Genomic DNA, 411,000 nt, shown 5'->3' with positions numbered 1-411,000 from the left:
GCAAGCTAAATGTTTACTTGCCTGCTAAATGTTAGCCTTTTTACTGTTTCATGGATGCTGGCAGAAAATGAGACTCCTGGATCAGAAACAACGGTCTTTATTATCCTCAGAGCAAGCAGCATGAGCATAATGGTTATGTCAGTTCCTCTTGCTCCCCAAATTCCATTGAGGAATGGGAATGGGGCCAAATGGATGCTGCATATGGAGTGGAGGGGCATGCATCCCAGCTGAGGGACGCTGAGGTTGGGGAATTCCCTGCTTTTATAGTAAGTGGTAAGCAAGACTGCTCCTTGCCCAAGAAGGAGACATTGCCTCATTTCTTAAGGTTGCTCACTGCAAACCCAACCCTCAGCCTGGGAACAGAGTGGTCAGGATCTTGCTCTCCTGGCATACTCCACGGGAATGTGCAGGGCCATTCAAGATCTGTGATAAAAAACAAAGAAACAAACGAAAAAACAGTGCACTATGAGAAATCCTAAAGGAAGTTGTTTAGACCAAAGGAAAATGACTCCAAGGGGAGCACAGAAAAACAAGAGGGTGAAAGAGACCATAAAAATATATACCTTTGTAAAAATTAAAAACAGAAGTAGTATCAACAACAAATCTCATAATTCATTTTTCTGGATCTTGAAGAAATTTTTTCTAATTTTGTATTCCCTATAAAAATATAATTCCTATCTCTGTCCCCAGTACCCCATCCAGTGCCTATCAGGCCTTCAGTAAATACTTGCTAAATTTAACTTAACGAATGTGCAAGGCCAAAGCCCTCAACTGCTCTCTATCTAATCAGCATGAATATCCCACTGACATTTATGCATCAGGCTTCAGACTCCCTGCTTGGGAAAAAAATTAAGTTGATCAGATTTATAAATATATAAAATTCCTTTTGGGGAAAGTTATAACTTATGACAAAATAAAAATTCTGTGTGATAATACATATAAAATGCCTATCGCAGTCCCTGGCACTCAATAAATATGAGTTCACTTTTCTCCCTCCCTTATAACAATTTTAAAGAACTGGGACACAGACTATTTTCTTGTAGTGCAGAGATGAAGGCAGGGTTCCAAGTGTGTGGAGCAGTTGTGTGGAGTACACTTTGGGGGAAAAGGAACTAAACAACTTTCTCTTTTTCTGCAGTTTTGCATCAGAGTTAGACGGTATTGGAATATAATGAATCATTTAGAGCTGAGCTACATAATTGTCTTGAAATTACCTAAAGTGTTAAAGCCAAAGCAATTCCACTTGAGTTAAGAGTTTCTTCTTTAGTCCTCAAGGGTGCTTCTTAGCTCTGTTACAGTGATTATAAAAGTCTTAAAAAGACTGATTTATCAGAATGTATCTCTTTTCATAGACACTAACACGAATTTGCTTCAATAACTATCTGTGTCTCTAAGTGTGAGTTTGTTTACTTTATCCAGGTTGCTGAGGCAATATTTTAATATATATTCCTAATATTTCCACTATTATTCTAATAATACTTTCACCCTAAATATATATTTAAAATATTTGCCAGATTTAACTTTTCTTTCTCCTCTATATTGGTATGTTTTCAGTAAACTAGGGTATTAGGCCACTGGAGGGTGTCAGGCTTTCCAGCTGTCATTATGCAGTCTCCAAGCTTTAAAAATGGCATCAATTTCCACTCATACTAGATTTTTCAAAAAATTTTAAAAATTCATGTATAATAAACTCCTAACAATAAATGGAAAATTCAGGAATAATGACTAAAAACACCTCTCACTTCTGATCTGGAATTCTTTTAATAATCCTGGTTTTTTTACTCATATAATAAATGAATTTATTGTTCATGTAAATCTGTAAAATATACTTTTCTTAATCAGCAAAAGGACATGGTGGTAAGAAATCTAAAATCACAGACTGTCAGAAATTTTGCTGTTTAAAATCACTATGACACAGAGAAGCAAAGCAGAGCTTCAATCAAGGAGTTTCTGACTCAACATTGCATATTTATTCTAAATTTGAAATTTCCAAGAAAACGGGACCCTGAGTCCACTTTGTAGCTCAGGCCTGATGTTAACCCTTTTAGGCTCAGTTCTGCTGGGATTTGAGCCTATCAAAACATGGTTTCATTTAAATATTTCCTGAACTCTATCCTCCCCCAAACCTATAATACCCCCATCTCTTCTTTTGTTCAGAGAGAGCATCCTATAATTCCTCGGTGCCCTCCCGTGTTGCAGGAAGCTAATAAACCAATCTTGTCAGATTCTCTGGTGTTTGTTTAGTGAATAGATTTTAACATTGCTTTTTGTACTTACTACTGTATTTTGTATGTGAAGCGATTTGTAGGTACACTTGAGAAGTATTAATCTTTAATAAAATTCTTGTCAAGATACTTGAATTTCCCATTGTTTGTGGACTCCTGTTATTATTTCTAAGCTGTTGTCCCAAACCTACCTATTAATTTTAGTCTCTTATTTTTTTCCCTTAACCTTCTCCAAATCACTCTCCACACTGTAGCTGGGGGACCTCATTAAAAGTCCCTTCTTAAAACCTTTCAATGACGTCCTATATCTATGAGTTAAGTTCAATTTTATCAGTGCGAGAAGGAATGTTCTGCCACATGTCCCTGTAAAATTAGCCCCTGCTTATCTTTTCTATCTTCTCTTAATCCCCTTATCAAACTGAAACTGTACCGTATCGTTTCCCCAAGGTGCCAAGCAATTTCCTGTCTTTGTGATTTTACACATGTAGCCTATCAGTTTGCCCAGAAGCTCTCTTTCTTTGTTTTTATACACAAGTATATGGAATTGTGTAAAGAATGCCTATGTACCCCAATAAACTCTTTCAAATCTTGAAATTGTGCTAAATTTTTCTGAGTTTTTTTAAAAGAAAACATTTCAGATGCAGTTGAAGTTCTCCATGTAGCCCGCCCCCATTCCATTCTCCGAGGAAATCTCTGTTTTGAATTTACTACCAACATCCTGGCCTGATACATGATCAATACACATTTGCAAATAATGTGCATTCTCTATTGGATACAGAACCTTATATGTAGCTGTTAGAACAAGATGGTTGATTATTATTTCTTGTCTTCTATCTGCCATGCTTTTTCTTGATTTCCCTCCCCTTCCCTGAATTATAATTCAACTTTTTTCCTCTTTATCCAGCTGTTCCAACCCAATTCCTGAAGAGCATGGTCGGAGCGGCTGCAAGACCAAAGAATGCACATGGCAGTGGGTCAGACAGGGGCTTTATTAGGACTTACACACAGGAAAAGGTTTCTTGGTGGTGGATGAATGTCGTGCTCCACAAAGAGGCGAGAAAAGAGGGGGTAATATAAGGGGTCTCCGAACAAAAACATTCCACAGGGTATGAGAGCAGAGTTTCTGCAAGAGTTACAAGAAGTGTACAAACAGGGTGTCTTGTGATGTTACACCAGGAAGGGAGTATACAACCTTGAGAAGATTAGGTTTACAGGACCATCTGCACATTTCTTTTCCTCCAGGGAGGCTAGTTACTTTTTAAACTAGTGAGTGTCCTGGTCATGCAGGCGGCTACATGCTTTGGACTGTGTTTCATTTAAAGAGAGGAAGTCTGGCCCCTGGGTTCCCACGCCATCTTCTACTACTTTGAAAGTGGATGTGGCTCAACTTTGGGAAGTGGATGTGGCTCAAGCAATTGGACTCCCGTCTACCATACTGGAGGTGCAGGGTTCAATCCCGGGGCCTCCTGGTGAAGGCAAGTGGCCCAAGTGTAAAGCTGGCTTGAGGGAGTGCGGGCCTGCGCAGGAGTGCTGCCGATGTGGCAAGCTGACCCCAGGGAGTGCTGGCCTGTGTGACGAGCTGGCCCAAGGGGAGAGCTGGCCCAGCAAAAGGATGCAACAAAAAGAGACATAGAGGAGAGACAATAAGAGTTCAGATGAGGGAGATTGAGCGCCTCCCTCCCACTCCAGACTGTCCCAGGATCGGTTCCCAGTGCTGCCTAAAGAGAAAACAAGCAGACACAGAAGAAAGCACAGCGAATGGACACAAAGAGCAGACAGTGAAGAGGGGAGGGAATAAATAAATCTTTTTTTTTTTAAAGAAAGCTATACATTTAATTTCTCGTATTCTGGTGGTTCCTCTTGTCAACTTTATTGAGGTATAATTTATAAACAATATAATTCACCCATTGTAAGTGTATGATTCAATGACTTTTTGACAAATGTAGGTATACATGTAACCATCAGCACAATCAAGATACGGAACATTTCTATCACCCATAAAGTTCCCTGTGTCCCATCCCAGTCAATCCCCCTCCCCCCCGCCCCGGGTCCCAGGTAAATACTGATGTGCTTTCAGTCATTATAGATTTGTCTTTTCCTGAGTTGCATTACACATAGAATCAGACAGCATGTAACCTTTTGTGTCTGGCTTCTTTCACTTAACATAATGTTTTGTTGTTGTTGTTGTTTTTAGGAGGTACTTGAGATTGAACCCAGGACCTTGTACTTGGGAAATAGGTGCTCAACAACTGAGCTACATCTGCTCACATAATGTTTTTTAGAGTCATCATATTGCTGTGTGTATCAGCACTTCATTCTTTTTTATTGCTGAGTAATATTCCATTGTATAGATATACCACATCTGTTTATTTATTTGTCTGTTGATGGAAATTTGGGTTATTTCTAGTTTTTGGCTGTCCTTCTAAATTTTTAATATACTTACTTAATCTTTTATTTTTAAAATTCCTATGTCAGTCAGTCTCCACTTCCCTCTCCAAAGAAGACAAGACCTTTTTTTTTTAAATATTTATTTATTATTATTATTTTTTAATTACATTAAAAAAAATATATGAGGTCCCATTCAACCCCACCGCCCCCGCCCCCCACTCCCCCCACAGCAACACTCTCTCCCATCATCGTGATACCTCCATTGCACCCGGTAAGTTCATCTCTGAGCATCACTGCACCCCATAGTCAATGGTCCACATCATAGCCCAGACTCTCTCACGTTCCATCCAGTGGGCCCTGGGGGGATCTACAGTGTCCCGTAATTGTCCGTGAAGCACTATCCAGGACAACTCCACGTCCCGAAAATGCCTCCACATCTCATCTCTTCCTCCCGTTCCCCACACCCAGCAGCCCCCATGGCTACCGTTCCCACACCCATTCCACATTTTCTCTGTGGACATTGGATTGGTTGTGTCCATTGCACACCTATGTCAAGTGAGGGCTTAGATTCCACATGGGTACTGGATGCACTCTTCCCGCTTCTAGTTGTAGACACTCTAGGCTCCATGTTGTGGTGGTTGACCTTCTTCAACTCCATGTTAGCTGAGTGGAGTAAGTCCAATAAGTCAAAGTGTAGGAGCTGAAGTCTGTTGAGGCTCTGGGCCTGGGTGTCATATTATCAGTCCAGAGATTCAAATCCCCTACATATATCTTAAACTCAGCACCAACTACAATTCCAATAAAGTAGCATGCAAGTCTTGTGAAAAGAGATCCTCTCTGAGTCCATTTCCATCACGCAGAAACACCAGCTCCAAAGAAGGGCCATCTGTCATGGCAGTGAACCCCTTCTGCCATGACCATAGAGCCCGTGGGTCTCTTTATCCCTCAAAAGAACCAATACCTGGGGTTGTATCTACCTTATCTGTCTCTTAGACTCTGTTCAGTTGTACATAGGGGTATTCCTTCTGACAACCTCCAGACTCTTTTTTAGAGACTCACAGCCTTATAATCTCATTTCTCCTTTCCATTTCCCCCTTACATTAGGTCAAACCGCTTCCCGAAGTCATGTTATTATATGTAGACAGGTATATTCTGCTGTTCCGCATTGAATCTTTAATTCAAGGTCATTTTCTAGTTGCTTCTTCAGCTGGTATGTGGTAGTGATCCCTCGGTGCCAGGGAGGCTCATCCCCGGGTGTCGTGTCCCACGCTGGGGGGAATGCATCACATCTACATGCTGAGTTTGGCTGTGAGAGTGGCCACATTTGAGTAACATGAAGGCTGTCAGGAGGAAACCCCCAGGCACAATGCTACTCTAGGCCTTGTTCTTATTGCAGGTGCATAGGCTCAAAAGTGTAGCCATTAGTATCAAGAACCCACTGTTGGGCCCTCCTTCCTTCCTGGTTCTTGCCGTTGCACCTGGAGGATTGCCGCTGCTCTCCCAGGGCCCACAACAGTGACCCCCCGGCCAGGAGCCCAGTACCCCCCCAGCTGTTGTTTTTAATTGTTTCCACTATGAGTATATATAGACATTACCATATACCCTGGGCATATGCCCTGTATAACTCCCTGTCAACCATATATATCCTGTCAATAACATCCCATATCAGTATTCCTCCGCTGCCATTGTTGAACCACTCTGTGATCCAAAACTTCCCGTAAAGTGAATCCCAACATAATGTCAGCTTCAGAAGAGTCTTAGATCACCAAAATTCATATATACAATATACAGTATTTCCCCAGATCCACCATAAAACCTTTTCCCTTCCACAGCAATAATCTTTTAACTTATTCATATCATATTTCCTGAAACTGATGTACAGATTCCGAAACTATAGTTTTCAAACAAGGTAACATTTGTGCTTACTATGTGGTCCATACTTTAGGTTGTACAGTTTTCTAAATTTTTTAGTTATCCTATGTTTTGTCTTATGGTTTTCATTATTAGTCTGTCGTCCCCTATATGTTTTTGGTGTAATATTAGCTGTTTTATATTCATCCTCGTGTACTCTCACATAACTCCTCTTTTGCCCCCTTATTTACCTTTGTTCTATCCATTGCACGTCCATTTTCCCCTCCCCTTAGGGCCCACAACGCCTGCCAATCTAATGCCCTGGGAGCTGTCCTTTCTCACGAGAGATACAGTTCTCTCTATTCGACGGCATTAGTCTTCCCCAGGATATGGGTCCACCCCACCCAATGGGAGAACCCACCTTGGCAAAATGAGCCTTCAGCTATTCCCTCTGGAGTCTGTCCCGCATCAGACCATGCCCCCTGAGTGTCCTAACCAGGTGACCCTCCTATTTATACTTTGATACGTTTTACTCAACATTTAGTTCTCAATGAACTTCTGGCACTCTCCCATGTTTGTATGTTGCCCCTCCCTCCCACCTATTTCTTGGACCATATTACCCCTCTTCCCATCCCCAGCCCCCCTCAAACCCAGAAAACCCCACCCGAAGGTAACCCCTTGCCCCCATTTTGTCCCTTCTTTGTGCTCATACTTACCCCGAGCTCATCACAGATTCCACCCCTACAGACATTAACTCACATCCTTCCTCCACCCCCCGATTTCCAGTAAGCCACTTTTCCAGACTCTAGCTCTCTGAGGCAGTTAGCTTATTTCATATCATTGAGGTCATATAGTATTTGTCCTTCAATGCCTGGGTTGCTTCACTTAACATAAGATTCTCAAGGTTCATCCATGTTATCACGTGCGATTGTAGTGTATTGGTTCTTACAGCTGAGTAGTATTCCATTGTGTGTATATACCACATTTTATTGATCCACTCATCTGTTGATGGACTTTTGGATTGATTCCAACTTTTGGCGATGGTGAACAATGCTGCTATGAACATTGGTGTACATATATCGGTTTGTGTCCTTGTTTTCAGATCTGATGGGTATATACCCAGCAGTGGTATTGCTGGGTCATATGGCAAATCTATGGATAATTTTTTGAGAAACTGCCAAACTGTCCTCCAGAATGGTTGGATCCTTCTGCATTCCCACCAGCAATGGATGAGTGTTCCCCTTTCTTCACATCCTCTCCAGCATTTGTATTCTACTGTTTTTTTCATGGCTGCCAATCTTATGGGAGTAAGATGGTATCTCATTGTAGTTTTGATTTGCATTTCCCTGATAGCTAGGGATTTGGAGCATTTTTTCATGTGCTTTTTAGCCATTTGTATTTCTTCTTTGGAGAAGTGTCTGTTTAAATCTTTTTCCCATTTTTTAAATGGGTTGTTTATCTTTTTGTTTTCGAGATATATGAGTTCTTTATATATGCAAGTTATAAAGTCTCTTATCAGATATATGGTTGCCAAATATTTTCTCCCATTGTGTGGGTTCCCTTTTTACTTTCTTGACAAACTCCTTTGAGGTGCAGAAGGCTTTAATTTTGAGGTAGTCCCATTTATCTATTTGTTCTTTTGCTGCTCGTGCTTTTGGTGTGATATTCATGAAGCCATTTCCTATTACAAGGTCCTGTAGATGTTTCCCTACACTGCTTTCTAAGGTCTTTATAGTCTTGGCTCTTATATTTAGGTCTTTGATCCATCTAGAGTTGATCTTTGTATAAGGTGTGAGATGGTAATCCTCTTTCATTCTTCTACATATGGCTATCCAGTTCTCCAGGCACCATTTGTTGAATAGGCCATTCTCTCCCAGTTGAGAGGGTTTGGTGGCTTTATCGAATATTATATGGCTATATACATGAGGTTCTATATCTGAACTTTCAATTCGATTCCATTGGTCTGTGTGTCTCTCCTTATGCCAGTACCATGCTGTTTTCACTACTGTAGCTTTGTAGTATGTTTTGAAGTCAGGAAGTGTGATTCCTCCTATTTCGTTTTTCTTTTTCAATATGTCTTTGGCTATTCGGGGCCTCTTTTTATTCCAAATAAATTTCATAGTTAGTTTTTCTAGTTCCTTAAAGAAGGCTGTGTTGATTTTTATTGGGATTGCATTGAATGTGTAGATCAGTTTTGGTAGGATAGACATCTTAATAATATTCAGTCTTCCTATCCATGAACAGGGAATATTCTTCCATTTATTTAGGTCTTCTTTGATTTCCTTGAACAATCTTGTATAGTTCTCGATGTATAAGTTTTTTACCTCTTTAGTTAAATTTATTCCTAAGTATTTGATTTTTTTATTTACTATTGTGAATGGTATTTGTTTCTTGATTTCCTCCTGATCTTGCTCATTATTGGTGTATAGAAATGCTACTGATTTTTGCGCATTGATCTTATAACCTGCGACTTTGCTAAACTCATTTATGAGTTCTAGGAGCTTTGTTGAAGATCTCTCAGGGTTTTCTATATATAGGATCATGTCATCTGCAAATAATGAAATTTTGACTTCTTCCTTTCCAATTCGAATGCCTTTTATATCTGGTTCTTGTCTCAGTGCTCGAGCCAGTACTTCCAAGACAATGTTAAATAGGAGCGGAGACAATGGGCATCCTTGTCTTGTTCCTGATTTTAGAGGGAAGGATTTCAGGACTTCGCCATTGTAAACAATGTTGGCTTTAGGTTTTTCATATATACTCTTTATCATGTTCAAAAAGTTTCCTTGTATTCCGATCTTTTGGAGTGTTTTTATCAGGAAGGGGTGCTGTATTTTGTCAAATGCCTTTTCTGCATCTATAGATATAATCATGTGGTTTTTTTCTCTCAATCTGTTTATATGGTGTATTACATTGATTGATTTTCTTATGTTGAACCATCCTTGCATACCTGGGATAAATCCCACTTGGTCATGGTGTATAATTCGTTTAATGTGTTGTTGAATACGATTAGCAAGTATTTTGTTAAGTATTTTTGTGTCTAGGTTCATTAGAGAAATTGGTCTGTAATTTTCCTTTCTTGTGGTGTCTTTGTTTGGCTTTGGTACTAGGGTAATGTTGGCATCATAGAAGAAATTAGGCAGTGTTCCTTCTGTTTCGATTTTTTGGAATAGTTTCAACAGGATTGGTGTTAGTTCTTTCCGGAATGTTTTGTAGAATTCACTTGTGAAGCCGTCTGGCCCTGGGCTCTTCTTAGTTGGGAGATTTTTAATGACTGATTCTATCTCTTTGCTTGTGATTGGTTTGTTAAGATCATCAATTTCTTCTTTCATCAGTATGGGCTGCTTATGTATTTCTAGGAATTTGTCCATTTCCTCTAAATTGTCATTTTTGTTGGAATATAGTTTTTCAAAGTATCCTCTTATGATAGTCTTTATTTCTGTGGGGTCAGTGGTGATATCACCTTTCTCATTTCTTATTTTGTGTATTTGCATCTTTTCTCTTTTTTTCTTTGTTAGTCTCGCTAAAGGTTTGTCAATTTTGTTGATCTTCTCAAAAAACCAGCTTTTGGTCTTGTTTATTTTTTCAAGTGCTTTCTTATTTTCTATTTCATTTAGTTCTGCTCTTATCTTTGTTATTTCCTTCCTTCTTCTTCCTGTTGGGTTACTTTGTTGTTGTTTTTCTAATTCCTTCAAATGTGCAGTTAATTCTTCAATTTCTGCTCTTTCTTCTTTTTTGATATATGAATTTATGGCTATAAATTTCCCTCTCAGTACCACATTTGCTGCATCCCATAAATTTTGGTATGTTGTGTTATCATTTGTTTCAAGGTAGTCATTGATTTCTTTTGAGATTTCCTCTTTGACCCACTGTTTTTCTAAGAGTGTGCTGTTTAATTTCCAAATTGTCGTGTGAAGTCTGGGTCTCTGTCCCTTGCAAATTTCCAGCTTGACTCCACTGTGGTCAGAGATATTGTTTTGTATGATTTCGATCTTTCTGAATTCATTAAGCCTTTCTTTGTGGCCTAACATATGGTCAATCTTGGAGAATGTTCCATGTGCGCTTGAGAAAAATGTATATCCTGCTGTGTTTGGGTGTAATGATCTATATATGTCTATTAGATCCAGCTCTTCTAATATACTGTTCAAATGTTTTGTTTCTTTAGTGATTCTCTTTTGAGATGTTCTGTCCAGAGTTGATAGTGGTGTATTAAAATCCCCCACTATAATTGTAGATGCATCTATTCTTTCACTTAGCTTTTCCAGCGTTTGCCTCACATATTTAGAGGCGCCCTTGTTAGGAGCATAAATATTTATGATTGTTCGATCTTCTTGACAAATTGTCCCTTTCACTAAAATATAGTATCCTTCTTTGTCTCTCACAATTGTTTCGCATTTAAAGTCTATTTTGTCTGATATTAATATAGCTACTCCTGCCTTTTTTTGGTTGTTGTTTGCTTGTATGATTGTTTTCCAGCCATTCACTTTCAACCTCCATGAGTCTCTGGGTCTAAGATGTGTCTCTTGTAGGCAGCATATAGATGGGTCGTATTTCCTTATCCAGTGTCCCAGTCTGAATCTTTTGATAGGTAAGTTTAATCCGTTGACATTCAGTGTTATTACGTTTAGAGAGTTATTTATGGTAGCCATATTTTGGTTGGATTTGTGTTTGTTATATTTTGTTTGTATTATTTTATTTTCCCCTTCTATTTTTGTCTTTCTTGTTGCTTTTACACTCTCCTCCATCTCTGACTGTCCTGTTTTTTCCTTTCTTCCTGCAGAATTCCCTTAAGAATTTCTTGAAGGGGAGGTTTCTTGTTGATATACTCTTTCAGTTTCTGTTTATCTGTGAATATTTTGAACTCTCCATCATTTTTGAATGCTAGTTTAGCTGGATAGAGTATTCTTGGTTGGAGATTTTTTTCCTTTAGTACCTTGACTATATCATACCACTGCCTTCTTGCCTCCATCGTTTCAGATGAGAAATCAGCACTTAATCTTATGGAGTTTCCCTTGTATGTGATGGTTTTCTTTTCTCTTGCTGCTTTTAGAATTTTTTCTTTGTCTTGAGCATTGGATAATTTGACAAGTATATGTCTTGGGGTGGGCCTGTTGGGGTTTATGACCAGTGGAGTGCGCTGTGCTTCTTGGATATGTACATCTGTCTCTTTCAGTAGATTTGGGAAGTTTTCATTCATTATTTCCTGCAACACTCCTTCTGACCCCTTTCCCTTCTCTTCTCCTTCTGGAATGCCTATAATACGTATGTTTGAGCGTTTTGCATTATCATTCAGGTCCCTAAGTCCTATCTGGATTTTTTCTACCTTTTTATTGACCACTTCTACTATCTGTTTGATTTCCAATGCACTGTCTTCCACATCACTAATTCTCTGCTCTGCCTCTTCTAGTCTGCTGGTATTTGCTGCAAGTGTATTTTTGATTTCTTGAATTGTGGTGTTTATTTCCATCATATCTGTTATTTTTTTGCGCATGTCTGCAATTTCCCCTCCAAGTGTTGTCTTCACGCTGTTAACCTCTTTCATTACTTCATCAAATTTGTCGGTGATAAATGTTCTGAGATCTTTCATTGCTTGTGCGAAGTCCTGCCCCCCTTCCTGATTTTCAGTTTGTTGATTGGATTCAGCCATGTTTTCCTGATTACTGGTTTGGTTTGTAGATTTTTGTTGCTGTCTTGTCAGCATTTTTTCTTGACGGGTTTAATCAGTTCCTTAGCTTCTTTGTCTAGTCTTGGAGATTAATTAGCTGTTGTTTTTGCGTAAGTGTTATATCTTCTCTTTGTCACTTTGTTCTTCTTATTCCAATTTCTTATTGCTAGTTGAGCTCACTTTAAAGGAAAGTATTAGTGCTGGGGAAAGTCAATTGTGTAAGGAAGGAAAAAGTGTGAAGTAGTATTGGTGATATATGTTTACAAAGCAACAATATGAGTTCTGGGAGGATGGAGGTTAGATCATGTAAATTGTGTAGAGTTATAGTAGTAGGAAAGTACCTATAATGAGGTAGACGACTGAATATGGGAGGAATGTGGTACGTACTAAGAGGCTATTGTTTTCGTGAGAGAGGGAAAGAGAAAAGAAAGGTAATAGTTTCAGGGACGAATACCAGATGGAAAACTAAACAAAGGTATTAGAAATTAAGAGTTAGACACTTTGTGGATCAAAGAAAGGGAGATGGAATATAGGAGAGATAGCAGATGGTGGAGGATATCAAGTTGTAGGGGAAAGGGGATAGTGTAGATAGGCTAAATCTATTCACAGAGAAATGAGGCAGTGGAGGGTGAGGAGACCCAGCAAATGTGAGGTATTTCCTGTAGGACCTATTGTATTGTTAAGGTAAAATAGTATAAGAAGAATATTGGGGACAAGAAAGAGAGGATTGAAAAAAAAAAAAAAAGAACAACAAGAACAACAAGAACAACAACAAAAAAAAAAACAAAAAAAAAAAAAACAAAGAACAGAAACCCCGCTGCCAGGCTCGGCTGGGCTCAGCTGGGCTCCGGTCCCCCGCCCGCCGCCCGCCGCGGCTCGGCTGGGCTTGGCTGAGCTCGGCTTTCCCGCCCGCCACCCAGCACGGCGTGGCTGGGCTCGGCCCCCCCGCCCGCTGCGGCTCAGCCGGGCTCGGCCGGACTCGGCTTCCCCGCCCGCTGCCGCGGCGCAGCGCGGCTCGGCTCTCCCGCCCGCCACCCGCCGGCCGTGTTAGCTGCCTCGGCTCCGCCTACCCAAGGAGGGAGTCCTCCACACGTAGCTGGGATCTCCGTGTATATTTCACAGATGGATCCTCTCTGTTACCTTCCCTCCAAATCGATGTCCAGACACCTCCGGATCATGAAAAATCCCGAAACAGCCGGTCCCAAAGAGTCTCCGACGCCTCCCAGCCGATTCCCCCCAGGAGCTAGTAACCGGGAAGTTCACTCAGCCGCCATCTTGCCTCCCCCTCCTGAAAAGTCCCAAATTATATCTTATAGACCAGTCCTTTCCGTTACCTTCCCACCAAATCGATGTCCAGACACTTCCTGCCCTGAAAAAATCCTGAAAAAGCCTGGTCCTGGAGAACCTCCAGCGGTGCCCAGCTGCCTCTTCCCAGGAGAGACGGCAAGGCAAGCTCACTCAGCCACCATCTTGCTGGAAGTCCCGACAAGAACTTTAACATGCATTTACTTTCTTACATTTCCTGCCTTACATACTGCTCTTCCATCCACCCAAACTTTATGCTAATTACTTAGTGGCTCCCTGAAACTTTATTTCCTACTTATTAAAAATTTAAAGACAAGAAAACAGAGGTGGCTCAAGTGATTAATCACCTCCCTCCCATGTCAGAGGTCACAGGTTCAGTTCCCGGTGCCTCCTAAAGAAACAAGGACTACTAACAGACACAGCAAGTGCAAAACAACAACAACAAGGGGGTGGGGAGAAATAAATAAATAAAACAAATCTTTAAAAACAACCTTAAAGACAGAAATACTTATTTCAACTTTACAATATATTTTTACATTGCATGCCATTATTTCTTAGAACTACTTTCTTCTTTTTGAGTTGGTTTTTCTTTTTGCTGGAATATATAATTGAATAGTTTACTAATAGTATGTCTGTGGAAGGAAAATTTTGAGTCCTTATATGTCTGAAACTGTCTTTTTCTTGGCCTGACTTATTAATAATAATCTGACTGAGTCTAGAATTCTTGGTCAAACTTATTTTTACTCAGATTTTAATGCCTTCTTGAGTTTGCTATTGCTGATGAACAGTCTGTTGTCAGATTCTCATTCCATTGTAGATATTTGTCTTTCTCTCACTTTTAGGACTTTATCTTTTACTTTTAGAAGTTTCACTATGATTTCTCTAAAGTGTGAGTTTAAAAAATTATCAGTGAGCTCTCTCAGTTTATGGATTCATGTCTTTTTTCATTTTAAAAGCAATTTTTTGAAGTATTACATTCATACATAAACACATGTAAACAATAAGTGTATAGTAAAAGTTGTGAACTTACAAAACAAACATGCATAACATCATACAGGGCTTCCATACATCACCCCACCACAAATACCTTGCATTGTTGTGAAACATTTGTAGCATATTATGACAGAGCATCTTCAAACTATTACTACTAACTATAGTCTATATCTTACATTTGGTGTTTTTCCCCCAACTCAAAACATTATTTTTTAAATTCATAAACCCTGTAATTTATCTAAGGTATATAATCAATGGCATTTGCTATAATAACCGAATTGTGCATTTATCACTTCAGTGATTATGAGAGGATTTTCATTACTCAAAAAAAAAAAAAAAAAACAAGAAAAAAAACCCACAACAAAAGCCAAACCACTGTTATACCCATGTTAGCACTATTAATTACAAATCCTATGATTTGCTTTCACCATTTCTATTCATTTCCAAACATTTACAAACAACTTTTCACCAATTCTGCGCAGATTAAATCTCAGCTTCCTATTTTCTAACCATGTTCTTTTCTCTGGTGACTTCTATTCCAGCTATTAACTCCATGAATTTGCTCGTTGTATTTAGTTCATAATAGTAAAATCATACAGTATTTGGCTTTCTGTGCCTGACTTGCTTCACTCAACATGATGTCCTCCAGGTTCATACATGTTGTCATATACTTCACCATTTTATTTCTTCTTTTTTTTTAAGATTTATTTACTTTCCCTTTCCCCCTCTCTACCCCCCCTACTGTTTTTGCTGACTGTGTCCATTCACTGTGTGATCGTCTGTATCTACTTCTCTTTTTGTCTTCTCATTTTTTCACCTCTAGGATTCACTGGGATTCAATCCTGGGGACCTCTGATGTGGACAGAGGTTCCCTGTCTGCTGCGCCACCTCAGTTCCTGGTCTCTGCTGCACTTCACCTTGACTCTCCCCATCATCTCTCTTTCGTTGGATCATCATCTTGCTGTGTGACTCACTTGCACGGGCACTGGCTCACTACGTGGGCGCACTTTCTCTTCTTTTTCACCAGGAAGCCCCAGGGATTGAACCTGGGTCCTCCCATATGGTAGGCAGAAGCCCTATCAGTTGAGCCACGTCTGCTTTCCTCTTCTTTTTTTTATTTTTATTTTTCTACATTTCTTCTTACACATGAATAATATCTCATCATGTGTATATACCACAGTCTGCTTATCCACTCCTCAGCTGATAGACACCTGGGTTGTTTCCATCTTTTGGCAATTATGAATAATGTCTCAATGAATATTGGTATGCCGATGTCTGTTCTTGTCATTGCTCTCAGTTCTTCTGGGTATATACCTAGTAGTGGTATTGTGGAGTCACATGGTAGATTGATATCTAACTTCCTTGGGAACCACCAAACAGACTTCCACAGTGGCTGTACCATTCTACATTTCCACCAACAGTGAATAAGCATCCCTATCTCTCCATATCTGCTCCAACACCTGTAGTTTTCTCTCTTATTAGTAGTGGTCATTCTAATAGGTGTGAAATGATATCTCATTGTAGTTTTGATTTGCATTTCCCTAAAAACCAGTGATGTTGAATATATTTCCATGTGCTTTTTAGCCATTTGTATTTCTTCTTTAGAAAAATGTCTACTCAGGCCTTTTGCCCATTTTTAAATCAGGTCATTTGCCTTTTTATTCTTGGGTTGTAGGATCTCTTTATGTATCATGGATTTTAGACCCATGTCAGATGTGTGATTTCCAAATATTTTTTTCCCATTGAGTAGGCTACCTTTTTACTCTCTTCACAAAGTCCTTTGAGTTGCAGAAGTATTTAATTTTGAGGAGGTCATTTATCTATTTTTCCTTTTGTTGCTCGTGCTTTGGTTGTAAGATTTTAGAGACCCCCCTACACACACACCTACTACAAGATCTTGTAGGTGTTTCCCTACTTTCTCTTCTAGGAGTTTTATGGTTCTGGCTTTTATGTTTATCTCTTTGATCCATTTTGAACTGATTCTTGTATAGGGAGTGAGATAGAGGTCCCCTTTCATTCTTTTGGTTATGGATATCTAGTTATCCCAGCACCATTTATTGAAGAGACTGTTCTGTCCCAGAAAAGTAGATTTGGTAGTCTTATAAAAAATAAGTTGACTAGGGAAGCAGCTGTGGCTCAATCAGTTGGGCTCCAGTCTACCATATGGGAGGGCCTGGGTTTGCGTCCCAGGGCCTCCTTATGAGGCCAGGCTTGCCCGCATGCTGCAGAGAGCCGACTCAGCAAGGTGATGCAACAAAAAAGGGAGACAAGGGGAAAAAAACCACAGAAGAGCATGCAGCAAATGGACACAGAGAGCAGACAGCAAGCAAGCTGCAAGGGGGGAGGGGAAATAAAAATAAATAAATACAGACATAGAAGAACGCACAGTGAATGGACACAGAGAGCAGACAGCAAGCAAAAAGTCATGTGGGGGGAGCAGATAAAAAAAAAGTTGACTATAGAGGTGATGGTTTATTTCTGAACTCTCAATTCAACTCCATTGATCAATGCCTCTATCTTTATGCCAATACCATGCTATTTTGACCACAGCTTTATAATACACTTCAAGGTCAGGAAGCATGAGTCCTTCAACTTTGCTCTTCTTTTTTAGGATGTTTTTGGCTATTCAGGACCCCTTCCCCTTCCAAATAAATTTGGTAATTGATTTTTCTATGTGTGTAAAGTAGGCTGTTAGAATTTTGATTGGTCTTGCATTGAACCTATAAATCAATTTGGGTAGAATTGATATCTTCACTATGTTTAGTCTTTCAATCCCTGAACATGGAATGTCCTTCCATTTGTTTAGTTCTTCTTTGATTTCTTTTAGCAATGTTTTGTATTTTTCTAAACACAGATCCTTTACATTCCTGGTTAAATTAATTCCTAGATATTTGAGTCTTTTTGTTGCTATGGTAAATGGAATTTTTCTTGGGTTCCTCCTCGACTTGCTCATTACTAGTGTGTAGAAATGCTACTGATCTTTTTGTGTTGACCTTATAACCTGCCACTTTGCTGAACTCATTTATTGACTTTATAGCTTTGTTGTATCTATTTTGGAATTTTCTAAATATAGGATCATGTTATCTGGGAATAGACTTTTACTTCCTCTTTTCCTGTTTGGATCCCTTTTATTTTATTTTTTTCTTGCCTAATTGCTCTAGCTAGAACTTCTGTCACCAGTTTTATCCAAGCACTGCTCCTTTTCATTCTCTTCTTGAAACTCCTATTAGATGAATCTTTGAATTTACTTAAATTTATCCTCTTTTATTCCCAAGGTTTCCTTATAAACCATCTCTCTTTTTATTTGGGCAGTGTTCTGGGGGATTTTCTTAGTATAGTTTTCCAGTTCCTTATTGTAGTCTTCACCTGTGTCTAGTCTGCACTTCTCTCCATCTGTTGAAAGTTTTTGAGTTTAACTTTGATTATCACATTTTTCATTTTCAAATTCTCTAAGACCTTTTCAAAACTCTCCATTTATATTTTATGGATGTGCTTCACTCTTCAACTCTATGAGTAAATATATTTATTTTAAGGAATTTTTATGATTGCTTTGTGAACTGTTTACTTGGGGGTAGATTGTTGAGTTTGTTGCCTCTCCTTTTTGGACTTTGCCTTTTTATATATTTGGTAATCTTTTTGTTGTAGTCTCATCTTAGAGAGTTCTATGTATGCCTGGGCTGTGATGGCTTCCTGGTCATTTCATTGGTCATGCAATGGCAATGGTGGCCTCCAGGTGGCAGTGTGAGACTTGTGGAAGAGGCTCCAGTTTTGGTGTGACTATGAGGGGACTGGCACTGACCTGATGGATTAAGGATAGTAGCCTTGGCGTTGACGACAACCTTACAGCAGTGGCCCTCCTTGGTTATTGTGGAGGCTTCCTATGCACTTCCTTTATTAGGATTACCTCAGAGTTTCTGATTCATAGAGAGTTCCCTTTCTTGTTTTGAAACATGGTTTATGAATGTATTAATCTAATTTTATGCCTTTTCTATTAATAATATGGGTTTGGTGTTAAGGGGTATGGCAATTCAAGATTATTCTATGAATCCCAAAAAGACAAAGATTATGTTTGTAAACTAATCTCCTCTGAGTGTGATACCCTTTTTTGATTGCATTAAATTCAGTTGAGGGGCCTTTGATTAGATAACCTGTTAAAATTGCTTTTGGAAGGCATGACTCAGGTTGAGTCTCTGCCCCTTGCTGGGTCTTATATGAAAAGACACTCACTCAGATAGACACAGGAAGAGAGAGCTCTGTTATTTTTTATCCTGGCATGTGACAGAAAGGAGAGGGCTCAAACATCTGAGGTCCTAGGGAAAATGAGTCATTTTACATGATAGTTTTTAAAAAAGGGTTAAATTCAGCTTTCACATGAAGATGAAGCTAAAACTGGCTCTGCAGTTAAAGTAAGAAGGGAAAAACACTCTAACAGCTTTGGTGCCAAGTTTGAAGGTGGAGCCAAGTTTGAAAGTGTTGCCAGCTTTGAAAGCGGTGCCAGCTTTGAAAGCGGTGCCAATTACCAAATCACCAGAATGTAGGGAATGGGAGTGGTAACTAAGAGTGGGAACCCACATAATTTAATTAGAGCTCTTCGATAGGCTGTAACATCTGAAGTACCCAATCAGTGGGGGAAAGGGGGGGGACCTGTGTGTTAAGCTTAGCATATAAACGTTGTTCCTTGTTGTTCAGCGCACCAGCCATTTTATTCAAGTCACACCAGTTCTTGCAAGATCATGAGTAAAATCTTTGCTTCTCACAATCAGGTGAGCATTCATTCTCTTTTAAGTACAGCTTTCTTTCTAACAAATTTTTGGGGGCTTGTCCAGGACCCTAAGCTTCAGAGAGGGGCCTCCAGGGAGGACAAGGGGAAGACATGCCCCTCTGATTGAGTGGTCTCAGACTCTGCCATTGCGGGCCTGCCTCTGACTGCTGGAAGGACCCGAGACCACGCGCTTAGATCTGCCAATTGTGGATGAGGAAAGGGGAAGGGAAAACCTGCCTCTCATTGACCAGGGAATTCTGTGCACAGGCAAAGGTAAGAAAAAGGACTATTAAATATTACCTTGGTTGGAAAATTCTGATAAGTCTGAGGTTGGTTGTGTGTGTATGAGACACGCAACATACTGTGTGAAGTGAGTGCAGAATTCCAATTTGCATTTCCCTTCTCCCGCAAGGGAAAGAGCCAGAGATGGATGAAGTGCAAGGTTCAGAGAAGAAGAAACCCAGACAAGACTCAGAATGGGGAATAGGGGCAGTTGGTCAGCTGGGAAAAGAAGAAAGGGGGTATCTGTAGGGTCCCAGGGACATTCCTCTGGATAGTCCATTAAGGAGGATGTTGAAACATTGGACCACTAATGATCAGACCAAGGGAACGGACAAAAGGAAATGACTACCTGATGTATTTTGGCCAAGATACAGGGCAGATGAGGACTGACTCTGTGCCAACCTTGCTTTCATAATTCTTTTTGTGTTTGTCTGTTTGTTCAGTGTATATTTTGATACCTCCAGTTGGTAATATTAGATTGACAAATGAAAATTCTTAAAAGAGCTCTATTCAAATGGCTAAAAAATTAAATAAGCACTTATATTGATAAAGTATGGAACTATTTGAAATGCCTAAATTGAGATGAATAGTTTATTCTTTTTTCACAGAACAGAATGAGGGCTATGAGACTTAAATAGATATAGAAAGAAGTAAAAGGTTTGTGGGAATACTGACTAAAATTTGCTAAGTTTGTTTAAAGGAATGTGTTTTTTCCTAAGGTAAGATAGCTGGTTTTCATAAAATTGGAATGGAAATATGTAGGATAAAAGTTGAATGCATATGGGAAGTTGTAGAAGGTATTGCAAAAGGCAGCATCAAGCAAGGGGATGTGTTTTGTGAAGGCCAAATTTGTCTTGAGATGAGGTAACTATAGTCTCAGTGCTTATTGATAGTTATAAGAAGTTTGTAGAAGCATTGTTTAAACTGAAATATAAATAGCTAGTTCCAGGAAGTCATTATTAAGCAGAAACTGAACTAATGCTAATAACAAAAAGGATTTTATAACAGGGAAAACTGTCAGAGGCCACCTCAATCTGCATATTCAAGTGGTTGTAAAGGAAGAAAATCTTGATTTCATTGGGCATCTGTATTGCTGAAGTAAAATACCTGTTAATTAATGTCTTCATGGTAAAGGTATAGAAGTAAAAGGCAAAATACTAAAAAGTTAAGTTCATTTGATATGTTATACCCTGTATTGGAAGTGTTTAACATGCTTAATCCAAGTTTCCCTCTTAGCTACTTTTTCCAAAACTTGTCCCACTCATATTCTGGGGTGGATTGGCAATCCCTCTAACCTTGATAGCTGTGTGGGTGTGCTTATCTCAAGTGAAGTCAGCTGACCAAGGAAGTTCCAGCTCACCAGAAGCACCAGATGGGTCATACAAGTGCCAGTCATCAGACAGCCTGAAATACCTCTTCAAGAAACAAAGCTAAGTCGTGTCTGTGGCAAAGCTAGCTGTTCTCTCTTGCTCTATCCCAAATGCCTGTTTCTCTAGGGGGGGGGGGAAACCAGACACCCCTTAAGAAACCTTGTCTGTTTTTATTTCCTGTGGCTTAGCATTTAAAACCTGCAAAAATAAAGTCCACCAACTTTGGAAAGGTACAGCCTTTATAGGCACCTGACCTTTTCTACTCTTGTGGCCCAGAATCCTTTTAGTGAAACCCTGTGTCTTTAAAATTCTAATTAAGTTTTCTTTCTTCCAGAATCAATGTTTTGCTAGCCATACAGGGATTTCATCCAGCTTCATCCAGGGTGCCAGATATGTCTTCCTCCAACCATGATAGACTAGCAGAAGGGTTTTACACCTTGTCAGGTAGGGCCTACTGCCCCTAAACAGCAGGAAGCAGTTACAGAAGAATCACATCATCCTTCAACACCCCTTTAAGAATGAAGGTGTAAACCCTCAGGGGGAGATAGAGGCTTTAGAGGGACTCAGATGGGCACTGGTGCAAGCTCCTGTTCTGACCCTCCCTTCCCTAGAGAAGCCTTTCCACCTGTTTGTTACAGTAGATAGAGGGATAGCATTGGGAGTTTTGACTCAGATCTGGGGAGGCCAAAAGAAACCTATAGACTTCCTTTCCAAAATTTTGGCCCCCATTTCCAGGGGATGGCCTGGATGCATTCAATCTGTGGCAGCAACTTCTCTCCTGGTAGAAGAAAGCAGGAAGCTGACTTTCGGGTCAGCTTTAGTTGTCAGCACCCCTCATCAGATCAGGACTATTCTATCTCAGAAAGTGGGAAAGCGGTTGACTGACCCCCAAATTATGAAATATGAGGCTATCGTAGTGGAAAAAGATGATTTGGTATTGACAATGGATCATAGCTGAGTACCAGACCTGAGTCTGGCCTGACCTAGGGGACCTCCCCCTTTACTCAGGAGAAAGATTGTTCATCAATGGGTCCTTTAGGATCTTAGAAGGAAAAAGGCACAATGGCTATGCAGTTGTGGCCGGGCTAACTTGTGAAGTAAAAGAAGCTGACTGATTGCCCAATGACTGGCCAGCTCAAATTTGTGAGTTGTATGCATTAAATCAAGTCCTCAAATTATTAAAGGAAAAGGATGGTATGGTCTATACCAATTCTAAGTATGCCTTTGGGATAGTTCACACCCTTGGAAAATTTTGGGAAAAGGGGATTAGTTAACAGCAAAGAAAAAGAACTAGTCTATGGGGAATTAGTGAAGCAGGTAATAGCCAATTTACTTTTACCCACAGAAATATCAGTGAGGGAAACGGACTTTGGCCCAGTGGTTAGGGCGTCCGTCTACCATATGGGAGGTCTGCTGTTCAAACCCCGGGCCTCCTTGACCCGTGTGGAGCTGGCCATGCGCAGCGCTGATGCGCGCAAGGAGTGCCCTGCCACGCAAGGGTGTCCCCCGCGTGGGGGAGCCCCACGCACAAGGAGTGCGCCCGTGAGGAGAGCCGCCCAGCGTGAAAAGAAAGAGCAGCCTGCCCAGGAATGGCGCCGCCCACACTTCCCGTGCCGCTGACGACAAAAGAAGCGGACAAAGAAACAAGACGCAGCAAATAGACACCAAGAACAGACAACCAGGGGAGGGGGGGAAATTAAATAAATAAATAAATCTTTAAAAAAAAAAAAAAAAAAAAAGAAATATCAGTGGTGCATGTAAATGGACACCAGAAAGGCCATACTTTTGAGGCAAAGGGCAATAGGTTAGCAGATGAGAAGGTTAAGGAGGCCTCTCTCTGTCTGCCTTAGAGGTTGATGGTTCTGATATCCTCTATTTCTGAGGAGTTTGGGGTTCCTACATTCTCTGAAAAAGAAGTGAAAAAGTTGGAACAATTGGGAGTGACCTTAGATGATCAAGGGAGATGATTCCTCCCAGAGAGTGGACAAATGTTGAATAAACAAATAATGAGAGAGGTACTAGCAGTCTTACATGACGGGAGTCATTGGGGAATACAGGCCATATGTGATCTGGGTCTTGGTATTTTGGATGCACGGGCCTTTATACTATACCTAAACAAATAAGTGCATAATGATAATTTGCCAAAAGATCAATAAGAAAGTTTTAAGGATGCAAGAACAAGGGGGAGGAGAGCTGTGCCTCAGACCATTCCAGAGCATTCAGGTTGATTACACTGAAATGCCCCTAATGGGTCAGCTAAAGTATGTTCTAGCTATTGTAGATCATCTGACTCCTTAGAGTTGAAGGACCTCTTCCTTAAGAATTAACTACTGGCTTTGTCCTTACTTTGCCATCCCTCAGGCTTCATGGTTTGCTGGCCCAGACCTCACCGCTTGAATTCACTGTCCATCAACACCCACACGGTAACTGGGTCCTGATCAAGTCATGGAAGGAGTCCAAACTTCAGCCAATCTGGGAAGGACCCTATCAAGTTTTGTTGACCACTGGAACTGCAGTCCAAGCAGTAGAAAGAGGCTGGACTCACTACACCAAGTAAATGGACCAGTACCTGGACCGAACTGTAAGTATCCAACAACACTGTCCAAGTCCTGGAAAATAACTCCAATACCAAATCCCTTAAGGATCACTCTGAAAAGACAATAGTTGGGAGTACATATCAGGAAAGGGGAAGGGATTGGCCAGCCCCTGTACCAGTGAACTTTGTGGGAAGGTATCCCTCCACTTGAACATAACTTGTAGAGGGCAGGCAATAATACCCATAACCACTTTGCCTAGTGCCTTGGAAGACTGACAGATTTTAAAGCTCAGTCTGAGAATGAGAATAATTATGTTGGCTATGGTGTTCCAGATTCGGGACACAACAAGCCCTGTCACATTGGTAGTAAATGTAACCGAAGGTCTGGAGTCCCAGATTGTGCAGTTTGATGTCTGCCAAGTAATAGACTGTGGGAATTTGGAGTGCCAGTGGTAGCTGAGTGGGCAAAACAAATATCTATTTATCTCAACTTCACCCAGTTTCACATGGTACCATGTGTGGTGGACTGCCAAATACAAGGGGTCAACTGCCAGAAACAGCAGAGGCCATACTCACTGGAAACCACTGGAAGACAAAATAGCTTTTTATAAAGGTGATACCCCACCGGATTGCAAAAATCTCCAGTGCAACCTGGTGACAACCATTAGAAAGGCAGACAAATTCATTAACAACAACCAGTATTCTTCCCCTGACAGTCGATGTGATGGGGGTGGATGTTACTGGTAAAAATCCTTTAGGGAGTTTCCATATACTGGTCCTCCCCTCCTCACCAAACACGACACCAACAATACCCTCTCTGGTTAGCTCTTCAGTGATGCCAGCGGGCTGCAGGCAAGTTCCCCAATACAAAACCATCCCAAGGTGATCAGGATACTCAAGGCAGAAGATTTAAAGCAAACTGTAGAAATAGAGACAGGATATAGGGATGCAAGTGGGGGTGGAATGGGTCAAATATACAGTCCAGAGTCTGAACAAAAGCAACTGTTACGCTTGGGCAACAGGCCAGCCCACTGCTCATATTGAACCTTTTCTGTTAGGTATGGAAAAGCATGAAAGGGAGTTTAAGTGCATGGTGCTCCTCTTCCGGAATGCTACTCCTGGTGAAAACTGTAGTATGTTCTCCTTTTTTTCCCTCCAGTCAAAGAGGGAAAAAGCCATACTGGCTTTTTGCCTTGGTCCAGGAAGTCACTCTGCCTGTCTCTCTAGATGGGGAGAAGTGCTCCAGGATCTTGGGACCACGACCTATGTACACGAGTGTGGAATGTGAGTAAGGACAGTACTGGCAATTTCTCCAGTTTGGCCATACACCAAGTAGACCTCTGGTAGTACTGTGGGAAATGTGTCCTTCGACAACATTCCCCGAGAAGTGGGGTGGGACCTGTGCTCTGGCTCAATTGGACATTTCATTTACCCTGGCATTTGAAAAACAGGAAGAAACACAAAATCAGGGAAAGAAAAGGAAAAGAAGTTTGCTTGGTTCCTTTGATGGCCGAATTTATCTAAATAGTATAGGGGTCCCTAAGGAATCCCAGATGAATTTAAGGCTAGAAATCAAGTAGCTGCAGGATTTGAATCATTCTTGTTCTTGTGGGTCACTGTTAACAAAATGTGGATTGGGTTATTCATACATATTATAATCAACAAAGATTTATCAATTACACTAGGAAGGCAGTTAAGGGAATAGCAGAATAGTTGAATGCTACTAGCCAAATGGCATGGGAAAATAGGATAGCCCTAGACATGATGCTAGCAGAAAAAGGAGGTGTCTATGTTATGATTGGAGGCAGTTGCTGTACGTTCATCCCCAATAATACAGCCCCAGACAGGACTATCACCAAAGTCTTGCAAGGCTTAACAGCCTTATCTGAAGAGTTGGCAGAAAATCATGGGATGATTGGAGAGCTGGTTTGGAAAATAGAAAGGGGTTGCACTGTCTGCCCTGACTTTCCTTAACATTGTAGCTGGGGTACTCATAGTAGTTGGATGTTGCATCATCCCATGTCCCTGAGGGTTAGCTCAAAGACTTATTGAAACAGTCCTAAACAAACAGATACCCATGCGCATAAAGCAAAACAACTTATGCTCCCTTAAAGAGGAATATCTTTATGATGAAGAATGTGAGGAAGCTTTTAGCAAATTTGAGAAAGTAAATTGTGAAAACTAAAGAGTCTAAAAGAAAGGGGGGATTTGTAAGAAAAAGGGTTAAGTTTAGCTCTTACATAAAGATGAAGCTAAAACTGGCTCTGAAGTTAAAGGAGGGAAAAAGGCTCTAATGACCTTGGCACCAAGTTTGAAGGTGGTGCCAAGTTTGAAAGTGGCGCTAACTACCATGTCACCAGAATGTAGGGAAGGGGAGCCATAACTAAGAGTGGGAACCCACGTAAGTTTATTAGACCTCTCAGGTGGGCTGTAACGCCTGAAGTACCCAATCAGTGGGGAACAGGGGAGGGACTTGCATGTTAAGCTTAGGGTATAAATGTTGTTTCGTGTTGTTCGGCATGCCAGCCATTATATTCAAGTCGTGCACCCATTCTTGCAAGATCGTGAATAAATTATTTTCTTCTCCACAATCAGGTGAGTGTTCATTCTCTTTTAAGTACAGGTTTCTTTCTAACAGCTTACAGATGAAATCAGGAAGATGCAGAATAGTCAAGACTGATATAGAAGACCTGGAAAGAAACAAGCCATATACCAGGAGACAGAGGACTGCAGGATCACTTAAGCATGAAGCCTCAAGGGGCTGGACCCATGGAGCTCAAGAGGAAGAGGAAGCCTGGAAGGGAAGGTGTAGCAGTTTGTTATTATTGATGAATTCCAAAAAGAATTACTGGATTATGTTTGTAAACTTATCTTTTCCTCTGGGCATATTAGATTACATTGGATTCGTGGGTTTACTTCATTAAGTAATTATGTGCCAGTAGCCTCTTGTGCCAGTAGGGCCTTGAGTCCCCACCCTTTGGTGGGTGGGGATTCACAGATCAAAGTCATGGCAAAGGACAGCGTTAAGGGTTTTTGATGCTGGAGTTTTGATGTTGGAGTTTGATGCTGAAGCCCTAAGCTGGAGCCCTGGGAAGTAAGCGCACAAAGGAAACAGAAGCAAGCCCTAGGAAGACAGAAACCCTGAGCCCAGGGAAAAGAAGCCTAAGGAAGGGAGGAACCCAGGAAGCCTGAACCCTCGCAGACGTCAGCAGTCATCTTGCTCCAACATGTAGAAATAGACTTTGGTGAGGGAAGTTAACTTATGCCTTATGTCCTGGTATCTGTAAGCTCCTACCCAAAATTAATACCCTTATAAAAACCAACCAATTTCTGGTATTTTGCATCAGCACCCTTTGGCTGACTAATACAAAAGGAGAGACCTTGCAGAGATCGGCAGCCATCTTGCTTCATCATGTGGCAACACACCAGGGTCAACAGTATTAACAGCTGACTTTGGTAAGAAAGCATCTCTGATGATGCCTTGACTTGGCATTGGCACTATAAGCTTTTACCCAAATAAACCCCCTTTATAAAACCAACAGATTTTCTGGTACTTTGCCTCAGCACCCCTTTGGTAGACTAATACAAGAGGTAAATAAAATATTACAAGGAAGAATTTCCAGTTTTAAGACAAACCATTGAGGACAGGCTAATATTTCCCAACATGTAAAAAATGTTTTCAATTACACAATGAAGTTTCTGATTTAAAAAAAAATAAACAATTTAGTTTCAACTATCAAACATCCTAAATAATGAAGAAATTTTAGGAATCATTTTTATAAAATTTCATTCTATTTACAAAATAAGTTTTTTGATTATCAATTTACTTATTTATTCCACCCCCCCAGATGCCTTCCTCATCTGTTTGCTCATGGTATTTGCTTGTTGTCTGCTCGTGGTTGTTGGGTTTTTTTTGCCTTTTGTCTGCTTGTCTGTTTTTTTCCTTTAAGAAACACCAGGAGCCTAATCCAGGTCCTCCCATGTGGGAGGCAGGCTCTCAACTGCTTAAGCCACATCTGTCCCCTGCTTATTTTGTTTTTTTGTTTTTTTTCTCATTGTCTTGCTCGTGTTTTGTTTTTTTTTTAAGTTATTTTTCAGGTACTTTTTTTTTTTAGCATCCTCCCTCACTCCCCCACTGCTGAGATGGCTCCCTTATCTGTTTGCTCAATTTTTTTTCTCATTGTTTGCTGCTTGTTTTCTGGTCATTGTTTTTTGTGCTTATTGTCTGCTCATTGTTTGTCTGATTTTTTGCTCATTGTCTGCTCACTGTCTGTTTTTTGTTGTTGTTGTTTTTTCTTTATGAGACGCCAGGAAGTGAACCCGGGACCTCCCATTTTGGAGGCAGGTGCTCAGCTGCTTGAGTCACATCTGCTCCCTTCTTGTTTGTTTTTGCTCGTTATCTGCTTGTTGTCTTGCTCATTGTCTTGCTTGTTGGTTTTGTTCATTTTCTGCATTTTTTTTGCTTGTCGTCTGCTCATTGTTGTTTTTTTGCTCATCATCCACTCATTGCCTACTAATTGTTTTTGCTCGATATCTGCTTGTTGTTTGTTTGTCATCTTTATGAGGCACTGGGACCCGAACCCAGGACCTCCCATGTGGGAGGCAGGAGCTCAACTGCTTGAGCCATACCTGCTCCCTAGACCTACTTCTTATGTGTCCTGGTTTCTGGTGGACTCTCTGTCTTTGCTCCATGTGTCTATCTCATCTCCCTCCCTTACCTGGCCTGGGAGGTGTTCCATGCTTGTTTGTGCATGTGTGTGCTCTCTTGTTCTTTTACAAGCTGTGCCAGAGGTTCCTGGTGAGCAGACCCCAGAAGGTGAGTGGAAAGCTCTCAGCATGAGGATAGATCCCCAGATCTCTCCATACATCTCTGCCCTGCTGAGGCTGGCAGATACATGAACCCTTCCCAGTGTGAGGGTTGCTCTCACCACCCAGGGAGGAGGTGTCTCTGTAAAGAGCTGAGTTTTGAGTGAAGCTGGAGCCTGGGCTACTGCCAGAGCAGGAGGGGCTGGTAAGGAGAGGCTGTAGCCTACGGCAGGGCTCCCCAGCCACTGGAGGTGGCCCACATGTGGCCAGGGGCACTATTCTAAAGCTCCTTGTCTTGTTCCCAGACTCTGCCTGGCTTCTGGAGCCTTGAACCCAGGAATCTAGACCTGAACCTGGTCCAGGCAAGCAGCTCCTGATTGGAACTTCCAAAGAATGCTTGCTTTGGGGCCAGACTGACCCCTGAGAATCTGGTAAGGAGAGGCAGTTTGGGGCCCCAAGGCTAGGATCCCCCTTCATTGAACAACTTGCTGCCACCCTCTGTGTCAGCCTAAGGTCCTGCTGTTTTCAGGTACCCCAGAGGTCCTCATCCATCAGCAGATAGAAGTGCCCTGCTATGGGCTGGGATGAACCCAAGGCTGAAGGACTGGGATGGGTGGGCAAGAGAACAGCTAGAGAGCAGCCTGGGCATCCAGGACTATTCTGGAACTGATTTGTTGGGTGCTCTGACTCAGAGAAGAAGCTTCTTGCTTAGGGTATAGGGCTCTCAGCTCTGTCTGCAGTGTCCATGCCTCTTCTCTGACATCCCCCTTCCCAAACTGCCTCGCTAACAACTGATCTGAGTTTACCAGCCATGAGGGTGGGCAATCTGCTCAACTCTTCCTGTAGAGGACCCCATGGTTATGGTCACACTAGAGGCTCCTGTACCTACTCACTGTATTTTAATCCCAGAACTTGTTAAGAAGACTCTGGGGGATTCCCTCCTGCTGAGCTCTGCTTGAAGGAAATACATAGAAAAATTTCATATATAATTTTTTCCTAAAGTCACTGGGGAAAAATGGATTTTCTAATGAGGATTTTGTGACAATAGATAGTTATTTGAAAAAAAAGATACAGTTGGATCCTCATACCCCATACAATATACTAGAAAAACTCCAAGTGGATCAGAAATCTAAATGTACAAAATAAAACCATAAAGGTACTACAAGTAAACATGGGGATGGGATGAGCTTTCTAACTTTAGTTCCAAGTACAGTTGCAATTAGCAAAAGGATTAATACATTTAATCAAATTAAACAATTAAAAACTTTTATTTGGTAAAAACACTATCAACAAAGTCAAAAGACAAATGACTAATTGGGAGAAATCTGTGATATACTTCACACACAAAGGGCTAATATCCTGTATATGTTTAAAGAAACTCTTAGAATTCAAGAAAGAAAAAGATCAAAGACATGATTTTAAAAATGGACAAAGTAGGTGAATAGACAGACTGAAAAGGCATAATTGCCTTAGATTATATGTAATTAATGTATACAAATAGGGAGTTGGCTGTGACTCAATCAGTTGGGCTCCCATCTGCCGTATGGTAGGCCCTGGGTTCGCATCCCAGGGCCTCCTTGTGAAGGCAGGCTGGCCTGTGCACCACGGAGAGCTGATGGCCCGCTTGCCGCTGAGAGCTGGAGCAGCAAGATGATGCAACAAAGGGAGACAAGCAGATACAGAAAAAATGTGCAGTGAATGGACACAGAGAAGAGAGCAAAGAAAGGAACAAGCTGCAAGGGGGAGAATAAATAAATAAATAAATCTTTAATATATATATATATATTATTCAATTATATTATTATATGCCATTTCTGTACCTGAAATCCATTGTTTGAAAGAGGTTGCCCAAAGGAAGGGCTGTATATCATGACACAGTTACATGAGTCTGGAGGGTTGGAGATAAAAATTTGGGAATCATCCATATATATATGGTTTTTAAAACGATGAGACTGGATGTGATCATTAATGGAGTGCGTATAGACAGAGAAAGTAAGAAGTCTAAGGGCTCAGCCATGGGAATCTCCAAATTCGAGAGGTCAGGAAGTAGAAGAAGAAGCAGCAAAGGTGAATGAGAAGGAGTGGCTAGTGAGTAGAAGAAATCCCAGCTAAATGTGGTGTCCAGGAAATGAAATGAAGAAAGTCTTTCAAGGAGGAGAGCCTCATCAACTGGGTCACATGTTGCTGAGAGATCAAGTAAGGTGAGGGTTGAGAGTTGATCATTAGGTTTAGCAATTTGGCTTGTTGGTGACCTTGACAAGAGCAGTTTGGTCTAGTGAGAGAGAAAATTTCTTGGATTAGGTTCAAGAGAGAATAGGAGGAGAGAAATTAGTGACAACATAGATAAGTCCTTTGAGGAACTAAGCTATAAAAAAGAGCAAAGATATGGGGCAGTAGCTAAAAGGATGTAAAATTTGGGGAAGAAGAGAGGTTTGTCTTGATGAAGAATCACTGCATCTTTATATACTGATGGGTGTGACTGTATAGAAGAGGGAAAAATTGATGATTCAGGAGAAAGAATGGAAAATTTCTAGCCTTCAGAAATTCACCAATGTCCTTCAGTGGGTGTAGTAGTTTGATATTATTGATGAATTCCAGAAAGAATTATTGGATTATGTTTGTAAACTGGTCTTTTCCTCTGGGCATATGAGATTATATTGGGTTCAGAGGTCAGTAGGGCATTGAGTCCCTGCCCCTTGGTGGGTGGGGACTCACAGATAAAAGGCATGGCAAAGGACACAGTTGTGAGTTGTTTGGTTTTTTTAAATTAATTTATTGAAATATATCACTCACACATAAACAGACATCAACAATAAGTGTATAGTAATACTTGTGAACTTACAAAACAAACATATATAACATCATACAGGACTGTCATAACTCACCCTATCACCAATACCTTGCCTTGTTGTTAAACCTATTTAACTAATGATTAAAGGGCATTGTCAAAATATTACTACTAACCAAAGAATTCCCCCCCAACCCACCCTATTATTATTATATTTATATCATTTATATATGAACATACATAAACAATTAAGTGTATAGTAAAAGTTGTGAACTTAGAAAGAAAACATGTGTAACATCATATGGGGGTCCCATGTGTCAACCCTCCACCAACACCTGCATTGTCGTGAGATGTTTGTTACAAATTATGAAAGAATATTGTCAAAATCTTACTACTAATTATAGTCCTTATCTTACATTTGGTGTGTTTTCCCCCAACCCACCCTATTATTATTTTTTAAATATATTTTTTATGACAGAAGTTGTAAACTATTAAACAATCAATTCCCAAACAACACCCTTCTATCAACACATCACACCGTGGTGGAGCATTTGTTACAGATCAAATAATATCATCTGATTGTTAACCACATCCATAGTGTACATTTGGCTCACGTTTTCCATACTGCCTCATTATCAACACAGGACATCTTTTGCATAGGAGCAAGAATATTATATTATTACTACTAACCACAGTCCATAGGTCACTCCAATTGTATTTTTCCCATACATTCCCAACACCCTGCAGTAGTGATGTACATCACTCTAGCTCACAAAGGACACTCTTGCATCTGTACCATCAACCACAATTCTTATCCATCTCTTGGTTTTCTATGCTATTCAGTTCCTAGATTTTTCTCTAGCATTCTGTCAAATTGGCATTTACATCCCTAGACTACCATTTTCAACCACATCCCCACATATAAAGTAGCTATTACTCACTATTTGTTACCAAACACTCTATGCATTTCCACACTTTTACAGTAAAGTTAATTAAAACTTCCACTGACATTAAATATCAGTAGTCCATCTCAGTCCTCCTCTTATCTCCTTTAAGAATCCACCACCTACCACCAAGTCTTGAAGATACTTTCCTACAACTTCTTTTAGAAGTTTCATGGTTCTTGCTTTTATTTTTAGTTTTTTGATCCATTTTGAGTTAATTTTTTGGATAAAGTGTGAGATAGGGGTCCTCTTTGCTTCTCTAGGCTATGGATATCCAATTCTTTCAGCACCTTTTGTTGAATGCACTGTTCTGCCTGAGGCATGTGGGTTTGACAGGCTAGTCAAAATCACTTGACCATACATGTGAGGGTCTGTTTCTGAACCATCAATTTAGTTCCATTGGTCTTTAGGCCAGTTTTTACCACTGTAGCTGGGTAATAGGTATTAAAAGTCTGGAGATGAGGGTTCACTTTTCCTTTTTACAATGTGCCTGGCTATTCAGGACCTCTTACCCTTCCAAATAAATTTGATAATCATGTTTTCAATTTTTTAAAAATGCTGGTGGAATTTTTATTGGGATTGCATTGAATTTGCATATCAATTTGAGTAGAATTGACATCTTAATGATATTTAGTCTTCCAATCCTTGAGCATTGAATGTTGTTCCAGTTAGTTAGGGCTTTTTAAATTTGTTTTAACATTGAGTTGCAGTTTTCTGAATACAAGTGCTTTACATTGTTGGTTAAGTTTATTCCTGACTATTTGAGTTTTATCTGTCATATTTTACTTTCACCACTCTTTTGACACTTTTAGTTACTTTTATTGATATAATCTTCATTTCTAGACTTTCTTCCAGGCCTCTCTTTCCTGTCTTTTCAGGCTCTAGCACACCCTTTAGTATTTCCTAAAAATCTAGTCTCTTGCTTAGAAATGCTCCCTGTTTCTGTTTATCTGTGAATATACTAATCTCACCCTCATTTTTGAAAAGACAGTCTTGCTGGATATAAGATTCTTGGTTGGAAGTTTTTCTCTTGTAGTTTCTTAAATATATCTTAAATATATCAGACCACTTTCTTCTTGCCTCCATGGTTTCTGGTGAGAAACCAGCACTTAATCTTATTGAGTATCCCTTATATGTTATGCATTGTTTTTCTCTTGCTGTTCTCAGAATTCTCTCTTTGTCTTTGGCATTTGACATTCTGATCAGTATGTGTCTCTGAGTTGGTCTATTCAGATTTTTTTGGATGGAAATATGCTGTGCTTCTTGGACTTGGGTATCTATGCCCTTCAACAGGGTTGGGAAATTTTCTACCATTATTTCTTCAAATATTCCTTCCGCTCCTTTTCCATTCTTTCTCCTTCTGGGACACCCATGACATGTATGTTTGCATACCTTTTGCTGTCATTTAGTTCCCTGAGACATTGTTCAATTTTTTCCGTTCTTTTTTCCATCTGTTCTTTTGTATGTCCACTTTCAGAGGGCATTGCTTCAAGCTCACCAATCCTTTCTTCTTCCTCCTCAAATCTGCTATTATATGATTCCAGTGTTTTTTTTTCTTTTTTTTTTTAATATATTTTTTTAATTTTTTAATTTTTTATTGACTTTGTAATAATATTACATTAAAAATATATATGTGAGGTCCCATTCAACCCCATCCCCCCACCCCCCCTCTCCCCCCCCCAACAACACTCGTTCCCATCATCATGACACATCCATTGGATTTGGTAAGTACATCTTTGATTCCAGTGTTTTTAAAATTTCATTTATTGTACCTTTCATTCCCATGAGATCTGCTATTTTTCTATGTATGCTTTCAAATTCTTTGTGCTCATCCAGTGGCTTCTTAATATCCTTAATCTCTTTAGCCATCTCTCTGAATTTATTAAGGAGATTTGTTTGAACATCTATGATTAGTTGTCTCAGCTCCTTTATGTCATCTGGAGGCTTATCTTGTTCCTTTAATTGGGCCATATCTCCCTGTTTTTTGGTGTGAATTGTAATTTTTTGTTGGTGTCTTGGCACCTGGCTTACTAGAGTATTTATTCTGTGTGCAGTTTTTCTCTTTATTTAGGACTTCCTACCCTTTCTCCCTTGCTGGTTGTGCAGTAGGAGCCAAGAATGTTATTGGTGCTATAAGCTGTGGAGGCACAAGCTGCCCTCATTGCCCCAGGGACCAGTGAAGCTTCTCCCAACTTCCTCCTTTGCCAGAGGTAGGGACAGAGTCACAGCTGTATGGAATAATCCAAGTCATGCAGGCCTAGACTATAGTTGCCCAGAGAGACTGATGAAGCTTCATGTCCTTTTCTCTCCTACCTGGGGTGGGGATGGAGCTGCAGGTGTGGGCAGCAATCTATGCCATGCAGGTCCAAGATGACCACAAGTGCCCCAGTAAACTTCCGATTATTCAGTATGTGTCACCAAAAGTATCTGCAGTTACCTACCAGAGGTGGGACTGAAGCCTAGTCTAGGGCTGCAGGGTGATCTGGGCGAAAGAAACTGGTTCCTACTGTCACTGTGATTTTTGCTCCACCAGGCTTCCCCTCATGCTTGGGGTGGAGTCACAATTGTGGCCACTGGCCTCTTTCCGACTTGGACAGGTTCACACCCCAGCTGTTCCCAGGGTTATATCTTAGCCAGCCGAGTTAACCAAGCAATAGCTGAAATTGATAGCCAACCGTTTCCTCTTCCCCTGTTTTTGGGAAATGGAGTTTCCAATTCCAGCCACAGAATAGCTCCTGGGGCAGTTTGTGCCACCAGAGTAGGATAATCACCAGCCTCCATGGCTTGGCCAGTAATTTCCTGGACAGGTTGGCACAGGTCCCCACACCGTCCTCTCTGCTGGAGGTGGTGCTGGGGCCTAGGTTGGAGCTGCAATCTGATCTGGATGAAAAGAAGCTGGTCCCCACCAGCACGGGGATTTTCAGTCTGCCCTGCTTCCCCTTGTGCCAGGCTCTGAGTTAAGATGGCAGCCACCAGCTTCTTTCTGGCTTGGACATGTTCAAACTTTAGCTGTTCTTAGGATTATACTTTAGCCCACTGAATTTATACATCAGTAGCTGAAGTTGGTGCCCTCAATACATACGTTACACAAATAATCCCACCTTGTCCTCGTTTTAGAGGGCCCACACTAACGCAAGCCCTCCCCTAAAGCTGGGCTTCCTTGGAGGGAGGGTCCTGAGAGGGGTTATCAGAAGAGGGTCTGTCCCAAGTTCCTGTTGTACACCCACAGTTGTATGATATGAAATACTTTGATCGTGACCTTGACTGGGGAGTGGGAAATAGGAAGTTAGTGTCTGTGGGACATGCTGTGGTGCCTGATGCCCCACATTCCATTCTGTGCCTGGAGCCACTTCTCAGGCCAGACTCTTCCTGCCCCCACTCCCTGGGCTGACATTGCCAACCTGCATCTCAATCCATCTGCGAGGGTGTGAAAATAACTAGTGTGGAATGTTTGTTTGGTCAAACCAGTAGTCTACAGAGAGTTTATTGTCAAACCAGCCATGGACATAAAAGAGAGCTTTAGGTGAGAGGCAGCCCCTGGGCAGTGAGGCCATCTTCAGGGTGACCCAGGCCTGGGAAACGCCTCTGAATGATAAAGGGAAGAGGGCAGGGTAGCAGGGAGAATCTTCAGATCATAATGCTGTTTGGGCACCTATGAAAGGAGAGGGGGGAAGGAAGGAGGTTTGGGATGAAAAAGTCTCAGCAGCACAGTTCTAAGAAAGTTCAGCTGATGCGGAGTCTTGGAGTCAAAGTCGCCAGTTAGAGGAATCCCGTATTCCACAGGAGTGGGTGGGCACTAGCACCGCCCCGTGATCAGTCACTGGCTGGGAGCAGCCCCGAGAGAGCGTGGCTTTGGCATGAACACAGAGGGGGCCACAGGGGACGTTGGTCACCCATCCAGCCCGCAGCAGGTTCTCCTGCAGAAGGTCTGAGTGGCACATTCCCACGGCCACCACGGGGTCCTCAACGTTTCCCCTTTTCCTCTGCCTCTTCTGCATTTGTTTTGGGTTTTCTGTTTGCCTCCCCTCTTTTAATTATAGCCTCTTGCTTTTAAGAATAATAAAAATATTATTGTTCATCTTCTACCGAATGTTTTCTTGGCACCAGATATTTTACACATGTATTTTCCTTTATACTCACAGCAATTCTATGAGGGAGGTAGTAGAAGAATTCCCATTTTTACAAATGTGGAAACTGAGGCTTAGGGAAATGTTAAGTTACTCAGGATGGCTAGGTTCAAAAGAGGCAAAGACAGAACTTGAACTCAGGGCTTAAAAAAAAATTCCAATACCTGTAATTAACCCTCATACCATCCTACATCTTGGAGCACTAACTTTTTAAACACATCCTATGTTTTGGAGGATGGGTGTGGAAAAGGGGCCCAAGTAGGAGAAAAAAAACTTTTTCCATCTGGGAAAATTTCAGTAAAGTCTAATAGAGGACTGAAATCTCCCTTTGGTCGCCAGAGTGGGCTGGTCCGAGCTCAGGGACAGCTCCTGGTGAGGGGGTGGGCGGTGGGGGGGCTCGGTCTCATCCTTACTTGACTGACTGATGTTACACCCCAAGTCCCCAAGCCTTCGAGGACCCCAGCCAGCCCCACCCCGACCTGACTGAGGACGGTGACTTGGCAGCTGTCTGGCCCTCCCCCGTGTGGATTGCACAAGATGCTTCCTACAGCCTGTAGGCCTGTTTTGGGCCCAGAGCCAGCCGGCAGAGCTCCTGCTGGGAAGGAGTCAGGAAGCGCCAGCTGGCTGCCAGTCACTGACACCTGCACTGGACTGGCTCTCTGCTCTTTCTGTCCAATCTGGCAGCACAGCTGAGCATCTCTTGCATCAAATGAGCATCAGTCTCCAGGGCCACCCCCATGTCCAAGGTCCAGGGATGTGGCATCAGGACAGAGCCTGTGAAATATCAAGGAGTCATTCAACAAGTTAATACTCGAGGACACTCTGCTCAGAGCACAGCTAGTTGCTGAGGGGGCTCTACTACTTGGAGCTGACTTTGTGAGTGAGGAGACAGAGAAGGGTGTGATGGCCCATCCTGGACAAGGAGACTTCATGAGGAAAGTGGGACCAAATCTCATCACAATGAGTCAGCGGACCAGAAAGAGGTCATCAGGGTGAGGGCAGAGCAGGGAAAGAGGATATGAAAGGGGGTGGGTCTTGAGGGAATGTAAGGAGAGAGGGTGGTACAGAGGGTGGTCCTCGAGGGGATGAGAGGAGAGGGGTTGCCCTGTGCTGTTGGGAGCGGCAAGATCCATGCTGGATGTGCCAGGGAGGGCCAGAGGATGGAGCCCTGAGCAGTTGGTAAAAGAGTGAGTTCCGTGGCATAGGAGCATCAGAACTCCTGTATGTTCTTGGCTGGGGTTGCATGTATGTGATGAAGACTGAAAATGAAGGTGTTGAGGAGGAAGAGACTAGAGACAGGCAAACCCCTTTAAAAGCAGGCATGAAGAACATGAGCTCAGAAACAGACGGGAAGAGAGAGTCGAGAATGCTCTGAAAGTCTTTGTGGCACATCAGATAGAGTCTAAAGAAAAGGAAAATTCAACAATGATTGGAAATGTTAGCCTGAAACTGAAAGAGCGATGGGGTCAAGGAGAGAGCAGGAGTGCTCAGGTAGGTGTCAGTCTTTGGGTGTTCCAGTGCCTACCAAAAAATGCAGATTCTTTCTGTTCATTTATCCATTTAGTGCTTCTCAGCAACAAAGGCACCCTTCTACAGATTTGTCCTGTATAGACAACAAGATTCCTCTAAGTACTGCTTCTTGGAGGTGAGCCTGATGTTCAGCTTCTCACTAGAGGGCATTGGAGGGCACTGCAGGAGGAGGCTCTCCTGCCACTTCCAGCATGGGCTGGGGCTCGGCGCTGTGGGAGTGAGAACATCCAGGGGACTCTGCCCCAGCCACGGGCCCAGAAAGGGTTTCCTTGTGACCTTGTAGCTTCAGACTGGGGATAACCTTTTTGCAGAGCTCTCATCAGGGATACCAGAGTTCCTGCCCCAACCAGGACCCAGATTCTATACACTCACACCACCTGTCACTAACGGGCTGCTCCCCACTGCCCTCCAGGGGCAGCCTGGGCTCCCTCTGCACGCATCAAGCCCCCACTCCTCCTGCGAGCCATCCCTTCGCCTGCATGCTATGAAGGGCTCCACCATGACATTAGCCTACCTACCCCTTCCCACTTGTCCCCCATGACCCCCCTCAACCCCCACCCCTGACTTCCACTGTCTACCCTTGCCACCAGTTGCTAATTTCCTGCTCCCCATCTACACTCTGGAGTTCAGCCTGTTGTTTGTCCACCAGCTTTGGCCTGGCAAACCAGAGAACTTCTCTGCCATTGGGTAAATTGAATGTACCTACTCTAGCAAGACTTGAACCCTTCCCATTTTGTCCTTCCTTGGGTGCACTCCTTCTGCCCTAGGGTTCCATACAAAGGTTTCTTATATCTTACAGTTATTCTTTTATCATAGTTAGTATTTTTATATTAAACTTCCTCTGTTTAATTTACTGTGTGGTTTCTATCTCCTGATTGGACCCAGATTGCTACACATTCTATCTCTGGTTAACCAGAATTTTACTTTTTGATTAAAATGAGAAAGAATTTCTAGGATACCTTGAGATCTTCTCATGTTGTCCCCTATCAAATGGGCACACAGTGCCTTAGTGGGGAATTGCATAAAATACCCACTTTGGGAAAACAAATTATAGAGAAATTCCTCCCTCTGGGCTGATGAATTTCAGAGACACCTCTTCTGGGCAGATAGAATAAAAAAATGTGCCCTTCCTCAATTCTAACCCAGCCCTGTGATGGGACACTACCAACATGGCAACTGGAATGTGTTAGTCAGGGTTCTCTAGGGAAACAGAACCAAAAGGGATATCAGTATATTAGGAGATTTTATAAAATTGTCTCATGCTGCCATGGGTGTGTGCGAGCCCAAATTCCACAGGGCAGGCACTCTGATGAAGGTCCTTAGTGAGTTTCCGAGGAGAAGCTGTTTGTCTGAAGTTGAGATGGGAATTCTCTGAATGCTGAAATCACTTCTTTCTTTAAGGCCTTCAACTAATTGGATGAGATGTCTCTCATTGCTGAAGACAATCTCCTCAGTGGATTATAGATGTAATCAGCTATAGATGCAGTCAACTCACTGACAATTTAAGTCCACAAAATGTCCTTGCATTACAATAAGCTCAGTCCTGGATTGACCAAACAACTGGGCACCATTCCCTGGCCAAGTTGACACATGAATCTAACCAGCAAGAGCTGGACATCAGCCTTCAATCATCTCTAAGCTGGGTGCCTTCACGCAACACACAGAGTCATGGGCAGTGATAAATGAGCAAGACTGAAAGATTGGAGGCAAAGAAGATTGGGAATAAGAAGGTTTAGGGAAGAAGCATGTGGATGGACCTAAGAAAGAAGGCACAATGACAATTGCAGAAGTGGACTGAGCAGCTAGATGAGTAGGAGGACTTGTGCAGTTGTCAGTTAGCCTCTGTCCTTAGCCATCTCAATGCTTGTGCAGTGGGTTCATGGATAGGACAGCAACGGTGGCAGAGATGGAGACAGTGCATCGACTCAACAGCATGGACTCCTTCTCTCCAAGGCTGATCTGGCTACTGCCACTAAAGAATGCCAGGCCTGCTAGCCACAAAGACCTACAATGGGTCCCCAATATAGCGCCATACCTCAAGGAGATCAACTAGCCACTTTGGTGGCATGCTGATTATATTGGACCCCTTTTACCCTTAAAGGGGCAACAATTCATACTGACTGAAATTGATACATATTCTATATGTGGATTTGGTTTCCTGCTTATTGTGCTTCAGTCAAGCACCACAATCCAAAAGGAGTTGCAGAAAGTCTGATCTATATATGACTCTGCATAACATCACCTCAGACTAAGGTGCCCAGTTCATGGCAAAGGAGGCATGGTGGTACATAAACACCAATCAGAAGCTACTGACTGATAGAGTAGTGGTGTGGCTTCTTGAAGGTACAGATGAGGCACTAGCTTAGGAATACACCTTGCAAGAATAAAGTGCTGTCTTCTGGATGCAATAAACACCCTAAACCAATGATCATTACATGGTGCTGTATCCCCAGTAGGTGGAATACATGGGTCCAGGGACCAAGAGGTAAAAGTAGGATGACTCTGCTCATCAACACTCCAAGTGACCCAACTTGTCCTCCCCTTTCCTGAAACTTTAGGCTCTGGGGACTAAAAGTCCTAGTTCCTGGAGGTGGGAGTGGGGAAAAGCTTCCACCTGGTAATACAATAAGAGTCTCACTAAGCTTAAAGCTATGCCTTCTGCCTGGTCACTTTGGGCTCCTCATACTAGTAGACCAGCAGGTAAAGAAAGGAGTTGCCTTTACTGGGCCTGGTAATTGATATTGATCAGGAAGAGACAGAGCTGCTGCCATACAATGGGAACAGGGAGGAAAATGTTTGGTGCTCAGGTGATCCACTGGAGTATCTCTCTCTCTCTCTTTTTTTAAATAAAGTTTATTAGATCATAATGTTGTCTGAATTCCCCACCTTTGTCAAAAGTCAACTCAGGTTCCAATATAGTCTAGAATTCCTTAATCAAAGTCAACAACTTATGAACAGCATCAGCATCTACAATCAACTTTTCACTAACCAGGCAAACTTCCTGGAATAATCGCAGTAACTGAGTCATCTCAAATTCTCTTGCTTTTCCATCTTCCTTTTGAATAACCTCCTCTGGAAGACTAGCAAGCCTTGCGGGATTAAAGCCATAGGTCTTTGGGCAAGCTCCCTTAATGAACTAATAGAGGAAGGTAATAGTCTTTTGGTAGGGTCTTCACATTCATTTTCTACCATGCATGCCATGTGTCCTAGGTGCACAACAACATTTTGAGAATAATCTACTAATGAATGGTAGTGAGTAGAAGACAGTGTACAACACTTTATATTCTCAGCAAGTTCTTTAACAACTGCATTTGCTATTGCTGTCCCATCAAACATTGCAGTACCTCTTCCTAATTCATCCACAAGCACAGAGAATGTGCTGTCGCATGCATAAGGATGCTGAGAGTTGCATTCAACTTGACAAAAAATGTACTTTCCCCTGACATTATTCTATCTGAGGCACCAAGCCTAGTAAATACCCTGTCAATTGGTATGAACCTACATACTTCAGCAGGTACATCTAACAACCCATTTGGGTCATTACAGCTAATAAGCCAGCCTGTGCCCTGAGTGTAGATCTGCCCCCCATATTGTTGTATCTCTTGGTTTACTCATGCCAATTTTAATTGTCAAATGTATAAGTATTGCAGCCAAGGCCTGATAAAAGCATGGTAACCAGGACCTCAGAACACTCAGAGATGAAAGTCTGGGACACCCCCCATAAGAGCCAGCTAGAGCAAGAAGTGCTAGCTGAGGGGGAGGAAAACCTGGAATCAGCAGTGGAGAGGGAAGGTGATAAGTATCAGTTACAGATTTGGGACCAATTGTAGCAGTGCAGGCCATAGTTCATTTCACTAACTCTTGTAAGAGTTCCCAGAAATTACTAACCAGAATCCTGGAAAAGCTGTGTCTGGATTGAATGAACTTAATGTGAGATGCAAGAGGATCTGAGTGGGTGGAGGTGGGGAGGGGACTGTACTGGATGCTAGCAGTGTCCTACAGAGATTCCCTTTACCAAGCCAATGTACCCGTCCTCCAGATGCTGAGAGTGTTGGCCGCTAAGAGCTCACAGCTGACCCCTTCTCTAGAGCTTTCCCCTTGGCTGAATGAATGCTCCCTTACCTGGGAAGTTATGTCCTCACGCACACCTCACACTCTGGGGCAATCTGCAGTCAAAGGCCGACCGAAGTGAGAGCTAGAAGGCCAGCCCCCTGGGCAGCAGATGCAGCTCAAGTTGTTGAGCACCTGCTTCCCATGCATGAGGTCCCTGGTACCTCCTAAAAACAAAACAAACGAAAAATCCAATGCTCACTGGGGAGCAGACATAGCTCAGTGGTTGAGCACCTGCTTCCTATGTACGAGTTCCTGGGTTCATTCCCCCATACCTCCTAAAAAAAAAAAAGGCCAGTCCCCTGGCTTCAAAGTGGGATCAACTTTTGTGCAATTTGTGGTACAGAGTTTCCATGGGATCAGGCGGAAGCAATACAGCAGCCAAGACCACATGTTTGTGCAATTCCAAATGAAATCCTGGAAGAGTTTTCTATGAAACTTTTTTTTTTAAGATTTATTTATTTCTCTTCCCTCCCCCCACCCCAGTTGTCTGTTCTCTGTGTCTATTTGCTGCTTGTTCTTCTTTGTCCCCTTCTGTTGTTGTCAGTAGCACAGAAATCTGTGTTTCTTTTTGTTGCGTCATCTTGTTGTGTCAGATCTCCGTGTGGGCGGCACCATTCCTGGGCAGGCTGCACTTTCTTTCGCGCTGGGCGGCTCTCCTTACTGGGTGCACTCCTTGTGCATGGGGCTCCCCTACGCGGGGGACACCCCTGCGTGGCACAGCACTCCTTGCGCACATCAGCGCTGCGCATGGGCCAGCTCCACACGGGTCAAGGAGACCCGGAGTTTGAACCGCGGACCTCCCATGTGGTAGATGGACACCCTAACCACTGGGCCAAGTCTGCTTCCCTTCAATGAAACTTGATAAACAGAATCTAAAATGTATTTTTTTAGATCTTCATTCATGTTTTTCAAATGCACTTTTAAAATTGGCCTACAAAGGCAGTGCACATATTTATTAGATTTCATCCTCTAACATAGGTATTATAAATTACATATTCTAATTTCTAACTGCACATTTCTATTGAATACAGCAATAAACTTTTAAAATATTGATCTAATATCTACTGTATAGATTCTCTCGGGTTTCTGCAGAGTCATAACATTTACAAATAAAGACTGTTTTCTGACTTTTCTATCTTTTATAACTCTTTTATTTATTTATTTTGTTTTACTGAACTGGCTAGCATTCCAGTAAAATATTTAATAGAAATGATAATAGCAGATATCTATGGTTCATTTCAATTGAAAAAAAAAAGTAGTTCTAACATTTTTCCATTAGGTTTATTTACTGTAAAACTTTTATAGATATCCTATATCAAATTAAGGGAGTTATTTCCTATTTCTGAGGCTTAGATTTTTAAAAAAAAATCATAAATGATATGACATTTTATCAAATACTTTTTTTTTTCCCATCTATTGAGATTGTCTTGTGGACTTTCTCCTTTAATCTGGTCTTAATCCTTTAATCTTTGATGTGACCAATAACAAATTTTCTAAATTAACAGCCGGCATTCCTGAAACAAACTCAACTTAATCTTGAGTAGATCATCTATCCTATCATGAATAGGAACCTAGGTCATCTGTCCTTTATATGTTGTAAATTTGGTTTGTTAATCCTTTATTTAGGATTTTAACATCTGTATTCATGGGTGAGATCAACCCATAGTTTTCCTTCCATACACTATCTTCAACTAATGTGATGTCTAGAAGCAGTGACACCAGTAGCAATGAGCACATCCAGTGCCCAGATCTTGGTTTCTAATACCATTTTCCAATAAAAACTACAAGGGCTCCTTGGAGAAATTCTAGGGCTGGGGCAGGGATGTACAAGATGAGCCTACAACATCTTTTAGTTCCAGAAAGTAAGGAATTGTTAAAAAAATAAATAAAACAATGGGTATATATTAAAAGGGACACAGAGCCAATGAAGAGAGTTCCCACAGGCCAAAGTTGGGACAATTTGAGCAAAAAAATAAATAATATAGTATTTATAACCCAATACATAAAATAAATATCCATGAATCCATACTGATATAAATAAAAGATTGAACAAACAAATAAGTGGAAAAGAAAAGACAAATCTCCCATGCAGTAGAATTTTTTTTAAAAAAGTATGTTGATACTCCATCCTCAAGGAGGTGGAACATAACTCCCCACCTCTTTATTTTCTAAAGATTTATTTCCCCCCTTCCCCTCCTCCCGCTTTACTGTGTTTTTTTGCTGTCTTTTTCCATTTGCTGCGTGATTTTCTGTTTCTATTTCTTTTTGTCTTCTCATTTTTTTCTCTACTAGGATTCACCAGGATTCGATCCTGGAGACCCCTGATGTGGAGAGAGGTTCCCTGTCAATTGTACCACCTCAGTTCTTGGTTTCTGCTGTGCTTCACCTTGACTCCCCCCCTCCCTTTTTTTTAAAATATTACAAACTACATTTTTAAAAAGATTTATTTATTTATTTAATTTCTCCCCCCCCTCCCCCACAGTTGTCTGCTCTCTCTGTCCATTTGCTGTGTGTTCTTCTGTGTCTGCTTGTATTCGTGTCAGTGGCACCTGGAATCTGTGTCTTGTTCTGTTGCATCATCTTGCTGTGCCAGCTCTCCATGTGTGCAGCGCCATTCCAGGGCAGGCTGCACTTTTTTGCATTGGGCGGCCCTCCTTACAGGGTGCACTCCTTGCGCAGGGGACACCCCTGCGTGCATCAGCACTGCGCGTGAGCCAGCTCATTACACAGGTCAGGAGGTCCTGGGTTTGAACCTTGGACCTCCCATGTGGTAGGTGGATGCCCTATCCATTGGGCCAAATCTGCTTCCCTTGACTCTTTCCTTTTCTCTCTTTTGATGCGTCATCATCTTACTGTATGACTCCCTTGCGCAGGCACTCACATGGCACTGGCTCAGCACGTGGGCACTCACATGGGCACTGGCTCACCACGTGGGCACACTTTCTCTTCTTTTCACCAGGAAGCCCCAGGGATTGAACCTGGGTCCTCCCATATGGTAGGCAGAAGCTCTATCACTTGAGCTATCACCACCTCTTAAGTGACTTGTGATACTTAGTAACTTGCTTCCAAAGAGCACAGTATGTAAAGAGGGGGAAATGTAACTTTACAGGAGAGAAACCTGGGAAACATTACTTCAGTGAGGTGATCAAGGTCAACATCAGCAGTGATAAGGAACATTGAGAGCCTGTACCTTGATACGATCTGATGAAAATGGCACTTTACCTTTGTGGTCTTCCTCTACCCAAAATCAACCCCCAGTCTAATCATGAGAAAAAAATCAGACAAATCTCATTCAAGGGACATTCTACAAAATACCTGACCAAAGTCATCAAAAGCAAGATAAATCTGAGAAGCTGACATTGCCAAGAGAAGCCTAAAGAGATGTGATTGCTAAATGTAATGTTGTATCCTAGCTGGAATCTCGAAACAGAAAACAGGAAAAATGTAAGAAATCTGAATAAAGTATGGACATTAGTTAATAATAATGTCTCAATATTGGTTCATTAATTGCAACAAATGTACCATTCTAATGTAAGATGGTAATACAGTAAAGGGAAAACTGGATGTGGGATATATGGGAATGCTCCGTACTAGCTTTACAATTTTTCTATAAGTCTAAAACTGATCTAAAAATATGGTTCATTTTTTTTTAAAAAGTAAGTTTATTCTATGTTTCTATTTGAAAGTACGTGTCATAATTTTCAAATCAGGGGTCTTCAGTCATGATTTTGTTACTGATTTCTAGCATTTGCATCTTGGTCAAAAATGTTATCTGTATGATATCACATCTTTTTTAAATTTTGAGACTTTCCATAAAGCATCATTTATGATCAAAGTAAGTGCTCCAGTGTGCTTGAGAAGAAGCAATATTCTCTAAATGTTGAGACTTTAGAGATTTATATATGTCTAGTAGGTTAAACTTGTTTTTCAAATCTTAACAATGTCTGTTCTTAACAATGTTTAACAATGTTTTAACATTATTGTTAATGTTTTTCAAATCTTCTATATACTTGATAATATTTTGTATGGTTTATTTATCTATTAGTGAGAGATGTGATTGTGGGTTTGTCAGTTTCTCCCTGTCATTTTGTCAAGTTTGGCTTACAACATTTTAAGTATGTGTTATTTAAGAACATGCACATTTCAAACTGTTATATCTTCCTGATATATTATTCTTTTCTCTTTATATAGCAATTTTCTTGTTTTCTAATGACTTGCCTTAAGATCTCTTTTATCTGTACACCAGTTTTCTTATGATCACTGTTTGCTTGGTGTATCTTTTCCTAGTCTCTTATTTTCAACTTTTTCAGTGTGCTCTTACAAACAGGAAGAGGTGGGTTTTTAAAAACCCTAAACTGGCAATCTCCCCTTTTCAAACTTTTTATTATGAAACATTTCAAACATTCAGAAAAGTAAATCTATGTTTTTAAATAGATGAGTTTCACCCATTAATATTTATTGAGATTGATATATTTGGATTTATTATTAAATCAATTCCCCTGGCTTTTTTTTTTCAAGATTTATTTATTTACTTATTTATTTTCCCCCCTTTCCCTCTCCCTCCCCTCTGCCACCTGGCTGGTTTTGCTGACTGTGTTCATTCTGTATTTGTTTTTGTCTTCTCTTCTCAATGTTTTCCTCTAGGATTACTGGGAATTGATCCTGGCACCTCTGATGCGGAGAGAGTTTCCCTGTCAGCTGCACCAGCTCAGTTCCTGGTTTCTGCTGCACTTCGCCTTGGCTCTCCCCTTCGTCTCTCTTTTGTTGCCTCACTATCTTGTTGCGTGACTCACTTGCATGGGCACTGGTTCACATGCAGGCACTTGGCTCACCATGTAGGCATGGCTCACCGCACAAACATGCTTTCTCTTCTTTTTTTCACCAGGAAGCCCCAGGGATCCAACCCGGGTCCTCCTGAATGGTAGGTGGAAGCCCTACCACTTGAGCCACATCCGCTTCCCTCCCCTGGCTTTTCCTAAGCTTTTTCTTCTAAACTCTCTTGGATTCTTTTTCTTAGAATGATTTAGCTCTAATCAAGTTCCTCCTATTTCACTTGTCATTGTTTTTAGTTAAAGGCTTAAACTAAACTTAGTTTTCTAAGTCACTAGCTCATCCTCAAATTCTCCACCAGAAGTAAAAATCTCTCTCAATGTATTAGGCAATTATCAATTTCTTTATTTTCTCCTCTTCAACATTCTCCTCCTCTTGATAATTCCTTTTTATTCCAACTTGGACTGGTTGTCCATAAGTTAATATTCTGGGATTTCCCTTCTGGATATTCTCTTTGGTTACCTTTATGTTGGATCCTCAGTTTCCTGGATCATATTCCTTCCTCTTTCTTGGTTTAGTTTCTCATTTTGGTGGGACACTCCCTCTACTCCCCTACTTCTCAAAGTATGGGCTATGAACCAGTGGCATTGGCATCCATTTGGGAGCTTGTTATAAAGGCTGTATCTCAGACCCCACCCCAAACCTACTAAACTACAATCTGCATATTAGCAACTTCCCCAGATGATCTGCAAACTTTAAAGTTTAAAAAGCACTTCTCCAGAAGCTCATGAGAAAGGTAAAAAAAAAATTTTTGAGACTTTGTATTTCTGAAAATGCCTGTATTCTGCTCTTACTTTTGGTTAATAGGTTAGGAATAAAATTCTAAGTTGGAAATCATTTTCTTTTTTTAAAGATTTATTTTTTATTTTATTTCTCTCCCCTTCCCCCCCATTGTCTGCTCTCTGTGCCCATTCGCTGTATGTTCTTCTGCATCTACTTGCATCATCTGGTGGCACTGGGAAACTGCATCTCTTTTTTGTTGTGTCATCTTGTTGCATCAGCTCTCTGTGTGTGTGGCACCACTCTCAGGCAGGCTGCACTTTTCTCATGTGGGGTGGCTCTCCTTGTGGGGCACACTCCTTGTGTGGGGGGCACCCCTATGCAGGGGTGCCCCTGCATGGCACGGCACTCCTTGCACATGGCAGCAGCATTACACGTGGGCCAGCTCACCACATGGGTCAGGAGGCCCTGGGTATTGAACCCTGGACCATCCATATGGTAGACGGACAGTTGAGCCATGTCTGCTTCCTGGAAATCATTTTTGATCAGAATTTTCAAGACATTTTTCCATTGACTTCTGATCTCCAGTGTTGCCTTTTTGTTCATTTGTTTGTTTCTTCCAGGTGCTTTTCAGATCTTCCTTTTATTTCCAAGTTTGTGAGATTTCATGATAAATATTGATGAGGATCTTTTATATTTGTTTGTTGGTTGTTCTGTGTACTCAGTGAACCTTTTCAATCCAGAGGCTCCTGTCTTCTGGCTCTGTGAGAGTTTCTTGTATTATTTCTTTAATAGTTTTTTCTAACAGTTTCTTTCATTATCTATTTCTGGAACACATAATAGGAAGATATTGGACTTTCTGGCCTGTTCTCTCTCTCTCTCACTCTCTCTTATCTCCTATTTCCATCTCTTTGTACTTTTGTTTAGCTTCTAAGAAAGATTTTCTCAATTTTATCTTCTAATTCTTCTAATAATTTTTTAAAAGATTTATTTTTATTTATTTCTCTCCCCTCCCTCCCCCCAGCTGTCTGTTCTCTGTGTCCATTTGCTGTGTGTTCTTGTTTGTCCGCTTCTGTTGTTGTCAGCGGCACGGGAATCTGTGTCTCTTTTTGTTGTGTCATCATGTTGTGTCAGCTCTCAGTGTGGGCGGCGCCATTCCTGGGCAGGCTGTACTTTCTTTCATGCTGGGCAGCTCTCCTTACACTCCTTGCACATGGGGCTCCCCTACACGGGGACACCCCTGCATCAGCACTGCGCATGGGCCAGCTCCACATGGGTCAAAGAGGCCTGGGGTTTGAACCGAGGACCTCCCATGTGGTAGACGGACGCCCTAACCACTGGGCCAGGTCCGCTTCCCATCTTCTAGTAATTTTATTTGTGCTATCATATTTTTAATGTGCAAGGATTCTTCATATTCTCTGAGTATCCTATTTCATGGAATCCCATTCTTTTTGCATAGATATATCTTTTTATCTCACCAAATATATTAATTACAATTTTTTAAAAGTTTTATCTGGGAACTGGGCTTGGCTCAATGAATAGAGTGTCCACCTACCACATGGGAGGTCCACGGTTCAAACCCAGGGCCTCCTTGACCTGTGTGGAGCTGGTCACGCACAGTGCTGATGCGTGCAAGGAGTGCTGTGCCGTGCCATGCAGGGGTGTCCCCCACATAGGGGAGTCCCACATGCAAGGAGTGCACCCTGTAAGGAGAGCCACCCAGCGTGAAAGAAAGTTCAGCCTGCCCAGGAGTGGCGGCTGCACACACGGAGAGCCGACACAACAAGATGACACAACAAAGAGACACAGATTCCTGATGCCGCTGACAAGAATAGAAGCGGACACAGAAGAACACACAGCAAACAGACACAGAGAACAGACAACAGGGACAGGGTTGGGGAAGGGAGGGAAGAGAAATAAATAATAAAAATAAATCTTAAAAAATTTTTTTTCTCTTGCCCCTTTCAGTTCCTCTGTTACCTCTGAGTCTCTTTGTTTGGTGTGTAATTTGATCATCATGTTACAGGCTTCCTTCAAATGCCTGGTTATCCTTGGCTGTTTGCATTCAAGAGGGAGGCACTAAAAAGCTCACTGGAAGCTCTGTGCACAGTCTGACCTGGTTGCATAGGGATCTCTCTGTAGGGTGATCAGGCAGGGAGCTGGAACTGTGAGTACAACCCTTGCGCATTAGTTTTGGTAGGTTTTTTACTTCTTCTCTTGTGTTGTGGGTTTCCCTGAAAGGGAATCTCTGTTCCTGATGGTGGTGGCAGGGGAGGTGTAAGGCTGGCTGCGGCCCTGCCAGGGCTGAGAGGGGAAGGAGGTCTAGGGGCGACTCTCACTTCAGCATGTGGACTCCCACTACATCTTCCTGGTCACGGTTGTGCCTGTTGTTCTTGCGTCTTCATCCTCTCCAGAGAGTAAATCTTTTTCCCTCTTCTGCTGGGGTTAATCTGTGGGACTATTAGTCTTCTGTCAACTTCCAACCAATCCTCCTGTTTTCAGGTTCACCTAAACCTTTATTTTTAGAGGTGCCCGAGCTTTTCTAGAGTTTTGAAACAAGGATCAGTTTACTTTTTACCTCTCTGTCCCCACCCCCAATTACAGACTCCTAGTTATTTTTTAAACCTTTTTATTGAGTATAACTTATATACAGTAGAGCACAAGATCATGGAAGTACAGCTGGATGGGTATTTATGTGTGTATGCATGAGTAACCACCACCCAGATCAAGACACAGAATATTTTCATCACACCTGAAGATCCCCTTATGCCTCCTCCCGGGAAATCCCCCCACCAAGGGTCACAGGGTCACCATGGAATGCTTTCGTCTGTTCTAGAACTCTTCTCTGTCTGGCTTCTTTCACTCAACATTTTATCTGTGGAAGTACTTTGTTCTGAGCTGCGGTCTGGGCTTCTGATTCCCGGTCCTTTCTGCTCCTCCACTCAACTCTCCGCCCTCCCCGTCCCTCCACATGACTCAGCACCGCCTCAGATCAGCCTCGTCAAGGCTGTGGGGTGACAGGGCCGGCCCTGGCTGGGCTCCAGCTGGCGGGTGTGAGGAATGTTCCTTCCCTGATCATCCTCAGTTTCCTCTCTGAACTTGGGCCAGGTATACCTGGTAAACCAAGCAAATAGGAACTCATTGTTTCTGGAAGCTAAATGGTATGTTTGTGTATGTGCACCCGCGTGCGTGTGAGAGAGCCTGGCCTGGATTCCTGGTGCTTTCACAGGTGCATCTTTTGAGCTGAGCAAATCTGTTTCTATCTTCCTTCTCAGTTTCTTTCACCCAACCCACGTGGCTCCACCAAATACTGAGAGCGTCTCCCAGGTCAGTAGGTTTTCAGGCTAGTGAAGAGGAGGCGCATCCTGACGCAGCAGCCTCCTCCGTGCCCATGCCCCGCACCGCCCTGGGCTGAGCCACCTGCAGCCCTCAGCCGCCAGGCCGCCGCGCTCACCCGCGCCCTGCTCCCCTGCCCTTTGGCTCCTCCCCTCATAATTATGTGAATATTAACACTACATAAATACAACATTAATTACTAGCATGTAAAGTAAATAAAATAGCAAGTTAAACACTATTAAAGTTGAATTATTTAATATCAAAAAATTGAAAAGGAAATAGTATTATTTGATATTTTTAAAAGGTATGATTCTTAAGAAACTCCATGTGTCAAAGATGTTATCTTGGCGTCAGGAGCCACTGAAAAAGCTCTTTCTAAAATTATGTAAGTCAGGATAATGGTAAAGAGCAAGTTCGAAGCTAACCTCAAAATTTCGAACTTCTAACTTTCCTTTGGATCCTCCATCTTCACATAAGGCCACCCCTTATTTGGTAACTTGAAGGTACTTCTTTAAAATCATTTTGACATCTATTTGTAGAGATTGCAATCTTTTTATTAATATCTAACTTTGTTTTTGTCTCAAATAAAACATTTACCGATGATTGTGATCTTTAACTTCATTGCATACACAGAGGATATTCTGTTCAAAGTGGTCTTTATTAATTTCAACACTGTCAAGTTCACATTCCAGGTATTCAGAAAACATTTGAACTAGAGTATATGTTATTCTTGCAACAGACGCTTTACCTCCTTGATCACAATTTTCTTCCTTTTCCTAAAGATTAAGGGAATATAGGTAAATGTTTTTTAAATAGACTGTACCTTAATTTGATTCAAAATTTTATTGCAGTGCCTGACTCTGTGCACAGAAGCGATTTGCTCAGCAGGCATTTTCAGCATGAGTGGAATAATTGATCTTGGTCTCAAGATGTGAAGTCTCTGGCTCCATATTCTGATTCGAGGCTTCCAGACCCTGGTCCCCCTGGCAGGCTGACTCTGCCACCTCTGATCTCAGACCCTCCTCCGGGCTTGTCCAAAGAAGAGCAGCCCCTCTTGGAGCTCGTCCCCTCCCGGCTGCCTGCGGCTGCCAGGAATGGGGCTCCCGTGACTTCTGCTTCTGGGCCCCTCCTCTGCCCTGGTGGGGGGGCTCTGACCGGTGCCTGACCCCTCCCCATGCCTAGTAGAAAGCATCTTCTTTGGGGGGATCCTCTAGTCAGCCTCTTTTGGGAGGTGGGTAGTGGGAATTATTGATGATATGATACGAGAAGGAACAGGGGAGTTACTGGGGTTTAGGGATGAAAAGGGAAGGGGAAAGCAAAGGAAAGGGGAGGGGCTACTAGATGACACCTGAAAGAACATCTTATGCCAATAAAAAAACTGGCACATCACTTTTAAATAGCACAGAACATTGTATATTGGTGTTACAATAATCTGTAAACACTAACCAATCTTCCATACCTCAAGTTAAGGAATGTCCCTCTGTAAATCTTTTTCCAGACTTCTCATTTAGATTTCTTTTCTTTTTTTTTGTCAACTCATTTCATTTTCTTTCTTGGCCCCTAAAATTCTGGATAGTTGTGTAGTGGGAATATAGTAAAAGACTAGGGGGAATTAAAGGTTGTCACTTAATGTGAACACATTCCAGGTTTCGCTTTGAGTGATTTCAGCCTCTCTTAGGAAATGCTCGTTTCAGAGATCTCTCCACCCGCACCCTTGTAGCCAAGATGGCAGCAAAGCAAGGGGAAGGGGGGCCTCAGGGCCCTGTGGGCAGGATCGAGCCAGGCATCTACCTGGCCTGACCTCTGGGCTCCTGCTTATAGCCATAGCTGAAACCACAGCTGGAGGGAAAGCTGCTCTATTCTATGCTGACTAGGTGGGCGCGGAGCCCCTCAGCTCTCACGGGGGGCTGGGGACCCTGTCCTTCCTTTCGCTCAGGCTGACACCCACAGTCTCCCCCTCTCCATGGCAGTCCCAGGCCTCTGACGCTCCACTTAGCTACCTTGTACACCCCCAGTGGGAGCACAGGAAGCTTCTCCAGCCATTCCATATCACGAGGGGGCCCAGGAGCATTGGTGGGCACCACCGCTGGCTCCTGCCCCACCTAGAACCCTTCCTCAAGCATTTCTAACACCCACCTTGGGCAGCACCGTGTTGGACATGGTCCTTCTCTAGGGCAGCATGGCTTTTCCCAGAATGCACTAGTGGAAGAGAGGGCCAAGCTCACAAATTATTCATTTGTGCACAATATCCTCTGAGGGTTTGGGGCTGGGGCGGGACACTAAGACACATGAATCTCTGAGCTCTGGCCCTTCTCTCTGTTCTCCCTCCTGGAAGAAGACGGGCTCTCTCCTTTACACTTACGTTGGGTACTCTCTCTTCATAGGACTCAGACTTCAAAACTTGGATAATGAGACATATACGAAAAGTTGAAGATTTAGAAAACCCTTTATTTTCTTCTGATGCAGCCTTCAAGCATTATCTCTGAAGAGTTGGCTCTGAGACTTGAAGCAGAACCAATCCATATGCAGACATTCATGTGTGTGTTCACACATTCATACTATATATATGCTGACTCATTTAAAATCCTGTTACATGAGAAGATACCAGCGGTAGCTGCTGCTGAGGGAGTGTGATGAGGGGGGTCTGGACTTGACTCTCAGGTCCAGTTCCATCTCAAGTCACCCATGCCTGTCCTGCTTAGTGCTTGGAAGGGAAGGAAGGCTCCTCGGCACTGGGAGGGGGTCCTCAGGTGCTGGTGAAGGGGGCAGGTGCGCTGGGGTTTGGGGCCTCGCAGGTGCTACGGCTGTGCCCCACACCATTTCTGAACCAGGGCGGGCAGGTCATTGCTTCATGGTCCTTCCCACTGGGAATTGTTGGTTTGTTGGGCGTTTACAGAAAAGCTACCACACTTCAGATGAGTCAGTGCTGGGTGGGGAGAGGAGGGTGAAACACGTATGAAATCTTGGCAGCAGAGCAGGTATCCTGGGACTTTGGACATGGGTCTGAATTGAGAGTTCTTCTGCCAAATTGGGAAGTAGGGATGGAGGTCACCATGGGAATTTAGAGAAAATTTTTTTTTTTCTTTTGAGATCAACTCACCCACAGAAGCAGAAATCATTAGAGACTGCTGTTCATGCTTGAAGAGTTTGGCTTTAAGATTGTGTTCTGAGAATGCGTAAATGGCTCAATTAACCTAATTTTTAAAATTATGAGCTAGAATGTAAAATTCATAAATCTGATAATGATAATGCATGCGTACCCACACACACACGCATTTCCATTATGTAGAAGCTTTATCAAAAATGGAATCAGAAAGGAAAAGACTAATAGGGCAGGGTGTGGCCTGGGGACAGCACCCTTGAGGTGAAGACGGCCAGACAAAGGGAGGCAGAGTAGGCAGGTTAAGTCCAGAGACCTCAGTTGCTCTTGAGACATGCTTCTATTTCTTAACCTATCCTAAAGCTCATGTATCTGCTACCACTACCTGCACTCAAAGTTAATTAACTGAGTCATGTTTGTGGACAGCTCTTCCATGGCTCTTTACCTTGAAGTTCCAGAGGCTCCGTTCTGGCTCAGAACCTGCCCCAGTTCTCCAGGGCCTGCTGATGTGCTCCGTTGACTAGGAGACATGGAGGGAAGGTGGATTGTATACTGGCCAGAAGCTTCCTGAGCTAGGGGTCTACCTTACTGGTAGACATGCAATAAATATTTGTTGAATGGATGGATGGATGATCTGAGTGGTACCCTATGCCTAGAGGGAGAGTCATCCTTTCTAACAATCCTGGAATGAGGAAGGAGCTGGATGCCCCCTTCCTCTCTGGTCCTGTTGACTCTCTTGTCAACAAAGTGAAAAATCACTTCCTCGTGAGGCAAGAGGGCAGACCTACCTGTGCCTTGATCTTGACGTGAATTAGGGCAGCGCGTATCATCCCTGCCTCACTCCTTAGGTCTTGCCGTCATCCCTCCACCTGCTTCAGGGCTTCTGCCTGGAATTCAGACTCAGCATCAGCCGAGACGCTCCTCCACCCCTGCCAGCTGCCTCCTCTCTTCTATGACACAGTCATCCTGTGACTCCAGTTACGGCTGTAAGAAGGGAAGGTCGAGGGAGAGGAGTGTCTGGGCCCTTCTTTCCTGGAGTTAAAGGAGTGGGGGAGAGGCTGCGGATGGAGCAACCAGGCTGGACCTGCTTTCTTCCGACACCACCAACCCAGGGACTGGCTCAGAGAGAGAATCTCTCTGTTCATAGGGAAGCTGTGGGCACTGCTTCTGGGTGTTTCCCAGGATGACCAGGGCAGGTCTTCAACCAACTCCTGGTTCAGTTTTCTTGTTTTAAAATGAGGATAATAATAGTACCTAGCCTGTAGGAGTTGGGGGGAGAATAAAGATGTAATTTATATTAAGTGCTTAGGACAGCATGGCACTAGGGAGAGAACCATATTCTCTGAAGCCTGAAGTTTATTCATGTTGATACAAAATTAGGTGTTCCGTTTTAAAATTTATTTAGAATGATATTTATTACAATGATATTCTATTTATTTATTTATTTACTTATTTCTCTCTTCTCCACCCCCTGCCCCCCCCCCCCCCGTGGCTGCTCTCTGTGTCCATTCACTGTGAGTTCTTCTGCGTCCGCTTGCATTATCTGGCGGATCCTGCAGCACTAGAAATCGCGTCCCTTTTTTTGTTGTGTCATCTTGCTGCGTCAGTTCCCCATGTGTGCGGCACCACTCCCAGGCGGACTGCGCTTTTCTTCACATGGGGCGGCTCTCCTTAGGGGCACACTCCTTGCGCATGGGGCTCCCCCACGCGGAGGACACCCCTGTGTGGCACAGCACTCCTTGCGTGCGGCAGCACTGCGAGTGGGCCAGCTCACCTCACAGGTCAGGAGGCCCTGGGAATCGAACCCTGGACCCTCCATATGGTAGGCGGATGCTCTATCAGTTGAGCCACATCCACTTCCCTCTATTTATTTAGATATGTATTTAGAATGATAAAATAAATCACAAAAATACAGTTTTTAGAAGCTAAAAGATGGAAGCAACCCAAGTGTCCATTAACTGATGAATGAATAAACAAAACATGTATATACATACAATCAATATTATTCAGCAAAAAAAGGGACACAGTTCTGATATGTGTGACCATGTGGATGAACCTTGAAGACATCATGATGAGTGAAATAAGTCAGACACAAAAGGACAGAAAATGTATGATTTCACTGATATGAAATAATTAGAATAAGCAAAGTCATTGAGTCAGATGTAAAATATAGGTTACCAGGGCCTGGGGTGGGCATAGGAAATGGGGAAATAATGCTTAAATTGTGTAGCGTTTCTGTTTGGACTGATGGTAAAGTTTTGGTGGTGTATGGTAGTGGTGGTAGCACAACACTGTGAATGTAATTGACAAAACTGAATTATATATGTGAAGTGTTAAAAGGGGAAATTTTGGGTCATATATATGTTACTAGAATAAAAATTGTAAACAAACAAACAAACAAACCTAGGACTGTACAACAGTGAACCTTATTGCAAACAATAGACTGGTTTATAAAACAATTATAAAAACATTCTTTCATGAATTGTAACAAATGTACCACATTAATGCAAGCTATTGGTAATAGGGTGATATAGGGAAATCTGTACCAACACCTTCTCTAATAAAAATAAATAGAAAAGCTGACAAATGCCAAAATAAAATCCCAAAATTAAAAAAAATAAAATATTTGTATTAATCAACTCTGAGTACGCTTTTATAATACTTTTTTTTTCATTTTCTATTGCATATTCCTTAATTACTTCTTTTTTAAAAATTAATATTTTATTTTGAAATAATTTCAAACTTACAGGACAGATGCAAAAATAATACAAAACCCATATAGAGAACTCCAACTTTCCCTCCACCCAGATACACAGATACATGAACTTTTAACATTTTGCCACATTTCTCATATCATTCTATCTCTTATCTATTTACTTATCTACCTATCTTCTACCTACCTATCTATCATCATCTGTCTGTCATCATTTATCTGTTTTCTAAACATCGGGGAGTAGATTGTGTACAGATGCTCCTTGAGCATAATACTTCCATGTTTCCCAAGAACAAGGGTATTCACCTATGTAACCACCTTAAACTTACCAAGTTCAAGAAATCTAACATGAATATAAAGCTTACGGTCTATATTCCATTTTTTTCACATGCCCCACTAATGTCCTTCATTGCCTCTTTTTTTTAATTTTTATTTCTCTCCCCTTCCCAGCCCCAGTTGTCTTGTGTCCATTCACTGTGTGTTCTTCTGTGTCTGCTTGTAATCTTGTCAGTGGCATCCGGAATCTGTGTCTCATTTTTGTTGCGTCACCTTGCTGCATCAGCTCTGTGTGTGTGTGGCACCATTCCTGGACAGGCTGTTTTGCGCTGGGCAGCTCTCCTTACGGGGCTCACTCCTTGCGCGTGGGGCTCCTCTACGCGGGGGACACCCCTGCGTGGCACAGCACTCCTTGCGTGCATCAGCACCATGTGTGGGCCAGCTCATCCCACCGGTCAGGAAGACCTGGGTTTGAACCTTGGACCTCCCATGTGGAAGGTGGACGCCCTGTCCCTTGGGCCAAATCCGCTTCCCTCATTGCCTCTTTATTCAAAACCAGAGGTATTATTTTGTCAGGCTGTTATGGCAAATATCACACAATGGGTTGGCTTAAACAACGGGTATTTAGTAGCTCACAGTTTTGAGGTTAGAAGTCCAAAATCAAGGAGTCAGTAAGGCGATGCTTTCTCCCCAGAGTCCGCAACATTCTGATGCTGGCCACTGGCGGTCCTTGGGGTTCCTTGGCTCGTATCCTCACCTCACATCACATGGTGATGTCTTCTTCTTTTTCTTCACGATTTCGTTGACTTCCAACTTCCAAGTCGTCCCTGTGGCTTTCTCTGTGAGTTTCTTCTGCTTGTAAAGGACTGGAGTAATCCAGATTAAGAGCCCCCTCATTCAGTTGGGCCCCATCTAAACTAAAATAGCATCTTCAGGAGATCCTATTTCAATGCGTTCACACCCACAGGAATGCAGAGTAAGATTAAGAACATGTCTAAATTGGGGTACATAATTCAATCTACTACATCAGTTTTGCAATATCCTTTTCTCTAAAGCAAATTGGAAGCAATCTTTCCTGCCTGGTTGATTGAAAATTCCTTTTAAATTATTAATAGTTAATAATAATTATTGATCATTTCTTTCCATTTCACAACTCTTTATTGGTAATATATAAAATTTGGGAAAACCTGTGATTTAGCTACTATTGCTATGTAGCAAACTACCCCAAACTTAATGGCATAAACCAGCAACCGCTTCATTATGCTCATAGGTCCTGTGGGTCAGAAATTTTAAAAGGGGCATGGCAGGTTTGACTCACCTCTGCTCTTGATGGGAAGCCTCAAAGTTGGCAGGGGCGGGGGGGAGGTTTGGAATATGCTAGTCTGAACTGAGCTGTGCTGTACGTGAAAGAAAGAATGTAAACTATCTCTAATAATTTAATATATTGATTATGTGTTGAATTGACATCTTGGATATATTGAGTTAAAATACATTATTAAAATTAATTTCACCTGTTTCTTTTAAATTTTAATGTGCCTACTAGAAAAGTTAGTACAACATGTGGTTCGCATTATATTTCTATCAGACAGTGCTGCTCCAGACTCTTCTTTTCAAAACACTCACACGCATACATAGCCACATGATTTTGCACATAATTCCAGGAACTCTTGGGACTGCCCTAAATCCCATCCATGAATCTTAAGCTCATAGCGTAAATCTGAGTCAGGAATGTCATGGTTTTTGCCAGGCCCAGCATCTACCACACTGGACAGGTGGGGAAACTGAGGGCCAAGTCCTCTTCCCAGCCCAGCCAGCTGAGCCCAGGGCGTGGGTGGGGAGGAGAGGAAGACCACACTGATGTGGAGAGCCGGGGTCACCTCATGGAGGGTGATGCTGTGGCTTTGCCTCTCTAGGCTCCCCTGATGCCTGCATCCGGTCAGGGAGAAGGTGTCAACGCACTGCCCAGGGGATACATTTCCTCAGGATTCTGGAGTTACTGGCCAGTTCACAGAGGCTACCAAGGAACAAGGCAGCCCTGCTGGGTGGGCCCCAGGCCAGGCTGAGCCCAGTGTGGGGAGGAAGGACACAGGATTTCTGTTCAGAGAGATCAGAGGGTAACAGGAGCTCCACCACTCACCAGTTGGGGGAGTTTATGCACTGCATCATTTTTTACTTTGTCATAAGTTGTTCTTCGTAGTTTTCTACATTTTACATTTACTTTTTCATTCGCTATAAATCTGGTTCATGCAAATTAGAAATATTTCCCATTCATTTATTTTTCACTCGTTCATAGACCCTAGTAATTTTCATTTTGGGCTAATTCTGTAATAATATAGTTTAGATTCACCTGCAGTAATTTAATGCTAATTCAGTTTCATTTGCCTTGAAAAATAAATCATTACTGTTCAAGTAGATAATGAATTTCCTAACTCATGCCATTTTAGGAGAGAATTTAGTACTGTCATGCACAATGAATAAACAGTTCAGTGACTTCACAAAGTTTTGATCTACAGTAGTGATAATTGAAATGTTTGCTGATTCTTTTTCTACCTTCATCACAAAATTTGCCATTTGCTTCTGTTTTAGTTTGCTAGGCTGCCAGAATGCAATATACCAGAAATGGACTGGCTTTTACAACGGGGATTTATTAGGTTGAAAGCTTACAGTTCTGAGGCTGTGAAAATATTCAAATCAAGGCATCATCAGGTGCGATGCTTTCTCTTTCTGAAGACTGGCTCCTGGTGATCTGGACTTCTCTCTCACATGGCCAGCGCATGGCAGCATCTGCTGCTCTCTCTCTCTTCTCTTCTGGATTTCTTGGCCTTCAGCTTCCTCTGGCTTTCTCTTTGTGCCTGTGGCGCTCTCTCTCTCTCTATCTCTCTCTGTCCTTATTCTACTCATTTATAAAGGACTCCAGTAAGAGGATTAAGACCCACCCTGGGCCATGTCTTACTGAAAATACCTAATGAGAACATAAATGGGTCTACAACAGAATGGATTAGCTTTAAGAACAGGATTTTCTGGGGTCCATCCAGCTTCAAAGGGTCCCAGCTTCTAACAGACATCCTCCAGACTCCTAGGGTCAACCAAACCCAAGGGTGTGAGGGTGGAGTCCTGAGTGAGGGGCCTAGAATCTGACAACATTCTTACCTCTCTGCAGATCTCAGCATCTGCTCAGGGACGGGGGAAGATAAAGCCCTAGTGTAGGTGCTGCTGCTGTGGCTGCTTGTTGTGATAACCCAGATCCCAGCGGCGTGGACCTGTCCAGGAAGTCTGGCCTCTTGTCTGGTCCCGGGCGTACTGCCCTCCTCCCGTAGGCTGGGCTGAGCTGTAGGGTTTCCTCAGCCTCGGGGGAAGCAGCTTCCTGCCACTGCTCCAGGGACATCTCTTCCTCACCTGGCTGCATCTTCTGACATCCCAGTTCAGGAAAGGGTGCTTCACCCACGGGGCCTGTGCTGGGGAAATCACAGACAGGCTCAGCAGCCATTCCCATCCCTAACCTACCCCCACCTCCTCTTCTGTTACATGCAGATGTTTCAGTATGTTTCCATGCTGCAGGGGGGAGATGTTAGGGCTAATGAAAAGGCATGACCATACCTTAACCCTAAAACTGGTAAAACAGTAGCCCCAGCAGCTTATCAGGGCAGGAACTCTCAGTGACAGGGCCCCCTTCCCCTGAGCTGTACAAATACCCCATCCTCAGACCTCAGACTGTACAGGTGTTTCTCTCCTCTGATGTGAAGTGGGGCCATCCTCCCACCCTGACCTGACCTGGCTTCTCCAAGAGAAACTGGCCTTGAAGGGATCTCCGCCCCTGCTCTTTTGGACCCTTTGTGCTGTGTAAATAATAAAGCGGCCATTGGCTCAAAGTTTCTGTGTGGCTGAGCCTGTGTGCCCCTGATGCACCAGGTAGCAACTGGCTCTACTGCCTGGAGCCCTGCATGGAGCCCTGCCAGAGACCTGGAGGTGTTGGTTGACCCGGCCTCTTAGGGCAGGGGGAAGGTGCTGGGCCGAGGGAGTGCCCTGGGGGTGGGGCCCCAGCCTGCTTATAGGACTGTGGCTCCTCTGGCGCTGGCCCATTCACGGCTGGTTCCATCCACTTGGGATAGTTGCTGCCACCCAGCCAGGGAGCAGGCGTCGTTGGAAGCGCCTGGCCCTGGAAAAGAGCCAGAAGTATTGGCATGGAGAGCCTGTCACCCAGGGGGCCCCCTGGCCATCCTCACCAGGTAACAGTGTTTGCTGGGTCCACGGCACCTGGCAGGGCAAGGCCTGGGATCAGGGTATAGCCTAAGAAGTTTGGCACAGCTTCTTGAGATCGGGTGGTTCTGGTCTCTGGAGAGGGCCTGGGCCCCAGACCTGGAAGAAAGGAAGGGAGACAGGATGAAGGCATCTGTGTGTGGGATGTGGAGCACCTGGTAAAGGACAAGCCAGATCCGCAGGAGCAGAGGCACAGGGAAGCACGAGTGAGGTCAGCCAGAGCCGCCTCTCTCCCCCATGAGTCATCAGGCGGCAGCAGGCTGGGAGCCCTGCTCCCTGGCGTGCTCGCATCCCTCCACCAGGGAACATGGGCTGCATGTCACAGAAGGAGACCCATCAGGCCCACAGCCCACCGCCGTGGGGCAGTGATTTCCTGGAACTGGCTGGAGCCCAGGGATCCCCCAGAGTGCCCAGTAGCTCTGGAAGCTCATCCCCACTCTACACTAATTATTTCCTGGGCCCAAGAGCTATACGACTGCAACCGGGCCAAGGAGCTGACGATCTGCTCACATCCACCCTGCCACTCTGCTTCCTTTTAGCCTAGATTTCTCATCCTTCATCACCCACCCCACCCATGCCTTTCCTCGGAGCAGGCACCATGGCCAGCAAGGCTGGCTCCCCAGGTCTTTCCTGGTTCTCCAAACAGAGGCCACGAAGGGAGCAAGTGTGCCCAGCTCTCTGTCCTGAGATCCCGTGCCTCATTTGCAGGCCCTGTCAGGCTTCTGGAACCTTGGCCCTGACTTGGGTCCAGACAAGCAGCTCTACACTGGGGCAGGCATCAGAATCCTGGGGGCGGATAGCGAGGGGCCCATCCCCAGAAGATCACACCTGCCGCCCCAGCCTGCGTCAGCCTGAGGTCCTGAGGACCCACCCACAGGCAGACATCTGGTGGGAGTGCCCTGATGGGGGTCTGGGAGGGCCAGGTGTGGAGGGGGTTGGGCAGCTCTGACTCCACCATCTCCTCCCCCAGGAGGAGCCTCCAGAACAGCGAGCTGTGGGGGTTGCTGAGGTTTCCCTCTCCATCCTCATCTCCCAGGAGAACGCTAGGCCATCTTCTGGGTGCTCTGTGTTAGCAGTGGTCTTAGAGGTGATGAGAACTGGGCTTTCACCTTAGGAAAAATACCTTGCCAGGGCCTTGTGGGCTTTCTGAGGGTAGAGAGGCACCCAGGGATTGGTGGGGGAAATGGGCAATGACCTTTGAATTGGGACTAGTGACTGAAAAAAAAGTGGGGACATGTCTTAATAAACAAAGTGGCTTTAAAACATCACCACAGGCTGGAGAAGCATAGGGGTGAGACCTTGCCCCGTCTTAGAGTGGGGTGTTGGAGTGCAGCCCTCTCCCAGGCCCAGAACCCCAGAAGGCACTTTCTCTGGGGGCAAGGAGGAAATGGAGCCAGGTAGTTTTAAAAAATCGTTACATCTCTGCCATTAAGACCTATAGAGTTGAAATGTTGCTTGTGTCACTGGAGTTAATCCCCAAGAAGGGAGAAACAAATCTACCTTGCTTGGGGGATCCTGTGTCCTCTGCCACAAAGCTGAGAGCAACGCGAGGGATGCTCCGTGCCTCTTGCCAGCTCAGCATCACGCCCCAGAAGAGGGAAGATGCAGGGGCCAGGGGAGAAGACTGAGGGGCAGGGGCTCCAAGTAGCGTGTGGCTTTGATGTGGCCCATCTGTGAGGAGTGGGGAGTTGGGTCCCCCTGGGTTCTGAGCCTGCCCCCAGCAGGCAGTGCAGAGGGTCTTGGGCACCTGTACAGAGCAGAGAGCAGCCTGGTGGGAGTGGGGACCTCCCGCCCACATGCACAGAGGGCTTTGGCAAGTGGCACTGTCTCGGAGAGTGCAAGGCAGGAAAACAGCTTTAGTTTCAGCACATCACTGTCTCCCAACCAAGCAATGTCAAAAATGTGCCACCCAAGAACCGCCTCAGGGTAGGAGCAAAGGGGTGGAGGGGAGGTGCAGGGTGGATGCGCTCTTGCTCAGTGTGGGTCTAGCTGGTAGCAGAGCCCTCTGGGTGGCAGAAGCCCCCCCACGCTTTTTCTCTCTCATGCGGTGCTCGTGCGTGCGGGTTCTTCACCAGGGCGGCCACGCCGCTCAGCTCCAGGGGGCGCGTTTCCCTCCTTGCTCAGCCTCCCGGTGCGGGTGATGCTCTTCCCCCCTCACCCCCCCCTTCGAACGGCTCACTTCCCACAGGCCCTTCCTTCTGGCGCCAAATGCCCCCTGGCCATCGTGTGCACGGTCCCTTTCGAGGATGCAAAGCCAGCTGCCTTCCCTGGGGGTCCAGCCCACAGGAGAAGTGCGCCTTTGTCCTGCCAGACTCATGCGAGTTACCTCAGAGAGCAGGGGCTTATAAGACCCCCGCGGGGATAGCCAGAGAAAGCCCCCAGCCAGACCCGGGAGAGCGGACCCCAGGGCCCGGCTCTGAGCAGCGACGAGCGGCCTCTGCGTTTTCCTCCTGCAGCCCGCACTCTGCTCGCGTCCGTCCTCGGGGCTGGCGCCCCCTAGGCTCCTTCCTCCTTGTCACTCCAGCTTGTCTGTGGCCCGATGGGCCTCGCTGGCATTTAACACACGATGACCTTTGACCTGCAGCCTGATGTTTTGGGGGTTTCCAAATCCAAGCCCCAAGAGAGGGCAGATGGGCTGAGCCCCAGTTCAGTCCCTGAGGAGGTCACAGGCCGCTGGTCTCCGCAGGGCCTGGTGCCCCTTGAGCCGAGCACCTGCTTTGGTCCAGGGGGCTGGGGGCGGGGGTGCGGGACAGCAGGGCCACGGGCTTCACAGAAGGGCTGGGAGCTCTGGGTGGCAGGTCCCAAATGCACACGCCCAGTGTGGTGGCAGTTCCTCAACTCCCCCTTCCTTGCCTTCTCCACTCCACCGAGCAGTCCTGCCCCTAAAGGGGTCGGCTCCACAAATCCCACTGCCTGGGGTGTAGTCTCTGTTACCTGAGCGCTGCAGCCTGGGACCAGGACCCCCAGGGCAGGGCATCCCCAGGGCTCAGGGGAAGCCTCTGCACACAAGGGGCAGGGGCGTGTGCGCTTACGGGGGATCTGCCCGTAGAGCAGGTCCAGGGGTTTGGGTGAGGGAAGGGCCTGGAGGAACTCGCAAGTTTGCTGTTTCTCCCCAGGGGGAGGCCTCTGCCTGCTGCCAGCTCACCGTGAGGGTCCTGGAGGCGCGGAACCTCCCGTGGGCCGACCTGAGTGAGTGACCGTCTTCTGGGGCTGAGGGGCCACGGGAAAGGCCGGATGCGGGCCTTGGGGCTGGTGGCACGGGGGCCTGGAGAAGAACCTGGAGAGGCTGGGAGGAGATCTCTCTCAGACTGTTCTCTTGGCTCTGGCAGCGAGCGAGGGGGACCCGTATGTGATCATAGAGCTGCCAACTGCACCCGGGACGAAGCTCAAGACCAAAGCAGTCACCAACTCCAGCCACCCTGCGTGGAACGAAACCTTCCGTTTCCGAATCCAGCCGCAGGTCAAGGTGAAGGCCTGGCCGCCGCACTGAGGTCAGGCTGTACCCCCAGGGAGGTTTCAGAGGAAGAAGCCCGCGCTCTTCCGGGGCTCAGTCAGAGAAACCCTGCGGAGGAGGCTCAGTGCGCGCCCATAGCCCACGCCGCCTGGCTGAGCCACTGCCCTCTGACCAGCTGCTTTCCCTCTCTAAGCCCCTGTAAATGAGGACAGTAAGAGTCCCCTCCTGTTTGTCATTCTGGAGTTAAACGAGAGCATCCGTGGAAGCCTCTTAGCCAGGTGCCTGGCACATTAGGGAACCACCAAGGCAGGGAGGAAGCAGAAATTATTTGAAATAATTTTTATTTTTGATAAAAACAAAACTTAGGAGAGGGAAATTAGGAACTTTGCTGGATATCCTTATATTTCTTTTAGGTCTAACAACATGTGCTGGCCCTGGGCATCAAGTCAGGGTTCAGAAGAGGGGAGCTCTTGTTGCTCTGTGTAGATGACGGGCCAAGTTACCGTTCTCGAATCCCTAGAACGTTCTGGAGCTGAGCATCTACGATGAGGACTCAGTCACGGAGGATGACGCCTACTTCAAGGTGCTCTGTGATGTCTCAGAAGTCCCGCCTGGCCAGCTGCTCCGGAAGACCTTCTCCCCGAGTCCCCAGGTGAGCGAGGAGGCCCCCTGCTCCGCAGAGGAGCCCCTCCCAGGTACATTGGCATAGTAATAGGAAGGGAGAAGGCCGGACCTTAACCACCAGGTCTGAATCACTTCCTAATCATCTAGAGAGGAAGTTTTGGGTGATGGGGAAATTCCTAATGCCCCTGAGAACAGTGTAACCAGCCCTCGGGGCACTAGTGGGCTCCATCACTCCTCATTGGCTGGATCCTCCCGTGGGGCCACCGCCTGCCTTACGAAGCAGAAGGCCTCTGTCTCCCTCTCCAGCAGGTTCAGGGGCTGGGGGTGGGACCCGGGTCCCCCTAAGGAAGCAGGTGAAAGGGGTGCGGGGAATCTTCAAGCCTCCCTCAGCCTGTGCCCCTGATCTTCCCCTTCAGCCTTTCCCAGAGATTTGGGGAAAACCCATTCTCTGAAGACTTATTGAAGCCGGTTAGGGAAAAGAGGAGAAGATGAGCCACAACATGGCTGACAGACAACACGGCCACGAGATCCCACCAAGACCTTGACCTTGACCTTGAGGTCCCACTTTCCGGGCAGAGGGAAGGCCCCAGATATTCCAAATAGGTCTTACAATTGGCCCCTACTATTGGTGGGGTAACCAATAATAGCTGGGGCCCCTCCCCTTAACATTAATAATGGAAGGAATAATTAATAGCTTAGAAGGTGGCCACACAAGCCAAATCTTGCTCTCTCTGCCTAGAGGAGCCTGCACCAAATCTCAGTGCGTATTCCCATTCTTCTCTCCCACTTTTCAGCAAGTTCTGTTCTTTGCCCCCATCTCCCAATAAGTTCTTTTTATTGACCTAACTAAGCTGCTATGTTCTTAATTTTTTTTTTTTTATGTGACATAGCCAAGAGCCTAGAGGAATCCAACACTTTCCCAACTTCATTACTAGCTGTGGGTAACTCGGGCATTCTCTTTCCCTAAGCCTCAGTTTCCTCATCTGTGAAATGGGAATAATTAAAACACAGTACCCCTTGAGACTGCTTGATATGACAAGATAATGCACATAAAAGAATTGTGTCACCTTTAAAGATGTATGTAACTGTTGATGGCTTGCTCATCCTCTTTGATTTTAGGGGCAGGAGGAGCTGGATGTGGAGTTCCTGGTGGAGGAGACGTGAGTAACATCACAGGCAGGAAGCGTCTCAGGACTCAGGCTCTAGTTAGGGAGAGGGCGTCCCTGGCCTGACCCAGAGCTCCCTGTTGGTCAGTCCAGCTGAGATTCTCTGTCCCTCATCTCCCCACGCCCGGCCTGAGAGTTCTGGCAGAGAGATTCTCTTTGAGAGATGAGGAGAAGAAGCTCGTTTCCTCTGCCCTGTTCTCTCCCATCCATCTATGAGTCTTCAGAAGCACTCCCTCCCCCCGAGTCCTATCCAGGGCTTAGAGAGCCCTCAGTATCACCCAGGGAGACCCTACACGGGCTGGGCCCTCAGCTGGGAGGGGGGCAGGTCAATGCAGGAAGCATTTGCTTTTGCAAGACCAGACTCCCCAGACAGTTGTATTTTTCCAGGTCAGACCACCCAGAAATCCTCATCACCAATGGAGTCCTTGTGGTAACTGCCTTCCCCAGGCTTATGGGGAGGACCCGAAGGGGAGCCCCAGAGCAGAGAGTGGGGTGTGGTGGGTCCAGGGGCAGCTGCTTGGGGTGTGGACAAGAAGGGGCAAGGCAGGGATGGGGCTTTGTTAAAACACCCCTGGCCTCCATCTGGGTGGATATCTGGGGCCGTGGGGCTTGGAGGTGGGTGGAGAGAGGGGAGGCCAAGATGCTTTAGAAGTTTTCTATTCAGAGTGGTTCTGGGACCAGCAGCATCCGCAGGGGGTTGTTCCAGAACATCCAGCTTTGGCTATCAGGGTGCAGTGGGTCAGCAATGGGGTGAGGGGTTCCCGTATCCAACCCCATGCTGGGCCCCACTTCTTGCTCAGCGTGTGGTGGGTTTGGGACAGAGGGACTCAGAGGGCTGGGGGCGAGGGACCTCAGCTTACCTGGCAGAGCCTCTGTCCACGATGTGGTCTGCCCCAGGCCCGAGAGCTGTCCCGCCTGGACGTGCGACTGGACGGCACGGGGAGCACGGCCCTGGGCCCAGGTGAGCCCGTGCAGTACCAGGTCTGGACTCTGCCTGAAGCCTGTGGGGAGGAGTGGGGCAGGATGGGAGAAGAGGGCTGCGGGGAGACCTGTACAGGGTGGGAGGTGAGCAGAATAAGGCAGAGCTTGCCTCTCCTTCACGAAGGGCAGCAGGCTCCCCTGGGCAAGCGGGTCCCCTGGCCTTGGGGAAGCACGTTGCAGGAGGAGGGAGTCCCGTGGGGTTGTGGGCCTGGCAGGCTGGGGATTCCCTCAGAATCCTATCGACCTGGTAGCCTGGTCCAGCCTCCCCGGCCTCAGCCGCGTCAAGGCCGGTTGCCTAGGTCTGAGCTGTCAGCTCAGGCCGACAGACATGCAGGCCTCTGGCCTGACCTGCCCGCGCTCTCCCCCAGATCAGGACCAGCTGGAGCTGGAGCTGGTGGTGAAGGGGTCATATGAGGACACGCAGACCTCTGCCCTGGGCCTAGCCTCTGCCCTCCGCTTCCACTACCTGGCGGCCCAGGAGACAGAGCTGAGTGGGTGCCTGAGGGTGAGTCTTGGCTCTGGAGCTCTCCGGTCAACCCCAGCCTTCGGCCAGCGTGGGCTGCTGCGGGCCCTCCCTGGCCTTCCCCCTGGCCCCTAAGGCCAGGCCCACGGAGGTCTTGTCACACAAGGCCCCAGGCCTTGAGCAGCAGACAGGGCAGGTCACCAGAGGCCGGGTGAGGGGTGCTACAGCCATGCAGTCTGCTTTAAACCCTTCCATGCTCCCTCCAATGATGCTCTGAGAATAAACTCCTACGTGTGTGGCCCACAAGACCCTGCACAGCCTGTCCCCTGCCTGGCCCTGCTTCCTCTTTTTGCTCCCCGCTCCCCTTCGTTCACGTTGCTCCAGCCACACGCGTCCCTTCTTGCACCTCCAGCATGCCAAGTACTTGCCCCGTCCTTGCCTGGCTCCTTCCAAACCTGCCTCCTCCTCCTCCACCTCTTTCACATCTCAGCTTCAATGTACACCTCTGCAGAGAGGCCTTCCTTGACTCTCACCTAAAAAGACCCACCCATCCCGTCTTTGGTTACTCTGTCATATCACGCAGCTTATTTCCTTCATCACACTCACATCACTTAGTGATCTGTTTCTTTATAAATTAATACATGGAATAGAGTTAGAACAATTCCTTATACTAAATAAATGTTAACCACTATTGTTTTTGTAATTATCGGGGAATATCAGGGAAATACTCTTTCGGTCTGGATAGCTGTGCCTCTCTACTCAGTAAGGATTGTGGGATGAATGAATGAATAAATGAACGAATGTTTGAATTCTTCCTTCCAGAGTGCTGCGGGCAGCAGCTGGGACCTGGGCGGCTCAGATGGGCACTTCGCCGTGCCCCTGAAGTTCCTGGCCGTGGGGAAGGAGGTGACCATCGACGTTCCTGCCCCCACCGTACGTATTCTCACCTTGATGGGCTCCACCAGGGAGAACGAGCACAAGGAGAGTCCAAGGCTCCCAGGGGACGGCCTTGCTCCCCGCAGGGTCCAGGACATTCTGAGCAGGGTCTCTTGTTTTGATTTCAGGCCCCAGAAGTGAGGCTGCAGTTCAAGGCAGAGGCCTGGTAAGGGACGTCCGTATCAGTGGGGGGCAGGCGGGAGGCTCACGGGGGAGGGTGCTGTGGAAAGGGGTGCTCCTGAGCAGGAGGCCGGCTGGCAGCTGACTGTGGGCTCCACCAGCCTGTGGCTGAGCTTTGCCGGTGGCCCTGACCCCGGGATCCTCCTCTGTCCCAGCCCTGAGGAGCTGGCTGTACACCTGGGCTTCGACCTGTGTGCGGAGGAGCAGGCCTTTCTGAGCAGGAGGAAGCAGGTGGTGGCCAAGGCTCTGCAAAAGGCTCTGCAGCTGGAGGGAGACCTGCAGGAGGATGAGGTTTGGGGGTGCTTGGGGGGAGTGTGGGTGCTGCTAACCTGGACTGGCCTCAGGGAGCACCTGATTCCTCTAGCCTCTCCTGTCAGCAGGGAAAGGGAGGGGGCGGTGTGGGGAGATACGGGGGTGCTGGGGATCTCGTCCCTCTGGGGTCTGTCCTGGGCTGAGAGCTCTTGCTTCCTGGGAAGGGGCTGGACTCGAGCGCTAACCCTCTCTCTATCAGGCCCTGACGAGGAAGCCCCTTCCCGGGAGGCGGGGCCCTGGGGGAGGCAGGTGACAGCTCTGTCCTGTCCTTGCGCTCTGCTCAGCCAGCCTGTCTGTGTGGGGTCCAGGTCCCCGTCGTGGGCATCATGGCCGTCGGAGGGGGCGCCCGGGCCATGACCGCGCTCTACGGCCACCTGTTGGCCCTGCAGAAGCTGGGCCTCCTCGACTGCGTGACCTACTTCAGTGGCATCTCGGGCTCTACATGGTGAGGGGCCCTAGGACCGGAGGAGCAGCAGAGACGGTCCAGAGGCTTCCCGGCCGCCCTGGGCTGGGATAGGGCAGGCACCAGAGGGACCCTCTATATGGAAAGCGAGGGGGTGTGATTCGTATGGTCCGACCCGAGAAGTCTTTCTCAAAAGGAAGAAACCACTTCCAGAGGCCCTGCTCTCAGCGAGGCAGCAGAGGGGCCAGTTCCCGGGCACTGCTGAAGAGGTGTGAGGCGGCAGGTGCAGACAGCTGGGTTGGAGGCTCATCTCCACCACTTACAGGCTGGATAACCTTGGACAGCTACCTCTTTTGATTCTCAGTTGACTCACTTCCAAGATGGTATCATAATACTGTATACCCCATGGGATTAGAGTGAGATAACCCAAGAAAAACATAAAGCATAATGTCTATGTGTAACAGGAGCTCCAACCTGGTAGCTGTTTTTTTCTGTACTCCCCCCAGATACTCTCTAGGGTTGTTTTCCTTATAATCCCTATAGTTACAGAGAAGGAAACTGAGGCTCAGTGATGTTATTTTACCCAAGGACAGCATTGCTTCCCTCCAGCCTCCACCTGCCTATGTTGAGTTGGAACATTTCACTGTTAGAGATTCATTCCTTTGAGTCTTTTTGAAATGTGACTTTAAGGAGTAAGAAGTACTATTACTATTAGCTAAAATCTCAGTGGAGTTCAGGTGACACTTTTTGACAAGGAATATCTTAAAGTGCTTTAGGTTAGGCCCAAGAAGATGGGAGGAGTAGATCTAGAACTGTACTGTCCACTAAGGTAGCCACTAGCCCCATGTGGCTATTGACTATTTGAAATGTGGCCAGTCCAAATTGGGATGTGTGATAAATATAAAATACACGGTGAATTTTGAATACTTGGTTTGGAAAAAAAAAGAATGAGAATTATGTCAATTTTTTATTTTGCTTACATGTTGAATTGCTCGGTTTTGGATATATTGAGTTAAATAACATTATTAAAAGTGATTTTACCAGTTTCTTTTTACGTTTTTTAATGTGGCTACTAGAAAAAAAAATACACATGTGAGCCCACATTATCTTTTTTATTTTTAATTTTTTTAATCTTTCTTTTTTTAAAGACACACAGATCACACAAAATGTGACATTAAAAAATATGAGGTTCCCATATACCCCACTCCCCACACCCCGACTCCTCCCACATCAACAACGTCTTTCATTAGTGTGGTACATTCACTGCATTTGATGAGTACCTTTTGGACACTGCTGTATAGCATGGATTATAGTTTCCATTGTAGTTTACCCTCTCTCCCAGTCCATTCAGTGGGTTATGGCAGGATATATAATGTCCTGCGTCTGTCCCTGCAATATCATTCAGGACAATTCCAAGTCCCGAAAATGCCCCCACATCACACCTCCTTTACCCTCTCCCTGCCCTCAGCAACTCCCGGGGCCACTGTCCCCACATCAATGACATAATTTGTTCCACTGCTAGAGTCACAATAATCCTATAGTAGAATACCAGTAAGCCCACTCGAGTCCACATTTGATTCCTCCATCCTGAGGACCCTGGGGTGGCCACCACACCCTTTATATGGGACAAGGCTGGCCTAGAGGGAGACAAAGCCAGAGAGGCGGAGCCACGTGCTGGGAGAGGTTCCCGTGGGAAGGCGGAATCACAGTGTCCCGGGCGGGATCTCAGCCTCCCATTGACCCTGTCCCCTGTTCTCCCAGGACAATGGCCCACCTGTACGGGGATCCTGAGTGGTCGCAGCGGGACCTGGAGGGGCCCATCCGATACGCCCGGGAGCACCTGGCTGAAAGCAAGCTGGAGGCCTTCTCCCCAGAGCGTCTGGAGAGCTACCAGCGGGAGCTGGAGCTACGGGCCCAGCAGGGCCACCAGCTGACCTTTGTGGACCTGTGGGCCCTTGTGCTGGAGTCCATGCTGCACGGCCAGGTACGGGGCGCATGCGCAGGTGAAGAGTGTGTACGTGGGCCCGTGGGCCGGGCTGGGGCACCCACGCGGCTGGCGCGGGCGTGCGTCTTTCTCACTGGGTGAGAGAGGCTGGAACTGGGTTTCTAAAGGATGTGAGAACCACGATGCTCTAGTGTCTGCCCAAGTTTTGGGGGATGCCATCTTTCTGAGTCAGACTATTCAACTAATTGCCATGAAACAGAATTTCTGCATCTCTTAGGAGTGAGGGACCAGGAAGTGTCGAAGTCAATTAAGCAAACAAGGCTTTTGCACTGTACGTAAGAGTCAGTGAGCTTGCCAGAACCACTTTGATTTTATTTATCCTGCAATTTGAAGTGTATTGTTGTTCTTCTTCTTCTTCATCTTCAGGGTGATGTTTAGAGCACAGACTCTGGAACCAGACTCCCTGGGTTTTAATCCCAGTTCTGCCTCTTACTAGCTCTGTGACCGTAGGCAAGTTACTTAACCTCTCTGTGCATCAGTTTTCTCATCTGTACAATAGAGGTGAGAACAGTATTTACCTTTAGGTTTGTTATAGGTACTCGAGTGGTTGCTTTGGTGTAGAGTAAGCATCATCTAAGTGTTAGCTACTATAGTTACTATTGTCCGAATACTGTCAAGATAAAACTGAGCAATTTTTAAAATACAGTACTCCATTAAGGAAAGTGTGCTAAGCGTACTACTCCAAGTATCATTTGTTGAACTCTTTCTCCACTGATGTGCTTTGCAGTTTCATGTGTTAGGTTTCCTAATTCTCAGGACTCTTCCTGAGCTCTCTCTCCTGTTCTAACGGGGCAGATTATCTCTATGCCAATGTCATGCTGAATTAATTACTATAACTGTGTAATAAATCTGATAGGGTAAGCTCGTCCCCATCCTTACCTTGGTTCTTCTTTGAAATTGTCTGGGCTACTCTGGGCCCTTTTCTCATCTATATACATAATAGAATCAGCTAGAGTTTAATGATAAATGCTGTTGAGTTTTTTAATGAAATAGCCTTGAATTTATCAATATTATTGATATTGATGTTCAGGAAGCTGAACATTTCTGTCCATAAAAGTGGTATATGTCACCATTTATTTAGGTTATCTTTAATATTATAAATTAAAAATTTTTTTTGTTTCTTCAGTGAAGAATCGTGCATCTTTGTTAGATTTTTTTTTAAAGATTTCTTTATTTCTCTCCCCCCTCCATTGTCTTCTCTCTGTGTCCACTCACTGTGTGTTCTTCTGTGTCTACTTGTATTCTTTGTCAGCGGCACCAGGAATCTGTGTCTCTTTTTGTTGCGTCATCTTGCTGCATCAGCTCTCCGTGTGTGCGGTACCATTCCTGGGCAGGCTGCGTTTTTTTCACACGGGCAGCTCTCCTCGAGGGGCGCACTCCTTGTGCATGGGGCTCCCCTACACAGGGACACCCCTGCATGGCACGGCTCTCCTTGCACACATCAGCACTGCGCATGGGCCAGCTCCACACAGATCAGGAGGCCCTGGGTTTGAACCCTGGACCTCCCATATGGTAGGCGGACACTCTTATCAGTTGAGCCAAATCCGCTTCCCTATATTTCTTTCTTGATACCATATATTTTTGTTGCTTTTGTTTTTACTAATATCTATTGCTATAGCCTCCCTTTTTAATATTATTTACTTTGTGTTTTCTCTTTTTATTTGCTCAATTTCACCACAGGTTTGTCTGTTATCTTAGGTTTCTTGAACCAATTTTTGCTGTTCTAACTTTTTCCTCTTGTTTTATATTTCACTAGATCTGAAGTTATCTTTATTGTCTTTCATCTGCTTTATTTGTGTTTACCCTGTTATTCTTTTTCTAGTTTCTTCATCTAATTTTCACGTTTAGCTCACATGCTTTCAAAGCTATGGATTTAATGCTATACATTTCCCTCTGTATTAGTCAGCTAAAGGGGAGCTGATGCAAAATACCAGAAATTGGTTGGTTTTTATGAAGGGTATTTATTTGGGGTAGGAGCTTACAGATACCAGACCGTAAAGCATAAGTTACTTCCCTCAGCAAAGTCTATTTGGAACAAGATGGCTGCCGACGTCTGCAAGGGTTTAAGCTTCCTGAGTTCCTACGTTCCTGGGGCTTGCTTTACTCTGGCTTCAGGGTTCTTTCCTTCCTGGGGCTACTCTTTCCTCTGCGTGCTGACTTCCCAGAGCTCCTGTTTAAGTCTTCAGCATCAAACTTCAAAATCAAAACTCCAACTTTAAAAGCCCCCAACTCTGTTCTTCGCCCTGCCTTTTGTCTGTGAGTCCCACCCAGCAAGGGATGGGAACTCAACACCCTAATCATAACTCAGTCATGCCCAGGTTCAGATCAGATTACAAGCATAATCCAATATTTCTTTTCGGAATTCATCAATTATATCAAACTGCTACACCCTCTGAAATAGTTTAGCTGCCTCCCATAAGTTTTAATTATCATTCACATCAATTACATCAAACTACTACACCCTCTGAAATAGTTTAGCTGCCTCCCATAACTTTCAGTTATCATTCACTTCCAAGTATTTTCTAATTTCCATTAAGATTCCTCCTTTATGGATTATTTAGAGATGTGTTTGAACATTTCTAAATTTATGGGTTTTTAAAAGTTTATTTTTATTATTTATTTCTAACTGGATTTTATTGTCATTAAAAAACGTGCTGCAGGTATGCTTGAAGACTGTATTTGCTAACTGCAGGCTGCAGGTTTCTGTATATGTTCAGTACATTAGCTTGCTAATTGTATAGTTGAGATCAAAGTTTTCATCTCTCTGATCAATTATTGAAAGAATAGTCTTAAAATTTCCCACCATGATTATGGATTTATTTATTCTTCTTTGTAATTTAGGCAAGTTTTGTTTTCTCTGTTTTGAATATCTGTAATTCCTTGTATATAAGATTAGAAAGAACTGTTACTTTTTCTTGATGAATTGTTCCATAGTGACCCTCTTCATACCTAATATTGCTTTTTGCCTTAAAGTTCGTTTTGTCTGCTATTAATAAAGCCATATGGCTTTCCTTTTTTTTATTTTTATTTTTTGTCTTTTTTAAAAAATGTTACATTAAAAAATATGAGGTTCCCATATACCCCACCCCCACTCCTCCCACATCAATAACCTCTTTCATCGTTGTGGCACATTCATTGCATTTGGTGAATACCTTTTGGAGCACTGCTGCACTGCCTGGATTATAGTTTACATTGTAGTTTACACTCTCCCCCAGTCCATTCAGTGCGTTATGGCAGGTTATATAATGTCATATGGCTTTCTTTTGATCATATTCTCCTGGATCATCTTTATCTGTCCTTTCATTTTCAACTTTTCTCTGTCTTTATGTTTTAAGTACATCTCTTACAAACAGTCCGTAGCTGGATTTTCTTTTTTTCAATCTAACAGTTTCTTTTCACTGGAGAAATTAGTCCATCAGCACATCTACTGCGATCACTGATTTATTTGAACTTACTTCCACCATTTACTTTTCATAATTTACCCTGATTTTTATTTTCTTTTTTCCTATCTTTTCTTTTATTTGGTATTGTTAAATGTTTCCTTTCCCAAATTTAGAAATTACATAAACTATTTCCATTTTATTATTTTATTGGTTTACCTTTAAGTATGCCTGTGTACTTAATTCAACAAAATCTAAAGTTAACCAGTAGTTCTATCTTCTTCCCAGACAATACAAGTACTATAGACTATTTGAACTCCAATTACCCCACATCATCTTACATATTATAATTATTTAGTCTTTTATTTGCATCTTGTTTTTTAACCCCTATGCAGTTACCCAAATGCTTACCAATTTCTTTGTTCATTAATTCTTGCATTCTGATCTTCTTTTCTGGGTTTAGTTCACTTCTTATGGAAATACAATTTTCAGAATTGAGGTTGTTTGGTATTAAACTCTCTAAATATTTGTCTATAAAAAGTCTTTATTTTACAGTCTTTTTTCTTAGTGATAGTTTATCTGTGTATAAAATTCTAGGTCAACAAAAGGATATGCTTTCTGCATTTGAAGATATTATTCCTCTGTTTTCTGTCTTCCATCATAACGACTCACAGGAATCTATTGTCTGTGTAATTGTCATCCATTTAAACGTGCTCTATCTATTCTTTCTTGCTGATTTTAAGATATTCTCTTTGTCTTTGATATTCTGCAGATTCACCATGATGTATCCAAGACTACATTTATTTTTATTTTTCCTGCTTAAGGTTTTTGAGAATTCTTTAATAAGAGTATTCATATTTTTCACCATTTCTGGAAAATTCATAGGCATGATCACTTAGAATATTTTCCTTCCCCTATTTATTATGATCTCTCCTGGAATTTCAGTTATACTTAAGTCATACCTTTTTGTTCTATTTTCCATGTCTTCTAACCTCCCGTTCTTATTTGTCATTTCTTTGGCTCCTTGTGCTACATTCTGTGTAAAATTTTCAGCTTTATCTTCCAGATCCCTAATGCTTATTTATTTATTTACTTTTTTTTTTTTTTTAGGAGGTACCAGAAATTGAACCCGGGACCTTGTATGTGAGAGGCAGGTGCTAAACCATCGAGCTACATCTGCTCCCCTATTTACTAATTATTTTAAAACTATGTCCAGCCTATCTTAAATCTACCCCCAGAGTTTTAAATTCCATTATTAGAGTTTTTATTCTTAGAAGTTACCTTTGGTGATTTTTCACCCTTTCTATTAACCTCATGTTTTCAAATCTTTCTTATATTTCTTTAAGTACTTTAAAGTTACTTGTTTTATATTCTATATCCAATAGTTAATTCAATATTTACCTTTAGGGTTCTTATCCTGCTGTTTATTACTTTTAGCAACTTTCACTCTTTGGTGGCTTATTTCCTTATATCTTTTCTACTTTTTTGCATTGTTTAATTAATCATTAATCTTTTTTTTTTTAAGACTTATTTTATTTATCTCTCTCCACCCCTCTTTGTTTTTACTTGCTGCATCTGTTCGTCTTCTTATTTCTTTAGGAAGAATTAGGAACCAAACCTGGGACCTCTGATGTGGGAGGGAGATGCCTAATCACTTAAGCCACCTCCATTCTCTGCTTTCGTTGTGTCTCTCTTTATGTTTTTCCTCTTGTGTCTTTTGTTGCATCATCTTGTCATGTCAGTTCACCACGCCTGCCCGTCACACCAGCTGCCATCTTGCTCATCCTCTTTAGGAGGCACTGGGAACCTCTGCTCCCTGCTTTGTTGCATCTCTCATTATGTTTTTCTTCTTGTGTCTCTTTTTGCATTATCTTGTGGTATCAGCTTTCTGTGCCTGCCTGTTGTGCCAGCTGTCTTCTTCACACAGACATCTTGTGTGGTAGGAGGGAGCACAATCACTTGAACCATATCTGCTTCCCTTAATCATTTTTTATTAAGAAAAATTTCAAACATACACAAAAGTAGTCAGAATAGTATAATGAATCTGCATTCACCCATCACCCAGCTTCAATGATTATCAATTTATGGCCAACCCTGTTTCAGATATACACTCCCTTTCTCCTAAATTATTTAGAGCCAAACTCTGACAATACAATTTCATCCATAAATACTTCAGTATACATTTCTAAATGAGAAGTACTAGTTGTATTTCTTTTAAAATGTACCCACAATGCCATTATTGCACTTAAAATTAATAATGAGGGGAGTGGGTGTGGCTCAAGCCATTGAGTGCCTGCTTCCCACATGGGAGGTTCTGGATTCAGTTCCTGCTGCCTCCTAAAAACAAAAACAAAACAACAAGCAAACAAATGAAAAAACCAACTCAGGGAAGCCAATGTGGCTCAATAGTTGAGCACCAGTTTCCTACATACAACGTTCTGGGTTCAATCCCTGGACCTGGTATCTCAAAAAAAAATAAAAAATAAATACTTAATATCACCAAATATCCACCCAGTACACACATTTTCTATTGTCAACTTATATTACTCTATAAAAAGCCTGTGAGGCTGGGGTTGAAGTTTGAGAGAGGATTTCTGATTGTTTCTGCCAGGTACTCATGGTTGCTCCCAACCAGGGAGTACTTTGGGTTAAGTTTCTGGCTTGCAGTTCCCTGGACTATAAAAGCAGTTTAAATTAAAAAAAAAAACAAACACACAAATCCATTTTATTGATACATATTTTTTATGTACAACTCAATTTTATTGATACATATTAAGAGAGCATACAATTTATCCAAAGTGTAAAATCAGGGAAACGGACTTTGGCCCAGTGGTTAGGGCGTCCGTCTACCACATGGGAGGCCCGCGGTTCAAGCCCCGGGCCTCCTTGACCCGTGTGGAGCTGGCCATGCGCAGTGCTGATGCGCGCAAGGAGTGCCGTGCCACGCAGGGTGTCCCCCGCGTAGGGGAGCCCCACGCGCAGGAGTGCACCCATAAGGAGAGCCGCCCAGCGCGAAGGAGGGAGCAGCCTGCCCAGGAATGGCGCCGCCCACACTTCCCGTGCCGCTGACGACAACAGAAGTGGACAAAGAAACAAGAAACAAGACACAGCAAAAAGACACAGCAAAAAGACACAGAAAACAGACAACCGGGGGAGGGGAGGGGAATTAAATAAATAAAAATAAATCTTAAAAAAAAAAAAAAAAAAAAAACAAAGTGTAAAATCAGTGGTATTTTGTATAATAACATAGTTGTACATTCATCAATTCAATCATTATTAGAGGATTTTCATTATTCCAATAATAAAATAATATAAAACAAAAACCAGACAAACAAAAATGTATCACCTCTCAAACTCTCTATGCTTCTGCTGCTGTATATAACTGCTTTTCTGGTTCTGTCTCTCTACTTTATATTTGTATTTACATCTTGTATAGATGGAGTCAAGCAATATGTAGTACCTTTTTTTTTTAAAGACTTATTTATTTAACACCCCCCACCCCCCCACCCCCCACCCCCGTTCTCGGTTCTCGGTGTCTATTTGCTGCGTCTTGTTTCTTTGTCCGCTTCTGTTGGTCGTCAGCGGCACGGGAAGTGTGGGCGGCGCCATTCCTCGGCAGGCTGCACTTTCCCTTGCGCTGGGCGGCTCTCCCTACGGGGCGCACTCCTTGTGCATGGGGCTTCCCTATGCGAGGACACCCCTGCGTGGCACGGCACTCCTTGCGTGTACCAGCACTGCGCATGGGCCAGCTCCACACGGGTCAGGAGGCCCGGGGTTTGAACTGCGGACCTCCCATGTGGTAGACGGACGCCCTAACCACTGGGCCAAGTCCATTTCCCAATATGTAGTACCTTGTGTCTACTTTCTTTCCCTTAGTATATTTCCTTCTTTTTTTCCCTTACTGGAAGATTATTAATATATTACTATAGTTTTCTTTGGTTGTATTTTTGCCTGATATTAACATATTGTAACATTAAAATTCATGCTCAGTTTCAAAGAAAAACAGTCTTATATATACAATATTACCCATTTTCATATTTCACATGAGGTTTTGCTATGCTATACAGTCCCATGCTACATTTTTTATCTTTCTAGTAATATACGTGACCTTAGACTTTCCCTTTCAACCAGTGTCATACGCATACAATAGTACTGCTAGTTATAAACACTATGATGTGCTTTCACCTTTTCTATTTATTTCCAAAGATTAACAACCTTTTTACCAATTCTGCACAGATTAATGCTCAGCTTTCCATTCTCTAACTTCATTCTACTTTCTGGTAACCTATATTCTAGTTATTAACTCTATGAGTTTACCCAATATATTTAGTTCATAAAAGCACAGTCATATTGTATTTGTCCTTTGGTATGTGGCTTGCTTCATGCAACATAATGTCCTCCAGGTTCAACTATGTTGTTAAATGCTTCGCGACTTCATTTCTTTTTATAGCTGCATAATATTCCATCTCGTGTGTGCAGCACAATTTGTTTATCCATTCATCCGATGATGGATGCCTAGGATGTTTCTATCTTTAGGTAATCATGAATAATGCCACTGTGACCATTGGTGTGCAGATGTCTGTGTCACTGCTCTCAGCTCTTCTGGGCATATACCTAGCAGTGGTATTGCTGGGTCATGTAGCAAATCTGTATTCACCTTCCTTAGGAACTGCCAAACAGTCCTCCACAGTGCTGTACCATTCTGCATTCCCACCAACAGTGAATAAGCATTCCTATCTCTCCACATCCTCTCCAACACTTATAGTTTCCCAACTTTTTAATAGTGGCCATTCTAATAGGTGTGAAATGGTATATCATTGTAGCTTTGATTTGCATTTCCCTAATCACTACAGATGTTGAACATTTTTTCATGTGTTTTTTAACCATTTGTATTTCTTCTTTGTACACGTCTATTCAGGTCTTTTGCCCATTTTAAAATTGGATCATTTGTCTTTTTTTTTTTAAGATTTATTTTATTTATTTCTTCCCACCCCCACCATCCATTCCCCCCATTTCCCCCGTTGTCTGCTCTCTGTGTCCATTCGCTGTGTGTTCTTCTATGTCTGCTTATATTCTCATTAGGCCAGGTCCAGGAACCGATCCTGGGACCTTCCAGAGTGGGAGAGAGGCGATTACTCTCTTGCGTCACCTCAACTCCCTGTTCTGCTACATCTTCTTATTTTCTCTCCTCTGTACCTCTTATTGCATCATCTTGCTGCACCAGCTCTCCACATTGGCTGGCACTCCTGTGCAGGGCAGCTTTCCCGCCCTGGGTGGATTCCCACGCAGCGGGGCACTCCTGTGTGAGGTGGCATTCCAGCATGGGTCGGCATTCCATGTGGGCCAGCTCGCTGCGTGGGCCAGCTTGCTCTTACCAGGAGGCCCTGGGCCTTGAACCCTGGACCTCCTCCTATATGGTAGACAGGAGCCCAATTGGTTGAGCCACATCTGTTTCCCCATTTGTCTTTACTGTTGAGTTGTAACATCTCTTTGTGTATCATAGGTATTAAACCTTTATAGGACATGTGATTTCCAAATATTTTCTCCCACTGAGTTGACTGCCTTTTTACCCTTTGACACAGTCCTTTGAGGTACAAAAGTGTTTAATTTTGAGGAGGGCCCATTTATCTAATTATTTTCTTTTGTTGGGCATGCTTTGGGTGTAAGATCCAAGAAACCACCACCTACCACAAGATCTTCAAGATATTTCCCTACATTTTCTTCTAGCAGTTTTATGGTCCTGGCTTTTATATTTAAGTCTTTGATCTATTTTGAGTTGATTCTTATTTAGGGAGTGAGATTGGGTCCTCTTTCATTCTTTTGTTTATGGATAGCCAGTTCTCTCAGCACCATTTGTTGAAGAGACTATTTTGTCCTGGTAACATAGACTTAGTAGGTTTGTCAAAATAGGTTGGCTGTAGAGGCGAGGGTTTATTTCTACACTCTCAATTCTATCTTTATGCCATTATGCCAATATCATGTTGTTTTAACCACTGTAGCTTTGCAATATGTTTCTAGGTCAGGCAGCGAAAGTCCTTCCATATCACTCTTCTTTTTTAAGATGCTTGTGGCTATCTGTGTGCACTTTCCTTTCAAATAAATTTGGTAATTGCCTTTTCTATGTCTGTAAAGTAGGCTGTTAGAATTTTGATTGGTATTACATTAAATCTATAAATCCGTTTGGGTAGAATTCACATCTTCATGATATTTAGTCTTCCAATCCATGAACATGGACTGTCTTTCCATTTGTTTTGGTCTTCTTTGATTCGTTTTAGCAGTGGTTTGTAGTTTTCTGATTATAGGTCCTGTCCATCTTTGGTTAAATTGATTCCTAGGTATTTGGGACTTTCTGTTGCTATCATAAATGGAAAATTTCCCCCTGATTTCCTCCTCAGATTGTTCAATACTAGTGTACAAAAAATTACTGATTTTCCATGTTGATCTTGTATCCTCTTCTTTGCTGAACTCATTTATTAGCTCAAGTAGCTTTGTCAAAGACAATTCAGAATATTCTAAATATAGGATCATGTCATCTATAAATAGTGAGAGTTTTACTTCCTCTTTTCCTATTTGGATACCTTTTTTTTTTCCTTGTCTAATTGCTCTAGCTAGAACTTCTATTACAATGTTGAGTAACAGTGGTGAAAGTGGGCATCCTTGTCCTGTTCCCGATCTTAGAGGGAAAGCTTTCAACATTTCTCCATGAATATGATGTTGGCACTGGGTTTTTCATGTATGCCTTTTATCATACTGAGGAATTTTCCTTCCATTCCTATCTTTCAAAGAGTTTTTATCAAGAAAGGATGCTGGATTTTGTCAAATACCTTTTCTGCATTGATCAAGATGATCACATGGTTGGTTTTTTTTCCTTTAATTTGTTAATGTGATGTCTTACATTAATTGATTTTCTTGTGTTGAACCACCCTTGCATACAAGGAATAAATCCCACTTGGTCATGGTATATAATTCTTTTGATATGCTATTGGACTCGATTTGCAAGTATTTTGCTGAGAATTTTTGCATCCATGTTCATTAGGGAGATTGGTCTGCAGTTTTATTTTCTTGTAGTATTTTTGTCTATCTTTGGTATTAGGGTGATGTTGGCTTCATAAAATGTGTTGGGTAATTTTCCCTCCTTCTTGAAATGTTTGGTAGATTTCACCTGTGAACCCAACTGTCCTGGACTTTTCTTTCTTGGGAGATTTTTGATGACTGTTTCAACTTCTTTAAATGTAATTGATTTGTTGACTCCTTGTATTTCTTGTAGAGTTATGGTAGGTATTTCTAACAATTTGTCCATTTCATCAAGATTGTCTGGGTTGTTAGTATACAGTTTCTCATAATATTGTCTTATCATCCTTTTTCTTTCTGGGGTCAGTCACCATGTCCCCCCTTTCATTTCTGATTTTATTTATTTGCATCTTCTTTCAGTTTTTTTGTTTGTTTGTTTGTTAGTCTAACAAATGGTTTGTCAATTTTATTGACCTTCTCAAAGAACCAGCTTTTGATTTTGTTGATTTTCTCTATTGTCTTGTGTTCTCAATTTCATTTATTTCTGCTCTAATCTTATATTATTTCTTTTCTTCCACTTGCTTTGGGATTGGTTTGCTGTTCTTTTTCTAGTTCTTCAGGTGTTCAGTTAGATTTATTTTTGGCACTTTCTTCTTTTTATTTTTAAGATTTATTTATTTACTTTTATTTTTTCTTTATTTATCCCCCCTTCCTCCTGATGGTTCTCTTGTTTGTCTGCTCATTGTTTGCTCGCCTTCTCCAGGAGGCACCAGGAACTGAACCCGGGACCTCCCACATGAAAGGGAAGTGCTCAGCAGCCTGAGCCACATCTGCTCCCCCTGGGCTGCAGTGTCTGCTGACTCGGACATCTGCTTGTTGTGGCAGAGGCAGAGTCTAGTTCATTGTAGAGGGAGGCAGCATCTGAGTTCGTTGTGGCAGGAAGTGGTGTCTGCTCATCTTCTTTAAGGAGGCACCAGGACCAAACCGGGACCCCCTAGGGGTAGGTGGGCGCCCAAGGGGTTGCGCCACATCTGCTTCCCTTCTTTTTTTTTTTTTTTTTTTAAGATTTATTTATTAATTTTTTTGTTTTTTTAATTTCTCTCCCCTTCACCCCCCCTCCCCAGTTGTCTGCTCTCTGTGTCCATTCACTGTGCGTTCTTCAGTGTTCGCTTGCATTCTTGTCAGCAGCACCAGGAATCTGTGTCTCTTTTGTTGTGTCATCTTGTTGTGTCAGCTCTCCACGTGTGCAGCCCCACTCTTGGACAGGCTGCACTTTTTTCACACAGGGCGGCTATCCTTGCGGAGCGCACTCTTGCGCATAGGGCTCCCAGATGCAGGGGACACCCCAGTATGGCACGGCACTCCTGCACACATCAGCCCTGTGTGTGGGCCACCTCCACACGGGTCAGGAGGCCCTGGGTTTGAACCTTGGACCTCCCATGTGGTAGGCAGATGCTCTATTCATTGAGCCAAATCTGCTTCCCTGCTTCCCTTCTTTTTAGAACTAAAAATTTCCCTCTCAGCACTGCCTTTGTTATATCCCATAAGTTTTGATAAGTTGCATTTTTGTTTTCATTTGTCCTGATACATTTATTAATTTCTTATAATTTCTTTTTTGACCCACTGATTGTTTAGGAGTGTGTTGTTTAGCCTCCACACATTTGTACATCCCCCCCTTTCCTATCTGTATTTATTTCCTACTTCATTCCATTATGATCTAAGAAGGTGCTTTGTATAGTTTCTATCATTTCGTATTTATTGAGGCCTATTTTGTGACCCAACATGTGGTTTAAACACTCCCACTCACCAATTTCCCTCACTTTATCGCAATGTCAGCTATGCATTTAAATAATATTTTAGGGTTTTGTCCAGCACTTCCAGATGCTTTGGGGTGGGGTGGGAGAGTGGGGGCAAAGGTAGAGAGATTTCAGTTTTTCTAGACTACCGTGCTTTAAAACACTTGAGTTCCTGCCCATCGTTCTGATCTTTTCTCCCTGTGTATGAGAATTTATATGTCCTTTTTCAGCATTTCCTCCTTTGGGGGCTTGTTTATGGCCCCCAACACCTTCTGATCTGAATCTGCTTAAATTTCATGATTTACTAATATATATGTTCACATGTCTCTTATGTATTTCTGGTCCAACATATTATCTATGCACCTCTTTGCTTTCTTCAATAACATATTTCTAACATATTCTATTATCATTACTGTTAAATCCAAACAAATAATTACTATCACTATTATTAAGTTCCTTGGTATAATTAGTCTCTTTATTAAGCTACCAGCCATAAACCATTGGTCCTGACTTTGATGTAATTTGTCTAATGAACTCACAGAGGGTAGAAGCTGTTTACTAAGAAAAATTGCTTGGTAGTTGACTAAGAACATAAGCTATAATGTTTGCCTCCTGCTGCCAAAGATGAAAAGTCCTAACATTGGTTGGGGCTTCCTGCTTCATTATAAGGGACATGAAAGGCTATCTCATTTTTAGAAAAATTCATGATTTAAATACTAGTGTGATCATTCAAGAAAGCGTTCTATTTAAATCCTTTTTTCTTATTACTGAAAATACAAATGAGATAATGTTCATTATTTTGGCAAGGCCAATTGTTTTTTCAGTCTTTTTTGCAAATCGTCCTTGATTTTAGATTTGGAATGGGCCATTTGCGAGGAGGGACTAGGATAAGCTCAGTGGCTATAATGTGATAAGTTGGCATTATTGGTAGGTCTCACTCTTTTTCTCCCTTGTCATTGGGCAGGTCTCAAGAAGAGAGTGGAGGAGTGGCAATGGCTTCAAATAATACTTATATCTTTTAACTTACAACAAGGGAGAGGAATTAGTAGAGTCTTTCTCTCTTGCTTGCTTTAAAAGCCATCACCAAAAACTCACTTGTCAGTTATACAATGATTAGAGTCAGATGTAAAGTTGAAAAAGTTTGGATTATTGGCTATCAGGGCTTGTGAGACAAAAATTTGTGGTCGCCCAATAATAAGCAAGCATCTCTATCCTTCAGAGTAAAAGCTTCTGAGCTTGTTGATGAAATGGCTCCAGCTAAGCCTGGATGGGAATTTAATCTCCCGTCTGTAGATCCTGCTCCAGCTCATTTGGGTTGATTAGCGTTTGTGAATTGAAAACTTCATCAGACTTTATCAGTGATTTAAAATAGCCTAGTTCAATAGTGTCTAATTCAGGATAAGCTTTTTATTTTGGTGTCTGACTGAATTTCAGCAAATTTTGGTTATATGGAGACTCTTTTAAGTTTTCTAGACATTTCACAATTTGACCTGTGAAGGTGAGCATCCCAATTACTATGAATGGATAAGAAATCCCACATCTAGAAATAAAGAATGTTAAGAAGTCTTCTTTCTGACAATATCATGGATGTGCTTTTGTTTATTTTGAAGAAATACAAATTATTAGCATATTTATATGAGTAGCAGTTTCTGAATGAAATCAACCTAAATATAGTACTAGTTAGCTACTGTTTCTTCAAAAGTAGTCTCTGCTCATTCTCTCTCTCCTCTCCTTATGGAACATCAATCAAATATAGAGTGAAACTTCTCACACTATTTTACATGTTTTTTAAGCATTCTTCCATATATTATATCTTTTTATTTGTTAACTCCCAAACTGCATTCTGGATAATTTCTCCTGACTATATTCTAGTTCAATAATTTTTCAGCTGTACTTAATTTGTTGTTAAACTTTCCTATTGAGCTTTAAATTTTGGTTATTTTCTTTTTATTTCTAGAAATCATATCAATTTCTTCTTCAAATATGATAGATCATTTTAATAGTTTCTTGTTTCTTACATGTGGAATTCTTCAAGCTGGTCTAATATATCTTAAATATATTACACCATAGTTGTTTCATAAACTGTGTCTGATAATTCCAATATAAGAAGTCTTTGTGGATCTGTTCCTTCAGTCTGTTTTTTCTAATGGCTCTCACTCAGTGTGCCTTGTTTCCTAGTGTGCAGGTTTATTTCCAGTTATGGATTGTTCAGTCTCCTTGGAAACTTATTTATGGGACTTTTTTGAGGTTAAGGACGAAAGCGTCTTTTTCCAGAGAGGATTTCCAATTTGCTTCTTCGTGCCTGGGGACACTTAGTTTGGGGTCACCTTGAATCAATTTCATGGCTTGAGGATCCTTGAACAACCTAAGTGATGAAAGCTCAGGTTGAATATTCATGTGAAGGGTGGTTTATGACATCAGGTTCTCAAGAATAGGTATCTTCCCACTCTCTTTACCTTTATTCTCTGCTCCAAAGGCCACACTTACTGCAGTTTTCTGAGATTGGCTTGGTAGGGGGTGAGTTTATTTCTGGTTCTCTCTTCCTTCTTACCCAGCTTAATGTGTGATCAAGCCCTGGGTCTTGACTTCTGTTCCTTTGCTCTGTCGTCATGTAAAACTTAAGGACCAAATTTGCCTGGACCGTCAATTGCCGTCAGGACAAAAGTGGCTTGCTGGTCGGGTACTCATTTACATTTCCGGGTTCCCATTTTCCTTTAGATTTTGGCCTGATCATTTCCTTACTCTTTTGCTTGCTCTTCAATTTTTCTGATATAGTTGTTTTTAAAATTTGTATCTACCTTTTTTAGTATTTTCACTGAAAAGGATGATCTGAATAATCTAGCCCATCCTTACCAGAAATTAAGTCTATATTTCTTTCTTTCACTGAACATCTTGACTGAAACCAACAATTATTTGAAATGTTTTTGTTTTTTAATATGTCTGATGTATTCTTTGGATCTACTGTTTAATATTATGCTCAGTTTTTTGTTGTTGTTGTTTGTTTGTTTCTTTTTTTTTCCTTTAGGCGGTTCCAGAGATTGAACCCAGGCCTCGTACCAGGGGATCAGGGACTCAACCCCTAAACTACACCCACTCCCTATGTTCTGTTTTGAAGGTTTTTTTTTTTTTTTTTTTAAAGATTTATTTATTTATTTAATTTCCCCCCCTCCCCTGGTTGTCTTTTCTTGGTGTCTATTTGTTGCGTCTTGTTTCTTTGTCCGCTTCTGTTGTCGTCAGCGGCACGGGAAGTGTGGGCGGCGCCATTCCTGGGCAGGCTGCTCTTTCTTTTCACGCTGGGCGGCTTTCCTCACGGGCGCACTCCTTGCGCGTGGGGCTCCCCCACGCGGGGGACACCCCTGCGTGGCAGGGCACTCCTTGCGCGCATCAGCGCTGCGCATGGCCAGCTCCACACGGGTCAAGGAGGCCCGGGGTTTGAACCGCGGACCTCCCATATGGTAGACGGACGCCCTAACTCCTGGGCCAAAGTCCGTTTCCCAAGGTGTTATGTTTTAATAACTGACTTTTCTAAGTGATGACAGCAATTAGTTACTATAAAGTGGGAGAAGTTAGTTTTAACAGTCTACTTCAGGAGGTGCTGGAAAATACAATTTGATCTTAGGCTATAATTACCATTTGAACCAACAATAATGATTCAATGCATGGTTTTATGTACATGGTTTATCGTCATTTCTTAAAAGGCAAACCTAATTAGTTTTTAACTGTTCACAAGAATAAACATTCTTGTGGTGTCATTGGACATATATGTATTCTTAAAAATGAATACCCATGTAGTTTTTAAAATTTGAAATATATTTGAAAGCTTTCAATTTGTATTCTTTTTTCTTATTTATCATGACTTACCTCTTTTGAGATAGCATTCATTATACGCATTTAAAAATAATGTTTTTATTCAGACAATTTTAATTTTGGTTTGTAATTTTTAGGCCTATGTAAAAACAGATATTTATTTCTCCTATAGCATACTAATCTAAAGCATCAAAAGACGTTTTTAAATGTCAAAATATAACTGCATTAATGAGAAATTACAAATTAATTACTATTAAGGATTATTAGAGAAATATGCCCTGAAACTTTTACACAGAACCACTTTATTGGTCTACATACTTGTAGAATATTGCTTGGGTTTTTATAAAAACCATCTTGTAAAATACACCAGTTATAATCAGTGCTTCTCAAAGTATCTCTTTGAAACTTCTTTCTTTACTCTTCTGGTAGCAAGCACTGAGCTGTTTAGAAGCTGCTCCTCATTCCTCAAGGAGAAACTCATAGTTTTTCTCTAGTCTTTCCCTGATTTAAGAAGGCCTTACACGTTTTTCTTCAACTCTGGACATAAGCTTTTTACAACCTTTAATCCTACCACATTCATTGCCAAACCACATCGATACACTGCCAGTACTGCCCCAAGCTCCGACGTTTCAGGGACTCTTCGCTTGTCAGGGTGGGTGTTCCGTAGGGTTGGGGATCTTCATTTGGAAACTGGGAGGGGGGGACTAGAGACCAAGAGCCCTGCCTACAGCGTACTGGTGAGTGATTAAAGAGAATACTGGGCACTGTTTCAATAGATGGATGGGGTGTTTGACCCTTTTCCAAACTTTTCCCCAGGGCAGAAATTGTGAAGCCGTAGTAAAACGATGCATTTTCCCTTGCATGTATATGTGTGTGTGTATATATGTAAAGTAAGCAAACAGGAGTTCTTAATAAAAAGGCATTGAGAAGGGATTTGCAGGCACTAATCAAACCTCCCTCCCAGTGTATATATACACTCACGTTGATGGGACTGACTTTAGATATAACAGCATCACCAGAGCCAGGGCTGCCGAGTCCTGTTTGGGGCTTTTTTGAGGATTCCGTATAAGTCTAGTCATATTGGGAACTGACGAAGGAAACAGTGAAAAAGATGACTGTGGTTGGCGCTGGAGCCCTCTCGCCACGTGACAGAAGGGCTGCTGGGGAGGAGGAGGTCCCCTGGCTTGCTGACCCTCGCTGAGGGCAGGAAGGGGGCTCTTTGCTGGAGAGGCTGGACTAGAATCCTGACTGATAGAATCCCTGGGGAGATTTAAATAAATCAAATTCTTCAGTGGTTTCTGATAGGCTGATTCTCCAGAGACGCCTGGCAATCTGTATAGTCGATCTTTAAGTGAATCGGACTATAAGGGCTGATAGCCCCTAGGACTAGCTGCTGAGTCCGGTCCTTCCAGCTCAGGGGGCCTAGGAGAAGGACGACGTGCTCTGACCTCAGCTCTGGAAGCAGAAACCTTGCCGAGGTGTGCGCCAGTGCTCCAGGCAGCCACGCCGCTGAGCTTGCCCACCCTTGGATGAGCCCTGCGTGAATCTCTGGCTCAGCTCGTAATGAGAACTTTTTAAGGGGCAAGGCACAGTCCAGGCCATCAAGGACAGAGCTTGGAGTTTCACTAAAGACAAAAGGAGGACCAGTAAGCAAGGCTGACTAATGGGTTACAACTCCTACTGTGTAGAGCAGGGAAGAGGGGGCTGGTGAGGTGGCTAGGATGTCAGGAAAGCATCTGGGAAGGGCCGAAGCCTGAGCGGCAGCACGGTGAACCCAGAAAGGCAGCCCATCTGGTGGCATAGCTTACAAAGGATACTAACCATGGAATTCCTGTGTCTTTTGGGAAAGTAATGTGTGTGTGTGCACGCGCGCACCCTTGTGCCTTTGAGTCTGTGTGTCAGTGTCCACATCCTTTCCCCCCTCCAACCCGTAACGAAGGAGCCACTGGAACTCCTAGTCCTTGTGAATGGTCTTCTTTGGAGATGTGCGGTGCACAACCTGCGTAGCCATACCTGACAATCCTGTACCCGGGGCTGGTCAGAACACAGGGGTGGGAGTGGGGACTGAGTGTGCACACTCCACCCACACCCCCCAAGTCCCTCCAAAGGGAGAAGGGGCCCAAGGGAGGAGCCGCCTCCTCACCCCAGCCTGCACTCCACCCAGCACCTGTCCTGGTGGACTTGCTGCCTCAGGGGTGCTCCCGACCTCACTGAGACCCTCGTGTCCCCTCCCCGCCTACCCCCAACTCCAGGTGATGGACCAGAAGCTGTCGGGACAGAGAGCCGCCCTGGAGCGCGGCCAGAACCCTCTTCCCCTCTACTTGAGTCTCAATGTCAAAGAGAACAAGGTGGAGACCCTCGACTTCAAGGGTACAGTCCCCCAATACACACCCCCCCAAATCCTCTGGACCCTGAGGGTTCCCGGGGAATTCAAACACGAAACTCCTGCACGACTGCCAGCCTCCGAGAGGGGTGGCGGTTCTCGGCAGCTCAGGAGCCAGCCGGGAGTGCCCTGTCCTGAGGTGGGGGTGAGGACGTTGGCGAGGGGCAGGGGGACAGCGGTCAGCCCTGGACCCTGCAGGGGCCACATCTGCTGGACGCCGGGCGGGAGGGAGGCCAAGCCTGCTGGGAATGGGGCCCTTGGCCTTTTCAGAGCCAGGCTCCGCCTGAGCCGACTCCCCTCCCCACCCCCTCTCCCTCCTGCCCCTCTAGAGTGGGTCGAGTTCTCCCCTTACGAGGTAGGGTTCCTGAAGTACGGGGCCTACATCCCCTCCGAGCTCTTCGGCTCCGACTTCTTCATGGGGCGGCTGATGAGAAGGCGCCCGGAGTCCCGGATCTGCTTCCTGGAGAGTGAGTCACTCTGAAGGTCCTGCTCAGGCCCAGGCCAGGCCTCTCTGCCTAGGCAGGGGTCCTGGGTGAGTGGCAGGGTGCGAGCTGCGGGGAAAAGCCCTCCCAGGGGCAGCCCCCGCTCCACCTCCCCTTCTCCATCAGTGCTCAGGTGTGGGGACCCCTGGCTTCAGACAGTGGGGTGGGGCACGGGGTCTCGGGGATGACCTCTCTGGGGGTTTGGCTCTGCAGGTATCTGGAGCAACATCTTCTCCTTGAACTTGCTGGATGCCTGGTATAACCTCACCAGCTCTGATGAGACCTGGAAACAGCACATCAAGGACAAGATTAGGAACATGGGTAGGCAAGGACAGCATGGAGAGAATCTGGCCGGAGGCCACTTCCCTTCCGACACTGGCTGGGGGCTGGGGGTGAGCGGGGAAGAAAGGGCGAAGAGCCAGGCATGTCCTGGGCCCAACATCTCTTTCTCTAGCTGCAGAGAAGGAGCCCCCTGCCTCCTCGGGGACCTCCTCGTGGCTGGAGGCCTCGTGGCTGCAGCCTGGAACAGCCCTGGCCCAGGCATTTAAGGGCTTCCTGACAGGCAGGCCGCTCCACCAGCGCAGCCCCAACTTCCTCCAGGGCCTCCAGCTGCACCGAGACTACTGTGGTCAGAAAGACTTCTCTACCTGGGCAGGTGCGGGCCATGGGAGTGTGTCCCCGGGTAACAAGATTGTCCTCCAGGGGGGTGGGCCATGACGAGGACTGTTAACTGATCAAAGCAGGGATTCTCTGCCCAAAGCACTCAAATGACCAATTCCCGAAGACACTGGGGGTTTCAGAGGGAGAAAGAGTTTATTGCCAAGTGTGAAGCAAGAAGATCAGACGGCCCAGAGGCCTAAAATCTGTCTTCCTGAACTGCAGTGACTCCAATAGTTTTATAGTATCCAAAGACAGGCTGGTTTTAGGATGAGTGTAATGGCTTGAGATGACGAAGTTAGAGATGATCTAATAGTTGAGCATGTACAGGTTGATTACATGCTTAGTCACAAAATAGATGCAGAAAAGAGTGGCCTCAATATAAGGATGGGTGTGATTTTTAGTATTATAATGAGGTATAGGTCACTAGTAGATTAAGGTTTAAGCTACTGAGCACGTCAGGTAGGCCAATTTTTTTTTAAAGGAAGTACAAGGGAATAAACCCAGGACCTCAGACATGTGAAGCAGGTGCTCAACCACTGAGCTCCACCTGCTCCACCCAATTTGGTTAGATCTAGCTTGGTCTAGTAGAGAGTTTAGGAATTGGGGCGGGCTGCGTCCAGGCTGACTCAAGTTCCTACATTAGTAGATAGTAAGGGCTGTCTTTATGACATAAGACTCCAGAGTTGTAAAAGAGAGTAAGGGGGTACAAGCGGGGCTAGTTACGAGATATCATGAGGATGTTGCAATCACAAGGTAAAGATACAATCATTACCAAAGATTGGGGTGTCTGGATTATGGAGCTTCAATAATTTCAGGTACTTACTTACGTTTGGCTATTCTACAATATACCAGAAAGTAAAAAGGCATCCATGTAATGATTCCGTTTTCTCAGTCCTTTGTTAACTCCTACCCTCGTCGTTACAGGGCCTGGCAGAGGCCTTGGTCACAGCGTCCCCTTCTCCTGGGGTGTGGCCTGGGAAAGAGCCCATTGGAAGGGTTCAGGGGGGCCGGGGGCAGTTTGTACATTCAGGGAGTGGCCTAGGGCATAAGAGGGGACGCGGGGTCACGAGTGGTATGAAGCCGCCAGGGGCTGCCCCTGACTGCCCCTGTGCCCACCAGACTGCCAGCTGGACTGCAGCCCCGGCCAGCTGACCCCTCAGGAGCGCCAGCTCTGCCTGGTGGACACCGGCTACTTCCTCAACACCAGCGTCCCCTCCCTGCTCCGGCCGGGCCGCAGGCTGGACCTCATCCTCTCCTTCGACTACTCCCTGTCCTCACCTTTCAAGGTACCTCTGCCCAGCCAGGCCAGGCTCCAGGAACAGGCAGCCAGGGGCTGAGACAGTGGCGCCAAGCTCCTGGGTCCCCAGGCAGAGAGGAGAGATGCCAGGGTCTGATCGCGGTACCCGCCCGGCTGCTCTGCTGGGAAGGGCCTGTGGAGGCCGGGCCCTGGGCTCCCAGACAGGGGAGCAGAGAGCAGCGGGGACAGAGCTGGGAGGGGACCCTGGGCATCTCCACACATTTAAGGGCTTCCCCCAGGGGTTTGGGGAGGGGTGGGGCTGGGATGCAGAAGTGCCCAGTGCTCTGGGACTTGAATAATCCAGTAAGAACCATCCAAATGGGAGTGGCGCTGGCTCTGCTCCCCACCTAGAGGTGTTCGTCAAACGACAAGGCCCACCACCTGGAGCTTTAGACTCCCTCCCAGGCCCGTGTCACTTAACCGGGCCACGCACGGAACAGAGCCAGATTGGTGTCTTGACCAGATTGGGCTGGAGCCACCCTAGCCTTCCTAGAGCGCTGACCCGGGATGACCGGGCTTCCCCTGGGGTGCTGCGTCCCAGCGCTGACCCGGGATGACCGGGCTTCCCCTGGGGTGCTGCGTCCCAGCGCTGACCCGGGATGACCGGGCTTCCCCTGGGGTGCTGCGTCCCAGCGCTGACCCGGGATGGCCGGGCTTCCCCTGGGGTGCTGCGTCCCAGCGCTGACCCGGGATGACCAGGCTTCCCCTGGGGTGCTGCGTCCCAGCGCTGACCCGGGATGGCCGGGCTTCCCCTGGGCCGCACTCTCCCCCAGGTGCTGCAACAGACGGAGCTGTACTGCCGGGCCCAGGGGCTGCCCTTCCCCCGGGTGGAGCTGGGCCCTCAGGACCGCCACCAGCCCAAGGAGTGCCACCTCTTCTCTGACCCTGCCTGCCCCGAGGCCCCTGTCCTGCTGCACTTCCCGCTGGTCAATGCCTCCTTCCAGGACTACTCAGCCCCTGGTGAGACCCCCCCCAGCCTGGCAGCCTGGGCCCTTCCCCCGCTGCCCCACAGCCACACAGAGGGTGGAGGGTCTGCCTGGGCGAGGCTTAAAGCTGGCCCCACCCAGGCCTCAAAGCCCAGATCCCTTCAGGGCCCCGTGTCTGCAGGGCCATGAGCTTGCGGCCTCTTGTCCTGTGTCCGTTGGCCTCCCCCTAGTTCCTAAGCTTCATGGGGGCTCCTCTGCTCCCCTGCTCTGTGGGGGGGAGGGCGATGTGGGGATCCCTGAGTCCAGGGCCCGGGTGCCTGCCTCTTCAGCACCTGTAGCCCTCGCCACCACTGCTCAGCCACCAGGCTGGAGAAGGACTTCCCAAGGGCTCTCCAGCTAAACAGCCGGGAAAGCAAGCACTTGCCCCTCTCTCAGATTCCCCTGACCCTACCAGGGTTCCAGATGGCCTCTCCACTCTGCTACCCAACCCAGGCTGGGTTCCCATCTCGGGGAGCTGGGCCTCTACTCTCGGGCCCCTTTGCACACTCCTTCCATTCCCCCTCTCACTAACTGGACAGACTTTTATCTCCTTTTGGTGGGAAAAGACTAATTTTTTTCGGTGTAGGTGATTCCCTGCTTTCTCATTCCCACTGTAATTCCAAATCTTCCAGCTTTGCACTAATATGCTTGGCCAACATCTGGGAATTCTTTCTCTACCAACAAGGACTGATTCTTGCAAAGCAAAAGCCCCTTGGTTTTCAGACTGGCCCAGCTGATCGCCTGTTTGGTGTTTCCACCTCCTCCTGAAGCAGTATGTGGAGATGCCCGGGGCTGCCTAAATAGTGAAAGAAGTGTAATGGTTCAAGGAAACGTGCAGAGACGCAAACCTCTTTTTTTTTTTTAAGATTTATTTAGTTATTTTAAAATTTCTCTCCCCTTCCCTGCCCCCCCCCCAGTTGTCTGCTCTTCTGTGTCCATTTGCTGTGTGCTCTTCTGTGTCCTCTTGTATTCTTGTCAGCAGCACCCGGAATCCACGTCTCTTTCTGTTGCCTCATCTTGCTGCGCCAGCTCTCCATATGTGTGGCTCCACTCCTGGGCAGGCTGCACTTTTTTTGCACTGGGCTGCTCTCCTTACAGGGCGCACTCCCCTCTGCAGGGGACACCCCTGCGTGGCACAGCACTCCTGCGCGCATCAGCACTGCACAGGGGCCAGCTCACCACATGGGTCAGGAGGCCCAAGGTTTGAACCTGGACCTCCCATGTGGCAGGCGGACGCTCTATCACTTGAGCCAAATCCACTTCCCTCAAAACTCTTAATGTCCCAGAATGTGCTCCCCACATTTATATTCCTGGACAAAGGTCACAGAGAGCTGGGAGAAAAGCGAGGACGCCCTTGGCTGAGGGTGGCCCGAACCGCAAGTCTTAGTCCTGCCCGGCCGTGGGGGCCTCTGGGTCCGGCTCCTCACCCCTCCCGCCCCTGGACAGGTGTCCGGCGCAGCAGTGCGGAGCTCCAGGCCGGCCAGGTGGACCTCACCCGGGCCACCTCCCCCTATTCCCTGTTCAACATGACGTACAAGGAGGAAGACTTCGACCGCCTGCTGCGCCTCAGTGACTACAACGTGCGCCACAGCCAGGCCGCCATCCTGCAGGCCCTGAGGAGTGCCCTGAAGCCCCGGGCCCCGGCGGGGAGGCCAGGGGCGCAGACATGAGGCTGCTGGGGCAGCAGGACCGGAGGACCCCTGCCCCCCAGGGGCTGGGGCCTAACCCCACCCGCGGCTGGAGGGAGTCACGGTCTCCCTGCGCGGGAGCTTCCCGGCTCCCCCGCAACGCAGGGGGCCTCATCCCACCCAAAGCTGTGCCTTATGTCCACGGCTGGTTGGAGAGGCGCTGACAATAAACTCTTCCCCAGGCCGGTGTGCAGAACAGCTGGTCGCGCCAGACCCATGTTCACATGTGATTCTTTCCGGAATGGGTTTGGGGTGCACCCTGGAGGCTCAGGCCGAGAGTGGGGCGGAGGATTCGCTGGCTGGGGAGGGGTCTCCAGGCCTCAGGACTCCCAGAGCGTCCTGGAGAACTTGCTCCTTGGCTCCCCACACTTGAAGGTACACACGCACACACCAGCTGTGGCTCTCCTGGCCTCAGGTGGACGCCACGGCGGGAGCGTCAAGACAGGGGACCCCTCCCCAGGACCCTTCTTGCGCTGCCTCTTCTGTATCTGGCTTTATTTTGATTCTCCGCTTCCACCATTTATCACAAACTCATTTTTAAACGATGGCAGTGATGACATCTTCCGGTTGTTGTGCTCTATGTTATGCCATGCGTTTTACTTTATTTCCTTGCATCCTCACAACGGCCTACTGTCTTCAGTAGTACTTTTACCCCTTTCTCATATGTGGTGAGAGAAAGAAAGCAGCCGCTGGCCGCTGACCGGCCTCGCTGGGGCCGCAGCCTTCCGCTGTGCAGTGTAAACAGGTCCACAGAACACCGGCGTCGGGCAGGACGGCTGTGCAACGTGACTGCGCGCAGGAACAAGAGGCTCCGTCGTCATTGCTGAGCACAGACCAAAAAAGGAGATGGCTGTGAAACCGCAGAAAGGACCGCACGGCACCCTCTTCCCTTCGGCATGAGTGACTGCTGCTTCCTTATCAAGATGCCCGCACCCCCTGACAGCACCCAGTCCAAAACCTCCTTTCCTTGCCCCATTCCTAAAATCACCCAACGCAAGCCCAAATCCCACAATAACACCTATTTCTGAGACACTCCCCGGGTGCCCATTGGTTGTAGTCTCCTTTGTTGCGCCGAGTACCGATAAACCCACATTTGTTCAACCACAGGGGTGTCTTGTGGTGCTTGGCCTTGGACAGGGACTGAGCAAACGTTTAAAAGTGGCGAAGCCAGGGCTGGGACTGGAGGCTGTTCAAGTCGGCGGCCAGGCTACTAGGCACCACCCCACCCTGGTCCCTGGCGTTCCCTCGCAGCAGGCCCTGTGCTCTGGGAGTGAGAGCGGGAAGCAACGAGGGAAAAAAGACTTACCCATCTGGGGAATTTTCCAAGCCAGAGAGGGTGGAGGAGAGTCATGTGCGGCCCCTCGGATGCTCAGGGTAGCTCCTGGGTGTGCCTGCGAGTGTCTGACCCCGAAATGGGTGAGGACCGAGGCCTGCAGCCGCCAGGCCCCCAGCCAGATCTGCCTCCACCGGGGACAGCGCGTACGACTTGCCGCGGCCTCACACGGTGCCTCCTGGGCGCGGCTGCCAGCCAGCGGGGCAGAAAGGCCCTGCAGGCCGCCCCGGCCCAGCCCAGGATGGACTGGCTGGCTGCCGGGGTCACCGCGGGTGGTGGCGGTGGGAATGGCAAGCAGGAGATGGATCTTCCTCCTCAGGTTGGGTTGATCCCAACCAGGCAAGAATGGTCTTATATTAGTACGTTTACACCTTGTATTTAACAATTTATGGACCAAATGAGAATAACAATAGAAAAGTAATTACCTGACAAAATTCAATGCAAAATTTTAAAAATTTGTGAAAAATGCTTAATAAATTAGGGATGGCAGGGAATTTGCTTAGACTGATGCTGGGTATGAAGGAGGAGGAGATGGAGAACAATCCAGTTCATTCTCACGGTGAAATCTTAGCTACATGTCCTTAAAGTCTGAGACCAACATCAGGATGTCTGCTCCCTGCATTTCTTGACCAGGGTTCCTGGAGCTCCTTCAGTTTCTGAGGGTCAGGAATCCAGGCCCGACGTAACGGTCCTCTGCAATCCGGGGTATTGGCAGGGGCGGGGGCGCCTCAAGGCTCGGGTGCGGCTGGCAGGACTCAGGGCCTCACAGCTGTGGCCGGAGGCCGCCCCACTTCCCTGCCCGCAGCCCTCTCCGCAGGGCAGCTCCCGCCCGGCAGCCGGCCTCGTCAACAGGAGCGAGCGAGAAGAGCTAGGGAGAGCATACCACTGCAGAGGAAGAAAATGACCAGCTTCTGTGACGACCGGATTCAGGGGCGCGGGGCAGGTGAAGATCCACCGAAGGCTCTGACATTCGCAGCCTGAGAGATGGTGGCAGTGAGAGTGATGGGGCGGTTTAGGAAGGCTGCTGGGCTGCCAAGGCGCACTGGGCTTTCTTTTCCACAGCCAGCCTCCTCGGAGGGCTCACTCGGCCTGCCGAGAGGAATATGCTCACAGAGGTGACCTCACAGCCGCAGTCTGAACTTTCTGAGAAATAAAATAGGGAAATGTTTGGAGGTCTGGAAAAACAAACACTGGCCCGCAGAGCTCTGAAGGGCTGAGGCCCGGCTATGATTTCAAAATGCCACAGAGTATCAAGGAGGATGTTGGGGCCGCTGGACCCCACACGACCAGAGTTCAGAGCCCAGCAGGACCGAGAGAGCTTCCGTCCATCACTCCCAATCACAGGTAAAGAAACAGGCCGGGGACTATGAGGGACCTAGTCAGGGTCACACAGCAGGCCCAGGGTATGCTGGACACTCACCATTCGGCGCTGTCCTGTGGTCATTACCCTTCTCTTAGGAACAGTGCCCCTGCTCCCTTCTGAGGAGCTACCCCCAAACGCCCTTCTCAGGCTGCAAGGGCCCCCACTGGCCCCACCCCAGTTCCAGGGCGGGCTTGGGGCTCAGGCCTGGCCGGGGCCGTGGCTTAGGGCTGGGCAGGCGACCAGTCAGAGCCAGTGAGACGCCGAGACAGTGTAGGGCTGCGCAGGCACAGAGATGCTCTCTCCTGCTGGACTACTTGAACCTGGGCCGACGTGAGGCTGTTACAGACCAGCGATATTGACTAGACGCAGACTTTGAATATAGTTCCAACTGTGAGCCTTATTAGCCATGCGGCGACTGTCTCATTCCTCTGCAGAGGGGAGAGCAGCCCCGAGTCTCAGGGAAGGGGTGGTTTTACAGCTTTAGGAAGGGGGGCGTTTACTAATAAGCGAGCAAGCAAGCAGGCACAGAAGCGGAACACTGTGGTTAGCTCAAGATAACGTATCTATGTTTTTTTTCTTTTTGAAAGGCTGCTTCTTGTAAGCAGTCCCATATTATTTATTGGCACTCTCCTTACAGGCCGTCCTGTTATTTATTGGCACTCCCTTTACAGACCGTTTTAAGTCATTTATCTATTTGAAGGCACTTGAAACTCCCACCTCCCAATGTAGTTCTATTCCTATTTTCCCAGTGTGGCTTTACCCTTACAAGGCTACAGCGACTGCCAGCAGCTGGGCCCGAGGAGGCGAAGCCTGAGCTGACTGAGGACGGAGGTGAGGCAGAGGCAGCCGAGCCCCGAGATGGAGAAAGACACCAGGCCACGCGGACAGTGCCGAGCCCAAGCAGCGGGTCGCCTCCGGACTGCTCGGTCGTTCCGCCCAAATACTCCCCACCGTTTCTTTTCCTAAGTGTACTTGAATTGGGCATTTGGTCCCTCATAATCATGAATCCCAACTAACACACAGGAAAAGAGGATTTAATGGGGATTCGACTGTTGGATTTAGAGCTCTGATATGGAGGAAAACCAAATCAGAGGGCAGGCCTTTACTACTGGGCAATAAATAAAGACTTGGGACCAGGCAAGATATATGAGACTACGGCAGCACTGTTTGCGTGAACAAAAACCTAGATATAATCCAAATGTCCACCGATAGGGACTTGTAGTCAAACGTGGAATACTGTAACCAACTATAGAAATGATCCCTGAAAGTACAGTCTTAAACGTGGACTACTGTAAAGTGAGGAAGAATAGTGAACTCTGGTCTCATCACATTGACATGGATGAATCTTAAAAATATAATATTGAGTGAGAAAAGAAACTAAGTATGGCTACCATTTGAATTAGTACCCAAATATCCAAAACTTCACCTATAGTATTTAAGGATACATATATAGAGAGTAAACATATAACAAAAAGTGAGGAAATGATTAACACAAAGTTCAGATTAGTTGTTACCCTGGCAGAGAGGATTAGCATTAAAGAGGGACTTCAAAAGCATCGGTCATGTTCTCTTTCTTAAGCTGGGGTGGAGAGAGTACATAGGCATATAATTTATTATTACACTTCACATCATATCTGTGAGTGTGCTATATAGTCTTTTGTCTTTATGAAATATTTCACAATAAAAATCAGTAAAAGACAGGATCAATACCCAGGAGGCCTTCAGCAGCACAGAGGTGCACAGGATGGTGATCCCAATTGGCAGGCCTGTGTGCAGAAACAAAGGGAAACGGTGATGGCTGCTATTTACTGAGCATGACCATGAGCTGGACACTCTTCTAAGCATTTGCATTTGCTCATCCAATCCTCACAGCAGCCCAGTGAGATAAGACACTGTGCTAAGAGTCAGATTCTGAGGTTAGAGCAGGTGAAATAACTTGGATCTAAACCCAGGCCTGCAGAACCCACATTCTGAGACTAAGCCCATGTTTAGAGGGAGGACAAGTCCCTAAAAACCCCACTGCCAATGCAGAATTCTGGTAAATGTTGGATTGGCCAATATGGCCAAAGCCAGGAGTCTGACGAAATTCTCACCCTCTCACAGAATCTAGGACAACTGACTCTTGGGCCTGAAACTTCGGCCTGATTTTCCCAAGTTTGAGGAAGAAAGTCAATTTACCTAGGACTCAGGGGGTTCCCGGGATGTGAGAAGTTCCATGCTAAAATGGGGAAGGTCCCAGACAAACTGGGACAGCTGGTCATCCTACCTGACACCTGATCTTGAGCAATGAAGCAGGGACAGAGAGCCCAGGTACAGGAAGATGGAGGAAACACCCATGAGGCTCTGGGCCTTTCAGGTGCACTAACCTGACCTACTAGTAGAACCTGACCCAGTGAATGCCATGAGGCTTCTACTAATCACAAAAACAACCCGTTTCCTTGTGGGAATGGATGAGGGAAAGCAGGAGAGCATGTCCCTTCTTCATCAGCTGAGAGGGAGATACGGAAGAGGGGCTAGGAGTATTTGCCTCTCAACAGAGTCCAGGAGGGAGTGTGCGCTCCTCTCCAACTCGGGGAGGGGTCCGATCTGGCGGAATGAACCTTGAGTGGGCATTGAATAGCTCGTTGCATTCAGCAGGAGAAGGCAGAAGAGATGATTGTGGGCGAAGACTGGAGTTCAAATCCTAAGCCTGTAGATTTTCTTCTCTAAAAGGACCTAAGAGTGAACCACCTCACTGTAAGGATTATACAGGATATTGCCTGTAAAGAATTTGGCACAGAACCCAAAATATAATAGGTGCTTGATAAATGGTAATTATTTTTTATTAGAGAAGTTGTAGGTTTACAGAAAAATCATGCATTAAATACAGAGTTCCCATATACCACCCCATTATTAACACCTTGCATTGGTTTAGTACATTTGTTACAATTCATGAAAGAATATTTTTATAATTGTACTATTAACTAGAGTCCTTCATTTATAATTTGAACAGTCCTATGTTTTTATAAAATTTTATTCTAGTACCATATATACAACCTAATATTTCTCCTCTCAACCACATTCAAATATATAATTCAGTGCTGGTAATTATATTCACAATGTTTTGTTACCATCACCATCTTCCATTACCAAAACTTTACCCAAAATAGATCAACCCAGATAGAAACTCTGTACAGTTGAAGCATTATCATTATTTTCAAGACAATCATGAGATGGAGATGGAGCACTTTTTTTCACGTAAATGATTACTGGTTCAAGGATAGATTTTAGCGTGTCTAGCTCTAGTTTGAAAACCGAGCACCAATCTTCGTCTGGTTATGGCTGCAGTTCAGGTGGCCGCCACCAGGGGGCTGTGCTGCCAAGTGACTGTCGGGAAACAATTTGCACAACTTGCCCCCGGCAGGGTGTGATCAGCCCCAGAGCACAGAGCACACGCCTGTGCTTGATAAGCTTTTAAACTCACATATCAAGTTGAAATATTAATTACTAACCAGCATTTACACATATATTCAAAGGAGAACATAATTCACAGCAAAACTCAAAGGCAAAGATCTTAGGTAAAACCTCTCACAAAACTACCATCACAATCCAATAACACCTGGAATTTTCCCCTTCCGCGAAAGGACGTCCAGCAGCAGCAAGGTGGATCAATAGATTACGGTGTAGCGTGGGATGGAATACTATGCAGCTATGAACCTTAACCATGCTACATCTGCACACAATAATGCTTATGAATTTCCCACAAACATAAGTTGAGGGTAAGAAGTCAGACATAAAAGAATAACCCCGAATTATTCCATTTATATAAAGTTCAACAATAGAGAAAGCTAATCGTCATGTCAGAGGTCAGGATAGTGTTTATCTCTGGGGATGGGGGGCTGGTAAGAGCTGTTTCTTGATCAGGGTAGTGGTCCTGTGGCATGTATTCAACTGTAAAAATCAAGTCATACACTTAGGAGTCATTTGCTTTCATACGTTAAAACATTCATGTTATGCGTCAGTTAAGAGTTTCCTTAAAAAACACACACAAAACTTGGGAGGGACCTGCATCTGTCTGTGTTGTGCACAGTAGGTCGTGGCTGTTGATTTGTGCCTGCTGAGCCAGCTTTCCCATCACTTCACAGTTAACAACCCCTGCCCAGCAGCCTCAGGGAGAGGGTGTGTACTGGGATTTCACAATGTACCTTGGAGGCAGGACAGAGCAGGAATCTAGCTCAAGCCAGCCCATTGGAGCCCTTCCCTAGGATGAAGAATCTGATGAAAGAGTATCTCTTGACACTGGGGTTGCTAAACTTGGGCTGCCAGTGGTTATATACCCTGCAGGTACAGGAGGACTGTCTGCAAATGGAGAGAATGAGGCCAATGGGCAAAGAGGAGCAGAGGCAGAGGAGATAAGAGATGGACAGGAAAGAGTTCTAGCTGCTTTGAATCCCGGGTTCTATCCTTCCTCAAATTTCCAGCATCTTCATTTCTTTCAGGTCTGTGACAATGTGGTCTCTTTTTCCAGTGAGATGAGACCATAAGTTGCTTTTCAAGCTTAAACTCGTTTAGTTTGGCTCCTGATACCTATAACTGAAAGCGTCCTGACTAATTCGTTGAGCAATTGGGTGGGTGGGGGACAATTACTTAAATAGGTGACTGGAGGAGGAGCGTCCGCTTCTGGAGAAAGTGCAGCTGTTGCGATGCCGGTTCACCCAGGAAGAAGCTGAGGCCTCTTCTGGAGGCCAGGGAGCTGTCACAAAACCTTTGCCTGTGCCAAGGGTGGCGATTAGTCCCCAAGGTAAGGACCCGTCATCAATTCCCTGGCCTGGAGTTCAAATTAAGATCATTCTCCTTTTTATTATTATTATTATTTGGTTAGTTTTTGTCTTTTTGTATTCTTTTTCATTTTCCTTTTAATTATCAATTGAATTGACTTTGAGCCGCCAACCCATCTAGCTTAGAAATGTATCTTAAAAAAAAAAAAAAAGAAGCATATCTTTCCTTCTGGATGTTTCCCTCCAATGATAACCACAAAGCTTCCAGGAATACTTCCTTGGTCTCAGGGAATGGGTCCTGCAGCCAAGGTTGTCAGGTGGATTTTCAGCAGTATTTACTCTCTACGCCACACGGGGTCACTGTTGAAACACAGTCCTCCCACCTGGCGTTGCTGCGAGCTGCGGACGCTGCGGCTGCTCTGGCGTTGCCCTCTTCACCCGCTGCTGGTGAGCTGGGCAGACTGACGATGGACCCCCACCAGCGTCTGGTTTGCTCCTCTGCCCCCTCTCTGGGCAGTTATCTCAGGGCTGACACGGACTGTGGGAATCAAGCTGAGCACACACCTGGGCGAAGGTGGCCTTGGCTCCTCTGCCATTTTCCCGGCTCAACTCAGTCGGGTTACCCCAGCGTCACGGCCACTGCCCCAAGGCCTGCCGTGCCAGCGTGGCAGGGTCCAGAAATGTTTCTGCACTGCAGCTTCGGCCACACGCTGTGGCCTGAGCTATCCTTCTCTCCCCATTTCTGCATTCTGGCCCCTAGAACTCTACCTAGGACCAAGCCCTGTCCCCATTTCCTGCTCTGTCGTGAACTCCTAATTTTCTGTGTGTCTGTGTCTATAGGGTGGGATGGGGGTGGGCAGAGTTGCTAAATGCCACCCTCAAAACTGGTTCTTGAATATAAAGTTAGGAAAGTTAGTGAAATGCCCACTTTTCCCTTCATGGGATCCAAAATAGACAGTAAATCTTATTTTTGAAAGAAAAATAATTGTTATATTGAGATAATTTTAGGAGTCACAACAGGTCTGCAATACTCAACGGAATCAATAACCCAATTGTTGCAGCAACGCCAGGAGTTCTGAACCGTAGAAACTCACAACCGGCACTCCAGAGAGGTGGACGAACAGTTTTATTACGAGCAGGCCCACAGGAGAGTCAATCTCCAAATTCTGAGGCCCGTTTTTCAGTTTTCATAGGTTTATATAGGATTTCAGGTGGGATCAGCATAACTTTTGTTCGTTGACTAAAGTGTTGCTAGGCGAAATTTATAAGCAGGGAGGTTAGAGAGGCAGAATGCAGCTGCCAGGCTGCGGGCTGATTTACAGAAGGGGAGGCGGGGGTGAAGTCACTCATTTGATATCTTTCTATTAGGTCATGTTTTCACAGGCTGATTTACAGAAACAGGGGTGGGAGTTATTTATTTGATATTCTCCTGCAAGGCTATGCCCTCACAGGCCGATCCACAGAAGCGGGGGCAGGAGTGACTTGTTAGATATTTTGCAAGGTTATGCTTTTTATTCCTCAACACAATAAGCTGGGTTATCGAACCTACACTTTCTGTAATGGGGGGTTGGGCAGAAAGGGACTAACATTGATCGCAGCCTACTATTTGCTAGGGTTCATTCTCCATGTCTACAAGGTCTGTGTCATTATCATCCCTGTTTTACTAGTGACGATAGAAAGGCTGGTAAAGGTTGGGTAATATGTCCTGGAGCTGTAGGAACCCCTCCTCTCCTCACAACACCACCACAATGGACTTGCACCACCTAATATGGTTTTTTCACTAGTTTTTGTTTTTGCTTTTTTAGGAAGTACTGGATCTTAAACCCACGACCTCATACATGGGAAACAGGAGCTCAACCACAGAGCTATATCAGCTCCCCTAGTTTGTATGTGTGTGTGTGTGTGTTTTAAAGAGAAGCTGTGACTTTACAGAACAATCATGCAGAAAATAAAGGAGTCCCATATACTACCCTATTATTAAAACCTTGCACTGGTGTGGAATATTTGTTACAATTGCTTAAAACACATTTTTATAACTGTACTATTAACTATAGTCCATGGTTTACCTTGGGTTAAACTATGGCTCACTGTATTTTGTGCAGTTCCATGGATTTTTTTTTTTTAATTGTGCTTCTGGTACCACATATACAACCTAACCTTTCTCCTCTCACTCTCGTTCACAGTGCTGTTAATTACATTCACAGTGTTGTGCCACCACTTCCACCATCCATTACCAAAACTTCTCCACTGTCCCAAATAGAAACTCTGTGCCTTCGAAGCTTTGACTCCCTTTTCCCTACCTCCACCCTGTCCTCTGGTAAACTATATTCTAGATTCTGACTCTAGGAGTTAACTTATTCTAATTATTTCATCCCAGCGAGATCATGCAATATTTGGCCTGCACCATCTAATTTTGAATCAGGGACAACTAGAGAAGCTCTATTCCTCTTTGTCTTTCCTGATGTCACCTAATCCTTTTTCCAGGGATCTGTAAGAAGATATTTTAATCGGCTATTGCCTTCCCTGTACTCAAGACTGAAGATAGATCAATTTCTTCAGATAAAGTGTCACCTCTCCCCTTATTTGAGCAAAATGAAGGGACTTTTGTTCCCTGAAACCCAAGTGCCTGGGCAGAGCCTGCCCACACACAGTAATAGCAGCAGCAGCTGCTGCCCCCGGGCTGGCCGGGCTCAAACTCTAAGCCCTTCACTAACATAACCGGATTTAGTCTCAGCTCGTTCTGGCCTATACGTGAAACAATTTCATTTTTTCCAACAACTGTCCCCAGATATACTTTGCCAACCCCTCCTTTCCTGCTAGCTAAAGATATTTGAAAGTGAGAACCCTTCTAACAATATGAGACTGTAACATTGTTAAACAACATATATTGTACTCTGTATGTTATATTTATATTTGTATTTTTTTTGCTTTCACTTCCTAGAATTGAAGGTCTACAGGTGGCCAGGATGCTCACTAAGTGAGTCTTTAGCTTCCAGAATCTAGAGACCCAACATTGTCCTAAACGATGAAGTAGTTAGCTGTGCCCTGAGCCAATTCCAGAAATTGTAATTTAAACACCATCGGGGGAAATGGATGTGGGTCAGCCAATTGGCTCCCGTCTACCATATAGGGTTCGATGCCCAGGGCTCTGGTGAGGGCAAGCTGGCCCACGCAGAGTGCCAGCCCATGGGCGAATGCGGCCCTGCGCAGGAGTGCCGGCCGACACGGAGAGCTGGCGCAGCAAGGTGATGCAATAGGAGGAGAGAAAATAAGAAGACATAGCAGAACAGGGAACTGAGGTGGCACACGAGAGGAATCACCTCTCTCCCACTCCAGAAGGTCCCAGGATCAGTTCCCAGAGCTGCCTAATGAGAATACAAGCAGACACAGAAGAACACACAGCAAATGGACACAGAGAGCAGACAACGGGGGGAACAGGGCGGGGGGAGAGAAATAAATAAAAAATAAATCTTAAAAATATATTAATAAATAAACAATAAACAATCAGGACAATTATGGAGTGGCTTGTTATCTCTGGTCTGTTTGGCAACCACTTTTTCCACATGATTCTCTCCCTCTGCTTCTCAGTTAGGGGAGTTTCTTTTTGGAGAACTGCCATCTTCAAAGCACCCAACCCTGGACACTGATCTCTTTATTTTTGTAGAATTTCCCACATTCTAAACTATCAAGGCACTATGCCATTTTTAAACCATCCTATGGAAAATGCCTTTCCTTTGCCATTGCTTTTTGTAATTAAAAAAAAAAAAACAAGATCAGTCCTTTATCTAATTTACAGTGAACACTACTTTTAGGAATAATCCATGCAAAATAAAACTAACAACAGCTAAAATGTCACATGGTAAATTTCTAAAGAATCATTTATTGGAGATAAAAAAATTGACCTAGGGGAGAGGATGTGGCTCAGGCAGTTGAGCACCCGCCTCCCACATGGGAGTTCCCAGGTTTGGTTCCTGATGCCTCCTAAAGAAGAAACAGCAAGTAGACAATGAGCAAAAACAACGAGCAAGACAATGAGCAAACAGACAAGGGAACCATCTGAGGGGCGGGTAGCGGCGGGTGGGATTGACCTTGCACAAACTAGACTTGTTAAGAAATAGTGGCCACAAAAGAAAATTCACAAAGATGAAGCTATATCAGGTAAAATTTCATGTTATATGGAAAAGACTTGATCCTAATGAACAACATAAAAAAGAAATTGGAAAAACTGGAAACAGCTAAATATTATTCGACCAAAAAGATTCAATTGGCTCAAATGAATTTGCTCTGGAAAATACTTTTTCCCCCTTTTTCTTTTATTTTACATTACACAAATTAAAAAATATATTCTTGTTATAAACAATTGGAATGAAACGGGAATATACAGTCTTTTACCCTCCCAGATTCCACTGCCGTCTCCTTCTTCTAGATAAAAATTCATTAATATTAGCATATTTCTTATTAAAATGCTTATATTTGACAGCACAAAGTTAAAATTACCTCAAGGTTACAAGACAAGGGGAAGGTTAAAACATATGTATATATATGGCCACATATCAGGGACAAATATACTGTCCGTCAGTCTACCGGTCTCAAAATGGTTCTCTGACACTTCTCAACACTGGACGCTTTGTCACTGCTACAAGTCCTGCTCGGGTTGTCTGCCTTGCCTCGTCCCTCTCCTCCCTCTCTTCCTTCCTGCCTTCCTCCCTCCCTCTCGCTCATCCTTCCTTTTGGTCAACTTTTACCCAGCTCCTATTCTGCGTGGGGCTCTTTGCTCACACACAGTCCCATCCTCTGATGGGGGAGTGGATAGACACCCAGGAGAAATGAGAATAGCACAATGAGCACTGTGAAGGGGGCGGGGCATGAGAAATACCTGTGCATAGATTCACGTTCAGAACACACATTTCGTTAGGCACGATGTTGACGTAACCCCTCCGGGCCACCACTACCAAGCGGGCCGTGACGTCGCCTGGGAGTGACGGAGCTCCTGCCGAGCGCCTGGCTGCTCTGCCAGGGGGCAGGGAAGGGGCCGCCGGCAGGGCCGGGGGCCTGTGCCCAGGGCGGGAGCGGGGGCAGGTCCAGGCAGGAGTGGCTCCGTGCCAGAGCATTGCTAGGGTTGTGGTTTTGGCAGAGGGAAGTTAGTTTGCTTGGCTTTTATTTTTAATACATAGAAGGTGGATTTTGCAGGAACTAAGCTAGACAAGGTCTGGGGCACCCCTCACAAACATTTCTAAAGGAAGACCCTCAGGAAGTCCCTACCCAGGGCTGAAAATGGCCTAAGGAATCCTCCCTTCGTCCTCTCTGCCCACCGGGTCAAGAAATGGGACCCCCCTCCCTAGCGCTAAGCTCCTGAGGCTCTGCAGGGAGGGGCTTCAGGGGCTCGAGAATCAGCAGGTCCAGTTGCTGTGACACAAACAATCTGCCCAGTCACCTTCTGGCTCGTTCCTGGGAAGGTTAAAAAGGTAAGGCCCACCTCCCTTAATTCCACCCCGCCCACAGTTGCTTCTAATAAAAATGTTCTGATCAACGTGGCCTCCAACAAGCAGAACAAGCCCCATCCTCTCCCCACCCCTCAGACCCCGAAGCAAATGCAGTCCCATGGCAAGGTCATCCAGGGTTGTCACCGCCAAGGGATCGGCAGGCCCTTGAGATGCCGACGCAGACGGAGGTGCAGTCAAAAGAGAGCCAGACCCATCCAGGTGCCAGCGATTCTTAAGGACAAGTTTTATTGCGAGGCAGTTTGGGACAACGGAGGCCATAGGGCTGTACAAAGAACTCGTTCGGATTTTCATCTGCACCGGAGAATTTGGTGTCTGCTTTATCTTCCTATTTTAGGCATGTCCTCACCAGAGATGGAGCAGAGTCCTGAAGCGAGAAGGCGGGCATGGAGGGGGCCAGGGCGTTGAGGAGATGGCGGGGCGGGCGTAGCCTTCCACAGGAGGGCACGAAGGAGGAGGGAAATGTCTGCTAGGGCAGGAGGAAAGAAGAGAAGAAGGACGTCCAAGAGGCAGGAGAAGGAAGCCTGGGCCCCTCTCTTTCCCCGGCCCACACCCCGTCCACCAGCAAGGCTGCTTTCTCTCTAACTCTTGAACTTGCCCTCCACCGGAAGTGGCTGCAGCAGCCTCTGTGCTCCTTGCCGGGCTCTCGGCTCCCAGCCACCACTAATCTTCAACTATCCCTATCGTGCTTAGTCTACTGCACGTTTCCTTTCATATTCTGAAAGTTCGCCGAGAGTCAGAAGTTCTTCTAGGTCACACAAGTGACTTTTGCTTTGACTTCAAGGAAGCTTGGTTTCAAATGCCCTTGTAGATCAAAGATCTCCATCCCCAGATTATTTTTCCCCTCCAAATATCAAGCTTTCTCTCTCTCTTGTGAAAAAATAAAAAATAAAACATTATAGCCATATCTGGCATCCACAGTTACTCATGAATAGATATAGTTGCCTTTTTTCCAATCATCAGTTTGGATGGCACTATTCTCTGGTAAAGAGCTCCAGAAATGCGGCTCCTCAAAAATGGAATAACATAAATGAATGTGTTTTGTAAACTGTCAGGTGCTGTGCTGGCCAGAGATCTGGCAATTGTTCAGGTCGCTTCCAAACTGCTTTTGATTCGCAAAGGACCATGTGTGTATTTTAAAGACCATCAGCGACTTTTACCATCATTCTTATTACTGCCATCCAAGCTATTTTTTCCCAAACAGCAGCACACACACATACAAATGAAATAAATAAAAACCTCCCTTACACACCTCTCCCATCCAGACACCCAGTACATACCTTTGGCCTGTTGTCGGCCTGACTGTGGCTCTGGCTTGGTTTCCCTTAGGGCTGTTTGGACTAGAAGCAGTCGGTGCTGGAAAGCTACAGCCTCAGAGTGAAGAGCTGAAAGAGGAGGTGCAGGGGGCATTCCCATCTCGAGAGGGTGCTTGGTAACGCAGAGCCGGCACACGGAGGGGCAGAAAGATGCGCACTTTGCACGCTCATTGTAAAACAGCTGCAAGCAGAACACAAGGAGGGTTTGATCTTGTTTTTATTTTTGTATTTAGTTTTTAAAACAGAGCTAGGACACATTCTCTTGAAGCTGTCAGACACGGCATCGATTAAAACCAAAGAAAGGGCTGAAAAGAGAGACAGTGTGAATTATGGCCCCCACCATTAACGCTGAACACAGGGCCAGGTGTTTATTAGAGATCTGGGGGTGTCAGCCAAGAGCCAAGCCGCTGACTTCACTTTCCCAGGAAAGAGCCGGCTTTGGTTGCCTGGGTGGCCTCAGCCATTTCTCCTACAGCATCTCTTCCTTCTCCCTTCCCTGCTACCCTGCACATATTGAATTTCACAGTTTTAAAAATAGCCGATGAGCAGTGAGGCGCTGGCTCTGAGCCTCGGGCCCAGCCCTGAAATGTGCAGGCCTGCCTTGATCAAGAACTGCCCTACGTGAGCGTAATTCTAGCTCCCCGTCTTAGCTTTCACAGCACAAGAACTCTCTCTCCCCCACACCAGGCCCAGAGTGTTTGAAACACTAAGATGTGGGACTCTTTCTTTAGCTAAACCCTGACTTCCTTCACTTTCTTAATAATTCATCAGGCTTATCTTCAGGAGGAATCCGATGGCATTGCTTTGTCTTTTCTGCAAAACTCCCTTGAAATTCCCTGAGGTCGCCTGGACACCTCACTAGCCCCAGCTCTCCACTCGCTGTCTTGAACCTCAGAGAAGCGGACGCTGCAGGAATGAATCTCCAGGCCTCAGAAGACAACCCCGACCGGGGAAATAATGCGTTTCCCCTGAACTCACCAGGGGATGAAGCCTGCAGGTCAGAAGGTCCGGGAGTTTGAAGCTACGCAGGACCTGGAAGCTCCCGCCCTGCCACCCCTGCTTCCCGTGGCCCCTTGGGGCTCTCAGGTATGTCTGCATTCCTGGGGAAAGGGTTCCTGGCCCCTTAACTTTTACCCCCACAATCCTGACTCAGAACTGCATTGCTGCAGAGTTCACAGATACTGTTTTAAATATCTTTTCTTCCCAGAGGAGTCTTCCAGCCCAGCTCCATCACCTGCCTGTTTTCCACCCTCTGTATTCAAAAGAGCTGTTAACGATAACCAACCACCAACGGTGGAGACCTTTCACTGAGTGTCTTTTATGGGCCTGACATTCTGCTAGGAGAGATTGGCATCTCCATTTGATGAAGAAACTGAGGCTCAGAGTGGTTAAGGAACTTTCCCAAGGCCACACTGCTAGTTGATGGGAGTTCTGAGATAGATCTTTCTGTTAAAATGACGCTGAGGACTGTGAACAAGATCCTGCCCGCCTGTGAAGAATCTAGCAGAGCCCCTGGCACATAGCAGGTGCTCACACCGTGCCGTCCAGGATAGTGGCATAGCAGGTCACATGCCACTCAGCTGGCGGAGGGAAGGTCCTGACTTGGCCTTCCTCATGACCCCCCAGCCCACCCTCAGGTCTGGTGAAGAGAAAACCTGTAGTAAGTCAGTCCCATCTGGTAAACGCAACAGCGTCGTCAGGTAATGATCAGCCCATCCGGATTCTGCCTCCCCAGCTTCTCCTCTGGATGAGTGAGTGAGCTTCCCGTAGCCTCCCAGCAATTCGGGGAGGGGACAGTGTCCGTGCCTCCGGGCCGTGGCAGGCTGAGCCCTGCAGAAGGCGAGACTCGTTCCCTTCGGTCAGCCTAGCCCTCGCCCGCGGGGAGCACGGGCTGTGGTGCCCTCGCCTCCGGGGCCCGTGCTCCTGCAGACCCCCTGGCTTCTGCCTCGCCTCGCCCTGGCTTGGTGGGTCCACCTGGGGCTCAGCCATCGAGTCACACCATCAGGACCCCGTGGGGCCCCATTTCAGACCTGCAGCTCCCAACCTAGTGTCCCCAGGCGAAGGTCCCTGAGGGCGGCTTGGGGAGGACGCCGTCCCACCCTAACGGCCCCTGCAGGCGCCAGGGCCTGCCCGGTGCTGCCCCTCAGAGTCACAAGCGAAGAGCGGTCAAAGGTCTCGCCCCCAGGCTCCGCCTCGCCCCCTCTGACCCTTCCCTGCCCCGCATCATCTTCTCCCGCCCCCCACCCCTGCCTCTCCGTCCCTCGGTCCTGCAATCCCAGCGACTGCCCTTCTTTTCCAGACACCACCTCTTTTGCAGAAGCCTCCAGGGCCTAGAAGGCCGGGCCTGCGCTCGATGTGCTAAAGGGGGAGGTGAGAACTGAGACAGCCTCTCTTCCCTGCACCCCGCCGTCCTGCCTGTTGCCTCGCTAGAGCGGTCAAAGGCCCGCCCGGCCGTCCCTGGCTTCACCACCCTCCCGACCTGCTTTGCGGTGGTAGCTGGAAGCTATGGGAGCAGCGAAGACACAAATGGCTTAATCTTTGTAAAAGTGGTGTCCTCCTCAGAGGGGTTAAGAGCGCGGGCTTTGGGAGCAGATGTGGCTCAAGCAGCTGAGTGCCTGCTTCCCACACATGAGGTCCCCGGTTCGATCTCTGGCACTTCCTAAAAAAAAAGCACTGGCCTTGGAGTCAGATCTGGTTAGACACCTTGTTCTGACCTCAGATCAGTTTCCTTAAGCTCTTCCAACTTCAGTATCTTCACCTGTGAGAAGAAAAGACTGTGAAGATTAAACAATGTGGTTAGCATAGTGCCCGCAGCACAAGAAGTTGGAGAAGTGATGGTTGTTATTGTTGCTTTATTATTATTTCTTCCACCTTGCCTCTCTGGGTGTGGGGATGAGGCCCCACTCGTACCTTGTCTTTTTCTGGCTGCCTGAGGGGAAAGCAGAAAGGCTATGTGGCTGGGTCGTGGATGACCAAAAAAAAAAAAAAAGACATTGTGTTTAATTTTAATATTTTCATTTTAAAATACGGAAAAATGATTTCTAAAAATATTCGGAAAACATAAAGAAAAATCCACCATAATCCCATTAACCTAAAACAGTAGCTATTCCCTTTCAGTCTTTTTTTCTCATGTTCGTATAGTTATGTTAATAAATATTTATACCACATCTACACCCAGTTTTTTTTTTACCTAAAATTATAGGTGTTTTCTAGGGTGCTACCTAAATTGCATAATTGTCCCTTCAATGGCTGAATAATGTTCCATTTTGTGCCTGAACCATAATTTATTAAGATTTAAAGAAATATCAGGGTCTGTATAGGTGCTTGATTTTTGCGAATTTCTGTGGAACTTCTCAGAAGCTGCTCAGATGGTTATTTCCTGAGACACTAGTCAGAATATGACTAAAAAGGATGATGACAGTCTGCTCGGCAAGAGGATGTGTCATGCTGAGCAGTATATGTAGGTATTGGGTGCATATGACTAGGGGACACATTTGCTGACAGTGGATTCCTCTTAACATGGAAAATTTTGAGCAAACTGTAAGGACCCACCCTTATCTACCCTCCATTTTGATCTCTGAAGGGGTTCCTCTCCAGGACCACACCTGGAGTTTACTCCTATGTCTTTCCAGGGCCCAGTTAGAGGCGCACATTGCTGAGTAATAGTCATCCAGCAACACTTCAGCAAATACCAGCTAATCACTTCAGCCATGAATCACCACTTGCAGTTAACATTTCCTGCCCTGTATTCTTAGGTAACTTTTGAGTGAGTTGTCATTCTCCCTCAGGTAGACCAGGAACCATATCTGGAAGTATTTACTTATTCACTGAACAAGTATTTATTGAGTTCCCCTGTGTGCCTAGTAGTGTTCTAGGAGTGATAGACTGAACAGTGAGCAGGACAGACAAGATCCAGCTCTCTTGAAATGTACATTCTAATGGGGGAGACAGACATTAAAAAAACTAATATGACTATTTCTAACATCAGTGAGTGCTATGATCAAAATATGTGCTAGTGGGGAGGGGACATCAGACAGGGTGTTAACATTTGAACCAAGACCTGAGTGAAGAGAAGAATTGTGGAAGAGTGTTGCAGAGAGAATAAATTCTACATGCAAAGGCCCTGAGGTGGGTACAAGATCGGTCTGTTCTAGAAACAAGATGCAAATCAGTGTGTCTGGAGAGCAGAGAGCAAGGAGAGAGAGGAAGAAGTCAGTGTAGAGCATGTGGCGAGCACTGGCCCAGATGCTGCAGAAAGCAGCATAGGTTTTGTTCTGAAGCCAATGAGGAGCCATCGGAGGATTTTAATTTGTGGATTGACTTAGTGATTTGTGTTTTACCCAGATCACTTTGGGTGGTCTTTGGAGAAGGGATTGCTTGAAGGATAAGAAGGGAAACAGGGAGACAAGTGAGGAGGCTTTTACTCTAGTCCAGGAAGAGATGGCCATGGCTCGACTGGGGCTGAAGGAGTGGACAGAGCCTGGAGTTTTCTGGAGGTAAACTTGACAGAGCTTGGTGATAGATTGGATATGAATGGGAAGCAGATTTGACCCAACGGATAGGGTGTCCGCCTACCACATGGGAGGTCCAAGGTTCAAACTCTGGACCTTCTGACCTGTGTGGAGCTGGCCCACATGCAGTGCTGATGCGCGCAAGGAGTGCCCTGCCACGCAGGGGTGTCCCCCGCATAGGAGAACCCCACACGCAAGGAGTGTGCCCCTAAAGAGAGCTGCCCCAGTGTGAAAAAAATACAGCCTGCCCAGGAATGGCGCCGCACACACGGACAGCGGATGCAGCAAGACTACTCAACAAAAAGAGACACAGATTCCTGGTGCTGCTGATAAGGATACAAGTGGACACAGAAGAACACACAGCGAATGGATACAGAGAGCAGACAACTGGGGCGGGGGGGGGGGGGGGGTGGGGAAGGGGAGAAAAATAAATAAAAAATAAACAAAGCAAACAAACAAACAAAAAGATGGCCCCTAGGTTTTTCATATAGTTTGGGAAGTAGCCCTTACCTAGCTGGGGAAGATCAGGGCGGAATTGGATTGGGATGGAGAGAATGGCAAGTTTTGTCTTGGACATATTAAATTTGAGACGACTGTTACATATCCACGTGTAGGAAGGCAGTTGAAAATACAAGCCTGAAACTCAGGAGATGGGTTTGGAAGATAATATACTGATGGTTTTTAAAGGCCTAGAACTGGATGAGATCACCCAAGGAGAGGGTGAAGAGAGAAAATAAAAAGGGCAGAAGTCTGTGCTCTTGGGCTCTCCCCTTTTCAGAGATCAGGCAGAGGCAGAAGAGCCATCAAAAGAGACTGATCAGAATAGCCAACAAGTCAGAAGAAACCAAGGAGCCAAGAAACTTTATAAGCATCTCAAATGCTGTTGTCCCACTGAGCACACAGTAGGTCATCCGTAGGTACTTTAAGGAAACACAATCTTTGTGACTGCTTAGTCATATCTTTCCAGCTTTCCAGCCCCTGGCACAGACCTGGACACTTGAATGCAGTTGAATGATGGGAGGCTGCCTGGTTAGCTGGCTGCAGACCTCAGAACCCACCTAGCTTCCCACTATCTCTGACATCAAGGCTGATACCAGGCTCCAGCATTCCTGTGTAATCAGGCTCCCGCCCTGCTCTTGTTTCACTGTGGCCCAGGGCACACCCTGCTCTCCTGGCAGGTCTCATCCTACTCAGTGCCACCTACATGGCATTAGGCAAGCTCATTCCTCATCTTCACCTGCATTCTGCTGCTTTCCTTCCTGGAACGCTCCTCCTTCTTTCCTGTCCGCTGTCTTCTCAAACCTTGCCCAGGTTTCAAGGCCCAGCTTGAGGCTCAGCGCCCCAGCCTCTTCCCATCTGTAAGTGGCACTGCCATCCACCAGGAGGCTGAGCCCCCTGGACCCCCTCTGCTTTGCCCTTCACATCCAATACATTGCCAAATCATGTAGGCTCTACCCCACAACACCTCTGGAACCTCTTCACTTTTCTCCATTCCTGCCCCTCACCATGTCCCGAGTCAGCATTCATTTCCATCTGAACCACTACAACTCCTCTCCCACCTCCGTTTGTGCCCAATCCATTCTCCACGCAGCACTGAGAGTGATCTTAAAACACACCCAGTCACATCCCTTCTCTGCTTAATGCCTTCAACAGCGTCCAATCTCTTAAGAGAAAATACAAAATCTTTGTGTCTTTCAAGGTCCCGTGTGATCCAGCCCCTGCCGACCTGCCCAGACATTTCTCACCTCATTCCTTCCTCACCATACTCCTTACACACTAACCTTTCAGCTCTTGAACACGTGAGCTTTTTCCAACTCTCAGAGACTGGCACATGTCATTCCCTCAGTATGTAGCTAACTCCTGCTCTGCCTTTAGGCTTTAGCTCAAAGGCCACTTCCTCTAAGAGGTCATCCTGATTCCTCCCCCAGTCTAAATCAGATACCTGGGGAGCAGAGGTAGCTCAAGCAGCTGAGCACCTGCTTCCCATGTATGCGGTCCTGGGTTCAGTCCCCAGTACCTCCTAAAACAAAAACAAAAACAAAAATCAGATACCCTCTGTTGTACTTTCAGAGTGCCTCTTGTTTTCCTTAATAATATCACAATTCATGATTATAAATTGTTTTTTATTCGGACATTGTCTATCTGCTCCACCATAAGTCCCACGAGAGCAGGTACATTTATTTTGATACCCAGCACCTATAGCATAGTGCTTAGCACTTAGTAGGTGCTCCAAGGTCTTTGTCATGAATGAAGCTTTCCCTGACCGCTTCCGCCCATGCCCATCTTTAGGTTCTTTGCCTTCCACGTTTACTTATAGTTAGTTCTTCCCAATTTAATTATTCCATAGCAAAAAAATATATATGCCAAATTCTGCAGCAACCACTAGCTAGAGAGATAATCTTTACAACAGGTATTTATTACCTATTAATATTTATCAATTTATTACTTATTACCTATTTATTACCTATTACAAATAAATATTTATGAAATCCATTTTACAGGTAAGGAAAATGAGTCTCAGAGAGATAAAGTTATTGTCTAGTACTACCCAGCTAGTAAGTTCCAGAGCCAGGATACAAATTCAGGTCTGTCTGACTCCAAAGCTCCTATTCTTTCCTCTACATCAGTCTGAGTGAATCTTCCAACTGGTCTGTGGAATTTTGTTGTTGTTGTAAGCAGCTTTTTTAGGTGTAAGTTTTTTTGTGTGGTCTCTTTAGTTCATATTTTGTTTTTTGGCATTCTCTTTGTCCAAGCTAGGGTTTTCCATTTGTGAGGCTGTATCAGTGAGCAGCTTAGAGCCACACAGGGCAAACTGTTCTACGTTCCTGTCAAAGTTGCCCTGCTTAATGAATTCCAAGGCTTGTCCGGTTGTGGGAAAGGGTCAAGTTTAATTTTCACAAAGGGGAAACCAGAGCTGTTTGAGGAGGGAGGCTAGGGGTTCTGCCCACGGTGCGAATGGAGGGAGGGCCAATGGTGCGTGCTGGGGGCGGGGCCAGAGCAGGGAGAGCCAATGGTGAGTGCTGGGGGCGGGGCCAGAGCAGCGAGAGCCAATGGTGAGTGCTGGGGGCGGGGCCAGTATGTCGTGAAAGCGGAAGCCAATCTGCAAGGCGCTCCAGAGGTGAAGGCAGCGCTGAGCCCGCCCAGCCCAGCGATGTGTAGGGAACGCCCAGCAGGGAATCAGAGCGGAACCCCGTAAGTTATTTAAATCTCTCGGATAGGCTGTAAGCCCTGAAGTACCCAATCAATGGGGAACAGGGAGGGACCCGCGTGTTAGGTTTAGGTTATAAATATCACTGTTTCTTGTTGCTTGGGCACTGGCCATTTTATCCAGGTCCAGCTTCCCTTCTTGCAAGACTGTTAATAAAATTCTTTTCTCCTCCTCAATCAGGTGAGCTTTTGTTCTCTTACAAGTGCAACTTTCTTTGTAACACGGTGGCAGCTCGGCAAGCAGGCTCAGGCTTCAGGGGCCAGCCAGTGCCATGATCTTGCTGGAGGCGAATGACCACATGCATCATTGAGGAGACGCTGGCGCTTGAGCTGGAGAACACGGCCCCTGGAAACAAACCAGAAGCAGCAGTAACATTTGCAGGTTTTGATGGGGTCTTCTATCTTATTTCAAATCCTAATGGAGACAAAAGTGATGGTCAGTATTTCTTTGAAATTCTATAAGGAACTTGAGACACATGGTGCTGATGAGTTATTAAAGAAGGTATACGGGAGTTTCTTGGTAAATCCAGAATTAGGTTACAGTATCTCTGTGCTATATGACCTTGAAAATCTCCCTACATCCACGGATTCATTTGAACATCAGGCAGATGTGTTGAGATGAAATTGTTTCACCTCTGTCTTTGAGAAATACTTCCAATTTCAAGAAGAAGGCAAGGAAGGAGGGAACAGGGCAGTTATCCATTATAGGGCTGATGAGACCACGTATGTCAAGTTCAAAAAGGACAGTCACAGTAGTCTTCAGCACAGGGTTTAAAGATGATGACGATGCGGTCATTGGAAAGGTGTTTATGCAGGAGTTCCAAGGACGCTGAGCCAGCCCCTCGGCCCCACAGTTCCTCTTCAGCCACAGGGAACCGCCCCTGCAGCTGGAAGACACAGATGCTGCCGGGGGCGACTATATGGGCTTTTTTACCTTTGTGCTTTTCCCTCGCACACCAATGCCAGTGCCCCAGACACCATCAACCTGATCCACACCTTTAGAGATACCTGCACTGCCATGTCAAGTGCCCACGTACGCAGGCAAAAACATCTGACTTGCTTCCGATGTTGAACCATGCACACCTGGATGCTGAGAAAAAAGAAAAGAAAACAATCCGGGGGAAGATATTTTCATCTCCCTAACTCTTGGCACGAACGGAGGAAGTGGCTGGCAACTGAAGCCTGGAACACTTGCTACCGAATAATCGTAGCTTTTAATGCTGCACCTTTTCAGGTTCTTAAGGGAATCTCTGGTTTGGTTCCATTTGCCCACATTTGGGAAATAATCTGCAGAAACGAGCTGCGCTTGCAAGGACTTCATAGCTCCCAAGAGTTAAAAATAAAAAAAAAAGAATAATTCCACTTGATCAACTTAATTCCTTTTTCTTTATCTTCCTTCCCTCCCTCCCCCTCCCTTCCATTCTCTTTTCCAAGCTGTTTTGCTTTGCAATATGTTACTGGTAATGAGTTGCAGGATAATGCAATCTTAACATGTTTTCTTTTGATTTTAAAACTCCTGAATCTAAAGAAATACAGTTGGGGACATTAATAAAGAAAATCTTTCTATCTTAAAAATAAAAAAAAAAAGATAATATGGATGGCTGTTCACAGAAGTGGATGTAAGGGACCTTACGGCCCGCCTTCCCAAAATATCTCCCTCACCAGGCCAGGCTGGCACTACCCAGTCCTCTCCAACCTGTCCTGTGAAAGTTCTACCATTAAAAATCACATAGGGGAGCAGATGTGGTTCAAGCAGTGGGATGCCCACCTCCCACATGGGAAGTCTCAGGTATGGTTCCCAGTGTCTCCTAAAGAAGACAAACAAACGAGCAGACAATGAGCAAAAACAACGAGGAGAAAAAAAGAAAACAATGAGCAAGACAACAAGCAAACTATGAGCAGGCAACGAGGAAAAGGAAGCCAAAACAAGCAGGGAGTGGTTGTGTTTCAAGCAGTTGAGTGCCTGCCTCCCACACAGGAGTTCCCAGGTTTGGTTCCCAGTGTCTCCTAAAGAATAAAATGCAAAACAGACAAAGAGCAAAAAACAATGAGCAGACAATGAGTACAAACAACGAGCAAAAAACAGTGAGCAAACAGATGAGGGAGCTATGAGGGGTGGTGTGGATTTTAAAAAAAAGTCACATAAGCAACAAAGGGCTGACCTGGCCTCTCCACAAGGCCTCTCCACAGGTGCTTCAAACAGCTGAAAGGGTTAGCAACTCGTCCCCTGGATTCTGGGGCTGGTGGGATAGAAACAGAACCTCAGAGCTGAAACAGACCTCCTCCATCACCTGGATCCTAGAGCAACCAAGAGCCTAGTACAGCAGTATCCTCTACCTTCTAGGCAGTTGTTCTGGCATCATTCCAGCAACAAAAGTGTCTTTTTTCCCAAGTGACCATGCTCTTTCTTATCTGAGGTCGAATCTACCACCCACAAAGGCCCCATTTCCATGATCGGTGTGACACCCTGTCTCCTCTTTGCCGGGCTTTTTTTTTTTTTTAAGATTTATTTATTTATTTAATTATTTAATTCCTCCCCCCCGTTGTCTGTTCTCTGTGTCTATTTTGCTGCGTCTTGTTTCTTTGTCCGCCTCTGTTGTCATCAGCGGCACGGGAAGTGTGGGCGGCGCCATTCCTGGGCAGGCTGCACTTCCTTTCACGCTGGGCGGCTTTCCTCACGGGTGCACTCCTTGCGCGTGGGGCTCCCCTACGTGGGGGACACCCCTGCATGGCACGGCACTCCTTGCGCGCATCATCGCTGCGCATGGGCCAGCTCCACACGGGTCAAGGAGGCCCAGGGTTTGAACCGCGGACCTCCCATGTGGTAGACGGATGCCCTAACCACTGGGCCAAGTCCGTTTCCCTCACACAGTTATTAAAAGCATTTTTCTACCAAGTCTACAGACACAAAAGGATAAATGTCATATGATTCCACTTACATGAAATATCTAATATAAACAATTTTATAGACACAGAAAGTAGATTGGAGATTACCAGGAATTGGGCGTGGGGGAGGGGAGAATAGGGAGTTATTCCTTAATAGGTCCGGAGTTGCAATTTAGGGTGGTGAAAACAGCTCCATAATTATAGCACAACACTGTGAATGTAATTAATGCCACTGAATTGTACACTTAAAAATGACTGAATAGGAAATTTTGTTACATATGTTACCACAATAAAAATTTTAAAGTAATTTTTCATAATGATAATTCACTTTATAGTTTCTTTTTAAGAACTACATAGAATTCATCATAGGAATATGCCCTAATTTATTAATATTGCTACAAATATTGAGCATTTAGATGATTTTCTATTCTTCACCATCAAAAACTTAGATGCAATTAGCATTTTTGAGCACTTAGCACATTTTTCCTCAGTGTGAGTTTTCAAGAATTGAATTGCTTAGGCATAAATAGTTTCACAGCTTTTGCTAACCATTGCTGTGTGCTTTTCAGTATCTCTGGGGTTGGAGTTGACCATAATAAAAGAGGGCAAGTGGCTTGAAGCAGGAGTGCAAATGAAGAGTCTAATATAAAACTCTAACTATGGGTTAGAGCAAGTGAAAGATCTGGAAAAGATACCCAAGATCATTGGTGTTAAGGGATATGCACATTAAAACCACAATGAAATACCATTTCATACCAACCAGATTGGCAAAAAAGAAATCTCAAAAGTCATGTGATACCCTTAGAAAACTTCAACAGAAAATCTTACATAGTGGCAGGAGTATAAATTGGTAAACAGTACTTTGGAGAACAACTCGGTAATATTCTGCAAAATCAGTGATACATATGCTCCATAACTCAGCAATTTATAGTTCCAGAGTTATGTACCTAGAGAAATAAGACATAGACAAGCAAGTTCATAGAAGCGTTGTTTGTACCATATTTATTGAATCTAAGGTACATCGTTCATTAAGAAAAGATGCTGCCAATCAAAATATTACACTACCATTTTTTAAATAACCCCTGTCTCAGAGATTTCAAAATGTGAAAAAAAGCACACCTTAGAATTGATGAAATATAGTAATAGCAAAAACTTAGAACCCACTTTAATGTACATCACACAAGAATGGGTAGATAAACTGAGCTTTAGTTCACAACAATGAAAATGAAAGAACCTTATCTATACTTATTAATATAGCTGAATCTTCTTTTTTTATCAATTTTATTGATACATATGAAAAAAAAATCATACAATCCATCCAAAGGGTACAATCAATAGTATTTGGTATAATCATACAGTTGTGTATTCATCACTTCAATTATTAGTGATTTCATTTTTCCAATAGTAATAATAAGCAAAAAAGACAGACAAAAATAGCTCTACACTTTAATAATCACCTCTCAATCTCTCTGTGCTCCCCCTGCCACATTGTAAATGCTATTTTGTTTCCATCTTTCTAACTTATTTGTATTTATGTTTTGTGTAGATGGAGTCAAACAATATGTAGTACCTTTTGCCAGTTTCTTTCACTTAATATATTTCCTTTTATTTTTTACCCTTAATGGAAGATTATTAATATATTACTATACACTACTGTCCATCTTTTCCTTTGGCTATATTTTTTACTGATATTAACATCTTGTAACATTAATGTACATTTGTTCAATTTCAAAGAAAAAGTCTTATATGTGCAATATTACTCATATTTGTATTTCACATGAGGTTTCGCTATGCTATACAGTCCCATGTTACATTTTTTAGCTTTCTTTCTAGTAATATACATGACCTTAGACTTTCCCTTTCAACCACTGTCATATTCATATAATAGTACTGCTAGTTACAAACACTGTGATGTGCTTTCACCTTTTCTTTTCTATTCATTTCCAAAGATTTACACAACTTTTTAATCACTTCTGCACAGATTAACCCTCAGCTTTCCATTTTCTAACCTCATTCTAGTTTCTAGTGACCTATATTCAAGCTATTAACACCATAAATTTACACAGTATATTTAGTTCATAACAGCACAATCATACAGTATTTTTCCTTTTGTGCCTGGCTTGCTTCACTCAACATAATAGCCTCCAGGTTCGTCCATGTTGTCATATGCTTCATGACTTCATTTCTTCCAATAGCTGCATAGCATTCCATCTTGTATATACACCACAATTTGTTTATCCATTCATGGGTTGATGGACACCTGGGTTGTTTCCATCTTTAGGCAGTAGTGAATTAACGCTGCTGTGAACATCGATGTGCCGATGTCTGTTCATGTCACTGCTCTCAGTTCTTCTGGGTATATACTTAGTAGTGGTATTGCTGGGTCACATTGCAAATCTATATTCAGCTTTCTTAGGAACTGCCAAACAGTCCTCCACAGTGGCTGTACCATTCTACATTCCCACCAACAGTGAATAAGCATTCCTATCTCTCCATGCCCTCTCCAACACTTGTAGTTTTCCATCTTTTTAATACTGGCCATTCTAATAGGTATGCAATGATATCTCGTTGTAGCTTTGCTTTGCATTTTGCCAATTGGTAGTGATGTTGAACATTTTTTTCATGTGTTTTATCACCATTTGTATTTCTTCTTTGGACACATGTCTATTCAAGTCTTTTGCCCATTTCTTGATCAGATCATTTACCTTTTTATTATTGAGGTGTAGCATCTCTTCATATATCATGGATATTAAACCCTTATTGGATATGTGATTCCAAATATTTTCTCCCATTGAGTCAGCTGCCTTTTCACCCCTGTGACAAAGTCCTTTGAGGTGCAAAAGTGTTTAATTTTGACGAGGTCCCATTTATCTATATTTTTCTTTTGTTGTTCTTGCTTTGGTTGTAAGGTCCAAGAAACCACCACCTACCACAATATTTTTTATTTCTTCCTCAGTTTGCTCAATGTATAGACTTGCTACACATTTTTGCATATTAATCTTGTATCCTGCTACTTTGCTGCATTCATTTATTAGTTCAAATAGCTTTGTCGTAGAATTTCATAATTTTCTAAATATAGGATCATGTCATCTGCAAATAGCGTTTTACTTCCTCTTTTCCTATTTAGATGGCTTTTTGGGTTTTTTTTCTTTGTCTAAATACTCTAGCTAGAATTTCTAGTAAAATGTTGACTAATAGCAGCGATAGTGGGCATCCTTGTCTTGTTCTCAATCTTAGAGGGAAAGCTTTCAACCTTTCCCTATTGAGTACGATGTTGGTTGTGGGTTTTTCATATATGCCCTTTGTCATATTGAGGAACTTTTCTTCTTTTTTTTAAAAATTTTTTAAATTCATTTTTAAAAATATTACATTAAAAAAAATGAGGTCCCCATGTACCCCCCCACCCCCCTCACCCCACTACTCCCCCCATAGCAACATTCTCCTCCATCATCATGACACATTCATTGCATTTGTTGAATACATCTCTGAGCATCGCTGCACCTCATGGTCAATGCCACATCATAGCCCACACTCTCCCACATTCCATCCAGCGGGCCATGGGAGGACCTACAATGTCCGGTAATTGTCCCTGCAGCACTACCCAGGACAACTCTAAGTCCCGAAAACGCCTCCACATCTCATCTCTTCCTCCCATTCCCCACACCCAGCAGCCACCATGGCCACTTTTTCCACACCAATGCCACATTTTCTTTGATTTACTAACCACAATAGTTCATGAAGAGAATATCAGTAAGTCCACTCTAATCCATATTCTATTCCTCCTTCCTGTGGACCTTAGATTGGTTGTGTCCATTCCACATCTATGTCAAGAGGGGGCTTAGATTCCACATGGATGCTGGATGCAATCCTCCTGCTTTCAGTTGTAGACACTCTTGGCTCCATGGTGTAGTGGTTGACATTCTTCAACTCCGTGTTAGCTGAGTGGGGTAAGTCCAATAAACCAGAGTGTAGGAGCTGAAGTCTGTTGAGGCTCAGGACCTGGCTATCATATGGTCAGTCCAGAGATTCAGATCCCCTGGGTATATCTTAAACCCCAGCACCAACTACAATTCTGGTAAAGTAACAGGAAAGGCTTGTGAAAAGAGATCACACCTGAGTCCAGCTCCATCACACAGAAACACCAACTCCAAAGAAGGGCCAACTGACATGGCATTGAACTCCATCTGCCATGACCATAGAACCTGTGGGTCTCTTTAGCCCTCAGAAGAACCAATACCTGGGGTTGTATCTACTTTATCTGTCTCTGGGACTCTGCTCAGTTGTGCATAAGGGCAACCCCTCTGATAACCTCCCGGCTCTTTTTTAGAGACTCATAGCCATATAAACTCATTTGTTCTTCCCATTTCCCCCTTGATATAGGTTGAAAAGCATTTTTAACTGCTGTTATTATATGTAGACAGAGATATTCTGCTGGTCCGAGTTGAACCTTTTATTCAAGGTCATTTTCTAGTTACGTCATCAGCTGGTACTTGGTATTGATCCCTCGGCACCAGGGAGGCTCATCCCCGGGAGTCATGTCCCATGCTGGGGGGAAGGCAACGAATTTACATGCTGAGTTTGGCTTCAAGACTGGCCACATTTGAGCAACACGGAGGCTCTCAGGAGGTAACTCCTAGGCACACTGCTACTCTAGGCCTTGTTCTTATTTCAGGTGCGCAGGCTCACAAGCATAGCTGTTAGTATCAGGGGCTCATTGTTGGACCTTCATTCTTTTTTGGTCTTTGCCATTGCACTTGGGGAGGAGCTTTTCTTCTATTCCTATCTTTTGAAGTGTTTTTATCATAAAAGGATGCTGAATTTTGCTGAATGACTTTTTTGCATTGATTGAGATGATCATGTATGGGTTTTTCCCTTCAATTTGTTAATGTGGTGTATCACGTTAATTGATTTTCTTGTGTTGAACCACCTTTGCATACTGGAATAAATCCCACTTGGTCATCCCAGCTTTTACTCACAGAGTTTTTCCATCAAGATTCTTTTCCTTTGCTCCCTTTCTCTTCTGGATGGTATCCAGCCTTCCCCTGGTGCCCTAAACTCTAAAACATTTTTTCAGGCTGTTTCTGCCTGTCCTCTAGCTACTTTCCTGGGAGAGAAGTGAGTCCTTTGTCTCTCTAATCCTCAATTGTCCCAGAAGTCTTTCATGGGTGAATCTTCTAAACAAAATTATTGCATAAAAAGAGCAAGTTTTTAGCAGAGTACACAGTCTTTGTATGACATCACTTATATAAAGTTTAAAAACATGCAAAATCATACCAAATATAGCTTAGGAGTACATACATATGTAGTAAATGAGTAAAGAAATGCATGGAAATGATAGATACAAATTCAGGTTAGTAGTTATTCCCAGGGAAATGATTGGGTGAGGGCTGCACAAGGCAGCTTCAACTCTGTTGCCAGTGTTTTATTTTTCAGGCTGTGTATTCATAGACGTCCGCTGTATTATTCTCTATACATTTTGCATATCATAAATATTGATTAATACTTTTTTTAAAAGGGGGGGTGTTAAGATAAGCAGGAAAGGTATTCTTTCTGACAAGGTGATTTATTTGACTGGGGAGAAAAGAAATCTCTCTGCTCCTGAGATGTCCCCATCCTCCTCCCCTCCTGCCCTGCCATTCTGTGTCATACAGACACCTTTGGGTTAAAAGGACATCCTGAGGCCGGGTGTTGAGCACCTTTGTGAAGCCTTTTCCTGGCCTGCGAAGACATGACTTCCATTTCCTTGTTGTAAGACCTTCTTCCTGTGCTTTATCTCCTGGCCCATCTCAGTCGCCTTCCCCTTCCCTCCATGCAGCCTTACTCACTGGGACAGGAGGTCTGCCTCTCTCCACCCCAAGAAGGAAGGCAGGGGTGCATTTCCCCTTACCAGGCTGTAGGCGAAGAGCCGCAGCCAATGCTCTGTCTCCATCTCCAATGCTCTGTCTCATCTGGGCGTTGAGATGGAATGATTCAGGTAGCTGGCTGGTCCTCCCGTGACTGGAGTGGCTTTGCCTGTGCTGGGAAGTCACAAAGGCAGAAAGGGCTGGATATATTATAGTGTCAACTTCCAGCGTCAAGGATAAAAAAGAGCCCTGGCAAGAGCCTTGAAACACAGGGAGGAACTGGGGCGGATGAGAGAAAGGACTTGGAAGAGCTCTTACCCAGTGCATCCCCCTGCCCCGTCATCCTCTAGGGAAGAGTGTAGACTCATGCTTCCTGGATGTGTCTTGGAAGAGGTGTGGTTTCCTAATCTAAAGGCATAAAGAGAGGAGAGGCACAGGTGCGGTGGCTAGGTGTGTTAGTCAGAACTCCTTCAACCACAAGTGGCAAAGGAACTAAAGCCCTATGCAAGCTTGAACAAGTGAAAAGTGCCTTGATTATCTCGTGTAACGTGGGAGGTCCAAGGCGTATGCAGGCTTCAGGCATAACTGGATCCAGTGGTCCAGATCACGTTCTGAGAACTTTCTCTTTTTCTCTCCATCTTTCAGCTTTGCTTTCTTTCTATTACATGTTGGCTTCATCTCTTAGGCATAGTCCTCCCACATGGTGACAAAGATATCCAGCAGTATCTCAAAGGTTACATCTTCCTTAGAGCTCATAATCAAGAGAAACAGAAATCTAGGGAAACTCTCTCTGTCTCCCCACTCAATACCCATATTATCTTAAAAGAAAGAAGAAACAAGGAAAAATCTAATTGTTGGGAAGCGGCTGTGGCTCAGTCAGTTGAGCTCCTGTCTACCATATGGGAGGCCCTGGGTTCGTGTCCCGGGGTCTCCTTGTGAAGGCAGGCTCACCTGCAAGCTGCAGAGAGCTGACTCAGCAAGGTGACGCAACAACAACAACAACAAAAAAGAGACAAGCAAAAAAAAAAAATGCAGAAGAATGCGCAGCAAATGAACACAGAGCAGACAGCAAGCAAAAAGCCGCAAGGTGGGGAGGGGGGAGGTTAAAAAAAAAATCTAATTGTTCCCGACCCAATTGCTGATTCTAAGGGGAAGGGAATGCCAACAAGCCAGATTAGTCAGGGGCCCGGCCTTGAGAGAGGAGGAAGATGCCCTGATTAGCAGCTCCACCTGGTCCCAAAGGGAAAGGAAATAGAAGCTGGAGGTCATGTATCTACCCTTCAATATTCCAGAAACTGACTTAGTCACTCTGAGCCTCAGAATTGACCTGAATACTTGGAATTACCCACACAGATTTTGCTTATATTTCCCAAAATAAAATCAGAAAATAATCAACTTGTCTTGCCTCAAATAATTATAAAGACTAGGTTTCACATGCCAGGTATGTCTGTGCTTCAGGGAAAGTAGAAATAGGGTGGCCAATTACTCTCTTGGTCTTAGTTCTAAAAACCCCAGTCCCAAGGCAGCCCTCGGTTCCCAGGGAAAACCAGAACAGTCGCCACCCTAGAATGAGTCTTTAGGTGTTGTTTCCAGCAGATAGAAGCTGAGCGTTCCAGTCTAAGAACAAGGGGTCAGGTCTGCACTCTGGGACCCCAGAGTCCTTCCCTGTGAAGTTTTGCCTCCCCAGAAAGAACATCTGAAGTCCCATTCCCACCCCACCCCAATCCCTGCAAACACACATACCCAGAGAAGAGGCAGTGGCCAGGTGCAGAGAGGTGAGGTGGCATTTGCATCTTGGCAGGAGGCCCTGCCATGCCCCCATCCCATGCAAAGGCCACGAGCCCACCTCCACCAGGGCCCGCTCTGAGCTGAGCTAGCATGACCCAGCTGGCGCAGGAAGCTGCTGGCCCAGCCTGCCAGGGGCAGGTAGGGCAGGGCTGAGGCACTGCAGAGCCTGCATCTTCTTGGCACCTCTGCACGCCAGCCAGGGCGGCTTAGCTCTCCCGCAGCCCAGCCTGGCGCCTGCCAGCCCCCAGTCAGGTGCTTTCATTTAAGCTGCGCCCTGGTTGTCCAAGCACGTTTTCCAGTATGTGTACCTTGTTACAACCAGCCGCCAGCCAGGCAGAGCCTGGTAAAGAGAGCGGCGGGGAAGGGAGGTGGGGCCGGCAGCGGTGAGCGCTGTGCCTGGCCCCTCCCAGGCAGCGCCTTATGATCCTCCTCTATGTCAGAAGCGCCAACCCCTCCATTTCCTTAGGGAAATTCTCTAACTTGTACCCTGATAGGCACCTTAAAGTTAACTAAATATCACTAAAAAGTCCTTGGGGTATTTTGCCTGAACCAGTTACAAGGCTCACAAGCAGCCCGAGTCTAGCAGGGCAGGAGAGACGGAGGCTGGAGGCTAAATCACGACTGTTAGCAATGGTCTTGGGGAAGCGGACTTGGCCCAGTGGTTAGGGCGTCCGTCTACCACATGGGAGGTCCGCGGTTCAAACCCCGGGCCTCCTTGACCCGTGTGGAGCTGGCCCATGCACAGTGCTGATGCGCACAAGGAGTGCCCTGCCACGCAGGGGTGGCCCCCGTGTAGGGGAGCCCCATGCACAAGGAGTGCACCCCATAAGGAGAGATGCCCAGTGCAAAAGAAAGTGCAGCCTGCCCAGGAATGGCACGGCACACACAGAGAACTGACACAACAAGATGATGCAACAAAAAGAGACACAGGTTCCCGGTGTGGCTGATAAAGATAGAAGCGGTCACAGAGGAACACACAGCAAATGGACATAGAGAGCAGACAACCGGGGGCGGGGGGGGCGGACAAATAAAAAAATAATAATAAATCTTTTTTTAAAAGAGAGATAAATGGTCTTTCTCACACACGTGCGGCGCCCCACAGGGCTGAGCTGGCCTACCCAGTGTGGTGCAACGAGGGTTTATCCTCCAGGAGGGAGGAGTTTCCTTGTCAATGAACGCACAACTGTGTGATTATACCAAATGCCATTGATTGTACACTTTGGATAAATTGTATGTGCTTTATTAATATGCATCAATAAATAGATTTGTTCTAAAAAATATAGGGTGGGTTGGGGGAAGAATACACCTAATGTAAGACATGGGCTGTAGTTGGTAGGGGTATTCTGACAATGCTCTTGCATGATCTGTAAATGTATCACAACAATGCGAGATGTTGGTGGAGGGGTGATGTATGGGACCCCTGTATGTTTTACTGTTTATTTGTGTATGTTTGTGTATAAATAATATACTTCAATAAAAAATATTAAAAAAAAAAAAGTTTATCCTCCAGGGAGTACCCAGAATCCTTCCTGTCAAAGATCTGCACAACGAGAAAGGGCACATGCACACCCGCCTGCCAAATACACATACACACTTGCTGTCACATGTACACACACACACCACAAGCTTGTTTCCATGCACCCCAATGCCTTCACAGGGTCTCCTTTTCCCCCTCTCGTTTTCATCTATTTCAGTTACTTTTAGCTCCTGGCTCTTCATCTCCTTGGCTGTTCCTCCTTCTGGCACCAATCACATTATGTTCACAGTCAGGGTCTTATTCAGAAGGGCCCTGCCCATCCTCCAGCTGGTTCTCATTCTGTGCTTAGGCCCAGAGAGGGGAAGCCATTCATTCTATATCACACAGCAGAGCTGGAAGTGAAGCCACCACTCCTGGCTCACACTCTGATGCCCTGCCCACCACACCGCACTGCCTCCTGGACCCAAATGCACTGCTGACCTTAAAAGCATAGGGCGCCAAGGCATTCTTTGACTCTGTTGGTCCCTGTCAGACCCAGGACTTGGTATGAAGGAAGCTCCTGAGCACAGACCCTCCCAGGCCTGACCTCGCCCCATCCCCATCTCCCTGCCCTGTGAGATGGTGGAGAGGAGCTCTCAGGAAGTAACCCCAGAACCTTGACTCAGAGGCTTGGGCCAGATGGAAACCTTTGGGGAATTGTGCTCCTCTGCTAGAACATGGCCAGAAACAAATTCAGGCAAAAGACAGAGCACAGTCCGTGGGTAGACTAGAACTAATCTGATGCAGTTCCTAGCATAACGGGACCAGGACAAATCCAGCCCAGCCAAATTACCTCCGAGCTGAACTTGCTAGAGACCCCCCAGCCCTCTCTCTGTGGGGTCCAGGAGTCTCCCAGAGGCACGCTGGCTGAGGAGCTGACGTCAGGATGTCTGCACGTATGTGCATGGTGAGGGTCCTTGGTGAACCGGCGTGGGACCAAGCAGGCAGGGGGGCTGTGGGAGACCCCAGGAGCCCACCCCCTTGTCTGCCCTGTGACTCCCTCAAGCTCGGCAGGAGAGGCCTGTAGGATGGGGAGGGCAGAAAGAATGCCAAAATAAGAAAGAGAACAATGGGGAGGAGGGGGCTAGAGAGAGAGGAAGCAAGAGATGGAGGGAGGGTGGGGAAGTGTTGAGGAGAGGAGGGTCTGTCCAGGAGGCTGGGATTATGTGATATATTCTCACGCAGGCTCTGGGTCACTTTGTCAAAAATCGAGTTCCACTCCTAGGTCTCTACCCAGCAGAAAGGAAAACATACGTCCACACAAAGGTGTATATGAGAATGCTCATAACTGCTTTCTTCAGAATAGCCCAAGCTGGGAACAACCCAAATGTCCATCAACAGGTGAATGAATAAACGGATCATAACATTCATACAATGGACTCCTACACAGCAATGAAGAAGGAACTCCTGAGACACACCACACAGATGAATCTCAAAAACTTAAAATAGTGTAAGAAGCCAGACACAAAAGACTAAAACTGTATGATTCCATTTTTATGAAACTAGAAAAGACACATCTAATCTACAGTGACAGGAAGCAGACGGGTGGTTACCTGGGGCTGAGGTTGGAGGATTGATTGCAAAAGGCTGTGAGGCAACTTTCGGGGGTGATGGAAATGAGCTGTGTCTTGACCGTGGTGATGGTCACACAATTGTGCATATTGTCAAAACTCATCCAATGGGTATTAATGTCTATCTCAATAAAGTTGGTATTTTTAAGTGAAAAGAAAATCAATTCACCAAATGATAGGTTTGCCAAAAGTACAATCATCTTGCTGTGCTCGTCCGGCAATACCCCTACGCGTTGACCGAGTTGCAACCTCATCTCCCAGAAAGTTCTCACTGCCAGCTCACAGCCACAGACAGCATCTCCACAGGCCCATGGCTCTCTTAATTTTGTGACCTCTCCTGGCAGCCTCGGACAATTTCAGATGTCGCCCAGGACCCTCTTGGCCTGGCGGGGCTCTGTGCGCCGGCCCAGCCCTCCGCTTCCCTCCACTCTCTGGTGGGGCGAGGGGCACTTCTGCGGGGCTGAATCTCCCAGCTCAGTGGGAAGAACAACACAAGTGTCCTCTGATCAGGGACCCTGGAGTCTCTGACTCTGCTGTTTGCTGGTGGAGGAAGGGAACTCAATAAGATAAATGACTAAGTATTTTTTTCAGATCTATTATTTACAAGAAAACCGAGGACCAGGGAAGCTCAGAAGCTGAGATTTAACTTCCTTTTCTCTTGGTATTTCGAAGATGGCCCCCCTCTTTGGGTCAGCAGAGACCAAGGGCTAGTTTGGGGGAAGAAAGGATTGCAGGGACAAAACCAAAAAACAAAACTTCATGAGTTCAAATTTTCATAATTCATCCCATTTTATTCACTTCTTGGTAAACCTCTGATTCCCAGGATAATATTTCCTAACTGAAGAGCCCCACACTTGCCGTTAGGAAATCTTCTCTGAAAGGGTTTATCTGGAGTCAGAGCCTGGCGTTTGGCACCTGCATGTGCTGGGCACACGTTCTCCACCAAGGTCATCACCAGCTGCCCACTTTTGGCCTGATAGCAATGCCATCTGCAGCTGGCCCCTGGCACTGTGGGTGGGGGGAGCATCACCAAGTGACTCCTGCCAGGCTAGCTCCTGTCAACATCTGGCCTCATGTACAGCAAGGGGTCTTTCCATCCCTGCCAAGCAGCTGGAGGACAGCGGTGCCTGCAGTGTGTAGTCTTAGCCCCACCCAAACACAACGGAGCAAGGGCTGTGCCCTGGAGGCAAAGTGACGAAATGACTGAGGCCTGCAGCCCCGACCTCCCACTCACATTTACAGGCCCTGCCCCAGCTTCTTCCTCCCCTTCTGCCTTGATGCAGATATGCCTTCCTGAGCCCCATCCCCTCAGGGCCCGGCGTGACCACTGTTACAGGCAAATCTGTGCTGCGTTGGGGTGTATGTGAAGATGTATGTGAAGAGGACTGCACCCAGCGACCTTGCTCTCAGGCTAAGAGGGAACAGCATTCATTAGCGACTCTGCAGGTTATGGCTTTCCCAAAGGAGTAGCTCTGGTGAGGGCTACTACTGGAGCCACGCTGGGCCGATGAAGGAGGCACACCTGGCCCCAGCTCCCTCAAACCACACAGCCCTGACCAGTCAGCCACAGGAGCAAGACTGAGTCTTTCTTAAATACTCACAGTTCGAACACACTACATGAGTCACCACTACCAACCAAAGGAAGATCTTAATCCCTTCCCTGGATATGTGGGACTCTCTACCATCTCCTTTCAGAGTCTCCCGACTTTCGCTCATGCTGTTCCACCTGACAAAAATGCCCTTCCCCCTCCTCTTCATTCGTGAGCTTCTACCCTGCCTTCAAGGGCAAGTTTAAGTGCTTCTTACTCCAGGGAGCCTTTTTTGTCCTTCCTAGCCCTGGGTGGCCATGCTTTCTGAGCAGCTTATGTTTACACCTTTCTCCTCATATGTGACACAGTCATACTGAAACCATTAGGTTGTGGGCTCCTTGGGACAGAGATCACGTCCTTGAGTCCCTGGTGCTACCTATATGGTGGGTCACAGCACTTACAGTGGGTCTGCCCCTGCCTAAGGATGTATCGGACACTGTGCTAAGCCCTGTCGCTCATTGCATCTTCACAACACTGTCTGGAGCAGCAACAATTCTGCTTCCCACTTTACAGATGGAGAAACTTGGGCTAACGAGGTTAACTTATCCAAGTTCATGCTGCCAATACATAGGAGAACCAGGGTTTGAAGCAGATCTGTTAACCTTCACAGTCCAGAGCCCTACCCACTGTACTGTACCAACTCAATCAGGTTGGAGACCGTGAAAATGTTCTCACTGGCGTGACCAGTGAGTAAGAGTAAACTCAGTGTCTGAAAGGTTCCTGACAGTCACTGTGTAAGTGAGTCTGGAGGAAGCAAATGAAATCTGTCACCTAGTTGAAACCAGAAACAGTTTTTACAGCAGCTTTGAGAGAATAAGAAATTTTGAGCTGTGGACACAAGTGCTTTGATAATGCAAAGCACTGAGCTGGCCCTTCTTAGACAGAAAATATTTATGAGCCAGATCCATAGACAGCACAAAGACTATCATTATTGTCTGGGTTGGGGTAAGTTCCTTTCTTGTCAGATTTATGTTCATTTTGTATCTTGTCTACATGAAAGAGAGTGACATCTAGTTCGTTGGCCAGAAGTTCTGCAATTTCCCTACATTTTAACTACAGTGGTTGCTTTTTAGAAATTTTTCCCATAATCCAGCAACTATATTTGTTTTCTTTTATGTTGTGAACATTATGTTAACTCCTTATATTTTTGTTTTAGGAAATTGAATTTCATAGATCTATCAATGAACATAGGAGCATACATAGAAAGAGGCTTTTAAAAACCTAATGCAGAATCTTCAGATCCAGGACAGTCGCTTTCCACGTGGAATGTGCATCTCCTGAGAGGCAGAGTGTGTAGTGGTTAAGCCAGAAGCGCTGGGGCCGGACGGACTCGCAGCTCAGCTCTGCCACTTACCAGCATGATCCTGAGCAAGTTATTTATCCTCTCTCTGTCTCTATTCTTCTTCTTTAAAATGAGATGGTAATAGCATTTACTTCGCAGGTAAACTAAAGCCTTAGAATAGTCCCTGTCATTTGGTCAGCGTTCAGCAAATGTTAGCTGCTTCATTCTTGTTGGAATCTGTGTAAAATTCCGGAGTCTGAATGTCCGTAACTTGACTAAGGAGCAATAGGTGTTTCCAGTTGGTGAACAAGGTAAGCAACAGCCCAGCCCTGAAGAGGGTCATGGTCTGGCAGAAAGAGGCAAAAAAAGAGTAAATAAACAAGATAATTCAAGATATAATCATTAAATTAAACCAATAATCGTAGTGACCGGATGTGGGAGGAAGGGCGCCCGGCTTGCCACAGTAGCAAACGGTGCGGCAAGAAGTGATACCACCTCTGCCCACTGGGCCTAGATAAGGTGACCATGCCTGACTAGGCCTTTGCTGCTAGCGGCTGGCCGGCGCTGCCCTCCCCCTTTCTATCTCCCACCTAGCCCAACATCCGGCCAGCTCTCACTCCCCCTTTCCCCTCCCCTATTCCAAACCTCTCAGCTAGCCCTCCCTATATCTTACTCCTCCCTCTACCCAACCCTATATAACCAAGTGTACTTCCGTAATAAAGCAGACCTGTTCTTGCGCTCAAGCGGTCTCCGTGGTTTTTCCCCAACCACGCGTCCCCCACGCCTGGAGAACCGGTGCTCCCTCTTGGGGCACCCCCCGCCGGTGGTTTGGCAGGAGCAAGCCCCCCCGACTCTTGGGCCCGAGCGAGGACGAGACCCTCACGCTCAGCCACAACCGGAAGCTGGAGGTCAGGTGAAAGGCACATGCATTTTGGAGGGTGGCAAGGGGGAGGGCTCTTGGAGGCAAGACGTTTGAGCAGAGCCACTATGGATGAGAAAGAGCCAGCTACACAGAGTGAGGGTCAAGGACCCCAGGCAAGGGAGCGGCAAGTGCAAAATCCTCGAAGTGGGAGAGAACTTGTATGTTCAGAGCACCCAAGAGCCAGTGTAGCTGGAACGTGCATGTGATAGAATTAGAGCGAGCATGAGGAGCCAGACAACATAGGAGCTTTCAGGGCAACGGCAAGAAGTAAGAGCAACAAGAAGCCATGGAAGGGTTTGACTCAGGGCAGTTATATAAGATAGCTTATATTTTTAGAAGTTTCCCTCCTGCTATTCTGTAGAGAATGGCTGATAGGAAGGCCAAAGTGGAAGTAGGGAGATAGTTAGGCTACTACAGTAGTTGAGATGAGATAAAATAATGGTTCGGATTAGAGCAGTGGCAATGAAGCTAGGAAAAAGGTGGAGGGAAAAAAATTTTAACCTCAGTTGCAGAGGTTTGAGTCCCTGCAAGGCCCCTCTATCGCTTTTTTTTTTTAATTAATTAATTTTCAAGAAACTTTAGATTACATAAATGTTACATAAAAAATATAAGGGATTCCCATATGCCTCACTCCCTACGCCTTCCCCACTTCCCCACTTTAACAACATTCTTCATTAGTGTGATGTATTTATTACAATTGATGAACACATGTTGAAGCATTACCACTAACTGTGGATTATAATTTACATTATAGTTGACACTCTGTCCTGCACAATTTTGTAAGTTATGACAAAATATATGATAGCCTGTATCTGTCATTGCAACATCATTCAGGACGACTCCAATGTCCCCAAAATGCCTTATATTACACCTATTTTTCCCTCTCCCTCCCCTCGGAACTTTCAGTGGCCACTGCCTCCAGGTCAGTGATAAAAGTTTTCCATTGTGAGAATAACAGTAAGTCTATAGAGAAGTCTACTTTAGTCTATTGTCCCCAATCTTGAGAATTTGGGGATGGTGATGCCCACTCTGCCTCTAATTGAGAGGGGACTTAGATCTCATGGGGCAGATGAATGGAACTGTCTTGCTTGCAGTTACAGATTCTCTCTGTTCCTTGGGATGAGCGATGTTCATCATCACCTTGTTAGTTGTCCTGGGTGAGTCCAGTGAACTCCAGAGTAGGTGTTGCAGCTCTGCGGAGATTCAGGGCCCAACTGGCACGTGGGAGGACCAAAGATTTAAGTCTCTTGGAAACACCTATCAAGTATAGTACTAACTATAGGTTCAAATAGAAAGGGCAGAACAGCCATGTGTAGGGAAACCACAAATGAGTCTAACTCTGTCACAATGGGGAGCATAAATTCCAAGCTAAGGCCCACTGGCAGGATGCCAAACTCTTAAGCTGTCTATAGTCTCTAGATGCCTCTAGAGCCCTTAGGAGCCCCACTATTTGAAGCAATATTTACTATGGCAGTCAGCGAGAGCCTGTTAAAATATACGTAAGTGTAACCTCTGGAATGACTCCCGACTCGCTTTGAAATCTCTTGGCCATAAGAACTCACTTGTATTTACCATTTCCCCCTTACGGTCAAGGTGTTTCCAGGTGCATGACTAGCTGGCACTTGTTAATAGTCCCTTGGTGCCAGGGAGGCTGATCTCCAGGAGTCATGTCCCACACCAGGGGGAAGATCGAGCATTTATATGCCGAGTTTAGCTTAGATAGAAGCCACACTTGAGCAACAAGGAGGGCCTCGGGAGGTAACTCTTAGGTGACATATAATACTAGGCTAAGTTTCAATTTCAAAAGAAAAGGTCCGTAAGTACAATCATCAATATCAAGGACTCAGCACAATGGTCCATTCCCCTTCACTAGGCCCCACCCCTGTACTTGGGTGATTCTTGCTATCCCATTAGAGAATGTACAGGGCTCCCCATCTATTGCTTTCTTGATTGCTGTCTCCCTCTATCCACATATACAGTCTTCATTTCCTCCCTGCAGAAAGGTAACTATTTTATTGTGGGCAATATGTATTTTATTTGAATAGGTTACAATAACTGTATTTGAATTTATGTAAATTTATTATTATATAAATGTCATTGTGTGTCTTACTTTTTTTCAATAAATACTGTTTTTCTGGTCCTTTTACGTCCTACATGTACATCTAATTTGTTGCTTTGAACAATGGTATAATACCATTGTTCCTCTCATTTCCTGCCCACAGTCTTAGTGATGGACACACAGTTTGCTTACAAATTTGTGATGCCACAAATGATATGGAGAGAGTGCCCTCACACACCTCATCCTTTCACGGACTTCTGAGAGAGTTTCCCTGGGATACGTACCCAAACCAGAACTGCTGCATGAGCATTCGTGCTTTAGCGTCTGAGTAGTGCCAGTGTGTCCTCAACAGCTACGTCAGGGCCCCTTCCACCACGGAGCCTGATGGGGCCTCTAGTCCCACAAACCCACCCACAATTGGCATGACCCAACGTTTTCATTGTTTTTAATTGAATGGGTGTAGGGAAATTCATTGTTATTTAAGTGAGCATTTCTCTGATCACCAAGGATTTTGTGTATCTCTTCAAATGCCTATTAACTTTTTGGATTTCCCCTCTTATACATTGCCAGTTCATATCTTTGGTTCATTTTATATTGGCATGGCCATCGTCTTTTGTATTTACTAGATATTAACACGTATTTGATTTGCAAATATCTTCTGCCACTCTGTCAGCTATCTATTAACTTTTTTTTTTGTATCTCCTCCCTCTCTTAGATGGTTCTCTCGACTGTCTCCTCATTGTTTGCTTGCCTTCTCCAGGGGCACCAGGAACTGAACCCGGGACCCGCCACATGGGAGGCGAGTGCCCAACGGCCTGCAGGCCACAGCGTCTGCTGGCTTGTGGCATCTGCTCATTTAAGCGTCTGCTTGTTGCAGCAGATTTGGCATCTAGCTCATTGCGGCAGGTGCAGTGTCTGTTTATCTTCTTTCGGAGGCACCTTGTCCCAAACCGAGGACCTCAGATGTGGTGGGCAGGCGTCTGATTGGTTGAGCCACATTTGCTTTCCCTATCTATTAACTTTTTCTGCTACATTTTTTGTGGATGGAAATCCTTAATTTTGTGTAATCAAATTTATAAATTTTGCCTTATGGTTTGTGTTTTTTAAATGTCATTTAAGAAATCCTCCCCTGCCCCCAGATCACATATATATTCTCCTACGTTGTCTTCTATTAACTGTATAGTTTTCTCTTTTATGTGTTAATCTTTAATCGATCTCTAGGCTACCATTTTATATGGTGTCAAGTGGGAATGCTGTCTTAACTTACTTCACATAGTCACTTTCACCCACACTGTCTATTAAATAGTTTGTTCTTTTCCTACTGATCTATGGTATCAATTTTTTTTTTTTTTTTTTTTTTTGAGGTATCAGGGACCAGGGATTAAAGCCAGAACCTCGTATGTGGGAAGCCAGCAGTCAACCACTGAGCCACATCAGCTTCCCTAAGTTGGTTTTTTCATTTGTTTTTGCTTCTTTGTTTTTATTTTTTCAGGAGGCACCGAGAAACAAACCTGGGACCTCCCATGTAGAAAGTGGATGCTCAACCGCTTGAGCCACACCTGCTCCCAATTTTATCATCTATGTAGTTCCTTAACATCAGGGGTCTGTCCTGGCCCCTCTCTTTTGTTCTTTTGGCCTGCACCAGCACCACACGGTATTCATACAGCTTTACGCTTTAAGTATCTGGTAGAGCAAGAGCCCCCTCATTAGCATTATTTTATAAAGGCAATTTTAGTATCTCTGGCTATTTATTAAAAGTAGGAAATTTGGATTATGTTTTGGAGGTAGAACTGTGTGTGTGTCTATGGTGACTTTTGCATTACTGGAGTTTTAATTTCTATGTATTCAAATCTGGCAATATTTCCCTATATCCTTCTAGGTTTTGTGCTTGGTTTAGTAACCCCAATATCACCCCAATATCATACAAATTTTTCTTTAAGATGCATTTTTTATTTATTTCTCTCCCCTTCCCCGCCCCCCCTCCCCAGTTGTCTGCTGTCTGTGTCCATTTGCTGTGTGTTCTTCTGTGTCCGCTTCTATCCTTATCAGCAGCACTGGGAATCTGTGTCTCTTTTTGTTGCGTCATCTTGCTGCGTCAGCTCTCCATGTGTGTGGTGCCACCCCTGGGCAGGCTACACTTTTTTCATGCTAGGTGGCTCTCCTTATGGGGTGCAGTCCTTGCACATGGGGCTCCTCTATGGCATTCCTTGCGCGCATCAGCACTGCGTATGGGCCAACTCATCACATGGGTCAGGAGGCCCTGGGTTTGAACCTTGGACCTCCCATGTGGTAGGCTCTATCCGTCGAGCCAAATCCACTTCCCATAAATATTTTTTGATATCTTACTTTAAATCTCCTATTGTTGTATTTAATGTTCACATATTTAACCTGCCTGGAATTTACTTTTGTATAGTTATGAAGTTGGTATCTAACTTTATTTTATTCCAAGTGATAAGCCAATTTTTTCAACAATGAATAGTTCATCCTTTCACCACTGCTCTGAAATACTTCTTTTTTCATGTACTAAAATTCCATACATCCATCAGGCTGTTTCTGGGCTTTTCTTTGTTTACAGAAGGTATTGGAATCCCGAGTTTGCTGGCAAAGAATAGAAAAGCATTAAATGAGTTTGAGCAGGAGGACGGGGGTTAGAAGGGGACAGTTCCAAATCCCAAAGGGCAGCTGTGTGGGGGGTGAATCTGTGAGCAGCAGAAGGGCTGACAGACAAAACTGTTGACGGAGGGGTGGGAAGGAAGGGACAGGCACCTGAGGCATCTTGGAAGAGGAAAGGTGAGGATTTCAACATTCCTGGGTTCCCAGGGGAACAGTGTGAGCTGTGCCAATGAGAGGGATGTAAATTTCAAAGTTAGGTTACCAGAGGCCAAAGGGATGCTGGTGAGAAGCGGGCTGTGGTTGCCCCAACTAGAGTCTATTGATAGCCTTGGGACACGACCGGAGACAGAGGCCTTGGAGGAAGCAGCCGTATGGCTGAGGCAGAGTAGATCGGGAGTCTCCGAGGAGATCCTGGGGCTCCCTGCCCTTACGGTAGATGGGAGTGCTGGGCTGGAAAGGACCTGAATCCCTTCATCTCTTTGCAGAGACAGCTGCAGAACTTCCACATAGAAGAATCTGTGAGAGAAAGAGGAGCTGGGGGACTTGCCTTGGAGCTGCAGTTGTGTACGAAGAACACTGTTTTAGCTTAAATCAGGTGTTCATCTGGAGTGATTTTGCAGACAAGTCGATGGAGACTGTAAGAGGGGGCTCAGACTCCCCTCACTGTCGTAGGGACATTGCCTGTTTGCCTCGCTCTCCTGACTCAACTTCCAGCCCGTTTCCCACCTTCCAGAAGGGTCTTCCGTTCCCCTCCTGCCACACTCAGAGTCCACGGGACAATCTAACCGTCAACCCAGTCCCCTCACTAGATTATAGATTCCTTGCTGTTTCCCTCTAGGCCCCTCCCCGAGCAGCCAACACAGGTGGTGGTCCAGAAAGGCTTGCTGGAAGACTGGTCCATCCAGTTTGCTTTCGCACCGGCTCCCACCGCGGGTCGGGGGCCCTGTGGGGGGGGGGCATTTTCCACCCCATCTCCCACTGGCCTCCATTCAGTTTGGTTTCATTCAAATAAAAGGAGTAGGTTGAAGCCCTGCTCTGGAGAGCTTTAGAGTCCATGAGGAAATGCAAGGAATTTTCCGTGCACTGCCTGAAACGGACGGGGCGGGGTGGGGAGGGGGAGGCTGGGCTCCTTCCGTGAGAAGAAAGCCAGGTACCAGGCCTGGAGGACTTCCCTGAGGATTTGACTTGCCCTGGGTCTATTTCACGTGGCAGGGGGATGGGGGGAGGGGAAGGTCTGAGAGGTGAAGAGCCAGGTGGGGTCCTCCGTGGAAGGTCCCCTGGGCCCCTGGGCAGCCCACGCCCCCTCCCTCTCTCAGGAAGCATGATGCCGTGGGCAGGGTGGCTCTGCTCCTGCTGCTCTGGCTTCCACCTCTCCCTTCATTGCCTATTTCCCTGCCCTATCCTGGATGGTTCCCTCCTCACCTCTGAATTGATTTACTGGGCCCTCATCTATCTCGCTAGATTCATTTTCCCGAAAGCCACCCCTTGCCCAATTTCTACCACCCCTGTACTCCACCCTCTACCCCTTATAGCTCATTCCATACAACTTACTCTTCAGACGTGATGCCACTTGCTGTTCCCTGAGCACACGCACCTTTCCTGCCTCCCTGCCCTTCCTCAAACTGTTCCTTCCTCCTAGGATGCCTTTCCTTCCCATCATTGGCTGGTGAAATCTTGTCTATCCTCCAACACCTAATTCAGATGCCACCTCTTCCACGAAGCCTTCTCAGATTGACTTTGCCTCCCCAGCTGGCATCCGTTTTCCATCTTTTCAGCTGCCTAGTCAGTTATTAGCTGAATGACAGAGGTCCATAAACCAATTACACACGTGAAGGGTTTTATTGGTCTTTCTAGGATATCCCCTACTATCACAGGAAGATGCAGAGCTCTGAGTCTCTGAGGAGTTGGATGCATGGCTCTCCCCCCAGCTGGACTGTTAGCAGCTCCAAGACTGGATTTCCTCTTTTAGTAGCATGTCTACAGTAGGTGCTTACTGAGTATGTGAACTAAATTGAATTTGTGGAGCTTGGGTGCTAAATCTGTGTCCTTGGCAATGGGGTAGATGGTAGAGAAGAAGGCCAGCTGGGAGGAGACCAAGTGAAGGGGGCAGTGCTCTGGGGGGGGGGGGGGGGCGTAGGACATCCGCCCCCCCTCCCCGCCCACGTGAAGGGAGCGCACAGGTGCCGTCAACGGGCTTCCATCCCTGCATGCAGACCAAGTCAGCCCTGCCTCCGGATCCCATCCTGTGGGCCAGAAAAGCCGGTTGTGGCACCCGGGGCAATAGCTCAGGCAGGAAACTCCCAGCGCACCCAGCTGGGCAGCCGAGGGGCGTGGGGCAGCGTCTGTCAGGCCCCCCCGAGTGGGCCCGCGGCCTGTCCAGAGATAGGGATCGGCTGGGCGGGGCCGGGCATCCTCCTAGTTGCCCCAAGACCAGGCAGGGGCCGGGCCCACCTTCCGCTTGGCCACCCAGGACGGAGGGTCCAGGCAGTGGCTCTTGACCCTCTCTGAGCCAAGGATTCGGGCCACTTTCTTGACTTTCTTTAGCCTCTTCCTCTGGGGGCCCCGAAGATGCTCCCTGCCTTCCAGGAGGCCCCTGCCCCCAGCTCCTGGGACACCTTGCCCGGGAACTGACGTGGACTTGGGAGGGAGGGCCCCATTCCCAGAGGGCCACCTCTGAGCTGGAAGCCCTCTACACTGCAGAAAGGGGGCTTCCCAAACCACGGCCGGGCTAATCAGAAGGGCCTGAGCTTCCGGCATCCACTGCTTGCCACCCCCTGGGCCCCTGGTGGGCCCGGCTGCTCTGACCCTGGGGGCTGCAGTCCACTGCTGCCAACACCACGAGCTGAAGAGCTGAGAGATCTACGCACGGGCGCCCCTATCTGTCACCTTAATCACTTCGCAGAGGATCCCAGCCCCTGCCAAGAGACAGCCAGCGGGGCGGAGCACCGCGTTCTGAGTCAGAACATAAATTCCTGCCCCTGCCACCCAGCTGGAGAGCTGCCGCGATGCTCCAGAAGCAGATACCCGCCTGGGTCGCCCCCAACCCACCAGACCCACGCGGGGCAGAAGACAGGCCCCCGACCCGCTGTGCCTCAGAGGTGAGGGAGCAGTGCTGGGGGCGGGGCGGGGAGGTGTGCGCCTGCAGGTGAGGGCAGGAGACGCCTGGAGGTGAGGGCCGGAGACGGTGCCAGGAGGGCTGGCGGGCCCTGCACGCTCCAGAGACGTGGGGTGCCTCAGCCTGGGGAGCCGCTCCCTCGCCCCTAGAGGGGCAGTGGGGCCAGGGTTCCTGGTCGGATGGCCCCGCTGAGGGACCCACAGGCTGACGAGGCACCGATGAGTAACTCAGGGCCATCCTGGGGTCAGGCCGGCACCCAGGGGTAGAAAATGCTCAGCACTGCCCTGGGAGGGTCCACGGTTATCCACGATTACCCTGCCCTAGTGGCAGGTGGGTATTTCCCCTTGGGTGTCCTCGGCTCCCGTGCCGTGCGAGTGTGTGGTACGGGTGTGGTGGGGACGGGTAACATTACCCACCTGCCACCGTCAGCCGAGGAACGACTCGCCTGGCTTTGTGGTCAGGGCTCCTGGGTCCATTCAATTCCTCATGACCTCACAGGGAGACCCCAATGGTCTAGACCAACTCTGCCTCAGTTTTCCCATCTAGGTAAGAGTGCGACGGCCTCAGTGTTCCAATTTGCTGTCAGGGGATTGTTAGCTAGCTCCTCCAGGCCAGCGACCGCTTTCTCATTAGGCTCCAGGCCGCGGTCACTCAGGGCCTGGAGATTGTCCCTTTGGGCTGGGGGACAGACACCCCTGTTCTGTCTCTAAGGACTCCAAGGTGGGGTGTGCGGCGGGGCCTGGGGGGAGCACTGCTCCTGCCTCTCTGGTCTGGCTGAGCCTGCAGGAACCGGGGCTGCGAAAGCCTGTACCGCGGGAACGTGGAGCCGACATGCGGGGGTCTCAAGCAGGGGAGAGACGAGGGCAGAGCGGGGTTCCAGGAGCCCCTCCACAAGCCGGGCCTGGCCCTCTCAGGCCCAGGAGGACCCCTGGGAGTCAGACATCCCACCCCAATGATGTCCTTTTAGGGAGGGCCCCGCGTCCTGGCAGGTATTGCCAGGCTGGCCTAAGCTCTGACCGGGGTGTTGCAAGGAGCTAGTGGCTACACCCAGCTCTCCAGGGAGGAGGAGGTGGCCGCACCAGCCAGGCCTGCCCCCAGAAGTCCTGGGCAGGGGCATTCCCGCCAGGCTCCCTGAGAGCTGGCTGCCCCTCTCCAGGCACCCACACCAGGGGGGATGGTTTGGCTAGGGGATGTGTGGCCGGAGGATGGGCAGCAGACCCCCCACTTCCGAAATGTGGTTGTCAGACCCTCCTCACCCCCACAGAGCCTGACCTTGGGGGCCCATCTGTGACCAAACGTTCTACCCACTGATTTATGGTGACAAGTAGACTCTTGGGGTCAAGGAAAGTCCCTGAATTGGGAGCTGAGGGTTTTCCTTCCATCTCTGCTATCAGCCAGTCTAGCGCATGGTGCTTAACCAGTTTTGTTCATTCCTGGTGGGACCGCCGGGCGCGGTGCCAAGTGCCGCCTCTGGAGTCAGGCAGACCTGCACCTGAGGCCTGGCTCTGCCACTTCAGGCCTGTGGCGTCCTGGAGGAGATGGAATCTCTGTAAAGCAGGGATAATGATACCTTCCTTGGAGGGTGGTTGGAGGGTAGATAAGAGCTCCTGTAATGTACCAAGCACAGAGTCAGTGTCTGGCGCGCAAGAGGAGGCTGATAAACCTTGGCCCCCACCCTACCCTCAAAGGTCCTATCTATAAAATTGGGGGATGGCAGGAGGCGGCACTGTATTTCATAGCAGCCAATCCGAAGATTCTAGGGCAGCGCCTTCTCCATCCTAGCTGACGAGGTACCCCTGTCCTAAGTAGGGGAAAAGTGGAGACTAAGCTGGGAGAGGGAGCTGGAGTCAACAGAGCCTTCCTCCTGGGAATATGGAGAGTTCAGGAGGTTGTCCTGGCAAAAGCAACCCCAGGGACCAAAGCCCGGCAGGAGCACAGTGGCTGCATGGCCTGCACCCTGAGCCCTGGGCCTCTCGTGGCAGAAAACTGCGATCCAGACTGTCGTCCCAGGACCGTGCTGGTCATTAAGTATCCGAATATGCTTTGTGCCGTTGGCCAACAGTTTCTGCCCTGAGCTCCAAGCCCCTGAGTGCTCCTGCGTCCTGACCCCAGGATGCTCCTGACGCCCCCACAAACCACTGGCTAAAAGATGGACTCCGGTGCTGCCGCCCAGCAGTCCTGCACCAGCCTTGCCTGTTGTTAAGTACTTTGCCATCCACTCCAATACCCAGCCCCAACCAGGGCATCCTCTTCCAGGGTCGGGCTTGTGCCAATCCCTAGCGTTTTGACCTTTACGGCACCACAAGCTAGTCCACAGACCTGAGTTCTGTAATTTCACCGTATTCTGGTTCCCACCTCAACAGGCCTAGACACTGGGCTTTGTCCTATTACATCTTTCTATGGCATGTCAACTATCTCTGGGGCCATGAATTTTTACTAATCTCTAATACCACTCCGGTTGAGCTGATTATATCGGAAACAAAATATCTACATTCATTTTAATCCAAGAAGTTCATTCTTCACCAACCCAGTTCCTGGCCTGCACCTGGGCCTCCGGCCTCAGCTCCTGCTGCCTTCCTGCCTCCATGGTCCCTCTGGGAGGTCTCACAAACCCTCTCCCAGGCTTCCTCTTCCTGCTGGAAAAGTGTTAGAGCACTTGGCAGAGTGCTTTGAAATTAGGCTCTCCTGGAATTTCCTGAGCTAGAAGGTATGATCTGAGGTTCAAGGTAGACCACAAAGGAACTCTCTGGGGCTACTAGAAAGTGGGAACTTCTCCAAGGACCCTTAAGGCTCTGATGAGATTGTAGTTATAGGGTCTGGCTGTTTAAAAAGGGGGAGACCATGGAATGTGTCCATAGAAATGTAACTTATAAGAGCACTGGAAGTAGAAGGACTGTCAAAGATTTGAGGTCACTTTTGGACTTTGGAATAGGGTGGGAAGGGGACATTCAGAATGGAAAGAAGGGGAATCTACTGGCAAAACAGGTTCTAAAAGAAGAAGTCCGAGGAAGAGGAGATGAGGGCAAGCAGCACTTGCCCTCGTGTTTGCCAAATGTTGTTTTCAAATTAGTTTTGAGAGCATAGTGCTGGTTATGAACCAAGGTTCAGGTTTTCATAGAATTGGATTCAAACTTGGGTTCCTCTGATTCTACCTGAGTGCCCTAGGTCAAAGCTCTTGCCCCCAGATTCTCTATCTGTAAAGTGAGGCTAATAATAACTGCTTCATGGTTGTCGTGATGATTAAGTAAAATAATACAGACACAGCGCACACATGGCAGGCGCGCAGCAGGGCTAGCTGAGGTCGTGGTTGTTACTGAGTTGCACAGAGTAGGATGAAATGGTCATCCCCACTGGAAGATTCCAGAGCTACATGACAGGAGAGAACTTTTCCTGGCAGGAGAAGGAATGTTACAGCCTGCGAGGACTGTGGCCTTGGCTTCAGAGCCCTTAAACACTATGAAATATCCCGCAGGACCCACCTCTGCCCAGGCCGAGGCCTCTGGTGCCTGCCCCCAGCCCCTCCCCCCCCCCCCCCCCCCGCCCCCAGGTTCTAACTGAGAAAGCAGGATGGCCAGAATGAGACTCTTCCTGGGTGTGAAGCCTGACCTTGCCTCCTCACCAGGTCACCCACCCTGCCAGAGAGGGGATGAGAAGTGAGAACCCTGCAGTGCCCAGAGGGTTCGTACTCAAGCCCATAGCCTTATTTCTAGAACCAAGGAGAGAACGTAGCATGCATGGGCTTTGACCTGAGTTACCAGCTTCAAAACAGAATGCTGTTACAGCAAGTGATTGGCCAAGAAAGTTTTTTTTTTTTTGGAAGATTTATTTTTTATTTATTTCTCTCTCTTCCTCCCCCCGTTGTCTGCTCTCTGTGTCCATTCACTGTGTGTTCTTCCGTGACTGCTTCTATCCTTATCAGTGGCACCAGGACTCTGTGTTTCTTTTTGTTGTGTCATCTTGTGTCAGCTCTCCGTGTGTGCGGCACCATTCCTGGGCAGGCTGCACTTTCTTTTGCGCTGGGCGGCTCTCCTTACAGGGCACACTCCTTGCGCGTGGGGCTCCCCTACACGGGGGACACCCCTGTGTGGCAGGGCACTCCTTGCGCACATCAGCACTGCGCGTGGGCCAGCTCCACACGGGTCAAGGAGGCCCAGGGTTTGAACCGCGGACCTCCCATGTGGTAGACAGACGCCCTAACCACTGGGCCAAATCCGCTTCCTCCCAAGAACGTATTTGATATTACACAGTTAGTCTCACAAAAGGAATCCTCAGTCCTATATACGACTGTCAGTTTGACTTTTGTTCTGGTTTGGGGGCAATTGTCAGGGGACTGAAAAGAGATACTCTGAAATTCACATCCATGATTATTTCAGAGACTGAGGCTCCCAGCCTTTCCGGAATCATCACTGTGGTGTTGCTGGTTAGAAATAAGCCCAGGAAAGGCTGGAAGGACACACATCACAATGATAATAGTGATGGTCTCTAGTGTGATAACTAGGACTCTGTTTTTCTTCATACTTTCATGCTTTTCCCCAAAAACCCCAATGCTGTTTTAAAGGGAGAAGAATTGCATCCTCTTTAAAAGGTACAATGTGGTCCTAGCAACATGGAGTGGAATATGTGGTCTGGTGTGGGAAGGGTCTTATTAATAATTCAGAGGCCTCTATAAATACTGACGTTTGGTGAATTGAGGGAGTCCAATGACATCTGCCCTGGGCATGGACTTGGAGGGGACGATGACAAAGGCGCATCAAGCCTGGGTGAAACACTCAAGGAGAGGGCTGTAAATCCTGGGATTCAAGCAGGGAAGTCCCACCGGGGCAGGACAAGTGTGAAGCACCCGGATTCCAGTGTGTGCCGGCTCAGAGTGGTGTGAGGACCCACAGAAACCTGGGCCAGCTGGCCTGGGGCTTCTCAAGCGGGATGTGCTGAGCCACCCTCCCTGTCCAGGCCATCTGCGTCAGTGCGAAGGGAACTCTCTGTCCTTCCCCCATATAGTCATGCCTGATTCCCCACATGAAGCACAGGGCCTGGCTCACAGTGGGTGCTCAAAAGTCCTGTCTGCAAGGAAGGGGACCAGAGAGGATGGGCCATCCATGTAGAGGCTGCAGGAGAACTAACCTAAGGGCGATGGGGCAGGAACCGTCCAGAGAACAACCAGCCTCTATCCAGATGTCCCTGAGCTCTAGAAGATCAACCATTAAAGAGCCGAGGTGGAGAGGAGAGGGGCTGAAGCAAGAGGGCTCCCCCAGACTTAAACACAGGCAGAGGGCACAGGGCACTAGGCAGGGACTGGGGAGAGAGCTGTGGTCCCTCGGCAGGTGAAAAAGATGATTTGGGGACACTTTGCTGGTGAGGCCATGAGAGGTAGCTCAAGGGTATCTTGGGGGACAGAAAGTAATGGGGTGCCAGGGAGCAAAAGGTAGAGCAGCAGCTGATGGGGCAGCTGGGGAGGGGTGGGCAGGAATGCTGCGCCTGAAGGAGGTGCTGCCCCTCCCAGGGAGGGCTTGGGGGGTTACTTGAAGGTGTTGGGGCTTGAGATGGTGGCAAGAACCCCAGGAAGAGATCCGAGGGACAGACATCAGACCCAAACCAGCAGGTGTATGGGGAATGGGGTACCGTGGGAGAGGAAGAAGCCTCAGGGCTCGGTGTTATCAGCAGAGGCATCTGATAGGAATCGTCAGTAACTCAGGGGTTGCTTGAGATTTGGGAATCATGGGAGAGGTCACTGCTGAGGAGCCAAGATTCACAAACATCTCAGGCAAGAAACAAAGAAAAGGCGAGCAGCCTCCATCGCTTACTGGAAGGGGGAAATAGAATGAGCAGAAAGACTTGGGGGAGGATGCTCTGGGGAAGGGGCCCATGGGAGAGGCAGGAAGCCCATGCCATGCTGCCGGGGCTACGCCACTCCGTAGGGCGAGGACCTGACACAGGAGCCCCAGTGAACTGGCGTCCACGCCTGATGAGGGGCTGTGCCCCTCAAGCCGCCGTGTGCCTCCTGAGCCATCTGGGTGAGCCAGGGACGTTTTTCTCTGCACGTGGGGTCGGACGAGGGGAATATCAGTAAGGAATCAGTCAGTGAAGAAAGGCAAGGGAAGCACCTTAGGACTCATTTAACAAACATTTATTAAGCACTTTCTATAGACCAGCACGCTGCAGGTACTAGGGGTACAGAGGTGAAAAGCCAGTCAGAGTCCCAGGCTCCCAGGAGCTTCTAGGACCTTCCAGGCTGGTGAGAAGACAGACACCCAAGCAGACACTGACAGAGCAGCATGAGGGTTGCTGTGATGCAAGCAGGCAAGTTGCGGGAGTGATGGCGGGAAAGTGTCCCCAGGGGCATTAGCCTTGGGGTGATCCTTGAAGGGTGAGTCCACTGTCCTCTCCACCCGCAGAAGAAGCTGTCTCCGTGCCACCTGCTGACAGTGAGGATCATCCGGATGAAAAATGTCCGTCAGGCTGATATAGGTGAGTGTCCTCCCCTGCTTCCCTCCCTCTCTGCCTCTGTGGCTGGGATGGAGAGAGGTCCTGGCTGGAGAAATGCTCACAGGGGCGGGGGGTGGGTGTGTGTCCTGCACGAGGGTGGTATTTCAGCGTATTTCAGGGGCTTCGGAGTTCATACACATTTTTCCAGGTTCGCATTCTCTCTCTGTGCCTCACTCTAGCTCTAGCCTCAGCGCGGCTAGCACCTGTCCTGTGTCCGTGTCTGAGAGCTCTGCTCAGCTCACTCTTTCCTTCCCAGCACCCTTTTCCAGGAGCACTGGCTTCTCCTGCACCTGGAACCCCTTGCTCTATCACGATTTTAGGGGCTTGAGGTTACAAGGGGAAGGAAGTGTTCCTTAGGCCTCATGGAGCCAAGTTTCAGCCTAAAATCCCAAATTAGGCTCTGGGGTCCATGCCAGAAGCCTTTAGTGCCCAGTTCCCCAGTTCAGCCCCATCGAAGTGGTCTGACTCCCCAGGGCTGTTTGTGTGGTGTTTTCTTATACCCCTAACTTCCCCTTCACCCCAGCTCCTGCTGCATTCTCAGACCACCGGGGCCCAGGGAAGCCTTGGGCTTCAGGAAGAAAGGAAGACATCTAGAAAAGGAGAATTCCCTGACACATACCCATCTTCGGGGTAGCATTTCAAAAGGTTGGGAGAATCAAAAAGCCCTCCCCGTGCTACCCTCACCTCTCCCCCATCAGACAGGAAGCTTGTCCTGCAAGGAAGAGAAAGTTCTGTGTTACTTGTTCTCTTGAGGGGTCCATGCTCCAAGACCGTGTGGGAGTCCCGATTCACTGGGGACACTGCAGAGGGGCCCAAGGGCCACCAGTCTTCCCCCAAAGCTCTATTACAGTCCATTGCCCTCACCCTGGAATTCAACCAGGCTAGGCTAGGGACTCTGACTGGCTCTTCTCCTTGGTACCCCTGGTACCTGCATTGTGCCATTACATAGAAAGTGCCCTAAAGGGGGCAGAGAAGGCACAGAAGCCATGAGTCTGAGCATACACTCTAACAAGAGGAGACATCTAGGCACAAAGTGGTTATAGAATAACAGAAGACGGCACTCTAATTTTGTCACTATAGAACTTAGAGCCAGGAGAGGACACTGAGAGCTGGGAGTGGCCAAGAACAGCTACGTTGAGGGCCTGGGGTCTGAGAGGGGCAGGGTGTGAGTGTCCAAAGGCACCTCCTGAGCACCTGCTGTGGGTCAGCCCGGGGCTGGACGTCCAAACACCACAGGGTCCACCCAACAACCCGAGGGGTAGTGTATCGTGAGGCCCGTCTTACAGATGAGGGGCTAATGAGCGCCCACGGTAGAGGCAGGGTTTGATCCCAGGTCTGGTGAGCTGGGGAGTAGCGGGGCCAAGCCAGGAGGAGGCTGGGCCAGTGGGTGGAGAGCGGGGATGCCAGGCAGGTGAGGGAGCCAATGCCTACTAAGGTATAGGGTGCCCTGAGTTCCTGAGAAAGGGACTGACTTCCAGAGAGCCCATATGCAGATTGTCCAGTGCAATGGGGAGAGGCTGGAAAACTCGATAGGAAACTGTGGCAGCAATCCAGAGGGCGGGGCCCCGGGGAGGGCGGGGCCCCGGACCAGCACGAGCTGGGAGCAGGATTTGGGCTGAGCCTCGGGCAGGGCGAGGCGCCCACAGTAAATGCCAGCGGGAGCAGTTCCACTGCGCGTCAAGTTTGGGCCTGTGTCTGACAAGAGGCCGGCAAGGGGCCAGGGACTTCTCCGCGGGGCTCTCGGGGCCTTCCCAGCCCACCCGCGCCGGGAGGAATTGGCGACCTGAGGAACCTGGAAGTGTCCCCTGGGCCTGGGTGTGTGGCGCCTCTTGGGCCTTTTCTGCCCACCCCGCGGTGGGTCGTTCAGATGCTTCACCCTCTTTGGCAGAGTTCACCCCACTCCCCTCAGGACTCTGCTTCCTTGGGTTTCCTTTAGGTCCCAAGCCCTCAAATCCCCTGCTGCAGGCTCTCTCTCTGCATGCCTTCATCTGCGTGCTCAGACCTTCCCACTGTCCACTGCCCAGGGCCCTTTCTTCTGTCATCTCCCTGACACACCTGTCACTTGTGGATTCCACAGGCAGAGGGGGTGGGGAAGGGAGGTGGTCCGAGAACAGGGCTGAGGTCGGGGTCTACCTCCCCCCGGTCCCCTTCCCCACACGCATCTCTGGCCTCCAGGCTGCCTTTTAGGGGTACCCAGTCTCCTTCAAGGACCCCCTCGTTTATGTTCTCCCCATTCCCCTGAGGAACAGGTAGGCCCAACCTGGACTCCAGAGTCCTGGAGGCTCCCCAGTGTTGCTGCATTCTCTGGCTTAGTTTTCCCACCCACATTCCAGGAAAGGAGACATCATTCAGATGACCAAGCTTCTGTCACCCCATGAGAAACAGGGATTAGAACCTGTCTGTGCCTAGGAAGTCCCCTTCAGTTCATAAAATTTCCTTGGGTCATGGATGCTTGGCCCAGATTGTCTGCTCATCCCCAGCCATCCTTTTCCAGTCATCTCCGCCTCCCCAGATAATCTTCCAGGTTCCACTCTCCTTCCCAATCTTAAAGACAAAATAAAATAGTAGCTCCCTGCAAAGGAGCAGGAAAACAAATGACTGCTTGAAGTATGGATGTCTGATCAATCCTATCTCTTCCGGGGGTATTTTCATCTTGACTAGAGATTTGAGACTTAGACCAAAAAAAAAAAATATGAGATTTTATTTAATAGGAAAAGTTTAAGCATGGACTAGTGATAGGAAAGCTATTTTAGAGGGTGCATCAAATCATGCTAAGCATATGCCACAGGATCAGTGGTGTTGAGTTGGGAGTGGGGAGCCTGCCTGCAGGAGACAGATCTGAGGAGAATGTTCCAGGCCCAGAAGGAGGGGTCCAAGACGACTGAGCAGGTCCTTGGTGAATCTCCCTATCAGCAGAGCAATTAGACATACCATCTTGCTTATATACACCTACAGTGACTCAACCCCAAATTTCTGGGGGACCAATACTGCCCTATGGTAGGAAGTTGGGTTTTTCCCTTCATTTACTTATTCAATGACTATCTTGTGATTACACACTATGTTCCAGGGGCTAGAGGGAGACACAAGGTCCCAGCCCTCACATGTTTAGAATTCTGGTAGGGACAGATGAGTCCACCTACCCATGTGGTGCAGCCTAGTGACTGCTCCACCCACAGAAAAGCAGAGTGCTCGGCGGGGGGGGGGGGGGGGGGGGGAAGGGGGGCCTCACCCAGACTGCTGGAGGGGTCAGGGGAGGCTTCCCAGAGGAGGTTCTTTCTGAAACCTGAAGAAGCTAACCAGGAGTGTGGGATGGAAGTAGAAGAGAAGAGTGTTCCAGACAGATGTAGAGGACAGCATGGCACCCCTGGGACCTACAAGTGACTTAGAAGAGCATAACCGTGTGTTTGTGTGTGTGTACACGTGTGTATGTGTGTTTGGGGGCAGGACAAGGGTGGGGGTGATCAGGAAGGTAGCAAGATGAGGCTGAGGCTAGGGAAGTGGGCAGGGACTGCCATGTTGAGTGGTTGGGGCTCCTTCCAAAGGACAGTGGGGAGCTGTTGAAAGATCTTAAGATGTGGAGTGACATGGTCAGATCCATCCTTTAAAAAGAACCCTCCAGCTTCTCTTGGGAGAAAAGAATGGAGGAGGACAAAACAGAAAACAAAGAGCCCAGTTGAGAAGCAGCAGCAGGAACCCCGGTCTGGGACGGCGGTCTGCACCAAGGCAGCGGCATTGCAGATGGGGAGAAGTAGGTAGGTTCAAGAGACCTAAGGAGTTAAACTGATTCAGTGTGAGAGTCAAGGGTGCTTGGTTTCTGGCTTGAACACTCCTTGACGGTGAGGAGGAACAGGGTGGGCCTGGAAAGGATAGGCGAGGATGATGAGGTCATCGTATTCTTTTGATTCTGTTGGATTTTTGGTCATTCTTTTTGTCTGGGTTAAATGATCATTATGGCATCCAAAAGACAGTATCCTCTCACCTTTACTCAGTGGGAGTAACCATGAGATTAACCATAAATCACAATGAAATCGTAATTCTGGGACGCTTGTGAGGCAAACTGTGGTTACTAACTCTGATTCGTGTAGTGACAATGTAGGACTAAGTCAGTCCTGGGGACAAGCCCTGTCTCACTCTCATTGGTGATTATTAGTAATAACTATGAACTAGTTTCAGTCAGGTCTACCAGGACAAAACTTATCCTCACACCACCTTTCCTATTCAGAGGACTCCCTGAGACTGGAAAATGTATTGATTTTTACCACTTTCTACTCATCTGGTGTGCACCCTGGGAATTTCCCCAGCAAATTACCAGAATAGTAACCAGAGTTTCCCAACTCAGACATCCCTAGACTGAGGGGCAAGTTCCAAGCTCAGGGAGGAGGTTCTGCCTCAATTTCCCTTCCCAGAGACTGTAAGACATGGGTGAGATTTACCCTCGTCCTGTCTCCACCTTCCTTCTGTCTCCCTTCAGAAGGCCCATCCCTGCAGGCTCCAGCGCCCTCTGCTGCCCCCATGGCCTACCGTCATCATCTTTTGATTCTGTTGGGGTTTGGTTTTCTTTCGTCTGGATTAAATGATCATGCCCCATGAGTCAGAGACACTTCAGTCAAGGACAACACCCCAGGTCCCTCACATTTTGCTCCTGCCCCACAGAGACTCCTGGGACTCCTGTTCTTTTCTGTGACCAGGAGTCATGGCACCTCTCTCTCCTCCCAAGTAGAATGGAGGAGGGGAGCCAGGCTGGGCTACTATTTTCTACCCTATCCCTTCTGTTGTTCCCTCCTGAAGACCTGGAGGGACTTCCTCCACCTTGGGAGGGCCTGTTGTGGCCAAAACCTGTGACCCCCCTTCAGAGCACATCCAGAAACATTATACTTGGGTTGTTTCTTTAGAACAGGGTCAAAAAAAAGTATTTAACTATGGATTGGAGGGTTTCTTGAACCACCTTCTCATGTTGGGGGACCAAGATAGGTATGATTCATACCAGGTGCAGCTGAGGCATTAAGCCAAATGAAGGTGGTGGTCCCTGGTCCTAGATCCTTCTGAATAGCTTGTTTCAGCCAAGCCCTTTCCCATTGGAGCCATTCTTGATAGACTCACAGAAGACTGTGTTTCTGTCCTAATCCCTGCTTCTTCCCAGCACAGAGGAAGAGTTTGACCCTACTTTAGCTTCCCTGGTACCCCTAGCTAAGGCACTTTAGGGTTGGTGCTCCCCGGTCTTCTTCCACCAGAAAGGGAGCCATGTGGCCATTCCTTGTCCAAAACCAGTAGGTGTTTACTCAGAGAATCAGGGTGCTTCTGATAAGAGTCAGAGGTCATCTGTGTGTGGGAATGGTCAGAGGACCTGAAACCCATTAACTCTAGCCTATAACCTTCACAGGACTCTGGGACCAAGGTCTCTGGAGAGTCAGATCCATGGGTTCAGAGAGGACCTGACTCTGAGCTGGGACCTTGCTCTGGAAGTGCCTTTCATGAAGTTCTTTTCTGACTCCACACCCTCTCCTTTCTGGACCTGGGTTAGTTTTTCACCCTTTCCTTCCACCTTGTATTCCTTGAATAGTGAGCCAGACAGACTGCTTCGTGAGCCTCTGGCTGCCTACTGCCTCTAATGAGAAGCTTAGGACCAGGACCATCTCCAACTGTCCAAACCCAGAGTGGGACGAAGCCTTCAATTTCCAGATACAGAGCCAAGTGAAGGTGAGACATGGAGGACTGCACCTGTCTGTCCTCCCTGCATTTCTATTCCCCTCCTTGCCTGCTAGTCTTCTTCTCTAATTTGTCCTTATGTCTATCTACCCACTTCTTGTTCTTCTACCAACCTATCTCTTCTCTTTCTCACAGACTACTTCCTTTTTCCTGTCTCATATTTGTTCCTCTCTGAGTCTACTTATCCTTCTGCCTTCCTTCTTGTCTATCTTGTTCTTCTATCCAGTTGTTCCTAAGTCTGGGTGTTCTTGGTCAAAAACAATTCGTGTCTAGTACCTTCCAGTACATGTTGCAAGCAGGAAAAATGCATAGAGGAGAAGAGTCTTCTGTTCACTAGGCCGAAGACCAGTCTAATTCCAGCCAGAGACTTTTCTCTATCTTCAGTCCTTTTCTTTCTTGTTTTTTAAAAAGATTTATTTTATTTATTTCTCTCCCCTTACCCCCGTTTTCTGCTCTTTGTCCATTTGCTGTGTGTTCTTCTGAGTCTGCTTGCATTATCCAGCAGCACTCAAAAACTGCATCTCTTTTTTGTTGCGTCATCCTGCTGCATCAGCTCTCCATGTATGCGGCGCCACTCCTGGGCAGGCTGCACTTTTTTCATGCAGGGCAGCTCTCCTTGCGGGGTGCACTCCTTGTGCATGGGGCACCATACTCGGGGGACACCCCTGCGTGGCATGGCACTCCTTGCCTGCGGCAGCACTGCGCATAAGCCAGCTCACCACACAGATCAGGAGGCCCTGGGGATCAAACCCTGGATGTTCCATATGGTAGACGGACGCTCTATCAGTTGAGCCACGTCTGCTTCCCTCTTCAGTCCTTTTCAGTTTGCTTTATCAGTTCTGTTTCCTTGGGTGTATGTTCTTTCATTTCTTGAGTTATTGTTTCATGATACTGGATTCTTCAGCTATATGGCAACTCTTAGTCCAGTTCTCAGGGAGAATTCTTCCTTGAGTGTCCTGAGTTGTGGCAACCTCAGCAAAATGAGACAAATTTGGTCTCATTTTAGAGGCATCATCCCATTCTTCAGGCACTGAAATCTCCAGCTTTCTGCTTCCATATTCTAAAGAAGTTTCTCCATTCTGGTTCATGAAAAGTCCTTTGTGTTTTCAAGATGAGATTTATATTTATTATTTTAAAATATCTTTTCTATCATATATATGGGTTTGGTGAGGGAGAGAGGATTTCATTGTGGGGCTCAGAATTTGGGTTTCATTTGTCTTCAGGACTGTGGAGGCTGTTGAGTTGGTTCTGAGACACATTTGAATTTCTAGTAACTAAACAAGGTCAACAACTCTCATTCAGTTGGGAACCCCCAGAATCATCTTATGTTCACTAGATAAGGATCCAAGGTGCAAATCCAGCCCCACCCTACACTTCCTGGGATCCTTGCCTTCAAGGCAGTGCATTCCATCCAAGACCATCGGCTTCAGAATTCAACCCGATAGCAGGGAAGCTACTCAATTCTTGACGTGCTCCTGTGGGCCCATCCCTGAGGCCTCATTAGGGGATGATGAGCTGAAGGATGGAATTCAAACACTTTGCCCCAACCCACTGAGTATCGGAGCCCTTCTAATCTTTGCCACATCACTCCCTGCAGTGTTAAGACTTTCATGTCCCTGATCTGGGTTTTCTAGCACCAAAGGCGATGTCTTTAGCTCCTGCACTCCCAATGCTGGGCACATTGTCTTGGTAGGGGCCTTGCCAAAGACTGTCCACACTTCACAGGCCCTTGCCAAGCTTGCAAAATCAGAGCAGATAGACAGGAAGGCTTCCGTTAGCTGGAAAGGCGGAAATAGACACTTTCCTCCCTTGATTAATTTCCCTACAAATGTTTCTCACAGTGAGAAGGAACCTCTGTGCTGCCCCCCTCCCCCATACCTACTTCTTCTCAGAGGCTGAGTTTGCCTCCATGGTCCTGGAAATGGAGTGGTGCAACTACGGTAACCAAGCTTGCCTCCTCCCTTCCCCTCTAGAATGTGCTAGAGCTGAGCATCTGTGATGAAGACACAGTGACACCAGACGATCATCTCTTGACAGTTCTCTATGACCTCTCCAAACTCTGCTTCCGAAAGAAAACCCACGTGAAGTTTCCACTTAACCCAGAGGTGGGTGCAGGTGCCCAGGCCCTCAGCAGGCCCTAAGGCCTCCTGCCCCATGAGGAGCAGCTGGTTGTTCTCACAATGCCATTCGCAGGCTCCTCTCTACACAGCTGAGTCAGGAAGATGGTGCTGCTGGTTCAGATCCCAGAGCAATTGCTTACTAGCTGTGTGACCTGGTAAAATTAACCACCTCCTCTTCAGTTTCTGTTTCTCATGTGTAGAACAGGGACAATAACACTACCTACCACACAGGGTCGTGTGAAGCTTAAATGAGAAAGCACAATTAAGACATCTACCACCAATTACCTTACTAAATGGATAGATTAATTTTTCTTCCCCCTTTTTTCCCCTGAGTCCTACTGCTGAAATGGCCCCAGGGGAGAGGGAATGGATAAGGGTGAAGGAGGGCAAATGTGCAAATCAGACTAAGTCTGAACTGGAAAGGATGACAATGTTATAGATCCATTCATTCAACAAGTATTTGAGTGCCTTTTATGGGCCAGGGGCACTGTTCTAGGTTCCAGGGATCCATCAAGGAACAAACATCCCTGCCCTCATATAACTTACAAACCAAGGGAGAAAGTAAGGCCAGTTGAGGTCCTGATTTGCCTGCAGTTATATAGCGAGAGGTGGGAAGGAACAGGTGAGGGAGGGGGCTCCTCGCCCTGGAAGTTGAGTTTCTGGAGGCAATATCAGCTCTCCCTTGACCCAGGCACTGAGCCCTTGGGCAGGCAGCAGAGCAGTGGGAAGCTGGAGATAGACAATGAAAAGGAAATGTCCCGGGACAGAGGGGTCTGCATGGTAGGGCTGGGGGTCGACTCTATATCCTGACCACCTCCCTGGGTTTTCAGTGATATAACTAATGTCAAAGGCTTCGGGCTACAGGGAGGCAGAGGGGGTAACGATAACGGGGCACAGCTGGCCCCACTGCATGACAGTAGACCAGCTGCTACAGGACAGCAGCAGGTGTGCACGGGCCCACAGCTGCCCTGCCTTCCTCCCCCTGCCAGGGCATGGAAGAGCTGGAGGTGGAGTTCCTGCTGGAGGAGAGGTGAGTAGGCCCCAGCCCCACAGGGCTCCCCTGAGCCCCCAAGTAGCTTCGAGGAAAAGGATCTTGGTGTTGGGCCCACCCTTCAGCCGTCCTCCCCTCTCCCACTCACTCCTGGCACCATGCTCACTGGACCCCTCACCAAGCATCCAAATCGCTCAGAGCTCCTCAATGCCGTAAGCACCTGGGTCCCAACCCTAGTCACCCGTTCCTCTCATCCCCAAGTGAGTCTACTGTGCAGCCAGGATGGGCGCTTCCGCCAAATAACCTGCCTCAGTTTCCCTGCACTCCCGAGGGCGACCTCTGGGAAGAATCCTTGCTGCCATGGTAATAAAAGTCTAGTTGAGGCCCAGCTGAGAAAAGACCTCAGGACCAAGGGGTCTCCGCCCTGACCCAGAACTGTTAGAACAAACACCCCTGAACCCTGGCCTACAGCAGAAGCTACCCAACCCTTCCAGCCAGCTCTAGAAACAAGCCATGGGAGGCTCGGGCCCATCTGGACAGGTATTTCCCATCATTTTAAATGAGGGAAATGAGCCAGGGCACTGAAAATATAGCCATGTTGGCAACTCGGGCAGAACTGGGTCTCAGAGGATAGGAAGGAGAAAAGGACAGAGAGGAGGAAGGAAGGGGCCGTGAGGGAGAGGAGCTGGGCCCTGCGCAGAGGACGCCAGCCCCCCGGGCAGTGTGCCTGTGAACCCTGAGATCTACCACCTCCTCCCTGTGTCTTCACCCCGTGGGGCTGAGCCCTCCTGCACTTGCGGCTGGCCTGGGGCCTGGGAGGGCGAGAGGCATGAGATAGCCTGAGAGGGCCGTCCAGTTCCATCTGGAGAACCGGCTGTCAAGAGGCTCAGGAAGTCCTCTTTGAGGTGGTTCCTTCCCATTAACAGCTGGTGGACAAATTAAAATCAACTTTACCTTTTTCTTACTGAAGCCAGTCTGGAGCTCTCCCTTCTGGTTCATGATTTGACAGGGCCTTCCAGAGATCAAAAAAACCCTCCTTAGTTTGAGTTAGAAAGTGATTGCAACATTAAACAAGCCAAAATTGGTAATAAATTTGGGGACCCCGTCACTTTGGGCTTGATTTTGGGAGGGAGGCTGTTGGAACCCTGAGGCTGGCTAATTGTAACCTTGGAGACTTATATTCTTGGTTTTTTAACCCCAGGAAGATTAGCTCAGACATTCACCAGACACTCATCTGGTTGGTCAGAACTTTCTAAATGCGTACATTAAGTAGCCACAGAATAGGTCATTTTTGTTACCAGAACTGTTTACAGTACGATCTAATTGTGGACTCCAGCCATTTCGTACAAATTGTTTATCCTTGTAAATCCATGCAATTGCAACTGGTTGGCTGTAAAATACAGTTTTTTTTTTTTGTAATGGAAATCTCTACTTCTAATCATAAATTTTTTTCCCCTGGAAATCCTAAACAATGTATGCCGCTTTCCTCCTTGGCAACCTACAAATCTAGGTTTCTTAAGCCAACATTTTGCCTGAGAAACAGAAAGAACAGCTATGCTATTACACGATCATCCCCATTTATACTGCTTTTACTCTTTGTCCTCTTCATGAGAAGTCAATCAAGGATATAACTAATCAGGGGCTCTCATTTTGTTTTTCAGTCCCTTTCCACCTGAGACCCTCATCACCAACGGCGTGCTGGTGGTAACTGTCCTTCCAGCTTCCTCTGCATGCAGCTGCTGCTTTCAGGGGAAACAGGACTGTGAGAGAAAGCCCTGGGCCCAGCCTGGGCCCTTGCCCCTCCTGAGCCCTGCGAGGAGCCTGACAAACTGAAGCCAGCCAAGTGGGGCGCAGGCAGGGGTGGGGACAGCACGCAGGGCTCCCACACCTGGAGAAGGGGTAGCTGGGACATCACCGGGCCCAATAGCCCATATCCCACAGAAATGAACCCTCTTCTCGGGACCCTCCCCATGGAAAACGCCCACTGGAGGCAGCCTTCTTCCAGACTCAGCCCCGTCCTGTTCCCCACAACCCCAGTCTTTCTACAAGCACAATTTAAGTATTAAAAAGGGATTTTCACAATTCAGCTATTGGTATACCTATTTCAATTAGAAGCTCCAGTGCCCCCAAGTTCAGGAGAACCCCTGTCTTCCCAAAATCAGAGTCTTTAGGAGCTTGTGGTAAAGGAATCTGACCTGCCTCTGCTTCTTGAGAAGGCTATTTCATTGTGTGTTCTCGCTTTCAAAGCCCCGAGCTGAACGGTCCTTCTTTTTATTTTAGACTAATCTGCTGAGACTCAGGTTCGAACCTCTGATTCGATTCAGCTGAAAATCTAAACCCTAATAAATGTTGACTGTCCATCCTAGATTTTACAGGACAGGTTCATTCTCAGCTATTCTATCTCTCACAAGCTGCCATGCCTCAACGGGGTTCAGAGGGTACAGTCAGCTCCCCAGGAGTCGGCCCAAAGTCAGACCAGCACTGAGTTTATCTGCTCTCTTTGGCCTGGATGAAGGAAGGGACGGCTTGTGCTCAGAATCTCAGTGGTCCTCCATTCCTCTGTTACAGTCTCGGCAAGTCTCCTGCTTGGAGGTTCACGCAGAATCCAAGAGGCGGAGGAAGAGGGGGAAACGTGAGCCGGTGGACCTCCTCTGTCTGCTTAGGGGGAGGGAGAGCTGCTTCTGTCCCCTGTCAGCATCAGTCTGTTTGGCCCGGGGCTTCCCTGGGCTCAGGGGAACCGAAAGTGTGGCTGAGATGCCTCAGAATGCCCCCAGTCCCAGGGGCTGGGAACCAGCCTGCTCCATAAAAAGACACCTTCTTCCTGGCACCCCCAAGACTCTCGGAGCTTCCCAGGTCTGACAAGTGCCCTAGGGCTGGGACAGCGGCATGGCCCATGGCTGCTGGGACCAGGGCCCCCCTGGGACTAATGCAGGGGTCAGCCCACCAGGTGGGTGGTCAGGGTTCCTCCAGCTGTGTCCCGTTCCTCTAGCCAGACTACAATTCATGGGGAGTTACAGCATTTTATAACTGGGAGGAACCTGAGAGCTCCACAAATATGAGGCTCCCCATCTCCCCACCCCACCCCATCCCACCCATGCAAAGTTTCTCCAGCCTTGTCCCAGGGGAAGAGAGCAACATGGCCCCACAACGAGGGAGGGAGAAAGAGGCCTCTAGCCCCGAATTGACAGTGTGGTGACAGTATGGTGAAGACCTGCTTCTCTGCCGTGGGCGGGTAACTTTGGGGTGTCTCCTGGCAGAGCAGAACCAAGGAGGTCTAGTCCAAAGGATGCTCTCACATTTGTCAGCATCTCTCAGAACCCTTGTTAAAGTACAGATGGCTTGCCTACAGAATGAGAATCTCTGCAGTGGGGCCTGGGCTTCAGCATTTTAACCAGTGCCCCAGGGGATTCTAAAGCCCATGCACCTGCAGTTAGACTCTTGCTGGAACAAGTAGGGGCCGGGGGGTGTTGGAGAGAGGCTCCATGGGACCCAGGACCTGGCCCCCAGAATCTCAACCCTCCTGTCATCTCCTGCAGAGAAGGACCTCTTGGTGACCGTGACCGACTCCTTCGAGCACACCCTGCGCCTCTCGCCCTGCCTGGAGCCCTGCTGCCCAAGGCCTGCCTGCTTCCACCACCCCAAGTACTTCCAGTCCCAGATGTATGTGGAGGTGCCCAAGAGCCACTGGAGCTGTGATGTATGAGGCGCGGCAGTGGGGGGTGGAGGCAGGCGGGGACTGCCCAAGGAGCTCCCACCCCTCTCACAGACCCCGCCCATCCTTCCAGCTTTGCTGCTGCTGCAGGCACAAGAGGAATGGCCCTTTCTGCCAGCCCCTCGACTGTCTCCCCGAGGACCAGGAGCTCACACGGCCTCTGGTGAGGGACTGGGAGCGGGCCCCGGAGCTCTGATGGCTGGGAGATGGGGAGAGCTGGGGACATGGGGGCTGGGAGGAGCGGGGGCTCATGGGGGTCTTTCCCAGGCAGGACAGGGGAGTCTTGTATCGGGCAGGAGACAGATGAGCTACAGCATAGAACCCAAGAGAGGGCGTGGAAGCAGGAGCGGGCCAGCAGGCGGGCACGAATGATCAGGGTGGGTGGTGCCGTGTCTCCATTTCTTTGGTGGGGAACACGTGGCTCTGAGTTGTCATCCCTGACAAGCCTGTCATCTCTTGGTTTCCCAGGACGAGAACTGTGAATTACACATGATGTCTGCAGACTGGTAAAGTACCTCTTTCTGTCCTTCCCCCGACTTTCTGGATGTCATTTGCCAGGGTCAAGGGAGGAATGGCATGCCTCACACCAGGGCTGGGGGCAGCTGCTGTGCTGGAAAGGAGCTAGGAAATGGGCTGCAACTTGCCATAACTGCCCTCCCTCTATGTCCCTACCCAGCTCTCATGCTCCCACCTCCCCACCCCCAAATCCTAGCTGGGGCTCTACTTCCTCCCCAATCACTGTGGCATAGAAAGGTGTAGGAGCCTCAGCAAATCTTTTCTGCCCTGTCCCAGATTTGCCTCCCCTGCTAGGGCTCTTGCTCCTGGGCTGAGCCCACAGGCCGCGGGTGGCAGAGCTCCAGAGAAGGGAGGAGGGGCAGCTGGGCGACAGAGGCCTCGGCCAGTGCAGGGCCCGACAGCACCACCCTTTCCCTGCCAGGCCAGGTGGCCTCCGCACCCTTCTTTCCTCACCATGCCCTAAAACCACAAGCGGTAACTCCTGCTGGTGCTGCGTCTACTTCCCTCCCCCTCCAGAGAAAGCCTGGGGAGCAGGGCTTCTGGTTACGATGTGGCATTAAGTAAATATGTTTTTTTCTCTCTGTGTCCCTGAGCACAGCAACAAATAGAATGGCCTCAAATTGAACCTCGTCTTTATTTTTAATGGTTTGGTTTGGTTTTTCACTTTGGACCTCCTCTTTACCCGTCTTTGTTGCCAGGCGTGGAATTACAAAAACTGATAGCCTGGGCTTCAGTGTCTGACCTGGGTTTCAGGTCTGCTACTTACAATATTTATTTTGAATATCAAAATTGTTGGTATATGTTTCAAATAGCATAAAATTCGCCCTCTTAAGGTGCACAATTCAGTACTTTTTAGTATATTCACAGAGTCAGTCATCACCTTATTCTAATTCCAGAACATTTTTATTACCCCAAAAAGAAACCCCATGCTCATTAGCTGTCACTCTCCATTTCCCCCCTACTCCTTCAGTCCAAGGCAACAACTGCTTTTTTTCTGAATGGACGTTTCGTCTAAATGGAATTATACAATGCATGGCCTTCTGCGCCTGGCTCCTTTCACTTACAGTGTTTTCAAAGCTCTTTCATATTGTAGCAAGTATCGCATTTCATTCCCTTTCAATGCAGAATAATAGTCCCTTATATGGGCTTTTGTTTCTCTATTTATCAGCTGATGGACATTTGAGTTGTTTCCACTTTTTGGCTACTATAAATAATGCTGCTATAAATGTTTGTTTATAACATTCTGATTTTGTGTGGACATGTTTTCAATTTACACCTACAGTTGTTGGATTGTATGGCAACTCTCCATTTAAACTTTTAAGGAACTGACAACTGTTTTCCACAGTGGCTGCACCATTTTACATTCCCCACCACCAGCGTATGAAGGTTCCAATTTCTCCCCATCATTGCTAATACCTATTATCTGTCTTTTTTATTAGAGCCATGCTAGTGGATGTGAAGTGGTGTCTTTGGTTTTGATTTATGTTGTCCTAATGACTAGTGATGTAGAATGTAGCATCATTTCATGTGCTAATTGGCCCTTTGTATATCTTCTTTGGAGAAATGTCTCTTCAGCCCTTTGCCTATTTTTTTTAAGGTTTATTTATTTATTTCTCCCCCTCCCCCCATTGCCTGCTCTCTGTGTCCATTCGTTGTGTATTCTTCTGTGTCTACTTGTATTCTCATCAGGAGGCACTGGGGATCTGTGTCTCTTTTTTTGTTGCGTCATCTTGCTGTGTGAGCTTTGTGTGTGTGCATGGTACTACTCCTGGGTGGGCCGCAGATTCGTGTGGGATGGCTCTCCTTGAGCAGGGGTTACTCCTTGCATGGGGGGCACCCTTACACCGGGGCATCCCTGCGCAGGCCGGCACTCCTTGCACACAACAGCACTGCGCATGGGCCAGCTCACCACACGAGCCAGTAGGCCCTGGGTATCGAACCCTGGACCTCCTATGTGGTAGGCGGACGCTCTGTCTGTTGAACCACATCTGCTCCCGTTGCCTGTTTTTTAATTGGGCTATTTTCCTATTGCTGAATTAAAAGAATTATTTGTATATTCTGGATGTAAGTCCCTTATCAGCTAAATGATTTGCTAATATTTTCTCCCTGTCTACAGGTGGGTTTTTTACTTTTTTGCTAGTGTATTTTGAAGCACAAAAGTTTTTTATTTTGATATCCAATTTATCTGATTTTTCTTTTGTTACTGTGCATTTGGTGTCATATTTAAGAAACCACTGCCTAACCCAAGGTCATAAAATTTATGCTATGTTTTCTTCTAAGAGTTTTATAGTTTTGGCTCTTACACTCAAGTCTTTGATCCATTTTGAGTTAAATTTTGTATGTGGTGTGAGATAGGGGTCCAACTTCATTCTTTTACATGTAGATAAACAGTTGTCCTAGCACCGGTTGTTGAAAAGTCAATTCCTTTCCCATTGAGTTGGCTTTACACCCACGTCAAAAATCAATGGACTGTAATTGCCACTTGCAATTTGATTAGCTATTTGTCTTTGGTCAGATTACCTAACTTCCTTAAGCCTCAGTTTTTCCCATCTGTACACTGGGAGCAATAACAAGAATACTGTACATTGTTGGGTGGCTTTGAGGATCCAGTGAGAGAATGCATGTAAAGTACTCAATAATGTCTGGCAAGTGGGACAATTAGAAAATGCTGATTAATATTATTATCACAATATTATTCATTCCTTGCTGAGGCCAAAGGAAAGAGTTATTTCCTCACAGTGGTGTCTGTAGTCCTGTGTGAGATAAGGAGAAGTGGTGGGAGGACTGGCCAGGCCCTGTATGAAGGAGCCAAGCCTGAAGTTGGAAATTGCCGATGTCTGTAGACCTAGAGTCACCGGCAAACTGGGCCACGGGGCACGAGGGGATGTAGATGGGCAGAAGAGGATGCTTTTTGTGAAGGCAAGAACCTGCCCAAAGGCTCAGAGATGGGGCTGCTCCCAGCGGCTCTGAGAGCCTGATGAGCCACTTCCCAGAGGTAGGGGGCTATGAGGCGGGACAGGTCAGGAGGGCCCGAACGCCAGGCCAGGAGCCTGGGCTTGTTCAGCAAAGGGACTGATAAAAGGAGGCAGATCGTGGGCGTGGTTTAGCAGCTCCTGCCCACCTGCCTCACAGGTGTGTGGGGCTGACACCCAGTGAGATCCGGGATGTGAAGGGGTTTTGCCCTCTAGGCACACACAGGAAAATTATTATTCTGGGAACAGAAGAATGAGAGCTCAGTAGCACCAGGGACCTTGTCTGTCTAGCTCAGAACAGCCTGTACTGTAGAGCCTCGTCCAGAGGGATTTGCCAAAGGGATCCCAGGGCCCCTCATCACCCATGCCTGGCCTGGGCTGTAGGAGGCCCCTGGGGGAAGACTTCCTGCACTTTCCAGATCTTGCTGAGGAGGCAGGGGGTTCGAGGAGCCCCATGTAAGTACCAGCAGTTAACTTTGTGGAATAGCTGTTCACTGTGCTGGACAAGACTCATTTGGAGCTGAAGACCTTGCAAAGAGTTAGGCATAACTAGCCCCATTTTACAGACGAGAACGCCAAATCCCAGGGTCCCTGAGGCGGCACGTGGTAGAACCAGGATCCAAGCCTAGGTCCAGCTGACCCTCCGGGCACGTCTCCTCCACGGAGACGGAGTCTACAGGCCTGATCATCCGGGGCCTTCCCTCCCCACAGCCCCGAGACGCTGGACGTGCGGCTGGGCTTCAGCCTGTGCCAGGCAGAGCTGGAGTTCCTGCAGAAGCGCCAGGCGGTGGTAGCGGAGGCCCTGAAGCAGGTGCTGCAGCTGGAGGAGGACCTGCAGGCGGACGAGGTGGGTAAGCAGAGCTCTGCCAGCCCGGGCTCGCCTGGGGCCAGCCTGGGCCAGTGCCCACTCGAAGCCGTGTTTGTCCTTCCAACGCCACACCCTGCCAGCTGCCCCCACGTCCTTCCCGGTCCCAGGGAGACCACGCACTGCCTTTCTGGTTTGCTCCAGGTGCTCAGGTGAGGGCCATGCTGGATGGGATTCGATTTGAGTATTCATGCTTCCTTTCCCATACTAAGTGCTCAGTCAGTATGCAAACACGGAGTTTTTCAAATAACATCTCAGTTTTTCTGTTCGTTGCAAAAATTTCAGAAAAAAATATATAGAATGCATACAGAAGAAAATAAGAATTACGACTGATAACCATGGTCAACATTTTGGTGAATGTTCTTCTTGAATTTTCTACAATGTCATATATATATTTAATGGAACCATGCTCTATATTCCATTTTATAAGCTGGTCTTCGTTTAGCAGTATAATACATTTGTCACTTCAATAACTGCACCCATAACATCCTCATTAGCAGGTGCTTCATATCCCTTCATTGTAGAGAGGAACCATATTTATTTAACCAGGCCCCAGGTTATTTCCAATATTTTAGGATGAAGAGAGAGGGCAAGGGGAGGGGCAGAAGAAAGGAGAGGGAAAGGGAGGGGCCCAGCTGCTCCTCCCGCCCTCGGGCAGAGCCTGAGGTAACCCAGGGACAAAGTGGCTTCCTCTCCCCAACAAGGAAAAGATTTTAAGCTCCACCACCTCCCATATCCACATCCCAACCCAAAAGCCTTCAGCACTTCGTACCCAAGTCCCAGCTCCCCCAAGTATCCTCATATAAACACCCCCCAGGCGTAACAGCAGCTGAAACTGGAGAGAAGGGACGCCCACTCCCAAGGCCACCCCTGGACCCACGGGAGCGGGCAAAGGCGCCTCTGTCAGCCTCTGCCACCTCCCTGGCGTGGACAAGGCCCGCACTCCCCTGGGCAGCAGGTCAGCCCCCGAGCGCCCACCTTCCCAGGCTGACCACAGCCACGGTCGAGACCTCGTGCCTCCAGGGGGCTTGCGGTCGGGCTTTTGCTGACACAGGCGTCTTACCGTCTTACCGCCCCACTCCAGTGAAAACAGGGTCAGTCTTTACAAAGGGCCTCCTCCTCTCTTTAGGGAAACGTCACAGGCATCTTGAACCTCTGTCAACCCTGAGCTGACAACCCTGCTCCTCCCCACTTCAAAGTTCGTTTCCTCCTGCCCTTGCAAATACGGTGTCCATTGAGCACCTACCATGTCCCAGGCCAGGGCCTGGTTCCCTAATATCAAATCTGTCTACAAAGGATGCCAATTTGCCACCCCCGAGGAAGTGCATCCCCGCTAGGTTCTTGGGCCAGCCGGCCACCCCTCTGGACCCCAGCATCGCCATCTGTTCACTGAGGGGGTTGGACTAAGTGCTAAGAACTCCTCAGCCAGGACTTCCTGTGATTTGCCAAGCCCTGTGTTAGGTTCCAGAGCCTTGGGAGCTAAGGTCCAGTTCTAGACCCACCAGATCTGCCGGGGGCTAGGGCGTGTTCCAGTCTCTCAATGCCCTCCCCCCCTCTCTGTGGCCAACCCCCTCTCCTCCTCCAGACTTTCAAAGCTGCTGTCTGTCATTCACCCTCCTTCCACCCAGGCTTGTGTCTGGAACCCTCCCTAATCGTCTGCCCCTGTGCGCCTCCAGGTACCGCTGATAGCCATTATGGCCACTGGTGGTGGGGCCAGGTCCATGACCGCCATGTACGGCCACCTGCTGGGGCTGCAGAAGCTGAACATCCTGAACTGTGCCAGCTATATCACCGGCCTGTCGGGGGCCACCTGGTAAGGAGCCGGGAGCCACCAATGAATGGAGGCCACAGCAAGGCTGGCCTGAGGGCCCTAGTGGACCCCCTCCTCCCCAGCAAGTTAGAGTGACTCTGGGCAGCTCTGCCACTTACAGCCGTGTGACCCCGGGCAATCAGCTTAACTTCTCTGAGACCCAATTTCTGCCTCCGTAAAGCAAGGATAACAACAGAACTTACTTTTCATGGGGTTGTGGTAAGAGGCCCTCCCAGGACTGGGTGCACGAGAGCACTATAGCTGGTGGCTATGGCTGACACAACCATTTCCTGGGGCTGTGGCAAGGACCCAAGAGCATGGCAGCTGACGGTGGGCACACAGCTGGTGCCACCGGCCCCATCCTGCTAGGCAGACGCAGCCGCCCACTCTCAGGACTGCCTGGCAGGCCATCCCTGCCACTCCCTCTGCCCTGCAGGCTTCCTCCGCCCACCTGCTGCCGGGGCTCCTACCTCGCTCTGGCTGCCCCTGCTGGTGCGTCCAGGGTCGGGTTGACTGACCCATGGGAGGCACAGTGCCTAGAGCCCATAACAATGTTTTCATTCCTCTTAAAATCAGAAGAAGAAAAAAACGAACTTCTTGGTTGAAGAAAACGTTTTAATAAATAATACCAACATATTTGTGTTTATACAATGCAGTCATAAGATACAATCTTTAATATCTTTTATGGAGGAAAGAGTCCACAAAAGTCTTTAGGCGGCCCTGGTCCAGGGAGGCCCAAGGCCTCTGGGCGGGAATGGCATCTCCCTCTCTCCATGTCTCATGGGCCTTTGAGCCCTCGAGGTCCCACGCTGCACCTCTCATCCTGGAGGAGCTCGGGGTAACTCTCTTCACATGGACGTGAACTCCGCCAAGGACAGCACAGGTGCTCCTGGTTCTGTGCCCACCTCATCAGGTAGCCGGGAGGCTCCAGCCTGTCCCACGCTGACTCTGGGCCGAGCAATGTGGTGACTGCTTTCTGCATTTATGGATCCTCTCAGCAGCCCTCTGAGGGAGGTGTTGTCATTTGCTCATTTTATAGCTGGGGAGACAAAGGCACAGAGAAGCAAAGCAATTTGCTCAGGGCCACTCAGCCAATAAGTGGTAGAGCCATCTAACCCCTGGGTCCTCGTTCTTAACTTACCCTTAGCAGATGAGGGAGAAAACTTGCTTCCGCCAGGGTCTGGGGACACCCACATCCTGGCCCATGGCTGGACCAGGCAGGGGACACTGAGGAACTCAGTGCAGCCAAGGTGCGGTGGCGGGGAGGGGGGAAGGGTCCCCTGGCCCAGGGAAAGGACCAGGTAGTATTCTTTTAAAAACAACCTTTTTTAAAAAAATGTTTGGAAAGGTTTTTAAAAGGATAAAGGAGACTTACAGAGAGCAGGGAGCTTTTTTCTTAAAGAAATCTGACCGTGAAGCCCCACTTTCACCTGTGAAGGAAAGAGACCACTGTTCAGGCAAATGTGCAGCTACAGACAAGCTCCACGGTGGGCTGGGGGGCTGCCGAGTGAAAAGCATCCCTTCCTGTCCTGACACAGGTGGAGAAGAGCCAGATCCAGGCAAACGGGCCAGCGGAGGCAAAGACCCAGGGCTCAGGGCTCTCCGTCTTCTTCCCACTGCCCCCATAGAAGTTAGGAAAAAAACCTAAGTGTAAATCTTTAGCCAGCATTCATAATCACGGGAACTAGCCTGGGAGAGTGGAAGAAAGGATTTGGAATCAGCCAAGCCTGGGCTCTCAGCTGTTGGGTCCTCCACACCAGAGCACGGCACTTATTTCATGCCAGGCAATGTTCTAACCACTTTCTATTAACTCATTTAATCTTCTCAAGAACACTGTGAGGTATCTACTATTATAATTCTCCCCATTCCACAGTTACGGAAACTGAGGTAAGAGAAGGTAAATAACTTGCCCAAGATTACAGAGCTAGGGATTGGCAGAGCCTGGTTTTGAACATAGGAATACCTGTTCCAGAATCCTCACTCAACCAATATGTTACACCTGGCACAGGGTAGGCGTTTAAGAAACGGTAGCAATATGGATTATGAGTAATAACGTTCACCACCCCCACCTCCACCCCCACCCCAGGTCTCCCTCCCAGCTCTTCTCCTGGCAGGCTAGGGCTTCTGCTGACTTGCCCCCTTCTCTCTGACCGGGGTCCAGGCTTGCGTGGACCAGGGCTGGGCCGGCTTTACCAGCCATGCCCGTCTCTCTCCAGGACCATGGCTACCTTGTACCAAGACCCTGACTGGTCCTCTAAAAACCTGGAGCCTGCCGTCTTCGAGGCCCGGAGGCACACGGTCAAGGACAAGATGCCCGCCCTGTTCCCAGAGCAGCTCTGCAAATTCAAGGAGGAGCTCCAGCAGCGTAGCCAGGAGGGCTACAAGGTCACCTTTACAGACTTCTGGGGCCTGCTGATCGAGTCCTGTCTAGGGGACAAGGTAGGCACTCGGTTTCTCCTTGGCCCCACCTTGCCCCAGCTGATGTCCAGCTCTCTTTCTTCATCAGGAGGGTCTGGACCTAAATTGCAGCAGAACAGAGTGAAGTTAGACCTGCCAGTGTATCCTCAGGCTGTAAGGGCCATGAAGCGCCCAAATGCATGATGGAGGCAGATGGTGGGATTGTCTTCCCACAAATCCTTTAGATTATGACCAAGACCCTCGTGTCGGGGCTGGCTTAGGTGCAACCCTGCACAGACACAGCATGTCCTCCGAGAAGCAGATGCCAAGATGGTTTTAAATATGCAAAAATTCTATTAGAGGAAATGCCTGTGAGAGAAAACAGGGAGGAAGCTGGGAATGCTGGAGCCCTGTTAGTCCAGGAGGCAAGTCTGCCGCCCAGTGGAAGGGAGGGGGAGGAAAGGCTGGGTGGACGCCTCTAGCACAAACGCAGCAATGGATTTCCAAGTGCAGCCGCTGGGGCCCTTGTCAAATACACTCTGTAGCTGGGGGCTGCGGGCTTTTTCTCATGACCACCACACAGGGGACGTCCCTAAGAAGGTCCTTCCTGCTCTGAGATCCAGCAATGCAGACAGTCTGTGCCCAACAAGAGAACTAGCCTATTGTGGGACCTGGTTGCCATGAGACCCATGGAGGATATGGTAGAGCAGAGGGATTCCCATGGGATATTGTGATCCTGGCCACCAGGTGGGCTCAGCAAACACCAGGACACTTCAGGACGCATGGACCCCAGAGAGGAACCAACTTTGGCTCTTGCTTGGCAGAACTTCCCACCTAACCTCTATCCAGGCCATGACTGTCTGCCCCACTCTCCAAGGTTCCTGGAGAGTTCTGAATTCAAATCGGAATTTTCCAGAAGGAGGGAGGTAGTCGCCTCTTCCAGGAAGTCCAAAACCTAGACAGGGTTTTGCAACCCAAGATTACCGGAACATCATCTTCAACATGCATTCATTCCCCCATTCATTCTTTCAGCAAAATTAAGTATCTTATGTATGCCAGGAACTGTGCTGGGCAATGGGATTCAGACACAAATTGGACGTGGTTTCCAACTCGAGGTGCTCACAGCTTCTGAGAGATCCCACCCGGTCCTGCCCCTCTGAGAACCCACCATTTAATCTGTGTTCATACGAAGCAGAGGCTGAGGATGTTGGCCTTTGGAATCGGGCAGGACAGTATTTAAATTCCGGCCCTGCTCTTTACTATCTGTTAAATGGGGATTACATGAATGAGTGGTAGTTACTATTTTTAAAAGGTCATGCCCCATGTGATGAAACAGAAAGCACCACCGCTTCTACCTCAGAAGTCAGGGCATTGCCCGAGGTTTGCTGGGGAAGGAGCCCGGGGTTACCAGGAAAGCTCCGATCCAGCCCAGCGCTGATGCTGGGAGGCTCCTGTTCTTGCACTCTGGCCAAGGCAGGGGGCCCCCTTCCCTCAGGGCCCCTGGACAATGAGGGTGGAACGGGCTCTTTCCCAAGTCTGTGACTGCTCTGCTTTCGGGATGGTCAGCTCCACGGTGCCCGAATCGCTGGGTCCAGTTATGACAGACACCCCGTAGGCCTTGCAAAGGAGGCCCTAGAAGTATTCAGCCCACACATGTGCTTATCATCCCACGCTAGTTCCATGGCCTTCACACACTTGGGTAACCATGGACCGTCACCCGCAGGCTAGAGCCTGGACTGCTAGCCCTCTGTTCAGCCTCATCAGCTGGTTCACTCTGGGAGGCGGCCTGTGGCCTGCGCTGATGTGCAGAGCTGGCCACTCTGCTCACACGGCGCAAGAGCACACTCAGAGGGACCTTGCCACCACCGATTGCCCTGGTTTCCAAGCCAAAAAAAAAAAAGGGAACCCAGCGTGCCTGGAGGAAAAACGTAGAGCTGCTCCTGTTTGAGTGGAGGGAAGATAATGGGGACAGAGAGGGACATTGCTGACCTCTCCAATCACTACCCCTTCATCCTGCACCCCAAGATTCCAAGGGACCGTGGAATCTTGTTCTCCGCTCCTCTTCTGTAGAGGAGGGGCCCAGGCAGGTGAAGAGCATTCTGCATTGCATGTCAAGTGGGCTCACTCCTTCGGCTGCCGTCCGATGTGCAGGGCCACCAGGGCTTACACAGCACTCAGTTCCCTTCAGGGGCAGGGAACAGGCTACTGAGACCCAGACTGTTCCCTCATTCGGCACTACCCCCCGCGCTGCTTGTCTGCTGCTTTTCCTCAGCCATTTCCTTTTCCGGCAGAAAATCGAATGCAAACTGTCAGAGCAGCGAGCTGCTCTGTGCCGGGGCCAGAACCCCCTGCCCATCTACCTCACCATCAATGTCAAGGATGATGTAAGCAACCAGGATTTCAGAGGTAACACTGGGGCTAGCAATTTACCAGGGGGTCCCTTCTCAGTGGGCAAAGGCACCCAGCCCCTCCAGGTCTCCCCACCCCACCCCACTTCTGTCAACCTGCATATCAAAAGACTGTTCCAACAGCTGAAGAAGTCTGCTTCGCGCCCCACGTCTGCCCTGCCTCGTGGTGGCGGTGGTGCAGTCACTGGGGGGCGGGCGAGTCCAGCAGCTTCCCTGCAAGTGCTTCTGGTAGGACAGGGGAAAATAAAGATCGCAAAGGGAAGGGAAATTAGAAATTTCTTAAGTTGCCCACAGGGAGGGACTCTAGATACCTGCCTGCTTTGGGGTCAGTTTTGGTCACCATTTATCAGGATTAGAAGAACAAGTGCTTTGTGCAGGCTGCAAAGCGGTCTTGCCTGGGCAGCAGAAACCAGGCGTCCTGAGCAGACAGTGCCCCCATGTGGCCAGTGGGGGAACTACGGCCTCCCCATCCCAGGCTCTGCAAGGCCAGGGAGCCAGCACGGACCCGGCGCAGTCCAGGAGGGTGGGCGCTCCCCAGCCTGGAGCTGACACCCAGCCCTGCTTCTTCCCGTGCAGAGTGGTGCGAGTTCTCCCCCTACGAGGTGGGCCTGCAGAAGTACGGAGCCTTCATCCCCTCGGAGCTCTTCGGCTCCCAGTTCTTCATGGGGCGGCTGATGAAGAGGATCCCTGAGTCCCAGATGTGCTACATGCTAGGTGACTCCCGGCTGGGGGCCCCCTGGCACCCCGCCCCATGCGGGGCAGGTGCCACCTTTGAGTTAGAGGACTTGCGGGGAGGCACACTGGGTTCCCGCCGGGTCTTGTCCAGGGCACTGGGGCTGGCGCGGTCTACCCCTTGAGCAGGTGGCCCTCCCAGCATCCCAGGAGGCTCTCCTGAATGCACCCCCAGAAGGCCTCGAGGACTGCTCCAACTTCCCTGTGGCCCCTTGGGGCCTGTCAGGGCTCCTGAGTCACTGGGAACCAGGAAGGCTCTCCCGACATCCTGACCTCAGGTGGCCTCTGGGGTCAGCTCAGAACCAGGCTGCGAGAGGCAGGCCGAGATGGCAGCTTCGCCACCTCCCCGGGCCAGCGCCAGGCCACCGAGTGTCCACTTCCAGGGACCCGCCCCAGCCCTGGGATCCGAGGGGCCAGAGGGGACCACAGGGTGAAGGGCGGGGTCCCTGGGGAAGCCTAGCCCAGCTCCCCCCTCCTTCATTAGCCAGGGCGCTGAGCGCAGGGGCCTCACCAGCCTGTGTCCCTCTACGTTCTCCCCTGCGGGGCGTGAACTACGCTTCAGAGGACAAACTCAAAAGACAGACCCGTCCGTCAGCCTCAGCAGCTGTCAGACCCATATTTAAGCTGCGGCACCCACCTCCTCTCCATGGATCCCACTCCAACTCATCCTAGGAGGCTCGATTCAAGCCCCATGCCTTCTGTGGGCCTTGTCAGCCCCCAGCCCGCTGGCCACCCCTTCCTCTGAACACATACGCTGTTTGCTCCCTCCCTCCATGTGGTTCAGAGACCTGCAGTGAAGACATGGGCGTTTGAACGCTGGCTTCTCGTTTATCAGCTGTGAGAAATGGGCCAAATTACCTGACCTCTCAGAGCCTTAGTTTTCTCATCTGTAAATTGGACTTGAGTAAAGCCTCCCTTATAGAGGATCAAATGGGTCAATGTATGTGAAGAATCTCATATGAGTATGATTACTGTGTTACACTGAACAATCATCATAATAGAAGATAGCATTACTTTTTTTTAAAGGAGGTATCGGGGGTTGAACCTGGGACCTCGCACATGGCAAGCAGCTACACCAGCTCCCTGTATTACATTTTTTGAGTGTTCACCATGTGCCAGGCACCCTCCTAAATCCTTTAGGTGCACTGACTTATGCTGGTGGTAGAGGGTGGACCTGAACTTGTGGCTGACGCCATCCACATTGAGTCTCTGCTAGGGCTGCGCCCTACACTCCTGTGTACACTCCTCTGGCAAAGAGGGAGAGAGCAGAAGTCTGTCCCACCACGGAGCAGCCTGACGTGGAGAGGGATTGAGCCAAGGCAGAACCAGGCGGTCCCAGGGCAGGCCCAGGGCTCTACGATGCTCACCCTGGCTCCCTGCTCCCTAGGCTTGTGGAGCAGCATCTTCTCCCTGAACCTGCTGGACGCCTGGAATCTGAGCCACACCTCGGAGGAGTTTTTCCACAAGTGGACCAGAAGGAGAGTGCATGACATCGGTGAGTGACCCAGGGGCTGCCCCCACAGTCGGGTCATCGGGAAGCATGGTGGACTGAGGCCAGTCTGACCAGTCGCATGTCTCAGCATCATCCCTGAGGCCTACAGAGACGGGAAAGCATATGGGGTTACTCAACCCTTACCTGCCCGGAGGGGAGGAGGAATGCAGGTGGAGACACCTGTGCCAAGGCCCAGCCGCAAGCCTCGGGGGCAGCTGTGGCCTGGTCAGGGGGAAGCGTGGAGCCACTGCGAAGCAGACGTGACAGAGCGGATGAGGGCAGGATCTGCGAGCACAGCTCAAGTTCTCTCTTCTAGACTCCATGTCCTGCCTGGGACCCCTCCTGGCCTGCCACCCCTCCCCCTCCATCTCCACTACCCCATTCCTGTTCTACGTCACTCACCTGGGTCCTCCAGGCACCGCAGACAGAGCCTCGAGGACTAGGCAAGGAAGGCGTGACCTGCACTTACAGGAGCTGGCCCGGAGATGGGCAGCCGTGCGACGCTTAACTGGGCCATCTGGGGCACCCCAGCTCTTGTGACCTGCCTTCCAATCCCCTCTCCCCTGTAGAAGATGAGCCTCTACTGCCTGAAATCCCCAAATGCAATGCCAACGTCCTGGAGACGGCGGTGGTGATCCCGGGGTCGCGGCTGTCCGATACTTTCCGTGAGATCCTCATCCACCGGCTCTTCGTGTCCGAGTTCAACAACTTCCTGCGGGGGCTGCAGCTGCACACCGACTACCTCCAGAATAGCCAGTTCTCCATGTGGAAAGGTACCCCAGCCCGGGCTCATCCTCTGCTTGGAGGAGGGAGAAGTGGAGGCCAAGGTGACCACGGAGAAAGGTTTTGAACTCCTCTGACCGCGTTAACTGGGCCAGGGGGCAGGTTACACCCCCCGCGGTGTATTCCAGTTTGGTGGTGTCTTGAGCAGGGAGAGATGTGGGTATGGAAAGAACTGAATCTGGCCCACAGAAGGCCACACGTTCTGCAGTCATTCTGCACGAGCACCTGTTGTCGGCTCAATGGGCAGAGCTCTACTTGGCCCAGCTCAAGACCCCGCACGTGCTACGTAGCAGAGCCAGGCCCATGCCGTGGTCTTGCAGCTTTAATTCTGCACCTCTTCCCATCCCTCTAAGGCTCCAGGGTTGACTTTCCACCTTCCTAGGCATTTTATTTGGCCACAGCCTGCAAATGGTTGCTTGAGCCTGCCCTGATACTCCTCGTCCTCACCATCCAGGCAGAAAGGGCAGCTGGCCCTGGGCCCAAGGTCTACCCTAATTGGTAGGACTCTTTTCAGTTCCTGCTACCCACCCCCCTCCCTGGGCCAAAATGGGTTTTTGCACATATTCCATACAAGAGCTGCTAAAACCCCTAGGTAATGCTGTTCTTCTTCAGCCCACCCAGAGTGGCACTGGGAATCGCCGATGGGGTTGGGGGGTCCCGGCCAGGACAGGGTGGGCTGGAGGCCCAGGCCAAGGGGAAGGCAGGGCACTCATTCCCACCAGGTACCCTGACCACTCGCTGAGGCCAGAACGCTGTGGCATCTTGGTAACTGAAGGCTTGGCTTTCAGACACCATTCTCGACGGTTACCCAAACCAGCTGACGACGTCCGCGAACCACTTGTGCCTTCTGGACACAGCGTTCTTTGTCAACTCCAGCTACCCGCCCCTCCTGAGGCCAGAGAGAAAAGTTGACCTCATCATCCACCTCAATTACTGTGCTGGGTCCCAGACGAAGGCAAGTGTGGCAGAGACAGGCGCCACCCCGAGCGTGGGCGCCGCAGCCTCCTCTAGCCCCGCTGCTGAATCAGGGCCCTGGAACCCAGGCGTTTCTCCCAGCTTGAAACGGGAGAGCGTGTGCTCCCAGCAGGCTCCAGACTTAGCAGCAGAGAAACTCAAGCAGCAGGCTGCTCTGCGTGACATCAGATTAGACACCCAAGCTTCAGGGTGATGGCCAGCTGGCCCTCACACAGTACGGGGCCCAGTTTTGCAAAAGGCACTTAGCAAATTCCAATTTCATTCTGGGATTTGAGCTTTTGCCATATTTGGCTATTCTTCAACAAACGTAGGGGGAAAAACACTTTTCAAAAATAACCTTAAGAGAGTCCAGTCCATTCTAAAGCTTTATGCCACGTTTCAAGAGCTTGGAATGTCTTATTTTCAAACTCATCATGCACCCCTCCACCTACAAGAGACTACATTACTCCATGAAATTATACTAAAGATTCTGGACCAGAGGTTTTTTATTTTATTTTTAGGAGGTACCAGGGATTGAACCCAGGACCTCGTACATGGGAAGCAGGCACACAACCACTGAGCTACATTCGCTCCCCAGAACCAGAAGGCTTTATTTATTTTTATTAACTTCTTAAAAGTTATGACTCTTTTTAAGGAAAAAAAAAAACCCAAACTAGTTTCGGGGGGTCTAGTTTATCTCTCAGGGAAAGGGGAGTGTGGACAGACTGTGAGGCCGACAACAGTGCCACTTGAGTTTGGAAGAGACATGTTAAGGCCCCTTCCCGCACTTTATCTCATCTGCTCCTTACCAGCTCCTTGAGATAAACACCACAACTGCTATTTCCCCATGTTATAGATGAGGAAACTGAAACACAGAGAGGATAAGTGATTTGCTTAAGGTCACTCAGTCAGCGAGCAGCGAACAGGGGCAGAACCAGTCCAGTGCTCTCTTATTGAGAGTCTTATAAAGTCACCCTTTCAACACCCTTCCCAGCCCAGTGACATCCAAGGTCCAGGCACGTCCCACAGGGGCCTTGTCTACCCTGGTCTGTGTCTGGGCGAAGCATCACCCAAAGGGCTCTGCTCATTTTACGTGTGGATAGAGCTTGCAAATGCACATGTGCCAACCCACTCACAACCTCAGGCCCTTTGTCCTGACTGGCTTTATCTAAAAAACACAAACAGACAAAGTAGTTGGGGCCTTGAGTTATCAGCTAGAGAAGTCAGGAAGTTGGATCTAAGAACTCTGTGACTCTTATCCCAACACTCAAGCATGTCCTCCTGTGATATTCTAGCCCATGAAACAAACCTGCGAGTACTGCTCCGTGCAGAACATTCCCTTCCCCAAATACGAGGTGCGAGACAGGGATGACAATCTCAAGGAATGCTACCTGATGGAGAACCCCCAAGAGCCTGACGCCCCCATCGTGCTTTTCTTCCCACTCATCAGTGACACCTTCCAAAAGTATAAGGCCCCAGGTAAGTCACCTCCACGCTTGGTTCCCAGCACCCAGCGAGAGCGCCTGTCTTTAGATGTCTAATAGCGCTGATGGGGAAGGCTGGCTTAGCTCCAGCGTAAGCCAACTTTGGCTTAGGCAAGGAAGAAAAGGCCACCTCCACAAGGTGGCGAGCTCACCCCCTACTCATTTAGCCGAGTAGCATTTATTGTGATCCAGTTATGTGCCAAGCACTGTGTTTGGCATTGGGGCAATCCTAAAATGGATAATGTGCCTCACTGCCTTGAAGTGTGTATGCACATGTGCAGGTGTGTACGAGTATGCATGTGAGCGTGCAGGCATAAGTGTGCTTCGGTGGTGGCACGTGTGCCTAAGTGAGTGCAGACATGAGTGAGTGTGTGTGAGTGCACGTAAGTGAGAATGTGAACGTGAGTGGGCATGCGAGTGTGTGGGCATAATTGTGCGTGGGTGACTGCGTGTGTGTATGAATGAGTGCAGACGTGAGCGTGTGCATGTCAGTGCACATAGTGAAAATGAGTGTACATGCGAGTGTGCGTGCATAATTGTGTGGGTGCGTGCATGCATGAGTGAGCACAGATGTGGGTGTGCAAATGTGCATGCACATGCACGTTTGCATGCAGGTGTGTGCGTCCGCATGGGCAGGGGTCAGCCACATGGGAGAGTCATTTCAGCGTAATCGGGGTCTTGAGTGAGTCCCCCTCCTGCCTCCCAGGTGTGGAGCGGAGCCCGGAGGAGCTGGAGCAGGGCCAGGTTGACATTTACGGCCCCGAAACTCCCTACGCCACCAAGGAGCTGACGTACACGGAGGCCGCCTTCGACAAGCTGGTGAAGCTCAGCGAGTACAACATCCTGAACAACAAGGACAAGCTGCTTCAGGCCTTGCGCCTGGCAGTGGAGAAGAAGAAGCGCCTGAAGAGCCAGGGCCCCTCCTAAGCCCAGGCAGCCCCCGGCTCCCGGGGCTGACTCCGCTGTGGGAGCGGAACCGCCAGGGCTGACCGGCCCCCGCAGCCCGCTCGGCTCCCTGGCAGGGGCTGCAGACTGGCGGGGCTTCCTATCAAAAAATGAAAACGTGTAAGATGTCCAGGGAGACAGAGAGAGACAAAGGGAAAAGCAAGAGGACATACTGGGATTTTATCCTCACTGGAATTTTGCCAAACCCTTCCCTGCAGGGAAGGCAGGCTGATCGCCACAGACCCCACGGAGGCCTCCAGTGTGAGAGTGAAATCGTGGTCTAAGAAAGAGGCTGGTTTCCCCTAAACTTCAGACCCAGGGCTGGAGCGGGAGGTTCCAGCAGCCCTCCCCGTCAACCTCCTCTCTGCCTTGCCCCCTGGAGGCCTAGAGGAACGCACAAGAGGACCCCAGAAGCACCCTGGGTTTCTCTGGGAAAACCTTTTTTTTTTCCTAAATTTAAGGCGATTGTATTCTATGATTTTTGGAGGCAATTATATTTTGTGATTTTTATGTTTATGCATCAGGGTATTAATAGGAAGCATGATAGGAAACCTAGATGGCACACTAGAGACCTCCGGGTCTCTTCAACAATGAAGCCAATGTGGGGCGGGGTTTCAGTGGTGCCTCCCCAGCAGCTCAGGGCCCAGGACTGGTGACCCATGTGATCGCGACAAGGTGGCCAGATCCAATGACAAGTCAGGCAAAGCCCAAGTCTGCAGCTCAGCTTCACCCAGCGAGGATCTGGGACGCAGCTCAGAGAGCTTAGGGCAGCTCATGGTAAATAGAGCTGGGCATCAGGGCTCAGTGGGCAACGCTGCCCAGTGCCGCCCACTCCAAGGGGCCCGAGGCTCACCAAAGAACTGTTTCAGAAGCACTTCCTTCTCAGCTCTCTTATTGCCCTGCATCTCTGGGTTCAAGGTGGGATTATTTATTTTTTAAATGTGATTCCTTTTATTTATCATGCGAACACTGTGACCAGAACATCCCAACTCTTGGAGAGTCACCCAAACAGATTGAAAGGAGGAAGGATTACCCAGAAAGCACGAGCACGACCCCCTGGGCAGTAGCCCATCCTTGGGGATGGTTTCCCAGTGAATGGCTGGGAAAGACCTGGGAACAGAGGACGTCACTCAAGGTCGCCAGGACTCCCATCAGGCTAGGAACGCAGCCACTCTTTGTGGGCCCCCGTGCCCCTCAAGCTGTCCTTTGGTCTTTAAGAGACAATGTTGACAGGTGCCAAAAGTTTCGAAAAATCGGCCCCTGATTTACATCCTTGCTACTCAATGTGTGATGGGGAACTGGTTAGAAATGCAGAAGAATCTCATGCCCTACCCCATTGTACAGAATCAAATACTGCATTTTAAAGAGATTCCTCCCCTTCTCCCCAAGTGCTTCCTATGCACATTAGGGTTGGAGAAGCATATGTGAGCCTCTCTGGAGCTCGGTGAACATGAATCAAGGCGACACTAACCTGGGACGCCCCCTGCCCTCCACCAGAGCAGCCAGCCGCGTCCACTTTGGCATCTTTTCTTTTTGACTGCAACAAATAGGCTCTCCTTAAATTTTTCAAGGGTGAGCCAAGCCACAGGACCTGTCTTTTGTAAGGTGAAGACGGCCACACCTTGAATTCATCAAAGTATGTAAAATGAGGTTGATAAGATCACTGTATTATGTGAGCATGGAATAAAATGGCCATATGGGCAAATGCTTTTGACTCAGCTGCTTTCATTAGCTGATGCTGCAAGGCGTGCAGAACTCCCACCTGCATCCAGCCCAGGCTTCGCTAATCCCTTTCCCCCTTCCAGCCTTCCCGCTCACCATTGCTAGAGTGTTATTCCTAAGAGGCCACGTTCACCCTATCCCTCCTCTCCTCAGAAGTCTTGATTTCTCACAGCAGGGGGTCCCCACCTTCTTATGGTGAGACCCTCCTCTGTTTTTGTGAAGCCGTGTCATCAAGTATACTAATCCATTCTGTAACTGAGGGTTAAGAATTAACAAATAATTATGATTACTAAATCATTATATAGATGCCTTTATAGTATAAAATAGCAAATGGCTAATAATCTGAAATTACTGAAGCTATCTAGAGTGGCCTCACCCCTGCTTAAGGTTACTGTAGACTTAACCTCACTCTTGTGCATGCTTACCTTTGTGGTGGTAATTCCAGATTGACCTTATCTTTTTTATTTTAGGTACCCAGGGCCAGGGATTGAACCTGGGACCTCTGTTTGGGAAACTGGTGCTCAACCACTGAGCTACATAGGCTCCCCAAGTTGCTTTTTCCATTTGTTTTTAGAAGGTACCAGGGATCGAACCCAGGACCCCGTATGTGGGAAGCAGGTGCTCAACTGCTTGAGCTACATCTGCTCCCTGACCTTACCCTTTTTATAGATTAGCTTCACCCTGTGTATGCTTTCCGTTGGGATGGCAACCCTCCACCCCTCTCTGTTTAATATCCGTATGAAAATCCTGCGACTGACCTCTACTCTGTACTTTCCTATCCCAGAGCCTTGATCTGTGATAACCACGGTAGCTTTGTGACTCCCCCTGGTTTGGAGTCCACCCCCAGCTTGTTCCGCCCCTTAATGTTTATTAATGAAGGAACCTGTGTAAACCAGCTCCACCCCAATTATTCAGTAGCACCCCAGTGTTATAAAATATTAGAATTTCTACAGATACGGAAGGCAGTTTCAGGGCAGTCTAGGGCGACTGACCTTTACTTGCACAACCAAATAAACTTTTTCTCTCTTCGAAAGCCCAGTGTCTCAGGAATTGGTTTTAAGGTGAATTGGGAGAAAAGAACCTGCTTCTGCTCAGTATCATTTCCAGCTCAGACATTTTTCAGGAAACACTGAGTGAGAGGAAGAAAAGGCACCAAGCATCAACTGAGCTCCTACTTTGTGCACAGCGGTCTGGAAACAGTCGCTGCTTTCCAGAAACTTGGATTTTAGTTGGTAGGAAAAAACACTAAAAGCTGTTTCTACATATATGAAAAGTTAGTGAGTTAGCAAATAAAACAGCACTGGAGATGTCACGGAGCAGGGGATGAGTAAGAGCCACACCAGGGCACAAGGACAAAAGTGTCATCAACTCAGAGAAGGACAAGCACACCGCGTCCTGTAAGTGTCCTGTACCAGGCTCCCTCCTGGAATTCCCTGCTCTCTGCCTATAAATGTGATTAAATAGAAAAGGTAAATAAAGTCCCTCCCTCCCTGTCCTCCCCCTTTCCTTCCTGAGAGAGCCACCCAGCCCAGTCCCCCAGTCCCATAGCAGATGATTTCTGCCCCTACCTCTCCATGAAAACACTCCTCCAAGGTCACCAATGTCCTCCTAATTGCCAGATACACTGAGCCAACTGCAACCAGCCCTTATCTTACTCGATTGTTCTGGGTATTTGGCACTGCAGACCTCTCCCTCCTTCCTGAAACCCTCCCTTCGCAGGACTTCCTTGCCAGCAGCAGTTCAATTCAACTCAGCTTGCAAATATTTATTGCCTGTCCTCTAAGTGCCAGTCACCCATCGTAGGCACTGTGCCAACAAAGACGAGTAACAATTGACCCCAAACTTGAAGCAGCTTCCCTGTGAGGCCCACATGGAAACAGGGCCTTACACTATGGAAAGAAAGCCCTGTGTTAGCGGCGGACACGAGGGGCAGCAAGAGGGGATCCCAACCCCGTCCTAGGTGGAAAGGGGCCAGGTTGTCTAGGTACCTCCTGTCCAGGATTCCTCCCTGCCCTTCTAGTCCCTCCTGCACAGCTCTCCCCCCCACCCCCGCCTCCTCCCTGCTCTCTTGGAACTGCTGGTATTCCAGGAGGTTCTTTCCTTACCTCTCCTCTCTTCTCATTCTATGCTCTCTTTTTAAGTGATCTCATCTACACTCAGGACTTCAGCCACTGCTTTTATTTTGAAAACTCCCAAACCTTCAGCTCTAGCATAGCTGATCACCTAGGATCTAGACTTAATATATTCAAATTCTATATCAGTTAACATTATTTTGGCTATAGAACCAAAAAGACCTAAAATTACAGTGGCTTAAACAAAATACAAGAAGTTTATTTCTCTATTTCTTATCAGAGACCCAGCTCCTTTCAGCTCTCTCGTCTCATCCTCAAGATTGTCTTATGGTCCAAGACGGCTGCTAGACCTCCACCTATCACGTCCACATTCCAGACAGCAGGGAGGCAAAAGAAGTCTAAGTTCCTACTGACTGTGAAGTCACCAAACAGCCCCAGACTGCCTTCCCCTTGACTTCTTTTCTGTGAAAGAGAACTAAACTTTTATCTTAAGATAAAACCAGCTGTTCTGGTTATCTATTGCTGAGCATTAATCCTACTACTTTTTAGGGACTTTTCCTGGAAGTTCAGTATAAAACTTGGTCTCATGATCCACTTAACAGCAAAGAGACTGGGAAACTGTGTGTGTGTGTTTTAAACCAGGGCACCAATGTGCCTAGCTAAAAAACAGGGTTCCAAAACTGAAGAAGGACCGTTTACAGGCAGCTAGCAGCCCTGGTGCAAATACCTAGTAGACACCTCCACCTGTGTGTCCTACAAGATACACCTCAGGGTGGTAGCAGTGCCTTGGGTAAGTGGCCACACAGAAAGGAGAGGAGTATTGCAAGTGAAGGGGGCTCTTCGCAGGCCACTGTCTCCTCTCATCCCCCAGGCCTTTAACCACTCTGAAATTTAAGGTTCTCCAAGTAAGAAGATGAACTTGGTAGGCACATAGAACAGACCAGTGAACATGATGGAGGGCAAACCTTGCGACCATCAAATTACCAAGGCGGGGTGGGGGTGGGGGAGGACACCCAAAGACAAAAATCTCCACATAGCACAAGTCTTATAACCAGGACACTTTTTTCTAGAAGTATTGAATTCAACAAATTTCCAGGAACTAATGGTACTCCCTTTAGGACTGCCTGAATAGAAGTTAACTGGTAAAAACAACTGGATTCCAAGGTGACTAGAATTGGGATTGCTTAGTCTGAAGAAAGAAAACCAGAAGAGTATCGCAATCTGCAAACAGATGCAACTTACTATTCTGAGGAGGGTTAATTTGTGCTACAGAAGAAAGAACAAGAACCAGAAAGCTGATGCTGCAGCTGGATAAAGACAGAGAAAGAAGGAAATTAAAATGTGATGAGTGCCTCCTTGGCCAGGCTCTTTTGGAGCATTATTTTATTTAAAAGGATTAAGGAGAATATATTTTTTGCAGGGAGGCAATTTTTTTCTGATTATAAAATGAGTATGATTATTGTGTAAATTTTGAAAAATACTGAAGCACATAAAGAAAAACTCTAAAATCATTTATTACTCCAAAACTCAGAAATCATTACTATTGGGGGTTTATCCTTCCCATCTTTCTCTTGGATTTTTTTTTTTAAACAAAAGTGCCCTCATCCTGTACATCCACTTTGTAACCTGCTTTTTTCCTCACTTAACAATATATTCTGAACATTTTTCCAGATCATTAATATTCTTCCCATGTGACACAATTGTCAGTAGCTGCATAGGAGTCTAACATCTACTTAAGTGATCCTCCATGGGGAGACATCTAGTTACAGCTTTTCATTATTATAAATAACACTCTGAAAAGTCTCCTTTTAGATAAAGTTTTACATTCATTATTCCTTCAGGATAAATTTCTAAAAGATTTTCCGGGTCGAAACACTTGAACAGTTTTAACTACTGTATTAGTCAAAGGGGTGCTGAGGCAAGGTACCAGAAATCTGTTGGCTTTTATAGAGAGTATTTATTTGGGGTAGAAGCTTATAGTCACAAGGCCCTAAAGAGTCTGTACAATAAGGGTACTTCCTCACCCAAAGCTGTTGCCATGTGTGGAAGCAAGATGGCAGGCAATGTCTAGGAGAATTCAGCCTTGCTCCTTCTCTTAAGGCTCTGTTCGCCCAGCTTCTGATCTCAGCTGAAGGCTGGCCTAAGGCTCATCTCTCTCCCCAAGGCTTGTTTCTTTCTGGACTCGGCTGCTCTGGTCTGTTCACAAGGTCAGCTGTAGACTATCAGACTCATCTCTCTTCCCAGGGCCTCAGCCACGTCTAATGAGCTATCACTCTTACTCTGTGGTCTTCTCTGCATATCTACTTTCAAGTGAGAGTATATTTTATCAGCTCAGCGAGGGGGCAGGGACTAACCCTGCATGCCCTAATGACATGGTTAAATCAAAGTCCTAATCTTAACATAACTTAATCAAAGCCATATCAGCTGAGTCTCATACAATCAAAGGGTATCATGCCCAGAGGAACAGAGCAGTTTACAAACAATCTCTCTTTTTGGAATTCATAAATAATCTCAAACTGCCACAACAGCTATTAAAGGTATAATTAACATACAATAAACTGCACAGGGGAGTGGATGTGGCTCAACTGATAGAGCATCCGCCTACCATATGGAGGGGTCCAGGGTTCAAACCCAGGGCCTCCTGACTGTGTGATGAGCTGGCCCACATGCAGTGCTGCTACATGTAAGAAGTGCCATGCCACACAGGGGTGTCCCCCACATAGGGGAGCCCCACACGCAAGAAGTGCACCCTGCAAGGAGAGCCACCCCATTTGAAAAAAAGTGCAGCCCACCCAGGAGCAGTGCCACATACACGGAGAGCTGACACAGCAAGATAATGCAACAAAAAGAGACACAGATTTCCAGTGCCACTGAGCATGCAAGCAGACACAGAAGAACACACAGTGAATGGACACAGAGAGTAGACAACTGGGGGCAAAGGGAGGAAGTGGAGAGAAATAAAATAAATCTTAAAAAAAAAATAAACTGCACATATTTAAAGTATACAATTTGATAAGCTGTTCTTTTAGGAGGTATCAGGGATTGAACCCAGGCCCTCTTACATGAGAAGCAGGTACTCAACTACTGAGCTACATCCATTCCCCAACAATCTGATAAGTCTTGACCTATGTATATAGCTATGGAAACAGCACCATAAGCAAGGTAATAAACAAATCCTTTACTCCCAAAAGTTTTCTCCTGCCCTTTCTTTTCTTTTTTTTTTTTTGTAATTTTTTTTTTAAGACTTATTTTATTTATTTACTTCTCTCCCCTTCCCCCTGCCCCGGTTGTCTGTTCTGTGTCTATCTGCTACATCTTCTTCTTTGTCCACTTCTGTTGTTGTCAGCGGCACGGGAATCTGTATCTCTTTTTGTTGCATCTTCTTGTTGTGTCAGCTCTCCGTGTGTGCAGCACCATTCCTGGGCAGGCTGCATTTTCTTTCATGCTGGGCGGCTCTCCTTATGGGGCACACATGCATGGGGCTCCTCTATGCAGGGGACACCCCTGCGTGGCACAGCACTCCTTGCACGCATCAGTACTGCACATGGGCCAGCTCCACATGGGTCAAAGAGGCCCAGGGTTTGAACTACAGACCTCCCATGTGGTAGACGGACACCCTAACCACTGGGCCAAGTCCGCTTCCCTCTCCTGCCCTTTCTAACCATCCTCCCAATCCTCTCCTGTTGGCTCAAGTGGTAAGTGTATGCTTAACTCTTTAAGAAACTGCCAAACTGTTTTCCAAAGTGGTTGTACCATTTTACACTCCCACCAGCAATGTATTAAAGTTCTGGTGCTCTAGATCTTTGCCAATTTGGTATGATCAGTCTTCTTTTTTTTTTTCTTGTAAAAATTTATTTTTTATTTCTTCTCTCCCCTTCCCACCCACTGCCCCCGCCCCCGTTGTCTGCTCTCTGTGTCCATTCGCTATGTGTTCTTCTGTGTCCACTTGCATTCTTGTCAGCAGCACCAGGAATCTGTGTCTCTTTTTGTTGCATCATCTAGCTGCATCAACTCTCCGTGTGTGCAGCGCCACTCCTGGGTGGCTGAGTATTTTTCACGTGGGGCAGCTCTCATTGCAGAGCGCACTCCTTGCACATGGGGCTCCCCTATGCAGGGGACACCCCTGCGTGGCATGGCACTCCTTGCACACATCAGCACTGCGCGTGGACCAGCTCATCACAAGGGGTCAGGAGGCCCTGAGTTTGAACCCTGGACTTCCCATATGGTAGGCAGACATTCTATCAGTTGAGCCAAATCTGCTTCCCTGATCAGTCTTCTTAATTTTAGGTATTCTAGTAGATATGTAGGGGTATCTCACAGTGGTTTTAATTTGCATTTTCCTAATGACTAATGATATTGAGCATCTTTTCATGTGCTTTTTTGCCATCCATATGAACTACTTCCTAAAAACAGATTTAAAAATTTAATATAAACCAATTGAACTAAAAATAGCAAATCATGGCAGTTAAAAAAAGATGTGTGTGGGGGGGGGCGGGGAGCACAACCAGTAAGATGGTGGCAGAGTAAGGAGCTCCTGGAGTCAGCTCATGCGACAGGCCAGTCAGTCCAGAGCTATCTAAAGCACCTTTTTGGGGTCTCCAGAAGGCCAGAAGAGTATCCTGCAAAATCCTTGAAGGAATAGAAGGACAGGATTGCCCATCTGCAAAGAATCGTAAGCAGAGTGCTCCACACCATGGAGGCTGGTGCCCATCCCCACTGGAGGCACAAGCCTCCTTGAGTGCTATTTCACCACTGGAATTGGAAGCTCCACTTCCAAAAAATGGGGGAGGAAGAAACGGTTGGCCACCGATTTCAGCTACTGATTAGTAAATTCAACGGGCAAAGTATAATCCTAAGGACAGCTAAAGTTTGAACCTGTCCAAGTCAGAAAGAAGACGGTAGCCGCCATTTTAACTCTGCCCTCAGCATGGGGGAAGCGGGGTGGACTGAAAATCATGTTGCTGGTAGAGACAAGCTTCTTTCCATCCAGATCAGATTGCAACTCTAGCACAAGCTCCAGCCCCACCTCTGGCAGGGCGGAAGCTGGCAGACTCTGCACCAGCCTCTCTGGGTGACTGAAGGTACATTCGGCTGGCACAGACTGAATAGTCAGAAGTCTACCAGGGCAATTGCAGTCATTTAGGACACACACGGCATAGACTGCTGCCCACACCTGCAGCTCCATCCCTACCTTTGGCAGAGGAGGAAGGAGTGTGAAGCTTAATCAGTCTTTCTGGGCAACTACAACCTAGGCCTACATGACTTGGACTATTACACCCAGCTGTGACTCTGTCCTGACCCCTGCAAAGAAGAAAGTTGGGAGAAGTTTCATCGTCCCTGGGGCAATGAGGGCAGCTTGAGCCTCCACAGCTTACAGTACCAACTACATCCTTGGCTCCTACTATACAACCAGCAAGGGAGAAAGGGCAAGAAAGACCTAAACTAAAGAGAGAAACTGCACCCAAAATACTCTAGTAAGCCAGATGCCAAGACACCAACAAAAAATTACAATCCACACCAAGAATCAGGAAGATACGGCCCAGTTAAAGGAACAAGATAAACCTCAAGGTAACATAAAGGAGTTGAGACAACTCCTTAATAAATTCAGTGATATGGCTAAAGAGATTAAGGGTATTAAGAAGATACTGGGGAAGTGGATGTGGCTTAACTGATAGAGTGTCCACCTACCCTAAGGAGGGTCCAGGGTTCAATACCCAGGGCCTCCTGATCCATGTGGTGAGCTGGCCCATGCACAGTGCTGCTGCACGCAAGGAGTGCACCCTGCAAGGAGAGCTGCCCCATGGGGAAAAAGCACAGCCTGCCCAGGGGTGGTGCTACACACACAGAGATCTGACACAGCAAGATGACACAACAAAATTGAGACACAGTTTCCCGGTGCCGCCTGACAATGGAAGTGGACACAGAAGAATACACAGCGAATGGACACTGAGAGCAGACAACACGGGGGGAGGGGGGCAGGGAAGGGGAGAGAAATAAATAAAATAAATCTTAAAAAAGAAGACATTGGATGAGCACAAAGAACATGAAAGCAACATAGAAAAATAGCAGACCTTACAGGAATGAAAGGTGCAATAAATGAGATTAAAAATACACCAGGATCATATAATAGCAGATTTGAGAAGGCAGAAGAAAGGATTGGTAAGTCTGAAGAAATGGCCTCTGAAATCACACATACAAAAGAGCAGATGAAGAGAAGAACGGAAAAAATTAACACGTCTCAGGGAACTTAACAACAGCAATAGATGTGTAAATATACATGTTATGGGTGTCCCAGAAGGAGAAAAGAAGGGAAAAGGGGCAGAAGGAATATTTGAAGAAATGACGGTAGAAAATTTCCCAACCATATTGAAGGACAAAGATATCCATGTCGAAGAAGTATAACATACTCCCATCCGAATAAATCCAAATAGGCCAACTCTGAGACACATACTAATCAGAATGTCAAGTGCCAAAGACAAAGAGATTTCTGAGAGCAGCAAGAGAAAAACAATGCATCACATATAAGGGATACCCAATAGATTAAGTGCCAATTTTTCACAGAAACCATGGAGGCAAGAAGACAGTAGTATGATATATTAAAGATATTGCAAGAGAAAAACTTTCAGCCAAGAATCTCATATCTGGCAAGACTATCTTTCAAAAATGAGGGAAAATTAAGAATATTCACAGATAAACAGAAACTGAGAGAATTTGTAACCAAGAGACCAGCTTTGCAGGAAATACTAAAGGGTATGCTAGAGTCTGAAAAGAAAAGACAAGAGAGAGAGGCCTGGAAGAGAGTCTAGAAATGAAGATTATATCAATAAAAGTAGCTAAAAGAAAATGACAGATTAAACCCAAATAGGAATAAACTTAGCCAATGATGTAAAGCACTAGTATTCAGAAAACAACAACTCATTGTTAAAAGAGATTAAAAAAGACCTAAATAATTGGAAGAACATTCCATGGTTACAAATCTAAAGACTAAATATCTTTAAGATGGCAATTCTACTCAAATTGATATACAGATTCAATGCAATCCCAATAAAAACTCCACCAGCATTTTTTCTAAATAAATGGAAAACATGATTACTAAATTTATTTGGAGGGTAAGGGGTCCTGAATAACCAGAAACATCTTAAAAAGGAAAAGCTGTTATGGGAAATTGGCTTACCTATTTGTTGCTTTCTGTTATTGTGTAAGATGTTCTAAGTTGCTTCCTGTTATTGTGAATTACCTTATTGTGGATGTTGCAGGTTGCTTCTTATAGCCCACAACTGCTAGTTAGCTTTCAAATAAATACGATGGGGAAACTAGGGTTGAGGCTCTAAGTTTCAAAAGCTGTGAAGTCCCCTGGTTCCATCTTTGTTTCCTCTCTTGTGTCTTCCTTTCTGTCCTTTCATTTCTCCAGTTCTTCATCACCCTCCCTTCGTGCAGACTTATTGCTGAGCTGGGCTCAGCAAAAGCAAAGTTGGAGGACTCTCATTTCTGGGCTTTAAATCATATTAGCTAGCTACAGTGAAAAAAAACCAGCATGGTACTGGCATAAAGACAGACACACAGACCAATAGAACCAAATTGATGGTTCAGAAATAGACTCCACATGTATGGTCAAGTGATTTTTGACCAGCCTGTCAAACCCACCAAGCTTGAGCAGAACAGTCCATGCAACAAATGATGCTGAGAGAACTGGATATCCATAACCTAAAGGAAGGAAAGAGGACCCTTATCTCACCTTATACAAAAATTAACTCAAAATGGATCAAAAGCCTAAATATAAAAGCAAAAATGATAAAGCTTCTAGAAGAAAATGTAGGAAAATATCTTCAAGACCTGGTGGTAGGTGGTAGATTCTTAAAGGAGATAGGAGGACTGAGATGAACTACTGATGTTTAATGTATGTAGAAGTTTTAATTAACTTTACTGTAAAAGTGTGGAAATGTAGAGAGTTGATGGTAACACATTATAGTGAGTAACAGCTGGTTTATAAATGAGAATGAAGTTGAAAATGGTAGTCTAGGGATGTATATTCCAACTGACAGAAAGCTAGAGAATAATCTAGGAACTGAATAGCACAGTAAACCCAGAGGTGGATGAGAATTGTGGTTGATGGTACAGGTGTAAGAGTGTCCTTTGTGAGCTAGAACAGATGTACATCACTATTGCAGGGTGGTGGGAATGTGGAGAAACATGGGAAAAACACAGCTGGAGTGATCTATGGATTGTGACTAACAATAGTAATGTAATGTTCGTGCATCTTTGCCAAAGATGTACTCTGTCCATAATGGGGAAATATGGAGAAAGTGTGCTAAATGTACGCTGTGGACCTGGTAATAATCTGATAATATTATCTCATAATATGTAACGAAAGTTCCACCACAGTGTAGTGTATTGATAGATGGATGGTGTATGGGAATTCTGCACATGTGCATGATTGTTTTGTAAATTTACAACTTCTGTCATAAAAAATATATTTTAAAAATAATAATAGGGTAGGTTGGAGGAAAAATACACCAAATGTAAGATAAGGACTATGGTTAGTAGTAAGATTTTGGCAATATTCTTTCATAATTTGTAACAAGCAAAACAATGTCTCACAACAATGCAAGGTATTGTATGATGTTATGCATGTTTGCTTTGTAAGTTCACAAGTTTTACTATACATTTATTGTTTATGTATGTTCATGTATAAATGATATAAAAATAATAAAGTGGGTTGGGGTAAAAATATGGTTAGTAGTAATATTTTGAGGATGCTCTTTAATCACTAGTTAAAAATGTTTCACAACAATGCAAGGTATTGGTGTTAGGGTAAGGTATGTGAGCCCTGTATGATGTTATATATGTCTGTTTTGTAAGTTCACCACTATCGCTATACACTTATTGTTTATGTATGTTTATGTATGACTGATATATTTCAATAAATTTTAAAAAAAGATGTGGGGGGAAGCGGGTGTGGCTCAAGCAACTGAGTGCCCATCTCCCACATGTGGGAGGTCCTAGATTTGGTTCCTGGTATCTCCTGAAAAAACAAAAACAAATAACAAGCAAAACAAATGAAAAACCAAGTCAGGGAAGCTGATGTAGCTCAGTGGTTGAGCACAGCTTTCCATATCCTAGATTCAATTCCTGGTCCCTAGGTACCTAAAAAAAAGAAAGAAAGAAAAATGGGGGGAATATTAGTGCAATCACAAAGTAAAATGATTGTATTTTCTTCTAGAATTCCCCTGATTTTGCTTAAAATTACAAGCATGACTCAACTTATAAGAGTTTACCTTAAGTGATTTTGGAATTCATTTTTTGTTTTGTTTATTTTCTTCTACTTGAGTTTTGAGAGGTCTTTAAATATTCTGGATACAAGTCCTTTATCAGATATGGGAATTGCAAATATATTCTCCCTGCCTGTAGATTGTCTTTTCATGCTCTTAATAGCACTTTTCTAAGGGCAGACTTTCTTAATTTTGATGAAGTACAATTTATCAGATTTTTTCTTTTGGTGTCATCTAAGAAATTTCTCTTGAATCCAGGGGCACAAAGATTTTCTCTTATGTTTTCCTCTAGAAGTTTTATAATTTTAAGTTTTACATTTAGGTGTGTAATCCATTTGAGTTAATTTTTGCATATGTGCAAGGCATAGATCAAAGTTCATGTTTTTATATATAGATATTCAATTGTTCTAGCACTGTTGAAAACACTATCCTTAATATAATGAATTGTCTTTGTCCTTTGTCAAAAAATCAATTGGTCATATATGTGCAGATCTAATTCTGGGTTAGCTCCATTGATGTATTTGTCTATTTTTACACCAAAACCAAAGTCTTGATTTTTGAAGCTTTATAGTAGTAAGTCTTGAAATCAGGTAGCATACCTCCAATTTTATTATTCAAAGTTGTTTTGGCTACTCCTGGTCCTTTGCACTTACATATATGAATTTTAGAATCAGCTTGACAATTTCTACAAAAATAAGTCTGGGGAAGCAGACTTAGCCCCGGGTCTCCTTGACCCGTGTGGAGCTGGCCCATGCGCTGTGCTGATGCGCGCAAGGAATGCCCTGCCACGCAGGGGTGTCCCCCATGTTGGGGACCCCCACGCGCAAGGAGTGCACCCCGTAAGGAGAGCCGCCCAGCGCGAAAGAAAGTCAGCTTGCCCAAGAATGGTGCCGCACACACGGAGAGCTGACACAACAAGATGATGCAACAAAAAGAAACACAGATTCCCGGTGCCACTGATAAGGATAGAAGCGGTCACAGAAGAACACACAGTGAATGAACAGAGAGAGCAGACCACTGGTGGGAAAGGGGAGAGAAATAAAAAATAAAAAATAAACAACCTGATTCTTAAAAAAAAAAAATGTCTGGGATTTTTATTGAGATTGGTTGAATCTAGACATCAATTTCAGGAAAACTGACATCTTAACAATATTGAGTCTTCTGATCCATAAGCACAACATAGCTCTCCATTTACTGAAGTCTTTATTACTCGCAGCAATTTTTTGTGTTTCTCAGCGTAAAGACCTCGTGAATCACACTTCAAGAAATGCTCTCAAACAAGTGAGAAATATTCTAAAACTCTAACGTAGTACAGCAAAGGTGATGGCTGTGTATTTCTCCTAATCTCACTTTAGATAAGTGTCCTTTAAAAACCTAGAAAAGAGAGCGCTAGGAGGTGACAATAAATCTTTTAAATGTCAATATGTGGAAACTAGGTTGTAAAAATGAGGGGCGGAGAGGACAGGGGAGGACACTAAGTGGGAAAGGCCATTAACTAATCCAGAATTTAGTGGCGGCTGCGTGGAGGATTGTGAGGAAACAACTACCGAAGTCGATTGGACTCTACTTCCCCTCCTAATCTTGTCCGTGATGTTCATGAGCCTGGTTCGCCTCACCACTACAATGCGAGGACTGTTAACGCGCCTGTAAGAAGGAAGAACCTAGGAAGAACCTAGCCGGCCAACTTTCTGAAACTCTTCGTCCCGAGTACGTCCACAGGTTTGGAATGAGTGAAACTTTCCAGGAGAACAAGCAGCCTTCGGAGGCCGGTTTTGCCAGCTCAGATTTGCCCGGAAGCCGCCGCCACCTGGCCGGAGGTGGGGCTGCTGCGAGCCGAAGGGGACCGTCCCCATTCCCCCCGACAGGCTCTCCCTGCGCGGTTCTCTAGGCGGACTCCGACATCAATAATTCATTAAGAACCTCCTCCCCATTGGCTGACGCCTCCACCCCGCTATGGCAGAGGCCCAATGAAAAAAGACCAGAGAGAGCGCTTCTGAATAGTGAAGGAGCGCCCGTGACGTGGCGGGATGAGATTGGCTGCGGCGCGCGAGGCGGGGCCGGACTCGGGCGGCGGCGAGCGCGGCTGGGGCGGCTCAGTGCGAGCCGGGGTGGGTCGGCCGCAGGGTCTGTGCGCGCGGCCGGCGCTGAGGAGGGTGGGCGCGGGGCGCGGACGCGCGGGCGGCAGCATGTTCAGCTGGATGGGGCGGCAGGCGGGCGGGCGCGAGCGCGCGGGCGGCGCGGACGCGGTGCAGACGGTGACGGGCGGCCTGCGCTCGCTCTACCTGCGCAAGGTGCTGCCGCTGGAGGAGGCGTACCGCTTCCACGAGTTCCACTCGCCGGCGCTGGAGGACGCCGACTTCGACAACAAGCCTATGATCCTGCTGGTGGGCCAGTACAGCACGGGCAAGACCACCTTCATCAGGTAACGCCCCCCGCGCCTCACCCCTGGCCTGGCCCCTGCCCCCCACCCCGGGGCGGGTCCTCCCGGCGAGTGCTCCTGCTCCTGCTGGCACCAGCGTCCCGCGCCCTCGCGCTTCCTGCGGCGCCTTCTGCCTTCGCGGCACCCGCTCTCGCCCTGCAGCATCTGCGTGACCTCAGGGTTCTCCTCGGAGCGTGGAGCCGCGGGCAGGAGGGTCCCTGGGGCCCCTCTCCCGCGTCCTCGAGCCCTCCTTGCTGCTGTCGGAAGGGCGTTCCTCTGGCTGCCTCTGTCCTATCACCCTGGCCTGGGGATCCGGGGAGCGGGGGCAGAACGAGGCTGTAATAAACTTCTGGCTGAGGGAGTGAGGCCTGTGGCTGGAAATGCGGTGTCAGAATAGGCTCTTGAGTCATTGTTGGAGAACTGAGCCCCGAGCTGAGTACCTGGCACTTAACTCTCAAATGAATGAATGAATGGCAGCAGTAGAAGGTACTACCCCTTCTCCAGACGCCCTTGCTTGCCACCCTCCACTGTTCTGGGGGTGGGGGTGGGGGTGGGGGAGGTGTGGTCGACAGGCCGCCTGCTTTTGCACAGCCTCGCCGTGGCCCGGCCCTAGGAAGTTAGCTGCTCGTAGCTGCCGGACCAGCCCGCGCCCAGTGAAACTAAGGAGTGTCATGTTACTGTCCTTAGTTTCCATTTCTTAGATGGGTCGTTTCCTCCTGGCTCACTCTGGACACACTGAATGTATTTGTCTTGTTGGCTGTGTCTCCGGAAGCAAACAGTGTATTATGTCCTATGGTTCAATTAAATAGCTTCCTCTTAAGATGAATTTTAATGGGAAATAATTTACATCAAAGCCGATTGCTTTTTGAAGCAGTGATTATATTTCTAAAGCTTCCAGCCTATTAAGACTCACTCTCTTTGGTCAGGAGACTTGTTTTCCTGATTGTATTCAGTGGAAACCAAGTTCCTGGTAAATTTAAGGTTTGGTCCTGAGTTTTGGAAATTGTAATGATCTTTTCAATCATTGATGTTCAACAGGTGTTTGAGAAAATGGCATCTATATTTGGATACATGCCATTTAGCGACCTCTTTTTCTCCACTCCAGTGACCTAGATAGTTCCTACAAATTGAGTGTTGTCACTACAGGAAATATGTTAAATCCAGGCATGCAAATACACATTGCATGAATTCAGCAAAGCAAAGACTCTGTGTACTGAAATACAGTTCTAGACAATAAATTGAATGAGAAGGAAGAGAAGACTGGAGAAAATATTCAAAATTTGCTTTATTTGGGGCTTATTAATATGCTGAAAATGGTATTAAAAATTTCATCTTAGACACTCAACATGAACCATAAAAATATTACAGAATCCAGCACCTTGAAAGATGACACACATATAGTACATTTAAGGTCTTAGTAATACTAACCAATTTTAAATACTTGGGTTAATAAGGACTCATGACCAAGAGTAGGAGGTGGATTTCTTTTTCCTTTTCTTTTTAATATAAAGCGATCAGACATAGCATTGTTATAATAATATCTCGACATTAGCGGTGGAATGTTCAGAGTGCCCCTGATGGTTCCTCCTGTTTGTCTTTGCCACGGGCCTGACTCTGCCCATGTGTAATTAGGGAGCCCCTGCTTGATGCGGTGCCAGCCTGGGGATGATGTGGTCACCTCTCAGCTCCCAGAGCCTGGATAATAAGCAAGTGTGAGGCAGGAGAACCCATCTCACAGGAACATGATGCCGTCTTTCCCCCCCCCCTTCACTATTTAATTATATCATTTCTCCCTCTTCTCTCTGTTTCATTATTTGGGGGAAGCTTTTGGAATAGCTATGCATAGTTTTAAGAAGGGTTCTAAGATTTGACTCCTGGTGACCACTTCTCAGTCAGCACCAAGAGCCACGAGCAACCCCAGGGTGAGGGAGGAGTCATCACATCAGGAAGCCCTTCGCTGGCCCAAGTAGCCTTGTTGTTAGGCAGTGGACCCAAGGTGGACCTGTAGCTTAGAAGAAAATCAGGCTGGACAGAAGCTTGGTTAGGCCACAGGAGGACCTGAGTTTGGTTTCAGTGTGGACTAGGAGGAAGAGCTTTAGCTCCTGAGAGGTAGCCCGGAACAACAGAAACAGGCATGTTGGAGATTCCTGCACTGGAACTGGAGCAGAGAGTTTGGCCCAGGACCCTAAATGTCCTGGGTCCTGCCTGCCTCCATGACTGTCTTTCATCTGTGGCTGGTCAGAGGCCTGGGCACTAGAAGCTCATCCTTGGATGTAGTGTACACCCATCTATAGTCATGGATTCTTATCCCCCTGGCTTCCTGCCATTTCTCAAGAGATCAGTTTAGCACAGAGCTTGAGCTGATGTGGAGGGAAACATCTCTCTTCATTCTAAAGCCACTCAGCATAGCCTTTGTGTCCATTCAGCACCTAATGGAACCTTATTCTTCCCTCCTTTTGTCCCATGGCTGGGAAGAATTAGGCTGATCTTAGGAGCCCCATTCATATGCCGACCAGGACATTCGTCAGGAGAGAAACAATTAAGTTTGTGTCTTGTTCTAATGAAAAGGTCTCCTAGACAGGTGGACGAAGAGCCTGAGATCAAGGAAATATGCTTATTGCTGCATGGAAGAGCACTCTCAGGGGCCCAAGAACAAGGAAGAGGGGGAGTAGAAGAAGGGTATTGGTGGACTCTTTCCTTCCACAAAACGGGCCCAGGAGACTTCAGATGAGATATGTGTCAAAGTCTCTTTTGGGTAAAAACAAATGTGCACTACATCTGATAAGTCTACTGTCTTAGTGACAGTTTTATTTCTCAGAGGACAGAAGATTCAGCAGGAGGAACTATCAACTGTTCTCCCAATGATCAGCGAGGAAGAATTGGCCAGAAAAGGAGCAGAGATGGGCCCAGGGGAAAAGTAGCATGTTGTCCTAGCCTCTGTAACAGCCAGCCAAGGAAGAGGGAATGCCAGGCTCAGCCAGCCTTATGTCTGAAACTTAAAGGCAACAGATTTCAGAGATTCCCTCTGAAAATCCCTTAGCCCACATGCTGTGAAAGAAAACGTTTGCACTGAGGAATGTGAGACTTACCTAAAATCTCAAGAGTCAAGCCACAAGATTGCAATTTCTGAATTTTAAGAGCTCCACTTCTATCTATGCTGTTCCCCCAGAAAATTTATTCTAATGAGGAAAAAAGGGGAAGTAACTCGAGAAACCATGCAGATTTTAAAAGGGCATAGGCCAATGCAGTTAGGCAAGAAAAAGAAGTGAAAGGCATCCAGATTGAAAAAAAGTAAAGCTATCTCTATTCATACATGACATAATCTTATATAGAGAAAATTCTAAGTAATTTACACATATTTAAAAAACCATAAGAGCTAATAACAAGTTTAATAAGGTTGAAGGATACAAGATCAATATATTAATACAAAAATCAATTGTATTTCTATGCACTAGCAATGAACAACCCAAAAATGAAATTAGGAAAATTTACAATAGAGTAAAAAAAAAAAAAAAAAAAAAAACAGCCTAGCAATAAATTCAACAAAGTGCAAGACTTGTACACTGAAAACTACCAAACATTGTTCAAAGAAATTAAAGATCTAAATAAATGGTGTTTTAGTTTCCTAGCTCCCAAAGTAAGTACCATGCAATGGATTGGCTTAAATAGTGGAAATTTATTGGCTCATGGTTTTGAGGCTGGGAGAAGTTCACAATCAAGGCATCATCATGGTAATGTTTTCTCCCAGAAGACTGTGGCATACTGGGGCTGGCTGCTGGTGACCCTTGATCCTTGGCTTTTCTGTCACATGGTGGCCCCTCCTGACTTCTCCCTTCTCTTCTGAGATCCACTGATGTTCAGCCTCTGACTTTCTCTCTGTCTGTGACTGTATTAGTCAGCCAAAGGGGTTACTGATTTCAAAGTACCAGAAATCTGTTGGCTTTTATAAAGGGTATTTATTTGGTGTAGGAGCTTTATGGTTACCAGGCTATAAAAAGAGTCCAACTCAAGGTACTATAAGAGGTACTCCTCACCCAAAGTCTTCCACATGTGGAAGCAAGACGGCAGGTGATGGCAACCTTCCTCTTTCCTCTTAAGGTTCCTTGGTCCCAGCTTCTTCTGATTTTAGCTGTAGGCTGGCGTAGGGCTTGTCTCTCTTCCCAGGGCTCGTTACTTTCTGGGCTCAGCTGTTCTGGTCTCTTCACAAGGTCAGCTGTAAGCTATCAGGCAAATGAATCATCTCTCTTCCTGGGGCCTCTGCCATGTCTGTGGAACTGTCTCTCTTCCTTTGTATATCTACTTCTGTGTTCTTGATTGGGCATCCGTTTAGATAGCCCACCAAGGGGGCAGGGCTCCCTCAACCCTGCATGCCCTAATACATGGTCTAATCAAAGCCCTGATCTTGATTTAATCAAGTTAATGTAAAGCCTTTGAATTTAAAGCAGCCAAAAAGTATCATGCCCAGAGGAACAGATCAGTTTACAAACATAACATCTCCTTTTGGAATTCATAAATAATATTAAACTGCCTCATGACCTTCCCTATAAGGCCTTCAGAATAGGATTAAGACCATCCTGATTCAGCTGGCCACACCTTAACTGAAGTAACCTCATCAAAAGGTGCTATTTACAAGGGTTCATACTCAGAGGGATAGATTAAGTTTAAGATGGAAAGACATCCTTGTTCATGGATCAGGCAAACAGCCAAAACAATTCTGAAAAAAGAACAAAGTTGGAAGACTCATGCTTCCTGATTCAAAACTTCGTACAAAGCTACAGTAAATAAGAGGGTGGCACTAGCATAAGGATAGACATATTGATGAGTGGAATGGAATTGAGTCCAGAAAAAAACCCTATGCTTTTATAATCAATTGATTTTTTACCAGATGCCAAGACAGTTCATCCAAACAACTGGATGTCCAAAAGGAGTGGAGATTGACTACTAGTGGGCATAGGATTTCTTTTTGGCATGATGAAAATATAGTGGTGTTAGTTCCACAACTTTGTGAATATACTAAAAACCACTGAAATTATACATTTTAAAAGGGTGACTTTTATGATATATGAATTATGTCTCAGTGAAAATATGACATGAATTCTATCTCAACACTAAGCATTATACAATTTATTTAACTGATTACTATAATTCTGCAATTGGTGCTAATAAAGGAAGTTCTACATCTGTGTTCTGTGTGCTATACTTTAAAATAAAAATGGATGCCAGAAAGGAAGGAAAAAGTGGAAATAAGCTAAAATAATATAAAGGCAAAAGATATTAAAGAGTAAAACTTAAGGAAAAAAGTACAAATAGCCACCACACAGTCCCTATGTGTTTTTCCCCTGTGTATTCTTGCCAATGTATAAACATGCTCATTCTTCATAACACTCAAATTAAGTTGATAAAATCAGGGTATAATAGATGGTTTCTTACAAAATGATGAAGTAGCAGCATTTTAAAACTATAAATATTATCATTTAAATATAGTGTTTAATATGAGAAAAAAAGGGTGGGGTCTACAGGCAAGAATGGAAGCAAGGTTTATGGACTATCTGATTGGATAGTCCAGTCCACTCACTGGAGTGAGTGGGCTGAGGGGACAAAAATGTCTCAGAAAGTAAGAGCCTTGTTAGGTATGATTAGAGCAAGAAAAAGGATCAGGAAGTGATAGGCCCACTGCTTGGGGCTCTTGCTGCAATAATAACAGAAAGCAGAACTACTCAGCTTTTATTTTGCTTCTTCCTTTTTTCTCAAAGGAAATAACCCAGAGGTGGCAGAAGGGAGCCCAGGCATGTTTCTGAGGGAATTAAAACCCAGATGAGGAGCTCCAGTGAGGGCTGGCATAGGTAAATATCCAGGTGGACAGAAGGATGGGAGGCAGGTGGACGATATAGGGAGAACTTGCAGCTGTGCTCAAGTAACTAGTGATTTCTAAGAAATTACAAAGGATATGAAAATTGGAAAATGGAAAGCAGGCGAATGCCCTGGTTCCTTGACCAGCCTGTAGACTCAGTTATTGAAGAGAAGGGAAGTGAAGCACTCACCCAGAGGCAGCCTGGCTCACCAATGCCATGCTCTCCCAAACCCAATTGATATCTTACTTAAAAAAAAAAAAAAATTAGGGAAATATCATGGCAAAATTTGATGATTCTCACACTTATTCAGGTGGCAGAGCCCCTGAAAATCAGTCTTATTTGCCAAACACCGTATCTTTGGCAGATCTCTCAGAGATAGTGACATATCTAATGTTTTCAAGGGGAACATAGACTGTATTTACAGTAAATAATGTTAAGATCACACCTACAGAACTTACAGTTCATTTATTCAAATACTATTTATTGCAGGGATGGGCCCTGCTATCATGGGGAATGTGGCATTTGAAGAGTTGTTTGGGGGCATAAGCAGGACTCCTCATTCAGATTTGAAGGTCAGAAAAGGCCTGCCTGAGTATGTGACCCTGAGGAAAGAGTTGGAATTAGCAGGCCAGGGGGGTCTGGGGTATGAGGGTGTGAAGTAACAAGGATGAGGACTACGTTTCTTGGGTGCCTGGGTGGGTGATGGAGCCATTCGCTAAGATGAAGACACAAGAAGAGGAAGAGCGGGGGCCTAATTCTGAGCTGGAATTAAACCTGTTGTATTTAAGTGGACACCCAGGTGGAGATACCCGAGAAGGACTTGGACACACAAGTCTGGAATTCAGCAGGAGGTCTAGACTGTTGTATGGATTTGGGAGTATCAGTGTTTGGTAGCCAAGCTCTGGGGAATTTTTTCATGAAACTGACCAGACCAGATGTGCTGGCCTCAGGTGTGCCCCAAGGACCCAAAAGGACACCATCAGGACACAGTCAGTCCTGCTGCCTTCTCTTGGCCTCCTTCTCAGGCGGTTGTCCTTGGGATGGGCAGGCAGCCATCTCCAATTCCAGGCCATTCTGCCAGTTCAGCAACCCCAGTGAGAAGAAAGAGAGCCTCTTCCCCAAGAGTTTCAGCAAACATCTCAGGTTTGATGTCATAACTTTCAGGAATGTTATTACAAATTAGACCCCACTAGAAATATAAGGATTACTATTTAGTCATATGTCCATCCTAGAACTAGTCCCTAGAGCCAGGAGAATGAAATCCGTGATTTCCAGGCGTAGGTCATTGGCCCACACTGGATTGGGGGTGTCAGCCCCCAGACCACGTGTGCTAAGAGCGGGGAAGGATGGCTCCTCTGGATGCTATGATCAAAAGAGAGGAGCTGAATTCTAGGCAGGTAAAACGACAGAAGACGCCCTCAAAGTCCCGGGAAAGAGAGTGTCAGATGCTTCTGGGAAAAGGCTTGAAACAACCCGTGGATTAGCAGGCAGGAGGCCAGGGTGACCTTGGCCAAAGCTACATCAGTAAGTGGCGGTGATAGAAGCCAGGTGGCCGTGGATGGAGGAATGCGTGGGCGGTGAAGCGTCAGACAGAGGAAGCTCTCAGGAACCGGGCACTGGAGCGAGGAGCCGTGCCCTCCGCACAGCTCCGGAGGAGTTTTGTTGAAGGTGACTGTGGCAGTTTGATATAATTGATGAATTCCAGAAAGAAATATTGGATTATGCTTGTAATCTGATCTGTGCCTGGGCATAACTGAGTTATAATTAGGGCATTGAGTCCCTGGTGGGTGGAGACTCACAGATAAAAGGCAGGGCAAAGAAGAGTTGAGGGCTTTTAACGTTGGAGTTTTGATTTTTGAGTTTGATGCTGAAGACTTAAACTGGAGCCCTGGGAAGTCAGCACGCAGAGGAAAGAGAAGTCAGCCCCAGGAAGGAAGGAACCTTGAACCCAGAGAAAAGCAAGCCCAGGAACGTAGGAACCCAGGAAGCCTGAACCCTCGCAGATGTCGGCGGCCATCTTGCTCCACATAGACTGCTGAGGGAAGTAACTTAGGCTTTATGGTCTGGTATCTGTAAGCTCCTACCCCAAGTAAATACCCTTTATAAAAACCAACCAATTTCTGGTATTTTGCATCAGCACCCCTTTGGCTGACTAATACAGTGACCAAGACCTCAGCACCGTTCCTCTGAGTATTAAAACAAAGATGACTGTTGGGGTTATTTTTGAGCTCTTTAAAAAATGTTTCAAGTCAAAGCTATGAATTAAACCCTCAAACCCTGTGAACAGATGCCAATGTATGCACAAACGTATTTTGTTTTAATTCCCATATGTCATGATAAGCCATTTCTCTAGATTTTGGCTTGAGAATTAAAAAATAATGCTTACAAAACTCCAAATATATGTGTCCTATTGTTTTTTTATTTAATTACTGAATACCTATCCAAAAGTCTTGTTTTTATATATTTGTTAAAAATTCACAGAATGGGTTTCTGTTCTGGCTCTCATCAGAGACTGACTCAATCCCTTGTTTTCTGACTTAGGGCAGAAAATACGGTCAGAAGACTAGTAAGAAATCCTCAGTTCAAATTCTACTTCCATATCTACTTATTAGCTGTGTAACCACAGATAAACCACTAAACCTATTTGAGCCTTAGTTTCCTCATCTGTGAAAAAGGGGATAAAAACAGTACCTACTTCATAAAGTACTTAGGATTAAATGACATATTTCATATAAAGACTAGCACCTAACAAGTCCTCAAATGTTAGGTGTATTACTAAGAATTTAAGTTTTTCCACTATTCAGAGCATAAGAGACCAAACCCAGACAAAATGCATAGAATACAAAGGGGAGACAAAGTTTGCAGTGGAAATGTTGGATGTCTATCATTGAATGGTCTTGTGTCTTATGCAGTTGTTTGTTTTTAGTCATTCTTAAGCCCATTTTTGAGAAGATGATGCTTGGATATATGGAGCGCCTTTTCATTGTCTTGAGATTTTTCCTTCCTCTTGTCACAAATAACATTTTTCCTGTGACGGGGATAAAAACAAACATTTTCTAGCCTAAGCAATGAAAGAAAAAAGCCATTGTCCACATAAACCCTTGCACCAAAGCAGCTTGTTGAGCCTTGTGTCCCAGTGTGCCCAGGAGCCCCTGGAGAGGCTGAACTGTGGGCTTCACGGGGTGAGGATCTGAGCCGTCAGCTCCCCCATCCTCCCTAGTACCCCCTCTGCTCAGCTGTCTGGAATCCAAAAGTCTGTACCTTTTTATGTTGGTGGCTTGGCTTGAGAATCTTGGAGCAATCACCACCAGAAGTTGGCAGCCCTCTTTGAGAACACAGGAAGAAGGGAGCAAGGTGGAGCCAAGGACAAAAATCACATCTTTAACGCACAGGATGCAGTGGAGTGGGCTAATCAGCTCTGAATCACGATGGATTATTTTATGTAGTCTTCCTGTGGCCTCTTGTCCCTTTGAAGTCTTGTTACTGCAGATAACACTACAGAGTCCCTGGAACTGGTAGTTTTGGGAAAGCCTCTGAGGTGACAAAAGAAAGAGAGAGAAAGGAAGGAAGAAAGTTTAGCACAATCGACCTGACTTGTCCATGGGGCTGTGGTTAAGCAGTACATCACACCTCAGGATCTGCTCAGGCTCCTTTCAAGGTTGCTGGTTTTTAACCTCATCACTTTATTTTCACTTTCTCATGCCAGACGCTGTTTCTTGGTAGTTCTTAGTTCCCTCGCAGCAGTGAAATGCATCTGCTACCCAGCCATGGCACAGAAAGGTGTCTGAGGTTCAGTAGTCCCCTGTCCCTGGGGCAGACAGCAAAGAACGTGTGTCCTGTGATAACTCATGTATTTGACAGAGCCTCCTTTAGAGGAACAGTGACCTGGGGCTGTGGGGGTCCTTGAGGTTCTAGGACTTAGTCTGGTGTGAGAGCAAAAGCCATGGGCCAAGAGGCAGGAGTCCAGCACAGCTGCCAGGGAGTTTGGCAACAAGTCACTCTCCTGTTGGCTCACCTGTAACAATAAGGTGTTGAATAAATGATTCCGAGAGGCGTTGGGGCTCTAAAGTTGTGGTCTGTGGACCTCACCCCCCAGAAATGGCAATCCATCAGAAGAAAGGAAATGAGCCCACAGATACCGTCACCAGTAGACCTTCAGTAAGACGCACACGGGAGACTTAAAGAATGGGCAGGATAAGTAAGATCATGGGACACCAGCCCCACCAGACAGGGGAAATGACGTGAGGAAGACAAAGGCAGGACTTTGGGCCTGAAAGAGACTAACCAGGGGGAGAAGGTACATGATTGGGGTGGGGAGGGCAGGAGCCCAGACTACCAGGTAGGGGGAGGCGGCTGGTGCAATGCTCTGACTGGAGTTATTTGGTGGAATTAGGGAATCAGTGACCGCCTGTGGGAAGGGGGAGGACTTGATGAAAGCAACGCTTTAGAAAGAGAATCTGTTAACAGGTCAGGAGGTAGGAGAGCCTGGGAGGTGGCTGAGAAGCATGGAGTGGCCAGAGCCTGACAAGGGCAGCAAGAAGGAGGCAGAGAAGTTGGGGAGGGGGAAGCTTGATGGCTACTGGGATGGGGGTGGGAGGTGGAAGAAGTCGGTAGGTCCAGGGTACTTGTTTAGTACTTCCTGTCTGTCTGTCCTTGACACTGCTGCCTTAGCTGCTGGGGCTACAGTAGTGAACAGACAAGGGCCCTTTTCTCAAGGGGCTTTTAACAGCCTAGTTCAGTAAACATGCAGATAGCAGCTACTGATAAGAGCCATGAATAGAATAATGAGAGAGAGAGAAGATGGACAGACTGGAGAGGCTACTTCCTCAGGGTCCTCCAGGGAGGACTTAAACTTGAAGAGATGTGGGGGAGCAGCCTTCCAAGCTGCCCTGAGATGGGACTGGCCTTGGCATATTGGAAGACAGTACAAAGGCCTGTGGTATTGGCTACTTCTGCATTTATTATTTCAGCAAATATTTATTGAAGATCAGCCATGTGCCAGACAGATTCCAGGTACTTGGGAAGCCTTAGTAACCAGAATAAACAAAAGCCCTGCCTTCGTGGGGCTTGCAGTCTAGCAGTGGAAGATAAGACATAAATAGTAAATGAATAAATGTTATATTATGGTAGAGGAGGATAAGAGCTATGGAAAATGGAACTTAAACTTTTTCCAAGTTTTTTGATGTAAGAGAAAACGCTGCAGTGAACATCTTTGTGCCTAAATCTTTTTTGTGTGTCTAGGATTTTTCCTAGGGGTAGATTTCCAGAAGTGTAATTACTCCCACTTAAAAGGCATTTGATACAAAGCATCAGATTGCTTTTTAGTGAGATTATACCTGTTTATTCTCCTACCAACATATATGAGGGTACTTATTTTACTGCAACCTCAACAGCATTATTAGGACCTTTTGTTTTTTTAAACAAGGAAAAATAAGAATATTTATTTTTTAATATTATTATACTTCAACTAACATGTGCTATTTTACAGTTTGCATAGCTTATGAGTCTTTATTTTTTTATTGTATTTTTTGAGATATATAGATCACAAAAAAATGTTACATTAAAAAATATTAGGAGCTTCTTAAATTTGCTGATATGCTATGTGTTTAACTGGTATTACTTTAATAACGAGATTGAACACTGGATTTGCCTTTTTATTCTCTGGAGAAAGTATTGTTAAGCAAATGAATAATAAAAGCAAGACATATAATACAGTAATCTAGTGTGTGATTGCTAGTTCTTCCTCTGGGTCTGGGGCCAAGACTGAATGGTTTACCAAGGTCAAGTTCAGGGGGCACCTTCTACTTCAAACTGTTGAACATTTGTGGCATGCTTTAAGTATAATTACTTGTTAAGGTTCTGTCTAACTGGGCTGCTACTTAGGAAAGTCTTGCTTCTTAGAGTGTGAAGTTGAAGGTAGGGAACATCTACTCTTTAATCAAAATTTTATAATTTAGATTTTTCATTAAAACCCCTTAGTCATTCCAGAATTAGTGGGGTTTTGCTGTTCTTGTATATACATGAATTAGAAAGCAGTTTATGGGAAGCAGATTTGGCTCAACTAGTAGAGCTTCTGCCTACCATATGGGAGGTCCTGGGTTCAAACCCAGGGCTACCTGGCCTGTGTGGTGAGCTGGCCCACATGCAGTGCTAATGCGCACAAGGAGTGCCGTGCCACGCGGGGGTGTCCCCCATGTAGGGGAGCCCCACACACAAGGAGTGTGCCCCACAAGAACAGCTGCCCCATGTGGAAAAAAAGCATACCCTGCCCAGGAGTAGTGCCGCACACAGGGAGAGCTGACGCAGCAAGATGACACAACAAAGAGCGACACAGATTCCTGGTGCTGCTGGTAAGAATGCAAGTGGACAAAGAAAAAACACACAGCAGCTGGACACAGAGAGCAGACAATGGGGTGGGGGAAAGGGGAGAGAAATTTAAAAAATGAATATTTAAAAAAAAAGAAAGCAAGCAATTTAGGCACCATCCCCGGCAGTGCTCATTTGACTTAAATGCCTCTTAGATGTAGTTATCGCCCCAGCTGGGGACCCACACTTACCCACAGCATCTGGTCCCCTCTACCCTGCGAGCCCCAGCCCACTGTCACCTCCCCATGGCCTGGAACCTGGAGGGCACCCTGGAGGGTGCTGAGAAGGGGCTTTATGTAGGGAGCCACCCAAGGTGGAAGCCAACCCTGAGCTCTCCCCCAAAAGGTGCAGGCAGGTTCTGGTCTGGCTCTTCTATTTTATTGGTTTCTGGCGACCTTTTGTAGGCCATCTTGAGAAGCCAACGGTGCTGTTTTTAACATTGATTCCCTGGGAAAGTGTCAAGTTTCAAATCAACACCTGGACCTAACTCTTGTGAGCTGAGAACTGTGTGCTGTAGGGAGCCCGGGACCCTGGCCCTGGCCCCGATTCCTTTCCTCCACTTGTCTCCCCTCTCTCAGTCTTTCCCTCGGGCCTCCTGGCGTAGCCTCATCATGGCCACGGCGACTGGAATCAAACTGGACATGTGGGGTGCGACCTGGCTTTGAATTCTGGCTTTGCTGCTGAATGACTTCAGCCTTGAGATCCTGGTGTGTGTCTGTAAACCTAAATCCACACTCATATGTGCATGTGAAATCATATACCTCTATATCCTCTATTAAAGTGCAAAATGCACAAAATGCAAAATGTTCTTAGAAGAGCTTTTATCATTTCTAAGCTTTGGGGAAGCGGATGTGGCTCAACTGATGGAGCATCCGTCTACCATACGGAGGGTCCAGGGTTCAAACCCAGGGCCTCCTGACCCGTGAGAAGCTGGTCTATGTGCAGTGCTGCTGCACGCAAGGAGTGCCCTGCCATGTAGGGCGCCCCCGCATAGGGGAGCCCCACACACAAGGAGTGAACGCCGTATGGAGAGCCGCCCGGCGTGACAAAAGCGCAGCCCGCCCAGGGGTAGTGGTGCTGCACACACGGAGAGCTGACACAGCAAGAAGGTGCAACAAAAAAGAGACGCAGTTGCCAAGTGCCGCCGAATAATGCAAGCGAACACAGAAGAACACACAGCAAATGGACACAGAGAGTAGACAACAGGGGAAGGGGAGAGAAATAAATAAATCTTAAAAAAAAAAAATAATTTCTAAGCTTTATGTGGGATTTCCTAAGAATTTATAAACATTTCTGTTCCTAAACTTCATTATTAGACAAGTAGGTGCACTAAGGGTTTGAGTGGAAAAGTTGTGAAAATTTTAAGAAATTAAATTCGAACACATTTTGAAACAATAGCACCTCCTTGCCCCAGCTTTTCTCCAGGGAGAATGGGGAGAGCTGGTGCCTTGCCCTTTAGGCAACCTGATGGGGGAGTAGGATGACAGTTTAGAGAGCTCTCCTCCCTCACTTCCGAGGAAATGAGGGCTCCCGTGCCTTATGCCCTTGACACATCCTGAGGTGAGGCCTTTGAACTTTTTTTTTTACTCATCTTTGAACAAACCACCAAGCGGAGGCCAAATCTGGGGACAACACAAACTGAAGTCAGAATGCTAACATTCCAGTTTCCATTCTACCACTCACTGTGTGACCTTGGGCAACTTGTTTACCTTCTCTGATGCCGCCATTTCCCCATCTGTAAAATGTGGATAATGTTAGCACCCACCTCAGGCTTTGTGCTGTGCCAGGCATTTAACAAGCACTCTGTAAATGCTGGATGGTATAATCAGATTTTTTTCTTTTTACTCTAAATTTAGAGGGCTTATTGAAATGCTGTATCTAATTCTGAGGTTCCATAACCTCAGAGAAATGTAGAAATGTTGGACAAAGTTAAAGTTAAAAATAGCAATAAAAGCTGTTGAAGAATTAGAATATATCTGACATGCTAAGATTGCTAAACAGTCCTTTTTTTTTTTAATAGAGAAAACACAGGCCCAACAGGTGGCTTAATTTCTTATTCTTATAAAGAGGGCAAAGGTGTGTTTGACATTTGATAGCTCAGTTCTTTACCTCTATCCCCAGAAATAGGGTCGGAGGTTCTGGGCTTAAATTTGATCATTTGGGACTTTTTTTAGACACAAAGAAATAGTTTCCAACCAAATGGATCGTTAGCTGCAGGAGCAGGGAGTAGGAGAAAGCTGTGCAGGTTCCTTCCCTTGAGCCCCTTCACCAGGGTGAAGGATCATTTCCTGGAGAGTTGGGACACGGGTCTGCCCTAACCATCTCAGACAGGGTTCTCTTCCACCCGCATCCCCCCACCAGCCCCAGAACCTGCTCACAGTCACTGTCAAGTGTTCTCTGAAGGTGTTGAGCTTCTGCCTGTGGCCTGGTAGTGAGTGAAATATAGCCTAAAATGCTTCCTTCTTCATGTTCCCCTTGGTTAGAAAGCAGGGAGTAGTCTTTGCACACCTCCCTCTGCCCCCAAGTCTGTTGATGCATAAATACACATAAGTGGGTTCTTACATCAGGAAAAGGAAATCTTGGTGGCTTCAGCGTAATGAAGCGCTGGAGGCCCCTTCGTGACGACTCACCCATTTCCCACCAGAAGCAGCCTTTCCGTCACTCTACCTCTGGCTCCTTTGCCGAACCCCAACCATGTTATTGAGCCAATCATGTCAACAGGGTCTCCTGAGCCCGAGTAAGAACCCCGAATGGCATTTGCCAGGGCCACCATGTCAGTTGCGCAGGTTTTGAATTAGATGAGGGTACCTGGACTAGGGGCATGTGGGGGTGAAATCCACCTACAGTCCTGGTGCAGGGCTGTATCTGCCCAGAGGACAGGGTGCCTTTTTTTTGATTTGCAAAAAGGGGCTGGAGGGTAGCAATGGCCCAGGTGTTATCTCCTCTGAGCCCTCCTTCACCCCCACCTCCCTCTGTTGCTGCTGAGTTATTTGGAGATCATCCTCCCTGGTTATGACCTCCAGGGGCCCAAGGGAGCTGTGAAATGAACACAGGAGGATGTGCTGGCGTAGTTGCTTGGTAGTGACGAGGAAAACGGTTCATTGCTTCGGTCACTATACACTGGGTGCCCTCTGTGAGCAGGCCCAACGCTGGGGGCTGGGGACATAATCTGGGCATCTCAGACACAGGGTGCCCTGGGAGCATGGAGGAAGTGTCCCCACCATGGAGGGACAGGTCAGGGGAAGCTTCCCTAAGAGAGGTGAGCCTGAGCAGGGTCTTCCAGCATGCACAGGAGCTGGCTGGGTGGGCTTCTCTTGTATCTGTGGCCCCTGCAGAGCTGAGAACAAGAACCTCCAAGCCAAACAAAAAGCCCCTCTCAGAAGGCCCAGTGAGCCTGCAAGAAATCTGACCTCTTCCACCAGGCCTTTTTTTTTTTTCCAAAGATTTCACAGCTTTATTGAATGTTTCATGAATTAGGCAGAATCCCCTTCAGAAACTATTAATAGAAGGGAGGTCCCTCCCCCAGGCTTCTAACACTGGGGAAAAACTAGATCCTTAGATTTAAAGCTCTGATAACTCTTTATTTGCAAAGAGTGAATGCCACCCATCCTCCCTTTCTTGGGGATTGTATTGCAAGGGTTTTAATGATTATGTTAAAAATTGGCAATCATCGAGAACTTTCTAGCCTCTTGCTTTGTGATAACGCACTCAGCTTTCTTTTCTTTTCCCTCCATCAGGTACTTACTGGAGCAAGATTTCCCAGGCATGAGAATCGGCCCGGAGCCCACCACCGATTCCTTCATCGCTGTGATGTATGGAGACACTGAGGGCAGTACCCCAGGAAATGCTTTGGTTGTGGACCCCAAAAAGCCATTTCGAAAACTTAGTCGCTTTGGAAATGCTTTCCTTAATCGGTAAGGACTAGCAAACTGCCATCTCTGATCAGGTTGTTTAAACCTTTTTCTTTATATGGAAAGGTCCAGAAACAGAAGAACAGATTATGTCTGTTCTAGGAAAGAGAAAACTGATAGAGGACATGCTTATTGTATTCAAATATTTGAAAGACTCTCATTGGAAATGATCATTTATACCTATTGTAGTTGCCTTCAGAAGGCAGAGCTTAAGACCCAGCAATGGACTTGATGATAAGGTCACACAATATAAGGAACAAATTGCTAATACTTTGAGAGGTGCAGAAATGGATCCGGTTTCCTCATGAGGTGGTGAGTTCCCATTCACCGGCAATGTTAAGTGGAGGCCAGAGGGCTGCCTCTTCAGCAGCTGTGCTGCTCTCTCCTGGAGTCAGAGAGCTTAGCCCAGAGGATCCCTACGTTTTGCCTGGTGCCCAGATGGGTCGCCATGGCCCTTTGCTGCCCGACAGGGGAAATAGACCCAAAACACAAAAAGTCAGTTTTGTTACATAGCTGTTGCTTTATAGCTGTGGCGCTGTAGGATAACTGAGGCCCTCTTAACTGGAGATAAGTTTTATTTGTATGTCCCTCACCACCTTCACCACAATTCCCAGGAACCCCCGGGCCGGGTGGGAAGAGACAAGCAGGGGATGACTTGGTGGACGCAGCAGCCCTTTGGGACCGCATCTGCGGTTCTTCCCGCTGCTCCCCGCCTCCTCTTTGCCTTCCCTCCCTTTTTCCTCTTTCTTTTTCTTCCCTGTCTTCCCCTCCCCCCTCCTTTCCCTCTTCTATGAGTCTGCTGCTTTTTTGATTTAGGGGAGTGGGTTGGAGGATGTGCAGAGCTGGGGAGGAGTAATTTGAGCCTCCTCAGGGAGAGGAAGTGAGATTAGAGATGACAGACAACAGGACACTTGGACTTCACTTCTCCTTTTTAGATATATTTTTTTAAATGGAATAGTTCCTCCCAGCAGACTGCTGTCCTTCTAGAAGACCCCATTGTACAACTGCAGGGGGCACCATTCACATGCCTGGAGCCTAGTGCTGTGCACTGGCTCTACTGAGGGTGGCCCAGGCCCTCTCTGCAGGTGCCTCCTATGAAAAACTAAACTACCGAGGGACCCAGACACATCCTACCTGGCTTTTTTATGCTCTTACGGCAAATCAAAGAAAGACTCCAAGTGGTAGAAAGGTAACTTGGCAGCAGGATAAGGAGGTGTGCAGAGGACGCAGATGGAGTCACAGAGACGTTCCATCTCGTTACTGGCAGTGATTTCAGAACACTGTCCGGGTGACTTTTCCCGATCGTCAGGTTTATCCTCTCTAAGAGGGGTTTACTCCTTAATTCCAGAGCAGCCTTGGCTGGCACCAAGGAGTCTCCTGTGGGGAGAATTAGAGGTTGAGCCTGGAGGTGGAGGGCACAGAGGTCAGCTCACTGGGTCCCGTGGGGCAGAGTGGGCCAAAGGGCAGGGCATGTGGGACTGAAAGCTTCTCCGTCAGGGCCTCCTTGGGGCCGTGGCCACATGGCGGGCAAAGCCAGACTCCCTGTCCAGAGAGTTCCAGAGAGCCAGGGAAGGGCAGGGCTCAGGATCCTGCTCCACGGAAGGCTGCTGTGGAGTCCTGTGATTGCATTACCACTTCCTTAAGTCTCATACTCTTTTTAGTCTGACAAAGGCTTGGGAAAGAAATAAGCTGCCACTTTTTTCAAATTCCCATTTTGAAGTCCATATCCACAAGGGAAAACCCAGGAATACTGTTTTGTTTCGGCAGATGATTTACTTTCCTAGCAACTTTTTTTTTTCCAAATCCCAAATATACAGTAGGTAAGTGTGGAAAATTTAAAACTTGCTGAAAATAATCCATGCCTTAGATTATCAAGCATTAACCAAATTCAGAATAATACATAGAAAAATGATAGCAAATAATTATATGGTATTCACTATGGGTCAGGTAGTATCTAAATCTATATAATAATTCTAAATCATCACAAAAACCCTGTAACATAGGAGCTCCTATTATCCCCAGCATACAGAGGAGGAATTGAGGCACAGGAAGGTTAACTTAGCTTCCACAGGGCACCCGGCTGCCAGGGCTGACAAGGCGTGTTGGCACTGGACCCTGGGCGTCTGGCCCTAGGTTTGGTAGTGACCACTGTGCCCAGCTGCTGACCAGCATGACGTTTGGACTAAGGATTGTTACCTGCTGTCCCTATTTAAACTTCTTTTTTAATGTTTTTTCCCCTTTTTTCTTTTATTTATTTCTCTCCCCCCCCCCCCCCCCCCAGTTGTCTGCTCTCTGTGTCCATTCGCTGTGTGTTCTTCTGTGACCACTTCTATCCTTATCAGCGGCACTGGGACTCTGTGTTTCTTTTTGTTGCGTCATCTTGCTGTGTCAGCTCTCCATGTGTGTGGCACCATTCTGGGCAGGCTGCACTTTTTTTCGCGCTGGGCGGCTCTCCTTACGGAGTGCAGTACTTGCGCGTGGGGCTCCCCTACACGGGGGACACCCCTGCGTGGCAGGGCACTCCTTGCGCGCATCAGCACTGTGCGTGGGCCAGCTCCACACGGGTCAAGGAGGCCCGGGGTTTGAACCGCGGACCTCCCATGTGGTAGGCAGACGCCCTATCCATTGAGCCAAGTCCACTTCCCCCTATTTAAACTTTAAGGCTGTCCTTAAAAGAGCTCTCTAGCACCGGCAGTGGAGAAGATAATGATTATGTCCCCAGTTATAGCTTACACAATTTCATATACATTATCCTTTGGGGATCAAAAAGACAGATGATACTACGGCCAATTTGCAGATGAGGAAACTGAAAGTAAAGAAGTAAAGTGAGGGAAGCGGACTTGGCCTAGTGGTTAGGACATCTGTTCTACCACATGGGAGGTCCACGGTTCAAACCCCGGGCCTCCTTGACCCATGTGGAGCTGGCCCATGTGCAGTGCTGATGCACGCAAGGAGTTCCTTGCCACGCAGTGGTGTCCCCCGCTTAGGGGAACCCCATGTGCAAGGAGTGCACCCCATAAGGAGCACTGCCCAGCGCGAAAGAAAGTGCAGCCTGCCCAAGAATGGCGCCACACACATGGAGAGCTGACGCAGCAAGATGATGCAACAAAAAGAAACACAGATTCCTGGCGCCGCTGATAAGGATAGAAGTGGACACAGAAGAACACACAGCAAATGGACACAGAGAGCAGACAACTGGGGGTGGGGGGAAGGAAAGGGAGAGAAATAAATAAAAAATAAACCTTTAAAAACAAAAAAAGAAGAAGTAAAGTGACTTGCTCAAGGCTACTCAGTCAGTATGAGGCCTGAAACTCGGGTTTCCCCTTCCCTTCTGTCTGCCATCCTGCGCTTTCCCAAGGCATCTATAAAGAGGAGTTTCTGTCTTTCTAGTAATCCTGGTGGCCTTGCATATATCTGGCTCCTGTGTAAGAGGTGCACCTAATATAAATTAATAGCATACTTAAGAGTAAACAGCCAGATTAAGTAGTATCCACATGGTAGTGTTGCTGTTTCACACAGCACTTATTTGAGAAAGATTGTCAATTAATATAGGGTACTTAAATGTGTACGCATGATTATAGCATCCCTCTGGGAATGGCACAGGGTTAGTGCTACAAGCTAACCTCTTTCTTAAAAAAGTTAAATTCTTGACAAGGTAGTACCCAAACTTGAGGGCTTATGTGAAAACGTTTCCAAGCATTAAGCAAACCAGTGGATCCTCAGTCGCAATCTCCAAGGCTGGTTTCTAAGAAAATAACAGGGATCGATAGTGCCTTTCTGAGAAATGAGGATAAATTCCCAAAAGGCAGGTTCAAGTGATAGATGGACTTGAAAAAGAAAAGAAGGTGTTGAGTCTAGAACAAAAAGAACACCGCTTTAGTGTGACAGGCTGCTTGCTTTCGAGAGGAATTCCACAGGATGGGCAGGCCTGTCGTGGAGAGGCTCCGTGGGAACTGGCTATTGCTATTCCAAAGTTTGTTATCAGGAGACAGTTCTGCCACACGGAGGAGGTGAGGACACAGCCAACAGCATCCTGAATATTTTGGAGCGAGATGCCAGTATATTTTGGTCAATTCAAGAGTGTCAGGGATTGGGCTCTGACGTTTTTCCCCTGGAGTCTATGTTTCATTTGGATGCTATGTTGCTTCCCTCGATCTTCTTTTCTAAAAATGGTAGTAGTTTTGTGTTTGTTTTGTTTTGTTTTGTTGTGTTTTAATCCAGACAGCTACAGGTATACTTTTTAGATTAGGGTCTAGTGCAATTTTAAATGATAGTCTTCCACAGTAGAAATTCTTAATCTCATTTATTTCCTTCATTGCCTCTATTTATTTTTGAAAATAACTTTAATTCCTGCCCATACAATTGAAATTTTGAAACTTCCCTCTGTCATTTTGACCATAAGAAACTTCCTTCTGAAGATGGTGATCATTTTTTTTTAATGTCATAACGTCATAGAATGATTTAGCAGTAACAGAATGCATATATGTACTTTTAGGCTTATTATCTACTTGTTTCCAAAGTTTTTGTAGTTAAACAAGACTTTCAAATATGCTTTTTTTGAGTTTTGAATGTTACATAGTCATTTCTGTACCATTGAGGATTTTAAATCAAAAAACAAAAACTGACAATACAAGTACACAGCATCAGCCCAGACACTTGTTGGCAAATTAAGCTGCAGAGATTCATGGAAAACAAGCTCTTGCCTAGAATCACTCTTGTTTACTGCAAATTTTTTTAATCTGAGGGAATAATTAGGGTTTTTTTTAAAGGTACATTTATCCATAATAAACTCATAAACTCGCTTTTCTCTTTAGTGTTTAACCTCAGGATTTTTGGGGTCCCCAGGTTGGTAAGCCATAGTTCTTTGTCTGCAGCTGTCTCTAAATTCCTGGTCCCGACATTCCAGATTCCAGGATTGCCTGCTCTGCACCTGGCTTCCCCTGGGGCAGTTGGGAGAGGCTTGATTTTCAACAGTACATTTTCAGGTTGAACCATAGGAAATTATCCATGTTCAACCACTTCTTATCTGTAAAAATGGTAGTTTCATAGATTCAATCTAAGGGGTGACCATGGACTTTTTTTTATATAGTCTGCAGGTGAATTTAAATTCCTCCTAGGCATTGGAGGGTTAGATCAGCCCCTTGTGGAACACTGTGTAATAATAATAATCCTCTCTTGGGCTTGTTTCACAGTGTAGTCATCAAAACCTTTTTGCAAATTGTTTTGTATTTACTGTGCACACTTTGCAAGTTGTGCGAGCTCTCTGGTCTCACTCTCCTCGTCAACAAAGCGAGCTGGGATAGAAGGAAGTGCTTTGAGACAGAACTACACTCTGTCCACTGAGAGCTCAGGCTTATTGAACCTGGGAGTCCCTGGGGCTGGTTGACTTGCTCACAGTGGTTCAGCAACTCACAAGGGTTGCAGGGGAGCGAGCAAGAGAGACAGGCTGGAGCTCTCCTCTTCAGTCTCTTGCTCTCTGCTGCAACCCCCGCCCCCACCAGAAGGCCCAGGGCAAGCCGCACAGGGAAACTCCCCTCAGGCAGGGTTCCTGGGCTCTGGCCTGCGGGCCTTTGTTTGCTTTAGACTGCGCCCTCTGTGTCAACTTAAGATACACAGCGAGGTTCAAGTGCATGAGATAATATCAATAGTTTGGTAAGTAAGAACCTGGACTCTGGAGTCAGCTGCCATTTAGCTGCTAATTAGCAGCCTGCTGTCCCTTAATCAGCGTGTGACTGCATGTTATGGCACATGACTCTCAGGCCCCAGCTCTGTAAAATGGCAGCTCACAGCCCCTGTGTCTGAGGCGGTGATGAGGCGTGAGTTCGTTCATAGAACAGTACCTGGCACAGAGTAAGTGCTCATAAGGGCATGTGCTATTTTATCACTCTACTACAGATGCCACTCCATTGATTAGAAATCAGATTGGTATTAGAGTGCTGCCTGCTTTTTTTTTCCCTCTAGAGAATTAATTTGCTTGCTTCTTTTAAAAATCTAGTTGTAACATTTTTGTTGTTTTTGTTTAACATATATATATGTATAAGGAGGTACCAGGGGTTGAACCCAGGACCTCATACATGGGAAGCAGGCACTCACCTACTGAGCTACATCCGCTCCCCAATGAGAGCTGGTTTTTCATTTGTTTGTTTATTTTTTAGGAGATACCAGGGATCGAACCAGGACCTCATACATGGGAAGCAGGTCTTCAGCCACTTAAACTACATCCACTCCCTGTTGTTTGTGTCTTTTTATTCTTTTGTTCTTGTTTTTATCCTGAGGTTGATGGTTTTAACATTTTTGGTCATTGAATTATAATTTTAGCACTTGGAAGCAATTTTGAGTAGTCTAATCTTCTCACCCTTTGTTTTACTCTGCAACAGAACTAGCAATTGGCCCTAGACCTCACCCATTATTTTATCCTCTCCTTTCTGCCACCCACTCCTGAGCTTTCCTTGGATGTACAGGTGACATGACTGAAATTCATGTAGGATCTTGCCCCTCTCCCCTTCTTTTACTTCAAAAGCAAAATTTATCAGGTCATCTGTGGATGAGGGAGACACTTCATAGAAGCTTATGGTGCAGCTCCAGGGTTTAACCAGCGCATGCCAGCATATTTAATGTGAAATGTAGAAGGCAAGGCACAAATACCCTTTGTCTTAGCCGCTGCAGAGAAGGAATAGGAAATCCAGCCTGGGACAGCAAATCTGCGCTTGGAAACATTCCAGCAGAAGCACATCAACAGGGAAGGCCTGTCCTGAGGCCCCCTGTGATATGCAAGAGAAATCACTCTGCCTTTTACCTCACTTCTTAAAACATAAAAGTAAGACATGATTGCTAGAACAGCATTAGGGTTTTGTGGTTTTTTTGGAGTTTTTCTTCTTGATTACAGTATAACTTTTTTCCCTAGGATTTATTGATTTATTTATTCCCTTCCCGCTTCATTGCTTTGCACTTGCTGTCTGCTCTCTGTGTCCATTTGCTGTGTGTTCTTCTGTGTCTGTTTGTCTTCTCTTTGGGCAGCACTGGGACCAGATCGTGGGACTTCCAGAGTGGGAGAGAGGTGCTCAATCTCTTGCACCACCTCAGCATCCTGGTCTGCTGCGTCATTTATTGTCTCTCTTTTTGTTGCATCATCTTGCTGCTCCAGTTTGCCATGCAGGCCAGCTCTCCACGTGGGCCGGCTTTCCACTCGGGCCACCTCACCGCACAGTCCAGCTTGCCTTCACCAGGAGGCCCTGGGAATCGAACCCTGGTAGACGGAAGCCTAATCGCTTGAACCAAACCCACCTCCCTACAGTATAATTTTTAAAGAAAACATTTGAATGTGACTCTAACCTTTATAGAGTGTGAGCTGTGCCATCACTCGGGTCCAAATGCACATTGTGCCCCTCACCCAATTTTTCTGCATCGTGAGGCCCAGCTTTGTGCATACACCCCAATGGCCCACTTCCAAGTGCCCCCTGGAGCACTGCTCTTGCCTCCTTTTGCACTTGTCTGTTTGTCCGCTTGGCCTGCTGCCCATTGCATTCTGCAGAGACATCTGACTGGCTCATGTTTCATGGCTCATGCATTTCGCCTCAGTGTCAGCAGGCCTGGGGAATGCCAAAATGTTTCTTTGCATAGAGCAAGTGGACGATTTAAAAAACTTGAGTCCTTCTGTTAACTTCACACTATAATCCAGGGATTCTGAGTTTTGGAAAAATCGATATTGAGTGTGAGCTCATGGTTTTGAAAAGTCAGTCTCACCATGATAATAGTTTGCGTAAAATAGTTTCATGTATGTGCAACTTTTTCAGCACTGCCAAATGTCCCAGACTGTCCGATAAACAGGGTAGGACTGTGATAAGAGGCTAAATCATCACTGACCAGAGCTGTCCTCCCCCATAGATGTGTTCAGAACTCTCTCTGTTCCTACCCCAATTCTAGAAAATTTTTCTGTTTTTCTGTGTGAACTTACAAGATGCTTAGTGGTCCAACTGTACTTGATTTTCACTAATCTGCTCTGTTTGAGTCTTGGGCAGCAGGGTTTGTTCAAAGGTTGGGATGTAGGAAGGGCAGGAGAAAACCAGAAATAAGGGGCTTCTCTTGAATCAACATGACCCTTATTGTTTATTTTTTGAGGTTTTTAAATTTTATGTGTTGAGTTCTACTGAGCTGACCCCAGAAGCATTAGGTTGCAGCCTCCCGCCAGCCATGCACTAGCAGTCTGACCTCCGGATGTCAAAACTGCTTTATTCCTCATTTTTTCCAGCTGCAAAATGATCACAGCACCTTTTCTTATGTCTTCCTGAGCTTATCTGAAAATATAGGAAAGGAAGTGTGAGAAAATTGTCTTGAACACCTTCACAGAAAGTTATCTTGAAATGTTAGCAATTACATGTCCTGCTCAGGGCCCCCCCCCATGGGACTAGGCACCCCTCCCCCCCAGCCCTTGCCCCTCAGCCGTGCCCTGCACATGTGCTGTGGAGGCCGGGCTGCCTCCCTGCCCTGCATTCCCAGCATATTTACTTCCTGAGTCATCCCCAGCAGTTCCGCCAAATGGAAGAACTGAGCTTTTGCTGAGCTTTGTTAAGCTGCTGCCCACACAGATACAGAAGCTAGCCATTTACAGTACTGGAAAAGGAGAGTCGCGCTCCAGGTTCTGTCTTAAAACAAACAGTGCCTAACAAAGACCCGAGCGGGCTCTGCTGCCTGGAGTGGAAATAACAAAGCATTCCCCTCTGTGACTCATGCAGAGTCACAGCAGTAAAGCGGAAAACCACATCACCAATCTCTGGTCCAAACGTCACTAATTACATATGAGGAAACTGAGGCCGAGGTGGGGAAGCGCCTGTCCAGAGTCCCACAGGAAATTTTGGGCAAGGGCAGAGCTGAACCTGCACCCGGGTCTGCTGACCGCGGCTTCCCACATCGCCCTGTTCCTTGTGAGACGGATGCTGGGACAGCTGGCTGAACCGCAGCAGGAAGGGGCGGGGCCCCTCAAGGAGATGCTCTCAGCAAGGCATGGACGAGGAAGGGGGCTCAGCCAGAGCCTTGCCCAGCCCTGGCCTCTTCACCCGCTCTTAGGGTACCCCTGGGGCTCCCAAGCACTTGGAGGGCTGAGGGAGGTAGCCCACAGGTACCTGCGCCCCTGCGCCTGGAGCCACAACTGGCGCCGGGCTGGGTGCTAAGTACGGGGGCATTAGCCAGAGAAAACCAGCCCCTGTACCTCCAGCTGTCTTACCAGGGACTGGCAGGAACTGGGCTAGGGGTTTAGGGTCCTGCAGCCTGGTGGGGCAGTGCCCCCTACGGGAGGCCGGGGGCGCCGGAGGAGAAGCCCAGGGAACATGGGTAAGGAGCGGCACAGAAGAGGGCTCTGGAGTCTGGCTGACCTGGGTTTAAGGGCCAGCTCCGAGCATCCCCCTGTTCTGAGGTTAATGGTAGTTCCTTCCTCATGAGGTTAATGTAAGGATCGAGTGAGACTACATTTGAAAATACCTAGGTGTTCAATAAATGTTGGCTGCAATGGGATTCACAGTAAGGGATCCGGGGGCAGGCGGCGGCAGGTCCCTTCGCACCCCCCCACGGCCCCTGGGGACCAGCACCTGCTCTGTGGCATCTGTGGAGCCTCCCCAGTCACCCCTACTTTCCAGACGGCATCAGTGTGCAGAGAGGCCGAGTTGCTGGGCAGTTGGAGCACTGTGCGGTGCACGCTCTCTGATCCCACCTTCTTGCACTTCTTTCAGGTTCATGTGCTCCCAGCTGCCCAATCAGGTCCTGCAGAGTATCAGCATCATCGACAGCCCCGGCATCCTGTCTGGGGAGAAGCAGCGCATCAGCCGAGGTCAGTGCTGCCCCCGCCCAGCCCTGCCGTCAGCAGGGGCTCTGTCTCCTGTCATGCTCTAGCCACCCACCCTCCAGGCCAGCCTTGTCCACGGCGCTCCACAGCTGCCCTGGGCAGCCCTGGAGTCCAGAGCAGAAGAGTCCCAAGAAACAACCAGGAGGCCCTAACATCAAAGGTCTTGCCCTTTCAACTGAGCAACTTACAGCGTCTCAGCCATCACCTCTTAATTCCTTTAAACTATCATCTATTACTAATACCCAGTTCAGATTAATCTTCAGAGTTTAAGGTGCGCAGACTCCTTGCTAACTGTTCAGACACATGACAAAAAGTCCCTCCCAGCTGTCTCTTCCTCCCTTCCCTCTTGCTATAAATTCCCCCCCAGTATCCCTGGCCTCATTCTTTCACTGAGCTGGCCTTTCCTGGGTCTCTACTTTACACTGGATGCTGTGCCATGTGCTGGGGACACAGCAAAAACAGGTGCAGTTGCTGCCCTCGAGGGGCTTAGAGACTAATGGGGAAGACAGACATTAATCAAGTTATCATGTAAATAAATGGAAAGTGAGATCTGGGATAAGTGCTGTGAGACGTGGGTCTGTAATAGAAGGGGGTCTGGCCTGGCCTTGGGGCGATGGGAAAGGCTCCCCAGAGGAAGTGACATTTCAGCCGCGATCTGGATGGTGGGTAGGCACTGCCTAAGGGAAGCTTTGGGGTGGGGAAAGTGAGGAGAATAGTAAATGCTTTGTAAAGAACAGCAACATCTGGGCTTCATAAGACAAGAATGAGACATTAACTGTTTCCAGACTCAGGTGCTGTGTTTATACAGATAGAGCTGCTGTTCTCTCCCACCACCCCTCAGAGAAAGGGGCCAACGAGAGCACACAGTTTACTTACGGAGAGGAAATTCCTGACTGGATGGGCGTTAGCGTAGATTCCTGCAGTCACAGAGGCAGATCAAGTAATTCCCCTCACCCTTGACACTCAGGATGGTCCAACTAAGCTTTGCCAGGGGGACGGAGATGGAGCAGGTGACTTGCCCTTGTCACTTCTCACTGATAACTCCTTGTAATCCCTCGAACTGCGAATCAGTAAAACCGTGAAAGAGAAGCTGGCGTGCCACGGCTGAGCAGTGACCTGTCTGGGTCACGGCCGGGCCTTACGGCCAGGCACTGCACTCCCCCCACCTCCCACGGAGCAGAATGCAGTTGCACAGGCCATGGGGACACATACGAGAAAGCAGGGGTCCCGTGACAAGGGTAAAGAAAGGCTTCCCAGGTCAGCACACCCACCTTTCTCGTGGCATTCCTGATATGCTGACCTGCTGCCTCTGGGCTTCGCCGAGAGCTCAGGACCGCCCTTCTCAGTGCTCGCCCTTCTGTGCCTTCACCGTTACAACCGTGCGGTTGATCCAGCCGGGGCTCAGCGGGCCACAGAGGGTTTGCAGTACCAACTGGCCGCCCTGAGGCCTCCGAGAACGTTGCAATTCTCTCTCTTATGAATACCTTCGTTGGTTTTATTTTCAGTTTTAAAAATGAATAAATATTTCATGTAAAGGATTCAAACAGTGAATAAGGATATAAAATAAATCCCTCTGTCACAAACAGTTTTCTCTGGCTCCTAAGAGACTTTCCTGTGCACATACAGACATATCCTTTTTAACGAAAAGGCAATTACCATTCATGCCTTCTAAACTTGACTTCCCCATAAAGAGTCTTTCAAGGACACCATTCCTTTTAGCAGTTACTTGTGTTTCATCTTAGGAACACAACATAATTTATTTAACTAACTTGTGGATATTGTGATTGTTAAAAAATGTTCAATTTTGCAAACAGTACTGGTACTCTTTTTTGTGTATCTTTACACCTCAGTGCCAATAGATTTTTTCTCAAAGAACCAGTTTAGGGACATTGATTTTTGCCCCAGAAAGATTGCTCTACAGATAAAATATTTTGTTTTAAAAGCAAAGTAAAGCAAATACATGTTCTACCGCTTTTCTGAGCTGCCCGTATCTCACACATTTGCATATCTGACCTAAGCTGGAGAAATATTTGGTCCTGGTGACAAATCTTCCTTTTTACCTCTGAATACTAAGACCTAGCATTTTGGAGGCAGGTTAGTTCAGGGTAATGGAGGAGAAGACGACCCACAACATGGCTGACAGACAACATGGCTGACAGAGCTCATGCCAGCAGGCAACATGGCTGCAAGACCTCGCAGGGACCTTGAGTTTAACCTTGAGGTCTCAGTTTCTCTTTCTGGGACCTCCCCTTGGCCCTGGATATTCCAAAAAGGCCTTACCATAGTTGGGTAACCAATAACTGCAGGGGCCCATCCCCTTATCATTAGCAAGGAGGTGGAATAATTAACAATTTAAAAGGTAATAGCTCGCTCTGCTGGAGGGGCTCTCACCAAATCTTGGTGTGTATTTCTATGTTTCTCTTGTATTTCTCAGCAAGCTCTGTTCTTTCCCCCGTTTCCCAAATAAAAATTTTTTACTGGCCTAACAAAAAAAAAAACCTAGAGTTTTGTTTCAGCCATATTGATTTCTTTTCTTCTGTAGGTCTTTGACCAATTTCTAATCGTCTATCTTTTTCAGCGTTTCTCCTTTGCTTGGTAAGAATAAGTGTCTTTCAAGCTGCATTTCCTTTATAATTGTGTTGAAGCATAGGAGAATGCTTTTGGTATGCTTTGAAGATCAATTCTCTTTAACACTTTATAAAAATCTGACTCATATCCTGGTCTTACTTGCCATGGCATGTACTCACTCAATCCTGCGCACAGAAATAGCGCATACGGCTCAAACCAGCCTGGGCACCTGCCGCCCTGGTGGACATAGCAGCTGGCAGAGACGACAGCGAGCTGCAATGACAGCACTTCCATCTGCAGACAGGGCTCCCAAGCTTAGGTGCGGTATGGTGCTTGGAGCACAATTGGTGGAGTCACTCAGCTGACATTTTCAACACAAGCTACTTCAACTTAAACTATTGTAAACTATTAATGCAATCTCACATGTGCTTATATCTACATCTGTTCCCCCAGCTTCGAAAGATCACAGCACCTCCTTCACCAGGAATTTGTTTCAAGATTAGGTGATGTAGTAGATACAAATTGTGATCCCTCAAAGCATGGAAAACTTTCCTCCATTATGTTATTAGTCTTTGCCTCCCTTACAGGGGTTTTTGCCTGTGAAAGAGCAAAGATGGCAGCCCAGTGAGCCATCTCCACCACCTTGTCCCTTTTCCTTCCTGCAGTGCCTAGATTAACCCTCACCAAGCTGAGTCACTGGGCCCCTCTTCTACACTTAAAGCATTTACCTGAAATGTGCTCAATAATAGCAGTGTGATAACAGCCGCCATGTATGAGCCCTTAATGGATGTCCACACTGTGTTAATCTTTTTTTTAAAGATTTATTTTATTTATTTCTCTTCCCTTCCCCCCACCCCCCGGTTGTCTGTTCTCTGTGTCCATTTGCTATGTGTTCTTTTGTCCGCTTCTGCTGTTGTCAGTGGCACGGGAATCTGTTTCTTTTTGTTGCATCATCTTGTGTCAGCTCTCCGTGTGTGTGGCGCCATTCCTGGGCAGGGTGAAATTTCTTTCGTGCTGGGCGGCTCTCCTTATAGGGCACACTCCTTGTGCGTGGGGCTCCCCTACGCGGGGGACACCCCTGCATGGCATGGTACTCCTTGTGTGCATCAGGACTGCGCATGAGCCAGCTCCACACGGGTCAAGGAGGCCTGGGGTTTGAACCGCGGACCTCCCATGTGGTAGACAGACGCCCTATCCACTGGGCCAAGTCTGCTTCCCTGTGCTAATCATTAAACCTGAAAGCAATCAGGAGGGGACAGAGTCCCAGACATGGCCAAGGAAACTCCCACCCACCATCACTCCTCCAAGAAAACAGAGCCTTCCAGCAACAATGAGATTTATTTCCCCAGGTCCTAAGCAGATGGGTGATGAGCTCTGTGGCTGGGGAATGGACAGAGATAATGTTGGCAAGGTGTCGCTTTTGGAGAATATGCTCAGAGGAGTGATTGCTTCAGGAAGTAGCTGACGGCTGAAACTCCTGTGTAGGAATCAGTCCAACCCCAGCCTGCGGCAGGTCTGGGCATGAGGGTGTGCTGGACAGGAGGCATAGCTGTGGGGGAAGTGGCTGAGAGCGTGGGGACTGCTGCTCACTCCTGGGTAGACCTGCTGACTCCACCAAACCCAGAACTCACCCATCAGCTTGGAGCAAGACAGGTGGTGGATGCAGCAGATGAGCACTGTGCTACTTTGCTGGGGTTCGTGGTGGGGAGGGAGGGACCTGACCTAGGAGCTGGTATCACATCCTCCCTGGCAGCTCTCAAGCCCCCCAGGGCAGTGCTGAGGTGTCCTAGAGCTCTGGGGCCAGGGCGCCTACTGAGTGTGTATCCCCAGGAAGGAGCCTGATGCCTTCGTGGTGAAAGGGAAGGCGGGGACAGTGAGTCTGGGGTTCAGTCACGGACCTCCCCTGTGGGGTGCCGTTCTTCTTTGTTCTCTTTCGTTACTTCATAAACCTGGTTCCCTTTTATTCCGTGCTGAGTAGCGGCAGGGAGGTGGGAACAAGTCTGATTACAAGGAGGACATGGGCATTCTCAGCCTCTAGGCCAAATAGTGCCTGAGTGATGAGAAAGAACACAACAGGAGGGCTGTGGTGGTGCGTATTTTATGGTGTTAGGTTTGAAGCAAAACATTGCAAACCTACTCTTACAAGTGGCCTTTACCAATTGGAATGCATCTTGGCACAACCTTCTCATCAGAATCTTTAACGCTGACCCTAGAAGTCAGCAATGAGCCTTTTTTCTATCAATCAAACAACTTTCTGGGGTCCCTGTACCCCTTGCCTCACTACTGTGTTTTGAAACTCTCTGTGACCTCTGGGATAAACCAAGAAAGCATGTTCAGCAATTTGGGGGAGGGGGAGAACATTTTCTAAATCTCTGTGTTTAAGAACTATATAAATGAAACACACTAGGGTGATTGATTTTGGAGCAAATTTTTTTTTTTTTTTAGTAGTACCAGGACAGGGGAATGAGCCCGGGACCTCGTATGTGGGAAGCTGGTGCTTAACCACTAAGCCACATCGTCTCCCCTGAATTGGTTTTTTTGTTCAATTTGCTTGTTTTTCTGTTTTTAGCAGGTAAGGGAACCAAACCCAGGACCTCCAATGTGGGAAACAGGCACTCAGCCACTTGAGCCACATCTGCTCCTAAGGAGAAATTTTTTAATATACTGCTTCATATGGAAACTTGTTACCCTTCACATTCTTTTTAGTTTAATTATAGTTGGAAGAAAATATTTAGGAACAAGAGATTAAATATAGTTATTAAACTGCAGCTTTTTTGGCTGACATAAAGGGTTGAATTCCTACCAAGCAGGAATAAAATTGTTCTGATATATTTATGATAATAATTTTATTATCTGCAGACTTTTCCTGATTCTTTCTTGTATTTTATTTTATTTTATAAGATTTATTTATTTATTTCCCCTTCGTCCCCATTGTCTGCTCTCTCTGTCCATTCGCTGTGTGTTCTTCTGCATCCGCTTGTATTATCAGGCAGCACTGGGAAACTATGTCTCTTTTTTGTTGCGTCATCTTGCTGTGTCAGCTCTCTGTGTGTGCAGCACCACTCCTGGGCAGGCTGTGCTTTTTTCACACTGGGGGCTCTCCTTGCAGGCACACTCCTTGTGCATGGGGCACCCCTACACAGGGGTGCCCCCACATGGCATGGCAGTCCTTACATGCGGCGGCACTACACATGGGCCAGCTTCACCACACCGGTCAGGAGGCCCTGGGTTTGAACCCTGGATCCTCCATTTGGTAGGTGGATGTTCTATCAGTTGAGCCACATCCACTTCTCCTTTCTTGTCTTTTAGTAGCCAATAAAAAAAGTGTTTAGGTTCTTAAGATTTTATAAATTATTTTTTTGAAGTGAGTGGGTGAAATCCGATTTGGCTCACTCTTCAGAACATTCTTTGGCCCCTGACAGCAGCCAGGTTTTCGATGCTCTTTGATAGAGAAAAAGAGAGCACATTTACCTGCATGCCTTTATATTCATTCCCAGTCAGTCTCTTATCAGCCTGACTCCTGGTCTGAATTCTTTCCTGAAACACTGTTTATTCCTTGCAGAACTTAATAAGATTGATTTCTGGGCTCAACGTGAATATAAATCTGTTCCCAGCTACTTGGTACAAACCTCTGGGTGCTGGTTCCAATCATAAGGTCCCTGTCTACCAAGGGGAACACTTTGAAAACTTCTGACGTGGCAGCTGGTGTACTTGTCCATCTCTTTAGCATGTAAGCACTTCAGAGGTGCTGTTTGAGCAGTAAGTAATTATTCCTATGGTCTCCTAACATAAAAGGTTTTACATAGTCTTCAATAGACTTGACTTTGGTTAGAAAAATAGTACAATTTTTGCCTTGAACATTTTGAGTAACTCTAGAGGGGGAAAAAAAAAAACCCTATCAAATTTTCCCACAGGTCTACCTGTTCTTCTAGTACCAACAGCTTGTCAAATGAAAATTTGAGTTTCTTTTTCTGGTGTTTAAGCCCTTCCCTCCATTAATCCCTGCCTCTTCATTATAAGCCAATAATTAAAACTGAGAAGATACTGAAAAATAAAAGGGCAGAAAATGCCCTCCTAGGAAAAGCAATAAGCAGTAGTAAGGCATGAAACTGGGAGGACCTAATAGCACTGACGATAGCAGAAGCTTCCAAGCCACTGATTAACATTTAAGCAGTTACAGACAAGCCTTACTTGGGTCCTTCTAAATTTGGCAACATTAAAGAAAGCCCTCAAGAATTGAAAAAAAAAGCAAACCTGAACTCTGACAGGTAAACATATATGAGCTTTTTCCAGGGTCCGCGGACACAGCTAAGTTGCTCAAACATGGTATCACAAAAGAATTTTGACAGACCTAGGACGCAGGGTGTGGAAATCCAATCTGTGATTAATGAGAGTACAGAGAAAATAGAAAAGGCTAAAACAAACCATAATCAGCGAAGCACAAACACACCTTCTTGACAAGTTTTTCAAACTTTAGGGACAACAGACCGGATTTTGAAAGCTGCCCAGAAAAGGAGAGAGAACAATTAGAGATGTCCAGATAAGAATGACTTCCCCTCTCAGGCTTTGGTGACAAGAAGAACTTGAGAGGAAAACACACCAAGAGGAACGAGTCTACAAATAAAATAAATGTCATTACATGGATATAAAATAAAAAGAGGATCCAGTCTTTTCTCTGAAAGTCTGGGAAGAACTGGAACAAGATGTTAGCCAGGCTCAAGGTCAGCAGAGACCCCTCTCAGAAGCACCAGGAGACCTGAGGCAGATGACACTTAGAGGCAAGGCCAGTGATGGGAGGTGGCGCCAGTCAAGTTGGACTGCGAATCCGAGGACTGTGGGTGTACAAGCCTGAATTTCTTTAAGGGTTTCTGAGTTTTCTGCTAATGTCTACCAACTACCCCTGGTAGAAAGTTCAGGACTTACTTGAGTACTATTACAAATGAAGGTAGGAAATAAATAAAAGGGGGCTTGTGAAGCAGCGTGATCATCCTGGTCACCACACGATTACCTGTACAGCCTGGGGCTGCCTGGCTTCTCGGCTCCACACCTTGCAGACACCTGAGCTCACTGAACATGCAGTCCTTATTACAGGTAATGCGCTCCTAGGAAAAGCAATAAGCAGTAGTAAGGTGCCAAACTCGGTGGCCCTAAGAGCACTGACAGTAGCAGAAGCTTCAAAACCATTGATTAACATTTAAGCAGTTACAGACAAGCATTACTTAGGTCCTTCTAAATCTGGCAACCTTAAGGAAAGCCCTCCAGAATTAAAAAACAAAAAAAAAAGACATTCAGATTCTGACAGGTAAACGTTCCCAGCTCCCCATCCTGTGGTTGGTGCTGGGATTTTTGTTTTTTTGTTTCATTTGTTGTTTCTTGGATTTTTGATCTTGGAACAGAGTGAGGTCTTATAGCTCCTGTCCTTGTCCTCTGCAGTTCCTCACAGGCTTGATCAGCAGGTCCTTGTACCGTCACCCTTTGAGCCAGAAGTTGTGTTGACAGAGCCTTGAGGCACACCAGTAGACTGTCCTCCAGGTTGACAGCAGTTCATAAAGGAAGAAGTTCAATCAAGACTCATAGAGCTGTTAAAAGGGAAAAGTTTAGGTTGTATGTATGTTACTAGAATAAAAAAATTTTAAATAGGACTGTAGAGCACAAACAGTGAACCCTAGTATAAACAATGGACCATAGTTAATAGTGCAGTTATAAAAATGTTCTTTCATGAATTTTAACAAATGTACCACATGAATGCAAGCTGTTAATAATTGGGTGGTATATGGGAACTTTGTATTTTGTGCATGATTTTTCTATCAACCTACAACTTCTCTAATTTAAAAAAAAGGTATGGAAGAAAGACCTAAAATTAAAAAAAAAAAAAAAAAAAAAAGATTGGTAGAGCTCCAATGTGCCAGGTACCGAGATAGAAACTGGGAGAGTAAAGAAGAACAAGACACCATACCTGTCCTGGAGTCATGAAGCTGAGGAGGTCATTCAGCTGGTCAGTAATCCACCAAATTGTCTTGAAAAAAAGGTGCTACCTAAACTGAGTTATTTTTCATTTGGTACTTAGTAGACCAACAAGTTGGGCAAGATTCTGCCCTCGTGGAACTTAAAATTCGAATGGGAGAGTCAGACCAAAAAAAATGAATAAAATAACCGTAAATGGAAAAGCAACAGATAAGGCATTGAGATCAATGAGAAGAGGGTGAGGTTTTATGGCCACACTCGAGGAAGGGCCTTTTAGGCTTGTGGAGCAACATTGCTAGACCTAAAGGCTCAGTAGGGGCCAGCCCTGCAGAGTGAGGACAGGTCAAGGTTTTCTAAGTATGGACCCAGGTATTTCCTACCTGGTATTTAAAGGTTTTTAAAAATAATAGACACTCAAGTATTATATATTCACACATCGCTTTAAATTCCTGCATGTTCATGTTTTTCTGAAATCATTTCTGTGACCTATACTGAACCTATATTAAACTGAGAATCAGACCAAATACTTTCCTTGGTCCCATCAAGGGACTGAGGCCTCCAAAGGCCACCCTATTTAATATCAAGGGAAGGGCATGGACAGTGGAATCAGACCACCCTGGAAAAGGTATTCATCTCGCATTTAAGTGAGGGTTATGATAGCACCTACAACATAAAGTTGTTGTAAATGAGTTAAAACATAGAAAGCAGAAACTAGGACCCAGCCTAGCACAGTTCACTCCTATTATTTCCCTTAACACCATTGTCTTAATGCTGGTGGTGAAGGCCAAAGAGTTTTAAGGACTGGGCTTCGTTTTCTGATTAGATTGGCTTCTTGCCAATTAAAAAGCCTTCCATCTTACAGAGTAGGGGGAAATTTTGTCAAGTTGCTTGAGATGTGGAGTGTGTTATTTAAGGGCTGAATGTACTCTTTTTGGATAAATGTTTCTACCTTTCTTCCATGTATCCTGGTTATTTTACTGATGATGACCTTTTTTTATTAAAAAAAAATCAATATGTTACAAGTTAGTTAACACAAGATAATAACTACAATAACAAATCTACTTAAGTCAGCAGTTACACTCTCCCTTATTTTTTGTCCATTCCTCAATCTTGAGGGATTTGGGATGATGTCTGCTCTGACTGCTTCAGGCTGAGTAGGGACATAGAGATTATGGGGCAGAGGAAAGTAATTGTTTTGCTTGCAGTTGAAGATACTCCGTCCTTTTGGGCTGGGGCTGGCTCATCATCATCGTTTTGCTATTTGTCCAGGGCAAACCTGAGGAACTGGAGAGTAGTAGTTGGCTGTATATCTACAGTTTCAGAGCTCAACTGGCATAGGAACAATCTGAAGGCTTTAAGTCTCTGAGAAATATATTCAATAGGTTAATTGACAATTATAAATTCAAATAAAATGGACACAGAGCAGACAACTGGGGGGAGGGGAGAGAAATAAATAAAAAATAAATCTTTTAAAAAATTCAAATAAAAGGAGTAGATGAATCATGACTAGGGAATTTATAAATGAGTATAACTGTGTTATATTGGGGAAATAGCTTTTCATATATACCCAGGTAAAGTCTGCCAAGGGAGTGCAGGTTTCATTAGAACATGTGACTTTCCAGACATGCCTAGAGCCCTCGGGAGCACTCTTGTTTAAGGTTTTGTTTACTGGGACAGTTAGTGAAATCTGCATGACACCTGCATAAGCATAACCTCTGGAATGACTTTGAAATCTCTTGACCATAAGAACTCTACTTTATTCAATATTTCTCCCTTTTGATCAGGGTCTTTTACCAAATGCATCTCTGATTAACACTTGGTAATAATCCCTTGATGCCAGGGAGGCTCATCCCTGGGAGTCATGTCCTGGGGGAAAAGGTAGTGAGTTTATTTGCTGAGTTTGGCTTAGAGACAGGCCACATTTGAGTGACAAGGAGGTTTTCAAGCAGTAGCTCTTAGGCATTAATTATAATTAGGCTTAGTTCCATTATTATAGGAGTAAGGTTCATAAGTACAAGCATTGAGATGGAAGACTAGGCTTATTAGCCTGTTTTCTTTTATTAGGCAAGACTTATATATTCTTCCCAGAGCTTCTGGTCATCTAATTTGAGAATGTAGAAGGACTTTCCCAGGAGGGAAGTTTAATATTTTCTTGGCTACTGTGAGGGCCTCTAAGATGATTGGATGATTTTAAAATTTGAATTCAAAGGTGTCTTTCAAAGTAGAAAAGACATAAAACTTAGATTAATTGTGTAGCAACTTATCAGTGGTTCCAGTTTTAAAAATATGGTAGAAGAATTTTAAAATAATGTGCAGATACTGTGTGTGTGAACTTTTTTTTAGAAGTAATGATATAAAAAGAAATGGTTACTATTAAGAGTATGCTAGAGACTATTCATTTAATACACATTTGGAGATTTATTTTTTTTATTTCTCTCCCCTCCCTCCCGCTCCACTCTGCCCCAGTTGTCTGTTCTCTGTGTCCATTTGCTGCGTGTTCTTCTTTTTGTCCACTTCTGTTGTCAGTGGCACGGGAATCTGTGTTTCTTTTTGTTGCATCATCTTGCTGCGTCAGCCCTCCATGTGTTCGGCGCTATTCTGGGCAGGCTGCACTTTCTTTTGCGCTGGGTGGCTCTCCTTACAGGGCACACTCCTTGTGTGTGGGACGCACTCCTTGCGCATGGGGCTCCGCTAGGTGGGGGACACCCCTGCATGGCACGGCACTCCTTGTGCACATCAGCACTGTGCATGGGCCAGCTCCACACGGGTCAAGGAGGCCCAGGGTTTGAACCACGGACCTCCCACATGGTAGACGGACACCCTATCCACTGGGCCAAGTCTGCTTCCCTTAATACACATATATATTGAGCATCTGCCATGTGCTAAGCACCATCCTGGATCCCAGAATTCAAAACAAGTGATACTCAGGCCCCACTGAAGATGTTTGTTCTATATATTTCATATCAATGGAATCATACAATATTTGGTCCTTCGTGACTGGCTTCTTTCATTTAGCATGTTTTCAAGATTCATCCATGTTGTAGCATGGATCAGTACTCATTCCTTTATATGGCCAAACAATATTCCATTGTGTGGTTTATCACATTTTATGTCTTCATTAGTTGATTGACATTTGGGTTTCCACTTTTTGGCTATTATGAATAATGCTGCTATGAACATTTGTGTACAGGTTTTTGTGAACATGTTTTCTTTTCTCTTGGGTTGTATACCTAGAGGTGTGGTTGCTGTGTCATATAGTAACCCTGTATTTATCCTTATAAGGAACTGCCAACTATTTTCCAAAGTGGCTGCCCCTATTTTGCATTCCCACCAGCAGTGTATAGGGGTTCCAATTTCTCTACATCCACTTAGTATCTGACTTTTTATTATAGTCGTTGGTGTTTTTTATTATAGCCAACCAAATGGTTTTGATTTGCATTCCCCTGATGGCTAATGAAATTGAACCTCTTTTCATGTGCTCGTTGACCATTTTTTTTCTCTCTTTGGGAGAAATGTCTATTCAAGTCTTTGCTTATTTTTTAATTATCTTTTCGTTATTGACTTGAAATGGTTCTTTATACCAGCTATAAGTGCCTTAATGATGTATGAATTGCAAAAATTTTCTCCCATTTTAGGTTGTCTTTTCACTTTCTTGATAGTGTCCTTTATTTATTTATTTTTTAATGTTACATTAAAAAAATAAGAGGTCCCCATATACCCCCCCACCCCCCTCACCCCACTCCTCCCATAACAACAATCTCCTCCATCATCATGGGACATTCATTGCACTTGGTGAATACATCTCTGAGCACTGCTGTACCACATGGTCAATGGTCCACATTATAGTTTACACTCTCCCCCAGTCCACCCAGTGGGCCATGGGAGGACATACAATGTCCAGTAACTGTCCCTGCAGTACCACCCAGGACAATTCCAAGTCCTGAAAATGCCCCCACATCACATCTCTTCTTCCTACTCCCACCCTCAGCAGCTACCTTGGCCACTTTCTCCATCTCAGTGCTACATTTACTTCCGTTACTAATCACATTATTTCCAGAATAATCAGTAAGTCCACTCTAATCCATACTCTATTCCTCCATTCTGTGGACCCTGGGATGGTTATGTCCTTTAAAGCACAAAAGGTTTTCATCTTGATGATGTCCAAAGTTATCTATTTTTTTTTCTTCTGTCGCTTCTGCATTTGGTGTCATATGTAAGAAGACTTTGCCTAACCCAAAGTCATGAAGAGTTACTCTTATATTTTCTTGTAAGAATTTTATAGTTTTAGCTCTTACATTTAGGTCTATGATCCATTTAGAGTTAATTTTTGTTTATAGTATGAGGTAGAGGTCTAATTTCATTCTTTTGTATGTGGGTATCCAATTTTCCCAGCATCATTTGTTGAAAGACAATTCTTTTTCCCCATTGAATTATCTTGGCACCTTTGTCAAAAATCAATAGACTGGGAGCAGATGTGGCTTAAGCAGTTGAGTGCCTGCTTCCCATATAGGAGGTCCCAGGTTTGGTTTCTGGTGCCTTCTAGAAAAAACAAAAACAAAAACAAACAACAAGCAAAAACAAATGAAGAACCAACTCAGGGAGTTGATGTTTCTCGGTGGTTGAGCACCAGCTTCCCATATACAAGGTCCCAGGTTCAATCCTTGGCCCCCAGGACATTAAAAAACAAACAAACAAACAAACAATGGAATGTAACTGGAAGGGATTATTTCTAGACTCTCAATTCTATCCCATTGATCTATGTGTCTGTCCTTATGAAGGGCTCTTCTTCATCAGGGCCTCCCAGGATAAATGGGCAAGCTCCCTGGCCAGCGAAGTCAGGGCCTCATTGGACAGGTGAAGACTTAGGAAGATGATGATGTGAAGCTCCTATCACTTTGGCTGCTTGGTGCATCTCAACTATGGCTGCTCTTTCTATTGTTATTCTACTCGAGAACAACAGAGAGTGTGTTCAAAGGCAGAGAAAAGTGGGTGAGCTCTGGGCCCTTTGTAGGGTTGTGAGCTGTGCACGTGGCTGGAGCATGGGGCCTAGGGGGTGGGCACAGAGCGGTAGACTGGGTTTAGCCCTGGAGGCAGTGCGGGACACCGAGGGGGATAAAGCAGGGGGGGTGTGACATGGTCAGACAATTCTGTAGAACAGGACATATATCCACAGGCTTGGATACTGAAGATTTTTTTTTTGAAGATTTTTTAAAAATTTATTTCTACTACCCCCATCCCCCCCACCGTTGTTTTGTGCTTATTGTCTGCTTGTCTTCATTTTTTTTTCTACAAGGCACTGGGAACTGAACCTGGGACCTCCCGTGTGGGAAGGAAGCACCCAATCACTTGAGCCACCTCTGCTTCCTGCTTGTTGTGTCTCTCATTGTGTTTCCTTGTTTCATTGTCATCTTGCTGCTTCATCATCTTGTTGCGTCAGCTCGCCATCTTCCTTGTCTTCTTTGGGAGGCACCGGGAACTGACCCGGGACCTCCCAGGTGGTAGGCGGGCACCCAAGGACTTAAGCCACATCCACTTCCCTGAAGCCATTTTTATATTTATAGTTTGAGCTTAATTACCTGTCTCTGGGCTTTGTTTGAATTTGGTAGCAACAGAAAGGTGTCCATCCCCAGGGACTGGGGTCTGACCCTGATGATTTGTTGGCAGATCCTGCTCTCTGGCCAGTGCTAAGGCCTGTCTGAAATTGGGTTGTGAGTCCTGTGTAGCTCTTGCTTCTTGGACCTCCACAGGAAATCCTGGTTTCTTTTAGTTTCAGGGAAGTTTGCTGACAAACACGTTCATAGCTCCTTTTCCTCCTGCTCCACGGGAAATTCCACACCACAAGTGTTGCTGCTTCTGGCCCTAGTGTGAGCGCGTCATCACCATGACTCAGAATGGCATTTGTCAGGCCCTGGCAGATATTTTTAGTTTTTGTTATTATTGTAAATGCATGATCGATCATGAGAAAGGACTGCTTTTACCCAAACTTGAAACCTACCTAGACTTTTAAGTCTAAAAACAAAAAGTTTTTTTTTCCAGTGGACAGAAGGGCACTTTTTTTACTTTCCATATAGACCAGCCCATAAACATAAAGCACCATTTCACAGTCATTGGGATACAGAGATTAATTGTAGACAAGGTCTGCTCCTTAAGCTTTGGAGTGATAATAATAGCTAATACTCATGTTTGGTGCTTTTGAAATACTGTTAAGTCATTTGCCCTCAGAAGGGCCCTAGGAGGCAGGACCTGTTATCCCATTTTATAGCAGAGAAGACCAAGGCACAAAGAAATAAAGTAACTCGCCACCAGTTACACACCAGATATGACAGCACCAGGGCAGGAGGATACCACACAAGGCAATTTTCCATGTAATTGACCCTTTTCCAACCCTGCATATACCACATCTCCATTTTTGAAATTTTTCTTATTTCTCTGTCTTGTGATTTTTGATCTTTGGAAAAGGCAGAACACATCGGCCTGCTTTCTCATTCAAAGGAGGGTGGGCTGGAGAAGGTTTTCTTCTGTCTGCCATGCACTGTTCACCACCAGGTGCCCCCTGGTCATTAGTCATTTCAGCAGATAATTCTTAAGCACCGGCTGTGCATCAGGTACTAGGTGCTTAGATTTAACAGCTCAAGGAAGACCCCTTCCCTGCCTTCATGGAGAAGGGAGGAGCATGAGCAAATGCAAGTTGAAACAGGACACGAAACAATTGCTGGGTCCCGCGACAGGTATTTACTTTACTTGGGTAGTCGGGGGGGCCTCTCTGAGAGGTGGCAGTTAGGTCCACATGTAAAGAAGAAACTGTCAGCCTTGCAGAGAGTTGCAGGAAGGGCATTCCAGTCAAAAGGAACAGTATCAGCTAGGGTCAGGAGGTAGCTAAGACCATGGCAGGTCCAGGAAGTGCTCAAGACCAGCAAGACCAGAAAGAGGAGGCGACGAGGCTAGGAGGGCCTGCTGGCGCGGGTCTGTCTTGGTGTCGAGCGTAGGTTTTATTCTGAGAGGAACAGGAAGCCATTGAAGGGCTATCTTGTGCAGCCTCCTCTGGGTTACCCAGAATTATCACAGTGCTCTGGGACCAGGCAGCAACAGAATGCAGCTGGGTCTCTGGGTTCGTTTGCAGGTTCAGTCGTTTCTTCCCTTGACGTCAGGCTGTCGCTGCCATTTCTCTTCCATTATACCTGTCCTCAGGTCCCCCACTCCCCTTCCACTGTGGAGGCACCAGGCCATGAACGCGGCCCTGAAGACTAGAGCTGTGGTTCTCAGGCAGCAGCCTGCGGTCAGCGGGCAATCAGGGCATCTGGGGCGGGGCCAGGGGTTCTGATGCTGGAGGCCCCCACTCTGCAGAGCCTGGGGTATGGGTGGTGGGGGGTCCCCCCTCCTGAGCCTGCCCTCTCCCATGCACCTGCCACCCCCACACAAGGTAAAAGAAAAAAATGATCACCAAAAGGACTTGAGCTACTTCCTGTACCTCCATTTCACCCAGCCGAATGCTGCCCTTGCGGAGGACAGGAGAGTGGGGGTGAGGGGCAGGGCCTCTGGGTGAGCACTGGCTGGCTTGGGACTTGCAACATCCTCCCAAGCGAAGACTTTGAAAGGGGGTAGGGAAGTGGACTTGGCCCAGTGGTTAGGGCGTCCGTCTACCACATGGGAGGTCCGCGGTTCAAACCCCGGGCTTCCTTGACCCGTGTGGAGCTGGCCCATGCGCAGTGCTGATGCGCGCAGGGAGTGCCATGCCATGCAGGGATGTCCCCTGCGTAGGGGAGCCCCACACGCAAGGAGTGCGCCCCATAAGGAGAGCCGCCCAGCGCAAAACAAAGTTCAGCCTGCCCAGGAATGGTGCCGCATACACGGAGAGCTGACACAACAAGATGACGCAACAAAAAGAAAGATTCCTGTACCGCTGACAACAACAGAAGCAGACAAAGAACATGCAGCAAATAGACACAGAGAACAGACAACTGGGGGGGAAGGGGAGAGAAATAAATAAATAAATAAATAAATAAATAAATAAATAAATAAATAAATAAATCTTTAAAAAAAAAAAAAAGAAACCCCTAAAGAGAAATAAGGAAGGGATTTTTAAAAGGTTGCTCATTTATGCTTTCAAACCTGCACTGCTAAAATGGGGCCATTGTTGTTATCAATCCCTATTGTTAAATATGGCAAAATGCCCCTCCCCCTCTCTCTCCCAATCACTGTGCACTTTAGAGCTGCCTCCTTCTTATTCCATCATATAGATGTGCCAGAATGTGTAACTGGTGTCCTTTTTTTTTTTAAAGATTTATTTATTTTTTATTCCCTCCCTTGCAGCTTGCTTGCTGTCTGCTCTCTGTGTCCATTCACTGCATGTTCTTCTGTGTCTGCTTGTCTCCCTTTGTTGTGTCATCTTGCTGTGCCAGCTCTCCATGGGCGCGGGCCAGCCTGCCTTCACAAGGAGGCCCTTGGACGCGAACCCAGTTGAGCCACAGCCACTTCCCCTGGTGTCCTATTGATGGGTGACATTCAGGCTGTTTCTAATCTTTTGCTATGACAAACAGTGCCATGGTGAATACAATTTTGCACATACAGTGCAAGTCTATATAGTTAGCACAGTTATGTGTAAATGTTCATTCTTATACATTCCTGGAAGTGGGATTGCTGGGTCAAAGGGAATGTGGTCTTTTTATTGTGCTAGCTGGTACCAAAATACCTTGTAGAAGGAGAACTTATTTGTATTGTATTGTATACAGTATGCTTGTTTCCAGGGCATTATCCCAAATTTTGTCCTTTATCTTTGCTAATCTGATAGCTGAAAATTGTATCTCATTATAATTCTAGTCTTCATTTCTTGTTAGTGTGTTTGAGCATCTTTTCAAATTTACGAACCTTTTGTTTCCTTTTCTGGCATATTGGACCATTTTGAAATACTGTTGTTAACTCCATAGATTTTTAAATTTAATAAAGTGAGTCATTTTTTTCATAAGGAACCCAGTTGTGAACCCAGTTGATCTGCCTCTTCATCTATGACGTAAACCCAGAAATAACTCTGAGTAATAGTTTGTCTGGAGGAACAGTTTAACTGATAACTCGGTTGCTGGGTGGAGTGTATCACTGACTTTTTGCCTCAAGAACGTTCAGTGTAAGAAATGTTTACCAAGCTGACTCTGTCTGATTTATAGACTTATAAGACCTTTGTGCTTGTGGTACACTAAGCCAACTACAAAAAATGAGGAATAGGCAGTTTCCATGTGTGTGTCACTTGATTCCTGGATTTTACTATTTATAATATTAGAAGGTTGAAGTTGGTGACCTCTTAAGCATCTTTAAAAGTCTGAAATTCTGTGACTTTTCCTCTGGTAATTTCTTTTAGTATAGAGTTTGGAATTAGATGATGAGGAAATTAAACTTTGAGGGTGACCAGTTACCTCTGGAAACATGTAAGGACCTTCAAATTGGCCCAGAAGGCCAAAGCACATGAGTGCAGCAGCAGGACTATAGTAAGAGGAGACCCATTATTTAATCATTTTATCATTTTGAGTTTGTTGCTCAGTTTTCCAGTAGCCGCCTGAACAGTTTTACCTTCTTATGCTGCTATGGCAACTGCTTGATATCTCTACCATACAGACACTGAACTAAATTGATTTTCCTGAGAATTTGATGCTTTGTTTCAGAGAAGCTTAATATTCAGAACCACCCTATGGCTATAATTTAAGACCGGGTAAGAATCTTTATTGACCATCTGACCTATCCCATAAATGTAGAGACTGAGCCCCAGGAAAGCGAAACGGCTGAGCCAGGCCCTAGGACTTGTGAGTTTTTTTGGCAGGTTTTTGCCAACTTCCTTCTCTATCGAAGACCTAAATTGCTGTGTAATATCACTGTCTATTCCAGGGCCGAGTCCTCTTTAAATGACTTGCTTCTTAACCTAATTTTTAATCTGAGATGGAAAAGGGGGTATGGAGCCCAGTTTTCCCTTTTACTTGGTCACATGCTCAGAAGCTGCTGTTCGCTGGGCCTCGTACCCATCCGGAATCGCCTGCCGTCTGGTGTTTGCCTGCGTTTCCACTGCTCAGGGCATGAGTCCCGCATCTGCTGGACCATCATCTTCACAACTTCCCTAGGACAGGCTGAGATTAGTTTATTTTACAAGGAAGCAGACACAAAAATTAATTCACAGGGTCTTGGACTAAATCCCAAAAGGGAGAAAAATGAAAAAATAAATAACAAATAATAAAAGAAATTTTCGAAGGGGAGAGAGGAGCGAGGGGCGATAGAAGGTAAACCTCACAAAGACCATTCCACTGACAAATTTGGCTCTCCATTTTTCTTTAAATTTCACTGCACTCAGTGGCCAAGCCCCCTTCAGACCAGGACCAGTGAGAGAGGGCGCTCTAGTAAGTTTTATTGTAATGAGTCACATTCCCCTAGCTGACCAGAGCCCACTGAAAACTTGAGCTGAGAACACGCTGAACCCTCCACAAAAAGAGATGAACTCAAGAAAACCGCCTGAGCAGCGTTGTTCTCTGGGCAGTCCTCCCCCAGCTTCTGATGGATCTCCAGGTCCTGACGGCCGGCCAGCCCCTCCCCACACCCCACTCACTATGCGGCGGCTCGGCTGGGGAGGAGGGAGACCCAGACTCTTCCTCCTGGGGAGGAGCTAGCGGGGGCAGTAGGAGCAAGTGGCCAAGTGGCTGATTGATTCTCTCACTAGCTCATTCCCACTGCTCTGGAAAGTGCAGCTGATTGGGGGCTCCCTCTTCCCCCAAGGGGTTACCCAGTTGCAAAGACAATGCTTTACCCTCAGAATTTCATCAAGGGGCAGTGGGCATACCAAGCACATCCTCTGGCTAGAAAGTGCTGGAAATTCAGACCCTCACTGTAAACACCGTTTACACCGTTAGAGATAAAAACGAACTCGCTCCTCAATAATACTGTTATACTGTTAGCACAGTAGCATATGGACCAAGAATTTTTACAATGCACTTTATTTTTTATCTCATTACAAAAATAATATATATACGTCTTAGAACACTTAGAAAACTACATATCTTCAAAAGAATAAAATAATCATCTCTAATCCTACCATCCTGAGATATATATGATATAGCACAGTGGCTAAGAGCACAGGCTCTGGGATCAGAGTCCCTGGGTTTGACTCCAGCTATCCTGGGAAATATCTGTGTGACTTTGGGCAAGTTATTCAACCTCTCTGAATTTCAGTTTCCTCACCTGTAAAACGGGGATAATAACGGCACCTGCTTCAGGGGTTGTTGCAAAGATAAAATGAGATATCAATGTAAAGCTGTTGACACAGTACAGGAATGTAGTAAAAACTCAGTAAATACTTGCTGAAATTTTTTACTTTTAGCCATTATTTTGCATCCAACCCCAATAAAAAAATTCAGAAACAGCCTTTTCCAGTTGCAAAATAAACTCAGCCTGGAAACAATGCAAGGACTCCTTGCACATGATTAATGAAGTAGCTGCTATGGTTAACTGAAGTGACTGTTTTTTAATATATATATATATATGTATATATATAATACCTGAGTAGTCCAGATATTTTGTATTTATTTGGAGATGATTTACACTTCCTTATAATTAGTGAGAATCTCTTTTTTGGAAATTCATATCGCTTTTTAAGCAACCAGACCTTCTAACTTGCTAAAAATCGGTTACACTTCTTGTTCAAGTCAGTTTAATTAATTAAACCAAATTTATTGGACACCTACTCCATTCTGGTAGGTATGCAGTGGGAACAGAATTAGACAGTCTCTGTTCCCCTAGAGCTTCTGTCTTCTGATCACTGCATAAACCTATTGTATGGATTATTAATATAGTGACAGAAAACTCATTTGTGCTATAAAAATACACCCCAGGGAACCTGACTGACATGGTGTAAAGCGTCTGCACTGGGCTTTGGGCTACAAACATAATTAAGGCTTGGCCCCTGCTCTCGGGCTGCTTGTAATCTACTCTGGTGGGTGGGCTGTGGCCAAGAACCTACCCTATCAGGAGGAAACAGGCAGGGGAATTCAGTTCCACCCTGTGGTCAAAGGCTTCCTGGAGGGAAGTGACCCAGAGGAATGGGTGGTTGGAGGTGGAGGAGAGGAAAGGGCATTCCAGGCAGAAGACAAAAGTCTGGGCAAAGGAAGGTGAAGGATGCTCTTGGGAAGCAGCCAAGAGCCCAGTGGAAGTTATGGGGAAGGCTGGGGCTTAGCAAGAGACTATGAAGAAAAGGCTGCATAAGTCAGGTGGGACCTGGTATTGGAGAATTTGTTCTGCAAAATTTATTCTAGAAGTAATCAGGGGCACTCAGGATTTTTGGAGATTGTCTCTGAGTTCTAAGGAGCTAGGTGGTGAGTGGTCATTTAAGGGCTGAATTGGAAAAGAAGGAGCCTGGGGACAAGAAGGACAGTTAGGGGCCCCAGTCAGCACTCACTCAACACCTACCTTGGGCTGAACACTGGACTGGGGACAAAAGAGGAACACGACCCACAGGGGACCTCTGGGAGAGAGGCAGTGTTTATATAGCACACCAGCCTGTAAGTGCTGAGGTAAGACATGGACGGGGGCTGCTGACTCCAGGAGGGGAAGGGGGCGCCCTGGCCAAAGAGGGAGGGTGGGAGCAGACCCGGGCTGTGGGTAGCCTAAAACTCGTGTGACTAGAAACTTGGCTCTGTGAAGACACTTAAGCATGTTTTATTGTTGCTCTATTAAAAATAGACTGGCCAATCTGCTTCCTCAGGGACTCCCATCCTGTATTTACCTGAGCCAGAGAGCAACTGTTGCAACCCAGATACCATTTCCCGGAGGGTCTTTTCTCTCCAGCCAGGATGGAGGGCTGCGGTTCCCACAGGGGCTGGGACGGGAAGCCTCTGATTGGGTGGAAGGGGCCCCTTCCTTCCTTTGTTCCCAGAACCAGGAGCCAGGGCGCGGGATGCCAGGCTGGGATCTTCCATAGGACAAATTCTCTTTTCCAGCTCCCACATCTGTATTGCCCCTGGGTCCTTTTGCAAAGATAGAAATTATATTTTTAAACCTTTGGACTGTTTTATTCCAAACTAATAAAAGTGCCATTGGAAGAGCTTACAGAATTAAATTTCCTACAATTGAATAAATAAATTTAAAAATAGTTATGGATATTTGGCACCTTGGGACAGTCCTATTATGTTGACCCCTGCCCCCCCATCGGTGCGTATGTACACCCCCACATGTGGTTGTGCGTGCGCACACCCAGATTTGCGTGGGCTCCAGGCCACGTTGGAGGCTGCCCTCAGGAGCCAATACTCCTAAACTGGAGCATGGCTGCCCCACGCGCCTCCACCGCGAGGGGAGCAAGGGCTCTTCTTTAGCTAAATCCAACTCCATTAGTTGCATGGTTCCCTGGAAGAACAAATTTCAACTTCTTGGTCCATCCAGCAGTTTGTGGAGATGGATGTCTTTAAATGCATTTAAATTTAGCAGTATTTCCTTCCTTCCTCCCTCCCTTTCTTCCTTTCCTCCTTCCTTCTGTCCATTAATCCTTCTTTATTTAATTTTAATTTATCCATTGTATTGCAGCATAATTTACATGAACTAAAATGTACCTATTTTAATCATATGGCTTGATGAATTTTGACAAATTTAGACACTCTGTAACCACCCACATCAAGATAGAGAAGCCAGGCTCTAGATTCCGTTCCGTTCTGGTGCTGCTTAGAGTCAGTCCGCAGCTCCATCCCCAGCACTGGCAACCACAGATGTGCTTTCTGCCCCTCTAGCTTAGTTCTGCCTGTTCTAGAATTTAATATAAGTGGAATCATACAGCACATCCTCTTTGGCGTCTGGCTGATTTCACTCAGCGTAATGTTTCTGAGATTGATCCATGTTGTTGCATGGTTAGAACCTCATTCTTTTTTGTAGCTGAGTGGTTTTCCACTGCATAGATGAGCCACATATTATTTATCCAGTTATCTGTTGAGGAATATTCGGGTTGTTTACCATTTCGGGCTAGTAGGGATCAAGCTAGCAACCTTAGTTTTAAAGAACTGTGTCCTTCAGTGACAGTTCCAAGTACTGCCTGGGCATATGATAACTATTCATTAATTTTTGACTTTTGTATTTGAAGGGTCTTGTTATAAATTCCAAGGTGTTCACTGTATTCCTAATTTCCAGAAGGGACATGTTCCAAAAGATTGTTTAAAGCCAGTTACGGAGATTTTGAACACATTTTTCCATAGAAAGTGTCCTTCAGGAAGCACTTACTGAGGCCTGCTCTTGGTCAGCACCGTTCTGGAAGCTGTGGAGAGCGGGCTAAGGAAGGCCGCCGCCCTCGCCATGTCCAGGCTGGGTGGGGAGACGCTACACATTCCAGTCCTCTGGGGAAGCTGTACGCCCCCTGTGGGAGCCCAGGAAAGCTGGCAGTGGCTTCTGAGTGGACACAGAGTTTGGTCTCAAAGGGTGAGACAGAGCTGTGCATGTAGGAGTGGCCGGAGGTGGTGGATGCACACATCTGTGAACAGAGCTCTGTCAGAGCTGAGCCACACGGACCCTACCAAAACCAACTCAGCATTTTAAAAACAAGGGCGGCCAAATGAAACAGCACCGATTTCCAGCCTTGTTTTGAGCAGTGTTTCAGTGCACAGACCCGCTAAGCCTATCTTCGACTTCTGGTGCTATTTGTAACAGAGCCTCTAGGAGGATTCATTATTCTCCTCCTACTGAGTACAAATGTGTACCCCGTGTAATCCCAGCCAGCACTGATTGGTATGCGCAGGACCTTCCTAAGTCAGGGAGTGTCTGTGATTAGAATCATAGATTGTTTTAGGATTGTCCCAGGATCGTTAAAGCCATCTGGTAGAACTCTGTCCATTTCACAAACGAGAAGAAAGAACCCTGGGCATCTGAGTTGCTGGCTCCATTTCTAAAATATGATCGGTTTTCTGCTCAGTCAGTATCTTCTGTTCTCTCACTTGGCTCAAGCATGATTGCCCTGTTGTCTTTACACTAATTAATTTTGCTTCATTTCATGGCTCCAGACTGTACTTCTCCCAGCCAGACTTCAACAAATATTAATTGCACTCCCACTGTAAACAGGACTGGGTACTAAGATTTAAATAAGAATAACCAGTGGGGAACATTTTAGAGAGCTTTCTAAGTGCGAAAACAATTCTAAATGCTTCATATATATTGACTCTGCAGCCCATGAGGTATGTGGATATTACCATTATTTGCACCATTTTGCAGATGAGAAAAATGAGAGGCTCAGTAACTTGTCCAAGGTCCCAGAACTAGTAAGGGATGGAGCCCGGGCAGTCTAAGTCTAAAACCCATGCTGTTAACCACTGTCTTGTGTGACTATGAGGAAGACATGGTCCTGAGATTGAAGAATTCATACTGTAATTAGAGTGGGCAGTAAACCACCACCACCCCACCACCCTTTTTTTTTGAGGTACCAGGGCTGGGAATCAAACCCAGGACCTTGTGTATGGGAAGCCAGCACTCAACCATTGAGCCACATCAGCTTTGGATCTGGGCTAGACTTCTAGGCCCTAAGCCATTGGGGAAAGTCTTGCCAAGGGCCAGGGCTCAGCATAAGCAGGAGAGCTTTCATGAATGTTGAAACCCATCTCCAAAGTGTATTTGAATTCTGTTTCTTCATTTCTACAATACGCCGTCTAGCCATCTATTGGTTACTTTTTAGAGTGAAAGGAAACTCTACTTTAAATATTTTGTTTTGCTTTGCTAACCAACAAGAGTGTAAACATATCTGTACAACCACTTACCTTGATATTCAGTCTAAAGTGGGTGGTTCTCAAACTTGACCATGCATCACAGCTACCTGGGGGAGCTTATGAAATGCAGATCACCAAGTCCAGCCCTTGGGATTCTCTTTCAGTGGTTCTGGGGAGGGGCCTGGGAGTCTAAAGCCAGCACCTTCTTTGGTTCTGATGTGAGACCACACTCTGAGAATCGGTGATCGCGAGGTCCTTCCTTCGGCAGCGATGCTTCGCCTTGCCATGGCCGGCTGCTTTTAATTCACCGAGGTCCCTGATCCTCACACATACTGAAGAATTTCAAGTTTTACTACTTAGTTAGATTTTTAGATGTTCTTCTTAACTAAAAAAGGCATCATCGAATGGCAAATCGTTTCCTAAAGCTCAGCTGGGATCTTTTGGTCTAGCAACATTTGTTGCCTGAGTCCTTCCTGGTAGAACTGAGCATGCCAGCCTCTCCTGACTGATAGTCCTTTGCTCTCTTCTGAGACCCTTGGTGACTTCTGCACTTTTGATGGCGCAGGCTGATGCTCAGCAGGCCAAGCTTTTACACCAGTCAATGACAAAAGAAAACAGCTTTATCTGCCTGTACTTCATGTTACGCTATCGTTGTTACTCTAAATCAAGAAAATAGAGACGTGGGGTCATCCCTCCAGAGATGAAGATTGGCTTCACCTAGAGTAAACTTACATCTGCAGCTCTGTTCCCAATAACATTTTATTCACTGTAGCATTGGAGTGAAATCCTTTTAAGACATTTAAAGTAACTATCCGGAACCCAAATTTAGCTTAAAGTTGAAACACGTGGTGACAACCGCGGCCAACAGCTGCCTCTGCATGGCTGACTCTGCACGTGCACTGGCCGCAGCATCTGTGTTCCAACTGACTTCTCTGCCTGGGAGTGTAGTTTCCTTTGGCATTCGTTGTAAGAGGCATCCAGATTTCAGAAATATTGAAACGCGGGAGAAAAAATGATTTACTAGTCATGGGTCTTGGTAGCAAACCAAAGAAGCTGAGTGTGGCCAACTTAAGCATAGGGGGGTGGGATCTGGGTAAGGTCCAAGTATTCACAGAATTAATGGGGGAGTGGATGAAGCTCAAGTAGTTGAGCACCTGCTTCTCATGTACGAGGTCCTGGGTTCGACTTTGATGCCTTCTGAAAACAAAACTAACAAATGAAAAAACAACTCTCATTGGGGAGTGGATGCGGCTCAGTGGTTGAGCGCCTGCTTCCCATGTACAAGATCCTGGGTTCAATCCCTGGTACCTCCAGAAGAAAAAGAATTAATGGGAAAGTTGGAGAACTAGGCTCAGAAAACACTTCGGAAGCTGCCACCACTGGACTGTCAACTCAGCCACTGCCAGCATGCGTAAACTCTAATTTTTCCACTCTGGTGGGAATTGCTGATAGTCTGATTCTAAGTCACCTGCCAGTACCCCAGCCCGGCAAACCTCAGCTTCTGTGGCTCACAATGGACCCCAAACAGGAGGACTGTTCCACATAGAACAACTCACATCCACCCCAGTGTGCCTCCCAGCACAGCGTTTCCTTTAATCCATTTCTGAGCCTTCAGATACCTGATGCTGGTCTCACAGGAGGAGGAGTGAGACATAGTCGGGACAGAGTGACAAGTCCATCACCCCCACTGGAAAAGCAAGTCCGCTTGCAGGTCTTCCTGGTGGATGGGCCCAAAGCATCTGTCCTGCACCCAGAGCACACCACCTTCATTTTCCTACCGAGGAGCTGCTGCCCGTGAGCTGGGGCTCTTCGGCACACAAGCCAGTCTCAAATGAAAATGACTGTTTCCTCTGCAGGGCCAGAACCCAGCATGGAATTTTGACTCTAAATCTTTGCATACTACTGAGTGACCCATGCCATAGGCCTTTGATTTACCTCTCTTATAAACTGGCTGTTAACAGCTATGAAAAGAAACTCTGGCCCGCATTCCGAGAACCACCTCTGCCCTCCTAATCCCCAAGGAGTCAGGGTACACCACAGTGAGACAGTGGAGAAGTGAAAAGTGTGACCTGGTGAGGGCATACATCACATCCAGGGCGGCGGTTTCCTCTCAAAAGGCTCAGGGAGGGGCACCCAGGGGCCTTCAGCTTTTCTGAATGTTTGTTATCTTTTTAAAAAACGTTTCCTGTTTGCTCATTCAGTTTCTCCCTGTACACCTGTTCTTCAAACTCATGGGAACTTTAGTCCATCGACCCCCTTTATTTTCACCTAATAGAGCATTCTCCTCTCAGCACTTTCTGATCTACCTTAGATCCCACTTGCCCTCCATCCCCAGAGCCAACCATATCCTAAAATTGACGTTGAGGTTTTATATTTTTGCTATAGTATGCATCCATGGACTGTTGAGTATTGTTTTAACATTTTACTTGAATGTTATCATACTGCACATGTCCTTCTGAAAACTGAATTATACTTGATTTTTTTTTTAGATTTATCTACTTCAACATGTGAAAATCTAGTTCATTCCCTCGTATTTATTATATTAAAAAACTAGACTTAGTTTTTTAAACTTCTGAAGCAAACATGGCCAAATGTCAAAATTTATTAAAGTTATGTGTTGGGTACATCGGCATTTTTTTCCTGTACTTTTATAAGTGTTTTTTAAAAGTTCTCATAATTTAAAAAAGCAGGGAGAGCACTAGAATAGGAGTGAGAAGAGGTGACATCTCATTTGGGCTCAAGGTTAGACTGGATTAAGGCTCTGATTCCACAGCTAATCAGACTGAGATTAAAAATAAACTTTAGAATCAGCCTCCTCTTGTTTGCTTTTCATGGGAATTTGCCTCCCTGGGGAAGCACCTCAAAGCCCTGACCACAGGCCAACAGGAGTGTTTGTCTAGCTGCTTGAGTTGGAGAGTGTTGGCAAGTGGCCAAAGCAACTAAACAATTTGTTGTGGACCTGGCCATTTTTTAAAAGATATTGGCAAGAAACCATTTTACAGATTGGCTGTGAGACATAAATTTTAAAAATATTTATAACATACTTAAGATATAAATAGTCGCAATGATAAACATTGACCACAACTTTGGCCAGGACAACTTGTGACCCCTTAAGACTCTAAAAAGTTGGGTTAAGAGAAGTTGACACTTTTTTGTTATATTTATGGAACTCCCCATGGGATTAGAACTGGCTTTCAGGTTTTCTTCCTTCTGCATGCATCTCTGGCGCAAAAAAAGTGAGACTTTGGCAGAAGCGAGAGCTCTGTGGTTTAATGGACTGTTGATTAATTTTGCCATCGATCAAAAGGACGGTTCTAGGTAAAATGAGAGACTCATAAGGATGAAATAAAATTACACATATGTAAGTAAGCAGTGCTCAATCAAGGTCACCATAAGCTCCTTTTTTGCCTATTTATTCCCATGGAAGTGCTCCGGGGATCCCCAGGTATCCAGCTCTGGGGCCCCCATTGAAATGGTCTTCGGGTCTTCGGGTCATGAGGCCTCCACTGCCCCCAGCTTTGAGCTGGTTCCTGGGCTCTCTCCCCAGCAGCTGCTGGAGAGTGAGGCGCTTTCCGGAGCTCTCCTGATAAACGCATCTCCCGCTGCAGGAGGCCTCCCTGACAGCCTCTTCCTTCCCCCCAGGGTACGACTTCTGCCAGGTCCTGCAGTGGTTTGCCGAGCGCGTCGACAGGATCATCCTGCTCTTCGATGCTCACAAACTGGACATCTCGGACGAGTTTTCAGAGGCCATCAAGGCTTTCCGGGGCCAGGACGACAAGATCCGCGTGGTGCTGAACAAGGCCGACCAGGTGGACACGCAGCAGCTGATGCGTGTCTACGGGGCCCTCATGTGGTCCCTGGGCAAGGTCATCAACACGCCCGAGGTGCTGCGCGTCTACATTGGCTCCTTCTGGGCGCAGCCCCTGCAGAACACGGACAACCGCAGGCTCTTCGAGGCCGAGGCTCAGGACCTCTTCAGAGACATCCAGAGCCTTCCACAGAAGGCGGCAGTGCGCAAACTCAACGACCTCATCAAGAGAGCCAGACTGGCCAAGGTAAGCCGGGAGATTGCCTGGGGGCAGCCGCAGGCTGGGGCTGCTCCCACTCTCTCCTCTCCAAGGGAAAGTGGAGTGTGGGGGCCAGGCGGCCTTTCCAGAGCCTTGGGGAGTGGAACACGAGCTGCGTTTAGAGCGAAGCCTCAGGGGTCCGTAGCCCTGTTTCAGTTCTGGCTCCTGGCTCTACAATCTTAACCATTCCAAAACGGTTCCCAAATCTGTAAAATGGAGCTAATAAGAATCCTTCCTTGGGTGCATACAAGGATTCGGTGTGACAGGGCTTGCAGAAAAGGATCTAGGCACTGAATCCACAGACGCTGTAATGCTTACGTTAGGAGGTTGGGGATGTCGCCAGCTGGGCCTGGAGAGAGGCGGCATTGGTGGGGCCCACGGGGGTGCTGAGATGCCACCGCGAATCAGTCACCCTGTGCCTGGAACCCGAGACCACCCCTGGGAATGGAGGAGCCCGGGGAGGAAGGTTGGCTCAGCCTAACCCATGGATTCTGGGCTGTGCCTGAGGCAGCCACCCCCTGCCTCCTGGCTCCCCACCACGTGGCAGAGCCTTGCAGCACCCTAGATGTGCTGTCTGATGGGGGTGCCTGGTGATCTGCTGACCACCATCAACCAGTGTAGCCAGCTCTGTCACGTCTTTTAAGAGAGGAACACATGACTCCCCCAAGGAGAGCTATAAGAAAAAAACGGTTCTTTAAAAACTCTGTGTACATTTCGTGAAATTGTCATCCTCTAATGCTGTAAGTGCCCCCAGAGTTGATCCCAGTGACGTTAAAACCTGGCTGATCATCAGAAGCACCTGGGAGCTTTAACCCTTGGAGATCCCCAGGCCCTGCCCCAGAGCTTCTGATTCAGGGGTGTGTGCATGTGTGCATTGTACATGTGTGCATTCATGTGTGTAAGTACACATGTATGTGTGCATGTGTGTGTGTGTGATTCTAATGAACAGCCAGGTTTGGGAACCAAAGTCTTTCCAGACTCCTTAATTTTAGAAGGACAAGCTAGGATAAGTAATTTTCCCAGGGTCACCTAATCCGTTAGTGACATTGCTAGGACTAAAAAGCAGGCTTGGACGCTCTGTCTCATCTTCTGCTTTGAGCCCACTCACGTCAGCTGAACCTGGCCACCCCGACCCACGGTAGCAAGGCTCCAGATCTATTGGTACCTTGGACAGGAAGTAAGTCACAATGTGCACATTCCACTTGCTTCACAGTGAGTGGTTTCTGGTCTGGCCTTGGGGCCCAGCAGGTCAGCCTTCGGAGTCCACCACCATTTTGCTTCATTCAGTCTACATTTACTCAGCACCCCCCAGGCCAGGGCTGGGGAGCCCCCAGCCTGGAGCAAAGGGAGGCACCGAGGTCACAGAGCAGTGAGGCATGTGCTGACTGAGGCGTGGACTCAGTGCCGTGGGCGCTTGGAGGGAGGGTGACTGACCCTGCCTGGCAGGGCGAGGGGCAGGGAGGCCCCAAAGGGTGACAGCCGAGCAAGGGATGAGCCTTCTAGCCCTTCTTTTAGTTCTCCTCAGCAGCCTCTGTCTTCCTGCCAGAGAGCTTGTACGGCAGCACCTCTCCTTTGCCAAAAGAAGCACCTCCCTTGGCTGCCGCCCCAGCTGTAGCCCCCGTCTCCTGGGGCCCTCTCTACTTGTGTCTCTGAGTGTCCCCTGCATTCCTGCCGGATCGCTCAGCTGATTTGCAGCTGCTCCGTGCTCCTGGAGTCACCATTCTTTAGCCTCTCTTCCTGGTATAAGCTGCTTCCTTTCCGGAACGACAAGCCACATTCATTCCAGTTCTGAAGGCGATTGCGCTAACTGGTTTGCTCCCTCTTGTGAACCCACTTATTCGCAGCCACTCCTGAGATGGTTTTTCTCTCACGCTTGTCACTGGGTCCAACGTTTGACGGCAGGAAGTCTGTCTGTCCTGACCACTCAGTGACACCCCTTGGTTGAACTTAACCGTTAAAGCTGAACTTAACCATTGGGGTACACAATACCCAACACTCTTTTATAAGCTATAGCTGGTAAATTGTGTCCTAGTCTTTGCAGATGTCAAGATTGTTTGAACTATTTTTAAATGTCCATGGACATTCGTAATTGTCATTGCTTAGGACTCAAAATGCAGCTGTATTCAGTCATATAAATAAATAAGGAGCAGAGAATTCACTGGAAGTGCCAAGCACCATCGAACTTTCCTGCCATCCTTGAACGAGCCAGTGCAGCCTAGGTTTAGAGAGGCACAGAATACGGCTCTGTGTTCTGACACTGTGAAGAATGAAAACCCTTGTGTAGACACCGGGGGTGGAGAGAGGCGGCCAAACTTGCTGAGCTTACTTATAGGAAGAGAACTTGTACTTTTTTTTTCTTCCTAAGAATAGTATCTGCTTGTTCCTTCTCATAAGGGAAAAATGTTTGAAGTACGGGCATTTCCACCCTGCTCTCTGGGTGCCAGTGAGCTGAAAGCACAGTACCATGCTGAGAGGGGGGCAGGAAACAGGGACAAGAAAGCAGAGCTCAGCATACAGCCTTAGCCAGCATCTGCAGTTTTATGCTCCATTCGTGAACTTGGTTTTGCTTAAATGCACAAGGGCTCACCTGAGTTTTCCTCTTTCATAAGAATGCTCTCTCATTTTGGTGTGTTTGTTTTAAGTCTCCTGGTCCCGGGGTCCTAAGCAAGTCTGCTCCTCGGGGAGGCTGCTGTGTTCACCAGGCTTGTGTTACACCTGTGACATTGTTGGATTTTGTCAGCAACTGCACAGTCTGGCTCATGAGGGACCTGAAGTTCAGAAAGGTGAGGTCTCTTGCCCAAGGCTTCACAGCCTGAAAGTTGCTGAATATCGATCCAAATTCCTCATCCAGAAAGCATTCCCCTGGCCTCTCAGATCCAGAGTGGACAGCATCTAGAAGAGCTCCTTATTTAGGCCTTTCCTTGCCGCATTAATCTGTCATTCTCTTCTCTGTAAAAATTTTCATCCTTAGAAACCCTACAAAGTTTGGTGATTTATCAAGGTGACATTCTGAAAACATGCAAAAAATAATTTTTCAGATGTCACCTTAGGAGTGTCTGTCTGAGTCGGGGTATGACGTGTCTATATATGAAACACTGACACCATAGTTAGGCAGAATTCATGGGCTGTCCAGAAATAAAGCAAGTGTGTTAACTGCTGGGTTTAATCAAACTCAGGGTAGCCCAAAGATGGCATTTTAATAACAATGAAAAAAGATAATCCTACCAAAGATTACTTGAAATTTCATTTGTCTGTTTTTTTCTATTTATATATATTCTTCACAAGTCTTTATTTCAAAGAACACGAAATCTCTAGAGTTGGTTTTTGGTTCACCTCAAACATCACATCTTTTTTTTTTTTTTTAAAGATTTATTTATTTAATTCCCCTCCCCTCCCCCGGTTGTCTGTTCTCTGTGTCTTTTTGCTGCGTCTTGTTTCTTTGTCCGCTTCTGTTGTCGTCAGCGGCACGGGAAGTGTGGGTGGCGCCATTCCTGGGCAGGCTGCACTTTCTTTTGCGCTGGGCAGCTCTCCTTACGGGTGCACTCCTTGCGCATAGGGCTCCCCTATGCGGGGGGGCACCCCTGTGTGGCACGGCACTCCTTGCGCGCATCAACACTGCACATGGGCCAGCTCCACACAGGTCAAGGAGGCCCGGGGTTTGAACCGCGGACCTCCCATGTGGTAGACGGACGCCCTAACCACTGGGCCAAGTCCGTTTCCCAAACATCACATCTTGATGTCCGTTGAAGAAGTCACATGATCCAAGATGGCGGTTCTTGATTCTTTAATCTATTTTGGAAAGCCCAGGAAAGCTTTCAAAAAATGTAATTTTTTTTTTTAAGATTTATTTATTTATTTATTTCTCTCCCCTTCCCACCCCCAACCCGGTTGTCTGTTCTCTGTGTCTATTTGCTGTGTCTTCTTTGTCTGCTTCCGTTGTTGTCAGCGGCATGGGAATCGTGTCTCTTTTTGTTGAGTCATCTTGCTGTGTCAGCTCTCCGTGTGTGCGGCGCCATTCCTGGACAGGCTGCACTTTCTTACGCGCTGGGCGGCTCTCCTTATAGGGCACACTCCTTGCACGTGGGGCTCCCCTATGCGGGGGACACCCCTGCATGGAACGGCACTCTTTGTGCGCATCAGCACTGCGCATTGGCCAGCTCCACATGGGTCGAGGAGGCCTGGGGCTTGAACTGCGGACCTCCCATGTGGTAGACGGACGCCCTAACCACTGGGCCAAGTCCGCCGCCTGTAATTTCATTTTATTTGACTATAATTAAAATAGACAAAGAAATTAGGCTCCTACAAATCCTAAAATAATAACTTTTTACATCATAAATGAACAAAAGTAAAAAGTGAGGTGAATTTGCGATCAGATCCAATTGCCCAAGAATAGGAGAGGTTCCCACCCATTTGGAAATCTTTGCTCAACAGCAAATTTGTCAAAATTTGAGGAACAGCTAAAGATGAGAATGAAAAGGAAAGGACAGTGATTTCCAGGGTTCATTAGAGTTCTGTGGATTTTAGTCTCATCTTCAAACCTGTTCCCTTAGTCACGTGTGACGTGTGGGGCCTGGCTCTCCTCTCAGTTTGCACTGTCAAATCTCTTCTGTGGAGAAAGTGGACATTTTGAAGTTAACCAAATGGATCCAGGCTGAAGTGTGTGAGAATCGTTCTATGTTGCGTGAGAATTACCACTTTAGTGCTTAGTCTGCCATGGGGGTTTTAAAATATACCTCCTCTCTCTACTGGTTTTCTCTCATTATAAAGGGCAAAAGGTCTCAGTTCCCTACTTCTTCACAGGCCCCATCGCCAGGCCCAGCCCTCAGTCTGGCAGTTGTTTGGACAGACATCTTTGACATATCATGGCATAGTGAGCTTTGACGTTGACCATGGATTTCAGGCATCCAGGCTGTCCCCTCTGTTTACCAAGCACCCTTCAGAAGTCACTGGGCACCGTCCTGATCAGAAGACTGTAGTCTTTGCCCACACTCCTGTTTCGTGTTCATAAATTTTTTTTAACATATGGAGAAATAGAGGTGAAGGAGTGTAAACTAGAGAGTTTCATAGTAAATGAGGAACAATCAGAATCAAGCTTCAAGTCCAAGTTTTCCCAACAGTGGTTTTATAAGACATGGTTTATTTTAAATTCTGGATTTTCAGTAGCTTCAGAAAGCTGTTTAAATCATACCCACAGAAAGCAATTAATTCTATAAGGACAGGAATGAGGCAGTTGAGCACTAGTGTTGGCTCCCCATCTCCTAACGAGCTGTGAACCTCAAGTAAGTCGTAGAACTTTCTGGAATCAGGAGTTAAATTAGGTCAGTGGCATCCCTTTCAGATTCAAAACACCGTGATTCTGTGAATAATCTTTTCCTCCATAATTTGACAGACTCCTTCAAGGTAGATCCTTGCATGAGTGCAAGCAGAGGCTAACTCTCCGGATGCCCCAGGAAGGGCAGGAGGGCCTGGCCATGGGCCACATCAGGAGACCCTCACAATAGGCCGGCGGAATTTCCTGGATGCGGAGGTGGAGTCTGAGAGCAGCCGGTGGCATGAGCAGGTCCCCTGAGGGTCTTGACTCAGGTGGCACCAGGCAGGTGGAGGAAGGAGGGAGTTGAGGCCTGGCACGAGGTCTGCCCATAATGTTTGTCAGTGCACTGGCGACCTGCTGTCCAAGGACAGATCATTGTCCAGCAGCCTTGGCCATCAGCCAGTAAATACCACCAGGTCTAAGAGGAGGGAGCAGGTGCCAGTGAGTGGGTGGAGAGCTGTGGCCAGGGCCCGTTACCTGCGTTGAGTCCAGGTAAAGCAGGCCCTGCCACCAGACTCTCTTCAGGAGCAGGACGCCAGTCCCCGGGGGCCTGGGGGCAGGTGGGCACTCAGCCGAATTGAGGGGCAAGGCCTGAGCCTGCCCTGAGCAGGGCCCTGGCAGCTACCCCAGGCCTGTGCTCTGGGAGAGGTCTTGTTTCAGTTGGAGCTGCCTCCAGAGCAAAACAAGCTTGAGCACAGAGGGGGCAGGTACCCACAGGCTCAGTCCAGAGGTTCCCGAAGACTGAGGCCAAGGAAGTGATGTCAGGACAGCTGGCGAGGAGCTGACCATCCCTGTTGAGCCACCTGCCCCTCCACCCCTGTGATGATACATGGGGCCTCCCAGCCCCACCCAAACCAAGCCAGGCATTCCCTGTCCAAGGCAAGGAAACTACTAGTCTGCGCCTCATTCATCACATCCTCAGGAATGCAGTTATAGCCCATAATTCTAAATGAGGGATTCTCGAGCACTGGGTTTCAATCGTTATCTCAAAGAAACTTGTAAATCTTGTAAATGCCTTCGTTCATTTTCACTTGAAAAATAAGCATACAAACAAGCCTACTACAGTGACAAAGATTTAGAATCCTATCTCCAAATCTATACTCTTAGCAGTAGCCAGGCAGCACAATGTGTGCTTGTATTTGTTTCCCTGTTTAAATGACCTTTGTGGAGATGGAAAAGTTAGCAATGTCCAGCCCCAGCATGTCAGCTTTAGTTTTAATGCACTTATTTCAGTGTTCAAATCTTAGCAAAGGGTTTTAGGCTGTGCCCATGATGTATCCATACAGAGGCCCTCCTCTGAGCTGCGGAAGGGATCTGCTTACCTCCTTTATTTAATTTCCATTCTTCCACAAGATTACAGTACAAGTCTGTTTTCTTTAATAGGATTTTCCATAGCTACATAGTCATTTTCTCTTTGTAATCACTGCTCTGTTTTTCATCTTTCTTAGTTTAGTTATTTACTTGACTTCTAAATTACTCTGTAGAATTCAAGATAGACAAAGAGATCTTTGTAATGAACCTTTCTTAACATCCTTAAAGTGGGAAATCAGTAGCAGAGTGGAAATGTTAAGGAAGGACGGGACACAGCTGGTGCAGAGAACTCCAGGGCCCCCCCCCCCCCCGTCGGGCTGCCCCCTACCCCAGGCGATCAGGGCTTCTGGGGCTCCTCCTCACAGGCACCCTTCCTCTCCCAGAGGGGCGTCTGCCATCCAGCACGGTCCCTGGCAGCTGGCCCTGCCCGCGCAGCCCGCAGGGTATGAACTGTCCACAGAGGTTGTGGGAGTTCCCCGGGCACAGGCACCGTGTAGGGCAGGCTGCGCGGCCTCCAGTTATATTTGCCGGTACTCCCGGCATCAGCCCCACCTCTCATGAAACTTCCTCTTGGGTCTCCTGGTTAATCACCAGAACGAAGTTCCTTCTGTCCAGGCCTGCTCCATACCCCTCACTTCCTACACAGATACCCGAAGAGCCACTCGAGACCCGCCTCAACTCTGGCCATAGACCCCTCCCCCCAAGTCCCTTCTTGGAGACGTGTTTGAAAATGGAGTCCCAAGGAAAAGCCCCTGCAGGCCCCAGTCTGCCCCCAGCCGAGTGTCACCAGCCTACCTGGGAAGCGGGGACCTCGCAGCATCCTTCTAGCCTCTCTGGGCTTCCAGAACAGTCAGCACAAACATTTGGTTGGCAGAGCCTCGTTCTAAGTCCTCCGTTGGCTCCTAATGCCTACACATGCATGACGCTGCCCCAGATCCGCCCCACAGTTGGTTACGCCGTGACCCAAGCTGTTCTCTACCTGGACGCTCGCATTCCTCACCCACGCGTCCTGCCGCTTCAAGGCCAGCTCAGGTGTCACCTCATTCCTGATGCATCCCTCGGTCCTTACCTGTCACCCTCCAGCTCCTCCACCTCCACCCAGCCCTTCGGTGGGTTTCTTCTGCTCGCTTTCCCTGCCTATTCTCATCTGCACACGTGGATCCGGCCACCCCTTTGCTCCAAGTCTCAAGTCCATCATCTGGGCCCTCTGGAGGTCTGGGCTGACTGGACCTTCATTCCAGCCACCCACGGGCAGCTCCACCCAGGTGTACCTCGGGTGCCTCACTCTCGACATGCTCAGAATTACGCTTGTAATGTCTCTCCTTCTCTTCCCCCCAGATCCTCCTGTCCTCCCTCCCGTAGCTAATGGCTTCCCTGTAAACCTGGCGGTCTGCCCTAGAGCCCTGGGCTTAGCCACTACGCCTCCGCGTCCTTTCCCCAGCACCCATTTGACCCCGAGTCCTGCTAAGTCCACGTCTTCACAGGCACTTACCTCTACCTGCTCCTCATCCTGTTGCTTCCACTGTGCTCCAGACGCCGTCATTCACCTGAGCAACAGCCCCACCTGCCGAGGAGGCCCCCCTGCCTCTGGCCTCCCCTACCCCTGTCTGCCCTGTAGCCCCCTCTGCTGCCAGAGTCTTTCTAGCATGGGCCTCATAGCGTCATTTGCTGACTTAAACACTTCCAGTGTCCCAGAGCACTGTCCTGGGTGGTTTTTTGATGAGGACCAGATGGGACTTCTGAGACTAGGGGTGCTGGGCTTGTGGAGATGTTCCCTCAGTCCACACCCCCCGGCAGCTCTTTCCCGATACCACAGGGTGGGAGGCAAAAGGGAGACCAGTCCCTGTGCAGAGAAGGACGTCGGCAGGGGAAGGGGGAATCATGAAGCCTAAGAGATAAGAAATAAGGGGGCAGGGGGGAAATTATCCAGGTCAGCACTACATGACCATCACAAAACGTTGACTTTTTAAGTCATAAATGTGATCCTTTTGCAGTTGTGGACTTAATTGAATGGCCTGGCGTCCTCTTAAGTGAGAGAAACAAAACTCAGAGAGAACACAGAGAAGGGAACGGGCGAAGGAAGATCAGAGCATCTTCCCTACCCATAAAAGCACAGCATTATGCCACCAGCTGCAAAACCAATGAGTCTCCCATGCAATTGGATATCATTTTGAACCCCTTCTGTCCCTCCATTTCCAAGGACCTGTCGCTTGTCCATTCTCCTCCCTCATGATCTCTGCCCACCATGTCTTTCCACAAGAGCATCCCTAGAGCCCACAGAACATGGCCTAGTTCAGAAAGGTGCCTCAGAAAAAGGCTCCGTCGCTACAAACCCCAACCCTGCCTTAGAGCTCGAGGCAGCACAAGAAACGCCCTGATGAATAGCAGGCACACGCGGCCTCGTACCCTTCCCCTCTCGGGGGCTCTATTTGGGGGTTCACTCACAGTTCAGGACCCCCAGCCCTGCCCGGTCATTCAGCTGAGGCTGGACCGACTGAGGAGCTCGAAGCACCCCTCAGCCTCCCGTCCTTTATGTCTTACCTTTCCCAGCTCTCCACTAGGAAGTGAATGCTTTACAGACAACATGATGCTCTAGAGCAGGGGATTTCAACTTTTCTCCTTGACAGACCCCTTCAATCATCTCAACAGGGCCTTCTTTGATTAACAGTCTCTTGTTAAACATCAACACAAATTCAGCCATGAAAGAACATCACGTAACCACCGTGCAGCAAACTATGTCCCATGAGGTTGGCACCTTTTGCATTTTAAAGTGATGGGCTGAGACCCAGAAGAACTTGTGACTTCCCACTGTCCTCTTCCGCTGGGCAGAGCCCAGGGATCCCTAAAACCTCAGCCCTGGATGGCTTTCCCTCACCAACAGTCCTCAAGAGGCTTCTAACCAATTAGTTATTATCTGACATTAATATACTTGACATAGAGGCCAATTAGGAGATCGTTGTAGTCTGGTAAGAAATGGTGACTAGGAGTTAAGAAGAGAGAATAATAGTAAGAATCTGTGCTTATATCATAACCAAGTTTGGGTTGTGCTCAGTTATACTTCAGTTACTTAAATAATTATTCTTTCTGAGGGCTGCAATAGATGTTTGGAGCAAAGACTTCTCAAGGAAGATTTTCAGCAGACTGAGAACCATGTTTCTGTGAGGTTACCCGTTGTGACATCGTGCATATAAAATGTAGTCTTGTTTATTCCTTTTCTGGCACAACTCTAAATGACACATCCTCACTGATGTACACATCCTTTCAGGTACATGCCTACATCATCAGTCACCTGAAGAAGGAGATGCCCAGTGTATTTGGAAAGGAAAACAAGAAGAGAGAGCTTATCAGCAGGTTACCAGAAATCTACATTCAGCTTCAACGAGAATACCAGATTTCTGCAGGAGACTTCCCAGAGGTCAAGGCAATGCAGGTACTGGAACCTTTACAGTGACATGGGGCAGGGGTTGGGGGTGGAAATGTAATGCCACGTTATATTATATTTACATTACATTGCATTGCATTGCACTTGCTGGTTGCTAGGGACACACAGGGTTCCGTGGCCTAGGATCGAGGGGAATACAATGAATTCATCTTCCTAATGGTGGTCAATGTAATATACTCCTCTGAATAAAATAGAAAATATCTGCCTTCCATAACTTTTAAACAAAGTAAATTAAGCTCACATTAAAATAATCAGATGAGCAGCCCTCTTAGACTGTGTGCAAGGAGGTTGTTTGGACGTTGAGGTGACACCTATTTTTCTGAACCCCAGAACCTTAAGGGCATCAAGAGCTGGGTATGACCTCGAAGGTCACCCCAGCGGCTTTGTGCTCAAGCCCTGCTCTGCACTGCTGTCTGAGGCCGTGGGCTCCGTGGGCCTGGCCACCCTTCCGCCTGTGCGTACTGACGAGTCCTGCTGAACAGTTGGCGTTGGCAGCCTTTGGCCCGATTCCAGGGCCCTTGGAGATGTGTCTGCACAGCCCCAGCTGAGCCTAAATGGGTGCCGCATCCAGCTGCCCAGGCCTGGCCTGTGCCCACCACCCTGCAGGGGTGTTAGGTGAGCCTGTTGATACTGCTTGGGTCATCCTGAGCTTCCTCCCAGAGCCAGACTGACCGCCTTCTTATCTGGTGCCACAGCCCTCTCTGTAAAGCACGCAACACACACTCTTGCAGGCCTCCAGCCACCAGCAGACCAGGTGAACATGTGCAGCAGGCCAGGAGAAAGAAAAACTATTCCCTCTCTGACGACCTTTTGTTTTTCCACATTTGATTAAAATGTGGGCACTGTGAAATATGACTGTACGAGGAGGAAAATGCAAGTGCAACAAACACTTGTCAGGGGTCCACGGGGAGGGCACTTTGGAGATTGCCTTCAGTGGGGAAGCCCTGTCCAGCCCAGTGGGTCACTGCCCTGGGGGAGGACCGACCTGGGTTGTTCAAGAGAACAAGAGGAAATCTGCATTTGTACATAAAATCATCTGGATTTCAAATTTGGCTCAGAGGTAAAAAGGAAGAAAAAACGACATCACCAAACAAAGCCCACTTGCGTCCTACCTGTGGCCTGGAGACCACTGGTTGTCATCTTCTGAGCCACAGAAATGGCAGCACTAAAGTAAGAGTGCAGTTTAAAAACTGAGAGCACGTGCAGCTGAGAGGTAGATGTAAACTTTATATAAAACGGGCGGAGCAGACGCCAGCTCCTCACGCCTGGGCTTGGGCCATGTGCTCTAGTACATGTGGTCTCGGCAGATGTCATTAGCTGGCCCAAAAATAAATACAGGAAAGTCTTTTCTCCTCCAGAGATGAAACAGGCATCCCTGCACTCAGAATGACTGGTTTTTTCCTGGTCACGGGGCCTCTTGGGGAATGCCCTGCTCCCCATGACCAAACTTGAGGACAGAAGTATCCTTCGGGTACCTGTGAAGGAAAATCAGTGTCTTGACTAAATGAAGGTTATACAGAAATACCTACCGCATGCTGTGGCCTAATGGGGGCCCAGTAGCCTAATTTACCACAATGTCCCCCACGGCCTGGAGGCAGTGCCGAGCCTGCCGGGGGCTGCTGCAGCCTCCCTCATAGAGCCGCCCTGCCCGTCCCCAGCGGAACCCCTGTAACGTGGGGCACACTCTGGGGCCAGAGCCGCTCACGACAGCGGACGTGGGCCTGGCCGGGTCAGAGGACCCCGACCTCTCAGAGCTGGGTCCGAGGGGCAGCCTGGAGTGAGAGGAGGAAACCCTGGCACCCTCAGCCGGGTCTCAGGAGTGGTCAGGGCCGTTTACCTGGGGACACAGGAGGGCCCACGCCTCCGCTGAGAACCTCCTGTGGGTCGGCCCACGCAGGTGCCTTAGCACCCTCAGGGAACACCTGCACGCCCTCGGCCTGGGAGGGAGCATCCCACCTGACAGGCACCCCCCCTCCTTTGTGCTCATTTCTTCATTCATTCGAGAAATGTCGATTAAGCCTGCTATGGCCAGCGCTCTTCTGGACCCCTGGAATAAACAAAATGGGTAAAGATAAATCTCCTTGCTCTTGAGGAGATTACGTGCCACTTACATAGCCTTTGCCACCATGACTGTCACCAGCCGTGGAGCGTTAGACAGCAAAGCGCACTGTCGGGACATGCACTCGTGGTACGTAGCATGTGCGTTGTGCAGCGTGCAGTTAATTAACCCAGTGCTGTTGTTGAGTGTCCTGTTGTCTGCCATACCCTCAGCATCTAGAACATGGCAGGTGCTTAACAAATGAGCTGAAGGAATTAATAAGTGACTGTACGTTCCTATCATAGCAGGGTCTGCGGGAGTGAGTTTCTCTGGCCCTGACCCAGCCCTAATATCTGCAGGGCTTATAGCCCAGGAGTTTCCAGAGCAAACTCTGGAAGTTGAAAGAAGGTCCATTCTGGTCGGAGGGTCCCCAGGGAACGCAGCAGACCTGGCTCACCGTCCCTGCTGCAGCAGGCTAGTTTGCTGCCACCCAGGAAGCTCTGGGTGGGTGGAGGGTCTGAGCTCAGGCCTCTGCCATCCCTGTGCCTGTTGTGGGAATCCAACTTCCTGCACAGTGCAGGTCCTCCCCCGCCTCTTGACGGCCGGGGCATGAGCTTAGAGGACTGAATTATAACCTCGGTGTACTTCGGGGCAGGCACAGAGCTCCCTGATGCCGGCCTTAAGTCTCTGTGCTCCCTGTTTGCTCATGGACCAAACTAGCTGGTGGTGACCCTTGGGTAAAGCAGGAGAGGAAGGCGTAGCAGTGAGCTGAACATGTATTTTGAAGGATTTTGCCCAGTGCCGGAGAGGCCCTTTGACCTGGTCTGCCCTCCACCCTTTTGGGAGGGTATCTGATTAGCCACCAGGACGTGCAAAATGAGGAGAACCCTAGAAACACTGCCTTTACTGCTGACTCAGTTGTCCTATTCGAAAGAGAATTTGGACCCCACAGCTGCTGAGTTGCAGCATTTCAACATCAGGGGGCAGCAGAGCCAGCCGCATCTCCTTAGGATCTCAGTGAATCTGAAAACTGGCATCAGGTGGACCAGCAGGAGACGGGGCTGGGACCTTTGCCTCTTGGGAGGGAGCAATCCCAGGATACGGGGTGTGTTAGATTCCCAGCTGCCAAAACAAATACAGCGGGCTGGCTTCACCACAGGGCTTTGCTGGCTCCCAGCTTCGGAGGCTGGAAGGCGGGCCTCCTCGGGTTGGTGTCTCCTGGCCGCAGCCTTTGGGGCTCTTTGGCTTTCCCATCACAGGGCAGTGCACACGGCAGCATCTTCTCCCTTCTCTTCCAGGTTTCACTTAGCGCCAGCTTCTGGCTATTCCCGTGGCTTTTTCTCTCCATGTCCAATTTCCTTTGCTCCTAAGGACTCCAGTCTCCCTGGACTAGGGCCCCCGCTTTCAGCCCCATTCAGTCTGGGTACACCTTCACTGAGAGCACCTTCAAAGGTCCTACCTGCCAACAGCTTCACACCCACAGGACCAGGGCTCGGGACCTGATCATGCCTTCTTGGGGACACGATTCAGTCCCCAGCACTGCACATGGTGGTTTTGATGGATAAAATTGTTGAAGGGTAAGTCTTTAAGTTCCCGGTGTGCATTCATCCCAATAAAGAGACTTCCGTGTTGGGCCCGCCGGGCGAGGGCCGGGATGGCGAGGGTTTAACCGGTCCCCGCACTTTCTGGTCAGGCCTGGGGAGAGTGTAGGCCGTATTTGCCGTGTGCCCCCCGCGGCAGGCATGGCTGCAGCTGCCTCCCGCCCGCCTCTGCAAGTATGTGGCCATTTCCTGCTGCCAGTTTTCCAGACGGTTGCTTTCCGGATCCACATCCCCTGCAGGCTGGTGGAAAGTTTGGGCGGATGTTGTCCTCATTCACCGCTTGGCCAGACACAGGGGCTCTGTGTGTGCTGAGAGCTGAGGCTCCTCGGTGCGGGGTAGGGCGGGTGTCCCCGCGTCCGGGGAAACCCCACTCGTTTAGCACGGAAGCTCTGGGATTTTTGTGTAGGATCCCTGCTCCTCCTCCTCACCCTGCTTCTCTTTTCAGTCTGCATGGCTGACCTCAGCAGAAGGAGCCAGGGTGCTGGCCGTGTTGTTTGCTGCCGGTGCTGGGGCGGCGTTGCTGGCGGGTGGGGGCAAGCGCACCGAGACCGGGGTGCGTTTTAGAAACCAGGTCTACCCCCCCGGCAGCTCCCCCTGCACACAGTCAGTAGACAGCCCCGGAGGCCACGCTTTGAGAAGGGTTGGGGGGGCCCCTCTCTAGATAAATGTCAGGCTGTTTAGCTTTCAGCTCATGGCTCCACTTCCAAATAACAGCATTGAATATTTGCCCTGCCGGTGTACCCTAGAGACCACAGTTTTGATTCTCCATCGGAAACAACCTGAATTTCCAACTACAGGGGGCAGGGTAAATGAACAAAGACCCAGCTTATACAGTTTAGTATTATGTGACTATTAAGAATAAAGTTGTGTAAAAATTAATATCATGGAAAGAGATGATTTTTTTAGAAACCCAGGTTGCTGAACAGGATGATCTTATTTCAGTTTGTGTGTGTGTGTGTGTGTTTATACAAAAAGGATAGAAACATATACTCAAATGTTAGCAGAGGTTACTGCTGGGTGATGGGATTATAAATGATTTTTTTTTAAATTTTTTCTCAATTTTTTACAATAAAAGTATAGTATTTGTGAAAGCAAGGTTTTGTTTTTCCTAACTGCCTGTCGTATAACTTCTGTCCAAAACAGTCATGTCTGAGGGGCGCTTTAAACCCCTTTTCCTCAGCATTCTCCCTGCCTCATCTCCAGAAAGTAGCACACCTGCATGGCCTCTCCAGCTTCTCCAGAATTGTCCATCCAGCAATACTGTGTGGAGAGTCCCTCTAAAAACTGCCGTGCCTGGAATAGCTCTGCATTTATTTGGTAAAACTGCTGTGGAAGATGTTGCTCACCAGGTCACAGGAAGCCCTGGGTAACTCAAATGCAGGTCAGAGAGAGCCACCTCTCGGGCCGAGCGCCGCTCTCCTCCCCCACAACGGCGAGGCCGCGCACGCCCGCACCCCGGCACCCCAGCCCGGAAGCAGGAAGGCTCAGAGCTCCTCCATGCTCTCAGGCCTGTCATCTGACGTGATGCTTCCCTTCCTCTCCCTTTTAGTTACTTGGCTTTTCCCTCTCTACTGACATGGAATGGTGTCCTTTTTGTACACTAAGCTAAGTCAAGTTCTTGTTGGAAGTAGGCAGGAACTAAAAAACTGGAGTATCCTTCCTCCATACAACCTAGGCAGCTTGAGGGCAGGGACTGTGGCTTCTCGTATTTGTATCCCCAGTTACTGGAATAAGCGCTGACACGCAGCAGATGGCCAAGGAATGATAGGCAGGAGGGAGGAAATGGTGGGAAGATGGGTGGGTGGGTGGATGGGTGGATGGACAAACGAACGGACAGATGGATGAAGAAATAAATGAATCACCAAGTGAGCCAAGGCGGGAAGGACTGTTTCCACAGGTGCTGTGGCACTTCGCGGTTGATCCCAGCCTGGCTGGGCAGTCGCCGTGACTCCCAGGGCCCTCTCTGGAGCCCACACTCCTGCTCTACCTGCTCCTGGGAGGTGGAGCTGAGACACTGTCCTGACCTGCCCAGTGATAACAGCCTTATCGGCTGGATTTATACACCCACCCTCCCTCCCCTACTCCCCTCCTTCTTGCCAGCTTTAACTTTTACTTGTTTGTTCCTGCTTTTGAAACAACGACTGATGAGACTGGCGTAGCCTCAGTGCCGCGGGCAGCCTGGGCCTCCGTGGGCAGTTCCTGCAGGCCTCCTACCTGAGGAGCCTCCTGACTCACTCCGAACAGGAAAGAGGACCACATCCCCATATCTCATTATTAGGGTCAGTGAGAAGGTGCCCCAAGCCACATTTTAAACTGATCCCGAAACACAGTCTGTAAATAAATGTTTCACCAGCTAGAACCCCTCTGGGGCAGCTTCCTATCCAGCACAAGGAACACTGTTAAGAGTCAGGAGATGTGGGGTCTTCGCCTGGGCTCTGCCGGGGCCTCCCATGCAGCTCTCTATAAAAACAGGGTTATTAATTCCTGCTCTTTCTTACTCCCAGGATGTTGGGGAAGATCAACCCAAGCATGTACTAAAAGCACTTTAAAAGATAAAATACCAGTTCTCTAGCACACTAAAGAAAAGGGCGGTGAAGGAGGGTTGTCTCAAAGTCCCAGGGGATTGCTGTCACTCACACAGCCTCCAGCAGAGAGGAAAAAGTCATGTTACATCCCATGGGACTTGTCTGTCATTCCAAAACCACTCCTATATCTGGAGAGTTCCAATGGGGACCCCACCAAAGAGAAAATTTTGGAACAGCCCAGGGCATGTGATGTTTGCTTTAAGAGTGAATTCGGGGAAGTGGGTATGGCTCAATGGATAGAGCTTCTGCCTACCATATAGGAGGTCCAGGGTTCAATACCCACTGCCTCCCAGCCCACATGGATTGCTGCCATGTACCAGGAAAGTCGCCCCACACAGGGGTGCCCCCCGTATAAGGAGTGGCCCCCACACAAGGAATGCAGCCCTACACAGGAGGACAGACTGCCCAGGAGTGGAGCTGCCCACACGGAGAGATGATGCAGCAAGATGATGCAACAAAAGAGACAGAGAACAGACAATATGAAACACAGCAAGCCATGGAGCTGAAGTGGAGCAAGAGAATGATCACCTCTCTCCCATGCCAGAAGGTCCCAGGATGGGTTCCCAGAGCCACCTAATGAGAATACAACAGACACAGCAGAACACAAAGCAAATGGACACAGCAGACTCTGGGCAGGGGGTAGGGGGGGAATAAGGGAAAAAATAAAATAAAATTTAAAAAGAGTGAATTCGGGGAGCAGATGTGATTCAAGCAGTTGAGCTCCCACCTCCCGTGTGAGAGGTCCCCAGTTCTGTTTGGTGCCTCCTGAAAAAAACAAAGACAAACAACAAGCAAAACAATTGTAAAAAACAACTCAGGGGAGCCAATGTGGCTCAGTTGTTGAGCGCCGGCTTCCCACATACAAGGTCCCAGGTTCAGTCCCCTGCCCCTAGTATTAAAAAAAAGAAAAATAGTACATTTGTCTGAGAGCGAAGAGGAAAGTGAAGTCGCCAGGCTGCGGGCTTCTGGTTCGGGGCTGCTGAGGTAGCAGTCGCACCAAGAGGAGGCCTCTGCCACCAGTCGGTCAGGGATGTTGGAGAACACCGTGTCGTCGGCCTCGTTCTGGAAGGTGGACGTGGGTGAGTACAACAAGAACAAGTTCATGGACGAGGAAGATGGAGGCGACGGCCAGGCTGGGCCCAAGGAAGGCTGAGGTGGGCTCCTGTATGCGGCAAAAACACACGACAGCTGCTCCGCAAGCCGCGCTGGAAAAGCCCCCAGTCAACACCAAGAGTCAGGCCATGCAGGCCCAAGCAGGCAGCAGTGTCCTGAAGGTGCTCATCTCTTAAAGTCGATGATGTTGAAAAGGCAATTCAACCTCTGGACCAGAAGGGTGTGGATCTGCTAACACGTCTATTCACAGAGCCCTGAGGCCCCTCTGCCAGTGGTAGTGTGATGTGAGTGCATGGCATGGAAAGGCACTTGCAGCTGGAGGAGTAGGAGCCATCGCTGGAGTCTTGGCTGCAAGAGAAACTGTGCAGTCAGCAGGAGCTGGACATCTGCCGGGGTGGGGAGTTACTGGAACAAAGACCAAAACAACCAAATGCCACCGCTGCCCTTTGGGGAGCATCTGATTCTCTCAGCCTTGCCTTCTTGCTTCCTTTTTCAGATCTGTAAAGAAGAAAATTGCGTATCAGTTTCCTTTAATGAGAATTGGGATAATATAAAGGAAATTTTGTTTCAGCAGGAATGTTTCATATTCTCAAAAACTATTTCAGTGATGTATACATCAGTCTGTACACAGTATAGTTCACATTCAAGTTTGTGCAATTTTTAACCCCTGTTGGCTGGTTTTGTGTTTTGTTTTGGACTAAAACTGAGAGATTTTGAGGCCAGTTTCCTAACTCATTGCTAATCAAGCAGTAATCTTTATAAAAAATATATGTTTGAGAGACTGATAGCAATTAACATTGCAAAACTGGCCCATGCTTCCCCTATTTAAGCAAATGTGTTTCTGGAACCTGGAATGGGTGAGCACCACCACCAAGGTGCAGCTTCGTTTCCCCTCGCCTCCAGGTTATCCATGCTCTGAGTTTTTAAGCATGCTTTCTTCCTCTCAGCATCCGGTTATCAAGGCTTCTCAATTTCTTTGTGGTTACCCAGGATCCAGAGCAAGGAATCTTGCTCTGTGAAGATATATCTATAAAATATCAGAGCCTATTTGGCATAAGCATAAAACTTTTGTCCCAATAACGTGGCCCTTTGAGGGAAACTGTAATCCAAATCAGAAAAGATGCAGAAACTCTGATGTGGCTCAGACTCAACTCACAGCATCCTCTGAATGAAATGTTATTTTCTTTAGAAATATAGAAGCTGCCTTAGACATGCTGAGGTGTACATTAGTGTTTAATATGCCTTGTAATGTCTTCAGTGTTCTTTAGGGTAATTGGGATCTCAAATGATTCGGTTCAGAGCCAAACATACACACATTTCATGTTTTATCTCACTGTTTTTTTAAAAAAGAAAATGCCACACAGCAAAAAGCATTTACTTTCTTTGACAAACCAAATCAGTTCTCAAGAAAATGACCTGTGCTTATAAAAAGCTTTCAGGAGCTCTGAAACCAATCACCAAACTGCATATGACCAGGATGGAAATCAGTCTGTGTTTAGTATTTACATTGGACACCAATTTCTTAATCATTGACTTATATGAAAACTGGTGCAGAAATTTTGTAAACCCTTTGCTGTTTTTGATACCTGCTTTGTTTTATAAAATGATAAAGTTCAGGAAATAAAATATCAGTGTTGAATATTTTTTAAAAAACAGTCATTCTGAACCTCTGGCCACCGCCCTCCCTGTGTGCTTCCCGAAAAGAGAGTGTGTAACCAAGCCTGTGGTTTCCCCTTTTGCAGGAGCAGCTCGAGAACTATGACTTCACCAAGTTCCACTCGCTGAAGCCCAAGCTGATCGAGGCGGTGGACAACATGCTGAGCTACAAGATCTCGTCCCTGATGAGCCTCATCAGCCAGGAGGAGATGAGCATGCCCACGCAGCCGGTGCAGGGCGGCGCCTTCGACGGCACCACCGAGGGCCCCTTCAACCAGGGCTACGGGGAGGGCGCCGGGGAGGGCGCCGACGAGGAGGAGTGGGTGGTGGCCAAGGACAAGCCCATCTACGACGAGCTCTTCTACACCCTGTCGCCCATCAACGGCAAGATCTCGGGCGTCAACGCCAAGAAGGAGATGGTGACCTCCAAGCTGCCCAACAGCGTCCTGGGCAAGATCTGGAAGCTGGCCGACTGTGACTGCGACGGCATGCTGGACGAGGAGGAGTTCGCGCTGGCCAAGCACCTCATCAAGATCAAGCTCGACGGCTACGAGCTGCCCGGCAGCCTGCCCCCCCACCTCGTGCCCCCCTCGCACAGGAAGTCCCTGCCGAAGGCCGACTGAGGCGTGGGCTGCAGAACGGGCCGGGCAGTGCGGGGTGGGAAGCGGGTGCCCCGACTGCAGGCCCGCTTTGCCGATAGCTCGCCGAGTGACCCTGGGCAAGGCGCCGCCTTCTCTGTGCCTCAGTTTCCCCATCTGCAGAATGGGGAGGGCAGACACGGGACAGTAGATGCTCTCTAAGGTCCTTCCACCTCTAAAATTCCCTGAGTTTCTATTAAAATATCGAGGGGGGCAAATAGGGAGATAAGGAAATTGAAGAAAAGGAAATCCTCCAAAGAGAACTCAGAAGCCGGGAAAGCACAGGGGTGGAGGTGGCCTTGTGGAGTCCCAGGAACCACGGGCGTGAGCTGGGAGACGCCCTTGGAGCGGCTGCGTCTCCTCGGCGCCCCGTGGGCCGTCATCTTGAACAGCTTCTGTAGCTCCTGTCTGTCCCTTAGAAGACACCAGGAGGGAGAAAAAAATATTTCCTGCCATAAAGAGAGTAGAAAAAAATAGAGTGGAGAGAGCTTCTGCTACCTCCAAACCGTCACCAAAGAGAAGATTGACGCCGGGGCCTGCGAGGAGGACGCGCCGCGCCTGTGTGGGCCTGTCCTGGCGCAGCCTCCAGCAGGACGGCCGGCCACGCCAGGGCGCTGGGGTCCCGGCGCCCCGCTGACCAGGCCTCCCTCCCAGGCTTTCCTAAAAGAGCTGCAATTTGGTTAGAAATTCAGAATTCACCAACATTAACCCCGGCACGATTTCTAGAATGCATTTGCAGTCCTGTTGAAGTCTGAAGATTAGCTTCTCTTACTAGTCTGCCCGGTCATCTGTAGCAAAGTCTCTTTGTCACGCTTCCACTACTGTAAGGAAAAGCAGTGGTCCCCCTCAGGCCTCCCAGCGGGTCCTCAACTGTTCGGTGCCCTGGGCAGTCAGAAGAGATCCAGCCACTAGAGTGAGACACTATTTTTGTAGAAAAACAGGCATTTTATTATGTTCACTTTTGTGGGGTTTTTTTTTTTTCCTTACAAGATAAAAGCCTTTATATTGAAGCAGGATGAAATTTTTCACATAAAACCTTTTCTTCCAAAGGCTGCATGGTTTGTATCATGAATGGCCATCTCCTGGCAGGATTTGAACACCTCTCTTTACATTGGCTCCTGAGTAGTCTTTCCCCAAAACTCTGGTCCGTTCGGTCAAACGCCTGTGTCAGGTGGAGGAGCTCAGTTCTCACCACCACCCTTCCTGCTCCCAGGTACCAGCTCGGGATGGACATGCTGTTCATCACTGTTCATGCCAGAGGAGAGAGCCAAAAGAGCGATGGCTGCGTGGCCTGTGGCCCTGCCAGCCCGGGAGAGGAGGGAAAGCAGAACAGTCCCACGTGACCCTTCCAAAAACCACATACTTCTTTCTGTCACCTCCCTCCAGTGACATCAGGGTCAGAACTGCCAGCTTAAGAGAAAATATTACTTATTTTGGAGGAAGCATTTATCCAGATCTCAGCCCTCACGCTGTCTAGCTCACTCTCTTTCTTAAGAAGTTAGAGCTGAAGAGAACTCAAGGCATAACATGGTTTTTTAATCTTAATGACCACTTTGAAGTTAATTAGGCACATAGAAAAGAAGCCTTCGCTATCCTAGTACTGGAAAAGGAGCCCATAATTCTGTCGGTGTCTAAGAACTGCCCAGCTGTGTGTGGACAGCGTAGTCCACAAAGGCAAAATTGAGAGAGAAGAGAAGGGAGTTCATTTGGCCAAAAGTTTAGAGATGCCAAGATTCTCTGACTTTCCATTCAGAATAATTTTGCTCCTTTAACTCCACTCAATTTTCACATATGCACATGTATGTGAAACAGGAGTACATGTTTTTAAAACTTGTCAATGTGAGTATATGTAGACAGGACCAAGTTTTGTCTTTGGAGAGAGGTAGAAAAACTGCTTCTGAGGAGGCGCTGGCTCAGGCTTCTGGCTTCTGCGTGGAAGGAGTCTCAGGGCGTGGCGCTCTTCCTTCCACGCCTGCGGCTGAGGAAGTCAGGCGGGAGAGACCCTGGGCAGCGAAACCCTTTCCCTGCAGGGACCGGGTGTTGATCTTGAAACAAAAGATGGAAACCACGAGTCTGCTTTCTCTTTGTATCTTCTCACATTTAAGTCATTCATCATGAAAAGTTGATTGGAAGGGAAAACACTGGAAGACTAAGGATGGTGGTGAGCACATGAGGGCCGCTGTCTCCTGGGACCAGCACAGGCTTCCTGGAATCTGCTCTCCCGCCCCTCCACGCGGCAGGGTTGGGGGGGCAGCCTCTAGGATCCGCTTACCCTGACGGTGGTGCTCTCTCCACAGACCATCCCAGTTTTCAAAGAATGTTCACCTAGAGGGAGGGAGGGTGGAAATAAGCAAACCCTAGAACTATAAATCTACCCTAGTGCACCCCGTGATTCTAAGAAGACGTTCAAGAATCTCAAAACCCTATCTTCTGCCCAGTACTTGCTATTGCGTGGCACAAATCTCTGCAGGCTTGAGTTGGGGCAAATGGGAGGGCGGCTTCCAAGTTGTAAGCCATGAACAAGGCCCTCCTGAACCGACCTGCTAAAGAGACATTGCACTGTTAAGACCTGCCTCAACTCTGCCTCCTGCGCCAGCCCGGCATCGGGCGGCCATTCTCTCAAAATGCTGAGCTCACTGCGCACTCGGAGGGCCTGGGGAGTGGGTGGGGAGACCCCCTCGTTTCTCAGGGGCTGAACTCAGCTCTCTTTTTAACCCTTGTCATTTTGCAGCAGTAGCATCTTTGGATTTGGGGGTGTTGTTCTGCCCACAGGTTCATGGACCTTGAGCAGTTGAGTTCTGATTATATCCCACGGGGCTGGGTCCGACAGGTCACAGAGCGTTTGAAGAGAAGCAAAATGTGTCCTCTTCACCAGGAGAGGCCTCTGCAGAGAGAACCACCTAAGTCAGCCTGAGTGGGTCCTGCCTTGACTTTCTTTCCATATTGCACGGTTACACTTTTTCATCATGCCCAGAGAAAATTTGAAGATATCCATGGAATGTGGCAGAAAAACATTTTTAGGTCAGATAGCCACTGAGTTTACTCAGGTAAATGCAGGCCTAACTTACAGTCTATAAGGTTACATGTCAATTAACCCATGCAGTTAATACACTATGCTTTTTTTTTGTAATCTTGTTTAGAAATGTAAAAAAAAAAAAGAAAAGTCTACTGATCAATAAACTTCTGAAAAACGAACTGCCTTTCTCCCATTGGCTTCTGGTTTTCCAGTGCATGGGTCAGGTGTCTCAAAACTTGGAACCATTCAGGAATCAGGTAGAGGAGTTAGGGAGAGTGTGTGCCTCCTCTCGAGGCCCTCCCTCTGACCCCAGCTCCCGGTAGAGACTCCCAAGATGGGGCTACTTCAGAAGGAAAGGGGTTCCATCCTGCGGGGGGCAGGAAGGGGGTTGGGAGCCCAGACAGCAGAGGCCAAACCCCAGGGACGCCTCGAGCCCGGGGACAGGCAGCGCTGAGCCAGGACAGAGCTGGCGTCAGGCTGCACTGGCCAGCCTGCCACCTGCATCACTGGGCACTCTTGAAGGAGCCAAGCCTGCCACGATTCAGGTTCAGATGTCCTTTCTCCAGCCGGGAGGCAGGATCCTGTGCGTGAAGGCGCAGCCGCTGCTTGCCACACCTCACGGGCGTGGGCTGCCCGTGGTAGGCATCTGGGTTTTCCCCATGGGCGCCTGTTTACCATCTACCCATGTGGTGATCCAGACCTGGTATTGCCTCTGTAGAGAATTCCCCCTACCCCACCCCTGAGTCTGAGCCGTGAGGTTTGGGTGAGTTAGACCCCGCCCCATTTCTAGAGTGGTTCACATTGGCTTGAGCCACTTAGAATATTTCACCCCCCTAGACACAGAAATTGGTTTAGGGGTGGACTTGGGGTCCAATTCAAGCCTATGAGGGCCAGGCCCCTGGTGTTAGGTTGCAACTCTTGGGAGAGATGTTTTCTCTCCCTTCTCCAAACAGTGCAGTGTGAAGCAGCGAGCCATTGGGGCAACAGGGCACGTGCATTGAGAGAAGTGGGGGCAGGTTAGCTGGAGCAGCCAACGGGGACCGTGAAGACGGAGGCACTGAGAAAAGCAAGAGAATCCCTGCCCGTGGTACCTCATGTGAGCTGCTGGATCAAACCTCACCTAAAGTCCTACTACTACAGTTTGGCGTGCCAGTGCTGACCCTTTACATTGGTTAAGCCACTTTCAGTTAAGATGCCTGTTGTTTGCAACACAAATAATCCAAAATCATGTATGCATCAACGGGGATTCTCATTTCATCAGGAGCCACAGTCAGTTCCAGCCATAGAGGAGCTATCCCTTGCAGCCCATGCAGTGGCTATAGCTGCAGTGGAGCTAGGAAAGAAGAGAAGGAGGCCCCTGGCCCCACTCAACAAATTCAAAGACCACAACCATTGATGGGATCTCCATGCAAAGTGCCCTGCAGGTCTGAGTGCTCCATCCTGTCTCCCACGGCTCACAGCATCACACAAGACAGCCTGAGCCAGGGCTCATAGCAGGAGCAGAAACATGATGAGCCATCCCAGGGATAAGGGGGTGGGGAGAGGGGACTTCTAGAAGAAGCAGGATTTTGACTGGGGCTGCTAGGATCGGTAGAATGTGGGCGATGGAAATAGGAAAGGATATTCTGGGCCGAGAGAATAGCTGAAGCCCAGGCATTGGGCAAGAAAGCTCTGGTCCTTCCAGGAAATGGGGAGTAGCCCACAGGGGGCACCCCAGGGTAAGGAGGGGAAGACCAGCCTGGTGGGGTAACTGGAGGGCTTTGAACAAGGGTCTGGCGAGTCTGGGTGTTCCTCCGCAGGAATGGGGAGTCTTCAGAGGTAGGCACACAGCTGTGCTTTTAGAAGGTGAATTGCGTGGCCGGGCGCAGGCCGCTGCAAAGGCAGGATGATGGGGAAAGGGCACCGTGGGCCAGCGGAGGCCCCGCAGCAGCCCCTGGGGACTGCGGGTGAGGAAGGAGATGGGCCTCAGCTCAAGCACCCAGCAGTCAGCCAGTGACTGTCAGTCAGGGATCCTGCAGGAAGAGAAAAGGGGAGAAGCTGCTCTCAGATGCAGGGTGCTGTCCTCCTGCCCCAAGAGCACCCCTCAGCATCCCGCTCACTCCCGGCCTCTGCCTGCTCGCGGGGAGGGCTGCGCTGGCCTTGGCTGTCAGGGGCGCTCCCCTGAGGACTGGCCACAGCGTGTCCTCTTGCAATCTCTGGGGCCCCAGGGACCTATAGTCTGAGTTTAGCCGGACAAGTCTGTGAAACCACCAGAAGTAGAGCACGCTTTCCCTCTGGCATGCAGCTCAAGTCTGCTCAGAGAGAGGGAGAGGAGCCCCCAGCTCCTTCAGAACCCCCTGAATCCGTGCCCCAGTCCGTGGCCAGGTCCAGGGGGCACAAGTGCCGGATGCCTCACTACCAGCCCCAAACAGTCAAGGCTGCGTCCCTGATCTGGGGGAGACTCTGTCATCTTCACGGCTTTGCCGCTCCCCTGTAGAAAGATTCCCAGGCTGGGCGCTGAACATTTCACCAGGGGCTGGAATGGCCAGACACTCCCTCCCCATCCATGGTGGTGCTGCCCGGGCAAGATGAGAGCTCCCGCCCACCCCTGCCCCACGGGGGTGCCCAAAGGAGCCCCTGTAGGGGTGCTGAGGGCAGTCCCAGGCTGGGAGGGGCCCAGACGCTTCCAACCAGGCCCTGGCTGGCTGCCCTTCGGTGCCTGCGCGCCCCCACCTGAGACCATCCACGAGCCTTAGTCCTGTAAGCCAGGACCCCCACCCAAGAGCGAGGTGGCCCTGGGGGGGCTGACGAAGCAGCAGATCCTCGAGCCAGGCCCGGAGCATTCCTTGGCCACCCACTCCCAGCCTGGGCGCCGCCCTGCGGCAGGTGGGAGGACAATGCTGTCTGTGTACCCCGGCAGGGCCGTGGCGGGGCCCCGGCTCCAGCCGCAGCCTCTCCTGGTGTCGCGCTCCCCTCGGCACAGCCCTGTGATCTGCCAGCTCTATCCGAGCAGTGGAGCCTCCTCTCCAGGGCTGGGCATCACCCAGGTGAGCCATCTCCCATTCCTCCCCCTGCCCTGTTGAACCCCAGGAGCAGCCGCCAGCCGCCGGGGCCCGGGGTGGGGTGGGTCTGGCACCAGGGGCTCTGGAGGTCATCAGTGTCTGCACTCCTCCCCCTGCCCAGCGGCCCCTCATTTCCCGCAGGCTGCAGGCCGGGTGGCTGCGCAGCCCCGCGGTCCCCAGCAGCATCCTGGGGACACCAGGTGCCCGTGGCAGGGGCCCAGCCACATTGCCCACGGGAGAGCTCTCCCAGCCAGGTCCCGCCATGGACTCTGAGTACGAGATGGGGCACGTCCGCAAGCTGCAGGCACGGCACACGTGGATGCAGGAGAAGACGTTCACCAACTGGATCAACAACATCTTCCAGCGCGGCCGGGTGAGCCCGCAGCCTGCGCGTGCCATCCCCAGCTCCCGGGCGGGGGCAGCGAGGAACCTGGCAGAACTCCTTCCTGCAAGCAGCTGCCAGGTCCCGGGATGGGGCAGACAGGGGAGGCTGGACTCACCCTGGACCTCCTTCCGTCCGCTCCTCAGGTGGGCATGAAAATCCAGAACCTGTACACAGAGCTGGGCGATGGCACCCACCTGCTGCGGCTGCTGGAGCTCATCTCGGGGGAGGCCCTGCCACCTCCTAGCCGGGGCCGCCTGCGCGTGCACTTCCTGGAGAACAACAGCCGGGCCCTGGCCTTCCTCAGGGCCAAGGTGGGCACCGGGAGAGGGTTCAGGGCCGTGGGGCCGGGGCGGGATGGGGACAGCTGGGCTAGCAAGCCCAGGAGTGCAGAGGATCCGGGGTCTGAATGAAAGAAGAGCCGGTGGGGTGGAGGAGCAGGACGCGCGGCACCTCCCTGCACACCTCTCCTAACGTGGCGAGCAGCCAAGGGGCCAAAGCAGGGAGAAGCATCGTCCCTATTGGGACTAAAACATGCTTTTGTCAGTAATAAGAGAATTGCCAGATTCGAGCTGAAAGAATGCTAGTGTTCTCTTAACCCTCTCATTTCATAAATGAGGGGGAAATGCCAGCATTATTTACTGGGCAAGATCCATGGTGAAGTGGGCAGCAGAGCCCTGGAGGTGGGCCAGCACTGCGCCGGACAGCCGGACCGACGGCAGGAAGAGGGGCCTTGGCGAGCAGGAGGGGGCCAGAGGCACCTGCAAGGGAGGGGCGGGCCAGAGAGAGAGTCCCTGAGGGAGGCAGGGCACCAGGGACACGGAGGGCCCCTCGCGACCCGCGTCAGGGGCCCGTGCAGGCGCCGTGCATAGGGAGAACTAGGAACCGGGAAGCTGTGGACGCACAGCTGCCCACCTCTAGCGTCCTGGAAGGGAGTCACAGGCGGCCCCCGGGACCTGTTGTGCTGGAGGGAAGAGCCCAGAGCAAAGAGAGGGAGAACCACAGGCCCCGAGCACAGAAAGCCTGCAGGAGTGCAGAGCGCCAGCCAAGAGGATGTCCCTGGGACGAGAGCCCTGGGAGCCAGCCAGCTCCGCTCTGGGAACTTGGGGGGAACGTGTGTGGCCTTCGTCAGAGGGGCCCCCCTTCGCTTTGATCTCCAGCATCCCACTTCGAGGCGGAGCCCTGTGAAGACAGCCTCCTTGTCCCCAATGTATCTCCAGGGCAGCTGTGGTCCGGAGAGGCCACGGGGGGTTCCCCACACACACAGTCGATAAGCAGCAGAATGCAGGTGCATGCATTTTCAGAGACATCACCTGAGCTGGACCTCTGTGCCAGGCTAGGGGAATACAGTCAGGGAAGCCCAGCCCCACAGAGCTACAGTGTCAGGGGTGGATGGCGTAACCGAGCCCGGATTGGTGGTGCGCTGGTAAACGTCTAACCACCGGCTTTCGGGGGGGAAGTGGAGCCCTTACGTCCTTTGCAGTGCTGACTTGGTCTGTATAAATAGCCCACCGCTGGATGAGTTCGAGCTCCCAGGGTGACATCACTAAACACGAAGCTGGAAGGAAATACACAGTGAGCTCTCAGGAGCTGCTGTGAGCCCAGAGAAGAGAGAAGAGCCTGGGGTGGAATCCTTTAGAGAGCAGCTGGGATGGAGCAAAGTGTGCCCAAGGGGCACCCGGGGACACAGCTCGTCCCTGGAGGCTGGGCCCACCTGAAGCCAGCTGCCCTCCAGGGGGCTGGAGAGTCTCCCTTTCCGTCTTCATTCAGTAAATATTCACTCATTACCCACCGTGTGCCAGGCACTTGCTAGGTGCTTTGTCAAGGAACAAAGCCAAGGTCCCCGCCCACTCGGGGCTTCCCTTGCAGCAGGGGAAGCCTTTGGTAAACAGTAAACATCATAAGTAGATTATGATACAGGATGTTAGAAAGTGATAGATGATATGGGAAAAATATTTAAAATTAAGATGGGGATGGGGATCAGACGTGTTTTGGGGTAGAAGGAACCATCTTGGGTTTCAGTTTTAAATACGGTGGTCAAGGCTGACGTCATTGAGAAAGTGAAACTTAAGAGAGGGAGACAGTCACACAGATATCTGGGAGAATAATATGCTCAGAAAACAGGAACAGCCTATGCAAAGGCCTAGGGCAGGACCATGCTTAGAATATGTAGAAACTGCCAGAATCCTGTGGGACTCCGAGCCTTGGGATTCAGGAGGAGAGTAGAAGATAAAGCCAAGAGTGATGGAGGCCCAGTCCCAGAGGGGCTCTCTGGGCCATCGTCAGGTCTTCGGCTGCTATAATGTCCCTTTCTCCCCTTGGAGCCACCCATCCTCCCCCCCCCCCCAAGTTGAGATCTGAGGCAGCGGGTTCTCAGCCTGAGTGCATGGACGAATCACCCGGGGCGTTGGTTAAAGTGTAGGGTCCTGGACCCAGGCCCAAGAGCGTTGGACTGGGCGGAACTTGGGAACCTGACTTTAATGGACTTTCTTGGAGAGGGAATGCTGGTGGAGAAGGCTGAGATTCCGTGGAAGCCCCCTGGAGATTCCCAGACAGCCCGGGAGGTGGAGGCAGACAGTGGCTGCTGTCTGTTCAGCTCATGCATTGACTGTCACGACCCTCTCAGTTCCCCCTCACAGCTGAACCGCTGGTCTCGGGTGGGGTCTCCGCCCATGCTGGTGGTCCGGCCCAGTTCACCAGGCTGGGGCTTCACCTGGGTGGGCTTGGGCTGAGGACCCAGCTTCTCAGAAAGCATTGGCCTTCCTGGCTCCGCGCCCCTGCCTGCATCTCCTTGGCTGGGCAGGATGGGCTCCAGGACCCCTCCACCCAGCAGCTGACCCCCTGGGCTTCCGGTCACTCTGGGTCGTCTCCAACCCAACCAACTGTGCCCTCAGGTGCCGCTGCCCCTGATCGGGCCCGAGAACATTGTGGACGGAGACCAGACGCTCATTTTGGGACTCATCTGGGTCATCATTCTGCGTTTCCAGATTTCCCACATTGCCTTGGACAGGGTATGTCTCAGCCCCCAGCCCCAATTACTCACCCCAGCCAACCCAGCCCAGCCCTGGTCTTACCTTGGGCCCCTGGGGACAGAGCAATTCCACCCAACTTTTATGCTCGCAGCAGATCCTTGGCATCCACAAAATAAATACTCACTTTCAGCCATGGGTAAAGAACCAGAATACTGTAATGATGCTGCAGTCTGCTGAAGTGAGCACTAGAATTGTGAGCTTTGAGCTGGGTCTGGGAGGAGTCAGTCACTCCGGAGGGGTCAGCGTGACAGCCCACCACTGATTTGTTGTTTCCTGCTGGGCATTGAAACCCTGCAACTTTCATCACTCCTTGAGGTGCTGTGGGGGGAAATGAATTGCTGTCAAGAGGTCCCCAGTCCTGCAGGGTCACAAAATCCCCAGAATGCATCCTGCATTTCAAAGAGACAGGACTTCCTTCATGGCCCGGTATCTTCCTCCATTCTACCTTTTACTTCCCCCACAAAACGACAGAAAAGAGATATAACGTCCTTATTGTTATCAGTTTTCATAGTTCCATGGTTTCCAAATCCGGACTCCAGTGTCTTAGGAAAGCCAACCTGGAGAGCTAGAAAACCCTCATGAAAAGAAGCCTAGGGAAGTGGATGTGGCTCAAGCAATTGGGATCCCGTCTACTGTATAGGAGGTCCAGGGTTCAATGCCCAGAGTCTCCTGGTGAAGGCAAGCTGGCCCGCATGGCAAGCTGGCCCACACGGATTGCTGCCCCATGTGGGAGTGCTGCCCCACGTGGAGAGCTGGCACAGCAAGATGACGCAACAAAAAGAGACACAGAGAAGAGATAATAAGAGATGCAGCAGACCAGGGAGCTGAGGTGGCGCAAGAGAATGATCGCCTCTCTCCCATTCTGGAAGGTCCCAGGATCAGCTGCCGCCTAATGAGAATACAAGTAGACACAGAAGAACACACAGTGAACGGACACAGAGAGCAGACAACGGAGGGAGGGGGCAGAAATAAATAAATAAAATCTTAAAAAAAAAAAGGACAAGAAGCCTCCTAAATTTGGCTCAGGTCTGGGAGACCCCTTGACACTTCCCGCCCTGCCCCGCCTGGTCACCCCGCTTCTCCATCCTGCCAGGAGGAGTTTGGGGCCAGTGCCGCCCTGCTGCCGGCCAAGGAAGCCCTGCTGATGTGGTGCCAGCGGAAGACGGCCAGCTACACCAACGTGCACCTCACTGACTTCTCTCACAGCTGGAGCGACGGGCTCGGCTTCAGTGCCCTCATCCATGCCCACAGGTGTGTGGGAGTTGGGGGCACCCAGCGCCCTCCCAGCTTCCTGGAGGTCTCCACCGCCTGAGCCAGCTCCTCCACGACCTGGCCGTTCTCCCCTGTCCCCTCTGGCCCCTGGGCCCTGAAGGAAGGTGCAGCCAGAGTGGAGGGGAGCGTGGGGGCAAGAGGTAGAGCGGCTGGCCCTGAGCCCCTGGCCTGGGATGACTGCCCCCGCCTCGCTCCTCTCTCTGCCCCCGACTCTATTCATAGCCCCCCCCCCCCCGGCAAGCCTCCTGCCCTTTTAGGGGTTGTCTCCCCCACCCACAGGCTCTGGCCCCAGAGTCAAATTGACCCTCTCTCTCTAGTGGAGCCTTACTCCTTCAGCCGGGGTCTCAGACAACTTGTCCGGGGCGGGGAAGGCTGATAAACTTAATTCGCAGCAAGGAGTGAATGACCAATAGGGGCGCTGACATTTTTGAAAAGTCAACTTAAACCAAGCAGCACATTTCTACTGGTAAAGAGCCCCCCGTGTCCACTGCCCAGGCCTGACCTGCTCGACTACAGCTCCCTGCGCCCGGAGCACCCACTGCACAACCTCGACTTGGCTTTCCGCGTGGCCGAGCGGGAGCTGGGCATCGCGCGGCTGCTGGACCCCGAGGACGTGGCAGCCCCACAGCCCGACGAGCGCTCCATCATGACCTATGTCTCGCTCTACTACCATCTCTTCTCTCGCCTGCGCCAGGGGCAGACGGTCCAGAAGAGACTCACGAAGGTGGGTGAGAGAGGGAGGGCGAGGTCACAGGACACGGAGGGGGGCGCTTCCGAGGCAGATGCGGGGATTGCGGGCAGCCTGCCCTTCGCGGTCCTCTGCCCTGGGTGCTAGAAGGCTGTGTGGGGTCCAAGGGGGCATAAATCAGGGGCCCGGCTCCAGGCCCGGCCCCCTCCCCGCCCGCACCAGCCTCAGGCCGCTCAGCGCCTAAGGGGGTTAAAAGGCTGTGGAAGACTTGGCACTGAAGGGAGCCGGGGTCTGCAAGGGCAGGCGTGGAAAAGGCTCTGCGGGGGGCGCAGCGAGTCCGTGTTCGGGGAGGGGGCCGCTTTCTCACTCTCTGGACATGCTGGCAGAGGCTGAGGTCTGGGAGGGCTATGCTCAGGGTTGCTGTCTCAGATGGGGCTGGTGGGGGTGGGGGGCGATTTAGGCCAAGGGCTCTCAGCTGGTTCAGGGGAGTGGAGGTCTCAGGGGAAGGGAGAGCAGGCCCAGAACAAGGGCAGAGTTTGTAGGGCCTCAACCCCCAGAGATGGGGCCAAATGGGGTAAAAGAAGATGGAAGAAGGCAGGTCACGGTCTCTCCCCAGCAATATCCAGAGGGAGCGCCACACACTCCAGAGTCCACATGTGCAAGGCTGGTAGATCCATTTCTACTGGATCTGCAGGCCCTGGAGTGGAGCCACTGCCCTTTTGGGTGCTGAGTGCCAGCCAGAGACGCCCAAGAAGGGCTGTAGCTCCTCCCCTCAGCTGAGGGTGCCCCCAAAGGGCAGTGGCTCCACTCCAGGGCCTGCCCAAGGCACCACCCGACCCCTTCCCATGCCCTCTACCAGATCCTGCTTCAGGTCCAGGAGACAGAGGAGCTGCAGACCCAGTACGAACAGCTGGCGGCCGACCTGCTAGGCTGGATCGCAGAGTGGCAGGTGCAACTGGAGGCTCGAGATTTCCCAGACTCACTACCTGCCATGCGCCAGCTACTGGCGGCCTTCACCTCCTTCCGCACCCAGGAGAAGCCACCTCGGCTGCGGCAGCGAGGGGCCACGGAGGCCCTGCTCTTCCGGCTGCGGACGGCGCTCCGAGCGCAGAACCGCAGACCCTTCCTGCCCCGTGAGGGCCTGAGCCCGGCAGAGCTGTCCCAGCGCTGGACAGGGCTGGAGCAGGCAGAGGCTGCCCGGAGCCAGGCCCTGCAGCAGCGGCTACTGCAGCTGGAGCGGCTGGAAACCCTGGCCCGGCGCTTCCAGCGCAAGGCGGCCCTCCGGGAGAGCTTCCTGACAGACACGGAGCAGGTGCTGGACCAGGCTGGAACCCTGCCGGCCAGCCCGGCCCTGGTGCAGGCAGCCGCCCAGAGGCTGGGCATGCTGGAGGCTGGCATCCTGTCCCAGGAGGGGCGCTTCCAGGCCCTGGTCGAGATCGTGGACGTCCTCCGGCAGGAGCAGTACCACAGCTGGGCAGGTGTGGCCTGCCGGTGAGCTCTGGGCATGTGACTTGTCCTAACAACAGGCTAAGGCTTTGCTGCCCCACCCTCATCCTCATGCCTGCTCATTCCTGGTCACAGAGGAAAGGGGTGATTTATGGGTTCCGAGACTCCCTTTAAAAAGATCTAATTCCCACTGACGCCTGAAATTCCACCACCTGTAACTCATTCCTTTGGTAAAGCATTGCCTCTTCTAGGCGGCCTATTATTACCTCATTCACTGAACAATGAATATTTATCTACTGAGTGTCTCCTCAGTCCCAAGCATTGTTCTAGGTGCTGAGGATTTCGCAGTGAGCAGGACAAACAAAAGCCCGTGCCCTTGTGGAGTTTACACATCACTAAGAAAAAGACAAGGAAAATATATGGTGTGTGAGATAGTGATTAAAAACTAAAGCAGGATAGGGGAATAGGAGGTGTCCAGATGAGGGGGGAAGGAAAAATTTTAGATTGGTTAAGGGAACTTCACCCAAAAGTCACAGGGAAGTTGACTTTTGAGTAAAGCCCAGAAAGCAGTGAGGGAGGTGCCAGGTAGGCATGGAGGAAGGGCTCTTCTAGGCTGAGGGGACGGCAAGTACAGAGTCCCAGGCTGGGCGTGTGTCTGGCATGCTTGAAGAATAGCAAGGAGGCTGGTGTTGGCAAGGTGAGCAAGCGGGAGGAGGTGACCTGGGGGCACTCAGGGGTGTGGAGAGCATGCTGGGCCTCACCGGGCACAGCAACGCCTTGGCTTCCCATCAGAAAAAGGTGGGAAGTCACTGGAGGGTTTGATCAGAGTGCCATGACTTAACTTCTGTTTTATGACGATCGCTCTGGATGCCATTTCGGAAATGGTCTGAAGGGTTAGAGGCAGACACAGAGAGATGAGTTATGAAGGTATGGCAACAATCCCGGTCAGAGAGCAGTGGAGGTGAGGAGAAGTGCCAGGATTCTAGATATATTTTGATGTAGTGCCAACAGGATTTGTCAAAAGATGGGATGCAGCGTGGGGAAAAGTGAGGAATCACAGCTTTCGTCTGGGCACCTGGAAGGATGGAGCTGCCATCAGCTGCAGTGGGGACTGCAGGAGGACAGGGAGGGCCCCTACGAGCCTCCCTGCCTGAGTCCAAGGACAGGACACACTGCCCCAGCGCCCCGAGCCAGGATGCTCGTGCCCAGAGACCCCGCCCCAGCCACCCAGCTCAGGCTCCTCCAGGGCAGCCAAGCTCCCCCACTGGCTGCCGTCACTCAGGTGCTTCCCTGGCCATCTCGCTGGGGACCACCCTCACTCTCACATCCTCCAGGCAAATGGAGATCAGCCAGCGCTGGGAGAGGCTCCTGCAGCGTCTCCACGGACACAGGGAGCAGATGGCCGGGAGGCAGGCTGTGCTGAGCCTGCTGCAGGAGGTCGAGGCTGCCTCAGAGCAGCTCAAGGAGCTACAGGTACACCCCGGACCAACACAGCCCCTAGCGCTGGCACTCAAGGGCACCCAGCACTCTTGGTAGCTGCAATGACCACCCGTCTCTGACCAGGTGCCGGCTGGCTCCGTGGTCTGCGGGCTGCAGCTGGCGGAAGTAGTGGAGCTGCGGCAGAGGCACGACCTGCTGGAGGCGCAGGTGTCCACCCAGGGAGCCCACGTGAGCCATCTTGCCCGTCGGACCGCAGAGCTGGACTCCTCTGAGGGCTGCATTGTGGAGCGGCTGCAGGGCAAGGCCCAGGAGCTGGCCCGGAGCCACCAGGGCCTGGCATCTCTTATCAGGACCCGGTAAGCCCAGCCCCAGCTGCTCTGCCTCCTCCAGAACTTTTCCATCCCCCAACTAATCTCCTGCCCCAGGTTTCAAGTGCTGCTGTGCTGGCAACTTCTGTGCCCTTACCCTCCTCAGCCCCAGGGCTTCTGTCTGACCTCTCGAGTCCTCCAGGGAAAAAAAAAAAAAGCCCTGTCTAAGAGGGAGTGTCTGTCCCCTGGTGGGGGACCCCTCCCCACTCCCCAGCCCTTCCTGTCCCGCAGGCGGGCCCTCCTGGAGCAGGCCCTGCAGCGGGCAGAGCTCCTGCGCAACTGTGAGGAGGAGGAATCCTGGCTGCGGGAGCGGGGACAGCGGGTGCAGAGCGCGGCGCAGGCCCGCGACCTCGGCCAGATCGCAGCCGCCCTGCGGAAACACAAGGTGCCCGCGGCTCTCCGGCCCCGCCCCTCCCGGGACCCCCGCCGCCTCCCCTCTCCCTTCCCTTGCCGCAACGCCCCGCGCTGCCCTCCGCTAGGCGCTGGAAGCCGAGGTCAGCCGCCACCAGGCCGTGTGCGCCGCCCTCGTGCGGAGGGGGCGCGACCTCGCCGCCCGCGGGCCCCCGACGCGGCCGGAGCCGGCGGAGCGGGCCGAGGCCGTGCAGGGCGCGTGGCAGCTGCTGCGGACCCGGACGGCGGGGCTGGGCGCGTGGCTGCAGGCAGCGCTGCTGGTCAAGCAGGTACCGGGGCGGCCGGGCGGGACGGGGCGTGCGGGCACGGGCCCGCGCCCAGCCCGACACCCCGTTCCCGCAGTACTTGGCGGACGCGGCGGACGCGGCCTCGTGGCTGCGCGAGCGGCGGCCCCAGCTGGAGAGCGCGGCCTGCGGGCAGGACCGGGCAGGCGCCGAGGCCCTGCGGCTGCGCCACCTGCGGCTGGAGCGCGCCCTGCGCGCCTTCGCGGCCGAGCTGCGGCGGCTGGAGGAACAGGCGCGGGAGGCCGCGGCCCGGGCATCGCTCATGCTGCAGGTGGGGACACGGCGCCGGGCAGACCCCGGGAGGTGGCGGGCAGAGCCCGGGGAGGGACCCAGACTCACCGGCTTCCGAGACCAAATGTTGGTAGTTAGGCCCGCGCGCCCTGCCCCACCTCCCGGGCTCTGTCCACACAGAGGGCAAAAATGGGAAGGTTTTGTGGCCCCTGATGTGGAAGTCCTGGCTTTTCTTGGGCTTGGGTCTGTCCCCCATCCTCAGCTGCTTCTCACCTGCTGGCCCAGCCCACGCTTAGCAGGACAGCCCTCAAGCACGGAGGTCATCACAAGGACAGCTTGGCTTGGCTCACTTGGCCCAACGGCTTCGCGACATCCTTCGCATTCCTCCAGGACCGTCCCTGGTCCGGAGGCCACCCTTCGCTCCTGAGTCGCGTTCCCTCTCCCATGTTTTGAGCTGTCCGGCTCTCTCCTCTGATTTGGCTGCTGTCCACTCCACTGCCTGCTCCCTGAAACCCCTCTCCCAGTTGTTCAGAACCACACGTGGGGTCCTGGCAATGTGGCCTGGCCCTGCAATTGTTCACAGCTCCTCCTAAGAAATCATGGAACTCAGGAGGTGCCCCCAGACCCTATGCTCACGTGTGGCCCCTCCGCCCCCTCCCCAAGGCAGCTCAGCCTTCCACCCAGAGTCCCTGTTTGCCACTCCAGCCTCTTCCTGCCTGGGGGCCGCTCCTCCACATCCCTGACCCCCTCTTTCTGCCCAGCGGTATCCCATCTGCCCTCTGAGCTGCTGCTTATGTCCTCTGGATCAGAGGTGGCCTGGCCGTAGCTGACTGGAGACGGGAGCACAGGGTTCTGCTCCCGGCCTGCACTGGCCAGCTGTGTGGCGCCTCACATCCCTCCAGGCCTGAAGGTCTATAGTTCTAACCCAGCTGAAGTCGATCTCCCCCTTTCCTTTTGTATATATTGCCTGGACTACAAAATTAATGATTTTTGCAAATGGATCCACAGTAAGGGAGCAGCTGCCTGGTCCAGCCTCCTCACCTCACAGATGAGTTAGCCCAGGGATACGTGGTTGTGCCTGCTGGGGAGACTCCCAGTCCAGGGCTGTTTCTACCCTGCCCCACACAGTGTACCTATGACGTTTAATTCCTAGCACTTACGGTATATAAGCACAAGATACTTTCACTGTAGGACTGTGATATTGTCTTCATCATGTTCGGTGTGTATTCTGCTTTTTCTGTTGAATTGGTTATTTAAATGAATGAATAGGCAGTGTCTTACCCTTCATTTGCACCCCCTCCCGCCCTGCCAGTGCTGGATTGCTGGGTGATTAGGCCTGGCCCCTGGCATTTTCAGGCTGTTGCTTTGCCCAATAATGCCGGGTTGGAGGTGGACAGGTACCCCCTGTGCTGGGGGTGGGGCCACTTTGGCAGTTGAGCAGACCCTTCTGTTCTCTATGCAGGGGGAGCCCCCAGAAGGCTGGAGCAGGGTTGATGGGGACACAACTGTGAGACTCCAGCATGGGACCCAAACCTTGGCAGCACCGGGCAGCCAGCCCCCACACCCCCAGATCCAGATGCTCTTCAACTACAGAGGTACACGAGCCGGGGCATGGCTCCTGAGAGGCCCCGACACCCCTTTCTGTAGGAAGGATACAGTGGCTGTGGCTCTGGGATGTCCTTGAGCAAAAGGATTGAACTTACTCTGTGTGGCTAGTGAGGGCGTCCAAGGACTGAAGGACACAACTTAAGGGGAGGCCAGTTTGGGCTTTGAACCAAGAGGGACTTGGAGCTGCCCAAAGAGAGCCTGGGCTGCCAGGGAGGAGAGAGCACCCCCCACCAGGCCACAGGAGGAGGTGGTCTTCACACGAGGCAGAGATTAGCTGAGATGCTCACCGAGGCCTCATCCAGCACAGAATTCTCTGAGCCTTCTTTCTCCCTCCTCGTTCTTTTTGTGTTCTCCCGCTTTCTGGTCTTTCTCTGTGCCTTTCCTTTCCTTCAGTCCCCTCGACCCAACCCCAAGCTGCCTGGGTTGACACTGCTGTCTGGTCCTTGCCAGGGCCAGAGGCGCAGGGGGAGGGAGACAGGTGCCCGTCCTTCCCGGATGTGGAGCCCCGGCCTGTGCGCTCCCAGCCCCTCCGTCCAGCACCTGCCTCCAGAGCCACTCTGCTGCCCTCCCCTGCAAATGTGTCTCCTCTGGCAAGGCCTGTCCATGCCCCCCTTGTCCTTGGAAGCTTTCCCCGCTGCCCCGGGCCTTTTCTTTACAGCCAGAGTATTTCTTTTGCACAATGCACATTCTGCTGGTCATTGGACAGTCCCAGATAGCGGCCCGATCACTCGGGGTCTGTGAGCCTTCCCGTCCTGAATTGGGAAGTGGGCCCTCGTCCTCGGCTAGCTCACACAGGGCCAGGCACAGGGGGGCACTAAGTAGCGAGCAGCCCCCCTCGGCAGCTCACAAAACCTGTGGTCCCACAGGCACGCCCTCCACCAGCCTCCCCAGGAAGGCCCTGGAGCTGCTGCCCCAGACAGGCCCCGCCGCCCAGCAACTGAAGGACCTGGAGGGCTGCCCAGCCAGGGTGCTGCAGGTACAGCCGCCGGCCCACCATGCCAGGGCTTCTGCTGTTTGGGCTGCCGGGAGCCCCCTGGACACGCTGTCCTCCGTTGACACAGGTGGTCTCTGCCCTGAGCACCCCCGGGGAAGGCCAGAGGATCCAGGCGGCCCAGGCCCCGCAGGAAGCCTCCTGCTGCTCTGGCCCCTGGGGCACCCAGGAAATCACCTTCCTGGCTGCATCTGACCTTGACTTTGATCCCCACGTCATCCTACAGACACAGGACAGCTTGAGCCAGGACTATGAGGGCCTGTGGGCCCTGGCCGAGGTAAGGACCCTTGCTGGAGAAACGTTCACTGAGCACCCACTCTGTGCTAGACCCTGGGCAGGAGTCTGGGGCAGAGCAGTGAGGGACACGCTCCCTGCCCTCAAGGACCTTACGTCATGGCGGAGATGTCGCCTGAGTCCCTAGGTGATCCAGGTGATACAGGTGATCCAGGTGATACAGGTGAAATGGGAGCACGTGAAGGGAGCCCAGGGCAGTCACAGGGGTCAGGGACGGCATCTCTGAGGAAAGGCTGTTGAAGCTGAAGCTTGAGTGCGGAGAAGCAGAAAGCAGGCAGGTCAGGGGAGGTGGTCCAGGCGGGACCTCTGCAAAGGCAGGGAGCGCAGAGGCCAGGGCAGAAGCGGCCGGAGGAGAACCTGGAGGGGCAGGGGGGCCACAGGAATGTGGATTTCACCTAGGAGCAGTGGGCAGCACCCAAGTGCTGAGGCAGAGCAAGGTGGGCTGAGCACGCCCGCAGTGCCCCTTTTCCACCCCCCCCCATCTGGCCCTGGGCCCGCAGGCGGGAGGGTGGAGCCGCCCTTGGCCTGGTTGGAGGGCTCCCGGGCAGCACCGGCCCTCACCCTGCCTCCGGGGCCCCTCTCAGCTCCGCAGGGCCCGGTTGGAGGAGGCGGTGGCCCTGTTTGCCTTCTGCAGCTCCTGTGGAGAGCTGCAGGCCTGGCTGGAGCACCAGACCAAGCTCTTCCAAACGCTGCAGCCCCAGGCTGACGACCTGGTGGCCACGCAGCTCAAATATGAGGTACAGCCCCTCAGAGCCGAGCAGAGTCCTGGACCCGTGGCCCTGCCTCCCCCACTTGCTCCAGCCTCCCTGTCTTCCTCTCCTGTGCCTCGGTTCTCCATGTTATCCGTGATCCCGTCTGGGAGGGGGCGCCGAGGGCGTTGGCCTTGAGTTCTTCGACCACCCAGCCCCTGAGGGAGTCAGAGCCCTGTCCTTCCAGGGGGAAGCGGCTGGGGCGTCTCTAACCGAGAACACTTCAGAGGTCTCCCGTCGCCTAGAGGGGAGTGTGGGAGAGGAAAGAGCCCCTCCAAGGCCTGGCTTCTCCTTTTCCCCAGAACGTCCTGGCCGCCCTGGCTGTGGGAAACAGCCGCTGGGCTGAGGTCAGCAGCTCCGCGGAGCAACTGAAGCAGAGATGTCCTGGGCATGCCACGAAGATCCAGCAGCTGCAGGAAGAACTGAGCCAGAGGTGAGAGCGAGGAGGGAGGGCAGGGCGACGGGCAGCGGGATGCAGCGCCCGGGCGGCCCGCGATGGGGAGGAAGGGGCACGGGGCCGGCCGGCCCGCCAGCTCCTGCCTGAGTGAGCCCCTGCCAGGCCCCGGGAGGGAGATGGACGGGAGGCTTCCCCGTATGGACGCTTGCCCTGTGCCCTCTGCCCAGATGGGGGCACCTGGAGGCCCTGAAGGAGGAGAAGGGGCTGCAGCTGGCATGCACCACACGAGTGAGCGGTTTTCTGCAGGAGTGTGGGCCCACACAGGTCCAGCTGCAGGACCTGACCCGGAGGCTGGAGGGCCTGGAGCCCGGGGGCTCAGAGGGCAGCCACCACGTCCTGCAGCTGGCCCTGCAGGTGCTCCCGGCGCTGGAGGGGAAGATCCGCCACCTCCAAAGGGTGGCCACAAAGTACGGCCCAGGCTGGGCGCGGTGACGGTGCACTGGGAGGCAGGGACGGCAGAGGGGGGTCTGAATGTGGTTCCAGAATGAGACAGGGACTGAAACTGGGATGGGGCGAGGGTGGGCAAGATGAGCTGTTGGATGGGCTGGAGCAAAGGGAGGGGGTCCGGCTGGCATGAGAAAATGCTCAGGGGAGAAGGAAGAGCCACTTGCTCTTGCTGCCCCTTGGTTGAGGTGGGAGTTCAGAGTCACCAGCACTTTCCCCTGGGCAGAGGGACCTGAGTGAAGATACACGCCCAGGGCCCAGGGCAGGGCACTGAACGTGCAGTGGGCCCTGTCTCCCAGGGTCGAGGAGTCTGGCCCTGCAGAGAGCCGGCCCCCGCGAGAAGAGGTGGAGAGGCTGCAGGGGCTGCTGCAGCAAGCGCAGGGGCGAGCGGCCCAGCAGGCCCAGGCCCAGGCGGAGGCTCGGGCCCGCCGCAGCTTCCTGCAGGACAGCCGGCAACTGCTGCTGTGGGCAGGGGGCCTCCAGGCGCAGCTGCACACTGAGGAGGAGGTGGTGGACGTGGCCTCGGCCCAGCAGCTGCTGGCGGAGCACCGGGACCTGCTGGAGGAGATCCGCCTGTGGCAGGACAGGTCAGGGCAGGAGGATGGGCAGGGCGGGCATCGGCTGGCCCAGGCCTGCGGGGACCGGGCCCCAGGAGGGAGGGGCAGGGGGCAGCGTGGCCTCCAGGTAGATGCCACAGGCTGGTGTGTGGCATGCTGCTTGGGGCAGGTTTACGAGGAGAACTGGGTCAGGGAGTCTGCACTCCCCAGGAAGGGAACTGAGGCACAGCCTGAGCTGCCCGCCAGGTCCTCCCCATTCCGGGCCTGGCCATGCCCAATCCCAGGACGCAGATGGATTGCTGTCAATCCTTCCAGGCCATTCAGGGGAACCCAGCCGCTCCAGGCCCCTGGAGCCCAATGGCTCAGCACTTGCCCATGGAACAAAGATGCACATCTCCAGGAATGGTGCTCTGGGCCCGGCAGGCAGGCAGGCCACCGTGTATCGGAGGCCACATGGGCCCCGAAATCCACCCCATCCTCTGCTCGCCAGCCTTCAGGGCTGCACCACCTCATCAGCTCAGGGGAAATGGAGGCTTGTCCTAATTCACACCGAGGTGGGACCTGTTCCCAAGCTGGGAGCCTACAAGCTGCAGCCAGCTTAAAGGGGTGCCTCTTCTGATTCCACTAAGTCCCAAATGGGCCAGCAGGGGCCCTGCAGTCAGGCATACGGCTTGAGCGATGTTTCATATGCTGAGTGGTGCTGCCCAGCCCTGGCCATTTGGGCACTGGCCGTCAGTCCCCACTTACAGACTGGCCATCTGAGCAGGGGGCATCACATAGCAGGAGCATGGCAACCCTTGGGTACCTGCTGAGTCCTCAGCACTGGGCTGGGCTTGTGGCACTCCATGTCAGTAGTGAGCCCGGGCGCAGTGTGCCGAGGGGCCAGTGAGTGCCTGGGCTGGCCAGCCTCACTCCCCTCCTGCCAGCTGCCTCCCGTCAGGACTCCCCGGTAGGTGCACAAGGAAGCAGGAAGGGAGGTCGGTGAGAGGAGCTGGGTGGGCTTTGACCCTCTGCCTGTCGTGCTGAGCAGGCTACAGCAGCTGGAGGCTCAGGGCCAGCACCTGGCAGCCTTGGACTCCCCAGACTCCCGGGACGTGGCCAGGGCGCTGAGGCTCCTGGGCCAGCGAGGCCGGGAGCTGAAGGTGGCCTGGGAGCGGCGGCAGCAGCGGCTGCAGGACGGGCTGGAGCTGCAGAGCTTTGGCCGGAAAGTGGATGGTTTCACCGCGGCCTGTGCGGACCTCGAGGCCTCCCTGCATCGGGATGCCCTTGGGGTACAGAGCTGGGGGTGTGGAGCCAGGCGAGGGCACTCGTCTCCTTGGGCCCAGAAGCCAAGCTGGGCGGGAGGCCCCTGGGCCCGCCGCGAGCAACGTGGTGCTGACCGGCCTCCCAGGCATGACTCCAGGTCCCTGCACCCCCAGGAGGACGTGGCGGAGGCCCAGAGCCTGCTGCAGCGGCACCAGGCATTCGAGCGGCAGCTGGACACGCTGGGCCCCCGGGTAGAGGCTCTGCAGGCACAGGGCGAGAGGCTGGCTCAGCGCCAACGCCCCGCAGCGCCAGGGTGAGTCGGACCTCCTGCCAGCGTCAGCCCCCCTTTTCTTTCTCAGTCTGCACAGGCTGTTGCCCGGAGCCAGGTGGGAGCCCCTCTGACCCAGGGGAAGGTCTGAGGAGAGGAGGAGTAGAGGGGTGGACCCTTGGCTGGGGGGACACCCCGGGGAGGGTGGGCTCGGGGTAGCATAGAGCCGCCCCCCCCGCCTACCTCCTCCAGGGTCCGGGAGCGGCTGCAGCGCCTCCAGACACAGTGGACGGCGCTCCAGGGCAGGAGCGAGCAGAGGCGGCGGCAGCTGCTGGCTTCCCTCCGGCTCCAGGTGAGGGTCCGGCCCGACCGCAGGCCTCGCCAGGAGCGGTGCCCAAGAGCCCCCGGCCGCACTTACAGCGGTGGAACCGTGTGGCCGCCGTGTGGTCTGCACAGCGTTTCCCCCCCTGGATCACAGGTCCTGACGACGCCTCTGGGGGCAGGCGCGACCGCCGACGTCTTTCCAGACAAGGCAACTGACGCCACGGCCAGCGCCAGTCTGGGCGACAGGGTGGGGGACAGACAGGCCTCCTGACTGGCACCCCCTCGCACCTCGCCCACCCAGCCACCCCCTGCCCCAGCGTCGCTGGCACACTTCAGGCTCTTGCCTGGGTCACGGCAGCAGCTGCAGGTCTCGGGTCTGTGTTCAGCCCCTGGAGGTGCTGGGAGCTGGGCCAGTCCGCAGGCCTCCCAGGGCTTCAGCCCGTTTGGAGAGATGTGACCCCTCCACTACCTGGGCTGGAGCCACAGGGACCTACTCGGCGCACAGGGTGCTGTGGGGCCCATACCCTGACTCCAGGGGCGCCTTCTGTTGTTTTCTCTGAGACATCTTTCCTCCCCATCTCCTCAGTCTCCCCTTCCCCACTGGGGGGCAGTAACCTCAGCCCCACCCCTCTGGCCCCCCGGGACTGGCTCTGGGCGTCTCTTGGCCACGGGGGTCTCCCTGAGACCTCTCTCCCTAGAGGCCCTTCAGCCAGCCCCGCGCTGCCAGGCTGGTGAGAGCCCTCCCCGCTCTTCGGTTCTTGGGCAGGAGTGGAAGCAGGACGTGGAGGAGCTGACGCTGTGGATGGGGGAGAAGGGGCTGCTGGTGGCGGGCGACGCCTGCCAGGAGCCCAGTAGCAGCCTGCGGAGACTCTGGCGGCACGAAGCAATGGAGCGCGAGCTGCTGGCCACCCGCGGGCGCGTGGAGGAGCTGCAGCAGGTGGGGGACACCGGGCGGGGGGCAGGGCCTCCTCATCCTCAAATTTCCAGCCCAAATTGCGCAAGGTTTCCTGGAAGAAATGACCCCAGGTATCTAGAAGCTAAGGTCCCACAGCTGCCTCCTTCCCTCAGCTGGGCCCCCCTTGCCTTGGCACCTGAACCGGCCCAGAAAGCTGCTGTCACTCCTTCCCCCTCACCTCTCGAGGGCAAGTTCCAGAGCCAGCCAACTCCACCAGAGCAAAGCTTTTCCTAACCATCGGCCTAATGCCTGCTCGCCCTGCCCTCCTGGCGGGGGTCAGGAAAGCCCTGCTGCCTCTGCCCACAGAACTGGGCCACACGAGCAGCTCGAGCCCGGGAAGCCTGTGGCATGCGGCTCATCGCCAGCCACCTCCCGCCTCTGCCAGCTGGGCCCAGCCTGCTGTGGACACTCAGGCCACTCGGCCAAACTCCCTGGACTTTTGTCTCCACTCCAGGTTGGGAAAGAGCTGCTGAGTGGTGGGCCCCACGCCCAGGGGGACGTGCAGGCCAGGCTGCAGGGCCTGAGTGGCCAGTGGGAAGAGTTGACCCGCCAGGTGGCAGAGCGTGGGGACAAACTGCGGCAGGCTAGACAGCAGGAGCAGCTCCTGGAGCTGCTGCAGGTCAGCCGGGCGAGAGGCACAGGGCACAGGAGGGAGACTGAGGCTGAGCAGGCAGGAAGGGAAGGGGAAGGGCGGGTCTGGGTGGTCTCCTTGCTCTGGAGTGGCCCTGGGAAGTCCCTCAGCCCTTGAGGTCTAGCCTGCAGCAAGTTGAGCATGACTTTACCCCCGTAGGAAATTACAGATGGCCTCCTTGTGCCCAGGGCCTGGGCAGCACAATCTGAGTTCTCCTGGGATGGAGCATGAGGGGACGGGCTGTGCACGAGGCTCCGGGGGGAGCGTGGGCACTGCTGCCTGTGGGCTGACAATGGTGGTACCTGGTGACCCTGATGTGTTTACGGTCCTGCCATCTCAGACACTGCGAGTGGCCTCCATTCAGGGGCAGGCAGAGCCCAAGAAGGGCCACCCGCTGTCCTGGACGTGGAGAGCCTCCCACAACCTCCTGCTTCCCTCCCCAGGGTGCCAAGGAGAAGGTGGAGCATCTAGAGGGGAGCCTGCCAAGTACAGAAATGGGGCAGGACCTTCGCTCAAGCCGGGAGCTGCAGAAACGGCTCTGTCAACTGGAGGGCGGGAGCCAGGCGCTGGCCAGTGAGGTGGCTGCCCTCATCTCCCAGGCCCGCCAAGTGGCCAATTCCCAGACCCTCCTGGAGGAGAGCCAGAAGTGCCTCCAGAGGTGGGGCCCTGCCCAGCCCTGGCCTATTTGCCCCTCCTGTCCCTGCTGAGTGTGGCTTCCCTAGTAAATTTGAGGGCACTTCTACCCAGTGAGCCCAGGAGGGCAGCCCCTGCAGGAGCTGAGGCTGTCCAAACTGCCGCCCTCCACACATGGCGTCATTCCTGGGGTAGGAGGGTCAGAGACTCCCCCCAGTTAGGCGTCCTAAGCAGGCGCCCCTCGATCTGAAGCCTGGGAGAGGAGGCTGAGCCCTGGGCCCTCTGCAGCTGCCGACGCTTTCCTCCCACTCCCGCCTTGCTCCTCATGGACCCCTGGCTGGGCCAAGGAAAGGACTGAGGGCCCTGTCTGCCCGGCTCCCTATCTCTCCCTCTCGTCTTCCTCCCAGGTGTGAGTCCCTGCAGGGGCGTCTGGCCGCCCGGCACCGGCAGCTGCAGTCTTCAGTCGAGTGGCACCAGTTCGATCACTTGAGCAAGATGGAGCTCACGTGGGTGGCCGAGCACATGCCCTTTGCCAGCTCCAGCCACCACGCCAAGTGCCTGGATGGTGTCCAGAGGCTTCGCCACAGGCACCAGGTAACGACCCTCTCTTTTTCCCAGGGCCCCAGACCTTAGAAGCTCTTTGCCTCTACCAGGGCGTCCCGGCCTCTGAGCCCCGGGATGTCCTGATTTCTAAATCTGCCTCCAGCTCTTCTGGCCCTGAGGGTTTGTCACCACTGGGGCCCTGGGCACCCCTAGTTAAGCGTACCCAGAAGCTGCACCCTCTCACCCTGGTCTATGGCAGGTGCTCCTGGCTGAGGTGAAAGCCCACTGGCGACAGGTGCTGCGCGTGCTGAGTTCTGGAGAGAGTCTAGTAGCCTCAGGGCACCCCCAGGCCCTGCACATCCTGGAGCGATGCCAGGAGCTGGACGGCCTCTGGGCAGGGCTGGAGCAGGCCTGCGAGGTGCAAGCCCAGTGCCTGGAGCAGGACCTGGCTTTGCAGCAGGTAGGATGCAGAGAGCACAGGGCAAGGGAAATGGCAAAAGTCAGGGGGGCTCCGTGGCGTGGGGCCTGGGGGACTCTTGGAGAGGTGGGAGATGGCAGCTGCCTGGGAGATGGCAGCAGTAAGAGCTCCGGGCCAGGCACTGGCTGGTCCCTTTGAGGGCGCAGAAGCCCCTCTGAGCTGACTGCTGGAGAGCAGAGCAGGATGCCCCCAGAGCTCGAATGGGGGAATCATATCTGAGATCATCAAGCGAGTCCAGACCTTTCTTGGCAGTATTTTCTGGATGTGTCAGAGCTGGAGGGCTGGGCGGAGGGAAAGTGGCCACTGGTGAGCAGCCAGGACTGTGGCAGAGACGAGGCAGCCACCTCCAGCCTCCTTCAGAAGCACCAGGTACGTGCCCGAGCCTCCCCACACTGACTTGGGTGATGAGGGCCCATGAGGAGAGGGTCTGTCACACTCCCGGGGGGCACTCCCTCCTCCTCGGAGGCACAGAGCCCTGCTCTTTCTTCAGCCCCATTCCCATCACCCCCTCATCCCGCAGCCTCCCCCTCCGCCCCCCCAGTGCTCCCTTCTACACTGGGTCTGGGACAGTTGTCTTCCTCCTTCAGTCTCTCTGCTGTTCGGTCCTGTCCCTGTGGCCTGGGTGTCTCTCTGCCTTCTCTTCTTGCTTCCTCTCCTCCCTGCCCCCTCCCCCAGCACTTCCGTACCCTCTTGGGGTCACCTCCTCTAGCCTTCTCCAAGACTTCCAGAGCTTTCTCCCTCCCCAGGCTTTGAATATCACACTCTGAATTAACCAGCTGTCTTTCCTGAACCTCCTTCCTCTCATGGAAGGAAGGCCTAGAACTCACCTTCCTTGTTCCTGGAATTGAACCACACGGCTGTCCTGATTCCTCTTGTCACTAAAGTGTCCTCTTATCTGGGCTTTTTTGTGCATGGTCCTGGTGGTCAGTGGTTCAACACGTCTTGTGTCTAACACCTTCCAGGCGTCATTCCTAAAGGGCATGAGCCAGGTCCATAGCCTTCCCACATGGAGCTTCGATGTCCCAGGCTTAATTCTGTCTGTCGCGTCAACTTTGTTGGGGTCCAGTATAATACCTCCTGTGCCCTCCCTTCCTTGGCCCAGACTACGCAGCATTCACCCTTCCCTATTAAATAAGGAGCCCTCTGAGGGCACAGACCAAATCTTCACTTTTATTAAGCAGTAAGTGCTCCATCATTATTGGGTAGATGGATGATGGATGGGTGGGTAAATGGATAGGTGGATGGATGGGTGGGTGGATGGATGGCTGCATGGGAGGGTGGATGGGTGAATGAAGAGGTGATGGATGGGTAAATGAAGAGGTGGATGGATAGGTGAGTGGATGGATGGGTGGGTGGGTAGATGGATGGTTGGGTGGGTGGGTGGATGGGTGGATGGATGAGTGGATGGGTGGATGGATGGGTGGGTGGATGGATGGAAGGGTGGATGGATGGATGGGTGGATAAATGAATGACAGTAGGCCCCCATCCTAAGCCTGGCATGGATCCTGGTGTGTTGGCAGGCCCTGCAGCAGGAACTGACTTTTTATTGGAGCTTGCTGGAGGAGCTTGACCAGAGGGCCCAAACCTTCATTGGCCCTGAGGTCCCTGAGCAGCCAGGTGTGGTGCAGGAGAGACTCCGGGGACGGCTGCAGGTGCTGCAGGAGTTGGCAGCCACACGGTAGGGGGATGGCAACTCTTTTCACCAGGCCTGGCCAGTGTTCCCCATACCGTGCCCCTGAGTCAGAAAGAAGCCACAAACCCAAGCTCACAGAGCTGTGTCAGGAAAGGACCGAGTCCTTCCTGTGTGTTGCCTACTTCTTCCATAAATACTCCAAGGTGGAGAACTCGGATCCCCCAGCTCCTAGTCATCTGTCCCTTCCCCATGTCCATACCCCTCACCTGCTCCCACACTGGCCTTCCCCTGTCCACACCTCCCTGAATCCAGAGCTGCAGACTTGGGCAAAGGCCACGAAAAGCCTCATCCTTGAGGTTGCTCCCTCCGGCTGAGCCACCTCTCCTGAGGGGGAATCGGGGCTGTCGCTGCAGGAACCGGGAGCTGGAGGAGACCCAGAAACTGCATGAGTTCATGAGGGAGGCCAAGGACCTGCAGATGTGGCTGGCTAGCCAGCAGCAGGTGGCCAGGGGCGAGCACCTCGGGGAGGACTATGAGCACATCCTGGTGAGAAGGGGGCTGGGGCAAGGAGGAAGCCCTGAGGCAGAGTGATGTGGCGTGAGGACCCGGCGGGGGGAGGGAGGCTGGCGCTGGCTGGTCCAGGGGAGGAAACGGCCGGGGGAGCCATAAGCCACGGCCGAGGGCAAGCCTTGGGCCTCCTCCCGTGTCCCACTTCTGAGTTGGGGGGCAGGCGCTGCAGCTGTGCCATCCCCCATTGCCCCATCAGCCTCTGATGCACCTCACTTCCCAGGCCACTTGGTGCCTTGCCAGCTGGGGGCCACCCTGTCACCCCCTCCTCTCTTCTCAGCACCTCAGGACCAAGTTTGTGAAGTTTCAGCACCAAGTGGAGCTGGGTGGCCGGCGGGTGGCTGCCTGCCAGCAGCTGGCAGAGAGGCTGCTGGCCCACGGGCTCAGTGCTGCCCCCGAGGTCCAGCAGAAGCAGCAGGAGCTACGGTGAGCGCCCAGTGGGCCAGGCCAGGGGCCTGGGTCTGGGGGAGAGTGCTGGGCACGCAGTGTCTGGGGTGTAAAGAGAAGGCAGGCGTGCTCCAGGGACACAAGCTCTGTCTGCCTGCTTGAGAGGTATCTGGTTCCAGGGAAGCTTGAGTCAGGGAAGCAGGGGCCGGGAAGGGAGGTGAGGCTGGATTAGCATGTCAGGGAAGCCTGCTGGGAAGTCAACCCCTCCTCGGGGACACTTTTCCAAACCACCAGCTCCCAGGATTTGTAGGAGAAGCTCCGAGAAGAGACTGTCCAGGTTGGGGGCCGGGGCCCCTCCTGTGAGCTTCCCACGGCACCTGTGCTTGCCCGTGTCACAGCCCTGGCCATGCCACATTCCTAGCTGCCATCGGGCTGGTTTAAATTCACCCCAGCCCGTGAGCTTTGAGGCAAAGTCGTGACTTGTTCATAAGCCCTAGCTCGAAGCCTGGCCTGCCTTCAGTGAGAGCTGGCTGAGTGAAAGAGGAGCGCAGCAAAAACATCTGCTCTCAGAGCATTTACAGCCTAACTGAAGGCTGAGAATCAAACCCACGAGATGTAAGGCAGCATCACAAAGCAGGGCGGGCAAGAAAGTGCTGGACTCCACAGCTGCGAGGAAGTAAATTCATCGTAAAGGTGGACAGGCTCCTGGGAGGAGGGTCTGCAGGCAGGACCAGAGAAGGGGCAGGTTTAGGAGGGGAGTGGCCCCCGCAGGAGCTTTGGGCACATCCTGGACATGACTGGAAAAGGAGGCGGCCTGACCTCCCGCAGGGAGGGGAGGAGTGCGGGGCCGTGGCTCACCTTTCCCGCCTTCCTGCCCGCTGCGGGCAGGGCTGCCTGGTCGGAGCTGTGCGAGCTGACGCAGGCCCGAGGCCACCTGCTCCGAGATGCCGAGGCCACCCTCCGAGTGCACAGGGATCTGACAGAAGCCCTTGCCCAGGTCCAGGTATGAGCCCGGGGGACCCTGCGGGGGACGGGGGTCCACCCCGGGCTCAGCACCCTGCACTGCCGAGGCCCTCCGCCATCTCTTCTCAGGAGAAAGCCGCGAGCCTCCCGGCTGACGTGGCCCGGGACGCGGCTGGGGTGGACGCCCAGCTGAGGGGACACGAGCGGCTGGAGCGGGAGCTCGCGGGCACCGAGCGGCAGGTGACCCGGGTGGGGCTGCCTCCCACGCAGGCGCGGCCCGTCTCCTCTCTAGACCCCCCCCCACGCTCCCTCAGCTCCAGGGGGGCCCGTTCTACACGGCAGGGCAGGGCCCATGGACGGCGGCCCCACCGCGCCCGGGTTCCTGGCAAGGCCGGTGGCTGTGGGATGGCCGGGCCTCTGGGAGGACACGACCCTTCCTTGCCTGTCCCCGTCCCCAGCTGCAGGAACTGCTGGAGACGGCAGGCAGGGTGCGGACGCTGTGTCCGGGGCCACAGGCTGATGCGGTGCAGGGGAGGCAGTGGGCCGTGGAGCAGGCCTGGGAGGGCCTGCGGCTGCGCGTGGAGCAGCGTCGCGCCCGGCTGGAGCAGGCGTGCCTCCTGGCCCGCTTCCACGCAGCGGTGAGGCCTCCTTCCCCACAGGCAGCCTGCGTGGGACTGTGGGTGCGTGTGCGTGGGAGTGTGTTTGTGCTGTGCTGATGAGGCAAAAACAAGCGTGAACTGAGGTGGAGGAGCAGGAGCCTGCCTGGCCGTCCTTGGGGCTGGTTGGGAGCTGGCCACGTGGGGCGTCAGCGCCAGTCCAGGTGGGTGACGGGGCAGCCGTGCAGGGGCCCAGCCGGGACTGGGACCTAAGAATGGCCCAGGTAAGCCCCTCACCTGAGACCCAGGTTCTTCCTCTAGATGTTCTAGACAGGACCTCTGCATCAGCCAGGGTCTATTTATCATGTGTCAGCTCGCAGCTAGGAGCTGGGGTGGAGAGAAGAGGGCAATACAGAAACCACGTAAGATGGACTCACTGCCCTCGTGGAGCTTTTCTAGTTGGGAAGATGAGCCTAATACCCCAGTGAGCAGAATTGGGACAATGAGTCCTAGCCATGGGCTGACCCAGAAGTCCCCATGTCCTGGTGCCTGATAGACCAGGTAGTCCAAACTAAGACACTGCAAAGAGCTTCAATTCAGGTGCCCAACTCTGCCACTTGCTGGCAGTGTGGGCTTGAGCGAAACGCTTAATCCTAATTTGTTACCCTCCATTTGAGAGTTTAGAGTTTGCAAAACTCTTTCATGTGTGCCTTTTTTTTCCCTCTCCCCTTCCGCCCCGCCCTGCCCCACACCACCCCCAGTTGTTTGCTCTCTGTGCCTATTTGCTGTGTGTTCTTCTGTGACCGCTTCTATCCTTATCAGCGGCACCGGGAATCTGTGTTTCTTTTTGTTGTGTCATCTTGTTGTGTCAGCTCTCCGTGTGTGCGGCACCATTCCTGGGCAGGCTGCACTTTCTTTCGCGCTGGCCGGCTCTCCTTACGGGGAGCACTCCTTGCATGTGGGGCTCCTCTATGCAGGGGACACCCCTGCATGGCAGGGCACTCTTTGTGCTCATCAGCACTGTGCATGGGCCAGCTCCACATGGGTCAAGGAGGCCCAGGGGGGAAGTGGACTTGGCCCAGTGGTTAGGGCGTCTGTCTACCACATGGGAGGTCCGCAGTTCAAACCCCAGGCCTCCTTCACCTGTGTGGAGCTAGCTCACGCGCAGTGCTGATGCTCACAAGGAGTGCCATGCCACGCAGCGGTGTCCCCCACATAGGGGAGCCCCACGCGCAAGGAGTGTGCCCCGTAAGTAGAGCCACCCAGCACGAAGGAAAGTGCAGCCTGCCCAGGAATGGCACCGCCCACATGGAGAACTGACACAAGATGACGCAGCACAGATTCCTGTGCCGCTGACAACAGAAGCAGACAAAGAAGAGATTTCAGCAAATAGACACAGAGAACAGACAACGGGGGTGGGGGGGTGGGGAGGGCGAGAAATAAATAACTTTAAAAAAAAAAAAAGAAATGGAGGCGTGGGGTTTGAACCGCGGACCTCCCATGTGGTAGGCAGATGCCCTGTCCATTGGGCCAAGTCTGCTTCCCTCACGTGTGCCTTTTAACCTTCTTCATCTTTGCAATAAGATGTTTGAACAAGGATGCGTGGCCCTCCAGCTCTAACATTCTATGATTCTACACGAATCAACAAAAGATAATCTGAAGTTGGCAGTTCTGAGAACAAGGAGAGCAGTGAGACATCAAGACACCGGGGAGGGCTCAGGAAGTACATGGGCGAGCCTTGGAGAGCAGGAAGGAAGGAGAAGGAAGGAGAAGGAGGGTGTAAGCAGGAGGGGCTCAAGAGCACAGGGTGGAGGCTGGTGTGATGGACCTGGGGGGCCTGCAGTGGATAAGAACAGAGGAATCAGGTGACAAAGAGCCCCTCAGCCTCACTGAGGCTGTGACCCGGGTCAGGTTGGGGCAGCCCTGATGTGGGAGTGGATTCCGGTGGCTGTGCTTCGCAGTCTAGCCCTCACCCTGCTCCCTCCCTCCATCTCCCCTGCTTCCAGGGGCTGGACTACACCTCCTGGGCAGCTGGTGTGCAGCAGGAGCTGCAGGTGGAGGAGAGCTCCCAGGCCCTCAGCAGCGGCCCCCTGCAGCTCAGCATCCACCAGCAACTTCGGGCAGAGCTGATGGCCCAAGAGGAGCTGTACCGGCAAGCTGCACGCCTGGGCCAGCAGGCACTTCTGGCTGCAGGGGCCTCCGCCGAGGAGGTGGGCCCCCTTGCCAGTGTCCCCCCAGCCTCGGTGACCTAGCCTGGGCCCGAGCACCTCGCACCCTGCCCCACGGGGCCGTGCCGGCCTCTCTTGGGGACTTCCCTCGGAGTCCACGCCCCTCTCCCAGCCCAGACTCCCCACACGCCCATCCCCAGGTCCAGGAAAGGCTGCGGGCCCTGCAGGACACGCGGAAGCAGGTGTTCGAGGCCTGGGAGCAGAAGCAAGAGAGGCTGCAGGCCATGCACCGGGAGCAGCTCTTCTTCAGGGAGTGTGGCCGCCTGGATCAGATCCTCGTGGCCCAGGAGGCAGGTCCCGGGCCTGCGCACATGCACCTCCCAGCCTCCCCCTCCTCCACTCTTTCCTTGCCCCCTGGGTCTCTGGCTGTGGACTCATCCCCCCAGGTGGCTGAGGTAGAACCCTGGGGGGACCGGACCTCCACCAATATCCCCCCGCCAGGCCAGGCTGGTCTTCTCCCCCACCCCAACTCAGACTGAGCCCCAAGGGAGGCTGATCATACGCCCCACTTTGTGCAGAGGTCGAGCTACTTCCCACCCCCCAGTCTGGGTTCCCACTCCTCTGGCAGCACCTGAGGCTTCCAAAGCACCCCCCCCCCCCCCCCGCCACCAGGTCCTTTGCTTCACCCCAGAGGGCCCAGGGGCACTGCCGTGGCACAGAAGCCTGGACGCAGAGGGCGGGCGTGATGGCTGCGCCCTGGGATCCTGTCTGAGCCACCGGGCAGGCTCCCAGCTAGCCTCTTTGACTTTTCCACGTGCTAATCCAGGTCTCCCTGCAAACCAGCGTCCTGGGGAGCTCAGTGGAAGAGGTGGAGCAGTTGATCCGCAAGCATGAGGCCTTCCAGAAGGTGCTGGCTGCCCAGGATAGGAAGGTAAAGGGCTCAGGAGCCCTGCGCATGGTCAGGATGGGGATGGGATGAGTCCAGGGACTTTGGAGAGTCCTAAATGGGGTGCTTGGCATGTACCCCGAGGCGATGATGGTGTGTGGGAGCAGGACTGTGGGGCTAGGGGATGCCTGGTTGGGTCGGCCTGGAGGGAATGACACTTGTGGCTCCAGAAGGCACAGGACTGGGTGGACCACACTGCAGGACCACAGTGGTACTTGGCTCTGTCCACGTCATTGGCCACGGGGGAGCACTGGGGAGAACCGGCCAGCTCTAGGCCACAGGAGGCTGAGCAGGACTTCAGGACCCGGGGGCCAGCGCCCGCTCCAGCCTCCCTGAGGCAGGAGAACAGCAGGCTGTGCTTCCCACACCACAGGAGGTGGCTCTGTGTGAGCAAGCGAAGGTGCTCCAGGGCCCCAGGGTGCAGGACGTGCTGGACGCCGTGCTGGAGCGGCGGGCTCGAGTGAAGGAACTGGCGGGGCGCCGGGGACAAGCCCTCCACACCTCCCTGCTGACCGCCGGCCTCACCAGGGCGGTGGCCCAGGTCAGCGGCCACCCCCCCAGGGGCCCTGCGCCCCGTTGACAGGTGGCTCTGGCCTACTTCAGCTCTTCAGGCTCCAGCTCAACCCACTGCGGCGGAAACGGGCATCTGGGGAGTTCAGGGGCCTTCCAGAGGCCGAGCTGGGGCTGGAGGCCCGGGGCTGGGCACTGCCCGGGACAGAGCCGCTGGCTCCAGGCACCCCTGAAGAGGGCCTGGCGGGTGTCTCTGTGGGCCAAGGCGGTCTCCAGCCTCCTGGGGCTCCTGCCCCGCCCTTCCCCAGGCTGACGACTGGATCCAGGAACGGGCCCAGCAGCTGAAAGAGCCTGTCCCTGCCGGGGGCCTGGAAGACAAGCAGAAGCTCCTGCAGAAACACCAGGCCTTGGAGGCGGAAGTGCAGGCCCACGAGAAGGTCATGACCTCCATCTCCAAGGTAATAGGCCCGCTGCCCCAAAGGGTGGTCTCCAGGAGAGGGCTCGGGCACGGGGGAAAGCAGGAGGAAGGGCACCGGGCAAGGTCTCCTGGCATCCCTTCCCTCGCAGAAGGGAGAGGTGCTCCTGGCCCAGAGCCCACCTCGGGCGGGAGAGGTCTCGCAGAGGCTGCGGGCACTGCAGGAGCACTGGGAGAAGCTGGGGCAGGCGGTGGCCCTCCGGGGCCGGGACCTGGAGGACAAGCGGGACCTCCTGGACTTCCTGCAGAGAGTGGACCTTGCAGAGGCCTGGATCGGAGAGAAGGTGGAGGCCCAGCTGGGCAGGGGCCGGGGGTGGGAGATGGGCCGGGGAGGAGCCCGGCCTGCGGTTCCCTGGCTGCCCCGACACTGCCCGGCAGCTGGCGCCAGGGCTGAGTGCACCTGGAGCCTGCTCAGCGGCGCGCCTTCCCTGCCTGACCTTCCCCTCCCCGGCCTCCGCAGGAGGTGACAGTGCAAGTCGGTGACCTGGGTCAGGACCTGGAGCACTGCCTGCAGCTCAGTCGGAGCCTCCGCGAGTTCCAGGGAGCCTCGGCGGGGGTGAGGGGGCTGCCCTGGGAGAGGCTGCCAGGGTGTCCCCCGTGGGGAAATTCAGCAGTGAACGAGCACGGGCTCTGGAGCCAGCTGGGGCGGGCATTGGCTGCACCTGCTGCCTGCCCTCGTGCAGGCTCTGCCAAGCCGGCTTTCCTTCATCTTTATAAAACGGGGATAACACCACCCTCGTAGGTTAAGATACCTACATATGGTGGCGGCAGCAGCTATAGATCGATAGACGTGATCAAATCGCACAGAACCACACACACACACACACAGATGGGTGCATGTAAAATGGAATCTGAGTAGTCTAGTTAATTCCCTGGTTAAATATTGTTCTATAGTTATATAAGACATTACCACTGGGGGGAGCTGAGGGGAGGGTACATGGGATCTCTGCTACTTTTGCAATTTCCTGCATTTATCAGTATTTCAAAATAGAAAGTTAAAAAAAAAAAAGTGGCTCATCAATAAACAGCAGCTGCTCAAAACTCCCCTTCAGTGTGACTATTTCAGTTTCTCCTCCACCTCCAACATACACCCACCGAGAATCTCTTTCTCTTATGTGTGTAGAGGAAAGAAATTTGACGAAGAGTCGCAATCAGGTGTTAGAGCCCAAATGTGTTCATCTTGCCCCCCTGACATGAGCATAGGATTTTTTTAGGAGGTGCTGGGGATTGAACTCAGGACCTTGGACGTGGGAAGCAGGTGCTTAACCACTGAGCCACAGCAGCTACCAAGCATGGGGTTTTTTTAAAAGGCTGCAGTGCTTAGGTCTGAGATATCCATTGCTGATGGTGGAGTTTCACAGATGCTGAGGGGTGCAGGGATGCAGGGAGATGGCACAGTGTATTAGAAAGCATCCTAGGTTTAGAGGCGCTGCGCCTGAATTCTGGCACTGCCATGAATTAGCTAGCTCTGAGCTCAGCATCTATTGGGAGAGGAACCCCTTTCCCCGCCTGCCTCCTATGACACACTTCACAGGGAAGAAACTAAATAAGCTCTCCAAACGCAAGGTGCCTTTACCGGGGCAGGCAGCCTGCACGCCCTCCTGTCGGGGACCCCCCATACCTGGGAGCCCGGCCCCGTGTCTGAGCAGTCACCGCCCAGGCGAGCAATCCTGCCCAGGAGGCTTGTGCTCCCCGCTTCGCTCTGCCCCTCACTTTGCTCTTCTTATCTGGAGGAGCTGCATTTTCACTTTAAAAGCTTCCCTGCGAGCCCGTCCATCGCCTCCCGCCCGCATCACCCTGGGGGGCGCATTTTCTGGTCTTCAGGATGACTTGGTGGCTACAGGCACCACACCTAGGAAGGGGCGGCCTCGGGCACCTGCCACACTAGAGGCGGCACCGCCTCCCGCTCTCTTGCGCCAGGCAGACCCTCAAGTGCCAACCGCAGTGCCCTGCAGGCGCGGGGGGTGGCGATGCCCTCACCCCGCCCCCTCCCCCAGGACTTGGTGGGTGAAGCCCACATCAGGCGCATCCAGGAGCTGTCACTGCAGCTCAAGAGCCGGGACCCTGAGGAGGTCAAGACCATCCGCCAGCGGCGAATCCAGCTCACCACCAGGCCAGTCCCGGCTGGGGGAAGCGGGGGGGCTGGGAGAAGGGGCGGAGGGCCCCGCTTCAACTTTACACCCACCCCTTCTGCCAGGTGGAACCGTTTCCGGGGCAACCTGCTCCAGCACCGGCGGCAGCTTGAAGGGGCCCTGGAGATCCGCGCCTTGTCCCGAGAGCTGGATGATGTCACCGAGAGGATTGTGGAGAAGGTCAGGGGTGGAGGGGGGTCCCCACGTGCGCGGCAAGCCCAATGGGCCAGGCCAAGGGAGTTCCCCTCACTCGCCTCCCCTCTTCAGCCTGGGGTGCCCGGATGTAGGTCCCTCACTGGGGTCCGCTCTGGACCACAGAAGCCCCCGGTGCAGGCTCAGCGCCGCCCGCACCCCTCCTGCTCTCCCAGACGCCCCAGGGCCCCGAGCCCGCAGGAGGACCCCTCCAGGGCGGTCGGCACCAGTCTCGCGGGCTGTGGCTGGCGGGGGGCGTCGTCACCCAGTCAGAGGAGCCTTGAAGCAGGCGGCGCCCGCTCCCCCCATGGCCAGCCCGGGCCTGGCTGCCCGCATGCTCGCCTTTTGCTTCGGAGCTCCCCGCACCCCGGCGAGACGCCAGCGAGACCCTGCCCGAGAAAGCGCCTCGCACACATCAGGTTATTTCAGAGGAGACTCCGAACCAGGTGGCTCACCTGGGACTCTTCCAGGGACCTCTGCTCCCGCTGACTGGCGTTAAGGATCAGGAGCTCCCCGTGTTCCCCGTCCACACAAGCGCCGAGGTGCTGGCAGTGCCCGGGTGCTGAGCAGGCGCCCGGTCACTTGCCGCGCAGCTGGCGAGGTCAAGCAGAAGCTGAAGCCAAGCTCCCTGTTCCTCCCCAGGACGCGCTGCTCCAGGCCCTTGGCTACGGGGAGGACCTGGAGGGCGTGGAGAGGCTGCTGTGGAGGCACGAGGTCTGGGAGCAGGAGATGGCTCTCCTCCAGGCCCAGGTGGAGGTGCGCAGCTGGGGGCGGGGTGGGCGCGCCCAGGGCGCCTCCTCTGACGGGCCCAGGCAGACTTGAGCAGGAGGAAGGGGCCCCAGGACCTCCTCAGTCAGCCGGGTCCACCCTCCTGCCCAGGGGGCCTCCTGTGGCGCCCCCGGCCCCAGCCTCTGGCCTTTCTCGACAGCGCCTGGAGCTCGAGGTGGGCAGCCTCTGCCAGAGCAGCCCCGGGGCAGCCCACAGCCTCGGGGGCAAGCAGCGGGAGATGACGGGCAGCTGGCGGCAGCTCCGCAGCAGGGCCCAGAAGCGGTACGGCCCCTCAGGCCTCATTCCCTCACTGTCCTCCCTCACCCATCTCTCTCCTAAGATTCTTTCTCCACCCTTCAAATAACCACATGGATTGTTACCTTCCTAACGAGGGCCCCAGCCCACGGCTCCTCCCCGGGCTGTGGGCATTAGGGCACAGGAGGGACAGCGCTGGGGGGTGCGGGACATGAGGGCGCTGGACGCCCTGGACTGGCTGCTGAACCTGTGGGCAGGAGGGAGTTGCTGGAGGCCTCGCACCGAGCTCAGAAACTCCAGGCAATGCTGCAGGAATTGCTGGTGTGGGCCCGGAGGCTGCGGGCTGAGGTGGACGTCGGAAGCCCTCCCAGCAGCCCCGCGGAGGCCCAGCGGATGTTAGAGGAGCACCAGCAGCACAAGGCGAGTGGGCCAGGCCTGGGCCTTCTCCAGGATCTCGCCGCCTATCCCTGCCCTGACGTGCTCCAGCTCTGGGCCCTGCCTCTCCTCTCCATTCCACCACCTCAGCTCGTCCTCCTCCGAGCCCTGGAAGGCCTCAGCCCCTGGGGCACTGAGCCCTGTCCTGTTACAGGCCGAGCTGGACTCCCGAGCAGACAGCATCCGCCTGGCCCGCAGCACAGGGCAGCAACTGCTCGCAGCTGGGCCCCCATGCGCCCCCGACATGCGCCAGGCCCTGGCTGGCTTAGAGCAGGAGCTGAGCAGCCTGGAAGGGGCCTGGCAGGAGCGTCAGCTGCAACTCCAGCAAGCCCTGGAACTACAGGTAGACGTAATCCAAGCTCCAGCCTCCTTTCCCACCCATCGGGGCCTGCGCTAACCCCGCTGCCCCTGATGAAAGCCGAAGACAGAGAGGCTGCAGTGCCAGGGCCTTTTCCACACCCGCCCCTCAGCTCGCCCAGAACAAGCCTTGCCTGCTGCAGACGCTTTCTGTTCCCCCACCTGGGCCGTTGAAAGGCTCACTTCCCTGAGGTGATCGGAGGACCTCTGCAGACTTTCCTTGCCTCCTCCTTTCTTGACAGCTGTTTCTGGGCTCTGTGGAGAAGATGGAAAGTTGGCTCTGCAGCAAGGAAGCCTCCCTGGCCAGCGAGGACCTGGGGGTAGGTGCCCAGGCAGGAGTGGGGAAGAGTTACAAAAGCTGTGTTGGGGATTGAATCTCCCGTGCTGCCTGAGCTCCCAGATCATCCCCTTTTGGTTTCTCCTCCACCCTCGCTCGTTCCCCTTTCCCCTTAGTCGGTTAACAAATGGTCCCGGAGCATTTCTTGTGTGCCTGGTGCCTCCTGCCCACCGCCTTTCTCACCTCCGGCCTCCTCATTTCCCAAATGCCGGGAGGTGTGCTTTCCCCACCACCGCTCCAGCAGGCAGGCCTGACTCGGGGGAGACCTCAGAGGCTAGTCTGGGGCCAGACTGTCCTGTGCAGATGTGGCCTTCCTGGGAGTTCAGAGGATGGAGTGGTCCTGGGCCTGAGAGCCAACTCCCTCTGCCCTGCAGACTCCTACACCTGCCCCCATCCCAGGAGCACCTCGGGCTGAGGGCGCTGCCCTCCGGCCAGGCTGGGTTTGAGAGTTGTCTGCTTGGGTCGCCCGTGGGGATGAGTGTGTGGTGGGCTGGCCCTCGCTCAGGGTGGGTGGGGGGCAGCCCCGTGGACAGTGGCTGCCTTCCCCACTCCTGCCAGGACCCCTTGGCCGACGTGGAGACCCTCCTGTGGAAGCACCGGCTGCTCGAGCAGGGCCTGGAGGCCCGGGCAGGGGAGATCAGCATGCTGGAGGCTGCAGCCCACAGCCTGCACCAGGTCGGACACCCCGAGGCCCGGAGCGCCCTGGACAGGTGCCGGGCCGTGCTCCGGAGGTACGTCCGGGCTGCGGGTGATGGGCGCCGTGGGTGGGCTGGCAGGGCCTCAGGCCCACCGGCCTTGTCTGAGGGCCGGGGGTCCCCACCAGTCCCGGCCCTGCAGCATGTTGGTCCGTCATGAACCTCAAACGACAGGGGAAAATCCTACTTCCTTCTCCATGTGGCTAAGAAAAGGGTGGAGTTTTACAAAAGAAGCTTTCACTAGGAAAGGAAAGGAGAAAAATGTCTAAGGTCCGGGAGGTGCCAGGGCCCAGGCGGGAGCAAGTCCAGCCCCACATGGCCTGGCCCAGCAGTGCCGGGTCCTTGGCAACGTCCTGTCATCCCCCCGTCTCCCATCTGCACTGAGGGGGTGGTGCTACTCCCCACGGGTGGTTGTGAGGCTGAGACGGGTCGCATGTGCTGTCTTAGCAGGGTGTCTGGCACTCTCGGGCAAGTTGGCAGAACCCCGATTCTTGTCCTAATTTAGCTGAAGTGCAGCCACAGATGCACTTAGCCGACTCAGTTTATCACAGGCCAAGCTTCACCATTTTTTCCTTATAAAAGCTCGTCAGTTTGGATGCTTTGTCCAGCAAGTCAGCCTTTTAGATCGAGGCAGATTTGGCCAAATGCTGGGTTCCAGACTGGTGGGGGTCTCCGTCCTTCCCAGGCCCACCCCGGCGGCACCCACATGTTTCTGGCTCCCTTGGGGCCTGTGCCTGGAGCCAGCCCCTGCTCCGTTCTGGCAGGACTCACCTAGACTCGCCACGAGGTCCTTGAACCGACAAACGGCTGATGTTGGTCTGCTTGTCTCTCAACACAGCCCCCTTCCCCCGGTTGTCTCGGGGGCTCCCGGCCAGCCGGCTGCCCCTGGGCTCAGTCCCACCCTGAGACCCCTCCCCACTTCTGCCGCCTCTAGGCGGGAGCTTCCGTTCCCGTCAGGCCTCTGCATCTCCCACACCCGCTCTGTGCACTCTCTCTGGCAGCCCCAGAAGGGGAGGCAAAGGTTCTCACAGCCGCGTGGGGAGATGGTGACGGTATGGGTGGCCCGTAGGGGGCGGCGATATGAGGACTTCTCTTCCTGTTGATTGTATAGATCTCATTTCTGGTTAATTTTTTTGTGCACTCGTAATGTAACATTGACATATGTATCGTGGGTGCCTACTCAAAAACCTAATATCAATGCAGGATCAAAACAGGAGTTTAAACATGAACAGGGGAAATCAAGCATGTCTGTTTCAGAGGAGACCCCAGACCGGGCGTCGGGGTGTCCTGATGCTGAGAAAGGCCGCCGCCGGCTGCAAGGGCGCGCACGTGCGTGCTAGCAGCTCCAGTCCCGGCGGGCGGCCCTGAGGGCCCACGAGACCCTCCTTTGGCAGGAAAGCGGCGCTGGCGGAGCAGGCTGGGAGCCACCGTCGCCAGCTGGACGAGCTGTGGCCGCTGCAGACCTTCCTGCAGGATTCCTGCGAGGTTCTCCTCACGGGGAAGAGGAGGTGGTGTGGGAGGGAGGAGGCGCCCGGGAGAGGCCGCCCTTCCTCTGGGGCAAAGGGGAGGGCCGGGGCGGGCAGCAGAGCCGGGGCTTCCCGTGTGCCCAGGTGGCCTCGTGGCTGAGGGAGAAGACGCCGGTGACCCTGGACAAGGACTGGCACGACGCGGCCACGCTGCAGGCACAGCTGTGGAAGCAGCAGAACCTCCAAGCAGAGCTGGACACCGTCGCGCGCCAACAACGGGGGCTGCAGGAGGTGAGGCGTGGGCGGCCGGCCCAGGGGACTGGGGCAGCCCCTGGCGGTGGCTCTGACCCCGGCACGCTGGCCGGCGTTCACTGTGCTCGCTGTGCCGCATGCGGGGCTGAGCCCCAAAGTGTAGTTAGTGAGAAGCAGTTGCTTCTCCTGGAGGCACACTCCGAAGACGGTGCCTTTTCAATCATTTTAAAGATAGTATTTTGACAACATGGTTCCAAAAACTATCTTGAAAAGACATTAGAGGACATCAAGGCAGGGCAGCAGTCCCGTGGTAGAAGAGTCAAGGTGTAACACCTTTTTAGTGTTCTCTCTTCCACCTGCAAAGGGCAGGCCTGACCACAGGCTGGCCTCTTTCACATTTTCTTTCATTTAAGCAAAATAATCCATTATTTCCCCATTATAAGGATAAGGAAAATGAGGCTCAGAGAGGTCAAGGAGCTTGCCTAAGATCACACAGCACATAGACACTGCAGCCCAGGAGCTGGTGGTTTGAGCCAACACCAGTGCCCTGGGACCAGCAGTTCAGAGTCCCTGAGGTGTGTGCCCATGCCATGGCCGTAGGAGGGGCAGAGGCTGCTGCAGGGGGGCCACCTGGCCTCAGAAACCATCCGAGAGAGGCTGCAGGAGCTGGGAGAGCTCTGGGGCCAGCTGCAGGCCGAGTGCCAGAGGAAAGCGGCCAAGCTCCAGGAGGCGGCTGAGGTGAGGCTGTGTGCGCAGGCCCCGGAGCAGGCTGGGCGGGCGCCGGGCCTCCCCACGGCGAGCCCACCTCACGCTCTGCCCAGGCCCTGCGTCTGCGGCGGAGCCTGGAGGAGCTGGAGAGCTGCCTGGAGACGGTGCAGGCCGAGCTGCGCGCCGCCGGCGGGGGCCAGGACCCGTCTGAGGGGGCCGAGCTGCTGAGGGCACAGGGCGAGCTGGAGGCAGCCGTGGACGGGCAGGCCAGGCGGGCGCGGGCCCTGCTGGGCCAGGCCCAGGCCCTCGCCCGGGAAGGCCCCTGCCTCGCCAAAGACCTGGAAGAGCAGGCCCGGCGGCTGCTCCGGAGGTAGGCCCGCTGCGCCCGGCTTCAGCGCACGCCCCTCGCGCCCTTCTCCTGCCTCCCCGGAGGGACTCACCCCTCGGGCCCAGCTCGGCTCTTCTCAGCCACCTGCGAGGGGCGCAGAGGGGGCGAGCTCTGGGTGCCCGCCCAGCTCTGGTACTGACACTCTCCACCTCTCCGGGTCCGCCCTCTGCCGCAGTTTCGAGGGCCTGCGGGAGCCCCTGCAGGAGCGCAGGGCGGCGCTGGAGGCCCGCGGCCGCCTCCACCAGTTCTTCAGGGACGTGGATGAGGAGATGGCCTGGGTGCAGGAGAAGCTGCCCCTGGCCACGGCCCAGGACGACGGCGAGAGCCTGGACACGGCGTGGCGCCTGCAGGAGAAGCACCAGGTGCCCGCCCGCCCCCGGCGCGGGAGGGGCAGGGCCCGCCCTCGGAGCAAGATACACCAGGAGCTCTGCCTCGGGGGACTTTGGGGGGCAAGTCTTTGGGGTCCACGAGGCTTCAGGCTCAACTCTGGGGGTCCCTCGAGAAGTGCCCAAGAGCACACGGCCCGTCTTCCTCCTGTGCCACAGAACTTGGAGAGTGAGATAAGCAGCCACGAGGCCCTGACCTGGGCGGTGGTGGACATGGGGCACAGGCTGGCGCGGGCCGGGCACCCTGCCGCCCGCGAGGTGGCCGCCCGCGTGCAGGACCTGGAGAGCGCCATGGGCCGCCTGCGGGCAGAGGCGGCGCGGAGGAGGCTGCGGCTGCAGCAGGCTCGGGAGGCCCAGCAGCTTCTGATAGAGGTGAGGGTGCGGCCCGGCGTAGAGGGGTGGCGGGGCGGGGGTCTGGGCCCGGGAACACCCTGAGCATGTGAAGCCTGGGGTCCCTCCTGGGGACTCCTGGCTCCCCGTGCACCCTGTCACCCCCGTGGTAAGTGGCTCCCACCCCTGAGGCCTTCCTTCCCCACGTTTCCCAGAGATGGGGCCCCTGGTTTGTTTTGCTTTGCTGTGCCCTTGTTTCACTTTCTTCTCAACCAGTGTTTTATATTAGAATCACCTAGAACTTTAAAAAATACTGATGCTCAGCCCCACTCTAGAGCAAGTCAGAGGCAGTATTTAAATCCAGGCAGTACTTAAAGCTCTCTAGGTGATTCTAACTACTTTAAATCTTGAGGCAGAAAACCCTAGGCGGGGGCTCCTGGGACCATGGCTCAGGGTGACAGATCTGCCCTACGCCCCCAGCTCCTGGAGGCCGAGTCCTGGCTGGCAGACCGGGGCAGCCTCCTGGGCAGTGAGGACACAGGCCAGGGTGCAGAGGCCACACGCGCCCTCCTGCGGCGGCTGGAGGCTGCCAGGGGAGACCTGGAGGGGTTCCACGCGCGCGTGGAGAGGCTGCAGGAGCGGGCAGCCCTCCTGGAGGGCAGGCACAGCCCGCAAAGGTGGGTCAGTGCTGCGCCTGCCCGGGGAGGCGCAGCGGGGAGGAGGCTCAGCAGGGGCGGGCTGGAGGCCGGGCAGGCCCGGGGAAGCCTTCCTCTCCAGGCGCCGTCTTCCCTGCTGCAGCCCCAAGGTGCTGGCCCAGCTGCGGGCAGTGAGGGAGGCCCACGTGGGGCTGCTGCGGAGAGCGGAGGGCAGCGTGCGCTGCCTGCAGGAGCAGCTGCAGCTGCACCACCTGGAGCAGGAGGCCCTGCTCCTCCACTCCTGGCTGGCCGGCAGGGTGGCCACCGCCGAGTGCCAGGACTACGGGCAGGACTTGGAGGGCGTCGAGGTGAGTAGCAGGGAGAGTGGAGGGCGACTGAGCAGGGGCAAGCAAAGCCTACACCCTGTGGTGGGCAGGATGCTGGGCAGTGAGTGGAGGCCAAGTGGGGAGGTGTCTGAGCTCTGGGGCTTCTAGAACCAGGGCTGAGGGGCAGCGGCCCCGTCCGACCCTGCCGAGCCCTTCGTGAGCTTCGAGGGCTCCAGGGTGGCCCTCCCCGACCCCACGCTTGCAGGCGCTGGAAGAGAAGTTTGATGCCTTCAGAAAGGACGTCCAGAGCCTGGGGCAGGCGAAGATGCAGGCCCTGAGGGAGCTGGCCGGCTCCCTGGAGCGGAGCGCCCCCAGCGGCGCCCCCCAGATTCAGGCCTGGAGGAGCCGCATCGAGGCCGCTTGGGAAAGGCTGGACAGGGCAATGAAAGTCCGCACGGAGGTAGGTGTCCACGGGCCAGGCCAGGGCAGCCAGGGGGCTGAGGCCGTGCCTGGGGCCTAGGCCGGGGCAAGCAGACTCACCAGTGTGTGTGCATGTGGGGGGTGCGTAGGTGGGAGCGCGTACGTGTGTGGGCAGGTGTGTGTGAGCATGTGCGCTCACTCCATCCTGACAACTCAACACGGAGGTGAATCCTCAGTTTCCCGTGACCTTAGCCCTCATGGCAGCCGGGGGTTTCCATAAAGGCAGCCCCTCCCCTGAGCTGCTGACACTCGGGCCTGGAAGCTGCCCCCGCGGGCGCCCGGGCCCCTCCTCACTTGCCCGGCCCCTCCTCACTTGCCCGGGCCCCTCCTCACTTGCCCGGCCCCTCCTCACTTGCCCGGGCCCCTCCTCACTTGCCCGGCCCCTCCTCACCTGCCCGGCCCCTCCTCACCTGCCCGGGCCCCTCCTCACCTGCCTGGGCCCCTCCTCACCTGCCCCGGCCCCTCCTCACCTGCCCCGGCCCCTCCTCACCTGCCCGGGCCCCTCCTCACTTGCCCCGGCCCCTCCTCACCTGCCCGGCCCCTCCTCACCTGCCCGAGTCCCTCCTCACCTGCCCCGGCCCCTCCTCACCTGCCCGGCCCCTCCTCACCTGCCCGAGTCCCTCCTCACCTGCCCCGGCCCCTCCTCACCTGCCTGGGCCCCTCCTCACTTGCCCCGGCCACTCCTCACCTGCCCGAGTCCCTCCTCACCTGCCCGGCCCCTCCTCACCTGCCCCAGCCCCTCCTCACCGGCTGGGCCCCTCCTCTCCCGAGTCCTGTCAGGGCTGCGCAGGCACCTGCCCACAGGCTTCCGGGAAAGCGGTCTGCTCCCTCGCGTGAACCAGGCCCCACAGCTCCCGGTCTCCTCTTTGCCCTTCTCGTGAGCTGGGCCCTGAAGACGCTCCTCAGTGACCGTCCCAGGCCTCCACGACGTCCTCAGCAACCCGCCCTTACTGACCCTGAGCCTGGGTCATGAATGAGTCCCCAAGCCGCACGGTCCTCCTGGCCCGAGTGAGGTGCGCAGAGGGCCACTCTCCAGGGAGAAAGGGCCCCCGGGAGCAGAGTGCAGCCCAGAGCTGGCCCGCCCTCCCCTCCCAGGACCTGGCCGCAGCCCGCGAGGTCCGCTGCCTCGAGCAGGCGGTGGCTGCGCTCCAGGGCCGGATGCAGGAGAAGGCCGCGCTGTTGGAGGGACACGACTGTGGCCACGACCTGCCGTCTGTTCGGACGCTGAAGCAGCAGCACAGGCGCCTGGAGGTGAGGCGTGCGCCCGGCACTGCCCATCCAAGCCCCTTCCCTAAAGGTGGTGGATGAGGGTCCTCCCACCTGAGTGGCCTCCCCAGAAACCCCAGTCCCTGCCCTCGGGGCCTGGGCTGTGGGGCAGAGCGGAAGTGGCCTGGGAGAAGAGCGCTGGCTCCTCAGCGCCAGGGCTCCCTCAGCCGCGTCGTGCATCGGGGCAGGGGGAGCGAGGCCTGGTCTCGTGTTCTGGTTGCAGAGGGAGCTGGCAGCTGCGGAGGAGGAGGCCGCTCGGCTGCGGGGGGAGGCCCTCCGCCTGGGCCGGCTGCATCCTGCGGCTCAGGAGGGCCTGGCGAAGCAGCTGGCCGAGGTGCAGGAGGCCTGGGCCACCCTGGACGGGAAGGCCCAGCAGCGGGGCCGGCAGCTGGAGCAGGCCGCCCGGGGCCACACCGTCCTCCAGCGCTGTCGGGAGCTGCTGTGGGTGATGTCCTGCTGGGGGCGGGGCCCTGCCTGCTCCTCGGGGAGCTGGACTCCTCCCTCCCTCTGCTCAGCTCAGGCCCTGCCCCCCCAGCCCTGACACGACTTCCTCTCCCTGCCCTCCAGAACGTGGGCTCGAGAGAGGCAGGTGCTGGTGTCCTCGGAGGAGCTGGCCGGGGACGAGGCAGGAGCCGAGCAGCTTCTTGGGCAGCACGAAGAGCTGGGGCGAGAAATCAAGGAGCGGTGCCTACAAGCCCAGGACGTGCAGCGGGAAGGGCAGCAGCTGGTGGACAGCGGCCACTTCATGTCCCCAGAGGTGCGAGCACAGAGGGCGGGCCCGGGGTTGAGCTGTGGATGGAGCCAGGCAGGAGCCAGGAGAGAGGCGGGGACAGAGCCAGGAGGGGGACGGCTCCGGCCCGGGCGTCCCTCCACGCCCCTCCCGTCCCCTAGCCTCTCACCGCGGCACCTGCCTCCCCACCAGGTCACAGGCTGTCTGCGGGAGCTGGAGGGACTGCTGCAGGAGCTCCAGGAGGCCTGGGCCCTGCGCCGGGGGCGCTGCGAGGAGAGCTGGGGCCTGCAGAGGCTGCGGCAGGGGCTGGAGCGGGCCGAGGCCTGGCTGGCCTCCCGGGAGGGCCTCCTGCTGGACCCCAGCTGCGGGGTGAGCGGAGCTGGCGGCTGTGGCGTGGGGTGGACGCTGGGCTCCTCCGGAGCAGCCCGTGGTGGGGAGGGGGAGCTCTTGCTCCTTGGAGCTGGGCCTCACCCCCGCCGGCTTCTCCCCAGCACTCGGTGTCGGATGTGGAGTGGCTGCTCCGCAGGCACCAGGACTTAGAGAAGCTGCTGGCAGCCCAGGAAAACAAGTTTCACCGACTGCAGAGGGTGACAGAGGTAAGCGGGAGGCTGGACCAGGACAGAAGGGTGGTCTCAGCCCGAGAGTCAGGGCCACCTGGTCATTGAGCCCACTCCTGGCCCTTCCTCAGGGTCTGCCCTTCAGGAAAACCTCATTCTTCCCTTCCCACTTAAGGGCAACGAAGAGGCAAGAGTGCTCCCTGGAAACAGAGTGGGACAGATTTTTTTTTTTAACTTTTTTTTCTGTGAAAGTTAAATTCTCATAACATAAAATTCACCATTTTAAAGTGTACCGTTTAGTGACTTTTCGTACATTCACACGGTTGTACAACCATCGCCACTGTCTAATTCCATTATACTTACATCACCCCAAAAAGAAACCCCACACCCAATAAGTGGTCACCGTAAGAGGGATTTGTGGAGACGAGGCAGGGCACGGAGGCCCCTTGGAGCTGGCACCCAGTGGCCCGGCTGTCCCTGACCTGACTCACTTCCCACCTCCCTCCCCCAAGACGGGGCAGAAGCTGCTGCAGCAGTTGAAGGCCGAGGGTCTAGACCTGGGAGAGGTTGCAGGACGGGCAGCCAGTTGCCGTCCCTCCAGGGCAGGCCATCCAGACACTGGGGACCCAGAGCACGGCTGGCCGAGACGAGGGACCTGCAGCCAGGCGTCCCCACTGGGGGACAGCGCCACGCTCTCAGCGGAGCACGTGGCTGGGCCGCAGGGGCCCAGCGGGCCGGGACCTTGGCCCTAAGGCCTGGGGGCCAGGAGTGCTGGACGTAGGAACCCAGGGTCATCGGAGCAAAGCAGTGGGTACTGAGCCCACCTCCCAGAACGGCCCCTCCTCTGTGCTGGCCCTGACGTTTCCCCGGGCCCCACCTTGAATTTTCAGGATGTGAAGGGTGCCCCCATCACGGAGGGGATTGGGGAGCAGCAGCAGCAGCCTCTGCCTGGGGGGAGGCAGGTACGTGCAAGAGGTGCCTCCCCAGGCCGTGGCCTGGCACGGGGCCTGGCACAGGGGCCTCCCCACCACTCTCCGGGCTCCTTGGGCCATTGCACAGCCGCTGCCCCTCACCCAGGGCAGGCGCCGGTCTCCCCCACCCCCACCCCTCCCTCTTGTCCCTTCTCTCCTTCCTCCTCTTGGTTTCCCTCCCAGGACCGTGATCCAATCCAGTTTCCTAGAAGCTTTGACAAGGGCCTGCTGCAGCTTCCTCCCTGCTTTCTCCCCATAGCCCAGCGCGGGCTCCTGTGAGCGCTGCCCTGGGGACAAGGCAAACAGGCCACAGGACAGGAAGGGCCCTCAGGGAGAAGCGGAGATGGCCTTGGTGACCCCTGCCCCTCGTCTCTCCTTAGAAAGTGGCTTCCACAGCCACCCTTGACCTGGCAGGCACCCAGCATGAGAAGCCGGGGGACCACCATGGCAGGAAACAGACTTTCTCCTCCAGGTGCGGGCCATGTGGGGTGGAGGGACACTGGTCCTGGGGACACACTGACTCAGGCACAGCCAGGGGGGCCTGGAGGCAGGGGACCCTAGGGAAGACAGAACTTGACCCGTCCATTGTCGTGGTGCCAGGCCGAGCAGCAGGGTCGAGAGCCTCTTTGCAGCACTGTCCGGAGGGCCGGCTGAGAGCCGCCTGCAAGCCCTGAGCAGCGAGGCCGGTAGGTGCCTGGGGAAGAACTGGGAAGGGCAGTGGGGGCACTTGATTCCCTGGGCCCCAAGCTCCTAAGTGCTGCTTGGTGTTTCATCTTCTCCAGTATGCATTTCAATGTGGCATCTTTATACTCTGAGAGGTAAGCAGGGCTACTGTCTTTTCTCAGCCGAGTAATTTAAGGCCCAAAGATGTTAAGCAACTTCCTTCCCCAAGATCACACAGCTCATTAGCAGCAGTGGGCCCGGGCTCAGCGCCCTGGCTGCACCCTAGTCCTGTTCGGCCCCCTTGGGAGTCTGCTGCTCTGAGACTCCCTGAGCCCATCCCTCCTAGTGTCCTCTGATCCTAGGACTTCTCAGACAGCTGTGAAGGTCACCTCCCTTGGGGTGCCTTGCAGACAGTGGCCAAGCCCGTGTCTACCGCGAGGAAGAACACATGAAAAGCGTTCCGCTTTGACTGCTTCCTCTCTTCATGGTCATGGGTCTACTGGGGAATGTTCTGAGGCTGCTGGAGCCTCCACCCCAGAGTCACTTCCGCCTTTAGGTCTCTCTGGGCCCCTGGCCCCTTCCTCACTATCTCTGCACCCTGGGCTCTCCCTGAGACTCTTCTTCCAGAATCCCAAAGGGATCTTGACTTTCGTCGGCGTTCCCCATCTCCTCAGGCAGAGCCTTTCTTAGCCCGTCTGAGCTGTCTTCCAGGAGGCAGGGTGCACTGGGGCCCGGCTCCCCTGATGTTCAGTCCACACAGCACCACTGCGCGGGAAGGCTCTGTGTGCCTGGATGCAAAGTGCTGAGCCTCAGGCGCAGGGGGAGGAGCCAGAGGGGGCCAGCGGTGGCTGGCCTGGGGCCGGGCGGGGTGACCGTGGGTCTTCCTATGCTCGTCTGTGCTCTGCAGCCCCGAGTCCCAGCCCAGAACTCAAGGCCAGACCTCCCGGCCTCCCCCACGGCAGTGAGAGCGCGGCTGAGAGCAGCCCAGCGGCTCTGCTCAGGTAGGGCACCTGGGTGAGGGGCCTCGTGCTTCAGTGCTGGAAGGAGGCTCCCTCTTCAGTGCAAGGTCCTAGAACTCAGGCCCGCTCTGCCGGGTCGGGGGCAGCCCCCCATCTGAGACCCTCAGCCACCCCTGGGAAACAGAAGCCCTACCCACCTCCTCTGGGTGCAAACCTGCCCACTCGCTGCTGTGAGTGCAGAGTCTGGGGCGCTGACTCCGGGCCACGCGGCTTCCCTTTCCCACAGAGCCAGCCCCTGTCCAGGGGCTCACCCGGCCGAGCCCCTGCCTGCCCCACGTTCCCCACTGAGGGAGGCGGGCGTGTGTACCAACACACGCTCACTGCCCTGCCCGCTCCCTCACAGGACTGGTCCTGCAGAGAAAAGCACACAAGGCTCCCGCCTTCCCCATTGTGGCCAGAACCAAGGTAAGGGCACACCGGGCTTCCGGCTGCGTGGTGCTAGGAAGCCTGCCTGTGCTGGCCTCCCGGCGCCGTGCACCCCTCACCCCTCACACGGTGCTCTCCCTTTGCGTCTTCCCTCCTGAGGCCCGGGCATTTGTAGGAAGCCAGACCCCTTCACCGCCTCCTGGTAGCCCTGACCTCTCCTCAGCCCACACCTGCTTCCCCTGGTCCAAAGACCCAGTCCTTTCCCGGGGGCAGGGGAGCCTCGCTGTGCTAGAGAAGCCCGAGAGTCAGGGTGCCCCTGGGCTGCAGAGTGACGCTCCCAACCAGGGGCAAGGAAGAGGGAAGGCTGGGAGACTGCTGGGCTGAGCGTGGGGACAAGGGGCTCTGATTCGGGTTCTGCTGTCTAGATGCTCAACCCCCTCACCCACATCTCCCTCCCATCAGCAGGCATCAGGGCTCTTTGGGAGAGGAGAACTCAGAGTTGGATAAAAGTGGGAAAAGTATGGGCAAAGCTTTCACATGTGGGCCCCTAAGTCCACAATGAGCTTGGGTCTCTCTTTACACACACACACGCACATGCAGATACATAGCCCATGCTAGCCTGTAACAGCCATGGCCGTGGCCTCTGGTACGGTAACCCACACTGTGCTCTGTGGCCCTAGCGGGAGAGTTGCTTGCCGGGGGCGACAAGTGTAGTGGGCTGAGCCATAAAATCAAGGCAGTTGTCTCCCATCAACCCCACTCCACAACCGTGGTTGCTCCTGGAGCTGCCCACCTACCCATCCCTGTATCTCCCCACATCTGTGCTAGGAGGTAAGCGTTCCTGAAGAGGTCAGACAGCTGGGACATCTGTGCCTGGAGATTTGGGGGTGGAAGGGCCCTAAATTCACCGTCTCCCTGTTTTCCCAATAAAACTAGGCCCTGAAGTAAACCCCGAGGGGGCACCAAACCTCGGTACAAGCAAGGACATCCTCTAGGAGATGAGACCAAGACAGCTTCAGGTATGAGGAACTCCCCCTCCCCCCCACCGCCACTGCTCAGACCCAGACTGCCCAGAGCCAAGGCAGGCCCCCAGAACCAGCTGCTGGAAGACCAGCTCCCTCTTGTGAGCTGACACGCCACCGCTGGTACTTGTGGTGCTTTGGAGCATGTTCCTAAACTTAACCCAGCCCTGTGGGTGTGGACCCACTGTAAATAAGATCAGAGCAGTTGAGGGGTGGCTCCAATGAATTGTTGCATTTTAATCTGGATTACTGGAGGCCTTTGTACACAGAGTGAAAGGGAGGAAAAAAGTAACAGGAAGGCGCCGAAGTCAGTGGAACCCAGAGAAGCCAGCAGCGACTGCCATGTGCGTTGCCATGTGACAGAAAAGCCAGGACAAGGATGGCAGCAGCCAGCCCCAGCACCCTGCCCCCAGCACCCCACCGTCTTCTGGGAGAAAGCAGCACCTCCTCTCACCTTGATTTTGGACTTCTCCCAGCCTCAAAACCGTGAGCCAATAAACTGCCATCGTTTAAACCAACCAATCTATGGTATTTGCTTTAGCAGCCAGGAGATTTAAAAAGCGCTGGCTCCTTCTCTGGCTCATGTGGCCCCAGGTCTGGCTGGAAGCAGCCCCGTGACTTAGGCTTTGACCTCCCCCTGGGGACCCTGCCTGGGGGAAGTGGACAAGGGTGTTGGCTGTCCTTGCTGGCGAAAGGGGCCGGGTTACAGCAACAGAGGCCTGCAGGCCAAACTGCCACCTCTGACAGTCATCCTCCCTGATGGGAAAGGCTGGCACTGAGCACAGGGCAGAATGCACGGGACCAAATGCTCTGCTCGTTGGGCCACCATGCTGACTAGCTAGCTCTCTAAGGGGCCCGGGAGACATTCTGCCATTTCGTTTTTTAAAGGTGTAACCAAGAGCCTGAAATGGCATGCCTCTCTCAGCACAGAGAATGCTCCACGTTTGCATGAGTCTCTGGAATGTATGAAGTGATCTATTCCACTTCATACAACTACTCAAGGGAGGATAAATGCAGGTCACAGCTTCGAACGCTCACACAGCTATGGTCAACACTGCTCTAGCCACACCCACACCCCCACCCCCACCCCCTTCCGTGGCTGCCACAGAACCTCTGCCCCAGGAGGGAGCCAGGGCCCAGCGGCACCCACTGCGGGCTGCTGGAGGTGCTCAGCCTGGACTGAGTGCCGGGAGGTGGGCACGCCCAGGGGGAGGCCTCACGCCTGGACCAGCCAAGCCCCACAGGCTCCAGACCCAGCGGTGCTGGGTGCAGCCTGGCAGACCCGGGCGAGCCTGGAAGAGCCCGCGCTGGGGCTAGGCCAGGCTCCCGGCTGCTGGCGCTCGCTCGGGCCCGCGCAGCCTGCGCCGCCTTCTCTGCTGCACGGCCCCCCGCAGCGCCTCCAGCAGCCGCTCCCGGTTGTTGCAGATGTTGTAGCGCGTCAGGCAGAGCAGCTTGTCAGCATCCTCAGGGCTGTAGGTCACCTTCGTGTAGTGGTAGGGGGAGTCGGAGGGGGATAGGTTCACCTCCCCGGCTGCCACCTCCTCGGGTGTGCGCCGCACCCCTGGGGGAGAGTGCACAGGGGTGGGCTTCATGAGGAGGGGCAGAGCGGAGGGCGATGGGGAGGTGAGGAGGGACGGCAGGGGCCTCACCAGGGGCCGAGTGCTCCCGGAAAGAGTCGTTGACCAGCGGGAAGTGCAGCACGGCAGGCGCCTCAGGGCAGCCGGGGTCCGTGAACAAGCGGCACTCGCCGGGCTGGAGCTGCTCCTCAGGGCTGGGCGAGATGGCCGGGAACGGGATCCCCTGCTCCTGGCAGAACCAGCCCAAGAGCTGCAGCTGCTGCAGGGGGCGGCAGAAGCGCGTCAGAGGGACGGCCCACGGGCTCCCAGTGCCCACAGCGCCTGGGCCGAGTGACGTGGGGAGTTGTCAGGGGCACACGGGGCTCAGTGCCTGAGTGTCTAACGGAAGGCTGGGATTGGGACCCAGTAAAGTCAAGCAGAGCCTGTAAATCTGACAGCCCTGTTGCAGCTCCCCTGCGGCTCAGCTGAGCTGGGCTGCTAATAACCCTCTGGTTCTGAAAGTGGGTGGCAACCACCTCTCACTAATCAACACAACCTTAACGCAAGGGGGCCCCACAGGGCCCACACCGGGTGCAGGTGCAGCAAAGGGCAGCCAAATACAAAAGACATATAAAAGACAGCTTCCCTATCACCCCAGCTTCCTGGAGAGTAAGTGCCCCTAGTGGTGAATTACTGAAGCCCAGTGTCTTATTTGCTTCGTGTCACTGTCACAGCTCCTAAGGGAATCACTGAGTGGCAACCTGAAGCAGGACCGGATGCTGGACTCCAGGGAAGAACTCCCCAGGGGCAGGAACCAGGATGTCAGGCCACACCTGGGGTCACCCACCACTTCCCACGCCTGCCCCAAACCCCTGGTCCCACTTGAACCCACTTGAAAAGCTCCGTTGAGGTTGTAGTCCAGTGACAGGATGAGGTCCACATCCCGTGTCGGCCACAGGAGGGGCGGGCAGCTGGTGTTGATAAAGTAGCCAACATCCAGCAGGCAAAGGTGGGGTTCTGCAGGCGTCAGCTCATTGGGAAGGCCGTCCAGTTTGGTGGCTGGAAAGGTTTGGGGTGGGGGGAAAAACAGCCGTCATCGGTGCTGAGGGCACAGACTTTTCTGGTCCGAGGGCCATTCATTGCTGCTGGCGGCAGGGGAGAAGCGCCCTCTGGCCCCTGCTCCCTCCTGCTGAAGCAGCACCTCCTCCGGCTGCAGCCCTGCAGGTAGACTGTCTATCTCCAACTCGGGGAGAGGGGAGAGGTGTGGGGAAAGGAGCACCCTCTGCAACCAGCCCATGGGGCCGAGCTCAGAGGGTCTGTGCCAAGGGCAGGGATGGGTGGGGGTGCCTGGACCAAAGACCCAAGGCTCAGGTCACAGAAAGACTATGGGGAGCTGGCCCGGGGGGAGGAAAGTAGATACCTTTCCAGGTAGAGAAGTGAGGATGCCAGAAATAGTCTTTGTGGAAATGGAGGCCACGCAAGAAATTGTGGGTTGCCTGGGCAAGTGGGCGCCATGTCAGAAGGTCAGTGAAAAACTCAGCTATCCTGCCAGCTGCTGTGGATGGCTCTTCTATCTTCAGAAGTGGGACCTGCTCTTTGTCTGTACAGTTGCAGGAAGTGGGGAGACATCCTTCAGGAAAGGGACCCTGGGACCTTTACCCCAACCTATGGCCAATGACCCTGGAGGGGAGAAGAACTGAGACCCCAAAGGCCTGAGCGTAACCCCCCACCATCCCCCAAACACACCCAATTGGCTGCCCCTTTGCTCCTCACGAAGGAGCTCAAGTACCTACCCAGGCTGGCCCGATTCCGAGCCCAGTGGTCCCAGAACTGGCTGGGCTCCGAGGCCCAGTATAAGCTGTCCTGGAGGTTGGCTGTGTACAGGTTGCTCCAGATACCTGAGAGCGAGCACCGGGGGAAGAGATGCGCACACCCCATCACGTCCTGTCCCTTCCCCATGCCTGTCCTGGAGCAGGAAGCATCTCCGCGACTGAGCTGGGTAAGTTGGGGCCCTGCCGTCTCCCCCAGGCCCATTCTCCCCTCTATACCCCAGCTTCTCCAGCCTTCCAGGTCCCCCTCACCTTCCAGGAAGCAGATGCGGGACTCAGGGAGCCGCTTCATCAGCCGCCCCATGAAGAATTCAGAGCCAAAGAGCTCCGAGGGGATGAAGGCCCCGTACTTGGGGAAGCCGACCTCGTAGGGGGAGAACTCGCACCACTCTGTGAGAAGGCCACACCCTCAGCCTTGGGGCCCCTCAGGCACCCACACACCCAGCAGGGGCTTCCCTTCAGGGCGCCCGATGAGAAAGAGGCTCAGGCCCTGCTGCTGGGACTGAGGCCCTAGTCTCTACCCCAAAGGTCTAAGTGACCCCAGTCAGGTGACAACCTCTGAAAATCATGGGATCTGGCCCAGAAGTGTAGAAGTGGGTGTAAAAAGCCACCTCCTCCCCAAAGGCGCAGTATGTAAAACACCACCTCCTACCCGCCCCCACTCACCGAGAGCCCAGGTCTCGGCTCCCAGCTACTCACCCCCAAATTCAAAGGTGGTCAGGTTCTGCCCCTTGGTGTTGAGGGCACAGTAGATGGGCAGAGGGTTCTGGCCACGGCTCAGGGCCGCCCGCTGATCTGAGAGTTTGTGGTCATGGGGCTGGGGGGGACAGAGATGATTTGAAGCTAAGCCCAGGATGCCCTGGTGCCCGGGGCCTTTTCCACACCCTGCTGCCCAGTGCTGCTCCCCATCCAGACTTTGCTGTGGCTTTGGCCGTCCCCCCGCCCGCACTGCACCCCCCCATACCCCATCATGCAGCAGCGCCTCGTTGATGAGGGCCCACAGGTTGGTGAAGCAGGCCGGGTGGCCCTGGTGGGCTCGCTCGGCCAGCTCCTGCCGGTACCTCCTCAGCTGGCTGGGGGCCAGCACGCCCAGCTTGCTCTTGGTCACTTGGGTCTTCAACAACTCGGTGGGCCCCTCCAGGTCCTTCTGAGACCAGTCTGGGTCCTCATACAGGTTGGCCAAGGCCCTGGGCAAAGCCAAAGCCAGGAGGCTGTCACACAGAGACTCCAACACAGACCTCGCGGGCCCCAGGCTTTCCGTTCTAGGACAACAGCCTGACAGGCACTTTCCCAAGAAGTCCTGCGAGGGCCACAGCCAATCTCAACCAGAGACAGCGAGCCCCCAAGGGTCCCCTGAGCACATTTCTCCCTGGCTCGTGCTTTCTCTCAGCCCTTCCAATTTGGTCAGAAAGGCCCATGGGGCAGAGAGAGCTTGACCCCGCAGAGCCTCCTCCCACCACCTAACTGGCCACCCGCAGGCTTCTGCACTCCACCGGCCCGCTCACCAGGTGGAGCCCGAGGCCCCTGTGATGTAGGAGATGCAGTCCAAGAGGCCCAGCTCCCTCAGGCCAGCCAGCTGCCCGTGCAGGGACGTCATTGCCCGGATCCCACCGCCAGTGGCCATTACAGCCACCACTGGAATCTAGAAGAGGCCAGGCCACAGGAAGAGACTGCAGCAAGAGGCTGTTCAGCTCACACCACAGCCAGGGTCATCGAGGTCAGATCCTGGGCCTTGGGGCCTGCTCTGAATCAGGCCTGCTGAGGAGGGTCAGTCTCCTCTGGTTTTAAGAACTTTCTTAAATGATACTGCAGGGACAGATGCAGGACATTACATATTCTGCCATTACCCACTGAATGGACTGGGGGAGAGTATAAATTACAATGTAAACTATAATCCACGCAGTGCAGCAGTGCTCTAAAATGTATTCACCAAATGCAATGAATGTGCCACAATGATGAAAGAGGTTGTTGATATGGGAGGAGTGGGGATGGGGTATATGGGAACCTCTTATATTTTTTAATGCAACGTTTTTTGTGATCTATGTATCTTTAAAAAAAAAAAAAAAGACAAAAAATAAAGAGAGAACTCCAGGAAGAAAGAACCAGATAAGTTCCAGGCATCTCCTCACCTTCAGCCCCTGAGAAGTTTGTTAATCATTTTCTGGAAACCCCAGGGCCCACACAGCCATCCCCTCCCCTTTTGCAAGGCTGATCTGAGCCCCCTGGGATGCCCCAGGCTAGCTGATGTCCCTCAGCTGAGGTCCCACTGAGAGGCCAGGCCCACCCCAGTCTAAGGTCTGGACCAGCAGGACTAAGAAACAAAGGCTAGCTGCCCCAGGGGGAGTTCTGCCCGCTCCAGCAGCCGCAGGCAATGCTCTGCGCGCAATAAGCCCTCCACGACACCAAGTGAGAGGAAGCGGAGCGCCGCAGGCAGACAAGAGGCAGATACAGCCCTGCCTGGCCCCAGCTTGGTCTGGCTATAGAATGATCAGGGCACAGCCAGTTCCAGCTGCCAGCCCTGGGCTCTGGGCCCAAGCAAACCCCAAGACCCCCTCCCAAGGCAGCCCAGCCCCCAAACCTCATCCTCCTGCAGGTCTTGCTCTAGCTGCAGGACGTGCCGCAGGGCCGTGGCCACCACCTGCTTCCTCCTGCTCAGGAAGGCCCGCTCCTCGGGGCAGGGCCCGCAGCCCAGCCGCACGGCCGGTTCGCTCGGTCTGGGTGGGAAGGGGGCACCAGCCCCTTCAGAGAGGGACGCGTGCTCTGCCCTCCCTCCCCGCAGAGCCCAAGCCAGCGCCTCTCTCCTCTGTTCAACCCTCTCCCACTCCTGTGTCCTACGACTGAAGTTTAATGCCCCAGACGACATGCGGACACCCTGGGGGATACAAGACCCGCAGGACAGGGAATTGCCGGGATGAGAAGGCCGCTCCGGGTCCCCAGTGCATACCAGCCCCCGGGGCAGGCCCCCCCCCCCCCCAGCTCTCAGCTTCTCTTCCTCACCCACAGGGTTTCTTTAAAGCTGGGCCTCCCACCAGAAGCTACTCTCCCAGACACGGGGACGGCCAGGGTGGGCGACTCCTCCTACTTCACGAAGGCTATTCAGTCCACTCACAACAGCTTCCACCCAAAGGTCACAGGTTCCCTTCTCTTGTTTTTTTCTCTCAGAGCCTCAAACCAACATACACTCCTCACCTTCCCACCTGATTTGTTGTTTTTTTTGTGTGTGTTTTGTGGTAAAATACATATATCGTAAAATTTACCATTAGAAAAGAGGAAGTAAAATGCTCACTATTCATAGATGACATGATCCTATATTTAGAAAATTCCAAAATATCTATGACTAAGCTACTAGAGCTAATAAACAAGTCCAGCCAAGTGGCAGGATACAAGATTAACATGCAAAAATCAGTTATGTTTCTATACACTAGTAATGAATAATCTGAGGAGGCAATTAAGAAAAAAAATTCCATTTACAATAGTAAAAAGACACAAATATCTAGAAATTAATTTAACCAGAGATGTACTCAGAAAATTACAAAACAATGCTAAAAGAAATCAAAGAAGACCTAAACAAATGGAAAGACATTCCATGTTCATGCATTGGAAAACTAAATCTCATGAAAATGTCAATCCTACCCAAACTGATTAACAGATTCAATGCAATCCCTATCAAAATGTCATCAGCCTACTCAAGGGGATTGGAAAAGCCAATTACCAAATTTACTTGTAAGGGAAAGGGGCCCCAAATAGCCAAAAAATACTAGAAGAGAAGAGCAGAAGACTCAATTCACTGAACTTGAAACATATTACAAAGCTATAGTGGTCAAAACAGCATGGTATTGACACAAAGACAGACACCTGATCAATGTGATAGACTTGAGAGTTCAGAAATAGACTCCCACCTCTGTGGATCAACCGATTTTTGACAAGCCTACCAGAATGGCCACTATTGAAAAGACAGAAAACTCCAAGTGTTGAAGAGGATGTGGAGCGATAGGAACGCTTATTCACCGTTGGTGGGAATGGAGAATGGTAGAGCCAACTGTGGAGGACTATTTGGCAATTCCAAAGGAAGTTAAATATAGGTCTGCCATGTGACCTGGCAATACCACTACTAGGTATATTCCAGGAGATCTGAGAGCAGTGACACCAACAGACATCTGCACACCAATGTTCATAGCGGCATTGTTCACAATTGCCAAAGGATGGAGACAACCCAGGTGTCCATCAACTGACGAATGGATAAACAAACAGTGGTGTATACACACGGTGGAATATTATTCAGCTGTAAGAAGAAATGAAGTCATGAAGCTTATGACAACAGGATGAACCTGGAGGACATTATTTTGAGTGAAGCAAGCCAGACACAAAAGGACAACTATTACATGATTTCATTGTTATGAACTAAATATAATGAGTAAACTCATGGAGTTAATAACTAGAATATAGGTCACCAGAAAATAGAATGAGGTTAAAGAATGGAAAACTGAGGTTTAATGTATACAGAATTGGTAAAAATGTTGTTCGCAAAATTTTGGAAACGAACAGAACTGGTGAAAGCACATGATAGTGTTTGTAATTAGCAGCACTAATATACGGTTATGATAGTGGTTGGAAGGGAAAATCTAAAGTCCTGTATATCACTAGACAGAAAGCTAAAAAATGAAACATAGGACTATACAGCATAGCAAACTCTCATGTGAAAACTGAGTAGAGTTAATAGTGCGTATATAAAAGTAACAGAACAAATATATGTTAATGTTACAAGATGTTAACAACAGCAGTAGTGTATAGGAAGGGTGGGGAAAAAAGGAAATATGCTAAAGGAAAGAAACTAGACAAATGGTATACTACAAATTGTTTGTCTATAGAAAATACAAATTCAAGTAAGAGAGATGGAAGGGAAGCAGACTTGGTTAGGGCGTCCGTCTACCACATGGAAGGTCCGCAGTTCAAACCCCGGGCCTTCTTGACTCATGTGGAGCTGACCCATGCGCAGTGCTAATGCACGCAAGGAGTGCCCTGCCACGCAGGGTGTCCCCGCGTAGGGGAGGCCCACGTGCAAGGAGTGCACCCCACAAGGAGAGCTGCCCAGTGGGAAAGAAAGTGCAGGCTGCCCAGGAATGGTACTGCACACACAGAGAGCTGACACAACAAGATGACGCAACAAAAAGAAACACAGATTCCTGTGCCGCTGACAAGAACAGAAATGGACAGAGAAGAGAAGGGAAGGGAAGAGAAATAAGTTAATAAATAAATCTTTTAAAAAAAAAAGAGAGATGGAAATAGATTAGAAGTTATATATGGCAGGGAGAAGGAGAGAGATTGAAAGGTGATTACCTAGGGGAAGAGTTTTGTTGTTTGCTTTTTATTATTTTTGGAGCAATGAAAACGCTTTCACATTGATGAATTCACAACTCTGTGATTATACCAAATGTATACCAAATTGTTGAGTATGGATGGATTGTATGGTTTATGAATATGTTTCAATAAAATTGATTTTTCAAAAACTTACCATTGTAAACATTTTTAAGAGGTTATTTCAGTGACAGTAAGTATATTTACAATGTTGTGTAACTGTACCATTATTTGCAGATATTTTTCATCATCTCTAGCAGAAACCCTGCATCCATTAAGGAATATGTCCCACCTCCCTCTCCCCCCTGCCCCTGGTAACCTCTATTCCACTTTCTGTCCTAATGACTATTCTAGATACCTGATGTAAGTGAAATCATTCAATACTTGGCCTTTTGTGAATGGCTATTTCACGGATCAGAGCCTCATCCCTTTCTTCAGCTGAGTTGTGTACAAAGCCCATGTCTGGTTTATTCATTCACCTGTCAATGGAAACTTAGGCCGAGTCCCCCTTTTGGCAATTACGAATAATGCTGCTATGAATACTGGCGTACAAGAGTCTGTTCCAGCCCCAGCTTTCCAGCCTGTGGGGTACACGCTGAGCAGGACTATGGGTCAGATGGTAATTCTAAGTTTAATGTTTCCAGGAATCACCTAACTCTCTTCCCCACCTGTCTGTCAAGGGCAGACACACACGTGAGGGTGAAGGAGAGCACCCCGACGCGCTGACTCCCTCCCAGGACTTGGGGTTCTGTCCCGTGAGCAAACCTTGCGCACCTTCAGAGGGGAACAGCAGCACACAGTGCCGCTCCTCCAGGCCACCCGGCCCGGCATCCTCTGCCCCTCCTGGCCGCCTCCCGCGACGCCCGCCCCAGGCCCCTGCCCAGCCACTCACCCGTCTTCTTTCCTCAGCTCCACCTTCATCAGGGGCTCCTGCAAACCACGAATGCTCCCATCACGAAGGCGGCCTCCTTTGGCCCAACCCCATTTCTCTCACCCTGACCCTGGTCGCAGCCCCGTGGAGTCCCCATGCTCCCTTAGGTCCCCAACCCCAGGTCCACAGGGGCCAGGCTGGAGCCCGACAGCAGAGGTGCTCAGCCAGAGGCGGCCGGTCATCTCAGGGCCCACCCAGGCATCCGGTGACTTCGGGGCGACCAGTACCTGGGATGTAGGGAAGACCAGCCTCACCACCTGGCCAGAGGGCAGGGCCCTGAGTGGCACCGTCAGTTGCTCTTGGGGGGCACCCTGCAGGGGGACGTGGAAGCAGACCTCAGAATCGCTACCCGTCCACTCCTAGCAGGGACCCAACCAATCCCCAGGGAATAAGAAAGGAGCACGGAGAAGTCAGCGTGGCCCCCACACACTCCACCGAGTGTGCCTGGCCTCCGCCAGGGAGAAGGGCAGGAAGTGGGGCTCAGAGGGCAGCGGTGGACGGTCAGGAGGGGATGCTAAGGGAAGGCGGGGTGGAAGGCTCAGGGGCCCACCTCTCGGGAATGAGGCACTACCTGTAGACAAATCTTCAGCTCTTGCTCCCAGCAGGCTGGGCAGTGGAAGTGGAAGGAACCAGAGCCCACAGAGGCCTCCTGCGGACCTTCCCAGGACCCAGGAACCACAAGCTGAACTCTGCCCTCTGACCCTGGAGACAGGAGCCCAAGCAGAGGGGCTAGGAATGGGATCGTTGCCCTCAGAGGTCCCCATCTCGTCTGAGGGGCCTGGAGGGCACCCCCTCCCCTGCTGAAATGGAGATCTGCCCGGCAGAGGCTGGAAATAGTGTTCCCACCACAGCCCCTGGGAGAAGACTCAAGGGAAAAGCTCAGGTCCTGGAGAGCCCCAGGATGGGTTCACCCCACCCCACCCCTACTCCTGCCTTCAGCAGGTAACACAGACCCCCTCCTAGGTGGACAGCTCAGACAAGAGCTGAGGGCTGGGGCTGTCCCAGGGAATCGGGGACTCACCCTTCTGGTCTCCCACCTCACTCAGCCGTACATGCAGGCAGGAGAGCTCCCGGGCCTGGTCCATCGAGAGACACCAACTCTGATTCTATCCAAGACCCCCACCCTCCCCGAACCTTGGCCCCTGCCCCTCAGCAATTCTTTGCCCTGACCCCAAGTTACTGGACTTTGCTTGAGATTGAATCCTCTTGAGGAACTGAAATCCCAGGGTCCCGCTCACTCGGTTCTACCCAACCCAGGCCCAGTTCTAGACTCACCACCAGGATGCCATTGCTGACGAGCTGCTCAGCACTGTCTGTCCTGGAAAGAACCACCGTGACCCTGAACAGCAGTCCAGCTTCTCACCCCCCAGGAGGTCTGGGCGCTCCTCCCCACCCAGGCTGTCTCCCAGGGAAAGGTGCCAGCTCTGACACCCTGGGCTCTATGAGTCCCAAAAGGAAGCACTCCCATCTGGGAATTTCCCCCGTGGCCCCTGACTCACAGACTCTGCAGCCGAAACTCAACTTCCAGTCGCTCCTTACTCTGGTAAAAGAGACAAGTTAGAAAGGGTCAGATAGAGTGTGTGTGTGTGTGCGCCTGTGTTTATGTGCACACGTGTAGACGTCAACCCAGACGCCAGCTGGTGGTGCTGAGGCGCCAAGAGGAGTGGGGGAAGGGCCCCGTCCATTCCAGGCTGCCCTGCTCCGAGAAAGCTGCCCCCTGGCTCAGGGGCCAAGGACAGAGAAGGAACTGCTCCTGGGCAGACGGCAGCTCCTGCTACCGAGGCCCCTGGATGCCAGGGAAGCCTGGACCACTTGCTGGAGAAGGGGGGGCATTTACTCAGCTATCCCTCAAAGCAGCTTTCTTTCCCCGGATTCAGGTTGCGAGACGTCGAATCCCCGCAGGCCCTGGTGCCCCCAGCCGCCCCCAGTGCAGCCTTGCCTGAGGGCTCAGCGAGAAGCTCTCCCGCCGGAACTCCCCGGCCTGCAGGGCCCCTGCGTCAAACAGCACAGACAACACGGGGTCGTCTTTGGTCAACAGGTCCTGGTCAAAGACTTTCAGTTCCACCACATTCTGCGATGAGAACAGAGTGAGAGGACCGTAGGAAGGAGAGGTGCAGAAGGAAGGTGAGCAGGCTGGAGCAGGGCCAGGGGGCCCACCTTGAGCTGGCTGTGGATTCGGAAGTGAAAGGTCTGATTCCAGACGGGGCTTCTGCTGTTCTTGACCGTGCGTGTCTGCAGCCTACAGCTGGAGGCCGAGGGCAGCCACAGAGTCACGTAGCAGTCAGGGGGCGTCACTGAGGGAAGGACAGGCAGCTGCCCAAGTGAGGGCCAAGACCCCTCCTCACCCCAGCCTCCCCAAGTCCACTTCCTTCCACCACAGGAGCCCTGGGAAATCGAGAGACCCATGTGGAATGGGGGTGGGTTGGGCGGCAGAAGGAACAGTCAGAGACCCCCTCCACCTGGCACCTCCCCTCAGCACCCTCCTGCCATGACCCCTCTGCCAGCCCAGCCCCCTCCCCCCTCCTCCCACTGCCCCTGCCCCCACTGGGAATGCAGCTCCCACCCTTGACCCAGACACAGGGCCAGGGCGGGGGGGGCGGGGAGCACACTCACCTAGGTCCCTGGAGGGCAGGTCATGGGCCCGCAGGATGCGAATGGTGAGCAGAGAGGTCCCAGGCACCTTTGCCTGCAGAGGGGAAGGGGTAAGGCCCACTGTAGGGTGATGGGGCCAAAGGCGACAGGGGCCAAAAAGGAGGCTGTGGGGGAGCAGATGTAGCTCAAATAGTTGAGCGCCTGCTTCCCGTATTACAAGGTCCCTGGTTCAATCCCAGTACCTCCTAAAACAAATAAACGAAAAAACCAACTCTCATTGGGGAGCAGATGTAGCTCAGTGGTTGAGCACCTACTTCCCATGTACAAGGTCCTGGGTTCAATCCTCAGTACTTCCTTAAAAAAAGGAGGCTGGGGCAACCCTTCAAGGCCTAATCCGGACCCAAAAGGCCCACATAGCCATAGAATCTCAAGGAGGATATATGGTATCTCCATAGTAAGAAAAGCCAATCCTTCTATTACACTGTGCCCCATTCTGTTCCAAGGGCTTTACATATATTAACTCATCTAATTATCACAAAAATCCTATGCACGGGGACTATATATCATGATCAACCCTAGGAGGAAACTGAGGCACAGACCAGTAAAGGGTCCAGAGGCAGGACTGGAACCCAGTGGCTAGGTCTGCAGTTGTCTCAACCACCACACTCACCTGCTCTCCCAGTACTCTTTTCCCATCCCACACCTTTCACAGCCTTGCTAAACAGCTGTGAGCCAGGTCTTGTGAGAGGAAGAGACACGCAGGGCCCAGCCTGGCCTTGGGTCCCGTACTCTCTATCCTGGTCAGGCCACAACTCTGGAACTAGGCTTCTGCTAGGGTTGGAACCAAAGTTACCAGCTCAGACCAGCCGCAGGTTATCAAGTCCTAGCTCTTGCCAGTTCTGCGAGGTCAGGCTAAAGGCTGCATCCAGACTCACTCCCCTGTTCTGAGTATGTCAGCCCTGCCAGGTGTGCCAGGGCAGGGCAGCCTGTGCCCTCTGGCCTTTCCTCTGGCCTTCAGTCCTGGCTCAGGAAGGCCTCTGAGAGATGGAGCCCAGGGAACTCACCGCCAGGAGCTGAGAAAGCTCACCCATCGGTGTCAGCCCAGGGCTCCCACACGCCGAACAAGTGAGTCAGAGGGAGCAGTGGAAGGGCCGCTTGCCTCTGGGGCCCCAGGAGGGCAGCTGGCAGCCTCTGAGCTCCCCGGGGCTCAGCGCCTAGCCCAGCGCCTAGGAGCAGAAAGGGCTCGGGGCGATCCCCAGCCCCAGGACCCGCCTCCTCCTGGCTGCTCTCCCTGCCCTGGCAAAGGCCTTCTCCACACCTCAAGAAGACAGTCTCAGCCCCTCCTGGGAAACACCTGCCTGGCCTGCATTAACCAGGGCCCCAGGTGGGATCTGAGAGCAGAGTGGGCCCAGTGTGCCCTGCCGGGCCTTACCAGAGCCATGAGGCCGAGTCCTCGGAGCAGGGAAGGATGGGGCAGTAGCCGCAGGACCCAGGACTGTCAGATTTTTAACCTAGAGCCAGGGCAGTCCCAGCTAGCCCAGAGCTCCTCCTCGGTCCCTCCCATCTGTCTCTTCCGCCCCACCCAAGCCTCACACCCACTCTTGGACCAGCCACGTGCCCAGGAAATGAGGCATCTTAAACCTGTAGCAGAGCCACTGACACCATTATGTAGGGGCTCGACACTCTCGCTGGCCAGTTTCCTGGAAGACCCACTCTCCCAGCCCTGATCTCTCGAGGGGACACTGAGGTCTGAAAGCAGGAGTGGGCTCCCAGGGCAGCAGCAGACAGAAGGGCCAAGTCCCCCATCCACAGGGTCTTTTGCAACCTGGTGCCAGTGGGACAGGAATTGCCAGTCCTGACCGCGGTGCTGGGCCAGGCAGAGAGGAGCACCCTGGGGCCCCTCACCAGGTGCAGGGGCGTGGCTGCTCTAAAGCAGCCCTTCAAAGCCCTGTGACGGGCCGCCTCCAGTGGGAGCTGGGCACGGCGCTGGGCAGGTGCCCTCGGGAGGGGTAGGAGCTGTCTCCTCCAGGTGTAGAGGGGACTATTTGCCAGCCTTGGGCCAGGGCAGTGGTCAGGGCACAAGATGGGGATCCAGTCTGAGCTCTTCTGCCCAGGGGGACTTTTTTGTGTCCAGGGGGACTTTTTTGTGTTCAGGGCCCACTTTCCAGGGCAAGGGGGAAAGTTCCAGTGTGGAGACCAACTCCTGCACAGGGGTTTCAGTGCCTCCCCTACCCACTCTCAGAAAAATAGGGGGTTACCCCCACAGCACCAGACCTCTGGCTGCCACGGAGCAGAGAAGGAAAACAAACAAGGCCAGGGCAAAGTGAGGAGCCAGTCAGTCCTGGCCAGAGAGTTACAACAGAGACCAAAGCCTGCCTGCTTGACCAGGAAAGGTGATGTGACTGTCACGGATGGAGGGAACCACAGGGTCGTCAAGGGGCCACCCTGAAATTTCTACCCAAACCTTCAGCCCCTCACCAGACCATGGAAGGCAAACGCACAACACCTGAGCCATAGCTACCATTTATTGAACACTTCCTCTGTCCCAGCCCAGTTGGGCACCTTATAGATCTCTAGCCCTCACGATGGCGCTGGGAGGAAGGACCCATTATCATCCCCGCTCTCCAGATGAGGACACCGTGCACTGAGATGCAGCAACTTGCCCAAGGTCACTGGGCTGGTAGGAGGCAGTGCTGGACTGGAAGCCCCAGTCCTCCTCCAGGACAGGCTGCTGCCTCACCTATGGGGCAACTTCCTGGGAACCCTCAACCACACCTGCCTGGCACTTCCTGGTCCTCCTCACCTCATCCCAAGATTCTCCGGCCCAGCAGGTTGCATGGGCTCAAACTCTGGGGTCTCTAGAATTGACACGGCCCTGGAGGGGCTTGATCTCTTTCCAGAATGGCCCCTGGCAATGTTCATCAGGGCTCCTTAGACGAGGCCTGAGGCCTTAGTGAGGGAGTCAAGCAGCTGGAAGTAACTGTACTTGAGGTCATACTCCATGTCGTACCAGAAATTCACTGTGGGGAGAACAGGGACATGAGCACAAGGCCCCTCATCTAACCTAGAGCCTCCCGCCCCACCTGCCCCAGATGCCCTGCTGGTCCTTGGCAGGGCTGCCCCCTCCTCACCGGCAATGCAGCCATGGGACTGCTGGACGTGGTGGAACCACAGGGCCGGCAGGTAGAGCATCTCGCCAGCCCGCACCGTGCAGCGAAGGGCCTGGGCCTGACTGTAACTGGGGTACCGGGCCAGATCTGGTGCCAAGGGGTCCAGCGGGATCCAGGGCACCTGGGGACACAGCGGATGCCACGGAACAGGCCCCCAGGCCCTCTGGCTCTGTCTTTTCCAAAAGGCAAACCCTACAGGCTCAGCCTCGGAAAGCCCCAGACTTAGCAAGGTGCCACCTAACCCAGATCTTTCGTGCCCGGCCCTGAGAGCCCAGAACCCCATCACTGAGCTACCAGGTCCTCCCCCTCCCTGGGGCCCAGCAACAAGGCAGTCACCTTCTCCATGGCCTCTTCATCCACCACCTTGAAGGCGCCCTCCTCAGTGAGCTGGTAGGTCGCTGGTGTGTACAGCTCTGAAGCCAGACGCGAAAGGGTGTGGGCCCCTCAAACAGCCTGGTGGTGCCTGCCAGCCCCGGGCCTCCACCCCAGCCACTCCCGCTTGTTCCCAGAGCTGCAGGGGCAAGAGGCCCGGATCCTTGTGCAGTGGAGACGCTGGGCCCACCTCAGGCCTGGGGCACCCGCCTGCCCAGGGCTCTCGCTGCCCTCCCCCCACCCTGGGCCACCTGCTCCCCAGCTCCTGCAGGCCACGTCCCCTACCATAAGGGATGAAGGGCCGGTCGCTGGGCGGATGTAACAGGAAGTGTTTCTCTCCTGAGACAACACAGTAGAGGTTCTCATAGTGGTCCTTATGCACTGCCAACACAGAAGGCGCAGCAGGCAGTGTTAGGAGGGGCAGGGCACAGGGGGCCAGGCCAGCCGCTCGGGGCCTTGCATGCAAAGACAGCTTGTGGCCTGAGGAGAGCACGTTGAGAGGGAAAGCAGGCTCGCGGTGCTGCCAAGGAGTCAGGCAGCCGTTTGAGGCCCCTGCCTACAAGGACATGATGCTCCCCAGGCCTTGGGCTCGTCTCCAGCAAGAGGTCGATGTGAGTAAGCAGGGCACACCTAAGATCACCCCCCGACCTGGCTGGCCTTCCGAGAACTTCCAGGCACCTGGAAGAAACCGTGCACTCCACCTCCAAAACCACCCCCACCTCAACTGTGCGTGGAGACCCTCTGTGGTACCAAAATGCCAGAAGAAATGGCAGAGAACAGTCAGCCCAGCTTCCGTCCTGGCCCAGCCTTTCACTCTTGGCCTCATCTTCCCTCCTTCCCCCTCTCCCTCCCATCCTTGTGTTTTCCTGACACTTACAAGATGTCACTGCAGCCGCCTCCCCCAGCCAGAAGTTCACAGCATCAGGCATCTTTCCTGTGGACCAGAGGGAAGAGGGCAAGTTAGGAGAGGGGGGCCTACAATGAAGCTGGGGCAAAAAACTGGGCAGGGAGTGAAGCGATGCCACGGTAAGGAGGCAGAGGTTGAGAGGACATGGGGAAGAGGCCCTCCCTCCCCCGGAACTGAAGGACGGGCAGCACCCCCAGAGGTTCCTCTATTACTATGTCAAAGTGGCAGCACCTGACGCTCTGGAGCCAGAAGCATGAGCTAATCATCTCCGAGAGAGAGAAGCAGCCAGGGCTGACCCCTGCCCTGCCCCTGGCCAGGGACCCGCCCCTGCCTCCACTTACCCAGTGCCTCAGAGGCCCAGGGCACATGAGGCTCCAGATCAGGCAGCAGCTGCGGCAGCTCGGTGGGCAGGTTGGAGCACTGCTTCTGCACGTAGAGGACTCCCGGGTGCTGGGCCCGGCCCTCCAGCACATCCAGCACGCAGCTCAGGGGCAGGCGGCGCTCGGCGGGCATCACGAAGCGGTCCCCCCGAACAGCATCAGCATAGCCATCTGGGGTCACAGCCACGCTCACCTCCACAGAGCCCACTGTGGCCCTGGATGAAGGACAATCAGCCCATGCCCAGAAGCCATAAAGCACGCCCTCCCTGCCCAGCCAGGTCAGCTCCCACCTGAGGTAGGGAAGGGACCACTTCTGGAGGGCCGGCCAGTGCTGCAGGGCATTGCGGATGATGCAGGGCCTGTTGGGGCAGACCCAGTTCCGGTAGAAGTGGAGTGGAATGGGGGGCTCATCCAGGTAGGGCACAGCAGGAGGCACGCTGAGCTCTGAGACAGGGGAGGGAGGGGCTGAAGCCAGCAGGACCCAGTCCCAGCCCCACTGCCTGTATGAGAGAGGCCCTCCCTGGGCGGGCCGCACTGTGTCACGGGGCAATGCCCACTGGGGACCCAGGAACCCAGGGCAACCAGGAATAGAAGAGTAAGAGGAAGGGGAAGTGGATGTGGCTCAAATGATTGAGCACCCACCTACCACATGGGAGGTCCTGGGTTCGGTCCCTGGTGCCTCCTGGAGAAGATGAGCAGGACAGTGAGCTGGTGCGACAGGCAGGCACAGCAAGCTGATGCAACAAGATGATGCAACAAGGAGACACAAAGAGGGAAGACAATAGGAGACACAACAAAGCAGGAAGCTGAGGTGGCTCAAGCAATTGAGCGCCTCCCTCCCATATGGGAGGTCCCAGTTTTGGTCCCAGGGCCTCCTAAAGAGAAGACGAGCAAGACAGAGAGCATGCAGCAAATGGACACAGAGAGCAGAGAGCCAGCGCAAACAACAAGGGGTGGGGGCGGGGGGGAGAATAAGTAAATAAAATAATACTTAAGAAAAAAAAAAAGAGTAAGAAGAAGAAGAAAGCATGAAGCACACAAACACCTGATTGGCCCATAAGAGTCCACGGGGCCAGGGGTTGTCAGTCCCTAACCCAAATCCTCTGTGGGGCCGGCCTGGCCCATGCACAGTGAACTTCTCCCCCTGGAGTGGCCAGTCTCCCAGCATCTAGCCAAGGTTGCAAGACTGAGGCCTGGGTGGGATGTGGCTCTGGAAAGCACCCTCCACCAGCAAAAATGTACAGAGCTCCTGGGATGTGCTCGGCATTTGGCGTGGCCATCGTGGGGGTATCAAAGAATGACGCAGCCATCTTCCAGAAGCTTACCACCTAACTGGGGAGACAGAGCACGACGCGAAATGACTGTGCCAATGTCAGCAGCGGCCCTGTATCACCCTTAATAGAAATCTCTGTTTGCCTCTTCTTTCCCCCTTACCCCTGTCATCCTAGTGGTTATCTCAAAGTCCTGTCGATTCTACACCCTTCCTTTGCCCTCTACCCTCAAGCTACCTCCTTTGGGTCCTCACTTGGTGTCACCTCGGTGAGGCGTCCTTCCCTGGCTACTCTTTAAATTACAAACTCCCCCAGCAATCCCTATACCCCTTTTCTCCTAGCATTGATTACCACCTCACACCCTATATATTTTACTTATTTAAATGGTTTATGGGTCTGTCTCCCTTGTATGCTTGTCTTGTTCGCTGATGTGTCCTCAGGACCTAGCACAGGACCTAGCATGTAGTAGGTGTTCAGTAAATACTTAAAGAACGAGTGGGGCAGAGGGGGGCTGACAGGAATTGGCAGCAGGGTTGGCGGGACCAGCAGCACCAGCAGCAGCTTCAAGACCACTGTCCTCCAATGCAGAGCGCCTTGCTGCACAATCACAAGCCACCTTCTGCGCAGCCTGACCCCGCCTGCCGCCAGCCCTGGCACCGCGCCCAGTCATCCTCTGACTCGCCTTCCTCTGGGCCTTCCTCACCAGGTGCAGCCATAGCCGTTGCCCCATAAGTAGGCAGAGCCACCCGCACAACCCCAGCCCCAGCTCCTCCCACTGCAAGCTCAGGCACTGTCCCTATGACGACACCCTGGAGGTTGGGATGCTCTTGTCCAAAATTAACTTGCTTGCCCACTTGCGTGCCACGCCCTGCAACGACCTATATACCACCAAGCCAGGGCCCGGCAAACAGGAACCCCTGGAGTCGCTGTGCCGGGTGGGCCCACTACTGGGCAGCAGCAATTTCGGCTCTGTCTGCTCAGGCATTCATGTCCCTGACAACTTGCTGGTGGCTATCAAGCACGTGGAGAAGGACGGAATTTCCGACTGCGGAGAACTGCGCAGGGGCACCCGAGTGCCCGTGAAGTGGTCCTGCTGAAGGTGAGCTCGGGCTTCCCTGGCTTCATTAGGCTCCTGGACTCGTTTGAGAGGCCTGATGGTTTCATCCTGGTCCTGGAGAGGCCCGAGCCAGTGCAAGACCTCGCCAACTTCATCACGGAAAGGGCAGCCCTGCAGAAGTTGGCCCGCAGCTGTTTCTGACGGGTGCTGGAGGCCTTGCGGCACTGCTGCAACTGTGGGGTACTCCACCATGACACCAAGGACAGAACGTCCCCATCAACCCCAACTGTGGTACGCTCAAGCTCATCAACTTCAGGCCAGGGATGCTGCTCAAGGACACCGTCTACACGGATTTCGATGGGACCTGAGTGTACAGTCCTCCAGAGGGGATCCACTCCCATTGCTACCATGCAGGCCGGTGGCTGCCTGATCCCTGGGGATCCTGCTGTACGTTATGGTCTGTGGAGATATTCCTCCTCCACGATGAGATCATGGGGGACAAGTGTTCTTCAGGCAGGGAGTCTCTTCAGAGTGTCAGCATCTCATTAGATGGTGCTTGGCCCCAAGACCGTCCTTTGAAGAAATCCAGTCCTCCTGCCCCAAGAAACTGCTGAGATCCATTTCCATAGCCTGTCACCACAGTCCAGCAAATGGAAACTTTTCCAGCAGGTCGTGCTCTCCCTGTCAGTCAGATGCTTGAGGGTGGGGAGGCTTCCATCTCCAGCTTCCCAAGTACCACTGGTACAATCGTGGGGCAGGACAGCGCTTGATACAGGAACATTTACAACTCATTCCAGACCCCAGGCCCCTGGAGGCTACCGGGGAGGTGGGGTCTGGGGTGGGATGAGGTGGGGGTAAGAGACTCCACCCCAGGCACCCCAGGCCTCAGCTCCCAGTATTCCCTCTCCGTCTCATAGGTGCCCAGCATTGCTGGACTGATGTAAAATCCGGGGGGTGGGCCTGGACCCTGCCGCGGAGCTGCTCCCTTAATTGTGAGTTCTGCTCAGTACCCCAATGGGTCAGGTAGGGGGAAACAGATTGGGATGAGCCAGGACTAAGAACCACTTTAAGTCCCTGTCACCTCTTCCGACTCTTCTGAGTGCCTTCTCTAGGGACTCCAGCTGTGGGGGAAGAAGTACTTGAACTTGCCTCTTTTAGCTGCTGCTTCTCCAAAAATCTGCCTGGGTTTGGTTCCCTCTTTTTCTCCCCCCCTCCCTCCCCCCATTCTTTATATGAAAGGTGCCATGGGAAAAGGCTACAAGGCCAAACGATGAGCCACCTGCCCTTTTGCTGCCCCCTTTAGTAGAACTCAAAGGAATGAACCGGTCCTCCTTTTTGGTTTTCACTTAACTGTTTCAAAGCCAAGACCTCACACACAAATGCACAACAATTCAAATCAACAGAAAAGCTGTAAATGTATGTAAAGTTGACATGATCATAGTTGATTTGATTTTTCTTAATTTTGCCTTTAAGGTATTTTATTTATTTATTTATTTTTGAAGATATGCATTCTAACCTGGAAGTCAAAGTTATGTATTTATTTATTTGGTTCCCTTCCTACTCCAAGCTTCCACAGCTGCTGCCCTAGTTTTCTTTCCTCCTCTCCTCCTCTAACTTGGGGACATCTTGGGGAGGGCTGTAAGCTTGCTCTGTGTTTGGGGTGATGGGACTCAGGCAGGACAGCGGCTGCAGCTCCCTGACTGCCCCGCCCATTTATCCAAGTGGGTCTGGGTTCCCTGGGTGATGGGGGAAGGGCATCGCTGACTTGTGTATAGATTTATGAAGAGCAGTTCTGCGTGGTATGCCTTCCAGATCCTCTCTGGGGCTATTTTGAGCAGCATGTAGCCAGCTGGTTTTATAAGTGAAATACTCAGGGGAATGAAAGAAATCTTATTTTTTCTATACTTTGAATGGCATCTTTGAATAAAAACTTCTTGTCTTAGGCAATGACAAAGAATGCATCAAAGTTTTCAACACCTCCTACCTGGCTGATTGCTGCATAGAACTGGTTTCCGAAACCAGTTCCCCTCCCTCTCAAAGCACTTATCACCTCAGTCCCAGTCATCTTTCTAAAATGCAAACTCCTCTTGTCACACCCCTAGCAAAAAATCTTTTGATGGCTTACCACTAGACTCACAGAATAAAGTCTGCCTTGGTATGCATGCAAAGTGCGCCATAATCAGGTCCTACCTACTTTTCCTGTCTGATTTCCTTCTGCCTTTTCCGGAAGCACCAGATTTGTTCCTCATGCTCACAGCAGGGTGGAATGCCCTTCCCTTTGGCTTTGTTATCTTCATCCTCCAGGTCTAGCCTCAGGGGTCTCTGTCTCCTGCTCTCTGTGGCCTCTGCACTTGCCTGCACCTCTGAAGTCATGCTCCAGCCTGCACCGCCATGTCTCTATGCCAGGGAAGGGAGGCCAGCATCTTTGCAATGGGTTGGAAAGTGAATAGGTCTTTAGATAAGAACTCAGAACTGAGTGGGAAGACCCTGGTGGACCTCAGGAAAGTGAAATGGAGAGAGCTGACACATGTGCTAGCTTCACTGGCTAGAGAGGCAAGATGGAAGCTACTAAGTAGACATGGGAGCATGGAGTGAAGAAAGTGGCAAAGGGCCTTCCCTGTCATGCCAGCCCATTAGAGCAGTCACACCTTAGGAGAAGGTGATCTGGGGCTCAGTAAATCTTATTCTCATCAGGATTCTTAAAATAAAATCCAGTTTTATACCCTTTGTGTGGCCAGATTCCTCTAGGTTCTTGGCTACGTTACATAAAAGAATTTAGGAACATGCCAGATTAGTTAGGCAAGTAGTTTATTAGAAAAATGGGAGAAGAGAACAGAAATGCAAGAAAATAACAGATTACATATCTCCAGGTGTAGGTGCAGGCTGCTCCAAGCAGGAGAGACATTTTGCTTGTGTGGTTACTTTTAAAACCATTATTCCCAGTGCAATGGCAAAGATCAACATGGAAGGATGGTCCAATAATGAGCCCTTGATATTGATGACTATGCGTAGGAGCCTGTGTGCCTGAAATATGAACTAGACCTAGAGCTGTAGGGTGCCTAAGAGTTAACTCCTGAGACCCTCCATGCTGCTGAAATGTAGCCACTCTCTAAGTCAAACTCAGTATGTAAATGCATTACCTTCCCCCCAGCATGGGACATGACTCCTGGAGATGAGCCTACCTGGTGCCAAGGGATTACTACCAATCACTAAATAGAGAAGCAACTAGAAAGAGACCTTGAAAAAAAGGGTTGGCTCAGATTAGAGGGGTCGTGCTTAAGTACACCTCAGCAGGACCCCAGAAGGGGTCAGGGTGGATGCAACCCTAGGTACTGGTTCCCCTGAGGGCTGTGGAGATCCACAGGGTATATAGTCATGGCAGATGGATTTGGGGCTCTGTACCCATGTCAGAGGGCCCTACTTTGGAATTTGTGCTCCTGAGTGTGACGGAGCTGGACTCAGACGTGACTTTTCTACACATGCCTCTTCTGTCACTTTTACTGAATGTGTGGCTGGCGCTAGGGATGGTCGATACTCAGGAGACTTGAATCTCTGGACTGCCCATGTGCCACCTGGGCCCTGAGCCTCAGCAGAGTGGCGACTCCTACTCTCTGGCTCATTGGTTTTACCCAGGTCAGCTAAAAGGGAGGTGAAGATGGTCAACCACCAAACCAGGAAATCAAGAGTGCCTACAACTGTAAGCAGAGGAATTGCATCCATCATCCATGTGGAATCTAAGCCCCGTCTTATTCTAGAGGTGGAGAGGACATCACCATCCCAGGGTCCACAGAATGGAGGAATAAAATAGGGACTAGAGTGAACTTACTGATACTCTACTATAAAACTATTTTGATGAGTAACAGAAAAAATTTTAGCATCGAGGTGGAGAAAGTGGCCACAGTGGTTGCTGAGGGCAGGGAAAGGGTAGAAGAGATGTAATTTTTGGGATTTTGAGTTGTCCTTAATGATATTGCAGGGTCAGATGCTGGACTTTGTATATCCTGCCATAACCCACTGAATGTACTGGGGGACAGTACAAACTGCAGGGTAAACTATTGTCTGTGTAGTGCAGCAGTGCCCCAAAACGTGTTCACCGAGTGCAATGAGTGTGCCACAATGATGAGGGAGGTTGTTGGTATGGGAGGAGTGGGGTGGGGAGTATATAGGAACCTCTTATATTTTTTAATGTAACATTCTTTTTGTGATATATATATCTTCAAAAAAATACAATTTACAAAACTGATGTGGTGGGGGGTGGGAGTGGGTTATATGGGAACCTCTTCTGTTTTTTTGTTTTTTTATGTTTTTTTAATGTAACATTCCTTGTGATCTATTAACTTTAAAAATTAAATTTAAAAAAATCATTACTTATTCCTCTACTTGCTAATGTTGAGGGGGAGAGGCCCCAGCTACTTTGATTGGTTAACTCCCCTCAGTCCCCGAGGGGGCCCAATGAGGCCTCTGAAGGATATAAGGGGTTCTCCCTTGACCCCAGTAAAATTTCATTTCAACTGGCATTCTCATGGCCAGATTCTCACAGGGTTCTTCCAGCAGTCTTCTGGTGGGATCTTTCCTTCAGGGGTTTTCCAGGCAGGATTCCATGGCCCTGTGTTTCCCGGCCATGTTTTTTGGCCAGGGTTTAGACTGGTTTTCTCATTCCCTAAATTAGTCTGCCTCATTTGCATTTTCTGCTTTTGGTTTATTTTTCTTTTTTTCCCTATTTAATAGGTTTCCTTTTGAGAATGGCCACCTTTCTCTCCTGGGTTTCAAAGTAAGAGAATTTCAAAAGAGATCCAATTCCTTTGACCCAACAAGTCCTCTGCTAGGAATTTACCAACAAAATACTCAAACGTGCACAAAGACAATCCAGCCACACTAGCTTCTCCACTATTCTCCATTGTTCCTTGAACTCTCCAGGCACACCTTAGGACATGTGCCCAGGCCATGACCTGTACCCAGAACATTCTTTCCTTGGACATCAGCACGGCTCACTCCCTTCCCTCCAAGCCTGTGCTCAGATGTCACCTTCTCAATAAGGTCTACCCGACCACCTTACTTAAACTGGCAGTCACTCCCTTACCGCCACATCCGGAGTCCCCTCATTCTGCTTTACTTTTTTTTTTCCTACAGTACATATTATCTTCTAACCTACTGCATAATTTATTCATTTAAGTGTGCCTGTGGTTAATTCTGTTTTCTCACTTAGAATTTAAAATCCACAAGGGCAGAGATTTGTTCTGTTCAGTGACATATCACTAACAGTGGGCAGACCCTGACACACAGAGGTGCTTAGTATTTGTTAAATAAATAGTATTGAAAACAATAGATTTGGAATAACCTAAATGCCTACCAATAAGAGGATGATTAAATAAATTACAGTCTGGTACACAGGTGGGAAACAGATAGATATGGATATGGATTATATGGAATGACCAAGAGACATAGTTCAGAAGAGTGTGTTTAGTATGCTACAATTTGTATAAAAATGGGGGATACGCAATCATGTATGTGCATAGATATAAACAGAACATTCCTGTAAGGATGCAAAATGGGGACCTGAGATGAGAGGGAAAAAATTTATTCATAATGTATACTAGTTCTTTTTAAATAGTTTGTTCTTATATTGGTATTCAGTGATTAAGACCCCATTTAGATAAGCAAATGTGGTTTGAATGATAAAGTGCCCACCTACCATATAGGAGGTTCAGGGTTCAAACCCAGGGCCTCCTGACTCTTGTGGTGAGCTGGCCCACCCGCAGTGCTGATGTGCGCAAGGAGTGCCGTGCCGCGCAAGGAGTGCCATGCCACGCAGGGTGTCCCCTGCATAGGAGAGCCCCATGCACAAGGAGTGTGCCCTACGAGGAGAGCTGCCCCGCGTGGAAAAAAAGCACAGCATGCCCAGGAGTGGCACTGAGCACATGGAGAGCTGACCCAGCAACATGATGCAACAAAAAGAGACAGATTCCTGGTGCCACTGAGAATGCAAGTGGACACAGAAGAATACACAGCAAATGCACATAAGAGAGCAGACCAATTGGGGGGGGGGCAGGGTAGAAATAAAATAAATCCTTTAAAAAAAAAAGACCCCATTTAAAAATAGAAAAAAACAGAAAGGAAGAAAAAAAAGATTAAAAAAACGGGGGAGGCGGGGATCACTTGCACAGCTAACAATTCTGCCACAGCTGTTACACACACAGCACTGCTCACAGAAGTCTGTTCTGAATAAAGGAAACTTTCCTTCCAGTATAAGTTCAAAAAGGGAGAATTCGACCTCTTAATATGTTTGATATTAAAACTTCCTGATAGGAAAGGTCGGGAAGGGCAACAACGGACTGCCCGGATTTTATTCAATGCGGTGTTGACTGTGGAAAACACAGGCCAGCACGAGGGTCAAGACAGGACCCGGCCTTGGGAATAAAAGTACCTCAGGAGGCCACGACGGTGTGCCGCTCATGGGTTGCCACAGGAAAATGGCGAGCGAGACCGTTAACTAGTCTTGTGCACGAGGTTATGAGCTCGTAGGGAACAGGAAGAGGCAGATGCGCCCTGGTGTCAGTGGTCCTAGAAGGACCAAGGAACACCCAACTCCGGGATTTGGTTTCCAGGATGGCCAAGGCCCTCCCACACCCTAAGGTTGCTCCGCGGCCCTTATGAGGACGCCAACACTTCTGAGCGACGCAACTCACCTCTGGCGGAAGCTGGGAATTCTCTTAACTGCCTCCGCACGGCGTCCAACGCCGCCTCTGCCATGACTCTGCCTCCGCCGCCGCCCGAGACCCCGCCCCCGGACTTCCGGCCCCGCCCCCGCCGCGATTCTTCGACCTTTGAGGCACGCGTAGGATCCAATTAGGGAGCAGCAGCCTTTCAGCTTCTCCCATTCACGGTCATCCCAGGTATAACAAATGATTGTTTATTGATGAGTTCATACATCAATGCAGACACGTTAAAAACAGGCCTGGTCCCGTACGGCCGCGGGAGGAGGCAAGCGCCAAGGCCTGGACGAAGTATAAAAGTTATAAATAAAGGGCTTTCAAAACGGGGCGGGACAAATTTTGGAAGGGGGAGGCAGTTACCGGTGGCCTCAGACATGTAGAAGGGCCGGGGCGCCGGCCTGACCACAATCCCCCACACTGGGCAGTGGGTAGGGAAAGGGCGCCCACATCTCACAAACCTTAGCAGGCGCGCAGCTCCCTCCTCGGGAGGGACTAGCTGGCGGAGGATAGGGAAGAAACCCGCCCAAGATGCCAGGCCTGAGCTGATGTGGGGTTGTGGCTGGTGAGGTTGGGAGTAGAGCTGGAGTGGATTTCTAACCCTGACAAGGGTGGCTGCATCCCTGCTGATCCACCTCTGCTGTTAAGCGGTGTTGGAACCAGGATTTCCTTGCAGTTTGGCCATGCATGTGGTCATGGTAGTAGAGAAGGGTGGGATGCAATAGGCTTGTTCAAGTGCACTCGATCTGATGCAAACATCTTGGCACCATCCAGCATCCTGTTTCCTTATAACCCTCGGCTCATACAGTCAGCAGGGCACAAAGGCCTGTTAAATTTGGTGAATGGGCTTTTGTACCTGACGCTGTGGTAAAGCTGCCTTGACTACCCAGGGCAAAGAGAAGCAATAGAGCCCAGAGACACACATTCTTCACCCCAACTGCTTCAACAACTGCCACACTACTTGGTCCCATTAAACCTGTCCACTGTGCCCTATCTCCCTCCCTCTCCCCTAACAGGTGCCCCTTCTAATTCTAATCTATCCCCTCACCTCTGTCACTTACCTGTCCCTCCTACTGCCCTTCCAGTGTGTCCCTTGGCCTTTGCTGCAATCCCATGTGCCTCCCTCCCCTCAACCTGTAGCATCTGGAGTGCCCCTGGGTGCCCAGCACTGCCTTTGGGGAAGCTTGTTCTACCCAGACCAGGTGCCTGTAGGAATCTCACATCATCTAAGCTGGGACATGAAGAATCCAGAAATTGGGTTTATGTTTCATCCCTTTTCATGCTTTGTTGAATTCTGCAAAAGCCAGGACAGTGAAGTTGAGGCAGGACATGAGGAAACCTGGCACACAGCAGCCAGCCAAGTACTCTAGCAATGAACACTAAACTCTGTATGTGTGTGAAAATTTCATCTGTGGTCAAGGTCTATAGAAGGTGGGCCAGCACCCTGTAAACCATGAGGGAAGTTCCAACAATAGCTTTCTGACAGCATCTCTCAGGATGCAAAGAGAAGGTGGCCTCTGGGGTCCAGCAACCTGGGAGACCAGGGTTGAAGGACAGGGAAGGCCAAAGGGCTGAGCAGAAGAGGCCAGGGCGTCATGTTTGCCCAACAGAGGGCTTTACTGTCCTGCAGCAGTGTCCCACAGCTGGCTCCACAAGCTCTGGCCAGGACAGGGAGTGGGTACACAGGGATAGAGATGGTGTCAGGGGTCCCTTAGAGGGGGAACAGGAGTGGAATGTGGGGACTCAGGCCCTAATGCCAATCAAGCCTTCTAATGGCTGGGAACGCCCTTGATGGCCAGAAGGCTCTGCCTTTCCAAACTGCCAGGAATAGGGGGGAAATGGATAATCCCTGCTCTGGCAGCCAGAAAAGTACAGCTGGTTTGAGAGGGGAAGTAGAGGTAGAGGTGAAGTTCCCCATTAGGTGAAGAGCACTGAATAGCACATCACCTCTTACCTCCTCCTCACAGAATACCCTGTGTATGCTCCACCCCAGGGAGCTGATCCCTGCAAAAATTTCAAATGGCTTCTAAAGAAGAGAGGGCCAGCCCTTCCCAGTTTTCCCGAATGGGGCAGGGTTCCTTCCAACCCCCCACAGCACCAAGATGACTAAGACTCAAGACCTACCCCTGCCATGAGCCACTGGAAGGGCTGTGGAGACAGGAGTTCCAAGGAAGTGAGGCAACAGTCAGGGAAATAAATTAATAAATACAGGGTCCCCATGAGGAACCACTGGGAAAGCTGCTTCCCCTCTCACCACTGATCCCTGCTAGCCACTCCAAGCATCCCTGCAGGTTTTGGTGAGTGGAGGAGGGGCTACAGTTTGGAGTACTGGGAGCATTCACTTGGGACAGGCTTCTGAAACTCAGAGTCTGCCTTCCATGCGCCGCTCCACGGCTCGAAGCAGCAGCTCGGAGTACTGCTCTAGCAGGGCCTGAGTGTGCTCAGCTCCCACAGCCCCAGGGCTCCCACTGGGGCTTGACAGCACTGTCCCGGCCAGGGCATCTAGCTCCTGCCGCACTGAGGAGAAGGTGTCTCTGAGGAGCTGAGTGATGCGACTTTGCTCCACTGAGGGTGTCTTACAGCCAGCCACCTGCAACAGGACCCGGAAATGAGTTAGAGGAAGAATGAAGGGACTGTCAATAGATATCTAAAAGGGAGGGGCCCCAGAAGAAGGGGCTGCATGCCCAGCTGGGTGTGGTTGAGAGTTCCACACTCAAGTTCAGCAAGTAAGACTAGAACTAGCCCTGGCTCAAGGGATATGGGACAGAAGCAGAATCTCCCAAAAGAGGATTCCTTCAGATTATGGAACACATCTATATCACACTGGCAACTCCTTACAACACAAGCAGACTCCACTTTCAAGACCTGGGTCTGTTGGACTGTCCCCTATGTCTAGAGTGACCAAATAAATTTTGAAAATGAGAACAAGTGATATTAGTAATTATACTGGGACAAGAGGCATAAAATAGGATTGTCCTGAGCAAACTCGGAAATGCAGTTTCCTAATGTACCATTCTCCTCTCTGAGGGAAGTCTATAGCTCCCAGTCAGAAATAAACAACAGGTTCAATAGACCTGGCCTAGCCTCTAACCTGCTCATCTTTTCTGCCTGGGATATTCTTGGTGGCTCTGTGGAAGAACTTTAGAGTTGTTGTTCTGGGTTCTTAGCTATCTTAGTACCCAGAGTGCCACTGACAAACTTTGAGATGAGATACTCTGAGATAGAGTACACCTAGTGCCACCGACATACTGGTTTCTTTACAACAGGTGCCTAATACTCACCAAGTGGTAGAGTCGCACAGCCTGGCGCACACTGCCTTGGAGTTCTGCCACGAGCTGCTTGCATTGCTCCAGGCTTGCCACTCGTTCTAGAAGGGATGGATGGATACAGCTCAGGTGTCCCCACCCAGGGGCAGCTCAGAGCAGGACAGGCCTACCCCCCAGCATTGCATCCTCTTCACTTGCCCCCAATCCCTTTGTCTTCTTCCCGCCCTCCCAATACCACAAAGAAAACAACGTCCAGGTAAGATGGCCAGCCCCAGCCCCATGATACAGAAGGCACTGCAGGGTTAAGTGGGTGACAGGGAGATCATGGAGATTGGCAGGAGTGTCTCACCATCAGAGGTGATTTATGGACCGAGACAGGAACGGACAGGATGAAAAACGCCAGAAGCTGGACACACAGAAATGGAACAGAACCAGAGAGCAGCCAACAGAGACAGGAGAGAGAAGCTGGGGCAGGAGATGAGAGCTGGGAAGCTGTGCACACCTGAGTCCTGACTCAGGGCTGCCCCTGGCCTGGCACATTCCATGGGCCTAGGAGTCTTCTCAAGGAGTGGGGGCTGCAAGTTCTCAGGGCCTAGGAGGAGGCTGCTGACTGGCAGATGCTGTGTACAGGGGCTACTGGGCCCAGGCTGAGCCTGACACTCTGTCCTAGGCTTGGGAATGGCACCCTCCACCAAACAGGCCTGCCTCTCAGATGTGCTATAAGCCTTTCCGAGGCCTGCTGGGGAACCAGGCTGTTCTGCCTCACTAGGGGCCTGGCCCTTGGTCACAGGTGAGAATGTGGCCAAGGTAGGACGGTCAGGCAGTGATTTGGGGATGTCGAGGACAAGGTGAGCCCGGCTGGGCAGGGCCAGTTTGCTGAGTGGTGAGACGCGGATGGGGGCAGGAGCCTGCAGTTCAGCTGCCAGGCCCAGGTTCTCCCCCACAGAGATGCTGCGGGCTATCTTTGCCATGGAACTGGTGGTGGGATTCTGGTAGGAGTGTGGCCGAGACAGACGGCCATCAGCTTGGGGCAGGGAGCCCATCTCCCGTGAAAGCAATGGGCCTGGTAGAAGGTCCTTATCTGCAGAGAAGACAGAGATAAACATGGGTCAGGTGGTGAGGAAGGCATCCCAGGTACTAAGGTTCAATTCCGGGGAGCTGCTATCCCTTGCACACACTCAAAGTGGTAAGCACAGCAGCACATCAGACCTCCTCCTCCTGTTTCATGCAATCCATGTTCCCCTCAGCACAGGGCTGAACCCCCGCCAGACTCCTCACCCTGTGGCACCAAACTGTGCACAGACTGGGCTTTCTGGAGTCCACTTGAGGGGCCGGCTATAGTTGCTCTCTTGGTTGCCCAGCTGCTGTCCAGGTTCAGACGGCGTCGTGGCAATAGCACAGGGGTTGCCTGCTGTGGACTGGGGTTGCCAGAGGAGGGCTCCACTTCTGGGGGTGCTCCCGGGAAAGTGGTACTATCACCGCTGAGCTGCTCACCAGATGCCTGTGGCATTTGGAGTGGTCTCAAATTCAGTGCCAGGCTTGAAGACGGGGATGGTTCCCTACAGGGGTGAAATGTGGAAGAAGACCCAGAGAAGGCTCAGTGCTACTGATGGTGAGACAATGGTGAGAAGCATTCAAACCACAAGAGAGGTACTAGAAAAGGACAAGCACAGAGCCAAACAGGATTCAGGCTGGGCTGGTTGAGCCCAAAACAAGAAGTGCTAAATATCCTTGGGCATGGGAAGATAGAAGCCTTAAGAGAGGAGGGTTCGTGGCTGCCCCAAATGCAAGACTACCCTTTCAGGAGTACTGGGAGGGCAGGAGAGCTAGAGCTCCTGTGGGACAGCTGGAACTGCTGTGGGCAAAGTCTTTCTACCTGAGTGGGGGGGTTTGCACTTGCAACAAGAATCGTGAGGAGATGCTCCGAGACTCTGTCCTCTTCGGTACCAGGACTGGGTCCCCTGCCAGGATGACAGAGATCATGAGCTGAACCAAAGGCCAAGCCCTTGCCCCAGATTCTGCCTCCCCTAGAAGGAAACTCGGGGGCATGGCCTTCCCTTGGACCTTCCCTCTTAGTTAGACAAGGGGGTTAAAAGGGCAGTGACCAGATGCCAGCCCCTGATCACACCTGGAGCAACCCCACTGGCCAGAGTCTCAAAGTGCTGTTTTAGAAACTGCTCCTGGTCCGGGGTGTGGGGGCCACCTTCCTGCAGCCCAAAGAGGCCAGTGCCTCCCTCCTCTTCCTCCTCTTCCTCATCACCCTCAGCCGGCTCTTCAAGGTCTGAGGAGATGCCATCCACACTCAGGGGCTCTGTGCTTTCAGAGTCTGGATGTGGGGGTAGAGGGAGACAAGCATCATGCTGTACCCAGCTGGCACCAGAGCCTCCTCCCCTACCTCAGGCCTATGTGGCCCTGCCTCCTCCCTCAGGGCTGCAGCCTCACCTTCATTGGGATGCTCAGGGCTGGAAAGGCGGCTGCTGCTGTAATCCACAGAGCAAGCACTGTCAGGGCTGTGCTTCTCTGAGCCCCTGCTGCCTGGATACACTCTTCCCAGGGTCCCTTGGGCTGGGGCCTGCACATGGAACTCACTGCCAACAAGGTCAGGCAGCAGAGGAAAGAAAAGGCAGTGAGCACAGGTGAGCAGCAGCTCCACTGGAGTCCTGCCTTCCTTCTCCCCCATCTGTGAGTGGAACTAGGGATGAGGTGGTAATGAGGTAGAGGGCAAGCCCTGAGTACCCTGGGGGGTCAGCCCTCCCCACACAGCCTAGGGAGAGTGAAGACAGAAAAATAAGAATCACTCAGAAGAAAGTGAAAACTGGAGGCTGCTGGCCCCGTAAGATCTGGCCAGGTCAAGACCCTTGCCTGGAATCCAGGGTGGGGCTGTCATTCGGCTCCGGATAGACAATACCATCTTCAGTGGGAGCAGGCTCCAGTTCTTGGGCAAAGACCCCTTCCTCTTGGGACAACAATCGGATAATGTGGGGGCAGGAACAGGGTTGGGAAGCTTGAGGCCAAGGGGGCTTTTCATTCTGGGAACATACAAAGGGGCATTACTGGAGGTGCTGATATGAGAAGAGGACTTTGGAGAAGAGGTGGAAGTGGGCAAGGATTTGGTATACACCAGTTCTAGGGAGACGCTGAATACCCCAACTCTGAGGACAGATGCCAAGAAGCCAGGCTGGGCTCCATCTGGTGTTCTTGTGCTTCTGAAAGAATTATATTAGCACCCTAGGCCAGCAACCTCTAGCCACTACTTAGCACCAAGAGTCCGCCAGGGAACCCAGCCCAGGGCAAAGGCTACCTTTGCCTCTCTACCCCAAATCCCTTCCCTGCCTTCCCCAGTCACCATACCATAGAGCTGAGCCAGCCCTATCCTTGCTCTGCAGCTCAGGGGCAGAGCAAGTTTAGGTGGACCAGTGCTCAGGCCTCATTTATTGGCATAAGCCTGGCGAAGGCTCCTTGGAGATCTCTAGGGAGATAGGAAAAAGCTCACTCACCTGGCCAGCACGTAAGACTTCAGGGGCCTGCTGACCATGCTTCCCAGGACCAGATGGGGCCATGGCCAGTGGTTCCTGGCTGGGGCCCTGAGGGCTTGGTGCCAGTGTCTCCAGCTGCCGCAGATCCAGCATGGAGCGAACACTTAGCTCTACACCTGGCTGAGCCCAGCGCCCCCTTCTTCTGGGTCCTTGGTTGGATGCAGGAGCTGGGTCCAGAAACTCCACTGTTTCCTGTGCCTAGAGTAGAGTAGAGGGGCAGGGGAGGAGAAACCATAACAAACCACACAATATCACATATTACTATGGGCCAGGCACTATTCTAAGCACCTTACATGTATTAGTTCATTTAATCCTCACAACAAACCTTTCGAAGTAGGTACTATTATTATCCCCATTTTCATAGATGAGAAAACTAAAGCAAAGAGGTCTTATGCAACTTGCCTAAGTCCCACACACAGTAAGTGGCCTACAGGTTACAACCTAGGCAGTCTGGCTCCCGAGTTCATCATCTTAAAACTTCACTCTACATCTTGGATTATGAACACATTAGAGACAGGAGTCCTTCAAAGTCCCCTACTCAGAGAAGACACCTCAACCAGGCCCCAAAGTCCCTTCATAGCACCAATGACAACACAACAGACCCACAGTGACCTGATCAAAATGCACCAAAGACACCAACCACCACTATCCCCTGAAACTGCTGTTAACAGAAGGTGCTGGTGCCTGAAGTCCTGACATGGGAGAAATGAGGGTTGGGCTGCCTCAGGGCTTGCTCTAAAAGCTTTTATTCCCTTTTGGCTACTCTCAAGTAGTCCCTCAGTTATCCACCCTCTTATGGCCCTTTCCCTCTCACTAACTGTTCTGCAAGTTCTGAGCTTGACTCCTAACCTGGAGTCTTCAGAACTACGGTGTCTCCAAATTTCTGCTCTCTGGACCTTTGGTTTTCCTCACCTTCAGTCTATTTGGCCCAGACATCCCTTTTCTACTCCCTAAAAGAAGGAAATACTTGGGTTCCCCTCACCCTAACCTGGAACCAGCCCAGCTGCTTCAATTGTCCCTATAAAGCCCTTCCTTGGACACAGGAAAATCTACCTTGGAGGTACATTTTAATGATGATAACTCACCCGACTCATCTCCCAGTGGGACAGGCTTCGGGGCAGAGCTGGACTGTGGCCCAAGGCTGGATAAAAACAGGCAGTCAGAGAGAGTGTCTCCTGCCCAGGCCTCTTATCAGCCCATGTCTTATGTAGCCACAACAATGCTCCTGTTTTTTCAGCTCATATTGCTCACACCCCCACAATCCCAAAAGGTCATTATCTAGTCCCTATACCAACTGATGCCCTCTGCCCCATACCAGAGGTTCCACAGACCTGGCTCTTTCTTGGTACCCTTGGTAAGGATGGGCAGAGCTGGAAGTTCTTCTTCAGTGCCCTCATCTTCTCCTTCCTTGTCACTGTCTGATGAGAGAGCTAGTCCAGCAGAGAGCATTGATGGGACCTTGTGCCTGAGGCCAAGACAAGGAAGGTCAGGGGGAAAGGAGCCTCAGTAGGGGAAGAGGCCAATATCATGGGACTTCCTGTAAAAAACAAGCTCTTGGGAGACATACCATCAGTCACTATAGGGTAGACCCAGAGCACAAAGGAGGGGCAGAAGAGCACAGTGAGTGATCTGCATTTCCACCTACCACTTGCCCATATTCTGTTCTCACCGGTTGGGTCCAGAAGTCCTCTGGGGAGAGGATGGTCCATGCTGCTTGCCCCCTCGCTGATGCTGGCGCAGCTCAGCCAAACGCTGCCTCATGTTGATGGTCATCTCAGAGCTCAGGCGCCACACAAATATGCAGCTGGGATAGAGCCACAGAGATGGATCAGAAAGAGGTAGGGTGGGACTCTGGGAATGGCAACACCATCAGTTCCCCTTCTCCAGGGGCTGTCAAAGAGATTAGAGCCAACCTCTGCTGCCAAGTCAGGTCCAGCCAAGAAATATTTCTGTTCAGCCCCACTTCTTAGAGGCATCACAAGGCCCCTGAGATGCAAAGAGGAGGGAGCAGGAGGGATTTGGAAGAGTCTATCTCCCAGGGAAGCTGGCTTCTGCTCACCTGTCCCCTGACACAGAGATGAGATGTTTGCAGTCATTACTAAATTTCATGCCAGTGACAATCTCTGTAAAGAACAAAGAAGATGGCCCATGACCCATCCTGAACTTCCAACCACAGTTCTGTCTCAGCAGCTGGGATGGATTAGCAGGACAAGGGGAGGGGCAGGGAAGTCAAATCTGCTGGGTCCCTAGAAACTAAGGGAAGGAAGAATGAAGTTCTAGGAAGAGGGTATTTGGAATACACTCACCTGAATGGCCGAACATGGTGGCCACACACTCGCCTGAGAAGAAGTCAAAAATGGAGAGGTTCTTATCAGAACAACTGGTAGCAATGTAAAGCCCCGAGGGATCTGTCTGCACCTGAGGAGCAGGACACACAGCTGGAAGAGGGTAAGAAGTAGCAGTCCCTCTCCACCCAGTAGTCTCTGTTCCCCAATCCCCTGGACTAGTGTCCACACCACTGGACCCCTACCTTGATTAGGGTGCCATCCTCACCCTGTGATCCTTTAAACAGTTTCTTCTGCTTCCCACTGCTAATGTTAAAGATTCTGTAAAGAAACACTCTCATTCACAGAAGGAAGAGGTGAAGATCAAGATCAAGATTCAATCCCAGTCCTGTTCTCTTTGGGAGCTGCCCCCTAATACCTCCTAAGTGGCAAAGTACTCAAGCTGTAGGCTCAGGGGATGTAAAGTCCTAGACAAAAAGACAGATGTGAGAACTTGGCTGCACAGAGCTGAGCCCCTGGAGTATGAGAGAATGCGGTCAGTCAGTTTGAGAAGGGGATGCCCACCGAATATTCCGGTCTTGACAGCCAATGGCTGTGTACTTCCAGCTGGGCTCCACATCCATGTCATATAGGGTTGTCTTCCGCACCACGTGGTGTGTCCGCGTAAACTGTACTCCATCTCCAGACTACAGGGGTGGAACATGCAGACAGACACCAGGCCCAAAGAACCCTGCTTTCACCTCTCTTGCCTTCCTATAACCTCAGGCACAGACACTGTTAGAGACCAGCCCCACCTATCCCTTGCCCCATCCAGGTCAGCCTTGTACCCTCACCTTCTGTGCAGTGCGGAAATAGATGCTCTTGTCTGCTCCACAGCTGATCATGCGGACTTGCCCATCACTGGCTGTGGAAGAGGAGGGTACCTGGCTGTTCCCATTGCTCTTACCACATAGGGGCTGACCTTTCCTCTGCCTTCCCTCCATACTTTCCTCTACTGACCTGCTCTACAAGACTGGCATGACCAATTAAATCAGGATGCTTCCCTCCAAATGGAGGCTTTCCTTTCTCCCCATTCTCAGCCCAACCTGTCTGGCTCAGAGTCCCCTGGGCTGAGAGTCTACGTTCAGCCGGTCTCCCCTATCCAGTCGCAGACTTTCCAGCTTTGATACTCCCTCACTGTGAGTACACCCTTCTCACAGAGGTGGGAAGCATGTGGCAGTGGGATTCAGGTGGGGGATGTTGTTGGTAGGTGGCAGAATGTGTCTCAGTCGCCCTGCCCGCACCTGCAAACTTGACGGCAGTGATGGAGGATGAGTGCTCATCCAGTGTCTGCTGTAGGCTATACTCCCGCCCAGCATCCAGCACATGGATCAGTCGGTCTCGGCTCGCTGATGCTAGCAGCTTCAGACCTGGGAATGGAAGAACTCCATCAGCCCACAAGTGCCCAAAGCAGGACCCTGTGTATGCCCAGCAAAGAGCTCCACAGGAACTGAGCCCCACATCCCTAAGCCAAGTGAACCACAGAGCAAGGACAGAGCAGAGATACAGTCCTCCTCTAAACTTGTAAAGACACCAAATGATTAAAAGGATTACCAAGCCCACATCCAAGAACCAGAATAGATATAAATAATGCTGGTAGGATTGGAGGAGCCTTGTGCCATTCCGGGCCAGGTACTGGGTATCCTCATTACCTGTGTTTGGCTTAGAGTACTCCAGGCACAGAATCTCTGAGTCATGGGCCTCCACCTTCAGCATCTCACTCAGGGACTGCAATTCATGCACACTGCAAAGAGTAGAACAGGAGGGAAGAGGTCATTGCCAAGCTGTAGGAGGGACTCATACCCCTACCTCGGCTACACCCTCTTCTCCAACCTTTTTTTTTTAACTTTTTATTTTGAATGTTTGGACTTTTAGAAAAGTCTAAACTTTTAGAAAAGTTGCAAAAAGAGCAGTTTCCATATTTCTCACTCAGCTTCCCCTAATATTAACATCTTACATAACCAAAGTACAATTACCAGAAAACCAGAAAATTAACATTGATATAATACCATTAACTAAACTAAAGACTTCAAGCAAAGTTCACCAGTCTTTCCACTAATATCCTTTTTCTGGTCCAGGATCCTATCCTGAGCCCACAATGCATTTAGTTCTTACTGCTCCTTAGTCTCCTGAAAGTCTATAACAGTTCTTCAATCCTTCCTTGACCCTGACACTTTTGAAGTGTCATAGCAACATCATGAATCCTTTAAAATGATGTACTGAGAACTACATAATATTGTTCTGTAGTATTCTTGCCAAAAATGCATAAACTCAGTCTAATCATGAGAAAACATCACCCAAACTCAACAAATGGATTTGTAATTGAAGATTATATACATTTACTTTTAGACATGAATGGGTGCTGAAGTCAGTGAACATTTTTACAAAATGTTTTGCACTTACAGTATTTACTAAAATACTATGCTTCCAGCTTGGGAATAAATAGAGTACTAGATATTACCAAGAAATTCCTCTAATTTTTATGGTTGTGTGAATTATGTAATCCAAAGCAATAAACCAAAACTAAATATATAGTTGGAGTCACACCCATTCTTTAGGGAATAAAAGAAAACAGTCTAATCCCTTTAAAAGTATTTATTATATTTAGCTATCCAAAAAATTATATGCTAAATTGCCCAAATGAAGGCACTAATTTGTTGTCTGAACATTTAAACACTTTTGTGTCTCCCAACTTTTTGGACCAAACCCTCCTAAAGCTCTGTCCCTGGAGATCTAACTCCCCCAGCCTGCACCAATGGAGACAGTCAACACTAATTCCAGCTTAGCATTACCGAAGTGTGCCCACACGGTCCCCAGAGGCAAGATGCTGTCCATTGGGGCTGATACACACAGAGCGGATGCCTATGCGGGGATCCATCAGGGACCCATCAGCTTTGTCTCCTCCAGGTAGTTCAGTGTCCAACAGGGCCTGTGTGTTCCCATCCACATAGATGATCTTAATGAGGTCCTAGTGGAACCAGGAAAAGAGATAGATAAGGCAGGTCTGACACAGTACAGCTGCTAGGAGAGAGGAATGATGGACAAAAGTAAGCCCTTGGCTCACAGGCCAAATAAGAGCTGGAAATTCATGGTCTGGGGGCACAGTTCCTGAGAACAAGGTGTGAAGGCTTGTGGGGATGGAGGTACTAAGTGTGGAGTGAGGGCTTTAAGGCCTCAGGACTCACATTGCTGAGGATGTTGCGGTGCAGGGTGGAGCCATGTACCCCAGAGCTCTCTGTGTTCCACAGGCGGATGGTGTTGTCTGAGGAACAGGTGATAAAGGAACTAGGAGGCAGACAGGCCTGGTTACTGTCCTTTACTTCAGGGTAGACCTGAAAGGGCAGAGGGAACAGAGTCAGACCTCCAGTTACGGAGAAGTCTCTTGCCTGCCCAAGGAGATGAAAGAGAATGAGATTAAAGAGATAATGCCAGTCAAGACTTAGCTTAGTGCCTATTACACAGTAAGCAAGCCATGACTGTCTTATTAATCACTAAGGGAACACATATTGCCCAAACACCTATTATGTACCAGGTACTCTTCTATGTTTCCCACTTACAATATCTCATTTAATTCTCAAAACAATCAGATGAATCAGGTACAAGATTTTACAGTTGAAGAAGCTGATGCATGGTCAAGTTCAGTAACGTGTCTAAGATTACCCAGCCCTGGACGACACAAAGCTATGGACGGACAGGAGCACACTGGAAGAAGCCTAAGATGTGTAAACACTATACTTCAAGCTCAGTGCTAAGGCTCCATATGAGGATATGCAGATACACAGGGATGTTGCTGGAGAAACAGGGAGGTAACAGGAATGTATCACTACACTTGGGATCCCGAAATTCCATCCTCACAATGGGACCCCAACAAATACAGTGAGTCTCAAGCCGATCCAATCCACATACCTCCACACTCCAGACGCAGGAGGAATGATACAGAGCTGAGTACACCTTGCCTACTTTCTTGGGGTCCCTCACATCCCAAACATAAATGCTGTGATCGTTGTACACACAAGACAGCCACTGATTAGTAGGATCAAAGGTCAAGGCGATGGTGTCTGGATACCTGGCACTGGGGGCTCCAGAGAAGAGGTGACTGTGGGGGAGAGGACAGGGTAAACTGGTGAGTGAGGAGCTGATGAAATGAAGGACTGAAGGGAATGAAAAGAAAAGCCAACCCCCAAAGGAAGGAGCAGGGCCTGGGAAGCCCTCTCCATACCTGCAGGTTTGGAAGCAATTACTTGAAAAACAATAAAGCAGCTCCTGAAGCTGCCAATTGGAGCTGACTTGGCACTGTTTGCTAGGCCATGATGAGAACATAAACAATTTTACAGAACACCAGCATCAGACAAGGTAACTCTGTGGCCGTGATGGGGAGAAACAAAAATGAGGCTACTCTATAATCATATCTGAGCACAGATAAAAACAAAATCACTGTGCAAACTGCAAAAATGACCAAATATCACCCATTCCTATTTAATGTGATTAATTGTTGCTTTTTTACCCATTACAGCTTTAGCCCCGTACCATTCCTTTCATCTCTTAGATAAAAATTAAGATCATCATAGAATTGCCTCCATTTTCTGAGAGCATCCAATCCAGAGCAAAACTTCAATTCCTTGAAACATTCCTAAAAACACTTAAAGCAAGCTTACATCCTCCAATAAGCCCCTTCTAATCCCCATCTACTGAAACACTCCACAGTTCCCCATGGTATATGGTCCCCTTTGTTGCAACAAGTACCAATAAAAGCAAATCTGTTTGATTACCAGGGGTATTACTGGTAATCTGTGGCTGGTGGACAATGACACATTCTTTACTTATTCTCTAGAGCACAGCCAGGAAAGGCTGGGAATAGGGTAAGGCTATGAATGGAGGCAGGGGACCACAGAGCTCACCTGGCCTCAGTGATGCTGGCAATGTCTGTCCCCAGGGCATGCGGCCGGGGTAGGGTGTTGAGGAAGTGCAGGTTAGAGGGGTTGAAGAGGCGCACAGTGCCATCAGCACATCCACAGAAGATGTAGTCTTGGCTCACAGAGATGCAGTGGGCCACTGTGGTCTGTGGGCAGAGTGGCTTAGTTTAGCAATGGCCACCTGCCCACTCAGTCTTCTCTCCTCCTTCCCAACCCTCATCAACAGTCACCTGCCAAGCGGAAAGAATGACCAAGGCAAGGGGGCGAGGGAAAAGGAGGCCAACCACTCTAGCATGAGCCCCTCGGCTTCTTCTAGAGATGTCCCTCCCTCTAGCAGCAGCTGGCCAGAAGGCCCACAGCCTTATACAGTTGGGAGTTGGGGTCATGGACCCTTCTAGGGCATGAGAGATGTTGGTAAAAAGGAGAGAATAGGAAAAGCCCAGCAAAGAGAATGAAGCATGAGGAGAGGAAGTTCTAGGTACCACTTACTGTGACTCTGTCTGTATTCTGAGAAGGAGAGGAAAGCAGAGGAAAGACAATCAGGAAAAGAGAGAGCAGAGGAAGCAGTTACATAGATCACCATGGGCTGGAACTGGGCCAAGTTCTAACTCCCCCAAGCTTCTTTCTCCTGGGGTCCCCTAGTGCATGCACAAGGGCCCAGACCCTGGTTAGAAGCCACAGGTACCAGTTCTTCCCTGAGCTGAGAGATGGGCAGCCCCTACCCACAGGGACAGCAGTGACAAAGTCATCACTTACTCTCAACTCCACCCACTTATCCAAGAGCCGCCGATCACTGAACTCGCACAATAGGCCTGAGGATGTGATGCAGAAAGTGCTGTCTGCCTTCTTCCCTCGGCCACAGGCCACATCAGTGAAGAGGTTGTTCCGAAGCTCCCCCAGTAGCCCAGAGCGGCCTAGCAGGGGCACAGTGGCATTCACCTGTGGAGACATTACACAGTTGCCACCATCCTCTCCTCCTGAGGTTGTACCTAGAAATCAAGCCCCTTGCTCTTTGAGATCACTCCTCAGCCCAGATAAAAAAGCACCTCCTCAGCCTGGATGCCTGCTAAGCAAGTTGAGAGGGACCCAAGCAGACAAGGAGCTCCTGGGGGTAAGCTGAGGCGGCCCTGGTCCTTGGTGGTTACTTCCAGCCTCAGCACCTTACCTTTGAGGTCTTGCTGTCATCGAGGTACCAGAATTTGATGTGCCGGTTGCCTGCAGTGACAAAATAGCTGCAGTCCTCAGAGAAGGACACCGCTGTCACCCGACTGGACACCTTGTTGGAGGCTACCACAATGTTTTTCTGGAAATAAAACCAAGGGAAGAATCAAGGCTCTGTCTCTTAGGGCTACGAAGAAAGAGGCTCTAAGCATGGTTAGACAGGCGTTGTACTCGATCAGTGTTTCTTTCAGGAATTACTGGTCAGAAAACAGGTAGGTGAGTAGAAGGACAACCCCTTGCTAGAGCAGTTGAAGAGATTTACTTCCTCTGGAGGTTCTCAAAGGCAGTGAAGCTACCCCCTTCTACCAACATGCTTGGGTTATATGGTTGTTACTTCCTGCTTCAGATCATTTTCTAGAATGAGAATGAACAGCAGTGTGGAGTAAAGGGGCTCAGGTCTCCAGCTTCCTGGCTCCTCAACGGGCCCTTGCATACCATAAAGCTGACAGACCATCCCACCCAGCCCACTCACCTTCCAGGCCCAGACGTTGACAATCATGTCATGCTGGTAGCCCACGGAAACAATGTACTTGGCGCTGGGGGAGAAGGCCACACAAGCCACACCATACTTATGCTCCTGCAGCTCTGCCACCTGGCTGCGCTCAGCCACATCCCACACCCGCACGGCAGGCATGTGCCCACTCTGCAGGGAAGAAAGAACTAGAAGTGAGGGCCAGAGGCATCCAGCCTCCCCTAGCCATTCAGAGAGGGGACACTCACCTCCCTAGCTACTGGATACCATGTTCTCTAATGATCCCTGGCCAAGAGTAGGGTATCACACAGGACAAAGGTATAGAGGGAACATGATAAATGCCTATGAGTATCACCAGATTTTGATTCAGTATCTCTGGGTAGGGGCCTGAATATCTAAATTTGTTCAAAGCTCAATGAGTGATTCTGACTGGTAGCTAAGTTTAAGAACTTCTGTCACGCGTGTTTTATTTTTGCTCCTCATTGTGCCCAGCAGGGGGCCTCTGAGGATAAGGAATCTTTTATGGCTGTGCTTTTCAAAATGTGTTTCCCAATACTGCAGCATGAGCATCATCTGGGAAGGTATTAGGAATGAAAATTTGGGGCCCCATCCCAGACCTGTTGAATCAGAAACTGGGGTGGGCCTTGCAATGTGCACTTCACCAAGCCCTCCAAGTAATTCTGGTAGGCAACAAAATTTAGGAACTGCCTTTTTATGGTATCGCAAAAACCAGGATTTGGCATCTCTTCAGGAAGCCCAAGTGGCAGGAGCCCTAACTAGGCCTAGGATCGCAGCACTCTGCTGTACCAGGCCACTCCCACTTCTTAGTACTGCAGCTCCTTTTCCTCACTCACCTCGCCAGTGACCAGATACTTGCCATCAGGGGAGAAGGCAAGAGCAGTGATGGTCTTCCTGCAAGAGATGGAGGGAAGCTCAGAGGCAAGAGGCAAGACCAGCAGACATCAATGGCACATTACTCTTTCCTGTCTAGACCTGGGACCCAAGCAGGTCCCAGTCCCTAGAGTCATAAAGACCCACACAGTGTCATTTTCATAGTCCCCAGGTAGAGGTACTCCCTGAAGGCCCAGGTCTCATTTACCTGGAACAGTTGAGGATGTGGTGCTGTTTGTGCTTCCGGGGATTGAACAGGACAACCACACACCTGGAGAGATGAATGAGAGGACAGCCTTAGCATCAAACCATGACTCCCCCAGAAGCTCCCAGGCCATCTGGGAATTCCCGTCCTCCAGCAGAGGAAACTGAGTCAAGCAAGCTCAGAGGGGTTTCTTTTGCCATGGAGGGCAACTGGCTCTGTTCCCTCCTACCAACAAGCTCTTCTCATTGCCTTTCCCTACCCTGGAGGACCTATCTCTGAGGCCCCATGAGGGTGAAAGCCTCTCTTCACCCAGGTGCCTGAGCACCTCTGGTCATGGCCAAAAGGGCAGCAGGGACGTAGGCCTTCCCAAACCCTTGCACCTATCCAGGGAAGGGGTGTGGGGAAGGCAGAATACACGTGATTTGGGCAAAGGCTTTGGAGCCACATGTTTCTCAAGCATTTGGCTCCAAGGGATGAGGCTTCTCACATGTTTATCCATGTGTGCACTTGGCAAGTGCTGGCACTCCACACGCCCTCCACATGTTGGATGAGAAAGAAGGTGGGAGGCCATGGCAGAGGGCCAGAACTCCAGGAAGCTCACTAAGATTAAATACTTGAGGGAGGGAAGAAGGGGGAAGGGGCAGAGACAGCCTAAAGGGTCTGGGTAAGCCTACTCAGTGCCAAGGAGTTACTGGACCCAGTCCTGAGAATCCCTAGGCCCAGAGGACCTAGGAAAGGTCCCCCAGACTACCAGAAGACAATCAGACACTCCACCTGCCTTACAAAGAAGAGTGGGGGCACCTTCTCCAGTCAGGAGGAAAGGTTAGATGGAATTAGATCCAAACTGACTTTCCAGAGGCAGCTGCAGTGAGGCAGGCTAGGTAGGAGGAGTTAGGGGCTGGGAGCTGATAGGCTCCTTGCCTGTCAGCAGGACCTGGTCATTGTCCCTTCCACCTCCCCACTTCATTTGCACTATAACTAGCTCTTAGAACCAGCTGACAAGAGCAAACATGGAGCCTACTACACCAGGAAAGATGAAGAAAAAATGATCAGAAGGCTTCTTTCCCTAGACCCAACCTTCTTTAATGTGACCCCTCCCCCCCAGCTCCCATAATTAAACCTCTGCTTGCTGGAGACTTGAAGCAGATGAGGGTACAAGTTGCTAGTGAATGCTTAGCATCTTTAGCTGATAGGCCTCTTGGGCTCAATAAACCACGCAAATATACAAATTTCACAGGTAACTGTCTCAGGGGATGCTGGGATCTCTGATGTACACCAGGTATGTCCAAAACTGCCAGGCTGACCAACAGTCTTGGGAATCCTGGGTCACATCGTCCTCTCTTCTAACCCCCTCCCTTCCAAATCCTTCCTCATTGCTTTCTTTCTCCTCTCCCCATTTCCTTCTCTTTCCTTGTTCCCCTTTCCTTCTCCTTTTTTCCTTTCTCTACAAAACCAAAATGACTTTGCAAACTCTGTGCCCTAGTCCTCACCCTCTTCCCACTCTCATTTGCTCAGCTTCTGTCAGAAGCAATGCAGGATACAGGGGCCTAAAATTCCTCCAAAACAGACTCACAGAACCTTAGAGCTGCAAGGAAGGAGAGAAGGAATTAATGCACTGTGCTAGGTGACTTTAAATATCACCTGCACCAATTCTTCAAAGTTTTGAGATGTGGAAACCCAGGCTCAGAAAAGTCCTATAAAGAGCAGAGCCACAACTCACACATGGGTCTTCTGGCTTCCACTGCTCTTACATCAAGCATACATGCATCTGATTGTGTCACCCTCCACTAATTATCCCTGGGGGCTTTCAAGACCAAACTCCAAGGAGTACCCATTAATGCCCTACATGGTGGGCCCCTGCCCAGTCTCTGGTCTCAGCCTACCCAGGGCTCCCATGATGTTAGCCTTCTTTCACTCCCTATAATTTACCATGCTCACTTCCACCATCAGGCCTTGCTGTTTCCCCTGCCTGAAACATCTTCCCTCCCCCTTTCCACTAGTTAATTCCTTAAAAAAAAAAAAAAAAGTGGGAAGCAGCTGTAGCTCAAGCAATTGAGCTCTCATTTATCATATGGAGGACCTGGGTTCGATCCCCAGGACCTCCTAATAAAAAAAGAAAAAAGGTGCCCCAGACCTGTACAGGCCCCCATGCGGTACGGAGAGGCACACCAAAAAGATGGCGCAACCAGATAGAAAAAAAAAAAAAAGGTAAACTATACATACCTTAAAAATAATTTTAACCATTTTTACATGAACCATTTTTACACGAACCATTTTGTGACATTAAATACACTGACAATATTGTATAACTTAAGCCACTATTTCCAGATTTTCATCATTCCAAACAAGCTCATACTCTTTAAACAGTAACTTCCCCTTTCCCCCTGTCCCCACTCCTGGTAATCACTAATATTTCAGTTTTCATGAATTTGCTTATTCTAAGTATTTCATATAAGAGAAATCATACAATATTTATCCTTTTGTGTCTGGCTTATTTCATTCAACATTATGCTCAATTAGTTGACTCAGTTCTTATCAGATCTCAGGGCAAATGGCTTCAGTATATGCTCTTTTTTTAAATTTTATTTTACTTTTATTTTACTTTATTATTTCTCTTCTCTTCCCCGCCCTACCCCCAACCCTTCCCCCCAGTTGTCTGCTCTCTGTGTCCATTCACTGTGTGTTCTTCTGTGTCCACTTACATTCTTGTCAGTGGCACCGGGAATCTGTGTCTCTTTTTGTTGTGTCATCTTGCTGTGTCAGCTCTGTGTGTGTGCAGCACCACTCCGGGGCAGGCTGCACTTTTTTAGGACCAGGCAGCTCTCCTTTCAGGGTGCACTCCTTGCGCATGGGGCTCCCCTATGTGTGCGACACCCCTGCGTGGCATGGCACTCCTTGCACACATCAGCACTGCCAGCTCATCATACAGGTCAAGAGGCCCTGGGTTTGAACACTGGACCTCCCATGTGGTAGGTAGACGCTCTATCCATTTAGCCAAATCTGCTTCCCAATATATGCTCTTATAGGACAGTGTGTGATTCTTTTGTAACACTTACCACAATTGCAATTTTACATTTTTTAAAATATATTTTTTATTTATTTTTAAAAGATACTTAGATTATATAAAATGTTACATAAAAATACATTTTTTTCAAAATTTCCTTTTTTTTTTTAAGATTTATTTATTTCTCTCTCTCACCTTCCCCCCTTTAGATGATCTCTCCCACTAGACTGTACATTCCAGGAAGGTGGGAACTAGATCTGGTTTTGTTCACTGCTTTGTCTCCTGCCTGGCACGTGTAGTTGTTCAATGAACATTTCTGAGCAGATGAACACCTCCCTTGGTCCACTAGTTTGGTCCCTTGGAGGATTTAACAGGCCCCACCTGTCTTCTTCGGAAGAGAGGATCAAGGATCTGAGCCCTGAGAGGCAACGTGGAATAGTGGGAACATTCTGGGTTTTGGAGTCAGAGGCCAGGGTTTGAGTCCTTGTTCTGCCATGTACAACTATGTGACCCTGGGTGATTACAAGCCTATCTTCCTCTCTACCAAAAATGGAGACACTCAGATCTACCTCATAGGAATTTTGTAAAAATTTATCATTTTTTTTCTGACACACAGGAGGAACCAAATTGATGGCAGATCTTAGAATTACTACTCCTGGGACATTTAACAGGAAGCTGAAGGGGGCTGCCGGCAGTGGGGGACAAGGCATGAAGGGGTAATATCAAGTTCTTTCATTTGGAAGATGGAGGTAAATACTGTCAGGACCCGAGTAATGATAAGAACTTTAAAGGAGATTTTATTTTTTTTCCTCTGGAAAGGCAGCCAGGAAAGGAAAGCTAGGTTAAGCTTGGGGGAAGAAAGTATCTACATCTTTACTCACTTAGGAGATGATAAGTTTGGAAGGTAGCAAGGAAAGGATGGGAAAAATGCTGAGGGAGAAACTACCTCAAGCATCCAGAGCAGCAGCACAGAGGCGCAGAAAGACAATGGAAGTGTCATCTCCTAGCTAAGTTAAAATGCAACACATAAAATCCTTAATGAACTATAAACGTGAGGGCTTCTACTTCCTTTAGTATCCAATCTACCATTATTCACCCACTGGGACCCTATAACAACAATCACAATTTATCACCCATGCTCCATGCTAAGCACTTTAGATGTGTGGTCTTCTTGAAATCTTAAAACCTTGTGACACTGGTATAACTATCCCACTTTACAGATGGAGAAACACGTCCAGAGCAGTGAGGTAATTTGCCCATGGCCACACAACTAAAGCAAGACAGATTCAGGATCCCTAAATCAGTGCTTATGGAAAGCAGAGTTAAGCAATTGGGATGGAGAGCAGGGGGCAAGAGAAAGAAAAAAAGAGTCAAGGTTCTCCTTGAAATACAGGGAGAACACTGATCTAATTCACAGGGTGTTAAGGCAGGAGCCTCTATAAAGAAGGGAGGAGACTGGAGCACCTAGAGGGAAAGAGGATTTAGGATAAAGAATTTTTGGAAATCAGAACAGGGCACATAAAAATTATAGCTGTTATAGTTGAAAGATCATTGATTTAGATAGGTACTTATATATTACTACATTCAATGTGTGAAAAATGATGCCCTTCATGCCTGCCACCATCAAGGAACCCAGCAAGTTCTCAATGGCTAATTGATGTCTTCTGAACCTTCCTGCTTTCTGTGCAGACTTGTTGAGGAGTCCCTCTGCAGGTTCATCTCTCTAGCAAAAGTTTCTAGTCTGAGTGGTTACAGAATTTAGCTTTTAATCAGTTACAAATAAATCACAGCAAAGACTTCAGCTGAGAGTTGATCGCACTTGAATTATTTGATATATAATCAACGCATCCATGTACCTACAAATCTAGAAAAAGTAGGTGATGATGGCTCTCTGGTAAACTTTTAAGTTTTCCCTTGAACTCATTATCCCAAAGCAGCATTGTAGCCTTAAAAGGGCGGGCATAAGACTGCTTAAAACACTTCCCAAGTCACCGCACACAAATTCTGAGTATTGTTGGGTCACAACATCATCTGTTTTCTCCTTCCCTTTACCCAATATTTTATTACAGTCACATATTTTTTTTCAATTTCTCTCCCCTTCCCCCCCCACCCCCACCAGTTGCCTGCTTTCTGTGTCCATTCGCTGCGTGTTCTTCTGTGACCGCTCCTATCCTTATCAGTGGCACCGGGAATCTGTGTTTCCTTTTTATTGAGTCATCTTGTTGCGTCAGGTCTCCATGTGTGTGGCGCCACTCCTGGGCAGGCTACACTTTCTTTTGCGCTGCGCGGTTCTCCTTACAGGGTGCACTCCTTGCGCGTGGGGCTCCCCTACGCAGGGGACACCCCTGCGTGGCAGGGCACTCCTTGTGCACATCAGCACTGTGCATGGGCCAGCTCTACACGGGTCAAGGAGGCCCGGGGTTTGAACTGTGGGCCTCCCATGTGGTAGGCAGATGCCCTATCCATTGGGTCAAGTCCGCTTCCCCAAACATTTGACACATCAACTATAGCATTCTGGCATCTGAGCTTATTCTTGTCTTATTTCTTAAGTTTATCTCTAGTATATAATTTTTTATTATTTATTTTTATTTTTTTTTGAGGTAGCAAGGCTGGGGATTGAACCTGGGACCTTGTATATAGGAAGCTGGCACTCAACCACTGAGCCACATCGGTTCCCTTATTTTTTTTTTTAATTAGCGAAGTTGTGGGTTTACAGAACAATCATGCATAACATACACGATTCTCAAATATCAACCCATCAACATCTTGGATTCGTGTGGAACATTTATTACAATTGATGACAGTACATTTTTAATCACTGTACTACAAAAGTTCCATGGATTTTTCTTTAAATTTTTATTGCCACATATACAATCTAACATTTTCCCTTTTAATCATATTTAGATAAATATTTCAGCACTGTTAATTATATTCACAATCTTGTGCTACCATCACCACCATCCATTACCAAAACATTTCCATCATTCCAAATAGGAACCCTGAACATGTTAAGCCTTAATGTTCCATTCCCTATCCCAAACCCATCCCCTGATAACATATATTCTAGATTCTAACTCTATGAGTAGCCAATATTTCATAAAGTTGTTCGACTCCACAGTGGAGGGAGGTGGAGGCAGGAAGGACAGCAGTGTCATGTGTATAAGATACAATGTAAACAGAAAGATGATTATTTAGAGGGAGAAGCATAACTCTTCCCTTCGCTAGCACCCCCACCTCACTCTAGTATATTCTGGGAAATTCTTCACTGTGGTGTGGAAGAGTTGGGCAGGGCAGGGAAACACAAATAGGTGGGCCCTTATACTGAAATTTTCACTCCTGATTATTCGTATTTGGAAATGTCCCAGTGAAGAGAGCAACAAAGACTGATTCATGTCATAGCTCCACTTAGTAGAAGAGTAATGCAGATGTTGCTGAGAGGGCAGAGCTTGGCAAACATGTCCAAGGTACTGTCTGTGTGCAGCTTGCTCATGTCCTCCCAAGAGAGTAGATCTGAAAAACACTGATGTGGAAGCTTCCTCAGTCTTCTTGGTGACCACTGACCAAGCTCTGCAGTCTGCTAAGGAGAGGTGGGTGGGGTGCACAGTTTGCATCAATCTTTGGCCCTCCACCCTCATGCTCCTTGACCCTGCCCTATACTGCAGGCGGTCATCTTCACTTGCACCCTGGCAACAGTGCTGGCTGAAATCATCAATATGATAAGGGCTGGGTTGGCTCAAATGGCTAAGTCCTGTAACTCAGAACCCCAAGGTACAGGGAGTTAGCTTACTCCCCGGGAAACTCTAAGGCCTCAGTGCCTCGTGGCCTCAATTCAGGGAAGTCAGATTGTGGAGCAATAGTGCCAGGTATAGGGCCCTCTGCCTACAAAGGGCCAAGCCCTCAACATCCCTCTTCCCTGGACAGGTTCAGGCATGCAGCCATCATGAAGAGCCAGCATTCTCATAGGACCCACCTCTGGAAATAAGCAATGAATGTAGCACCACATATAGGAAGCAGGACATGGAAAGGTTCAGCCAGAGGCCCAGTACCTTTGAGCTTCCTCTCTTTGAGACTAGGTAAAATCAGAGGGTGACTTAGACCCAGACCAGTGGCACACCAAACGTGCTTCAAGCCTTACTCAAAAGTCACCTGCAAGCCCTGTTTAACCCCCACCACCCACATTCCTCATCGCCTTTCATTGCTTATACTTTTTCCATACCACATATCACCTTGTAATATTCTATACAATTTACTTTTTAAAAAATTGTCTTGTCTTCCCTACTAGATTGCCAGCTCTGTGAAGGTGCTATTTATGTGTTTTCTTTACTGTTATTTCTCCCAGGCTTTGAAGATAGGTACTCAATAAATACTGGTGAATAAGTGAATAAATCTTTAAATAAGACACTAGCTACAAGACAATGCCCTAATGGCCCAGGAGCCTCCTGGGTAGCTGACGTATGAATTACTGCCCTCCAGGCAGGCCCACAGCTCTCCCGTGCCTCAGGCAATTAGGATTCAGTGATGCTCAAGGGCGGTGTGGTGGTGGAAAGAGCAAGAACACTGAGATCCAGCAGGCAAATGTGGCTGCCAACATGTTGTGCAATCATGGGCATGTTCCTTAATTTCTTAGAACCTCAAGTTCCCTCACCTGTAAAATAGGGATAATAATACCTACCTCATAGAATTGGTTGTGAGAATTGAAGAAGTTAAAGTGCAATACCATCTCCTTGAAGTGTACCCTGCTGCAACAATAATAAGGAAAGGGCTACCCAGGGGGTCTGCAGTTTTAACAGGAACTACAACTATGCCATCCCACGTAGGACTTGTTAGATATTAGTGACTCATGAGGGTCCTTATCCAGATATGGAATTACAATCTGTCCCTCAAGATTCACTCCCAAAGGGGAAATTGTAAAACTTTAATTATCCCAAGAGATAATAAGTTTCTGATGTTTGCGTGAGCATTCTTGGTCTTGGCCCTCTCTAGCTACCTGAAATCCAATGACTTCCTGCTGAGTAACCCTCTTAGACCACGCCATGAGACCCACTGGTATCTGTTTCTGGGACGTTTTGCCAGCGAATCCTCAAAGGAAAGATCATCTTAAAGGTCTGGCATGAGAAAAGACTGAGTGCTAATAACCTAGTCAAACACATGCCCACCAGTGTAGAGTTAGCAGTACACTTCTTTCCTGAATACCCTTCCTCTGGCCAGAGGACCCTAAACATATTCTGTTCCTAGAAAAAAAAAGTGGCAAATCTCTGTAAGCTGCAAGACTTTATAAACCAGGTCAAAAGGATAGTGTCCAACCTCTCTTCCTCTCAATCATTATGGTCTAGCCACCATGGCCACTGTTCAACTCCGTAAGCAAGTGAGCCGAGTCTTCCCTTTTTATAGGGCTTTTGCACTTGATGCGCCCTTCCCCTGAACACTCTGGTACTAGATCTTCATATGTTCATTTCTTCCTGTCATTCAGGTATCACTTCAAATGTTACCTTCTGATATGGTTATGAATTCCAAAAATAGATATTGGATTATGTTTGTAACCTGGTCTGTACCTGGGCATGATTAAGTTATGATTAGGGATTTGACTTGGCCATGTCATTAGGGCATTGAGTGTCCACCCCTTGGTGGGTGGAGACTTACAGATAAAAGGCATGGCAAAGGACAGAGTTGGAAGGGTTTTTGATGTTGGAGTTTTGACATTGGAGTTTGATGCTGAAGCCTTAAGCTGGAGCCCCGGGAAGTAAGCCCACAGAGGAAAGAGAAACAAGCCCCAGGAAGAGAGGAACCATGAACCCAGAAAGAAACAAGCCCTGGGAAGAGAGGAACCCTGAACCCAGAGAGAAGCAAGACCCTAGAAAGGAGGAACCCCAGGAAGCCTGAACCCTCACAGACATTGGCAGCCATCTTGCGCCAACATGTGAAAAATAGACTTTGGTGAGGGAGTAATTTAGGCTTTATGGTCTGGTATCTGTAAGATCCTACCCCAAATAAACACCCTTTATAAAAACCAACCAATTTCTGATATTTTGCACCAGCACCCCTTTGGCTGACTAATACACCTCCCAAGATAGATCTTTCTTGATCACCTGATCTTAAAGTAGCCCCTCACCCCCAGTTTTTCTCTCGTCTCTTTTCCGTCACCCTGTTTTAGTTTCTTCAAAACACGTATCACTTATCTTATTTAAGTGCTGATTGTCTGCTCCCCCTTCTTGAACCTAAACTCCACAAAAGCAGGGACCCTGTTTGACTTATTCACTGCTGTATCCTGGGTATTCCTGGCCTAGAACTGGTCTTCAAAAAATACCTGCTGAAACTAATGAATGAATGCATCAATGAACAAATTGTTTTGGGTAAAACTCAGGGGCCCTGATTTTAGGTGAGAAATATGAAGGAAAAATAGGAGAAAAGATCCTGAAGGGACTGATGGGTGGTTGTAAGTGCACCTAACTTCGACTCACATCTACCAGGTTGCCTAGTCTAATCATCCTCTTCTCACAAGTTCACCTGGTCTCTCCACGCCGCCCCCCCCCCCTCCCCACTCCATAGCAAACACCCACAAAGGACTTGCCACACAGGAGAGTAAGAAGGCAGCTCTTTTTCTTTAGCTCCAGTTTTACTAGAACACAGTTTAGGAGGAGACTCTGTGGCTTCACAGCCTGTCCAATGCTTTGGAGTTAATCTCAGCATAAATTCCAACCTGGGCTGGGTAAAATATGGAGGGCCTTCTCAGGAAAGCTGGGTTTCCTCTCTCCTCCTCCCCGCTCAAAGCAACCAAGAGGTCACCTCTTGGCTGCTGGATAGGGTCAGTCACTGTTCTAAAACACCTCCCACTCTAGTGGGCAAGTAGCAACTGTGCCAGGAGCACTCATCCAGGCAAGGTCCTGTGGCACTTGGGCATTAAAAGCCAAGAGAAACCCATTCTCAGAAGTGATCGGCTCCACGGTGGCAACAGGTGTTATGCTGGGCTCTAAAGCCCCTGAACCCTGCTCCAAGCCAGTAAGGGAAGGGAAAGCTAATTTGGGCTCAAGTTAATTATGGGTGTTCACCTAAACTGAGTCCCTCAGAGAAGCTATCTGGGGACCAGCGTGGCATCCTAGGACACAGGAACATTAAGGGTGACAGGTGAGGCGCAGGCTTCCTGTGGGGAAGACCACAGCAAAGGGAGAATGCTGGAGAATAGACGCAGGAGCCACTAAAACTGAAGAACCTCTGCCCAGAGACTCTACACTCTTGTTCAATCCACCTCTACCTGATAAACACACCCTACCCATTCCCTGTGCCGTTTCATTTCCTCTCAGAAAACTTTGTTTTGGTTTGATATTTGCCTCTAGGCCTCTGGGAGACTTTTCTGAGCTTTGCTTCCTCTTCTTGTTTCTAGGATACCTGAGCTGGCTCCTACAGCAACAAACGCAGTAGGAATGAGAAAAGGGGGGTAGGGGTGGATCATCAGATAGAAAGGGGAGGGAGGGAAAGTGCCTGCTTGCAAGACTTTGGTGGCACCCAGACACCCCAGAGGTGTATCAGGAGACTCCAGCACAAAGCAAAACTAAAACACCCAAGAGCCATTTGCAAAGAGAGAATGTGAAGTTCTAGGAAATCAAAAGATCAGAGCACAGACCAGGAGCACTGGCTAGGGCTGGCTCAAGCCAAGCACACTCAGGGAACCTCTTAGAAGTTACAGCAGGGAGGCCTCCACACGCTACCTGGAAGGATAATAACTCCCAGGCATAAAGTGCTAGGCTGGATCAGCCCATAAATATCAAAACACACCCTCAATGGCGCCAGGCCTGGGGCCAGGGCATGTGGGGGAAAGTGGGGAGCAGGACTCCACCTGCTCAGCATGCTAGCACGTGGCCATTCTGGCTAATCCTACATCCAACCTCAGCCCCACCTCCAACAAGAAAGAACCTGGCTTTCCCAGGCTGAAGCAGGAATGACTGGAATTCCCCTGAGGCAAGCTACACAAGGTTATCCAGCTACAGAAGTCATTCATCAACCTGCTTCTGGAAGGGGAGAAGGAGGCTAGCTCAGCCTCTGGCCAGATAGAACCAGTGCAGTTCCCACAGCACACTTACCACAGGGGGCCACTCTGGAGGGAGACTAACCCAGGGACAGAGAAGTCTGTCTGTCCCCTGGAGCAGAAAAGTCTGTTACCTGGCACAGACCGAGCTGCCCATAAATTGGGCTCTTCTTATTCTAATGGCATGTAGACAGCTTAGGGGAGAAGTAGCTTTTTTTTTTTTTTTAGAAGTAGCTTTTAATAATAAGCATTTGCATCCCATTCTCATGGGACTACTGGTAATTAGAAAGAATCCTCCTTTTGCTAATAATAAGCAAAATATCTGATCTTCCCCTACCCCATACCATCCTTAAAAGTTAGAGAAGCTGATATGGCTCACGCAGTTGGGCACCAGCCTACCACATATGAGGTCCCGGGTTCAGTTCCCAGTGCCTCCTAAAGAAGACAAGCAAGACAGAGAGCTGACACAACGGGCTGGCCTGGTGAACTGATGTAACAAGATGACACAACCAGGGGACACAACAAGGAAACACAATAGAGACACAAGTGGGAGTGGAGGTGGGTCAAGTCATTTGGTGCCTTCCTCCTACATGGAAGGTCCTGGGTTTGGTTTTCAGTGCCTCCTAAAAAAAGACAAGCACACAATGAACAGGCACAGAGAGCAGACAGCGAGCATATATAACGAGGGGGATGGGGAGAAATAAATAAAATAAACCTTAAAAAAAAAAGAGTCAAAGTTCTGTAATCAAACTAGTTGGGTTAGAATCCCAATACAGACACTAGCTGTGTGACTACAAGCAAACTGCTTATCCTCTCTGAATCTGTTTCCTCCTCTAAAACATGGGAATGATAATAGTACCAACCTTAAAGGATTGCTCTGAGTATTATTATTTAAGATAATTCATTTCAAATGCTTAACATAGTACCTGGTACAGATTAAGCCCTTAATAAAGGTAGCTTTTCAGACCAGATGACAGAAAACTAAGCAAATTATGTATCGTGTACAAGAAATAACATTAGGCCTTCCCCAAGTTGCTGGTGGGGTTAAGAAAAGGAGAGCAATTGCCCTTCTCATTTTCCAGTGTCCCTATGTCCATCAGCAAGGAGCAGAGGTTGACAGAGAGAACCAGAAGCAGGAGGGGCAGCCCCAAGGCTCCACAAGGAAACACTTCTGTAGAAATCTAAAGAAACGATGGATTAGACCATTTTCATTACTCCAAAAAGGAAAATCCCACACCCCTTAACAGTCACCTTTCAATCCCTCTATTCTTCCCCAGCCCTACATCACACCTAATCTAATTCTATCTCTATAGATTTATTTATATTTACATTTTATATAAATGGAAACATACTATATGTAATACTTTGGGTCTGATTTAACTTAGTATAATTTTCCTTGTTTTAAGTTATTGTAATTATTTTTTAAAATTAGAGATGTTGTAGGTTTATATAAAAGTCATATGAAAAATATAGCATTCCCATATAGCCCCTATTGTTGACACTTAGCATTGGTGTGGTATCTTTGTATTAAATGATGAAAGAATATTAAAATATTATCTGTAGTCCATAGTTAGTATTAGGTATATTATTCCCCTATACCACCATATTATTAACATCTTTATTATGGCCATCCTAGTGGATGTGATGTAGTATCTCAACATGGTTTTGATTTGAATTTCGCTAATGGTTAAGGGTTTTGAGCATATTTCATGTGATTATTATATACTGGTATCTTTTCCTTGGAGAAATACCTGTTGAGATCCTCTGCCCCATTTTAATTGTTTGTCTTATAGTTATTCAGTTATGAGTTATTTTTATATTTTGATATCCTCATCATATATCTGATACCCTCATCATATATCTGAATCTGTAGACAGCTTTGGGTAGTACTGCCATCTTGACAATATTAAATCTTCTAGTCCACGAACAAGGAATGTCTTTCCATTTATTTAGTTCTTCTCTAATGTCTTTCCACAGTTTTGTAGTTTTAATGTATACATTTTTCACCACTAGGTTAAATTTATCCTAAATATTTTATTGGTTGATATGCTATTGTAAATGGATTTTTAAAATTTCCTTTTCAGATTGTTCATTGAATTTGTATAGAAAGAAAACTAATTTTGTGTGTGCGTCTGTGTTTTGATCCTATATTCTGCTACTTCATTGAATTCATTTATTACTTCTAGTAGTTTTTGTGGATCCTGGGATTTTGCTACCTATAAAATCAAGTCATCTGCAAATATAAAAACAAGAACAAATAATGATTGGGCATTTCTCACTTGTAGGAGCAGAGGAATGAAAAAGCAGCAAGGGGGAAATGCCAGCCCAAATCCTCTATTTTTCTTCTACTTTTTTTTTTTTTTTGAGCTACTACAGCCAGAGATTGAACCTGGGACCTCACATGTGGGAAGCCAGCACTCAACTACTAAGCCACAGTGGCTCCCCTGAGTTGGCTTTTTTCTTTGTTGGCTTGTGGTTTGTTTTTGTTTTCAGGAGGCACCGGGACCAAACTGGGACCTCTCATGTAGGAAGCAGGTGCTCAATCATTTGAGCCACATCTGCTCCCTTCTATTTTTTTTTTTTTTAAGATTTATTTTCTTTATTCCTGCTCGCCCTTTGTCTGCTCTCTGCGTCCTCTTGCTTTGTGTTCTCCTGTGTCCACTTGCACCCTCAGCGGCACCGGGAAACTGCATCTCTTTTTTGTTGCATCATCTTGTTGTGTCAGCTCTCCATGTGTGCGGCACCATTCATGGGCGGGCTGCACTTGTTTCACATAGGGTGGCTCTCCTCGCGGGGCACGCTCCTTGCACATGGGGCACTCCCACATGGGGGCATCCCTTGGCATAGCACTCCTTGCTCACAGAAGCTCTGTGCATGGGCCAGCTCATCACACGGGTCAGGAGGCCCTGGGCCTTCCCATATGGCAGGCAGACTCTCTATCATTTGAGCCACGTCCGCTTCCCTCCCCTCTATTTTTGACTAAAGTAGACAAATATTCATAGCAGCATTATGCATAAGAACCCAAAAAATGGTAACAACCTAAATAACCATCAAATGATGAAATTTGGTATAGCCATACAATGGAATATTATCGGCAATAAAGGAATAAAGAATAAAGTACTGATCTATGCTACAATATGGATAAGCCTTGAAAACATTATGCTAAATAAAAGAAGCCAGCAACAAAAGGTCTCATATGATTCCATCTATATGAAATGTCCAGAATAGGCAAATCTATAAAAACAGAAAGTATTATAAATTAGTGGTTGACTAGGACTGGAAGACTTGGGTGGGAAATAGGATGTGACTGCTAATGGTTATGTGGCTTACTGGGTTGATGAAAATGTTCTAAAATCGATTGTGGTGATGGCTGCACAACCCTGCAAATATACTAAAAAGCAGTGAATTGAACACTTTAAATGGGTGAATTGTATGGTATATGAATTACATCTAAATAAAGTTGTTAATGAAATGGCTTGAAGGTACTTACTGAAGATGGTGTTGGGAGCTGTGTGTAATAAAAGGTGTGAATCTATGTTTGTGGGTGGATGGAAATGAATGGCCCAAAAGCAGGACAGATGGCAACAAGGTCAATACCCAACAAAGAACCTTTACTTGGCCCTATATCTCCCTTACAAAAATGGCACCAAAACATTAACCTGGATATATTCCCAGAAGATATGAGAAAACTCCTGCCCACCCCAACTGGTTTAGCAAGGCTATAAACTCCACTGCAGTAAGTCTCTTCTAAGGCACTTACCCAGCTGGGTAGGCAACTAAACCTGACCGGGGGTCACAGGCAAGTCCTCTTCCTCCAGACACTGTTATTCCCAGCACCTTCTCCAACGTCACCTGTTAAAGCAAGACAGAGAGGAGATATGTTATAGAGTGCAGATAATGTGCAGTCAGGAAGGGGGTGCTGAAGATACCCGGACCCTCCTGCAGTGCCAGCTATTTTCCTGATACTGCATCTTCAGAAGCATGGGGCTATGGACTTCTCCAGGTTCTGTTCTGGCCATAGGCCTCTTGATCACATGGGAAAAAGCAAGAGTGCTTCAGCTGCTTTTAGCGGGGCTCAGTCTTGGAAAGAGTGGGAAAGAAAATCCACTGGTGGGATTTAAAGCACAGCTCACAGCCACAGAGGAACAAGCATTCCCCCAATCTAGGAAGGCACTGTTTACAAGAGAGATCGCATCCTGGGTCCCCAGACTGTACTCCTAGGTCTGAGACTCAGGAGAGGTCACTGATCTTTTTCCCTCCTTTGTTGTGCTAATATGTATTTAACACAAAATTTCCCATTGTAACCATTTTTAAGTGTACATTTCAGTGGTATTAATGGCATTCACAATGCTGAGCTACCATTATCAAAACTTTTTCATGGCCCCAAACCAAAACTCTGTACCCAATAGGCAGTAACTCCTCATTCCCTGTCTCTCTAGCCCGTAGTAACCTCTAATCTACTCTCAGTCTCTATGAATTTGCTTATTCTAGATACCTCATATAAGTGGAATTATATAATAGGTATTTTGTTTCTGGCTTATTTCATTCAACATAATGATTTCAAAATTATTTAAAGATTAACCCATGTTGTTGCATGCATCAGAACTTCATTCCTTTTTAAGGCTGAATAATATTGTACTGTATATATATATCACATTTTGCTTATCCATTCATCTGTTGATGGACACTTGGATTGTTTCCACCTTCTGGCTACTATAAATAATGCTATTATGAACACTCATACATAAGTATTTTTTTGAGTTCCTGTTTTCAATTCTTTTGGACATTTACTTAGGTCACTCATCTTTGTGCCTTGGCAGGCATGAAGGGAAAGACTATACTCTGATCGACCAAGAGTCAGAAGATTATTAGGTATCAGTTAGGTAACTCATAATGTTCTTGACCTTTCTATTCCATCACATTCCTTCCTTACATAAAATGACTCCAACCACCCCCTCGAACAGCTGATGGTTCAGACAGATTATGATTCAAGGAGGCAGAAACATGGCTTAATACTGTGTTTTGCAAAGCACAGAGGCTCAGGGTACTCTAACTATTAAACCATGACTTTCAAAGAGGTGGAAGGCAAACATGTATAAAGTGCTCAGAGATCTGAGAGGTCATTGGCCACATGAGGCATTCACCATCAGTCTCATCATCACTATTGTTATCTTGCATTGTAGATGTTCTTCCTGGTAGATGTTCCCATGTGAGAGTCTGACTGCCCTGTAACTTCTTGCTTGTCACTCTACTTCACACTCTACTATAGAATATTGCACTTGTCATTCCAAGTCCAGTCTCCTCTAACACTGCCTGGGCTCCCTACACTGGCCCTCCTCAGGGATGTGCTTGGCTATGAGAGAGGGGCTCAGAGAGAGGGGCTCTGAACATAGAATGTATATGAAGAAGCTAGACTGTACTCTGAAAACTCTGATCCTGGAGAGAGTCTCAGAGGCCCTACAAGGTAAGATGAACCAGAAATACTTCAGGGGTTTCCTTGGCAAAGTGGTCTACTGCTTTACCTGGCCCTTACAAAAATGGCACCAGGTCACCTTCTAGAGGGTAAACCCAGAGCCAATTAGGATAGTTTTAGGATCTCTCCTTCTCTTTTACTGTCCCAACTGGAAGAATTCAAAAGTGCTCCCAGAGGGTTAGTTTAAATTCTAATCTCCAAGGACCATTTTAGTTTGAATTAGGTTGGAAAGAAATGCCCTATAGTGACTCAAAACTAGAGTTAGTTAAAAATCTATTCCCCAGAAAGGTCCCCAAGAGTCTTTTGCATCTCAAAGATGCAGACAGGAATTCCAACTTGGCTCTATTCCCACATGGGTGAGCCCAGGTTCGGTTCCTGGTGCCTCCTAAAGACAAACAAACAACAAGCAGACAACAAGGAGACATTGAGCAAAACAACAACAACAACAACAAAACACCAACAATGAGCAGACAAGCAAGACAACAACCAAACAACAAGCAGACAGCAAGCAACAACCACCACCACCAAAAAGAATGAGAAGGAAGCAGGTGTGGCTCAAGCAATTGGGCACCCGCCTCCCACACGGGCAATCCCAGGTTCAGTTCCCAGTCAGCAACCAGTGCCTTTTTTTTTTAAAGATTTATTTTATTTATTTCTCTCTCCTTCCCCCTGTTGTCTGCTCTCTGTGTCCATTCGCTGTGTGTTCTTCTGTGCCCACTTGCATTCTTGTCATGCGGCACTGGGAAACTGTGTCACTTTTTTGGTTATGTCATCTTGCTGCATCAGCTGTGTGTGCGGCGCCAGTCCTGGGCTGGCTGTGCTTTTCTCGCATGGGCGGCTCTCCTTGCAGGGCACACTCCTTGTGTGTGGGGCACCCCTACACGGGAGACACCCCTGCATGACACGGCACTCCTTGCGCACAGCAGCACTGCATGTGGGCCAGCTCACCACACAGGTCAGAAGGCCCTGGGTATCAAACCCTGGACCCTCCATTTGGTAGGCAGATGCTCTATCAGTTGAGTCACAACTGCTTTCCCCCAGTGTATCTTAAAGAAGAAAGAGAGCAGACAACAAACACTGGAAAAAACAAAAAAAAAAAGAATATACAAACAGACAAGGGAGCCATGGGGGGAGAGGAGAGAAATAGGCTTTAAAAAAAAAAAAAAAAAAGGAAGTTTAGGTACAGGGGACCACACCAACCCACAGTAACCTGGCAAGCACCAAACATGCCAGTTACCCTTTGGCCTATCTGAGATGCCACTCTTATTGTGGGATAAATTAACATTAGCCTACCCTAAACATTCTTGATAGTCTTCCCTACCTTATGCTTCCTCCTATATTTTTTCTCAGCTTAATGACGCCCTGGCATCGAGTCACCTCTTGAAAGGCCTAAGCAACAGGCACTGACTGGAGAGGACAAAATCATCCTGGAAAAGCCCGGGTCATCACTCCCTCATTCTGGGCACTGTGCTCTTAACTATTCCCGTAGGAGGGGGACTCAGGAACACTCCTGCTGCATTAAATGCCTACTGAAGAGAAGAAAGTGTGAAGCCAGAGGCTAGCATTAACCACGTGGAGGGGAAAGGTCGGAAATCAAGTGCAGGGAGCTAAAAGGCTGCTCAATTTCTATTCTCTTCAAGCTAATTTGATTTCAGAAAAATCCTATGGATTCAGATTTGCATCAGTCTTCCCTTATGCTTCAGCTGAAGAAAGCAACACAGGGAATCAAGAGTACTCTGATGGTTTTCAACTGCCCTTCCCTCTGACAGGAATTTGAATAGGTGTCTTGTAGGTCAATAACCCAGTTACAAAGAGGATTAATTCTGAAACTATCATGGACTTTTTCAACAACAATCTAAAGCAGGAAGGAGACACGGAGACTAGTGTTTATCAAATGTTTTTGACCATGACCCACAGTAAAAGAACATTTTATGTCATGACCCAGTACATACATACATATACATTCATAAATATACAGGGGCATAAAACTGAGTTTTACAAAACAATACTCTTATTGCATGTTATATACCCTATTTTCTATTATATTCTATTTCATTAAAAATAATTCTGGTCAAGGACCACTATATTGATTTCACAGCCTACAACAGGGCTAACAGCTCCAGTTTCAGAAGAACTGCTACTGAACATCTCTTTCTGACAGGCCTGAGGGACAAGCTCTGATTTATGGCATCTCAGTTCTCTCAGAGCTCTGTAGGGCTCTGAGCAGTGGAACAAACTTCCAGGCTAGGAAAACCCCATGGGCAGGAGTTTGTTTGCCTGGGCTCACAGTTTGGCTTATTTTCAAAGGATTTATGGGGTTTTGTTTTTGTTTTTTCACTTTTTTTGGCTTTCTGAATAGCTGTCCAAGGAAGAAAAGGCAGTTTTCTTTGGTTCTGTGGAGGAGGAGGGGCAGGGGAAAAACATTCAGGGCATCAGCTGGTTTTTATTTTATGTTCTTAACTCAAACCAGCTTCCTGTTTGCAGGGAGGTTTTGGGTTGAACTTCACTTTCAAAGGATCTGAGAGTCCAGAGTTCCTGCAAGGCCTCCACCATTCAGGCTCCCAGGCTATGTACTTTATATATACACTCTCTCTCCCTCTGATAACCTTCTCCCCATCTTCTCTTTACAAAAAGGCTGTACAGCTCCTGCCAGCCCTAAGAAACAGACACAAACCTGGATACCTCCTATAAACACACCACCGGCTAAATACCCCTAAATTCAAGCAGTGGTATGCTAGAGCTGATTTGCACCAGCTCAGGAGAGCTTATTGTGTGCATCTTTCCCCACCTCCACATTCAGTAACAGCACATTGGTAGCTTGAAATGTGACCACAGTGGGAATGTTTATGCCAGGGAAATCAGCAAATGCTACAAATCAGGGCTGCCCATCCCCCCATCCCCCATTTCCCTCTGGGAAAGCCTGCATGAAAATATTTACTAGCACACCACTGAGTTGAAGCCATTTCTATCTTTCACTTGGACTTTGGCTGTAACTCCCAAACTGGTCTCCCTGCTTCAGCCCATGCTCTCTTTTCTCATAACGGCAGGCCAAAGTGATGTCTTTAACATTTAAATGACCATGTCTTTAGTCTGCTCAAAATCCTATGACTTCCCATTTCTCTCAAGTTCAAATCCAAATACTTTACCCAGATTTACAAGGCCCTAAAACGTTTAGCCTCTGGCTACCTCTCTGACCTCATTTCCTACATTCCCTCACTCACTCCACTCCAGTCAACCTGGCCACCAAGAGTTATCTCAAGCATGTCCTAGCCACCAGGTCCTTTGCATATGCTATTCCTTCTGCTATAAAGTTCTTTCCTCAGCTTGTCACATAGCTTACTTCCTTCATTCACTCACATCATTGCTCATCTCTTCCTCAGACAGAACTTCCCTGACTAGCTTTTTTTTTTTAAGATTATTTTTTAAAATTTTATTTATCCTCCCCCCACTTGCCACCTGCATTTGCAGTCTGCTCTCTGTCCCTTCACTGCGTGTTCTACTGTGTCTGCTTGTCTTTTCTTGCCTTCTCTTTAGGAGGCACCAGGAACTGATCCTGGGACCTCTGACATTGGAGAGAAGCACTCCATTGCTTAAGCCACCTCAGCTTCCTGGTCTGCCATGTCTCTCATTGTCTCTCCTCTGCATCTCCCTTTGCTGCAACATCTTGCTGTGCCAGCTCAGCTCTCTGCAGTGTGGGCTGTCAGCTCTCCACTTGCCTTAACCAGGAAGCCCCAGGAATCAAACATGGGGCCCCACGTATGGTAGACGGGAGCTCAATGTCTTGAGTCACATCCACTTGCCCTGGACTAGCTTTAATGCCATCACTCTATATCCTACTTATTCTGCTTTTTTTCTTCAGAGGACTTAAAGTCAGGTAGTGATTTAACATCAACTATATCTTGTCTTCCTCCATCCGACTGTGAACTCCTTAAGGGCAGGATCTAAGTTACTATGACTCACTTATATAACTCTAGGACTTTAAACAATGCCTGGCACATAATGGCCACTTAATAAATTTGATGAACAAATGAACAGAGAGCAGAAGCTTCAGCAACAGTGAAAGACTAGTATGAAAAAGCCTATGAAAACCGGGGTATTTCAGGCAAAGAGAGTTCCTCCCCACGAAGCATCTGAAATTGGTTGTGACAGAAAGGCTGAGGGACATGGGAATTGAATGGTACAGGTAACATTTTGTTTCTTAAGCTGATGGTGGGCACCTACTTGTTCACTCTATCTTCCCTATATCTTTATTGTATGTCTTAAATATTGTAGAGTACATGTTAGAAAAGAGAAAAAATATGATCCAAGATGTGGTTGGGGCTCAGTACCCTATGAGCAACATATTTCTATAAGTCACATCCCTGAACTTCTTTCATGATTCTCAAGCTGTTTCACTGGTACTCCAATAATGTGGGAGAAAGGGCATGAAAAATTTAAGAATATAAATTTTTATTTTATTAATGTTTCTCATTTAAGTGCTTATAAGGCTGCCATTTAGGGAAACGGACTTTGGCCCAGTGGTTAGGGCGCCCGTCTACCATATGGGAGGTCCGCAGTTCAAACCCCGGGCCTCCTTGACCCGTGTGGAGCTGGCCATGCGCAGCGCTGATGCGCTTAAGGAGTGCCCTGCCACGCAAGGGTGTCCCCCGCGTGGGGGAGCAAGGAGTGCACCTGTGAGAAAAGCCGCCCAGCGTGAAAAGAAAGAGCAGCCTGCCCAGGAATGGCGCCGCCCACACTTCCCGTGCCGCTGACGACAACAGAGGCGGACAAAGAGACAAGACGCAGCAAATAGACACAGAGAACAGACAACCAGGGGAGGGGGGGATTTAAATAAATAAATAAAATCTTTTTAAAAAAAAAGGCTGCCATTTATATGGCTTGTAACTTCCTGGTAGAAGTTTTAAGAACCAATGTGCAAGACTGGTTTAGTAAAATCATAATTCATCCTCTAGGGTTTGTGAGGAGATATCATTCCCTGAAATTAAGAGATCAAAATATAGCATGAGCAAAACAAAATGTACTTATAACTTAAAATGGTCATAAAATTTCTATAGAAAAGCACATAGTCCTGTCAAGTTTACTGGCCCATGTGCAGTGCTGATGCGTGCAAGGAGTGCTCTGCCATGCAGGGTGCCCCCGTGTAGGGGAGCCCCACACACAAAGAGCGCGCCCCATAACAAGAGCCACCCAGAGCGAAAGAAAGCACAGCCCGCCCAGGAGTGGCGCTGCACACACGGAAAGCTGACACAGCAAGATGATGCAACAAAAAGAAACACAGATTCCCGGTGCCGCTGACAACAACAGAAGTGGACAAAAACAAGAACACGCAGCAAATGGACACAGAACAGACAACGGGGGGGGGGGGGGACAGAAATGGGAGAGAAAGAAATCTTTAAAAAAAAAAAAAAAGAAAGAAGCTATTGGTTAAGTCACAGAAATTTTGAGATTGTTACCACAGAATGACCTAGACCAGTGATTTTCAAGCTTTCTGGCCTCAGAAACTCTTTATACTCAGAAATTATCAAGGACCCCAAAGAACTTTTGTTTATGCTGGTTGTATCTATTGATATTTACTATATTAGAAATTACAACAGAAAAAAATTATTAATTCATTTAAAAATAATAAATCCATTAAATGTTCCATAAATAAAATTTTTATTTAAAAAAATTCTGATTCCAAAACAAAAATTAGTGAGAAGAGTGGCACTGATTTACATTTTTGCAAAGTTCTTTAATAGAAGATCAACAGAAGACAGATGAGTTCTCATAGCTGCCTCTGCATTCAATCTGTTGAGATATGCTATTCTAGTTGAAGTATATGAAGAAAACATAATTGAAAAAGGGAGAACCTTGTAGTTCCTTAACAGGGTCTCAAGGATCCCAGGGGTCCTCAGACCTCAGACCACACTTTGAGAATCAAAGGCCTAGTCTCTTCTGAATACTACTGCATCTTTTCACGTAAAGAAGCAAGCCCACTAGTGTGAGTGCTCTGGCCCAAAGCATCATTTAAGGAAACTGAGGCAGAGAAGAAGAACTATGAAAAAATAGTTGTTCTGAAAGTCTGAAAATGGGGCCTAAAGCCAGCCTCTAATAGGAACTTCAGGTCCAAATGTCAATGGAAGAGCCTAAAAATACAGCAACCAAGACAGCTGCTTATGGCTAGTGACTTGGGACACAACTACTATAGGCAGTTGACACCCAGATAAATCTGCAGTTCTAGAAACAACTCTTTATGTACAAGTGAAAACTCACAACCAAGAAGACAGAATCCATTTTGTACTCTACAGTGATCGCCACATCCAAAATGCAGCCTTGGAGCAGGGAGAAAATTCAAGTCAGGACACAGCCTTTGCTTTGGCAGATGGAGAGTGATGAGATGGAGGAAAGCCTATATCAGCCCAAAAGAGGGTGTCATCTTTCCCTGAGGCAAGGCTGCTGGAAGGCAGAATTACCATAGATGTATGTGAGGGCTTGAAAACCCACCACTCCCAACATGCACTGGGCAGGGCAGTACTGAATCTTCCTGAGTAAAAAAAAAAAAGGCAAAAATCAGTCTTTACTTTACTGAGATAAAAGGATAATTTCTCATAATAGCCTATTCCCAAGTGAGAAGCAAAAAATAAAGCCAAGTGTTTTAAGTGCTCTTCTGGCTCTCATTAAAGTGGACAGAAAAAAACAGGTGGCCCAGAGGCAACAAACAGAACTACTCAATTATATGAGATAGAAAAGTAATTTCCAACATACAGATTGCAACCTATTAATGGATCCTGAAATCAGTTCAGTGGGAAATGAATGAAAAAGAACAGAAAATAGAGTTCAAGGCGTGTGGTAGGGCTAAGTAATGATGGTGAAACTTTTGTTTCAGGGTCATGTGTGTTTGTGCTGGGTCACAATGTAAAACAGATTTCTTGATATGAGTTGTTCTCAAAAAAGGATGAATGGATAAACAAATTGTGGTACATCAATACAATGGACTACTACCCAGTTATAAAAAGAAATGAGCTATAAAGTCAGAAAAAGACCAGGAGGAAACTATATTGTTAAGTGAAAAAAGCCAATCTGAAAAGGCTACACAAGGTTAAGATTCCAACTACAAGGCATTCTGGAAAAGACAAAACTACAGGGACAACAAAAATATCAGTGGCTGCCAGGGACTCGGGGTGAAAAGAGAGGGATGAATGGGTGGAGCATAGGGCAATTTTAAGGCAGTTAAACTATTATGTGTGATAATAGTGGATACATGACATTATGCATTTGTAAAAACTGACAGAACTATACAAGAAGAGAACCTAATAGAAACTATGGACTTTAGTTTGTCACAATGTATCAATATTGGTTCATCAATTGTAACAAATCTCCCACACTAATATAAGATGTTAATATTAATTGGGGATACTGTATGTGTGAGAAGGGGTAGGTACATGGGAACTCTGTACTTTCTGCTCACTTTTCCATAAACTAAAATTGCTCTAAAAAATACAGTCTGTTTTAAAAATGAATTTTTAAAAACTTTTAAAAAAGATTGAGGGAAACGGTTATGGCTCAACTGATAGAGCATCCGCCTATCGTATGGAGGGTCCAGGGTTTGATACCCAGGGCTTCCTGACCTGTGTGGTGAGCTGGCCCACGCGCAGTACTGCCAAGCACAAAGAGTGCCATGCCACACAGGGGTGTCCTCCGTGTAGGGTTGCCCCACGTGCAAGGAGTGCACCCTGCAAGGAGAGCCACCTGTGTGAAAACAGCACAGTTCATCCAGGAGCAGTGCTGCAAATATGGAGAGCTGACGTAGCAAGATGACACAACAATAACAAAAGCAACACAGTTTTCCGGTGCAGCATGACAAGAATGCAAGAGGACACAGAAGAACACACAGTGAATGGACAGAGAAAGCAGACACCGGGGTGGGGGTGGGGGGGGAATAAATAAATAAAAATAAATCTTAAAAAAAAAAAAAGGTTGAAAGGCAAGAGGATGCTGTGGGGAATCCTAAGATGAATACACAGACTACAGGTTCTACCCTCTAGAAACTTAAAATACATTAGGGAAGATGAATGATAGACTAAAAAGCAATCCAGGATGTGATGAGAGAAATAAAGTACTCAAAGAGGAGGAAGAGAGATGCTTTCTGAACAGGATCAGTGAAAGGAAATGAAGTTTTCTTGAAGGGTAAAATGGTATTGGGACAGGACCTTGCACATAGACAGAATTTTGACAGTGGAAATACAGACAGAAGAAATTCTCAATAGAAGAAGCTGTATGTGCAAAAGTTTGATAGCAGGAAATAACAAAGCAGGTAAGGAATGGTGAGAGAAAGATTGTGTAGGAGAGTAAGTCAGGAGAGGTAGACTATGATGGGATCACAGAGGGTCTTGAATGCCAAATTAAGAGGAGGGTAATTTGTAGCCTTTGGGAAGCCAAGGATTTCAAGCAGGGGACACCATCAACAATGTGCTTTAAAAAAACCTGAATATGATGATGTATACAAGACATACAGAAAGGCAGGGAGCCTAATTAGGAGGTTGACAATAGTTCAGGCAAGAAGTAATGAGGATCTAGACCAGCATGAAGACAGTGGGAGGGAAGCGGACTTGGCCCAATGGATAGGGCATCTGTCTACCACATGGGAGGTCCGTAGTTCAAACCCCAGGCCTCCTTGACCCGTGTGGAGCTGGCCCATGCACAGTGCTGATGCGCGCAAGGAGTGCCGTGCCACACAGTGATGTCTCCCACGTAGGGGAGCCCCACACGCAAGGAGTGCGCCCCTTAAGGAGAGCCACCCAGTGCGAAAGACAGTGCAGCCTGCCCAGGAATGGTGCCACACACATGGAGAGCTGACGAAAGATGACGCAACAAAAAGAGACAGATTCCCATGCTGCTGACAACAACAGAAGTGGACAAAGAAGAACACGCAGCAAATGGACACAGAGAACAGATAACTGGGATGGGGAGGGGGGAGGAAAGGGGAGAGAAATAAATAAATAAATCTTTAAAAAAAAAAAAAAGACAGTGGGAGTGAAAAGTAAATGCTGGATTCAAAAGCCATGAAGTAAATAGAATTGGCAAGACAGGGCACTATACAACACTGGAAGTAAAAGACAAAGGACTCAAATTTTGAACTCAAATCAGAGATTGGGAACAAGGTGGCACCATGAACAGAAATGGGAGCATCAAAAAGAGGTCCTGGGTCTGGACAAAGGAAGATGGGAACCAATGATATCTGTTTCAGATGTGCTGAAAACTTCTAGGACATTTAGGGGGAACCACAGAACACTCGATTTAGAAACATATACATGAGGTTAGTGCTTGGAAGAAAGGTCAGGACTAGAAATAGATATTTGAGAATTATTCACATGGAGGTGTAAACCACTACTGCAAGTACAATAAGATGGGATAAGACAGAGGGAGGGGAGAGAAGGAAAAGAAGGAGACTGAGGACAGAACCTTGGGAAATACCTATTTTTAGAGAATGCCAGGCAGGTTGAAAGGGATAAAAGAGTGCAGGAAGCCAGTGAAGGGGAGAGTCACCAAAAGGAAGGGGCAGTCAGTTTTGAGTGCTCAAAGGAAGTGAAGGAGACCAGAAAAGGGACAGTGGTTTCTCTAGAGTCCAAAGCCATCAGCCATGTAGGCAGACAACACAAGATGCCAGGCAGTCCCAGGAACTCTAGACAGGGCCTTATAAGCTTTTCTGGTCTCCTTTCTATTCCCTGGATCTGATCAGTCCATAGAGCTAGAGGAGATGCACCAGCAAATGAAAGAGGCAATCTGTGGAGCCAAAATGGAGGGAACTGCTTGGGAAGGGAATCTTGCTTGGACCTATGGCATAAGTTGTTTAGATCTGCTCACCCCTTCTTAGTGTGAGGGGCCACACTACAGGGAGTCTGACATGGGAGCAGCTGCTCCCTTAGGGGAGTACTAAGAGGCCAAAGCCACAAAAGGCTGGGGTCACATAGGATTTGGCTGACCTGAAACTTGTGAGGAAACCCCAGCAACTGGGAGGAAACTGATCTCTGTTTTTGTTGCCATGAGCACCACCAGCTCCTTCACCCCCTCCATCCCTTCCCCCATTTCTCAATCCCACTCAATTACAAGTTATAAATACCCTAGTTATAAGTCATTCCAGCCAAACCATGGGCTTGCTATTTCTATAAAAAAGCATGTCAGAGACCTGATCAAGGCAGAGCATGCTCCAGCTTTCCCTCCCTTCCTGCAGGTTAAGAATAACTACGTTTGTCTCTTGCCCACACATTACACTCTAAGCTCACAAAGTAGATTCTCCACCAGATTCTAAGAATTGCCACTTTCGCAAAAGCCACAGAGGAAGCCCAAGGCCAGAAGGCTTTGTGCAGAATGTTAGCCAGCTGGACAGAAACTTAGTGACTGGACTTGAGTGAAAGGAGAAGGCAGGGAGGGGCACAATGGCCATTCCAGGACTACTTCTCTACTCTGCCTCTGGTCCCTACCTGGTTTGGCTGATTTATAGTTCTACTGTCTATACCACAAGGGCTCAAAAAAAAAAAACTTCCAACTTGACAGAAAAAAATCAGATGTAGCCATTTTATATTGTTATGAATTTCAAAAATACATATTGGGTTATTTTTGTGACTGGTCTGTTCCTCTGAACATATTAGATTGTACTGGATTCAGAGGTTTCACTCTTACTTGATTAAATTATGATTAAGGCTTTGATTGGGCCATGTCTGTAGGACATTGAGTCCCTGCCCTCTTGGTGGGCGGGGACTCACAGAGAAAACAACAAGGCAGAGGAGTTAGTCGCAGTTTTGATATTGGAGCCCCAGGAAGTAAACACACACAGAGAAGCATATATGTGAGGAAGAGAGAGACAGCTCCAGTAGACACAGCAGAGACCCTGGGAAGGGAGGCAAGACGTTAGCCTGATGGTCTACTGCTGGCCTTGTGGAGGGAGTAATGCAGCTGAGCCCGGAGAGAAACAAGCTCCAGGAGAGAGATGAGACTTATCCCAGTCCACAGCTGATACTGGAAGAAACTGGGACCACGAAGCCTTGGGAGGAAGAGGAATCCTGAACCCTTGCAGATGTCGGCAGCCATCTTGCTCCAATATGTGGCAACAGACTTTGGTGAGGGAAGTAACATACACTTTATGGCCTGGTAACTGTAAGCTTCTATGCCAAATAAATAACCTTTATAAAAGCCAACAGATTTCTGGTATTTTGCATCAGCAACCCTTTGGCTGGCCAGCACACCAAATTTCCCAGTTTAGAGCTCAAAATTGGAGTTGAGTCAATCTTTTCTGCTAGGAATAAAATTGCCTCAGCTTCTAAGAAAGGTAAGTCTACCACTGCTTGGGAGGAGGTGACCTTACAGGTACTCTAGCCATAAACCACAGGAGACAAGGAAGTTAAAAAAATGGTTCCCAAACCTGCCCCTTCAATAGACCTATTCAACTCTGAGGGCTTAATTTTTTTCAGGTAACAATTCCCCACTCCCATCCCCACAAGATTCTGAATCAAAAGATACAGAGCAAGAATCTGCATAGTAAAGCTCTCCAGGTGGCTCTAATGATTAATTTGATTAAGAACTATTAAGTTAAAGCATTGCCCTCCTTTTATTTCCAAAGTTTAGCCTCTCCTGGGACTGAGAGGAGAAAATGAACAAAGTTCCAAGTATTCTTACTAGAATACCTATAGCCACTGCAGGCAAAGAGAGAGAATCTATAGAGACAATTGCTACCATTTACTGAATGTATGCTCTGTGCTAAGATCTGTTAAGCACTTCACCCAGATTATCTCGTTTAATACTCTTGACAACTCTACAAAGGACTATTATTAGCTCCAATTCACAAATGAAGGAGGTGAGGCAGGTAGTGAATGGAAGAACCATGATTTACCTAGGTCTTTTTGGTTCCAGAAACCAAGACATCCTGAAGAGGAAGTTCAGGTTCTCCAACACCACCAGAATGTTTCACTTCCTGAAAGAGCACTCAGGAAGTTGCCATGCTTTCATGTAGGAATCAAAAACAGGTCTGAGAACCATAGCGGAGTGCAGAGAGCAGCAGGATGAAGTGGGGGGACATTAAGGTCCACTCCTACTGACTTTAATGCTAAAACAACAACAAGAAACCCTTACCCATAACTGAAATAAGTCTAAAAATGGGTTTTGACCTCTCCTCACTGAGATAGTTGCAGAGAAAGAGGATGAGAGGGCCTTCTTAATACCAGAGTATCCCACATGGCCAGAGCTCACCCACATCCAGCCCATGCTAGAACCTACACTTTAAACATGGACAGCTGACACCAATTTCCAAGGCAACTGGCATTACAATGTCAAAAGCAGGAGAATCTGATTTTATGTGCAGGAAAAGATAAGGATGGCACCAGACAGGAAAGGGAGGGAATGAGTGGACTCTAACTAAAGGACTCAGTTGAAGTACAATCATCTGCACATGCCCAAGACCAGCAAGCAACTTTAACATAACTTGCACAGTACCTGGTACAGAGCAGGCACTCCTATCCTCCAGTCCCCTTCCACAGTTACCAGTAAGAAATGGATAAGAGATGTCTCAATCTAAGCAACTAAATTGGAGAAAAAAATTCTCTAAAGTCAATCCTGTCTATACCAAGACCAGAACTACAAACAAAGCTTTATGAGCTAAAAGTCTGACCATCAAAAGGGTCGAATTCTTCTTTATTCACCAACTCCACATGCTTCAAGTTTTCTTAATCTCTAGGTTTCCAACTTTGTAACCAGGAAGAATACTAACTGTTCCTAATCTGGACTAAGTGTACAAAGTGAATGTGTATCCTGGGACAAAAATGGGAGCCGGGGAGGACTTTCAGTGCCCTGCAATCATGCTACCTTGTGCCATAAGACTCTCCTGGGAAGAAAGACTTCTTCAATATGTTACTCTCTATAAAATCCTTACTCCCTGTCCATTTCCAATATCCTCACTTAGGACTTCAGCACTAAATTCCTGGATATTTGTGTGGCTTTTTTTTTTTTTTTTTAGCCCAATTGTTAGCATACTATACTTTTTAATGTTTTGTTTTGTTTTCTTTCTCTCCCCTTCACTCTCTCCCCCCCGTTGTCTGTTCTCTGTGTCCATTCACTGTGTGCTCTTCTGTGTCTGCTTGCATTCTTGTCAGCAGCACTGGGAATCTGTGTCTCTTTCTGTTACATCATCTTGCTGTGTCAGCTGTGTGTGTGCGGTACCACTCCTGGGCAGGCTGCACTTTTTTCGTGCGGGGTGGATCTCCTTACAGGGTGTACATCTTGAGCATGGGGCTCCCCTAGGCGGGGGACACCCCTGTGTGGCGCAGCACTCCTTGTGCGCATCAGCACTGTGCATGGGCCAGCTCACCACACAGGTCAGGAGGCCCTGGGTTTGAATCCTGGACCTCTCGTGTGGCCAAATCCACTTCCCTCATGTGGTTTTCTAATCAAAATCCTACTGTAGATGGACTGTAGTTAACAGAACAAACATGAGAATGTTCCCTCAGGATCTATAATGAATGTACAACACTAACACAAAGCATTAATAATAGGGGGGTATGGAAAAATATACCAAGTGTAAGCTATGGACCATAGTTAGTGGTAATCGTCTGATCAGGTTCTTTCATAATCTGTAACAAATGTTCCACAACAATGTAAAGTATTGATGGAGGGGGGAACTGCACATTATGCATGATTGTTTTTTAAGCTCACAAATTCTCTCTAAAAAAAAATTCTTACTGTAAATGCTGCTGTCCCCTCTCCCAACCAATGAGAATAATCTTTTTATAGCATAGCTTTGATCATGTCCCTCCTATGCTCAAAAGCCTTCAATGCTTCTTTACTGCCAACTAAATAAAGTATAATCATCTTAGCCTAGCATTCAAAGCTGTCATTGGGCCCTAGCCTTCTTTTATTTCCTACTACTCACCTATATGAACCATCTGCATTTGTCAATCTTGGATTACTCAATATTCTGAAAAGGAGCCTCTGGGCTTTAACTCATAATTCTACTACTTGGAATGCCCTTCCTTTCTACTTCCTCATACTGAAATCCTATCCTTCCTTCAAGGACCAGCTCAAATGCCACATCCCCTATGAATCCTTCCGTGATCGCCCTGGTCAGAAATCATTTCTTACAGCAGTGCTTGGTTTGCATCACTCACATGGTATGAACTATTTAGTCCCTGGTACGGAAGTTATTTATGGATTTGTTCTATCACTACTACTAATCTATAATCTCTTGGAAAGCAGAGGCTGTGTCTCATACAACTCTGCTTACAACACAGGACACAGTATTTTAATATATATTTGCTAAACCAAATTTTAATACTTTAAAATATTTATAATACTCTTTGGTTAATCTTACTTACTTAGAAAGTTCTTCAGCCTCCTAGAGAAATTTCCAACTATCTATCAGGGCCAGCCTATAAACGGGAGCAGGAAGCAGGATTCTGATGCCTTTCCAGGAAGACTGGGGAAGGCCTGAAATCCAAGTGCCTTAAAGGATCACAAATAAAAGAGTCTTATTTTTGATTTTAGTCAAGGCAGGCATGGCATGGCTCAGTTCAAATGTCACTTAAATTATAATTAAAGAATAAGTCCAGGGAAGTGGATTTGGCCCAACTGATAGGGTGTCTGCCTACCACATGGGAGGTCCTCAGTTCAAACCCAGGGCCTCCTTGACCCGTGTGGAGCTGGCCCATGAGCAGTGCTGATGCACGCAAGGAGTGCCCTGCCACGCAGGGGTGTCCCCGCGTAGGGGAGCCCCAGGCGCAAGGAGTGAGCCCCGTAAGGACAGCCACCCAGCACGAAAGAAGTGCAGCCTGCCTAGGAATGGTGCCTCACATATGGAGACCTGACACATCAAGATGACACAACAATAAGAAACACAGATTCCCATGCTGCTGACAAGAATACAAGTGGACACAGAAGAACACACAATGAATGGACAACAGGGGGAAGGGAGAGAGATAAATTTAAAAAGAAAACAAAAACTAGAAATTTATTAAAAAAAAAAAAAGAAGTCCAAAAAGACTACAGATTATTTTTTAAATAAAAATGACAATACTATTGTTTAAAAAGATCTTGAAATGTTCTTTGTAATAAGAAATAGATGGAGCCATGAGAATATTAACAGTGGTTATCTCTGGGTGTTGGAATTGTGGATGACTTATTTTCTTCTTTATGCTTCCTACATTACCTGTGTAAAAAAAATCTTTTCAGAAAACATATAGAAAGTATCAAAAAGATATTTTATTTACCAAAGTTTTATTTACCAAGGAAATATTTCTGAAGATATTAGAAAGTGAATCACCTCAAATCCAACAAGTTAACCATGGATTTGTGAGAAAATATTTTTATGTCCTATTATTGCTAAACAAACCCAAGTTTATACCAGATATTTTTCAGTAACATTTGTGCATAACTGCTTTAATAAAATGAATATAAAGATTTTAAAGCGTAAGCATTTTAGATTTAAATATGAAACATGTTTAAACTGAAAAGGCTTATCTTTATTGTTTTTTTCTATTTACAAAAATAATACAGGCTCATTGTACAAAAATCAAACATTACAGAAATATATAATGTAGATATAGCCACTAGTCTTCCCTGAGATAATCAATATTAACAGTTGGTATTTACAGCCTCACTTTTTTCTTTTACTATGCATATACTAACATTTATGTGTTTTAACAAAAACATAAATTATCATTAACATAAAAAACTGCTCAATGATTTGTTTTGTTTTCTACTTATCTTTTTATTTATTTATTCCCCGCCCCGGTTGTCTGTTCTCTGTGTCTATTTGCTGCATTGCCTTCTTTGTCCGCTTCTGTTGTTGTCAGCGGCATGGGAATCTGGTTTCTTTTGTTGTGTCATCTTGTTTTGTCAGCTCTCCGTGTGTGTGGCGCGATTCCTGGGCAGGATGCACTCTGTTTCGCGCTGGGTGGCTCTCCTTACGGGGCACACTCCTTGCACGTGGGGCTCCCCTACGCGGGGGACACCCCTGCGTGGCAGGACACTCCTTGCGCACATCAGCACTGCGCATGGGCCAGCTCCACATGGGTCAGGGAGGCCCAGGGTTTGAACTGCAGACCTCCCATGTGGTAGACAGACACCCTAACCACTGGGCCAAGTCCACTGCCCTCTACTTATCTTGTATATCCTTCTAGATCACTGCATACAATATGACCTCATTCTTTTTAGTAGGTACAAGGTATTTCATTTTACAGATGCACACCATCTCCCCTACTGATGGCTACTTGTATGCATAGAATAAGATCCCAAAATTATAACGGATCAAAAAGTATGAATATAAAAATTTTTTCTTCTAATGGATATTACCAAATTGTTCTCTAAAAAGGTTGGATCAATGAATCCTTTTACCAACAGCATAAGGGTATGCGTGCATCTGTTTCCCTACATCTTCATTTTCAAAGCAAAAATTGTTTAAACAGAATATTTCACTCTGGTTAAAACAATAAAATCTTAAAACAACTGGTTATAAAATTAACACATTTTCACTCTGCCAGTAAATACTTAGTCTGGAAAGAAAGCTCTGGGACTAATTCACTTCCCAAATTACTTCTCAACATAAATGAATAGTCCAAAAGAAGAAAATTTCTCTCTTCATCTGGAGAAGCTACTGCTATTCAAAATCATCCTTATCACTCCAGCAGTCTCCAATCAGATATGGAAAATTAAGACTTCTCCTAGCTTCCTTGGTTTGACTTTTTTCAGTCCCCCCAAATCATATTCATAGCCCTGAAATAAATACATAGCAGTTGGTATCAAAAAAAGTCTTTACTGTTTTTCCCCCCACCCCCACCCTGCTGTTTTTGCTGTCTATGTCCACTCACTGTGTGATCTTCTGTATCTATTTCTCTTTTTGTCTTCTCTTCTCGTATTTCTCCTCAAGGATTCACCAGGATTCGATCCTGGGGACCTCTGATGTAGAGAGAGGTTCCCTGTCAATTGTGCCACCTCAGTTCCTGGTCTCTGCTGCACTTCACCTCTACTCTCCCCTTCGTCTCTTGTTTGCTGCATCATCACCTTGCTGCATGACTCACTTGCACGGGCAGTGGCTCGCAGTGCAGGCACTCGGCTTGCCAAATGGGCACTCAGTTCACCATGCAGGTACTGGCTCACTGCACAGGCACTTGCACAGGCACTCGGCTCACTGCGCAGGCACTTGGCTCACCATGAGGGCACTTGGCTTGCCATGTGGGCACTCACGTGGGCACTCAGCTCACCGCTGAGTGGGCACTCAGCTTGCCACACAGGCATGCTTTCTCTTCTTTTTCACCAGGAGGCCCCAGGGATCGAACCCAGGTCCTCCCATATGGTAGGCGGAGGCCTTATCACATGAGCCACATCCGCTTCCTGCTATGTCTTTTTTGGTCAACAAGTGGAGTTTGTTTTGACAGAGGCAGGAATATTGACAAGGGAAATGTACCGAGGATAGGTTACAACAAAAGCAGCAGAGAAGGATAATTAAATGTTGGAACAGAAGAGACTGGGCCTGCAAAAAGGAACTTCTCACAATGGAAACTTGGCGCACACACACATACAAATTGTGCCAGCAAATTAGAAGGAAATTCCCTGGTTTTTTAGAATCTATAGACCCTGATAATATTAATAATCCCTTATAGCTATACAGTTATTTAGATTTTGCAATGTGCTTTCACATTTATTAAAGCTGATTTAATCCTCACATCATCCCTGCAAAGAAAGCATTAGTATCCCAATTTTACAAATGGGAGAGAAGCCTGCTCTCTCAGAAGTGAGCGCGTCCCTATCCCAACACACACACATGAGCACAGATGATAGTCCAGCTGCTCAATGCTTGTCTGTGGAAGGGCAGCACTGGCATCACTTGAGAGCTTGGTAGAAACACAAAGCCTCAGGGCCTACCCCAGAACTAGTGAATCTTAATTTGCATTTTAACAATACTTCTGCCTCCATCCTTTAACCTCTCCTCCACCCCCACTCCCTTCTCCCATTCATCTGCACGTTAATGCTTGTCAAGTCCTGTTCTTTAACTAGTTCTAGGTTTGCTGTGATGGAAAATATCGGTGACAGCTACTGTGGGGGCCTCACCTGAGAGACCAAAGCAGCCTGGGGAAGGAAGGACATCACAAATAGAAAGGACATATTTAGAAAAATCAGCAGCAAGTTACTAAGTCATATGAAAACAATCACGGTAATGCTCTTCCAAATAAATGTCAACCCACAAACATCAAGATAACAGAGGCAGGTCTGCAGTCTGCTTGTTCCAAGTTTAGTCCTTACAAGTGGCTTGCTTTTTTCCAAGGCAATAGCTGAAAAGTGACAAGGGCTGTAGTTTCTGAACACGTTCTGAGCTCCTCCCCCATGATCACAACTGCATGTGGGCTGTCCTCCATCCAATCCACGTGGCTCAGGGCTTCCTCCTCTCAGGACTAACTGGGGCAGCACAAGAAGGCATGCCTTAACATCGCATGCTTTTGCACCCATAATGTTATGATAGTTGCCTATTTGATAAAGAAATCAAAATAATACAAATTTAAGATCAGGTGAGGCAAGGTACTTACTTAAGGGACCTAACCACCTTACAGCTACACAGCCAAACTGAGTCAAGTAAGCAGTTAGTCTCATTTTAAAAATTATTATATTATTATTTTTAAATTAATTTCTCTCCCCTCCCCCCCAAGTTGTCTGCTCTCTGTGTCCATTCTCTGTGTGTTCTTCTGTGTCCGCTTGTATTCTTATTGGCAGCACTGGGAATCTGTGTCTCTTCTTGTTGTATCATCTTGCTGTGTCAGCTCTCCATGTGTACAGCACCACTCCTGGGCAGGCTGTGCTTTTTTCACACTGGGCAGCTCTCCTTATGGGGCTCACTCCTTGCGCGTGGGGCTCCCCTACGTGGGGGATAACCCTGCATGGCACGGCACTCCTTGAGCACATCAGCACTGTGCATGGGCCAGCTCATCACATGGGTCTGGAGGCCCTGGGTTTGAACTCTAGACCTCCCATGTGGTAGGCGGATGCTCTATTGTTGAGCCAAATCTGCTTCCCTGGTCTCATTTTTTTCTCATTTTCATGTTCAATGAATCCCAGTTTTCACCATCCAGGTCAGCCCTACATGGGGCATTTTAGCTCCTTTTTTTTCCCCCAAAGAAAATAGCCATTTTGACTCAGCTATACTCCATTCCTTCCAAAGAAGAGCTTCCTGTGGGTAATGAGACACAGACACAGAAATGAGAAGGCAGAGTTCAGAAGTAAAAAGGTAAAGATCTGGAGTAGCACTAGCAAATAGAAGTTTCAGCCACACAATCAACCTGGCAACTAAGAGCAGAACATTTCAAATCTAATGATGTGCACACACACATGTGCACACACACACATACACACACACAACCATCTGTCACTCTCTACTCCCCTACCTCACCACAACCCTAACAGAGAAGCAACTGCTTGTGGTTTATGTTCATCTGGAACCACACAGCTACACCTTACCAACTTAACATTCATGTGCCCACAAAACCAAAGCTGCACAGTTTGTAACATTTCCATAGGGCAAGAAGTAGGGATAATATTTAGGAAATCTGGAGTTGGGGTTGGGTAGTGGAGCATGGATGTAGAGGCAAAAGGATTAATGAATGATGGTTCTAAAATAAACAATGTGGGAAATTCATTAAATTGACTTTTATGGGGAATGCTGAGGCAATATTTTTAAATTTTCATTTTCAAGGAGCTGCCCTTTTCCAAGCTGAATGAAGGATGTGACTCGGCTATAGCAACACTATGCATAATTTTGTGCTCAGTGCCATGTATTACACATGAAGATGCCCAGGGAGGAGTACAGAAAAAAAAAAAAGTGCTGGCTTTTGAGCTAGATAGCCTAAGTATGAATCCCCATTTGGCCACTTACTGTGTAGCCACTCACCTGACCTCCCATGGCATCAGTTTCCTCATCTACAAAATGGGAATAATAATAGTAGTTACTTCTTATGGTTGTGTAATAATTGAATGAGATAATATACATAAAGTGCTTGGTACAGTGCCTGGTACATAGCAAAAGCTGAATAAATGTTAGTTATTATTACCACTATCATTTCTAGTATTTTTACTAGGAGAGTAAGATGAGGACAGGTAGTTTCTGGAACATACTGTCCAACAAGGTTGAATGGTACAAATCCAAATGTTGAAAAGTCCCTGGGGGGACTCAAATGATAGATCATCTGCCTACCATATAGGAGGCCCAGGGTTCGATACCCAGGGCTTCCTGACCAGTGTGGTGAGCTGGCCCACGTGCCATGCTGCCGCACACAAGGAGTGCCATGCTGCTGCACACAAGGAATGCCGTGTCATGAAGGGGTGCCTCCATGTAGGGGTGCCCCACCAAGGAGTATGCCCCGCAAGGAGAGCCGCCCGCACAAAAAACACAGCCCATCCAGTTGTGGTGCCGCACACACAGAGAGCTGACACAGCAAGATGACACAACAAAAAGAGACACAGATTCCCAGTGCTGCCTGAAAAGAATACAAGCGGACACAGAAGAACACACAAAAAATGGACACAAAGAGCAGGCAATGGGGGGCAGGGAGTGGAGAGAAATAAATAAAATAAATCTTAAAAGATAAAAGAAAAGTCCCTGGGTATTTTCAGTTTTTATAAAATCATCCCTTGGGGCAGCCCTTCCACAGCCCACCTGATAGCTGACCTAGTGCACAGGCCCACAGCACTGCCCTCTGCAGCTTACCAGCATTCAAACTGTGCTTAGACATGGCCAGCAAAGCACAGACTAAGGGCTGAGAGGAAGGACCAAGTGCTGCCAACCCTGAGGGCTGTGGAAGGAAGTGAGCTGGAAGGCTGTGATGCCATTTTCTGAGCAGTTCTATTTCAAAGATTTTAATAGGATGTTTGGGTTCATGACAAGAGTGGCCTTGTAGGCTGAAAAACTGGACCACCGTCCTGAATGGTTCAATGTGTACAACAAAGTCCACCACCCTGAGTACACATCAGTGTGGAGGCTTTTCAGCAAGGGACGTAAACGTGGCCAGCTTCATTGAACAAGTGTCTGTGTCCATGGCATAGACCCCATTCTTCCTCTTTTAATTCCTCGGGACTATGGGTGACTGAACCCTGGGAATCCAGGGAAGGGACCAAGGAGAACTTGCTGCAAGTCAAAATTGACAAGTCAATCCTGTTGCCTCCATTTTCGGGGTGTGTTTTTGCTGTGGAAAGTGATATCTATTCCACTGCCAACAGCAAGATTGGAGACCTTTCCCCCCCACACATCTTGGGGTTCCTTTATGTACACACTCATTTGAATAAGCTTTTCCCTTTCTTTGCAACCTCCCAGCAACAATAATTTCTTTCCCAGATGCATCTTGCTCCCTTCCTAATTCACTTCCCAAGAAGCTGTGATGAGAGGGTAAAACAAAGTCCTGTGTTTCAGAACATGACTGTAAAGTGATGAAAACACAATGTGCTTTTACGCCTCAAATAAAACTTTTGTATCTCTCAAAAACTAAATAGGTAAAATCATCTCAGGGAAGCGGATTTGGCTCAAGTGTCCTCCTATGACATGGGAAGTCCAGGGTTCAAACCCAGGGTCTCCTGACCCATGTGGTGAGCTGGGCCATGCACAGTGCTGATGCACGCAAGGAGTGCTGTGCCACACAGGGGTGTCCCCCGCGTAGGGGAGCCCCACGCACAAGGAGTGCAACCCGTAAGGAGAGCCGCCCAGGGCAAAAAAAGTACAATCTGCCCAGGAGTAGCACTGCACACACGGAGAGCTGATGCAGCAAGATGACGCAACAAAAAAAAGAGACTGAGATTCCTGGTGCCACTGACAAGAATACAAACGGACACAGAGAGCAGAGAACTGGGGGTGTGGAGGGGAGGGGAGAGGGAAAAAAATCATCCCAATTACATAAAACCAAAACTTCATCTCCATTCTCACTCACCTTGATGGCATCATCAGCATCATATCCTTAAAAACTGCCAACAACTTCCAGGATTCTAGTTCCTAACTTGAGTGGTGGTTACATGGGGGATTGTTTTATTATTACCCACAATACATTTATATTTCATGAACTTTTATGTGTCTGTGAAGTTTCATAATATTTAAAAGTTTTGTTTTTTAACTGCCAGTACCTTTAATGGGGCAAGCTGAACTTCTGGAGAAGTGACTAGTACCACTAAAGGAAACAAATCTCTAGACTGATGAGAAGTGTGAAGAGAAGTTAAGAAATTGTGGTCAGCTCAGCACAAATGGGGAACAATGTTCAAATCCAGAAGAACCGAAGAAACTCCCTTCTCAGGATTCCTCCAAAAGAGAACATGACCAAGTGAAAAAAATTCAACCAAATGGTTTACAAAGGATTGTTCCAAAATCTTCAAGTAAATTTAAATCTCAACTATGAATGACTGAAGGAGCAGGGAAGGGGAAACGTCTTTAACCTCATTTCAATTTTAGGGGGAGAGAGAAGATTTGTAAATTTAGAAATTTGGTCTTTTTTTTAAGGAGGTACCAGTCATTGAATGCAGGACCTCGTACATGGGAAGCAGGCACTCAACAACTGAGCTACATCTGCTCCCCAATGAGAGTTGGTTTTTTTCATTTGTTTGTTTGTTTTTAGGAGTTACCAGGCATGGAACCCAGGACCTCCCACAAGGGAAGCAGGAGCTCAACCATTTGAGCTTCATCGGCTCCCCAAAATCTGATCTTTAAAAAAAAAGACTTTTTCACAGATGAGGGGAGCAAAAAAAAAAAGCATTCCAAACATTCTCTGATACATTTGAGAAGGGGTAGAATTTACTGCCCAGAAGTCTAAAAGGAGATATCCATACTCTGAACTCATTATTCTCTAAATATCCTTCAAAAACCAGAGGAAAATATGTGGACACCTAAAATTTGCTAATATAACTGCTGGGAGGATGAAAATGGAGATTTGGAAAATCTGAACACTCAAAACTACCAAATCTAACAATCCGCATTGCCCAGTCTGGCTGTCATACTCACTTCTTATTTCTTGCCCTCTTTTTAATTTTAAGAGGTAACTTAAGTTTAGGTCAAATCCACAAATGTGGTAATAAACACTCAAGAAGGTGGGCAGCTCATTCTACACCCCACTGAGTACTGCTGTGAAAAAAGGAGTAGAGAGAAAACCTGGCTTTGTCTTGCACTAAACAATGGAGCCCAGACAGAGGCTGACCTTCTAGCACTAGGAATGTGATAAGTAATACATCAAATCCTATTGAAAACATTGTAGCTTTTTTCCTTAACAACACTGTAGTCTGAACATGAAGTAAAATCAACAGATACTCTGAGAACAACGGTGGGACAGACCATGTTCCCAGAGAACCTTAGGTGAATAAACATAGTCCCAAATTCCAAGCCCTGTACAGTTTCCAGTGGGGCAGTGTTAACAGCCACAAGGCTACTTTAGACTCAGTGGAGGAGGGAGGTGGAGATGCAGACGAAAGTTAAGCTGAATGAAGCCTCACTTCTGAAACCTTATGTTTATCATCAGTAAAGAAATGAAAATGCACAAGTGACAAAATGGAAGAGAGAAATGAAGTCAGAGAAATACATTGGAACTGCCCCAAAGACATATAAATTACTGGCAGGAAATAAGACAGTGACTCAAACTAAGCCAAAGAGGAAACTTGCCCTAAATTGCAAACTGAGAGAGGAAAAAGAAACTTGGAAAGCAGCAGTGCTCCTAGATTCTGAAATGAGTGAGGCCAAGTAGATAAGGGAAGGTTCCACAAGACAATTTAGAGCCTGAAGAGGCTGGGCTATTTTAGACAGCAAAGGAAGAGGTGTTGAGTCCAGAGAAATAAGAATCCTCTCCACTGAGAATCACTTTGAAGGTTGGAGGGTGGCAGCTGCAAGCACCGGAAGAAAGAATGAAATGGAGATTAAAGAGACAAAACCATGAGAACACAGACAACTTTCATTTTACACCACCTGTCCTGAGGATCTCAACACTCTTCACAAGACTTAACTCAAGAATACATCAAAGATAGAAAATTCAATGAGAACTTGGTGAGGGACAGGGCTGCTAACCACAGGGGCCTCTACACTTGGTCACCTATTCTAGGCTGGAAGCCCAGGGAGTGTCTAATAAACACTAAACAACTATTGGTTCTTATAAGTACGAAGAGAAGTGGGTAATAGAGTGGCATAAAAGGCAGACCTGGGGGAGTAGATGTAGCTCAGCAGTTTGAGTGCCTGCTTCCCACATATGAGGTTCTGGGTTCAATCTCCAGTACTTCCTTAAAAAAACAAACAGACAAACAAAAGGCAGACCTAGAATCAGAGGTGCTCTCACGATGTTTCCTATTCCTGCCCACAGAGGAAATTCCTGCTGATATGCTTTAATAAGGCAAGATCATCTCCTCAGATCTGACCCTGCAAGAGCAGTTTTCTCAAATCTATGCCTGGCATAGCAGTTTAAAGAGCAATCAGGGAAAGTGGACTTCGCTCAATGGATAGGGCGTCCGCCTACGACATGGGGGATCCGCGGTTCAAACCCCGGGCCTCGTGACCCGTGTGGAGCTGGCCCATGTGTATTGCTGATGCGCACAAGGAGTGCCCTGCCACGCAGGGGTGTCCCCTGCATAGGGGAGCCCCAAGCGTGAAGAGTGCACCCCATAAGGAGAGCCACCCAGGGCAAAAGAAAGTGCAGTCTGCCCAGGAATGGCGCCACACACACGGAGAGCTGACACAACAAGATGACGTAACAAAAAGAAACACAGATTCCCGGTGCCAATGATAAGGATAGAAGCGGTCACAGAAGAACACACAGCGAAGGGACACAGAGAGCAGACAACTGTGGGGGGATGGGGGCGGAATAAATACAAAATAAATCTTTAAAAAATAAAAATAAAAAAGTAAAGAGCAATCAGTCCAGAAGAGCATGTGTCTGCACAGGAGAAGACAAAACTACTCAAGGAAAAGAGTATACTTACTGGACTAGCTTTACATACTCCTAAGAAACCTCAGTGAGGATTTGGGTAAGCTAGCAGATTTCAGGGTCCTGGCACATAAGCCAGTAGTTCATGACCAGCACTGGCTTGTGGTGGAACTTAATCTTATGGACAATTGCAAGACTCTACCCGCAGACGTTCTGCTCCCATATAGTTAGGATGGGCCCAGGAACGTGTATATTTTAAATGCTGCACAGGTATTTTAATGTCTCATTGCCATTCTGACTCTTCTTCCAAGTCGAGAACCATTAAGCCAGGGCCAATAATTCACAAATGCTTTCAAAATGATTATGTTTCTCCAGGACCAAATAGATTTCAGTCTCAAAAATAATACCAAGGTGCAAACACTGAGAGAAGCTAAAATTAGATTATTGCCCTTTCTTACTCCTCTTTGAAACCCATCTATACAAACTCTTCTTAAAGTCAATTATTAAAAGGCTCCAAAAGGATCACCATACAATTATACAGGAAAAAAAACTTGGAAAACAGAGTGAGAGATGGAGAGAGAAGGAAAAGAATTAGACTTGCAATTAAAAAAACTAAGAACTAGGGAAGCGGATGTGGCTCAGGCATCTGAGCTCCCACCTAACACATGGGAGGTCTGTGGTTTGGTTCCCGGTGCCTCCTAAAGAAGGCAGCAAGCTGGCATGACAGGCAGGTGCAGCAAGCTGACACAACAAGAGACACAATAAGAAAAACATAATGAGAGACACAACAAAGCAGGAAGCAGAGGTTCCCAGTGCCTCCTAAAGAAGATGAGCAAGCTAAAGAAAAACGAAACAAACACAAAAAGACAGCAAGCTGATGTGACGGGCAGGCACAGCAAGGTGACACAACAAGATGACACAACAAGACACAAGAAGAAAAACATAATGAGAGATACAACAAAGCAGGGAATGGAGATGGCTCAAGCAATTAGGTACCTCCCTCTCACATCAGAGGCCCCGGGTTCAGTTGCCAGTGTCTCCTAAAGAAACAAGGAAGACGAAAAGACACAGCAAGTGCAAACAACGAGGGAGTGGAGAGAAATAACTAAAATAAATATTTAAAAAATACAAAAACTAAGAACTAGAAGAAAACTACAAGTCACTTAGTCCACTGTTTCCAGAAGGTTTTATAATATACAACCCAGACTGGATTGATATCTATTGAGGAGGAAGAATATTTCAAAACTTCCTTCACTTATATTTTCAAAATCTAACAACCCTCCAGCCTAGGCAATCCTTTTGGGTTTTTTTTTTTTTCGCTTTTTTAAATATTTATTTTATTTCATTTCTCCTCACTTCCCCGCCTCCCGTTGTCTGCTCTCTGTGTCCATTCACTGTGCGTTCTTCTGTGTCCGCTTGCATTCTTCTCAGGCAGCACCGGGAATCTGTGTCTCTTTTTCTTTTTGTTGAGTCATCTTGTTGTGTCAGCTCTCTGGGTGTGTGGCGCCACTCCTGGGCGGGATGTATTTTTCACATGGGGTGGCTCTCCTTGCAAGGTGCACTCCTTGCGCGTGGAACACCCCTACGTGGAGCGAACCCATGTGGCACGGCACTCCTTGCGCACATCATCACTGCATATGGGCCAGCTCATCACACAGGCCAGGAGGCCCTGGGTATCAAACCCTGGACCTCCTATATAGTAGGTGGATGCTCTATCAGTTGAGCCACATCCACTTCCCTACGCAATCCTTTTGAATCCCTAATTTACATCATGCTTGCTCAGCTTCAATCCATTTCTGTCCTTTGTTAAAATAGAAAAACAACCCAGGGGGAGCAGATGTGGCTCAAGCAGTTAAATGCCTGCTTCCCACATGGGAGGTCCTGGGTTCGGTTCCCAGTGCCTCCTAGAAAAAACAAACAAAAAAAACAACTCAAGGGATCCGATGTGGCTCAGTAGTTGAGTACCAGCTTCCCACATACGAGGTTCCTCCCCCCACCCAGGCCCCAATACCGAAAAAAAAAAAAAAAAAAGAAAAACCCAGTAACCTCCACATAAAAATCTTGCAGAAACTTTAAGAAAAGAGGGCGAGGGCTAGCTACCAAGAGTATCCCATTTGCTTCTTAAGGAATATCCAGCCTCATAGTGATTAAACATAACTAAGATAAGAGGTTGGAACTGACAACTGTATAGGATTTGAATTGAAGAGTATTTACAACTAACTTTAAATTATACTTCCTAAAGACTCAGCAGATTTGGCATAAGATCTCCAATTACCAATCTTTCCAATTCTTCTACATTGCAGAACCACCCTTTCTTTTGTGAGAAAGCTTAATAAAAATCTCAGCTCTCATCTTCTCACTCGTTTTTTTTTTTTTTTTTTTTTTTTTAAAAGATTTATTTATTTATTTAATTCCCCCCCCTCCCCTGGTTGTCTGTTCTTGGTGTCTGTTTGCTGTGTCTTGTTTCTTTGTCCGCTTCTGTTGTCGTCAGCGGCACGGGAAGTGTGGGCGGCGCCATTCCTGGGCAGGCTGCTCTTTCTTTTCACGCTGGGCGGCTCTCCTTACGGGGCGCACTCCTTGCGCGTGGGGCTCCCCCACGCGGGGCACACCCTTGCGTGGCACGGCACTCCTTGCGCGCATCAGCGCTGCGCATGGCCACTCCACACGGGTCAAGGAGGCCCGGGGTTTGAACCGCGGACCTCCCATATGGTAGACGGACGCCCTAACCACTGGGCCAAAGTCCGTTTCCCTCTCACTCGTTTTAATTTAAATTTCCCTCTCTACTGGATCTTTCACTCTGGCTTTTAACCACATCTAGTCTCTCCTGAATTAAAAAGTCTTTCAATGAGGATGACTTTCTAAATATGCACACTTCTTTTTATGCCCTTCACACCTAAATTGGCTGCATCTCAACTTTATTTCAAATCATTTTATTACTTCTAATTGTGATTTGTTTTCTAAAGGTTACAAATGCCTGATCGTTTGTATTGAATTCACCTGAACGTCCAAGTTTACCCCCACTGAAATTGGCACCTTTATTTTTTCAACATTTTTCAACTAATATTTAGTACTTACTGCATACCTTACAGTGTAGTAAGCAGTGTGAATGTAAAGGAAATAAAGAACATGACCCCTGCTCTTAAGAAAGAAAGACATACATAAAAGAAAAATTAGAGATTGGTTCCAAGGTAGAAGGGTACTCAGAGAAGGCTCTTCAGGTCCAGGCCATCAGAGGTAAGAGCTGCATAAAGATCACCTCCTTCTTTTCCCCCCAAAAGGGGTATATGTCTTTCTGTCTTCAAATTTTATTTCAGAATTAGCTATCTATGAATCATAAGCTCTTTGGAACGATGATTACCCACAGCCGTGGCTCATTCAATTTCAGAAAAGTAGTTCCTTCGCGTACAGCTCTAGGACAGACCAAGCCATTTAAAGCAGTATGAAGCACTGAATTCCTATCTAAAAAGAGGATGTTTAATGGTGATGTCAGCAATGCTCCTTTTCCCATGCTTTTCCTTGCAAGCTCTTTTCCTCTTGCCTACGACTCACAGTTCAAACATCCCTTCCTATGTGAAATCTTTCCTAGTGCCCCTGCGCTAACTTAAGTTCCCTCCCCTGACTGAGATTCCTTCCTGTGCTTCCATTAACACCTACGGATACATCTAGAACAGTGCTTTTCATATACCATGCTGTTCTTTGATGGCATGGTCAATGTTTCATTCATCCCTAGTTCCACACATATTAAGCACTCAATAAGCATTTGCTGAATACATTAATGATCAATAACATGGGACGTTTTAAAGAATGGCAACCGTATCTTCTGGATACCAGACCAAAACTAAAAGAAGTACTAACACTATTTAAAGACTAAACTCCCATTAAATGGATCTACTACCTATAGCATTCTCAGCCAGTAAAAGAGGTCAAAGATATGAGAAGACTACTCTAATAATGCCAGTCATTGCCAAGGTACCAGACAAAAATATGAGAGCTTATAGTACTAAAAATTATTCAATACAACAAAGAGTCAACACAATCAAATCTAAGACAGTTCTAAGTTTCAGACTCATTCTCCTAACTTTGGAAAAGAATAATAAGGATTAATGAGTCCTTGGAAGAATCACTATCTCTACCACCATGGAACCTTACAGTCAATTTTGATTCAATACAGCCTCTGCTGAAATATACAGTTAAGCTGTTTACCTTCTGACCAAATACAATAAAGATTTTGCTAGGGACAGGAATCTGATCTAAGTCCCTCCAGAACCCTTCCATGTTGTACATTAGCACTCTCAATCATTCCTCATGTGGTTTAGACATCTCTAAAGAGATACAGGGAAGGTAATAAAATGCTAATGTTTCAAATGCCTCTCCCTGTTAATAAAACACAAAAATCTAGTCTTATCCAGTGGGAACAAAGCTCTGGATTCCCTCAAGAATTAAACAAATTTAGTCCACTTTAGTATTCCCAAAGTTGGGGGGCTCAGTCCAGCCAAATGAAGAGATGGAAAGGGTTCCTCTGAGGAACTTCTGTAACTGGGTGGAATCTGGCTCTTGGCATAGAGTGAATGAGATAAGCAATGTTCAATGGCAAACTGTTTTTGCTAGTAGACATCTGGCTACTTACATAATATCATTTCTAAAAAAAAAAACAAGACTCTCCAGATAAATTAATTTAGATCTTTTAAAAAAGACAAATAATTGTTTGACCCAGGCAAGAACATTCGACAAGCCAATTCCTCACACTGGGTGATTTAATGTATTTCTTTCTGCTACTACAGTTCTTACATAAACCGAGCTGTGACACACTTGTAGCTGCATTAGTCACAACTTAGTCCTTAACATATAATGAGGTCCACTACCCTCTTCCAAGAAGGGAAACTGAGTCACAGCATATCAATTGGCTTCCCCAAGCACAATGTTAGTTTGTAGCAAGACCATGATTGAAGCCAGGATGCCTTCCTCCTATTCACCTCTTCTCACGGATAAGGCTCAGCAATGCCCACCCTTGCTGCTCTTTTCCTTCAACCTAACACTGAATCAATGCCTGCTTGAGGGGCACAAGTGGACACATTGAATCCTTTAGAGCCAACAAGGAAAAGGAAGGTGAAAGAGGGACATAGAATAGAGGGGACGGTTGGAAAGGAATGGCTCCCAACACTAGGACTCACCTTGGAGCTGAGGTCTTCTCGCCGGTTTCCTGCCTTACTCCTGCGTAGTTTGATGGATGGAGATCGCAGCAGATTCTTGATCCGGCTGGTTATGGTTGACCCTTCCACAGCCATCATGATGAGAAGCCCCTTGGGACAGTCCCCGGCTCGGTCCTGGGACCTATCTTAACAGCAGCACAGCCTTCCCGCTCCGCAGGGCCTTCCAATATGCCCCCTCACTGACCTGAGATGGCAGAGGCGACCTTAGCATCAGAGTGTCTTACCTTCTACCTAACCATGCCTCTTGGTATTACCCTCTCCCTTGCCCTACAGCACCCTCATTCCCGCTCCAAAGTCCTGCACAGTTTATGATGCCGGGAGGTCGGACCCATGAAAAAAGGGGTGAGGTGAGGAATCCTGAGCCACGAAGAAATGCCAGGCCCATGCCCGCCAGAGGCGTTTAACTGGTGGATTGGGATTGGCTCTAGCAGGGCTGGTGACTGGTATGATCCCCGTTAACTCCCAACTGTTGCCGCAGAGGCCATCGGGGTGTTCCGCAGGGGACTCTGGGCACCTGCGCTGACGGCCGCGGGGATGAATACTCGGCGCGGCGGGGCTCGCTCTGGCCCAGCAACCCGTTTTGCCACGGGAGCCTCCCTCCCCCTCCCCCGACCTTTCGGAGTTAGCTCTTGGCCCTCCACACAGACCCTGGAGCTTTCTCTTTCATCCTCCTCAGAATCCCCTGCTACTTTTTAACGCCCCAGCTCCGGCCCAGCCTTACCAGCCCCGGGGCGCAAGGGCCGGCCGGCTCACAGCGCCCTCAGGCATCGCGCTCGATGATTTCAGCTCTGCAGCGGCAGCCGCAGCAGCAGCTATGGTGGCACGAGCGGCTCAAAACGCGAACACTACCGACTTGGCCAAGCTACGGGCTGAATAGGCGGAGCCTAGGCTAGCGGTGGGTGCGTCAGTACCCAGGAGGGCGTTTCCAGAGTAGACGCGCAAGGCTTATGGGGCGGAGCTAAAAAGAAGGCATGGTACTCGAGAACCACGGATTTCGGATAGTGCAGTCGTGTGTAACCGTTACTAGAGGAAGGTAGACGGAACAGGGCTTCAGAATTAAGAGAGCCAAGCCTTTTATGGTATTATCAGGCCTGGCCCCCAGAGAACTGCACTTCCCAGAGTCCCAAAACGAAAACCACGCCCCAGAGTGCTACGATTGGCATTTGATAGGCTCGAGGGACCAGAGTTGATATTTAACTCTGAGCTGAGAATTAAAATATTGCGATATAGCAATATGGCTCTGCTCTCATCGACCCAAAGCGCAAGGATTACAATAGTTTCTGCTAGCGCAAAAACCCACACGTCGACCCACGTGGAAATGACTCACAAGAAACTTGTTCCATGATAGTTTTATAATGGGTAACCTGATTGGCCTTGTTGGGAGGGAGGCGGTGGGAAGGTAAGTGAAAGTGCCTATTGGACGGTCTTTGTTTTAATTCCTTTAGCCTCCCTGTCCCACCACGCTCTCATGCAGTTAACTAGGACTTTGTCGCTCCAGATCACTTCCTCGTTCCTGTCAAAATTTAGTTGTTCATTCTTTCCCCTACGACTGTTACACGGTGAGGTCGCTATTAAACTGTTTAACACTAGATTTAATGGTACAAGCTTTTTCCAGTTCAAGGCGGAGGCCACAAAGGAATTATCTTTACATATTCCATTTCATAGGCCTCTCAGTCTTTTATAAGGAACCCTGAGATTTTCCACCTCGTTGCTACTTCAAGAAAGTGCTCTACGAAAAGGCTAGCCTAAGCCAAAAGACCTAGGCCCCAGAATAGAACATTGATGTGCCTGTCTCATCCTATCCAGATCCTTGGACTACCCAGGGGAGATGACATGTCAAGAACAGGGGGAAGTATCCTAAACCTATTGCTGTGGAGTGGGCTTTATACAACCAAGTGGCAAAGCAGGTGTGTGCTTACATGTATTGTAGGATGTATTAAAAACGAGATTATGTAAAGCTCACAAATTGACAAAAATCAGGGACATCACCTCCTAAGACCACTTAGAAATAGCTCCCAGGGACATGAGGCTTCCTTCCCTTCAATCATGCACTGCAAATGTAATGAATAAAATGGGGTTTTCAAACTTACTTCTCTAATGTGTTAGTAGTACTCAAGAGCCACTACCTGCAACAGTATGAAATTGGGAGTTGGGTCCTAAAACTCCTTCCTAATATGTGATTCTCTCTCTCCATCGAAGTAGAAACCAACCTAACACTGTAAATGGAGCTATCTTGTATCTTTGTGTTGCAAACCCCAGCAACTGCCAATTTCATCTATGAAAACAAAGTAAGAATGTGTCTTGTACCTAAACCTTTAACAGATTTCCACCCCCACCCCCACCCCCAGCAGTTTCTCACTTATCTAACCACTCACAGCCAGAAAATGGTTTACAAAGTGCCACTGGTTATTTCCTATCTAAAGGTACCCTGTATATTCTGAGAACATGTTCTCCAAACTACCCTCATCTGAGGCTAAAGCTGGGGAGGCAAATCCAAATTCCTGCTTTCCTTGATGATCTGGGTAAAAAAAAAGAACTGTGTAATGACAGGATTTCTTAAGTCTATAACCTGGATACTTCCAGTCTAGGGCCAAACCACACATTTAATTCTTCACAATTCAGTCCAGTTTTTATTATCTTGGTACCACGTAGCCTTTGAGGTGTCAACATGGAAATAGGCTGTTTCCATGCTTTTTGAATTAATCTTCACAAAATAACAGTCCTAGGTCCGGTGTGAATAGAAGTGTTATTTCCTTTTCTCCACTCGAATTAAGTACTTGCCATCCCATCCTCCAAAATGC

General features: G+C 49.0%; 6 protein-coding genes, 4 long non-coding RNA genes and 3 pseudogenes across 26 annotated transcripts; 7 read left to right on the top strand and 6 right to left on the bottom strand.

Moving 5' to 3' along the window:
* Positions 1–40,489: 40,489 nt before the first annotated feature.
* LOC101430555 (DNA mismatch repair protein Msh6 pseudogene) lies at positions 40,490–41,158 on the bottom strand (annotated as a pseudogene).
* Positions 41,159–60,838: 19,680 nt separating this feature from the next.
* On the top strand, positions 60,839–94,889 carry PLA2G4D (phospholipase A2 group IVD). The gene is made up of 20 exons (XM_058290068.1): positions 60,839–60,883; positions 64,031–64,103; positions 64,244–64,380; positions 64,889–65,020; positions 66,112–66,152; positions 66,546–66,588; positions 67,056–67,119; positions 67,508–67,644; positions 68,425–68,535; positions 68,667–68,704; positions 68,874–69,009; positions 69,339–69,475; positions 71,195–71,417; positions 89,685–89,802; positions 90,145–90,282; positions 90,511–90,618; positions 90,758–90,952; positions 92,077–92,243; positions 93,028–93,214; positions 94,666–94,889. The coding sequence occupies exons 1-20, from the start codon at positions 60,839–60,841 to the stop codon at positions 94,887–94,889; spliced, it is 2,454 nt and encodes an 817-aa protein (XP_058146051.1).
* Positions 94,890–102,464: 7,575 nt separating this feature from the next.
* Positions 102,465–109,255, bottom strand: LOC131276070 (uncharacterized). Its single transcript, XR_009183551.2, has 2 exons — positions 109,142–109,255; positions 102,465–108,327 (listed from the first exon to the last, which is right to left on the bottom strand). It is a non-coding gene; the product is annotated as an uncharacterized lncRNA (long non-coding RNA).
* A 928-nt stretch (positions 109,256–110,183) lies between these two features.
* On the top strand, positions 110,184–112,344 carry LOC131277985 (uncharacterized). Its single transcript, XR_009185081.1, has 3 exons — positions 110,184–110,263; positions 110,385–110,877; positions 111,477–112,344. It is a non-coding gene; the product is annotated as an uncharacterized lncRNA (long non-coding RNA).
* Positions 112,345–116,769: 4,425 nt separating this feature from the next.
* LOC101411501 (actin-related protein 2/3 complex subunit 2 pseudogene) lies at positions 116,770–119,374 on the top strand (annotated as a pseudogene).
* Positions 119,375–141,969: 22,595 nt separating this feature from the next.
* PLA2G4E (phospholipase A2 group IVE) lies at positions 141,970–180,154 on the top strand. Its single transcript, XM_058293993.2, has 20 exons — positions 141,970–142,062; positions 148,472–148,544; positions 154,123–154,259; positions 156,242–156,373; positions 157,378–157,418; positions 159,041–159,083; positions 159,948–160,011; positions 160,916–161,076; positions 161,165–161,254; positions 161,560–161,597; positions 165,291–165,426; positions 167,121–167,257; positions 169,471–169,693; positions 171,943–172,057; positions 172,636–172,773; positions 174,179–174,286; positions 174,853–175,056; positions 175,855–176,021; positions 177,316–177,499; positions 178,211–180,154. The coding sequence occupies exons 1-20, from the start codon at positions 141,970–141,972 to the stop codon at positions 178,429–178,431; spliced, it is 2,505 nt and encodes an 834-aa protein (XP_058149976.1). The 3' UTR covers positions 178,432–180,154.
* LOC131277984 (uncharacterized) lies at positions 167,859–181,821 on the bottom strand. Its single transcript, XR_009185080.1, has 3 exons — positions 181,740–181,821; positions 168,630–168,684; positions 167,859–168,293 (listed from the first exon to the last, which is right to left on the bottom strand). It is a non-coding gene; the product is annotated as an uncharacterized lncRNA (long non-coding RNA).
* Positions 181,822–193,601: 11,780 nt separating this feature from the next.
* EHD4 (EH domain containing 4) lies at positions 193,602–271,079 on the top strand. The gene is made up of 6 exons (XM_004481483.5): positions 193,602–193,934; positions 209,887–210,063; positions 219,783–219,880; positions 247,765–248,177; positions 258,077–258,241; positions 267,333–271,079. Exons 1-6 carry the CDS (start codon positions 193,699–193,701, stop codon positions 267,867–267,869), a joined length of 1,626 nt encoding a protein of 541 aa, XP_004481540.2. The 5' UTR covers positions 193,602–193,698; the 3' UTR covers positions 267,870–271,079.
* Positions 238,109–249,497, bottom strand: LOC131277983 (uncharacterized). The gene is made up of 3 exons (XR_009185079.2): positions 249,355–249,497; positions 241,176–241,416; positions 238,109–238,533 (listed from the first exon to the last, which is right to left on the bottom strand). It is a non-coding gene; the product is annotated as an uncharacterized lncRNA (long non-coding RNA).
* A 3,124-nt stretch (positions 271,080–274,203) lies between the features above and the next one.
* SPTBN5 (spectrin beta, non-erythrocytic 5) lies at positions 274,204–319,171 on the top strand. The gene is made up of 66 exons (XM_058293980.1): positions 274,204–274,314; positions 274,470–274,637; positions 277,218–277,334; positions 278,449–278,606; positions 279,123–279,351; positions 280,175–280,806; positions 282,096–282,234; positions 282,325–282,557; positions 282,801–282,954; positions 283,049–283,249; positions 283,323–283,535; positions 286,165–286,371; positions 286,973–287,125; positions 287,440–287,570; positions 287,762–288,001; positions 288,338–288,625; positions 289,626–289,866; positions 290,014–290,153; positions 290,361–290,460; positions 291,199–291,369; positions 291,842–292,006; positions 292,462–292,676; positions 293,059–293,245; positions 293,454–293,654; positions 293,925–294,041; positions 295,193–295,350; positions 295,719–295,851; positions 296,153–296,298; positions 297,148–297,262; positions 297,352–297,462; positions 297,681–297,860; positions 299,825–300,028; positions 300,187–300,336; positions 300,813–300,917; positions 301,306–301,473; positions 301,751–301,900; positions 302,010–302,201; positions 302,378–302,473; positions 303,915–304,030; positions 304,115–304,229; positions 304,884–304,997; positions 305,170–305,291; positions 305,522–305,684; positions 305,854–306,042; positions 306,299–306,376; positions 306,952–307,124; positions 308,483–308,573; positions 308,699–308,845; positions 309,407–309,544; positions 309,628–309,884; positions 310,078–310,264; positions 310,448–310,660; positions 311,099–311,295; positions 311,417–311,621; positions 311,845–312,039; positions 313,155–313,310; positions 313,549–313,766; positions 313,893–314,082; positions 314,248–314,424; positions 314,547–314,651; positions 315,964–316,055; positions 316,184–316,269; positions 317,154–317,247; positions 317,609–317,670; positions 318,568–318,650; positions 318,923–319,171. The coding sequence occupies exons 1-65, from the start codon at positions 274,204–274,206 to the stop codon at positions 318,624–318,626; spliced, it is 10,758 nt and encodes a 3,585-aa protein (XP_058149963.1). The 3' UTR covers positions 318,627–318,650; positions 318,923–319,171.
* Positions 318,871–344,902, bottom strand: PLA2G4B (phospholipase A2 group IVB). 7 transcript variants are annotated; one of them, XM_071214128.1, is made up of 27 exons: positions 344,760–344,858; positions 336,388–336,479; positions 336,036–336,189; positions 335,707–335,960; positions 335,336–335,392; positions 334,744–334,839; positions 334,423–334,499; positions 334,048–334,207; positions 330,938–331,010; positions 330,482–330,618; positions 330,264–330,395; positions 329,824–329,864; positions 329,600–329,642; positions 329,346–329,400; positions 328,896–329,026; positions 328,552–328,635; positions 328,286–328,323; positions 324,617–324,752; positions 323,544–323,680; positions 323,003–323,225; positions 322,738–322,855; positions 322,291–322,428; positions 322,003–322,107; positions 321,630–321,809; positions 321,102–321,268; positions 320,303–320,489; positions 318,871–320,214 (listed from the first exon to the last, which is right to left on the bottom strand). In XM_071214128.1, exons 6-27 carry the CDS (start codon positions 334,822–334,824, stop codon positions 319,967–319,969), a joined length of 2,691 nt encoding a protein of 896 aa, XP_071070229.1. In that variant the 5' UTR covers positions 334,825–334,839; positions 335,336–335,392; positions 335,707–335,960; positions 336,036–336,189; positions 336,388–336,479; positions 344,760–344,858; the 3' UTR covers positions 318,871–319,966. The 7 variants fall into 7 exon arrangements, with proteins under 7 accessions (XP_071070229.1, XP_071070228.1, XP_071070233.1 ...); XM_071214127.1 differs by having other exon boundaries at positions 336,392–336,479; positions 344,760–344,857; XM_071214132.1 differs by lacking the exon at positions 322,291–322,428 and having other exon boundaries at positions 336,392–336,479; positions 344,760–344,857.
* LOC139438185 (serine/threonine-protein kinase pim-1-like) lies at positions 337,826–339,012 on the top strand (annotated as a pseudogene).
* A 65-nt stretch (positions 344,903–344,967) lies between the features above and the next one.
* MAPKBP1 (mitogen-activated protein kinase binding protein 1) lies at positions 344,968–409,073 on the bottom strand. 11 transcript variants are annotated; one of them, XM_058293981.1, is made up of 32 exons: positions 408,921–409,073; positions 408,161–408,383; positions 376,396–376,487; positions 361,615–361,677; positions 361,370–361,427; positions 360,516–360,686; positions 359,988–360,125; positions 359,579–359,761; positions 359,312–359,329; positions 358,808–358,968; positions 357,816–358,005; positions 357,095–357,241; positions 356,702–356,877; positions 355,562–355,653; positions 355,154–355,279; positions 354,704–354,774; positions 354,435–354,556; positions 354,116–354,191; positions 353,892–354,003; positions 353,645–353,708; positions 353,255–353,389; positions 352,917–353,050; positions 352,671–352,726; positions 351,547–351,783; positions 350,912–351,078; positions 350,492–350,637; positions 350,178–350,375; positions 349,926–350,010; positions 349,328–349,608; positions 348,552–349,130; positions 348,065–348,150; positions 344,968–347,373 (listed from the first exon to the last, which is right to left on the bottom strand). In XM_058293981.1, the coding sequence occupies exons 2-32, from the start codon at positions 408,275–408,277 to the stop codon at positions 347,146–347,148; spliced, it is 4,509 nt and encodes a 1,502-aa protein (XP_058149964.1). In that variant the 5' UTR covers positions 408,278–408,383; positions 408,921–409,073; the 3' UTR covers positions 344,968–347,145. The 11 variants fall into 11 exon arrangements, with proteins under 11 accessions (XP_058149964.1, XP_071070224.1, XP_012376275.1 ...); XM_071214123.1 differs by having other exon boundaries at positions 349,950–350,010; XM_012520821.3 differs by having other exon boundaries at positions 408,161–408,378.
* Positions 409,074–411,000: the final 1,927 nt, after the last annotated feature.

The sequence above is a fragment of the Dasypus novemcinctus genome, chromosome 3, assembly GCF_030445035.2.
Source record: "Dasypus novemcinctus isolate mDasNov1 chromosome 3, mDasNov1.1.hap2, whole genome shotgun sequence".
NCBI lineage: Eukaryota > Metazoa > Chordata > Mammalia > Cingulata > Dasypodidae > Dasypus > Dasypus novemcinctus.
The sequence above is the reverse complement of the archived record's forward strand: the minus strand, read 5'-3'. Positions and strand labels throughout refer to the sequence as shown.

What these genes read in the sequence shown, in the direction of transcription:
- PLA2G4B (XM_058293987.1), bottom strand. Translation starts at nt 344,823, where the DNA reads ATGGCAGAGGCGGCGTTGGACGCCGTGCGGAGGCAGTTAAGAGAATTC. An exon ending in ATTCCCAGCTTCCGCCAGAG is followed by an intron (nt 336,190 to 344,759) that starts GTGAGTTGCGTC and finishes CCCCTGTCTCAG; the next exon opens with AGCTCAGCGTGCCTCCTGCT. An exon ending in AGCTGAAGATTTGTCTACAG is followed by an intron (nt 328,636 to 328,895) that starts GTAGTGCCTCAT and finishes GTCCCCCTGCAG; the next exon opens with GGTGCCCCCCAAGAGCAACT.
- PLA2G4D (XM_058290068.1), top strand. Translation starts at nt 60,839, where the DNA reads ATGGAGAGCCTGTCACCCAGGGGGCCCCCTGGCCATCCTCACCAG. An exon ending in CCTTCTCCCCGAGTCCCCAG is followed by an intron (nt 65,021 to 66,111) that starts GTGAGCGAGGAG and finishes CTTTGATTTTAG; the next exon opens with GGGCAGGAGGAGCTGGATGT. An exon ending in TCGACGTTCCTGCCCCCACC is followed by an intron (nt 68,536 to 68,666) that starts GTACGTATTCTC and finishes TTTTGATTTCAG; the next exon opens with GCCCCAGAAGTGAGGCTGCA.
- PLA2G4E (XM_058293993.2), top strand. Translation starts at nt 141,970, where the DNA reads ATGCTCCAGAAGCAGATACCCGCCTGGGTCGCCCCCAACCCACCAGAC. An exon ending in AGAGCCACTGGAGCTGTGAT is followed by an intron (nt 161,077 to 161,164) that starts GTATGAGGCGCG and finishes CCATCCTTCCAG; the next exon opens with CTTTGCTGCTGCTGCAGGCA. An exon ending in CCAAAAGTATAAGGCCCCAG is followed by an intron (nt 177,500 to 178,210) that starts GTAAGTCACCTC and finishes CCTGCCTCCCAG; the next exon opens with GTGTGGAGCGGAGCCCGGAG.
- EHD4 (XM_004481483.5), top strand. Translation starts at nt 193,699, where the DNA reads ATGTTCAGCTGGATGGGGCGGCAGGCGGGCGGGCGCGAGCGCGCGGGC. An exon ending in GGAAATGCTTTCCTTAATCG is followed by an intron (nt 210,064 to 219,782) that starts GTAAGGACTAGC and finishes CACTTCTTTCAG; the next exon opens with GTTCATGTGCTCCCAGCTGC. An exon ending in GAAGCAGCGCATCAGCCGAG is followed by an intron (nt 219,881 to 247,764) that starts GTCAGTGCTGCC and finishes CCTTCCCCCCAG; the next exon opens with GGTACGACTTCTGCCAGGTC.
- SPTBN5 (XM_058293980.1), top strand. Translation starts at nt 274,204, where the DNA reads ATGGACTCTGAGTACGAGATGGGGCACGTCCGCAAGCTGCAGGCACGG. An exon ending in TGGCCTTCCTCAGGGCCAAG is followed by an intron (nt 274,638 to 277,217) that starts GTGGGCACCGGG and finishes CTGTGCCCTCAG; the next exon opens with GTGCCGCTGCCCCTGATCGG. An exon ending in GCCACTTCATGTCCCCAGAG is followed by an intron (nt 314,083 to 314,247) that starts GTGCGAGCACAG and finishes CCTCCCCACCAG; the next exon opens with GTCACAGGCTGTCTGCGGGA.
- MAPKBP1 (XM_058293981.1), bottom strand. Translation starts at nt 408,277, where the DNA reads ATGATGGCTGTGGAAGGGTCAACCATAACCAGCCGGATCAAGAATCTG. An exon ending in GACCGTGTGGGCACACTTCG is followed by an intron (nt 355,654 to 356,701) that starts GTAATGCTAAGC and finishes TACTCTTTGCAG; the next exon opens with TGTGCATGAATTGCAGTCCC. An exon ending in CACTGCCGTCAAGTTTGCAG is followed by an intron (nt 354,775 to 355,153) that starts GTGCGGGCAGGG and finishes CCTCTTCCACAG; the next exon opens with CCAGTGATGGGCAAGTCCGC.